Source organism: Sitophilus oryzae, unplaced genomic scaffold (genome assembly GCF_002938485.1).
Source record: "Sitophilus oryzae breed Bouriz unplaced genomic scaffold, Soryzae_2.0 scaffold_1396_pilon_pilon, whole genome shotgun sequence".
NCBI classification, from domain to species: Eukaryota; Metazoa; Arthropoda; class Insecta; order Coleoptera; family Curculionidae; genus Sitophilus; species Sitophilus oryzae.
The window spans coordinates 34,392-482,751 of record NW_022146055.1 but is presented as its reverse complement, the minus strand read 5'-3'; the positions used below and the strand labels follow the sequence as shown (position 1 = coordinate 482,751).

Here is a 448,360-nt window from a genome sequence, read left to right as displayed (position 1 = left end):
TTTTGTATGTGTATTGGATAGTGTTATAAAAAGTAAGACCTTAAAAATTGTATTTCGTTTTTGACCAATGATTATTTATAACAACAGAGACGTTCATTTTCATAACTTATTATTGATTGACTTCTGATTCAAATCCACATTTATTTAGAATAATTTATTAACTAACACATTTAAGTATGAAACTAATTCATATTTGGGCGGAAATAACAGTGCTATATTTAATTAATTGTATAATCTTTTATAAAGATTTAAATAGTTTTCTTTTTGTATACGAATGGGCTAGTAATATTATCATTTTTAGCACCTGTACATTTTGTACATTTTTTGCTTTAAAAACAATCTAAAATGTCAATATTCCATGGATATATTGATAAATGAGGTCTAAATTATAAGAAAATGCATTTTCTACGAAAACTTGAAGAGATAGGTAAAAAGTGGTATAATAGTTTGATAGACAATTAAAATGTGCATCTGATTCTCCTAAAAAATAAAGGGCGTTCCATTTAAATTAAATAAGTTATTGCCGTTTAAAACTAGAAATTATTTAAAATAAAATTTTAGACACTCTGTATGAGGTAAAATTATTTTTATTATTGTAACACAATAACTGATCAATAAATAAACTTCAGTAAATATTTAGTATTAAAAATGTTGATACCCTTGCAGAAATGAAGCCTTAAATTTAATTTTATTGCAATTTCACAAAATCGAAAATATTTCAAAAACTGTAAGGTTTAAGTGTGATAAACCTTAATCAAATTTACCTTTATTTTAATCGTAGAAGCTAAAAATGTAATAATATACAGGGTGTTCCGTATAAAAAAATACAACGTTGATATTTTCTATTTATTTAGGACACTCTGTATCTTCAGTGCTTCAACAAACCCAAAAGTTCTAATCGTTTAGCTACATTACTCCATGTCATATGTGGTGAACAACCCTGTATAACAAAAAATAATAATAATACATAGTTAGAATTTGTCCTAGAAATTTCAAAAAAATCTAGCTAGATAAAGAGAAAAGAAAAGAAAAGAAAGAAAGTATTTTAAAAAACAATCTCTATGCTTATAAACCGTTTTGCGTGAAAGCGCCATCTACCGACGTGTCGGATTTTTAATAGCGGCATAAATAAGCGCAAAGTTGGCGCTAAATCATATCTGCTCTCGCCAGTACTGCTGCGATAAAGTTGCCCGACATAAGCAGGGGAAGCCGGAGGTAAATCGGCACGTAAGAGGTAAAGCAAATAGGGGAGACAAAGTGAATAAAGGGAGGCCATGAAATTTTATGCCGAAATAAAATATATTTTTGATTTATATGTGACCTTTGTCTTTCTAATATCTTTTAATGTATTAAAACGTTTGGATGAGCGTTTGGATTATTAAAATAATTTTTACGACTACTAAAACAGTAGAGAAATTTAAAGTTTTAAAATTTGTTGAGAAATTTTAAAATATATAAATATTTAGTAAATTTAATGCTTCAGTTTTACAGGAAAATTATTTTTGAACATTTCTTTTTAGAGTATATTTCTTAGTGGATAAGGTGGTAAAAAAAAGGTGGATAAAGGGTAATAACTTTTCGTCCGTACCTGTATAAAACTACTGAGTGCAAAAATATTCATTTCCGTGATTTTTTACGAAAAAAATGTCTCTTGGTAAAAATCACTACAAGCAACCGTCCTCAAGATATTTAGAATAAAAATAGTCAATACATGTCATTATTGACAAAAAATAAACATTTCTTTTTAGAGTATATTTCTTAGTGGATAAATGTTTACCTACATCTCCGAGTAAGTAGGTATTTAGGGCTAAAACGGTGATTATTTTCGTAATTTATGTCCGTTAATTAGTCAAAAACTGTAGGTTCATTAAAATCGGTAACTTGACCAACATCGTCAATTTTTATGACTAACTGTTAACCTAATAAAACGGCTCATTCAGCCGAAAGTGTCTACCATGTGTGCATGCGAAAACTCCTCGCGTTGTGACGTCAGTCGTAGCCCTCGACGGATTTTTTACTATTCGTACGGAAGTTAATGTGCGCGTTCAGGGAACACAGCCACTAACCGATCGCAGAGAATTTTGCTCAGCGGCTGACTGTTTTTGTTGTGTAAAAATAGACCGTACAGGGAAGTCGCTTACTCAGCCACTCAGCCGCTGACCATCCCTGAACGCGCTCAATTATTTTGTCGATTTTAATCGTGAAAAGAGTGTTTTTAAAGTTTTTTAGAGTTATAGAGTGTATAAATAGTTTCACTTTGTGTTGTGGATTGTGACTAAGTGCCTACGATATTCTTTTAATTATTTTAAAGCAAAATATGGAAGCACTCTAAAAAAAGACCTGCAAAAGGTGATGCAGGAACTGCTGTTCTTAAACATGCACATACCCGAGTATTTAATAGGATTTATAGTTAATTTTCTATACTGCATACCTATAAGGTGTTTAACTAAATAATAAACTAAATAATGAATGTTTTGCTTTAGGTCTTTACTAAAATTAAATATTAGACGTTTGCAAATTTGCATGAATTGACGTTAAAATAGTACCAATAGGGCATAGAATATTATTACGTTACCACATTTGCATTTTTTTTTAATGTATTTTGCATTTATTCCTAACAATGCTATTGATAATGCCTAAGTTATTTCAAATCTTACTCCAATTCGGTGACCAAACATTTGTATGTGCTTCTGGAACTAAATTAAAATAAATTGCATTTGAATTAAATTAAACAATATTGCTAATCTCTAATCTAATACATGGTAACTATATTCCTTATAACCCACTAACAAATACTCAGTACATACAAAAAAAATTCTCGTATTATTTGATGGACCTACACTATCAACTTTTTTAACTCTTCAAACAGAGCGACAAAAGAATCATAAGTGGTTTTATTTACATAAAATATAACAATATAATAATATGTAATATGTAACTATTCAATTTGGTATTTTTAACATTTTTTTCAGTTGTCGAAGCGTCACCTTCTGCAGGCATTCTTTTTGTTTCCATATTTTGCTTTAAAATAGTTAATAAACAATATCGTAGGCACTTATATAGTCACAACCTACAACACAAAATGAAAATATTTATACAATCTATAGTTCTAAAATTTTTTAAAGACTCCTTTTTCTCAATTAAAATCGGCGAAATCCTTAATGTAAACAATCCGTCAAGGATTACAGCTGACGTTACAACTGTCAGCTAAAGGACGGGAGGAGGCCAACGTACGTCTTAAGGTACCCATTCACATAGAGTTCACCGGCAGTTCTAAGACTGAACGATCTGAACTTCAGTTCAGTGTGGCCTGACAAAGTTTAGATCTTTAAATCTAAACTTTGTCATGCCACACACAATACACTTACGTCGAACGATACGATTTTCAGTTTTGGGACTGTCAGTTTTTGAACTGAAGGAAAACTGTGCTTTCACCACACACACAAACATATCGTCAGTTTTAATCGAATGATCTTGCAGTGAAAAATGTTTTTAAATACAAAAAATGCACTTCTCGTGCTTTTGTTATTGCAAGAACCAATTACAAAGACAAAAAAGCGTCTTTGGGTGAAAGATTGTTGAACAACGTGATACATTATCTCATATAAAGTGCGAAAATTAAGAACTACGAGTAGTGCAACAGATGACATTAAAAACTGCCTCAGAATAAATGACATATGTTTTAATAAACTTTTAAAGATGGGTAAGCTCTAAATATCAAAGAAAAATACAAAAACGGTTCACCTGGTCGCTTTGATTTTCGCGTTTTTTAAGTTCCTTTTGGAAAGCGCTTCGCAAATTGTTTATTCTTTTCTTTACAGAATCAATAGTTGTATCAACAGTTTGTAAAATTCCAACAATTTTTCTGTCTGTTTGAATAAATTTTACTTTTAATTTTTCACAGACAGGGCAATTGCTTATACAAATCAATAAAATCGGTTAAAAAAGTCGTATTATTACTTAAATCGCTCATCTTGATAGTTCAAAATTTCAAACCTGTCAAAAGATGGGAACGTACTATTAGAACTGTCGATTTTTCGCCATACACTTCAGTCGACCGTGAGATTCAAGCGATCTGCAGATTCAGACCTGTCGACGGCCTCTATGTGTATGGAGAAATTTTAACTGACGATGTATAAATCGACAGTTCTGGACTGCCGGCGAACTGTATGTGAATGGGCACCTTTATAAGGAGTTAGAGAAGATCTTATTAGTTTGCCGTTCTTGCGTATGGATAAGTAAAAAAAATTGCCTGTTTAGGCCATTGTTTTACATGATTTTGCAACCATCTTAAAAAGTAGTCAAGTAGTAATTTTGTATTATACAGGGTGGTCCGAAGTGTATTCCGGAAACTTCGGCACCACATTTTGCAGATAAAAATAAGTAAACAAGTTCGTATAAATATATCTCCTAAAGTACTTAGTATCGGAGATACAACATGGTGTAGAAGTTTCATTTTTATTTAGATTTTTTCCTAATAATTTCTGAAGTAAAGTCAATATTTGGACAAAAATTGGTGTCTGGGCGTTTTTCGACATGAGAAATTTGATTTTTATGTCAATATGACTCCTATTTGAAGGGGGTGCCAGCTACATGTCTTTTAAGTGTTTTGAAGGGTAATAACTTTTCGTCCGTACCTGTATAAAACTACTAAGTGAAAAAAGATTAATTTCCGTGATTTTTTACGAAAAAAATGTCTCTTAGTAAAAATCACCACAAGCAACCGTCCTCAAATTATTTAGAATGAAAATAGTCAATACCTGTCATTATTGACAAAAAATAAACATGCATGGATTGGTTAGGTTAAGTTAGGTTGCAGTTGGTTAGGTTAGGTTGCAAAAATAAACATGTTGAGTAGATAGTTATTTGACTGAAATGATAAATTTGGGAACTGTTTATTTTTTTTAAATGATCAGAATTTTTTTTTCGAATAAATGATGATAAAACAGTTCCTCTTTACTTTCTGGCACAAAAATATTTTAAATTTATGATTTGAGTGTAATAACTATTTAGTCAACATGTTTAATTTATGTTAGTGATGACAGGTATTACAAATTTCGATTTCAAATATCTCGAGAACCATTACTCGTAACGACTTTTACCAAGAGACCTTTTTTACATATAAAACGTTGTAAATATATATTTTTTTCTCAGTAGTTTTATACAAGTACGGACAAAAATTGATTTACTCTTCAAACTAGTTAAAAACCATGCAGGTGGCGCCCTCTACAAGAAGCAATCATATTGGGATAAAAATCAAATTTCTCATGTCAAAAACTCCCAGACACCAATTTTTATCCAAATATTGACGTTAATTCAGAAATTATTTGGAAAAAATTGAAATATAGATGAAACTTCTACACCCTGTATCTCTAAAACTAAGCAACAACATACATACATTTATACAAACTTTTTTCTTATTTTTATCTGCAAAATAGGCTGCCGCAATAATGCAGAAAATCTTAATGCAGAATAAGTTTCCGGATTACAGTTCGGACCATCCTGTATATTGTGTGTACTTTAGAATAGAATAAACTGGTTTTAAAAGAATATATTTTTCCCGCTATTATTTGTTAAAGACGTCTTTCTAGTGGTTAAATTCTTTCCAACGCATACTCAAATTACTCAAAATGGTCCATAATTTTTTCTCTTTGAAGTGAGTATCTCTGGTTTATAATTTTCGTATATTCAAATGACTTTTAATGCCAAAATAACGACGTTATACTCACTGTCACTTAAAAACAATAATATTGTCAAGAAAAATGGCCTATCCGCCAGAAATTAAAAATGTATTACTGGTTGCCTGCACAACCGCAACGTATCCGCCAGAAATTAAAAGACTTTTTCAGGCGCCATCTTTTAGTCAAGTCGAGAAGTAAGGGAATCAGACAATAGAATTGTCTGGTATGAAGAAGTACGCTTTCCGAGAATTGGGGAAATTTCGAGAAGCAGTCAATAGAGTATATAAGCCGGAGCCATCGACAACTGAGACAGTTTTTGAAATTTGAATATACCGCGTGGAAATTGAAAATCGGACAATTTGGTGAAGGAATCTTATAAATAGTTAGTTTGTTGTGTGTTATAAGTTAGTAATTGTGTATAAAGTGAGAAAATAAATTCGTTAAGTATTTTATCGTGAGTTTAAATTAGTGGACCCACGGAATCCGTAACAATTGGTGTCAGAAGTGGGATTCAAGAGGATTTTAAGCAGAAATTAAGTGGATTGGAAGATTTTTAGACCGAATTAGAGTATTTTTATGGTTGGTACAAGGGAACAAGCGAAGAAAATGGAGGAAGTAAGCAAATTATTGGGTGATTTTATGGAGAATATGAGAAGAGAGAAGGCAGAAGAACAAGAAAGACTCCGTAAAGAACGAGAAGAAGAGCCAGCCCGACTAGAAGAGAGAGGCAGAAGAACAAGAAAGACTCCGTAAAGAACGAGAAGAAGAGCGAGCCCGACTAGAAAAGAGAAAGCAAAAGATAAAGAAGAGGAAAAATTACAACGACAAAAGAAAAAACAAGAAGAACAGGACCGGCTTGAGAAGATTTTCGGAGATTTGAAATTCCAACAACAACAAGATAAACAGGAAGAACAGGACCGGCTTGAAAAAAATTTTCCAAGATTTGAAAATTCAACGACAACAAGACAAAGAAGAAGAACAGGACCGGCTTGAGAAAATTTTAGGCAATTTAGAAATTCGTCAGAAGAATGAATGGAGGAAATTTTAGAAGATATAGAAACGCGCCGCCAGAAAGAAAGACAAGAAGATCAGGACCGTCTTAAGAAAACTTTAGAAAATCAAGAAATTCGACTTCAGAAAAGCTTGGGGAACAGCAACAAGCAATGTTGGAAGTACGTTGCCAGGAACAGCAGAACCACTTCCAAGAAGCCGTAGAAGATCTGGAGGAGCGCCTTCAGCAGAAGATAGAAAGGTTGGAGATGGACCTACAGAAGACCAAGGTACAAGTAAGGACACCTGGCGTTCCGGGAACTGCGAACCTTAAGGCCCCGACCTACGATGGACAAACGACATGGACGATGTACCACCGCCAGTTTGAAGCAGCGGCTGCTGCCAACGGATGGACCGACCACGAGAAAGCAGCAGCACTTGTCATCGCGCTGCGTGGCCCTGCCCTGGAATTGCTACAAACTATTCCTGCAGCCCAACAGCAGGAGTACGAAACCTTGGTTACTGCATTGGACCGAAGATATGGCGACCAACATCGACGTCAACTTTACCAGGCCCAGATCAAGACACGCATGCAGAGGTCCGGAGAGAGTTTGCAGGAATTTGAAGCAGACTTACGTCGGCTGGTACACCTAGCGTATCCTGAAGCACCGGAAGGATTTAGGGAGGAACTCGCTGCTCAGTGCTTTATCAGCGGACTGAGGGACAACGAATTACAGAGGGTGCTGCAAATATCCCGATTTTCTACCAGCAGCGAAGCACTGGTCAGGGCGCTAGAAATTGAAGCTGCTTTTAGCGCCATCCCTAGACCGAAGATAAGATCGGTAACGGTCGAGGAACAGCCCGGAAGTTCTTACATACGTTTGGAGGAGATGTTTAGTAAACTATGTGAGTTACTAGTGAACAAGAGTAGCAACAACACCCAGACAGAGAACCATAGAAGATCCCAGGACATAAGGTGCTTTAGATGTGGCAGGAATGGCCACATTAAACGGGATTGCCGCGTTCAAATGCGTCCCGTTCACCATCCAGAGAACGTAGGCACCAGGAAAACTAAAATCAGTCAATACTAAGGGGCGAGTATTGACTGGGGAGAACAGAGCCCCCAGGATTTTTTCCATTAGGAGTCTGGGAAGAACCGCTGACAGTTTAGTGATCGACGGGAAGGTCAATGGTAGGAGAATCCGAATGACAGTGGACACTGGCGCTATGGTATCGTTGGTGCGGGCTAACTCAGTGCAAGGATTGAAGCTGATGCCTCTGGGAAGAAGAGTGTGTTTACGTACAGTTACGGGGGAAATGGCCGTTGTACGGGGAGAGGCTATCGTCGAACTGAAGTTAGGAAATTTGAAGTTTCAGCATAGCGTCTTAGTGGCAGATATTGAAGATGACTTCATCTTGGGCATGGATGTGATTCGTCAACATGGATTTTCGTTCGATCACCAGAGAAATATCTTAAATATTGGAAATGAAGAGTTCATGTTATCTCCAGACGAGGGACCAGGCAGAATGGATGTAAGATCAGCGGAAACTGTGGTGATACCTGGTAATACCGAGAAAATCGTATTCGGTAAAGTGGAGAAAATCGCTGGGTGCTGTGTTGGACTGGTACAAAGTAGCGACAACAAACAGGATAGGTACTTAGTAGGAAAATCATTGGTTAACACCGACAAGAATATACCGATCAGAATTGCGAATGTTTTCCCGAATTGTGTCAAGATCCAAAAAGGTGACAAGATAGCCATCTGCGAACCTGTAAGAAGTGTCACCCGATGTGATGAAGTGTCGTCAGCTGTTACACAAAAGGCATCCCAAGAAACACTAAAACATCTAGAACAGCCATGGGATCACTTAACACCTGAGGAGAAACAGAAGGCCAAGCAGTTCCTGCTTAAGCATGGCAGTATTTTTGAGAAGAACAACAGTGGAAAACGGATTTTGTGAAGCACCGGATTAATACTGGTCATGCTCAGCCGATTCGACAACGTCCTAGAAGGGTGCCCCTTTCCAAACAACAAGAAATGGAGACAATGGTAGATAAGATGCTAGAAGATGGAGTTATCGAAGAATCATCGAGTCCATGGTCATCTCCTGTTGTTTTGGTGACGAAGAAAGATGGTAGTACACGATTCTGCGTGGACTATCGGAAGCTCAATGACGTCACTAAGAAGGACAGCTACCCACTGCCACGTATAGACGACACGTTAACCACACTGGCAGGTTCGTGCTGGTTCTCCACTCTCGACTTAAAGAGTGGATACTGGCAAGTTGGTCTGGACGAGGAAGACAAAGAAAAGACGGCTTTTTCTACAGGAAACGGACTATACCAATTCAAGGTCATGCCGTTTGGATTATGCAATGCTCCAGCCACTTTCGAACGTCTCATGGAGGTGGTGTTAAGAGGATTAACTTGGAAAACGTGCTTGGTTTACCTCGACGATGTATTGGTTATGGGAAGAACTTTTGAGGAGCATTTGCGAAATTTAGAAGAAGTCTTTGGCCGCATACGGAATGCTCACCTGTACTTGAACCCGAAGAAGTGTAGCTTATTCCAGCGACAAGTGGAATTCTTGGGTCATGTAGTCTCGGCAGACGGAATTTACACCGACCAGAAGAAAATCGCTGCGATCAAGGATTGGCCTAAACCTCGCGACAAACATGAACTTAGAAGTTTTCTGGGTTTATGCACCTATTACAGAAGATTTGTCAAGGGATTTGCCAATATAGCTGCACCCTTACATAGACTTACAGGTGATGAAGTCGGCTACGAATGGAACACCGATTGTGATGTAGCCTTTGGAAGACTTAAGGCGGCTTTATGTTCAAGTCCTATTCTAGCCTACCCGCAACAACAAGGGAGGTATATCCTGGATACCGACGCCAGCAATATCGGCATAGGTGCAGTGCTATCACAAGTGCAAGATGGCGAAGAACGAGTGATAGAATATTACAGTCGAGTTCTATCCAAACCAGAAAGGAATTACTGCGTTACCCGGAAGGAGCTGCTAGCAATTGTGAAGGCAGTTGATCATTTTCATAAATATCTGTACGGCCAAGAATTTTTAATTAGGACAGATCATGCGGCTCTCAAGTGGCTTATGGAGATGAAACAACCTGAAGGTCAAATAGCACGATGGCTCGAGAAGCTCCAACAGTATCACTTTACCATCCAACATCGTGCTGGAAAAATGCATGGTAACGCAGACGGTTTATCCAGAAGACCCTGTCAAACCGATTGTAAGCACTGCTGTAAAACGGAACAACGTGAAGGCACTGTCATGATAAGGAGTTTAAACTTGGAACCGATGAACAGTGGACGACGACACAATTGAGGAAAGATCAAATGGAAGATCCAGACATCGGAGCAATACTACGGCTCAAGGAAGGTAACGGCGAGAGACCACCGTGGCAGGATATTGCGGACAGAGGGCTCGTTTTCAAAGCTCTCTGGGCTCAGTGGAATTCACTGGTTATTGAGAATGGATTGTTAAAGCGCACATGGGAAAGTGCGGATGGCAGCACAGTAACAACTCAGTTACTGGTACCAAGGAAGAAAGTTACCCAGGTATTGGAAGAAATTCACGGTGGTAAAACTGGAGCCCATCTTGGGGTAAACAAGACCTTGAGCAAGCTGAGAGATCGCTTTTACTGGGTGGATTATTGCGAAGATGTCAAGAAATGGTGTCGACAATGTAAAATTTGTGCAGCCAGCCAAGGACCAAGCACTCGATCTAGGGGAAAAATGAAACAATATAACGTTGGACTGCCATTCGAAAGAATCGCTGTTGACATTGCAGGCCCATTCCCTGAAACGCACAAGGGCAACAAGTACGTTTTAGTGGCGATGGATTATTTCAGTAAATGGCCAGAAGTTTTTGCCATTCCAAACCAAGAAGCATCGACTGTAGCTGAAGTATTAGTCAATAATGTCTTCAGTAGATTTGGAATTCCTTTAGAGCTTCACACTGACCAAGGAAGGAACTTCGAGTCAAGACTGTTCCAGAAGATGTGTGATCTGCTTGGTATTCACAAGACTAGGACAACAGCTTTACATCCGCAGTCTGATGGGATGGTCGAGAGATTCAATAAGACCATTGAAGAACATCTCTCGAAAATGGTGGATGAACATCAAAGAGATTGGGATCAGCATATACCACTATTCCTAATGGCATATAGAAGTGCAGTTCACAACACCACCGGACTTTCACCATCGAAGATTTTATTTGGTCGAGAATTACGGTTGCCTTGTGACTTGGTGTTCGGATCACCAGACGACAGCACCACGAACGTAGAGGACTACGCGGATGAACTGAAGGAAAGGTTATTGGGAATTCATAAGGCCGTGAGAAGTAAGATTACGCTAGCCAGTGACCGGATGAAAGCTCGTTACGACCTCAGAGCTAATTCTACGGGATTTCAACAGGACGATATGGTATGGTTATATAACCCACAGCGCAAGAAAGGGAGGTCCCCAAAGTTAACTCCAGCATGGGAAGGTCCTTATACAGTCATCAAGAGGATAAATGATGTTGTGTACCGGATTCAACGCAGCCCTAGAAGTAAGATGAAAGTAGTTCATCTGGATCGATTGAAGAGATATCAGACAGGAAACCTTGATCGGGACGATCAAATTTGAAAAGGGGCAATGTCAAGAAAAATGGCCTATCCGCCAGAAATTAAAAATGTATTACTGGTTGCCTGCACAACCGCAACGTATCCGCCAGAAATTAAAAGACTTTTTCAGGCGCCATCTTTTAGTCAAGTCGAGAAGTAAGGGAATCAGACAATAGAATTGTCTGGTATGAAGAAGTACGCTTTCCGAGAATTGGGGAAATTTCGAGAAGCAGTCAATAGAGTATATAAGCCGGAGCCATCGACAACTGAGACAGTTTTTGAAATTTGAATATACCGCGTGGAAATTGAAAATCGGACAATTTGGTGAAGGAATCTTATAAATAGTTAGTTTGTTGTGTGTTATAAGTTAGTAATTGTGTATAAAGTGAGAAAATAAATTCGTTAAGTATTTTATCGTGAGTTTAAATTAGTGGACCCACGGAATCCGTAACAATATGCTAAAAGAAAGTTTCAGCTTTAAAATATCCTACCCTCTTCAGAATCAATTAAATACGTCAAAAACCTTTTCCTCCTTAACTCAAAATCCCCCTTTTATACATTTAAATCTTTCGAAACTCTCCTAACAGTTATTTTCAACTTTTTATTTCCTTAAATTCGATAAATCTCCTTCTTTAGATATTTACCGTAAAATTCGAAAATTTGGCCTGTATTTCCAAGTAATTTGCCCCTGTCTTTTCTAATTATGTCACCTTGCCCGTGTTGCTTTACCCTGGTCTTTACTACTTTAGATTCTTGAACGTCAAATTGAATACTAAGATGATTTTGTTTTGCCAGCCCTATTTTTGTCCACCTTTTACGTTTTGTTTTCTCCAGTGAGATTTTTTTAGAAATTATATATACACGGTGAGTCCTAAATAAGTGCAAATATTTTCAGGACTGGTAGATCTCGATAAAAGAAACATATTATCTCTTTACCATTTTTCAGATAAGTCCAAAATAACCGTGTTATTTAAGTTTGAAAATTAAAAAAAAATGATTTTTTTTGAAAAAAATTTGAGAGCCACCGGATTTTTTCTGTAATTGCATCCCTTTTAGTGCCGTAACCATAGAGTAAAGCCGTAACTATGGTAATATCAGAGATTAAGAAATTATACCGTGGAAAAATTTGCGGTGAACAGGCAGTTCTAAAAAGTTTTCGAAAAATATTCAAGAAAATTTAAAAAAAATTCACGATTTTCTGCATTTTTTTTTGCGAAAAAAACCTCATAGACGTGTTCCTGGGGTCGAAATATCCCAGCCCTGAAAATATTTGCACTTATTTAAGACTCACCCTGTATAGGGTGACTCACGGCGATGGCACGTTAGATGTTTATGGGGAACCGGAATTTTTGTAAAAAAGCAAGATCTTTTGTTATAAAATTGTTCAAATCATTGTTATTTTAAATTCAATCCTATGTATATTATTTAAAATATCAAAAGACTAACGACTTTTGAGACGCCACTGTGTAGAGGATAGAGGACCACTGTGTGAGAGACGCCACTGTCTTTAGTAGAGGTATTTAAAAATTAATAATTCTTCTATTATTATAGTTCCATTTCAAGAATTTCGTTATCATGAAAATTTTAGAAATTGAGCACGTAAACTCTAATTGATAATTAAAAGTTTGAATATTTGTCATCGTAACGATTTACTTTAAACGAAACAATTATAATAAAATTATTCTCTTAAATTACTTTACTGAAGAAACTAGAAGGTTTAGGCACACGATAAATATATCGTTCATAAGCAATTTTATTTCGATTTCGATTTATTGAATAATATACATAGGCTTGAATTTAGGGGCTTGGAACACCCTCAAAAAGGAAATACCACTCCTGCAACTCCCAGTGGACGATATGCCAAGAACGTACAACTTTGACAAACATGTCAATGTAGTATTGAGCAATAAGAAGGATTGGAAGAGCGAAACGCTTGCCCAGCAGTTAAAAGACCATACCATAACTTGGTATACTGATGCTTCCAAAACCAATACGGGAACAGGGATCGGAGTGTTTGGGCCGAGAGCTAATTACTCCGAACCAATGGGCACTTACCCTAGTATCCAACAGGCAGAAATCTACGCTATCGAGAGATGCGTACAACTTATCTTAGATAGGAACTATCGGAAACAAGAAATAGCCATCTTGTCGATAGTCAAGCAGCGTTAAAGGCGATCAACTCAGTATCAATCAATTCGAAATTGGTCAAAGAATGCATAGAGAAGCTGAATAAATTAGGCAAAGAAAACAAAGTCCTCCTACACTGGGTGCCTGCTCACCAAGGGATAGAAGGCAATGAAAAAGCAAATAATCTAGCTAGGAAAGCAGCGAACACTCCACTAACTGAACCAGAACCGTTCTGCTTTCCAAGTGGTAACCAACTCAAGGCGGAACTCAAGAACTTGGAAGATTCCATCCGCAACCTGGAATGGAAATTTTCCAATGGTCTAAGACACTCGAAGAAGTTTCTGAGGGCTTATGATGAAGAAAAATCACAGATCTTCCTGGGTCTGAGTAAGAACAATCTTCGGATTGTCACGGGGTTTTTAACAGGACACTGTCTCCTCAACGAACACCTCAGTAGATTGAAACTAAGAAGAAACGGCGAATGCAGATTCTGTGGGGAAGATGGGGAAACACCAGTACACCTCATCACTGAGTGCGCCGAGATGACAACCATTCGTGCCATGAATTTTGGTACGACTGATATTGGAGATGGAGAACTACCCTCTATAAAACCGTCCCAGATACTGGCTTTTGTCAAAGCCCTGGGACTGTATGATGAGTTATGATTCAAGAAAGGGGGACACAATGGATCTGTAAGGTCGAAGTGATTAACCCCCCTCCCACTCATTCTAAATTCTAAAAAAATTCTAGGCTTAAATTTAAAATAACAATAATATAAACGATTTTATAACAAACGGAAATAATTATTTTTTTCTGATTTCCCTGTTTAATATCCAATCAGTTCATTTAGACAGGTTAAATGGTCAAATGTATCGACTTTCTTTAACCTAGAAATCAAATTTTAGATTTCAATACGCCGAATGAATTTATGATTTAACTAATGTCCTTTAGTTATTCAGCGTGAGTTAGTTCTGGGAGTTCACTGATAGCTACGAGAATTGCATCGCAAGTCTTTCAAAAATTTGAATTTCTAATAAGTGGGACAATTGCAAGAACGGTAAACTTATTAGGTTAATAATTCTTATTAGGTTAATAATTCTTATTAGGTTAACAATTCTTATATCCCGCAATGCAGTTCTCGTAGCCATCTATCAGTGAACTCCCAGAACTAACTCACGGTGAATAACCAGTTTTACACATGTTTTATTTTTTATCTCGAAAACTATTAAGGTACATTCAGGCTGAGAGCGTCGAGCGTCGCGTCGCGATTGCGTCGCGTCCGCGTGTCGAAATGGAATCAATTCACTTTACTTAAATTAGACCGTTAAGGCAGACAGCGTCGCGTTTGACGTTGCGCTAGCGTCCGCTGAGCGTCGGGGTCGAGTTCAATGGGGCGGACACGATGCAAACGCGTCGCGACGCTTGACGCTCTCAACCTGAATGTACCTTTAGAGATTGGTATAGGTTAATAGAATAGAAAAATTTTCTATTCTGGAAATTGTTTCGAAAAATGTAATAATATACCGTGTGTTCCATTTAAAGTTACAAAGATTCTACCAGGTTTAGTATAAAGCGGCAACACTGTAATGCGGAAAATATCTTAAGGTGCGTATTCATTATCCGAACGAACGAACGAACGAACGAATGAAAGTGCGGTATATTTAGACGGGGACCGAACGCATGCGGCCGTTCGTTCGTTCGTTCGCTCGACCATCCGTTTCGAGTCGGTACATCAAAGGCGTTCGCCAGCAAATGCCTCCGGTCTTCTCGTGCGGTCCTATCGTGCGGTCCCCGTCCATACCACTAGCGAACATTCGTTCGTTCGTTCGTGCGGATAATGAATACGCACCTTTAGACAGATGGAGCAGGCAGTGCCTTTATGCAAAAATCTAAATTGTCAAACAAGTCCTATCACAGGTCCTCCATAAACATCTGACGTGCCATGGCCGTGAATGACTCTGTATACAGGGTGCTACAAATTCGAGGTACGAGCATTGGTATCTCGGAAACCGTAATAGATACGAAGATGGTTAAATTGGGGCAAAGTTGCTCCTTGGCATGTTCACCAAGATGCCATCAAAAAAGTTTTAAAAATTTCGAAGATTGATGAGTTTTTTGGAAAAAACGGATTTTTTTAAAAATCAATTTTATTTTTTCCTGTCGTTACTTTTTAGAAAATCAAAAAACTAATTGCACATTCTCATAGCCACATTATTAGGGTTACCTGATGGTATTTTTAGATTTTCAAATTAGCTGATAATTTGTGAGATACAGAGGCCAACTTAATATTTTTAAATACGGACCTGCATTTTTTATTTCAGATTTTGTAAGAACTCGATCTCCTGAGTACAATGATATGCAACACTTGATACTTCTTATTTTGTTTTGGGTACCTTAACAGTAACAAAACTATTTAACGGTTATTTAAAATAATTTGAAGTCCGTCTCTGGGTTTTTAATTTATTTAATTTGATTATATTCAGCACAACAATATTGATCAGCGCTAATTAACATTGAATAAGGAAAATCACGCCAATTGAAAGATTCAAATAATTAATATCCAGGTCAGCAATTTAAAGATATCTTATTTTTAATTTTTTTATTGTAAATTTGAAATCTCAGTGTACGATCTAATAATATGCACAATATTAATCGTAGCTATTATAAATAAATCAACTTCTACAAACTAGTTTTTAATGCTCCGCATGTTCGAAAGGGTTACCAATTACCACCCTCCATAATACACACATTTGTTTTTTGTTTAATCTTATTTATAGTTCTTTAAACAGATCTTCTTCTTATACTTCCGAATGCATTTTGCACTCTTTAATTGTTTTTTATTACTCGTTAATTGTTTTTGTACTCTTAATGTTGAAATGTATTGATTTCAAATATCCAAAACAATTTCTATTGATTTCCCTTATTCAATGTTAATTAGCGCTGATCAATATTGTTGTGATGAATATAATCAGATTAAATAAATTAAAAAACCAGAGCCGGATTTGAAATTATTTTAAATAACAATTAAACAGTTTTGTTATTGTTAAGGTACCCAAAACAAAAAAAAACTATCAAATGTGGCATATCATTGTACTCAGGAGACCGAGTTCTTTCAAAACCTGAAATAAAAAACGCAGGTCCGTATTTAAAAAAAATAAATTGGCCTCTGTATCTCACAAATTATGAGCTAATTTATAAATCTAAAAATACCATCAGATAGTTCTAATAAAGTGGCTATGAGAATATGCAATTAGTTTTTTGATTTTCTAAAAAGTAACGACAGGAAAAAATAAAATTGATTTTCAAAAAAATCCGTTTTTCCCGTTTTTTCCAAATCCAAATTTTTAAAATTTGATGGCATCTTGGTGAACATGCCAAGGAGCAACTTTGCTCCAATTTAACCATCTTCGTATCTATTACGGTTTCCGAGATACCAATGCTCGTACCTCGAATTTGCAGCATCTTGATATATATTTTTTTAAAGAGGAGTCATATATGTATCAGTTCTCTCAAAACTTTTTCAATGCTAATTTTTTGCTTCTCAAATACATTCGTGGAAAAAATATTACGCGTTCAGAAAAACCCACAATAATAATTATTGTTGTTTTCGGACACGGAGCCATTATTTAAAATGGGCACAAATATGGACAGGGACCAATTTTTTGATAAAAATAAAGCAGGGATTGCCGCAATAAACATTATTAATCTTTTTCCAATTTTGCAATCCGCCAAAAAATAAACCCGGAAAATAGTAATTTTTATTTGGAGAGAAAAAAAGCAGAAAAAAAACACTTTTTTAATTTCAAAAATCGTTTATTTGACAGAACTGGTTCATTAACAAAAAAAACCTTATTCCAAAAAACAACAATCCAATTATATACTCTATTTTCCGTTTGCACTCGTTTTTTAAACCAAATGGTTTTGAAAAATCCCCAAAACTTTTTAAAATAATTTTCCTCTCCTCTATTTCTAACACAAATAAAATTATGTAGATTTCCAAACATCCCATAAAATATACACATTAAAAAAATACTTAAATTTAATATAAATAATATTTTCGATTACAGTATTTCATTAAAATATAGAACTGGAATTAATTCTAAAATTCGTATATACACTTAAAATTATCTATTTTTACGTATTTTCTTCTTTTTACTTCTTTTATATACAACACTTTCTATATTTACACTTTCCTAGATTGCTCATAACTTTTTTAGTTTTTACGTATATGATATATAAAAAAAACAGTAACAATATCACGTATCTTAACATTTTTCCTCTCAAGAAAGTAAGTAATGATAAACAGCATTACCTGATGGTATTTTTAGATTGAATTTTCTCTAAGTTTATTTATTTATTTGAATTTTTTTATATTTTCAATATCGATAACAATTACAGTTGGGGTTGAAACCTGGCGATCCAACAGCAAAATAAAACACTAATTTACCACAGTACACCCCTCTTACTTTTGCACTGGACGCGCGTTTCGCTAACCATGTTACCATCATAAGCAGATCTAATATCTACAAACTGAGCGTTTATACCGGGTGCGTCTCAAAAGTGGTTCACCCCTATAACTTTTTTATTTTTTTTTCAGATAAAAAAACGAGGTTTGATGTGCTAGTATATAACATAAATTAGGATGGATTGACGTATTCGATTGTTTTCGGTCACTTCCTGTTTCACCGGAAATGACTACAATTTTTTATTTTTAAATGGCACCCTCGACATATACTTTAACAGTATTATTTACTTTATTCGATAGAAAATGACACTCTGCCATGTTTGCATATGGTTTATTTGAAATTGTAATATGGCGGTTAATAACAAAAAAATATGACTCGAAATATCAAGTATGTAGTACCAAACTATTCGCAAAGAAGCGCCTTTCCTAAATATGCTTCTGAGCCACCCTGTTTCATTTGAAAAACATTGAGATATGATTAAAAATACGATTTAGGCATCTTTTAACCGGCCAGGACAAGACACTAAAAACATGAGACGTATATTTTTTGAAGGCTCCTTGTTTAAAAATTGCTGTTTTTACCACAGCCATGGCAGTCTAGATTGAAATTTAAAACGCAATTTTTTTTTAAATGAAATTAAGTAAAAAAATACCGAGGTTGCCATTTAAAAATCAAAAGTTGCAGTCATTTCCGGTGAAACAGGAAGTGACCGAAAAAAATTGAGTCATATACCAAATCTTGTTTTATATAGTTGGTTAGGATAGGTTAGGGCAAATGGTATACACTCGCTCAGTTGGCACCGAGTAGGCGTGGAAAAAACTAGTCGATGTCAGGGTGCAGCCACACTATCCTAAAAACGGCGTATCGGCGTAACGGCGTAATGACCTTGAATAGATTTCCAGTAATTCTATTGGCTGAAACATTCATCTGTCAGAAATTTTATCTGTCAAATTCATCTGTCAAAAATTTCAGCCAATAGAATTACTGGAAATCGATTCAAGGTCGTTACGCCGTTACGCCGATACGCCGTTTTTGGGATAGTGTGGCTGCACCAAGTGTGTTTTCAACCTCATTCTGTCTCTTTGTGAAAAATACTGGATTTTTAATGAATCCGTTATACATATAGCCCTCCTACAAGCAAAGGTTTTTTTTCCAAGAAAACACGTAAAATAAAAATTAAAAATGCAATAAAGCAAAATCTCCAAAGCCTTAACCCAAATAAACAAATGTGGTTTTGTCAAATGGAATTTTGAAAGTCGAGAAATGACGTATTATGAATTTTCAAATGTTACAATTCTGAATTATTACACAGAAAAAAAAACATTATATTATTATATCAATAGTAAAAAAACTATAAATTTTTAAATTAAAAGTATGGAGAATAATAGAAAATTCCAATAGTCAAACAGAGGTCAAAATTATAAAATACGATCACAAAACAAATTAAAAACTTATTTTTTTTAAAAGGTTATATCTATCACAATACCCTCAAAATCAGCCGAGCGTAACAATTAATTTCCGAAACTAGAGCAGTAGGAACAGGGAACTGAAAGGAATTGGACCATTGTCTCTGTTCATACTATCTTTACATTTATTAATTGTGACGCTCTCATATGCATCAAATTGTCTGCAATTTGAGACTTGTTTAATTAAATTTAAATTATCAGTATCTATACAATGTTCTTTTTCAGCAATATGTTGAGCAACGCAATATAATTTATCCGGTTTACCACATCTTATCTGAGCTATATGTTCTTTAGATCCAGTTAATACTGATCTAGTTTGTCCTACATATTTCTGATTACAATCTGTACATTAACTCTTAATTTGTAGATATTGGCTTAGTTTTAATCATGTGATGCTAACATGGTTAAGAAAATGCGCGTCCAGTGCAAAAGTAAAATTGGTGTATTGTTGTAAATTGGTGTTTTATTTTGCCGTCAATATCAATTAACAAAGAGGTGTTAATTTAGAAAAAAAATCAATTAACAAAATCTGTGTAATGTAAATGCTTAAAATATAATAATAGTTAAAAAATAAGTTGCCTTACCTCAGTTTTCAATAAAAGAACACTGGAATCTCAATACAATAGAGAGACTTTCGACGTATCTTGTGATGGAAATCAATAATCTTTAGAGAAAATATAATAGAAAATGTTCGCAGTCTATAACAGAATTTTTGTTATCTTTATACGAGACATATTGACCGCACAAAAAACGATATTCTTCGAAAACGAATTTCGTCCATTTTCGAAAAAGTTTCCCTTATTGGGTTTCTTCGAAAAACTATCTATAATTCTCTTGGTCATAAACTTACGACTTATTTTATTACAATTGGACAAATATTTCTCAATAGTTTGGTTTTACTTGAATAGAAATTATTTACAGATGAGATGGGTGGCGTGTAAAAAATGGTCATGGAGCTATTAGAGTCACTGTAATACTCAGGAATATCACTGCGAATGGGTACTCAAGTCTAAGCTGTCCTCCATGTTGCATAGCTGCTGGATGCTCACCTGCAAAAAGAAATAAATTTTCTCAGTTACTTGTTTTGCCTATTACTTTACATGTATTCAGGTCTTCCAAAAAATAGTGAACACAATAAAAAAGTTCAGAAAATTTCATGGTTTTCTGAAATATTTATTTTGATAACTATGAGGTAGTAAAAACTCTAAATGTAGAAGTTGTAAGGTTTTACCTGAGCAGCAAAAAAGTGAAATAAAAATAATACAACAAAGGACAGAAAGATCAGAAAGCTAAGAAAAAATACAGTTTACTTTTTCTTGGATTCACTGTTTTAATTAAACACCCTGTATATTTTAATTTATTTGTGAAAGATTTTATTCTTCCGACTTTAAATATATACAGGGTAAGTCTTAAATAAGTGCAAATATTAGTAGGGGTAATATATTTCGACCCCAGAAACACGATTATGATTATTATTTTTTTCGCAAAAAAAAATTTTTTTTTAGTTTTTAGTAGTTGAAATGAGTGATGAAATTGAATTTTTGAGCCCTTGTTTTTAAACATAACCTAACCTTGTTTTTAAACATTTTTCTTGGTGGTGCAATCTTTACCTTATACCATAGACTAACCTAAGTTAATAAGTTAGTTTAAGTTAGTTTAGTAACCTAAGTTAGTTAAAGTTAGTTTAAGTTAGTAACCTAAGTTAATAAGTTAGTTTAAGTTAGTTTGTGCTTTTACCTACTACCATACTAACCATACTTGAACCATAGCAATAATGACCTATGTTCCTGAATCTACGTTATTTAATTAATCAACAATGATTGCCTAAGATTTTCGATTTTTATGACTATATGCATGGGAACAGGTCTGAAAATTACCTATTTTGGCTACTATTTTATTCTTTTCAAGGCTCCAAAAAAAGTATAGCTGATGACGAAATTTTTTTGAAAATTTCAGAATTTGTAGAAATTTTGTAATACATGTGAGATTCAGCTCTGTATAATACAGAGAATGACGTTTTAGATAGAATATTTAGATATATTCCGTTATCCTAGATAGAATATATTTATATAGATCATACCAAATAAACTTTAAGTCACGTGATTAAGCTTAACCGCTACAGCGTTGCCCACTTTTACATATTTTCTTTTAATCAAAATATTTTAGGAAACAAAAAAAAATAATTATTAATAGGTATATAAATACTTTAACTTAAGAGACATAAAGGACCATTACTACTAGTGTTGGGAAAAATCGGATGATTTTAATACTCGAGTATTGATCCTCGAGGATTCCAATAATCGGATGATCATCCGAGGAATCCTCGGTCATAAAATTTTCTCTGTATAATATCTCGATCGAAACCTGAATAATACTCGGCGCCGGATATGAGTGATTTTGCTTGCCGTTTTTAACACACAGCACACTGTTGCTATGTACTTGAATGACTTGAATAATATTGTAATAAAAATAAATAATTATTTTAAACACTTTTAATAATTTTTAATATTTTCGTGTATAATTCCATGTGGGAAATAACATTTTTATAGGTTTTGCTTTAAATTGTGCTGTTTTTGCTTCTTCAACTCCGACTTTGAGACTAATCTGACAACCTTTTCAGACCAAATGAAACCAAGTAATTCTAGGAAATACGGGCGGCTTTTTTAAAAGTGCTTGTTATTTATTGTTTATTTGTCGGCGGTCGGTCACTAAGATAAAAAATATATTTTGTATTACTTTTTAATAGCGTATTTTCACGAAAATAAACTGTAGTACCTAATAAATTGTGGTAGTATCGTGTTATTGTGCATATTTTAAGTTTTTGTGCGACATAATGTCCAGTCTTAACTCGTGTGAAGTTGGCACCCTTTTTTCAAAAAATGAACTGGAATTTGAGAGTTCTGGATAGATTTACAATAGTTCTATAGTTCTTGATAAGTTAGAAAAATAGTTCTGGTTAATTTCGGGAGATATGACATGGGGTTGCCAACTTCACGTAGCACCCTTTTTTTTATTCTGGAACAGTTCTGATAGTGGAAATATATTCTAGAACAAGAGTTCTATAGTTCCTGACTATTGATCAAAATAGTTCTATTGTATTAACCAAGTAATGAACAAAAATAAAACGGCAGCCTGCGCAGTTTAAATCGATTTTCTAGGTAAAAAATGATTTAACAAATAGTTCTAAATAGAGTTCTGAATAGCACCCCAAAAGTTCTATAAGATGTACTATTTGATTTTTAAAAAATACCAATAATTAAAAATTTAATTGATGTCCGACTCTATAGATAGACATAAAAATCGACTTTACGAAGGAAATGCAATGTTGAAAAACAGTTCTGGTTAGAGTTCTAAATAGCACCCCAAAAGTTCTATAAGTTGTACTATTTGAATTTTTAAAAATACCAATAATTACAAATTTCATTGATGCACGACTCTATAGATAGACATAAAAATCGACTTTACGAAGGAAATGCAATGTTGAAAAACAGTTCTGGTTAGAGTTCTGGATAGCACCCCAAAAGTTCTATAAGATGTACTGTTTGATTTTTTAAAAATACCAATAATTAAAAATTTAATTGATGTCCGACTCTATAGATAGACATAAAAATCGACTTTACGCGCAAAATACAATGTTGAAAAAGAGTTCTGGTTAGAGTTCTGAATACCACCCCAAAAGTTCTATAAGATGTACTATTTGATTTTTTACAAATACCTATAATTAAAAATTTACTTGATGTCCGACTCTATAGATAGACATAAAAATCGACTTTACGAAGGAAATGCAATGTTGAAAAACAGTTCTGCTTAGAGTTCTGAATAGCACCCCAAAAGTTCTATGAGATGTACTATTTGAATCTTTAAAAATACCAATAATTAAAAATTTCATTGATGCACGACTCTATAGATAGACATAAAAATCGACTTTACGCGCAAAGTACAGTGTTGAAAAAGAGTTCTGGTTAGAGTTCTGAATAGCACCTCAAAAGTTCTATAAGATGTACTATTTGATTTTTTAAAAATACCAATAATTAAAAATTTAATTGATGTCCGACTCTATAGATAGACATAAAAATCGACTTTACGCGCAAAATACAATGTTGAAAAAGAGTTCTGGTTAGAGTTCTGAATAGCACCCCAAAAGTTCTATAAGATAATTATAAACACATGGTATTTTTTAGACGCAGCCTTTCTGTAATAAATTTTCTGGCTGTTTTTATTAGGACGAATCGGCCAGTTCTTGAACAACTCGCCCTTGTATTTTGTTTGGGTGTCGAGTTACACATACACCAAATAACGATATCCAGTGTGACAAAACTAACCTAACTATTACGGAGGAAAAAATTAATATATCATGTTACATAAATATTCATTTAATTAGTTTTATTGCCACGTAATTTAGAATCAATCAGAGCCAACCAAATTTTCGATATAGTAAGTTTTATAGATGCAAAGTAATTCCATCTTTTTATAAAATTTCTGTTATTAAAAACTCTAGTCTGACTATTACTTTGCTATTACTCAATATTATTTTTTGCTCTTAATGTCAACCTCTATGAGACCTACTTTGAGAAAAAAGAAAAATGCATTCTTCATAAAAATATTGGCTTGTTCTAAAATGGTTAATTCTGTTTATACTTTTGCTAATTTCCATACCGTTTTAAAGAAATTTAAATAAAACATGAAAATATGGTTGAAAAATCCTAAAAATCGAAACGCGTTTCTGTGGTAATATAATTTCATCTTCATTCTTTGATTGTGATTGATAGAATTTTAATTAAAGCCATATTTTTTGCTGTTTTGAAATGTTAAAGAAGCACAAATCTTTTTTAGTACAATACTACGAACAGTGTGATATTTTAAAAGAGCAAAAAATATGACGTTAATCAAAATTTATAATAACCATCCATCAAAGAATTTAGTCGAAGTTGTAGTATTTATCATAGAAATGCCTTTTGATTTTTAGGACTTTTTGATTTTTAGGACAAATTAAATAATACTTCCATGTTTTTTTTTAATTTTTTCTAAAGCGGTATGGAAATTTCGAAAAGTATGAACGGGTTTAACCATTTAAGAACAAGTAAAACTTTTTATAAAAAATGCATTTTCCTCAAATCCGGGGACATACTGCATAACGTCGGGAGTCAATGAAATTTTTAAATATTAATATTTAAAAAAAAATCAATTGGCACAACTTATAGAACTTTTAGGGTGCTATCCAGAACTCTAACCAGAACTGTTTTTCAACATTGCATTTCCTTCGTAAAGTCGATTTTTATGTCTATCTATAGAGTCGTGCATCAATGAAATTTGTAATTATTGGTATTTTTAAAAATTCAAATAGTACAACTTATAGAACTTTTGGGGTGCTATTCAGAACTCTAACCAGAACTGTTTTTCAACGTTGCATTTCCTTCGTAAAGTCGATTTTTATGTCTATCTATAGAGTCGGACATCAATTAAATTTTTAATTATTGGTATTTTTTAAAAATCAAATAGTACATCTTATAGAACTTTTGGGGTGCTATTCAGAACTCTATTTAGAACTATTTGTTAATCATTTTTTACCTAGAAAATCGATTTAAACTGCGCAGGCTGCCGTTTTATTTTTGTTCATTACTTGGTTAATACAATAGAACTATTTTGATCAATAGTCAGGAACTATAGAACTCTTGTTCTAGAATATATTTCCACTATCAGAACTGTTCCAGAATAAAAAAGAATAAAAAAAGGGTGCTACGTGAAGTTGGCACCTCCCTGTAATATCTCCCGATATTAACCAGAACTATTTTTCTAACTTATCAAGAACTATAGAACTATTGTAAATCTATCCAGAACTCTCAAATTCCAGTTCATTTTTTGAAAAAAGGGTGCCAACTTCACACGAGTCCAGTCTTAAAGTCTATTGTTTAGGCACAGCTTAACTAATAATGGAAAAAAAATGTTAAGATGATTGTTTCGGATTTTCAACCTCTTTCTATTGTGAAAAATACTGGATTTTTAGTGAATCCGTTATACATATAGCCCTCCTACAAGCAAAGGTTTTTTTTTTCAAGAAAACACGTAAAATAAAAATTAAAAATGCAATAAAGCAAAATCTCCAAAGCCTTATCCCAAATAAACAAATGTGGTTTTGTCAAATGGAATTTTGAAAGTCGAGAAATGACGTATTATGAATTTTCAAATGTTACAATTCTGAATTATTACACAGAAAAAAAAAACATTATATTATTATATCAATAGTTAAAAAACTATAAATTTTTAAATTAAAAGTATGGAGAATAATAGAAAATTCCAATAGTCAAACAGAGGTCAAAATTATAAAATACGATCACAAAACAAATTAAAAAGTTATTTTTTTTGGGTTATATCTATCACAATAATTGTTCAATCACAGATAAAAATATAGTAAGCTCAATTTGAAAATTAAAACAACTAGACTAAAATAAGTAATGTATTTCTGTTCAAAAATGCAGATTACTACTCTGAAAACGACTATTATTGCGAGCGATATGCGAGCAAGGGGTTAAACGGTTATCCTCTATCCTCTATATAAAAGGTTTCAGCCAATTCGCCTTGTATCCTCGCGAGCAGCGAGGGCGGTACGCCACACCCAATGTTAGTTGCGTGCTGAGTAATCCTCGAGGATCGACAAAAATACTCGAGACATACCGAGGACATGAATACTCGGGTGACCAAGTATTTTTCACTCGAGTGATCCCATCACTAATTACTACCGCTTTCCCGTTCAAAATATTCTATTAAGGTTGCGATGAGTTTTTTTCAATGACTATTAAGCTATCTTGTACATTTCTCAATAAAAGAGGTGCTAAAAAGAACAATGTTCGACTGCAAAATCTGCTAAGGATCTTTAAGCTTAAAGTATCACAACACAATTCATTTAAACCAAAAACTCGTAATACAAAACTAAAGTATCCTTTGAATAAGAAGACTAAGGAAGGAACATATCAAAAATCTTAGGTACACCGCGATGGGCCTCAAATATGGCCGACTTAAATTCCGGTTTATCAGTGCCGTTCTAATTTTATTTAAAAAATGTAAAACTATGATAGTAGGGTAGACGTGAGGTAGACTCAATAATTTGTTGTTTTATTTTACGTTGTGAATAAATGTTGGTAGTTATTAAAATTGTTATAAAAATATATAATTCTAATAAAAATAGATAAGTTATAATAAGTATTTATTACCACAAACATCCGATACGCTACTGAAGCAGGTAAGTCACATGATACAAAGAATACAAGGTATTATATTGCGCAGGTTGGTCACTACGTCACTGGTGATAAACGGCACCATTGGTTGGCAAACTCCGCGCGCCAATTTCAAATTGTCAAACAGATGACACAATAAATGTGAAAATAATTTTTGAAATGTCAAACTCGACGATTTGACATAACTTTTGGAGTTATGTCTTAATTCTTCCGTATTGTAGCTCTTTTTTTATTAGTGGCAATTGAACAATATGGATATTTTTTTGTATGACGCATGACGTCACAGGTGGTATGCGCAAACTTAACGAAATTGGAGCCGCTATCGATCATACCTTGTTTTCTTTGTACCATGGGTAAGTCAAATTAACGTAACTAAATTCTTTGACATCTAATCTTTTACAAGAAATAAAAGCTAAAATGCAAGACAAATATATAATTTAGTTAATTTAAGTGAATTTCATAAATGATCGGTTTACTACACGTATGTATATTATATAGTCACTTACTAGCGAAAAGTTGTTCCATTATTTCACTCAATTTTTGCCGAGATCTACCGCACGCTACACAACCAACTATTTTAGGGTCTTTTTCGATAAATCGCGATAGTGTCACTGTTAATTTAAGTGCTGCCACAATTTCCATCTAGATTTACTACCTTTATATCCTTTAATATCAGTAGTGGAATAAATAATAAATAACATAAAATAAGCTCCGTAAAGACTGACAAATCCACAAAATTTCAAATCAAATTCAAATGTGTCAAATGAATCGTCAAACAGAACTGTCAAGGATCCCCACCCTAGAGTGCTTTTATGGTGCTTTTTCCGCCCACCATGCATGATATGGATACATGGATAGCATTATGCTCCTTTTTTAGTCTTCTTATTCAAAGAAAGTATCAAAATGAATGACAATGTCAGAAAATAAATAAATAAATGTGACAACTTGACATTTTTTACAGCAGAGCTACCACTTGAATCCCCAGCGTGAAACTTAAATTCCAGTTAGTTAACCCGGCGCTGGATAATTATTATCGCTTATATCCAGATATTTATAAATGTAAATGGTTCTAGTTTGACATGAAAATTAACTTTTCGATTCCTTCTTTTCGCACGATTTTTCTTTTTCTTTTTGTCCAATTAGATCCAGGTAAATATTTATTCTTCTCACGCAAACAAGGATTTAATTCAACTAAGATAAAACAGGCAAACAAAACAAGGACAGGGTTAGAGAAAGTGTCAGGATGACTACATAAATCTCTCCATCCTAGGGGGTTGTTAAAATACTTCTCAAGAGGATTCTTCTTCTTATCCCCCGTTGGGCTATATTTCTGTTTTATCTAGTCAGGGAACAACTGGAGACGGAACATGTGCGTCAACAATTTCTTTTCGTTTTCTAGATAAAGCTGGATTTGTCAATTTTAGTTCTTTAGTGTGTTGGTATCTCGGACAATATAAATAAACAAAGCTTACTATGCAAAACAAAGGTACCAAAAACTAGATGTAAATAGTAAAATGCTATGTTAATATTTATTAAAAAAGTTTGTTAAAACGAAGATCATATAATATTATTAATTATTATACAGTGTGTTCCAGAAACAGGTGTAGATATTTTTAGGGGTAGTAGATCTGGTCAAAAGAAACATCTTTTCTCTTTACCATTTTAAATAAATTAAAAATAACCGAGTTATTTAACTTGAAAATGTAAAAAAAAATAATGAAAACATTTTGAGAACCGCTGATTTTCATGAGGGTTATCAGCTTATTCGACACCCTGTGTTGCCAGATAGTCAAAAGAAGTCCATTATATAGATTTTATCGTCAATAATAGTGAATTTATATAGATTTTGTCGATTTTCCGGATAGTGAATTCCGATAAACATGTTGGTATTTTCTTTTGTGTGATCTCAGTATGGTGAATTATTTTATTAAATTTAGTTCTAAATAAAGTTATTTTGCGATGTAACCATGATTTTCGTAATACTCATAAGAATAATTTTACCCAGCTTGGTTCTCATTGAAAAGATTAGTACAAGGAAAATATTTAAAAGAATGTTTTTCTATTCAAACTACTTCGTAATATGGCAATGTTAAGAGTTATTTTTTAAGTATACTTAGTTAAAAATAAATATAAAAATGTGGTTGTATGCGTAAAAATAATTTATGTGGTTTCTTTCTAGAATTGTTAGTAATAGACACTGATGATTAGAATTAATACTCCTATTTTTTTGTTTACAAATTTAAAATTACAGTCAGTACAAATAATATATTGAATATGGATAATGTAGGAGGTGGCAACCTGCAAGGTTTAGTTACAGCGTAGAGTAGAAAATTTTCCGGAAAATGTCAAGAAAAATATAAAATTTTTACAATACCTCAAGGCGTGTTTCTGCGGCCGAAATTTACTACCGTTAAAATATCTGCCCTTATTTTTGGGACACCCTGTACAGTATGTCCTCGGGTTGTCTTTACAAGAGGAAAAACTTTGTTATTATTGACATTTTGAGAAACATGCATTCTTCATTAAAATTTTTGCCTGTTCGAAAATTGTTAATCCCGTTTATATTTTCCAAATTTCCGAAGTCCTAAAAATGAAAACGCGTTTTTACGATAACGTAATTTCATTTTCATTCTTTGATAGATTGTTATTGATAGAATTTTAATTAACACTCTATTTTTTGCTTTTTAAAATGTTCAAGAAGCACAAAATTTATTTAGTTCAATGCTACTGATAGGGTGGTAATACTTATCGGAAAATGTGATAATTTTAACAACAGCAAAAAATATGATGACTATAGTCAAATTTAATAATAACATCTTAACATGTTTTTTTTTAATTTTCCCTAAAACGGTATGGAAATTTGGAAAAGTATAAACGGAATTAACCATTTTAGAACAAGCAAAACTTTTAAAGGAGAATTCATTTTTCTGAAAATATCAGTAATAAAAAAGTGTTTCCTCTTGTAAAGACAATCCGGAGAGAGACTGTATGTAGTGTTTTATTAAATTATAAAGATTTTTTTCTCCATATTCCACATTTCCCTTTTTATACCACCTAGCCATAAAATTCGAATATGTATTTCTAAAAAATCTGCTATGAGTTTTGGTCGCGTCCAAATCGCCAGACGTTTGAATAGGAGCTTCTTTGGGGTTCATTTAACATACCTTTTGAATATCTGACGAGTTTGATTTTTTTTTCTCATTTCTATCCCTTTGTATGGACACCCCCAGCATGCAAACCGACAGATTAATACTTCAAACGCGCAAGCATTTCTTTGTGACTGTTTTTTAACATTTTTGAAAATCCTGTACACGCTCCCCTACCAGTAAAAGCGCATACATCATATAACCTTTTTCCTTCATCCAATTTTCACAACCTATAGGTCCCCACGCTCTACGTTTTAGAGAATAGCGCCTGGTCCAAGGATATATAGAAGAAGGATATTCAACTCCCTATAGCGGGCTATGTTGGAAAATATGCCGTATTTTGTCGAGGAAGACGATTTCGTCAACCAAACCAAACCAAACCAATGAGAGTCGAGTATTTGAAATTGAAAACATATAAATTGACGGTAACCTATGTTTTTTGACTCATTTCACTGACAGATGTGATGAGATTATTATTGTAATTTATAGATCCAAACGTTTTTTGAAAAAATAATGTATTTTAAAGTTATTTCCTAGAGTTTGGTTTGGCCTTCTATATTCTGGTATTTGTCTAATAATAAATAAACATTCATTTTGTATTTCTGATGTATGGAAAATCCGCAAAAGTTTTGTATCTGAAGCCGCAAAGAAATTCTGCCTCTATAGTGAGAAAAATGTTATTATATCTTTTTAGACGTGTAGAATTACAAAATTTCTTATTTCAGATGTTCTAAATGTGAGTGCATGTCAAAAATTTAAATATATACTTGAAATATTTCATGTTATATGCTTTGACATTTTTTGGAAGTAAACAAATATTGAAGAAAGTGTTGTGCCTTCACAGAATTTAAATTGGCATTAGGAATAGATTTCCTTGATTTAGTAATGATATTGCTCATAGAAATTGATAATGTGAAGAATAACAATACAGGAACATAGAATAACAAGAAAGAAATTCTAGCAGCAAGTTAGGTTATGAGATAAATTTTATTTATATAGTTTGTTTAAAGAGTTTAGTTTGAAAAAAAGGTAAAACAATTATTATTGTCCAGATCATATTTGATAACTGTTGTTAATTGATAACATATTACAGGGACACAGTAAAAAGACAAAACATTTAGACCCTTGAAAGAGAAATGTTTGCAATGGATATTAATGGAATTCCTAGCCAATTTGTAATGATGTACAATGCAGGCAATATTTCTGCCTCCTAACGCACTTTCATTCAAGTGTAAAAGAAGATGTGGGTATTGTATTTATAGGTAGTTAATGATACATGGAATATATTTCTATATTATTGCAATAACGATGTCTTTATGTTGTATTTTTTTAGAACAGATTTATTATTAGTTGGCTAGTGTGTTAGTAGGATAGCCATTGGTAGTTATAAAGTATGAAGTCGTTTTCAGGTATTAATAATAGGAATTGGATCAAAGCTTATACATTTATTGTGATATTTATATTGTGAATTTAAGTAGTTAGTTTTGGTTGTTTAATAAACGAATTAATGTGCTTATTGTGTATCTAATTAAAAGAACAATGAAAAGTTGAATACCATAGGGGTACGTATGTTATACAAAGAATTTGCATCAACATTTTTTTGGTTATATACTTGTACTGATATTTGTTTCTTGAACTAAAGAATTATACAGTACCTACTACACAATATAATAATCTGCAGCTACATAGGTAGGTAGCTGTTGGTAATTAAATTTTTTATCTAATATAATATCTAACATCAGAAATATTGTTAATTATCAACTATAAACAACTAAGAACTAGAATTATCAACTATAAACACAATATAATATACTGTATCTTAAGCAATATGTAATTATTTAACAATTATTTTTTTTGGGAAATAAAAACTGGTACTAAATTCTTTTTGACTATTTAATTTCTAAGTCACAAATAATGGTGGACAAATAGCAAGAAAATTATACAAGTAAAACATAATTTTAACTTATTTCTCTAATGGAATTTTGGTATTGATCTACTTAGTAGGATATGCAGTTTATCATATTTTTGAATATTTATATTCAATATTGTTCAGGAACAGCCCAATTACTCTGAAAAAAAAATATATGGTCAAATTCTTTGAAAAGAAACTTTTAAAATCAGTAATGATAAAAAAATATATAATTGTTGTATAGCAGAACCAGGGGACACAGAATTAGGGGAATTAACAATAGATTATTAAAAACTGCCTTCTCTTAAAAAAGTAGTATTATATGCACTTAGAAAGACTATAAAGGATATAAGTACGCATAGAAAGAAAGTAAGTATCTTACTACTTATATATATATATATATATATATAGTATATATATATATATATATATATATATATATATTAGCATATATTGTTATATTATTACATATATATATATATAGCATATATATTAATATATATATATATATATTATATAGCATATATATATGTATGTATATATATATATATTTATTATTACAGCATTATTACATACACGAGTCAGACCCGAAATGTTTAAGATAGGCCGTCAGACCTGGGGTATATCGACGAAAAATGTTCAAGCGATGCCTTCTAGGCCCTGATGCTGGACCGTTTAATTTGTCCCATTTATATAAAAAAATAGAGGTTTATCTTGTTTTCGCTAGACCCACGACGTTGCCGCTTTTTAATTTTAAATATTTATAATAGAATTAGAGGAACGGACCTTTGACGCGGTAATTGATTACAGTGCAGAAGTAAAAACGGTGCATTTGCTATAGTGAATATTATTGTGTCTTATTGTTGGGTCTAGATATATATTCTGTTTTATAAATGCATCTGTATCGAAAGTGTTTTTATCTTGAAATTTCTTTTAAAAATTAAATTTCTTTGTAATAAAACATAATCAAGTTACAATGCATTATCAATTTCTGTTTTAGTAGATTTTGTGTTTACTAAGTGATGATGAAACCTTGCTTAACATCTTATACTTTAAAAAGAAAAAGTTTAGGTACTTCTCACAAACGAAATCATAGCATCGAAATAAATTTTTATTAATTTCGTATTAAATTTTTTAATAATGACTATCGATTCCGACAAAAAAAATTTATTACTTCTACAACGATATCGTAGCATCGATATAAATATTTAGTACCCCGTACAATTTTTGACAATACGATCGATTCCGAATAACTGTCACTTCCTAAGGTAATTTGACGCCGTGTTTGAAATCATAGGGTATGTGTGTATTTATCATTAACCTTTTTTCATTTGTTATAAAGAATTATTTTAATCCTATTTTTTATTACATACAGCTATGAGGGCGGTAATTTAAAATTGCACCGTGGGCAAAATGGTGGTACGCCCATTTAGAATATTAAGAAATTCAGAGAAAAATGAAAATAAGTGCATTCTTTAAAGATTGTTTCACTAGTTTTAATATTTAAAAATATAAATAATATAAGGTATATATATATATATATATATATATATATATATATATAAGGTCTAATCTATGAGTTGAGTTTGGGGTGAGACTGTAAAACAAAAAATTTTAAAAGTATAATGTAATAATTTAAATTTTCTGCGTCTGATAAAAATTCATGTAGCAGTAAAGCAGGGAAAAAGTGTGTAGGTTTAAAAGCATCAATTTCTGGGAATTCCATATTTGTAGAGGCTTGGAACCACTCCCACTTTTCTGGGAAACCCCATACCATTTCACATTTTATTATTATTAGAACGAGCAGATTAAAACAGCAATCACTATTTTCATTCAATATTGAACACTTCACTCATTACACATACATATTATTATTGCATTATCAGCCACATTATTAAACATATTGTTCGAGAATATAAATCAAATATAGCAAGATGTATGTATATATAGAGAATGCAACCATATATACATATATATATATATTTACATTGGTATTGGCTGCCATACACATCCATATACATATACACATTATTATTACAACATTAGCAGATACATTATACATTATAGCCATATTATATATTACGTACATATACATTATTATATATATATTGACATTAGCAGTTTTAGCATATATATATATTACATATTATTATAATATTTACTCATACATATATATATATATTATGTACGTATATATATATATGAAATGAACATTCCCTTTACGACAAGCAAAACAAATTTCTCTTACTTTTTTATTTTTTAATTACTTTGGATCACTTTCATCTGATCGTCATTTCGAAATCAGAATTGAAATGACGATCGAAAGCGTTTTTCTTTTCGATCAGTTACCGGTACCTTGTTTAAACTTTTCCTGTGGGAGAAATATCATTGAAAACGGCCTTATCGTATCACCATCATATTACGATGATCGTACTATTTTGATGTAATTACTTCGACAATGAAATCATACCACCGAAATAAATCTTTAGGTACCTCGTACAATCTTTTGACCCGTCAATCGATTTAGAAAAATACACAGCTAAAAAAGAAAATAATTTATCATTATTTATATATATATATATATATATATATATATATATATATATATATATATATATATATATATATATATATATATATATATATATATATATATATATATATATATATTATAGAATACGATACCTACAGTATACAATATTACTAGTTTAAAAATAACAGCACAGTCGGCACACTTTAAAATAAAAAAGCAGCATAATATTCAGGTATGTATATAAGTAAAATTTTCTCAAAAATATTAGAATATGAAATAAATTGCAACTAAATTTTAATTAATAAACATAAACAAATAAAATTGTCAGTGTTATTAAAACTTTATGCAAATATATGTTACCTTAATACTTGTCTTTAATCCTACTCTTCTGACATGGCTTTTCAAACTTATCCCCAAATCTCAATTCTTGTTATTAAGAATAATATTTATGAACTTTTGTTTCCATATTAATTTCAATATATTTGAATAAAACTGGAAAAATAATCAATATTGACACTTGAAATATTAATTTCTTATGTCCTTAAATTATTTATATCGTGTTATACATAATATTTACATAAATATTCAATTTAAAAATAGATCAGCACTTGAACGAGTGAATATAAAATAGTATATCATCAATTTCTATGAGCAATATCATTACTAAATCAAGGAAATCTATTCCTAATGCCAATTTAAATTCTGTGAAGGCACAACACTTTCTTCAATATTTGTTTACTTCCAAACAATGTCAAAGCATGTAACTTGAAATAATATTTCAAGTATATATTTAAATTTTTGACATTAAGCACTCACATTTAGAACATCTGAAATAAGAAATTTTGTAATTCTACACGTCTAAAAAGATATAATAACATTTTTCTCACTATAGAGCGAAATTTCTTTGCGGCTTCAGATACAAAACTTGCGGATTTCCATACATCGAAATACAAAATAAGATATTATTTATTAGTAGACAAATACCAGAATATAGAAGGCCAAACCAAACCTCTAGGAAATAACTTTAAAATAAATTATTTATTCAAAAAACGTTTGGATTTTGGATCTATAAATTACAATAACAATCATCACATTTGTCAGTCAAATGAGTCAAAAAACATAGGTTACCGTCAATTTATATGTTTTCAATTCAAATACTCGACGCCCATTGGTCGTGACGAAATCGACTTCCTCGACAAAATACGGCACGTTTTTTTTGGGCCTGTCCATAGACTTAAAATAAAATATAGACTACACTATTTACATCTCAACGCGGACAGACAATATTTTTTGTACACATGTTTACTTCTGGGTACAGTCGACCGAGCCTTCCTCATCCAGCCTATGTTGTCACGTCTTTAATATTATCAATATTTTTTTTCTTGTTATACACATATATTGAGATATTAATACTACAGTTTAATAAAGTAGGTTTTAATATTCCAGAGATGTATTAAATAGTCCTTATACTACTAAATTATAAGTCGGATACTGTTTAAAAAGGATAAGTTCTTTACAATATGACAACACCGATTAGAGGCGAGGGAGCCTATTCATTCATTTATTACCTTGTAGTACGTGTCGCACGTGTGCGGTAAAGCTTTGTTGCCGCTATCTCCCCGGCTGTATTAACGCATTTTCTTAGCTTGTAGTGCTTAAGTGTTTATTTTATTGACTTTTTCTGTTCAAGAACTATAAAATATGGTTCGCCAGTGCCAAATTTGCAAGAAATTTGACTTAAATAATCCATTTAAGTCTTGAAACGACTTTTGACCGGTAGGCAACTCTCAATTTACCCATTGGGAGTCAGTGGCGTTGTTGTAGAAAGGCGCTTATTTAGATAATATTTTAGTAAAATGTAAAATCTGAATTTTTTCTCTTACATTACATTATTTACTTACTTACATTGTAACAAAATCATAATTATAACCCTGTTAATAATTAATAATGTTTTTATTAAAAATATATTCCGGTTTATTCTAAAATTATCTTCAGAATCTAAAATAACATACAAGAATTTTAAAATGATATTACATTATGAAACAATATTTTTTAATATACCGGGTCGTCTCAAAATGACTCACCCCCTATAACTTTTTATTTTTTCAGATAAAAAAAACAGATTTGTATGTTAGTAGGTATATGACATAAATTAGGATTTATTGACGTATTCAATTGTTTTTGGTCTCTTCCTGTTTCACCGAAATGATTACATCTTTTGATTTTTAAAGGCACCCTCGGTATATTGTTACTTTATTCGATAAAAAATGATACTCTGAATAGAATGACATATCATATGTCAACTTTTGACATTGTCGCTTAAAAACAAATTCTATTTTAAATTTCAATCCAGGGTGCCATGGTTTTGTTAAAAACACTAAGTTTTAATCAAAGAGCCTTGGAAAAATAGTTTTGATCGTCTAATGGGTTTCGTGTCTTGTCTAGGCCGGTTAAAAGATGTACAAATCGTATTTTTAATCATACATATGCCAATTTTTTCAAATGGAACAAGGGAACAAGGGACTCATTAGCATATTTGGAAAAAGCATTTTTTTATGAATATATTGATACCACACACTTGGTATTTCGAGTCAAATTGTCGTTATGAACCGCGTGTTACAATTACAATTAAACCATATGCGAGAATGTCAAAAGTTGACATATGATGTGTTATTCTATTCAGAGTGTCATTTTCTATCGAATAAAGTAGAAATATACCAAGGGTGCCGTTTAAAAATTAAATGTTATAGTCATTTCCGGTGAAACAGGAAGTGACCAAAAACAATTGAATGCGTCAATCAATCCTAATTTATGTCATGTACTAACATACTAAATCTTGTTTTTTTATTTGAAAATATAAAAAAATTATGGGGGGATGAGCCACTTTTGGGACGCACCCGGTATAATAAAGACAGTACCGAGTTAAATAAATGTAGTTTTCATTTTATCCACTTCCTATCACCTTCCTTGCTTTAATGGAACAGATTTATGTTTTCTCTAATTTACATAAGGCATCACTTAACCAGAAAAAAATTACAACAATCATATTTTTTTCTCTCCCTGTCGCCGATTCTATTATATCTGTGGAATAGATCCTGTTTTGATTAATATTAGGGGTTGTAAATGTTTGACTAAAATTAATAATTTATTATTAATTTCAAAAAATTACGTCATTTCGATTATAAAATTTCTTCTATAACGTGTATTTTATTATTTTTATCCTTTTTGGACTCTAAGACGTTTTTCTAAACTTTTATTTAAAAAACCTGTCCTAAATCTTAATAAAATATAAAAAGTTTAAATACGATATATTTTTAATTTAATTATAGCTTCATTAATATAAAAAAATTACCCGGCTATGATATGGAGAGTTCAGGTGCACTTGAGAAACGAAAGACAGTGTTGTGTGTTTCTCGGCAGAGTCGTCAGGGAACGACCGTTACGACAGAGACAATCTATCTATCGCTCGTGTCGCACTCGTTATAACCTAAAACAATAACACAACAATAACAAGACAGTGTCTGACCGCATGTTCCAGCTATTTATGAATGAGATGCTCAGTCTATATTTTATTTTAAGTCTATGGGCCTGTCGAATATCCTTATTCTATATATCCTTGGCCTGGTCCTAACCTAACCGGCAAAGATTCAGAATTTCCACCGCTATACAGGGTGTCCCAGAAATAAATGCAAGTATTTTAACTCGTAGTTCGTTCGAACCCAGAAACACGCCCATGAGGTTTTTGTGAAAAAACAGACAACTCCGCTGATACGTATACGCAGATGTAAAGAAATATAAGTAAAATATACGTGTAAAAATATAAGTAATGCGCATGCGTACGTAAAAGTTTATGTGTTTGTAGACTGTGCCGTTGTTTTCTAATATGTTGAAATTTTTATATTTTTCTTTATATTTTCCGGAAAATATTGAAAAACTTTTGAGTGCCACGATTCATTCTCAATCTCAGAGAGTATGCAATGTTGCCAACTCATACATTACCCACATTATTCTACATGTTTATAAATTCACAGCAATTTTAAGTTTCTACACTAAAAATGCGAAAATAAATTTTATTCATATTAGTGTAGATTGCCAATTCTATAGAAACGCAAATAAAGGAAATATTTTCAATCGTTTTAGGCCACGATTTAATTACCCGAAACAGCGGTACATCACACAAACCTCGTACCGTAGTGTTTTATAGTCTCAATAACTGGACTAGCAAAAAACTAAAAAACTTAAATATTAAGACAAAACCCCGATTTCAATATTATTTTAATGCGATCGATATGACAGCGGCGTGGGCATATATTGATATTTTCTGATTTCTGCCGTAGAGTGCGCTGCGGTTGGAATTTGTTGAAATCAACTGAAATGCACCAAGCCTATGTATTTGTATATCCCGCTGTACAAACTGTATCAACTGAAATGCTACAAACCCGTGTATTTGTATATCCCGCTTGTTTACGATATTCTCCGATGGTGGCAGCACCGGCGGAGAATGCACCAAGCCTATAATGTTCTTTTTATCACGTAGAATAAACTGGTATACAGAGAAGACCAGGCTACTAGTAACATAGCAAGTTGCCGGACGAATTTACGTTTACCCGTTTTGCGTCCGTACTCGAGATTCACTGCCGGCAAGTCGGCTGGTCACTGGTCAGGCAGTACGCTGTTGCAGTTGTGCTTGGACGGGTCGGTCGTGACAGACTAGGAATACGACGCGAGGAGTGCCGAGTATTTATTATTTTCATTTTAAGTGTTTACCTTCACATAAGGTAACATTTAAAATGAAAATACTTAAATATTTATTATTTTAGTGTGTTTACAAGCCAAAACTAAAAATTAATAAATTCTCTAAACCCAAAAAAAACTAAAATATTACTCTAAATAAGAAAAAGTTATAACAAGTGTTCAAAAAGACCATCTTCTTGTGCTAGACAGAAGCACACAGAAGCCTAGGCGGTCGTAAAACCCCCGTCTGACATTGGCTAACATATAAGGGCTAATAGTTTGGAAAGCCTCGTATTTTTACTTGAAGCTTATCCAGATTATTAGCCCTATTATGATCATACACTTTGGATTTTACATAACCCCACAAAAATAAGTCATTGGGAGAAAGATCTGGTGATCTAGCGGGTCACAAAATAGTTCCATATCCACTAATTAAACGGTTGGGAAAAGTATTGTTCAAATATTCTTGAACAATATGGGCATTGTGGGCAGGACAACCACCTCAACCGCAATTTGAATACTTGAAAACGTGGGATTTTGATCCGCGGTAGCACAAATAAACACTTGCTTGACCTCCTGTTCTTCATTAATCAACACATCAGGCTTTTTGTGTTTTTGTGGGAACACGCACCCATGTGCTTCAAAATTATTAATAACTCTTGATACAGTAAGTAAAGATGGAATTGGCCTGTTTACAAAAGTTGGTGGAAAAATTGTTTGTATATTCCGATAAGACCTATTTTGGAAATACTATTTTACAACTTGAATTTTCTCACGAACTTCGTAAACATCCATTATTTTACTTAAAAAATAAATTTTACACGAGAATTGTCGCGAGAATCTATGTATTCGTTTTGGCTATTAAAACACGAATAAATACAAATTCTGAAACATTCTTATCACATATCTACCTATTTTTAGTTTATCGCATTTTTTCGTCTGCTTTTATCCGCCGGACGGGCATACGCTAATTCGTCCGTGCGTATGCCATCTGCCTGTGTTACTACTACGGTGGTCAGGTCTGTATATTCAGAACATTACAATATAAAAAACTTGAGAAGACAAAAAACTCCAGACAAATAACTAGTTTTGAAGAATAATGTAGCCTATTTCAATGTGGCAGATTTGATATTTTTCGTGTTATATTTTTCTGTGACTCGTAAGAGAATAAAAATGATTTTGCGAGTAGCAAAATTAGATTTCTGTGCGTGTTTTGCCGATTCTCTGCTACACCGTCTCAGGATCATACAAATAAGAAGAAAAGAAGTAAAATTTATTGCTTTTTTTATGTCTGCCTCTTCTCGAAAGGGTCTTCTTCGCCCTTTTTTCCATTTCAGTCACGGACATGAATGAATTTCAATTTGAGCGTATTTTTTGATGAATCGTTTAACTCTGGATCGCCTATTCCAGATTTTAAACGATCTCCTTACATTTATTATCCGTTGCGACGAAAAATTTATATTCTTACATGCAAGTTGTCGCACAGGTCTCATAAATAAGAAAGTATTATAAGAGGTGGTAGATCTAGACAAAACAAACATACAGGGTGGCGCCTCCCATACAACGCGGAAGCTTCAAGGAGAACGATAGTTTGTATTGAAATGAAATTTTATGAGCATATGTAGGTTAATTTAGAGCATTTTTTAAAAGTATATGGAGTTCTACAGGGTGTGCCCAAAAAAAGTTACACATCAAAGTAATATTTTTTGAAATAGAACATCCTATTTTTAATTGATTTTCGATTTCGTTTTCGAATAAAGGTGAGTTTTAATAAAGAAGTATATGTCTAAAATGTAGGGTTTTTGACATATTTAACGTTTTCTAAAGATAATGTTTAAAAAAATCGACCAACTATTGTCGACAACATATGAGAGATTGTGGCTGCTTTTCGAAGTAGAATTCCACATATTTATGCCTTTTAACGTGAAAAGATATTTTGAAAAGAGAACCATTTTATGCAGTGAATATGAAAGGAAGTACTGTGAGCATTTCATTTTAACTAGCTAATTGTTGTCACATAATTATACGTTTATGTCTAGATTTAATTCTGTAATAATTGAAATATGCTTTAAAGGTGTATGTTTTTATTACCGTTGGATATTTTAGTCTACGTCCTTTAATTTTTGTTAAATTAACAAAAGGTGTATCACAGCCATCTAGATTTTATCAAATAATAAAGAGATTTAACAACAAAATCCTTACATTTTAAGCATATGCTTCTTTAACGAAATTCACTTTTATTTTATTCATAGAATTCGAAAAAAGATAAAAATAAGTAAAAAGGTTTGTATAAATGTATGTCCTAAAATGCTTAGTTTCGGAGATGCAGGGTGTAGAAGTTTCATTTTTATTTCGATTTTTTTCCAAATAATTGCTGAAGTAAAGTCAATATTGGAATGAAAATTGGTGTCTGGGAGTTTTTTGACATGAGAAATTTCATTTTGATGTCAATATGGCTCCTACTACTAGTAGGAGCCACCTACACTTTTTAACCGGTTTGAAGTGTAATAATTTTTCGTCCGTACCTGTATAAAACTACTAAATAAAAAATATACATTTACGACGTTATTTGCGTAAAAAAAAACTGGCTCTTGGTAAAAATCGCTACGAGTAATGGTTTTCGAGATATTTGGTTTGGTTTACAACCTACATTTATACGAACTTTTTTACTTATATTTATCAGCAGAATATGTTGCTGAAGTTTCCGGAATACAATTCGGAACGCCCTGTATAAAGTGTTCCATTACAAAACCTAACTTTGATGAGTATTTTTTTTGGTGGGACACCCTGTAGGGATCTCTATATATTTTTATAAAATGCTTTCAATTAACCTACATATGTATGCTGCCAAAATTTTATTTCGATATACACTACCGTTCTCCTAGGAGCCTCTGCATCGTATTTGTTCCTAGAATTATTACTAATGCGATTGATATAATTAAAAAAAAATAAGTAATTTAATTGTTTAGAAAACAAAAATACTTTGGACTTAAACAGTAAGTAAAACACAGATATACAGAATGTGAGTACCGTTCGTAGGATTTGGCAACATAGGACAATGAACCTGCGGCACTAAAAAGTTTTTAAAATTTCTCTAAAAATGTAAACAAATGTCAAAATTTTCATAATGCCTTTTGCAAAATGCAAAAAACTCATGAGAGTGATCTGGGATCGAAATGTACTGCGAATAACAATGGTAAATAAAAAAATTACGTAATTAATTACTGAATATATTTTCTTACCACTCAACACGTGAACTGTTAAAGTCTTAGGATTGGCATTGGAAGGATGACAGGTGTATCGTCCACTGTCTTTTTCAGTGGCCCTCTGAATCAGCAGATATGACACTGTGATATCCCCCTTTTCTGTAATGACAGATACCCCACCCCTTGGCGAATCGTAGTTGATTTCCTGTAAAAAAAGAAATTAATATTAATATAAAAGGTCATTCAAGGTCTTTTTTGGTCTTGCTGTTATATTTCTTTTTCAAAATCTACTAAAAAAATAAACCTTTCTATTTTTTCTAATCTGTGGAATTAAAAATAATATAAAGAAGATAAAGTATATGAAAAATAAGGTAAATACTGAAGTCAGCAACCCCAACCGAATTGAGAAAACATTATTTTCTTATTTTCTGGATATTCGGGCATTTCCAAAATCCATTTTTCTCTGATCGAATGAAGAAATTATATTTTGTTATTACGAATAACATACGATATATAAAGGAATCAAAAAAGAGATAACATTTTTATGTCCATCCCTAAAGTTATAAAAGATAATCCAGTTTAAGCAAAAATCGTAATAAGTATATTAAAAAATGTTTTGTTGGTATTTAAATACGTTATTGTTATGCGTAAATATATTTTTTATTCTACTTCAAAGTTAGTAGTTTTCTTTTACTATTAATCATATACCTACAGGGTGTTTCAAAAAACATGTTCCATCTCTCGTGGGGAGATTCCTCATGTAAAAATAATATTTATTTTTCATATCAACATAGGTCCGATTCTGCTTTGTTTCGTGGCTGCAGGGTATTAATCTTAATAATCTTTCGATTTATTATAATTTTCTTCGAAGTACCTTTAGTGATTAGAATGAAATTTTGAGGGTAAAATTTGCTATAAGTGCTACATATTTTAATTCTAAAAAAGAGTCGATAAATTCATCAGGGTTGACACTGGTATATTTTCCAAAAAAAATATGTACGCCACTGACTTTTTTCTTTTGATGTTAAAAGTGTGTAGGCCGTTTAATGTCAATTAAAAGTTATCTCTGATATTTTGTCGAATTCGGCCTCATTGATGAGATAAACGTAATTTTATTAATCACAATTATTAATAAAATAAAATTATAAATAATAAATTATATATTTTATCTGATTTATTATTAAATATTATTACTATTAGTTATTATCCCACCCTAGAGCAATTTTAATAAAAAATAATGGTATTTAAGATAATTACAAAAAACCTAATTCTAAAAAGTTTTAACATCCTGTGACTCTAAAACTACGCATTTCCATATCCATGTTTATAGGAACTTTTTTTTCATATTTTTTGATGGGGAATCAAAGAGTACTTATTTAAAACTTTCGTCAGTTACTGATATTAAAATTTTTTAAAGGTTATGGCTCTTGGACTTGGATCAATGCAAATTAATAAATTTGCGTTTATATCATCAAGGAGGCCGAAATCGACAAAATATCAAGAGACAACTTTTAATCGGCATTAAACTGCTTACACTGTTTCGCTAACAAAACAAAAAAGTCAGTGGCGTACATGTTTGTTTTTTTAGAAAAATATTCCAGTGATAACTCATATGCACGTCCCTGGTGAATATGTTGACACTTTTTAGTTTTAAAATATGTCGTATTTATAGTAACTTTTACCCTCAAAATTTCATTGAAAACGCTAAAAGTACTTGAAAGAAAATTATAATAAATCGAAAAAAAAATATTAAGGCTTTAACACCCTGTAGCTACGAAACAAAGCAGAATCAGATCTATGTTGATATGAAAAATAAATATTATTTTTACACATGGCACATGTTCTTTGAAACACCCTGTATAAGTATATGAGTCCTGGAAACTTTGAAAGGTCTGCATATACTTATTTTTTGATCATATAAAATAATGGGTAGTAGAAAAATATAATTCATGCCAAAATATGTTTTTTTATTACAATTAACAAATGTACCAAAAAAATTTACCGTTATACGATTTTTTGGCTCTTAATATTTTTATGTTGTTTTTAAAAGCAAAAAAATGTTCCAAATATATCTCCTCATTCTATTTTGAGACTACAAAGCATACAATGGGGAATTACACACATAGACTATTAGAAAAAAAGAACCCCTCACAAATTACAGGGGATATATACGCCAGTTAAAGTGTAAAAAATATATGCGAAATAAAAAAATCTCTGGAGCTCTAAAATACTTTTTGCCCGGCAAAAATGAACCTATAGGGTGATTCAAACACGACGCCCTGAGCAAATTCCAGAACCGCAAAATCTTTTTTACAGGATGTGTCTTAATAAAGTAGAAGTGTGTAAGTGATGGTAGATTGCTTGGTAGAATGGTAGATGGTAGATTTTTGCTTTTAAAGCCAAAAGGATCAAAGTTTCTGTTTTCAAACAACTTAACTTTGGCAATCCTCGCATATTCGTATTCATATCCGCCGCCCTGTGCTTAACTTAATTAAAAATACTCGTAATGTAGAGATAAGAAAATCTGCAATAATGGACATTTGGATGGAATTTGCATGGATTTTTAAATTACTTGAAACATCTACATATTTCTATCCAATATTTGAATGCTTTTTGAAGTCCCTTTAAATTGTCATTCCTAAAAATACAGGGTGGTCCGAACTGTATTCCGGAAACTTCAGCAGCATATTCTGCAGATAAAAATAAGTAAAAAAGTTCTTATAAATGTATGTCCTAAAATGCTTAGTTTCGGAGATACAGGGTGTATAGAAGTTTCATTTTTATTTCGATTTTTTACAAATAATTTCTGAAGTAACGTCAATATTTGGATGAAATTTGGTGTCTGGGAGTTTTTTGATATGAGAAATTCGATTTTGATGTCAATGTGACTCCTACTTGTAAAGGGCGCCACCTACATATTTTTAACTGGTTTGAAGAGCAATAACTTTTCGTCCGTACCTGTATAAAACTACTAAGTAAAAAAATAGACATTTACGACGTTTTTAACGTAAAAAAGATCTCTTAATAAAAATCGCTACGAGTAATAGTTCTCGAGATATTTGAAATCGAAGTTATCAATACCTGTCATCATTGAGATAAATTAAACATGTTGACTAAATAGTTAATAGACGGAAATCATAAATTTTAAATGTGTTTGTGCCAAATGATCATCAATCGTCATTTTTTCGAAGAAAACTTTATGATTAATTTAAAAAAATAAAAATTTCCCCAATTTATCATTTTAGTCATATCTATCTACTCAACTTATGTTTACTTATTGTCAATAATGACATGTATTGACTATTCCCATAGTAAATATCTCGAGAAGGGTTGCTCGTAACGATTTCTACCAAGAGACATTTTTGACGTAAAACAATTCGAAAATGTATATTTTTTTACTCGGCAGTTCTATGCAGGTACGGACAAAAAGTTATTACTCTTCAAAACAGTTTAAACACATGTAGGTGGCGCCCTCTACAAATAGGAGTCATAATGACATCAAAATCAAATTCCTCATGTCAAAAAACTATCAGTTACCAATTTTCATCTAAATATTGACGTTATTTCAGAAATTATTTGGAAAAAATCGGAATAAAAATGAAACTTCTAGACCCTGTATCTCCGAAACTAAGCATTTTAGGACATACATTTATAAGAAACTTTTTATCTGCAGAATACGCTCCCGGAGTTTCCGGAATACAGTTCGGACCACCCTGTATACTAGATAATTGAATGTTTTAATCGTTCGGACACGCCCACATAGTCACGTGACCGAAAACTGGGAGTTCCGAGCTGTGACGTCACCCCGCGGTAGGGCTTTGCTGTTTAGATACAGTCAGGCAGCGAAGGTTAGAGCAATCACGACTATCGTAAATTCTTCGAGGCTGTAAAAAAAGTATACGGCCTAACCAAGAAGGTAAGCTGCCCAGTCAAGGCACAAAACGGTGAACTTTTAAAAGAGGAAGAGCAAATCAGAAATAGCTGGCCATTATATAAAATAGAAATAGCTGGCTGCATTACAGCCATATCCTTAACCAAGCACTAAACACAATACCTCCAGTACAGTACGTCTGCTGGATCTGTGTCTATGAAAGGAATGCGGACAAAAAACATTTAAATAAACAGCAATATATTTTATACGTCGACTTAACGAGTACGTCACCGCAAATCGCTCCGCCCACTCATTTTATTGGCTACTTGCAAATTTGTCGAATTTTTATTGATGGGACGCGTCGTATAATTTTTTCCGAAAAACATCGAGAGAATATCGTTTCCCCTCTCACGGATACCCCGTAGCTACAGAACGGACAGACGTACTGTATAACAGTCTTGATATATTTAGATATCCCAATAACAGAACGGGAAATAAAGTAGCTTAAAACAACAAATCAACTGGTCAATAAAACAGCTTAAAACAACAAATCAACTAGCTGTGACCAATTCCGGCGAAAATCTATAAGTGTGCAAGCAAAGAAGTCATTGGTCATCTTAAGGTTCTCTTCGATGTCATATGGTAAAGCGGTGAGGTACCTCAGGACTTTCGCAACGCGAATATAGTGAATATATTTAAGAACAAAGAAGTTGGCGTCAGACTGCGGAAACATGGCGGAAACTACCGGAGAATTACACTACTGGCTATGGGAGCAAAAATTCTTGCAAAAATTATGCAAAACCGCCTGCACCCACAAAAAATCTTCCCAGAAGCGCAAACGGGTTTTCGCACCAACCGCGGCACCATCGATTCCATATTCTCCGTCCGTCAACTACAGGGAAAAGTAAAAGAACAGCAGGCTTGCATAATTAATACAAATTAATACAAGGATATTTCCCATAAAAACTTAAAAGAAATAAGTATGCAGAATCAGTAGGAGGAAGCAGCGCACAATAGAACCCAATGGAGAAGAATTGTAAACTCTTAGAGCATATAGAACTAGATATTCTACAAGTACAGAATGCCAATTTGCCAAGAACTGACTCTTTCATTATATAAACAATTTACGTTATGACAAAATTCCGACTTTTTGGTGAGTACACATAACTTGAGGTGTTTTGCGATTGTGACCAAAACGTATGGTTGTGGAGAATATGATAATGAAGACATACGCTATTTTTTAAAATACTTTGAAGGTTTATAAAATATACCTTAACTTATTTGGAAACTAGAAAATAAAATTGCATATTTTTAATTTTTATTTTTAAAGTCCAGGTAATCGAGTACGAATCACCCTGTAAGAGCTTTTGAATAGAGATGGTCCGGGACTCTGAAAAGTATAGAGAAAGTAGGACGGAAAGAGTGGGACAAGGCGATAAAAATGGAAGTAGTCGGCCATTTTGTTTTATTGTTTTATTAGAGGAAAACGGAGAGCGGTAGAATGGTTTGCAATTTGACATAATTAAGATAACAGCGCCGTTTGTAGCGCGATGGGAATTTTAAACTCGGTTCCAATTTAGTCTTGGAAACACATTTCGTTACATTGTGTAGAGTATAACTATATATATCTAGACACCCACACACTTGTCGACCATAAAATTAAAAAGATAAATAATTAAAAACCTTATTTAAGTAAAATAAGGACTTGGGGCTTGGGGGCTTCAAAAACATATTTGTTTAAGTGTAATTATAAATTCTACCATAAAATAAGGTATATTAAGAGACAGTTTCATTGGTTTGTTCAAGTAGTTATTAATCCTAAAATAACTTCTACTCTACTCGCGAAGTATTCCGAAGTAGGTCAAAATCGAATAGCGAAAATAGTTATTTTTGTATCTAGTGCGCGAAGTGCTACTTGGTGAGCGATACTTGAATTTTTGAACGCGGCGTAGCGTCAGCTTGTGAGAATATGTCTTCTTGTAAGCCTATGGAATGTGGTGTCCCTCAGGATTCAGTATTTGACCCTATTTTATTTCTGATGATTATCAACGACATTGCAAATCTAGACATTAGCGGTAAAATCTGCCTCTTTGCGGACGATACTAGTTTCACTTGGAGCGGCCCAGATGTTACGGCACTATATAGTACTATATCCAGTGAATTACGCACCATTAAATCTTGGTGCGATTCTAATCTCCTATGCCTCAACCTATCAAAAACTAAAATTTTGCCATATAAAAATGCTATACAACCTTTTGTACTTAATAACACCACTATTAACGTCGTGGACTCTGTGAAATTCTTAGGACTTGTTGTACAGTACGTCTGCTGGATCTGTGTCTATGAAAGGAGGAATGCGGACAAAAAATATTTAAATAAACAACAATATATTTTATACGTCGACTTGACGAGTACGTCACCGCAAATCGCTCCGCCCACTCATTTTATTGGCTACTTACTACTACAAATTTGTCGAATTTTTATTGATGAGACGCGTCGTCTAATTTTTTACGAAGAACATCGAGAGAATATCGTTTCCCCTCTCACGGATACCCCGTAGCTATAGGACGGACAGACGTACTGTAGACAACTCGTTAAAATGGGACTTTCACATCGAAGCTCTTTCAAAGAAACTAAGCTCTGCCTGTTTTGCGCTAAGATCAGTTTCTAAGGAACTTAACCTCTAGAATAGCTTATTACGCCCTTTTTGAATCAGATCTTCATTATGCCCTTCCATTCTGGGGTACTTGCTGCGCAACAAAATTTGATCGTATTTTCAGACTTCAAAAGAGAGCAGTTCGATATTTATTGGGACTGAACAGTAGAAACTCACTGGCAGGATTTCTTTAAAAATTTCAAAATAATGATTCTTCCTTCTTTATTCATTTTTGAATCCGTTTGCTTAATCCGCAAACACATATCTGCTATTCCCGAAAGGCCATCTCATAACAATCCACTCAGGAATGCGGAGCACTATCTTTATCCAACCCCGAGCTCAGAACTAGTTAAAAGTTCAATACTGTACAATGCCAAAAAAATGTACAATCAATTTGAATATCAAGTCGCTTTCATTCTTTCCCGCATTTTGCAAAGCTCTAAAATCATACTTACTGGAGAGAGCCCTATATGCGGTGAACGATTTTTTTGTTGATGTTTAATTATGAACAATTTTGAATTTTAAAATTTTGATCATCTCACACACTGGCCAGTGGTCAAGTATTTAATATTTTATAACTCTTAAGATTGTATCTATTTACAATCTTCCTATTGTAATATTTTATTGATACGCTTTTTTTTGTGTTCTGAAATAATTATCCATGTATGTTCTCTATTTGTAATTTTGATTTTGATGACTTACGTTTTAGACATACGTTTGTGCTCGCGCTTTTAATAATTTTCTGATGATGGACATTTCAAGTGATGAAGAACTAAGCAATACCCCGCTTAATCTAATAGATACAGCGAACGCGCGGCAAGACGTATGAACAATTCAAAGACTGGTGTACAGCGAATGGGGCTAATAATATGTCTGAAAACGTGCTATTGGCATATTTTGCTGAGAAATCCAAAAAGGTGAAGTCTTTCACGTTATGGACCGTATATTCCATGCTGAAATTGACATTTAATGTCAAAGAAAACGTGAACTTTAGAAAATTTACGAATTGGTACCATTTCTTAAAAAACGGTCAATTGGACACCGTCCTAAGAAATCGAAGGTTTTAACTCGTGAAGAAATTAATAAAATCATAAAAGAGGCCAACGATGAGCCAAACCAAACCTATTTGATGGTTAAGGTACATTTTTAGTAATATGTATGTTTTTTTATTAATGAACAACGTCATCGATTTTCTTTTAGGGCGTTTTAATACTTGGTATTTCTGGTGCTTGCCGCCGGTGCCGTGAGGAACTTACTAAAATGACAGTCGATAACATAGAAGATAAAGATTCAATTTTGCTTGTTAAAGTACCCGATACAAAAACAAACATAGACCGAGCTTTACAGTGTCAAATTTGAATTATATTGAGATTTACCGAAAATGCGCAGCTCTTCGTCCAAGAAATGCTACAGGTCGCAGATTGTTTTAAAAATATCAATATAAAAGATGTGTTAACCAAGTGGTCGGCATAAATTCTATTGGTAAGATTCCTAGCATGATAGCAAAACACTTGAAGCTGCCAGATTATTAGGCCTACAATGAGCATTGTGCCCGAAGATTTCAGCCACACTCCTTGCTAATGCAAGGGGTGATATATTTAGTTTGAAGCGCCACGGAGGATGGAAATCTTCAACAGTGGCCGAGGGATAGGTCGAGGATACTATCAACAATAAAATTCAAATATGAAATAAAATTTTAGAGCGTCAAATACCGGGATCAAGTACCTCTACCTCAAAATTGGATAGTCCCATATCTCAAGCAAAATCAGAACTATCTAGTTTGGGATTAAATATTGGTTCGTGTAATGGTTGTATTGTTAATGTTAATATTGTAAATAATAACTAGAATATGCATTAGTGTTACGTTTGATATTTGTTATTTGTTTATTCTTGGATATTTCGAAATAAATAATTATTTATGATTTAGTTCTTCATTTTCCAAAAATCAAAATTCCAAAATCCCCTATAATTTACATACAGTGTGCGAAATAGGCATTTCGCGTATTACTTCGCGCACCATGTCATGGTAACGTAGGAAAATAAAGAAAAGTGTCACTTCGCACATTGCTATCAATTCGCAAACCTTGTCATTTTTTGACATTTGTAGAAAAATGTTATTTAATGTGTTTTCTCGTTCAATAAAAATAAGCTGGAACGATACCAAATTAGACAAGGAAACACGTAATAACCCTCTTCACTATTCGACCTCAGGGGGGTGACAGTGAAATAGGAAAATTGGAAACAGTCATTAGTGTCATTCCTGTCATTCTCCTCACGACAAGTATGGCCGCCTAGACAAGGACAGCATTGTTTTTGTCTAACTATTATCTAACTTCACTTAGAATTGACAGATTTCAGTTTCAGAGACAACTTCAGATTTGTTCTAGAACAAATTCGAAAATATTCGACGCCATTTTAATTCATTCCGTTTAGTTTCGTTTTGGAAGTTCAATTTAATATTTCGGCTGAAATTTATAAATATAAAGGTAATAAAGTATATTATAAAATATATATTACATGAAGAATCCTGGAGAAAATGACGTTACTGCAGTAGTAGGTATGTCCCATGTATATGAAGAATAGGTAGTAAATAAACACTGTTTTTACATTTTTTAGATGCAAGAAAATGGTGTTATAATCTCTTTGATCGGGGATTTTTTTGAAAATGGAAACAATTTACAGGAAGGTAAGATCATTTTTAACTATAGCCAACATTAGTTATCTCCAATATGTGCGATTTATTGTCAATAATGCAATAAATCTGACTGATAATCTGATTATGTTATCCGACTAAAAGTCTCTTTTTGCATCTTTTTGATTTATAAGCCAGGTTCTTTGGGAATAATGGACGCTTTTTTTAAACAGTATATTTATATTTTATACCTATTGATATTTTTACATTGTTAATTTTAGTATAAAAAAATTGTTTTTCTGTTTTCAGGTTTTTGTATAAGGCTCCCGTTTTCATGTTCCTGTGTCCGTTTTCTGTCCTTGAAGTTTGCGAATGTGTGTGTTTATTTACAAATTACTGTAAGTCATGCTTATACCTTAACTAATTTACGTTAAAAGTGCATATAATTAACTAATTGGTATTGAAACAATACAATCCTCTATATTTTTATATTTATTTAGTCATGTTGTTCCATATTTCAAATAAATATATGTGAATAAATTATTTTTTGGTTTTATTTATGAAAAGAAAAAATACAAAATACATTTGAACTGAAAGACGGCCCGCCATTGAATAACCGGAAACGGAAATGAAAATTAAGCCATCATGTCCTTATCATGTCAACCTGTCAATTGGAAAGTTAGTTCTCCAGACGACAACGAAGGCTTTCGGTGGCGTATCGTGTTTCCACGATTTAACACAGAGTTGACACTTCTTTCTAGTTAATTATTTTATGTTCGACCTTGACCTATGCCGGCTTACTTCGCAAGTAGTGTAGAGGCCATTTAAGATTTGCTACATTACAATCTAAAATCCAAAGTCTAAAAGGGCTTCTAACCATAGATAAAGAAAACAAGTTTAGATTGGAATGCTCAGCTTGCCGCCAAAACTTATAATTGTTTTGGGGCGCATACGTTGTAGGACGCGGTTATAGCGGTTACTAAGAAGAACCGCAAACAAGAACAGAAATAATGTTCTCTTGTCAAAGTCAGAATCTTCAAAAATTATAAAATCTTTTAAAATTTAAACCGCCCTCATTGAAAAAATACCGAAAACTGTTCAGAGTCCATTTGCAAAGTAATTATTGCTATCTTGTGAGTTTAATTTAAATTTTATTTACTCAAGCCCGTGATAATTATGAAAAGTGGCATTAAAACTTAAAAAGCTGTGTGAACCTCTTAAGGTGTGAACTGTGAACTACAAAAACTATGGTGAATCGTGGCATAACGTCGGTTTCCAATGTTTCATAGGTATTTCGTACATGTCCTTATATAAAATAACGTTTCTTATATGCAACACACTGTATTTTATTTAAAAAATTAAATATAAATAAATTTGAATAAATAATATTGGGCGACATAATTCCGGAAAAAGCCGAACCGCTACGAAATTATCAAAAGTTTGGAGAGCGACCGTTGTAAGAATAGCGCCAAATAGTATTTAGATTGTCCTTATGGCCACTTTCCAATCTAAACTTGCTTCTTTTGTCTATATTTCTAACTTCGTCTCGTCTCGTTTTATTTTCATTAGACTAACGCTCTTCACTATTCGGCCTTGGCCTACTTCGGCTTACTTCGCAAGTAGTGTGGAGGCCGTTTAAAATTGAACTGCATGATGAGTAGATACAAAGATGGTCTTTTTCCCACATATCGATGGTTCTTCTCTTTGTTTATTTTTATTTATTTATTAATAAATAAGGAAATTGTGATGAATGATCGAACGATGATATCTAAACTTACAACTTTATCATCACTTTTTTAAGACACGTTGTATAAACAACATATTTTTAGGATTCATAAACCATGCAACATTAATGTAATTTTTTTGAAGTGAAACTTCTTTAGGCGCGCGATGGGAGTAAAAGTTCAAGGCCATGACTCACCAGCTAGCGTCATCAAAAGTGGTAACGATCAAAATAGTGGTAAGCCAATGAAGAAGTTGATGGGTCTTTGGAGCGTCGTGACTCAGGCCCTATGTGAGTTAGGGGCATGAAATTCAAAATATAAATGGGGCTCCAGGAGCCCCATTTTTTCATGATATTTTGACGATGTTTAGTACACATGAAACCCCATCATCAATGGCAAAAAAATCGCCCAATTTAAATGAAATTTAGTAAGTGGATAGACTGGACCAAGGCTCACTTGACCATGTACGAGACGTATCACTGTCACAGTTAGTTTTGACGTAAGATACGTCACGTTGATGTCGTCCGTTGTTGAGTAAGTTACACGTCGTAAGTTGATGTCGTCCGATAGCGACCAAATTTGGTGGGTAGACTATCTAAGCGACGGTGCACACGGCCCCACCCTGCAAAGTTGGATACGTCGTTTCGTTTACATCTTCATCAGGGTCGGGCTAAGGATTTGTTATTGAAGAAAAATGTGGGTCGATTTCGGCATAATTGGGGACGGGCTACAGGATGACGCCCTCGACGTTTCGAACCGATGCCTCTAAATGGACGAAATCATCATGATTTTTCTTAACTATGGGTCAATTGGAGCCAAATTCGGCATGTGGATAGAAGTACCCGAATGGACTCCTCAGACGGGCAAACGGTCATTTTAATACAAATTTTGTAAAAGTGAATCAAATTATTTATTAATTTTTGATTTATTACTTTTTCAACATTTCAAATTTTTTTTAAAGCTAAAAAAGTGTCGACATATTCACCAGGGCCGTGCATATGGATTTTCACTGGAATATTTTTCCTATGTACCTATGCCACTGACTTTTTTTTCTCTTATTGTCGAAATAGTGTAAACTTTAATGCCGATTAAAAGTTGTCTCTTGATATTTTGTCGAATTCGGCCTTCTTGATGACATAAACGCAATTTTATTAATTACAATTAATACAAGTTATAAGTCAAATAAAAATAAAATTAATAAATTAAATATTTTACCTAATTTATTATTGAATATTATTACTATTAGTTACTATTACTATTAGTCCAACCTACAGCAATTTCAAATAAAAAAAATCACATTTCAAATAAAAAAATAATGGTATTTAAGATTAACTAATTAATAAACCTAATTTTAAAAAGTTACATCCTATAACTCTAAAACTAATCATTTCCATACGCATACTTTTAGGAACTTTTTTTCATATTTTTTGATGAGGAATCAATGAGTACTTATTTAAAACTTTCTAAAGTTTAAATATTAATTTTTTTTAAAGGCTATTAGACTTGGATCAAGGCAAATTAATAAAATTGCGTTTATCTCATCAAGGAGGACGAAATCGACAAAAATCAAGAGACAACTTTTAATCGGCATTAAACAGCTTACACTATTTCGCAAATAAGGGAAAAAAAGTCAGTGGCGTATATGATTTTTTTAGAAAAATATTCCAGTGATAACAATGCACGTCCCTGGTGAATATGTCGACAATTTTTTAGCTTTAAAATATGTCGCATTTATAGTAACTTTTACCCTCAAAATTTCATTCGAACCGCTAAAAGTACTTGAAAGAAAATTATAAAAAATCGAAAAAATATTAAGATTTTAACACCCTGTAGCTACGAAACAAAGCAGAATTGGACCTATGTTCATATGAAAAATAAATCTTATTTTTACGTGAGGAATCTCCACACACATGTTTTTGGAGAGACCCTGTATATTTACAAATAAATAATGTGTCTAGTTTTTGTATTAAATAGTCCTTATTATGATGGCGTATTATTATGTAGGTATACATATACGTATACGCATCAATTTATGTAATCTAGTAGATGAAATAAGAAATATAGGTGTGCTCATTTCTGCAGATGAGGACAAAACAATATTCATACGTATAGTGGAATAATGTACTGGCCATAGAATATCGTCAGAGAATTGTCTTCAAACGAATTAGATCTTCTGCGGTATGAGACAGAACTATATTATATCCTTTGGTTTTATATATCAAAGGTTTGGGAACGGATTTCAAAACAAAATGAACAATATATTATTTAGCACGTAACACAATATTTATTATTTTCATGTAGTATAAGATTTTATATATTTGTTTTAACCGCAAAAACTCTTATACCGACTGAGGCAGACATCAAAGCCACTGTTTTTTTTTCTCCGAGAACTTTAAAAAGACTTACTTTCCTTTGCAACCGTCAACTGACAAGAACAAGCAGCAATCATTCAGTTTTCTGCTTTTTTTGTCGGCTCTCGGAAAAACTATGTAAAAAGCAACTTGGATAAAGTCGGCCAATTTTACAAGCTGCGAAAATTCAAGTAAAACTCTTAGGTTTCCTCATCTTTTTCTAAATTAGAAATGTACTAACGAAGTCAACTAACTAGCTCAACTATGAACGAATTAGAGTGTTAGAGTAAAAAGAAAATTAAGGTGAAAGAAATGTCAGATAAAATAAGCTTTCACTGGAACACTTAATTCCCTTGGAAAATTATTTTATTAGCTTTATTCGCGAACTGAAAAAAAGTAATATTAAAATTGTTACCTAATCAGATAACTTCTTTTATATGTGTTAAACAGGGTGAGTCTAAAATAAGTGCAAATATTTTTAGCTGTGGTATATTTCCACTCCAGAAACAAGTGCAAGACGAAGACCATGACTGCCTTGGTCTTGGTCTTGTAGGATCCAGTCCTGATTTTGGTTTTGGTCTTGCTCAAGACCCTTGGAAGTCTTGCATTTTTTAATAGATTCTTACTATTTGCACTTTATACATAGAAATTCTTTAAATTGTAGTATAACAAGAGGCATGCGCAAAAATAACCGATTTTTCCGATAACCGGTATTTTTTTTCCATTAACCTGTTATTAATCGCTTATTTTTTCACTTCCATTTAAACCTAATAACCGTTCTTTTAGTTCATAACCTAAAATCGGTTATTTTATTTTTACTGACCGCAAACACAGTTTGCTTTTATATCTAAAAATTCAGGTGTCACGTCTAAATGTAATATATTAACGTAATAAAACCGTGTAAGCTCTATTACGTTAATAGATCAGCTACTATAGCAGCTCTTCATTCCATCATCCAAACTAACTTATATATTTAATGTCCTTAGTTTAGAAGATAATCTTTGATCCACCTTAGAGAGTATTAAATATCTAAAAATGTTGAAAGTGATAATGTTTTATGAAGATATTTCATTAATCGGCTATAACGATAACCGGTTAATTGTATCAGGTTAACTGGTGTAGGTTAAATCCACACCACAAATTTTCCGATTAACTGATAACCGGTTATTTCTCAATAACGGCCCATCCCTACCGAACCCAAGTTCGTTCAACAAAGTTGAAGAGGTAATATTTTGACCAACTGTATAACAAACAATTTAAGTGAAATAAAAGAACCTACGTTGAATTGTTTTTTATTGTGATTATCTCGGATGCGACCGACAGAAGCAATATTTTGGGAAATTTGAGGAAAATAAGTTATGTAAATCAAACGCTAAATTTGTAAATAGCCCTACTTATTTTATTCAATGAAATGGAAAGGGTGCCGTACTCTGCCTGGAATTCAGAAGTAAAAGACAACGGCAGAGAAAACCTTGATCACTATTCCAAAAAATCCAACTATGTTGTTCTGAACTTTAAGTAAAGAGAAATATTCAATGCATTCAAAAACATGCCACATTTATTACATTCAAAACGGAAAAGGTTTTTTTAAGTTTAGCAGATCCCCACCTGCAGGTTCTAAGGCCCTGGTTGCGGAGCTCGAAGCTAAATTTGAAGGTTTGGTTCAAATATCTTTAGATTATAAGTTATTCTATTTATTGTTTTTGACTGCTCTTTTGTTAGCTAAGACATTCGCTCATTCACAGTCGTAAAATGTTAGTACATTCAACAAGGAGCTTATTGTCACACTGAACCACAAACGTCGGCAGTCGGCACGAATGGACAGTACATATTTAGATTACTTTTAAGCTGAAACTATGCACAGCATAATCGATTTCATTAAATACATACACATGTTATAAGATACAGATGAAATAAGTAAGGAAAATCTTTAGCACAGAATATTACAACAGACAAATAAAGCTATATGCTTTAATTAATACTATATTATACTAGTTTCGCGAACGACTTCAAACCAAAAAATGTAATGACATAGAATTCGCGTGTCACTTACTACGTACATAATAACATAGTTAGTATGAAATAAACATTTAATCACGTGATTAACTCACTTTTGTATATTTTCTTTTAATCAAAATATTTTAGGAAACAAAAATGAATTAATTATAAATATATAAACAGTTATTATTTACATCAACAAAACTCACCTCCTTAATAGCACTTAAGGGACGTAAACGGCCATTACTACCGCTTTCCCGTTCAAAATATTCTAATAAAGTTGCGATGAGTTTTTTACGGCTAATAAGCTATCTTCTACACTTCGCACTAAAAGAGATTCTAATGGTACGTATACATTGGCGCGTGCACCGATTCACCTCTACGAGTTTTCAAGTTGCGCGCGCTCCGCGCGCAAACAGCTAGCGGCGAACCATCTCCAGTCGGTTTTTCGACGCTCCGCTTTGTTTGTTCGTTGTTCCATTGGGACGGCCGGTGAAGACACCGCGCGCATTCCGCGCGCATATATCAATGACTATGTGTATTTTCTTTGAATAAATTCCCATTTTTGTGTTTTTCTTTGAATATTGTTTATTAAAGGAGTGCTTAAAGTGTCGCACTACTCATGATTAAAATTGCGTAGTTCTTCTCGGACGATAGAGACATGATTAATGACTAGACGAATGTTCGCGGGATTTCTATGGATCGCGGGATGTTCGTTAAAACAATAAAAGTAATGTGCGGACAACGCTCGGCGCGCGCGCTGCGCGTTCGCGGCGCAGCGCACCAATGTATACGCAAGGCCGGCGGAAGGGCCGGGCGACCCGGGCGCCGAAAACGAGGGGCGCCACGACAGCAACTAAAATATTTAAAAACAGTAATCTAAACAAATAGTAACGAATATCCAGTTCAATAATTAATCGGTACTCTCAATTTCCACATTAACACATTAGCTGACTAAACTTATCACAATATCTGACTAAACATTATAAACACTATACTATATCCTAGATGTATCTTATTATAGTTTACTCATACTGAAATTATGCTAAAAAAATCCTCAGCACGAAAGCTTTGGGATAGTTTTTGATTTCTTCTATTCTATATGTTTTTGAGTGCTCTATCCGAAACTGGGATTTGCGAATTCATTTTCGTGGAAGAATATTAAACAAAATTAAGTAAAAAAATATAAATCGGATTTGTTCGTGGCATTTTTATAACTTTTTGTAAATAATCCTTCTTTCTATAATTCTCGTTTTTATACATTTCTAAACAAACTGTTTTGGGTCAAGAGCCAGCAAAATTAACAGTTTTAGACTGACCGCTCAAAATTGCATTTTTTTCTACTATCCACACCCTTTATTTGTTATTAATGGCTGATATGCCCTTAAGTTATATGCGGCAAATATTCATTCGCAAGAAGCTGAAGAGGAAACCGATATCCTTATTATCAAAAAAAACTTATAAGTTTGCCTCATTAATTAAATTAATTTATTAATAGTAGTGGGAAAGATATCAATCTTTTGGTGGTTTTGATTGTTCCGGATTAAATATAATATGTAGTAATAAACTGAAAATGGTAGCAAAATCGTAGAATTTTCTCACACAAAGAAAAATTTCTCACACAGAAATGAATTGGCTGATCTTCATTTTGCAGCCGACAAAACTGTCTGATCATAATACTGATTCTTCACTAAATATGTAATTGTTTGTGAAAAAGAAAGGAACATTTTCTTAAATTCTTAATAATAAAATATAATAAAAAATAATGCAACTGCTTGCAATTAAATACTGTTATGTTTTCAAAGATCACTTATACCAGAACGAGACTGCCGAAGTTCTATTTCTTCTATATACCGAGTGCGTCTCAGAAGTTTCTCACTCTATAATTTGTTTATTTTTAACACAGCCCTGGCACTATAGAAAAAATTTAAAATACGATTTTTTTAAGCGAAAATGTCAAAAGTTGACATAAGATGTGCCGTTCTACTCAGAATGTCATTTTCTTTTGGAATAAAGTAGAAATATACCGAGGGTGCATTTAAAAATCAAAAGTTTTAGTCATTTCCGGTCAAACAGGAAGTGACTAAAAACCATTGAATACGTCAATCAAACCTAATATATGTCATATACTAACATACCAAAACTCGTTTTTTATCTAAAAAAAATAAAAAAATTATAAGAGTGAGTCACTTTCGAGACCGGTGTAGAAAAAATAACAATCGCAGACTAATATTGAACGAAGAGAAGAATTTTGAAGTATCTTTAAGTGAAAATTTATTGTTAAAGTAGCATAAATATGCTTAGTTTGTAGTTAAGGTATAGGACTGAAGGAAAAAGAGAGTTATAATAACTGTTAAGGAGGGAGGGGGGGGGGCGCCAGATAGGGTACTCGCCCGGTCTCAATATTTTCCTTCCGCCGGCCCTGTGTATACGTACCATAAGAAGAACAATGTCCGACTGCAAGGTCTACTAGTATTTTTTTTAAGCTGAAAGTATCACAACATAATTCATTTAAACCATAAACTCGTAATACAAAACTAACGTGTCAAAACGAATGACTATGTCAGGAAATAAATAAATAAATGTGGCAACTTGACATTTTGTACAGCAGAGCTACCACCTGAATTCCCAGTGGAAAATTTAAATTTCAGTTAATTAACCCGGCGCTGAATATGTCAACAATGGCAACAATGAATTTAAAAATCGCGCCCTCGATTACGTAACTAAAAGTTTAATTGGTATCGAATATATGTAATTCATTTTAGTTAAAATTTCAATATTTTATCTAAAATTAGTTATTTTCATTACGAAAAACAACCTACTCATCTTTAAACGTTTTCCCAATCATTTCATATACATTTATAAATTTTTCTCCGCCCACTTTTTGTCCAAGAAAACTGTATTAACTGGAAAACATATAACCTTTAAAATGTTTCTCGCGTGAGTCTATTAGTATTATTCCGCTCAGAACAAATCCTATTAAGGAAAATAAAAAACATTTTTTCCCTTTTTTGGATCCTTCTATCATGTCGGTTTGATATAAAACGAAAACGAGTTAAGATTTATTATCTTTAACGAGTCTCGTTGGCTAGGAACGTTAGATTTGGCCAAATTTTATTTAATTTGAATTATATTCATGGAATAAAAAATTTCAAATTAAATTACAAAATAAATTTTAAGGAACATAAACAACAACCTACAGCCTATTCATAATCAACCTGCCGCCTATACTGCGCAGTGTGAAAGCTGCGCAACTTTAGTGAATTCTCATCTGAACACCTCTGCACTATCGTCAGAAGTATCAGGCACAGGTCGTCAACAGCTTTTTCGGGTTCTTGTTATTACCGATTCTGAACCGTCCTAGGACTCTGCAGCGCATGCGCAAATGAAATAAAGTTTTCATATTTCCTTCTGCGCATACGCATCACAGTTCTAGGACGGTTCAGAATCGGTAATAACAAGAACCCGAACAAAGCTAACGTGTAGTATTTCTTTGCTGCGAATAACATGAAAAGTAGCAATGTGTGAACAAAATTTTAGGAGTTGCGGACCCTGCAAAAAATATTTGTTTGGCTGAAACTTTTCACGTGACAGCCTGGCTATACAATAATTACTATTCTGCCCAAAAATGGCAAAAGACATGCAGTAAGTGACAAATGGTGAAAAATTACATTTTTATTGATTACCCAGGAGCAGTAAGCGACACAGCTTTCAAATAAACCGCCTTTCAAAAATTTCTACGCATTACCAAATAAAATAAGAATGCAAACAGCAGTATATATGCTTTTGAAAGTTTTATGCTTGAACAACAAGGATATTTGGGAATCAGGCGACTCGAAATGGAAGAAAATTAATCGGCCTCTTCTGTGCGATGTATCTGTACTATCTGTGATTCAGTTTAGAAGAAACTCACGTCATATGTTTTACAAAAATAGTTTGACAGACGAGCAATTTCAAGAATGTAATTTCTTAAAGCAAAAATTTCAGCTAAAAATCCCAACAAAAAATTGCGTGTGCAAGAGGAATTCAAGCTGCCAAAAAATGGAATTGTAGCAGAATTGGGGCCTCTGATGCCAGAAAACCGGAAAATTTTTTGGATAAATTTATCGGAAGCGGATGTTGATGATTTAATTACAACAGACTGAAATGTAACAGATTTTTGTTTACGAATAATTAGTTAAATAAATGTTTTGAGATGAAAATTTTCATAATAATTATTTCACTTACTGCTATTCTAATCAATTTTTTACATCAGAAATACTGAGACCGAAGGCAGTAAGTGATTTTTTTCTTAAGTTAGAAAGTAAAATTTTTCATGAATATTATAGAAAGAAATGATGATTTTTTTGTCTATTTTTAGACGCCAGTATCGCTTGATTACATTATTATTACAGAATGGCCATCCGTCCCCATTAAAATTCGATTTATTCAAATTCGTTTTTTTGTCACTTACTGCCTTTTGCCATTTTAGGGCCGTATTGTTGAGGTACGTATATGTATAATAATAACTTCTTATTACTTTATTAAATACTACCGTATGATCGAAAGAAAACGGCGTCCAGTTGGCTGGGAAATGACGATCAATGACATTTCCCATATAAATTTACATATAAAATGACAGCGATCTTCATTTCATACACATCGCTGACGCTGTTTATTTTTCTATCATACGGTATTAATATACTATTAGTAGGTAATAGTTTTTAATAAACTTGTGTAGAATAATAATTAAATCTCAACGTAAGATTATATACAAAAATATTTTACTAACCGGTATCTGAAGATATTTAACCTTTTTATGATTTATTTTTCAGTAAAAAATACTAATAAAACTAACCAAATAAATTTGATTTATTGATAATCGGGGTTTCATGGTGCACGAAACGTCGTTAAAATATCATGTAAAGATAGGGCTCGTCGGGGGGCTTTTGGATAATACCGCGCATGGTCTGGGGGAATGGCACGAATAGAGGTATTTTAAGGCAAAACTGCCTTAAAATACCTCTATTATAGAGGTAGGTATATATATATATATATATATATAGTAGGTATATATATATATATATATATATATATATATATATATAGTAGGTATATATATATATATATATACCTAGTTAAACAACTAAGACTTTATTGTACATAAAATACAGGTTATAGATAACACAGATGATAAAAAAAGATGATAGTGAGAACAAAAGTAAAGATACATTATTGCATATTAACATAAAAAACACATTCTAACACAGATATTTATATAAAAATAAACTGTTACCTAGCAATATTATAGTAGTCACAAAGGTAGATTTTTCCTTTCTCCTTTCCACTACAAGCAGCATGGGCCATTTTGAGCAGGAATTACAACGATACCAGACCTCGTTGTCCCTTCTAAACTCTGGGCAAATTAAACAGATGTCATCTTCATGGGTTGGGAAAGGATCAACTTCGTCTAAGTCATCATCAACACAAAGCTCGCTTTCAGAATAGCTCTCAGGTTCAGTATCATCGTCATCAAACTTAATATTGCGAATGTGTTTTGGCTTTTGTTTATTTTTTTACTTTCTAAAGTTGTTGAGAGTTTTCTTTTTTCAATACAATATTTGCTTCTCTTTCTGCCTTTTGTCTCTTTTCTTTTCCTTCATATTTACATTACTTGCTTCTTCTTTTCTCTTTTCTCTTTTCTTTTTTCTTCCATAGTTTCTAATTCTGATTTAAGTGCATCCGCTGACCATTTGGTAGAATTTGCTTTTCTCTGATGCCCTTTGATATGTTCTGGGCATCATAAACTAAAAGAAACAAGCTATAAAAAATAAACAAGAAGAGTGTACATTTGGGGTAATACCGCGCAGGGCGTTATTGTTTGTTTTGTTTTTGCGCGGTATTTCCCCGGGAGCCGTTTTTTAGCTAAAAATTTATTTTAGCAAAAGTACTTACATTTTATTGGTGATCGCTTGCGATAACACTTATAGGTGCCCTGGTAAGTAGAAATAAAATCAAGCTGCTTTTAATAATCACAGGAACTACTATTTATCAACCGATTAAATTGTCGAAAAGATAGATGAAAAACCCATCTAGCACAAAAATTTTCGTTATTGGTTAACGACTGCCGGCAATTATTCCAAACTTTTGGAGCAAACTTCATATGGCTTATGCAACACTTCCAGCCTCACATCTGTGTATTACTAGTTGTAGTTTTTTTCTACAGCGGCGTGCGCGGGATTCCCCCGGTTTCCCCTAATATACACGGAAACAGACGCAGCAGAAACGAGGAGACTCAATAATAAACGCGGATAACCAGCTGGTACTAAATAAGCTGTGTTTATACTGTGGTTTTGATGCCCTTCTCATTGATATTCTAAGAATTGATCATACCCTTCATATACAAGGATTATACCAAGTACCATACCTGCTTTGTAGAATCGTCCCTCAACCGGACAGGTTTTTTTCTAGTTGGAGATAGACAGATACAAGTTGCAATTTTATTAATGAAGTAGTTTTATCTCTATTTTTTATTTAAGCACAAAGGTATAAATTATTGTATTAAATATTTCTTTGATGTGAGAGAGAAATTTGGAATAAATGTTCATTTGCTTGAAGAGAATCAAACAAAACGTTTGTCTGTATAGAGAAATAAGAAATAATATAGAGCCATTGAAATTTGGAGCATCGTCTTCAAACTAACCGAATCGTGAGTGCGGAACGACATCTATATTAATTTTGCTTTGTGTATAAAGGATTTGAACCTACCTACGTCTCAAAGCAAAATGGACAATAATATTTTTATATTAAGTATTTTTAACCACATAACCGTGTTATGTGTGTTCACTTTAATAAACATTTTCACTAAAATGACAAATACACGATTTTAATTTAGTAGTAATATTCAAAATAAGCTTTGGATGTCCTTATTTAATAGTTTTTAATTTTTCTGAATATACCATAGAACTGAAGGATGATTGCAAATTTATTCCTATTTTACAGCCACACTCAGAATCGGTTAGATTGTAATCGAGACGCACGCCTATATTTTTTATCTTATGCCACGAAGGAGATATGTTTAGAAAACCACATCACACAACGACTTAAACGGTGTACTTGAGACGTAATCGCGGCCCGGAAGTTCACCGACCCCGGGGTCACGTTCGGCGGCGTTCAAGATGTAACGAGGATGTTCGCATCATCGCGCTGTCGATATATTTGTATTTTTAGCGTTTAGCGTAGGCCTTAGCGTTATTTATAAAGCTCGACCAATATACACATTAAATAATTGAAATTGAATCTGGGGGCACGGCAGTGTCCCCGCCAAGTCGAGCGCAGCTGTACCATCCTTTTCTCGAAGATATTAGCGGCATTTTGGACCACCCTGTAACTTCGTTGTCTGATAAAGCAAAATATTAATTTTTACTACACGTGAAGACATACTATAGCTAGGTTGCCAAAATATCTAGTAATTATACCTCATAGTTTATGAATTATCGCTTGTCAAATTTCTTTAATTTCGACATTGACTCACTGACACTATACTGACAGACCAGCAAAATTCTAAGATACTTCTAGATGTGTCACAAACTTCAAATTTTGAATTTTAGGTAGCTTTAAGCTTATAATGGAGGAACAAATTAAAAATCTCGAAATATCCTTAATCCTTATGGATTAAAAGTTAGTTGTCTAGCCGCTACCGGTAACCAACTTTCCGGCGATAGTAATAGGAGGACCGGTGATAGGATTGTATTGAAAATTTGGATTTTTATATAAAGACACCTGCTCCATCTATCTAAAATATTATCAGCGTTACTCAAATTTTTTTATTATACTATCTCTCTTATAGTTTTCGAGATAAAAAATAAAATATGTGTAACATTCACAAAAACATGATTTCGAATAAGCAATGGTAAAATCATGAATTGAACATTTTTAAAGTTGATATTTGGTTTATATAACGAAAGTAGCAAAACACAAGTCGTTAGAAAACTAGAATTAATCCATTTGATATTAACTGGCTTTATACGATAATTCAAAGTTAATGAATTATTGCTAGTCAAACATTTTTGAATGATATATTACCCAAGAAAAAAAGGAGGATAACCTACATAAAGAAATGAGATGAATTATTTAATTTCAAGTCAGCAAATCTATTAGCATTGTTACGTATCCTTCCCTCTTTGTCAATGCAATCCAATCTTGTATTTTTGAAGCAAGAGTCGTTTAGTTGGTTCACAGCCCGACTCTACTTAACAAGCCGTGAACAACCATTTGGCAACGCCGCAACCGGCAAGAGATTCAGATTGGTTTCTCTGGTGAGCGCGAATGCGCGACGGGCCGTTTTACCGGCTATCGAGGCGCGTATTTTTAAATTAATTTAAGGTTTGCTCAAATTTGCCACATAAAACTAAAAAATATTGCCACATTACTTGTCAAAAACAGTCTTGTCAAAACAACTTGTCAGAACCAAAGGAATGCTTAAATGCTCACTTCGATCTTGCATTTCTTTGGTTCTTTCAGCAGGACTTTTTCGGGGAACAGGGACTGTTTTTGACAAGTAATGTGGTAAATTTGGACAGATACTAGGCACTGTTTTTAACTTTAGTCTAGTTTTTTAACTTTTTGCATTGATCCATCTGGCAAGCGATAATCCTCCTCCCTAATAATGTCATTTTCTACAAAATGCTTAGCACAAACCACAGAATATTTTGAGAGTGACCATGCCTCATTAGGAATATTTCTAAGCCATTGGGCAAGAATTTTTTCCGCTGGTCATTGGCCGCTGGTTCTCCTGCATCAAGACAAGTTTTATAATTGAATTTGCACCCATCAGGCACACAACAAGGACTTGGCATGGTAATTTTTGATTACAACAACTAACTTTCAATAAATTGTTTTAAAAAGCACCACAAAATCACAAAATGTTCATTCGCCGCCGAATTTGCCGCCATTCTTTGAAGAAAGCACTTAACCTCGCTTATAACCCGACGAATTTTTCACCCACGGATATTTGTTTTTACGCAATGTCTACGGAAAAAAATTGTCCCCGTAACTTACAAATCTCACACAGTAAGACTTTTCACAACTTTAGTCTTTAACTAAACAATATTTTCTTTCAAAAAAGCAGATTTATTTACAAAAACATAACAGAGCAACAGGTCAAAGAACGTAAATCATATGGCTAAACGTGTATCGATCGATCTGAAACCAGAGTTGCCAGATTCCCTTGTTCACGGCTTGTTAAGTAGAGTCGGGCTGTGGTTGGTTTTATTTTTAGCGATATACCGACACTCCTGACCTACAAAAAAAAGACTACATACTGCATTTAACCGTCCACTGACCAACAACAACTGGTTATAATTCATCTTAATTAGAAAAATGCGGACTTTGTAATTAGTTAAATTTAATCATATATAGTTAAATTTTATCCGATAAATTAAGTTAATATTGGACGCAACATATTCTTCATAAACTCTTATAGCCTCCTTCTTTTAGAAGCCACGTTTAGAAAAAAGTAGGACAGTAAAAACTTAACGACTTACTGCTAATACGATATATGCAAGAGACTATTAGGGATCGATTAAAGAGGGTATTTAGATATTTCTACCGTTTTTCCGCAGTCAAATATCGTCAAATAAGAAAAAAAGCGACCCATATTACCATAGGAAACCTAGTCGGCGTACATAAAATTTCAATAAATTCGAATCTCAATTGCTTTTGTCGAGAGATCCCTAGCACATTCTCCACAGAAATACGCCCATCTCACTCTTGCACACACTCATGCAGACACTCATTTTCTTCCTCTTTTTATTTGGGGTAGCAATTGGAGAAGATCGAGACTGGCTAAACGATTATCAGTAGGGATGTTCATATTTAAAATTATCGATACTTAAATTGTATAATATATTGATATATTATATCCGCTGAATACATAGACACACTGTCTCTCCAGATCTATACGCTTTGCACAAAACCAAATAAAAATAAAAATGTGAGGCTTGTATGTATCGACAAATATGTTAAATAATGTAGGTTTATCTATTTTTTGAAAATGTTTAGCTACTAAAATGAGTCTAAATATTTTTAATAAAATTAATCGAAATTTAAAAAGATATCGATTTGTACATTCCTACTATCCATGGACATCACTGAAGCAATCGCGGTGTCCATTATTGAAACTAGAAAGCTTCGGTTCCGTGAAAAAGGAAAATTCGTGTGTTCGAGTGTATGTAGACGTCAATAAAAGCTCCAAGGACCGCATTGGGTTAACATTTTCAATAAAAAAACGAAACCCCTTTGGTAATTTTAAAAATTGAAATAACGAATACTTTGATTGCATATCTGGAAAACTTCAAATTCCATTTAATATTAAATCCTCTGTATTTTTTTTCAGATTTTTAAAGCATATAAAATTTTTGTGGAATTATGTATTTACCCATTTTTAGTGAAAACCATAAAATAAATAATATTTAGATATCTCGTTGCTAGGATATAGAAAGGTAGGCGTGGTCATAAAAGGCAGTTCGGGAAATGTTTTCAAAAACATAAAATTAAGGAATAAATTAATTCGAATTCTCTACTATATGGTAATTTCGATTATTTTTACTTCTTCTAAATAATATGTTTGTCTTATGCTACAATAAATTGTTATTTAATTAACTGAGCCGCATATTTAAAAATAATAATATTTCTTTAAATCCAAAACATTCAGATTTAAAACACTCTGTTGTAAATAAGCTCATACGTAAATAATTATTGATTTTTAAACTATTTATACAAAAACTAGAGAGAAGGAAATTAGGCAACAAACAGAGATGATAGGTGTTAGGTAATAGCTTTTGGACTACCGTTACAGATTATACAGATTATAAACTTATCGTCAAAAGCATTGTTTTTCGTGGTTCCAATTTTTTGAGTCGCGCACTAGTTAGGTTACTAGTTTGCGCACATAGCACGCCCACTTATGGCCTCTAAAATTGTGCACAGCGCCTGACCGACCCAGTTATTACGCAGTTTGAACGCGATTTTATTTTTGGGTACAGGAAATTTTACTCGTTTGCTCATCGTCATAAAAAACAATTTTTGTACCTCGAATTAGGGACAAGATTTTTATCTGTATTCATTTTAGTATACCTAATCTGTGCTACCGTTCGCATTTATACATTCCGTACATGTATACGGCACCTAGCACAATCCCATTGGTCAGATTTGAATTTTAAATCAATTAAACTCCGAGTGCCATACGCGAATATGGAATGTAAGACAGTGCCATGAGCACTTACAGAATGTACCTGGTAATTATGCTTGCAGCAGAAAGTAACGCCTGGCTATAGCTAATCTTGCAAGAGTAGCTGTGGTTCCGTGACTGAGGCCATCGCTTCGTGAACGAGAGGTCCGTGGTTCAAATCTCACGCCGGACCATGACTTTTTTATTTTTTATTTTTTATTCTTTTTTTAGCAATCAAAATACGAATTGTGTTGGTTTCATTCTTTTTGATGGGGTTAGATTGATTATTTAGTGGAGTTAGTTGCGTTGGTTAAGATGGTTATTTGGTGGAGTTGATTGCGTTGGTTAGGTTAACTATTTGGTGGGGTTAGTTTGGTTTTGGTTGGAATGCTCAATAACAAAGCGTTAATAGTAATGTCTAAAATATACCTACCTACACCTACATATGAACCACATATTTTCTGCTGCAGCATAACTACTAGCAAAGAATATTATAGTTAACACAATAGAAAACCCATCCCCTGTAAAATTTTTGGAACCAAAAAGGAGCCCGGCTTTTTGAGCCGGGATCCATCGAGGCGTCGCAACGTTGAAAAGCGATTCCTTGCTTGTCTATGTTGCCAAATCGTACGCCAAATGCTACCGGTACACGCGGCGGCCCGACGGCGATCATCAAGCCTTCCGTATTTCCGTATTCCGTATTCCCCCGGACATCGTTTTGAAGGCTTCGTGGTGTGCTCATTTTTTATATTTTCAATTGTGGATTTTGCTTTATTATTTTGAATTATTATATTTTGATTTAAGTTTTTGTGTTTTAAAATATGTCAGGCAATGTATGTCAATATTACGATTACAGATTGCAGACTATCAAGGAGGGACATCCTAATTTAAAAATGTTTAGGTTTCCATAAAAATCCAGGTATATGCGAACGTTGGATTTTAAATTCGGATAAGCCTATCAGTTCTTAATTAATCGATTTCAAGTCAACCCAAACTACATATTTTTTGTACATTAAGTAAGGGAAAATATGGCAAAACATTTAGGTGATACATATCTATAATTTCTATTTATTAAGTTGGAAAATATTACTTTGTGTTTTAAGAGAAGTTTGCAAACGTGTTCAGTACTAGATTTTTTCTATTTTTAAAAAATTAGGAAACTAATAAAGAGGTTTATATAAAATTTAAGGAACTAATTACGGGTTTTAAATATGTATGTATATACATAAATTAACTTTTTTTACATAAATAAAAATCTAATTATTTAAAAATAATATCTATACCTTTAATTAATAAATATCAGAAAAAGAATAATAATAATATAAATATAATATAAACAGGAAAATAATCTATTTTTCTTTTTTTTAAATAACTATTTCATTTTGTAGATTTTCTCATAGTGCCTAGTGGGGAAATACCCAGAAATATATTAATTAATAATATACATGTGCTTAAGAAAATCTCAGGGCGATTCTAAAACGTTTCAAAAGCCTTAAATTTTATTTCAATAGTTGCAAATTAATAATATTATTTTTAATATATTTTTGGTATTTTAATATACCGGGTGTTAATAAAAAGTGGCATACCTACTCTAGATTGAAATTTAAAATACGATTTTTTAAACAAAAATGTCAAAAGTTCATATATGATATGTCATTCTATGTAGAGTGTCATTTTCTATCGAATAAAGCAAAAAAATACCGAGGGTGCCATTTAAAAATCAAAAGTTGTAGTTATTTCCCGTGAAACAGAAAAAAAAAACTTTTTAGAGTAGGTAGACAGACTTTTCCTAATTGTGCCATCCAAAGAAATTTCGAACCAAGTCCAAAAGATGTTTATTTTGTCGAATATTGAAATATTTTAATGAATATAAAGAACAAAAACATTTGGTTCTTAAAATAAAAAGCAAAATTATAGCGATTGCGATTTGGTTAGGTAGTAAGGAAGAAATATGTTACCCACACAAACTTTTTTTAATAAATCATTTAATTACCACTAATATCTTCAAATTTTGCAAAAGGAAAGAAGTTAAAATAGATCACAAACAAAAACTAAAAAAATTAAAAAATAAGTAGAATTTTAGCATATATACCCTACAGAAATAAGAATTTTACTAGTTCGATTGAGCCCGTAAATGAGATATTTTAGGGCCTTTTTTGTAACGGTTCTGTTTTACAATCTAGATACGCCTCATCTGGGGATGCAAAACAATTCATCTCAAGAAAATTGATTTTAGTTACTTGTTGCAAAAAATTCCTTTTTTATTATTTACACTGTTACCGCCAAATCTTGTTTCTTATGAAAGATTGTCTTATACAGGGTGTCCCAGGGTGAGCGTGCATTAGAAGTTTCTACTGCATTAGAAGTCCCAGGCTGAGCGTGCATAAGAACTACAGCATCTAGCTCGGAGATTTTTTGAACATCATAGTTTCACAATGAGATCTATCGACTAAAAATATTTTCAATATGGCGGCACTTCCGGATATACCAGAAGTTGACAACAACTTTCTTATTTTAAATAGGTACCCCCATTTTTTATTATGTACTTAAATTCTCTGTAAAATTTTATGAATTTAAATATTAAACACTCTTTATCTAACATTAACCGTTTTTGCGAAAAAAAATATTTAAAATTTTTGAACGACAAAAACTGCCTGTCAAAAATATGTGTATAGCCTAAACGTCAAATTTAGTGATTACCACAGCCACTTTGCCATAAAGAGAAAACATGTAGCTATGTATTTCAAAAATTAAATTGTTCGAATGTCATATAATAATAGCCGCAGGTGTCATAGAATTGTGCGATTAAAAAATTATCATAAATCATTTTTTTCAAATGGAAACCCACTTTTTTTATTTCACTAGTGAAAAGGCTTTTCAGTTTGTTACTTTTTAACTATAACAAGGTCATATACCTAAAATAAACCGTTTTTGAGTTATTTAAGATTTAGTTTTAAAGCGTATATTTTTCTTGATTTTACCCAGTAACCTATGACTTTACACGTCAAGTGATGTAAAACAATAGATCTGGCCATGTCATATTGTGACGCTTTGTTCAAAGAGCAACATCATTTTCGTGCCAACTTTGCGCTGTTTTTTTTCGATCATACGGAATATTATTAAAAATATCAACTATTAGATATCACTAAAGAGCGAAAATACGGAGATATATTTTATAAATACACTTTTTGAACTCTTAAGCAGGCAGTATTTATACTATAGGAAATTCAAATAATTCGTTTTCTGACAGATGGAAATAAATTGTCTGACCGTTTGACACTTAATGTCAAAGAAAGCTAGATAAAATCAAGGAAAATATACGTTTTTTAACTCAATCTTAAATAACTTAAAAACGGTTAATTTTAGGTATAGGAACGTGTATAGTTAAAAAGTAACGAATTGAAAAACCGTTTCCCTAGTGAAATAAAAAAAGTGGGTTTCCATTTGAAAAAAATGATTTATGATAACTGTTTAATCGCTCAATACTATGAGGGCTACCGCCATTATTATATGACATTTGAACAATTTAATTTTTGAAGTAGATAGTCACATGTCTTCTCTTTATGTCACAGTGGCTGTGGTAATCACTAAATTAGACTTTTAGGCTATACAAATTTTTTTGACAGATAGTTTTTTCATCCAAAAATTTTAAATAATTTTTTTCTCAAAAACGGTTAATGTTAGATATAGAGTGTTTAACATCAATATTCATAGAATTTTACAGAGAATTTAAGAATGTAATAAAAAATGGGGGCACCCATTTAAAATAAGAAAGTTGCTGTCAACTTCCGGTATTTCCGGAAGTGCCGCCATATTCAAAATATTTTTAATCGATAGATCTCGTTATGAAACTATGATGTTCACAAAATTTCCGAGCTAGATGCTGTAGTTCTCTAGAAACTTCTAATGCACGCTCAGCCTGGGACACCCTGTATATGTGATTTGTTTAGTAAAATAAAATTACTGATTTTGTTAGCATAAATTTTAGAACAGTTTCGTTTTTAGATACCTAACTTAACTGGTAATTACTTGTTGTCTTATGTGAATAATGTACAGTATTAGCATTTTATTTTGTACCATTTTTGACAGACTATAACTTTTCTATTTTTGGATAGAACATTCACTAAAAAACAAATTTTAAGTTTTGTTGTTTATCATAATCAATAATGTAATATGTTGCCAAATGTCATCGTTATTAGTATAATCTTTTTTATTACTCATGCGGGGGAAGTAGTATCTTTTCGCTTTCTTTTGGAGTCGAAAAGACGCTAATTGCCCACTTCACAATTACCATACTAGTTTTGAGTAAATTTAATGTCGATTTGAGTGCGAAAAGTAAACTTCTCGCACCCAAATTTTCATTGGCACACGAAAATTGACAAGCAGAAAAGACAGTCTCGAATTGTCAATATTAAAGAAGTGAGGTTGACATTTCAATAATTTTGTTTATTTTTTGTTCATTTTATTATGTTGCTTTTTAATATGTCTCTTTTGTTAATTTCATCATGTAAACAAATTATTAAACACCATTATGAAGAAGCAACGTTAAAATTCCTTCATTTTCTATTCTAAAGTTCGATTTAAAAATTTGAAGTTTTTAATGTCACTTTCTGCATTCATCTATGGAGAAGTTGTTTTTCTTGTTACGAGTTTTTTAAAGTATTTTTTGCTTTTTAATAAGTCTCTTTTATTTACATGAGAAAATATAGCAAAATAGACATATTAAAAAGCAACGTAATAAAAAATAGTATGTGCAACTCGTGCGAAGTTGTCGATTCCTCACTCGAGCAAATGAGGGCACGAGCAAAACGATATTTACAACTTCACTCTCGTGGGCAATCGACAACTTTTCACACTAGTTGCACAATACACTATTTTTTTAATGGGACACCCTGTATGTTTGAAGTGTATTTATATAGTAAACACACACATGCCCTTTTTTAACAGTTTTATCGAAATTCGAAAAAATTATAAACCAATGTGTAAGTTATATATCAGCAAGGAAGGGCATGTGTGAACAATTTTGAAATCAGAAAAAAATTGGTATTATAAATTGCAATACACTTCTAATATACAGGTTGTTACATTTAAAAAACAATATATTGTTTATACTTTATACTAGTATCAGAATCAACTTTTCACAGCGTAAGAGCACATAACATGTACTTAATAAACATAACGTGTACCAAATAAACATGACTAGTAATTTTATAATTTACTTTAGACATTAATATCTCCAAGAATAAAAATGTTATTGTCAGGTTAAAATAGGACCAAATAAAATGATAACACGCACTATACTTAAGGTCCTATTTTTGTTTTATGGATTTTTGGAGTTTCTCATTTATGAGTAGAGATACAAAGATGCGGTTTCCACATCACTGCTGATTTCTTATGTCCTATCCCTCTTGGTTCCAGGAATACAGGGAATTTTAAAATGTTGTATTTTTGGATTTCCTTCGTATCTCGGTTATCATATAACTTATCGAGTAGTTGAAAAGTTGTTGTTTAATAACGTTAATCCCCCCGTAAATCTTTTGATGAAGAAATAAATGGGCGTAGTAAAAATTAGTAAACTAGTTCTTCACTGGGAGCTGTCATTTTCGAAATATGACTCAAACTTGTTTTTTTTAAGGGATACCCTATTATCACCTCTCTTATTCACATAAGACAACATAATTATGCTTTCCATCGTGTTATAAATTAATAAACTGCACTGAAAATGAACTTGTGGGACTTTTACATAACACGCTCTCAATCAGAGTAACAGAAATTGTGTTGATGTACTAATTGAGATGAGATGTATTGTATTACACTTGAGATGAATTGTGTGCAATAATTTTACGCACAGAAACTAGCGTGGAATAACAAATAACCAAAATTTGATGTCAAATAAATTATTCGATTGTGTTGATTACCCAATTCAAACAAGCGGCATATGTTAAAAAGTTAAATAATCAATTTTTTACCTTATTTATAAAAATTAATATAGTATATAGAGTACCTAATTATATTTTTTGAAAGCCCATAGCAAGGCAAATCAAATAAAAAATAATAAAATACTAAATAGTGAAAACCTCATTTTTGTACCTCTACTCATAAACAATGAGAAACCCTGTAAAACACACGAAAAAGGGACACCCTGTACATAACTATAAATATCAAAATGAAAAGTACTTAAATATTTTTCTCCTCTATATGTCAATACATTTAAAACTTCGTTTGACTTAACTAATTTTTAGATTGGTTAATCATTTAATTGATTTAACTAATTTTTAGATTCGACAAATTTTTATTTTGTTTCTTTGTAAAAATGAGTTTGGGTAGAGTTTGTTATCTATTAAAATATATTTAGTGTTAGTATTTTTATTTCAAGTTAACCTGTACCGTATTTCCAAAAAAAGTCCAAAGATTAATGTCAAATTCAATATAATGTTCTAACTAAATAGATCTCTTCTAAAATAGAGTTATTGGCAACGTCGCGTCTCGTTCACGAGGGTTTCCGCACGAAATATTAAAGTTTACGTGTGCATTGATGTCTTTTGGCCGGTTTCAGTCGTCCCATTTACGTTTGTTACATTACGTTTACATCCCATTTACGTTTGTTACATTATTCGTAGTAGAATTATCTTTGCTACTAGGTACATTCGGTATCAGCGCGCAGCGGCGCAGAGCTAAACCAGCCAAATTAAATCTCGCACAGGGTGACGGTAACGCCAGCTACATCTCGGACAGGTTTTGTGCCACGAAATCGCCCATAAGGTTGCGCATCTTCTTATTTCTTGAATCAACGATTTTATGTCTTTTTAGAACCTAAATAATTTTGTCAAGTCGTATACAAATGGGCAGAACAAGTTTACTAATTAGCCACCTAACTGCATCTAACCATCACAGAGCGGGCACTATGTGACGTCACAGCTCGGAACGCTTTTCGGACATGCGACTATGTGGGGGTGTCCTATCGATTAAAACAGCCAATTATCTAGTGTATATTATATTTTGATAGAAATACGTAGATGATGTTTCCAGTAATTTAAAAATGCATATAATTATCCAGTAAAACTATATAAAATATATAGATATATCCTTTTGTTATAACTTTTTAGGTTATATGGCTTTGCGAAGCAGAATGCCAGGGATTTTAGCATTTTAATCGTCAGAAATAATAAATATTAATCCCTTTTAATTATTTTATTAGTCCGCTGGGGTAATAAATCAGCATTTCAGATGCAATGCCATGCAGTGGCCGTACATATTGTTTTGTTCAGGATTTAGAACATAGAGGTCGCGTATGTTCCCGTATTAATTAGCTTATTAACATGCTCGTTGTCTATGTACAGTAGTTTATTTTTGTCACTAAAAAAATCAATACAATATGGTATTTATACTATTGACATGTAAGATAGACTAACCATAGCTTACTTCGAGGTTTTCTTATCACCGATTCTGAACCGTCCTACAACTGTGATACACATTTTTGATGCTGAATGTTTGACTTTTATCCTTGTTTATACAGGGCGAATCTTAAATAAATGCAAATATTTTAGGGGGTAGTATATTTCAACACCAGAGGAGACAAGTCTATGAGGTATTTTTCGCGAAAAAAAATTTGACAAATTTGGAATATTTTGGGAAAAAAATTGGATTTTTTTTCAAAATATTATCAGGGCTGGTAGATCTTATCAAATAAACATATTTTCTCTTTGCCGTTTTCCAAAGAGAGATATATTTTTGGGGCCGAAATATACTAGGGGAGATGTGTTTTGAAACAAAGGTGATTTGAAACAACACTGATTTCATTAAACTAAAAACCGTTAGAGAGCTGACAACGTCGCATATCAACTGCTCCTTACCGCCCGCAAGCTCCACAATACTACGCAGTTACATCGTTTTAGGTTCTACGCCGTAAAAGTCGAAAAAAGTAAGTATTAGACTTTTTTTAAAGCGTATTGTCTAGATAATGCATTTGTATTCAAGCGTTTGATATAAGTTTTGAAAGCTTATTATCTAACGATTCGCTTCATAGCAAGGTTACAGAGCATTTCTATGTGTTTTACTTCTTGATTTTTACTAAAACTAAACGTTCTCTTGATTTTTAGTTGAGCAGAAATTGGGACGATTTTTTTCACTGATGAGATTTGAAACACTGTTTCAATTTGGTTTCAATTCACCTCGTAAGTCTAAGTTTTGCATCACTCATTTGCATATATGTATATTGTAGATTATTTATTTACTTAAGACCGATAGAGGTATGGCGATCCTCGAAATATATGAGCTCGCTGCAGAAGAAGTAATATTGCGACATAAAATTCTTCGTGACGCGGCTTCGAGTTAAAACCTCAACCATACAGGTATATTAAAAAAAAAGAAGACTTATATATGAATATAATAAAACTGAGACTCCTCCATCAGTTGTATATCCATAAAAGACTGTTTTTTCATCTTCAGAGGGGAAGGTGCTCTGAGATTATTACTGTAAAAAACTGTTACTACTAGTAAAACAAATAAAATTTGCTTTGAAATTAAGGACGTGTCCAATATTACCGAAAACGCTCATAATAACTCTAAGATAATACCCGATACTTCAAAACTGCCCTCAATCACTGAATCGGTCGTTTCGTTCACAGATCTTACATCTACTATACTGCCTGTAGCATCCACATCACGTGATAATTCAGCTATGGTGACAATACCTTTCTCGCCCGAAATTGTCCTACCCTTGCTAAAGGCTCCACCAAGGAAAGGTAATCAAACGAACCGATGAAAGGTGAAAACCGTAATCTTAACTTTTAGTCCTGTAAAAAATGAATTGGCTGCAAATAAATTAGCGAGATTGGCAAAGAGAAAAGTTAATAATAATAATAGCTCCGGTATATAGCGTTTAACGCCTTGGGAGTAGCCATACTAGAGCCGTTCGGTGTACAAGGAAGGTAATGTGGCTAGCACTACGCTTCAACCGCCTATTATTACCTCAAGATTGTGAATCCCGAGTACTCATTTAAGGCTGAGTCGACCTAGGTACCCAAACTATTTTTTATTTTAATAAGAATGGTCGGCTGATGCAATGCCGGGTGTGGTATTCGAATCCACTACCTTCGGATTGGTAGACGAGAGCCTGTACCTCTACGCCACCGGGCACCTTAAAGGAAAAAGTTAAAAACCTTAATTTCACACCTCCAAAAAAACTTAAAATATCCAAACTAGAAACTAAAAAGACCAAGATTAATAAGAAGACAAAAGAAAAAAAAATAGTGAAGTTGAAGAAGAGAAATGTTGTGTATTTGTTATTTTGAACCCTATTCAAATAATAAAGCCAAAAGCCAAAGAAAAATGGATCCAATATTTGGAATGCAAGAGTTGAGCTCATGAACCACTGGTGGCGGACATTCATATATTTGTCCCAATCACTTATCAGAATAATATATTTCAAAAAATACCTTTAAATTATATGGTTATTTCTACGCTATAGTATTTCTACCCAAAAATTGTCTGTTTGAACTCACCTCGACCCTGTTTAAACTTACCTCGGTATGAGGGGTGTTGAACCAAAAGGACTTGTGACGTTTAAGTCGACTTTTTGTTACCAGAATTCACATTAACTCATTCTTTGTGTTACTCATTTGCAAATGCAAGAAATGTACCTATTATCAATGGATACTAATTTCAACAGATCGATATCTATAGTATTTTGTCTATGAAGCAAAACGTCAAAATTGTTTCAACTCCCCTCGGTCTCTCCTACCCCTAAAAATATTTGCACTTATTTAAAACTCACCCTGTATAATAATCATATACTATCTTAAATTTTTAAATATGTATATGACATTCTAGCACTCTTATGTTTACATCTGATTTGAATATCTTGGATACTTTTGTACAGTTAGGTTTGTCCTCGGATTTGTCTATATAATTTATCTGACTACGCAATACAGAATAACGCCCTTTTTAGTTTATTTTAGCGTCTGTCTTATCTTCTACATCATCCGTCTGTTAGGCATAATAAATTGTAACGAAATTAAATCAGAACCTGAACATGATTAAGGAGGTAAGATAAGTCGCCCGAATGTTTTGATTAAAACTGAATTAGTCTGTCAATTATTTCTCCAGTATTCTGGAAATTATTTAGCTTCGCTGAAGGTAAACAAGAGTTCGTTTTGTCGATAAACAGAGCTTCAAATTAGTGTAGCAACGAATAAACATAGGCAGAGTAGATATACAGGGTGATTCACGGCCACGGTAGATTTTTGTTGAAAATTTGTCGATGGAAAATTTGGACTTTTACATGAAGGTACTTGCTTATCTGTCTATCGGCTTGACGCATTTCAGTTGATTTCAAAAAGTTCCGACCGCAGCGCTCTATACGGCAGAGATCAGAAATTCTCGCTATGTACCCAAGTAGCATTTATCTGACTTCGAACTAAATCTGACCTGAACGTCAGACTTTATGCAAATTTAGGTCGGGTGCTGGTGATACGACCGGTGACGTCGCTTTTAATAGGAAAGCCGACCGGTGACGTCGCTTTCCTATTAAAAGCGACGTCGTTCGATCCGAGTCGGTAAATCCAACGATCTGTCGACGTACAAAATAACAACGTACCATTTCTATTAATTTCCCAACGTCGTTCCCACGTTGGCTTGCACGACGTACATATACTTGAACTAGCCCGACGTCTACCCGTTGTCCGAATAGGATACGTCCCACTGATAATCCCTAAAGTAACGTCCAATTATATTTTGTTGTATTTTATGTTCATATTTATAACCTAATTTACGTATCTCTATTTACGTCCGTAAATACAACCCATTAAGTAGCATTTGAGGCCTAATGAACATCATGAACATAACCTAATAAAAAAAAGTTTTTGTAAACAAACTTAGAATTTTTATTAAGCCTAAAAAACACTAAAAAGGCATTTAGACATTCATCTACAATTTACAGAAAGCTAATAAATAAAATAATAATAGTAGTAGTGATGTCTTGCCTCCACCCACGAATGCTTTTTATCCGGAAGAGATGCTGCATCACACTGGTGCATCTTAATTTCATTTTTTAGCTTAGGAAACCAGCAGACCCCATCCTCCTCCCACATGTGAGGTACTCGTTCCAATTCTTATAAATTTTGTATATATACTATCTTAAAAAAGTGGCTGCCCATTTTTTTTAAGGAGAAAACAAAAACTAAAATATAGTTGCACAAATCCACAAATCACTGATACGCAAAGTGAGGTTACGTGGCGTACGTTGGAATTATATACGTCATAATACGATTGCCGGTCGTCCGGTTTGATGACTTCGGTCGTGTGAGACGACTTATGTTGGAGACCCGGTCGTAATTGGTATATTGGTAGTTCATATTAAGTCGGACACAAGAATCCGCCATTCTTAACAAGTATCCGATTGTCAGCCATTTTAAAATCGTTTTTTGTTTTTAAAATTTATATTCACATTCCGATTTCTAGTAGAATAATATTGATAAGGTTGAGTTTGGGGGGAACCACAGTACAGTTTTATGATTAAACCAGCTAGAAAATAAAAAAATATTTTGCGAGTTACTTTTTTATAGATATTTTTATTTCATAAATCTACCTAATTTTGAAAGCGCTCGTTGTTTTCCGGAGTATTTTAAGATATATCAAAAAAGTGACTTCCGTTGACAAAACTGATGTCTGGATTAATGATTCAGAATTATTATAATATGAAATTAGATAGGCACTTATATATAGTTATATTCGAGGAGTTATTATGAATCCATTTGTAATTAGGTAGTTTGGTTAAGTTTTTCTGTATTCTTGGTAGCGAATATGAAACCAAAAGTAACATAAGTGCTTAGCGACGAATTTTAAGTGACTCCAACGTAATATGACGTTGGTAATTGGTAGAATTACATTCCCTATTAGGTCAGATACCGACGTCGAGGCGACCCGAATCTGTATTCCCCATATAGGTGCAAATACGGGTCGTCAGGCGGTCGAACCGACGTTGGTACCCGACGTCGGGTTTATTGAACGCGACGTATACCCGACGTTAGATAACGTCCAAATGCTACTTAGGTATTTCACGCCGGCGCCGCGCCGTCCCGGTTACAGTTCACGTTGATCGCATTAAAATAATATTAAAATCGTAGCTTTGTTACAATATTTACATTTTGATACGTTATATTTACATACTTAATTTTTTTAACAAAAATAACGTATTATACATATTGAAACTTATTGAAACCAAAGTTGAAACTATAAAACACTCAGGTACGAGGTTTGTGTGATGTAACGTTGTTTCGGGTAGTAAAAATTAAGTGAAAAAGAACTCGAACTGAGCGTCGCGTTGTGTTCTGACAATTTCAAATATTAATAAAATTGCCGAAAAAATGTTAACGCCTAAAAGAAGGCATAATTACATACATGTTTTTTTGATGGATAACATTCAATAACTCATCTTTGGATATTCAACTCTCCCGAATCAACATTTTATAGCTTAACAACTTCTCATACCGATTTGATCAAAAGCAAAAATGGATTCAAGCAGTTCGACGAAACAAGTGAGTAAACAAAGTATCTATTACATAATTAAAAAATTAAATAGACATACAGTACGTCTGTCCGTTCGGTAACTACGGGATATTCGTGAGAGGGGAAACGATATTTTTCGTAAAAAATTAGACGACGCGTCCCATCAATAAAAATTCGACAAATTTGCAAGTAGCCAATAAAATGAGTGGACGGAGCGATTTGCGGTGACGTACTCGTCAAGTCGACGTATAAAATATATTGCTGTTTATTTAAATGTTTTTTGTCCGCATTCCTTTCATAGACATAGATCCAGCAGACGTACTGTATACTATGAGGGGATAAAATAAAATTTGCGATATTAATGGTATACTTTTTTTAATTAACTACTGCTTAAATGTTTTATGAACAACTTCTAAAATTATAATTATGTATCCTTAAAAAAATTCGTTCTAGCCGAAATAGCCCCAGTTATTACCCCACTAGCAAAAACGGTATGTAAATATATGCTCGCTACCGTAGTTGAACTTATCTAAAAAATATTTTTAGCTGGAATAATAAATTATAATACAAAATAGATCTAATACCAAAATATTTTGGTTAGACAGATCTAATATATCGACTTTCCTTAACCTGTAACCAAAATTTCAACTTTAAATATGTTCAATTCATGACTTTACCAATATTTCTTCAAGATTCTATTTTTGTCAATTTTACTCTGTTTTATTTTTTATCTGGAAAACTATTAGAGATAAGTATGAGATATTTTAATTGAAAAATGATGAGGTATAAAAGTAGTTTCCAACAATATAGTAATGTGGTCTATTTAAAATAACAAAGATGCTGCCACTTTTCAAAAGATGCAGCAACATTGGAACGCTGAAAATAATTTAGATAGTTGAGAAGGTGCCTTTATGTAAATATACAAAATTTCAAAAATCCTCCTACCGATTCTCCATAAACGTCGCATTACCATGTATCACCCTATATACAGGGTGAGTCTTAAATAAGTGCAAATATTTTCAGGACTGGTAGATCTCGAGAAAAGAAACATAATTTTTCTTTACCGTATTTCAAATATTTCCAAAATAACCGAGTTATTTTACTTTGAAAGTAAAAAAATAGTATATTGTTTTATCAGAAGCTGTACGCTTAATGCGCGAGCGTAACAAGTCTCATGTACAGCCGAGACACAAAAAGTCCTTTTTACTCCAAATATTGTATCCCTGCCCAGCTTTAATTAGATTTGTTACATTAGTTTTAGTCAAAGTTATATCGCTGTACTAAGTTATGTCACTAACGTGCTGATTCCCTCGCCAAAATTGGTGCAGGCTCGCCATTCGTGAGCCCAGAATCGACACTTAGCGTTCCAAAAAATCTCACAAGAGACAGGCTCTGTGAATGAGTTAGGGGTGCGACGTTCCGGGACTGGAATGACAGTCCCGGAATGGAACGTGCCAAGAAAATCCTAGCTGAGCCATCCAAACATAGAACAGGATAACTCCTAAAGTGTGCCTAAAGGCTGGTAGGAATGGAGCGCGTACACTCACTGCAGTGTACACGGGCCACTGCCGGCTGAGATCACACCTACTGTTTGACCAGCGGATCTGAAGCTACGGAAGGAATGCGAGAAAAAAAAATCGATATTGCCACGTTTATCTATAAAATTGCAAAATTGCCAGACATGAACTATAAATTTAATATATTTTTATTATATATAATGTGTTTAGCATATATTCTGACGTATATTACTAAGGCATTTTAACGTAGTTCATATTGTTCGATATGTTTTATTTAATAACTTATTTCTTTCATTCTGTATAATCTGCTTATTATGAAAAGTTGAAGATTTTTTCAACGATATCATTGGCAAACCGGCATCGCCGCGCATGGCCGCCTGTTCATCGAACATGATTGGCGAGAGTAATTACAGGATTTGTTACCACGCGGTTGCCATGGCTTTTACGCCTTTCCTATTCGCTTGCTTTATCCCCAACTTCACGGTCTCTTCTGAAAAGAGTAGGAATATTGAATACTATTGAAATATCCAGTGGCGGTGTCATTTTTTTGATCATTATTACTTTATTTCATTATTTTATACCGGTTATCCTAAACTTTATTCCTATATTTTTAGTATATTTGATAGTTAAGTTGTGTTTTATTGTTTTGTTATCTTGTTATAATGTTTTTCGTTCGTAGTTTTTAATTATTAATATCAAGTTTGATCGTATATTTGTGTTTTAAAACGAATAAATTTGTTAAGGGTAAGACGCTACATAGTCAGACAAGAGAAATAATAGCTAATTTATATAGGTAAGTTAATAATAACGTGGATGAAATCTCATTTGGTGTATTTCCTTGTGTTCATAATAGGGTTTGCGATGAAGAAGCTACAGAGAGTTCGCTTGAGTTGCCGCTTAAACGTAAACTTGAGCGGATATTTCTTTATACCGGAGTTAGCGTATCGGCTATAAAAAAATTCACACAGAAGATAAAAAAAAGGCTGAAAACTAACCCCGATAAAATGATATCCTCTCTGGAAAGAAACGACCACGTGAGACTGCTGTCGAAAAGCTCAACGACTTTTTCGAAGTGGTCAGGAATTTGATAAATAGATTTTATCTCGAATTCAAACTCGTCCCCACAATTAGAAAGCTTTTGCAAAAATTGCAGGAAGAATCGAATTTTCCTTTTGCAGGGAAACGCTTAGGGGGTTATTAAAATCAAATGAATTTTTTTGGCGTAAATGTTAAAATAACAGATAAATATTAATGGAGCGGCCCATTATATTGCAGAGAGAGATATAAATATATATACGCGAAATTCGAAAATATAGCCAAGTATTATCTATTTGGATGTAACATATGGGTAGACAATGACCTAACCTTTAAAAACTGCTGGCGGAGCGATACCATATCTGGTGTAATAGGCAATATCAGATCTACTGATGAGTAAAATTATGTTTTGTTTGCGCTTCCAAAGTTAACTATTTTCAAGATTTTTTTTTGCTGGAAATAGTTATATCTAAAATTATGTATTATAGAAAAAAATATAGTTAGTACAGATATATAAATAAATATACCTCAAGACTCAGTCTTGATCATCTGCTGATGGCAGACATATTAGCGAAACGTGCGTCCAGTGTAAAATTAAGAGTGTTTTGGTGTATTGTACTGATTTAGTGTTCTATTTTGCTGTGTAACACCAAAGGTTCCAACCCCCAGCTGTAATTATTTCTTCTATTATATTAACAACACAATAATAAAATGATTCAAAATATTTAAGGGAGCTTTAATAAAAGCTTTTAGTGTTTATCTGCTAACTCAACAGTAACGATTCAAACAGTATAAAGTTTTTTAAAAAAAAAATATTAATCTGAGTATTATATTTATGATACACATTATTTTCATATAACACCGTACGCCCATGCCTATTTTATGAATGAAATTGGGCGTGTTTTGTTTACAACTGCGTTCCCCTGCCGATACCCCGTAGCTACAGATCCGTTGGTCACACTATACAGAGGATGGGACTGGTGGCACCGCCCCGCTGGGGGCAGGACCAGGTTTGAGATGTTTGGCAAACCCATGCTAGACCTAGCAGACCTAGGAGACATATCACCCTCGGACATAACGGCCTATGTTAAAAGGCTGGGTCTTGAGGGTGAACTTTAACGCTCTTTGTATATTAAAGAGCTTATAGAAACTGAGCCACAATAGGCCCTCGCAGCCGCAGTGGAGGGTCCCATGGGACCCACTCTTAGTCAATACAATACAAGTTACGCCACTGGATTTTCCCACCGCTGCCACCAATGTAGTAGATCTCTACCACCAATGTTAAGAAATTTTTGCCAAGGTTTCTTCTGTTCTTCTTCTTCTTTGGCAGCAATTTCTTGACATTGGTAGCAGAGGTCTACTGTCTACTACACGGATAGAACATGCTATTTTTTTTTTCAAATAAGTTTTTAAACCATTTCAAAGTTCCAAATAATAATAAAAGGATTTAAAAGTCATATGTGAGTCATACCTTGTATGTAATTATAGTATATCGAGAAACTGTGGTTACGCTCGTTGAATTTGACACTTTATGTCAGTTTAATCATATATTTTCGTACTTTTATCTAGTACATGACATTAGTCTATGACTTTTATGCTTAGGCGTAAAAGTGATTTACTTTTATGCCTAGGCGTTAAAATGACTTTTTTATATTGTCAGTAACGTCGCAAAAATTAATACTTTTGTGACGTTTGAAAAAAATGTAAACTTGTAAATTTAATCTACTACCTATGTTGCCATATTTCAACATATTATGTTCTTTAACTAAAAAAATTTAAAAAATCGAAATTTTATACTACCCCTAAAAATATTTGCACTTATTTAAAACACACCCTGTATAGTCTGAACTAGATTCACTAAAATTATAAAATAAATTTAAATTTAAGGAGCAAAATTCTTCTGATGTTTCTTATGAATATTTCTTGAAAATAAATTCTTTTTTCAAACACGTCACAAACTAAATAGCCTAAGAATGTTCTCTCAAGAGCCCGATTTTAAACATTATTTTTTTCACGCCTTGACACTTCTAGAGAAGTTCCTCTTCCGCCATCATATATCACATTATGTTGTATATAGAGGTTCGATTTATTTATCAAGATTTTTACCCCTGATGGATGATGACTCGATGAAATCTTGTTTTCTACAGCTATCTAGAACTTTCAGACTGGTTGAACGACCCCTTAACATGTTTAATGATTTTATTCTACGTTCTCTATAGCAAAAGTTTGGTAGATTTTCTGCGAAAAATGAGATAAATAGGTTTGCAGAAGGTCTCTATAGCTTTAAATCGTGTTTATAACATACGATAAAAAAAACGGCGTCAGGGACGGCAGGGGAATGAAAATCGATGGTAATTTTGGCGAGGTCAAGTCCTTGACCGCGTAGACGTCACTTACACTTCTTTATTTTTTAATCGTGCTTACTGCGAGTTGGCCTTAAAGAAGGTTGTAATTTATTTTTATATTAAGCAAAAAAGATTTTTAAATTAATTTAGATTTAGGCTGCATTCAGACATCGCAATTAGTGGAATAAATCAGTGGTTTCAATTACACTTTATACTTTTTAGTTTACGATCATTCACAATGTCTAAAAAACATAATTAAAATTAATAAAATATCCTAGCAACAGCTTGCGGTAGTCTGTTGTATCCATACAGCATAATATTTAGCTTATAAAACAAACCTATAGATACGGGACAACACCGGTATCAGGTCTAAGGAGAGATCAAGTTAAAGAGGTGGAGGAAATGGAAACAGATTCTCCAGCCTCCACCTCAAGGGTACCTCAGCCGGAGACAAGCTTGTCAATGTATCAATTTTCATAAAAATTGGTTTGTAATATATCAATATCGATTTTGCAAAATAGGCGCTAGCAAAATTCGAGTTTTTAAATGTCGATGCCACGTTCCAGCTTTAAACTGACCTACATTTACAGAAGTAACAATTTATACTCCCTTTCAAATAAATTGCGGTCACAATTACGGCTGCAAAAGTATGAAAAAAAGTGTTTTTAACACGCTGCCATCATCAGCAGCGCCAAAGTTCGCTCGCCGCGCCCTAATTATGACGTTTCAGTTTTAAAAACGATTCAATTTTGTACTGGCTTTTCATAAGGACGAAATAATTGCAAAGTGGGCGCCATCTGGCCCGGAAATCCGCGCATTTTTCAAGCATCACTAGCCGCTCCGTTCGAAATTCCAGTTTTTCAGTAAATATAGTCATTAATTTGACGTGACGTTTCGAACTATATAATTCGAATTATCCGATTGTAAAGTTACTAATTAAATCGATAATAAAAATATCGGGTGATGCGTCACATCCCTTGAAAATATTATAATACGTTTTTATTTAAAAAAGTCACTGAGATCTCCTATAATAAATTTAAATTTTCAGTAAAATTATTCAAATAATTAAATTATTTAATGTATGTATTGGCTGAGCTTTATAAGGTGCGTTCACACCGGCTGTGCCGCCCCGCGCCGCGCCGCGCAAAACATTTTTTTAACATGTACTTTTGAAGTATATTTTTTTAGCGCGCATAAAAGTATATGTTAAAAAAATAAATGAATAGAAAACAAAGACCTACGCTAAACGCTAAAAATTAAAATATCTCGACAGCGCAATAATGCGACTGTCTTTGTTACATCTTGAACGCTGTCGAACGCAAGCCGGGGTGAGCGAACTTTACGACCGCGATTACGTCTTCCGTTCGCTGTTTTAGTCGGTGGGTGATGCGATTTTATAAATACATCTCGTTCGCGGTATAAAGTAAAAAAATAAAGGGTCCGGCAATAGTGCGTCGCGCACTGACATCTGCAACTCCTAGAATAAATTAAAAACTAGTGATGGGAAAAACCGATTAATTTCAATAATCGAGTACTCGAGTTTCAAGCCATTGCAATAACCGAGCGATCGCTCGAGCAAAATATCGCTCGTATTTAAAAATACGGTTTTTCGTCCGCCGCTTGTTGTAAGTACTCGTTAACACCAAGCGCCAAGCAGTAACTTTCAATGATGAATGGCAAGTAACAAGCGATGAGCGATTCGCTTGATGGCTTGATTTAGTTTATTTCAAAGCATTGTCAATGTAGGTCGTAAAATTTTGTCCCTCACATACGCAACGGATAAATATTATATATACGGCGTCGTCGTATAGATTTGCTACCTGCAATGTATGTAGAAAATTCGTTCGGCTTTTTATCGAGTATGTCACATTAAAATCGGATTTCAATTTATTTCATTCTAGGATCGCTTGCGTTCGTCGCTCATAACTCGGCACTTCCATCGCTCGTTCTTAATCGAGTGATGTCGGTTATTTCAATAATTGAGTACTCGAGCGAATTTTCGCTCGAGTTATCCCATCACTATTAGAAACAAATAAAAATTACTTTATCTTATAGAATGTTTGCCGTAGAATTTTGAAGACCCTGTATGATTAAAGATTACCATATTTAATTATTTTACCATATTTTTATCAACAGTTTTTAATAGCCGTGTCTGTTGAAAACGCCTAAAGTGTTCGTGAACGGTTGTAGTTAGATATTTTAAATAGTTTTTTATTTCTTCTTTTCGTTTTTTTTTGCTTCCGACGACACGTGACAGGAGGAGAAAATTTGTTTTATTAGTAAAATACCGCTGATAAATTAGTCTAAAAAAGTTACTATATACAAAAAATAACTATTTTATATTGTTTGAAAAAATGAATACAGACATTATTTAGTAAAAGTATCTTTCAAGATTATTTGTTGAAATTCTCTGGCGTATAGTGTTGGCAAATCAGTGAATGTGAACTATTACTAGTAGGTAATTGTTAATATTCACTGATTTCTGGCTATTACTGTAGCAGATATGAGTTATCCGACTGCAAAATACGGATAATAAAAAATATGGATATCGATACTTTAAAATCGATATAGCAAATTTCAATTAACATTTATCTTAAAAATAAGTATATTTTTTTATATCCAGGGTGTGTCAAAAAATATGTTCCATCTCTGGTGGGGAGAATACGTAAAAATAAGATTTATTTTTCATATCAACATAGGTCCGATTCTGCTTTGTTTCGTGGCTACAGGGTGTTAAAGTCTTATTTTTTTCAAATAATTATAATTTTCTTTCAAGTACTTTTAGCGATTCCAATGAAATTTTGAGAATAAAAGTTACTATAAATGCGACATATTTTAATGCTAAAAAAGTGACGATATTTACCAGGGACGTGCATATGGGTTCTCACCGGAATATTTTTCTAAAAAAACCATGTACTCCGCTGACTTTTTTTCTCTTGTTAGCGAAATAGTGTAAGCAGTTTAATGCCGATGAAAAATTGTCTCGTGTTATTTTGTCGATTTCGGCCTCCTTGGTGAAATAAAAACAATTTTATTAATTTGCCTTGATCCAAGTCTAATAGCAATAACCTTTAAAACGCAACATCTGACGCATTTACTGTCACTTCAGGAGTTCCACAAGGGAGCAACATTTCGCCATTGCTGTTTATTCTTTTTGTGAATGATCTTCCGGAATGCATAATGCACTCCGAGTGTCTTTTGTTTGCGGACGATTTCAAGATTTACAAAAGTGTTGCCTCCGAGAGTGACTGTATTGATCTTCAGAGTGATTTGATAAATGTTATGACTTGGTTTACAAACAATAAAATGTTTCTTAACATCGAAAAATGTTCAGTTGTTTGCTTTACACGTAAATCAACCAGGATAAATTGTGAATATCGTATACATAGTGAAACTCTGACTGAAAGTAGGGCTATCAAAGATCTGGGTATAACGTTTAAATCTAACTTATGGTTTAATCTACACTATCGAAACATGGTCAATAAAGCATATCAAATGCTGGCTTTTCTCATTAGAAACTCTAAGCATTTCAAACAAATTAGTACGTTGTCCAAACTGTACAATTGCTTAGTTAGGCCTCACTTAGAGTATGCATCAATTATATGGACTCCTACAGCGGAATGCAATCGCGATCTGATTGAGAAAATCCAAAAAAAATTTCTAAGATATCTATATTTTAAACAAAATGGTGTTTATCCAGTTTTCCCTCTGCTGGTATCATATAAAAACATGTTAAGCTCATTCAACTTCCAGGATCTCTATCTAAGATACAGAGTGTCCCAAATAAGTAAAAAATATCAAAGTTGTATTTTTTTAAATGGAAGACCCTGTATATTATTACATTTTTAGTTTCTACGATTAAAATAAAGGTAAATTTGATTAAGATTTATTATACTTAAACCTTACCGTTTTTGAAATATTTTCAATTTTGTGAAATTGCAGTAAAAATTTTAAGGCTTCATTTCTCCAAGGGTATCAAAATTTTTAATACTAAATATTTACTGAAGTTTATTTACTGATCAGTTATTGTGTTGCAATAATAAAAATAATACTACCTTATACAGAGTGTCTAAAAATTTATTTTAAATAATTATTAGCTTCAAACGGCAATAACTTGTTTAATTTAAATGAAACACCCTGTATATTTTACGAGAATCAGATGCACAATTTAATTGTCTATCAAATTATATTATACCATTTTTTACCTATCTTTTTAAGTTTCCGTAGAAAATGCATTTTCTTGTAATTTAGAACTTATTTATCAATATACCCATGGACTATTGACATTTTAGATTATTTTTAAAGATTATTAAGACCAATTAATATGATTCCAGTATTCAAACTACATTAACTGACTGTTTGCGTTGATTAATAATAATTGCTCCAAATACTAAAAAACTGAATTTTGTATGGGCATTAGACAGTGTGATAAAAAGTAACACCTTAAAAATGATATTTCATTTTATAATAAATGCTTATTTATAACAACAAAGACTTTAATTTGATAACTTATTATTATATTGATTTCTGACTCAAAAATCCACATTTATTTATAATAATTTATTAACGAACACAATTAAGTATGTCATTAATTAGTATATGGGCGGAAATAATGGTGTTATATTTAATTAATGGTATACTATTTTATAAAGATTTAAATAGTTTTCTTTTTGCATACAAATGGGCTAGTAATATTATCGTTTTGCTAAAAACGATAATATTACTAGTCCATTTATATGTAAAAACGATAATATTACTATCCATATATAATATTATCGATTTGCTAAAAACGATAATATTACTAGTCTGTACATTTTGTACATTTGTTGCTTTAAAAACAATCTAAAATGTCAATATTCCATGGATATATTGATAAATGAGGTCTAAATTATAAGAAAACGCATTTTCTACGAAAACTTGAAGGGATAGGTATAAAATGGTATAATACAATTTGATAGACAATTTAATTGTGCATCTGATTCTCCTAAAATATACAGGGCATTCTATTTAAATTAAAGAAGTTATTGCCGTTTGAAGCTAATAATTATTTAAAATAAATTTTTAGACACTCTGTATAAGGTAGTATTATTTTTATTATTGCAACACAATAACTGATCAGTAAATAAACTTCAGTAAATATTTAGTATTAAAAATTTTGATACCCTTGGAGAAATGAAGCCTTAAAATTTTTACTGCAATTTCACAAAATTGAAAATATTTCAAAAACGGTAAGGTTTAAGTATAATAAACCTTAACCAAATTTACCTTTATTTTAATCGTAGAAACTAAAAATGTAATAATATACAGGGTGTTCCATTTAAAAAAATACAACTTTGATATTTTGTATTTATTTGGGACACTCTGTATCTTGTAAAAATATTTTTAAATTGTAGCTCTAATAGTCCTTCAACGAACCCCAAACTTATAATTTGTAAAAATCTCATCGTTTAGCTACAATACTCCGTGTCGTATGTGGTGAACAACCCTGTATATACGGTCAGTTCTTATATGTGCAACATCCTGGACGAATGTAATGCAGTGTTAAGTCAGTTTAATATAGATATTTTCCATACAAATGTAAAAAAAATAAATAAGATCCTAAATCATACCTCCTTCACCACGGTGAAGTGATATACCTGCACATTTTTGTTTTTTTTTACTTTGTATATTTTACTTTCAATTCAACCTATTTTTTTTTTTACTTATTGCATTCATTGTATGTACAGTAGTTTTAGTTTTGTTAAGTTAATTTATTTAGATTTAAGTCCCTTACCTGTAACAACTATTCTTTTGGTGTTTGTAAGGAGTAGTTTAAAATAAATAAATAAAAATAAAATAAAAAAATTTAATACCATTAACTTGCGAAAGTTGTAAAAAAGTACTCATTGATTCCTCATCAAAAAATATGAAAAAAAGTTCCTATAAACATGGGTATGGAAATGCATAGTTTTAAAGTTACAGGATGTTAACCCATTTTTTAAATTACAGACAACCTATTTTTAAAATAGGTTGTTTGTAATTATCTTAAATGCCATTATTTGTTTATTTGAAATTGTTGTAGGTTGGACTAATAGTAATAATAACTAATAAGAATAATATTTAATAACAAATTAGGTAAAATATATAATTTATTAATTTTATTTTTATTTTATTAATTGTGATTAATAAAATTACGTTTATCTCACCAAGGAGGCCGAATTCAATAAAATGTCAAGAAATAACTTAACTCAATTAGCATTAAACGGCCTACACAATTTTGATACAAAAAAGTCAGTGGCAAACATGTTTTTTTTTAATATACCAGTGATAAAATCGAAAGATTAATACCCTGTAAACTTTAATACCCTGTAAACAAAGCAGAATCGGACCTATGTTGATATGAAAAATAAATTTTATTTTTACGTGAGAAATCTCCCCACAAGTAATGGCACATTTTTTTGAAACACTCTGTATTGTTATTTTGGAAATAAAATGTACTGAATTTATGGATAGCATTGTATTAATAATAATAATACATAAAATGTGAAATATATGCAACATTATAACGGTTAAATGATCAGAATTGCTAATAATCGAAATTCAAAACTATTACATTGGTCTCTCTAATATCCCCCGGGTAATTTAATACCATTGTAAGGTTATATTCAATGAACTAGAAATGGTGTGGTGATATACATCGTAACACTAGTATTTACATTGTTCTCAAATTGGACTTCTCTATATTACTCTATTGTGTTGACTGCATGTAAACTTTGTCTACTATTGCATATTTATGAAACATGTAGGCAAATTTGATTTGTTTATCTTTTCTACGTCTCTAGAAACAAAACGGTTAAGGATTTTTATTAAATCTTCTGAAATTCTTGTTCAAACACGCCAAATATATTTTTCTTCGCTTTTCAAAAATAGAAGGTAAAGTTATAAAAATTCCAAAATTTCAGCATGCGCATAAACAGGGTCTCCCAGAAATAAGTGCAGATATTTTAACGGGAAGCTGATCTGGTTAAAAGAAACATATTTCTCTTTGCCATTTTTTTAAAATAAATTGAAAATAACCGAGTTACTTAACTTTGAAATTTTAAAAAAATGATTGCAACATTTTGAGAACCGCCGGCAGATATCGCCAACACCATCCAATTACCTGGATCGGTGCCTGGATATCAAATAATTCGACTCCCTGTGTTGCCGCATAGTTAAGAAAGTATATACTTAAAAATAAATCAGAAAATCACACCACCTGAGGAGTTTAACAGAAATTAACAGAGTTAAACAGAGATGCATTACATTTTTATGATGGCGTTATTATTACACAAAATAAATTAAAAGAAAAACTTATCCACAACATTAAAAAAAATACAATTATAATAATTGCTAAAATAACAGTCACCATTTCTAACACATTATTTTCATATAAACTTCTTTATAATTTGAACCACTGATTTACAAAACACCTTGAAAAGCGCACATTACTTTAAATACCTTTCTGAATGAATAAATGTTGAGAATTATAGCCTCTTATCGCCACTTTACGAACTACTTTTAACCTAAGAAATTACAGGTTTCACTTAGGATTGCCAACTTTCAAAATAAAAAATAGACACATTATTTTCATCAATGACTAAAGAATATAAGGACATGTAACGCCCATATACGGGCTGCAGCAGAATTTGTGACCCTAGACGCCATTCTTTTGATGGCAAACAATGAGTCATCATCTGGTCACCAGCGACAATTTTAGCGATTTTTAATAGTTTGTGTGTAGTCAACTTTGTTGTGTAGTTAAATTTTATTTCAATGGTGATTAGTTGTTCAGCTTTCAAGTGTAAAAGCAGCAGCGATAAGAAAGAGCCAGGTGTTACGTTTCATGGGTAAATAAACAGTCCGCTCCACCTTTTTAGCGTTTTCTTAGTTTTCTTATTGAATTCGATAATTATTTTTCTGATATTATATGTACTTCATGTGTCCTATACGTCGATACTAGTTTTGTATCTTTTGTTAATATTTTAATACGTTTTTTTCGTAATTAATTAGTATGATACCAACGTATACACCATAGGCGTAGTCAAAAACATTTATCAAAAAATATAAATGTCTCTTCAAACAGCTAGGTTAAGAAAAATATGTGCCACGGCACTGTTTGGTGACATCGTCACAATTTGCTCACAGGTGTTATTTGTCCTTGGATTCTTTAGTCATTGATTTTCATATAGGCTTCTTTATAATCTGAACAACTGATTTATAAAACACCTTAAAAAGCGCACATTACTTTGAATACCTTTCTGAATGAATAATGTTGAGAATTATAGCCTCTTATCGCCACTTTACGAACTACTTTTAATCTAAGAAAATACATGTTTCACTTAGGATTGCCAACTTTCGAGACGAAAGGGTAAAAAAGAGGCACAGGCGAAACATTTTTTGAAACCTCGCCCAAATTCCTAGAATTTACCAAAAAGTGATGTCAACGGTATGCGATTGATGGTCTTTCTTACTTTCTTAAAAATATTTATACAGAAAACTTGTATAAAACAAAACATTTTCAAGAAAACTTTTATTTCAAAACATAAGCAAACAAAAAATAGTTAAACATGTTTATCGCTTCCACAAATATTTCTTGTACATACATAATTATTTCTTCATTTTCTCTTTTCTGTACAAACGAGTAGCGAAAGACACAGAAATAATGTTTTAAGAAAAGTTAATCACGAAATTATTGCACAGGGTGTTTTAAAGTGTTAAAAAAATTCTTGACATCTTAAACTCAAAGATAAAATTTTCCTTTTTTTTGCATCTGAGTGTACAAACATTGATATTTTATTACCAATCTACTAGAAGTTTTATTAAGGTTATAAATAAGCAGACAAATAAAATTAATATAAATACAAATAAATGAAATATAATATAATATCTAAATGAAGATAAGAAAGTTTTAATTTAATTTATTGACTGTTTACTGTAAAATTCGTACAAAGTCGAGCACTTGCCGGAATTCCCCAGTTAAAAACAACAATTACTCCAATAACCGTTCTACAAACGCTATTTTCAGAAGGAATTCGTACAAAAATAAATGTCTGCGGAAATACCCAAGTAAATATTTCCATTGTGCGCAAAGGAGAAAAATATTTCATACATATTTCTCTTTTAGCGTTCGGTTTAAATTCGTTTTGTGTCGTATCCGGTTTCCTACACTGGATCTTTTGGTCTTTCCACAGGATAGAATGCAATTTCATGAGATATCCGTCCGGGATATTTTGACCAAATCGTTTACAGATAGCGTCAAACGATTTCCCAGCTTTATATTTCATGACAAAGAGGATTTAGTCGAATTTCTTCATTAAACTGGTCCAATTTTATTACATACATTCAAAGCTGCAAGCTGACGGAAAACTTAAGTCATTAAAATTATTTAAATCAAAGAAAAGTATTTTTTTATAACCAAAATACAAAAAGCAAAATAAGGCCTAACCCCAGTGTTGTTAGATGTACAATAGCGACTGTACGATAACGGCGTTTTGTACGATAATTCGCCTCACAGGAAAAAATATATAAGAGGTAGTTATTCAGTACAATAATTTATTTTATTACATTCTTACGTTTACTGAGATCTTCAATAACAATTTTAGTGTGTAACAAAAATGTTGTTTGCTATAGGAATACGTTGTATATTCAGTTTACGGCTGGTTGCTATCTACCAATACCATGTAAATATGATAAACACGTTCTATGGTTCCATCTCTATAATATATGCTCTCTCTATGTTTATTTTCTACTTGAAACTTAATTAAAGTGATATATGGTAGCATAATATTATTAATATTCATTTGTTGCAATATGATTGAGAATCGTTTAATCAGGTTTTAATAAATTGAACTGGAAAGTATGGATTCCCAGAAAAGTAGACGGTTTCTAAGGTTATTATATTAAACAGGTTGCCTCGTAACCTTGGACCAATCACAGTAGTTGACGCGATGACATCAGCTAGTGTGACCTTTAAGATAACTATTAACAAAAGTATTAATAATAATCACAATTACACAAGTTAAATTTTTCTATAAAATCTTTATTTGTTTTTCTCTAATTTTGCTGACATTTAACATTTTTAAGCAATACTTGTATTTGAAAAAAAAATAGTTTTAGCTTTTTACCATGTTAAAATATCGAAAACTAGTTGAAATAATTTATTATACATATACATCACACAGCAGAAACAATACTGAACATCATAGGCTGTTATAGGTAGGAATGATCTCTAATTATAAGAAAAATTTGATAAATAATTTAAATAATAATATTGGAGTATTATTATATCTAGTTCATCAATTTAAGACGTTAAGTACACTAAAACTAAAAAAAATATGGTATGTCCACTAAAACTGTCCTATAATGCACTTAATACACGGAACGCAATATAAAATTATGTGTAAACAAGTTGAAAATTTCTTAGTACCACACGATTACGCGCATTATGGCGGCTAATTAATTGTCAAGTTATGTGAAACAACCTATTTAATATAATAACCTTGGGTGGTTCCCACATGGTTCCCAGTGTCTACAAATAAGGAATTCCCAGAAATACATGCTATTAAACCTGTACTATGGTTCCGAAGCACGCCGTCTGCCAATTTCTGTCTATTATTAATCTAACAATTAAATTAGTTTTATTTACATTTTAATTTTATGTTTTATTTAAACTAAGGGACATATTTCTTGTTACCCGTTAAAAAACATTTTTTAGCTAATAAAATTAATTCAAACAGCCTTTGGGAATATCATATAAAGAGTAACTTATATAGGGAATAAATTTTTAAACTTCATTTTCCTTTAGGCCGATTGTACGATAATGTACGATAATTTTTAAAGTTGGTACGATAATGTACGATACGATAATTTTTAACGGTTCGTACGATAATTCCCTGTCTGACGTCTAACACCCCTACATGTATGCATTCTGCATTAAGTTTATCAGACCGAAGAAAACAGCCATCCGACATCCCACAGCGATGACCGGTCGACCAACAAGCGGCAGAAAATAACATGTGAGTACTAGATCGTCCTACAATAATGGCGAGAGCTAGATGCTTTTGCCACCTAGCAGCAGCTACACCTATGTACAGATCGTATCGCCCGAATAGAACCAGCGGCCTACTGGAGATTCTGGAGAAAATGTAGGATTTACCAAGTAGGTAAATCCGTAAGTAACGGATAAGCTTTACCTCAACCGCCAGAAGTGAAATAAAATTACTACCTCATTAGGTAATTCTACAGGTATTACATTAAATACTCTGAAAATCCTGTATATTATAAATCATACTTTTTTGTGAAGAACTGTAAACTAAAATTTTATTTGGGAGTAGATAGATATGAAATAGACGTATTACTGGATTTAAATAAACAAGTACACAAATGTACAAGATGTACTGCTTTAGAAAATAACTGAAGCATTTAACAAAATCTCTATACCTACAGTAGCTTATTAGTATTATTTTTATAGAGCAAGAATGTCATTCACAATACTTTTTATTCAATAAATTTAATAAATAAATAATTATTATATTGCCGTATAATATATTTATTTGTTTATTTCGAACAAGAATTGTAATAATATAGACAGAAATTAATAAATACTCGTTAACAAATTAATTTTACGTTCCAATAGCAGAATAGAACCATTATATTATGTAGGTAGAATGAATTAATAATAGCAGTTCATTAATAGCAACAATGCAGTATATTTTTCAATAAATTGGTAAAATCATGATCATTTTTAAAATCAAAATATTTATTCCTACCACTAGGATAACCAATTATGTTTAAATATTTTTAATGTAACATAATTTATTAGAATACGATTCGCCATTTTTTACCGCGATCTTAACAAAAGCTAAATCAATGTAAAACCTCTGACGAGGGGCTAGGATGTTTAATTCAAAATTTAAAATGATTTAAAATTAGGGCGACATGTTTCGGGATACATTTAATTCCCATCCTCAGGCCCAGAAAGCTAAAATAATCAAATTACAATCAGAATAGTACATATTACTACATATAGTACACTATACATTAATACATATAGTACAATAACAATTCTAATATCATACAGATCACACAGAGGTCAGGTTATAAAATACGATCACAAACAAATTCAAAATGTTAAACAATTTTTTTTTGTTTAAAAATGGTTAAAAATTATTTTTATCACAATTACTTAATCACAGACATCTTATGGTAAGCTTAGTTGGAAATTAAACAACTAAATTACAATCAGAAATGGCAATAACACTCAATTCAACAAGAGGCGTAACTAAAAAAAAACTATTCTCAGAAAAGGTTGGGAAAATCCTTTCGAGAACTTTTTAGGCGAGGGGAGCCATATTATCCATTATAGTTAGTTTAAATGACGGGGAAGGAGCGTGTAATAAGGCAGTATTTATATTATATTCTATTGCATTATTCAGAGATATTTTTATTTATTTATTAGTCAAATGTATTTTGTAGGATATATTTTGTATTTTTTGCTATGTTAGTTAGAATAAGTTAAGAGTTATAATTATTTTAATTTGTATATATAGATATTTAATTTATATTTTAATTATATTATTTAAAATTAGAGCATACTCACACAAAAATCACACCAGGAAGCCATACCACTCGGAAAAAATTGGATTGTTAAAATTCATTAAACAATTATTGTACTCATTGTAATTGCAAACCAATCCAATTTTTCAAACCAAAAACCATTCGTTGTTGTTCTAATCAATAAAGGTTTATACCAAAAAATGGTATAAAAATTGGATTGGTTTGCAATTACAATGAATACAATTATTGTTTAATGAATGTTAACAATCCAATTGTTTTATATTTTCCGAGTGGTTTGGCTTCCCGGTGTGACTTTCAAAAAACGGTATTAGCCTTTATTCATTAGAATGAAGTATCTACAAAAATCTATATACTTTACAATTACACACAAATTTTTGTACAAAATGTATCCACTTGTTTTGGAAAAAAACTAAAGCGTTTAACAAAATCTTTATACAGCAGCTAGAATTGTTTTTCTAAAGCAAAAACATCATTCCACGATGTTTTTTTATTCAATAAATTTAATTAATAAATTGTTATATTGCGGTATAATATATTTATTTGTTTATTTCGAACAAAAATTATAATATTATAGCTAGAAATTAATAAATACTTGTCAACGAATTAATTTCACTTTGAAATATCAAAATACAAACTTTATACTATGTATGTAGAATTAATTATTAGTAACAATACATTAATAATAACAATACAGTATATTTTCAATGAATTGGTAAAATCTAGATAATTTTTACTATTATAATATTTATATTAACCCCTAGGATATTAGTATTATGATTGATACTTTTAATTTAACATAATTTATTAGAACAGGAGTCACCATTTTTTAATGCCATCTTAACAAGAATTTTCTTTTTTTTTAATTTAACGCGATCTTATAAAAATAGAGAAGAACAATCAGTCTACTGCTGATAGTAAAAAATTGATACATTTTTATCGGAAATACATTATTAGATATAAAATATACGTACTGCTGGATTTAAATAAGTATCAACGTTATTCACATAAATCTATATACTTTACAATTGCATTACATGACTTTGTAAAATAATAACAATTTTTAATACTAAAATATTTATGTTAACTAGGATAACCAATCATGATTAATATATTTAATTTTACATAAATTATTAAAATACAATTCACCATTTTGCACATAGATCATAACAGACTAATCATCAAAGAAGAAAAATCAGTCTAATGTAATCGGAAATATACGTATTGCTGGATATAAATAAATAAGTCTCAACGTTATTTATATAAATACAAACCCTAGATTTTCTATATAAATATATATATACTTTACAATTACACAGAAATTTTTGAACAAAATGTATCTACTGGTTTTGGGAAAAAAGTGTTTAACAAAATCTCTATACAGCAGCTAGAATTATTTTTCTAAAGCAAAAACTTCATTCCATAATGTTTTTATTCAGTCAGTTTAATTAATAAATTGTTATATTGCGGTATAATATATTTATTTCCCGATGTCGCTGATGTTGACTTCTGCTGCTTCCTCTAGTCCCTCCAAAAAAACCTTGCCCTAAAGTTTTAAAGCATCGGTATTCCAGTGCCAGACAGTGGCACAGCAGGTGCTCTATCCGCATTCTCTGCAGTAGTCGTCGTCGGAAACTTTCCATCTTACGAGGTTTACCCCCGTGGGACAGTTTCCAATGATGACACCTAGAATTATGCGTACTAGGTCCTTTTTGTGCTCTAGTAGTTGTTTTGTCTTTTTGCTATCTACCACTGGCCATAGTCTTCGAGCTGTAGCGCAGTCCTTACGGTGTTGCCACATCTCTAACTGCTTGGCTTTGATGGTAGTTCCTATAGCCTCCCTCAGTATGTTGATCGTCACAAGTGGTGGGTCATCTGCCACAGCCTCTCCCCTGGCCCCGTCTTTGGCGAGTCTGTCTGCTTCCTGATTGCCCACCACATTGCTGTGGCCTGGCACCCAGCACAGAGTAGCCCCGCCCCGACGCAGCCAGGACAGTGCTTCTCGGCAGTCCATCACAGTTTTCGATCTCACTGATTGCATGGTGATGCTTCTTAAAGCGGCCAAGCTGTCAGAGTATATCACTATATCTCCTATTGGTCTATCAGCAATTTTCTCTCGTATACATCTAGCCGTTTCCTTTATGGCGTAAACCTCTGCTTGTAGAACATTACAGCCATCCAATAGCCTCAAAGATCGTCGGATGTCTAGTTTCTCTGAGAAGATGCCTACACCTGTGCCCCCTGAGTTTGCGGAAGCAAACGAATCCTTATCTTTTCTCCAAAATCATGTTTGGTGAGCATATAATCCGTTTTCTGGTCTAGCAGATGTGGACTCGTGTTCACCATGATTTTTCCTATCACTTGCAATATCCTCGAGTGACCGTAGATGGTCTGGTTCCACAGATTGGATTCCCTTAATCTTAGGGCACCCTTAGCGGCCAGATCCTTCACGAGCCAGTCGATTGATTGCAAGTCCAGAATTGCTTCTAGCGCAGCTTGCGCTGTGTTGTTCCTTGCTCCGGTTGTACCTAGAGCTGCTAATCGCTGTACTTTTGTGAGGCTTTTTCTATTAGTCTCTTTAAGTACCGCTTCCCACCATACTAGTGCTCCATAAATGATTATTGGTCTAACCATAGCAGTGCACATCCAGTGTATAATGTACGGTTGCAGGCCCCATCTCTTTCCAAATAGTTTTTGACATGCATAGAATGCATTTATTCCCTTTATCATCCTTTCCTCCGTGTTCCTTTTCCAAGAAAGCTTTGAGTCCAGAATGATTCCTAAATATTTTGTCTCCTTAGCAACTACAAGTGTTTTCCCTTCCAGGCATGGAACTTGGGTATCTTGTATTTTCTTGTAAACAGAATGAGTTTCGGTTTTCCCTGGGTTGATGCCCAAACCATTCCTTTTTGCCCATTCCGTTAGCTCCTTCAGAGCAGATTCCATGATGTCACTGATCGTGTGCAAGTTTTTGCCAACGATCAATATTACCACGTCGTCTGCATATGCCTTTATCCTAATTCCCTTCATTGTCAGAGAGGTCAGGATCGGATTCATTACAATCAGCCACAGCAGAGGTGATAATACCCCTACTTGTGGCGTGCCTCTTGTTGCACACTTTTTGGCTGAGCTGTTTCCCATCTCCGATGTGACAGTCCTGTTTCCTAGCATTTCTAACATCCAGTTGATGGTTAACTGCTCTACCTTTAGTTCCTCCATGGCTTTTTTGATCGCCTCTGTCTTTACATTATTAAAAGCACCCTCTGTGTCTAAGAAAGACACTAATGTGTATTCCTTATCCCTGAGGGGTTTTTCAATTGTACCTACTACCGAATGCAGAGCACTTTCGACTGACTTACCTTTAAGGTATGCGTGTTGCGCAGCACATTGCTTCTCAATATCTGTAGTCTCCTTAATATGTAGATCTATCAGCCTCTCTAGTGTTTTAGTAGAAACGATGATAGGCTAATAGGTCTGAAGTCCTTAAGTAAAGAGTGGCTTCGTTTACCCGCCTTGGGTATGAAGACCACTTTTACCTCTCTCCACTTCTTTGGAATACGTCCCAAATATAGGCATTCCCGGAAGATCCTAGTTAGTAGGGTATTGATGCTCCTTGGAGCTTTCTGCAGCAAAATTAATTAATGATAATAATATATTATTGTATATTTTTCATTGAATTCGAAAAATCATAACGTTTTTTAATACTAAAATATTTATATTAACTTGTATAACAAATAACAGTTAATATTTTTATTTTTACATAATTTAGTAGAATACAATTGGCTACTTTTTACCGCGGTCTTAACAAAAACTAAATCATCGAAGAGGAAAAAATAGGATTAAAGCTGATAGTAAAAAATTAAGACATTTTTTTATAAGAAATAAATTATTAGATAAATACGTATTGCTGAATTTAAATAAATAAATCTCGACATTATCTACATAAATCTATATACTTTACAATTACACACAAATTTTTGTACAAAATGTATCCACTGGTTTTGGAAAAAACTGAAGCAACTAGAATTGTTTTTCTAAAGCAAAAACGTCATTCCACTATGTTTTTATTCAATAAATTTAATTAATAAATTGTTATATTGCGGTATAATATATTTATTTGTCTATTTCGAACAAAAATTTTAATATTATAGCTAGAAATTGATAAATACGTGTCAACAAATTAATTTTACTTTGAAATATCAAAATAGAAACATTATATTTAGGTAAAATTGATTAACGATAATAATACATTATTGTATATTTTCCATTGAATTCGTAAAACCATAACGATTTTTTATACTAAAATATTTATATAAACTAGTATCATGGTACTAGTATAACCAATAATGGTTAATATTTTTATTTTTACATAATTTATTAGACTACGATTCGCTATTTTTTACCGCGGTCTTAACAAAAACTAAATCATCGAAGAGGAAAAATAAGATTAAAGCTGATAGTAAAAAAATAAGACATTTTTTGTTTGGATTTAAATAAATAAATCTCGACATTATCTACATAAATCTATATACTTTACAATTACACACAAATTTTTGTACAAAATGTATCCACTGGTTTTGGAAAAAACTAAAGCGTTTAACAAAATCTCTATACAGCAGCTAGAATTGTTTTTCTAAAGCAAAAACGTCATTCCACTATGTTTTTATTCAATAAATTTAATTAATAAATTGATATATTGCGGTATAATATATTTATTTGTCTATTTCGAACAAAAATTGTAATATTACAGCCAGAAATTAATAAATACTTGTCAACAAATTAATTTTACGTTGAAATAGCAAAATAGAAACATTATATTATGTAGGTAGAATTAATTATTAATAACAATACATTAATAATACCAATACAGAATATTTTTCAATGAATTGGTAAAATCATGCCCATTTTTAATATTAAAATATTTATAATAAATAGGATAATCAAATATGAGTGATATTTTTAAGTTATCATAATTTATTAGAACAGGATTTGCCATTTTTCCGCTATCTCAACAAAATCAAAATCACCAGAAAAGAATAATCAGCCTACTGTGCTGATAGTAAAAAATTGAGACATTTTTTATCGGAAATAAATTATTAGAAGCTGAATTATCCGGACAAATCGTTGACAATTATCTTTATCTCCCGTTTCTATTGAACCCCACGGAGCGCTAAACTGCCTGATCCTCAAAAAAGGGGGAGAAACAGAACAAGAAATGGCTGCTGTAGGGTATTAGATTGAAAGGCTGTGGGTTTAGATTTCAAAAGCGATTTTACAAACGGGGATTGATGGTTGATGGACTTCAAAACTGACGATTTAGCTTCGGAGAGAGAGAAAGAAGAGATTTATAGGATTTCCGAATGAAATCCGAACCGAAGGGGGCTTATAACGGATTTCCCTTCATTTAGTTCATTTTAATCAAAAATTTGTTATACAATAAGCCGTATTTTAGACTAAAACTGTACAATATTTAGTACAAAGCTAATTGATTTATTGATTAAGATGTAAAATTTAGTACAATTTTTGAAAGAAAAAATAATTCTCCAAAAGTTCTTCAAGGACTTAAATTCTCCATAAGTTCTTCAAGGTTCTTCAATAAAAATTGAAAGAACCACCCTAATTTTCTGAAACGCTTGATTCATCTAAATTAGTTCCTCGATAAAATATATGAGTTACACACAAATTTTTGTACAAAAAATACCTACTGCATGGTTTGAGAAAAAAAAAACTTAATCGTTTAACAAAATTTCTCTATAGGCTTGGTGCATTCCAGTTAATTTCAACTAATTCCGACCGTAGCGCTCCACCGGCAGAAATCAGAAAGTATCAGTATGTATTTCATGCCGCGCCGGCGCCGTTCCGGTTACAGTTAATGTTGATCGCATTAAAATAACATTGAAATCGTGGCTTTCTCATAATATTTAAGTATTTTAGTTTTTTGCTAGTGCTCAGGTACCAGATTTGTGTGATGTAACGCTGTTTCGGATAGAAAAAAATAAGAGAAAAAGAATTCAAACCAGGCGTCCGTCGTGTTGTGTTGTGACAATTTCAAATGTTCCATTCAACTCTCTCGAAACAACATTTAAAGGCTGACGCTCACCAGACGGAAACGCGACGGAGCGCAAGGCAACGCGGCGAAAAGGAATTTTTATAATACATAGTTTTAAATGGGAGCGCGCTCACTTGGCGGAAACGCAGCGGTCGGCAGCGAAACTATTTAAAACTATGTATTATAAAAATTGCTTTTCGCCGCGCTACCGTGCGCTCCGGCGCGCTTCCGTCTAGTGTGCGTCAGCCTTTAGAGCTTCATAGTTTCACACACAGGTTTGATCAAAAGCAAAAATGTATTAAAGCAGTTCGACGAAACAAGTGAGTGTACAAAGTGCTCGTTACATAATCAAAAAATTAAATAGACATATACTATGAGAGTATAAAATATAATTTGCAATATTAATGCTATACTTTTTTTAATCGACTAGTGATTAAATATTTTATGAACGTTTTCTAAAACTAAAAAAGGTGCCCGGTGGCGTAGAAGTACATGCTCTCGTCTACCAATCTCTAGGTAGTGGGTTCGATTCCCACACCCGGCATTGCATCAGCCGACTATTTTTATTAAAATAAAAATAGTTTGGGTACCTAGGTCGACTCAGCCTTAAATGAGTACTTGGGATTCACAATCCTGAGGTAATAATAGGCGGTTGAGAGAGAGAAGCGTAGTGCTAGCCAAATTACCTTCCTTATATACCGAACGGCTCTAGTATAGCAAGCTGTACCTTGCTACTCCCAAGGCGTTAAACGCTATATACGGGAGCTATTATTATTATTATTATTCTAAAACTATAATTATATACCTTTTAATTAATTTCGTTATAGCCAAAATAGCCCCAATTATGATCCCACTAGTAAAACCGATGAGTAAAACTATGCTCGCTGCCTAAGTTAGACCTTCTGAAGATATCAAAATACCTATTTACTTTTTTATTTTTATTTTTAGAAATTTTACAAATTATACTTCCTAACACTTTTAGAATAATTACAGGGTGTCCCAATATTCCGTGGACATAGAACTAGAACGTATTTTTGGAATCAAAATAAATTCAATGTACACAATTCACCTCTATACAAAAGTGCTTCGTTTGTCTAAAGGTCATCAAACTTTAAAAATATAAACACACTAGCGTGTACCGCAACTTCGTACGCGTCGAATTAATCATTTGTAATGGTAATGATAAAGCAAAGCAAGAATTTCCATTAACATTCAAACTGGATAAAATTTTCTCACATTTATGTCAGCATGAGAAAAAACAATCGAGAAACCCCTCCTTATCGAACCTCTACACCCCACAGTCGATCCGTTTGCCAAAAATCAGCTTTAAAGGTCAAGCAGTTTAAGCTGATTCGTGATTACTCAATGGTCATATTTTATGGAACACCCTGTATAAACTTTTAAAAAATCTTAAAATATATAAAACAACAAAATAAAATATACGTGTTTAAGAGTTTTTCCGAAAAACTCACCGGTTTTTAAATAAAAAATATTCTAATATTTGAGGGGCGGTTTCACACCCTTAGAATTCGAGTTTCGAAAAATCCCTTCTTATCGAACCTCTACACCTTAAAGTCAATCCGTTTTCCAAAAATCAGCTTTTTACGTCAAGCGCTTTAAGCAGGATCGTAATTAAAAAATCTTAAAATATGTAAAAAACAAAATAAAATATACGTGTTTAAGCGTTTTTTCGGAAACTTGACCGTTTTTTAAATAAAAAATATTGTAATATTTGAGGGGTGGTTTCACCCCCTTGGAACTGGAATTCCCCCTGGAATGTCTAAAAATCCCTTCTTATCGAACCTCTACACCCTAGAATCAACCTGTATACCAAAATTGTGCCTCTTATGTTGAGTGGTTTGAGCAGAATCGTGATTAATCAGTGAGTCAGTCACTTATGGATTTTATATATTAGTATAGATTTTTTCAGATATTTTAAGAACCGTTAATCCGATTTGAATGAGATTTTGGATGTCTATATTTTGTTAAGTATTTTAACATTTGGCTTTCACAAAAATCAAGAAAATATACGGGAAGGGTAAAAACTACACCCACACCTACATAAATTTTAGTATAAATATTTTCCAACTCCACCGATGACAAATTTTCTTTTCGTAACATGGTCCCTCTAGTATTTACCACATTTTTTGTCTCTTGTAAAAAAACGTTACATCGCATAATTTTTGTGAAAAAACTTTTTGGTGAATTTATTTTTCCAAAGCAGACAGGAATTTTTTAAATAATAAGCCGTATTTTAGACTAAAACTGTGCAATTTTTAGTACAAAACAAGTTGATTTATTGACCAAAAGATGTAAAATTTAGGACAATTTTTAAAAGGAAAAATAAGTCTCCAAAAGTTCTTCAAGGACTTATTAATAAAAATTCAAAAAAAACACCCTAATTTTCTGAAACGCTTGATTCATCTAAATTAGTCCCTCGATAAAATCTGTCAAGCTTTTATTGGTCCTTTGATTGATAGTCTTGCGTGCATCGTATCCCTGTCCCAACTCGGAAGTTTCCATTTTTTAAAACTTTGTTTTGATTAATTAGCTCTAGTGAGGGTCGCGTCCTGATGAGGTACCTACAGCTGAATTTTCTTTCGACCTAATTAGAGAAGGTAAACAAAAATCGTCAGCTTTGACGTTTCTTTTTCTTCATTTTAATGGAGTGTTCTTTTTCTTTAATCAAATCCAATTCATTAAAAAAAATAAATATTTAAATTTTAACTTCATCATCTACACTGTAGATGATGACAACTTCGATGCGGAGTCAAAACTTTTAGAAGAAATGTTTCGAAACATTTTCTGCAATTTGGGTCCACGATGTTCCCGTTTTCAGCCACTGTTTCTAAATGTGAAGAAACAAAATACCAAACTAAAATAGTTTATGTCTGTGTGTGGAATTCAAAATGAAAACGACCATCAAGAATCTTTTCTCGCACAAAAAAATGTCTAGCAAAAGCAAACTTATCGTTTAATTTATTAATATACTTTCATATTTTTAATGTCCCTTCTATATATCATTACTAGCGTGTACCAGCGACTTCGTTCGCGTCGAATTAATCATTTGTAATGGTGATGATTAATTTTGACCGAATGTCCACCCAGAGCCTTTCCTGGGGGCATCCAGAACTTATTTTGCGCTACTTCTTCGGCAATTGACTGGATAAATGACCTCAATATAAATGTTTAATGTAAATTTTGTCCCTGACTACATATATATTTTATATATACTTGTAATATTTTTAAGTCCTTATATTTCTCATGCATGTTTTCTTTTTTCTTTTACAACTATTTGTTTGTTTATATATGCTTATCTCTGTGTATGTTTATAAAATGTATTCACGTATCCTGTATTTGTGCTTCTCATACGAAATAAAATAAATGATGATGATAAAGCAAAGCAAAAATTTCCATTAACATACAAACTGGATAAAATGTTCTCACATTTATGTCAGCATGAGAAAAAACAATATGGCGATATTATTATATAACTTGGTAATATTTGAGGGGTAGTTTCATCTCGTTGGAATTTGACTTTCGAAAAATCCGTTTGCCAAAAATAAGCTTTTTATGTCAAGCAGTTTAAGCAGAATCGTGCTTAAGTAATTACCCAACTTTTTGGAACATCCTTATGATTTTTTAAAAAATTTCAAAATATGTAAAAAAAACAAATAAATTATGCTTGTCCAAGCGTTTTCCCGAAAGACTAACCGTTTTTTAAATAACAAATATTGTAATATTTGAGGGGCGTTTTCACCCTGTTGGAATTTGAGATTCGAGAAACCCCTCCTTATCGAACCTCTACACCCCACAGTCAATCCTTTTGCCAAAAATCAGCTTTAAACGTCAAGCAGTTTAAGCAGAATCGTGATTACTCAATGGTCATATTTAATGAAACACCCTGTATAAATTTATAAAATATCTTAAAATATGTAAAACAACAAAATAAAATATACGTGTTTAAGAGTTTTTCCGAAAAACTCACCGGATTTTAAATAAAAAATATTTTAATATTTGAGGGATAGTTTCACCCCCTTAGAATTCGAGTTTCGAAAAATCCCTTCTTATCGAACCTCTACACCCTAAAGTCAATCTGTTTTCCAAAAATCAACTTTTTACGTCAAGCGCTTTAAGCAGGATCGTGATTAATCAATGACCAGAATTTTCAAAAACCCTGTATACATTTTTAAAATATCTTAAAATATTTAAAAATCAAAATAAAATATACGTGTTTAAGCGGTTTTTCGGAAACTTGGCCGTTTTTTAAATAAAAAATATTGTAATATTTGAGAGGTGTTTTAACCCTCTTGGAACTGGAATTTCCAAAAATCCCTTCTTATCGAACCTCTACACCCTAGAATCAACCTGTCTGCCAAAACTGAGCTTCTTACGTTAAGTGGTTTGAGCAGGATCGTGATTAATCAGTATGTCAATCACTTAAGGACTTTATACATTAGTATAAATTTGTTGCCACGAAATATTTTTCTTTAAATATAGATTTTTATTTTTATTCCTATATCAAAGGTTCTGAAAATAAAAATATATAAATCAGTGTACTCGTAAGTAGAGCGCGTTCTCATAAAAGTTTATATATTTTATTTAGTCTCTCTTTAAGCACCTATTCAACAATTTTGATATAAATTGTTAGTATCAATATTAGTATATTAATATAGATCTTTATTTCTATAATAATTATAATGTCGCGACCTAGCTGGGGGTTGTTTGCTAGGATCGCTGTACCAGGTTCTCTCTTTTAATCAAACAACCATAGAAAAAATATGCATTTATTAAATATACAACTACATACATAACGAATAAGTGTAGATAATAAATTTGGGAAATGCCAAGACTTAGGGATATAAAAGAAGTACTTACAGAAACATCTTCGACGTCTTCGCTGTCTTCTACTGATTCTCTCGCAACCAACCGACTGACTAACCTCGACTAAAATCGACGGACTAACTAACTGATCAACGGACTCACTGACTGATCAACGGACTACCCAACTCCTAACCTGATCTTGAACTCATAATGCGACTCACCCCCTGACTGTCTTCAGCATACCCTTTTATATTTTTCCGTTCGTCCCAATCATCGGCGAGTGCGTCAAAAAAAATTTTCTTTGTATATTCCCATCACCGATGTTTAGTACGAGCTTGCCTTGGAACATCACGCTACACTGACCTGACTTTAATTGTTTTAATTAATAATGTTTACTATTAGAATATGTCTAGGTCAACGCATACGTGAACGATTCCCTTGGATCTACATTAAACTAGTTTACTGGAATTATATTTTACATGATTTTTCCCAATTTGATATAAACCCAAGTTGGCCTATATTTAAGCCCTGACAATAATGACTTGGCAATTGCACCATATGATATTCTGTAGTAATTAAAAAACTTTATTCTTAAGTGCACCGTTTATTAGATTTACTTAGTAATCGAAATAGTAGATTATTCTTTTCTATAATTATTGTGCCGTGCATGCAATTGCCAAGTCATTATGATTATTATAGAAATAAAGATGACTAATATTGATACTAACAATTTATATCAAAATTGTTGAATAGGTGCTTAAAGAGAGACTAAATAAAATAAACTTACTTGGTTTTACATGAGATCTCACAATTTTTTATAGCGGAGGAATAATTGTGTTGCAAGACTTGGCATTTTTTTACATTCTATGTTTTTGATGAGATCTTATTTACTGACCGATTCTTACGTCAGTCAAATAATGTACCTAAGCTTGTAATAAATCAACTAAACAATTCGAACCTGAGTGCACTTTTTTTTTCATTTCACCAACCTTATCTAGTCAACTCCCGACTGAAAAGCTCACAATAAAAAGAGCAGGCATTTAACTGAAAGACAAGAAACAAAAGAGATACAGAACTATAGAACGGGACAGAAACACCCTGAAGATAACAAAGAGAATTCAAAGTTTTGCCAGTGCTTCGACTTAGTAGGACTTTATATTTTATATCTTTGTCCTGTATACGTTCTGCTCATTTTTTTTACTGCAGGATTGCTTCAATCCCTCTGTTTGTTAGAGACTTTCATATAAAAGATTCCTCTTGATAAAATGTTAGACTTCGTTAATAGATCGTTAAATTTTTGTTTCTGATGGAAGTTTTTAACAAAAGTAGCCCCAATTTGAAAAAGTGCTTTTTTTAATATTCGTATTTTTGTTTCGTTTCATCAAACAACTTTACAAAACTTAATTAATATAGGATATAAAAAATGTTCCAATAATCTTTCGTAATTTGAAAATGGTAAAAGAGCTCATCAGATAAAATATTTTCCAATGAGAAAAAATCTCGCAAACGCAACTTTTTAGCAACTTCGATGGAATGTAAAAAAAGTTATTTGATTAAATTCTCAACTTTGTACTTGAAAAATCGACGTAAATTAAACCTTTTTTTTATTTTTTTGCTTTGCAACGTTCGAAAACTCGTTATTTAATCCTTATTAAAAACTGACGTCTGGTAGTAAAATTTTGTTTTTTTTTTATTTAAATCCAAAACCAAAAACGTCAGCGGTGAAGCTTTCATTAATGCGGGTGATGCGTCGCATCCCTTCAAAATATTATAATATGATTTTATTTAAAGTCACTGAGATCTCGTGTAATAAATTAAAATTATCATTCAATTTCAATTATTTAATGTGTGTATTGATCGAGCTTCATAGATAATAACCTAACCTAACCTAACCTAACCTAACTAAACGCTAAAAATAAAAATATCTCGACAGCGCGATGATGCGACTGTCCTCGTTACATCTTGAACGCCGCCGAACGCGAGCCGGGATCAGCGAACATTCCGGCCGCGATTACGGCTCCCGTTCGTTGTTTTAGTCGGTGGGTGACGCGGTTTTTTAAACACATCTCGTTAGCGGTAGAAAATAAAAAATACCGAGGTGCGTCGCGATGACCGATTCTGAGTACGGCTGTAAAATAGAAAAAAATTTGCATCATCCTTCAGTTCTATGGTGTATTCAGCAAAATTAAAAACTATTGAAGGAAGACCTCCAAAGCATAGTTTGAATATTAATACTAAATAAAAATCGTATATTCGTCATTTTCTGGTTATGCGGTCAATACTGGTTATGTGGTCGTAAGGCACTCAATAAACTTTTTTGTTGGCCTAGTCTACTATTTTATCTATCAGATACAGTCACAGCTTTGTTTTTTTTTACCTAAATTTAGTTCTTTCTTGAAGTGAAACTTCTTTTCTCGTAAGGAAGCTTATTCGAAGTTACTCGAAGCCGTGACGGCAGTGACGTACGAGCTAGCGAGAGGAAAAGTGGTAACGGCAATGTTATTATACCAGAGCCAACCTATAATCCAGTAATATTACGATTTAAACCCGACAAAATTCAGAAAGTTTTGAAAATTGGTAGGTATGTTGGGGATAGCATGAGGATTACTAAACCGAAAAGTTCCCACCCCTAAATAGTGTGCGTCATCCCCCAGGACATCGTTTCTACCCCCATTTTGATTTTTTAGATAATCTCGGCAATGGTGTAATTCTCGACAAAAACCTATATAGAAAATTGTTCTTCATAAAACTCTCTATCACAAAGGTAATTACACTTTTTTTCTAAAGTTAATAATAAAGTGGCAAATAGGAGGCAAATATAAGGGTTGGTTATGACTAGCACTATCTGCAGTTCAATCTAATTTAAAGTTTAATGTTTAATGCTAACAAAAAGCAGTAACCACTAAATTATACTTTATATTTTTATACTACTTTACTTAAAATTTCTCTCACACTCCTCTACCCCTATAAAAAGGGTGATTTGTACTTATTTTCACCCTAGAGGTAAAGTATTGATGCGTTTTTTTTAAAGTGGTATCCCCTAGTGGCCTAATCCACTAATTATCAAATGTTAACTAGTAATCTTCGCCATCTTCCACAGGTTCAACATTTAAGCATGACTGTCCATGGCAATGATAACACATTGTAGAGCAACGCAAGCCTGCTCTTCTGCAGCTACATCTGTATTCGCACCCTAATTTGCATGAACATGAAATAAGCGTTAACACAGATGCGGGGGCTGGCTCTTTGTTTGTCATTCTTGAATTATTAATAAATCGGCGTCATCCGCAGCAACAAATACTTCTAATACTTCTATACCTTCTTTCCTAAATTTGTTTACTAGTTCTGTGATTAAACGTTCTTTGTTAAACAAATTACTTAGGAAGTTCTGCTGAGTTTCAGAGACAACAGTATTCTCGTCAAACATAATTTGAGGACAGCTTCTTTGAAGTAGCCGCCTCTGTCGTTCTAGGCCCTTCGTGCTGTTTGCATTTTCCATATAACCATCGAACAAGACAGTTACTCTATTCCCATAATGTTTTTTAATGTAACTAACGTAAGCGTTGTAAACAATGTTAAATGTCCCTTTTTTTGGTCATATTACGCGGCGAAGCAAATATCCTCCGTCAATGACATACTCGCTGTTTTCAAAAATATGGTCTCGTTCTGGAACTTTATTGACAATCTGGTATCAAGATGCTTTATTAGTTTTCCTCATTAGGCCTTTCGCATCGAAAAGAGAAAGAAGTACTGAAGCTAATTCGAAACTAAAGCACTTTTTTAACTCCAGACTAGAATGAACGGTGCAAATAATTCTTTGAAATAGTAATGTTGAGTCAACTTGAATATCATTGCCATTAATTTTCATTATATTGCTCAAACTAGATATCGGCTTTACACGATTTGCACGACGCACTTTTAAACTTTTAAATAAAATCCCATCTTTACCATTTGATAATTAGTGGATTAGGCCTACTTTAAAAAAAACGCATCAAATACTTTACCTCTGTGATGTGGAAATAAGTACAAATCACCTTTTTTATAGGGGTAGAGGAGTGTGAGAGAAGAACGTATATTAAAATTCTAAGTATAATTTAGTGGTTACTGCTTTTTGTTAGCGTTAAACATTAAACTTTAAATTAGATTGAACTGCAGATAGTGCTAATCATAACCAACCCTTATATTTGCACCCTATTTGCCACTTTATTATTAACTTTAAAAAAAAGTGTAATTATCTTTTTGGTAGAGAATTTTATGAAGAACAATTTTCTATATAGGTATTTTTGTCGAAAATTGCACCGTTGCTGAGATTATCTAAAAAAACTCAAAATGGGGGTAGAAACGATGCCCTGGGGGATGACGCACACTATTTAGGGGTGGGAACTTTTCAGTTTATTAATACATATGATGTCCTGATTATTTCCACCAATTTTGAAATCTTTATGAATTTTGTCGGATATATCGCAATTTGAGCCATAATATTACTGAACTACTATTCAGGGTAGATCTACCCCTTTATAAAACAATTTTACCCCGCTATTTCATGATAATCTACCCCGATGGAAAATAAGCTTGTGGCAACACTGGGTAACGATCTGTGTCATACGCGGCTATGAAAATCACTATTGTTACGGACCCGTGTGAACTCGGCCTAACCTGACTAATATGTCCCGTCCCCATATGAGAACATCGAGTTCCACTAGAATGGCGGCGTACATACGAGAACATTCTAAACCTTCTCTATGCACCTAATGATCTAATGGACTATTCGAGAACTGTTTAGCTGTGGGTATACATATAACCCGAGGCCCGTGCACAGAAGGGACAAAAACAATCGGTCGACGCGTACAGTTACCGCGCTAAATTCAAAATAAATTCATTCTAGATAAATAGTAAATAGTTATTTAAGTAGTTTTATCGTTATTGTTTTGTTACTTTGTGTAAAATAAATTGTGTTTAAATAAATTAGACTTTCTATCCACACGGAACCGACTTCGGAACTTCATACTGTACCAACCTTGATACTGTACTAATATCTTCTAGTTGTGTGCCAGGAAGTAAATTTTCATGCATATTTTCATTAATAGAATTTGAGTCTGTTTTCTCCAAAAACAACTTTGAACTGAATAAAGGCTGATTCATGGTACACCGGGCCGTACCCGAGCCGGGCACGTTCCGTAAAGTAGACACCGAGCCACGTCCGCGCCTTCAATTAACGGTCTAGGTAAAGCATCTAGATTATTTGTTAGTTACTCGTATTTTCATTGGAGGACACTGTCATATTTATTTTAAATCAATAATCAACGAAAATATTCGTATAATTTAATAAAATTACTGTAAATAATAATTATAAATAATGAATAACAAACAAAAACAGACCACAAACCACACAAAACAGTGTACAGTACGTCTGTCCGTTCTGTAGCTACGGGGTATCCGTAAGAGGGGAAACGATATTCTCTCGATGTTTTTCGTAAAAAAACAGACGACGCGTCCCATCAATAAAAATTCAACAAATTTGCCAGTAGCCAATAAAATGAATGGGCGGAGCGATTTGCGGTGACGCACTCGTCAAATCGACGTATAAAATATATTGCTGTTTATTTAAATGTTTTTTGTCCGCATTCCTTTCATAGACGCAGATCCAGCAGATGTATGTAAGTTGGTTAGTAGTAGTCAGAGATATAGATGTAGTAATATTTTGATTTAATGGCCACAGCTGCCAGGACCATCCGGCCAAGTCATAGAATTATGGTTTTTTAATAAACATTAAAAAACATAAAATTATAAAGCTAGTATAGTATACGGTTTTATATTAACTCTAATTATTTTGAAGTTCAAGGCCAAAGGCCAAAGAAAAGCCTTTATAAAAAATATACATCCTTTAAATCCTTCAATTTAATAGCTGTTAAGAAGTTTCACTTCAAATATGCGCACATAGTTTTTTTATTGGCTTGATTATTTAATAACCTTTTACTATTTTTGTAACTTCAAAACTAATGGCTTTAATAAAAAAAAAACTTTATTGTGTTGGTAAAATGTTAATTGCTGTTACTTATTACATCCCCTTGTATTGACGCCATGCTGCGCCGCTGAAAGACGGCATAAATACCTGAGTTGGTCTTTAGAGGTTTCGCGTGATTCTGCTAACTGAATCAATTAACAACTTCGTATATTGTCCGTAAAATCCGCACAGAGTCAACACTACAACTTTACTATATTAATTAAGTAACTAGAACCAAACTTTATTAGGATCCGGCTCTTTATTTTAGTTTTCCTAGAAACCGAATGGCCTCGTTTTGCTTCATATTGATTTTACTTTGCAAGCTCGTCTTTTCACCTCGATGTAACACCATTTTTCACCTGCGATTTACACACATAATCCAACGCAAATTTATCTTCACATAGATTCATTTTATACAGGAACACCTCAAACACCGCATCCTTTATAGACTCCCGAAATGGAAAACAAACAAAGCCAAGCGACGTACAAGAAGCACAACCCTATATTCAATAAATTTTCGTCTACTTGTCACTGACAGCTAAATGTATATATATAGATATATCCTCTGGCTGTGAATTATGTCGCTCGACGTATAAGAAAATATAGAAGCAGAACATATTATAACGGAGTGCCTGTTTCAGAATTAAATAAAAATATATAGAGTTGACATTTTGAAAGAGTGCCAAGAGAAATGTGAGAAATATACTGGTCAACTTTGTCCACATTTGGTGACAGTGAAATATAAAGCGTTCTTTTCTTGCCAGGCCTTTTTAGTTTAACTGGTTCCTGAGCTGAAATGAAGCTTTTAATATTAATTAATATGCATGTACATAGTCTGCTTTCATAATTCTGTGGCTTATCCTATAGTCCGGTCGAGCTATTAAAATTCGTGTGTTTTTAGAAGGGGGTCTATTTTTTATGATTCTAAATATTTTTTTAAGGTTTTCAACGTTGAAATTAAGCGTGAAAGCCGCTTCGAAAATTTTGGCGTTTGGTCGTCGCTACATTAAATTATGTAAATGGAATATTTTAGAGCAGACAACAAACCTAGTTTGTTAAAAGTTTTTCATGTGTTTCCGCCCTTAATTTGGTATTTTTTGAGAAGATCGTAAAAACTGTTTAGATTAGAGAAGGACCCGGTTCTCTGGGAAAAACTAAATATCTTTCTGTTAGGTTTAAAATCCCACCGCTGCCACCAATTCTTATGTAACAAAATTTTCAAGGTTTGTTCGTTATCATGGTAGTGTGGCCTTTATATAATTATAATTAAGATAATTTATTGAGCAGTAGGCAAAACTTGGATTTTATGATGAGAACACTGTCTTTTCAGAGCGTAAATATAATTTATAGTTTTTATATAAATACAAAATATAGCTAAAAATAGAAATTAAGGCATCGCACTTTTATGGTAAGGGTTCTTTCTAAATTCAGTTAATATAAAACTCTATTGCCACTTACCTTATTATATCAACATCCGTCAGAACCTGTCGAAGACTTCATTGATCGCCTTGTAGATCTACCAGTTCGGTACTGACTTTTAAATTAGACGGTCGAATTTACTCCGTGTAGATCTTATAGTGTCCAGTGGTCTTTTTAATTGTTTTAGTAAGGTCTCTATCTAAAGATTTTCTCAAATGATATTCAATTCTCAAGTTAGGAAATTCTAAAATTGTCATGCTTAAAGATTTTCAATTGTTGTTTTAGATTGTCTTAAATAATTTTTCTTTATTAATGATTTAAGACTTTCTATTCCAAAGGCTTTAGTAAAATTTTGATGTCATCACATAAGTGATTATTTTGCAATTGTTCTTTTTATTGAATTCTAATTCAAATTTATTAGCCAGTTAATATTTTTTTTAACATATTAATTCTCTGGCAACGATAATTCTAAGAGAGATTTGAATTGTATATTAATTTTAGATAATTTTTTATTAGACTAATAAGAAGAATATTTTGTATTTTTAACTTAATAACTAACTATCATCTATAAGTTCTAATTTCATTCATTAATTATTTTTGATTAAATTTCTTTCTTTTTCTTTATATTTCATTAATTGTAAATGTTTTGCTGTTAAATCTTTTTTTCTTTATTTTTATTTATTTATTTCTTTAAATTAAAAAATATAGTTAGGTGTTGTGCAAAAATCGGCGTTTTATTGCTTTATCTCGCCTTTTCACTAAAATATTAAGCTATTTAAAAGAACACTGTGATAACCGGTCGAGTGGTTTAATCCAAAGAATGAGTTCAAGACCGAACCGGTGGATCTACAAGGGGATCAATGAGATCTTCGGCCGGTTCTTGTTGTTGATGTAATGCTGACGGATGTTGACGTAATAATAGGTAAGTGGCAATAGAGTTTTATATTAACTGAATTTAGAAAGAACCCTTACCATAAAGTGCGACGCCTTCATTTCTGTTTTTAGCTGATTATATTTTGTTTTTTATATAAAAACTATAAATTATATTTATACGCTCTGAAAAGACGGTGTTCTCATTAATCCAAGTTTTGCCTACCGCTCAATAAATTATCTTAATTATAATTATATAAAGGCATGATAACGGACGAATCTTGAAAATTTTGTCACAATTTTACTAGCAGAAAAAAAAATAAAAGTGTAAATAAAAATAAAATGTTTACTGTCGGAAACGGTAAGTAGCTAAATGACCAGAGAAGCCTCTACGGATAGAGCTAGTGGAGCTCTATATTCGGTAATTTAAACTATGCTTCGAAAATGCACCGTTCGATTGTCGATTTTCTGGATATACCCCTTGAAAAAAAAATTTAAGATTTTTTTATTTATTAACTTTTTCCATTTTTCTCACCTGGTATTGTTAGAAGACGTTAATCTAGGAACTCTAAATGCAATTTGAACCCCTTTAACCCCTTTTTAGGTTATGTTGTATTTAAAAAAAATGCCGAAAATGAAAAAATCGGTTTTTATTTTTTTTTTCGCCCTGTATGTGCTACAACAAACTGTGGATACTAAAAAATTTAGCTAATCGATCTGTATCGATCCACGCCCAAAAATCTTGAAAATTGGAATAAGTGAAAAAAGCTCGATTTTGACTGTGAAAATTTTTGGAAATTTGCAAAGGAATTTTTTTTTAACGGAGTGATTATAGAGCTCCACTAGCTCTATCCATAGAGGCTTCACTGGTCGTTTAGCTACTTACCGTTTCCGACATATTTGCGTTTTTCGATATTGGCAAAATTTCAACTATAAATCGTTTTTTACGAGTCCTTATAAAAATCTAGAAATGAAAAATAAGCCATTGGAAGACGTCATCAGTCGTCTATCCGACAGTGCATAAATGGTTTCTTAGAATTGAAGGGTTTCGTAGATATTCAAAAAAAAGTTAAAAAAATAACATTTCCAAAAAATTTTCCTGCCAAAATCGAGCTTTTTTTACTTATTCCCATTTAAAAGATTTTTGTACGTGAATCGATGCAGATTGATTAGTTAATTTTTTTGAATTAACTAACCGTACCAGGTGAGAAAAATGGAAAAAGTTAATAAATACAAAATTCAATTATTCAAGGGGTATATCCAGAAAATCGACAATCGACAATCGAAATATTTCTAACTAGATATCTCGGAAACTGTGCATTTTCGAAATACAGTTTAAATGGGGCGAATATGGAGCTCCACTAGCTCTATCCGTAGAGGCTTCACTGGTCGTTTAGCTACTTACCGTTTCCGAAAGAAAACATCGTATTTTTATTCACACCTTTATTTATTTTTTCTGCTAGTATAATTTAATGTAGATACCAAACACCCCAAAATGAATTGAAGGGTTTCGTAGATATTCAAAAAAAAGTTAAAAAAATAACATTTCCAAAAAATTTCCCTGCCAAAATCGAGCTTTTTTTACTTATTCCGATTTAAAAGATTTTTGTACGTGGATCGATGCAGATTGATTAGTTAATTTTTTTATGCCCCTATTTATAGTCGCGTTCCTAGAATATATACTTACGGGGCTAAATCAACGCCATAAGTTTAGCATTAAAAAATATGTCTCCAACATTTTTTATTGCTCTTATGAAACGTTCAATAGGTTTGTCTATCTCGAGGACCTTACATTGCGCATGCGCATTAGAAGTTGCACGTATTTCCAAAATAATCACAAATTTATACGGTTTATAAAGTACAAATTATACATTGTTATGGAAACCAACTCTTCATTGTCATTATATTGTCATAATCATCTTATTTCCATTGTGTGTTAACAACGCCTGTTTCTTGCATTTTTTATTTTAAAAATTGTATTTATTACTCTTTTATCCACCGCTTTTATATAGCCAAGGATGCAGTGTCTTCAATGAGAAGTTAATTTTAAGTTTGTGCAATTATACAGGGTGTCAAAAATAAGTGCAAGTATTTTAAGGGTCGGTAGATCTCGATAAAAGAAACATATTTTCTCTCTTTATCGTTTTTTAAATAAGTCTCTAAAATAACGAAGTTATTTTACTTTGAAAATTAAAAAAAAATAATTTTTTCAAAAAATCATGACAACCACTGGATCTTTTCTGGATTTTCTTTCTTGCAATTTAATCTACTACCTATGTTGCTATATTATCAAGAAATTATGTTTTTTAAATAAAAACTAAAAAAATTCCCAAAAAATTTTTCAAAAAATTCCGAATTTTCAATTTTTTTTTTCGCGAAAAAAACTTCATAGGCGTGTTTCTGGGGTTGAACTATACTACCAGTTAAAATACTTCCAGTTAAAAAATAAATAGAAATACTGGGACACCCTGTATTTCTATTTTTTTTTTTTTTTTGACTTTCTAAATATAATACTCGTAAAAATGACTGGAAAGAGTTTGGTGTGTGGAATTTTTAGTAGTTCTAAAGTCCCCAAATTATCTTTTCATAGGCAAGTAAAGTATTCAGTTGTTCTTTTATTTATATTAAACCACATGCATACTTTCTTGTTAGATTTCCTAAGAATATTGATATTCGTTCGGAGTGGCTAAATGTATTTTTTTTTATAATTAATTTTTATTGTGCCAGTAAACATTTAATTTATTGTTCAATTATATGCATTTTACAAATTAAATTTTTAAAATTAATGTTCAATTTTAGCGCGTTGACGATAGGTTCTCGAGAAGGATAGATAGAGTAGAAGCACGGCGTGTACAACAAAAAAAGAAGATAAATATAAGTCGTTGATATGTTTGCGACAGTTTCCATAGTGATTTACTTATCCACGTAAGTATATAGGTATGATCTAGGGTCGCGTCTCGAACTGGGTCTCCAAAAAGACCGACAAAAATAACAGGCTTACTATAGGCGCGTAAGTACATACAGGGTAAGAAAAAAATAAAAGCGATTTTTTAATTTTCGTTTTTTTTTAAATACAACATAACTTAAAAACGGGGTCAAATTGCATTTATAATTCTTACATTAACGTCTTTTAACCGTACCAGGTGAGAAAAATGGAAAAAGTTAATAAATACAAAATTCAATTATTTTCAAGGGGTATATCCAGAAAATCGACAATCGAAATATTTCTAACTAGATATCTCGGAAACTGTGCATTTTCGAAATACAGTTTAAATGGGGCGAATATGGAGCTCCACTAGCTCTATCCGTAGAGGCTTCACTGGTCGTTTAGCTACTTACCGTTTCCGAAAGAAAACATCGTATTTTTATTCACACCTTTATTTATTTTTTCTGCTAGTATAATTTAATGTAGATACCAAACACCCAAAATTTTCGAAGTAACTTCCACATTTAATTTCGACGTTAACAGCTTAAAAATTATTTAGAATCATAATAACAGGCCTCCTAAAAACTCACCGGATTTATAGTAATGATATCCTAAACTTTATTTAGTATTTTTTACAGTGTACAAAATTACATTTTAATTTATTTCGATTAATTAAAAATAATTTCCTGCTAAACAATTAGAGTTATAAATTAATGAAAGAGCATCATTAAACAGTCCAAATGTTACAAACAAAATATACTGTAACGCACCCTCTGTGTGACGCGTATAGAATTAACATTCTCGTACTATTTTAAATTACGTGAATATTACATGAATCACCAGATTGAACGATAATTTTCTATTTCATCTACTGGAACAAACGTTTATGTGACAACACGCAATACTATGGGTTAGTGAGTTTGATTATATTTACATAGCGTGCTTAGATTAACTTTACAAGCACGTTTAACTTGTTCACATGATTTTTTAGGATTGTTTATTAAAGATTTTCAATAACAAGCGATATTTTATAATTTTTACAAATTCTAGAATTAGAGACAAATATATTTAAATTATTGATTTTCAAAAATGAACAAATTGGTGGAAATATTGACCCGCGGAAACATATTTGTTTAAATCCAAAAAAATTAGTTTTAAAAGACTGTATACATAAATGATTATGGATTTTTATATTATTGGCAAACTACGTACTTTTTGTTTGCTATAATTTTTAGACCATATAATCCTAAGCGGCAGCCTAACATGATTTGTTTTCTTAATATCTCCGGTTAGAGAGAAGAAACAAATTTGCGATTTGCGCTGATATTTTGGAAATTTTGAGCTCTATTTAACTGTGCAAAGTGAAATATAGCCTCCTATTTAAATTTTTTATGCAAATGCGCAATATTATATGATGTCAAACAGCGCCCTCTAGCTACCACGAAAAAAATTATGGAAACATAATTTATACTGGAGATCATTAATGAAGAAAAGCGCTTTGAAACGAGCCCTAGTTTGTTTAAATCGGGTAACCTAAACCAGAGTTATCCTTATTTTAATAAAAGCAAGTTTAAACTTCCCCCACCACTTTATTCTATGAGACAGAGCAAAATACTGTATATAAAAAAAAATATAAATCTTTCGATTATTACTATAGCAATATTTAAAATACCTGTTCGCCTGCATATTTTTGAGAAAAACCCTGTTTTCTGATTGGCTATCAGAGAAACAGCGGACATTTTTCGAACTTGATAATAATTTCCAGCGATTTTTCTTGGTCGATTTACTTATTAGAATGTTTTTCCCAAATTTATACGATAAGTAGTTTCTCAGATACAGCCGGCGTCCATTCTTAGTTGGCCACCCTATACAAGAGAGAAATCAGATAACGAACGGACATGATAGGTGTTAAGTAATAGCTTTGAGACCGAGCACTAAGTTATTTTAGTTTGTAATTTTGGTGATTGTGACAAAGAGTGTTATTAAAGATAAAGAGATGTTTCTTCATTATTTAACTAATGTTATAATTTGTTTTTCTGTTGTAATATTCTGTGCTAAAGTTTTTCCTTATTTATTTCACAGAGGGGGAAAATTCACTTAAAACAGTTTTTAAAAAGTGTTTAATCATCTGCTGATGATGTTAACATGGTTATAGCAAAACGCACAACCAGTGAAAAAGTAAAAGCGTTTTGGTGTATTGTGGTGATTTAGTATATGATATCAATTAGGATTGACTTGTATTGTATTTAATTATTTACGGTCACTTCCTGTTTCAGCGGAATTGTCTACTACTTTTGATTTTTAAATGGGTATATGTATATGTATTTTTTTACTTTATTTTATAGAAAATGACATTCTGAATAAAATGACATATCAAATACCAACTTTTGACATTTTCGTTTAAAAAAATGGTATTTAAATTTCAATCTATAGTGCATTGGCTCCGTTCATAACGATAATTTGACTCGAAATACCAAGTGCGTGGTACCATATTATTCGTTCTAAAATGCTTTTTCCAAATATGCTAATGATCCTCGTTTCGTTTAAAAAAAAACTAGGTTATGTTGCAGCTTTTAATCGGCCAGGATATGTTACGAAAAACATTAGACTATCAAATATATTTTCCGAGGCTCCTTGATTAAAAATTAGTGCTTTTAAAGTAGACATGTTTTTTTTATCTGAAAAAATAAAAAAGTTATAGGGTTGAGCCACCTTTAAAAAACACCCGGTATATATTTCAGTTTTCAGAATTCTTCTTGCGTTCTAGCGGCTATTCATTTACTTTCTAGTTGTTCATTTATTCCGTCATCTTTAACTGTTCGGGTCAAATAAATTTTAATCTTTAAATTAGAAAAAAAACTTTTACTGGTAATTGCTTATTTTCAAATATTTTTAAATTAAATAAATTTAAGGAAAAATACTAAAAACACACTTACTTGTTGGTCATGAGTCCAATAAATAGAGGGTGGAGGTTCAGGACTGTGCCTTACCACGCAGGTGAGGTTCATAGTGCTGCCTTGGTTGATGTACATTTCGGGACCACCCAAAAGCATCGTAATTGGTTCTAGAACGATCAAAAATAATATTTAGCTTCTGTATCTATTTGGCAAGTATGTTTTATTGGGGCCTACAGGGTCTGGCGGGAGTGCGGCTTAGCTCCTATAATAAATAACTTAGAAATTCTGTATAGATACCCGACGCACCGTGTATACCCTATATACCAATTACAAATATTTGTCAAGTACACGAGTCGTGAGAATTCGATTTAAGCCTCTTTGAATAAAAAGATTAAGAATACCTAAAAAATTTTGTCAAGCGCGATGGGGACCTAAAATAGCCGGCTTAAATTTCAGTTTATCAGTGTCGTTCTAATTTTCTTGAAACCTTAACAAACATAAAAATGCAGCCTCAATAATTTGTTGTTTTATTTTACGTTGTCAATAAATGTTTATAGTTATTAAAATTATTATAAAAGTATATATTTAAAAAAAATAGATAAGATATAATAATTATTTAATAACACAAACATCAGATACGCTAGTGAAGCACGTAAGTCAAATTGGCGTATCAAAATTATTTTTGACAAATAGTAAATTGAATTGTGAACAGTGAATTGAACAGTGAAAATGCAAGAAAAAATGTATAATTAGTTAATTCTAAGTGAATTTCATAAATGATCGGTTTACTACACGTGTATGTATATTATATAGTCACTTACAAGTGAAAAGTTGCTCCTATTATTTTCCTAGATTTTAGCCCAAGATCTACCGCACGTTACACAACCAGTATATTACAGTATTTTTCGATAAATCGCACTGGTAATTTAAATTCTGAAACAATTTCCTCAGTAAAGACAATAAAATCCACAAAATTTCAGATCAAATTTAAATGTTTCAATTAAGACGTCCAACAGAAACGCCACAAACGCCAAACCTAACCATGAATGAATACATGGATAGTATTTAAATATAATATGTGAATCAGACACCATCAAGTTATGTAATAGTAATGTTTTCTTAATTTTTTATAGTTTTTTGATGGTTCTACAAAGTGAGTCTTAAATAAGTGCAAATATTTTCAGGGCTGGCAAAAAAATCTCGATAAAAGAAACACATTTTCTCTTTAGCGTTTTTCAAATAAGTCCAAAATAACCGAGTTATATTACTTTGAAAATTTAAAAAAAAATGTTTTGCTTAAATTTTGAAAGTCACTGGATCTTTTCTGGGTTTTCTTTCTTGTAAATCTAATTTTACTATATTGCCATATTATTAAGAAAATATGTTTTTTAACTAATATCTGAAAAAAAATCCAAATTTTTTTACGAAAAAAGCCTCATGTAAACCTCGTTTTTCGGGTCAAAATATACTATAGTCTGTCCAACGACAAGATCCTTGACAGTGATAGATGTGTCAGTCATTTTAATTTCAAAGTAGTTTATCTTATTTTACAAAGAAATAAGTTGGTACAACTGGAACCCATAGCAGGAAATTAATATATTTAAAATTTGACTGACAAGTGATATTACTCCAAAATATTGTGAAAAAAAACTGTATAAAACTGAAAAAATGTAATCGAGTTCTTTTATTTAAAAAAACAGTATGTGTTACTACAAAACAAACAAGAACAAAACACCTCATACCAAAAAAAAAATATAAAAAAGAACACATTTCTTACTTTCAAGCTTCAAGAAACTTCCCGCATTTATTATTATATTTATCAATATAACTTATGTACAAATACAAATAGGTATATTCCACAGGAATAAATAAAACAAACTATTTTATTAATAATAACATTTACCCAAATTTACACCTTAAAGGTTGATTAATTAACTTTAATCTTAATTTTTTTAAACCAGTACCTTTTGACATTATTTTTCTGCAGTACTATAATCCATTATTTACCTATCGTGTGATGTCGATATTTTACAGCTACTCCAGTTTTTAGTATAAGTTTAGTACGATCTTTGTGCCGTATGAGAGAGCACTTATCTACGACGAGGTGGTATACAAACTTTATTGATGGTAACTTTATTGGTGTATAAGACTTTCTGCCTGGGCAGCGAGTATTAACTACAAACTATGCTCTGGGTCTACACTTAATTTTCCCTCGAATTTTCCTCCACTCGACATTAAAAGACACAAAACACACGTAATAACACAAATCAAAATGCAACATCTTCCAAAACGCAGGGTATTTGACATAAGTTGACACAGAATTATAACCTATAATTTGGCAAGACTTTGACAAGCCTCAAAAATCTAAAGGCGAGTTCATACGCATCGGCGTCCGTTTGTCGTACATCGTTTCGTCAAACCAATCAAATTGAAATATGATCTGCCATTTTTGAAATAAACCAATAAAACTGGTTAAAAACAAGAGGCGACGCATGGCGGATTTATATTAAAACCCATCCATAGTTAACTTAAAAAATATTAGAAACTTTTTTTAGTAAAATAAATAGATTGGTATGGGACCTCATCTGCTTTTCTTCCATCATCGTCTGTCGAAATCTTACCTGAGAAAAAAAACAGAGTTATACCCCTAAAAATATTTGCACTTATTTAAGACTCACCCTGTATAAACCAGTATTTTTTATATTAGATTTTTTTGTTCTTCTTGCGATCATAATTTTTGAATGACTATACTTAACAAACGTTAAAATATTTATAAACAAGAAGCCAACATTAATTTAACTGATTATGTTCATTTGTAAGCATACTCTACTCTAATTTACAAATGTAAGTTATCATTTTATTTCCAGTAATAGTTTCTTTTTGAAAATATGACCTACTTCCTTCTTCATCATAGTGTAGGCAAATAAATTTACGAAAATTAAGCTTTTAGCAGTGGTGGAAGGATGTTAGGATCCCGTTTCACGTTAATAGAGGTATACAACCATTGTTTATTCTAACATGCCTTCCTGTTTATATACAGACACTTAATAAATTTATTTTGCGAAATTAAAATAGTCGGTCAGGATTTTGAGTGCGTGACAGAGCGCTCTTCCGGGAATTATTAATTAATTTATTTTTTTAAAACTTTTAAATTAACACATAAACTTTTTGACAAAACACTAAAAGTTATTATAAATATTTAATTTAAATATATTTGTATTAATTTAATTAAATCTGAAATTATTTATAAAAACGTGGCTTTGTTGATTACATCATGATTGATATTGATTGATGATACATTGATTTGTTTTGACTCAACGTATACAATAGTAAACAAAAAATATATAAACTAACAGTGGTCCAAACTGTATGGAAAACTGTATGTCCGATTATGGAAACTTAAATTAAAAAAACGGATAAAAATAAGTAAAAAAGTTAAGTATAAATGTATGTTCAAAAATGCTTAGTTTCGGAGATAGAGGGTGTAGACGTTTCTTTTTTATTACTAGGTCTGGGAGTTTTTTGGCATGAGAAAATTAAGTTTGATGTCAATATGATTCCTATTTGTAGAGGGCCCCACCTACATTTTTTAACTGGTTTGAAGACTAATAAATAACTTTTCGTTTGTACCTGTATAAAACTACCGTGTCAAAAATCTCCATTTACATTTTTTTATATATTTTTTATTTAAAAAAAGTATCTTGGTAAAAATCGGTTCTCGAGATATTAGGAATCTAAATAATCAATACCTGTCATATCATTGACATAAATTAAACATGTTGAATAAATAGTTATTAGACTGAAATCATAAATTTGATATGTTTTTGTTCCAAAAGTTCAACAGAAACTGTTTCATTATAATTTTTTCGAAGAAAAATTTAAGATCAATTTAAAAAAAAAGTACCCAAATTTATAATTTAATGATTTCAATCAAATAAACTTAACATGTTTATTTTTGGTCAATAATAACATATACCGGGTGCGTCTCAAAAGTGGCTCAACCCTATAACTTTTTTATTTTTTCAGATAAATAAACGAGATTTTGGTATGTTAGTATATGACATAAGTTAGGATTGATTGACGTTATAAACTGTTTTCGGTCACTTCGTGTTTCACCGGAAATGACTACAACTTTTGATTTTTAAATGGCACTTCCGGTATATTTTTACTTTATTCGATAGAAAATGACATTCTGAATAGAATGACATATCATATGTCAACTTTTGACATTTAAGTTTAAAAATAAATCGCATTTTAAATTTCAATCTAGAATGTCGTATGTCTTAAAAACACTAATTTTTAATCAAGGAACCTTGGAAAAATAGATTTGATCGTCTAATGTTTTACGTGTCTTGTCCTAGCCGGTTAAAAGATGGCCAAATCGTTTTTTTTAATCATACCTCAATTTTTTCACAGGGATCAAGGGTGGCTCATTAGCATATTTGGAAAAAGCATTTTTTTACGAATAATTTGATACTATACACTTGGTATTTCGAGTCAAATTGTCGTTATCGCAAATAAACCATATTCGAAAATATCAAAAGTTGACATATGATATGTCATTCTATTCAAAGTGTCATTTTCTATCGAATAAAGTAAGAAAATACCTCGAGTGTCATTTAAAATTCAAAAGGTAGTCATTTCCGGTGAAACAGGAAGTGACCGAAAATAATTGAATACGTCAATCAATCCTAATTTATGTCATATACTAACATACCCAATCTCGTTTTTTTATTTGAATAAATAAAACAAGTTATAGGGGTGAGCCACTTTTGAGACGCACCCGGTATAATATATAATATTGACTATTTTCATTCTAAATATCTTAAGAACGGTTGCTCGTAGCGATTTTTACCAAGAGATCTTTTTTACGTAAATGTATATTTTTTTACTCAGTGGTTTTATACAGGTACGGACAAAAGATTATTAGTCTTCAAACCAGTTAAAAATATGTTGGTGGTGCCCTCTGCAAGTAGGAGTCATGTTGACATCAAATTCAATTTTTTTTTATTTTTGTGAATTGTTTTTGATAATTTATGGTAACCAAGATATTGTTACGTTTTTCGTCGGTTTTAAGGTCATCCGAGGGCGGGTCATATTGTGAGGTTAGGTCGAGTCCACACCGGCTCGCAACAATAAGATTCGTCCTGTATTTTAGAAAATAAGGCTATGACAAATATGTTATTAGCGTCTTCAGTTTCATCAAAAAAATTAACACCCCATAAAACACACGAAAATGGAACACCCTATACAGCACAGTTTGTTAGTTTATATTTGTCTGATATTTGTCTAATTTATATTTGATCTTTCACCATATTGCATTGTATCAATTTTCAGTGACGATATATTATAGAGAATAAGTAGGTAACTACAATAAATTACCTGCTATTTCACTAAAGCTTTCCAAATACCAATTCGACGAAAGTTCTGACATAGTTACACAAAATCTCAACTTCACGAGAACACAATCAAGGGAATTGGAAAAGTAATTATGGTTTTGTTACGTTTAATATCAAAAACTAATGAGAGAAGTTGTAATCCTACTCTCGCAAAAGATCGATATCGCTGTTCAAAATTGAATTGAGAATTGAAAATCTACAATTAAGCGAAGCCCAGAGGAAATGCTTGAATTTAAATCTGAAGTTACATTGCTATGCTAATTTGCTGTGGTAAATATGAGAGCCGAGTATAGATAATAATGAGGGCGAAATAACTATAGAATGGCAGCTCAAATTTGTTAGTCAAGATGTTTACTATAAAATAAGTTTAATATTGTATTTTGTTGGGAGTAGGTTTAAGGAAAATAATGTTTTAAAAAAAATCATATACTCATTTCTTATTAATTTTCTAAATCAGCAATTTCTTTACTTTGGTTTCTGATTCCAATAGCGCCGTCAGACAATTGACTGACTATCTGGCCATATATATGCCAAATATCTATGTTGCTGTTGCTTAGGATATGATTTTCGTACATATAGTTCATATCAAATAAACTTAAGTCACGTGATTAAGCTTGACAGGCACAGAGTTACCCCCCTTTTACATATTATTTTCTTTTAATCAAAATTTTTTAAGAAAAAAAATACATTAATTATAAATACCAGGTGCGTCTCGCAAGTGGATCACCCCTATAACTTTGTTACTTTTCTTTAGATAAAAAACGAGATTTTGTATGTCAGTATATGACATAAATTAGAATTGATTGACGTATTAAATTGTTTTTGATCACTTCCTGTTTCACCGGAACTGACTACAACTTTTGATTTTTAAATGGCAACTCCGGTATATTTTTACTTTATTCGATAGAAAATGACACTCTGAATAATAGAATGACATATCACATGTCAACTTTTGACATTTTCGCTTAAAACAAAATTATATTTTAAATTTCAATCTAGAGTGCCATGAATGTGTTAAAAACACATTTTTAATCAAGGATGCTTGGAAAAAGTAGATTTGATCATCTAATGAATTTCGTGTCTAATCGGAGCCCATTATAAGATGGTCAAATCGTATTTTTAATCATATCTCAGTTTTTCATTCTCAATCGTTTTCAAATGGAACAAGAGTGGCTTATTAGCATATTTGGAAAAGCAACTTTTTACAAATAATTTGGTACTACACCCTTGGTATTTCGAGTCAAATTGTCATTATCAACCGCATATTACAATTTCAAATAAACCATATGCAAAAATGTCAAAAATCGACATATGGTATTGTATTCAGAGTGTCATTTTCTATGGAATAATGTAAAAATATACCGGGGGTGTCATTTAAAAATCAAAAGTTGTAATAATTTCCGGTGAAACAGGAAGTGACTAAAAACAATTGAATACGTCAATCCATCCTAATTTATGTTATATAGTAACATACCAAATCTTGATTTTTTATCTGAAAAATTCAAAAAGTTGTAGGGGTGAGCCACTTTTGAGACGCACCCGGTATATAAACAGTTATTATTTACATGAACAAATCTCACCTCCTTAACAGCACTTAAAGGGCATAAATACCGGCCATTACTACCGCTTTACCGTTCAATATATTCTAATAAGGTTGTGATGAGTTTTTTGCAATAGCTTTTAAGCTATATCTTGTACAGTTCGCACTAAAAAAGGTTCTAAACAGAACAATGTTCGACTGCTAGGTCTGCTAATAAAAAGTTTTAAGCTTAAACTATCACAGTACAATTCATTAAACCAAAAACTCGTAATACAAAACTAAAGTGTCATAACGAATGACAACGCCAGGAAATAAATAAATAAACGTGGCAACTTGACATTTTTTACAGCAGAGCAGAGCTACCATCTGAATCCACAGCGGGAAATTTAAATTCCATGAACTAAATATCGGTTATTTTATAACTTATCAAAAAAGTAAAATCTGAGCCCTATAGAGATTTTTACGTAGAACTCAGTGGCGTAACTGGATTTTCGATCTAAATTCTTGAAATATGACCCAAATTTATGTTTTTTTTTAATAGAATATCCTGTATGCAGTTTATTAAGAAATCACAACGGAAACCCAAAATTACCTGATTAAATTAAATGAAATAAAATAATAATACTCTATTAAGCTAGCTTGATTTATGTTAAAAAGTTAAATAACGCATTTTTAGCCGACCATACCAAAAGGTATGGTCGTATAGGCTATTAAGATCGCCAAAAAAAAGTTTTTTTAATTTCACTCAAAATGAGTAATTTGGGTCATAAATGACCTAAATATAAAATATTTTCATGGTGTCCGTCTGCCCGTCTGTCCGTCTGTCCGTCTGTCCGTCTGTCCGTCTGTCCGTCTGTCCGTCTGTCCGTCTGTCCGTCTGTCCGTCTGTCCGTCTGTCCGTCTGTCCGTCTGTCCGTCTGTCCGTCTGTCCGTCTGTCCGTCTGTCCGTCTGTCCGTCTGTCTGTCCGTCTGTCCGTCTGTCCGTCTGTCCGTCTTCCGTCTGTCCGTCTGTCCGTCTGTCCGTCTGTCCGTCTGTCCGTCTGTCCGTCTGTCCGTCTGTCCGTCTGTCCGTCTGTCCGTCTGTCCGTCTGTCCGTCTGTCCGTCTGTCCGTCTGTCCGTCTGTCCGTCTGTCCGCCTGTCCGTCTGTCCATCTGTCCGTCTAAACTGTCCCGCTAAACCGATTTTAACCAAATTTGGCACAAAAATACTATGGCATCCGAAAATCTGGCCATTAGTTTTTGGTGGGGGTGGGGGGTTGGTAAGGGGGTATGGGAGGGTGTTAAAAATTTTAAAAAATCGTAACTCCAAAATTACAGTAGCTATAATATTTGCAACAAAATTTGTAATAACATCAAAATCAGTCACAGTCGCAGTTTTTGAGATATTCCGTGTTTCCGAAGTCCGTTTTTGAGAAAATCCGTGTGGAGAACTCCAAACTCCCATCGGACGGGACCCCAGGTGGCGGATAGGGGAAATAACCGCGGACCAAAATTGGAAAAATTCCTTTACTTTGAAACTAAAAAAACTGCCTACCAACTTTTTATTAACATATTTTAGTATGAGCGGCTATACGTGCCTCCCGGCGCCAATTTTTTATCTTATTTATGACAATAAGCATATATAATATATAAGTATATTTTTAGAAAGCTCATAAACAAAATAAAATTATTAAATAAAATACAGGATGTCCCATTTAACAAAATATAAGTTCATGCCATATGTCGAAAATTACACCTTCTAGCAAAAAGTTATTTACGTCAATGGATTTTACGTGCAAAACTCTACGGAATTCAGTTTTCACCTTTTCGATATAGGGTAACCGAGATACGAGGGTAGTCGTAAAGTGCAAAATTTTCAAATTCGCCCTGTATTTTAGGAACTAAAATGGCTCGGACAAATCTGTATGTAGCATGTTTAGTTTTATAAAAAGTAAAACAATGACGTGGAAATCGCATCTTTGTATCTTTACATAAAAACGAGAACTTATATACTTACTGTCATTACTGAAGAGTATTTGACAGATGGTGGTTTTCTTTCATGAGCTTTTAATATATTTTATCTTATATTTATAAACAAGAAACCCAAAAACAAAAACAAACAAACAAACTTTTAAACCCTTCGCACACAAAAAAAACCGAACGACCCTAGCGGCCCTAAAACTTTGTCCTGAAGGTTGGAAAAGTTTTCTCGATTTCCGATTCAATTAGTTTATTTAATCAATGCCTGGAAAGTTGCAGAGGTGAGTTTTTCATCAGAAACCGACACGGGAGTGGCTAGAGTAAGGAAATTTACGGTCTCGGATGGAAATTAGTTGGTTGATGAGGAAAAACAGTCTTGGAAAACGGATTTCAATTACAATTTTCATAGTGTTTCTTATATTTTCCATTAATTTGTGATCGAAATTGAATAGAAAATTAATTTTAATTTGCTATTTTTGTAGGTTTCTTATTTCCTAGCAATTTAGTTAATTATGCGGGATTTTTATTAACAACTATAATTTTTGAGAGTATACTTCATTTTAACGCATCAAAGAAATCTTGTGATTTAATGAAAACTCTTTGTTAGTCCTGGGTAAAGTTTCACAGGTTTTACTTTACTTAGTTTATTTTGACGTCGTTTTGTCGACTTAGTTACAACTTTCTAATTAATGTTTCTGAACTGTTTATTTTACAGAAACTGAAAGAATTTGGGACATCCATTGTCTTTATTGGTTTTACTTACACAACGTTTCGGTCAGAACTATCACTGACCGTTATCAAGTATAAACACCGTTATCAAGTATAAACACCGTTATCAAGTACTAACCTTGTTCTTCTTCTACTACTTATTTGAAAACTAGTCGAGCTGTTAATTTTAAGGTTGCCTCTGTAGGAGTTCTTGGGAGATGGACTGCCAACTGTCTTTCCATCCTTTTGGAGGTCTTCCCGGCTGTCTCTTACCCATGGGCTTCTCTTCAAGAGCTATGCTATGAGTGTGCAAACCATTGTCTTTTTCTTTGCCTACCCAATCTCATTACGTTGTGTATTCCACATTGTTGTCTGATATTTTTGTTTCTAATTCTGTCATTTCTAGTCTTCCCCATTATAGTTGTTGATTCTTCCTTTCAGCAACTTTTGTTTTTTCAGAACTTTTAAGATGCTTTTGGTTTTGTTTGTTTCCTCTCGGATTTCTATGCCATATGACATTATTGGTCTGTGGTAGGTCTTATAAATTTTAATTTTGCTCTCTGTTCGCATGAAGGGGTTTGTCCACACTATTTGCCTAAAACATCCTGACATGGCCGTTGCTCGGTTTATTTGGCTTCTCAAATATTTCTCTGGACCATGATAGTACGACATATCTATTCCTAGGTATCTAAACTGTGATACTTGCTCAATAATTTTGTTTTCTACTACCAGTTTGCATCTTACCGGAACTTTAGAGAAAGTTAAGCCGTTTAGTTTTTTTCTATTATCATTTCTGTAATCATATTTAATTCTCGGCTTACTTGATAGAATTTATACAGCTGTCTCTGCATATCGTCCTCTGAACTCCAAACCAATTTTACTCTACAATCTTTAATTGAAACGTGGTAATTCAAAAGCGTCTAACAGCGCTTTCAGATGGAGCGGACCGTCCGCGACGGACCGTCCGTCGTGTTTTTTCAAGATAGCCGTCGGACGAACTCCGTCGGACGGAGCATACGCGCCCATTTGAAATTGTTCATATAAACTCATGGTACTTGCTCGAAGTCGCGGGCGCTCCGTCGCGGACGGTCCGCTCCATCTAAAAGCGCTGTAACAGCATTTTCACATGCGACGGACCATCCGCGACGGACCGTCCGTCGTGTTTTTTCAAGATAGCCGTTGAACAAACTCCGTCGGACGAAGCATACGCGCCCATGTGAAATTGTTCATATAAACTCATGGTACTTACTCGAGGTCACGGACGCTCCGTCGCGGACGGTCCGTCGCATGTGAAAGCGCTGTAAGTACCAAAAAGTTATTTTTGAGTTATTAAGGTTTTTGTTTTGGTTTGGTGAAATTGTTGTTTTGGTTTGGTGAAAACCAAACCAAACGAAACCAAAAACAAGTATATTGCGGTGAAAAGTACTTTAATAATCAGTATTAAGTGTTTGAAGCATAAAACATTTTAAAAAACTTTAAAAAGTAGAAACGTTTTGTTACAAAAAATACCAAATTCATAAAACAAAGAAACAGTCTAAGTTCAAAATTAACATAGATTCAAAAGCGTCTATGTTCCAACTAAACATACATCCAAAAAAATAAAACTGAACACAAACGTAGATTAAGTTGCTACTTATTTTGATTTCTTGGTATCATCAATCAAAGTTTTCCAATAACTTAAATATTTTAAAGGTATACAGGGTGTCTCAGATTTTAATCGGGAAAATTTAATAGACGATAGAACTTGCAAAAATAAAACAAAGAGTTCATATGAACTTGTAAGATTTAAAGCTTCCTTTTCGAGATACAGGGTACCATTAGAATACCCATTATAACATTAATTACCAATTAGAATTTAATTTTTTTCGCAAGAAGTAAGCAAGATAGACAAAAAAGTCAAGAGACAAAAAAATAATATTTTTAATTACTAAATCCAAAAATAATATTAAACTTCTAAAAAAGCAGTGGCGTGCTATTTTTTCCTTTAAAATAATTTAACAGTGATGCCCCACCGCCGCCCCTGGCCATTAAACTTAAATCTAATTACATCAAATTAACTTCCATAGCAAGTATTATAAACGGGTCAAGATATATCCAAATCGATTAAATAGTTTTTCACTTATCTTATTTTTTTTCTTTTTTAAGTAACTTTAACACCCTGTATCTCGAAAAGGAAGCTTTAAATCTTACAAGTTGATATGAAATTTTTGTTTTATTTTTGCAAGTTCTATCGTCTATTAAATTTTCCCGATTAAAATCTGAGACACCCTGTATAGTCTAGCATATCTTCAGCAGAATTTCGATTCTTGCATTCTAGGAGAGGGAGATTTCCTAAAATATCCTGTATCCTTTTTCCCTGCTTGAAAACATTACAGTCCATGCTTCCAGCTCACTGAAAGATTTCTTAATTTTCACCATCTTTGGATTTTCCTTATTAACCATAATCCAGGAAACCTGAGATATTTTTAACTTCGTTGTGTTCAGCATTTCGTCGGCAAGTTTCTTAATATCTTAACAGTCCTCAGATTGTATCGTAAAAGCTTTAAAAGGATTCTTGTGACATGCATTCTTTATCGTATCTTTTATATTATCAGGTGTGAAAGATTTTGTTACTCTTTTTCGCTTTTCGATTTGAGCGAAGTCACGATCACAAGGGAGGTATGTGTGACCAGAAACTAAGAAATTTTGTTCAACTTGCTCATATACTACCATAGCCACCAAATATATTAACAACAAGAGCATTATTTTATTTTTATTTTGACCAATGCCATATTGTCAGTCCATATAATCAACTTTTTAGAAAAAAACTCATTACAGCAATGTGTAACGAATTGGCACTTAGACGGTCTTTCCCTATAATTGCCTACTCAACTTGGACGCCGCGCTATCTTTTAGCCGAGTTTTTAACGTTAAGATACCAGTATGACACTTAGACTGTTTTGTACGTTATTGGCCTTATATGAGGCCACTACAGACGGACGTTTTTGTACGCGTTTATGTACGCGCGTTCAAAAACGTGCATACAAAAACGTCAATGTGTATGCTCAGAAACGTCACGTTTTTGAATGCACATTCGTTTTGAACGACGCTCATGATTTCTGTCGACGACAGAAATTTTGTACGTGCACGCAGGATTTTCTTGCCCCAAGTCTCAACGTGTGGATGTGAACTGTGCGTCGCACAACAGTAGCGTCGATTGGTCCCACAAGCTGCAGCGTTCTGTTGATTTGACTTTGCTAATAATTTCTTAGTAGAAATGTATTGTAGAACACTATCCAGTAAATTCCTGCGGGAATTTATTGAATTGTACAGAGAAATGCCCTGTCTTTGGCCAGTAAAATTCAAACAATATTTAGATAAAACTAAAAAAACGAGGCTTACGCGAAGTTGGTTAGGAAGCTACAAGTTGTTCAGCCAAATGCGCCTAAGGCTTCAGTTATAACTAAACTTCACATTCTTCAGGGAGGATTTGGGAGAACTTGGAGGAAGGGAACATAAAAAGGTTGTTGACTTCAAGAGATCTAGTTCGGGAGCGGATGAAGTATATGTTCCTTCACTTTGGGACTATGACCAAACCTTTGGCGTTGAAGAAGCCACTCTTTACACCACATACGGCGCGGTTAGGAAGTTTATTTATTTAGATTAGGTTAGTCTGAAGCACAGCAGTGCACGCCACTGCTGTCAATGCCAACTTAACCACTTCCTTGGACATCGCTAAAACACTGTGGTTTTTTAGATTTTGTATGTGCATCTATATGCAGTGCTAGTACACGTTTTTGTGTCCACGTTTTTGAACGCGCGTACATAAACGCGTACAAAAATGTCCGTCTGTAGGGGCCTATAGATTACAAAATTAATGAAATTTTAAATTCGATCAACTTGTCACTTAGACGCTTTTGAATTTCCACGCTTCAATTTTTGTTAAATTAACAGCAGATATATCACACAGCCACCCTAGATTTTTTCAAATAATAAAGATCTACTGATGCAAAATTATAAAAACTAAAATTTCTAGGAAAATCTTTATCTGAGGGGTAGGCAACCTTAATAATATTTTGAAGATACTATGTAAATTCCCCACTGAACACCGGAAAAATATACTGGATGTACCATTTAAAATAAAGGAGTAACTCGCTTTTAAAAGTGACTAATGTTCCTTATTAATTTTGTCCCACCCTGTATAACTTTTTGGGTCAAATTTCAATTTGATTTAGCATATAATGGTTACTCTAATTAAATATCAGGCTATGCAAGGTCAACTAAAATTTAGGCAGCTGTCATCGAAATTTAAAATTTACTCTTCATTTTCACAAAATGTGAAATATGTCAAAATCATTAGATTTTAGGTATATGATGCTTCTTTAATAAAACTCACCTTTATTTTTTTCCTAGAATCCGCTAAAATCAATTAATCTATAGGGTGTTACATTAGAAAAACTTTTTTTGGAGACACCTGTATAATTCTATATATTTTTATAAAATGCTTTCAGTTAACCTACATACACTGCCAAAATTTCATTTCGATATAAACTACCGTTCTCCTTGGAGCTTCTGCGGCGTATGAGAGGCGCCACCTTGTACAGGGTGATTTTGAAAATTTTACAATTTTGGACTGTTCATATCTTAATTGTCCGAAAACTCATTAAAATGGTAAAAACCTATTCTTATCGAAATTTTTACACGGAATCCAGTGGCTTTTTCTTAATATTTTTTTCTTTATGTAATGTTGACCAATGTTGAAGAGTTTGTTTAGTTGGAACACCTTGTATATTTTCCAAGACACTAATATATAACTCTATCTGTAACCAAAAAATAGGACAACCAGATCAGTCTGTACATCATCGACATGGATTCATGTAATTGAGTAATGGACAGGGGACGCTTAATTGTAGAGCATGAATTAAATATTGGCTCCCAACAGGGAATTGAAAAAAACCTCCATTAAAAAAACGCTTTAATGGAGAAAAGTCGAAAATGTTCGAGGCTTAAGTCGTAATTTTCCAACAAATTTTACTTTGTACTCTTTCAGTTTTAAAAAATCCCTTTGTCATTATTTTTTTAATCACTTTTCTCGCGAGATATTAATTGGTTTCAATTTTTTTTGTTTTGCTTCTGATATCGGTTTTACAGATCAAATTTCCTTTTTTAAAAATACCTATAAATCCATATAGGGGGTTTTATTCAAAAAATTGATCCTTTATACTTGAAAATATATTAGCTAAATTACCTCAAGTAATACATATATTATATAATTATATAAGAGTTTCTTGAATTGAACTGCTGATATAGAAATTAATTCCACACTGTGTTTGTCATAATGTGGATCGACCTGCTCTCACTACCGGTTTTGGTGCCCTATTCCATCATCAGGTGAGCTTGGGTCGATTCCACAAAGTGACAAACACAGCGCAGAGTATCTAAAGACGACTTGTCGTAAAGCAGCGGTGAGATATTAAGTCCCGCATCGCGAGATAGCGGCCTGCGTGCAATGGTAGTACTTTCGTACCACCGAGGCATATCGATAGTAAATAAAGGCTTTATTCGGCTAGCCCAAATTATATAATGGAAAAATATTTCTTGCAGATTTTAGGTATACAGGGTTGTTCACCACATACGACACGGAATACTGTAGCTAAACGATTAGATTTTTACAAATTGTAAGTTTTGGGTTCGTTGAAGGTGTATTAGAGCTACAATTTACAAATATTTTTACAAGATACAGAGTGTCCCAAATAAGTAAAAAATATTATAGTTGTATTTTTTTAAATGGAACACCTTGTATATTATTCTATTTTTAGATTCTACGATTGAAATAAAGGTAAAAATTTGATTAAGGTTTATCACACTTAAACCTTACCGTTTTTGAAATATTTTCAATTTTATGAAATTGCAGTAAAAAAATTAAGGCTTTATTTCTCCAAGGGTATCAAAGTTTTTAATACTAAATATTTACTGAAGATTATTTATTGATCAGATATTGTGTTGCAATAATAAAAATTTTACTACCTTATACAGAGTGTCCAAAAATTTATATTAAATAATTACTAACTTTAAACGGCAATAACTTGTTTAATTTAAATGGAACACCCTATATATTTTACGTGAATCAGATGCACAATGTAAGTGTCTATCAAATTGTATTGTTCCATTTTTTACCCATCTCTTCAAGTTTTCATAAAAAATGCATTTTCTTATAATTTAGACCTCATTTATCACTATATCCATGGAATATTGACATTTTAGCTATGCGGTGTTTTCTTTAAAATACACCTTTGTTTGTTTTGTATTAACACATACTGTATTTTTTTGGAATAAAATAACTCGATTAGATTTTTTCAGTTTTATACTTTTTTTTTGAAGTGAAACTTCTTTACGCGCGATGCGAGTAGAAAAATGGTATCGATCTGGCAGCGTCGTAACTCGTGTCACCTCGTGTCCTATGTGAACTAGAATGCTGAAACCGGGAATCTTTCCATGATACTTTGACGACGTTTCATGCACTGCGAAACCCCATCATCAATGAATAAAATCAAAAAATTGTCCGATTTAAATGAAATTTGCTACGTCGATAGATTGGACCAAGGCCAATTTGACCGTCTACGACAAGTGTCACTGTGACAGTTAGTTTTGAGGTAAGAAACGTCAAAAGTTGATGTCGTCCGATTGCGACCAAATTTGGAGGGCAGTAAATGTGAGCGACGATGCACACGGTCCAACCGAACCCTGCAAAGTTGGATACGACGTTTCGTTTCAGGGTGAGACTTCTTCATCAGGGTGAGACTAACAATTCGATATTAACGAAAAATAGAGGACGATTTCGGCAGAATTGGGGATCGGCTACAGGATGACGCCCTCGACGACCGATGCCCCTAAATGGACAAAATCATCTGGATTTTTCTTAATTATGGGTCGATTGGAAACAAACTGGGCACGATAGAGGTACCCGAATGGAGTCCTCAGACGGACAGACAGACAGACAAAAGTAAGAAGAAGTTTCACATAAAATATGAGAACAAGTTATCACTTATCACTCAAATTTTAAATATATTAATTTCCTGCTATGCGTTCCAATTGTCCCAACTTATTTCTTTGTAAAATAAAAAAACTACTTTGAAATTAAAATGACAGACACATCTATCACTGTCGTTGAACAGACTATACCAACATTTATTGACAATGTAAAATAAACCAACAAAATATTGAATCTACCGTACATCATATTTTTACACGTTTTGAATAAAGTTAGAAAGGCTCTGATAAACAGGAATGTAAGTCGACCATTTTAGGACCCCGTTGCGTTCGATCAAAGATTTTTAATATGCTCCTCCCTTAATCTTTTTATTCAAAGTGAAAGATAGATACATTTCTTACCTTAACGAGAAACCAGTAATTTTTCTCGATTATATACCCGCATCTTTTTTCTGATAAGGAACAGTAATATTAGGGAATCCTCCATGCATCTCCTTCTCCTAACCCTACACCTCCACGGGAAGGGGGGACCCCTAAACCGATTAGGAGAGACGCTCACGTTTAATATTGGGCCCATTCGTCTACAGGTCCGGACTTAAGTCGTGGGCTCGTTACTTTTTGACAAAATTAAGGTGATTTATGTACGTTGCCAGAGGATATAAGCCTTTGGCGCTGACGTTTTTCCATTTAGATGCAAATGACAGGTAATCCCGTCCTGGCGAAAGACGAAAAGCCCCCTGATACGGTCCTGGCAAGGGCGTAATTGGAGTGGGCGGCTCGGGAGGTAGGGTTTTTGCGAGTAAATTGACAGTGAGTGTCGTCTGTATTAAATAATTAGTTTTTCAATATTATTATGCGGTTTAAAACAGAGAGGTATCTTAACTTTCTTGTTTGATTCGCCCAAATAAATGTTTTATTTACTAATTGATGTGTCGTTCAGATTTCGATTGCATGTGCTAATTTTTGAATAAAGACGAAGGAATTATGCTAATCGATTTCATGACCTCCCATCATAGATAAAAGAAACAATAGGGATAATGTAAATACTATTTGGGCGCTATTCTTCCGGGTCGTTTTACAAAGCCTTCGGATAATTTCGGCTTTTTCCGGAATTATGTCGCCTAATATTAATTATTCAAATTTATTATTATTTTCTTTTAATTTTTTAAGTAAAATACAGTGTGTTGCATATAAGAAATTTTATTTTATATAAGGACTTTATATCGGTAACCTACGTTATGCCACGATCCACGATGGTTTTTGCAGTTCACAGTTCACACAGCTTTTTAAGTTTTTAATATCACTTTTTCACAATTATCGCGGGTTAGATTAAATAAATTTTAAATTAAACTCACTAGATAGCGATAATTACTTTGAAAATGGACGCTTTAAACACTTTTCGGCACTTTTTCGGTTTAAATTTTAATTTAAATAAAACATGGCAAACCGATTTTTTGGCACATTATTTACTTCAAGTCTTCACATTTAAATTTGTTTTGAAATTTTGCGAATTTATTTGTCCCAAGCCAACTAGACGCTTTTTTTTTCGACCATACTGTATAATAGATAATAAAATTCACTTAGAATTAAGTATCATACCGGGTGCCTCTCAAAAGTGGCTTATATCTATAACTTTTTTATTTTTTCAGATAAAAAATCGAGATTTGGTATGTTAGTATATGACATAAATTAGGATTGATTGGCCTATTCAATTAATTGTTGTCAGTCACTTCCTGTTTCACCGGAAATAACTACAAGTTTTGATTTTTAAATTACACCCTCTGTATTTTTTAGCTTTATTCGATAGAAAATTGCACTCTAAATACAATGACATATTATATGTCAACTTTTGACATTCTCGCATATGGTTTATTTGAAATTATAACATGCGGCTCATAACGACAATTTCACTCGAAATACCAAGTATGTGGTACCATTATTCATAAAAATATTTTTTTCCAAAAATGCTAATGAGCCACCCTTGTTCCATTTGAAAAAATTGAGACATCATTATAAAAATGATATGGGCATCTTTTAACCGGCCAGCGGGGACAAGACATGAAAAACATTGGATGATCAAATATATTTTCCAAGGCTCCTTGATTAAAAAATAGTGTACACAGCCATGGCACTCTAGATTGCAATTTTTAATACGATTTGTTTTAAGCGAAAATGTAAAAGTTGACATATAATATGTTATTTTCTTCAGAGTGTCATTTTCTGTCGAATAAGGGACACATATACCGAGAATGCCATTTAAAAATCAAAAGTTGAAGTAATTTCCAGTGAAACAGGAAGAACCAAAACAATAATTGATTACGTCAATCAATCCTAATTTATCCTAACATACCAAATCTCGTTTTTTTATCTGCAAAAATAATAAAGTTATAGGGGTCAGCTACTTTTTGGACGCACCCGGTATATAGGTATGTACTTTTATTTATTACTTGTAAAAAATAGTTAGGATGTGTCAATTTTACTTAGTATTTCAATCGCGTATCTGGAATTTTTGTTATTAGATAATTATTATTATAACTATATTATAGAAATATATTTTTTAGCAACGAAGACAACATAAAACAAAACCAACACATTTTTGCGTCATCCTCACATTATATCCCCTTTACATGTTTTAAATAAAATAAAAACGACACTGTTAGCCAGAATTTAAGTCTTCCATATTAACCCCCCATCGCGCTCCTTTCTGTCATACATTAGCTTTTTATTCAAAGGTGTCAGTTAAAAAGAAATAGATAAATCACTTACCTACAACAGAAAGATACATAGAATGACCTATAGGAGGTGTTGTACCCACTTGGCATTCATATATTCCTGCATCTCTTTTCTGTGGGTACCTCACCAGTAAGGTCCAGTCTTCTGTCTGAGGGTTATGAAGAGCTGAGAATCTTTGATCTGAGGTATATGTAAATCTGTTCACTGTGAGGAGGTGTAGGTCTCTATGTCTAATCCATGACACCTGGAAAGAAAATTAAGTTACTGTAGAAAATATGAAATAGTAATCACCAATAGCAAAATAAAACACTAGTGCGTTATTTTGCTGTTGTAGCACCAAAAGTTCCAACCCTCAACAGTAACCAATAGCATGTGGATTTTTTACATAATAATGTGATTTTTTCAATTAAGGGTACTAGAATTTGTAATATTCATTGGTTTAATAATATTCTTCTACAAAAAATGGGGCTTTAAAAGTGTACCATACAAAGACATTATAAATAGAGACCGAACATCTCATTCATAAATACTCGTTGGTAGTGTATCAAACATTCCAATGTGTCAAACAAGGACAGAAGAGACAGAGAAGTCTAAAATTTCCGACCCCGGCAACTAGGCTCATTTGGATTGTTTTAATGGCCAGTGGCGTATCGTTTTTTGGAACGAATTTAATTAGTAAAGTAAAAGTAAAGTAATTAGTAAAATGTTTACTCCATATTAATATACTACATTAACACTTTTTCGTCAGGTAAGTTTTGTTATAAGGTCTAATATAATAATATAATTAATATCCCACATATACTTATGTTGAAACGTTAGTAGGTAGTTTTCGAAAATCGCTCCAACGTCGATTTTCAATTTAAACTTTCAGTTAATTCTATATAAACTTTCAGTTACTTCTGAATATTTACAGGGTGACTCAGGCTTCCGAAACAGTTCTATATTAGGTTTGTGGTTGGTGACTTTTCTTTCAATTTTTTTTTCAGAATATGGAGGCAATGGTAAAGCACGTTTTAGACATTTTGTAAACATAGATGGCCGGAACATATTTTCAAACTAAAGTTGTAGATTTGCCATTAAATTTCCATTCCAGAAATACCTAGGGTTGCCACCTGTCCTTTTTTGAAAAGGACAGTCCTTTTTTGGAATAACTTGTCCTTTTGACTTTTTTTGACTTAAAAAGTCATTTTTATTTACGTATTTTATATTATTTTCGTCTAAATTTAATTAGAGATGTTATAAAACTTATAAATAAATTTTTCTTGTTTAAAATAGGCAACATTATTTAGAACTTCCCATTTAATCTCAAATGATAATTTAGGTTTTAGTTTTACCTTTTTGATCTTAAAAGAACTTTTTAAAATTAGTAATTAGTAACGATTTAGTTAGTTCGCAATCGATAGCTACCTGTAAAGTACTGTGTAATAGATGTTTATTATTAATAACTTCCTATACCCAAAATCAATATTTAATGAGAAAATTGTGTTTTTTTGAAAATATAAGACAAGATTTAACTTTCGGTCTTCTTCTTGTATTATGATGGCCCTGATACGAGGCAATTACCTTTTAGTCTCTCAATAGAAGGCATTATCATTAAAAGTACCAAATCTGTGTGCAACAGTATGGGATTTCTGTCGCATAATAATGAATATTACGTTTATTTACAAATCCATTACTTTTAAAGGTAGCTTCATCAGACAATCAAATTTTAGTTAAATGTCCCAATCTTCATGAACTGTATTAAGCATATGTATTGCGGTTTGAATCACCCCGAGAATCACCCTGTATGTTGACAAAAATATTTTGAAAATGTGCGTTACAATGGCCCCCATCTTATGTAAAAAATTGAAATAAAAATTACAAACCAAAAACGTAATAGGTAAAAAGCTTTTTTGGAGGCCTGGGTCACTCTGTATATAGGTATGTATAAAACTAGTAGCCTAAGAATTGTTTACAGTTCGTCCCATTCTAAAAAAAAGGTAAACACACCGTACAAATAACTCTAGGAGAGGTATTTGTACGGTGGTAAAAAATTGTTTAAACGAGGCCGAAGGGGCAGATAATGCAATAAAATGTAAAAAAAGGGCGGGTAAACACCTTTATTTATTTGTTGAGCAGAATTCCTTTAGAATATCGTATATAGTGACCAAAATATGACGCAATTTTAAGAAAAAAAATGTCACTTTCTGGCTTATAATAAAGTTTCAAATGCAACGTTTATATTCAAATTTGTTATGATCTACAAGAGTTAAGTAGTAATTGAGACGAATTATAATTCAATTACCGGCTACTACGTTCTTGTTTTAATAGCTCAAAATTCAACAAATATAATTAGAAATTATTTTAATTGTGAGAGGCTCCCTTGTGAGACGCCTATGTATGGCGATTACGGCGCGGCGGAAACAATACCTACCTATGAAAAGACAAATTCGGGTAATTTGAGCTTATTTTTCCACACATTTGACACTGTCGCACCATATTGAAAATTCGCAGATTCAAAAGTACGTTAAACAAAAGCAAAAACTACTGAAAAACACTGAAAAGTTCACTTCGAACTTGATTCCGACTTCAAACATACCGTAAGCTAAACGTAGTACGCTATAACGGACCAAGGGCCGTCGCGAGGGGTGGTGGGACGGACGGCTCATTTCATTCTGTAAGACTAGCAGCGACGTTGCCAGTAGTTCTAGACGTTTCAGCACATTAAACAGTAAACATGTCCTTTAATAGTAACGCATATATCCTCTGGTTAATAACATATTATTACGCATGCTTCTTTAAAATAAACTATTAATTTAATTAAAAAATTGAGATTTATTGATATCCGGTGAAGGTTTTAAAGTCACCTTTTCTGCAAATCAAACTAAGTAGATAGGCGCAAATTTGAGATGTGGCAATGTCGCTTTCTCTATCTCAGTTGGTTTTTACAGTACGTAGTCAACCTCCGATTGTTTGATCGGGTTAAAATGCAAAATGTGATATCTGTTCTTCCTAAATCTATGGTACCATATTTACAGCATGTCGTATGTCCCCGAATTGTCTTTACAAGAAGAAAACCTTTTTTATTATTGACATTTTGAGAAGAACGCATTCTTCATAAAAATTTTTGCTTGTTCTAAAATGGTAAATCCCCTTTATTCGTTTCCAAATTTCAATATCGTTTTAGAGAAAACTAAAAAATAAACATGAAAATACGAATGAAATTTTTCAAAAGTCCTAAATATATAATATATTATTTGATATAATCAAAAGGCGTTTGTATAGTAATAGCATTTCCATTTCATTATTTGATAGATGGTTATCATCAATTTTGATTAGCGGCATGTTTTGCTGTTATTAAAGTATCACATTTTTGGATTAAACTATTATCACCCTTTCCGTAGCATTAAACTAAATAAATGTTGTGCTTCTTTAATATTTTAAAACAATAAAAAATATAATAGTAACCAATATAATAGATGATAATAGCCCGCCTGGTTGACCCAGGTCGGGTAGACGAAACGGTAGCTTGTGTCGCCTATTGTGTCTAGAGGTAGGCTCCCGACCCTTGCTGGAGAAGGTGGAGGCTTGTGTGCCACTTATGGAAGATGATCCCAAGCAAGTGGCAGCTGCCCCTCTTGTAGTTTCCTTTGGATTTAGTTCCTTGGAACTTGTAATGTTCCCAGTGTTGCTAGGGGGCTTCCCCACAGCTTCACCGGTGGTGTTTTTAATACTAGATCTCATAGTGTTCCCGCGAGTCGCTAGGGATAGTCAGTCCACTTCTACAAAGCCCCGCATATAGAAGTAAAGGGTAAATACAATGGGGTGCCCCCTGATGCCCCAAGGTTGAGGCCAATAATGGCTAGCGCATCCCTTTGACCTGGTCCCGCTATCGTAGGATTTAGGTTTTTGGTGACGTTGTCTCCTCTTGGTCCAGGCGGTTAAGCCAAGACTCCCCCACACCCTCTACCCTCGAGACATGACCACAGTCAGTAGAGGGTGCCTAGTATGACGGACAGGGGTAGCCCCGTCCGGCATCATTATATGTCTTGGTGCAACTAATTGGTTTAGATCAAAAATATGAAACTACCAACTTACGTTGCAATGGATACAATAGTTCTGAAGATATTGTCAGATAAAATAAACGTATTATTTTCATTTTTTTACTTAAATCAGAAACTAATCAAGATACCGAGGTTTTCTTCAAAGGCCTTTGTGTTTTTTCAAAGGCATCGAACTTGTCACCATAGACAACAACTATATAAAGAGTATGTCCCCGGATTTTCTTTACATGAGGAAAAACTTTTTTATTATTGGCATTTTGAGAAAAATGCATTCTCCATAAAATGTTTCACTTGTTCTAAAACGGTTAATCCCGTTTATACTTTTCTAAATTTTCATACCGTTTTAGAGAAAATTGAAAAAACATGAGAATATGTTTGAATTTTTTTTTAGTCCTAAAAATTAATTACGTTCTATAGTAATATAATTTCAATTTCATTCTTTAATAAATGATTATTATGAATTTTGATTAAGGTCATATTTTTTGCTGTTGAAAGTACCACATTTTCGGATAACTACCTACCTCATTATCACCCTTTCCGTAGCATTGAACTAAATAATACCGTATGATCGAATAAAAACGGCGTCAGCGATGGCTATGAAATGAAGATCGCTGTCATTTTTTATGTAAAATTATATGGAAAATGTCATCGATCGTCATTTCTAAGCCAACTGGACGCCGTTTTTTTTCGATCATACGGTATTTGTGCTTCTTTAACATTTTAAAGTAGCAAAAAATATGACGTTAATTAAAATTCTATCAACAACAATCTATCAAAGAATGAAACCCAAATTATATTACCAAATAAATGCGTTTTGATTTTTAGGACTTTTCTCCGAATTCTATTTTCGAACTATATTTTCTAATGTTTTTTTCTAATTTTCTCTAAAACGGTGTGAAAATTTGGAAAAGTATAAACGGAATTAACCATTTTAGAACAAGGAAACATTGTCCTCTTGTAATGACAATCCGCAGACATACTGTATATATGATAACATTTATGCAAAAAAATGTTACGTCGAACAAATATGGAATAATTGTTTTATCGACTTTTTTATTTTAAACTTTAACCAGATTTATAAAATCCAAAAGAAACTTTAAACCGTTTTCTTAAATTCTACAGGCGAAAGAGCTAAATCCCACATCACAAAAGGATAATTTTATTCTCATGACGCCGAAAGCGATGTAAAATTCATACTTTTCTGGAAAAACAAATAGTTTTCCGTTTTCCTATTCAAAAACTTCCCCAGCCGAGTAAAAATCTTTTTATTCGACAAAACGTTGCTTAATAGATTTATTAAAATGAATGCATGCTTTTACTAAGGAAAAAAGGTAACTTTTTTACGATTACTGAAAATAAAAGGATTTTAATACTGTCAAATAAAAGTTAATTTTGCTAATTATAATTTATTTGACAGAATTAAATAGTTTTAGGCCTAATCGACCAAGGCTGACAAAATACGCCATGCGAGTCAAAATTTGACTCTCTTTCAATCAAACGAGTTTCTATGCGAAGATTCTCAAAAAACATGTGCCGATTTCTTACGTGAAAATAGGGTTTATTATTTATATCAATAGAGGTCCGATTCTGCTTTGTTTCGTAGCCCTACAGCGGATTAGTACGGATAAGTCATAGATTTAGAAAGAACAGATATCACATTTTGCATTTTAACCCGATCAAACAATCGGAGGTTGACTACGTACTGTAAAAACCAACTGAGATAGAGAAGGCGACATTGCCACATCTCAAATTTGCGCCTATCTACTTAGTTTGATTTGCAGAAAAGGTGACATTTAAAACCTTCACCGGATATCAATAAATCTCAATTTCTTAATTAAATTAATAGTTTATTTTTAAAGAAGCATACGTAATAATATGCTATTAACAAGAGGATATATGCGTTACTATTAAAGGACATGTTTACTGTTTAATGTGCTGAAACGTCTAGAACTATTGGCAACGTCGCTGCTAGTCTTCCAGAATGAAATGAGCCGTCCGTCCCACCACCCCTCGCGACGGTCCTTGGTCCGTTATAGCGTACTACGTTTAGCTTACGGTATGTTTGAAGTCGGAATCAAGTCCGAAGTGAACTTTTCAGTGTTTTTCAGTAGTTTTTGCTTTTGTTTAACGTACTTTTGAATCTGCGAATTTTCAATATGGTACGACAGTGTCAAATATGTGGAAAAATAAGCTCAAATTACCCGAATTTGTCTTTTCACAGGTAGGTATTGTTTCCGCCGCCCCGTAATCGCCGTATAGGCGTCCCCACAAGGGAGCCTCTCACAATTAAAATAATTTCTAATTATATTTGTTGAATTTTGAGCTATTAAAACAAGAACGTAGTAGCCGGTAATTGAATTATAATTCGTCTCAATTACTACTTAACTGTTGTAGATCATAACAAATTTGAATATAAACGTTGCATTTGAAACTTTATTATAAGCCAGAAAGTGACATTTTTTTTCTTAAAATTGCGTCATATTTTGGTCATTATATACGATATTCTAAAGGAATTTTGCTCAACAAATAAACAAAGTTGTTTACCCGCCCTTTTTACATTTTATTGCATTATTATATCTGCCCCTTCGGCCTCGTTTAAACAATTTTTTACCACCGTACAAATACCTCTTCCTAGAGTTATTTGTACGGTGTGTTCTTTTTTAGAATGGGACGAACTGTAAATAATTCTTAGGCTACTAGTTTGATACATACCTATATACAGAGTGACCCAGGCCTCCAAAAAAGCTTTTTACCTATTACGTTTTAGGTATGCAATTTTTATTTCAATTTTTTACATAAGATGGGGGCCATTGTAACGCACATTTTCAAAATATTTTTGTCAACATACAGGGTGATTCTCGGAGTGACTTAAACCGCAATACATATGCTTAATACAGTTCATGAAGATTGGGACATTTAACTAAAATTTAATTGTTTGATGAAGCTACCTTTAAAAGTAATGGATTTGTAAATAAACGTAATATTCATTATTATGCGACAGAAATCCCATACTGTAGCACACAGATTTGATACTTTTAATGATAAATGCCTTCTATTGAGAGACTAAAACGTAATTGCCTCGTATCAGAGCCATCATAGTACAAGAAGAAGACCGAAAGAGAGAGTCAAATCTTGTCTTATATTTTCAAAAAGACACAATTTTCTCATTAAATATTGATTTTAGGTATAGGAAGTTATTAATAATACAAGACTAAACAACTATTACATAATACTTTACAGGAAGCTATCGATTGCGAACTAACTAAATCGTTACTAATTACTAATTTTAAAAAGTTCTTTTTAAGATCAAAAAAGGTAAAACTAAAACCTAAATTATCATTTGAGATTAAATGTTGCCTATTCTAAACAAGAAAAATTTATTTATAAGTTTTATAACATCTCTAATTAAATTTGGACGAAAATAATATTTCTGTTTGCTGTAGGTAATTTTCTCAGGGAAAATACGTAAATAAAAATGACTTTTTAAGTCAAAAAAAGTCAAAAGGACAAGTTATTCCAAAAAAGGACTGTCCTTTAAAAAAAAGGACAGGTGGCAACCCTAGGTATTTCTGGAATGGAAATTTAATGGCAAATCTACAACTTTAGTTTGAAAATATGTTCCGGCCCCACCTATGTTTACAAAAATGTCTAAAATGTGCTTTACCATTGCCTCCATATTCTGAAAAAAAAATTGAAAGAAAAGTCACCAACCACAAACCTAATATAGAACTGTTTCGGAAGCCTGAGTCACCCTGTAAATATTCAAAAGTAGCTGAAAATTTATATAGAATTAACTGAAAGTTTAAATTGAAAATCGACGTTGGAGCGATTTTCGAAAACTACCTACTAACGTTTCAACATAAGTATACGTGGGATATTAATTATATTATTATATTAGACCTTATAACAAAACTCATCTGACGAAAAAGTGTTAATGTAGTATATTAATATGGAGTAAACATTTTACTAATTACTTTATATTTTACTAATTACTTTACTTTTACTTTACTAATTAAATTCGTTCCAAAAAACGATACGCCACTGGCCATTAGAACAATCCAAATGCGCCTAATTGCCGGGGTCGGAAATTTTAGACTTCTCTGTCTCTTCTGTCCTTGTTTGACACATTGGAATGTTTGATACACTACCAACGAGTATTTATGAATGAGATGTTCGGTCTATATTTATAATGTCTTTGGGATAAGTATTCTTACATTTCTTTTTTTATTTATTATAATTTTCTTCCAATTGCTTTTAACGATTCGAATGAAATTTTGATGGTAAAAGTTACTAAACCGAGCGCGTCTGGAAAGTGGTTCATCCCCTATAACTTTTTTAATTTTTCATATAAAAAAACGACATTTGGTATGTTAGTATACGACAAAAATTAGGATTGATTGGCGTATTCAATTGTTTTTCGTCACTTCTTGTTTTACCGGAAATAACTACAACTTTTGAATTTTAAATGGCACTCTCGGTATATTTCTACTTTATTCGATAGGAAATGACACTCTGAGTAGAATGACATATCATATGTCAACTTTTGTCATTTTAGCTCTAAAAAAATCGTATATTAAATTTCAATCTAGGGTGCCATGGCTGTGTTAAAAACACTAGTTTTGTTTAATCAACGAGCCTTGGAAAAATAGATTTGATAGTCTAATGTTTTTCATAATCTCATGATATATATCAAGGTATAAATATTATGATATACAGGGTCCGGCAATAGTGCGTCGGGCATCTGTAGCTCCTAGAATAAAAAACTTGAGAATTTTGTTGAAGTGCAGACCTAAAGTATGTACCAGGATGTATTTCGGGAAAACATTTTAACGCCTATAGGGTGGCTCAAAAAAGTGTGAGTGGACCTGGATGATTTTTTTTAAATGGAACACCCTGTATGTTATTGCATTTTTGGCTTCCTTTCAGATCACGTTACATAACCCTAAGATATATGAATAAATATATTTCGATAGTTTCAGAGATATTAAAAAATAAATCAAAAATATATATTTTTCAGCCCTTCTTAAAAAAATTATTAAAAATACAAGAACTTTTCTGAAATCAAAACTACATTAGGTATTTACATTAGATGGTCTGTTCTTACTTTGCTATAAATATGAAAATCTTAAATTATACAGGATGTTCAAAATTCTACGCCAAACTTACTAAAATATAAAATAATTTTTCTTCGTTTTTTTAAACGGAACACCCTGTATATTATTTTTTCAATAGACGGAGAATTAAAAAATTAAAAATTTTTTGTATTTAGAGTATTTCAAAATTTTGAACGGTTTCGCAGATATTTGCGGTTTTATATTTCATATGGCATATACAGGGTGTTCCATTTAAAAAAAATCATCCAGGTCCACTCACACTTTTTTGAGCCACCCTATAGGCGTTAAAATGTTTTCCCGAAATACATCCTGGTACATACTTTAGGTCTGCACTTCAACAAAATTCTCAAGTTTTTTATTCTAGGAGCTACAGATGCCCGACGCACTATTGCCGGACCCTGTATATCAATGATATATCTCTCAACAGAGAGTCTCAACAGCAGGGGTGGATGGGCCATATGGGCAAAACGGGAAAATTCCCGGCGGGCGGGTGGAAAGATGGGCCGGTGGGCCGGTCCCGATCAAAGCTCAAAAAAAGATTGGATTAGCAAATATTAAATGGTTAATCATCTAACTAAAGTGACGTAAGATCCTCAGTGACTCCATAACTAACTAATCAATTTGCATCAGTATAATCGTCAGTTGCTTTTAAACATAAACACCAATTTGTATAATAACTATTGTAAAATGTCTTTTTCTAACAAGGTGAGTCTATAAGTGCAAATATTTTCAGTGCTGGTAAAATAAACATAAACATAATATATCCTCTTTACCGAGTTTCAAAAAGTCCAATCGAGTTATTAAAGTTTGAAAATTTAAAAAATAGATTTATTTTAAAAAAAAAATTGAGCAACCTTATTTTCAATTTTTCGGTATTTCCATCTCATTTAGTGCCGTAATATCAGAGATTAAGAAACTATACTGTGGGAAAATTTGCGGTGAACAGGAAGTTCTAAAAAGTTTTCTAAAATATACAGGAAAATTTAAAAGAAAATGCTCGATTTTTAACATCTTTTTTTGCAAAAAAAACCTCATAGACGTGTTCTTGTGGTCGAAATATACCGCCCTTGAAAATAGTTGCACTTATTTAAGACTCACCCTGTATAGTTTTACCAACTATAATTTTATTAATAACTAAAATAACTGACTGGCAGCAGAAAAAAGAATGAATAGCATTAGGTAAATTTAAATAGTCTCGATCTAAATGTATACTAAGAATACGGTAGCGTAGATTGACAACTGGGGGCCTTGGTGCAATATTTTTCGAGCTCCCCTTTGTAAAAAAATAGACTAATTTGCGAACTCTGCGGTTGACGGAGAAAACATATCGATGCTTGGTTTGAATTGGGGACGGGACAGACTGAAAGCCAAGTCTAAATTGTTGTTTAAAATGTTGCTAAAATGAATTTGCTAAAAATTACTGAGACAGCAGAGAAGAGTTAAATAAGGTTTAAACTAGATTAGATAATAAAATATTAATAGATATGTCTCGAAAATCCAAATGTTCTTTATTATGGAATGTAACATAGCATTACATCAGAAAACATTTATATCCACTGTCTAGGTATTTTGCCTAATTTCTTTTCATTTCAGTTATGGCATTATCATACAAGATGCCAAATGTAGAAAAGTATAGAGAAAAAGTTTCGTGATAAGAACTATATAATAACCTAAAAAATGCTGCAGTTTTAATGGCGACCGCGATTCATTCAGTTAAAAACACGTATACACGACGAGGCTGCTGCTGCAGCAGAAAAGAGAAAATTTCTTTCTACAATGTGCAAGAAAGTATATACCCGAAAAGCTAAAAGTAATGTATTTCACAGAGGATTAGGTCAGCTGAACTGAATGAATCAGAAAGTCTTAAAGTTTCTCAAAATCGTAGCCTATTCAAGAGCAAATTACCGTCATCGATAATGGAAATAAAGCAGTAGAACCCTGTAAAACTGAGCCATTTTGTAGTAAAAATTCAGATGTCCCACCCAATATTGGTCTTTACGAAAATTTTGATCAAGACAATTGAAATTTAAAAAAACACGGAGGCAAAAGAGCTTTTTCGCACAAGCGAAAACCGCCCTTACTTATATATTAATAAATAAAATATGTTTCTTCGTTATGGTCATTTTGTTTTTGTGGATTTGGGCCGGTTGCCTGTTTTTCCCGGGCCGGTGTCCACTTCCCCATCCACCCCTGCTCAACAGAGATTTAGTGATGTTAAGGAAATCGCCAAATAAAAAATCACAGCTATTTTTCGATAAATGTTTAAATATTTTAAATCTTCTATGTAGTTACGTTGACATTCACGAATTGACTTCTGGAGCAAAGAACTTTTATATCAGCATAAGACAAAAATTATATCAGGATATAGCTCTAAAAACTTTCTTGTCTTGTCCGGTTTACGAGAACCTTTGAGAACTACTTTGGAGTGGCCAGAGACTTTTACCTCGGAATTTAATTACCGTGATTGTATTAACGTGAAACCTTTTGTATTTTGTTTTATAGATAAAGTACTGAAATGTTTACCCATTTTTTTTTCGTTGCTTTTAATTTTTTATTTTAGTAATTTTAGTAAATTGTTAGTTATTTCCTTATTTATTTTTTTTTTAATTTTTTTTAAGCATATTCATTAAGTAAATTCATAAGATACACTATTGCATAGATGCATTCTGCTTATATTCTAATCAGTGAAATTTTGATTAAAATCGAATTATACAGGGTGGTATGATGCGGTTTCTGCAAGGAGAACAACAGTTTGTATTGAAGTGAAATTTTGTGAGCTTAATGTAAGTTAATTTAAAAAAATTATATAGAGTTCTACAGGGTGTCCCCAAAAAAAGTTACACATCAAAGTTGTGTTTTTTGTAATGGAATACCCTATATATTACTTGATTTTCGGATTCTAGGAAAAAAATAAAGGTGAATTTCATAAGAAAAGCATGGCTAAAATATAAAGTTTTTGAAATAATTAGCATTTTCTAATAATGAAAATAAATTTTAGTTCTTTGTCATTAAAAATGTCCTTAATATCCTTAATATGAGGTCTGGAAAACTACTGGCCACTGTATCGGATAACGGATCCAACTTCGTGAAAGCTTTTAAGAAATTCGGACTACAACTAGGTATAAATGAAGAATACGAAGAAGAAGTATTTGAGTCTTAAAATACTTTTTAAATTAAAATTACTTGGGAATTGGTTTTGATTATTATAACTGATATTTGATACTTTTTAATAATACTTTTTTCCAGTACTTCTGACAGCTCTGACCTATATCGTGAAGTGTAGTGTCTTTCAAAATACTATACATTATATTCACAATTTAAAAGTAGATATTAAAGTTTGCTATTCCATAATTTAGAGGGTTTATAAAGTGTGTAGAAAATGTATAGTATGTATAAATAGTTATAATTCAAAAACCACTTAGTATACTCTATGGTATTAAGGTATTTTCGGAACTGGAATTTTGTAGCAAATTCACTGAACTAAACAAATATAAAACATTTCATTTGAAATACTAACACTTAAGAGTAAAAATATGTTTGAAAATATTTTTGAAATGTGAACTACCATTACACGCATATTTTCTAAAAGTTAGAAGTGAAAATCTTAAACAGGAATCCTGATACAGAACTTTTTCGGAACACGGAGTTCTTTATCTTGTATGTATGCATTTGTATATGTGTGTTTATAATTTAAATGGGTAAACTTTGTAATATATCTTATTAACAATACAATGCAAAAAGTTTTATCAAAAGTCCTTCAAAGTAATTGAATTCCAAGGTTTGTATCCCACAAGAGCTGCAGGCACTCCACTAACTATATATTTCATAAAACCTAGTAAAATCTAGTTAAAAAAATAAAGATGGTTGACAAGTAAAGTTTGAATCTGAGTTTGAATCCAGTAAAAAAAAATTATCGACATATTTTGAATATTTTTATGCTACTTTACAAAGCTCTAAAAAAAGATAATATATTCCCGCTTTAAAAATGAAAGCACAATATCCAAATAAAGCCAATCTGTTACCAGGCCCTTTCAAAAACAATTAAGGCCCAAAAAAAAAGTTTTCATCCGAAAATCTCATGCAAATTCGACAGCAGCGATTTAAATTCTTTTTACTTAAATGAATTTCAACAGTCTTCATCCCCTTTTGCAATTTTAAACCAGGAATGCTAATAAGACACAGGAATGCCCTTCTGGAGGCCTTAAAATATGCAAAGGGGTGTTTTGAAGGTGATGAAAACCCCTTAAGAATCCCTTTCCTTTAGAAAAAGTTATTAGTTATTCAGATTTCCTCTGAATCTCGTTCCTTTTTGATAGAAATATAGCTAAAATCAGTATCATAGGTATATCACTACAGTTCATACCAAATAAACTTTTAGTCACGTGATTAATTTAACTTTTATAAAAGTAAAGTAAAGATTTCAATTAACGTCTCCTTTTTGCTGCCAGGGCTAATCTGGACGGGGCCTACTTTGTTTACGCGGAATCCGAACCGCGGTCCTCGGTCATATCATGGTCAATGGCCTACCGACTTGGCAAGTGTCTAAATCGACTCTTACTCACGAGATATCCGATCTCATCCGGCCTCGAACCGGCGTGAATGAGCAGCGTGTGTCAATAGATTTTACACTCTTGCCTTTGGACAACAGCACGATACAGAGTTTCGAACCGGTCACCCGTCCATCCACTAGTATCGCCTTACGTGGCTTAACTTCGATGTTCTAATGGGAACCGGTGTTTCGACGTAGCTGGGCCGTTGCCTTTAACTTTTATATATTTTCTTTTTACCAAAATATTTTAAAAAACAAAAATAAATTAATTATAAATATATAAACAGTTATTATTTACATCAACAAAACTCACCTTAACAGCACTAAGTGATAGAAAAGACCGTTACTAGCGCTTTTCTGTTCAAAATATTGTAATAAAATTGCGATGAGTTTTTTACGACTATTAAACTATCTTGTACAATTCGCACTAAAAGAGGCTCTAAAAAGAACAATGTTCGACTGCAAGGTCTGCTGGTAAACATGTGTAAAACTTGGAAAATAAGTTCGTTATAATAATGCTTTTATTTATTCACTATTCTAATAAACAATGTGCATTCTTTCGGAACCTCTCTATTTATTTATTTGGTAATGCTAAAACACTCTATTTGAAAGTCGATTAGAGAAAACAGTATGATTCATTGGCAAGCAATGTAAATAATTGTGATCAGGTAAAATTGTGATGTAAGAGGAGGCTTAGCTCGGCAGGCTAGTCAGTCGTTGATAGGCCGGCCGGCTGTGTAGTGTTGTGTTTTGTCACAGAGCTGACATTTGGAAGTAGCGAGTCTTTTGACTATGGGAGTTAAAAACCTCTTGACGTCGTTCCTTCGAGGATGGTCTTGAGAGTTTGAGGTCTCTCTTGCTTCTCGATTGACACCGCTGGGGCGTTGAGTGTGGACCCCAATTAGCCCCATCGATTGGGATGCGAATCTGTTTAGCGGCAGATTTGCGTCCGGGGGAAGCCCCTATACTATTTCAGGTGACACTAGCTAGTTGTTGAAGATAATTAACCAATAGATCCGAGTAATATTTGAATTAGATAGAAGATATGGAATGGGATATATTGAATAGAATGTCAGTGATGTCAGTGGCTAGGGGCGGAGTACCCCGGGTGAGTCTTACTATTTAACTATCAATTTTATCCAGATCAGTAGATGTTTGTTTTGTTATTTTCATGTACAATGAGAGAGTGCTTGCCAATGACCAACTAAATGGATATTTGAGGTGAATTTGCATTGTGAGACCCGGTTGAGTAAGCCCCAAAAATAACGATTTTACATTCAGGTGTGGGGTCAAGCAATCGGTTCACTAAAAATATCCTTGGCATAACAATATTATTTACTTATATTGAACATTATTGTTGTTTTGTTGACTTTCATAAATTTTTGAAATAATTTAGCATTACTAGAGCGTTCGTCAAATTAGTAGAAAGTACATTAAATAGCCTGGTTCCATCACTGATTAGCAGGTTTTACATATATGCATTTTTTCAAATTTTGTTATCAAAATTATTTTTAGCACGTATATTCTACAAGTGCTTTTCCGGTCTCGCATCTAGGAGATCATTAATATATGATTTTAGGTTATTCTTAATTTCAAAAATTTGTCATTTTAACATTTCTTGTGTTGGTGTAATCTATTACTCTATTGCATCACATTTCTTAAAGGAAGGGAAGTTTGTTCGTAATTTCAGTGTTCGAATATTTTGTTTCTCTACGCCTGAATAACTCCGTGGCGATAATATTTGTTCAAGGCAAGGGCCGAAAACTAAACAATACAAAAACATAGACGTTTTTTGTCAACTTAAAGTAAACATACCAGGGTTCGCAAAAATCGATAAATAAATTCTTAAAGAAAAAGGTGGACACAGACTAGGCCTATAAATACGCAGGTAGAATTTTCAGTTGGATTGTCACTAAGAACAATCTACATTTTTTACAATTAAATCTTATTTATTCGGATTGAATTTTATAAATACTCCTATCTGTTTCAAAGAAAGTACGTACCTGGTAGCATATGAGAGTCTTTAATATTTTGTCAATATACAGGAAGAAATATATCGGTCTAAAGTCTTTGTATGGTCTTGCTGTCCAAGAACTGGAATTATTAGACTAGTTTTCATTTCTTTTGAAACTTATCCGGTAGATAAAGGAGTGTCTATTAAATTCGATAGAGGATAGTCTACGTCAAACAAATTTCAAAAATTACGCAGGAAACTTTTTCAGATGTCGATTTATTTTTCAAGATAAACACTAAGTAGCTCTTTCAATTTGAGTAAATTTAAACCTTTCTAATTTTAGCGTTGTGGTGTAATTCCTATGACAAAATCAGCTCGTTTGAATTGATATACTCTTGGAAATATCTATAATGTTTTCAGCATAAGAAGTGTTAACATTTTCTTGGATACTCGAACGTCAATTTTGAAAAGGGATTGTAAGAATATGACTTCATTACTGCCTACCAATTTTTTATTGTTTGCATAGAGTTAAAAATTGTTTGCTTCTTTTTCGTACAATTAGCACGATATCCATCGATGTTATTTTTCATAGAACGCATTTCTATCATTCTGATTTTATGGTATTCTGTTTATTTTTATAATCTTTCCAGTCTCTCTCATCGTTAGTCAACTGAACTTTTTTATATGCCTCTTCTTTGACTATCGTCTCCTAATTTAAAACTGTATTAAATAAAATAAAAAGCTGTTTAAACTTAAGTATTAATTTTGAATTAATCTTAAATTTTTCTGGAAAGTAAAGTCTGATCAAAATGTTTTCGAAGGCATGTTCTTAAGACATGTAAATTAATTAATGTTTGGTTTTGACAATGATCCTCGAGGACTCTTGGTTGCGGAGGATTAAGGGCCTGATCCTCTTCGACTGGATTCTGATTGATGGTCTTTTTTGAATCTGAACTTATGAATAAAATTGGTTAAAAAAAATGTTCTCTATTAATATTTACTCTTGTTAAGATAAATTAAAAGAATGATAGGCATTTTTAACTGATATTTCATGGCAACAAATATATTTTTTAATAAGATATAACTCTTAAATAGATAAACAGATAGTTTTAAAATCATAAAAAAAAAATAATGAAAAAATAAAACCGTAAATCAAAGACAAAAACAATTCTTACTTCGCTCGGAACATTCAGTTGTTTATGTAACTATAGGCTGACTGAAAAATATCATTCGACAATATCGACAAAAAAAAATATGCATTCACATAGGTTGGCTATCAGATTGGTTGTTTTTATTTTATTTGAAGCTGTTCTAAATAATCCATCTCACGACATTGGCCACCACTCTTTTGAAGTTCTTCAGCCAGAATGTTCTTCTTCTGCTTTGATTACGTTCTTCCTAGATTTTTCCACCGCCACAGAATATTCTGCAGTAACTGAGACTTGGGATCTCTTAGGAATTTCTTAAGGATTTTAAAAATCTCTTCTTCTTTGTGCATACGACGTAGCACCATGATATTTGTAACTCTATCAGCCCAAGGAATTCGTAACATTCGTAACACTATCTTTTGGAAGTCACCAATCTTGGTTGTTCTAATGGTTCATATTTCAGTGGCATATAATAAGGTTGACATCATAAAGCATCGGAGCATTTTTGTTTTTAATTGGTTAATGTTTCTACTTCTTAATTGGGTTAAGTTAATGTTTCTACGGCAAAGAAATTTCTTGAGTTTTAGAAAAGCTTCGGGCTTCTCGATCCTCGATATTATTTCTTATAACTGTTCGACAGTTTTATTTATTATTGTGCTCAAGTGCTTGTAGTATTGGACTTTTTCTATTGTCACATTTTCTATGGATATATAAAAATATAATTTGGTGTTTTGTCGTAAACAGGAATTTTGTTTCATAAAATTCGTATTCAGATCATATCGTTTGAAGTTTGCAGGAGACATTGGATTCTTCGAAATAGATTCTGCAGATCTTTGTTGCTGTCTGTCATGACTATTGCATCGTCAGCATATATAAGATTGTTGATTTGGCGACTATTCACTTTGATATTCTATATGCCGCATCTCTCTGCTGTTGTGAGGTTTTTGTGGTTTCATAATCTATGTCGTTTTGGTGGTAACTATGTTTTTTGGTAGCTGCTGTGGGTAGTGCGAGTATCAGTAATTGATGTCTGACAGGGTCTATATATATCTTTTATTAGTGTCGTTTGTTCTCCAACATTCATCAAAATATTCTGCAATTGTTGATTTGTGTGGTGTTATCAAGAAATAATTCATTATTTCCTCTCGAACATTTGATGGTGGTTTCACATTCCTATTTGGCGATGTGCGGCGCTGACAATGGTGTTTTTATTGTTGATTTTGCTGTGTAGCGATCGAGAACAGTGGTGTCCCATATTTTCTTCGTCTCTTAATACAGTCACTGGGATTTAGCTCACCACCTGTATTGTTGCACCAACTGAGTGACGGTCATTCGATTGACAAACAGAATGCCTGTAACCAGCAACTGATATTTCACTATTTACAAAAGTATGTGCGTTTCTGTAAGAAATACAATAAGAGATTTTCTTGATTAAAATTGGTATCTTAACATTTACGGGTATTAAAACATTTTATTACCATACCAGCAGCATTTAAATACAAACATGAACCCTTTGTAATATAAAAAGATTGCTGCTATTCAATTCTCTGTTGTGTTTGTCATCTTTTATATATTTACAGTTCAATACGTACGTTTCATGTCAATATCTCTAATCTTCAACATCTCTTTTGTATATTCACAATTTGAACATGTTCGTCTAGGCTGTACAAACCTATGTAATATAATAATTTCCGCTGCAGTTTGGACAAATTTGTCTGGAGCTACGGTAGTTGTTTGCTGTATGGCTGTATCTGCACCATATAAAGAAATAATACGTTTACATACTAGTAAACGGAGAAAGTGTCGCACTCAAGTAAAAATCTTTTAAGTTTTGTCTGACAATCGAAAGGCTTGAATGCACAGTGTCGATCCTAGATTTCATCTCAAAGGTAACAGATCCCTAATCAACAGGTAGTTTAGAGCACTCCAATTGAGCATTAACTTGTTTCGTACTCTTAGGGTTTTTTCTTCTCAAAGGCATTTTAATATCATAATATGTATCAGAGATTGTGGTTTTTTACTGCTAGGTAAAGCTTTGCAGCGATTCTTCTGTATCGCAGTTTATTTGAACAATATGGTGTGCAGTCGATCTACTTTTGTGTTAGTCGGCGGTTCGTTGTTTTCTACTATGCAGTTTTTAGTCAACTACTAATTTTTTGTCTCTACTGTTTTATACGCTGTGTCCTTTATTTTGTGTATGTTTAATTAGTTTTCTAACTTTGGATGCATTCGCATGACATCTGTTCTAGGACTTGTGTGTGAGAAAACAAGTGTGTAGGGCACTTTTATTTGAGGGTTTAATTTTGTGACGTTTGTGTAGTTGTCAATTGTTTGTTTTATTTCATTTTACGGACTAGAGTTGTCAGAGACAAGATTTGGGTTGCTAGAGATAGATGTCAGATGTCAGATGTTGCTAGAGACACTGTCAGATTAGAGTTGCGTGGGCGCAACTAAGTTCAGGTTGGCCGAATGTAAAACTTGGAAAATAAGTTCGTCATAATAATGCTTTTATTTATTCACTATTCTAATAAACAATATGCATTCCTTCGGAAACTCTCTATTTATTTATTTGGTAATGCTAAAACACTCTATTTGAAAGTCGATTAGAGAAAACAGTATGATTCATTGGCAAGCAATGTAAATATTTGTGATCAGGTAAAATTGTGATGTAAGAGGAGGCTTAGCTCGGCAGGCTAGTCAGTCGTTGATAGGCCGGCCGGCTGTGTAGTGTTGTATTTTGTCACAGAGCTGACATTTGGAAGTAGCGAGTCTTTTGACTATGGGAGTTAAAAACCTCTTGACGTCGTTCCTTCGAGGATGGTCTTGAGAGTTTGAGGTCTCTCTTGCTTCTCGATTGACACCGCTGGGGCGTTGAGTGTGGACCCCAATTAGCCCCATCGATTGGGATGCGAATCTGTTTAGCGGCAGATTTGCGTCCGGGGGAAGCCCCTATACTATTTCAGGTGACACTAGCTAGTTGTTGAAGATAATTAACCAATAGATCCGAGTAATATTTGAATTAGATGGAAGATATGGAATGGGATATATTGAATAGAATGTCAGTGATGTCAGTGGCTAGAGTACCCCCGGGTGAGTCTTACTATTTAACTATCAATTTTATCCAGATCAGTAAATGTTTGTTTTGTTATTTTCATGTACAATGAGAGAGTGCTTGCCAATGACCAACTAAATGGATATTTGAGGTGAATTTGCATTGTGAGACCCGGTTGAGTAAGCCCCAAAAATAACGATTTTACACATGTTTAAGCTTAAAGTATCACAACACTATTTATTTAAACCAAAAACTCGTAATACAAAACTAAAGTGTCAAAACGAATGACAATATCAGGAAATAAATAAATAAATGCGGCCAACTTGACATCTTTTACAGCAAAGCTACCACCTGAATCCCCAGCGCGAAATTTAAATTCCAGTTAGTCAGCACGGCGCACAGTGATGCCGAAAACGCGAAAAGTGGCAAAAAATAATTTCTGAACTTAGTGCTACATTTTTCAAAATTATTTTTGTTAAATGTGGTTTTCTAAGTGTATAAGTGATGTTTGGAATTCAGAAAATTGAATTATGTATGCAGTGTGTACTTAAATTGGCGGTAAAAAATATAAAATGGGTTGTAAAAAATTTAATTATATTATTTTGTCTCCAATAGCATATTAATTTAATACTCTATTCTTTGTAAAATTAAAAAAATCAAAATAAGTTTGTGGTTTGGCAGCATAGAATTAGCATTTCGATTTAACTATAATTAACCCTTTTTTCAGAACTAGTTACCAATAAGTATTACTTAAATTCAAGATATTGACATTCATTCCCATGAGAAAAAAAAAAGAAAAAAAAAGGAAGTAAATACATCTGTATATTTTATGTAGTTAGATATTAATGAAAGTAACACCCTTGATTATGGGAACACCAAAACATCTAAAAGACTGAGCGCTCTTTTCGCATTAGATGTAAGCAGTTGTTCACTTACAAACATTTAATTTTAATTATATTTTTAAATGTTCTATAATTTAGAAATATCTGTAATTACCTGTGGTAAAAATATTATACTTAGATTATAATTAGAACTTAGTTACAAGAATTTAATACGTAAGAAAAAGAAACTAAAAATTATCCTAAAGCTTCTAGATAAGATGGATAATATATTTAAGATGGATTTAGCAAATGGATAAAAAAAAAGAATAATTTAATCTATGATAAGTTTTGGAGGATGCTGTTCTATTTTACTTTACAGGAGAAGTCTTGATGATCTCTTACTATATCCGAGAAAATTAGTATCTAGAAGGTGCATGACATTCTTGATAAAAGTTGTTGAATGAATATTGACGCATGATAGACACATTGACACGTTTTTTTAGTTTATATTAACAATAATTATTCAAAATTAATGAGATTTCTAATAATATTAAATTTAATGTCATATAAGCACATAACGAATAAAAACTTAGGCTTAACAGGGAAAAGCTAGTTAAAATTACATAATAAAAAGTATTTTTAAATTTGAATACTTTGTATATCGAAAATTAAATTGAATAAGAGAAAATATATAACAGTTTCCTTTCTAAAACTAATTAAAAATAACCAACAACAATATTTTACAGCACCTAAGAAACACCCAGTAATATACTGTCATACATAATTTATTTTGGGAAACTAAACCATGGTTTTTGGGAGAGTTAGGCAACCTAAAGGGTATTTGTGGGCTAATGTTGGTCATGAAAATTCGTAGTTATGAAGAAAAAAGGCTAATAATTGTTAATATCATATTTTTTTGGAGCATTTTGTATTTGCTTACATAAAATGTGATTTTAGATTAAGCAGTTCTTAATTACATCAAGGTCTTTCTTGATTTTTTTTATGGTACCAGGGAAGTTAAAACTCGAATTACCATGAGGAAAAACAGTTGAAAACGTTGTACTTTCTCAGAGTACCATCAGTTTTTAACTAATTTATCACCAACGTTAAACGCACTAATTTTATTTAATCAAAATTTAATCAAAATATTTTAACTTCAGCTAATAATTTTATAAGCTCAAACATTTCTTACCAGGGATTAATAATGGACCCGTCTTCATTCAAAAATCTTCACGATTCTGAAAATATGGTCTATTAGGAACTATACGAGTGAAATTATAATTAAAAAAAATACTTTTGATATTTTGATTTTCTGCCGCTTTTGGGAACTTCTGCATCACTGTGCGGCGCGGCGCGGCGCCGAATATATCCATGGATGGCAACAATGAATTTAAAAATAGCGCCCCTGGATTACGTATAACTAAAAGTTTAACAGATATGAAATATAGATAATTATTACAAGGAGTTATTTAGTTCCTAGATATCCTTTTGAGTTTATTTTATTTAAAATGTTTTCGTTTTATTTAAAGTAATTTAAGAAAGAAATATATACTGCTATAAAAAACAAGCGTTCTCCAAAAAAATACATAAAAGAAGAAAAATCATCAATCCCTGTCATGTCCACCTCAGGAAAACTAAAGGAAATATGTATTTTTCATAAAGGAATATATATTTTTCACGTTTTTTCGCCTCTTTTTTTCCTAGAATGGTAGCATATTGTGTTCTGTGTTTCCAAGAAGTAGCCCGAAGACAAATGATAGGGTCTTACATGTAGAGGTCAAAAAAAGGATGAAAAAATCTATCGATTTTTATATAACTGTTATCTATTTTAAAAAAATGTATTGTAATTGATAAGTTAAAAATTCAAAACAAGTAAGTAAAATATTACAATTATAAATAATAATAAGATATTATTAACATTTTCCTATCACAAAAATATATATAAAATTATCATCGAGTGTCATGTCGTCTGGGAACGCATGCATGGGTGAACTGGAAGCTCTGACAGAAAGGAACAAAATTAAATTATTTTGGATATCGGGCCGCATTTTAACATTCCAGTAAGGGATTCAACACCCGCTCAAATTCTATTGGTTGAATCCAAACCTCTGAACTAACCAAAGGCGAAGTGTGGAAACCGGTACCAGAATATTGAGCGGTGCTGAAATCCAAGACGGAATGTTGATATGTACAAATACTTAATAACTAGTTAGAATGAGACACGATATAAAATACAACGAATATTTTTATTATCATAGCCATGGACATGCACTTTTGTCTCAAATTGCGTATAATTACAAGTTTTTTCGGCAGTAACTGAACTGCTAGAAAAGATTGAACCTTCCAGAGAATTCACGAGCCTGTGCCAGATTTTCGTGCAACTTTTAATACCCTAACGAGATTTGAGACTAGGTAAGTATTTGTTCTATACAGGGTGGTTCTTAAGTACGTTACGATATTTAAAGAGGTGATTATTTACATCAAAATAAGAATAAAAGTTCGTTTAAACATAGGTCCCAAAAAATACAACGTAGTTACAGAAAAAAATCGAGTTTCGATGATATTTTGAAAATTTATCGAGCTACTTTTGTGATACTACTTATTTACACCCTATCCAAATATTCCCGAGCACCCACACTGAAATGGCGATAAATTTTCAAAATATCATCAAAACTTGATTTTTTTCTGTAACTTTAACACCCTGTATTTTAAAACCGAAGCCATTTTGGGACCTGTGTTACATACGAACTTCTTATTTTGACCCAAATAATCACAACTTAAACCTCGGAACGTACTTAAGGACCACCCTGTATAATGTACAAGTACTTAAAATAGATATACTGAAACAGATGTTTGATATTTCGCGCTTTCTGGTGAGGGTAATTATAGGTAGGTATATTTTGGACACCCTAAATAATAGAAAGAAAAATTACGAAGAATAACTGGCGTAGTAAGTTTTATTAGGGAAGTCGTCCCTAACTAAAAGTGTAATGAGAAATCCCATACTTACTTAACATAACATAAATAATAGATGAGAAGAAAACATATTAGAATATAGTTTTTTTAGCAAAACTTAATAGTCTTAATTAAACTTAAAACTGTACTAACGGTACTAAGTACTTTATTTAGTGATCAGTATCTTAGGACTTGGCATTCGCTTGATATTTTACAACGCTATCCGCCAGATTTCGCTTTGTTTTTTTTTTGGTTTCGGCTCTTGTTTTAGTGGTCTACCAAGCGGTAGTCGTTTACAGCCCCTCGTCGTTCCTACTTTGCATCGGCTAATTGACGTTGGCCGTACTTTTATAGTCAAGTTGGCCCTATGCTACAAATAGAGCTTCCTGCAGTATTTAAAAACAACTCCCATGATGTTTTTGTTTTTATGGAGTTTAATCTTCTTATAAATTTTTGTTTGGTAGGATACCAAACCTAAAGTCATATGATGTTCTCGCAATAACTTTACTATTTTATCAAAGGACTTTGCATCACTTGAATCAACATCATGGCCTCTACACCATCAACATCAGAAATATATTTATTTTGAAGTAAATTTATATTACCAAAAATAGTTTTTTCGTGATGGGTTTTTTGTAATAGGTTAAAAAAGCGCGCACAAAATGCAGGGCAACATTCCGACCTGGATTTCAGCACCGCTCAACATTCTGGTATCGGTTTCGGCACTTCGCCTTTGATTAGTGAAGGGGATTGAAATCAACCAATAGAATCTGAGCGGGTGCCGAATCCTATACCGGAATGTTAAACTGCAACCGGACCACAGCGGCATCCAAGATAACGAAAATGCCGATGAACTAGCAAGGCAAGGATCATCGGAATCATATCTTGGTCCAGAGTCAGAACTGGAAATATCCAAATGTATATCCAGTAGTGCATTAAAACTCTGGATCAGGGAAAAGCAGAATATCCACTGAAAAAAACAGACAGGAGCACAGGCACAGCAAAGTCTTTATCCCATGAGCTAATTCTAAAACTACAAAGGAAATGCTAATGCTTAACAGGAGTAAAGTGCGGCTTTTAACAGGTCTCTTGACAGGACATATGGTTGTCATGTGCTATACGTAAACAAGCTCAACTTGTATCAAGAAAGTCTTTGCTGCGCACTCTGCGATAAAAAAAAACCGAAACAGCGGAGCACATAATATGTAATTGCGAGGCTCTGGATAGAAAGCAACAATTTCTATGGAAAATGAGACTAAAACCGGAGGAACCATGTTCCCATTCCAAGGACCTGCACAGGTGGGGCAGACATAGAAAGGGTACAAATACAATAGGCCCAGGTCGTAGTATTTCCGGCACTGGACGACCTCTTATTATTGAAAAAAATGCATATATAAATTAAATATACAAAAAATTATAGCCCTTAGAATAAAAAAACTATTCTTAACCTTATCTGATCTTTAACGCTGTTGTTTAGGACATTAGGAGAATTCGTAAATAAATTTCTGTTAAAAGCCCTTGAAAATACATCGCAATTCCCGTGCTAGTGGCGTTGTTATTTATTCGGCGTTTTCCCACCGCGGAAAACTCTCGACTGCATTTTCTGAGGAACTTTTCTTCATTAATTTCGCGGCAGCGACGCCTCGCGAGGATTTTTCCGATGAATGATGTCGACGGAGCCGGAAGGAACAGCGTTTTCCGCAGGAAATCTCTCACTATCCGTTTTCTCTTTTTTGTCATGTTCTTTTTTACTCTATTAGAATCTAACCCCTTTCTAGTTTCTTTTGTTATATAAGAGGTACAATACGTTATGGACCGTTTTTTTTTTCAGAATTCTTTTCATTCTTTAATCGAAAAACTCCAGGTCCGAAGTTAAAATATCCCCATCTGAAACAATCCATATCTTCAAACGTGAATGGAATATGCCATCAGATGTTATTAGGCTTAAAAGACGTTTCATCAAAAAGACATTTCAGTTGTTTACGACTTTTAAGTAAAAACTGCAAATAATAAATTAAACTGTTAAAACCCCTGAATAACATATTAAGGGAGGTACAGGGTGAGTCTTTAAATAAGTACATACATACATACATACAGCCGTTACTCGCTGACGAGTATTCGACACACATAAAGAAAATGGTCACGCAAGGCGTTTTCTTTCATGAGCTTTTCTGTGACTGAAAAGCCCGATACGTGATGTTATCTGCCTACCGCACTCCGGACATTCAAAAATCTCATTGCTTTGTTGCCTCTCTATTTTGGTTGCCGCTGTTAACTGAGTTTACAACCCTTCTCCATTGAGTTCTATTGTGAGCTGCTTTTTCCCACTCATTCTGCATGTTAATTCCCTTTAAATTTTCGTGGAAAATGTCCTTGTATCTTTTCAGTTGTCCACCCGGCCTCCTCTTACCGTCCACAAGCTCACCGTAAAGCAGAGATTTTGGTATGCGGTTTTCTTGCATTCTGCATACGTGACCAGCCCATCTTAAGCGGGATTTTGTGACCATGACTTCAATACTCTCGCAGTTAGATTTTTCAAGGACCGATACGTTTGAGACATGATGGAACCACCGGACTCTTAAGAGTTGTCTAAGGTGTCTCTGTTGCAACTTGTTCAATGCGTTCATGTGTCGGCGGTAAGGCACCCAGGTTTCGCTCCCATATATCATGGTGGGGATTATAATTGCTCGGTATACTGCAAGTTTTGTTTTTGTACTCAAGTCATGATTGTAAAAACCCTGTCTTTTAATTTCCAGAATGCCCTTGAGGCGCTACTAATCCTGTGCTGAATTTCAGAGTCAATATTGGCCTTTTCCGAAATCAAACTGCCAAGGTAATTGAATTCCGCCACATATTCCAATAGTTCTTCTCCGATTTTTATAGCATTGTTGTGATCTTCCGGGTGAGTGCACATGATTTTAGTTTTGTCGATGTTTAGCTTAAGGCTCAAAGCCTCGTATGCCCAGGTATATGTGTTCAACATTTCTTGTAATTGTTGTACCGTGTTTGCAACTAGAGTGCAGTCGTCAGCGTATTGAAGTTCTGTGATAAATTTTGTACGTGTTTTTGCCCTGAGTCTTTTTATGTTGAACAGACCGCCGTCATATCAGTATCTAATGCCCAATCCTCTCTCCTGCAGTTTGCTGTCCACTATAATGGAGAGCGCTGCCATGAATATGTTGAATAGGAGAGGCGCTAAGACACATCCCTGCCTAACTCCTGTATTTGTTAGGAATGGGTCTCTCAGTGATCCATGATGTGACACTCTTGACTTGTTGTTTTGGAGGCTTTTACACACTGTAAGAAATTTGTTGGGTACTCCGAACTTTTCCATAATTGCCCAAAGCGCATCTCTGTTCACAGAGTCGAAGGCTTTTGTTAGATCGATGAATGCAACATAAAGTTTAGACTCCTGCTCTTTTACTTTTTCCTGTAGTTGACGGATGGAAAATATGGAATCGACGGTGCCGCGGTTGGTACGAAAACCCCTTTGCGATTCTGGAAGGATTTTTTCTATATATGGGTGCAGGCGGTTTGACATTATTTTTGCAAGAATTTTTCCGCCTATAGCCAATAGCGAAATTCCCCGGTAATTTCCGCAGTCTGATGCACTTCCTTTGTTCTTAAATATATTCACTATATTCGCATTGCGAAAATCCTGAGGTACCTCTCCGCTTTCCCATACGACATCAAAGAGAGCCTTAAGATGACCCATAAGTTCTTTACTTGCACACTTATAGATTTCCGCCGGAATATCGTCACAGCCAGCTGATTTGTTGTTTTGAAGCTGTTTTATGGAGGTCTTTATTTCTTGTTCTGTTATTGGGATGTCTAATACATCGAGGCTGTTATACTGAGGTATTGTGTTTAATGCTTCCATATTGGGGTTGTTTTCTTGGTTAAGGATATGGCTGTAATGTTCTTTCCAGCGATTTCTAATTTGTTCTTCCTCTTTTAGAAGTTCGCCATTTTGAGCCATGATTGGGCAGCTTACCTTCTTAGTTGGGCCGTATACTTTTTTACAGCCTCGAAGAATTTACGATAATCGTGATGCGTGGCGTACTCTTGAATCTGATTCGCTTTTTGTGACCACCAGTTATCCTTTACTTGGCGCAGTTCTCTTCGAAGCGTGTTGTTGGCTGCTTTAAAGTTGTCTACCAGTCTTGGATTATGTGGATTTGCAGTGACGGCTTGATATGCTCTATGCTTTTGTTCCAACAAAGCCTGTATATGCGGTTGATTTTCGTCAAACCAGTCTGGTTGTTTCTTTTTGTTCGCCTTTCCCAGTACTGCTTCGCTGGTTTTATGAATCGCATCCCTTAATTGTGTCCAGCCTTGTTCAGCTTCCAATACTGAGATTGAAGTTATCGGTGGAAGTGATTCTTTGATGGCTTCCCGGAGGGCGTCGGCGGAATTGTTGTTTTCTAGACCCCGTACGTTCAATCTGGTCATGTTGTTTTGCTTTTTTACAGCGTGGATGTTTGGGTTTTAACTGGATTTTCATTTTTGAAATTAAAAGTCGGTGGTCAGTGCCGCATTCGGCATCTACTCTAGCTTTTGTGAGCCTAACATCTTTTAGATGCGTCCTTCGAACGATTATGTGGTCCAATTGATGCCAGTGGCCTGATCTAGGATGTTTCCAGGTACCTTTAAACTTGTCCTTCAACATGAACCACGTATTGGTGATGCAAAGATTATACTCTGCGCATGTTGTTAATAAGCGTTCACCATTGCTATTTGCGTTTCCCATTCCATGTTTTCCCAATACGTCAGGCCATATTTCCTGTTGTTTGCCTACACGGGCATTAAAGTCACCTAGCAAGATGATTCGTTCGTGCTTTGGAATTCGTTGAAGGGCATTTTGTAAAGCTTGGTAAAATTTCCTTATCTTCAATTTTAGCGTCAAGGGTGGGAGCGTAGGCACTAATGATGTTGACGTAAGTTTTGTCTGATATGGGGTACCTTAGGGTCATAAGACGTTCGGAGACACCAATAGGTACTTCTGTTAACTTGGTGGCGATTTCGTTTTTGATCGCAATGCCTACACCATGAATTCTCCTGTGTGTTGGGATGACCTTTCCAAAAGAAGGTGTAATGCTCCTCAGTGAGACTACCTTCATCTGTAAAGCGTGTTTCGCTTAGAGCGGCAACATCTATATTTAATCGGTGGAGTTCCTGTGAGACCAGTGCTGTTCTTCTCTCTGGTCGATTTGAATTTATCTTGTCCAGTAGAGTGCGGACGTTCCACGCCGCGAACGTGAAACATTGATGTTTTTGTTTCTCCGATGATACGCTCGAGTAGGCACCCCCTCCCGGAGATCCGATTGAGGGGGTATTTTACCTCCGGACGATAATTTTGTCCCACTCGAATGTTCCATCATTGCTGTGTGTAAGCTGCGTGAAAAGGTTTAACTGTGGCGGTTACGCTGCCGCACAGTTTTGGCTGCAACTGTAGCACGGGATGGCTATGGCACAGTGAGGACTGCGACGATAGTTCCCTTGTGCTACGTTCTCGGCCGGCTAGGTGTATTTTATTACTCCTTTTCCCCAGAAGATGGTAGGTCTGAGGGTTGTATAAGGTTATACCGCCTATACTCGGACGTCAGAGCCTCGTTTGTGTAAACAGGGTGCACCACGTGAAGGTGAGGTTGACTTTTGGGTAAGCTAGGCTATATGTATCGCTTCAATACCCCTTGCACCCCCTTCAATACCCCTTGCACCCCTTTTAATAAGTGCAAATTAGTAGTGGGAACTATCGAATGAATACTATCGAAACATTCGATAGTTGCAATTCATTCGAATAATTCGATAGTTAGTAAGAAAACATTCGTTGAAAACTATTCGAATAAAAATTATCGAATAGATCCGTCATCTGCCTTGAAACATTGTATTCTAGTAATCCGGCAGCAAAAACCATTCATTTATAAAATTCATTCATTTATGAAATTCATTTATTCGTCAGGATCGATTATAATAAAATATTAACTGGATTTTAGTTGTCGCCCGGCGACGTAGGTTTCTTTCCGAGAAACCCGACAGCGGTCGGTGGCAATGCTATGAAAGAAGCCGGCATCTTTGATTTTTTCCGGAGTCAGATAAAAATAAGGACACATTATTTTTTTTATTGAGGTGCTAGTATTTACACAGAAAATACATAATGAACGGCGCTGTTGCCGTATTTTGGTATTAGTTGATATTAGCAAAGAATATTATTGTTTGGCTTTAGTTAGTTAGGGATAGTATGTCTATATATTCTGCATTTTTTTTTATTAATATTCTGTTGTTACACTGCAATAATACTTGTTATTTTGGACGTAGGAAAATTATTTTTAATGTTTTTAAGCAAAGACTGGTTTAGTAAATAATAATAACAGTAATAATTTGTTATACCTATTAACAACAAAATTTAAAATCATTTAATATAAACATTATTTTAAGTAGTAGCAAAATATAAACAACAAATTAGATGTCAAAATTATTTATATTAGATCCTATTTAAAAATAATATAGTCTCTAAATTTTTTGGCAACGTTAGTTTATTAAAGAATAATAATTACAGAACTAATTTGTTATATTAACAACAAATTTTAAAATCATGAAATATAAACATTTATTAATTTTCTCAGCATGCAATGTAATGGAAGGAAAATATAAATAAAAAATTAGAAATCAAAATTATTTATATTAGGTGCTTTATATTACTATTTAAAAATTATATTTACTTTTACTGGCATTTACTTTAAAAAATAAATGAAATATTTCTTCGCAAAAAACTACATGTAAGAGAATTAGCATAAACAAAATACAAACATTGTTAACCTTTTTTTTAAATTGGCACGTGTAAAACTTTCATTTTAATTTTCTCACCCCATAGTTTGAGTTCGACAACCCCCCATTTACTTAACCACATTACTTAAATATGATTATTAAGTTCCAACTAATTCATATTATTAAAACATCTAAAATACAAATATGTATTTTTAAAATTAATTGTAAGTTCATCTCATCTCTGTTAAAAATTGCTACTTCTCCTAAAAATTTCCCTTTAAAAAAATGCAATCTAACCTAACCACAATATACCATATAAAATTAAATAATTGAAAGATCGGGCTACGGAAAATCACACAAATTTTCGGAAAAATTTTGACCACTTCGCACACAATCGTCAATTAAAAAAAAGCTACTATTTTAGTATTTTAAATATGTTAATAAACGCAAAAATTGCATAGTATTTACAAGGCGAAGTTATAAAAATTTGGAAGAACTAATAATGCACTGACGCACACAAAAATCAAACGAATACTAAATTTCATTTATCAAAAGCATTCGATAGTCGTGGCGCAACGATAACCATTTTGTCGCACGGCGAGGTTGTCACATATGCTTTAGTATACAAATGAATGAATGATTTTATTCGAATAAAACCATTCGATAGTTGAAATCATTCATTCAGTAACCATTCGATAGTCTAATTCATTCGATAGTTCCCATCGCTAGTGCAAATATTTTAAGAGGTAGTATAATTCGACCTCAGAAACATATCTATGAGGTTTTTTCGCGAAAAATTTTGGTGAATTTTTTAATTTTTAGTTAAAAACCACAATTTCTTGATAATATAGCAATAATAAGTAATACATTAAATTTACAGAAAAGAAAACCCAAAAAAAATCAGTGGTTCTTAAAATTTAAGCAAAAAATCTTTTTTTTTAATTTTCAAAGTAAAATAACTGGAGATCTACCAGACCTGAAAATATTTTCACTTATTTAAGACTCACCCTATATGAGAAGTTATAAAAAAGAAGAATGAAATTATTGGGCAACCTACAGTAAGATTAGCCACGAAACATGGCTAAAATACGACTACCCGTAGACACTATTTCTGCCTTCCGGCTTCATCAATACGGGAGGAATCAGCAATGATGAACTAGCGATCCTGAAAAAAGAAAAAGGAGAAGCAAACGAGGCACTAGGCACCATTTGCAACCTGATTAAGCAATACCTCACGTATATTCTACGTAAAAAGTTTTACAATAAACAGTTTTTACCTTCTCGATACCTTTAATAATAGCAGAGATACGGGAGGTGTCCCGAATTGCAAAATTTTCAAAAAGACCCTGTAGCTCAGAAACGAAGAGGGCGATGAAAATTTTGTTTACGACATCTTTCGTTTGACAAAAAAGTGGTCCAGGTTTGTGCAAACCGCACCCTTCTATCTTCACTATTAACGGAGATACCGTATTATTTCAACTAAAATGGGACACCCTGTACAGACAATGAAAATTTTTAGTGAAAAAAACAGGAGAGAAATTTTACGGGGCGTTGACAAAACTGACGTTTCCACCTTTGAAAAATCGCCCTTTTTTCTCGGCACATTAACTCCTGGAAAATTATCGTCGACATACCGCATTTTCGCCCGTAAAACCGCCATATCCAACGGACGAGCGACGGAAGTCGTAAATTAGGGCGCACCTGGCCGTCAACCGCCTCCCCATCCATCCAGCGGAGTCCCGTGACGTCACGGGAGGGAGCAGATAAATCCGCCGCTGTGGAAGACGACCAGGTCGCATTAGTCTCTGGTTATCTCCATTAATTTGCGCTGGTTGAGGAGTTGTGGAGGAGGATGAAGGATGTGGAACGTGCTGCGAAACGTCGGCGTCGGGTTGTCGTGAAAAACGGTATATGAGAAGTTACGGGTTGAAGGTACAGAATGAGCGCCATAAAATTCACTACAGATGAGCGTGTATACTAAAACTAGATATTATAAACTTTGTGAATAAGTAAATTCGCTTCATTTTTGTTGAAGACACATCAGCGACATTCGGGTATCTGATTATCTTTGCCTTTGACACTGACTGACCAATAGTCTGTCTTTCTTTTGTGCATATGTCATTTTTATGTCATAAAATAGAAAATATAAATATATGCAAAAATTAAAAAAGCAATATTGTTATTTGTATATTAATTATTTATTGGATAATATTTACTACCATATTAATTATTTAAAGAATAAAAAATTCAAATGTAAATTACCTAATATTTAAAGTGATTAAGTTACCTAACACAAATATATATTTCGCCAAATAAAAGTTGGTTTAAAAAACGATTTTAAATAATATATAATATCTTGAGATGAACCGCCTATTTAAAAATAGACATATTTCTTTGAATCTAAAATACTCAGTTTTAAGACACTCTGTATACATAAATAAAATTATGGATTTTTAAAATATTATTCACAAAAGTAGGGAGAGGGACAGAGGCGACGATCAGAGATGATAGTTGTAAGAGGATTAGCTTTGAGACTACGATTCGAGACGCATTGATGTTATTTTGGTTCTTGAGTTTTGTGACAAAGAATGTTATTAAAGGTAAAGTAAATATTTTCTCATTATTTAACTAATGTTAACTAAAGCATAATATATTTTATTTTTCTGTTCTAATATTCTGTATTAAAGTTTTTCCTTTTTTATTTCATCTGGGAATTATATCACATAACATGTATACATACACATTCCATTAATGGAATCTATTTATGCTGTAAATAATTTCAGTTTAAAAGTAATCTAAATACAATAATGTGCTGTCCAGTCGTGTCGATGTTTGTGGTTCCGAGGTGAGAACAAGGGCCTTGTTGAATGTACTAATACTTTTCGACCGTGACTGGGCGAATATCTTAGCTCGCAGAGGGCAACTAAAAGCAATAAATATAATATTAAGACATTTACACCAAACATCCAACTTTAGCTTCGAGATCCGAAACCAGGACCTTAGTACCTGCAGGCGGCGACCTGCTAACTAACCAAACACTCTTCAGTTTTGAATGATATAAATGTGGCATGTTTTGAATGTATAAAACTACAAACCTTGGTATGAGGACAGCTTCTATATTATTATTATTTCTCTTTTATTAAAGTTAAGGACAGCATAGTTAGAGTCTCTGGAATAGTGATCATGGTTTTCTCTGCCGTGCTCTTTTACATGTGAATTCCAGGCAGAGTACGGCACTCTTTTTATTTCATTTAATAAAATAAGTAGGGCTATTTACAAATTTAGCGTTTTATTTACATAACCTATTCCCCTCAAATTTCCCAAAATATTGCTTCTGGCGAGGCGCATCCGAGGTAATCACAATAAAAAAAAATTAACACAACGTAGGTTCCTTTCTTTCATTTAAATTGTTTGTTATACAGTTGGCCAAAAATATTACCTCTTCAACTTTGTTGACGAATTTGGGTTGTTACACTACAATCTTGTTTTTTGAAAATATGGAACATACCTCAGAGGTTTTCATACTTTTCGTGTTGTGGAGTTCTTTCAAGGATAAGATTTTTCCTATTGCGGACAGCTTCACACAATATAACACTTTTATTAATCATAATGTCTACTATTTATCCACTAATTTATCCACTAACTTTATCACACTACAAAACCGAACTTTAAAAAGAACACAAATCTAAAATATCGTCGGAAATCCAAATGAACTCATTATTATCACCGGTCAAACAGTATACAAAAAGCTTAAAAGGTGACATTAACTAAATTTTTTAACCTAACCCTGTTAAATTTTTGTCAATAATAACATGTATTGATTACCTTTTTACATGAAAACAGCAAAAAATCTTTTATCCAAATATCTAGATTAGTTAAGAAATTATTTTGCAAAAATCAAAATAATAATGAAACTTCTACACTCTGTATCTCCGAACCAAAGCAATTAAAATGAGAATTTTTAACAAATCGCTATAACTTTTTTGCTATGGAAAATATTGTATTTTTATGAAAACATTTCTGAAGCACCTTTTTACGTAGAATTTAATGGTTTGAAGTATTTTTTTTTTTTTAATTAATAGTTTATGAAATATCAACAGAAAATTTGATTTTTTTATATGGGATACCCTGTATATTTTTAATTCATTGAAAATAATTTAAAATTACCTATCCGAAAATATAGCATACTTGATATTTTGCTCGATTCCTCTTCGCGATATAAAGTTTTTAAAAATTCGCCCACTTTGAATAAGTATAGGCTTTTTGACTTGGAACTTGGAACGGAGCGGCGTCGCCGGCTGTAATGCAAAAAAATTCTTGCTGTGAGCAGCAATTAAAACGAAAATAATATTTGCAATGAGAGATGCAGAATCGAATAACAATTTAAACTATATTTAACATCAACACATTTAAACTATATCTAATTTCTAATAACAATAAAAATAAATAGCAAACATCGGTGTTGGACATGTCGACCGTCTTTTGTTATGAACAGACGGGACCATTTTTGAATATGTCTGGGAGAATTTATTAACTTAGTGGAAGTTAAAAAACCTTTATTCTTTGTCAAAGATAAAAATCCATAAGCGCGAAGTCAAGCGCCAAATCAAACCAACAATTATTCTCGAAATTGGCTGCAAATATTTCTAAGCCGGTGCCTCGTTTTGCTCGAAAAATATTTTTTCGAGTTCCATAAGGGGCAGATCATCAATAAGGGATCCATAACCTAACCTACAAGTTAAAAGTGGCAAACTTTTAAAAATTTTGTATTTCAAAGTTTCAAAGGGGACTATAACAAAATATCAAGTGTGCTATATTGTTGCGGACCCGTATGAACTCGGCCTTAGGCCTGACCTCGGCTATGACTCATACGCCCGGCGACGCCGACCTTCTAGAACGAATAAGAAGCTGGTGTGATGATAAAGAACGCGGCTAAGAATTGTCGAGACAAATCCTAGATTGTCTGTTGCTCTTATATATAGGCCTGAGGAGAATAGAGAAAAACAACTGGTCGACGCGTACAGTTACAATCGCCGCGCTAATTCAAAATAAATTCCTGTTAGATAAATAGTTTGTATAAATTGTAAATAAGTTATAAATAGTTCTTTAAGTTTTTTTACTCGTTATTGTTTGTTAATTAGTGTTAAATAAATTGTGTTTAAATAAATTGTGACTTTCTATCCACACGAAACCGACGAAAAACGTAACAATATTACTACGGAATCTAAAAAAAAATTCTAAAACAATATTATTGGAAAGGTAATTTTAAGTACTTTTCAGTTAATTTAAATTATACAGGGTTGTCCCAAATAAAAAATCAATTTTGCTCTTGATACCTCCTAAATTATTATTTTAAAAAAATATATACTTAGACCATTCAATTCTACGTAAAAATGTGCTTTGAAAATATTTTCATAGAAATACAACATTTTCCGTAGCAAGAAAGTTTGTTAAACAGCGACTTGTTAAAAATGCACATTGTTGAAAAACACCCCGTAACTCTCAAACAGTAACAGATATCGATGTACGGTTTTCATCATCCTGTTTTTGAAAAAAATTGATCACCAGACATCGGTATTAGTTCTCCGGTATCTCCTATAGAAAAGAGTGTTTCCGTCCAATTTGACCCACCCGGTACACACAAGAAAACTTTTATGTTGTTTTCAGATGATATTCCATGATTCTCTTAGAAAAATCAAACTCTCATTTAGAAAAATCAAATATGTAAAACATCGAGAATATTTACAAGATATCGCAGCTGCGTCTCCTTTAAATATAGAGACAGAAAATAGAGCTTCTTGATATTTTCTTGTTTATGGAATAATTATTGTGATTCTAACGTCTCAAGAGGTAATTTATGCTTTAATATGCTCCACCAACGACACTACTTGTAATTAAATTTAATAAAATGACATGGAGAATGTCGTAAAAACGGTCATAGAGCAGACACCAGAGGGAGCAGCTTGCACTAAAGCTGCAGGTGTATTAGTTCGTGCATGTTTTCTGCTGTATATTTACTACGTTTCGGTAAATACCCTAAAATATCCGTGTTTTTGGAGAGATTCTAATTGGACTATGCCTTTTTGGAGGATTAATTCAACAAAGGATATACTTTAGGATGCTTTTAATGTAAAATACTAGCGCTGCTTCGAGTAAATCTCACCTCCTAATTGGTTCTACATTTTATTCGAATAGACTGGAAGGTTTTAATGCTAGGAATGAGGTATATTACCCTTATTACGGATATATACTAGGGCTTAAAAATACTGGTCGTTTTATTTTATTTGTTTTTAATGACAAATCGATTTAAAATATACTATTCATTCTGCTTAAAAAATAATTAAATATAGTTTAACCTACGTTTTTTTAATTACCTTTTGTATAAAAAGATTAAGGAAGGAGCATATCAAAAAACTAAAAGCGTGACGGGGACCTAAAATTCCGGTTTATCAGTGCCGTTCTAATTTTATTCAAAACTTGTAAAAATACAGGGTGTTTCAAAAAACATACGCCATCTCTCGTAGGGTGATTCCCCACATAAAAATAAGATTTATTTTTTATATCAACATGGGGCCCGATCCTGCTTTGTTTCGTTGAGTTAAATAGGGGGTTAATACTTTTCTTTTTTTCTTTTTGATTTGTTATAATTTCCTTCCAAGTGCTTTTAATGATTCCAATGAAACTTTAAAATTAAAGTACAAGTGCGACATATTTTATGCTAAAAACGTGTCGACAGATTCACCAGGGACGTGCATATAGGTTATCATTGGAATATTTTTCTAAAAAAAATCTATTATAAATCTGATCTCTCTTATTGATGCTCTCTTATAAAATTGTATAGACCGTTTAATGCCACCCTCGTTCCATTTAAAAAAATTGAGATATTAGAGATATGATTATTACAGTTGAGGGTTGGAACCTTTAGAGTTACACAGCAAAATAAAAACACTAAATCACCACAATACACGAAAACACTTTTACTTTTACACTGGACTCGCGTTTCGCTAACCATGTTAGCATCATCAGCAGATGATTATAAACTCAAAAGCAGTTTATAATCATCTGCTGATGATGCTAACATGGTTAGCGAAACGCGCATCCTTTGTAAAAGTAAAAGTGTTTTGGTGTATTATGGTGATTTAGTGTTTTTATTTTGCAGAGATATGATTGCTTGATGAGATATGATTAGCCACGCCACGCCACACAACGACAATGTTTTTCCATTTAATTACATGTGTTGCGTACACACTAGAGCTCACGCCATCCCACGCCGCGCTATCACACGTGTGATGAGTGATTTGTCTGTCCCAGATCTCATGTGTACACTCTTTCCCACATTCTTACTCCACATTCGCAATACGTGCGCTCACGTGGTGTGGCGTGGTGTGTGGCCTAATGAGGTCCCGACTTTAACCGGCCAGGACAAGACACAAAAAACATTAGACGTTTAATATTATTTTTTCAAGGCTCCTTGATTAATAAATTAGTGTTTTTACCACAGCCATGACACTCTAGATTGAAATTTAAAATACGATTTTTTTAAAACGAAAATTTCAGAAATTGACATATGTTATGTCATTCTATTCAGAGTGTCATTTTCAATCGAATAAAGTAAAAAAATGCCGAGGATGCCGTTTAAAAATCTAAAGTTGTAGTCATATCCGGAGACACAGGAAGAAAACAAAAAAAAAATGAATTCACCAATGAATCCTAATTAACGTCATATACTAACATAACAAATCTCGTTTTTTATCTGAAAAATATAAAGAAGCTATAGGCATCGTACATAAAACTGACGGTGCTATAGGGGTGAGCCACTTTCGAGACGCACCCGGTATAATCAATTACAAGTTAAAAGTTATTCCATTATTACCCTCGATTTTTTACCGAAATCTACCGCACGTTCACTTTAAACAAAATCAATTATAGAATAAATAATAAAAATCATAAAATAAGCTCAGAAACGTCAAACAGAACAGTCACGGATTGTCCACCATGCATATAGGGAAATTGGAACAACTTTCGTTGCACGTCATCAATGACATCATGCGTCGTCTTATGGAGTTTGCTGGTGGTCGTATTATGATGTGCAACGAAAGTTATTTTAATTTCCCTATAGATATGGAAGTACCGTATGATCGAATAAAAACGGCGTCAGCGAAGGCTATGAAATGACAATCGATGACACTTGCCATATAAATTTACATATAAAATGACAGCGAACTTCATTTCATAGCCATCGCTGACGCCGTTTTTATTCGATCATACGGTTTATACTCCTTCCTATATTTTTATTCAAAGTAATTACCTAACAAAAAGAAATGTTTTAAGTACAGTAGGTCCCAAAAATCTACTTTTTCCTATAGCTCCCTTGGATTAAACTTTTCTTTTAGGTAGATTTTACTAATCTGAATTGCAAAATCACCGCAAAATGGAAGACGATTCTGTAGTGCTTTACCACGCTTTTGCGGCTCCAGATTGAAAAATGTACAAAAAAACCTGCCCCGCAGAAGGATGAGCTCCATGATTTATTTTAGGTGCCCGTAAAATTTATTCGTTAGAAATTTAATCGAGGTAAGTAAAGGCCAAAGAAAAATAAAATAAAATTAGTTAAAACAAGGAAGAAACATGGCGGAAGCTTAAAAGTAAAACAAACAAGATTTTAACTTACCAACTATGGCCTGGAAAGTTTTGATAGAATTAACTAATAAAAACAGCTTATAATATAATGTAATACTGTCATCATTACAAACATTTTATAAATATGTAATACAAACATTTTATAATTATAAGTCTTTAATATTTCAAATAGGTATTTAGTATAGATTCCTCTCTACATATGTCTCTCAGTTTCGCCTTGTTAGGACTTTATCAAGAGTAACTTAAATACATATTATATAACCGGTTCCAGGCCGGATGAGATCGGTATCCCGTAAGTAAAGCCGAGTTGACACGGTCAAAATGTACTTGGACCAAGTTAACCGGATGCTGCCATTATACTCCCTATAAAGTCGAGTTGAACGACTTCGTAGCATCAAAGTACATTGGAAGACAGCCCACTTACTTTGATGCAACTTTGATGTTAAAAAACTTCCAACTTTGATTAAACAATCGATAAGACGCGCGCAGCTTTATTATAAGTACAGTTATATGGCAGTATCCAAGTGTACTTGGTCCAAGTAACTTTGACCGTGTCATCCCGCACCTTAAAAGACGATTTAGCCACTCGCCAAGTCGATAGGCCACTGACAATGATATAGTCGAAAACCGCGGTTCGGATTCTACGTAAACAAAGTAGACGCCGTCCAGATTAGCCTTAGCAATAAAAAGGAGACATTAAGTCAACATGTATTTTTTTAATCGTCTTTTCCGTGGCTATTAAACTAAATAAAACTTTACGCTTATTTAACATATTAAAAGAGCAAAATATGACTTCAAAATTAATAATAACCATCTATCAGTGAATGAAAATCTAAAAATAAAAGCGTTTTGATTTTTGAAACTTTTAAATTCAACTATATTTTAATATTTTTTATGTTTCTCTAAAACGTATGAAATTTTGGAAAAGTATAAACGGGATTAAACACTTTAGAACAAAAAAAAACTTTTATAAAGAATGCATTTTCCTTTCGGACATGTAGAACGTAGAATGTTTAGAAGGGGGGTTAATCACCGCGACCTTACAGATCTATTGCATGTTTTCCTTTCTTGAGTCATAACGAGTTATAACTCATCATTCAGTCTCAGGGATTTAACAAAAGTCAGTATCTAAGACAGCTCCACAGAGGCCAGCTCTCCATCTTATCATCAGCCGTACCACAGTTTATGGCACGAACGGTTGTCGTCTCGGCGCACTCAGTGATAAGGTGTTCTAGTGTTTCCCCACTTTCCCTAGAGAATCTGCCTTCCCCGTTGTTTCTCAGCTTCAATCTACTAAGGTGTTCATTGAGGAGAGAGTTGTTCCGTTAGAAACCCCGTCACAATCCGAAGATTGTTTTTACTTAAATCAAGGAAAAAATTTGATTTTTCTCGGTCGTAAGTTCTGAGAAATTTCTTCGAGGGGCTTAGCCCGTTAGAGGATTCCAATTCCAGGTTACGGATAGAGTATTCCAGGTTCTTCAGTTCCGCTTTTAGTCTTTATTTAATTATTTAACATTGAAAAATAACAAATAATTACATAATATGTTTGAATTGAAAGTTGGTTTCCGGTTGGAAAGCAGAACGGTTCTGGTTCAGTTAGTGGAGTGTTCGCTCTAGCTAGATTGTTTGCTTTTTCATTGCCTTCTTTCTCTTGGTGAGCGGGCATCCAGAGTAGGAGGACAAATTTTTATTGCTCAATACTACAGTGAGGTGTTTCTCAAAGTTGTAAATTCTTGGTATGGGGGACATGTTGCATAGTAATCATATACCATACGATCGATAAAAACGACTGGAGAACACTTTCAATTCCCTGGCTTACGGTTTTAAATAGTTTGGATACTGTGAAGGGACATTCGAAACGTCTAATAATAAGTCTACGCGTTGACCTGTAATTGACTGTTTAGTTGCAAAAGTGAAAACAATACATAATTATGGAGCCGATCGGCCGACTATTCGATTGCATGTCAGCGCGGCTCCATTAGAATATATTGGTTACAAATATGCAACTAAATAGTCGGCCGATTACAGATTGTGCCTGTCAGTATACCGGGTGCGTCTCAAAAGTGGCTCACCCCTATAACTTTTTTATTTTTTTAGTTAAAAATAAACGAGATTTGGTATGTTAGTATATGACATAAATTAGGATAGATTGACGTATTCAATTCTTTTCGGTCACTTCCGGTTTCGCCGGAAATGACTACAACTTTTGATTTTTAAATAAAATCCCCGGTATTTTTTACTTTATTCGATAAAAAAGTCACTCTGACTAGAATGACATATCATATGTCAACTTTTGACATTTTCGCATATGGTTTATTTGAAATTATAACTTGCGGTTCGTAACGAAAATTTGATTGAAATACCAAGTGTGTGGTATCAAATTATTCGTAAAAAAATGAATTTTCCAAATATGCTAATGAGCCACCCTCGTTCCATTTGAAAAAACTGAGATATGATTAAAAATACTATTTGAGCATTTTCTAACTGGCCAGGACAAAATACTAAAAACATTAGACGATCAAATCTATTTTTCCAAAGCTTCTTGATGAAGCATTAATGTTTTTAACATAGCCAGATTGCCACTATGGATTGAATTTTAAAATACAATTTTTTATTAAGCGAGAATATCAAAAGTTGACATATGATATGTCATTATATTCAGAACGTTATTTTCTATCGAATAAAGTAAAAAAATACCGACGGTGTCATTTAAAAATCAAAAGTTGTAGTCATTTCCGGTGAAAACGGAAGCGACCAAAAACAATTGAATACGTCAATCAATCCTAATTTATGTCATATACTAATATACCAAATCTTTTATCTGAAAAAATAAAAAAGTTATAGGGGTGAGCCACTTTTGAGACGCACCCGGTATAGCCTAAGGCTACGAAATGCAATCAAATATTGGGTCGATCGGCTCCATAAGAGTGTATTGTTTTCACTTTTGCCACTAAATAATTGGACGACTAAAAATTACATGTCAGTGCGTACCCTAATTATCCTAAAAAAAACTCACAAGAGAAAGGCAGAAAAATGCATGCTTCATCTAGGAAATATGTAATAATTATTTTTATTCAATTATGCGATAATTGTTTTGAGTAGAATTGTTTCTCTGGAAACGTTCTGTCCTTTTTTAATCTTTCTATAATTAGTGTTAATTTTTGACAAGTTTTAGGCCAATTTTTAATAAATGGTGTCTAGAAATTGGCCTTGCTAAAATTATCATCGATTACCATACGATATAATCTTTATAAATAAACTTTTTAAATTAATAATGTTCAACCTAAGAATTTTTATGTTTACGGAATATGGTTTTGCATAGCAAGATTGGTCTATTTATATTTGTTGTCTGTGCCCCCCCCCCCCCCAAAAAAAAAACCTTCAACATATCAACATAAATATGTTTACGACTTAAAGTTTATGTGACAATTTTCGCTAGAACCAATTTAACTCCCTGCCGTGCCCTCTGCCCACCCCCTCAACTGCCATAACCTATTTTTGATCGTAAATAAGACCTATATTTTTCATGTTTTCCCGACTTTCTCGCTAGATTTCCTGGATCTTTTCCGGGGATTGCAATCTAGGATTAAAGATCTTTTTTCGACTCAAATATCTCTAATTCCCAGAAGCAAAATTTAAAGTTTTCCTAAGTTGAAGTTTTCCCGATAAATAAAAGGCTAACAAATCTGGACTTGGATTGGAGAATAGAGCCAGAAATCTTTTGTACAGATTTTTCGAAAGAACAAAAGAAATATTATAAGTTGTTCTTTTTATTATTGAAAAACAAACATTAATAAAATTATTTGAAAAAACAGTTCTTAAAAACTAAACGTTCTCCAACCCAGTGTGAGTACATATCAATGTAAAACCTCTGACGAGGGGTAGAGGACTCAAAAAAAGTAAAAAAACATTGTGACTTTTTGAGTCCCCTACCCCTCGTCAGAGGTTTTGCAAGTTCTTAAAGATGTTGATTAAATTGGAAAGGAAGATTAGCCTTACATATCTTACATTAAAAATAAATATTAAAGGAAAAGTGTCTCGTAAACATGTATATTATGAAAACCCACAATTTATTTAAAGACGCGCAACCAAACATACACCCACATTATTTACTTACTCGTGTTCATTCTACAGGGTGGTGCAAATTGTATGCGGGAAACTTCGTAAAAACCAAACATATTTTCAAAATTAAAATAAGTAAAAAAGGTCATATAAACGTGTGTCCAAAAATGCTTCATTTCCGAGATACAGGGTGTAGAAGTTTCATTTTTATTTCAATTTTTTCGAAATAATTTCTGAACTAACGTCGATATTTGAATGAAAATTGATTTCTGGGAGTTTTTTGACATTAGAAATTTGATTTTGATGTCAATACGACTCCTACTTGTAGAAGGCAACACCTACATATGTTTTAACTCGTTTGAAGAATCTTTTCGTTCAAAACTGTATAAAACTACTGAATAAAAGAATATACATTTATGTCATTTTTGACGTAAAAAAAAGATCTCTTGGTAAATAACATTACGAGTAATGGCTCTCGAGATATTTGGAATCGAAATAATCAATACATGTCATCATTGACATAAATTAAACATGTTGACTCTGATGTTGACTAATTAGTTATTAGTTATTAGAAACTGCTTTATCATAATGTTTTCAAAGAAAAATTTATATGATTAATTTAAAAAAAAAATAAAAAGTCCCCAAATTTATCATTTCAGTCAAATAACTATCCACAAAACATGTTTACTTTTGGTCAATAATGACATGTATTGAATATTTCCATTCTATTCTAAATATCTTGAGAACGGTTGGACCTAGCGATTTTTACAACCTTTTTGACATAAAAAATGACGGAAATGTATACTTTTTTACTCGGTGGATTTATACAGGTACGGACGAGAAGTTATTACCCTCGTTATTACCCTTCAAAACTTTTAAAAATCATGTAGGTGGCGTCTCCTACAAGTAGGAGTCATACAGGGTCCGGCAATAGTGCGGAAAATATTTTAACTTCTATAGGATCGCTCAAAAAAGTGTGTAAATTTTAAAACTTCCCACCCTTAATATCCTTATTGCAATTAAAAATATGAAAAATTGGAAAGACACGTCAATTTTATTTGTAAGGGGGACACTTAAAATAAATATTTTTGGCCTCTTTTTTTCAGCCCCTTAGGAGGGGTAGATGTCATCTTTACAATCTTAAATGGGAATGGGGGTCAAGTCGCATATCATTTTAAATTAATTTCAATTTCATTTTAAATCAATTTCAAGGCGTTTAATTCTCTTTTCAGTGGTATCCTACTTTATTGCTTTTTATCCAGAGGTTTCCGAATAATCGCGTTTCAAAGGTGCAGAAACAATTAAACGTGTCAGATTTTGGTTTTCAAGTTAGTGTTTACACAAAAGTTATTGCAATGGATCTCCTTGTAGTACAAATGATAAGAAGATTAGGTTACACCACTTATGCCCTATCTTATAAGTTGTTCAAAATGTTGTCCTTTTTCCCATAAACAGTAATAAAGTCTGTTTTCAAACACCTCCCTAACATTTGGGAAAATTTCACCGGGAATTGACTGGCATTCTGCTGTAATTCACCTTTTAAGATCATCAATATCAGTAGATTGTGTTTTATAAACAATGGATTTAAGATGTCCCCCCCCCCCAAAATAAGTTTAAGTGATCTTGAAAGCCATTCAATTGGTCCCCTTCTGCCAATCCATGTACCTGCAAATCTCTCGTTTAACCACTGTCGGACCGGAAAAAAATAATGAGCTGGAGCACCGTCCTGCTGGAATGTTACCAATTCCTCTTGTGAAAGTGATTAGAGGTTGCCACTCATTCGAATTTGAGAAAGGAAACGTTAATGTTTATAATGTTTACTGTTTATTAGTATTTCGAATTTCGACCCCCTAGAAAAATGTAATAGCTACGTCCATGTTGCCACCTAATCATCTAATCATTTATACTATAAGGAGATCCACTGCAATAATTTTTGTGTAAACACTAGCCTGAAAACCAAAATCTCAATGCAGGTATGTTTAATTGTTTCTGCATCTTTGAAACGCGATTATTAGAAAATCTCTGGACAAAAAGCAACAAAGTAGGATACCACTGAAAAGATAATTAAACGCCCTTTAAGACGATGTGCCACTTGACCCCCATTCCCATTTAAGATTGTAAGGGTGACATCTCCCCTTCCTAGGAGGTTAAAAGAAAAAGGCCAAAAATATTCATTTAAAGTGTCCCCCTTACTAATAAAAGTGACGTGTCTTTCCGATTTTTCATATTTTTAACTGCTAGGAAGATATTAAAGGTGGGAAGTTTTAAAATTGACACACTGTATATTTTTCAACTCTTCTTAAAAAAAATATTGAAAATTCAAGAACCGTTCTGAAATCAAAACTAAATTAGATATTTACTTTAGATGGCCTGTTCTTACTATAAATATATGGTAATCGTAAATCATACAGGATGTTCATAATTCTATGGCAAACTTTCTAAAATATAAAATAATTTTTCTAATCTAACCTAACACCCTGTATGTTATTTTTTTATTAGATGGAGAATTAAAAAATCACCATTTTTTGTATTTAAAGTATTTCAAAATTATTAATAGTTTTCGCAGTACACGCAGTATTATTTCATATTATGGCGCTTTGAACGATAAAATACGAGAGAAAAATCACGGGTGGCTTTGATAAAAATTTACTGTGCAAAATGCCATATGAAATACAGAACCGGGAATATCTGCGAAACCGTTAAAAATTTTGAAATACTCTAAATACAAAAAATCTTCATTTTTTAATTCTCCATCTATTGAAATAATAATATACAGGGTGCTCCATTTAAAAAAAAAAACGAAAAAGAATTATTTTATATTTTAGAAAGTTTGACGTAGAATTTTAAACATCCTGTGTGATTTACGATTTCCATATTTATAGCAAAGGAAGTACAGACCATCTGAAATAAATATCTGATATAGTTTTGATTTCAGGACAGTTCTTGTATTATTACTTAATTTAAAAATATATATAATTTTTATTTATTTATTAATATCTCTGAAATTATCGAAATATACTTACTCGTGTCTTACCAGACACCAATTTTTGTCCAAATATCGATTATATTTCAGAAATTATTTGGAAAAACCCGAAATAAAATTGAAACTTCTACACCCTGTATCTCGGAAACTAAGTATTTTACGAACTTTTTTACTTATTTTTATCTGTAAAATATGCGACCTATAGGTTTCCCGAATACAATTCGGACCACCCTTTATTGCGAAATTCAACAAGAATAAAGTTATCTATTATAAAATAACTTTGAAGGTAAAAACAAAGAGAGAATAAAGTGTATTAAAAAGAAGCGCAGTATTTGTTCAGAAGCTAAGCCATATAACAAAGCAATTACATATTTTCTTGATAAAGTAAGGTCTTCGACTAAGATTAATCATTCTACCTTGCTACCTTCTCTTCAGATTGAACCTATAAATCCATAATTCTTTCTGATTATCTTCCTCTGGCCTGCTTTCGGGCTCTTATAAATTATTTATGAATCTAGTCAGCAACTTTTTTGTGCTCTTGAACAAGGAACGTTTTCAGTTGAATAAAAGGTTTTATTTAAATCAGCTAGGTTTCTGACCACAAATCTGTTAGGAAAGGTTGGAATTGAACTGATATCGAGAATTTCAAACTTGTTTTTTCGGAAAAGCATGTGGAAAAAAACTCTTCCTTTAATATATTAATATTTAGTTCCATATTTTCAGAAATTTTGTAAATAAAAAACCAGTAGATAATGGCATACTTATAGTTCATATCAAATAAACTTTTAGTCACGTGATTAAGCTTGACCGACACAGCGTTGCCCACTTTTACATACTTTCTTTTAATCAAAATATTGTAGGAAACAAAAAAAAATAAATTAATTATAAATTTACGGAGTGCTACAAATTCGAGGTACGAGCATTGGTATCTCGGAAACCGTACTAGATACGAACATGGTTAAATTGGGGCAAAGTTGCGCCTTGGGATAATCACCAAGACGCCATCAAAATTTTTTTTTAAAATTTCAAGGATTGCTGATTCTTTTGAAAAAACTGATTTTTTTAAAAATCAGTTTTATTTTTTCCTGTCGTTACTTTTTAGAAAATCAAAAAACTAATGCACATTCTCATAGCCACTTTATTAGTGTTATCTGATAGTATTTTTAGATTTTCAAATTAGCTGATAATTTGTGAGATACAGAGACCAACTTAATATTTTTAAATACGGACCTGCATTTTTTATTTCAGTTTTTGAAAGAACTCTGTCTCCTGAGTACAATGATATGCTACACTGATATGTATGGAATTCGGTTTCATTTACCGATGCCATTCTGCGGAAACCGTGATACTTAAATAATATTTGACATTATTTTTCAAGTTAGCATATATAGATGTATTAAAAGAAATTATATATAAGTCTAGAAATTACAAAATTTTCGTTTAACATGTTATAAATAAATAAATAAATGCCTTTATTGTCAAAAAAATTTTCAATTTGTAGACAAAGGTAAACTAAACAAAGAAAATAAACAAACAAGGTACAAAAACAAACAAACAAAAGATAATACAAAACATTATACAAATAATATTGTCAGTCTTATTGTTTATAATAAACATTTATAAATGTTTACAATGTCAAAGAACAAAAAAATAAAAAAATTAAAAGAATAAAAATAATATTCAAAAATATTTAGTTTGTAGTAAATATCAATGACCTCTAAATAAATTTATTTCGATGTCATTAGTAAATATAGCAATAGCAAACATTAGACCAATGTTTACAAGATCAAATTCGATTTTCAAAATATAATTCATTTACGGCGTAGAAAGCCTTGTCTAGTAAATAAGAGTTCAATGCTTTGCGAAATGAAGAAAATGATGTTATGGATTTGATTTCAAATGGCAGGTGATTGTGCATTTTTTTCGAGTTGTATAATATTGAACTTTTAACTAACTCTGAGCGTGGGGTAGGTAGATAAAGATCTTGCTCCGCGTTCCTGAGTGGATAAGTGTGAGATGGCCTTTCTTGAGAAGCTAATACATGCTTACGTATTAGGCAAACGGATTCAAATATAAATAAGGAAGGAAGAGTCAATATTTTTAATTTTTTAAAAAAGTCCTGGCAATGAATTCTGCTGTTTAGTCCCAGTGAATATCGAACAGCTCTCTTCTGGAGCTTGAAAATGCGGTCAAATTGAGTCGCACAACACGTACCCCAGAATGGAAGAGCATACCTGAGGTGCGACTCAAAAAGTGCATAATAAACAGTTCTAGCCACTGACAAGTTAAGCTCCTTAGAAACAGATAATAATGCAAAACAGGCAGAGCTCAATTTTTTTGACAAAGCTTCGATATGTATGTCCCAATTCAGAGAATTCTCTACAACAAGCCCTAAGAATTTTACAGATTTTACGACGTCAATGGCGGTGTTGTTTAGTTTTAGAAATGTTGAGACTCGGGAGGTTCGAATCGCACCAAGATTTAATGGTGATTAAGTCTTTTGATAGAATCCTATGAAGTGCCGTGACGTCCTTGTTGCCAAAGTTGTTGCTCCAACGAAGCTAGTGTCGTCCGCAAAAAGACATATTTTGCCACTGATGTTTATGTTAGCAATGTCGTTAATAAAAAGAAGAAACAAAATAGGGCTTAGTACTGAGCCTTGTGGTACTCCACATTCTATTGGCTTGCTAGAAGACAACGTGGTATCCACCCACACAAGTTGACTTCTGTTGCTCAGATACGACTTAAACCATTCGAGAGATGTTCCCCTGAACCCAGTCGATACCTCGGAAACGGTTGGATTTAAGTACATTATGTGTATTACAATTTTTGCTTATAATTAAAGGAAGAATTGAAATACCCAATAATATACAGAGATCAAAGACCTCAAAGATTCATTTTTTTTAAATGAATCTTTATGACCGACTCTGTATACTTAAATTTATTACAAGATGTTAGGCATTTAAAAACCCCTATAACGTTTGCCTTTAACTTTTTGCGGGACCTCGTATACTTTGCCCAATAATCGACCATTTCCATACATATCAGCGACCCTCAATAAACATATTACTGTGATAATAATACCACAAATCCTCAAACATAATTTTACTTCTTTCCTTTTCACCGAGGCAATGAAAACAAGTGGAAATTTAATTTTTGTGTGCTTTTCCTCCTTCATTTCAGTAATATTAGCAAAAGGTCTCTGTGAAATTTATTTTTCGAATTAGAACACAAAAATTAATTAACCACTAAGCTTAAGCATACTGTTTTTAAGGATAGGAAATGGTTAGAAAAACTATTTCAGACCAATCTAATGTAAATTTTAAAAGCTGTAGGTTTATAATTTTAAATTAATTAAAAGGAAAGAAATTTTGAAAGAATATTCGACGAAAGGATTAAAAGGATATTAAACTTTTCTCTTTTAAAAAAGAATGTTTCTAAGTATTATTTGTTTAAAAAATGCATAGATAAAAGAAACAAGTTTAGATTGGAAAGTGCCCATAAAGACAATGTAAATACGAGCTCTAAAAACTATATGTTGGGACAAGGTAATATTTTGGAATTATTGCCCTGGTTTTTCAAAATGACTGAAAAATATATGTTTAATTTTTTAAATATAAACATCATTATGAATTTGTAAATCAATCCATGTTTACAGTAGCGAATTTTGTTCATAAAAGGACAAATTTTCTGACAACTAAATGTTAGGACAAGTATTTTTAAATAATTAATATCATCATAGGCGGCTTTGCTATAAACTTCACAAATGTCGCAAACTGTTTACTTCAGCATTGACAGCTTGTAAGTGACTCGATACTTTGAGTAGTGAGATTTCCTGTAAGTAATTTTAATTTTTTTAATTTTCAATTTTGTTAATTATTTAATTCAAAGTAATGGTCAGTGGAAAAGGTTAAAAATCAAAAACTACGCGAAATTATCATTCGTCAATACAGTACGGGAAAAACAATTCGAAAAATTTCTGATGATTTAAGTATTCGAAAAACCACGGTCTTTAATATAATAAAAAAATACGGCGAATATGACAATGTAGACGTTAGAGGTAAAAGTTCGGGAAGGCCAAAAGTTATATCTCAAAGAGTTTTACGAAATTTAGTAAAAATTTGCAAGTCTGCGAGAAGAAGTATTCTTCGCGAAGTAACAGTTAAATGGAATACTGTAACTGGTTTAAATGCATCAAGAGAATGTTGCCGAAAATATATCCATAAATGCGGTCTGGGGTTTTACAAGGTAAACTTTATTTTGTGTGGATAATCAATTACCTGAAGATTATTGATACAAATTCTTATTTAGTCCAAAGAAAAACCGCTATTGACAGAAATTCAAAAGAAAAATCGCTACAATTGGGCAAAATCTAAATTATTGTGGACACAAAATGATTGGAATAAGGTCATATTTAGCGATGAGTCTAAATTTGATGTTTGCGTTGGAGATCATCGAAAACGAATAATACGAAATAAAGCAGAAGCCTTTCATAAAGATTGCTTAAAGAGGGTTGTTAAATTTCCTAAATGGATTATGGTTTGGGGTTGCATGTCAGCAAGAGGTTTGGGCAAATTAAATTTATAGATGGCACTGTTAACGCCCAAAGATATCAACATATACTTGAGACCTCACTTTTGCCTAGTGCTCAAGAATTGTTTTCAAACGAAGACTATATTTTCCAACAAGATGGAGCATCGTGCCATTGTGCAAAATCAACTAAAAATGGTTAATAATATAAAAGTTCTATCCCATCCTGCAAGTAGTCCGGACCTCAATGTTATAGAAACTGTGTGGCATAAAATGAAGCAATATTTAAGAAACCACCCTCAACGAACAATTTTTGATTTGCGGGCGAAACTGCAGGAAATTTGGGATAATTTTTCTCCTCAAATGTGCCAATCTTTGGTAAATACAATGCCATTAAGAGTTCAAGCAGTTGATAAGGCGAAAGGTGATGTAACTCCGTATTAAACAAATTTCATGTTGTGCTGTCCCAATATATAGTTGTCAGCAAATTTCGCTTGATTTTGGCAAAATAAGCTATTATCAAAAGTGATTTGTTTGCAAAGTTATAAAAATATAGTAAAATTGTCTAGATCATATTGTAATGTTTGAATTTAGAACAATAAACAAAATAAATTGAGTTGTTTTAATAAATTACTATTTTTTATTGCAAAAAAGACCTTGTCCCAACATATAGTTGTTAGGGCTCGTACTATTTGGCGCTATTCTTACAACGGTCGCTCTCCAAAACTTTTGATAATTTCGGAGCGGTTCGGCTTTTTCCGAATTATGTCGGCAGATATTATTTACTCAAATTTATTATTATTTTCTTTTAATTTTTATAAATAAAATACAGTGTGTTGCATTTAAGGACATGTATGAAATACCTATGAAAATTATATATATACCTATGAAACATTGGAAACCTTTGAATAAGAAGACTAAGGAAGGAACATATCAAAAATCTTAGGTCCACCGCGATTTACTTAACTTAAATTCCGATTTATCAGTGCTGTTCTAATTTTATTTAAAAAATGTAAAACTATGATGTAGGGTAGACGTGGGGTAGACTCAATAATTTGTTAGTTTATTTTACGTTGTGAATAAATGTTGGTAGTTATTAAAATTGTTATAAAAATATAAAATTCTAATAAAAATAGAAAAGTTATAATAATTATTTATAACCAGAAACATCCGATACGCTACTGAAGCAGGAAAGTCAAATTGGCGTATCTAAATTCTTTGACAAGTAGTAAATAAAAGCAAAAATGCAAGAAAAAATATATAATTAGTTAATTTAAGTGAATTTCATAAATGATCGGTTTACTACACGTATGTATATTATATAGTCACTTACTAGCGAAAAGTTGTTCCATTATTTTACTCGATTTTTGCCGAGATCTACCGCACGCTATACAACCAACTATTTTAGAATCTTAGTCTTTTTCGATAAATCGCGATAGTGTCACTGTTAATTTAAGTTCTGCCACAATTTCCATCTAAAGAATAAATAATAAATAACATAAAATAAGCTCCGTAAAGACTGACAAATCCACAAAATTTCAAATCAAATTCAAATGTGTCAAATGAATCGACAAACAGAACTGTCAAAGATCCCCACCCTAGAGTCCTTTTTCCGCCCACCATGGATGAATACATGGATAGCATTATGCTCCTTCCTTAGTCTTCTTATTCAAAGTTGGAAACCGACGATATGCTACGATCCACGATGGTTATTGCAGTTCACAGTTCACAGTTCACACATCTTATTAAGTTTATAATGCCACTTTTTCACAATTATCACGGGTTTGAGTAAATAAAATTTAAATTAAAGTCACAAATTAGCACTAATAACTTTGAAAATGGACGCTTTAAACACCTTTCGGTGTTTATTCCATGAGAGCGATTTAAATTTTTAAAAAAATTATAATTTTTGAAGATTCTGACTTTGACAAGAGCAAGTTACTTCTGTTCTTGTTTGCGGTTGTTCTCAGCAACCGCTATAGCAGCACCCTACAATGTATGCGCTCCAAAACAATTATAAGTTTTGACGGCAAGCCGAGCATTTCAATCTAAACTTGTTTCTTTTATCTAAAAATGTTGTAAATTTTACTTACTGTTCTATTCCCTAGATTTCTAACTCTGCAACCTAAGTAGGCTGTTTTCCCCACTAGAGCTGTGACATTTCTGGACACCGACTTGTCAAAATAGGGTCCCCTGTCAATTATTAAAGGTTCGATCTCGTTCTCGCCCACTGGGTATGAGTGAGAATCATCTTGACGCTTCACACGACTCAAGCCTGCAAAAAAATTGTTCAGTTTTAACACTGATAAATATTGAAAAATTAATAATTGTATTATCAAACAATTAACAACGATAAGAATACAGGGTTGTTCACCACATACGACACGGAGTATTGTAGCTAAACGATTAGATTTTTACAAATTGTAAGAAGGATTATTAGAGCTACAATTAGTGATGGGCAAAACTGTTATTTTTAGATAACAGTTGAAACTGTTATAGTTATTTATAAAAAACAGCTTAAAATAACAGCTTAAAAATAACAGGTTTCTTTATTTTATTGCTAAATATCTGAAAGAGTATGAAGCGGTCGCCGCCAGGCGTATTAATGCAGTTACAAGTTGCTACAATGATATGCTCGGTGGTAGTATTTCCAGGGTGTCTAAAAATTTCTAAATATCGATTGTTATCTAAAATACCTCTCTAAAAACGGTCGTTGTTTACAAATAAGCGCTGTTTACAAATTGCGATATAAAAAAGCCAAAATTCCGCCACTCGTCTATACCTATACATTCCGATCTACCTACGCCTTGCCCCTCGATCCGCGTAGATCCTGAATTGCGTAGCAGTGTACAGGGTGCATCTCACTTGACGGGCAAGAAGCTCTTAGTTATAATTTTACCATTTGTGGTCAAAAAATAGCAATATAAGAAAATGTGTAGTATATTCTTCATAAGTAAACCAACTATACACTAGAGTTCGAATTAATTTTACACTTAAACTAGCGGTACCCGCGACTTCGTTCGCGTCGAATTAATAATTTGTAATGGTGATGATAAAGCAAAGCAAGAATTTCTATTGACATACAAACTGGATAAAATTTTCTCACATTTGCCAAAAATAAGCTTTAAACGTCGAGCAGTTTAAGCAGAATCGTGGTTAATCAATTACTCAACTTTTTGGAACACCCTGTATTATTTTTTAAAAAATTTCAAAATATGTAAAAAAACAAAATAAATTATGCGTGTCCAAGCGTTTTCCCGAAAGACTAACCGTTTTTTAAATAACAAATATTGTAATATTTGAGGGGCGTTTTCACCCTCTTGGAATTTAAGATTCGAGAAACCCCTCCTTATCGAACCTCAACCCCACAGTCAATCCGTTTGCCAAAAATCAGCTTTAAACGTCAAGCAGTTTAAGCAGAATCGTGATTACTCAATGGTCACATTTTATGAAACACCCTGTATATATTTTTAAAAAATCTTAAAATATGTAAAACAACGAAATAAAATATACGTGTTTAAGAGTTTTTCCGGAAAACTCACCGGTTTTTAAATAAAAAATATTCTAATATTTGAGGGTGGTTTCACCCCCTTTGAATTCGAGTTTCGAAAAATCCCTTCTTATCGAACCTCTACACCCTAAAGTCAATCCGTTTTCCAAAAATCAGCTTTTTACGTCAAGGGCTTTAAGCAGGATCGTGATTAATCAATGACCAGATTTTTCAAAACACCCTGTATACATTTTTAAAAAATCTTAAAATATTATTCTGAAAATTTTTCAGAATAAATAAATACCTAAATATTGAAACTTAATAACGTACTGAAACATACAGCGCCATAATATCTCGACCTCCGCCCGTTATGCTCGTAACAGGTTGAAAAACAATATATCTAAAACAACTGATGCGTTATTCTCCAACCTGTTTCGAACTTCCATCGACAATCGACCGATGCAGCAGCCTTCCTTTCCCACTCCTGTTATCTCGACCGCCAGGCGTTATGCCCGCAACTGTTTCAAAAAACCTGCTTCTTTTATATCCTATTATTTTTAAGCTGTTATAAGCGCAATACGACCGTCGACGGGATCGACCGAAGCAGCTACGTTCGCCGTAGCGCATTCCCCACTCCGTTGTCCGTTGTCTCGCCGCCTGTATCGATGGTTGACGAAATAACAGGTTTTCCATCCATACTAGTTGTTTTTTGGAATTGCTTCGAGCAGCATAGAATTTCGGGGCGGTGCAGAGCGCCGACTTCGTTTTTCGTTTCACGAGCGGCCGATCTCTACGTGTCGTTATTTTATATCTGTTATTTTTTTGAAGTAGTAACGGTTGCGTTATGTTATTTCTAAATAATTGTTATAAAATAACAGATAGTTAAATAACAACCCATCACTATCACTTATTGTGTTGCAATAATAAAAATTATACTACCTTATACAGAGTGTCTAAAATTTTATTTTAAATAATTACTAGCTTTAAACGGCAATAACTTAATTAATTTACATAGAACATCATGTATATTTTATGAGAATCAGATGCACAATTTAATTATCTATCAAATTGTATTATACCATTTTTTACTTATCTCTTCAAGTTTCCGTATAAAATGCATTTTCTTGTAATTTAGAACTCATTTATCAATATACCCATGGAATACTTACATTTTAGATTATTTTTAAAGATGTACCAAATTTTTAGAGTACAGATACTAATATTATCGAAATAGTTGTGGATTTCATTGAACTATAAAAAAAGCTGTTTAAATATTTGTTAAAGAGGAACAATTAATATGATTCCAGTATTCAAACTACATTAATTGACTGTTTGCGTTGTTAATAATAATTGCTCCAAATACTAAAAAACTGAATTTTGTATGTGTATTAAAGAGTGTGGTAAAAAGTAACACCTTGAAAATGATATTTCATTTTTTGACAAATGCTTATTTATAACGACAGAGACATTCATTTTCATAACTTATTATTTTATTGATTTCTGATTCAAATCCACATTTATTTAGAATAATTTATTAACGAACATAATTAAGTATGTAATTAATTAGTATTTTGGCGGAAATAAAGGTGGTATATTTAATTAATGGTATACTTTTTTATAAAGATTTAAATAGTTTTCTTTTTGCATACAAATGGGCTAGTAATATTATCATTTTGCTAAAAACGATATATTACATTTTATATTAACATATTATATTATTACAACCTAAAATGTCAATATTCCATGGGTATATTGATAAATGAGGTCTAAATTATAAGAAAATGCATTTTCTACGAAAACTTGAAGGGATAGGTAAAATGTGGTATAATACAATTTGATAGACAATTAAATTGTGCATCTGATTCCCCTAAAATATACAGGGCGTTCTATTTAAATTAAACAAGATATTGCCGTTTAAAGCTAGAAATAATTTAAAATAAATTTTTAGACACTCTGTATGAGGTAGTATTGTTTTTGTTATTGCAACACAATAACTGATCAGTAAATAGACTTCAGTAAATATCTAGTATTAAAAACTTTGATACCCTTGGAGAAATGAAAACTTAAAATTTTTACTGCAATTTCACAAAATTGAAAATATTTCAAAAACGGTAAGGTTTAAGTGTAATAAACCTTAATCAAATTTACCTTTATTTTAATCGTAGAAACTAAAAATGTAATAATATACAGGGTGTTCTATTAAAAAAAATACAACTTTGATATTTTTTATTTATTTGGAACACTCTGTATCTTGTAAAAATATTTTTAAATTGTAGCTCTAATAGTCCTTCAACGAACCCAAAACTTACAATTTGTAAAAATCTAATCATTTAGCTACAATACTCCGTGTCGTATGTGGTGAACAACCCTGTATATTTTCTAACTGTATTTATCGTTAGATGTGTCTGCTTAAATCTGTATAGCAATTAAGTCTAAATCGGCCTACATTTTCTTAATCAATAAGTCAATAAATTTTGTTTCAAAAATAAAGTAATGTACAACGATCTAGTAGACAGAAAAGATTCATTTAAGAAAAATGGATCTTTGAGGTGCCTCTTTGGTTTATTCTAATAAATAACACAAAACTGGAAATAGTAGAAGAATACATATATTTGGGACAACTAATACACATCTCGGGATTTCTTCTACCAAAAATCAACCGAAGAATTAAGTTAGCATGGAGTACTTATGGAAGAATCTCAATCATATTCAAATCTAGAATGCCATTTTATCTAAAGAAGAAAACATTCGACCAATGTGTACTACCAGCCATGATCTATGCATGTGAAACATAGACTCTTAAAACGGACATTATAAGAAAACTGCAGGTCGCACAACGCTCAATGGGAGGAAATATGTTGGAAATAACCAAGAAAAACCGTAAAAAATAGAGTGGATACGACAATAGGCCCAGGTAATAGATGTTCTCCATAGAATCAAATCTCCCAAGTGCCACCTGGCAAGAAGGACGGGCAACAGATATACCACAAAAATTACAGCATGGTACTCACGAGGAATTAAGAGACCTAGAGGAAGACCAAGCCTGAGATGGGGCCATAATATTAGAAAATTAGAAAATTAGCAGGGATAACTTGAGCCCGCATAGCCAACAATAGACAACAAAGGGTCCAACTACAAAGAGAGTATCTAAACATGTGAGGGGGCTACACCATAATTGGAAATGGTTGAATAAGCTGATAATGATGATGATGATGAACAGTAGGCGGAAAAAAAATCGTGGGTGTTTGGGAAGGCTCGAAAGGAAACAACTATCTCGTACTATCTCGTACGACATAAACTTAGCATGGGTTACATCGGGAAAAAAAATACACGTTTAAAAAAATACAAGTTTCTGTTCTTTCGTCTGTATGTGTATTAGTGTTGGCGGTTGGAATCGCCATGAATGTTTGTAAGCATATGGACTAATATATGTTTTGGTGCCTGAAGAAGGCGACAATAAAGTCGCGAAACGTCGCAAAAACAAAGTTGTTTTCTTTCGAACCTTCCCAAACACCCACGATTTTCTTAACTGCGTACTTCTCTGGGAACTAACAATAATCATGATGAACAGTATAGTTCAGTCATTGGGGATCAAAAAAGGGGCCTGCTTGGAAAAAAGTCCGGAAGTTTTGAAACTTTGCAGGTTTATAGGTTTTGGGGTCCCTAACTAAAATCCATAAAATGCACATTTCCAGACTTGCCGCCGACGCCGCCATTTTGCCAAGATGGCGCCCAAAATAGGTATTTTATGAATATCTCCAAAACTATGCGTTTTTCGCGAAAATACGAGGAGAATTAAAGAGAATAAAATTTCCTATAGAAAAGGTTTTATGAAAATTTTCGCTAAAGTCAACCGTTTAGGCACAAAATCCCTGGAAATTTTACAATTTTGTGTAAAATATGATATATTATGTATAGTCGATTTTCCGAAATCAAATGTCGATTAGGGTTCACTAAAACTAGTTTTAGTTTAGTTTCTTCAATTTTATCATAAAACAGTGGCGTATCATTAATTCGCCCAATGACTGAACTAGTAGTTTTATTAAAATCGGTAATTTGACAAAAATCGACAGTGTTATCAAAAATATCAAATAACTGCTTGTTTTGACTATTATTTTTCACGTTTTCAGATCTCTTCATAAAATAATAGACATAAAAGTCAACCCCTAATACTTACTCTCGAAAAAATACAAAAAAAGCTTAAAATTCGCTGAAAATTAGTTTGATTCAGCTTTTCCACGCCTCTACCCGAACAAAAACCACAAAAACGTTATATAATGGTAGTTCTACGCTAATGCTTTTGTAGTTACGCTGGGAAACTACGACAGAAGACCCAGAAAGATAGGTTTTTTAATTAAAGTTTGTAGGTAATTCGGGGTCCAGTACGGAATCCGGATTTATGTATTTAGGGCTTACAGCTTTGAACTTTGCTTGCGTGGAACTGTTTAAATATCAGCATAGACCAGATTCTCTTCGTTTTTTTATTCATTTGCTATAAGGGATGACGAGAAATTTAATACCAGATTTGTACTTATAGAGTACACCAAACGTGTAGAAAAAGACTGAAAAGTTACCTGTCGTTTTTTCCACAATTTGAGGACTTATGAAAAATAGTATACATGATCATAAAGCGTTGACAATGTCAAACCTTATAAAATATTTTGTAGCCTTTAACATAAATAACGTTTAGATGCTGAAATGCTCTGATTTTATAAGAAAATAAAATTTTTGAACTGTTTTATTTTGATAGATGAATCAATGTCTACCATTTAGTACCGTACCCCAGGAGATCAATATACTGTTGCGGGCCGGTGTGGACTCGACCTAACCTCACAATATGGCCCGCCCTCGGATGACCTTAACATCGCATAGACACCGCAATGATTCATTCGTTCGAGAAGAATCGAGTCCCACTGGAATGGACGAGTACATACGAGAACATTCGAAAACCTTCTCTACGCACCTAACGATCTATGGACAATTCTAGAGTTCTTTACCTGCCGGTATAAAAGCCGGCGGCCGTGGCCTACAGGGGCAGTTATAAATATACCAGTGCAGTTGACGCGCGAAAATTCAAAATAAATTCTTAGTTATAAATCGTTTGTAAATAGTTCTATAAGTCTTTTATCGTTATTGTTTTTGTTAATTAGTGTTAAATAAATAGTGTTTAAATAAATTGTGACTTTCTATCCACACGGAACCGACGAAAAACGTAACAATTGGTGTCAGGTGTGGCGTGTGTGATAAGAAAAATAAAAAGACTAACAATGGCTCCGAAGAAATTGTTGAAAGACTTGAAAGTGTCCGAACTGAAATCCATATTGGAAGAGAGAGAGTGCGAGACAGATGGAAAGAAAAGTATTTTGCAAACCAGACTGAGAGACGTTTTGAGGGAGGAAGGCGAGGATCCGGACACATTTTGCTTTGAGTTCGAAGGTGACCTTGACTCGTGCCTACAAAAATTAGAAGATAAAATGACGGAAAACTCTCAAAAATTAGAAGACAGTTTGAATGACAAAATTACAGAAAATTCCCGAGAATTGCAAGACAATTTAAACGGCAATTTGAATAATTTAGAAGATAAAATCAGTGATAAAATGATGAAAAATTCCCAGGATTTAATTAATATTTTAGAAGATAAGATCGCAGAAAATTCTAAAGATATACAGGCCAGCTTTAATAATAAAATACAGGAATTAGAAGAAAAGATAATAGATACACAAGATAAAATAACAGAGATTGAGGAAGATGTAAATAGAAAAATCGAAATTTTAAAACAAGAAATAGAAAAGGCCAATTCACCAAAATGTCAAGAAACATCGGAGGCACCGAAACTAGTCGAAAATAAGTATATCTCAAAGTCAGTTATTAAGCCTCCACAGTTTGACGGAAAAACCGCTTGGGCCAATTATTTTTGCAGTTTGAGGCCGCTGCGAGAGCGAACGGATGGACAATCGCTGAAAAGGCTACCGCTTTGACTGTTGCACTGCGAGGAGATGCGACTGATATCCTGCAGACATTGTCACCATCGGAACAGGGAGATTATCAGCAATTGGTACGACATTTAGAAATGAGGTACGGCCAAGCTCATTTGGAACATGTCTATCATTCCCAGCTAAAAAATCGCATTCAAAAGTCAAATGAGTCTCTGCAGGAGTTTGAAGCCGACGTAGCCCGCCTCGTTCGCCTTGCGTACCCTGCTACGCCAGAGAATGTTATGGAGCGGTTGGCAGTACAGGCATTCTCCGACGGCTTACGTGATAACGAGACAAGACAAGCACTTCTCCTAGCCCACCCAACGCACTTGGTGGATGCTTTAGCACGTGCCCTAGAATTTGAGGCCGCGAAACAAAGTTCTCGGTCTTTAGGAAGAGTACGGGCCATCGACGAATGTTCCGACGAATCCGTGGAAGGGATTGTTCGGAAGGTAATGGACCAGTACATGGGCAAGAAGGGACCGATTCGTTGCTGGAACTGCGGACAGGTAGGACACGTGCGAAGCCGTTGTAAGGAGAAGAACGAAGAACCGGCTCCGTTGAGGTCGGAAAACTACTAAGGGTCGAAATGAAGGGGCACACGTCGACCTGTACCCAACATGCCCCAACGAAAACTGCTCAAGTCGCCTCGCTACAACACAAATTCAACAGCATTTTTGTGGATGGTTTTGTTGATGGAGAGTTCCGGACCATGCTGTTGGATACAGGTGCGACAAAAACTATCATCAGACCGGACATTCTTAAAACATCGAAGAAGGTTAAAACAACACAATGGCGACTACGTACTGCTACGGGGGGCTCCGCTGCTGTCCATGGAGAAGTAAACCTTAATTTTGTTATTGGGAGCACCAGTTTTGAACATCCAGTGTTAGTAGCAGATATCGAAGATGAACTTATTCTCGGAATGGACATTATGACCACTAAAGGTTTTGAACTAAACTTCAAACAGGGAATTTTGAAAATAAATGAAGAAGAAGTGGTTCTACATCGAAAATGTGAGGAGACGCTTCGCGTGGTGGTAGCAGAAGATGTTTCGATCCCTGAGCGCTGTGAGATATTTTTGGATGGTTGCCTGGAAGGTAAAATGAATAATGGGAGTATTATTCTGTTGGAGCCAGCTACGAGCCCTGCTACGAGCGAAGAAGACTGTACCGGTGAGAGTAATGAACACGAATTATTATTCTGTATCCTGGAAGAAGGGAACCCTGTTAGGGTACTGTTGTTCGGTCTCCTCAGTCATTCGAAGCGTGGAAGCCTCCAAAGTTTCGACTTCAAAAATTCCGGACAAAATGGTGAAGGAGTTAGTAAACGTTAAAGGATTATCTCCCGAAAATAGTAGAAAATTGAGAAACCTAATAATCAAGTATCAAGACGTGTTTGATAAAGGAGAAGCAGGAGATAGAGGTCGTACCAATTTAGTACAACATAAAATTGACACCGGAGATGCACGACCAATCAAACAAAATCCGAGAAGACTTCCGCTCGCCAAACGTGAAGAAGCTGACAAAATCCTTCGAGAAATGAAAGAAGAGGGTGTCATCGAACCATCTAACAGCCCGTGGACATCGCCGGTAGTACTAGTAAAGAAGAAAGACGGTACCACCAGGTTCTGTGTTGATTATCGGCAGCTCAATAATGTTACCAAGAAGGATAGCTATCCCCTGCCGAGGATAGACGATACTCTAGACACATTGGCGGGGTCAACGATATTCTCTACGTTAGATCTGAAGAGTGGATATTGGCAAGTCGACATGGCGCCGAAAGACAGAGAGAAGACAGCGTTCTCGGTGGGCTCCGGACTGTGGCAATTTACCGTCATGCCTTTGGATTGTGCAACGCGCCAGCTACCTTTGAGAGACTAATGGAGTCTGTGTTAAAGGGACTATCCTGGACTACCTGTTTAGTGTACCTGGATGACATCATAGTGGTTGGGAAATCCTTTGACGATCATCTGAAGAATTTGGAAGAAGTTTTCAAGCGACTAGGGAGCTCTGGTTTGAAACTTAGCCCCAAGAAATGTCATCTGTGTCAAGAAAAGGTACACTACTTGGGCCATGTAGTCTCCTCCCAAGGAGTTTCGGTAGATCCACAGAAGACCAAGACAGTGGAAGAGTGGCCGATACCTAAAGATAAACATGAACTACGAAGCTTTTTGGGACTATGCACATACTATCGCCGCTATGTACAGGGTTTTGCCACCATCGCAAAACCATTGACCAGACTTACCGAAGGCGAGAGGCGTTTCTCTTGGGACTCAGATTCTGACGAGGCATTCCGAAAATTGAAGAAGGCCCTGACTAGTGCGCCCATACTTAGCTACCCTCTTGGCAACGGAAACTTTATATTGGATACCGACGCTAGCAATGTTGCGTTAGGCGCTGTTCTGTCTCAGATCCAGGATGGTCAAGAAAAAGTCATTGGTTATTTTAGTAAGACCTTGTCAAAACCGGAAAGGAACTACTGTGTAACCAGACGAGAATTACTAGCAGTAGTTAAAGCAGTGGAACACTTCTACAAGTATCTCTATGGAAGAAAGTTCTTGTTAAGAACAGACCATGCTGCTTTGAAATGGCTGTTGCAATTTAAGAATCCTGAAGGGCAGGTAGCTAGATGGATTGAACGATTACAAGAATTTGACTTCGACACAGAACATCGAGCTGGGGCAATCCATCGGAATGCCGACGCACTTTCCAGAAGACCTTGCGCTAAGGACTGTAAGCATTGTTCCCGAGCTGAAGAGAAAGAAGTGAAACTCCTAAGAACAACTGTGGTTAATGATAGTTGGCAACCCGAAGATCTTGCAAATGACCAAACCAGTGACCCAGAATTAGGTTTAGTAATTAACTGGAAAAACACAGGCCAAAGACCAACGTGGGAAGAAGTTTGCAGATATTCGCCGAACGTAAAGTCGTACTGGGCCCGTGGAATTCCTTGGTAATAGATAACGGACTACTTCGCCGTGTGATCGAGAGACCGGAGGGACAAGAAGAGAGAAGGCAGATCGTCATTCCAAAGAAGAGGGTCCCAGAAGTCTTGGAGGAAGTTCACAATGGAACCAGCGGAGGACATCTTGGTGTTACCAAGACACTTGGCAAGCTGCGTGAACGGTTCTACTGGGTGAACTGCAAAGAAGATGTGAGGGCCTGGTGTAAGAAATGTGACATTTGCGCAGCCATTAATGGGCCACAAAAGCGTGGTAAAGCCCCTATGCGCCAGTACAATGTTGGTAGTCCCTTCGAACGAATAGCGATCGACGTGGCTGGTCCTTTCCCGGAGACGAACGATGGCAACAAATACATTGTGGTAGTAATGGATTACTTCAGCAAATGGGTCGAGGCCTACGCGTTGCCAAATCAAGAAGCGTCCACGATTGCTGATGCCCTTGTTAAAGAATGGATCTGCAGGTTTGGTGTTCCCATGGAGCTTCATTCAGATCAGGGAAGAAACTTTGAGTCCAATCTGTTCCAAGGCGTCTGTGAAGTCCTGAACATCCGCAAGACCAGGACGACTGCTCTACATCCACAATCCGATGGGATGGTTGAACGCATGAACAGAACTATCAACCGTTATCTGGCCAAAGTAGTCTCTGACCACCAAAGAGACTGGGACAAATTTCTTCACCTGTTCCTGTTGGCCTACCGTTCATCCGTCCAAGAATCTACAGGGCAAACTCCAGCCAGCATCGTTATGGGACGGGAAGTGCGCCTACCCTGTGATCTGAAATTTGGTTGCCGACCGGGAGAAGAAGTCGCCGGAGAAGATTATGTCCACACACTACGTCAAAGGATGGACGACATTCATCAGAGAGTCCGCCTAAATATTCAAAGTGCTAGTGACCGAATGAAGGAACACTACGACATTCAAGCTGAGCATGGAGGATACCAACCAGGGAAGTTGGTGTGGCTATATAACCCGCAGAGACGTCGTGGGTTATCTCCGAAGCTACAATCCTCGTGGGAAGGGCCATACGAAGTCATGGATAGAATTAATGACGTCGTATACCGTATCAGAAAATTGCCAAAAGGAAAACCGAGGGTAGTCCATTTCAACCGTTTGAGCCCCTACCAAGGCGAAATAGAAGATCGTGCTGGGACCGTGAGAACCTGCAGCTTTGATCCCCCTGATTCGGAGATGTCCTTTGACGATTTCATGGCCCGATACAACAGCAGTGAGAAGGCTCGCTATGGTGTAACCAAAGAAGATCAACGAGACCTCTTTTCCGTGCCTCCTGATTATTCGCTCGCTCATTGTGTGGCTCGAGATTTGCGGATGTCCAGAGGAATCGCTGCGACGTTCAATGAGAAGTTTGGGCGTGTCGGAGAACTACGCCGACAGGATCCAGAGGTTGGAAGCGTCTTGAGGCTAACCGACAATGCACATGGTCAAGCAAGGCACATCTTCTACCTGGTCACCAAGGAATGGTCCCCGAGTAAGCCGACTTATCTCAATCTATGGAAGACCCTGATTGAACTGAGAGAAGCCCTGCTAAACAACAACATTGCACGATTAGCCATTCCGAAGCTGGCGTGTGGACTCGATGGTTTGAGTTGGCGTACAATCCGGAACATGATTGAAGTCTTGTTCAGATTTACGGGAATCGAGATCCTCGTTTGCTGCTACAACCCAAAGCTGAGATCGGGAGAGAAAACTGTAGACTGCTATTTCTACCAGACTTCGCAATGTACCAGGGGCCAGCTTTGCAAATACCTTCATTCACCGTATAATCTCGGGACGAGCATGTACCTAAGAAGGGGCAGTGTTGCGGGCCGGTGTGGACTCGACCTAACCTCACAATATGGCCCGCCCTCGGATGACCTTAACATCGCATAGACACCGCAATGATTCATTCGTTCGAGAAGAATCGAGTCCCACTGGAATGGACGAGTACATACGAGAACATTCGAAAACCTTCTCTACGCACCTAACGATCTATGGACAATTCTAGAGTTCTTTACCTGCCGGTATAAAAGCCGGCGGCCGTGGCCTACAGGGGGCAGTTATAAATATACCAGTGCAGTTGACGCGCGAAAATTCAAAATAAATTCTTAGTTATAAATCGTTTGTAAATAGTTCTATAAGTCCTTTATCGTTATTGTTTTTGTTAATTAGTGTTAAATAAATAGTGTTTAAATAAATTGTGACTTTCTATCCACACGGAACCGACGAAAAACGTAACAATACATATACAGGATGTCCCAAGTAGGTAGGTATCTCGTGCTACGCACTCGTTGTGTAACCACACAAGTATCTTAATGGAGTTAACTCGCGTGTATTGTACAATATTTTATTGACGTCTAACTATAAAAACGCACAATGAATTTTAAAAATTATTGTACTTAACTATATACTTATCCTAAAAATCAATTACCTTAATACCTTTGTTCAAATAACACCATGTATGGCAATGTCAATATGACAGTAAATAATATTGATGTCACTAATTTAAAAAATGAGCGATTCAGAAATTATTCCCTCTGACATTGAAGAAGAGGCATTCAGAACCATTTCTGGATTGTTTCCAGCAAGATCGAAACAGAAGTATGAATATATAATACTCTAAGTATGAAACATGGTGCACCGAAAAAAAGTACACAACTATGGAAATGAAAAGGTACTCATAACATATTATATTAAATAAGTTTTCATGTTTTTATAATTATTATCAATATGTTACGTTTTTCGTCGGTTCCGTGTGGATAGAAAGTCACAATTTATTTAAACACTATTTATTTAACACTAATTAACAAAAACAATAACGATAAAAGACTTATAGACCTATTTACAAACGATTTATAACTAAGAATTTATTTTGAGTTTTAGTGCGTCAACTGCACTGGTATATTTATAACTGCCCCCTGTAGGCCACAGCCGCCGGCTTTTATACCGAGTCCACACGGGTCCGCAACAAATAGAACAGTTTATTTGTATTTAGTATGTATTTAGTGCAAAATAAATGTTTTACAAAATATTTTTTTCTCTTTGGTAGTCATCTAAACAAGGAGTGCAGTAATAAAAATGCGTGAGTTAAGAAGCTCCTAACTCACTCAAAATGCGTGATTTAAGAGCTTCTTAACTCACTGACGTAGATAAATTAATTAACTAGTCAAGAAAAGTGTTTCATAAACATATATATTATGAAAAACCCACAATTTATTTAATCACATACATCCACATATTTACTTATTCTTGTTGTTCATTATATTACGAAATTCAACATGAATAAAGTAATTTATTATAAAAATACTTAGTTTTTTTTCACACTATTATGTTGTAGTTGTAGTCCATGTCCGGGCTGTAACCAGCCAAAGACACCACTAATATTGTCAATAGGGTGAGACAGTTCTTCGAAGAAATCGCTTGGAATAAAAGAACTTGTTATATTACAGATATTCAGTGTACATAAGAAAATAATAGACATGGTCGAAAAATTTTAACATATTACAGTTTGAAAAAAATTGTATGTACTTTTAGAATATAAAAACATTGTATTGAATGCCCTAATTATTTTTCGAACTTACTTGTACCGGGTGGCCAGCTAAAAATGGACGCCGGCTGTATCTCAGAAACTACTTATCATATAACTTTGGGAAAAAAAATCTAATAAGTAAATCAACCAAGAGAAATCGCTGGAAATTATTTATTATATAAAGTTCGAAAAATGCCCGCTAGAGGGCGTTTCTCTAAGAGCCAATCAGAAAACAGGGTTTTTCTCAAATATATGCAGGTGAACAGGTATTTTAAATATTACTATTGTAATCATCGAGATATTTGTAATTTTTTTGATATAAAGTATTTTGCTCTATCTCATAAAATAAAGTGGTGGGGGAAGGTTAAATTTGCTTTTATTAAAATAAGGATAACTCAGGTTTGAGTTAAGCGATTTAAACAAACTAGGGCTCGTTTAAAAGAGCTTTTCTTCCTTAATGATCTCCAGTATAAATTTTGTTTCCACAATTTTCTTCGTGGTAGCTGGAGGGCGCTGTTTGACATCATAACAGATATTGCGCTTTTGCGTAAAAAAATTAAATAGGAGGCTATACTTCTCTTTACACAGTTAAATAGAGCACAAAATTTCCAAAATATCAGCGCAAACCGCAACTTTCTATCTTCTCTCTAACCGGAGATATTAAGAGAACATCATTCTACAACAACATCATTCTAATACCATTTAATTATTATTATTTATCCATGTTCGTTCTTGATTCGACCCCATAAATTAAAACCCAGGCATATTGAATCCGATGACCCAGCTGGCTATAGAAATATGCCGCTCCAGCGTCTCTATCTACTAAGTAAGTGGTATCCAAGAAGCCCCACACATTCATAGCAAAATTAGCGGCACCACTGCCTCAACTACAGTACATCTGCTGGATCGGTGTCTATGAAAGGAATGCGGACAAAAAACATTTAAATAAACAGCAATATATTTTATACGTCGATTTGACGAGTGCGTCACCGCAAATCGCTCCGCCCACTCATTTTATTGGCTACTTGCAAATTTGTTGAATTTTTATTGATGGGACGCGTCGTCTATTTTTTTACGAAAAACATCGAGAGAATATCGTTTCCCCTCTCACGGATACCCCGTAGCTACAGAACGGACAGACGTACTGTACACCAACTGCATTCATGCTGATGAAATTGCAACAAATGCAATTTCATCATGATGGATCCTCTAACAAAATTGGCAATTCATTTCTTAGAAATTATGGATAGTTCATTTCATTCAGATAATTAAACAAGTCCAATCATTCGCCATCCTAGAATTCCTGCGTAAACATTTACCGTCCAACGGTCTTGGTGCTAAACTACTTGCATCAAGGATAGATTTGAACCAATAGTGCATATTGTTAAGATTCGCACATTCGTTCGGTGCTATATGAAAAGTGACCCAAACGACATAAACTTTATAATACAATAATAAATAACACAAAGAACAGGTAAAACACGAAAACAAGTGAAATCAAGGACGAACTTGGATTAATAACTAAATGACGTTCCATGAAATAAAAAAAATCCTTAGTTTTCGACAATACGAAATTCGGCCGTTTTCTGTTAAAAGCAATATGGCGGCACAAAATTCCTAAAAATTTTAATAAAATTATTGATTTTCCGACTTTCGGCCATTTTAATCTACAACTTACGTATAATTAACCAAGAAATTCGTAAAAATTATGTGGATGGATGATAATGTTACATAAACACGTTTAAATAATTATGACGTCATTTTTTTTAAGAAAACGCCCGAAATTCGTATGCATGAAAACTGAACTTAAACGTTTTGATATTTTGACGTAACCAATTTACCTCTTTTTGTTTCCTAGCCTACTACTATAATTTTTAGACCATATAATCCTAAGCGGCAGCCTAACATGATTTGTTCTCTTAATATCTCCGGTTAGAGAGAAGATAGAAAGTTGCGGTTTACGCTGATATTTTGGAAATTTTGTGATCTATTTAACTGTGTAAAGAGAAGTATAGCCTCCTATTTATTTTTTTTACGCAAAACCGCAGTATCTGTTATGATGTCAAACAGCGCCCTCTAGCTACCACGAAGAAAATTGTGGAAACAAAATTTATACTGGAAATCATTAAGGAAGAAAAGCTCTCTTAAACGAGCCCTAGTTTGTTTAAATGGAATAACCTAAATCAGAGTTATCCTTATTTTAATAAAAGCAAATTTAACCTTCCCCCACCACTTTATTTTATGAGATAGAGCAAAATACTCTGTATCAAAAAAAATACAAATATCTCGATGATTACAATAGTAATATTTAAAATACCTGTTCACCTGCATATTTTTGAGAAAACCCCTGTTTTCTATTGGCTCTTAGAGAAATGCCCCCTAGCGGGCATTTTTCGAACTTTAAAATAATTTCCAGCGATTTCTCTTAGTCGATTTACTTATTAGAATTTTTTTGCCAAAGTTATACGATAAGTAGTTTCTGAGATACAGCCGGCGTCCATTCTTAGTTGGCCACCCGGTACAGGATGGTCCGAACTGTATTCCGGAAACTTTGGCAGCATATTCTGCAGATAAAAATAAGTAAAAAAGTTCGTATAAATGAATGTTCTAAAATGCTTAGTTTCGGAGATACAGGGTGTAGAAGTTTCATTTTTATTTCGATTTTTTCCAAATAATTTCTAAAGTGACGTCAATATTTGGATAAAAATTGGTGGATGGGTGTTTTTTGACATGAGAAATTTGATTATGATGTCAATATGACTCCCATTTCTAGGTGGCGCCACCTACATGTGTTTTAACTGTTTTGAAGAGTAATAACTTTTCATCGGTACCTGCATAAAATTACTGAGTAAAAAAATATACATTTACGACTTTTTTATATAAAAAAGGTCTCTTGGTAAAAATCGCTACGCGTAGTGGTTCTCGAGATATTTCGAATCGAAATTATCAATACCTGTCATCATTGACATAAATTAAACATGTTGACTAGATAGTTATTAGACTGAAATCATAAATTTGAAATCTTTTTGTGTCAAAAGTTCAAAAGAAACTGTTTAATCATCATTTTTTCACAGAAAATTATTTCAGTCAAATAACTATACTCAACGTGTGCTTATTTTTTGTCAATATAATGGCATGTATTGACTATTTCCATTCTAAATATCTTGAGAACGGTTGCTCGTAGCGATTTTTACCAAGAGATATTTTTTACATAAAAGGTCTTAAAAAGGTATATTTTTTTAATCAGTGGTTTTATACAGGTACGGTCGAAAAGTTATTACTCTTCAAAACAGTTAAAACATATGTAGGTGTTACCCCTACAAATAGGAGTAATTTTGATATCAAAATCAAATTTCTCGTGTCACAAAACTCCCAGATACCAATTTTCATCCAAATATTGACGTTACTTCAGAAATTATTTGGATAAAATCGAAATAAAAATGAAACTTCTACACCCTGTATCTCCGAAACTAAGCATTTTAGGACATACATTTATACGAACCTTTTTACTTATTTTGATATGTATGATATGTAGAATATATGCAGCCGAAGTTTCCGGAATACAGTTCGGACCACCCTGTATATTTTTGTAATTTAATTTCACTCATCCATAGATTAAAGAATTTTTTATGGTCGAATAAACTCTAAAAATTTGTAGGAATGTAACCATTTCTCAAAGGGTCTTTTTTATTATTCCGCAACATTGCTACAAAAAAATAAATAAATTTTAATCATGTCAAGGGGACGTCTAAAGCCTCCTAACGACGTTACAGAAGAAAGGCTTCTAAATAAGTGCTTTCCGCGCTTATACTTATAGCCTTCCAGCCCCTTAGTTTCACGCGCATCGCGCCTTGGCTCGCCCATAAATTTTAAAGTCACTTTAGCTGGACGGTTAGACACAAACAGAGGCTCAGAAGAAGCTTAATGGATAATATTTAGTGGTTTGCGCCGCTAGATAGGAACCACCGCCGAATGTCGTATAAATTTCGCCCTTCCTAGCGAAACTAAATGAAAATTTAACACTGTTGGAAAGAAAATGAGGTGTTAGAAGATAACATGTTTGTGTTTTAAAGACTTTGTTTCAGACAAATAATATATATTTGATACCAATTACACTTTTAGTTACGTAATCGGGGGCGCGATTTTTAAATTCATTTTTGCCAACTGTGGAGATAGATATTCGGCGCCGGACTGACTAACTGGAATTTAAATTTCCCGCTGGGGATTTATTTCCTGGCATTGTCATTCGTTTTGTCACTTTAGTTTAGTATTAAGAGTTTTTGGTTTAAATAAATAGTGTTGTGATTCCTTTAAGCTTAAAAATGTTTACTAGTAGACCTTGCAGTCGAACATTGTTCATTTTAGAACCTCTTTTAATGCGTAGTGTACAAGATAGCTCAATGGCCATAAAAAAACTCATCGCAGCGTTATGATGAACGGGAAAGCGGTAGTAGTGACCCTTTATGTCCCTTAAGTGCTGTTAAGAAGGTGAGTTTTGTTTATGTGAATAATAACGGTTTATATATTTATAATTAATTTATTTTTGTTTCTTAAAATATTTTGATTAAAATAAAATATGTAAAAGTAGGCAACGCTGTGCCGGTCAAGCTTAATCACGTGACTAAAAGTTTATTTGATATGAACTATATGTTTATAGACAAACCTGACTGTACAAAAACTAGGGTACCCCAGATGTAAACAGAAAAATGTTAATTTCCCACTTATTTATTAAAAAAGTTTACTAACGAAGATCTTAATTTATAAACCTATATTAAAATATACTTTTACTAGCGTGTACCAGCGACTTCGTTCACGTCGAATTAATCATTTGTAATGGTGATGATAAAGCAAAACAAGAATTTCCATTAATATACAAACTGGATAAAATTTTCTCACATTTATGTCAGCATGAGAAAAAACAATATGGCGATATTATTATATAACTTGGTAATATTTGAGGGGTAGTTTCATCTCGTTAGAATTTGACTTTCGAAAAATCCGTTTGCCAAAAATAAGCTTTTTACGCCAAGCAGTTTAAGCAGAATCGTGGTTAAGAAATTACCCAACTTTTTGGAACACCCTGTATGATTTTTTTAAAAATTTCAAAATACGTAAAAGAACCAAATAAATTATGCTTGTCCAAGTGTTTTCCCGAAAGACTAACCGTTTTTTAAATAACAAATATTGTAATATTTGAGAAGCGTTTTCACCCTTTTGGAATTTGAGATTCGAGAAACCCTTCTTTATCGAACCTCTACACCACACAGTCAATCCGTTTGCCAAAAATCAGCTTTAAACGTCAAGCAGTTTAAGCAGGATCGTGATTACTCAATGGTCATATTTTATGAAACACCCTGTATAAATAGGTCTATTTGAGGGGTGGTTTCACCCTCTTGGAACTGGAATTTCGAAAAATCCCTTCTTATCGAACCTCTACACCCTAGAATCAACCTGTATGCCAAAATTGAGCTTCTTACGTTGAGTGGTTTGAGCAGGATCGTGACTAATCAGTATGTCAGTCACTTAAGGATTTTATATATTAGTATAGATTATCTTTAATGACTACACTTTTTTATTTAAAAGTTTATAGATTTTTATCTGTTGATATAGGTAGGTATAATGTAACAGCAACACTGGAAGAAATCTTCCGTCAACTGGACAGGACCAACAAAGGATTAAAAATAGATAGAGAATTTCTTAACCATCTAAGATTCGATGACGGCATAGTCCTAATTGCCGATAATCCTGAAAAACTACAAACTAATGAACTAAATACAGCCAGCAATAAAGTGGGTCTCAAAACTTGAATTTAGCAAAAACTAAAGTAATGTACAATTAACTAGTGGCAAGAAAGGACATTCTAATAAATAACACAACACTTGAAATAGTAGAAGAATATATTTGGGACAACTAGCTCGGGATCGGGATCTCTATTACCAGAAATCAACAGAAGAATTAAGTTAGCGTGGAGTATTTATGGAAGAATCTCAATCATATTCAAATCTAGAAGGCCACTTTGAAGAAGAAAACATTCGACCAATGTGTCATGACCTATGCATGCGAAACCTAGACTCTTAAAACGGACATTATAAGAAAACTGCAGGTCGCACAACGCTCAATGGAACTAAATATGCTGGGAATAACCAAGAAAGGCCGTAAAAATATAGAGTGGATATGACAAAAGGCCCGGGTAATAGATGTCATCTACAGAATCAAATTCATGCTCGGGATCTCAATTACCAGAAATCAACAGAAGACTTAAGTTAGCATTGAGTACTTCTGGAGGAAATTCAATCATATTTAAATCTAGAATGCCACTCTATCTAAAGAAGAAAACATTCGACCAATGTGTACTACCTGTCATGATTAGAAAGACCTATGCATGCGAAATCTGGACACTTAAAACGGACATCATAAGGAAACTGCAGGTCGCATAACGCTCAATGGAATGAAATATGCTGGGAATAACCAAGAGAGACCGTAAAAGAATAGAGTGGATACGACAAAAAAAACAAGTAATAGATGTCATCCTCAGAGTCAAATCCCTCAAATGACAATGGGGACACCTGGCAAGAAGAACGGACAACAGATGGAGCACAAAAATTACGGCATGGTACCCACGAGGAATTAAGAGACCTAGAAGAAGACCGAACCTGAGTGGAACCATGATATGAGAGAATTAACAGGGATAACTTGGGCCCACATAACCAACAATAGACAAGAATGTGCCCAACTACAAAGAGAGTATCTAAATATGTGAGGGAAGCTACACCATAATTGGAAATGGTTGAATAAGCTGGAAATGATGATGATGATGATAGGTATAATGTTTATTATATTTATAACATAATTCAAAAATGAAAAGTCATATACGTCAGTTTTCGGCCTACAAGAATTCAATTTGACAACACCACAATTATTGTTTATTTACAAGTTAATGTCTTCAAGTTTTTGCTTTATTAACATTAAGTCTCATCGTGTTTTTTATGAAAAATTTGTGCTTATCTGGTGTTTTTGTTTGGACAAAAATCTGTACAGGGTAGGTTAAATTCGACACTTTTAAATGGAAACACCCTTTTCTATAGGAAATAGACGAAAACTAATATCTGTGTCTGGAGCTCAATTTTCATCAAAAACATGATGGTGAAAACCGCACATCAATATCTGTTACCGTTTCAGAGTTACGGGGTGTTTTTCAAAAATGTGCATTTTTAATAAATCGCTGTAACTTTTTTGCTATGGAAAATTTTGTATTTTTTATGAAAACATTTCCAAAGCACCTTTTTACGTAGAATTTAATGGTTTAAGTATAATTTTTTTAAAATTAATAATTTAAGAGTTATCAACAGAAAAATTGATTTTTTTATTTGGGACACCATCTATATTTTTAATTAACTGAAAAGAATTTAAAATTACCTTTCCAAAAATATAGCACACTTGATATTTTGTTATAATCCCCTTATTGATGATATGCCCTTAATGGAACTCGAAAACATATTTTTCCAGCAAGACGACGGACGCTGAAGTTATCAGCAAATTTTTGCAGCCAATTTCAAGAATAATTGAATAGCTAACCAAGATCCCAGCCGTTGCCCGTCGAGGCCGCCTGACTTAGTGCCCATGGATCTAACCCTATGGATATATTTGCGGAAGAATAAAGGTTCCTTATTCTTCCGTATAATCTAGACAAGAATTATAAACACTTAGCAGTTATGAGAGGGTATCTTTCACCCCTACTGAGTTAATGAATTCCGCGAGAAATGTTCAAAAACTGCCCAGTCTGTCCATAACAGAAGACGGCCGATATGTCGAAAACCTGTAGCAAAATCTCATGTCTTGGTTTGCTGTTTATTTTTATTGTTATTAGATATAGTTTACATGACTTAACTTATTGGATTCAAACAACCCGTTTTTAAAAAGATTTATTTATAAATTTAATTTAACAAGTGGAGAAATACGTGTTTACAGCTCGACAACAAAGCTCTAACTGAATACAAATACAATGAGAATTAACGAAGTTAACAATAATGCTTGTCTCAGCGAAAACAGAATTAAAGTCTTTTTCATATGATCTTCATGGTAAGGGTTGTGTAACACCTCCCCCCTAAGATTCGAATACACAGCTTGGCTAGGGTAGTCGAACATCTTCTAGTGGAACATCCCTCTGTTGTGGTGTAGGTGTTTTCCATTTCTTCCAGGCAACGTAGATACAGACGATGAAAAGCAGAACGTACATACCGATTGTCCACGCACTTGGAATTGCCGATACTTTTTCGAAAACTAATTGCGGTTTATTGTCTTTTATTTCTGATTTTAATTTATACAATTCGTCCAGGTTTACATTGTCTATATGGGCACTTAGATTGACCGAATGTATAAAAAATGTATTTTCGTGAAAATCCGAAAACAGAAAAGGTTGTGTTTTAAATTTTATTGTTTTTTGACTATTGGTTATCAGTTCATTGTTTGTTTTCACTTGGCAGTTCGACGGTATTTCTAATAAATACGTTCCAATTATGCGTACACTTTCTTCTTGCTGAAGACATTTCAAATTTATAATTTCTTCGAAGGGCGTCACGTATATCCAGTTATTCGATGAACTTAATTGTTTTGAGAATGAGTGGGAAATTTGTGCTTCAATTTGATGGCACTGCGATAGGTTTTGAATTTCATCTAACAGCTGTACGGCACAGGAATCCTGGTCTTTGACTTCTCGTACATCGGACTCGTCGCAGATAAACAGCTGGTCTCGGGTATCATGGCATTTGTTGGTTTGAAAGGTGTAGTGCAATTTGTTTTTTAATAAAAATTTATTTTTAGCTATTACAACCTTAAACAAACTCTTTACAAATACTGGTACTGAATAAAGATGAAAATAATCAAAATTTTCTTTAAAGGTTAATGGAATTTTTAATAAATATGTAATTCTATTATTTAATATATAGCACTCAACTTCAATAATTTTTTCGTATATGAGAATATTTTCAAATGTAACGTTTAACGGCATTTTATCGATTCCAACAATATTTTGAATATTAATTAGTTCATTGAATAGATCTTCAGTTTTCACAATACTGGAATGAAATATTCGTGACTTAGAGAAAGCAATAGAATTTTCGATATCTTGTAGAACATTATCGACAATTTCATAAATATTTATTAATTGAATGAGTGTGTCTTTAATAAACATCGAATTTTCTCTATAAACTGCCCCTTGAACTATTTGTTCTATTTGATTGATTTTAAATTCCAAAAGTTTTTCGTTGTGTAAAATTTGTTTAACAGTAGAATTAAATTTATTTATCACTCTGAGCGATAAAGAATTTTGTTTCAAAATATTTTCCGCCAAATTCTTTTGATTGGTTTGTAGATTATTTATTAATGTGTTGTATCTTTCGCCATCGGATGCGTCTAAATTTCCACTGATAGTTTTAAATACTGACCCTAAAGCATTTATTAAGCCTCGCTTTATTCTATCAGATCGTGGTATGATCTGATTTATTTCTGAATTTACTCGCTCTTGTAAAACGTTTAAAATATTTAAATAGTTAATTGAATCAAATGTATAATTTTTATTTTGGTATATTAACAAAGTTAAATTATTACTTTTTATATTAAGTGTATTTATTTCTAATATTAAAGGATTTAAGTCATAATAATGAATCAGCGTAAATGAGCTTTGCCGTAATTTTGCCGTTCCAAGTTTTATCGGAATTATACCGGGGTTGTCATTTAACTGTTTCAAGAGAATTTTTTCTTGTCCGAGACAAAGTCCTGATGTTATGATTCTGAAAATAAATATGAGAACTAATTATTAAAACTATATCTATGTTTCAGAGGACGTTTTAAATTACTTAAATGTATTTTTCCACGTGTTTTACTTGTTGCTGTTTTTCTTGGTAAATCAACTGAGTCTAAGTTTACTGGTTTGTGGAATTTGTCAGAGTTTTTCTGTCTTACAAATTTCTTAGGATAAGCTTTTTGTCCTTCCTTGAATAATAATTCAGGGTCATCGCGATCTTTATTAATTTTATTTGCGACAGATTCTTTGTGATTTATTAATTTTTCGTTTAATTTAGAGTATAAGATTTTCGATTTTTCTCTGTGACTTTCAATATAATCGGTAATTAAAATTTTATTAATATCGATGTCAAATGGATCATCGGAAGAAACATGACCGTTTATGATGTCAATTGGTTTTAAATTTGTTACCGAATGTATTGTATGATTGTATGCTAAAATTGCGTAAGTGATTTTCTGGCTTACAGGTGTTGTTTGAAAACCTTTGTTATTTAATAACCGAATATGTTCAGAAAGAGTAGAGTGTAGTCTTTCAACCATACCGTTCGATTGTGGGTGGTTTGGAGAGCAGAAATGTGTTTTTATCTTATGCAATTCAAATAACTCTGTAACGACTGAATTTTTGAACTCTGTACCGTTATCTAATATAATTTGCGATGGAATCCCATGATGTGAAAAATATATTAATAGATTATTAACAATATCACTAGCTGTCAAAGAGTTTAGATAATACGCTTGCGCATATTTCGAAAAACTGTCTATTATAGTTAAAAATTTGGTTTTCTCATAAGTATAGGTATCTAGGTGTACAATTTGGAAAGGTTTGGTTGGTGTTGGGGTTATGTTTATAGGGATTTTTACAGGGTTTCTCTCATATTTACTAAGTTGACATATTTCACAATCATTAATGTAACTTTGTATAGAGCTTTTTAAATTCGGCCAATAGTATTTTGATTTAATTTTTTGTTCTGTCTCGTCTATGCCTCTGTGATTACTTTTTCCTTCGTGATAATTTTTTATGACATCCTGTATATCATTTTTAGTTACAACATCAATAAGCTTAATCGTACATCGTTTAAATTGTATAGAAGGCCATTTAAAATTTTTACGGATTACTTCACAAAAGGGTTCAAAATTATTTGGATTTTCGAAATACAAATAATACATTTTTTCGGGTAAGACAAATTCTTTAACAAATTTTAGTATATCGTTTTCAAAATTATCTTTTGAGAGCTGAACAAGAAATCTACGTTTTTTCTCGAAAAGAATTTTAATTTTAGGTTTTGTAGGAGAGTGTAACACTTCACTAATAATTATTTGATTTGCGCCAAAATTTACAGGTGATTCGCAAATTGGAATTCCTACAATAGGATCTTGTTCGTCGTTTGAATGGATTGTGTTGACGTCATCGTTCTCTTCTTGATTGTTTGCTAGTTCGTTCTCGATATCTGGTTGTACTAACATAGATACGTTATCGGTATTGTCTACAATATCTTCGTGTACTGGTACATCTGGCAGAGTATCGGTATACAAGTCTATTGGTGGTTCTATCTGTTGGGACGTCGTTGGTTTGTCAAATAAGCCTCTTTTCGTTTGGTCATATTCACTAATAATATCGTCTAATTGTTCCCAAAATTCGGTTTCTTTTGTATGAATTTCTACACGGGAAAGTGCATCTGCATTTGTGTTAAGTTTTCCCTTCTTGTAAAATATTTTATAGTCGTATTCTTCCAACTTTATCCTCCAACGCAATAATTTTGAATTTGGATCTTTTAACGAAAATAGCCACTGTAGTGGTTTGTGGTCCGTAATGATGTTAAATTGTCGTCCATAAAGGTAAGGCCTAAAATATTTAGTCGCCCACACAATTGCTAACAACTCCTTTTCGATAACAGAATAATTCTGTTCGGACCATTAAGCGTTCTTGATGCGTACGCCACTGGTAGATCTTGACCAATTGTACCTTGGGAAAGTACTGCTCCAATTGCTACGTTACTAGCGTCCGTTGTCAGGTTAAAAGGTCTTGAAAAATCTGGATACTGGAGTATTGGTTCATTAATCAGTACATTCTTACAGGCTTCGAAGCATGATAGAAATTCTTCGTTATGTACAATTTTTGCACCTTTCTTTAGACACTTCGTTAGCGGCTTGGAAAGTTTAGCGAAGTCCTTTATGAACCTTCGATAGTACCCTAATAAACCTAGAAAGCCTTTTATCTCTTTTGTTGTTCTTGGAATTGGAAATTTCTTTATGGCTTTGATTTTATCGGGGTTGGGCTTAACACCATCGGGTGTCACGATGTGACCCAAATACGCTACTTCCTTTTTGAGAAATTCCGACTTGTCCAATTGAATCTTAAAGTTGGACTCTCTTAGTCTTTTAAATACACACTTTAAGCTATCTAAATGTTCCTGTAAAGATGTTGAAAATACAATTATATCATCTAGATAAGTTAAACATTTCTCGTTTTGTATGCCCCGTAAAATGTTGTCCATTACACGTTGGAATGTCGCTGGCGCGTTCTTAAGTCCAAACGGCATTCTAAGGTATTCGTAATGACCATGTTCGGTGTTGAAGGCGGTTTTCTGAATGTCCTCATCTTCCATCTCAATTTGATGAAAACCACTCGCCAAGTCCAACGTTGTAAAGTACTGGCACCTTCCTAACTTGTCCAGTAAATCGGTTATGTTTGGCAAAGGGTATTTGTCGTTGATGGTTTTTTCATTAAGCTTCCTATAGTCCACCACCACTCGCCATTTTTGCTTCCCAGAAGCATCAAGCTTTTTTGGGACTACCCAAATTGGTGAAGACCAGGGAGAATTGCTTGGTCTTATTATATTTTGTTCCAACATCTTCTTCATCTGTTCAGTTACCTCTTTTCGGTGTATAAAAGGATATCTGTACGATTTAGTGTAGACGGGAACTTCATCAGATGTTTTTATCCTATGTTTAATCTTACTTGTAAAGGTCAAAGGTTGGTGTTCATTATAGAAAATATCAGAAAATTCCTTACAAATTTTTAAAATACTATGCCTTTCTTCGCTGTTTAAATGGTTAACTCGTAATTTAGAAAGATCGAGATTTTGTTTTTCAGAATCATCAAAATTGTTTAAGATAATTTGTTGTATATCTTTATGATAAAATTTTTCTACGTTAATAGGTTTCGAAAAATCTAATGTTAATTTTTGTGTAGTATTATTTAAAATTGTCGTTATAGCTTCACCATTTTTTGCTACAGTTAGGCATTCTGGAATTTCACAGTTATGTATTTTCTGATGTGGGAGTATAATTTCTCCATTTCTAATCGAAGTTTTTACTTTTATAACCTGTTCAGAACGTGGGAAAATTGTTATTAAATTTAAATTATTATTTGTGTTATAATATTTTAATTTAATTTTGGTATAGGGTGTTATTAAAAATCCGTTTGAAAAATCTAATTGTGCTTGTAATAGTTTTAAGTTATCTAAACCTAAAAGTCCGTGAAATGTATTGTGAAATTTAAAAAGAAAGAATTTTAAAGGAATCTGGTTAGGCATATTAAAAATTTTAGAAGGCGGTATTGTCGCACTGTACTTGTGTGCCGATTTTTGGAAAACTGTAGAAACAATAAATGGATCGTTTTTAATTAAATTTGGAAAATACTTTTCTGCAATGTCAGGATCTATAAATGATTTTGTAGAGCCACTATCGATTAAAATTTTAATGTCAAATTCGGGAAAAATAATATAAGATAGTTCACTAGAACTAGATGCATTTAAAGAAATAATTTCTGGTTCTATTCTGGTTCTGTTGTAGGAGGAGCTTCCGTAAAATTTTCGTCATTCGATTCGGTAGTTTCTAAATGTCCCTCGTAATCATACTCTGGTTGATCGAAGTTTTGGTAATCATATTGATCAGAATATTCATAATTACTTTGATCAGTTAACTCACTCGAATTATTTACTGATGAACACTGTGTATTAAAAAGTTCTTCTGATATAAAATTACGCGGTCCTGATGGTTTAAAGAAATTAGATTTAGTTGGCCCAAAATTTGGTTTATACGTTTGACGAGTAGAGATACTCATCGGTGTCGGTTTTGGTAGAGGTTTCGATGGATCGGGTTTAAATACATTTCTATTTTGCTGGCCAAAAACTTCTGCGTTTGTGAACTGTCTAGGAGGTACATAATTAGGATTGGGTCTGATATTAATTGGCTGTGACGGGAATGGTTTAGGATTAAAATTATGTGGTTGTTGATTAAAATTATCAAAATTATGTCTAGGCTGAGTATTAAAATTAGGTCTAAAATTATTAAAATGTTGTTGTGGTTTAGAGTTTTGCTGATTTTGTTTAAAATTTTGAGGTTTATTTTGTGAGAAACTATTTCCCTGAAAATATTTAATATTATTTTCTTCAAGAACTAATTGAATTGCCTCAGTAAGATCTTTAGGTCGCATACAGCGTATTGTATTACCTAAGGGTTCCCTAAGTCCCGATAAGAAAGTCTTAAGAGCTAATTTTTTATATAAATCGCGCTTAGTAGAAGCGGCTAATGTAGTTTCGTGTGCGTCTACGTAACTACATAATAAATTTAATATTTCTAAACATCTATCATAGAAATCTTGAGCAGATTCGTTCGGATTCTGTCTCAACATTACTAAATCCCGATTTAAGCAAGCTTCGTCGCGTCTGTCGGCGAAGTTTCGATACAAAACATCTTTTAATTGATCCCAATTTGTGACATTTTGCACGTTAACAATCAATTTAGCATTACCACTAAGTTTACCTATCAAACTATTTAGCAAATAAATATTTTGAAAACATTGAGGATTAGCAATATCATAGAAAGTATCAATCAATGACTTGCATATAGCTAAAAACCTATTCAATTCACTTGGATTACCGTTGAAAACAGGTACACAATTAAGGTATTCTGGTTTGAATTGAGACATTCTTTTAATGTGATTGATTTTTTCTAAATTAATATTAGGTGTATTAGTTTGATTACTTATATTTAAATTTGAGTTAGAGTTTGCCGAAGGCGTTAAATTTAATCTTTCTAAAGAATTTAAAATATCTTCCACTGACATATATAGCTTAAGAATTGCACTACTTACATAAGAAATGCCAAGTTGTTCTTCATTCCGTCTATAGAGAACAATGGATGATCAGGCGATGTGGGTCCTTCTCAAAACCTATCGATCTCTGTGAAATAGGACAATTTTGGTTCCTATTCCCGTGATTGATCCCCTCACTGGTCTTGTACACTTCCTCGATGGATAATAAAATGTCTGTACGCACAATAAAGTTATCGATCACTTGTTCGATTGCCGATTAATCAATTGAAATTGAACAACGATGCTCGATGCAAAACGTTTTCGACAATCCTACCGACTGCGCCACTTAACTTATTGGATTCAAACAACCCGTTTTTAAAAAGATTTATTTATAAATTTAATTTAACAAGTGGAGAAATACGTGTTTACAGCTCGACAACAAAGCTCTAACTGAATACAAATACAATGAGAATTAACGAAGTTAACAATAATGCTTGTCTCAGCGAAAACAGAATTAAAGTCTTTTTCATATGATCTTCATGGTAAAGGGTTGTGTAACACATGTGTTGATGTTGGTTAAATATATTTTAAATTGTTATACAATTCTGCATCTCTCATAGCAAATATCATTTGCGTTTTTATTATCATCGTTTTAATTGATGTTCACACAAAAATATCAAGTGTGTTATATTTTTGGAAAGGTAATTTTAAATGCTTTTCAATAAATTAAAAATATACAGGGTGTCCCATATAAAAAATGAAATTTTCTGTTAAAAATTCTTAAATTATTAATTTTAAAAAAAATATATTAAGCCATTAAATTCTCCGTAAAAAGGTATTTTGGAAATGTTTTCATAAAAATACAAAATTTTCCAGCCATAAAGTTACAGCGATTTGTTAAAAATGCATATTTTTGAAAAACACCCCGTAACTCCGAAACGGTAACAGATATCGATATGCGGTTTTCACCATCATGTTTTTGACAAAAATTGAACTCCAGACACCGATATTAGTTTTTGTCTATCTCCTATAGAAAAGGGTGATTCCATTTAAAAGCGTCGAATTTGACCCACCCTGTACATGGACCTTGTGAGACGGTCTTTTTAGACAATCCCTGTCTAGACGGATTGTCGAAGACAAAAACTCTGAACGATAAAACATATAGAAAGCATGCGATTTGTGGAATTTACAACAATATTGAGAAATATAATATAACCATTAAAAATTTATAATTTAAACAGCGTTCATTAGCTCTCAATATATTGTGTCTGAATCGTATACAAGGTGATTTACGGCCATGGTGTGTGAGGTTCAAGTTAACGTCTCCTTTCTGCTGCAATGGCTAAACTGGACGGGACCTACTTTGTTTACGCGGAATCCGAACTGCGGTCCTCGGCCATATCATGGTCAATGGCCTACCGACTTAGGAAGTGTCTAAAACGGCCATGGTACGTGAGAGGTTTATGGGAACCGGATTTTTTTTTAAATTTTGGATTTTTGCATAAAGGCGCTTGTTCCAGCTGTCTAAATTATTTTCCATATGAGAGTGTTACCGCTTCATACTAAAAGTGGTAGCATTTTTTCATATCTGATAATTTTTCCATTATACTAACCTATATCAATCTCTAATAGTTTTCGAAATAAAATTTAAAACATGTATAAAGTTGACAAAAACATGATATTGAATAAGCATTGGTTAAATCATAAATACGGCATATTGAAACCTGATATTTGGTTTCGAGGTTAAGGAAAGTCGACATATTCGATTTGTCTAAATCTACCGATTGGGTATCAAACAGGGAGATAAAAAAATATTTCTGTTTGTTATAAAATCGCTCAAATCGTTGTTATTTTAAATTCAAGCCTATGTATATTATTATTAAAAAAATCGAAACACAATTAAAATTACTTTTCAAATATGTCATGTTCCTATACCTAAACCTTCTGATACAGCCATTTAAAAGATAATAATTCTGTTATAGTTGTTTCGTTTAAAGAAAACCGTTACCATGTCAAATATTCAAACTTTATAAGTACAGTTAGAGTTTAGTTGCTAAATTTCTAAAATTGTCATGGTAACAAAATTTTTGAAATGAGACTATAATAATCAAATTATTAATTTTTAAATAGCTCTACTTAAAAAAAATAATAAATAATTTTTGGCTCTCCCTGTATAATATCGTAACCACCGTAATAACAAGACCGGACAGCTTATTCGTGACGTCATCAACTGGAGGCCTAAACTTTGATTGCATTTGATACAGTTTATACGTATATAATGGATATAAACTTTAATTGCACCGAATTTTTAATAAATAATAATTAAACATAAAATTTAAAAAACATCAGATTGATATCCCATCTCACATTATCCATCGTCATTGAATTTATTTATGCTGTAAGTGTGTCTAAGTTTTTTTTATTTCCTTTTCCAAGTCTATCATTATTTTTTAACAACAGTACTTTTTCAGACGTGTTTCTCTAATAGAATTTAAGACAATATTTACAATAACTTAGCATTATAAATAGGTAGTATATTGCGGAAATTTTAATAATGGTGTTATTACTTTTAATGTAATCCAAAGATATTTTTGATAAAAATATTTTTTATTGTGAATTTTGAAAAACCCCTCATGGCTTTGCAAAACTTTGTTAAAAATTATATATTCAAATAAAACTATATTAGTTATTTCATCTTTTGGAAACCCAAGACTGCCTTTAGTAAGGTTTTATATAAGTGAATTTTGTTCAATATCAGTGTTGTCTGAAAATGTTAAATTACTTTTAGGGACATTAATGACTGAATCTTAAGTTTCTTTTCGCCTTCATATAAATGTCTAACACAAATACTGTACTGACTCCCAGCTAACTGTCTACATTTTCCAAACCTACTTTCAAGAGGATCAGTTTGCAAGTTCTCTAGTAAACGTACCTCATATTTTACTCATTAAAACAATATTTTTTTTACTTCAAGCTCAACCTGTTACTCAACTCAAGTTAATAACTTTAATATTCAACACAGATAAAAGTTAGAAATTTTTTATGATTTTCATCGCATTTTAAAGAATTTAGTAAATAACAAGCATGACTAATAATTTGATCAGTATTACTATTTACTATTAGCTTTGTAAAACTAGTGAATCAAGTAATAAACTATCAATTTCATTTATAAATCTTACAAATGGTGTTTTTAGTTCATTTACGTGGACTGTAGTATTTTGGCCATATAAATAGATTTCTAATTTCAGATCTAAATGTTCTATGTATTTAATAATTAAAAAAAAGCTGGATTTTTCATCTGCATGTGTGATAAACCAAAGTAAACTTTCATTATCAAAATGCTGATCACACATCCTGCTGTATTTTGTCACCACAAATTCAACACGATGAATAGCTTGGAGCCACTATTTCTGAATATTCCTATCATTAGGAAAGCGAAAAACGTGTAAAAAAACGTGTAGTGGTTTTTTACTCCGCTACGTGCTAAGACAGGCGCCGCCGCGCGGCGCCATCGCATCGCCCCGGAGTAAGGGGCGTAAAATATCGATAGAATACATAATATATACTATAAAAAATATCTATTTTTTTCTTGTTTTTTTCTTATATTATACACTATTGTGAAATTAAAATATTCCTTTATTAAATTTGATTGATAAAAAGTGAGAGATAAACATTTATGGAGTGGTATGATTTTTTCCGTATTCTATTAAAACTATTTTTATATACTATAATATTTTTAAAAACTCGGAAAAAGACATTTTAAAACTTCGATATATATCTGGTGAGTGAAAAAAGATCCACAATTTGAACTTTTATCGGTTAATTATCAATGCTGCTAAATAGAGTTGGGCCTCCAGTTAGTAACGTCACTAGATTTTTACGTCACAGCTGTCCGGCCTTGTTATTACGGTGGTTACGATAATATCCAGTGAGTTGATTTAGACAGATCGAATATCTAGACCTTCGTTAGTAACTTTAAAGGCAGGCGGCCACTGCGAGCGTAACTAAACTAAGCTAAGAATATGAGAACAAACGGGAACTAAATGGGAACTCTACTGGGAACGATTTTCGCTCAGTAGTCAGCTAAGTTTTCGTATTGTATCTCTGCTATCATAGAACTAATCTCTGCGAAAAATTCGCTGGAACCTTACTCACGAACTAAAACGAGCGAAACTAAACTACGATTCGAATCTTCGTTCATATATTTTCGTTTTGTTTCGCTCAAGTAGCCGCTGACGCATTAAAAAGTATGGAAGCTGATTTTTACAAATCTTATTTTCGCTTAGTTTAGTTTCGCTCGCAGTGGCCGCCTGCCATAAATGACGATCAATGAGTTCCCCATATATACTTTTACATACAGAATGTGAGCGAGCTTCATTTCCAAGCTATCTCTAACGCCTTTTTTATCGAGTGGTACTATCAAATAATGACATCATTCCCAACATGAGAACTAGACGTATAGACTTTAATGTGCTAAAAATAGTAACTTAGTTTTGATTTTCTTGAAAAGGCTCGCCCACCCTGCTTCAAAACTCACAAGTCGCCGCGCCGCTGGTATTATAACTCTATGGTCAAATCTCTTAGTATCCTATGTATATGTATATTTGATATTTTTAACCTCAGAGGATGTTGTAAGTTCCTTTTCAGCTAAAGACAGATTGTTTTAAAGAAATAGAACGACTACCACATAAAAATAAAATATCGCCTTACATATACAACACTTGCGGAATGGAGATTTATATTTACGGAGGACATAAATTTAAAAGTTGCATTTTATTCACCTCGCCTACACGTAAAGTTTCCCTATTCTGCAACTTTAAGCTTCTGAAAATGTGGTTTTCGCCGACAAATATTACCCTAAGTTTTCTATAAATCGTTCGTAGTAATACGCGTGTCACCTACCTAGACAATAAATATCTAAAACAATATGTTCTGCAAGGTAAAATAAAGAATAGAAAATTTTCAGTTTTCCTCGTTCAAAAAATCATACTTTAATAATTATTATTCTATTCGACTAATTTAGCCACTTTTTATCATCTAATTAGACCCGAAATCCGCCATTTGGAAGAATAACAACCATTTAAGCGTAAATTAAAGCCTTTCCTTCGTTAAATTCGTACCTCAAACCGCAACCACAGCACCATTAACAATCTATCTTGAAAATTTCTCCATTTTGGCGATATTTTCGCTTAATTTAACGCCACGAACGGTTCTAATTAAAAACAACCCCTTTCTGCGGGCCAAACAGTGAGATACTACCCCGTAAATCCCACCCTGGGGATATAACAAAAATTATTTATGAAGTTTTGGTAGTTAACAGATTTTTCCACAATTTGGCAACATTTTTTTATCCAAGAAAATGCCGAAAAATTTGCCGGTTTTATCGGTATTTACGGCAGCCATAGAAATCGTAGACGTGGTCATAAAATTTTAGTAATTTTTAAAGTGGTGATAGAGAAATATATGTATCAACTTTTAGGAAATTTAGCCGTTTAAATGCTTCGATTTTACAAGGAAATAGATTTTACAAACCCTGTAACATTTTCAAAATCCGTTACTTATTATTAAACATAATCCATGGTTAATTATACAGGGTGTCCCAGAAATAAGTGCATGTATTTTAACTGGTAGTATAGTTCAACCTCAGAAACACGCCTATGAAGTTTCTTTCGCGAAAAATTTTTTTTTTAAAATTCAAAATTTTTTGAAAATTTCTTTGGAAATTTTTTTAGTTTTTATTTAAAAAAATAATTACTTGATAATATGCCAACACAGGTCGTAGATTAAATTTACAAGAATGAAAATCCAGAAAAGATCCAGTGGTTTTGAAAATTTTAGCAAAAAATATTTTTCTTTGGAATTTTTTTTTAGTTTTTATTTAAAAAAATAATTACTTGATAATATGCCAACATAGGTCGTAGATTAAATTTACAAGAATGAAAATCCAGAAAAGATCCAGTGGTTTTCAAAATTTTAGCAAAAAATATTTTTTTTGGAAATTTTCAAAGTAAAATAACAGAGTGGGACTTATTTGAAAAACGATAAAGAGAAAATATGTTTCTTCTATCGAGATCTACCACCCCTTAAAATACTTGCACTTATTTCCGAGACACCCTGTATAGGGTGTTTCAATAAACATGTGCCATCTCTCGTGGTGAGATTCCTCACGTAAAAATAAGATTTGTTTTCCATATCAATATGGGTCGATTGTGCTTTGTTTCGTAGCTACAAGAGGCTAAAATCTTAATTTTTTCGATTTTTTATAATTCTTTTCGAAGTGCTTTTAACAGATTTTAGATTTAAAGAACATTTAGCTCAGATAAGATATGGTAGACCGGATAAATCTTGCGTTGCTGAACATATTGTTGATAAAGAACATTATATAGATCTTAATAATTTAAAATTAATTAAACAAGTTTTAAATTACAGGCAATTAGATGCATATGAAAGCATCAGAATTAATAAATGTAAAGATAGTATCAACAGAGACAACGGTCCCATTCGGTGGCGGAAATCTAACTGTTACGATCGGTGGGCTCTGACTCGGTTGGCTAGATCTTGCCACGCCGCCCACTCGGTGCCCACTGAGAGAGTATATAAACGCTCAAATTATAGATTATAGTTTAGTTTTAATCACCTGCTGATGATGCTAACATGGTTAGCGAAACGCGCGTCCGGTGTAAAAGTAAAAGTGTTTTGGTGTATTGTGGTGATTTAGTGTTTTATTTTACTGTGTAACATCAAAGGTTCCAACCCCCAACTGTAATAAGGGTAAAAGTTACTGTAAGGGCTGCATGATTTAATGCTAAAAAAAATGTCGACAGATTCACCAGGGTCGTGCATATGGGTTATCACTGGAATATTTTTCTATAAAAAACGTGCACCACTGGCTTTTTCTTCTTGTTAGCAAAGTTGTGTAGGCCATTTAATGCTGTTTAAAACTTGTATCGATATTTTGTTTATATCGATCCCCTCGACGAGATAAATGCAATTTTATTAATCACAATTAATAAAGTTAATAAATAATTTATTTAATGTAATTTATTACTAAATTTTATTAAAATCTATAACACAGTGCTACCTCCAGCAAATTCCCCCAAAAAATAATCGTATTTAAGATAATTACAAAAGGCCTATTTTTTAAAAGTTTTAACATCCTATAACTTTAAACCTATGCATTTCCGCAACCATGGTTTGGTTTGGTTGTTTATAGGAACCTTTTTTCATATTTTTTTATGAGAAATCAATGAGTACTTATTTAACATTTTGGCAAAATAATAACACATATTTTTTTAAAGGTTGTTAAAAATAAAATGCAATAATATACAGGGTGTTTTTGGTCATCCCGATCCACTCACACTTTTTTGAGAGGGTACTATATACTTACTACTAGAATATATAGGCATTTAGGTAGTTATATATTGTGATTTTACAAGAAAGTTGATTTCTTTAGTCCTTGTTTTTAAGCGATTTGTTATTATTTTGGCTAAATCTTTGCCTACATTATTTTGATGATAAGGTTAAAATAACCTGTATTTTTTTGATGTATCATTTTAATTATTAATAAATGCCAGGTACTTTCATCAAAATCGGTGTATGTGTCAAAATCTATATTATAAATAAATTCAAATTATGCAGAAAATTAAAATAAATATTTACATTCTACCTCAGGTATAGAATCCTATATTATCCAAAAAGTTATAAGTTATAAGCATACATTTCCTGTGTAGTTACCAAAGTCGCTAAAACTTCAAAATTGATAAATTTCTGTGTGACAAAGTGTTTACCTGTTTACGACGGAATAAAGTAAATTTATTCAATATTTCATGGAGAGTTTTATGCATATTGCTTTCCGAATATCTAGTTGAAAATCGCCAATTTTATAGAGCATCCGTTACGAGTATGAACCTAAAACCAATCAACCAGAGTAGAGTATCAAAAAAAAGAATATATCTATCGATCTCACGAATACCATAACCACAGATTATTCACTACCAGCTTGTCAAGTTCGCTTATTTTTAAGTCTTTGCGTTTGGCCTTCCGGGCCTGTTCTCGTGCACACCTACCTGCAGTCAGAGCACCAGTCTCAATGTTTTCTACAAACCTTCAATATAGCTCAGAGTCAGACTCGTTACATATAAGATTTAGGATCTAGAATATCTAGGTTAAAATGCAGAGTTCCAGACAAAGTTGGCAGGCTGGTTTTATGAATGAATAGACCTACCACAACATTCAATGTATTATTAGTTAAAAGCTTATACCTAGTGACTAAAAAACGATTGAACCAGAAGATGAATTGATATACGAGTACCACAGGTGCCATGAGAACATGCCCAACAGCAGCAATGAAGGTCATTCCAGACGTAACACCACTGCACATTGTCGTCGGTAAATATGGCAATGCGACAATGACTAAAATAGTCATGGACGGGAACAGTACTGGGAGAATTCAGGGATTTGATGTGCCATTTTAATTACTAATATATGCCAGTATTTCCATCAAAATCGGTGTGCGTGGGTCAAAATCTATATTATAAATAAATTTAAATTAAGCAGAAAATTAAAATAAATATTTACATTCTACCTGAATCCTATATTATCCAAAAAGTTATAAGCATACATGTCCTGTGTAGTTACCAGAGTCGCTAATACTTCAAAATTGATAAATTTCTGTATGACAAAGTGTTCCGACTTGTTTACGACAGGATAAAGTAAATTTATTCAATATTTCATGGAGAATTTTATGCAGATTGCTTTCCGAATGTCTAGTTGAAAATCGCCAATTTTATAGAACATTACAACCAGAGTAGAGTATCAGAAAAAAGAATATATCATCTATCGATCTTACGGATACCATAACCACAGATTATTCACTACCAGCTTGTCAACTTCTCTTATTTTTAAGTATTTGAGTTTCGCCTTCCGTGTCAGTCAGAGTACCAGTCTCAATATTTTTTACAAATCTTCAATATAGCTCAAACACTCGACGACTCGTTACATACAAGATTTAGTATCTAGAATATCTAGGTTAGAATGCAGAGTTCCATGCAAATTTGGCAGGCTGGTTTTATGAATATACCTACCATAACATTCAATGTATTATTAGTTAAAAGCTTAAAGTGGTTAAAAAAACGATTATGCATTTATAAGGCCCATCTGTATAGCGTACTCCATCACCACAAGATAAATAGATATACGAGTACCACAGGTGCCATGAGAACATCCCCAACAGCAGCAATGGAGGTCATTCCAGACGTAACACCACTGCACATTGTCGTCGGTAGATATGGCAATGCGACAATGACTAAAATAGTCATTGACGGAAACAGTATTGGAAGAATTCAAGGGCTTGGAACACCCTCAAAAAGGAAATTCGACTCCTCTAGTTGATGACATACCAAGAATGTACAACCAAGAATGTACATCTCTCTCTAGTATTGAGCAATAAAAAGGATTGGAAGAGAGAAACCTTTGCTTAGCAGGTAAAAACCATACCATAAAGTAATGCTTCCAAAACGAAAGCAGGGACTGAGATAGGAGTATTTGGGCCGAAAACTAAATACTCCGAACCAATGGGCACCTACCCCAGCTTCCTTCAGGCAGCAATATATGTAGATCGAAAATTGTGTACTATCGAATATATCGTTGATGGGAACTATTGGAATTAGGAAATAGCCATCTTACCCGATAGTCAAGCAGCAATAAAAGCGATCAACTCAGTAACCATCAATTCGAAGTTCGTCAAAGAATGCTGAACAAATTATTACATACAACTATTACAAGCTGAACAAATTAGGCATAGGTAATAAAGTCCTGGAGTAGGTCCTTATTTCTGGTATTAGGTCCTGGTCCATAGCTAATAACTCTGGGTGCCAGCTTACCAAAGGATAGAAAGCAATGAAATAGCAAACAATCTAGTTAGAACAGGAGAGAACACTCCACTAACTGAACCAGTACCATTCTGCTTCCCAAGTGGAAACCAACTTAAAACGAAACTCCAGAACCCGTAAGACTCCATCCGTAACCTGGGATAGGAATCATCCAAAGGGATGAAACACTCGAAGAAATTTCTTAGAGATTTTTCTTGATTTAAATAAAAACAATCTTCGAATTGCCACGAGTTTTTAACAGGACATTGATGTCTCCTCAACGAACACCTCAGTAGATTGAGCTAAGAAACAACGGCGAATGATTGCGACAGATTCTGTGGGAAAAATGGGGAAACACCTCATTACTAATGCGCCGAGACGACAACGATTCGTGCCATAAACTTTGGTACTACTGATATCGGAGATGGAGAGTTAGCGTCTGTGAAGACGTCTTAGTGGTCTTTATCAAAGCCCTGTGACTGTGTTGTTACGTTTTTCGTCGGTTGCGTGTGGATAGAAAGTCTAATTTATTTTAACACAATTTATTTTACATTAAGTAACAAAACAGTAACGATAAAACTACTTAAAGAACTGTTTACAACTTATTTACTATTTACCTAACTATTTATCTAAAAGAAATTTATTTTGAATTTAGCTCGGTAACTTTGTTTCGACCGATTGTTTCTCTCCTCTTCAGGCCCCAGACGTCGCGTCGGTTTATATATGAGAGAAACAGACAGTCGAGATCTTACTCGAATTTTCTGTTTACGTCTGGTCGCCGTTCTCTGTCTTTCCAGATTATTCCATTCGTTCCGGAATGGTGGAGGGGCATATTAGTCAGGTTAGGCCGAGTCCACACGGGTCCGCAACAGTATGATGAGTATTAACTCGTTATAGTTCAAGAAAGGAGGACACATAATAGATCTGTAAGGTAGCGATGATTAACCTCCCTCCCAAACAACCTACATTCTACACATACGGGTACATATAAAATATATTTTAAATAGCAAATTTATTTCCTTCCATAATTACATAAAACAAATCAAAGCCTACTTAAAAACGAAAACTTTAATAAAACCAAACCCATTTTTATATTCGTAAAGAATCGTAATAATTTATATAACCCCTTAAAAATAGTCCTTATTTAGAGAATGCTGACCATGTGAAAAACAGAGTATTATAAAACTTTACCTAGATTTTACAGTTTGGAATAAACTTTTCCGAAAAACTCATCTCTGTAAGGTTGAGGGCTAAAAGTAATGGAGCATGTTTATGGTCCGAGTTCTTTATTGAATAGTAACGCTCAGTTAGATACTGGGTTAATATAAATTTTATAGACAGTTTTTCGAACTTCATAAAAACGGTTTATAAAGCCAATCTAACAAGAGTTTTATGTATACCACTAGAATATCTTGAGATTTATTATTTATAATAAATACAGGATCGTTTTTAAAAGTCGTTTATGTAAAGACTTAAATCAATATCATGTAATTTAAGTCGTTTTTATGAGTTAATTCTATATTTATCATTTAAATTATGATGCCATAACATAGATAGTTAAGTCGGGAAAATGACTTAAATTAAAATAATTACCGTCAAGTCAAAACAGCCAAAATTCAATTTAAGTACCTACCTATTTTTTAATGTTAATATAAATTTTCTTATATTACCGATTGGGCCGATTTCGTTATATTACCAATATTATTATATTATTGTAGGTACCTACTACTTAATGAGACCCTGAGACTAATACCACAGATTATACAGATTATAAACTTATTGTCAAAAGCATTGTTTTTAGTGGTTCCAATTTTCGGAGTCGCGCACTAGTTAGGTTACTAGTTTGCGCACGAGCACGCCCACTTATGGCCTTTAAAATTGTGCACAGCGCCTGACCGGCCTTGTGGCCGGCCCAGTTATTACTCTGTTTAAACGGGAGTTTATTTTTGCCGTTTGCGCACAAGAAAATTTACTCGTTTGCTCATCGTCATAAAAAACAATTTTCGTACCACGAATTAGGGACAAGGGACAAGATTTTTATCTGTATACTTATAGGATACCCCCTAATCTGTACTTACCACATAAGATAAAACGGTTCAGTTTCCGAATAACTACAAACACAAAAATATATTCTTTTTATAAAATTTAACCGATTACTTTATTTGTATCCATTACAGTTTAAATGTTATCGAATACATGTCCATTGAAAAGTGGTGATATGTTTTGATCACTATGTAATATGTCGATGGCATAATCTAAGGGCTGGAGGATTTTAAGGTACTTTTCAATATATTCGAGATCAATTTCTTTCGTTCGTCTTTCGAGCTACATAACGAAGTCGGGGATTCCCTTTAATTGTATTGTTTTTTATGTGCTGCCTGGCTGCCGCGCCGCTAAAAGTTTAAAAAAAATGCTGCTGTTAAAAATTTACCATTAGAATATACAGGTTGAGTTTCCTACGATGTTCTCTATGGGTGTCTCGGAAACTACTGGACATAGAATTGTCGGTTAAATGGGGAAAGAATTGCAGTCTTATGGGATCATAAATATGCCACTGTCAGATTTTTGAAAAAGTTCATGGCTTACTAGATATTTCGAAAAAAACAAATTTCAGCTATTTTAAAAATTGTCCCTAATTCCATTATAATCTATTTTAGACAAAAAGTTTTCAGATAAAAGTTGTATATAATCACATCCCTAATGAGTTTATGTTCTCCGATTTTTTCTCTAAAGCTTGTTATTTTTTACATATGACACAAACATATGTTTTTTTTTTAAATGGAAACCCTCGTGGAAACCATAGTTGGCCATGACTTCATAAGCTTTTCAGCGATACAAGCTATAATATGTTTTTTGCGAAAAAATAATTGAGTTATAGTCAATTCTTATAGTACGGGAGGTGGCGACACTAAAAAGATTTCATAACGATTAATTTTACTTTTTTTTGTATCATTTCAAAGCTATCGAAACCTAAAATCGATTCCTGCAAGGGTACCAGCGGGACACTGATTGACCGCGATATGTTAATTATGTTAAAAAAAATGTTTCATTGTTAAAAATAATAAGTAGAAACTTTATCAGTTTTTTAATAACATTTAAATACGACATAAAACGACATCCTGCCACTTTTTCAGTGGACTTATACTATACTCCTGCCATAATTTTATTTATATGAAAAAAAATTATCCATTGATATAAATTATAAAAGTTGAATTTTGTTTTAACCATTTCATTAATAATTACGATAACTAAAAAACATATCCTGCCAGTCATTTGATGGGACCTGACTTCGGCAGGAGCAAAGTTGTTGAGCGGGAACACCTTTATATATTCAATATTCTAGGCTTCCAAATTCTAAATCTAAAGGTTCTCAATGTGGTTCTCAATGCGTTATAATATATTGAGTGATTATATACACAGGTATGCGCACGTCAATGAAAGTGTAAAAATCTGGTTAAAATTAGGTGTTGGGAACAACGAAAGATATAACATATAAATGTCAGTAAACTGTATGAACTATTGGGACCAGAATTAAGTCGCGCACTTCCAGCATTTCACGCATTCAGAGGATGCGACTTCAATCCGGCGTATTTCAAGAAAGGCAAGAAGCGGCCATTTACTATTCTTCAGAACTCTCCACAGTTGATTAATATATTTGCTACCATGCATAAGTATACAGATATCGATAAAAGTGCAGTTTTTGATAATCTGGAGAAATTTGTTTGTGTGAGTGTGAATGAAGTACGGTTAGCTACGTTCATGAAAGCCACAAATTCAGCGACACCCAACAACAGCTTCAACTACAGTCGACAAATTTTGATCGCTCCATATTACCACCGTGCAAAGTAGAGTTACAACAACAAATTTTGAGGGCAATTTATATTTCCAGTGTATGGTGTAATGCACACTTCCCACACCCAACGTTGCTATCTCCTACAGATTATGGATGGAAAGAAATAGATAATAAGCTGGAATTGTTATGGTTTGAGGGTGATCAGTTACCAACTTCAATCAGCCATATAATTATCAATGAAATTGCTGAAACCGATGACACAGGTAATAATTTTTTTTTTCTGTGAGTAATAATTAATAATAGATAAAACAATAGCACTAATTTCGAACTGATTCATGATCATTTTACAGGTCCTGATGCAGTAACTGATGAACACGATGACGATGATGCAATGGAGCGTGAGCGCATTCAACTTGACAACGATTCCAGCGATAGCGAGAATTTTGATATCGACGATTTATCCACTTTATAGAAACTATAAATCGACGCAGATACGTGTCTATAAACTTTTTGACACATATATATATATATATATATATATATATATATATATATATATATATATATATATATATATATATATATATATATATATATATATATATATATATATATATATATATATATATATATATATATATATATATATATATATATATATATATATATATATATATATATGTCAAAAAGATAATAATAAAATATATATATTTTGACATATTGTTGGTGTATATATACAAAAATCTAACTTGTTGAAACAAATTCAGTTCTGTAATTATGTCAAGACTCTTTCACTTTATTAGCTCCTGCCGAAGCCAGGTCCCATCAAATGACTGGCAGGATATGTTTTATACTGAAATGTTAAAAAAAATTCAACATTTATGATTTATATCAATGGATAAATTTTTTTCACATAAATAAAATTATGGCAGGAGAGTATAGGTCTACTGAAAAAGTGGCAGGAAGGCGTTTCATGACTTATTTAAATGTTATTAAAACATTGAGAAAGTTTCATCTTTTATTATTTTAAACATTTAGACTTTTTTTTCAACATGTTTTGCATACCGCCGTCAATCGTTGTCCCGTTAAAGGAAAGGTGGCAGGAATTCACACACATTTTGTTGATCAACGCTATTAATATTACAAAATAAAAGATAAATCGAGTTTTATTAAATGGGATAATGAAAAGTGTCGCCACCTCCCGTACATCTTTCTTGACTAATTTCACTTTGTTGGAATGGTATTCTTATTCTGTTATGATTTATAGCTTATAAAAAGACAGAATATTTTATTAAACGGTCCTTTACAATTTACATTACACAAACTAAAACTTAAAAAAACTAATATTACTACATACACTTTAAGCTATTTTAGCAAATGTTGAAAAAAACCGCCATTGTTTTGAGTACATAAAGTGCATTTTTTTAAACTGAACTACAAGCTTTTCCCAGAGAACGACCGGTCAACTTTAATAAACTTCTCCCATACCGTCTCTTCGAGTACCTCTCTTAATTCATAAATTCTTTTGTAAACCTTGTTGTTAACTATATCGCATAAAAACATCTAAAATGGATAGGTCAGGTGATCGAGGGGGCCCCTGCAATTGGTCCACCTCTTCCTATCCCTGAGTTTGCATAATTATGATATAAATAATTTTTAACATTTCTTTCATTGTGAGGGAGAGTGTCATAATGAAAGTCATGTTAGAACCACTCTATTGATGCGCAAGTATCTAAATTTAACTTTTCTAAAAAACGTAAGTAACGTTCACCGGTCAACGTATCCTCGAAAATGTATGGCCAAGAAAAGTTGAACCAATAATCATATATACACGCTTTTCTTCATTTGAAAAATTCATATTTGCACTTTTTGTTTATTTTCATTTACAAAGTTTGGATGTGACAGTTTCACATTACTGAGAGCAACGACGATTGAACTTGTTCCCATGGCTAACTAAGTGAAATTGTTTAAAAATGATAAGAATTGGCTATTACTCAGTATTTTTTCGAAAAAAAACATATTATAGCTTATATGGTTAAAAAGCTTAAAAAATGGCGCCTTTTATGAAGTAATGACCAACTATGGTTTCCATTTAAAAAAATATATGTTTGTGTCATATGTCAAAAATGACAGGCTTTAGAAAAAAAACGGAGGACACAATCTCATTAAGGATGTAATTATCTAAAACTTTCATCTGAAAACTTTTTTTCTAAAATAGATTATAATGGAATTAGGGACAATTTTTGAAATAGCTGAAATTTGTTTTTTTTTCGAAATATCTAATAAGCCATGAACTTTTTCAAAAATCTGAAAGGCGTATGTGTATGACCCCACAAAACTGCAATTCTTTCCCCATTTAACCGACTTTCTATCTTCAGTAGTTTCCGAGATACCCATAGGGAACATCGTAGGAAACTCCCCCTGTATATAAAAATCTGACTTAAGTCTTTTATAAAAAGACAAATATTTTTAATGACTTAAGTCTTTTCTAAAAACATTAAAGTCTTTTTCTATTTGGGAATAAAGATTTTAATCAGAAATGAAATGACTTAAGTCATTAAAATGATTTAAACCACATTTAAATCAAAAATTGACTTCTGTGAGCTTTTCTGAGAGCTTACAGGTCTGACCTTAACAACCTTTTCAATCAATTATTTTCGACAAATGACCCTCAGAAGTAAATTTGAGGGCCCTTAATGAAAGGCATTAGATAGCCACTGGTTTCTATCTTGTGTCCTGACAGAAAATAAATTAGACTTAAATTTAAGGGAAGCCATTTTGTAGACCCTTTGTCCAAGAGAATTTAGGTATCAGTTTGCACCTTTCCTTTTTATTCTTCAGGATTTAGTGGGCTAATTTTACAGTTGTTACGTTTTTCCGTCGGTTCCGTGTGGATAGAAAGTCACAATTTATTTAAACACTATTTATTTAACACTAATTAACAAAAACAATAACGATAAAAGACTTATAGAACTATTTACAAACGATTTATAACTAAGAATTTATTTTGAATTTTAGCACGTCAACTGCACTGGTATATTTATAACTGCCCTCTCTAGGCCACTGCCGCCGGCTTTTATACCTACAGGTAAAAGAAATCTAGAATAGTCCAAAGATCGTTAGGCGCATAGAGAAGGTTTTCGAATGTTCTCGTATGTACGCGTCCATTCTAGTGGGTCTCGATTCTTCTCGAACGAATGAATCATTGCGGTGTCTATGCGATGTTAAGGTCATCCGAGGGCGGGCCATATTGTGAGGTTAGGTCGAGTCCACACCGGCTCGCAACACTGCCCCCTTCTTAGGCACATGCTCGTCCCGAGATGTATACGGTGAATGAAGGTATTTGCAAAGCTGGCCCCTGGTACATTGCGAAGTCTGGTAGAAATAGCAGTCTACAGTTTTCTCTCCCGATCTCAGCTTTGGGTTGTAGCAGCAAACGAGGATCTCGATTCCCGTAAATCTGAACAAGACTTCAATCATGTTCCGGATTGTACGCCAACTCAAACCATCGAGTCCACACGCCAGCTTCGGAATGGCTAATCGTGCAATGTTGTTGTTTAGCAGGGCTTCTCTCAGTTCAATCAGGGTCTTCCATAGATTGAGATAAGTCGGCTTACTCGGGGACCATTCCTTGGTGACCAGGTAGAAGATGTGCCTTGCTTGACCATGTGCATTGTCGGTTAGCCTCAAGACGCTTCCAACCTCTGGATCCTGTCGGCGTAGTTCTCCGACACGCCCAAACTTCTCATTGAACGTCGCAGCGATTCCTCTGGACATCCGCAAATCTCGAGCCACACAATGAGCGAGCGAATAATCAGGAGGCACGGAAAAGAGGTCTCGTTGATCTTCTTTGGTTACACCATAGCGAGCCTTCTCACTGCTGTTGTATCGGGCCATGAAATCGTCAAAGGACATCTCCGAATCAGGGGGATCAAAGCTGCAGGTTCTCACGGTCCCAGCACGATCTTCTATTTCGCCTTGGTAGGGGCTCAAACGGTTGAAATGGACTACCCTCGGTTTTCCTTTTGGCAATTTTCTGATACGGTATACGACGTCATTAATTCTATCCATGACTTCGTATGGCCCTTCCCACGAGGATTGTAGCTTCGGAGATAACCCACGACGTCTCTGCGGGTTATATAGCCACACCAACTTCCCTGGTTGGTATCCTCCATGCTCAGCTTGAATGTCGTAGTGTTCCTTCATTCGGTCACTAGCACTTTGAATATTTAGGCGGACTCTCTGATGAATGTCGTCCATCCTTTGACGTAGTGTGTGGACATAATCTTCTCCGGCGACTTCTTCTCCCGGTCGGCAACCAAATTTCAGATCACAGGGTAGGCGCACTTCCCGTCCCATAACGATGCTGGCTGGAGTTTGCCCTGTAGATTCTTGGACGGATGAACGGTAGGCCAACAGGAACAGGTGAAGAAATTTGTCCCAGTCTCTTTGGTGGTCAGAGACTACTTTGGCCAGATAACGGTTGATAGTTCTGTTCATGCGTTCAACCATCCCATCGGATTGTGGATGTAGAGCAGTCGTCCTGGTCTTGCGGATGTTCAGGACTTCACAGACGCCTTGGAACAGATTGGACTCAAAGTTTCTTCCCTGATCTGAATGAAGCTCCATGGGAACACCAAACCTGCAGATCCATTCTTTAACAAGGGCATCAGCAATCGTGGACGCTTCTTGATTTGGCAACGCGTAGGCCTCGACCCATTTGCTGAAGTAATCCATTACTACCACAATGTATTTGTTGCCATCGTTCGTCTCCGGGAAAGGACCAGCCACGTCGATCGCTATTCGTTCGAAGGGACTACCAACATTGTACTGGCGCATAGGGGCTTTACCACGCTTTTGTGGCCCATTAATGGCTGCGCAAATGTCACATTTCTTACACCAGGCCCTCACATCTTCTTTGCAGTTCACCCAGTAGAACCGTTCACGCAGCTTGCCAAGTGTCTTGGTAACACAAGATGTCCTCCGCTGGTTCCATTGTGAACTTCCTCCAAGACTTCTGGGACCCTCTTCTTTGGAATGACGATCTGCCTTCTCTCTTCTTGTCCCTCCGGTCTCTCGATCACACGGCGAAGTAGTCCGTTATCTATTACCAAGGAATTCCACTGGGCCCAGTACGACTTTACGTTCGGCGAATATCTGCAAACTTCTTCCCACGTTGGTCTTTGGCCTGTGTTTTTCCAGTTAATTACTAAACCTAATTCTGGGTCACTGGTTTGGTCATTTGCAAGATCTTCGGGTTGCCAACTATCATTAACCACAGTTGTTCTTAGGAGTTTCACTTCTTTCTCTTCAGCTCGGGAACAATGCTTACAGTCCTTAGCGCAAGGTCTCCTGGAAAGTGCGTCGGCATTCCGATGGATTGCCCCAGCTCGATGTTCTGTGTCGAAGTCAAATTCTTGTAATCGTTCAATCCATCTAGCTACCTGCCCTTCAGGATTCTTAAATTGCAACAGCCATTTCAAAGCAGCATGGTCTGTTCTTAACAAGAACTTTCTTCCATAGAGATACTTGTAGAAGTGTTCCACTGCTTTAACTACTGCTAGTAATTCTCGTCTGGTTACACAGTAGTTCCTTTCCGGTTTTGACAAGGTCTTACTAAAATAACCAATGACTTTTTCTTGACCATCCTGGATCTGAGACAGAACAGCGCCTAACGCAACATTGCTAGCGTCGGTATCCAATATAAAGTTTCCGTTGCCAAGAGGGTAGCTAAGTATGGGCGCACTAGTCAGGGCCTTCTTCAATTTTCGGAATGCCTCGTTAGAATCTGAGTCCCAAGAGAAACGCCTCTCACCTTCGGTAAGTCTGGTCAATGGTTTTGCGATGGTGGCCAAACCTTGTACATAGCGGCGATAGTATGTGCATAGTCCCAAAAAACTTCGTAGTTCATGTTTATCTTTAGGTATTGGCCACTCTTCCACTGTCTTGGTCTTCTGTGGGTCTACCGCAACTCCTTGGGAGAAGACTAGATGGCCCAAGTAGTGTACCTTTTCTTGACACAGATGACATTTCTTGGGGCTAAGTTTCAAACCAGAGCTCCCTAGTCGCTTGAAAACTTCTTCCAAATTCTTCAGATGAACGTCAAAGGATTTCCCAACCACTATGATGTCATCCAGGTACACTAAACAGGTAGTCCAGGATAGTCCCTTTAACACAGACTCCATTAGTCTCTCAAAGGTAGCTGGCGCGTTGCACAATCCAAAAGGCATGACGGTAAATTGCCACAGTCCGGAGCCCACCGAGAACGCTGTCTTCTCTCTGTCTTTCGGCGCCATGTCGACTTGCCAATATCCACTCTTCAGATCTAACGTAGAGAATATCGTTGACCCCGCCAGCGTGTCTAGAGTATCGTCTATCCTCGGCAGGGGATAACTATCCTTCTTGGTAACATTATTGAGCTGCCGATAATCAACACAGAACCTGGTGGTACCGTCTTTCTTCTTTACTAGTACTACCGGCGATGTCCACGGGCTGTTAGATGGTTCGATGACACCCTCTTCTTTCATTTCTCGAAGGATTTTATCAGCTTCTTCACGTTTGGCGAGCGGAAGTCTTCTCGGATTTTGTTTGATTGGTCGTGCATCTCCGGTATCAATTTTGTGTTGTACTAAATTGGTACGACCTCTCTGTCCTGCTTCTCCTTTATCAAACACATCTTGATACTTGATTATCAGGTTTCTCAATTTTCTTCTATTTTCGGGAGATAATCCTTTAACGTTTACTAACTCCTTCACCATTTTGTCCGGAATTTTTGAAGTCGAAACTTTGGAGGCTTCCACGCTTCGAACGACTGAGGAGACCGAACAACAGTACCCTAAGAGGGTTCCCTTCTTCAAGGATACAGAATAATAATTCGTGTTCATTACTCTCACCGGTACAGTTTTCTTCGCTCGTAGCAGGGCTTTTCCAACAGCGATCCCTCGTCCTATTTCGCTGTCATGGTTCCTTGGCTCCAACAGAATAATACTCCCATTATTCATTTTACCTTCTAGGCAACCATCCAAAAATATCTCACAGCGCTCAGGGATCGAAACATCTTCTGCTACCACCACGCGAAGCGTCTCCTCACATTTTCGATGCAGAACCACTTCTTCTTCATTTATTTTCAAAATTCCTTGTTTGAGGTTTAGCTCAAAACCTCTAGTGGTCATGATGTCCATTCCGAGAATAAGTTCATCTTCGATGTCTGCTACTAACACTCGATGATTAAAACAGGTGCTTCCGATAACAAAATTAAGATCTACCTCTCCATGGATGAGAGCGGAGCTTCCTGTAGCTGTACGTAGTCGCCATTGTGTTGTTTTAATCCTGTTTGATGTTTTAAGGATATCCGGTCTGATGATCGTTTTGGTCGCACCCGTATCCAAAAGCATGGTTCGTAACTCTCCATCCACGAAACCATCCACAAAAATGCTGTTGAACTTGTGTTGTAGCGATGCGACTTGAGCAGTTTTTGTTGAAACCTGTTGGGTACTGCTCGATATGTGTCCCTTTGATTCGACACTTGGCGAAACCGGGTCCACGTCCTTTTCTTTACAGTGACTTCTTACGTGTCCTGCCTGGCCGCAATTCCAGCAACAAGTCGGTCCTTTCTTGCCCATGTACTCCTCCATGACTTTCCGCACAATGCTTTCCACGGATTCGTCGGAACATTGGTTGACCGCCCGTACTCTCACTAGAGACCGAGAACTTGCTAGACGGCACGTGCTAAAGCATCCACCAAGTGCGTTGGGTGGGCTAGGAGAAGTGCTTGTCTTGTCTCGTTATCACGTAAGCCGTCGGAGAATGCCTGTACTGCCAACCGCTCCATAACATTCTCTGGCGTAGCAGGGTACGCAAGGCGACCGAGGCGGGCTACGTCGGCTTCAAACTCCTGCAGAGACTCATTTGACTTTTGAATGCGATTTTTAGCTGGGAATGATAGACATGTTCCAAATGAGCTTGGCCGTACCTCATTTCTAAATGTCGTACCAGTTGCTGATAATCTCCCTGTTCCGATGGTGACAATGTCTGCAGGATATCAGTCGCATCTCTCGCAGTGCGACAGTCAAAGCGGTAGCCTTTTCAGCGATTGTCCATCCGTTCGCTCTGGCAGCGGCCTCAAACTGGCAAACATAATTGGCCCAAGCGGTTTTTCCGTCAAACTGTGGAGGTTTAATAACTGACTTTGAGATATACTTATTTTCGACTAGTTTCGGTGCCTCCGATGTTTCTTGACATTTTGGTGAATTGGCCTTTTCTATTTCTTGTTTTAAAATTTCGATTTTTTTTATTTACATCGTCCTCAATTTGTGTTATTTTGTCTTGTAGCTCCGTAGAATTCTCTATAATCTTTTCTTCTAATTCTCTGGAATTTTCTGTTATCTTTTCTTCTAAATTAAGTATTTTATTATTAAAGCTGGCCTGTATGTCTTTAGAATTTTCTGCGATCTTATCTTCTAAAATATTAATTTTATCACTGATTTTCTCTTCTAAATTAACTTCCAAGTCAATTATTTTACTATTCAAATTGTTCAAGTTGTCGTCCAATTTTTTAGAATTCTCTGTCATTTTACTATTCAAATTGTTCAAGTTGTCGTCTAATTTGTGTAGGCACGAGTCAAGGTCACCTTCCAACTCAAAGCAAAATGTGTCAGGATCCTCACCTTCCTCCACCAAAACGTCTCTCAGTCTAGCTTGCAAAATGCTTTTCTTTCCATCTGTTTCGCACTCTCTCTCTTCCAATATGCATTTCAGCTCGGACACTTTCAAGTCTTTCAACAATTTTTTCAGAGCCATGGTCAGTCTTTTTATTCTTCTAATCTATCACACACCCCACACCTGACACCAATTGTTACGTTTTTCCGTCGGTTCCGTGTGGATAGAAAGTCACAATTTATTTAAACACTATTTATTTAACACTAATTAACAAAAACAATAACGATAAAAGACTTATAGAACTATTTACAAACGATTTATAACTAAGAATTTATTTTGAATTTTAGCGCGTCAACTGCACTGGTATATTTATAACTGCCCTCTCTAGGCCACTGCCGCCGGCTTTATACCTACAGGTAAAAGAAATCTAGAATAGTCCAAAGATCGTTAGGCGCATAGAGAAGGTTTTCGAATGTTCTCGTATGTACGCGTCCATTCTAGTGGGTCTCGATTCTTCTCGAACGAATGAATCATTGCGGTGTCTATGCGATGTTAAGGTCATCCGAGGGCGGGCCATATTGTGAGGTTAGGTCGAGTCCACACCGGCTCGCAACACAGTTAATGTGGTTGATGATGAGAGTTAGTGAACTAATCTGATAATGTTGGTTTACTTTTGGGTATACAGGGTGTCCCCATATTCCGTGAATATCGAACTACTACGTATTTTTGGAATCAAAAAAAGTTCATTGGACACAATTTATCTATGTAGAAAAGTGCTTCGTTTGTCCGTTAGAGGCCATCAAACTTTAAAGAAATAAACACATTTTTCGTGTGGTTGGGTTCGTCTCAAAAATGGCTCACCTCTATAACTTTTTTATTTTTTCAGATAAAAAAACGAGATTTGGTATGTTAGTATCTGACATAAATTAGGATTGATTGACGTATTCAATTGTTTGTGGTCACTTCCTGTTTCACCGGAAATCACTACGACTTTTGATTTTTAAATTGCACCTTCGGTATTTTTTACTTCTTTTTTTACTTTTTAATTCGATAGAAAATGGCATTCTGAATAGAATGACTGATATAATATGTCAATTTTTGATATCTTCGCTTAAAACAAAATCGTATTTTAAAATTCAATCTAGAGTGCCTATGTTATGTAAAACACAGTAATTCTTAATCAAGGAGAAGGAGCCTTGATTGACCGTTTAATGTTTTTAGTGTCTTGCCCGACCACTTAGAAAATGCTCAAATCGTATTATAAATATCTCAATTTTTTCAAATGGAACGAGGGTGGCTCATTAGCACATTTGGAAAAAGCATTTTTTTACGAATAATTTGATACACTTAGTAATACCACACACTTGGTATTTCGAATCAAATTTTCGTTAAGAACAGTCATATGCGAAAAAGTCAAAAGTTGACATATTATGATATGTCATTCTATTCAGAGTGTTATTTTCTATCGAATAAAGTAAAAAAATACCAAGGGTGCTATATAAAAATCAAAAGTTGTAGTATCAATCCTAATTTACGTCATATACTAACATACCAAATCTCGTATTTTTAACTGCTAAAATAAAAAAGTTATAGGGATGAGCCGCTTTTGAGACGCACTCGGTATTTTAAGAACCGAAATTATCCCGATTTGAATGAGATTTTGGGTTGGTTTGGTTTAGTTATATATATTTGTTTTTATTTAATTACCAGAATTATTTAATACTTTACTATCAGAATATAAACGAAAATAAAATAAAAAAGTCTTTGACCTGACCCGGATTCGAACTCCGAATCATCGGTTCGTGGTCGCAAACTCTACGCACTGCGCTATGGAGACATGTTCGATTTATATTCAATACTAGAACTTATAGAACTAAATTAATAAAAATATAGCATCTTCTTTCGATGCGCAGTAGTGAAAGCAACGGGTATTGGCAGCCAGACGGGCCGCATGCTGTTCCAGAGAGCATAGTAAAAGATATATCAAAGAGCCAGACGTCTTAAAATACTTTCTCGAAAACATTGCTAGCTCTTAGACTTTATGTTAGTACCACAAATTATATTTGACAATAAACTTCATAAAAAGCTTACCAGTTATTTATCCAGTGGCGTAGTAAGTACTTAAAAAAATAATAATAAAAATAAAAATGTCTTATTTTAATGACACACCCTGTATCAATATTTATAAAAATTAGAACTTAAGTATCTTAGGTAAGGAGGATTCAATATAATTTATCAGATTTGAAATAAATACTGTCCTAAGGGTAGTTTACTCTTGATTCGAAAAATATCAAACCCTATTAAAACGTACGTCTATGGGGTATCGCATTTCTTACCCTGGGCAAAATGTACGTATTTACCTCCTGCCAAAAATGAAAAAGATCGCTCAACAAACAATCAAGATATTGGCTTGTATCCATCTTAAGTGGGACACCCTGTATATGTACTATGCAATGTGGTGTTTTTCACAAGAGTCAAAAAATGTAGCAAATAGTAGGAATTTTAGGGGGAAGATTCGGTCGTCGGTTGAGTTGGAAAATATTTATACTAAAATTTTTGTAGGGGTAAGAGTAGTTTTCACCCACCCCGTATTTTTTTTTTATTTTTGTAAAGTCAAATTCTCATTCAAGTCGAAATAACGGTTATTAAAATATCTGAAAAATGTGATTATTTTTTAAAGTTTCATGCCCTCTAGCGGACAAATGATGCACTTTTGTATAGAGGTAAATTGTGTCCAATAAACTTATTAGACATTTATGTATGATTCGAAGAATACATATTAATTCTATGTCCACGGAATATTGGGACACCCTGTATGCAGTTAATTTTTTACCTCGTTCAGTTTATAAAACTGCAACCTTTTTCAACAGTTTTGCCTATAATTTGTCGAATTACAAAAGGCATGAAGCAATTTAAAGTTAATTCAGAACGAAAATAGCGGTAAATCTAATTTGTAGGCGCGCGCTATTAATTTTTAAAACAAATATGAAACTAAAATACTCAACCTTGCGCGCCATTTTCCTGTTCAATTAAAAGGAAAATTAACGTTTCACCCTAAAATGGCCGCTTTAAATATAATTTTCTCTAAATCAAATCGATTCGGAGCGACGCGACAGTCAAAATAGTATTATCCAACTTAATGTCAGATATTATATTTCGAATCTTAACACGTATAGTCAATCGATATAATTTTATATATGCTACAGTGAAATTTGGATATCCAGGAAATGTTAGGGGGTGACAGTGAAATAGGAAAATTGGAAACTGTCATTCCTGTCATTTCTGTCATTCTCCTCACGACAAGTATGGCCGCCTAAACAAGGACAGCATTGTTTCTGTCTAACTATTGTCTAACTTCACAGTTTAGAATTGACAGATTTGTTCAGAACTTTGAATAAGAAGACTAAGGAAGGAGCATATCAAAAATCTTAGGTACACCGCGATGGGCCTCAAATATGGCCGACTTAAATTCCGGTTTATCAGTGTCGTTCTAATTTTATTTAAAAAATGTAAAACTGTGATGTAGGGTAGACGTGGGGTAGACTCAATAATTTGTTGTTTTATTTTACGTTGTGAATAAATGTTGGTAGTTATTAAAATTGTTATAAAAATATATAATTCTAATAAAAATAGATAAGTTATAATAAGTATTTATTAACACAAAAATCCGATACGCTACTGAAGCAGGTAAGTCAAATTAACGTATCTTAATTCTTTGACATCTAATCTTATACAAGTAATAAATAAAAGCTAAAAATGCAAGAAAAATATATAATTTAGTTAATTTAAGTGAATTTCATAAATGATCGGTTTACTACACGTATGTATATTATATAGTCACTTACTAGCGAAAAGTTGTTCCATTATTTCACTCAATTTTTGCCGAGATCTACCGCACGCTACACAACCAACTATTTTAGAGTCTTTTTTGATAAATGGCGATAGTGTCACTGTTAATTTAAGTTCTGCCACAATTTCCATCTAGATTTACTACCTTTATACAACTATCAGTAGTAGAATAAATAATAAATAACATAAAATAAGCTCCGTAAAGACTGACAAATCCACAAAATTTCAAATCAAATTCAAATGTGTCAAATGAATCGTCAAACAGAACTGTCAAGGATCCCCACCCTAAAGAGCTTTTATGGTGGCTTTTCCGCCCACCATGCATGAATACATGGATAGCATTATGCTCCTTCCTTAGTCTTCTTATTCAAAGGTTCAGAAATATTCGACGCCATTTTAATTCACTCCGTTTAATAGTTTCGTTTTGGAAGTTCAATTTGATATTTCAGCTGATATTTATAAATATAAAGGTAATAAAGTATATAAAATATATATTACATGAAGAATCCTGGAGAAAACGACGTTTCTGCAGTAGTAGGTAAGATGAAGGTAAGATCGTTTTTAACTATAGCCAAAATTAATTATCTGCAGTATAGCTTCATTCAGAACCCCCCTGGAATAAATTAGTGGTTTTAATTACTCTTTGCACTTTTTAGTTTACAATCATTCACAATGTCTAAAAAAACACAATTAAAATTAATAAAATATCCTGGCAACAGCGTGCGGTAGTCTGTTGTATCCATAGAGAAAGCATAATATTAAGCTTATAAACGAATAAACTTTTGATTTCTAACCAAAATTTTTCTTGGCGGGTGATAATTAAAGGCCAAAATAAACATTCCTCACAAATTTTGAAGTATAGTTAGTGGAAAAGTCAAAAGTTTGTTAACTTTTTCCACTAATTGAAAATTACTACCACTAATTATGAAGGCTTACATTAAAAATAGGTGAACAAACTTCTACGACTAATTGAAACTACTAATTTATTCCACTGATTTCAAAGTTCTGAATGAAGCTTAAATGTGGTTTATTATCAATAATACAATAAATCTATAAGATACATATTATGTGATAAATTTGTTCTTTATACCTATTTATCTTTATTTTAAAATGTAAAAGGGAAATTAGGTTTATTTCATATTTATTTTATTTTCAAGTTTTGTTAAATTTACTAAATGCATCTTAGTGTGTAGACCTAGGACCGATATTTATATTTTATATTGATATTTTTACATTGTTAGATTTAGTTTAAAAAATCTCCTTTTCTGTTTTCAGGTTTTTGTGTAAGGCTCCCGTTTTGATGTTCCTGTGTCCGTTTTTTGTCCTTGAAGTCTGCGAATCCGTGTATTTTATTCACAAATTACTGTAAGTCATGCTTATACCGTATGATCGAATAAAAACGGCGTCAGCGATGGCTATGAAATGACGATCGATGACATTTCCCATATAATTTTACATATAAAATGACAGCGATCTTCATTTCATAGCCATCGCTGACGCCGTTTTATTCGATCATACCTTACTAATTTACGTTAAAAGTGCATATAATTAAATAATTGATCTATCTTGGTCCAGAGTCAGTACTGGGAATACCCAAATGTATGGCCGTAGTGCACTAAAACTCTGGATCAGGGAAAAACAGAATGTCCACTGGAGAAACACACAGGGGCACAGACACAGCAAGGCTTTTATCCAAGGACCTAGCTCTAAAACCGCAAAAGAACTGCTTATGCTTAGCAGGAATAAAGTGCGGATTACAACAGGCCTCTTGACGAGACACATGGCTGTCAAGTGTTACCTGAACAAGCTGAACCTGTATCAAGGAAGTCTTTGCTGCAGACTCTGCGATAAAGATCCTGAAACAGCGGATCACATAATATGTCACTGCGAGGCTCTGGATCGCAAGCGACACTTTTTATTTGAGAAAGCTAGGCTAGAACCGGAGGAACTATGCTCCCATCCTATCAAGGACCTGCATAAGTTAGTGCAGGGCACACGCAGGGATAGGAGAATGGGTACAGATATAGAAAGGGGACAAACACAATAGGCTTCACAGGTCGCAGTGTTTCCGGCAGAGGACGGCCCCTTATTGTGAAAAAAAAACTAATTGATATTGAAACAATACAATCCTCTATATTTTTATATTTATTTAGTCACATTGTTCCATATTTCAAATAAATATACATATGTGAATAAATTATTTTTTGGTTTTATTTATGATAAGAAAAAAATACAAAATACATTTAAACTGAAAGGGGGCCCGCCATTGAATAATCGGAAACGGAAATAAAAATGAAGCCATCATGTCAACCTGCAATTGGAGAATTAGTTCTCCAGACGACCACGAAGGCTTTTGTTGGCGTATCGTGTTTACACCATTTAACACAGAGTTGACCCATCTTTCTAGTTAATTATTTTATGATGTTAGCAATCACTAGCAGTCACTAGGAAACAAATACACAATGGATCACGGAATATCGCTTTAAAATAAAGCAATTTGTCAATTTTTGCATTTATCTCTCTAATTTATTCTACTCAAATTTCTTGACAATGTTTCGATACATATAAACCTTGTCATGTTGCCAGCTTGTAGTTACATACATTTTACAATTTATGTGTTTATAAGTTTACAATATTTTTAATTTTCTACACACGTCACGAAAATAATTTTAATTATACAATAGCGTTACTAATAATTCTAGAAAACCCCATTACATTTATTTTTTAACTGACATTAGTGGCAGTATAGTACCGTATGATCGAGAAAAAATGGTGGCAGCGATGGCTATGAAATAAAGATCGCTGTCATTTTATATGTAAATGTATATGGGAAATGTCATCTATCATCATTTCCCAGCCAACTGGACGCCGGCGCCATTTTGTTTCGATCATACAAGGACGACATCGAATAAGCCGATAGCCGGCTGATTGCCGGTTGATGTTCTTAGTGTCACGTGTCAAATCTCATGTCTCTCGGTTACTTTAAATTTATTTTAAAAATAGTACATAAAAAATATGTTTCTATTAGCCACATTTAGTACTCCTTAAAATGCTTGCACTTATATAAGATGCACCCTGTATAACAGAGTATAAATAAAGATTGTGTCTAAAATAGACTGAAATAGACCTAAAAAAATGCGACGACATTTTTGTTATGATTCCACGCCAAAGAGAGAAGAGTTGGAAAGGGCAGGAGATATAAAGAAAGATGGATTACAAGAGGTACAAAATACAACCTTATTGTGTAGAAAACAAAGTATGAAAAAAAGCAGTGATTATTTTCTACACTTGTCTCGTACGATTTTCTTATAACAACGAGTTTCTATTTTTTACAACAAGTTTTGCTTGTTGTCATACCATATAAGACATCTTGTATGAATATATGCATTGAAGCTTTAAGCTCACGAAAATTCGAAATATCATTTTTTTTCGGCGAGTATGTATGTACTTCGTCAAGCCGTAAAAAAAATTATTAAAAGAAAAAAGCAGAAGCTTTTTGAAAGTAGAGGAAACAAAAAATGACAGAGCATCCCACAAAACAAACTATAAATCGGAACGATAGGAGATAGGGGAGCAATATGAGACGGAAAAGTCTTGGAATTGGAGGCAGACAAAAAATACAAAGCAGCAAATACTGCGGCAGAGAATGGTCCAAGGAAATAACGGCCTATTAAGGGAAAACGTCGAAAATTGCTCAATTTTTTCCGAATTTTCTTCGCTTTATATCAAAGCGACTAAGCTTTTCCTTTAGGGGAAGTAATAACAAAAGTAGAGACGTGGTGGTATTACGATTATGATTTAATCAAAAGTTCTAATTTTAAAAATACAACCTTATTGTGTAGAGAACGAAGTATACTCGTACTACTAGTTTTTTTCTCAGGTAAGATTTCGACAGACGATGACAGAAGAAAAGCAGATGACGTCCCATACCAATCTATTAATTTTACTAAAAAAAGTTTCTAATAATTTTTAAGTTAACTATGGATGGGTTTAAATATAAATCCGTCATGCGTCGTCTCTTGTTGTTTTTAACCAGTTTTATTGGTTTATTTCAAAAATGACAGATCGTATTTCAATTTTATTGGTTTGACGGAACGATGATTAGACAAACGGATGCCGATGCGTATGAACTCGCCTTTAGATTTTTGACGCTTGTCAAAGTCTTGCCAAATTGTAGGTTATAATTTTGTGTCAACTTTTGTCAAATACCCTGCGTTTTAGAAGATGGTGCATTTTGAATCGTGTTATTACGTGTGTTTTGTGTCTTTTGAAGTCAAGTGGAGGAAAAATCGAGTGAAAATTAACTGTAGACCCAGAGTACAGTTTATGGTTAATACTCGCTGCCCAGGCAGAAAGTCTTAAACACCAATAAAGTTACCATCAATAAAGTTCGTATACCATCTCGTCGTAGATAAGTGCATCTCGAATATGGTAGAAGGACCGTACTGAACACATACTAAAAACTGGAGTAGCTGTAAAATATCGACATCACACGATAGATAAATAATGGATTTTAGTACTGCAGAAAAATATCAAAAGGTACTGGTTTAAAAAAATTAAGATTAAAGTTAAGTAATCAACCTTTAAGGTATAAAATTTGGTAAGTGTTATTATTAATAAAATAGTTTGTTTTATTTTTGTTGTTTTATTTATTCTTGTAGAATATTACAAATTTGTATTTGTACATAAGTTATATTGATAAATATAATCGTAAATGCGGGGAGTTTTATAAAGCTTGAAAGTAAGAAATAGTTCTTTTTTATTTTATTTTTTTTGGTATGTGGTTTCTTGTTCTTGTTTGTTTTCTATTAACACATACCGTTTTTTATTAAATAAAATAACTCGATTACATTTTTTCAGTTTTATACAGTTTTTTTCACAATATTTTAAAGTAATCACTTGTCAGTCAAATTTTAAATACATTAATTTCCTGCTATGCGTTCCAGTTGTACCAACTTATTTCTTTGTAAAATAAAATAAACTACTTTGGAAAAAAAAATGACAGACACATCTATCACTATCAAGGATCTTCTCGTTGGACAGACTATATAAAAAAAAGGGTTCCAATAGTGATTATTTTTCACACTGTCTCGTAGGATTTTCGTATAACATAGAGTTTCTATTTTTATAATTTCTCTACGGCGTGTTATATAAAAAATCTCAAGTTTTTTTCTCGTTACCGTAAAGTCATCATATGAAGTCATCTTGTATGATTATGCATTGAAGCTTTAAGCTTACGAAAATTCGACATAACAATTTTTTTCGGCGAGTATGTACTTCGTCAAGACGTCGAAAAAATTATTAAAAGAAAAAAGCAGAAGCTTTTTGAAAGTAGAGGAAACAAAAAATGACAGAGCATCGCACAAAACAAGCTATAAATCGGAACGATAGGAGATAGGGGAGCAATTTGAGACGGAAAAAGTGCTGGAATTGGCGGCAGACAAAAAAATACAAAGCAGCAAATACTGAGGCAGAGAATGGTCCAAGGAAATAACGGCCTATTAAAGGAAAACGTCGAAAATTACTCAATTTTTTCCGAATTTTCTTCCCTTTATATCAAAACGACTGAGTTTTTCCTTTAGAGGAAGTAATAACAAAAGTAGAGACGTGGTGGTATTACGATTATGATTTAATCAAAAGTTCCAATTTTAAAAATACAACCTTATTGTGTAGAGAACGAAGTATAAAAAAAAAGTTCCAATAATGATTATTTTTTACGCTCGTCTCGTAGGATTTTCGCATAACAAAGAGTTTCTATTTTTATAATTTTTCTACAGCGTGTTATATGTTATATGAAAAATCTCAAGTTTTTTCTCGTTGCCGTCTAAGTCATCTTGTACAGTGTGTCAATTTTAAAACTTCCCACCCTTAATAACTTTCTGGCAGTTAAAAATATGAAAAATCAGAAAGACACGTCAATTTTATTTGTAAGGGGGACACTTTAAATTAATATTTTTAGCCTTTTTCTTTTAACCCCCTAGGAGGGGTAGATGTCACCCTGATAATTTTAAATGGGAATGGGGGTCAAGTGGCACATCGTTTTAAAGGACGTTTAATTCTCTTTTCAGTGGTATCCTACTTTGTTGCTTTTTGTCCAGAGGTTTCCGAATAATCGCGTTTGAAACTTGCAGAAACAATTAAACATGCCTGCATTGAGATTATGGTTTTCAGGTTAGTGTTTATAAAAAATATTGCAATGGATCTCCTTGTAGTACAAATAATTAGAAGATAATTAGATGGTGGAAACATGGACGTAGCAATGATATTTTTCTAGGGAGATCGAAATACTAATAAACAGAAAACATCATAAACATTAACGTTTATTTTTTTAAATTCGAATGAGTGGCAACCTCTAATCAGTTATACAGGAGGATTTGTTAACATTCCAGCAGGACGGTGGCTCCACCTTATTATTTTCTTCCGATCAGACAGTGTTTAAACGAGAGATTTCCGGGTACATGGATTGGCAGAAGGGGACCAATTGAATGGCTTCCAAGATCACCGGATTTAACACCCTTAGATTTCTTTCTTTGGGGACATCTTAAATCCATTGTTTATAGAACACAACCTACTGATATTGATGATCTTAAAAGGCGAATTACAGCAGAATGCCGGTCAATTCCCGGTGAAGTTTCCGAAATGTTAGGGAGGAGTTTGAAAACACACTTTATTATTGTTAACAGGAAAATGGACAACATTCTAAACAACTTATAAGATAGGGTATAAGTGGTGTAATGTGATCTTATAATCTTTTGTACTATAAGGAGATCCATTGCAATCATTTTTGTGTAAACACTAGACTGAAAACCAAAATCTCAATGCAGGCATGTTTAATTGTTTCTGCAACTTTGAAACGTGATTAGTCGGAAACCACTCGACAAAAAGCAACAGAGTAGGATACCACTGAAAAGATAATTAAACGCCCTTTAAGACGATGTGCCACTTGACCCCCATTCCCATTTAAGATTGTGAGGGTGACATCTCCCCTTCCTAGGAGGTTAAAAGAAAAAGGCTAACAATATTAATTTAAAGTGTCCCCCTTACAAATAAAATTGACATGTCTTTCCAATTTTTCATATTTTTAACTGCAAGAAAGATATTAAGGGTGGGAAGTTTTAAAATTGACACACTGTATGATTATGCATTGAATCTTTAAGCCGGGACCCCATTAGCCAACACCCGACGTGATGCCACGCGATGCCACGCTATCCCACGTGTTGCGACGTGGGAATGTGTGTACACATTAGGTACCACATGTTAACACAACTGCAATTTTTATTAGAGTTAAAAAAGTTTTCAGCAGGGTTACGAGAATACTAGAAGTATCGATACCCACACCGATATTAGTTTATAATCATAATACCAGTACACCAATATATTCAGAATCGAATATCGATATTATTAAATCAATATTTTGAGGATCAATCTTTTGTTACCTATTTTTTCTGGATCTATCTTGTTATATCCGATGTTGAATCGATTCAAAATATCGATTTTGAATCGGAACAACACACCGTAACACACGTCGCGTCGGTGAGATCTGGAACCGACGAATCGACCATCACACGTGTCATTGCGTGTTATAGCGTCGGATGGCGTCGCGTGTTGCCTAGTGTGTACGCAATACATATAATTAAATGGAAAAACATACGCACAGATCTTCATGACGTGGGGTAGCATGGCATCACGTGGCCTAGCGTGTTGGCTAATGGGGTCCGGGCTTTAAGCTCACGAAAATTTGACATAATAATATTTTTCGGCGAGTATGTACTTCGTCAAGCCGTCAAAAAAAGTATTAAGGGAAAAAAGCAGAAGCTTTTTGAAAGTAGAAGAAACAGAAAATGACAGAGTATCGCACAAAACAAGCTATAAATCGGAACGATAGGAGATAGGGGAGCAATTTGAGACGGAAAAAGTGTTGGAATTGGAGGCAGACAAAAAAATACAAAAGCAGCAAATACTGCGGCAGAGAATGGTCGAAGGAAATAATGGCCTATTCAAAGAAAACGTCGAAAATTGCTCAATTTTTTCGGGATTTTCTTCGCTTTATATCAAAGCGACTGAGCTTTCCCTTTAGGGGAAGCAATAACAAAAGTAGACGTGGTGGTATTGCGATTATGATTTAATCAAAATGTTGTTAAAGTCAAGTGAAAATTAAAAGATTTAATTTGTCGGTTAGACAAGCATGCATGTAAAAAACATATACCGTGTGGTGCATCGGCGTTGGAAACATAGAAAATCCCATGCAAATTTTGAACAGTCCAAATATTGGCCCCGCTGTCGAAATAGTTAATAGGTTTATTAAAGGTCTACGTATATTGAATACATCTGCCATATTTGAACCAATTTTGGATAAGCCGTTTTTAACGAGGAGGTAACAATGCAATAACTAGACAAATGTCAACATACCTTAAGTCCTCAACCTATGATTTTGTCAATTTGTGATGCTGTTTACTCTACTACGTAATAATAATACCTACAGTTAAGTGTGGCCGAGATTAATTTTTGCAATTTAAAACTTATTCCAAACAGACAAAAGTTTAATGGTTTAGAAAATACAATTTGACTTTGACATAATCAGTGGTTGACAACTTAAGGTATGTTGACATTTGCCTGGTTTTGCACTTGTTCAATGTTAATTTAAAAATAGAAGCAGTTTTCCTTAAATTACTGAAAAATCGGCTTGTCCAAAATTCTCCAAAGTTGGCAGGTGTATTCAATATAAGCAGACTTTTAAAAAAACAGCAAAATAAAAACACTAAATCACCACAATACACCAAAACACTTTTACTTTTACACTGGACGCGCGTTTCGCTAACCATGTTAGCATCATCAGCAGATGATTATAAACTGACTTTTAAAAATCCAAATTACGACTTCGCTGTAAAATTAGTAGGAGATCCAATATTTGGACACTTCAAAATTGGTATGGGATTTTTTTTTGGGGAGTTTCCAACGATTATGCACCACCCGGTATTGTAAAGTATATGTAATTAGTGATAATATTAGATGTAGGGGAATTTATACAGAGTATTTAAACTGGTACTATATTTCGACTAGAGCATTCAATCCCGGGACTGAAATTTACTTAATCTCGGGATTTTCGGTATTCATCTTTACAGTTTTTCATTAATTTATACCATGTACAAGTATTTCATAATATTAAAATTATGCGCTCACAGACAACCCAGAACGTATATAGAAATTTTTAGTCTAGAATTAATTCTAAATGTTGAGGCTGTTAATATCTTTTATATTCAGTTTCTTGTCAGTCGCTGGCAGGCATTGGCAGTCTTACGGCCATCGCCTTTAGATATTGATTAAGTTTACTTATGTTTATGCATCTTGTGTTCTTTTTGGCCCTTAAAATAATTTGTTTCCTACTAAAATAGTCGTTTTTGTTATTTATATTTTTTAATGTTTATGTTTACTGTGTTAAGTGTAGTCTGTGGTGATAAGAAAAATGAAAAGAAGACTTGACAGTTCTTAGACAGTTAAGATAGACAGTTAGTAGAGACGCGAATTCCTTCAATACAGTTAATATGGCGCGAATAAAAAGTACCAAATTATTTTGTTTAAAGTATTTGTAATATATTAAGTTCAGTATTAGTAGATACACTTTTGATTACTAAACACGACCCAAATCCAATAGGTCATGGGCCCAGATTCACGCAAGACGTAAAGCAAATAAGGCATAGAGAAAAGTGTGTTTAGTGATAGAGGTTATAATTAAAAGAATTGTTCAGAAAATAAGGAAGATGAATATTACAACAGTGTTTCCGCAGTTAAATTCCGATAATTTTCACAATTGGAAATTCAGGGTATCTGCTTTGCTAGAAGAGAAAAGATTAGAAGAAACATTAACCAAAGAGGAGTCTGATTTTGAAGTTGAAAGAGATAAGATAAATTTCAAAATAAACGATGCCAAAGCTAAGTCTATTATTATTCAGTGTGTTACTGATAAGCACTTGGATATTATTAAAGATTCTGCAACAGCGAAGAACATGATGAAATCTTTAGAGGGTGTTTTTCAAAGAAAAAGTGTGTTCTCAAAGTTAACCTTGAAGAAAAAATTGTTGACAATGAAATGTGGAAGGAACGAGAAACTTGAAGATCATTTTCAAAAATTTGATAATGTTATGAGAGAACTAGAGAGTGTCGGGTCCAAGGTTGATGAGTCAGACAAGGTTTGTCATTTATTATTATCATTGAATGAAGATTATGGTCCGGTTATAACAGCTATAGAAACCTTGAATAGTGAAGTTACAATGGAGTTTGTTAAATCTCGTTTACTTGATGAGGAGTTGAAAATTAAATCAAAAGTAAAGTTAGCCACAACTGAGTCGGCCTTCAAAACAAATAAATAACCAATATGTTTGTTTTAAATGTGGCAAGCCAGGACATAGGATAGCAAATTGTACAGAAAAAGGTGATAGAAGAAGACAGAATTTCACCAACAGAGGAAGAGGAAGAGGATTTGCCAGTCAGACAAATGGACGTCAACAAGCAAATGAAGCAGCTAACTCTAAAATAGCATTTTTAGCGTTAAATTGTGTATTAAAAGACAAAAATAGTTTTATTTTAGATTCTGGTGCATCAGAGCACTTAATAAGTAGTAAGTTAGAAGAGTTTATGATAAATGTAGTAGAACTAGATAAAGAAATTAATATTGGAACTGCATGTACTAAAAATATATTAAAAGCTAAGAAAAAAGGTATGTTGGTAGGTATATGTCAAGGTAAGGAAATTACAATAGAAGCATTAATAGTAGAAGGGTTATCCCATAATTTAATATCAGTTACTCAACTATTAAAGAAACAATTTAAAGTAATATTTGAAAATAAAGAATTAGGGGTTAATAAAGCAATGATTATTAAAGATAAAAATATTTTCTATTGTGAGTCTATTAATGATTTATTTGTAATAAAAATAGATTTTAAGAATGAAATGTGTTATGAAGCATGTAATAATAAATCAGAAAATAATTCAGATATTTGGCATAGAAGGTTAAGACATATTAATAGATATAATTTAAAATTGTTAGGATTACCATTTAGTAAAAAGATTTGTAAATACTGTATTGAAGGAAAGAGTATAAGAAAACATTTTGATTCATGTACTAAAAGAACTAAAAATGTGGGGGAACTTATTCACACAGACATTGCTGGTCCTGTTGTAACACCAACAGTTGAAGGTTATAAATATTTTCAGGTTATAATTGATGACTATTCTCACTTTTTAATCATAAAGTTGTTAAAAAATAAAGGTGAAGCGGGACAAAATTTAATTGATTATATTAAAATGTTAAAAACTCAATTTGGTCACAAAACAAAAAGAATACGTTGTGATAATGGAGGTGAATTCTCGTCAAATTTTTTAAAACAATTTTGCAATAATAAAGGTATTAAAATAGAATATACTTTAGCTTACAGTCCCCAACAGAATGGGACAGCAGAGAGGATGAATAGAACACTGTTAGATAAGGTGCGAACGAAATTTGCAGAGACAAATCTTCCACGTGAACTTTGGGGTGAAGCTATATTGTGTTCAGCATATGAACTCAATAGATCACCAACGAAATCTAACAATGGTAAATCACCATCAGAGTTATTTTATGGAAAGAATGATATATCAAAATTGAGAGTATTTGGATGTCGAGCATGGTCAGTAGAACTTCCAAGGTCAGATAAATTGACAAAACGAGCAGAATTACAAATTATGGTAGAGTATAATACTAATGGGTATAGATTATGGAATTTTGAGAAAAATGAAATCAATTGTTCACGAGATGTAACATTTGATGAAGAACAAACAGACTACAATGTAATTGTTAAGAATAAAGATAGTAGTAAAACTGAATGTAAAATTCAAACAGAGGAAAATAAAGGTACAGAAACTTTTAATGATATTAGAGAAGATAATTTAAATACTTTACAATCTGAAGCTGATGATAGCTCAGAAGATGAAGATGAAGATATTGAAGCAGAAAGAACAAGGACAGGTAGAATAGTAAAACAACCAAAGTATTTGACAGAGTAGGAAGTATATACAGCGTATTGTTTAATAGCAAATGAAAATGACCCTCATAATTTTAAAGAGGCAATAAAGGAAGAGCAATGGAGCAATGCTATTCAGAAAGAAATAGAATCTCACAAGAAATTACAAACATGGACAGAAACAGTGTTACCACAAGGCAAAAAAGCTATTGAAACAAAATGGGTATTTCGCACTAAAGAAGATGGCACAAAGAAAGCAAGAATTGTTGCAAAAGGGTTTCAAATTAAGGAGGAGAACTTTAGTCAAGCAATGTATGCTCCAGTAGCAAGAATTTCGACAATCAGAGTAATGTTATCAGTTTCATTGCAAAAGAATTATGAAATACGGCAACTAGATATACCCACTGCATTTCTAAATGGAGAACTGAACAGTGAAGTATACATAAAACCACCAGAAGGATTGAAAACAAAATCACAAGTACTAAAGCTAAACAGAGCTTTGTATGGATTGAAAGAGTCTCCAAGAGTGTGGAATGATACATTTAGTAATTTTGCAATAAAAAATAAATTAAAAAGATCAAGATTTGATTGCTGTCTATATTATAATAAAGACATTTGGCTATTGTTGTATGTAGATGACATACTAATAACAGGAGAAAAAGATAAAATACGAAACATATCTTTGTTACTGCAAGAATACTTTAAGGCAAAAAATTTAGGTGAAATAAAAGAATTTCTGGGAATGTCAATAGTAAGAGAGGAACAGACCTTATATATAAATCAAACAAAATTTATAGAGAAGTTATTAAAATATTACAATATGCAAGACTGCAAAGGAAAAAGTACACCAATGGAAAAGGGATTTCAATTTAACAAAGATAATGAAATAATTGATGTACCATATAGACAATTAATCGGAAGTCTAATGTATTGTTATGATTTTTATGAGTACCTTGTTTATATAGTGTATTGTTATGATTAACAAATTATGGTTTATGTATTATGTCAGATTGTATTATTCATAATGCATGGTTTTTATGACAGGCGATAGAATGTTACGGGAGATAAGATTGTGAGTGAGGCGCCCGCCGCAGTCAGTCGGTACCGTGCGCTCGCACGATACACATGTTTGTGTCGTAATCCTAAGTACTAAAATGTAATAAAGAAGTTATGAGGGAAATCCAGTGTTTTATTTGGAAATACAAGATCTACTGTTACATATCAGAAGTTGGATAGAACTACTAGAAGTACCACAAGAGTTTAAAAAGTGCCAATATGCCATGTTGGGTGTGAATCCATAAGTTAAGTTGCTGGAAAAGGACATAAAGCCATATAGCAACAAGTCCAGCAGTGTTAGTGAATAAAAGGATAATAGTACATACAGGAATATTTGGAAATTGGCTTATCCACTCCTACTTCAAAAATGGGAAAAGACAAAGCTGTTACGATGTGCAAGGTGCAAACTGCAAGTCATGTTTGCTAAAATAAGTCCCTTTGATTGACCATGTTGACATAAACACTAAAGCAGTGAGAAAATATAGCTTCAGAGGATACATTCGAATAAGATAAGTACCTACACAGATTCATAGTTACGAATATAAAATTTTTAGTTGCTTGTTTATGATTTTAAAGACGTTATTGAAATTAATATTCCAATAAATTGAATTTGTAAAAGAATCAAATAAAATAAAAGGTTCAGATCAATTAATGATAGTGATATCAATATAGGACAGCCTGTATAACAAAAAAAATGTTTTCACTAAAATTAAAACCAAGCATCTTTTGCATAATCTCTTTGCAAATTTGATACAAGCAAAATCAAATTTTTAATGTCTAAATTATTTAAATTGATTTTGTAAAGGCTATTCATTTCTAGTGAATAAAATTAAACAATATGAAGGTTTAAAATATCACCAAGGTTTAAATTTACACTGTGAACAAATAATCGCAAAAATAAGTCTCTACAAACATTATAGACCGGTATAGTCTAAAAATAATTATTGTTTTAATAAAGTTTATGATTCAAAAATTATTTCTGTTTCTTATAAAGATATAACGTTCTTTTTAAAATAATTAAGGACTAATTATTATTTTCAGGACGGTCTTGGAAAATAGTCTGTTAATAAAGGAGTTACACAATATGTTTCAAAAAAAAAATATGGTGATAATTGATAACAGAAAATGTTCGTATACAGGTCGATAAACACACAGAGTTTTTTACATAACACAATAATATTTGTTTGGATTTGTAAAAAGAAATTAGTATGCACAAAAAAATTGTTTTGTATGTTTAACAATTTATAGAATGGACAATAAACAACAATAGAAACAATTTAATTAATTTCGTGTTGTGTTGATTATATTTTATATTATGGTTTTAGTAAAGCCTTCAGGATTTTACCAGAAGATAGAGTGTCGGAGGAATAAAAAGTTTAAATAATTACTTTTGTTCGGCCTCAAAAAAAATAAATAAAAAAGAAATAGGAAGTTTGAAATACCAAAAGCTGTAACTTCAGACAATAGCAAGCAAAAAAAAATAAAGTTTATCAATATAAGAAATCAGACTGTTTTGCAACAAAAATAAAATAAATTAGCATTGAATACAATGTCCTCACAACATTCTACTTCCTAAAAAAATGTTTATTCTGAATGTTCTCTTTGGAAACAGTATATGATTTCACTTTTTGAATGATTATTATTTTGTTCCATGATTTATTCGCTAATCTCTTTTATTGAAATCTGTTTTAGTGACATGGAAGACATATTTAAAGTGCTTCATGAATTATAAAATTATAAATGAATTGGGAGATATTATCAAGATTCTAGAACCCTAGAGAGAGCAAGGTGTCTCTTTTGGTAGCACAGCCGAATAGAGTAATTTACAGATGATAAGTTTGCTGAGCGATTTGGAATATGAAGTTTAGAAGAATGTGAAGTATCTGTTTCTTTTATATAGAAACAAATTGAGCAACTACCTACTACTTATATAGTTGGAACTTGATTTCAACCATCACATGTATCCTTTCAAGTCATCACACCATTATTCACTCTGTACTATTTATTTAACAAAATTCTTAATGCATTTAAAAAAAATCGAATTTAATTAAATTACAACAATTGAGTAAATATCATTTGCTATTTAACCACAACAGAGTTCAAGCAAAAACATTCAAATTGCACCCTGTATGTTTACAGGATAAAATTTTCTTTTTAATTAAAAATACCAAGAATTAAATATGACTAAGTACTTGCTAAACAAAGAGGATCAGAATATCATCAATATTTCTAATATTTCTATATTTTGTTTTAAAGACAACTGCGATAGTTTAATAAAATGTTCGAAGCATATTGATAAAAACTAAAGTTCTTTGGTAAAAAAAATAACTTTGGTAAAAAAAACCTGTTACAAACAAATTACTGCATACAACTAACACTATATTTCGTACAAGGAATTATGAAAAACCATACCAGTCTTTCATGAAGTTGGCTATTATTAGTAAATTGATATTTAATATTTAAGACTATAAAAAAAACATCTCCAGTTTTAACAAAAGTTTCAGTTTTAATTAATTTTAAATTTTACAGGAAGGTATAAAAAATTAGAACTAAATGTTCTTATACTTTTAGTAACACGTATCTGTAAAAGCACAGGGTTACAATGCTGCAACCCATATTAATTAATTAATGTTTGGCTTCGATAATGATCATTGAGGATCGTTGGTTGCAGGGGATTATGGGCCCGATCCTCTTCAACTGGGTTCTGATTGGTGGTCTAATTGAATCTAACTTTTCAGTAAAAATAAAAAAAAATAATAATTAAAAATAAAACGAAATATCTTTAGTATTAAAAATAATTGAATATTATTCATTAATATTTATTCTTATTAAAATAGGGTCAAAATATGAATCGATTGAAAATATACTTGGTTGGTTACTGTATGAAAAGCAAGGTGAATTTAATTCTCATATTTGGAGAAGTGTGATTTAAAACTGCAAATAGAAGTAAAAGAAAAATAAATCAGTTTATGAAAGCTTTTGGCAGATAAATATTTCTAAATATAAAAAAAAATTACAGTTCTATAGTAAATAAAATTTTCAGTCAAAAACTAAATGAAATCTATGCAATAATCAAAGATCAAATGAGTTTGTAATAAAAATAATTAATTCTGACAATTGGGGTACTACAAAATACAGTATCTGCCATAATGTGACGTCTAATATTTAAAAAAGAAGAAATCTAACGTTTAATATAAAATACTCTTCGACTTTATGGGTTTACTTAAGGCGAACAATTAGTAAGTAGATATAAAGTTTTGTATGTTTCAACATTCAACTCTTTAGAACTATAAGAAGGGACATCGATTTGCAGTGATGCGAGTAAGGTCAGGAAGCACGAACGTTCTTTTAAAGTTACAATTTACTCTTAATACAACAATTTAAAAGTGGATTAGGTTTTCCCCACTTTATTTATTTTCATTATTACATTAAAACTAAAACAAAATCAAAATTTGAGTAGATCAGAATTAAATAGTTAGATGGTGTTAACATAAGTAAACACTTTAGCAGCCAGTATAAGGCATGTATTGTCAGTTGCTATATTTTGAAATTTGGTTATTAATTATTTTATTAAGGATTAGATTCTGGTCTTTGTTAAGATGACCTTATGAGATTTATTTTTGAATATAAAACACAACGAAGGTGTTACTGATTTAAACCTAAAACCTAAAAGTATGTAGAGCTCTAATGCGAGCATAAAACCTAAAAATAAGTAGAGCTCTAATGCGAGCATAAAACCTAAAAGTAAGTAGAGCTCTAATGCGAGCATAAAACCTAAAAATAAGTAGAGCTCTAATGCGAGCATAAAACCTAAAAATAAGTAGAGCTCTAATGCGAGCATAATACCTAAAAATAAGTAGAGCTCTAATGCGAGCATAAAACCTAAAAATAAGTAGAGCTCTAATGCGAGCATAAAACCTAAAAGTAAGTAGAGCTCTAATGCGAGCATAAACCCTAAAATAAGTAGAGCTCTAATGCGAGAGCATAAAACCCTAAAAATAAGTAGAGCTCTAATGCGAGCATAAAACTTTAAAAATAAGTAGAGCTCTAATGCGAGCATAAAAATTTAAAAAATAAGTAGAGCTCTAATGCGAGCATAAAAACTTAAAAATAAGTAGAGCTCTAATGCGAGCATAAAAATTTAAAAATAAGTAGAGCTCTAATGCGAGCATAAAAACTTAAAAATAAATAAAGCTCTAAAGCGAGCATAAAAACTTAAAAATAAGTAAAGCTCTAATGTGAGCATATAAACTTAAAAATAAATAAAGCTCTAATGCGAGCATAAAAACTTAAAAACAAATAAAGCTCTAATGCGAGCATAAAAACTTAAAAATAAGTAGAGCTCTAATGCGAGCATAAAAACTTAAAAATAAGTAGAGCTCTAATGCGAGCATAAAAATTTAAAAATAAGTAGAGCTCTAATGCGAGCATAAAAACTTAAAAATAAATAAAGCTCTAAAGCGAGCATAAAAACTTAAAAATAAGTAAAGCTCTAATGTGAGCATATAAACTTAAAAATAAATAAAGCTCTAATGCGAGCATAAAAACTTAAAAACAAATAAAGCTCTAATGCGAGCATAAAAAACTTAAAATAAGTAAAGCTCTAATGCGAGCATAAAAACTTAAAAATAAATAAAGCTCTAATGCGAGCATAAAACTTAAAATAAGTAAAGCTCTAATGCGAGCATAAAACTTAAAATAAGTAAAGCTCTAATGCGAGCATGAAAACTTAAAAACAAATAAAGCTCTAATGCGAGCATAAAAACTTAAAAATAAGTAAAGCTATAATGCGAGTATAAAAACTTAAAAATAAGTAAAGCTCTAATGCGACAATAAAAAAACTTAAAAATAAGTAAATCTCTAATGTGAGCATAAAAACTTAAATATAAATAAAGCTCTAATGCGAGCATAAAAACTTAAAAACAAATAAAGATCTAATGAGAGCATAAAAACTTAAAATTAAGTAAAGCTCTAATGCGAGCATAAAAACTTAAAAACAAATAAAGCTCTAATGCGAGCATAAAAACTTAAAAATAAGTAAAGCTCTAATGCGAGCATAAAAACTTAAAATAAGTAAAGCTCTAATGCGAGCATAAAACTTAAAAATAAGTAATGCTCTAATGCGAGCATAGAAACTTATAAATAAATATTTTTTTTTTCTTTTTTTTTATTTTTTTTTTATTTATCTTTTCAGAAGCAATAAAGGAGGGAAGTCGAGGACGACCGGAAAGTAGGATGGCCGAGTGTTATGATTTTTATGAGTACCTTGTTTATATAGTGTATTGTTATGATTAACAAATTATGGTTTATGTATTATGTCAGATTGTATTATTCATAATGCATGGTTTTTATGACAGGCGATAGAATGTTACGGGAGATAAGATTGTGAGTGAGGCGCCCGCCGCAGTCAGTCGGTACCGTGCGCTCGCACGATACACATGTTTGTGTCGTAATCCTAAGTACTAAAATGTAATAAAGAAGTTATGAGGGAAATCCAGTGTTTTATTTGGAAATACAAGATCTACTGTTACAGTATGTATCAACCATTAGTCGTCCTGACATCACTTACGCAGTTTCATATTTAAGTAGATTTTTAGATACTCCAACACAAGAGACATGGAATGCATCAAAAAGAATATTAAGGTATTTAAAAGAGACAAAAGAAAAAAGATTGGTTTTCAAGAAAAATGATATTCAAGATAGAACAATAAATGCATTTTCAGATTCAGACTGGGGATCGGACAAAACTGACAGGAAAAGTGTAAGTGGAAGTATAATTATGTATGGACAAAACGTAATATCATGGTTTTCGAAAAAACAAAACTGTGTCGCATTATCTACCGCAGAGGCAGAGTTCATAGCAGCTGCAACTACTTCTCAAGATTTAGTGAACATAAAAGGTGTATTAAGTGACTTTAATATTACAGCTAGAGCAATACTTTATTGTGATAATATGAGTGCTATTCAAATATCTCGTAATAATGAAAATCCAAAACGAACCAAACACATCGACATTAAAGTTCATTATCTTAAAGATCTAGTATTAAAAAAGGTAATGGATGTTGAATATGTTCCAACACATAAAAATATAGCAGACATGTTAACTAAGCCATTATGTAAAGACAATTTTGTTAAATTAAGAGTTAAAGCTCAAATTTTATAGTAAAGAATAGCGATAATAAAAATTTAGAATTGTTGTTATCGAGGAGGAGTGTTAAGTGTAGTCTGTGGTTATAAGAAAAATGAAAAGAAGACTTGACAGTTCTTAGACAGTTAAGATAGACAGTTAGTAGAGACGCTTCGAGAATATGGCGCGAATGAAAAGTACCAAATTATTTTGTTTAAAGTATTTGTAATATATTAAGTTCAGTATTAGTAGATACACTTTTGATTACTAAACACGACCCAAATCCAATATACTGCACCCGTGTTTACTGCCTACCTATGTTTGTGTTGTTTATGTCCTTTTTGATTTAGATTTTTCTAAAGACGATGAAACTACAGATGCCCGGCGCACTGTTGCCGGGCCCGTAGGAAAAACTTTGAACTGTCGCAACCCCTATTTGCGGAAACTTTTTGATAGGCACCCTTATAACATCATGCACAAAATAAAAATAGCTTTAATTTGACACATAAATGGTCAAACAATTTTAATAGCGGAATGTCGTCTCCAAAATCAGTTACTATTATTATTAATTAAACCTAGTTGCGGGAACTTTTTGATAGGCACCCTGTTAAAAGTGTATTCTCCTATTCATAAATATTCGTAAAAATTAGGTTTTGATTAAAAACACGATGAGCGTAATAATAATCCTGCAGCCGGATCTTAAACTATTGTTAAGGTCAAGGTGTATTACTGGTTGCATAACTGCATTACTGCTACATAATCGCAACGTGCATTGAGGAACCTGGCGAATTTGCCAGAAAGTAAAAGAAAATTACAGAATTCTTTAGAAAATTCCAGAAACCATCGCCAGGGGGTGTATAAGGCCCGCGCTTTGACAGTTGGACCAATCTGAAGATATGGTGGGTTCATACAGCCAAATAAAATAAAATAAGAATAAAATAAGAAAGTTGGTTATATGGGATACCGTACATGCGTTCATACAGCCAAATAAAATAACAAATAAAATAAGAAGTCTTTATCTTTTAACTTCTTGTTTTATTTTATGTGAAAACGGCTTTGCGCACGCTTAATTCTAACCTACAAATATTTTCAGTTTGGATTTAATTTATTTTATAATTTCACATAAGTAAAATGTATAATATAGTAGGCAACGAATAAATAAATATACTATAAATAGTAAAATTACTATAAACAATCGTAAAAGTTAACTTTTATCCAGCCTCATCGTACTGCGCATGAGCAAATATATATTTCTTATTTTATTTTATTTGACTGTATGAACGCACACAAATAAGAATTCCTTATTTCTTATTTTATTTTATTCTTATTTTATTTTATTTGGCTGTATGAACCCACCAATAGTCTGAAGTCTGAAGTTTGATAATACCGCGAAATACCGTTAGAGTAACAGTAGTTGCATAAATTGTGTTGTAAATAGTAAAAGTTGTGTGTACAGAGTGAGACAAATAAATTCGTTAAGTATTTTATCGTGAGTTTAAATAGTGGACCCACGGAATCCGTAACACTATTATCATATCACAGTACATATTTTTTCACACACTAATACATTTTTACAATTATTTTTCACTAAACTGAACAAATAAATTTTAATAATTATTGCAGATTCTTATTGCAATATAAATAATTTTCATTTAATTTAAATGCTATGCTTAAATGTATATTTTCTTGCCCGTGTGGCAACACAGTGCGTGGAATAAGCTGAGAGGCTGATTGCCGGTTCAGTTCTTAAAATGTCAGCATTATTTTTTTTATCAAGATCTACCGATGCCTTAAAATACTTACACTTATTTAAGAGACACCCTATATAAAAAATATATTTTTTGTGTAAGAAAAAAGCAATAAACCGCAGTGGGATAAAATGAGGGCCAAAAGTAAAGCCTAATTTCCAGCAGGAGTCCCAGCTAATATCCCAATTTTCTTCTAGAAGAATTCAATTAAATTAACGAGTTTTGGTCCTAAGAAAAACGAAAACCCGGAATTGATGTAGGGTTAAATAGGGATGGTTATAAATATCGTTTTTTAGCATAGATTTTTTTATAAAAGATTTTCCTAATAGCTCGACAGTATGTCCCCGGATTGTCTTTACAAGAGGAAAAACTTTTTTATTATTGACATTTCGACAAAAATGCATTCTTCATAAAAAAAAATTCTTGTTCTAAAATGGTTAATAAATGGTTAATCTCGTTTACACTTTTCCAAATATCCATACCGTTTCAGAGAAAAATAAAAAAAACATGAAAATATATTTAATTTTTTTTATGTCCCAAAAACTAAAAGGCGTTTTTATGGTAATACAATTTCGATTTCATTCTTTGATAGATCGTTATAATTAATTTTGATTAACGTCATATTTTTGATGTTGTTCCCAAAACATCCCCCTTTAGAACATTTTCTGTAATGGCAATGACTGAAAGTAAAAGCTATACTGTGCGAACAAACACTAGAGGCGCTGCTAGTCGTTAAAAAATTAGCAAATATTCATTTATTTTTTAAAAATGTCAATATTTTTATTTCGTTGTGTTTTGTGAATATTCGGTGTGTGATTTAAGCAATTTTCTCATTAATTACTAGTGTATTTGTACTGTATGATCGAGAAAAACGGCGTTGTCATTTTATATGTAAATTTATATGGGAAATGTCATCGATCGTCATTTCCCAGCCAACTGGACGCATTTTTTTTCGATCATTCGGTACTTATTTTACCCAGCATATTTTGTCTTAATTATTCATATTTAATAGCAATGGCTTTTTTCGACTGAGAACGCATACCAGCGAAGAAGAACTGCAGGGTTCCTAATTGCAACAAAAAATATTGCAGTTTTTTTCGTTTTCCAAATCCCCTAAAAAAATTGAATTGTTTTGTACGTTTTTTTTTTCAGTTTATAATGGTATACAATATATAAAGTATGTAAAATACATAATTTATAATAACATCAATAATTATTTTATTTTTATAAACGTTCGATCGGGTATTGATATAAACATTTTTTTATTGTGACAAAATAGGTATATTAAAATGAAATCATATGTTATTACTAAATTACAATTTTTTATTGTAATTTTTAATATATAATGTAATTTTAATATACCTATTTCGTTACAATTAAAAAAAAGGTTTCTGTAATATTAAAAAAATATAATTAAATATACAGGGTGTTTCAAAACAAATGCGAAAAACTTCAGGGGGTGATTCCTTGTTCAAAATAAAGGTTAGTTTGCTTCATAAACGTTGGGTCAAAAGTCAACCATTAGGGAGATATCGCGGTACGAAGATGGCGGAAAAATAATGTTCTTATTTTTTATCTTGAAAACGAAAAGAGATAGACTAATGAAATTTTACGGAAGCATTACTGTTATGAAAACACACTTTCTGGTAATTTTTTCACTTTTTTAAAATGGGTGGAAGGGGTTGAAATAAACTAACCCTATCATTCTTATTAACGAAATTTAAAGAAAAATCTTATCAAACATATGCAAAAAAAAATAATTTGGATAGTTTAGTTTGTTTAGAAACTTTTTTGTCTCTTGTATTTTTTTTATAAAACTCACCGATTTGAAATTAAAAAATAAAATGTAATGCATTACATGTCAGGACTAAAAATATTTTTAGATTAAGAATCTAGTGATAATAATGATAATAATAAATAATAATAATCTAGATTATAACGTATTGCAGTAGGGTAATGTCAAATAAAACAATCTTAGAAACATCCTAAAAAGTGACAGCGGCCGACTAGATTTTTTCCTAAAAAAATTACAGCTGCCCACTAGATTCTTTATCTAAAAATGTTTTTTGTCCTGACATGTAATGCTTTACATTTTATTTTTTAATTTCAAATCGGTGAGGTTTCAAACACAAGAGATAAAAGACTAAATAAGCAAACTTATCAAAAATCATTTTGCATGTGTTGATAAGACCCTCTTTAAATTCATTAACAAGAATGAGGGGTGTTATTCAACCCCTCCTCATTTAAAGTGAAAAAATTACCAGAAAAGTGGGCTTCATTAGTCTATCTCTTTTCGTTTTCAAGATAAAAAATAAAAACATTATTTTTCCGCCATCTTTGTACCGCGATATCTCCCTAATGGTTGACTTTTGACCCAACGTTTATAAAGCAAACTACCCTTTATTTTGAACAAGGAATCACCCCCTGAAGTTTTTCGCATTTGTTTTGAAACACCCTGTATGGGGAAATTAAAACAACTTTGGTTGTACGTCATTAATGACACAATGCGTCGTCTTATGAAGTTTGCTGGTGGTCGTATTATGATGTGCAACCAAAGTTGTTTTAATTTCCCTATAGGATCGATATTTCATGAATTTAGTGCTCGAACGAACTGAAGGAGGCGCTTCTTTTCCTTTCATTTTATGACATATAAGTCAATATTCAAGTCAAAAAAGGGGGATGTTTTGTGATGTTGTTTAAGTATCACATTTTCCGATAACTATTATCACCCTTTCCGTAGCATTAAACTAGGTAAATAAATTTTGTGCTTCTTTAACATTTTAAAACAAGAAAAAATATGACGTTCTGTGATTCTGTCAATAATAATATATCAAAGAATGAAAAAGAAATTATATTACCATAGAAACATATTTTGATTAGTAATTATTTAATAATAATAAAAAAGTTTTTCCTCGTGTAAAGACAATTCGGGGACATACTGTATAACCCTAATTGCAATTAAAACATAACATTAAAATGATATTTTTTTATTGGACACGCGTTGAATTGATTCCACATAAAATGTGTTACCATAACCCAAAATGAATGTAGCTAACACTATGGGTGTAATAGAATATTTTTTTCTTAAATTGCACATCTCTAAGGATGAAAGAGAGGGTGTCTGGCCAGGTTTTAACCAAGGGTTTTAGGTTTTAGTGACATAGGAATGGAAATAAAAAGGAATAGCGACATAATTTCTGTTTTTTCTCCCTTTTTCTTGTTGGATAAAAAAGATTGTCCACGTTACGCTGTAAAAGAAGGATATTCATAACAAAGATATTTTCTTTGTTACAGGTTTCTGTAAACGAATCTCTGTCGTATTAGACGTGAAAAAAGATGTACGTGACTGTTGTCACGGAATATACTCTCAAATATAATAATATTAATAGAAAAAAACTTTATTTCTGTCAAATAGAATAAAAAATAAAAAATTGTTATGATAAGAGAATATGAACTATGAGATATGTTAAAATAGATAATTAAAATAACAGAATAAAATGTACAAGGTGAAATATATTTAGATGTTTTATAAATTGCGCCCCTAAATTTAGGCTAAAAGATATAACTAAAATACCGTATGAACGAAAAAAAAAGGATCCAGTTAGCTGGGAAATGACGATCGATGACATTTCCCACATAAATTTACATATAAAATGACAGCGATCTTCGCCGTCGCTGACGCCGTTTTTTTTTTTCGATCATTCGGTACTATTCATTCATTTCTCTCAGAAAAGTTCTTGTGTTATCACTGTTTTTGTATCTACATATTTCAACTAAAACTCATTAATTTATTTTATTGATAACATATACAGGGTGTTTCAAAAAACATGTTCTATCTCTCGTGGGGAGATTCCCCACGTCAAAAAAAACAAGATCTATTTCTAACTTTTATATCAACATAGGTCCAATTCTGCATTCTTTCGTAGTTGCAAAGGGTTAAAGTCTCAATTTTTTTATATTTTTGATATAATTTACTTCCAAATTATTTTAGCGATTCTAATGAAATTTCCAGGGGCAAAAGTTACTATAAATGCAACATATTTTAATGCTGAAAAAATGTCGACATATCTACCAGGGACGTATGTAAGGGTTATCGCTGGAATATATTTCTAAAAAAAATCATATGCGCCACTGATTTGTTTTCTCTTGTTAGCAAGATTTACCGTTTACTGCCAATTAAAAGTTGTATCTTGATATTTTATTGATTTCGATCTCCTTGATGAAATAAACGCAATTTTATTATCACAATTAATTAAATTAAAATAAAAGTAAAATTAATAAATTATTTAGTATTATTAAATTTTATTAAAATTTGGCACACTGATCGTTTAGTGCTACCTATATCAAATTTCAATAAAAAATAATGGTATTTAAGAAAATTACAAAAGAACTATTTTTAAAAAGTTTTATCATCCTCTAACTTTAAAACTAAGCATTTCCCCACCCATGTTTATAGGAACTTTTTCTCATATTTTTTGATGAGGAATCAATTAGTACTTATTTAACACTTTGGCCTGTTAATGATATTAAAAAATGTTAAAGGTGGCTATTAAACTTGGATTAAGTATAATTCTTAAAATTGCGTTTATCTCATCAAGGAGATCAAAATCGATGAAATATCAAGATACAACTTTTAATCGGCATTAAACAGTCTATGCAATTTTGCTAACAAAAAAAAACAGTGGCACGCATGTTTTTTTTAGAAAAATAATCCAAGAATTAGCCAGGATGCACGTCCCTGGTGAAAATGTCGACACTTGTTTGACATTAAAATATGTCACACTTATAGCAATTTTTACCCCAGAATTTCATTCGAATCGCTAAAACCACTTGGAAGGAAATTATAATAAATCGAAAAAAAAATTGGTTTTAATCCCCTCTAACTACAAAACAAAGCAGAATAGGACCTATGTTGATATAAACAATAATAGAAGATAAAATATAATTTGCATATTAATGGTATACTTTTTTTAATCAACTAGTAACTTTAAAAAATTTCATTATTGTCGAAATAGCCCAAATTATAACTCCACTAGCAAAACCGGTGCGTAAAACCTATACGTAAAACTATGCTCGCTACCGTAGTTGAACTCATCTAAAAAGGTTTACACCAAGCCTACAGAATCTATTGAATTCAAAAAAAAAAGAACTAAAATACTACTCAACTATTTAAGGCGACTTTATATGCATCCGTCATGCGTCGTACGTCTATCCGTCCCTTCAATATTAATGTATTCAATAATTCTATGTATGAGCTGTAATTTTTTAAATAAACCAATAAAATTTCCTCAAATTAACAACGGACTACGGATTATCATTACGGATGCATGTAAACTCACCTTTATTTAACCCTGGATTAAATGCTATGTTTAGAAATCTTTAATCAATAGTTCCGCTGTTTCCTTATCTACGTATTTCAACCAAGGTTCATTAATTTACTTGATGTTGATTGATATCCTATAATATATATGCTTTCCTATGCCATCATTTCTTGAAACATTACTTAATGTCACCTTAGAGATGTGCGGTATGTCACACGATGTGGAGACAAAATGTCCTCTAAATTTACGACTTAACGTGTGGTCCAAACAGCACAACATAAGGTGGTGATTTTTAAATGGCACCCTCGGAATATTTCAACTTTATTCAATACAAAATGACACTCTGAATAGAATGACATATCATATGTCAGCTTTTGACATTTTCCTTTTAAAAAAATCGTATAATGAATTTCTATCTAGAGTGCCAAGACTGTATTAAAACACTAATTTTTAATCAAGGAGCCTTGGAAAAACAGTTGTCTTGACCGGTTAAAAGATGCCCAAATCATATTTTTAATCATATATCATTTTTTTAAATGGAACAAGGGTCATTAGCATATTTGGAAAAAGTATTTTTTTACAAATAATTTGGTACCACACACTTGGTATTTCGAGTCAAATGGTCGTTATGAACCGCATGTTACAATTTCAAATAAACCATATCCAAAAATTTCAAAAGTTGACGTATGATCTGTCATTCTATTCAGAGTGTCAGTTTCTATCGAATGAAGTAGAAATATACCGAGGGCTATTTAAAAATCTAAAGTTGTAGTAATTTCCGGTGAAACAGGAAGTGACCAAAAACAATTGAATACGTCAATCAATCCAAATTTATGTCATATATTAACATTCCAAATATCGTTTTTTATCCGATAAAATAAAAAAGTTATAGGGGTAAGCCAATTTTGAGACGCACCCAGTATATTGTATTCTTGTTTATCCACACTTTATCCACAAATGAATTTAATTTAATTTAAAGTTTATTTTCTTCTTTTATGGCATTTAAATAAAAGCTTATTGTTTTTTAAAAAAATTAATAATTCATAGTTTTATTTTTACTTTTTTTAGTTTTCTCTTAATCGGTCTATATTAATGCATCAGTTTTGCACAGCACAATATACTTAATCGAAAAATATGGCGTCAGCGATGGCTCTGAAATGAAAATCATGTGTCATTTTATATAGAAAATTAGATAGGGAACGTCATCGATGTTCATTTCCAAGCCAATGGACGCCGTTTTTTTTCAATCATACGGTATTTTCCTGTTAATTTAGAGCTAAAAAATCCTTGGATAAAGACGATTTTATTGGACTACGGACAGCATGAGCTTGCCCATCATAAGCATAACCTTGACTAATCAAATGCGTCCAAACACAGTGGGTTTATCTCATTTAGGAGTTCCTATTATATTATAATAACCTTCGGGCTCCATCTTCAAAGCAGCTACTATAATATTGCATTATCACCTAATATCCGCAAATTTAAGCCCAATCGAACGTCAGGAAATGATACTAATTCAAAAAGCTCGCAAAATTTGACACACACTAGCATACTAACACGACACATGTTAATACCTAAAAGTTTGTAAAAAGACAGTCTCACAACGTCTAAGCATAAAATTTTCAACATAAAATATAAAATAAAAGAACATGTAAAATGATTTTTCAACACTGAGTTACGTTATTATGAATTATTAATGATAAGCGAGGCTGGTCTTGGTGTTGATCTTGTATTTTGTGCAATACCAAGACCGATAAGTGCAAGGCTTTCTCAAGACCAAGACCGAGACCAAACATGCAAGACTTTTCAACTTTATATGATATAAGAAATTACTTATTTTTTCAAAATGATTGTGTTACTTTAATACAAGTAGTGTTTTCCCAACTAATGTATAAAATTTTAAAGAAATAAATGCTGATCCAATATAATATAGGAAACTTGCCGGCACAAAATTCCGCCACCTGAAAAACTTGACTAAGTTTGATGTTTCATAACTTTGTATTTAGTAATCCGATTTTTGTGATTATGATATCAGTGTGAAGATAAATTTATTGGCATTATTTTTTATTATTTTAATGGCTTATATTCTTCGGTTAGGTGGGTTTATACCGGGGTAAATCAAAACGTTGTATTTTGCAATAAATTCAAATCACCCTGTGGAAAAAATTAGACGGGCATTTTGGATAAAAAATATTTTCCTGTAATCTTAGATGTATTCCTAACAATTCATTCTTTGAATTGTCCCATTATCTCTATTCTTTTATGAGCTACCCATTTTTAAAAAAGTATTGATTTCGGAGATTCTTTTATTGACAAAAACAATAATTTTATAATAATTTTAATAGTGTGTATTGTTTGTATTGTTTAATTTTATAATAATTTTAATAGTGTGTATTGCCTCTCGCAGCAATAACAGCTCGAGGTCTTCGTCGTATCGAATGAATAAGAGCAGTTATTCTTTCTTGATCTATAGCTTGATGAATATCAAGCTATAGATCATGAAAACTCTTTACAAGAGCTAAGGCTAGCATTACTGGAGGAATCTTCGTTAATACTAACAATAACTCTTGTAAAGTTTGTGGTGCAATAGGACGTCGACGAACAGCTCTTTTAAGTTCATCGCAAAATGAATCAATTCCAATCTTCATACTCCAATTCACACAATTCCAATCTTCGTAGTCCAACCTCATCCAGGTACTCTTTAACTACGTGAGGCCTGGCATCATACCTCAGCATAAACTGATTTTCAATGAAAAGAGCAAACGGAACGACAACTTCTTGGAGGATATCCTCAATATAACGGAGGACATTGAGAGCTCCATTTTCAACAAATTCAAGATTGTAAAAATATCAGTATTATTTAAAAATGTATAGCTCAGAGAGATAATAGGATAATTCAAAAAATGAAATGTTAGCAATATATCTAAGCTTACAGAAAAATGTTTTTTATCGAAAATGTCTTTCCCTTTTTCTCCACAGGGTGTTTTGAATTTATTACAAAAAACAAAGTTTTGATTCAACCTGGTATAAACCCACCTAACCGAAATATATAAGTCATTAACATATGCAAAACCATATTATTTAACGTCTCTAAAAACATTTGATTTAACGTATATAAAAAAAATTGGCGCCCATACTCGATATTTTTTTTATCTCAAAAACTGCGACTTTGACTGATTTTGATGTTATTACAAATTTTGTTGCAAATATTATTCCTAATTTTAAATTGAAAACCGCGTTTCTAGCTACTGTAATTTTGGAGTTTTAAAAATTTTTAACCCCCTCCCATGAGAGATTGAGACTTGTTTAATTAATTTTAAATTATTAAGATCTATACAATGTTCATTATCAACAATATGTTCGGCAACATCTGCTGATGATGCTAAAATGGTTAGCGAAACGCGCGTCCAGTGTAAAATAAAAGTGTTTTGGTGTATTGTGGTGATTTAGTGTTTTTATTTTGCTACATTAAATTACCATTAAAAGACCATTTACTAAAAAAACCTATTAGTGACCCTCACTGTACATGCTCAAGCATTTCAATGTCCTTGGCATAATATAATAGGGGTTCCATATATTCATTGTGCATATTCAATCTTTGGTCTAATAGCAACAGCTCTTATACAGCTCTTATACAACTTGAGTACCATCTCGCCTGATTTGTTTGCAAATGCTGCTTTTATTAGGTAAATCATTGTGTTAGCTTGTTTAACTATGCGATTTATATGGCACTCCCACTTCAGATTTTCCGCAATTTCAATGCCTAAGTCTTTTTGATGTTGCACACTTCAGACTTCTGTCTGCTCCAGATAGTATCGTTGATGTGGGTTATTAGGACCAATGTGGAGAATGGTGCATTTTGAGTTGTTCAGTGGCATTTTCCAGATATTCTTCCATGATTCGCTTACACCGCATGACCCGATATTCTCTCTTTGATGTAAACACATACACCCCCTCCATTACCTTGTCGATCTTTTCTTAACAACACATATCCCGGAATGTCAACCAGGCCATTTGGAACCATATCACTGAGCCATGTTTCTGTAATCAAAATGATGTCATTATTGTTGTTTGGAGCGTTTATTTTGTCGTCGTGACAATGTCGTCGTGTTTTGAGTTCGTCCACTTTATTGAGCATTGAATTTAAGTTGCTATACCAGAAAGAGACCTCAACTACGCCTGGTTTCGTTAGTTTTTTGATATGATGTTGCCATGTAATGTATGTATTATCTTAGGTATATTATTAATGTATTTGATTCTAATATTATCTTCACCTTTGCTCTTGCGATCTTCAAGTTCTCTTACAACAGTCTTAAGGTAGGCTCTTTGCATTGGCGTTTGATCTGATTTAACATAGACACCATCTTCCTTTAATTTATTTTTGACTTGTAGTATATATATGGCTTCAGTGGAGGATTTCAGTATTACCACAGATAACGTGGTATTACACGAATGGGTCTGACTTTGTTTGCAGATATTTTTCCAATACGATGGACATTGGTTTTTTTTTATTTATTTATTTATTTATTTATTTTTTGACAATAAAGGCATTTATTTAAGTTGTGCAGTATATTTATAGCTTTTTTATCATTGTAGTCAGCATCATAATCTGCATGCTCTTTGACTCCAAATATTAACACATTGGAGGATGGAAGATCTTCTTTCCCTTTCGCTCATTTCAAGTAGTGTTGCCTCTATGTGATCTTCTCCATCCCTTGTAGGGAGTGATGTTTTCTGTTGAACAGTTTCTGTTAACTGCTCCATTTGTTCCTTAAGGTTCTTAATGTCTGCAGCTACATGTGCGTACATTGGCACGTCTTTAACTATTTGGTTTCTAATTTGCTGGGTTATTTCTTGAAGTTCATTTATTTGTTTCTTGAATGTAGGAATCTCACTTACATACGAATAACATCGATGCAAGTAGGACAGTAGTATGTAACTACCCTGGATTGAGCTGTCAATACCCTTATTTCGCTGGAGGAAACTCCGGAACAGTTTCTACGCAACATCTGTCTGCACATATCGCATTTACCACCAAAAAGATCTTTTATATCTTTACTTTTAGTAACGTCTTTGAAGACGCACTCTGCACTGCACTTAAAACACGCGGACGTGTCGTATAGAATTACACCTTACTAAACAACGTTACAACGTACAAACTTACTAAACTAAAAATACCATTTATTTACTGATTGTCTATGTAAAATTTGCTTCTAGTAAAAACCTATTAAAAATGCAAGACTTGGCAGGAGCAAAACCAAGACCTGCAAGTCTTGCCCTTGCATTTGCTCATCAGTATGAATTATTAATACAGAAATAAACATGTATTATATTATCAATAGACAAATATCTATACCTCTTTTAAAACTAAATTGCCTTCGTTTATTGAGGTAGGTTTATTTATATTACCTTGTGTGAGAATGTAACACATACAGAATGTATAACCAGGAAATACTTTGACCGTTTTAGCAAATAGTAAATTTAGGAAAGGCTGAATATTTGTTCAAATCAACTAAATAAGTATAATAGAACGTTTCAGTAAAACAATACCGGGTGCGTCTCAAAAGTGGCTCACCCCTATAACTTCTTTATTTTGTCAGTTAAAAAAACGAGATTTGGTATGTTAGTATACGACCATATATACGATATAAATTATGATTGATTGACGTATTCAATTGTTTTCGGTCACTTCCTGTTTCACCGGAAATGACTGAAACTTTTGATTTTTAAATGACATCCTTGGATTTTTTTTCTTTATTCGATAGAAAATGACATTCTGAATAGAATGACATATCATATGTCAACTTTTGACATTTTCGCATATGGTAAATTTTAAATTATAACTTGCGGTTCGTAACGAAAATTAGACTTAAAATACCAAGTGTGTGGTATAAAATTATTCGTAAAAAAATGCTTTCTCTAAATATGCTAATGAGCCACCCTCGTTCTTTGAGATAAAAAAAAATTGAGATATGATTAAAAATACGATTAGAGCATTTTCTAACTGGCCAGGACAAGACACTAAAAGCATTAGACGATCAAATCTATTTTTCCAAGGCTCCTTGATTAAGAATTAGTGTTTTTAATCTAGCCATAAGACTCTAGATTGAATTTTAAAATACGATTTTTTATTAAGCGAGAATGTCAAAAGTTGACATATGATAAATGTCATTCTATTCAGAATCTCATTTTCTACCGAATAAGGTAAACAAAATACCGAGGGTGCTATTTAAAAATCAAAAGTTGTAGTCAGAAACAGGAAGTGACCAAAAACAATTGAATAATAATTTATGTCATATACTAACATACCAATTCTCGTTTTTTATCTGAAAAAATAAAGAAGTTATAATAGGGGTGGGTCACTTTTGAGACGCACCCGTATAGATATTTAAAATTTGCTATCTCACAATTTTTCCTAAACGTAATTTTCGCTTCACCCTGTAGAGTTTGACTGGAGTTTCCCTACTTTACTTCCTGTTACCCTTACCAAGCTATATCTACCCCTATCCATATGCATAACGACGTTAAACCGTCTGTGACAGTATCGTCAGGAACACATGATCCGTCCCAGTCGTGCAACTGGATGATTTGGTAATTTGCTTGATCCAGCGATGAATATGGATAATACCTCTAATATTACCACTAATGAATTTTAATTCCTATTTGAATATATTATACCTGTGTAACTATTATTGTCTTTAAAACATTATTGCCTTTTCTGGAAAAAACTGTATATAATGCCGAGTGCGTGTCAAAAGTGGATTACCCTTATAACTTTTTTATGTTTTCAGATAACAAAACGATTGCTATGATTTGAAAAAATTTGGTATGTTAGTAAATGACACAAATTAGGATTGACCGACGTATTCAATTATTTTTGGTCATTTCCTGTTTCACCAGAAATGACTACAACTTTTGATTTTTAAATGACACCCTCGGTATATTTTTACTTTATTCGATAGAAAATGATACTCTGAATATAGATATCATATGTCATCTTTTGACATTTTCGCTTTAAAAAAAATCGTATTTTAAATTTCAACGTAGAGTGCCACGGCTGCGCTAAATACACAAATTTTTAATCAAGGAGCCTTGGAAAATAGATTTAATCGTCTAAAATTTTTCGTGTCTTGTCCTGGCCGGTTGAAACATGCCCAAGTCGTATTTTTAATCATATCTCAATTTTTTAAAATGGAACAAGAGTGGCTCATGGAACTATGTGGAAAAAGCATTTTTTACGAGTAATTCGGTACCACACACTGGGTATTTCGAGTCAAATTGTCGTTATGAACCGAATGTTAACAATATCAGATAAACCATAAGTAGGCATGGCGGCACTTGCGACAGACAGCCACTTCCGGTCCAGACACCGAATTCCAGGAACCCAATCAGATAGGAACATGTAAAATGCGTTAATAAATAAGAATAAACAGGTTTGAACCGTGGTGAACCGTTTTTGAACTGCTTTGAACAGCTTTTAGTTTAAAACAACAGACCTGTTCATTTTTTGTTCAAACCTGTTTATTTCTGTTTTAAAGCGGTTCACCACGGTTCAAACCTGTTTATCCTTATTTATTGACGTATTTTACATATTTGTATCTGATTGGGTTCCTGGAATTCGGTGTCTGGACCGGAAGTCTGTCGCAAGTGCCGCCATGCCTACTACCATATGCGAAAATGTCAAAAGGTTACATAATATGATATGCCGTTCTATTCAGAGTGTTATTTTCTATCGAATGAAGTGAAAATATACCGAGCGTAAAAACCAAAACTCGTAGTCTTGTAACCAAAATTAGTGAGCTGCAAGCTCACAGAAAACTTAAGTATTTTTTTGATTTAAGTCATTTTTGTCATTTTTATGAATTAAGTCATTTGATTTTAAGTCGTTTTGCGAAAGCTGACTTAAGACTTAAAATGTAAGTCTTTTGCAGAATGACTTGTGATGTAAATATTTATTCCGAAATAGAAAAAGATTTTAAGTCTTTAGAAAAGACTTAAGTCGTTAAAAAATTTAAGTCTTTTTATAAAAGACTTAAGTCATTAAAAATATTTAAGTCTTTTTATAAAAGGCTGAAATTAATAATGATACTTAGTAAAAATCGCTAATTGGTAATAGAAGAAAATTAATACTAACATCATAAAAACGACTTAAACAACTTTATATTGATTTAAGTCTTTACAAAACTGACTTGAAATAAAATGATTTAAGTCAAAGACTTAAGACTTAAATCATTTGAACTTTATGTTGAATTTGAATTAAGACTTAAATCATTTTGATTTTAAAAATGACTTAAGACTTAAGACTTAAGTCTGTTTAAAATTGACTTGTTGCAGCTCTGCAAACGCGCCCAGTATATTGTGTAAAATTAATAAGTGTAACAAAATTATGAATTGAATGAAATTATTAATTTTTTTTTTATTTAGCGTTCCTTTACAAAGTTATTTGGTTTTACAGAATACATCACAATAACAATATTGTCGACATTTTCAAAAATGGTGCTTAATAAAATGTTAAAATGTTGTGTGAATTTACAGTGAATAATGAAACATGTAGACTAACCTGTAGAAGCCAGCATAGACAAAATAGTTATTTTCATCAAAAACAAATCAGAACCAATCATTTTCATCGAAAATAACCTGTCCTCCCACACTATGTTTTTGTTAAAACATAAAATGAATCACTAACAATCAATCACTTCACTAAATTTTCCTGTCTCATCTCCCACCATGGTCATAGATAACTATACCGAACCTCGCAAAAACCTTCTGGTTCCATTAACACAAATAAAAGTCCAAGAAAATAAAAACAAATTCAAGGAGGATTTCTTAAGCCTTTATCGTCCAACAAAAGAATCACGACGACTTCGTCGTTCTTTTGTCCGGCAAACAAAAGAATTATTAAGCCGAAGCCGGAGCGCGGCTGTTTCGCGGAAGCTGCGAAAAAAAGACGATCTGGAGGGCCTTAATTCGATCGAGGGTGGCGTGGGGATGCGTTAGGCGGGCGTCGCGACGACAGACTGCACGATATGGACGTCGCGATGCTTCTGTAGCATTGAGCGTGCGCCTGGAAAGATATACTAGGTGGACAAAAATTAATAGTATAGAATTTGAATAATTTTCATCGTTTTTCGATGTCAAGATTTGGTTTGCTGATTTGTTTTTTATTTGTAAACATACTAGAAAGCATATAAAGACATTCACGTTATTGATTATTACAGAGGTCTCTTAGATAACTGCAAGTATTTTAAGGGGTGATAGACCTGGACTAAAGAACATTTTTAATTTTTAAAATAAATTGTAAACAGCCGAGATATTTAAATTTAATATATTAAAAGACTAATGCTTACATTTTTGGAAAACGGTTGTTACCCCCCCCCCCCCTAGTAGAGCACAAATAGAACCTAGTACGCCTAATTGTAGGTGTCATCACTGGAAACTGCCCCACGGGGATAAATCTTGTGATATGGAAGATTATCAACGACGACTACTGCAGAGAATGCGAAGAGGAAGAAGAAACCATAGAGCACCTGCTGTCCACTGTCCGGCACTGGAATACCGACGCTTTAAAACTTTAGGGCAAGGTTTTTTGGAGGGACTAAACTGTATTCAAATTCAAAATGCACCAGTATAAACAAATGCACAGTGCGTGATCAGCACGTGTCAGGCGAGAGCCAGCGACGAAATCTACTCTGATTGGCCGGCCAGCCATAGAGCCGCTGAGGTAGGCGGTTGAGATTTTTTACAGGGTCGGCTTGCCTAGCGCGTTAAGGAATACTGTTTGATAAAATAAAAATTCTTTTTAAATGTATTCCCAACCAAGCGAGTAAAATCAGAACGGTCAACTATTTCAATAATAATTGTTGATCACTTCGTACAAGTTACAAGTTACAAATAGAGAAAATAGTATTTATGTTTGCATAAAATATTTTTACAATTAGTACACACGTACCTACTACAAAAAGTCAAAAGTTATATATTTTATATAAAATTATTATTTTGTAAATGTTAATAAAATTATAAATTTTGTAAATCTAATGTTAATAAATGTTATGTTTAAAAATAGAAGTTTTTATTTGACTAGTTTTTCAAAAAAAAATGTCGTTATACTTTAAAACGGATAATACAGCAGGCTACGAAAGCAAGTTAAAACTAAGTGCTTTTTTTGTCAACTAAAATGTATTAAATTATGTTCTAATGCAATTGGTCTTTTAAATGATGTAAAAACGTTTACATCATTGCATTTTTTGCAAATAGTATTATAGAAACAGATACCTATTTATACCGATATTCAGATATTGCTGTCAATAATGGAAATAAAAAAAATCAGTAGTACCAAATAAAAAGATAATTATTTTAAAGGACAAATTAAGCCCTTTTAAAAAACACCAAATTTGTTAAAATCGGTCGTGCCAAAGAGTAATGTAATATTTTAATATTCCCGCCCCCTTCCCATCACTTTATTTCTCTAATTATATGTAGTTTGATAATAATTAAAGGTAGGTAATTATTGAGAAAACTGGAAATCGTCCGATTTTCACCAAAATTGGTATACACCCTATTTTGAGGTCGTAGATTACGAATCTGAACATTTTTCCTGGCGGTCTCTTACCGTTTTTTAGAAAAACGGAAAATAGTTTCAACATAGAATTTTACTTAATTTCTCATATTTTTAAGGTTTTCTAGCACATATTTTGTTAGGTATTCAATAAACAATGAGGCTTTTGCTATGTTCTGTTACTTTTTTAACCAATTCTATGCATAATAGAGGAAAATTTGCAAAATAAATTTGTAAACAATCTGAAAATGTTGGGTTATGTGTTTCTGGCATTTAAAGCAACGTTGCCAATGCTGAACGTAAATTTAGCGTGTTTTTTTCGCTCATTCTGGGATTACGAAAGGCGGTTGCCTGAGGAACGGCTCCTTCCCATAACTGCTTTTTTACCAACGAGATCTGACTATTTATAACCACGAAGTGGCACGAAAGAGTTTTGTTGCATTGGTTACAACTTCTATGCGGAGGGTGTTAATATGTTTTTGTTATATTATATAAAAAAAGATTAACCCCCTCCGCAAAGACGTTGAAATCACTGCAATGAAAACTCTTTCATGCAACTTCGTGCTTATAAATAGTATTTATATAACTTCTCTTTGCGAAGGAGTTTAATCTTTTTTTAATATAATATAACATAAAAATATCAACCCCCTAAGCATAGAAGTTGAAAGCAATGTAATTAAAACTCTTCCGCGTAACTTCGTGTATATAGGTATATTTAACTATTGTCAAATCTCATAATAGGTAATTTATTTAAAATCCCTAATCACCCGAAAAAAATCAAATATTTGTCTCTCTCTTACATAGGGAGAGAAAGAAGAATATATGAAATGTCAAACTTCCATCTGGTCTCAATTTTCTTTGTTATTTTGTTAAGAAAAGTGTTTTTCAGTAAAATTTTGGACATTTTTCAATCCTCAATCAAGTGTGGCTTTTAGATAAACTATGATATAATAAAAATATAGTGAAATTATTACTTTATAGGGCTGAAATAAAGAAAAATTCAATGTTGAAATTATTTTCTGTTTTTCTGAAAAACGGTAAGAGACCGCTGGTTGGTTAGGTTTGGTCAGATTCGTAATCTACGACCTCAAAATAGGGTGTATACCAATTTTGGTGAAAATAGGACGATTTCCAGTTTTCCCAATAATTACCCATTTATATAATATAAATTTCCACCATAAAATATAAACAATAGTAAAAAAAATCATAAAAATATACATAATAATTTTATGATTTGGAATATCCGACCTTAGTGCGGTCCTGGTTATATTACTACAGCGTTCCTGTTCACGTGCTTGCCTCATGTCTCTGTTTACGTTTGGTGCATCTTGGGGTTGAATTTACTATAGAGGAAGAAGCACAAGCCAATATCAGCGATATCGGGAACTTCACAAAGAGCTGGAAGTGCTTTAACGCAAAGAAAGAATGAGGAGAAGGTTTGGTACAACAATACAGGAGTATCGCAATGAGCCGAAGACCTCCGAGTGAGGGATCAAACATGATCCCAAACTCTCGCAATCTACCCTAACCATTTATAGTCAAAGAACTGGCGTGAAAAATATGCAAGAGTCTTGAGAAGGCTAATAGTTTCAGAATATAGATTACATTTTAGTAATCATGAGTTGCTGTAGAATCAGCACTTTCAGCCTGGGACACCAGCAAAAATCTAACAATTATTTCTCTTTCAACAATTTTCTCAAAGCTTAAAATGTATATACAAAATGAATATTAATGTAACGTAGTAGAATGTAGAATGTTTAGGAGGGAATTATTCACCGCGACCTTACGGATTTATTGTGTGTTCCCCTTTCTTCAGTTATAACGAGTTATAACTCATCATACAGACTCAGGGCTTTGATAAAAGTCCGTATCTGAGACGGCGCCACAGAGGCCAGCTTTCCATCTCCGACATCAGCCGTACCAAAGTTTATGGCACGAACGATTGTCGTCTCGGCGCACTCAGTAATAAGGTGTTCTGGGGCTTTCCCAATTTACCCACAGAATCTGCATTTGCCGTTGTTTCTCAGCTTCAATCTACTGAGGTGTTCATTGAGAACAAAGTGTTTTGTTAAAAAAACCTTGACAACCCGAAGATTGTTCTTACTTAAATCAAGAAAAATGTTTGATTTTTCTCGGTCATAAGTTCCCAAAAACTTTTTCTGGTGTCCGTTGGAGGATTCCTAATCCAGGTTGGAGTCCTCCAGGTTCTTCAGTTCGGCTTTAAAGTAATATGAATGAACATCAGGTAGCAAAATGTAGGGAGAGTGTCACTATTACGATATACCTTTTAAAAAATTATGCCGAAATTTTCAGAGACGAAAACGTCGGGTGCTAATAATTTATTCTTATTTGAAAATTCTACAATAAAATATACGAGTATTTTTTTACTTTATTCGATTGAAAATGACGAATAGAATGACATATCAACAACTTTTGACATTTCCGCATATAGTTTATTTGAAATTGTAACATGCGGTTCATAACGACAATTTGATTTGAAACACCAAGTGTCTGGTACCAAGTGATTCGAAAAAAAATACTTTTTCCAAATATCCTAATGATCTACCCTCGTTCCATTTGAAAAAATTAGAGATTAGAGTTATAATTAAAAATACGATTTGGGCATCTTTTAACCGACCAGGACAATACATGAAAAACATTAGACGATGAAATCTATTTTTCCAAGGCTCCTTTATTAAAAATTAGTGTTTTTAACACTGCCATGACACTGTAGATTGAAATTTAAAATACGATTTTTTTTAAGCGAGAATATCAAAGTTTGACATGTGAAATTATGTCATTCTATTCAGAGTGTCATTTTCTATCGAATAAAGTAAAAATATACCGAGGGTGCCATTTAAAAATCAAAAGTTGTAGTAATCAATCAAAGACCACGTCAATCAATCCTAAATTATGTCATATACCAGGGGCGGGAAAGTGAAATAGCAAAAGCGGTTCCACCGTTTCCACGGAAATTTCAAATAAAATAGTTCCAGCCTCAGGCGCTAGGTGGTAGTGCAATTAATTTTTAGGTTAAGAAGTTGCTATTAGTTATTGCCAGATGGCGTTAAATCAGAATTTTTTTGTAGTTTCCATAGTTTCCAACAGCCATTGTCATACTATTGTCAAATTCTCAAAAAATATTGTCGTTGTCATAGCGCCAATCATAATATTATCAAATGATTATCAAAACGTTTTTCATGCCCACTTGCACCGTTTGTATAAACTTTGTTTAAAGGCTAAACAGTGATTAACTATACATATTTTATTATAGTTAATCACTGTTTAGCCTTTAAACAAAGTTTATACAAACGGTGCAAGTGGGCATCAAACTATAATTTGTTATATGTGTTTTAATTAGACAATTCCTTTTGTTTGTGGCCCTAAACATATAATGTAAGTCTTTTATGTTTGCCATCATTTAAGTACCTATTTATATTTACTCCATTTACAAAACTTTGGGCGTATTACGTTGGTCTTGTTTTATTATAATAAACGATGTTTAAATATTTGACTTATAAATAAAAACTTTAAATAATAAATAATATTAACACGTTTGGCTTTAATTTTATTTAATAATTGTATAAATTATACTGTTAAATTTTATTTTTTACACATCACAACGAAACTTGTTATTAGTATTGTTGAATATGTGTAAAAAATATGATTTAATAATCAAATTTAATTATTTTAGAGTAAAATTCAATAAATACGCTCATTTAAAAAGCCCGCGCTTCGATCCATTTAAAACAATCCCTACTCAATAGATGGCGCCACTTCTGTTGGACCATTTTTCAGTATGGCAGAGTCCATTCTTTTTCTAGCTAGGTATATTCTTTGTCATATACTAACATCAAAATTAAACACTAAATCACCACAATACACCAAAACACTTTTACTTTTACACTGGACGCGAGTTTTGCTAACCATGTTAGTATCATCAGCAGATGATTATAATCTGCTGATGATGCTAACATGGTTAGTGAAACGCGCGTCCAGTGTAAAAGTGTTTTGGTGTATTGTGGTGATTTAGTGTTTTATTTTGCTGTGTAACACCAAAGGTTCCAACCCTCAACTGTAATATACTAACATACCAAATCTCGATTTTTATCTGAAAAAATAAAAAAAGTTATAGAGGTGAGCCACTTTTGAGAAGCACCCGGTATAGACCAGAAGTATCACTGACCGTTATCAATTGTGAGTTAATCTAAATCCTAAAACTACTCATCACCCCTAAGCATTCACCCGTGAAGAAGTTGTGTGCGGTCAAGCATGAGGTTGTCCACTGAGAATACTTAAGCACCGGAGCGTCTTATGAATGGTTACCATATTGTTAAAACATCCATCCAGGTACTTGGATTGCTAAAAATTTTATTATTGCTAGATATGCATGCAGCCTCTTTAAATTTGCGCTTTTTCCAATGGGGTTTTTCAAAAGAAAATATAAAAGAAGGACGTTAGATTAGCTTCAATGGTACTGTATTCACTTTTAAGATTTAATCTCATATTTGTATAATATTTTTGCTGTAACATTTTGGCAACGCTCTTAGCACATGCCTGATGCGTACCTAGGCAAATGACTAACTAAATTTACTTTATGCCTACAACAAAAATAGGTATATAAAAAGAAATTAAAAATAATTATAGAGTGAAAGTGAACTATTCTACAAACGATTTGATTATATATTATTTATGCCATTTTTCCTTTATATTTTTTAATGCGAAGAGATTCAATTATAACAAAATAACCGATACACATAGCCAGTCATTTGTGCCAATGTTACTAAGAGCGCTTACCTACTACCACCGATGGCCGAGTACTTTCTTTAAAATCAAACATCGCGTTAGTTAGATCACTTTCTTTACGCGAGCAGCCAAGAATGAAGGAACTAGGTATAGAAATTTTAATGAGTTTTCTCAGCTGAAATTGGCAATTCTCAAGTAGTACGGTAAATAATAATACGAAATTGTCAATAGATATTGGTGATTGCGTCACTATTGATACGTCATTATTGATACGTGAGTTCAGTTTTAAGTGAATACTGTTAAGTTTAAGGTAGGATTTTTTGTTTTATTTTAAAAAACTTTTATTATTGCATACAAGGGTAGAAAATTTTATATTTTCTACCGTATTTCCTACACGTCGAAAATTAATTTTCTATGCCAACTAATCTTCTACATTTTTTACATGTCCAGACGTAGAAAATTAGTTTTGTATATTGTAAGCCTTTTTTGAGTTTATATACATGGTGGTCCGAACTGTATTCCGGAAACTTCGGCAGCACATTCTGCATATAAAAATAAGTAAAAAAGTTCATATAAATGTATGTTCTAAAATGCTTCGTTTCGGAGATACAGGGTGTAGAAGTTTCATTTTTGTTTCGATTTTTTGCAAATAATTTCTGTAATAACGTCAATATTTAATATTTGGATGAAAATTGGTGTCTTGCAGTTTTTTTGACATGAAAATTTTGATTTTGATGTCAATATGACTCTTACTTGTAGAGGGCACCACCTACATATTTTTTAACTGGTTTGAATAGTAATAACTTTTCGTACGTACTTGAATAAAACTACTGAGTAAAAAATTATATATTTACTACGTTTTTTACGTAAAAAAGGTCTCTTGGTAAAAATCGCTACTAGTAATGGTTCTCGAGATATTTGGAATCGAAATTATCCATACCTGTCATCATTGACATAAATTAAACAAGCATGTTGACTAAATAGTTATTACACTGAAATCATAAATTTGAAACGTTTTTGTGTCAAAAGTTCAACAGAAACTGTTTTCTCATCATTTTTTTGAAGAAAAATCTCTGATTAATTTAAAACAATTAAAAATTCACAAATTTATCATTTTAGTCAAATAACTATCTAGTCAACATACTTATTTTTTGTCAGTAATGACATGTATTGATTACTTCCATTCTAAACACCTTGAGAACGATTTCTCGTAGCGATTTTTACCAAGAGACATTTTTTACGTAGAAAATCACGGAAATGTATATTTTTTCACTCAGTAGTTTTATACAGGTACGAACGAAAAATTATTACTTATGAAAAAAGTTAAATCACATGTAGGTGGCGCCCCCTTCAAATAGGAGTCATATTGACATCAAAATCAAATTGCTCATGTCAAAAAACTCCCAGACTCCCAGATCCAAATATTGACGTTACTTCAGAAATTATTTGGAAAAAATCGAAATAAAAATGAAACTTCTACACCCTGTATCTCTGAAACTAAGCATTATAGAACATACATTTATACGAACTCTTCATTCGCCTCTGTGTCACTCTCAATTTTTCTGCGGTTGCTTTTGTTAGAGTGAGTGTCTCTGCGCTATAGGTCAAAACCGGGAGGATACATTGGCCTGACTTGAGAGATCGAGTAAGAAATGAAGAGATACGCCGACGTACGGGAGTGGATGACATTATCCAGCGAATCACAAAACAAAAGTGGAGATGGGCTGGACACATTGCTAGAATGGCAGACGGGAGATGGACCAAAAGACTTATAGAGTGGAGACCAAGAGCCGACAAGCGTAGCCAAGGCAGACCTTCCACCCGATGGACCGACGACCTGAAACGAATAACAACTAACTGGATTGCAACAGCTAAAAACCGCGAGAACTGGAGACGTATAGAGAAGGCTTATGTTCAACTATGGACGTGAAAGGGGGTGATGATGATGATGATGATTTATACGAACTTTTCTACTTATTTTTATCTGCAGAATATGCTTCCGAAGTTTCCGGAATACAGTTCGGACCACCCTGTATTTATTTCAAAAACTTCAATCACAAACATTACTACCATTAGCACAAGAAATAGTAATAACGATATTAACATGATATTAACTAATATCTATAAACTAATTGTTATTTATAATTTAACAAATGGATAGTATATTAGTATATCAAAAAAAGTTTAACTATTAACTTCCATATTATTTTAAATTGATATCTACAACGGAAGGATGCATGACAGTGACTGTAGTGTCAATATAATTCACAGGCATATCGTATTTTCATCATCTGAATATCGTCTGTCGAAATTTTCCTTGATTTGATTTGGTGTGACATCTATAGTCGAAGCTTACAGATATTTTAAAAGTTTTCGATAGTAAAATCAAAGTTTACAGAATAATTCTATGGAATTCTGTGAACTTTGGTGAGACTCAAACAGAACAACGACAATTACATCTAACATAATGAAAGTAAGGACTACAAACTACAATAATTATTATTATACGTATATAGTTTATGAAATCACAGGCTTTCTATGGTAAAATTAAAAAAAGGAATAACGAAAACTTCCAAAGAAAAAGATTTTTCTATACGGTCTTCAGATTAAACAGAAAAAAATTGGCGCCGGGTGGCACGTATAGCCGCCCATACTAAAATATGTTAATAAAAAGTTGGTAGGCAGTTCTTTTAGTTTCAAAGTAAAGGAATTTTTCCAATTTTGGTCCGCGGTTATTTCCCCTATCCGCCACCTGGGGTCGCGTCCGATGGGAGTTTGGAGTTCTCCACACGGATTTCCTCAAAAACGGACTACGGAAACACGGAATATCTCAAAAACTGCAACTTTGACTGATTTTGATGTTATTACAAATTTTGTTGTAAATATTATTCCTAATCTTAAATTGAAAACCGCATTTCGCTAGCTACTGTAATTTTGGAGTTACGATTTTTTAAAATTTTTAACCCCCTCCCATACCCCCTTACCACCCCCCCACCCCCACCCAAAACTAATGGCCCGATTCTCGGGTGCCACAGTATTTTTGAGCCAAACTTGGTTAAAATCGGTTTAGCGGTTTTTGAGTTATCTTGTTACAGACGGACAGACAGACAGACACCATGAAAATATTTTGTATGTAGGTCCTTTATGACCCAAATAACTTATTTTGAGTGAAATTAAAAAAACTTTTTTGCCGATCTTAATAGCCTACCATACCTGTTGGTATGGTCGACTAAAAATATTCTAATAGTTTTCAGATCGATTACTGTCTCTTATCTTCAGGGAGTACCGAGGGGTGTCTCACTATTGGAATTACATGTACATTTTCTTGGCAGTCGCTGGCAGTCATTGGCAGTCTTATGGCAGTCGCCTATAATAATTACATGGCAGTCATAGGCAGTCTTCTTCATAGTCATTGGCAGTCGCTCAGCAATGGAAGGATATTTTGGCAGTACGTGTACATTTTTTACCCGAGTGAGACACTCCTCGGGGAGTACCCTCCCAGAATAGAGAGATGACACACTTATTACAGTCTGTGTTACAGTTTTAACACTTATAGAATTTAAAGAAAATACAAAGGAAGAAACCTCTAAAGTGAAAAAACCGGCTTTAAATATACAAAATTAATGTTCTCAGATTTTATACCTGTTTTATATCATTTTTTTACTTGTTCTCAGATTCTCATTTTTTACTTAATATTCTACATTTTCTACGAACTTTTCTACATACACGTAGAAAATTAATTTTCCACGCGTCGTTACCCAGGGTGTTCGATGCACGGCCAAATTTCAGGAGATAAAAGTTCCTATAAATATGGGTCCGGAAATGTGTAGTTTTAAAGACACGCAGGCGATGTTAAATGGAATTGTAATAAACCCCACAATTATTGTAAAAAACACTGCTGCATTTTGCACTGCTGCAGGACTTAGAAAAAAATGTTTCAATGAAAGTTGTCCCCTAGCATCCAGCCACCCTATCTCGATTAATTTTGAGCAAAAAGAATTAGACACCATTTTTATGTAAAACTGAACGCTCTACAACTTTTATTTAAACTTTGCTTTCTAGTCCTTACAGTTTCTCCGGAATTTCGAAAAAATAATTTTATTTATTTATTTCACCCCTTCTCGGGGGTAAATTTAATAAAATCTTTCACAATAATTCGTTTTCAGATCTTTCAAAGAATCTTATATCAAAAATTCCAGTTTTTACAAAACTTCGTATTTGAAGGCCTATTTTCTTGGACTAATAGGAAACCAAAGTGTGGTAATTTTCACAATTTGTGACATTTGGAGGGAAAATATCAACACCAGAGAATATTCAGATTGTGCTCATTGAAATTTAAATGAAAAAATCGTTATTAAAAATTGTAGCACTACTAACCATATTTTTAGCCGACCATACCAATAGGTATGGTAGGCTATTAAGATCGGCAAAAAAAAGTTTTTTTAAATTCACTCAAAATGGGTTATTTGGGTCATAAATGAACTAAATACAAAATATTTTCATGGTGTCTGTCTGTCTGTCCGTCTGTAACACGATAACTCAAAAACCGCTAAACCGATTTTAACCAAATTTGGCACAAAAATACTGTGGCACCCGAGAATTAGTTTTAGGCCATTAGTTTTTGGTGGGGGTGGGGGGTTGTTAAGGGGGTTTGGGAGGGGGTTAAAAATTTTAAAAAATCGTAACTTCAAAATTACAGTAGCTATCGAAACGCGGTTTTCAATTTAAGATTAGTAATAATATTTGTCACAAAATTTGTAATAACATTAAAATCAGTCAAAGTCGCAGTTTTTGAGATAAAAAAAATGGAAAAATTCCTTTACTACTTTGAAACTAAAAGAACTGCCTACCAACTTTTTATTAACATATTTTAGTACGGGCGGCTATACGTGCCTCCCGGCGCCAATTTTTATGACACAATTTACTTTTATTAAGCACTATGGTAAACTCAGTTGGGGAAGAATACTAACTTTGTTGTACAATGTTGTAGTTTTTTCTTTTTGGGTGTTTTTTCAGTATAAACAAAAAAAAATGTTTTTTTTGTCTCTGGACCCCATTTAAAAGAAAACTTCAAAAATCAAATTTCAATTTGCAACTAGGGTAAAGTGTTTCCCTGAAATTTGATTGTCCATTTATTCCACAACACCCCATACATATAAATACACATACCTATAAATACATTTTTTGCGGTTGTTAAATCTAGAATTACCCAGATTATAATTAATTTGAATATCAAATTTTAAAAAAATGGTGATTCTTATATGATTATTAAGTAATTCTAAAATGCCGTAATCGAATACAGATCAAAGACCTGAGAATATTCATATGTCAAACTGGTTCTGGTAACAGTTAAAAACTGTAAAACCTTTAGCAAAAAACAAATTTATCAAAATTCTAACAGAGTATAGGAATACTTTCTATGTAAATTACTTTAAAAAAATGGCTCATGTCCCAAAACAATTATTTTTTGTTTAAAAAAACTTTCTCAACAAAGGAAAATACGTCAAATATACGCTTAAAAAAATATTGACGTACGAAAAAATTCGAGGTCATTGAAGAAAGCCAAGTGGTAATACCAGAAAACATCTTCACTATCTTCAGTTTAATGTGTAAGCTCGAACCGTGAAGACATAGATGGAATTTTGTGGTTAACAATCAGCGAAAAACGTGTTTTTGAATTGTTTGCTGTTTTTTGAATTAAATTTACCTGTATTTGGAAAAATTTGAAGTAAGTTCGTTATTATTAGTTTTTACAGTTAAGTTTTTTAAACATTTTCTCAAAAATCTTAAACTAAAATAAATACTATTTAATTTGAATATTAATCGAAGCATTTTGAAATTTTTCAAATTCCTATTTTATCGTGTATTCCAAATAAAAAGAGTATTTTAAAAGGTTAAATTTACAAAAACCTGTATTTTTAAACACATCATATTTTTCTTAAGATTTTATCTCAATAGGACATGGACTTATAGTGCTAAATTGCGTCATTTATAGTGATTAGCGAGACTATCTCGGTTTTGCGGTGTGGGTCTTGATATTACACAAAAAGAAAGACCAAGACTAATGCTTGATCTGCAAGACCAAGACCGGGGTTGTTAAGTATTTGATGAAGCAAAAAACTACGCCAAAAACTACGTGTAGTTTTTTGTATTAACTACGTTTTAAAATTTTAAAAACTACCTTAAAAAACTACACAAAAACTACACAAAAACTACACAAAAACTACGTTAAAAACTACCTACAACAATATAATAAAACATAAACAATTCAGACTTTAAACAAAAATCAAGCCAAATTCTTATCATGGAAGTATGAAGTTATATATTATATTTTCCGGTCGGTCTTGGTCAGTTCTCGGTGGTTTTCACAACATCAGAAAAAAAGACAATTTTTTTTCAACAAAAGTGTATTTTCTATGAAATACAAAGTAACATTGAACACAAAATAAACTATAAATTCTTATGGAGAAATTCTACATAGACATTCTCCAGGAGAATATATGATTTTTTACATCTAAAGGCACAACTTCATAATTCCCCTCTTCCCAGAATCCATACCTTCTGGTAAGCAAGGTATGGAGACATCGACGTCTTCCAACCATTTTTAACTACTAAGTATCAAAAATATCACATAATAAGGAACAAATTCACAAAATAAAGATTTTTTATTTCTTTAAATTGATCAACAAACAAAGTTTTTAGGTTACGTTTTCACTGTTATTTAAAAAAACTACATTAGTTACATAAACTACACATTTACTACTCGACATTTAAAAAACTACTTGTGACATGTAGTAAATGTAGTTTATTAATTACTACGTGTAGTTTAACAACTCTGACCAAGACCGACCGGTGCAAGACCCTTGCGGTCTTGCGATCTTACATTTTTTTCGCGTTTAAATGAGATAAGAAATTACTTATTTTTTCAAAATTATTATTTTGATTTATTACAAATAGTATTTTCCCGATTAGGTATTGCATAAAATTTTAAAGTGAGTCTTAAATAAGTGCAAATATTTTTAGGGGTAGTATATTTCGACACCAGAAACATGATTATGAGGTTTTTTTCGCGAAAAAAACATTGAAAATTTGGATTTTTTTGAAAAAATGTTTGTATTTTTTTTTAGTTTTAAGTTAAAAAACATAATTTGTTGATAATATGGCAACGTAGGTAGTAGATTAAATTTACAAAAAACAAAATCCAGAAAGGATCCAGTGGTTCTCAAGATTTTAACAGAAAATCATTTTTTTGAAAATTTTCAAAGTAGAACTCGGTTATTTTGGATTTATTTGAAAAACGGTAAAGAGAAAATATGTTTCTTTTATCGAGATCTACCAGCCCTGAAAATGTTTGCACTTATTTAAAACTCACCCTGTACTTTATTCGATAGAAAATGACACTCTGAATAGAATGACATATGATATGTCAACATTTGACATTGTCCCTTAAAAACAAATCCTATTTTAAATTTCAATTTCAAGGAACCTTGGAAAAAATAGTTTTGATCGTCTAATGTTTTTCGTGTCTTGTCCTGGCCGATTAAAAGATGCCCAAATCGTATTTTTTAATCATATCTCAATTTTTTCAAATGAAACAAGGGTGGCTCTTTAGCATATTTGGTAAAAGCATTTTTTATGAATAATTTGGTATCACTCACTTGGTATTTCGAGTCAAATTGCTATTATGAACCGCATGTTACAATTTCAAATAAACCATATGCGAAAATGTTAAAAGTTGACACATGTTATGTCATTCTATTCAGAGCCTCATTTTCTACCAAATAAAGTAGAAATATACCGAGGGTGCCATTTCAAAATCAAAAATTGTAGTCATTTCCGGTGAAACAAGAAGTGACCAAAGACAATTGAATACGTCAATCAATCCTAATTTATGTCATATTACATACCAAATTTCGCTTTTTTATGTGATAAAATAAAAAAGTTATCGGGGTGGTCCACTTTTGAAACGCATCCGGTATAGATATATTATAATGATTGTAAGGTAGCATTATATTGCCTATATGTTTTCCTATTTATTTCTAAACTAAATGTATATTTTTAAAATAAAAGATTTAAGGTCCAAGAGAAAGACATAAAATAATTCAAAATAAGCTATCATTATCCAGAAAAATCTTGATTTTAACAATGAAAAAAAGTTACTTTAAATCTTTGTTGTTTTGAAAGATAAATATAAAAGTGGGACATCGGATTAGCATCGATGGTACTGTATTCACTTTTAAGTTTTAGTTCACGGATACGCGTATAGCTGGTACCATTCTACGATGCTAGTGAAAGTTATTAGGTATAAAACTATTCAGAACAGTTTTGAAAAAATTCTGCTGATTTTGAACAAATCAGACAATAGTAAAAAGGTGTTTTATTTTAAGTAGATAAAAAACTAATAAACTTTGTAAACTTTTCTATTCTAAGTGTAAAGGCCTCATTCTGGTAAAAAAAGATTTTAAACGAGACCTTTTTTAATTTATAATTAGGACTATGTTGATAATTGACTGGCTTATAGACCATATAAACCCTATTATTATTCAATCTCTATTATAATTGGTTCGCGTGAGGTAGCATTAAATTAAGCATGACGTCATCATGAACGAATGTATGGGCAAAGAATAGAGAATAATATGTGATATGGTTTGAGACTAAAAACAGATATAAGGCTAATTTGTTTAAAACGAATATTATGAATCCCAAAAAAAATAAACTCGGTATACTTCTTTTGAACTGTTATTAATCTAAAAATTATTAAAAACTCTCTGAATTCACAGGGTGGTCCGCACTGTATTCCGGAAACTTCGGCAGCATATTCTACAGATAAAAATAAATAAAAAAGTTCATATAAATTTATGTCCTAAAATGCTTAGTTTCAGAGATACAGGGTGTAGAAGTTTTATTTTTATTTCGGTTTTTTTCCAAATAATTTCTGAAGTAACGTCAATATTTGGGTGAAAATTGGTGGCTGGGAGAGAGTTTTTTTACATGAGAAATTTGATTTTGATGTCAATATGACTCCTATTTGTAGGGGGCGCCACCTATATGTGTTTAGTTAGTGTGAGAATTAACTTAACTGTTTTTAAGAGTAACAGATTTTTAACCGTATCCGTATAAAACTCCTGAGAGAAAAAATATACATTTCTGTGATTTTTTATGTAAAAAATGTCTACGAGCAACCGTTCTCAAGATATTTAGAATGGAAATAGTCAATACATGTCGTTATTGACAAAAATAAACACGTTGAGTAGATAGTTATTTCACTGAATAATGATAAATTTGGGAACTTTTTATTTTTTTAAATTAATCATAAATTTTTCTTGGAAAAATGATGATAAAACAGTTTTTGTTGAACTTTTGTCAGATTTTAAATTTATAATTTCAGTCTAATAACAAAGCTAATAAAAACTGTCTATACCTATGTGGCGGGTTCATCTCTCCAAAAAAAATTATTTATGGGTGTTTCGCCACTGAACTGCAAGAAAATCTACAAAATAAAATAGTTATTTTTTGTAAACACTTCTGCGTTAAACCTAAACGGACACTGCTTGATGACTGCTTGTCAGAAAAAAAAGAAGCTAAAAACTAATACTAGTTATGTCAATGATGACAGGCTCTGATGACAGGTATTGATAATTTAGGTTCCAAATATCTCGAAAACCATTACTCTTAGCGATTTTTACCAAGACACTTTATTTACGTAAAAAAAAATTGTGTAAATGTATATTTTTTTACTCACTAGTTTTATACAGGTACGGACGAACAGTTATTACTCTTCAAACCAGTTAAAAACATGTAGGTAGCGCCCCCTACATGTAGGAGCCATATTGACATCAACATCACATTTCCAGGGGTGGATGGAGAAGTGGAAACCGGCCCGGGAATAACAGGAAACCGGCCCGAATCCACAAAAACAAAATGACCGTAACGAAGAAACATATTTTATTTATTAATATACAGGGTGTCCCAGAAATAAGTGCAAGTATTTTAACTGGTAGTATATTTCGGCCTCAGAAACACGCCTATCAGTTTTTTTTGCGAAAATTTGGAATTTTTTGAAGAAATTTTTGGAATTTTTTTAGTTTTAAGTTAAGAAAACATAATTTCTTGATAATCTGACAACTGACAATAGGTAGTAGATTAAATTTACATGAAAGAAAATACAGAAAAGATCCAGTGGTTCTCAAAATTTTAGCAAAAAAGCATTTTTTGTTTAAATTTAAGACTTCCTGATTCATTCAGTTCATCAGCTGGCCCAATCCTCTATGAAATACATTATTTTTAGATTTTTAGGTATATACTTTCTTACAGATTGTAGAAACAAAGTCTCTCTTTTCTGGTACAGCAGCAGCCTCGTCATGTATACGTGTCTTAATTTTGGTATAATTCTCATCACGTAACTTTTCCTAGTTTCTACATTTGGCATCTTGTATGATAATGCCATGACTCAAACGAAAAAAACCTAGGCAATACCTAAGCAGTGGATATAAATGTGTTTTAATAAAAGAATATTGGTAAAACTATACAGAATGAGTCTTAAATAAGCGCAAATATTTTCAGGGGTGGTGTATTATGCCACCACCAGGTGCCAGGACACGTCTATGAGTTTTTTTTGTAAAAAAAGATGTTGAAAATCGTGCTTTTTCTTTTAAATTTTCCTGTATATTTTAGAAATTTTTTTAGAACTTCCTGTTCACTGCAAATTTTGCCACGGTATAGTTTCTTAATCTTTGATATTACGGCACAAAAAGTGATGCAAATACAGAAAGATTTAGGCGGCATTTTTTTTTTAAAAATCAGTTTTTTTTTAAATTCAAACTTTAATAACTCGGTTATTTTGGACTTATTTGAAACACGGTAAAGAGAATATAGTATGTTTTTTTGTTCATATCTACCAGCCCTGAAAATATTTGCACAAAGCAAACAAAAAAAAACATTTCAAATGGAACAACAAACAAAATTATTAGATGTTTATTAAAATTATAAGTGTCTCAGAGGAAAACATCTAACAATACCTAGTTATTTTAAAAATTGATGTTTATGTTTAAAAGCAACTAACCATTATATTGATGCAAACTGATTAGTTAGTTAGGCAGTCACTAGAATCTTACGTAATTTTAGTTAGAAGATTAACCATTTAATTTTAACTAAATCAATCTTTTTTTGAGTTCTGATCGGGACCGGCCCACCTGCCCACCGGGAATTTTCCCGTTTTCCCATATGGCCCATCCACCCCTGTACATTTCTCATGTAATAAACACCCCAACAACAATTTTTATCCAAATATTCACGTTACTGCAGAAATTATTTGGAAAAAATTAATTTTAACTAAATCAATCTTTTTTTGAGTTCTGATCGGGACCGGCCCACCGGCCCATCTTTCCACCGGCTCACCGGGAATTTTCCCGTTTTCCCATATGGCCCATCCACCCCTGTATAAATGTATATCCTAAAATGCTTAGTTTCGGAGATACAGGGTATAGAAATTTTATTCTTATTTCGATTTTTTCCAAATAATTTCTGCAGTAACGTGAATATTTGGATAAAAATTGTTGTTGGGGTGTTTATTACATGAGAAATGTACAGGGGTGGATGGGCCATATGGGAAAACGGGAAAATTCCCGGTGGGCCGGTCCCGATCAGAACTCAAAAAAAGATTGATTTAGTTAAAATTAAATGGTTAATCTTCTAACTAAAATTACGTAAGATTCTAGTGACTGCCTAACTAACTAATCAGTTTGCATCAATATAATGGTTAGTTGCTTTTAAATATAAACATCAATTTTTAAAATAACTAGGTATTGTTAGATGTTTTCCTCTGAAACACTTATAATTTTAATAAACATCTAATAATTTTGTTTGTTGTTCCATTTGAAATGTTTTTTTTTGTTTGCTTTGTGCAAATATTTTCAGGGCTGGTAGATATGAACAAAAAAACATACAATATTCTCTTTGCCGTGTTTCAAATAAGTCCAAAATAACCGAGTTATTAAAGTTTGAATTTAAAAAAAAAAATGATTTTTAAAAAAAAAAATTGCCGCCTAAATCTTTCTGTATTTGCATCACTTTTTGTGCCGTAATATCAAAGATTAAGAAACTATACCGTGGGAAAATTTACAGTGAACAGGAAGTTCTAAAAAAATTTCTAAAATATACAGGAAAATTTAAAAGAAAAAGCACTATTTTCAACATCTTATTTTACAAAAAAAACTCATAGACGTGTCCTGGCACCTGGTGGTGGCATAATATACCACACCTGAAAATATTTGCCCTTATTTAAGACTAATTCTGTATAGTTTTACCAATATTCTTTTATTAAAACACATTTATATCCACTGCTTAGGTATTGCCTAGGTTTTTTTCGTTTGAGTCATGGCATTATCATACAAGATGCCAAATGTAGAAACTAGGAAAAGTTACGTAATGAGAATTATACCAAAATTAAGACACGTATACATGACGAGGCTGCTGCTGTACCAGAAAAGAGAGACTTTCTTTCTACAATCTGTAAGAAAGTATATACCTGAAAATCTAAAAATAATGTATTTCATAGAGGATTGGGCCAGCTGATGAGCTGAATGAATCAGGAAGTCTTAAAGTTTCTCAAAACCGTGATTCAAAATCGTAGCATATTCAAGATCAAATGTTATCGATAATGGAAATAAAACAGTAGAACCCTGTGAAACTGAGCTATTTTCTAGTAAGAATTCAGATGTCCGACCCGATATTGATCTTTATAAAAACTTGGATCAGGCAAAAGAGTTTTTTTCGCCCGAGCGAAAATCACCCTCACTTGGGGTGATTTGACCCTTATCTAGGGTGTCCCAGAAATAATTGCAAGTATTTTAAGGGGGGTAGATTTGGTCAAAATAAACATTTTTTCTCTTTACCGTTTTTCAAGTAAGCCCAAAATAACCTTTTTAACCAAAATTTTACTTTGAAAATTTAAACAAAAAATGCTTTTTTGCTAAAATTTTGAGAACCACTGGATCTTTTCTGTATTTTCTTTCATGTAAATTTAATCTACTACCTATTGTCAGTTGTCAGATTATCAAGAAATTATGTTTTCTTAACTTAAAACTAAAAAAATTCCAAAAATTTCTTCAAAAAATTCCAAATTTTCGCAAAAAAACTGATAGGCGTGTTTCTGAGGCCGAAATATACTACCAGTTAAAATACTTGCACTTATTTCTGGGACACCCTGTATATTAAATAAAATATGTTTCTTCGTTACGGTCATTTTATTTTTGTGGATTCGGGCCGGTTGCCTGTTATTCCCGGGCCGGTTTCCACTTCTCCATCCACCCGTGCATTTATATGAACTTTTTTACTTATTTTTATCTGCAGAATATGCTGCCGAAGTTTCTGTAATATGGTTCGAACCACCATGTATAATAAAAATCATAAATCATCATCATTTCAAAGATAATTAAGTAAATAAAATATTCTATGTCCATTTCAGATAGAACCATTCCTTACATTGACAATGTTTGCAACATGAGAAAGATCTATTTACCCATCATAATCTTCTCTCTATCATTGGTAACGGGGTCTGATGCAATAGAAACGTCTACGACAAACGCCACAGAAATTAGTGTAAATCAAACTGAAGCTACAAATGTTACCGAAACTGGATTTAGAGATGATGCCGTCATCATCAATCTGGAAGAAATCAACAAAATGGGGCCATTGCAGTACTTGGGCGAGAGGATCATGTACATTTGGAATGGTGGAGAGGGTATCCAAGCAGAACAGGAAAAAAATGGAGGCTTTATAGGTATTATATCAAAGCGTGATCAAATAAAATTTAGAAAACTTTTAACTTATTTTTTTTTCTTTATTTTAGGACGATGTATAGGTATGGCAAAGAGACTCAAACAAATAATGCCTATGTTAATGGTCGGAGGAGGTATAGCTATTACAAAACTAGGTACATATAAGTCCAAAAGTTGTAATAAGATATAATGCTAATTAAATTTTTAGGATTTCTTCTGCTGTTTTCATTGAAGACAGTAGGATTATTAATACTGCTTCTGATAATTAATGTAGCATCAGCTGCAGCAAAAGTAGGAGCTGTGGTCGCTCAAAAGAAGCACGACCAATCTGCACAGAATATTCATTTCCATGTAGATCCATCAAAGGGTGAGTAAACACACTAAACGTCTTAAAGAAGTTTTATAATCCAAAAATCTTCTTTAAGAATGTTATTTTTAGTATAAACTAGTGTGTTACTTCAACCAAAACTTTCTAAAGGTAACCAAATATTAAAAAAAAAGATTTATACCATATTAGAGATTTTTTTTAAGTAAAATTTCAGAATATACCGGGTGCGTCTCAAAAGTGGCCCACCCCCTATAACTTCTTTATTTTTTCAGATAAAAAACGAGAATTGGTATGTTAGTATATGACATAAATTAGGATTGATTGACGTATTCAATTGTTTTTGGTCACTTCCTGTTTCACAGGAAATGACTACAACTTGTGATTTTTAAACGGCACCCTTGGTATTTTTTTACCTTATTCGATAGAAAATGACATTCTGAATAGAATGACATTTATCATATGTCAACTTTTGACATTCTCGCTTAATAAAAAATCGTATTTTAAAATTCAATCTAGAGTGCTATGGCTAGATTAAAAACACTAATTCTTAATCAAGGACCCTTGGAAAAATAGATTTGATCGTCTAATGTTTTTAGTGTCTTCTCCTGGCCAGTTAGAAAATGCTCAAATCGTATTTTCAATCATATCTCAATTTTTTCAAATGGAACGAGGGTGTCTCATTAGCATATTTGGAAAAATCATTTTTTTACAAATAATTTGATACTACACACTTGGTATTTCGAGTCAAATTTTCGTTACGCACCGCAAGTTGTAATTTCAAATAAACCATATCCATAAATGTCAAAAGTTGACATATGACATGTCATTCAATTCAGAGTGTTATTTTCTATCGAATAAAGTAAAAAAATACCGAGGGTGCCATTTAAAAATCAAAAATTGTAGTAATTTCTGGTGAAACAGGAAGTGACCGAAAACAATTGAATACGTCAATCAATCCTAATGTATGTCATATACTAACATACGAAATCTCATTTTTTTAACTGAAAAAATAAAAGAGTTATAGGGGTGCGCCACTTTTGAAACGCACCCAGTATGTTGTTTATGAAACCCCATCAAATTTGCAAAACGCCATGTAAATTTTGAACTATCCAAATATTGGCTCCCCTATTGATTTTACAGCTTAATATTAAAACGGATTCTTAAAGGTCTGCGTATGCTGAATACACATACCAATTTTGGACGATCTGACCCATATAATACACAATATCCGCAGGATATTCATAGAATGTCGGAATGTCCCATTATAAGATCATCTTATAAAGTCATCTATAGGATATCCTCCAGACATCCTGAAATCATGTAGATGTCTCAGAATGTCGTATATCTAATGTACATCCAGCTGAGATATCCAAACATGCTCATGATAATAAAATATCTTAACAATATCGTCTAGATATTTAGGAAAACTAAATAATGTACTACTTTTTATATTACATAAAATGCAATAAACCATACAGATAGATATTATATATTACGCCAAGGCAACAAAATATCCTCTTGGTATCTTCTGGATAATCTGGATATTTATGAGCTTGGCCACTCCCAGTAATACAGAGAATTTAAAACGCCCGCACAAAAAATTTCCCACAATCCATCTCGACAGTTGTTTGTTTTTGCATCGTGTATTATTCAGTTCTTTGATTTAGTGAAATTCGAGGTGAATTCGGTCGTTTGTCGATATTGAATGGGCTTAAAAATGACTGAAACTAACAAAACTGATTGAGTTTGACTTAGTTTTTTCTTATACTCATTGTTCTAGCCTTGTTCTAGCAGAAATTTTATCCTAACCTCAACTAATGTCGAAAAACGACGACCAACTCAGGGTCTCACAATGAAAAATTTGTGACAAAATTATAGGTGAAAATTTGTTGAAAAGCGCTTGTTCTTTATCCCTACCCTAAACCCATTTTCGTGTTTGATCTATTCAAACAGAAATCCTATTTTTGTGTTTAAATTGTGAGTTTCTGGAATGTGTGGTGTTAGAAATTATACCTGTATCCTGTGTGCTAACTTTGATGTAAACTGTTGCTGCTAGACATAAACTGCTAGACTCCATAAAGAGTAGTATAATCTGGTATAATACCATATGATCGAAAATAACGGCGTCAGAGGTGGTTTGGAAATGAAGATTGCTGTTATTTTGTATGTAAAATTATATGGGGAATGTCATCGATCGTAATTTTCAAGCTAATTGAACGCCGTTTTTTTTTCGATGGTACAGTATAAATTGAAAGCTCTTAACTCAAACAAATAAACTAAATTTTGACGCAAAATTCATTGACATAATATGTAGGTATATTTTAGAGCAGTTAATATAAATATCCAATAAATAACGTCAAAATGTGGCCAAATAAAACTAAATCGCGAACGTTTTTACTAATATAAACTAAGGATGAAGTAAGTATTATGAAATAACAGTCCTCATATAATGTCCTAAAAATATTCTATAATGCTTCCAACATCATCCTGTATTATCCTATAAATATCCCAAATAATCGTAAAAGGCTTGCCTGGGGATGTCTTGAAGATGACTTTTTTTGTCCCATCTGGATATCCCATAAATATCCTCCTCTGGTTTTTGGATATCCTTAAGATATTTACTATATCCTTGGTGGATATCCTCAAGATATCTATAGGATTGTGTTGTGTTATATGGGGATTCAAAGTAATTTAAGGAAAACTTCATTTATTCTTAAAACTAAATCTGAACAGGTAACCGCACAACCAGGCAAATATAACTTAAGTTATCATCCCATTGTTTTGTCAATGCCAAATTGTATTTCCTAAGTGTTAAAAAGGCCCTACACGCAACGAATTAATCTGCATGCCCTGTAGGGCCCTACACGCAACGATATCTGGGGGATTTGAACTGGTACAGTCTTTCGATTCAGTCCAAATCTCAACGTGTAGTGGCGAGTTCGATAAAGATCTCATCGAAGAGACATGCTGAATAATTAGCTAATAGTTTTAACTGCACAGATCACAGATTTGACGGGAAATATACTAGACTATAGACTGACGAAATTATCGGAAGTAATTACCCAAGTGCATCAAAATTACCGATAATTTTTCATGAAAGCATGTTGTCTAAAAACTGCATGAGTTTATATTCATATTTTGCCATAAGCCTCTTCCAAAATATGAACATAAACGAATGCTGTTTTTATTGACAACATGCTTAAATGAAAAATTATCAGGTTAATTTTGATGCACGAATAGTTTAATCGATCAAATTTATAGGTCTCGTGATATAATATATGAAAATTACCCGATGCCCTTGGGGTCCAGGACCCCCCTACAAACTGTAAATTGGTTTAAATGTTAGGCTTTTGGGTTAAAAATAGTACCCTAAAAAGCAAATTCTATATTACTTTTTATTTAGGCCTCCCTAAAATAAATTCCTCTATACGCCCCTGGTATGTACAGGTATATACCATGGGTATATACCGATTTTTTACGGTATGTATTCTCCGATGGTAGCAGCACCGGCGGAGAATGCATCAAGTCTATAATCAGTGTATATAATAACAAAGCTATATTCCGTTTATTATCTTGGTTATGGCTTTCTGTTTCGTTTCTATTTTTTGCCTGAATTTTTTATTATTACGTAACACGGTTCCTGAAAATATTTGTCATTCTTGTCACCAAATTAACCAGCACACAAGCATTGGCGTAATTATAGGGATGCCTGGGGGTGCCGGGTTTCCCCAGGTACTGCTGGGCAGCCCCCAGAGAAATACTGAATTATGACTCTTGGCTACGTATTAATTTTTATTTGCTTGTGATGCAGTAAAAATAAAAATGACGTTTTCTAGTTTTGTTTAGTTAATATTATTTTGTTGTGTTCAAAAAATGTGCTAATTTTTATTTTTTTTAGAAAATTTGTAGGTATTTAAGTAATCTACGGGAACACGGTTTGATAACCAAGTCTATGAAATTTATTGATAGAGAAATTCATGTAAACGTTTTATTTAAAAAATGTGTTTTTTTTAAATTATTTTTCATTTTTAAAAAAACAAAAGCCCTAGGCCCTCCCTGGGATCAACCCCAGGCCCCCCCAGGCCCACCCCAGGATAAATTGCTAGTTACGCTAATGCATCTTATAGGAGTTTAACAGCTCATTTACAAGGCTTGCAACATTGAAAAGATTAATCAAACATGAAATAAAAATTCTATAATAAGAATATCGAAATTTAAAAAACGTCAGTATTTGACATATTTACTATTTTTTTAACAAGTTCCACATTTCACCGATATTTCTCAGGAACCGATCCTTACCTTAGTTTAACAACGTGATTAATCTGGTTTTACAACGGAATACAATATAATTATTTTTATTTAGGTGAAGAATCTCATCATTCTAGTCATTCAAGTCATATAACCCCTTTTGGATGGGATGATAGATTAGACTCAAGCCTCGAGGGGCATGAACTCTATAATATGTATGAAAAACTGAAAAAAGAAAACGAATATCTGAGATACCACTACAAAGGATGAAGCAGGAACAATGTACAAAATAAATTTAAAAGAAATGCGGATATTAATATGAATTTATTTGTTTCATTGAATGTGGTAGACAGTGATTAAGAGTAGAGTACTATTACTAAAAGAATTTTAGACTTCCATGGAAAAAAATCCAGTTACAAACCGTATGCACGTCCCTGGTGAATCTGTCGACAATTTTTAAGCATTAATGTCACAAAATTTCATTCGAATCGCTAAAAACACTTGGAAGAAAATTGTAATAAATCGAAAAAATAAAGATTTTAACTCCATATAGCTACGAAACAAATCAGAATGGACCTATGTTGATATAAGAAATAAATCTTAATTTTACATGTGTAGAATCTTCCCACGAATCTTCTCTAATCTCCCCACGAGAGATGGCACATGTTTTTTAAAACACCCCCGTATGTTATGTTAATAACATCACAATCTTTCGATTAGGCAAATCGTAATTTACTTTCAATAATTTTATTAATTTGAGCATAGCATTTCAACTAAAACCAAATAATAACGGAAAATCATCAACAAAAAAATTGAATTCAAATTCAAAGCTTTTCGAAGGGTTGAGTAGATTTCGAAGTTCTCGAAGCGTTGAGTAGATTTTTTCCGTCTCGCTTTAAACGCGGGCGGCCACTGCGAGCGAAACTAAACTAAGCCACTAAGCTAAGAATATAGAAAGAAACGGTAACTAAACGAAAATAAGTTTCATCGGCCACTGGGAACGATTTTCGCAGCCAGCTGCGTTTTCGTATTGTGTCTCTGCTATCATAAAATTAATCGCTGCGAAAAATTCGCTGGAACCTGCCACGAACTAAAATGAGCGAAACGCTACGATTTGACTCGTTCACATGTTTTCGTTCAGTTTCGCTCAAATGACCGCTGATGCATTTAAAAGTATTGGAGCTGATTTTTAAAAATCTTATCTTCGCTTGGCTTAGTTTAGTTTCGCTCACAGTGGCCGCCCGCCTAAGCTTGATTTTCATCTTTAATTTTCTAACCAATCAAAGTCTTTAAATTCTACCAATAAAATTAATATCGTATCAACGTATCGTCGGACAACGGATGCATGAAAATCAAGCTTAAAGACCTAAAAAAATGTCTCGCTCAAGAATTCTCGAACAGAAACATCCAGCATTCCATCCACTTGTACTTTTTATGATTGGTTGCCATATTGTGGAAATTTCCATACTTGGATTGTGTGTGTGAAGATGTTATATTATATTAGACTAGTGCGCTCTTGGTAACCGTAAAGCTTCATTCAGAACCTCGCAATTAGTGGTTTCAATTACACTTTATACTTTTTAGTTTACGATCATTCACAATATTTAAAGAACACAATTAAAATTAACAGAATATACTAGCAACAGCTTGCGTTAGTCAGTTAGTGTCTCCACAGAAAAAGCCTAATATTTAGCTTATAAAACAATCAACTTTTGATTTCTAACTACAATTTCTCTTGACGGAAAATAATCAAAGGCCAAAATGACATTTCTCGAAAATTTTGAAGTATAATTTAGTGGAAAAGTTAAAGTTTGATAAGTTTTTCTACTAATTGAAAATGTCTACCACTAATTTTAACATTCTGAATGCTTACATTGAAATTAAAGGAACAAACTCGTACGCTAATTGAAACCACTAATTGCGAGTTTCTGAATGAAGCTTTAGTGATACATCATAAGATTCTGACAAAAACATTGTATAAGTTAAAATAAATAATTACAATAGAAATCTGAAATTCTTTTAGTATCAATCTCGTATTTATTTATTTATTTTTAACTTATTATGGCTGTACAGTAGTAGTGTAAATCGTTTTTGTAACTATGTCGATAATAAAATCAATTTTAAATGTGTATTATTTTATTTTTTGTTGTTGCTAAGCTGCTGTAATACAAAATAATCTAGAAACAGTTCATTCACAAGTACAAATGTTACAGATTATTCAGTTTTATTTATAAATATACACTAGATTTTTTTAATATTAAATAATTCATTTAATTTCGTAGTATTCTATACTTTAAGTTGGGAGTTAAGTGATGGTGAGCATTTGTCAATCTTTCTTTGCTATTACTACTTCAGAGGTATAAGAAACATTACATAGGAGAATACTCTGAGCAAAGGGTACGTCCATAGTGCACCGGCTTCCGGCTTGTAGCTTTATCGTGGTAATCTAGCGATTAAAAATAGAAGAACTGTATGCGTGTGGCCATAATGCGCCAGTCACCCAGCTTCAATGGGTTTTAAAACTACTGTTACCCGCTTTTACCGAAATAAATTATTGTGTCTTTTTGTCGCTTGCCCGCTTCACCCGTCCAACAGTTTTATCATCACTATCCCGTTTGAAACCAATTCAAATCCCTTGCTCCCCCAAACTTAATCTACCCTGCTCAGCTCATTTCTAAACACTAGACGGAATCGACATCATAAACCTCCATTTTTATGTAAAATCGAAGACAGTGTAAACCCGAGGACAGACCTAATGAATGTTACCATTCGTTCGAATTTGCAAGGAAATCTTTACTTCCAGCTTAAAGCTTGATTATACCGTTTCTTCTTCTGATTGACATCTGCACATAACTTAGTAACTTAACCTCTAGTAATCCCCTCAGATTAAGCTTGATTTTCAGGCACCCGTTGTCCGACGATACGATGATACGATATTAATTTTATTGGTTGAGTTTAAAGGCTTCGATTTGTAAACCGTTTCTAACCAATCAAAGTCTTTTAATTCAGCCAATAAAATTAATATCGTATCATCGTACCGTCGGATAACGGATGCATGAAAATTAAGCTTTAGTGAGCTCACTGACTCACTACAGGATGACATTTGCTTTTCTTTACAAGGTCTGCCATTTTAATAAAAAGATTAAAGCCCGGACCCCCATTACCAACGCGCCACGCCACGTGTCGAGAACGATGTTTGATACAAGCACTTCGTTTAGCGACAAAGAATTTTTAGCAGAATGTACAGCTGCGACTTTGGTGTTACAAAATGTAAGAAAAAGAAGATTTTTGGTGTACACAATCAACAAAAATCGTAATAAATATGGTGCCTTTCATACCTCCATTAAATAACTTGAGGGTGTTTGTTAACTTTATTTTGATTAGTGCCACCATTGCTCCAAATTTCAAATTTTGAATACGATTTTTAAAATCGATATAATTTTAAAAAAGTAGAGGAAAGCTCACGGCAGTGTCTCTTAGCAGCAAGAAATAGTTCGAAGGGGGCGAAATTAAATATTAATTTATATTTATATATATAACAGTTTTAGAATAAATTACATAAATTTACCTGTATGTTTTAAATCTCTCCCTATCTCTCCCTATGTCTATCCTGTTCTCTATACTGAGCAGAATGTAGGTATACTATATATGAACTCGTAATTCCGTACCTTTTCTATTAATTACTCCTCTTGCATTTTGTTCAAGTAGATGACTCTGGCACGACAAAATATTTCCATCAACTACTAAAGTAGATTGATTGATGCGAACAACACGCCTTACACGCGTCGTCGGTAAGATCTGAGACTTTTGAATCCCCACATCATATGTGTGATAGCTTGGAATAGCGTGGCGTGGTGTGAGTCTAGTGGTGTACGCAACACATGTAATTAAATGCAAAAATATACAACTTTTCGTGGCGTGAAGTGGCGTGTTGCTAATAGGGCTCGGACTTAAGAGAGGAGCAGTATATGCTTAAGAGAGGAACAGATGCATGAAAATCAAGCTTAAAGCTTGATTTTAATGCATCCAATGTCTCCAAGTTATTAGATGTTATGACGTGAGTACGAGTGGAGAATATACACACATGGCCAAAATTATTGCATATAACGATATTTTTATTTTATTTTGGACCTATTATGATTCTTTTTATATTTTTGGACATATTGGCTTACTACACGACTAACTAATATAAAATTAAAAATCTAAGTGCAACTAAGCTGTTATTAAAATTTTATTTCATAATGAGTGAAAATCAACCAAAAAAAAATTAATTTCATTTTAAACAGAAAATATTGAAAACAATTTTAATTATTTCTCACAACTAATAGCCTATATTGCCTCCTCGAGCCTCAATGCAAGCTGTAAGACGACGTGGCATGCTCAATTAAGTTGTCCAGAAGATGTTGAGGAATGGCTTCCCATGTTTCGCGCACAGTAATTTTCAATTCATTTAAGGTACGGGGGGATCATTCCTGTTGGCAATATCGCGTTTTAGCATGTCCCAAGCATGCTCGATCACATTCATATCTGGAGACATCGATGGCCACGACAGTTTTGTTATACCCTCTTCCTCACAAAATTCGCGAACCGCTAAAGTACGATGGGGAGAAGCATTATCGTCCATGTAAACAAATTCATCCTCCACTGCCCCTCGAAATGGATGCACAATACTTTACGTTAGTTTACTCATATCTTAGAGACGTTTTATACTAAAACGTCTCTAAGATATGAGGCACCTGTCATTGTGCCATCAATAAAACAAGAGGAGTTCGAGCTCCGTGCATTATACCTGCCCATACCAATGTTGAGCTGCATTCAAGCGTGCTCGTCTTCCAGATGCTCTCCAGACCAAAGTTCGTCGCGAGTCTGACACTAGGCATATTCTTGTTTTATCACTAAACATGACGAAATTCCATTTAGGTCCATTTGCTCTCATCTCCTTAGTCCATTGTAGTCGCGTAATTTTGTGCTGTAAATTCAGCTTCTGAACACGTAGAGGCCTCCTTAAATGTAATCCTGTCATGGAGTCTTCTTGTTATGGTCTTTCTTGAAACATTTACTCCTTCAAGGCGAACTAACTCATTTTTAATAGCAGTACTAGAAAACAGGGGATTGCGTCGTGCAATTAGGGATATTTGACGGTCTTGCACAGCAGTAGTAACTCTCTTTCTACCTCTTCCAGGCCGGTCTGTAACCTCGTTTGTCTCCCTGAATTTTTTTGATATTCGCGAAACATCGTTTTGGTTAAACTCCTACAATTTCAGCTACTGCAACTTGCCGGTAGCCCTGTTGAGACAGTGTTGCTATTCTGACTCTATTAAACTGTGAAATAATGTTTCTAGGCATTTTAAGGCCAAAACAATGGTCAAATTTCTTCTGAAACCCAAGAGACCACAAATCGAAATGTGCAAGAATTTGTAATAATATTGGGTCTGAACGATAAACATTGTTTACCATAGCCATTTTAACAAAAAAATGTTTATTACAGAATATCAAAGCTATGCATAAAAAAAGATTCTTTAAATTCCTTTCCATATATTTTTAAACGATATATGCAATAATTTTGGCCATGTGTGTAATCTAGATCTGAAAAGGTCGTAGTGGAATTGACAAAGAACTACTTCATAAAATCTATTGAAGATTAAAGTGTGTAACTTATTGAATAGTCCCGGTAAACATACCAAAAAAACGCGGAAGTGGTCTGAGTATCTGCGGGCGGCAAGTACAACCGCCATGCGGATCTCGAATTTTGGCGCCATACTCACACATATACACATGCCGAGATCCGTTTCGTCACTTTGGTGCGGATCCGCTTCTTGTTTAGGACACATTATGTCGTGTTTACCGACAGTTTGGTCAGTATTTTACAGTACTTCGCGTATGGTAGTGATAAACCCCAACACAAGCATAGGCGTAAGTACCCAAGTTACCTTTGAATATGAATTCTAAAAATAAATTAAAGATCAATGATTTTTTTTTATATTACAATATTTGGTTTTTGATTTGGCCCAGTTTTAACAGGCTTTATATTTTTATTTATTTTTTGAGGTAAAATATTCATTTTATAAACAATTTCTAGTGTACTTAGTCAAGTTCTAATTTAAACTAAGTAAATATATATTTTTTTAAATCGGACACCTTATACCGTATGATCGAATAAAAAACGGCGATCTTCATTTCATAGCCATCGCTGACGCCGTTTTTTTTTTCGTTCGTACGGTATATTTTTAGATTACATAACAAAGTTTTCTCTAAAATACTCGTTTTTAATTATTTTATCTAAGTTCTATAAAAATATTCACAAATTTTAATAAACGCATTAAGATGATTTCAAGTTGGATATGTAATTGACAGTACAATGTGATTGAAGATATGTATGTTTATAGGTACCGTATGATCGTTAAAAACCGCGTCAGCGAAGGCTATGAAATGATGCTGAAACGAGGCTATGATCGCTGTCATTTTATATATAAAATTATATGGGGAATGTCATCGATATTCATTTCCAAGTCAACTGGACGCCGTTTTTTTTTCGATCATGCCGAATATGTTTATATAATATGATCGAAAAAAAACGACATCAGCGATGGCTATACAAAATTATATGGGGAATGTGATCGAACGTCATTTCCCAGCCAACTGGACGCCGTTTTTTGTGTATGTGTATGTGTATGTGGATCAGAAACAAAATTGCCATCTAGTAGTACCAGTGGCGCATCTAGAGATTGGACCTGGGAGGTCTGGTGACAGTATTTAAGTATACTACTAGATTTAAATTAAATTGGCTATGAAGGGTATTGTGACAGTAAATAAAAATAAACTTGGATTGTTATGGATTTTCTATTATGATTGAGTTTCTATTTTTTGTGGAACCTTTTATTTTATACAACATTTCAACTTATTTATAATTTCTTCCTGGGAGGTGTAATTAGACCCATCCCCCCTCCCCCCGTACATGCGCCCCTGAGTAGTGCACTTCTAATAATTTAATATGGGTACGAATATTTTCAAGGCTGGTAGATTTCGATAAACGACACATAATTTTCTCTTTTCCGTTTTTGAAATAAGACCAAAATAACCGAGTTATTCAAGTTTGAACAAGTTGATTCAAAAAAAAAATATTTGTTTTTAAAAAAAATTGGAAGGCACCGGATTTTTTCTGTATTTGCATCCCTTTTAGTGCCGTATCCATAGAATAAAGCCGTAACTATGCTATTATCCTTAAGATATTATACCGTAGGACAATTTGCAGCAAACAGGCAGTTAGTTCTAAAAAGTTTTCTAAAATATACAAGAAAATTTAAAAGAAAATGCACTATTTACAACATCTTTTTTTGCGAAAGCAACCTCATAGAGTGGCTCCTGTAGTCGAAATAGACTACCCCTGAAAATAGATGCACTTATTTAAAACTCACCCCTTATAGTTTATATCAATAACAGTGGCATTATAGAGTAGGACGTAATGCCGTTTTTCGTAATACACTTCTAAAAATGACTAAAAAATTTTTAATTTGTTTTGTTTTTTATAATGTTCCTATTGATGCAAAAATATTAAAATTAATTTTAATTTTATACACAACTGTATTATTTTCTTTTATTTTATTTGAAACGTAATATTGTATATCTTGTAGCCATTGTAGCTTACAAAATATGATGATGTCATACAATTTTTTATATTTTTATTATGAAAAACAATCGATATCTTTTTTTTAAATTTCAGATAAATAATAAAGTCTCAGAAATTTCTAAAAATGTATTTTTAGCCTCTTACATACCCCCTTATGTTGACATGATTTTCTTTCCAAAAATTAACTATTTTTAATTAACCCTACCTACTATTATACAAAAAACACGGACCGCCCTGTATATATAGAATGCAAACCGTAGAATTTTGTGACGTCACCTCAGTTAATTTATTTATTAATCTATTTTTTATTTATTTTCAAGAATGCAGAAAGAGATATGTGGGAATGTGTATGTCTGTGTGTGTGCTGTCTAAAATAATCGACGACTGTGTTGTTGAGAGGTTCCAATCGCTAGGTACATCAGCGGCGTATCTGAGAAGCATGTAGCAAAAAAAAATAAGTTATATTAGATATCGTTGGTTGAAGTTGAAGGGGAATAAAAATTTCTTTTCCTTAAACAGTGATATTATTACACGAATTAAGAAATGTTGCCAAACTAAACGTTCAGTACAAAATCTTATTAAAAATTATGCAGTTTATTATGCTATTTCAAATGATATGTCTGGTAATACTTATTTTAGGTACTGTCACTGTCCCAGGCTGAGCGTTCATTAGAAGTTTCTAGAGAACTACCTACAATATCTAGATCGGAGATGTTTTGCACATCAGTTTCACAACGAGATATATCGATTAATTTTTTTTCAATATGGCGGCACTTCCGGCAATACGGGAAATTGACAGCAACTTTCTTATTTTAAGCGGGTGCCCCCATGTTTTATTACATACTTGAATTCTCTGTAAAATTTTATGAATGTTGATGTCAAACACTCTATACCCAACATTAACAGTTTTTGAGAAAAAAAATATTTTAAAATTTTTGGAGGACAAAAATTGCCCACCAAAAAAATTTGTAAAGCCTAAACTTGGCCTAAACGTAAAATTTGGTGATTACCACAGTCACTGTGACATAAAGAGAAAACATGTGGCTATCTATTTCAAAAATTAAATTGTTCGAATGTCATATAATTTTGGTCGTAGCTGTCATGGAACTGAGCGATTTTATAACTATCATAAATCATTTTTTTCAAATGGACACCCACTTTTTTTATTTAACTAGTTGAAAAGTATCTCAATTTATTACTTTTTGATTATACAAATCCCTATACCTAAAATAAATCGTTTTTAAGTTATTTAAGATTTAGTTTTAAAGATTATATATATTTTTTTGATTTTATCTAGCTTCCTTTGACATTAAGTGTCACTTATCAGACAACCCACACAATCAGACAATTTATTTCCTTCTGTCAGATACTAATTATTTGAATATCGTATATTATAAATAATACTGCTGCTTAAAACTTTATGAAGTGTACTTATAATAAAATATTTCGTATTTTCACTCTTTAGTAATACCTGTGATAATACCTAATAGTTGATATTATTAATAATATAATGTATGACCGAAAAAAACGACGAAACATTCGTTTGGAAATGGCGATCGATTACATACGACATACTGATTTTATAACAAAGTGTCACAATCTGATATGGTCAGGATGTTTAAAGTGATAGGCTACTGGATAAAATAAAAAATACACGCTTTAAAACTGAATCTTAAATAACTTAAAAACGTTTCATTTAGAGAACTAACTTTTTAGATCTCGTTGTGAAACTATGATGTGCAAAAAATCTCCGATCCAGATATTGTAGTCCGCTAGAAACTTCTAATGCACGCTCAGCCTGGGACACCCTGGATAAAAATAAAAATGCAATAGGTATATATTAAAAATGTCAAAAGATAAAAGCCCTAGCTATATTATTTTTTTAATATTTCTCTGTATTAAAAAGTCTGAAAATCTTCAAAATAAAATTGTTAGATAGAATTAAAATAAATTGGAAATGGGATAAAAATATGAAATAGTTTCGTGTTGAAATACCCTGTAAGTATATGAATATTATTTAAGTGATATAATTCTGCAAAAAAAATGTAGGCGCCGTCCATGGGACTGGCGCCAAGCAAGGTCTCACTGATGACCTTCGAATTCGCCAAGAACTGAACCAAGAAGTCATCTACAATTTCTCAAAATGCATTTTTACTATATAGCTATATTCGTTGAAATATTCCGGTCCTTTAGTGCCAAGTACTTTCGCACATGTCAGACAATTAAACAAATTGACTAGACGGATGTGGCAAAGTAGGAAGTAAAACGCACAGGCCTATTATTAATATGTATTAATACAAACACCGATATATTAACTCAAAAGGGTACTGGATGGATGTGGCTCACTTTGATATACATTTCCAGTCCTACCAGTGTCAATTCAACAGGAAAAGTTCATCCATACTCAACAAATAAGTAAGTAAACATTTGCAACCAAAATTGTTTCTTTTCAAAGTTGAATATGTTGTTGAATTTGTTGATTATTGATAAAACAAGGCTTGAAAGCTAGCCTCTCCTAGGCTTTGTCTTTGTTTTTGATATTGGACATAGCCCAGTTGAGGTTAACTATAAACCTCTAGTGCGACGATTTGAAATCAACTAATTTACCGCGATTTTTTCTGTCCCAAATGGCTATTATTCGACCAAAAAATTCAGAAATCGTGGTGTCTATCAGGCAACCAGATATACATATATTAACATTTTCTTATAAAATGAAGAATAAAAAATGAAGATAACAAAACAAGATAACCTAAAAATTGTCTCTACCTGAAAATCTGGATGTTTTGATTCTGTGTCGTATTTATAGTTTTTATTTGTTGTTCTCTGTTGTATATTTATATTCCTATATTTTTTTTTAAATTTATTGCTTTGTAAAAAACTTTATACCAAAGTCTATTGTCATTAAAGATATCTATATCATATTTTAATGTGCAAGTGCTTCTTTCTTTGAATGTCTGTATTTTTAATATTTTAAAGAAAATTGTGGTAAAAGGAACGATGGCTGAAGCTAACAAACTTATAACTGAAATATTCAGTCCATTTCAAGATTATATTAATGCTGAGCAGGATCTTAGAGAGGTTACTAGTAATATACAATAAGTTTATTTTATTACATCAATATCATTACAGGAAATTAGAACTATAATGAAGGAGATTGAAAAACCTCTTAGGGAGATTGTAATAACATTACAGATTATCCACAGTGAAGTAGATTGTGAAAAAAGTAATAAATATCAAAATCAAGTATAATATAGTTTTACAATAATTATTATTGATTTTAGTTCATGTTGCCTTATTACGGTCCAGAGAACGATTTGAAGAAGTTCGTAAAGGATATGAAGCACTGAATAAAGTTGTTCCAGCTGGACAGTATTATAGGTACAATGATCACTGGAGGTATGGAACTCAAAGACTTTGTTTTTTGGCCAGTCTCATTGTCTTTTTGGAAAAAGGGGTTTTAATAGATAGAATAACAACTGCACAAATTCTTGGAGGTAAAAAACTTTCTTAGTTCATATATCCCAAAATATATACCTACAGAATAGAATCATAATATCAGATAGCCAAATGACCAGAGGCGGATAAAAAAGGGGGGGTAGGATGGAGTTAGGAAATTGTCATCCTAACTGGGAAATGAAAAAGTTGCTTTTGCTCACATGAAAAACTATTTATTTCAAAATAAATCAAGTAGGTAATGATTATTTATTTACATTGACTATTTGAAAAGAATGTATGGTGGTGTACTACTTGAAAAGTATCTATTAATCAATAATTATTATTGGAAGGCACATTTATCCCTGTAATTCCTGTAGATTTTAAATTCGCTTGGTTTTTCATTCCCAAGTTTAGTATGTTTTAAGCACATGTTTTTTGAAACACCCTGTATAGTACTGAAACTACTACATCAAAATATCTAGTTGGAGATGGGCTTTTTAAAGCCTGTCTCCTTTTCATTCCTAAGTTTTACACATATAAAGAGATTTCTGTTTTGTAGCTATATATTCCATGCTTGAATGGATTAGTGATTAGTTTTATTTAAATTTCAGTTCATGAAAAAGAAAATATACACCTTGACTTAGAAGACTACCTCATGGGCTTATTAAATTTAGCTTCAGAATTGGTAAATTCTATTAATACATATAATTTAAAAATTTAAATATTTTTACGGTGTTTTAGGCTAGATTTGCTATAAATTCAGTCACTTTAGGTGACTATTCCAGGCCTCTACAAATATCAAAGTTTGTAGCTGAACTTAATGCTGGCTTCAGACTACTCAACCTGAAAAATGATTCTTTAAGAAAAAGATTTGATGTTTTGAAGTATGATGTGAAGAAAATTGAAGAAGTAGTATATGATTTATCTATTAGAGGCTTGATAGGAGGTAGCTCCAATCAAACTGCACCAAATACAGTTGAAGAAGACATGGGTTAGAGTTTCCCTGACACCATATTTATATTTTTATTACCTTTTTTACACTCATTTTCTTCAATAATAATACTTTCAAAATATTTTTTTAATAACTTAATTTATTTTCCATGTAATATCTCTTGAAAAGCAGGCACATTCAAGCTTACTAATTGAAAAGAGTATGGTCTACAAAAAATACATTTTATTCTTACTTTATTTAAACATGTCTATTTACAAAATCCAAAAAGGCTAAAAAATATTTAAATAACAGTTTATTTTGTAAAAACTAATCCACTTCTTCCTCTTCATTTCCTGGGTTATCAACTTCATATTCTTCATCAATTCTATCAGTATTTTCTTCAATTGCCTCACTCTCTCCATCTTCGAATTTGGTCAGATCACCACCACCTACTTTTTGCTTATATTCATCTCGCTCATTTGCTTGTTTTCTGGCCAATTTCAATACATAAACTATGACTTCGTCTACTGTCAAGTTGTCTAGCAGTTCTTTGACACCATCGTCGTCAATAACCACCTAAAAGAAAAATAGTTTTATAAAAAATCATCTTATATACAAATATAATAAAAGTTCAACAAAACACCTCTTGTGTACAATGCTACAATGCAGAGATGTGTAGGTAGGGAGTAGGGTGAATGAACTTAACATTTCGGGAAGTATCTCTCTTCCCGTCGCGCGTCGTCGGAAGCAAAAAAACATAAAGAACAAAGAAAAAAATATTTAAAATATCTAAATGCAACTATTTCAGAACACATAATATGTCTATAAAAACAGGATAAAAACCATTGACGTTCTAGTTTTGAGAACGTAGGATAATTATAGCCGCGGTAGCCGTGGCCATAGTAATTATGAGTGTCCTATGTTCTGTAAGATATATTTAAAATATAGCATTTGTTAGGCAACGTGACATTAATTAATATTTATATGAACAAAAAGAAAAAATTCTATAGCTTCATTCAGAACCTCGAAATTAGTGGTAGTAATTTTCAATTAGTATAAAAAGTTAACGAACTTTTAACTTTGCCACTAATTATACTTCAAAATTTACTTTCTTACATATTAATTCTAACACTTACAGTGAACAATAATTTAGCATTTTCTCTCAGTTTTCCTATATAATCAAAATCTTCATCTGAGGCAGGCATATGGCCACATCTTCTGATCACAGAGTCCAGAACTTTATCCACTGGAGCCTCTGGATGGCCAAATTCGTTCAAACAGTCCTCATCAACCAATAGAGTAAGCAATTCCTTTATGGATTCTAAAATTTGATTTTTATTATCGAGAAATATACAAATGATGGAAAAATATACCTGTTAATGTGAGTTCAGTCCAAACTATAGTATCTTGGACAGAATTTTGGAGTTTATTAGTTCCTACAACCCTCAGAAGTGTCTGTTGTAGTCTCTTTTTTTCTGCATTTGCTAAAATGTCTTCCAGAACATCCCTAAAAGACAAAAATACATTTGGTTGTCCTAAACTGAAAATAAAAAATATCAAGTGACTCACCTGTGTTTAGATCTCATGTGCCTCATAAGGCAGTCCTGTCTTATAAAAGCTCTTCTGCATACTTCACAGCTGACTGGAGGCTCAGTCCGATGAGTCATTTCATGGATCCTCAAAGATGACTTTACCACAAACTTTTTCTGACATATCTTACACTCAAAAGCTAAAACAAAGTTCAATAGAATAACAAGTAAAAGCATCTAAAAATACACCGAATCCTATAACACTAAATATTTTGTTAGCCTTGGTAGCTGCAGCCGCTAAATAAATTGAACATATTATTTAAGAACACAAAAACCTTACGTTTATTTCCTGAATGTGTCAACATATGCCTTTGTACATCTTCTTTCCTAAAAAATGTCTTGGTGCAAGATGGTTCCTCGCAAGGTAAAGGCTCTGCCCCTTCATGCATATACTTGATATGAGTTGTAAGCCTCAAATTCCTCGTAAAAGCTCTGTTGCAATGGGGACAAGTATAAGCGGTCTCTCCAGTGTGATGGAAGACGTGAGCTCGCAGTTGCGCAGCTTGAATAAACGCCTATAATAACAAGGTAAATTCGACAATCCAATAATTTGGGAACAATGACACAAATTACCTATAACAGATGCGAAAGAAAGCGACTGCATCGGAAACCGCTCGGCAAACCCGACACGCCTATTGAGTGGTGTAAATACACCAGTCGTTTAGTCCAGAAACCTATGCTGTGTCGTATTCGCTTGCTGGAATGACATAGTGCGTGGTTATATGTTTCTTTTTAAAAACGCGTGTAGGATTTTTGTTGAACTTTTGAACTGTTATTTCTAAGTTTTGGTAATTTGTATATCTTATTTAAAATGGGATGCAAATGTGTTTATTTATAAGAAAAAAAAAAGATATTTATAGTATAAAAAATTAATTTATTTAACAAAATTTAATTAAAAATGTGACAAAATAGTTACCTTTCTATTGGTTCTATCGGACTTTTTTCGACTGTATAAATCTTTATTTGTAAACTTTAATACATCAAATATTTTCAATATAATAAATCATTTAATGATGTAAATAACAGGAAATTTCTCACATGGGTGGTCAAATTTTATAGTTTTCATTATATCAAACAGCCTCTGAGAAATGTTTTCAACTCAAAATGCCTTTAATTATGTTTGACTACATCATTAAAAAGGGTCTTCAAATATATCAATGTGATATTTGTCTAAAATTTGCAAAAAATCCGAATCTCTGGATAACTCGAAATTATTTACCCATTTAAAAGCCTTTGATCATGAAAGTGGAAAAATTTGTTCATTTTATTTACAGGCTGGAAAAATTATTTATATTAAATTTTGATGAGTTTTGCACTGAAGAAAACATTCAGAGGCTGTTTGATATAATGAAAACTATAGAATTTGACCACCCATTAAATTATTTATTAGATTGAAAATATTTTATGCATTAAAGTTTACAAAAAATAAAGATTTATATAATCGAAAAAAGTCCGATAGAAGCAATAGAAATGTAACTATTTTCTATATATATTTTTTAACTCACATCTTTAATTAAATTTTGTTAAATAAATTAATTTTTTATACTATAAATATCTTTTTTTTCCTAATCTCCTACGAGCTGATATAATATGACGAGCAATCTATTAAATTACTGTGAGATTTTACAGAAAAGTCCACAGACTTCGAGACATAGGAAAATCAAGTCCATTTAGCGTGTGTCCAAATTTTGACAAGTTTTCAAAAATGACAGTTTTGTTTAGACTGACGTTTAATTTCACCTGACTTCTCGGTGAATGATTTCTTTTTATGGGGGTACATAAAATCTAAAATTTACGGCCATGAAGAAATTCAAAACTTGTATCAGTTAAGGCAGAAAATATTTAATGCCTTTGACACTGTCACCCCTGATATGTTATCCAATGTGAGGAGGGGATTTTATAATCGTTTGGGTTATTGTTTAATGCAAGAGGGAGGCACTTTTGAACAATTTTTGTAATTTTTTAAATTTCATTATCCTGTTTTTTTACCGTTTACCCATTACCTACCTTGACGAGCATGGGAAAACGAAGGTCCTTTTCAGGACCACAAATATTTTGATTGAGAAAATTGGTAACTTTTTTGGATTAAAAACAAAAGTTGTTAATATAATACCAATTTAAAAGTGTTTTAGTAGTTTTAATACACACTATGATATAAAATTTATTATTATTATAATGTACATTATTAATACTATTGTTCATTCGAAATGGCATTAAGGCCCAATTGCAACAATGATTTAAATTTTTCTTAAAGATAAGTAGAGCTTAGTGTGCGAACACAGTGCAAGCAGGTTTGCCGCTTACTGGTAGTCAGCGCCAATCTGGGCACCTATTCTTGACATCGTTCGCAACTTTGCGTATACGCATCACGTGTATTGTTATAAACAGGGTATCCCAGAAATAAGTGCAAGTATTTTAAAGGGTGGTAGATCTCGATAAAAGAAACATATTTTCTCTTTATCGTTTTTCAAATAAGTCCAAAATAATGGAGTTATTTTACTTTGCTAAAATTTTGAGAACCTTCTTCTTCATGTGCCTTCTCCTCATCGGAGGTTGGCGACCATCAATTGGAATTCCTCCCTGTCTTGAGCCAAACGGATAATTGCACTGGCCTCTCCTATATTAAACCACTGGCGCAAATTCCGCAACCAGGAAAACCGTTTACGCCCGATGCCTCGTCGTCCTTCAATCTTTCCCTCAACGATCAGCTGTAGGAAACTATATTTGTTATTTCGAAAAATATGACCAAAATATGCTGCTTTCCGTCGTTTTATTACAGTCAATAGTTCTTAGTCCTTACACATTCTTTCCAATACTTCGAGATTTGTTTGAGAACCACTGGATCTTTTCTGGATTTTCTTTCTTGTAAATTTAATCTACTACCTATGTTGCCATATTATCAAGAAACTATTTTTTTTAAATAAAAACTAAAAAAAAATGTAAAAAAATTCCAAAAATATTTTCAAAAATTCGAATTTTCAAAAAAAAAATTATTTAGAAAAACCTCATAGGCGTGTTTCTGGGGTTGAACTATACTACCAGTTAATTTAAAATACTTGCACTTATTTCTGGGACACCCTGTATGTGGTTAAATAGTAACGCCGCGCCGCGCCGCCTCGCGCTTATAACCTTGAAAAATTAAAGCGTGTTATCAAATCGGCTAGTTCACAGTGAAAGCAGGCAGGCACCGTCAACCAGCGTTCATCGGCGTTCTCGCTTTTATCGGAACGAAAATTTATTTATTTCTGCTTTTGCACGCGCCGACGGCGCACAGAGAGTATTAAGAACTAAAAGTTGGCCAAAATTATGTTTTATGATTTTTTTGCTTTTTTGCTAGTAATATTAATTATTAATTAGAGGAGAGGTTGCTAATATGGAACCCCATTTTGTTTTTCCTACACAATATTTTTTCCTCTACTCTGAAACCCTTTCCACCGATCATTCTGTGCAAAACCAAGCAATTGGATGAGGATGCTAGAACAAGAAAGTAATTTGTATATTATAGACGATATTTGAGCGAGGATGGGTGTTAATAGGGTAAAGACTGTTTCCTTTAAGAATCTATTTAAATCAATGTTTTTTTTGGCAGTGGCAAATATTGGCAAGATTTTTGTGCATATTCCAATGCTGGAGACTTTAAGCATTGAACGGATACTAATTTCCATGCGGAATATTGCCGAATAGTCTTACACCTTATAAAAATGCCACTGATTTTTTAAATATAAAACATTATAAAAAAATAGAATAGAAGGAAACGTTTCAAAATAAAAATATGGCATAAAACAGAACAGAGCCAACAAACAAAGCTGGCTCTGTTTCCATCATGACAGTTATTATGAACAATTTGCACAAAGAAAGCACTACAAACAATTCCACTATTTTTATAATCTTCAGAATACACTCAAGTTAATTCATACTTTTAACTGAAATGTATTATTTATTTGATAGTCAACTTACGACTTAAAAAAGCTAATAACTAATAAACGTGCTTACATTTAGTATTTATAGATTTGTGTTCAGTTAAGATAAAAAATGAAAATAAAAAAATATTACTTTTGGCCAGGTTTATAGACCAAATACATCTATGTGCGGCCCCGGCGAGGCGGGCGCGGCGTTTGAATATGGTTTGGTTTGGTTAGGTTAGGTTAGTTAATCAGGTAAATTTCCTTTTAATTATCTACTTCCGAATCCTTCTCGCATCTCCGAAATAGCCATATACAATACACGTGATGCATATACGCAAAGTTACGCATCTGTGTATTGTTATATGGCTTTTTAGGAGATGCGAGATGCGAGCGATATTTGAAGATGCGAGTGGTCAAGAATAGGTCCCCAGAGACGGCGCTGGTTGCCGGAAAGCAGAAACCTGCCTCCACTATGTTCGTACCCTTAGAATGAGCTGTATTTATATTTACTTTAATATTCACCTTAAATGAGGGAATTTGACTGATACAATTTTTGAATTTGAATTGTTTTTAATGATACTAACAATTTTAGTTCGATTTTTAATAAAGTTTATTTAACATTAATAGAAATCCAAGAGATTTGAAACCTCTTTTAGCGATTTATAACATTCTCAAATGAATTACAGGTGCCCTTATTTTCTATAAAAATCACACAGCTTTTTTCATAGTCGCTGCAGTTGCTATAGCTATAAAAAACTATTTTTTTAAGGTGTGAAAATTGCGACACACGCTAAATGGACTTGATTTTTCGTATGTCTCGAAGTCTGTGGACCTTTTTGTATGCCTCGATAACATATTGGTGCAGATTATTTTCACCCAAACAAATAATAACCCAAACTATACATTGATGCGGATTGTCTATGAACTCTTTCTGAAGGTCACAGAAACCTGAACGCGTAATTCGGTGTTCTTTCGCATCTGTTATAGGTAATTTGTGACAATTATCTCACCTTTCCACAATACTTGCACTGGTGAGGTTTTTCACCTGTATGGACTTTCCAATGTCTGTTTAGTGTTTCTTTAGCAGAAAACTTTTTGCCACACTGCGAGGCAAAAAAGAGAAAAAAATTATTTTAATTATCATTAATTAAAAAATTGCCATAAACATTATCTTTACTTAAATAACCCAATCTGGCCATGCTGCATTTGAACACTGCATGTTTATTAACATTTCAAAAAGTCAGTTACAAATAGATGCATTTTACGAGTTCTTATACTTTGTATACACAACTGTAAATTTAGTATATCTTAAAACACTGTTATTCCCCTCATATTTTACGTAAAAAATGTTAAATGACACTGGGAAAGAATTTGCTTCTAGACAAAATTTTATCTTTACAGGCCAATTTTGGTACTGTCTCAAAGTTGCCCTACAAATCGTTTAGTATGTATCCCAGCCTGAATATCATTTTGTACTAATGTTGGACATGGTAATTAAAGTGTTCTTTTTAAGGCAGTTATTTAGTCTATTGTATGTGTGAATTTGAATTATTAACGCTAGTGCTAAGCAAAGACACACATAATGTCAGTAACAGGATGTTTTTTTGAGAAAACAAATATGTCCGCTAAATATAGGCGTTTACCCAGATCACGGAATTACAGGAGATTAAAAGAGGAAACAAGGATATTTTTGATGGAGTTATTGCATCTCCAAAATTAGAGTGCACATACATTGGCCTTTTTATTTAAGAATAATACATTTTTTTGCTGCAATATTTTAGACAATAAATAGTTCGTTAATAAAAACTTTCGTTGTACCTATCTAAGAAAAATATTGTGTTATTTTTATTATGGATATTCATTATTTCATATGATGGGAATCATTAGAATCTGTGAAATCTATTTCCTATCTATATTTGTTATTCTTTAGTAAAAAAATCTTGTCTTCTTAGAGCTTGAACTCACTGACTGGCCGAATATATTGCGTTTATAGTTGCGGCCAGATAAACGACCAGTTTCAACAGAGTTGTGAGATCTAAGGATTTTTTATGTTTTACCAATTAGAAAATATTGTTTCAGAAAGAATTAAGTTTCAGAAATGTTAAAATATCGGAGTTAACTAAAAAGCGAAGTTGCTATTCATGAGCTTATTAAATGTTCTAATATTAAATAATACATTTAAAATATTCTTGGATTTTTCGTTAATAAATACTGGTGTGGTAAATGGAGTAAGTAAAATCTCCAACCCCGACTACACGATAACGATGTTAGTTCCATGTTTTTCAAATCCGCGATGCCTGCTATTCCATCTGTCGTTTCATAACAGAATATTCTACATCCTACGGCTATGTAATTTAATATGTGTAGAGTGAGACATGTAACTCGTGAGATTTTCAGCATTATATCAATAAAGGGCAAAAACAGTATTGTTCGTAAAGGTGCGTCCAGACTTGAGCATTTTAGCCCGAACGAACCGAGCGCGCACGAACAAGCAGAACAAATAGGCCGAACAAAAAGTATTGTGTACGCGCAACCGACAAAAAGGGAGATATTCTGTGTCATGGTGTAATCATAAATAGAGTATGTCATATAAAATGTTTTGAATTTTTACCCTTGATAAAAAAAGGGACTAGATTTAAGTTTCCCTTTTATCCAGTCTGTATACTATTTCTTTGGATTTTCTGCACGTGTGCTAACTAAGTAAACACTACCCTAAAACACCTTATATAGAAACACCATGTTATAGAAAATAAAATATTGTGCGTTGAATTTGAGGGATTTCATCTGAAAAATTATTAATTTGGAAGAAAACCGGCAACAAGCGGCAGAAAATAATATTTTAATGCAGTCTACTGGTCGCAACGACCAACGGACGGCCAGAACATTAGTGTGCGCTGTATCATTTGATTTAATGGTTTTAGAGGTAGCAGCGGCCTGGCAGGTGCGACCTGGTCGTCAGTGTGTTCAAGCTCTTATTCAATGTTTTAAAAGAAACATACATCTGCTGCCCTAATATTACGAAAATATATTTTCTCAAACGTTTTTTTTTGCTTTATTTATACAGGGTGGTCCGAACTGTAAAAAAAAACTTGTAAACTTCGGCAGCATATTCCGCAGATAAAAGTAAGTAAAAAAGTTCCTATAAATGTATGCCCTAAAATTCTTAGTTTCAGAGATACAGGATGTAGAAGTTTCATTTTTATTTCGATTTTTTCCAAATAATTTCTGAAGTAACGTCATTATTTGGATGAAAATTGGTGTCTGGAAGTTTTTTGACATGAGAAATTTGATTTTGATGTCAATATGACTCCTACTAGTAGAGGGCGCCAGCTACATACTTTTTAACTGGTTTGAAGAGTAATAACTTTTCGTCCGTACCTGTATAAAACTACTGCGTAAAAAAATATACATTTACGACGTTTTTTACGTGAAAAAGGTCTCTTGGTAAAAATCGCTACGAGTAATGGTTTTCGAGATATGTTGAATCGAAATTATCAATACCTGTCAGCATTGACATAAATTAAACATGTTGACTATATAGTTATTAGACTGAAATCATAAATTTGAAATGTTTTTGTGCCAAAAGTTCAACAGAAACTGTTTTATCATCATTTTTTGCAGAAAAATTTATGATTATTTAAAAAAAATAAAAATTTCCCAAATTTATTATTTCAGTGAAATAACTATCTACTCAACGTGTTTATTTTTCGTCAATAAAGACATTTATTGTCTATTTCCACATTTTAAATATCTTAAAAACGGTTGCTCGTAGCGATTTTTACGAAGAGATATTTTTTACGTAAAAAGTCACAGAGATGTATATTTTTTCGCTCGGTAGTTTTATACAGGTACAGACAAAAAGTTATTACCCTTCAAAACAGTTAAAACACATGTAGGTGGCGGCCTCTACTAGTAGGAGTCATATTGGCACCAAAATCAAATTTCTCATGTCAAAAAACTCCCAGACACCAATTCTCATCCAAATATTGACGTTACTTTAGAAATTATTTAGAAAAAATCGAAATAAAAATGAAACTCTACACCCTGTATCTCTAAAATTATACATACTCTAAAATTAAGCATTTTAGGACATACATTTATACGAACTTTTTTACTTATTATTATCTGCAGAATATGCTGCCGAAGTTTCCGGAATACAGTTCGGACCACCCTGTATATAGCTGTGTCCTAACAAAATGTAGGAAAAAAAGATGTTAAATGGCACTGCTTAGGTTTAAATATTTCTTATAACAAGGAATGTATGAACGAAAAACCCTAAAAATTGTTACCCAAGTTACCCTGGTTTACAGTAATTAACCTTATCGATAACTCACCAAGTAGTTATAACAAACAATTTTTTTTTCTTTTTTACCTGTTCACAAGTATACGGTCTTTCTCCTGTGTGCATTCTTCGATGCTTCTTCATGGCACCGCTAGATGGAAACCAGCGGTCGCATAGGTCGCAGCCATATGGCCTTTCCCCTAGAAATAATCAACAAAATTTAATTAACGAAGCCGTAAATAGTAAAAACATTTTCATTTTATTGCTTAACGCATTTATTACCTGTATGAGTTCTAACGTGAATATTAAGCAAGGCCGCACTACTAAACTCCTTCGTGCAAAATTCACAAATGTATTTTTTTTTCTTTTTTTTAATTCGGATGCCGGCATGCACTTTCAGATGCTCAGCCAAGTTATCTTTGCGGGTAAAATTTCTCTTGCAAACCTAGGAAAATAAATGTATTAAAAAATTATGTTTTATATCAAAATTACTTACCCTGCATTCATAGACAGATTTGGGAACGCCTGTACAGCCTGTCTGCATTATATGACGATCCAAGTGAAATTTTCTAGTAAATTCTCTATTGCAACCCTCACATTTGACACCCTTAAATGGATGTACACGCATGTGATCAATTAACAATTCTCTACCTAAAAAATATATTAATATCAAAAGAGAAGCTAAAAAAATACCTATATTAATATACTTTTAAAGCTTTTTTTGCAATCATAGCATTCAAAAGCGTCTCCCGTTGGATGGTCAATACTTATATGTCTTTCTAGAGAAGTCTCTTGAAGGAAGAGCTTATCACATTGCTTACACTGGATGTCGCCTAACTGCAAAACATATTACATAATTTAAAATAATCAAAATAAATTAGTAAACTTACAGTATGTGCAGAATCTGAAGGTTCGCCACAACACGGACACAATGAAAACGCTAGTGCATCACTATTTTCTGTATCATTGTCTTCATTCCTCCAATGGACAACTGTAATATGTCTTTTCACACCCTATAATATATTTATCAATATTCTTAATCTTCAAACACTATTAATACATACCGAAGGTGTCTTAAAAGCTTTTGCACACATTCTACACTCATACATTAGTGCTATATTATCCTTTTCACTTTTTTTGCCCTCTGTCCAATCAGGATCATTTTCATCATGTTTATCATCAACTTCCATTGGCTCAAGGGGGTCAACTGTTTCCTGTTCCTCAGACTCAGTAACAAATAGATTTTCATCAACATTTTCATTGTCTGCAGGGGACTGTTCTTCCTGCTCACTATCATTTTTATCATTACCTTCATCGTTTACAACTGGTTTGATGTCATGAACATCTGCATCATGATCATTATATTCTTCTGGTGTTGTCTCACTTACATGCTCCTCTATTAGATCTTCTTGTGCTATAGCATAAACTTCAGTTGTTTCCTCTAAAATTGATAGAATGAAACCAAATACATTTTACAGCATTTTACCATAGATTGAAGAAAACGGTATCAGACATAGCATGGAAATAAAGATCGCTGTCATTTTAAAAGTAAAATTATATGGGGATAGTCTTGGATGCCAATGATTAAGGTAATCCAAAAGAAATCTGAACACTGTTTCTACTTTCATCCCGTCACATTCAAACTAACAAGTTTGAATGTTTTCGCGTGAAATACCTATTAAGGCTGTCGCTCACTAGACGGAAGCGCGCCGGAGCGCAAGGCAGCGCGGCGAAAAGGAATTTTTATAATACATAGTTTTAAATGGGAGCGCGCTCACTTGGCGGAAATGCAGCGGTCGGCAATGAAAATGATTTAAATGATTTTTTTTCGCCGCGCTATCGTGCGCCCCGGCGCGCTCCTCTCTAGTGAGCCACAGCCTTTAACATATGCCGTGCTTTAACATTGTGAAGTTAGGCCTAGTGGCTCTGTTGCACGGACTTTGCTAAAGTTAACTAAAATAAATTAAAAAAACGTTAATTAAAGTACTTCTTAAAATTTTATTCAAGATTGGCTAATATAAAGGGTTGTTCAGGCTATTCGACACGGAGCATTGTAACCAAATAATTAGATTTTTGGAAATTGTGAGTGATGGGATCGTTGTAGGACTTCTAAAGCTATAATATAAAATTATTTACAAATGGACACCCGATACGGTGTCCCAAATAAATAAAAATATCAAAGTTGATATTTTTTAAATGGAACGCCCTGTATATTATTACGTTTTTAGTTTGTACAATTATAATAAAGATAAATTTGATTAAGGTTTACAGCACTTTAATCTTACCCTTTATGAAACATTAACGATTTTGTAAGAATGTGATTTCGAATTTTAATGCTTCATTTCTCTAGGCCTAAATTTTGTTTTGCAATAATAAAAATAATACTTACAGAAATAACACATTATACAGAGTGTCTAAAAATTTATTTCAAATTACTAGCTTTAAACGGCAATAACTTGTTTAATTTGGAAGGAATACCCTGTGTATTTTATGTGAATCAGATGCACAATTTAATTTTCTATCAAATTGTTTTATGCCACTTTTTACCTATTTCTTCAAGTTTTCGTAGAAAATGCATTTTCTTATAATTTAGATCTTATTTATTAATATACCAACAGGACATTTTAGATTTTTTTTAAGTAACAAATTTACAAAATGTACAGATGCTGAAAACGGCCCATTTGTTTACAAATAGAAAAACGCGCCAGTTTTACTGGTATGTCAACACTTATTTAAGTATCCCCTAAATATCCCATGCAACTGGCCCTAAAGATACAAGAAATAAAAGAATTATTCTTTTGGTTGATATTATTTTCGATCTATATGTAGAAATTAGTTTATGTGAATCATTGTAGAAATTTAACAGGAATTAAAATGACTTCAAATTTAACATAATAAAATGCAAACCTTGAGAATCTTCAACATGTTGAATATAAACAGTTTCATATTCTCCATCCTCAGCAGCCTCATCATAATCACCATGATATTCTTCAATTATATAGTGTTCGCCATCGCCTAGCTCAAATTCTGTTCCCTCAAAGTCTTCAGGATTTCTAAAAATACAAAAGGAGTAAGATAACTGCTAAGGAAAAAAGGACATAATACATACTCAATTATGTATGTGTATCCTACACCTTCTTCAGATGTAATTTCGATAGTCCCATCACTATTTTTTGTGAAATTCTTTACGAATACGGGAGTATCCGAGTCCGGAACTGGTCTTAAAATTTCATAATCAGACGGCGGATTAACAACAACGCTTTCAGGTTCTCCTGGTTCTATTTTAACCACCTCTTCATCATTGCGTTCCTGTTTCACCTCCATTATTTTCGTTAAAATGCGATAGCAAAACCATCAGAGCTGTAAAAATTATTTAAAAAAGATAAACAAGTTTAAAATATGTAAATAAACAGGTCAGGGCGGGAATTTTTGTATGATTATAGAAATTTTGCCCCTAAATGGTGGGTGACTCCTATTGCAAACCTGTAATACTGAAAGCATAACATCCAAAAGTCTGATTAATATTTTCTCTTCTATATATTCCTAAAATACATGTCAAAAATTAAAATACTACTCAAATGCAGACATTCAACGTAAAATGGGTAAAAATAAGTTCTTCAACGTAAAATGGGTATAAATAATCTTTATCTTTAATCTATTATTTTGCACTTACGATAAACGCCCCTGAAGTACGACAACTGATTTAACACTCAATATGGCGGACAGTCTACCTAAAAGGGGCATACATATAAATGCGCATGCGTATACCCAAACGCAGTAACACAAGTGGCTATAGATTATACTCAAGCAGCTTGGGTTGGCAAAAACAGAAAGAAGAAGTCGGCCAGATGGTCCTAGTACCTTAAGGTCGTTAAATAGGAGAGAAGAAGAGTACCATAGATCACCATTTTAGGAGAGAAAGCTAAATCAGAGATATAAAGAACAGACTGAACAGACATTTCTCCATATCTCTGAACTAAGTACAATGTAGGGCCGTTGTCATAGCAACGAAAAATGTCAACAATATTTCATCAATTTTCTAAATATTTAAAAGATGTCAGAAGTAAACGTAGAAATTATTACAAAAACACAAAAGTCAATGGGAAAATACGTGAAAAAACCTGTTTTAACTGAAAAATTACTATCTAAACCTCCTTTTAGGTTTCTGCACGATATTATTAAAGCAGTAATTCGCGATACCGGTTTTTTAAACGGTTTATTCACAGAGAATGAACTGAATTACGAAAAAGTGAAAGATAAAGAGGCCAAAGTAGTTTTTTTAACAAAACTGATTGAAGCTGTTAGTAAGTATATATATATATATATATATATATATATATATATATATATATATATATATATATATATATATATATATATATATATATATATATATATATATATATATATATATATATATATATATATATATATATATATATATATTATATATATATATATATATATATATATATATATATATATATATATATATATATATATATAGAATTCGATTACAAACTTACAAATACTTATTATTACGTTTATTATATATATGTTTCATTTATAGAACATATTTCTAAAACTGATATATAAAAGTTATATTACCAAGCAAAATTGTAGCTGGTTTAGAACTATATATATATATATATATATATATATATATATATATATATATATATATATATATATATATAGAATTCGATTACAAACTTACAAACCTTATTATTACGTTTATTACCCTGTTTCATTTCTAGAACATCTTTCTAAAACTGACCTAAAAGTGCGACCAAGCAAAATTGTAGCTGGTTTAGAACCAACAGAAACGAATATATTTTTACAAACTATAGCAAAATGTATAGATATGAAAATTGATACGACAGAATATGTTTTTAAAGTCAATTCCGGAAAACTTGCCAAAGAAAACCCAGTCAAAAAATCATTACAGATCGAAAAAGATAAAACAAAAAATAAAGATAAAAAAAATAAAGATAATAGCATAAATAAAAGCAAGAAGGTTAGCAGTAATGAAACGCCAAAATCAATAGACAGAACCAAGGATTCGTCAAGAACTTCAAACAAAGATAAACCAAATAAGAGTATAAAACTTAAAAAAAAAAGTTCCTCTCCAAAAGAGGACAGTGGAAAAGTTCTTCAGACAGACAACAATGTTGCTAAAGAAATTACTAACACCATACAATCAGAAGTAAATGATGATGAAACAAATAGCAGACCCCCAAACATTGATAATGAAGCGCTACGGGATGACAGTGTAGAACAAAAAGAAACATCTGATCAAGTACTAAAAGAAAATCTGGAAATACAACCAACATTTTCAGATGCACGAATCACTAGTGCTGGTTTGGCAAGACCAAAATCAGCTAGACCAAAGAGTGGTGATCGTTTGCTTCCAGACAAGAAGAAAAATGAAAATGTTTCACAAATATTGGAGAGTGGACCAACAGAAATGAAGGTTTTTCCCTCGGGTAAATAATCTACTTCCCAAATACCATAATTTTACCAAATGTATATAATTTTTAGGGACTCCTAAAAGACCTTCAAGCTCACTACGTCCACCGAGTGTTAGGCCTTCTAGCGCGAGACCTGGGGCTCCAAGATTAAGACCCGACAGTGCATTACCCTCCAATGAACCGGTAGCCATGGGAAATATCAAAGTTATTATTGAAAATGTACCTGATGATGAAGATACAGTAATTATACAGGTAAAACATACAAGGTGTTCCTTAATCACATGCTAATATTTAAGGAGGTGATTTTTGGACATATTCTAAAAGAAAAACTTCATATGAATATCTGTCCTAAACATCTTAATTTCTGAGATACAGGGTGGTAAATTTTTCTAAAAAAGAAATTTCAAAATAACTGATTTTATTATAGATATTTTTATGAAACTTGATAAACGTCTGCTATGCATCAAAATACCTTTTTTGGTGTACAAAGAATTGTATTTATTTCAACCAGTGCCGTCCATACGGGTTTTACATTGAATATTTTTGGAGAAAAAAATGGTACACCACTGACTGCTCTTATAATAAAAATTATTTTCTAAATCACTTTCTATCTCCATACATTTCTCAACAATTTGTATCTCTTGATTTTTTTTGTCCGTTGCATAATTTATGCTTTAAAAAATTAGTTTATTTCAGGGCAAATTGCTAAAAATATGATGCGGTGACTGTTGTATGGAAAAATAATTTCTGAATCGGCTGGAAGGAAATTAAGAGATAAAACATTTTTTTTTGTATATCAAAATAAGCAATTTAATGCCTGGAAGACGTGTATCAAACTTAGGTATCAAATATACCATCAGAGATATTTAAAAAAAAATTAGAAAATTTTACCATATCCTGTAGCTGAAAAGTTAAGATGTTTAGGACATATATTAGGAAGTTTTTTTCTTAGAGGCCCAAGAATTACCTCCTTAAATATTAACTTGTCATTAAGAAACATCCTGTATGGGAAAGTGGGTAGCTAATTATTGTTGCAGAAGAAATTGAAAATCGTCGTCAATCTCCATTGAAATTTGAAAGAACGAAGCGTAACATGCGTTAACGCTTCGTCCTACATGGGCTACAATAGCGAGCGGGCGACGCATACGAAAACAGGGGGCGATGAACTCGACGCGCGCGACATATTTCAATCGCCTACGATGTCGCTTCAGTCGCGCGATATCGCGCGCCTCTCCTACCTAGAACAGCTTCGTAAGAAAACGTTGTTTAATAAGTACGCGTCGCTCGCACCGCCCTAATCGGCGATTAGGGCGATTCGAGCGACGCGACCTTATCAAAAAACGTTTTCTTATAAACAATTAATAATTTCTTATAAAACTTATGAATTAGCTCTGTTATCTATGCTTATGAAAGTGTCCTGTATTGCCGACAAAGAACGATTTCAGAAGAACGGTGTTTGAAAAAACACGTGTCGCTCACATCGCCCGCTTCTGTCGCCCACGTAGGACGAAGCGTAAGGTGCATTCTCACGACTGGTCTACTTGGCAAGTATTTTTTATTGGCATACAGGGTCTGGGAATGCGGCGTAGTTCCTATAATAAATAACTTAGAAATTCTGTATAGATGCCCGACGTACCATGTATGCCCTATATACCAATTACAAATGTTGTCAAGTATACGAGTCGTGAGAATGCGTCATAACATACAGCGCTCGACTCAAGTCCTTAATAGTAGTCTTAGTCTTACAGGGTCTAATTTGTCTAGTAAAAGACTAAAGAGTAATAAGTTTAGATAGTCTTGGTCCTGCTGCAAGACTCAAGACGATGTCAAGAATAGCATCGCAAGCCAGTGGCATAACAACGTAGTTCTGAAAACGAGGCTTTATATTGTATTTATCAATGTATTTATTTTGCTTTTATATCAGAGATAGTTGTTGTCTCTGTTTATATCATATATTTCAATCTTGGGATAAGAATTCATGCAATACACTCAGCATTTTCTTTTATAAACAGGTATTACGGGTGCCATAGGTATATTGTTCACATAGATAATTGCATAGATAAAAGAAAAAATGTTTCTTGGCTTTTAGGGGTATTTTTTAATTAATTTAAAGGACCTTAGTGGTATTTTAGTTTAACGGCCTAAACTACTAGGCATAGCTACTCAGTCTAATGGTTGTTATTCACCGACAGATAACCGACATTTACAGAGATATAGACTTTTACCCAGTCTCTGCATTTCCTTCAGAATTGTTTTCATTTTATTAGAATGCTCCAGAGGATGAAGAGGATAATAACATAGCCTCTTCAGATTTGTTGAACGTTTCTGGAGAAAATAAAGGTCAATTGGTAGAGCAAATTTTGGAGCAAATTCAAGAAGAAGGATCTAAGAGGAAGGTGGAAATCGATTGGGAACATGATGGTAAGTTTTCTTAAATAGTAAAATACCTCTGTCAGTTTTTTATTTGGCTAGAGTTGAGAGGTAAAGATGCAACAACCAAGGAAGTCACTCAATTAAGATCTCTGATCCAGTCCTTGACAAAAACAGCAAATCCTCTAGGAAAGCTGATGAATTACCTTCATGAGGATTTAGATGCTATGCATAACGAACTGCAAACGTGGACAAATACTAAAAAACAACTATATTCTGAGATTGAGAAACAAAAAAAGTAAAATAGGTAAACCTTACTGATTTTTATTAATTAACCTCATATTATAGGTCTTGCATGGAATTTAGTAAACCACTGATAGCCAAATTAGAACATTTAAAAGAAGAGATTAAGAAACAAGAACGTGAAATAACTCTTGTTAGGAGTACCATTTTAAAAAATGAACAAAGACTATCCGAATTGTTAGGGAATAAGTAAATTTTCATATATTAACACATAAAACTTTTTAGTACTGTTGACATTATACGGTGGCTTCATTGAAGCTGGAAAAATAGCATTTAGTGGTAACTATGTATAGATAAGGTAGGTGAAAAATGCCTCTTTATCTTTATATTACCCAAATAATCACTTTCATTTGGCTGTTGACTTAATATGGTAACTTATCTCTAATTGTTCTCATTATTTAGTATAAAAACTACCTGAAGAAAGGGTATAAATTTTAGGTGAGTAAATATTTGATAATCACAAATATACCTTAATATATGACTTGTCACAAGTCGAACCAATGTTAGGGCAAATATTTCAAATTTTGTTAGTATAAGCCATCAAGTGTATATTATTGTATAATAATCACCATTTACCAAAGTGCATTTATTATCAATTGTTATTTGTTACTTTAATTAAATATAAGTTCTACACAACTGTACTTGTTATTTGAGATTAGAAAAGGCTTTGGTTAGTAGTTAGATATGCTTACAACATACAAATGACCACAAAAGCTAAAGCTATCATCTAAATATCAGGATTCTGAAAAAATATTTTTTAAAATTGATTTTTTATTTAGTCTCTCACTATTTCAGCCTTAGTAAAATCTAGAATTTGAGTAAAACCTAATAAAATAGCTCTTAGAATCTATTATAGTTAATTCTATAGCTTCCAGCTCGATGTTTCCAATTTGACAAGATTTCCTTAGCAAAATGCTTTCGTTTTTGTGGCCAAGTGTATGATGCAGCATCCTCTCCCTCTTTGGAATTCCTCTCCTCCTCAGTATCTAAAGCAAATGAAATAACAATAATATATTACCTTTTTTATTAAAAAAAATATTAATAGGGCATGTCCTGCTATAACGTGATTTTTACGTTATATTGCACGGCTAAAGTTGTAACAACCTATAGCTTTTTAGTTTTAATAAATTTAATTTATTTAATTCTAACAACAATATACAAAATAAAAAAATATAATAGTTTAACAAAAGAAAAAGGAACAAAACAATTTGTGGCTGTTAGGTACCGTGAATTACTGAATCTCTGATACAATATGATCGAAAAAAAATGGCGTCAGCGATGGGTATAGAATGAGGATCGCTGTCATTTTACATGTAAAATTATATGGGGAATGTCATCGATCGTCATTTCTAAGCCAACTGGATGCCCTTTTTTTCGATCATACAGTAGCTGCCAATACAGTCACATAAGACAGGCTTTGAACAAAAACATTCCTATAAAAACTATGTATTTTTGTCTTAATTGTCAATGTCCAAGGCCCTACTTGATAAGACAATACAGTTTAATCTGGGAAAGTTTTGACGCTTAATTGTCTTGTCGCAAAACTTTCCCAGGGTTTGCACAATAACAACTAAAAATATATTAACCCAAATGAGGCTTGAAAAGCAATACATATTTTGATCTGGGAAGTACCGATATAGGCTTGATACACCCCACATGGTTTTATATTAAAAATTACAATATAAATATTGTTTTTGTCTTAAATACAGGACATTATAAACAGAAATAGTGATATTTTAAAGCTTTTTTCTTCCAAAAAGAAATAACAGGGAATATATATACATTGTGCAAAATATATTTGTCATTACACATAAACTATAGGTATTTATATTTTTTAAGTATATTGATAAAAATAAGTTTTTATACCATACAATCGAAAAAAATATCGCGTCAATAAATTATATGGAAAATGTCATCAATCTTCATCTCCAAACAATTAGACGCTATTTTTTCGGTCATAGTTATATATTTTAATAACAATCCTTTAAGATATCTTTAATATGTTTTGAAAAAAAAAATAGAAAACATATAATCACAAAATATAACTTTGGGGTGCTGCGTGTACATATTAGTTAGCAGTAATAACTATAATTTCTAATAATTTTATTATATACTCATAGACATAATCACAAAAAATCCAAAATCTGATTTAAATTTAAAAAAATAGTTTTTTCTATGTCGTATTTTTTCATACTTCATTTTTTGTCATAGAAAAAGTACCTACCTATTTTAAGAAAAATAACAGAATTCTTAAGGGCCGTTCTTAAAGGCTTACTTCAATATGCGATGTTGCCATGCTTATAACATTCTTTTATAATATGATTGTAAAGGTGGCAAGTGGCAAGTTAAAAACAAATATTTTCATTAGTTATCAAAAATAGTAAAACAAAAAACGAGACAAAAATATGGGACTCTTGGCTAATCTTCAGCCCTGCTACAACTCAAATAACTCATCCTGTTGTTGCTCAAGCAATTCCAAGTTTGTCTGAACTTTTTTACCTTGCTGTACAGTGACTACTGTGTTCAGTGCTGCTACAGGGGGGAAAGCATTGTTATTTTGGTGTTGTGGCTTCAGTCTAGATTGAGGTTTTCTTTTACCATCCATTGTAATATCCGTACCATATCTAAAAGTGGCAAAATTATCCTAGGAATTACTAGCAAAAAAATATTCCGTGATGTGATAATTGTTAAAAAAGTCTGTGTTTTGTATTGTTTAATAGAATAAATCTTGCCTGACATTCCCTATATAATTAACATAAAAAAAGTAACCTTGCTATTAACCTTGAAGGAAACTACCTTTTAAAACTGATGAAAATGACTCAGTATTCTTAAGATTAACAAAAAAAACTTACTCTCCAGTATCAGCTACTTTTTTAACTACTTCCTTAGTACTGGCTATTGAAGCATCAATTTTACTAAGAAAATCACTGATATTCTCCTCATCAAAACTACTCCTTGTGCTGCTCCCTATTGACATTCTATTCTGATTTAGGTTTTCTGCACTAGAACTAGCCAGCGATGATTGTGAACTAGTTGACTGCATTTGTGTTGGAGATAGCAGATCGTTTGCATTGTCTGGCTGAGGTATTAGAAGAAATTCTCTTAAAAATAGGCTGTCTGAAGCCCAGAGTTTGTTTGCTCTTCTTATTTGTTCAATCTATATTATTTTGAAACAGAATTAGTAGAAAGAAATAAGTGAAAATAATACTTACAGTTACGTTATATTTTAGAGCGATACCTTGCAGCGTATCACTGTTACTGACAAAATGTTTGATATAACTCTCTGCCTTTGTAGCGGTTTTTGTGCTGGTTGATCCATATTTTTTTAAAGATCTTGCACTATCCCTTATCGAGAGTTTTTCGTAGGAACCTCTGTCTACGTTCTTCGTAAAAGATAACAGAGACATCGGACTGCAAAGATAAATCAGAAAAACATCGTTAACATTGGAAAACCTATTTATTTACTCCTATGTATTAAACCTACACTAGACTTTTATATCTATTTCTAACTGTAAAAAATAGCGTTAATGTTAGAGAGAGCTGTAGCTTATAATATTATCACATAACTTGCGACAAATCACACTCATTTAGCAATTGAGGCAGAATAAAAGGATTATTTTCTTCACTCACATCGAAACTTCAAATTCTTTCGCTGTCATCTCTTTCGTATCATGTGATCGTGACGTTCTGCGGTCGGAGCAATGACATTTATAGCACCATTGCCAAATAACCTCCTTTTACCCCTCAGTAAATTCAAGAATTTAAATAATTATATAAAGGTACGTATACTTATTTTTTTCTGTTTCGGGGCATTTTCAATACTCAAATACAACTTCTACATTATTCAGAATAAAAATTACTTACTTAGTTTTAGGCTATTTGAAAACTAGGCGTAATAAGTTGAAGGAACACTATTTACAGAGTGTTAATAGGAACTGAGTAAATGTTAAGTTAAACCTGGTTAAAGTAACTGTAAATACTGCTTTGAAATAACTAAACATAACAAAAATCACGAGGTACGCTAATGAAAGGCTAATGAAAATGCTAATTGAAAAACTAAGCGGATATTCCAAGATAAACTACTTTAAAAATGGCAACTGTGTAATGTACGATATGATATTTTTGAAAGGTTGGTAATTTTGTTTATTATATTCTTGATGTTGGCCAATCTAAGTGTCCAAACTAGCTTCTACGTCCCCCTAGTCAACTCGCATACCCAACGTTGCCGTTTGTTGTCCCTTAATTTCGCAATTCTGCACGCGCATAAACGATAAATGGGTCGGGTATTTCGCCTGCAATTTAAACCAAAAAAAAACGGTAAAGGCAAAGAGTAGATAAGACTTAGATAAGACAAGAGACGACAATGAACAAAGAAGCCGAATTTCGCGAGAAAGACGCAGATATATTAAAATTGTTAAAATTTAAAGGCCCCATGAAGTCCCATTTTGTTTGTTGCCAAGTATATTTCTTTGAAAAATAAACAAGATTTTCTGAAAATAAATTAAATAATATAAGAAGGATATAAGTAACGTATGTTAATACGGAAATGTAAATTTTTAGTCTAGGTTGGTTTAGGTTCTTTTTTCGCAATGTACTGATAATATCAAAGAAACAGAATGACTAAGTTGATCGATTTCAAAGATAAACAGATAAAATCTGAAAATCTGACAACGGCGTATTTTATTTATTCTAAGTGCGGCGTTACACGGTCCGTTTTTGCGGCATCCCGTTTTGCAGGATGCCGCAGAAACGGATCGTGGCCTCCAATTATACGATCCTGCAAAAAAGGGTTCGTGCAGCTACTACGCACATTTTGATATTGTATGGCAGACACGAAGGAACTATGTCCCTTTCAAAATTAAGTTTTATTACTTGAAGCTAAAAATATATTACGAGAGCCGAAATACCGTAAAACCTGGGGGGTTCATCCTTTTAATTCCGAGCGCAAAAGAAGACGAAGATTTGAAAATTTCATTCTAAAATTCGAAAGTACAATGATAAATTCTTTGGCTACTATCGGATGTCTCAAAATTCTTTTGATGTATTGCTTAAAATATTGAGACCCAGCATCACGAAACAAAACACGACAATGAGGATTCACCCATGCCCTTTGTCGTGCATCTTTGTTGGAATATTCGGGGTTTGATTTGTCCCAAGGGGCAGGTAGCCCACGAATTAACTCGATAAATTGGTCCGTATCAAACATATTTTGCTTTTCGCGATCAAAGCGGCATACCGCAGAAACGTACCGTGCTACAGTTTACATTCAACTGACTGTGTCGTCACCAAGGTTCCCGCATCCCGCAATCCTGCATTGCGGCAGCATGTCGCCGCACATCCCGCAAAAACGGATGGTGTTACGAGGTGTTACATCTGCCATGCCATCTCATGCGATATTGCCATACCGCAAAACGGGACCCGCAGTGCGGGAACTGCAAAAACGGACCGTGTAACGCCGCACTAACCTATGATTTTAGGACGCTAACACAGGACCACAGCACAGGACGCTAATCAGCTGTGCTAATCAGGCTAAACATAAACAGATCTGATTAGTTGTTTTCTTGCATTTTTGCCAAGTGTGTTTCAGAGTTTTTCGATATATTATCGTTTTAAGAGTTTTTAAGGTTTAATTTTAGTATCGTTTTTGTTGCCTACTAATTTGTAATTATTGTTAAATATAAATACTGAACAGGACACACGAGTAGCAGGAAAAGACGAGATGGTGGCAATGTGTTTGCTTATAAAAACTGCAAAAATAGGTCTTGTAATTCGACAAACATAATTCATTCTTTTCCAAAGGATCCTGAAAAGTATTTTTATAGAAATATACTATATAATTATGGTATTAAACTAATTGTAATCCATAGATCGAAGACATGGTTAGAAGCTTGTAATATATTTTTACAAAAAAAATTCAGTAACTCTATTTTTTGTACATAAACTCCACATTGTGATATTACACTTGTTCAAGTCCATATGTAAAAAAATACACGTAAATAAAACATTTCTTACAAATCGACTTGGTCACTTTATCTTGTTTACCAACGATATACAAAATATTGCTTTTATTATCTCTGTTCCCCCACAAATATGTTTCTAATTATAATTTATTTTATATAATATTTAGAAAACTCATTTTTTTTTTTTTTCGTTTCTATTTATTTCTTTACCCATACAGTAACTATTTATAAGCTATACAAGCAAGTTTTAATAATAGTCTATTTCAAATTTCCCGCGAAAAAATTACGAAAATTTAAAGGGACAAGCGAGACGAGGTCACTCTCCCCACCACTCAAACATGAAAGGTACCGCGCGAACTGTCGTCTCTTGTCTTATCTACTCTTTGGTAAAGGTGTGGATCCGGTGGCTGACCTTGAAGCCCATATTTGCTGCATTTGATCATCGATATTACACAAGCACACATCGTTGATATTGCCAAATTGCAGTTTATTTTCGAATTATTTGCAGTTGTATATTTTTTTTGAGTGTTAATCAATAATAATACAAATTCAAAAATTAATTTTATAATTTCAGATTTATCTTGATATCCAAAATTAAGGAATGATATATAAAATTGAATATATAAAATTGTAATAATAATAACATTTATTTATATATTTACATTAGAATTAAAAATTATCATTTACGGATTTTTTCTTAATGGTTTTAAACTTATTAGAATTATTTTATTTCTTTCAAGTTATTTAATTTCTAGTTATTTACAGGCAACAATAGTTTTGAATATATGTATTGATGTATTGAAGTACTACCACAGGTACTACCATGACGAGTCTTATAGAACAATACACGTCAATGGGAGATAGAGGTCTGATAGAGGTAACATTTTACCTTAATCACAGATAACACATAATCTTTTGAAAATTATGTGTTATCTGTGCTATAATGTTACTAATATCAAGGCTAATATATTATACTTTGATTATAATGTTTGTATCATAATTTCTTAAAAATATCAAGTTAGTGGATTAATAACAATTTTAGATGTATATTTTATCGAAGAGTGTGGTGATAAGACTAAAATAAGCTTTATGTTTTATCTTTTTCTCTTTAGAAGAGAGATGGTTTGTGTCTTGTACTTTGATATTCTTTTCTTAATTTACTGTAATTTCTTGTTTCCTATAATGCCAAATCTTGACAATATGGTGAAGGTTGAGTTTTGATCTTATTAGTTTTATACCTGTGTTTATACAAGACCAAATTAAGACTTAGTTAGTTTGTGATTTATATTAAGATCTTTATCATAATATTTGTTATGTCTTAATCTTAATAATATATTATATGCTTTGTCTGGAAAATAAATGTTAAAATATCTTAATTTTGCATATCCTATTCCATTCTTTCCATCCCTTAGGAAAAATATGGTTTATAAATCATATATGCTAAGAAAATCACATAAATTAGGTGTAAGAATAAAGAATAGAGAAATCTTAAGGTAGCAGAAAAATGAATGCAATATATGTATGAGCAGAATTAAACAAGGTAACTGTTAATGTTGCTGAAGCAGCTGATTCTACAATTTTAATTACGGAGGCTAAAAGGCCTTTTAAGGCCTCCGTAGTTTTGATGGAATGATAAAAAATACTATTATGAACATGACATGGAGCTACAGCATTTAAAAATTAAAAAAAAAAAAACTTGGACACATCTCTTTCAATTTCCCGAATTTTTAATATAGCCCTTTTTAAACGTAGCATAATAATCTAGAGCAATTAGATTAATTATAGGAATTTAGAGTTTTATTAAGTTAGAGCCAGCTATAGCTAGGCAGCTAGACCATAAAATAGGATTCGCTAGGCGTTACCTCTGGCTCTGGCGTACTTTCCGCCGTTCTTAAAACCGTTCATCTCTGGCGACAACAAACGGCAACATTGTTGGGTATGCGAGTTGACTAGTGGGACGTAGAAGCTTCTCGTGTCCAATCCATTATTGAAGAGTGCTTAGACAAGGAAAGAGAGGGGACGGGTAACACGCATATTCTCCTGTGATCGGATAGTGAGGCCAAAATTCGATCGGCGGCCATACTTTGGTGACAAGATTTCGAGGTGACACCGAGCGAATTTTTATGTTTTTTGTGACAACTGTTTTGTTTTAAATTTATAAACTGTGTTGTTTAGTATGCTGAGATGTTCAGAGTATGGCTGCAAAGGCCGAAGCGAGAAAAAAGTGGCTGGAATTACATTTCACAGGTAAAAATCGATACACAACTTTTGTTATGTGGTCATAAAATGTACATTTTTTTCATTATAGCAGTAAAAATATGTAAAATGCTTTTAATATGTCTTGTACCACATCCAGACCAAACTTTTTTTTAATAATTCCAAGTAGTATTTTCAATATCCTGTATTATAATTAATGTTTGAAACTATAAATATTGCTACTCAGACCGGATGTCACCAGTGGCGTAGGGAATTATTATCAGAGAAATGAGAAATACAATTTCTGCAATAAACATTTTTTTATATATTTTACATGTAAAAAAATGTATAAAGTATTGTTATCAAATATGGAAAATAATTGTAAACTATAAAAAAATGAAAAATTCTAGTGATAAAAAATCTATATGTATAGTTATATAAAACTTAAAATTACCTGCCAAGATTTGTTGAGGGTGAACAAACTTGTGGTGGGCTACTTGTTACTACATGCATATATTTTTTTAAATATTCTTTCAAAAAATTTGCTAATTTAAGTGTGTAATAATAGTTTCAGTGAGTAATTAATAAAAATTTAAAAATAAATAACACAAAGTTTCTAGAATTGTTTTATTTTTTTGTGAATAAATTCGGATATTCTTAAAAATAGGATATTCTTATGATTGAAGGTAACAAATATTAAAAATTACATTATTCATTGAAACCGTACGCAAGTGTGAAGGGTAATGGCTAGATTCATTATTATACCGTATGGTCGAAAAAAAAACGACGTCCAGTTGGCTTGTAAATGACGATCGATGACACTCCCCATATAATTTTACATATAAAATGACAGCGATCTTCATTTCATAGCCATCGCTGACGCCGTCTTTTTTCGATGTCGTTTTGTATAGTTTTTATGTAATTTTATATGTAGAATTATATGGAGAATGTCATCGATCGTAATTTACAAGCCAACTGGACGTCGTTTTTTTCGATTAAACGGTATAATAATGAATCTAGCCAATTCTCTTCACACTTGCTTACGGATTCAATATTCAATGAATAATGTAATTTTTAATATTCATTTGTGAAATTGTTATTTCCAAACAAACAAGACGCCGTTTTTTTCGATCATACAGTATATATGTATATACTCGTTTAAAATATATCTTATTACATTATTTTTTATTTAATTATACATTAAACACACGTTAATAAATAAATAATTGTCTTGATATTAATTAATAAAATAAAAGTTAATAAACAAATACTTGTCCACTGTGACTGTTAAATAAATTTTGCATTATCGACTTAGATATTCTAATATATTATAAAGGTGAGACTATAAAATACCATATATCTGGTAGTAGTTTATGTCACTTCAACACCAAAATAATTAGTTTTTTGCACTACAATAATAAATAATACCAAAAATCAAAGAGTTAAAACCAAAAATCAACCAACAAAATATGAAACGGAATCTAACCCAATATCTAAGTATGTACAGCTGATGAAGTAAACAAAAGTCCGCCCGTAGGCTGATCTTTTAATAGAAGGCACTGAACCAACCCAACCAACCATCACTCATCTGTCAACTGTCAGCTCCTGTCAGATTTGACATTTGACAAGAATGTGTGCATATGATGTGTGCTGTTCTACTGGTTGATAGTTTTTTCTTTAAGAATATTTATTAAATTAAATATACCAATATACTCATTTTCCCTTTAAGAACTCCAATATTAATTTAGCTTTTGGAAACTATAAGAAATGTCTTATCAACTTTATAGGAATACAACGTTAGGTAATACTTTACAAGAAAGCCTGGACGAACTCATACAGGTAAAAAAAATAATGTTTATCATTTAAATACCAATCATCTCTCTTATATTGCTTTAGTATGGCCAGATAACACAACAGTTAGCTTCTAAAGTGCTGTTACAGTTTGACAAGTCCATAAATCAGACTTTAGCTACAAGGGTGAAATCAAGACTGACTTTCAAAGCTGGTAAACTTAACACATACAGGTTTTGTGACAATGTGTGGACCTTTATGCTCAATGATGTTGAATTTCGAGAAGTTCAAGAAATCACTAGAATCGACAAAGTGAAAATTGTGGCCTGTGATGGAAAAAGTACGGACAGCTAACTTATTTTTTCTACTTGTGCTTTTCTGTTAATACATTTAGTTTACACCTGTAAATTCTTAGATATTCTGCTTTAATTTATGCTTATAGGTGGGTTGCGGTGCTTACTATAAACTATAAATGACTTCTAATTTTTAAAGCATGGATTATATTAATATTTTATTATTACAATAAAAATGTAGGTGCTTATTTTGATGGTTTTACTACTTTCTTGGTATTCATTTACTTAATGCTTTTAAAATTGTATCACTCATCAGCTGAAGTAAACATAAATAGGTAATGAAAATAAATTTCAGATGTTGGAGATGAAGGATCTTCAAAGAAATAACAACCTACAAGTAAAATGTTTATCGCCAGATACTAAGTGGAATTTTTAGATGTTAACGTATTTTATATAATGTGCACATAGATGAATGGCTAGATTTGGTGTTATATCTTGGATTAGTTTACTTTATTGTCCTGTATAGCATAGAGTGAATGGTTAGCATAGAGTGAATGGAGTGATTTGGAAGTACATTTTTAAGGAAGAAATAAAAGTTTATTATAAATCATAATCTTATTTTTACATAAACTACAGTTTTCATAAATTAGGCTATTGTGCTCCTGTAGTCCAACCTTTTGGCCTCTCCTCAAAAAGAGAATAGTTTCGAAGAGGTTTGGTAGCCATTCCACGTTTATTCTAAAATAAATAAGACAATAAGAGGGCTCAACAAGTTTAGAAACAAAATAATAAGACATACGTTAATCTCTGGAAACCATATCCATCCCTGCTGATTACATTCTTTCCTAATTACAGCTAAAATGCCACAGAATAGAGCCATATTAAAACCAATCATACGATTACGGAACCATATACCAAAACAACTGCCTGCTAAGGCCCCTGTATCAAATATTTGTATTAATAATTGAAGACGGAAAGAATTAAACTTATTTACCTCCTACAGCCCAGTTAATTTTGTCATCTTTCTGTCTTAAATTAGTAAGGGTATTAGTTGCGAGAACAAAAGTAGTTGTAATACCATAAAATGGGAGAGCGACGGCTGCCAATCGGCCTAAGGTAGGCAATACACCTTTAGGATGGGTGACCAAGATCTACAACAAAATCTAGACATGTAGGATGAAAAAAATACTTTTATTTATACATACGACATCGGCAGTACTCAACATTCCAGCCACAAGGGTGGTTGGTTTGTAAGCTGCCAATAATTTTTTAAAAGTATCTTGTCCATCGGGTGTATCGAAGTATTCGTAGGGTTTCTCGACCGTTTTAGCGCTCATTTTTCTATTTTTGGGTCTCAAAAATCAAATTATATAAGTATTTAATTTACCCTACCACAGATTCCACAGATAAACATTGATTGACACTGACAGTTGGCAGAATCAGTGTTCCCAACTCTCAAAAATTTATCTCCCTAAAAATCTAAAACGCTCGCATAAAAAACCCTAAAATATCCCTAAAAACCTAAAAAAATATCACGAAAAAAACTAAAAATATAAATAGTAATAAATAAACAATTTGTTGTGTTTTAAGTGGTTGACCTTGAAGCGTCTGATCACAGCAGTGTAGCCAACTGTTCAAAACTTTTCCTTAAAGCCAAATCGTATTTGCTTAAAGCTATCAAACCTTCTTAAATCCAAACAATTAAAATCCCCACAACTGTTATCCAAGAATCGGTGACTAAAATAAATAAATTATTTTGTTTTATTTATACTTTCCTATTAATTTTGAAAAATGGCAGTAGCGGTCTTATCTCCTCTTTGGTAGCGGTAAAATTCCAATGAAATTATATCCCTAAAAATATCCCCAAAAAATTTTACTCCCTAAAAAAATCCCCATATAGATTTTTTCTCCCCAAATTTAGGGATAAAATCCCGGAGTTGGTAACACTGGGCAGAATAAAAAATTAAACAAAAGAAGCTAGAAAAGAAGTATGACGTATGACGTCAACAGTGGTGCCAATGTTTTTACTCTTAAATAATTGTCCAAAAGTAGGGTCACAGGTCACAGGTAGGGTTTTATGGTTTTAGCATGGTTTTAGCCTTGTTTTAGGTTTTAACTCTATGGTTTTAGGTCTAAAAACGGCGAAGGTGTGGATCCGGTGGCTGACCTTGAAGCCCATATTTGCTGCATTTGATCATCGATACTGCGCAAGCGCACATGGTCGATGTTGCCAAATTGCAGTTTCTTTTCAAATTATTAACAGTTGAAATATTTTTTTTGAGTGTTAATCAATAATAAGATAAATTCTATAATTAATTTTATAATCTCAGATTTATCTTGATATCCAAAATTAAGAAATGATATATAAAATTGTAATAATAATAACATTTATTTATATATTTACATTAGAATTAAAAATTATCTTTTACGGATATTTTCTTAATGGTTTTAGACTTATTAGAATTATTTTATTTCTTTCAAGTTATTTAATTTCTAGTTATTTACAGGCAACAATAGTTTTGATTATATGTATTGATGTATTGAAGTACTACCATGACGAGTCTTATAGAACAATACACGTCAATGGGAGATAGAGGTAACATTTTACTGTGATTTTACCTATAATGTTACTAATATAATATACTTTTATTATAATGTTTGTATCAAAATTTCTTAAAAATATCAAGTTAGTGGATTATAGCAATTTTAGACATATATTTTATCGAAGAGTGTGGTGATAAGACTAAAATATAACCTTTATGTTTTATCTTTTTCTCTTTAGAAGGGAGATGGTTTGTGTCGTAGAATACATTACAGTATTTAATATCGTGTACTTTGATATTCTTTTCTTAATCTACTGTAATTTCTTGTTTTCTATAATGCCAAATCTTGACAATATGGTGAAGGTTGAGTTCTGATCTTATTAGCACAGTTATTAGTTTTATACCTGTGTTTATATAAGACCAAATTAGATTTAGTTAGTTTGTGATTTATATTAAGATCTTTCTTATAATATTTGTTATATCTTAATCTTAATACTATATTATGCTTTGTCTGGAAAATAAATGCTAAAATATCTTTTTTATATAATAATAATAATAATAAATTTTGCATATCCTATTATATTAATTAGGTGTAAGAATAGAGAAATCTTAAGGTAGCAGAAAAATGCAATATACATGTATAAGCAGAATTAAACAAGGTAACTGTTAATGTTGCTGAAGCTGATTCTACAATTTTTATTACGGTGGCTAAAAGGCCTTTTAAGGCCTGCGTAGTTTTGATGGAATGTTAAAAAAAACTATTATGAACATGACATGGAGCTACAGCTCTATAAAAAAAGAAAAAACTTGGACACATCCCTTTTAATTTCCCGAATTTTTAATAAAGCCCTTTTTAAACGTAGCATAATAATCTAGAGCAATTAGATTAATTATAGGAATCTAGTGTTTTATTTCTATTTAATTTTATTGACTATGAAAATACATAATAAGCGTTCACGTGTTGTGCGAAATATTATATATAATAATATATAATAATATAAATAATATACCGCGTACTATGATTGAAAAAAAACAGCGTCAGCGATGACTATGAAATGAAGATCGCTGTCATTTTATATGGGAAATCTCCTCAATCGTCATTTCCCAACCAACTGAACGCCGTTTTTTCGATCATACGGTATATATTGACAAAAAAACACTGAAATGCACATATTTGTTTTCTACTGAAAATATTTTCAAAATAACTTGCAATCTGGCAACATCGAAGATGTACGCATGCGTAGTGTCTGTGACTATATGCAGCAATAACTCGTTTCAAGGTCAGCCACCGGATCCACACCATTACCTTAAACTCTGTGCTTAAACTTAAGCTCCACGATGGAAAAATACATAGATTCCGTATGATTTTATGATTCCGTATTTTTTTTTCCGTATGAAAAATGCGTTGATCGAAAAAAAAATGCGTTGATCGAAAAAAAACGGCGTTCAGTTGGCTTGAAAATCACGATGAATGACATTCTCCATATAATTTTACATACAAAATGACAGCAATCTTCATTTCATAGCCATCGCTGACGCCGTTTTTTTTATGATACGATATATCTTAAAGGCGCATTCTCACGACTCGCATACTTGACAAACAGTTGTAATTGGTATACACGGTGCGTTGGGCATCTATACAGAATTTCTAAGTTATTTATTAAGTATAGGAACTACGACGCCGCCCTCCCGCCAGACCCTGTAGGCAAGTCAGGGCCAGTCAACTGAGATATACGACCTTGAACGATCTTTTTTTGGGGTAGTAATTTCCTGGGGCGCTAGATGGCGAATTTTTATTTTAATTTTTCTAGTTGCCTAACAATTGCGTACAAAATTGTCTTTATAGTTGCCTAAATAGGCCTATTAATTATGTTTTGTCATTGTTCTGTATGTCAAATCAGTTTTCCGTTTCCGGCTTCCTCCTTTCTCCTCAGTTGTGTTTTGCAATTGAACGGAGATGTGCGTTTCGCTGTTTTCTGGTTGTTTGGCTGTGTTTTTTGCAATCTTCATTTTACAATCCTGATTTTGTATTTTTGAATTTTTTTGAACTTTGTTTTGTTTTTGATTTTTAAGATCTTTATTAAAGGTAAGGTTTAAGTTAAAGGTCTTTGATTTATCTAACAATTTTATTTAATAATCCGAGAAAGTGAGGTGAGGTAACCTAACCAAGTCCAAATGTTCGTGAATTTTATTTTTTAACAATGTAATATTAACGCCATATATTTTTACAAAAGAAAAATTGATCAACTCCATATTTTTGTACATAAACTCCAAAATGTGATATTACACAATTGTTCAAGTCCATATGTAAAAAGTACACGTAAATAAAACATTGTTTCAAATGGACGTCACTTTCTCTTGTATTCCAACGATATTTGTTATGTGTTCTTAAATCTGGTACTATAATAAATATTATACTTTTTAATCGGTTGTTTTATTTGTTTGTAAAATGTTTCATGGTATAATTTTCTGTAAATTAAATTAAATTATTTATTGTAGGCTTTTATGCACATAAAATGATATAAGCAAACCATTTAACACTTTACAATAGTTTAACCTGGTTTAACCTTTATATATAAATCCTTGTTTTTTACCATTTGACTTGTTTGCCAACTTGGGACCAATCAGATGACTACACATTATTTTGTAGAAATCTGATTGGCTCTAACTGGCGAACAAGTCAATACGTCTTGCTTAAAAATAAATTGCATCTATTTAAATTTGCCGCCACATTTGTTACTTTCCTGGGTGGCTAGATGGCGCCACTTCAACATACAGATTACAGATTTCTTTACAAATTTGAAACCGTTTTGAAACTAAAAAATGCATGGGAGTTAGCGTTCTTCTTTAGTGTGTTCTGTGAGGCAAGTATAAAATACTTGCCAAGTACACGAGTCGTGAGAATGCGCCTTAAAGGCCATCGATCGTCATTTCCATGCCATCTGGACGCCGTTTTTTTTTGTCGATCATACGTACGGTATCTCGATTTTAGACTTATTTGAAAAAAGGAAAATATGTTTCCTTTATCGAGATCTATCAGCTCAAAAACATTTGCACTTATTATTTAAGACTCATCCTGTATAAGATTTGTACCGTACGATCGAAAAAAAGGCGTCCAGTTGGCTTGGAAATGACGACTGATGACAGTCCCCATATAATTTTACATAAAAGGGAAATTAAAATAACTTTGGTTGCACATCATAATACGACCACCAGCAAACTCCATAAGACGACGCATGGCGTCATTGATGACGTGCAACGAAAATTGTTTTAATTTCCCTTTAATATAAAATGACAGCGATCTTCATTTGAGGCGTCAAGTTGCAAAACCCACCTTATCCATTTAAAAAAATGGCTTAATATGACATATATTAATAGTGGGACCCTGAAATCTACATAAACACAGTCTCAAACTGCAGTACAAAAGTCGCTTATTCCTATAGAGGATGTCCCAGAAATAAGTGCAAGTATTTTAACTGGTAGTATAGTTCAACTTCAGAAACACGCCTACACGCAAAGCCTAGATGCCTATGAGGGTTTTTTCGCGATTTTTTTTTGGTTTGGTTTGGTTTGGTTTGGTTAATTTGGTTCATTTAAAAAACATAATTTCTTGATAATATGGCAACATAGGTAGTAGATTAAATTTACAAGAAAGAAAACCCAGAAAAGATCCCGTGGTTCTCAAAATTTTAGCAAAAAATCATTTTTTTTTAATTCTCAAAGTAAAATAACTTCGTTATTTTGGACTTATTTGAAAACCGATAAAGAGAAAATATGTTTCTTTTATCGAAATCTGCCACCTCTTAAAATACTTGCACTTATTTCTGGGACACCCTGTATAAAATCAGAGACAATAAAATTCACTACAAATTACGTTACTGTAGCACAATTCGGGTTTTTATACGTATAAGTACAATACCGTATGATCAAAAATAAACCTGCGTCAGCGATGGCTATGAAATGAAGATCGCTGTCATTTTATAATATGTAAAATCATATGGGGAATGTAATCGTTGTTCATTTCCAAGCTAACTAGACGCCGGTTTTTTTTCGGTCATTCGGTATTACTACGGACGTCTTATCCATTTCAGATCCTTACCTAGTCCTTACCTAATTGTAATAAAATAGCATATTTAATAGTCAAGTTAGGATACAAATATCTTGCTATAGCAGAACCCGCAATATGCATCATACTGCAACAAACCCCGTCTAATACGAATTATTGTGTGTTTTTCTCTTTAAAAATTAAATATTAAATTTATTTCTAGAAAGACGAGATACGAAGGATTCCACTCAATGGACACGTTTTTTGTAAAACGCTTCAAACATTTGCCAAAACTGTTTTTGTATTATATCTCGAAACAACGTTTTTGGGATAAGACGGGTTTTGCAACTTGACGCCTCATTTCATAGTCATCGCTGACGCCCTTATCGATCATAGTGCACAATGACTAAATTCCTTCTAAATTCGAATTGAATTGTATTTTTTAGTCATAGTTTTTTTTTGATCACACGGTATAAACATATACCGATTTTTCAAGCACAAATCCACCCTACCGACTTTTGATTTTTAAAGTTGGCAACACTGGATTGCGCGCTTGGAAGTGAGAGAGAGAACGCAAAACCAGGCAAAACAGAAAAGCTCTTCATAAGCTCTTGTAGCTTGTAGGTTTTTTGCCGATCGAAGAACTCACTAGCCATCGCCACAAATTGATCTTGCTGGACAACCTTCGATTGCGTTGTGGCGTAGAGCTTTGTTGATATTTTTGTTTTTCACCCGTCGTAACCGTGCAATTTCGACGCGCTTGCTCGAGTACAAAGGCTCTTTGCTCCCTGTTTTGTGAGTCCCTGACTTAATTGCCGTTTATGTTTCCATACTCGTTTATCGTTTATAATGAATTGAAAATCGTTATAGTCCCCTACAGAAAATGAAGAAGTGAGAAGTGTGCTCTTGAAGTGCGGGGTGAAAATGATGCAGAAAATCGTTCTTTTACTGCTTGTGTGCTTGGAACTCTGCAGAGCGGACTCCGTATATGACCAGTTACCATCAACAGGTATGAAAGCACTTCTCTTCAAGCTTCAGACAATGAATAAAAGATCGTACAATTTTACCTGAGTTCTATCGGTACCTGTAACTATACCTACCTACCTTTTTTTTTTAATTTCAAATATAATAAATGACAAACGCATAAACAACATTGCCTTTTTTTCTGAAATGCGTTTGCATTGAAATTGCTTAATTTTATTTTTTTGTTAATATTGATATTTTAATTTTAATCAAGTCCTAACTATATTTCTAATGTTGGACTTAAAAATAGAGACTACCTATAAAACTTCTTCATTTAATTAAATGTTAATTTGCTAATTAAAAATTAATCAATCTTAAGTTGGATATTTATTATTTATATTAGGTGTGTATGATCGAAAAAAAGCGACGTTCAGTTAGCTTGGAAATGAACATCGATGACATCACGGACATTCGCCATATAATTTTTCACGTAAAATTCATTTCATAGCCATCGCTGACGCCGTTTTTTTTTCGACAATATTTTGGAAAAAATAACACAACTTTGATATATAATTTTATTACAAAAACACAATATAGACAAAAATCACAACAGAAATTCAAAAATTACTGCTGCTGGTTCTGGTTAGTTTTTTACATTTTTTTTATTTAATTACATGAAATGTTTGGGGCCTATAGTTTGGCGTGGTTTGGCCTTCATTATTTTTCTTCGAGTAACTTGGCGGCCGCATTACAAAAAAATAATATTTTCTTCACACTGCACAGTGGTTCCCAGATAGGTCATTACTTAGAAATATTAATTTCAAAATGTTTGCATGAAACTGTTGCTAATACTTTTCTTATATTCCCCAGTAAACGATACATAATAAATACAAAATCAAGTAAGCCTAGTGTTTGTTATTAGAAATATCACATTTTTACTACTGGCTTTGGCTACTGGCATGGCATCAAGCTGACATAAACAGTTTTCAGATTACGCCAATTAATTACTTATTTTATTAAAATTGATAAAAGCTTTTGCCTTTTCTGTAATGAACGTTCGAAAAGAAGGTAAAAAGAACTGTTTTTTTCTTTTTTGCACTTAATTAAACCTAAGTAATATTAGTTTATGGCAATTTATTTGAAGGTAACAAAAATAGTATTTTTACATTTTTGCTTGTCATTATTTAAGACTTTTAACTGTGCTTTTAACTACTTTCCCTTTCAAATCCTAAAGCCTCGTTCTCAGAACTACGTCGTTTCGACAGCGACACTGATTGACATTTCAAACAACCAATAGGAGCTGTACTAAATTTAAAATTGACAGCTGTTTGAATTTTGTACAAATCTCATTGGTTCTTTTGTCGTGTCGCTGGCGACAGTCGCAGTTCTGAGAACGGGGCTTAAGTCCCGTTCTCAGAACTGCCACTGCCAGGGGCTTAAGTCCCGTTCTCAGAACTGCCACTGTCGCCAGCGACACGACAAAAGAACCAATGAGATTTGTACAAAATTCAAACAGCTGTCAATTTTAAATTTAGTACAGCTCCTATTGGTTGTTTGAAATGTCAATCAGTGTTGCTGTCGACACGACGGCGACGTAGTTCTGAGAACGGGACTTTAAACGGCATGAAAATACTTGTTGCTTAAAGTATATTACATATAAATTAATGGGGAAGATGCATACATTTTATTTTTCGCCAGAAACTGTTCAATTTATTAGAATAAATATGTGTAAATGCAAAAAAAACTTTTTTCTTGAAAGCAGTACCACAATTTTATAAAACGGGCCATTAAAATACTATGGATAACGCAAACGACGCCTCGCGAATTGAAACGATATTCTATTGGTCTGACGTCACCAGCCGTTCTCGTCGACGCGCGATGGCCAGCAGCAAGCAGACGTGTTCCGTTTATGTACGTATTTAGGTGGCGTACTAAGACAATTTTGTTGCTTTTAGCGTTGATTGAAGGAGCTTATTATGCTTCTATTGTACAGTTATTATTTGGGTGTGTTTTGTGTTCTGAGAATTTTTTAAATAATGGTAGATTCCGGTTTTGTAAAAGCACAATCAGATAACTTGAGGGTTGAAAAGAGACAAAATATTTGTTTAGTACGTGGAAAAATAAAAGATTGTTTTTTTTACGAAATTATAGGAAATAAATTGAATTTTTTTATCAGTAATGAAAATATTATATAAGGTGTCCCCCCTTTTTTAAGTGAAACACCCAATATATTTTTGGATTCTTCGGAAATTTCTAGATATTCTAGATTCTAGATATATTTCATGTATAATATCCTATACCTGTCTTCAAATGTTTCCGAAATATTGACAGTTGAAAAGCGGCCACTTTCCTTTGACACTTAGACTAGCTCTATAATCTAAGTCAAGAGAGATCGAGGATAAAGGTTTGCACATTTCTACTCTAGTTTTTCATAAGCTATCTAATAACACTAACTTTAACTTTTGTAAGCCCCGCTTAAATTCGAAGTTAGTATCATTCGGTAGCTTATGAAAAACTAGGATAGTAATATGCAAACCATTTTCCCCGATGTCATTTGGTTCAGATTTTAGAGCTTGTCAAAGTGTTAAAATGGCCGCTTTTCAACTGTCAATATTTCGTAAACAGTTGAAGATAGGTAGATATAGGAAATTATACACGAAAAATACCTACAATTTTTTGGAACAACTGTTTTTCAGACACCCTGTATAACTAGAATTATTTTTAAATGAAATTGAAAAACCATGCAACTTTTGTATTTAATGTTTTCTTCTAAAACTTGCAGTTAAGGCTGTAGGTGGGTGTCAAAATATAATGAATATCCCTGTACATTCAAATTTCATATACCTATGTAAGACAATATACATAATAACTTACATCAAAATGATCTTTACAACAATAAATCGTAGAAATAGAAGATAATTTCACGTTTTTCTTTTCATCTCTTCTCATGGCCTTGCACCATTTTTTTTCTGTTTTCGCTCATCCATTACTATTTATAAATATCACTAATTACTAATTATGTATTAATTAACAGAAATAACTAAAATTTTGACTCGGGTTCAACAGCGTTTAAAAGCAAACTGTGTAAAATAAACACGCGTCTGGCTCTACTCAACCAGAAGAACGGCGGGTGACGTCACAGCAGCAAGGCGCGGTAAAGAGCGTTTGCCCGGCCATTTAAATTAACAATATTTAATTATTTTATATTAGAGGCATTTCTTAACCGATATCAACGATTTTTTTTGTTCAATTTGTAATTATATGAACTATTTTTTAAAACCATTATTTAAAAACATGCATTTTCCTCATTGCCACTGGCTGCCGCGAATTGCCGCCGGATCTTATACTGGGTGGTTAAAAATTGACTTTTTTGTCTTAAAAAGTAACTTATTTTTTCCTCTTCGTGTCAACTTATTTCGTGGGCACACTGTATATCAATTGATAATAAAATTGTATTAATAAAATTAGAGAACTGTCTCTTTTATTTTTTCAATATTTAAAATAAATTTGACTTCTTCAATATAAAAAAACATGTATGTACAGAGTGGGTCAAATTCGACGCTTTTAAATGGAAACACCCTTTTCTATAGGAGATAGACGAAAACTAATATCTGGAGCTCAATTTTCATTAAAAATATGATGGTGAAAACTGCACATCAATATCTGTTACCGTTTCGGAGTTACGGGGTGTTTTTTGTGCATTTTTAACAAATCGCTGTAACTTTTTTACTATGGAAAATTTTGTATTTCTATGAAAACATTTCCAAAGCACCTTTTTACGTAGAATTTAATGGTTTAAGTATAATTTTTTTAAAACTAATATTTTAAGAGTTATCAACAGAAAAATTGATTTTTTTATTTGGGACACCCTCTATATTTTTAATTAACTGAAAAGAGTTTAAAATTACCTTTCCAAAAATATAGCACACTTGATAGTTTGTTATAATCCCCTTCGAAATACAGAATTTTTATAAGTTCGCCACTTTTAACTAGTAGGCTTTGGACCCCTTATTGATTATATACCCTTAATGGAACTGGAAAACATATTTTTCCAGCAAGACGACGCACCGCCTCTGAACGCTGAAGTTATCAGCAAATTTTTGCAGCCAATTTCAAGAATAATTGAATAGCTAACCAAGATCCCAGCCGTTGGCCGTCGAGGCCGCCTGACTTAGTGCTCATGGACCTAATCCTATGGATATATTTGAGGAAGAATAAAGGTTCCTTATTCTTCCGTATAATTTAGACAAGAATTAGAAATACTTAGCAGTTATGAAAGGGTATCTTTCACCCCCACTGAGTTAATGAATTCCGCGAAAAATGTTCAAAAACTGCCCCGTCTGTCCATAACAGAAGACGGTCGATATGTCTAACACTTGTAGCAAAATCTCATGTCTTGGTTTGCTATTTATTTTTATTGTTATTAGATATAGTTTAAATGTGTTGATATTGGTTAAATATATTTTAAATTGTTATAAAATTCTGCATCTCTCACAGCAAATATTATTTTCGTTTTAATTGATTCTTACAGCTAGAATTTTTTTGCATTACAGCCGGTGCCGTTCAAAGCCTACTTATTTAAAGCGGGCGAATTTTTATATACTCTATATCTCGAAGAGGAATCGAGCAAAATATCAAGTGTGTTATATTTTTGGAAAGGTAATTTTAAATTCTTTTCAATAAATTAAAAATATACAGGGTGTCCCATATAAAAATCAAATTTTCTGTTGATAATTCTTAACTTATTAATTTTAGAAAAATTATACTTAAACCATTAAATTCTACGTAAAAAGGTGCTTTGGAAATGTTTTCATAAAAATACAAAATTTCCCATAGCAAAAAAGTTACAGCGATTTGTTAAAAATGCATATTTTTGAAAAACACCCCGTAACTCCGAAACGGTAACAGATATCGATATGCGGTTTTCACAATCATGTTTTTGACAAAAATTGAGCTCCAGACACCGATATTAGTTTTTGTCTATCTCCTATAGAAAAGGGTGTTTCAATTTAAAAGCGTCGAATTTGACCCACCCTGTACATATACCTATACCTAATACCTATATACATGTGCAAACATAATCTGTATGACTTTCCGAATAGTTAGAACATAAAATGCAAATCACACTGGGCCCAATTTTTTTAATACATATTACATTAAGTTTTTTATATACATTTATTTAGCATTTGTTATCAATTTCTATTAAAAAAGGTGCAGTCAAGCTATATCTAGATATATAACAGTTATGACCGCGCAGCTAATTACGGGGAACCACTGTGCACTGCTTAAGTTACTACAAGTCGCTCCTTGTTTCGTGCATAATGGTATATAACAGGTAATTCACACGATACGGTCCGGTTGATTTATCGAATCGGTCTCTTTACCGTGTAACGTGCAGTCGTAAAGGAATGACTGATTTTGTATTACTGTTTTTGGTATTATTATTTAACAATTTTTGAAAGGTTAAAATCGTACACTTTTTCTTTTGCTTTGTACCTATCAGATTGATGGAGCAATAATTGAAAACGCTTTATATTATTTATCTAAAGTCTGTCCACCGAGTCAATAAATATTTCGACAGACAGCATTCAAAAAATGACAGAAAATTCAATTTACGTGTGTATTAAAGTGACAGACACAGCTGCCTCTGTCATGTATACTCTAGTCGTACAGACTAATTTAAAATGGGGTAGGTATAGAACTCGGTATTTAGATACTAAACTAACTATACTACCGACTCGGTATAGGTATAATAACCTAGTTTAGTATCTAACTATACTTAGTACTAAGTAGTCTGGTAGTAATTTATCTCGTAATTTATTTACTTGTAAATTTTTGAATACTAGACTAGGTATAGGCTTGGTGCATTTCAGTTGATTTCAACAAATTCCGACCGCAGCGCACTCTACGGCAGAAATCAGAAATTATCAACAAATAGTTCACGCCGCCGTCATGTCGATCGCATTAAAATAATATTGAAATCCCGGTTTTGTCGTAATATTTAAGTATTTTAGTTTTTGGCTAGTGCAGTTATTGAGATTGAGACTATAAAACACTCAGGTACGAGGTTTGTGTGATGTAACGCTGGTTCGGTTAGTAAAAAATAAGTGAAAAAGAATTCGAACTAGGCGTCTTGTTATGTTGTGACAATTTCAAATGTTAATAAAATTGACCAAAAAATGTTAACGCGTAAAGGAGAGCGTAATTAGCGCGTTGTGGGGTGCAATAGCATTCAATAACTCCACTTTCCCGGATATTCAGCTCTCCAGAAACAACATTTTATAGCTTCATCATTTTTACACCGATTTCATCAATAGTCAATGGCAAAAATGCTAAACTAACAAAATGCACGTTACATAATCAAAAAATTAAATAGACGTATACTATGAGAGGATGAAATATAATTTAAATATTAATGGTATACTTTTTTAATCAACTAGTGATTAAAAGTTTTATGAACATCTTCTAAAATTATAATTATGTACCTTTAAAAAATGTCGTAATAGCCCCAATTATGCCCCACTAGCAAAACCCGTGATAAAACTATTCTCGCTACCGTAGTTGAACTCATCTAAAAAAATTTTTTAACTGGAATAATAAATTATAATGCAAGTTAGACCTTCTGAAGATATCAAAATATTTACCTTTTTATTGTTTTTGTTTCGAATTTCCACAAATTATACTTGCTAACACTTTTAGATTAATTATATACTAGGTAATTTTTTCCTTTACTCGCCATTTAACCCCGTATATTTGTATGTGTTCGTTATTTACGATATTCTCGGGCGGCGGCAGCACCGGCGGAGAATGCACCAAGCCTATAGTCTATTCAACGAGAATATCTCTGATAGTCAGGGTTTCCATAAACGCTTTTGGAAATATCGGACGAGTGAACTCAGAAATCCGGACACAATACATACAATGAACTCAAATTAACTACAAATGAACCCTGAAATCCGGACAAAACCCGGACGTCTTAAAAAAGGAACTATAAATTTATGAACGTTTATAGGACGCAAATAATAACCCCGGAATTCCTTTTCCAGGAGTGCATCAAAACGTAACCACCGTAATAACAACCAAAAGCGAAAAATTTGAGCGCCAAAGTATAGAAATGGTTCCATAGGGTTATAAATTAATGGTTCGTACTTTCGAACATGCGTCGGTTAAGTAGAGCTGTAGCATCGTAGAGACTAGAATATTCAACAAAATACCTGAGAAATTAATTCAATTGTAACTGTAAAATATTTTATTAACTTAAATTGTTTTTGCGGTCAGGTTTCCGGACGCTTTTCTAAATCCGTGCCGGACCGCCCGGGACACTTTAAAAATTCGGACATGTCCGGGTAAATCCGGACGTATGGAAACCCTTTCTTGATACTGAATGTCGTGTCTATCATTTTAATTCACAGTGATTCACAGGCAAATTGTATTTTCTGCTCGATTTTCTGTTATTTTTTCTATGTCGTCTGTCCAAATCTTTTCTGATTCGTTGGACAGACTTCAATTTTCCTGGTTCATCAACATTTTTAACTTTGAAAGGAATATGACGTCTGATGGCAAGGAGTATCGGGATTTTAAATTTAAGTTATTAAAAAGTGACGAAAAAGAAATCTTTTATAAAGGTTGACCTAAAATCTAACTAAAAACGTTAAACAGGTAACTTACTACATAAAGGACGGTCCACACTTACTATATAACACTGCTATATAGCAAAGTTATATAACATGTTACATATTTTTTAGTCAAATTTCGCTGCTATATAACTTGCCAGATGTTATCCATTTGTAGTGGGTAAAGATCAAAAGATGTTGCTCAACACTGCTATTGTAAAGGACGGTCCACATTTGCTATATAACACTGCTATATAGCAAAGTTATATAACATGTTACATGTTTTTAGTCATATTTAGCAAATTTCGCTGCTATATAACTTGCTAGATGTTATCCATTTGTAGTCGGTAAAGATCAAAAGATGTTTTTAAAAGACAGAAACACCACGAGAACAGCCGAGGAAGGTATTGAAAAGGTAACTTAATTGAGTTCAACTATATCTAGATCTTGCGGACTCAAAACCGCTTTTTTCTCGACTTTTTTTCTCTTTCTTCAAAAATAATTACGCACGCCGCTGCTGCGAGCAGAACCTCTTTCTCGTCAAAACAATTCATGATTACGAAAACTATAATGTGGACGGCTCCCGGTTTTTAACATGTTATATGTAGTTTGTTAAATAGTAGTGTCAATATAACATGTTATTAAATGTGGACCCTCCTTAACATGAGACAATGCGTCCAGACATGCTAAATTTATAGTTTAGCCGCCCATATTTTCAGGGACGTGCGCGACAGAATCTTAGTATGGTGAGCTGATATTGGGTTTGTTTATTTACTGGTCAATAATACCGTATGATCAAAAAAAACCTGCGTCCAGTCGGCCTCCCGTCCAGTTGGCTTGGACATGACGATCGATGACATTCCCAATATAATTTTTTATATAAAATGACAGCGATCTTCATTTCATAGCAATCGCTGACGGCATTTTTTTTTTTGATTGTATGGTTGTTATACATAGAGAAAGATAGTAAAAAGCTTGAACTTATAGTAAAGTAAAACTTTTTATTACTTTCTCTATGTTCTTATAATGTTCATGGAGTAGAGCCAAGAGCAGACTTTTGTCAACTAAATAAGTTGTGTAGAGATCATACAGTGTTATAGGATATCCGTAGTCCCTCATTTAAAGTGAAATAAAAAAAAGCATGATGCATGGTTAAAAATTGCAAAAAGTATGTATTTGGAAAGAGAAAAAGTTGAGAAAAAAATGCGTTATCTAATAGGGCAGTTCCAGAGGAAACAAAAGAAATGCAAATCAGGTACTGGTATAGTGGATAATTCAAAATGGTTTGCTTTTAAGTTATTAATGTTTTTAAAAGACAGAAACACACCACGAGAAACAGCCGAGGCAGGTATTGAAAAGGTAAGCCGATTGAGTTCAACTATATATTTATAGATCTATCTTGTAGGCTATGGCGGACTCAAAACCGCTTTTTTCTCGACTTTCTTTCTCTTTCTTCAAAAATAATTACGCACGCCGCTGCCGCGAGCAGAACCTCTTTCTCGCCAAAACGATTCATAATTACGAAAACTATAATGTGGACGGCTCCCGGTTTTTTAGCATGTGATATTTTGGTGATATGTAGCTTGTTAAATAGCAATGTTATATAACATGTTACTAAATGTGGATCTTCCTTAAGAGAACCTACCTACCTACCTGCCCTATATGCGGTAAACGACTTTTTTGTTGATGTTTAATTATGAACAATTTTGAATTTTAAAATTTTGATCTCACACACTGGTCAAAGGTCAAGTATTTAATATTTTATAACTCTAAAATTATATCTATTTACTGCGTGCTGTTCTATAATTGTCCATGTATATTCTATAGTTGTTTGTTTGTTTTTGTTTGTTTGTTTGAACTGTACAAAGAGAAAAGAAAATAATTTATAAACATAGAGAATATACTCGAATACAACGCAAGGTGATTCTCTAATTTATTAGGAATAAACCAAAGCAGTATAGCGGTAAAGGTGCGTTCACCCCGGCTGCGCCGCTCCGCGCAAATCATTTTTTTTAACATATACTTTTGTGCGCGTTAAAAAAATACATTTTAAAAGTACATGTTAAAAAAAATGTTTTGCGCGGTGTGAACGCAGCTTAAGGCTTCGATAATTGTCGAATTTCCCACGCTTATTTATACACATCAAGTGCGTTAATGAAACATTTTTTTTTCGGAAGGAAGAATTGATACAAAATGCACTCCTTATCCGACGAAGATTTTCTTTTGCTTGCAGTAGTAGAAGATGAAGAGGTTTGGAAACTACCTTGGCGAGCGGGCACCCAGAGTAAGAGGACTTTATTTTCTTTACCTAACTTGTTCAGCTTCTCTAGGCATTCTTTGACCAACTTCGAGTTGATCGCGTTTAGTGCTGCTTGACTATCGGATAACATGGCTATTTTCTGTTTTCGATAGTTCCTATCTAAGATAAATGGTACGCATCCTTCGATAGCGTAGATTTCTGCCAAGGCTGATGGGGTAGGTTGATTCGGAGTATTTAGTTTTCGGCCTAAATACTCCTACTCCTGTCCCTGCTTTGGTTTTGGAAGCATCAGTATACCACGCTATGGTATAGTCTTTTACATGCTGAGCAAACATTTCTCCCTTCTAATCCTTCTCAAAGTTGCAGATTCTTGGTATATCATCCACTGGGAGAAGTGGAATTTTCTTTTGAGGGTGTTCCAAGCCGCTGACCTGAAAATTCTCCCAGTACTGTGTCCGTCAATGACTATTCTAATCATTGTCGCATTGGCATAACTACCGACGACAATGTGCAGTGAAGTTAGGTTTAGGATGACCTCCATTGCTGCTGTTGGGCATGTTCTCATGGCACCTGTGATGCAGGTGCATGCCAGTCAGCCAGTCTGTACTTTGCGCAGGTTTTGCCTTGATGTACGTTGCTCTAGTTTTGTGTACCAAGCAACAAGCAACTGCTCTATAGGTAATCATGGTTCTTACTATCATGGTATATATCCAGCGAAAAATGTTAGAGGCACAGCCCCATCTATTTCCCGCCAGTCTACTGCATATTATTTCGGGGCTAAATAAATTCCTTAGATAAATAGTTATAACTAAGTTCGATAGTTTTTAAGCGTTTTTTGTTTTGTTAATTAGCGAAAATAAATTACGTTACTTACAGCTAAAAATCTATATCGTATATAGTATAAACTAGTTTTAGTCTTCAAGCGTCTAAAAAAATAAAATATCGACTTACAATGATTTTTCTTTACCCCATTTACTGAATTGATTAAATTTCACGTTACTCGATATCGGTCTTGAAAAAAATATCGTTTTACTTGGGTATAGAATGAGGTTGTGGGTTGATTTAATTACTTTTTTTTAAAATAGTAACGGACCGTAGTAACGTAAATGTGGCCGTAGAGCAAAAGTTTATAAATAAAATTCTGTTGAAAAGAAGTGGACGATAAAAATTCGAGGTTGTTTCTTGGAAACCTGTTTTAATATAGTGGGTCGAAAATATAAAACAATGCATATTGCCATTAGCAGTTATACCTATAGTTGCTAGTCCAGTAAATAAGGACGCGAAAAGTCCCAAGTCCCAAGAATTGTGTACCTTTTGGGGAGTTGTTAGGAGAAAAAACTGTATTTGGCCGTATAGTCCTGGAAGCTAGACCGTAAAACCAATCAAGAAAGAAGAAAAAATTATACACCGTTAAGCTTTGGCCGAAAAATGACCCCAATTGGCCGAAAAATCAGTTTTTCGCAGATATCTGCTAAAATATGCAATTAATTTCTTTGCAATAAAAAAGTGAAACTTACGTAATCTACATATATAAAATGCTAATGTTTATCTGTGTCGTCTCTACTGAAGTAACGACTTGCTCTAGAAAGTTGCTTTTTTTACTAAAAGATAGCTAATTGGTTCTTCTAAAAACTGTCGTCGCCGGATTTTTTGTTTTTCATTTAATTAAACAAAAAATAAAAAGTATTTTTTTTCTTGATGTCGTTGCGGATGCGCCAGGCTTCAACTAGTTATCTATAAAAATGGTCCTTATCATTTTTTATGTAGAATTTGTAGTTTTCGAGATATTCCGCTTGAAGGTCCCTGAATTTTCTCTCAAGTCTTAACGTTCCGGAGATAGATTGCATAAACGTATCATTTGATTGATAGGACAAATTGTTTAATAAGTCTGCTAAAAATTAATATTTTTTATGGTAGAATCAACAGCTATCATACTTTGGTTTGGTTTGGTTGAAATTTTGTCATATTTTGTGATAATAAAAAAACCGGGCCAACATTCCTTAGTCCAAAAATTTTCAGATTTTTACAAACCTATTCATATTTTCACTAATAATAGCTTATTTGTCAAGATTTTTTTTAACAGTGGTTTTTAGAGTTTAAGCTACTGAGAAAATTTGAAGTATTTGTTTAAGCACATTTTAATAAAAAACAACTATTCGTTAGTGGCCTTTTCCGCTTTTTTAGAATTGTCTAGGGTCTGTGAATCATGACTTATAAAATTGTGTATGACAATGCTTGTGATATATCTGGCACCCGCACAAAAAAAAACTTGACAAATAAGCTATTATTAGTAAAAATATGAATAAGTTTGTAAAAATCTGAAAATTTTTGGACCAAGGAATGGTTTGCCCGGTTTTTTTATTATCACAAAATATGACAAAATTTCAAACAAAGTTCCAAAATGTGATAGCTGTTGATTCTACATTTTTTTTTAAATGAACTTTGGTGATACAGAGTGTCAAACGAAGCATTTTAGGATATTACCGTTGATTGAAAGAATTGGGAAGATACGCAACTTAACGGTATATATACATTGGTGCACTGCGCCGCGAACGCGCAGCGCGCGCCCCGAGCGTTGGCCGCGCGTTACTTTTATTGTTTTAACGAACATCCCGCGATCCATAGAAATCCCGCGAATGTTCGTTTAGTCGTTAATCATGTCTCTATCGTTCGAGAAGAACTACACAATTTGAGTGATGAGTAGTGCGACTCTTTAAACACTCCATTAATAAACAATATTCAAAGAAAAACACAAAAAAGGTAATTTATTCAAAGAAAACACACATAGTGACTGATAAATGCGCGCGGTGTCTTCTCCGGCCGTCCCAATTGAACAACGAACATAGAAAGCGGAGCGTCGAAAAACCAATTGGGGCGATGGTTCGCGGCAAGCTGTTTGCGCGCAGAGCGCGCGCATCTTGAATACACGTACCAATATGGTACGTATACATTGGTGCGCTGCGCCGCGAACGCGCAGCGCGCGCGCCGGGCGTTGGCCGCGCGTTATTTTTATTGTTTTAACGAACATCCCGCGATCCATAGAAATCCTGCGAATGTTCGTTTAGTCGTTAATCATGTCTCTATCGTTCGAGAAGAACTACACAATTTGAGTGATGAGTAGTGCGACTCTTTAAACACTCCATTAATAAACAATATTCAAAGAAAAACACAAAAAAAGGTAATTTATTCAAAGAAAACACACATAGTGACTGATAAATGCGCGCGGTGTCTTCTCCGGCCGTCCCAATTGAACAACGAACATAGAAAGCGGAGCGTCGAAAAACCGATTGGAGCGATGGCTCGCGGCAAGCTGTTTGCGCGCGAAGCGCGCCCAACTTGGTTACACGTATCAATATTGTACGTACATATTGGCGCGCTGTGCCGCGAAGACGCAGCGCGCGCGCCGGGCACCGCCGCATATTTTTTATTGTTTTAACGAACATCCTGCAATCCATAGAAATCGCGCGAACATTCGTTTAGTCGTTAATCATGTCTCTATCGTCCGAGAAGAAGTACGCAATTTTAGTGATGACTCTTTAAACACTCCATTAATAAACAATATTCAAAGAAATACACAAAAAAGGTAATTTATTCAAAGAAAACACAAAGAAACAACATAGTCACTGATAAATGCGCGCGGTGATTTCACCGGCCGTCCCAATTGAACAACAAACATAGAAAGCGGAGCGTCGAAAAACCGAGATGGTTTGCGGCGCGGGAAACTGTTTGCGCGCAGAGCGCGCGCAACCTGAAACACGTACCAATACAGGCGAATCGATGCGCGCGTGCTGCGCGTTCGTGGCGCAGCGCGCCGATATATACGTACCATAATATTATATTAAATAGTTTTATGATACAAAATCCATATTATTAACGTATTGTACCCAACATCCGTAAATCTGCGGATTAATCAGTAGTTTTGGTAAGACTGTATCCGGTAACCACTCACTCTGTCGACTGAACGCAGAACTACGGTACAGTGTACAGCCGTGGTACACTATTGTATATCCGCTGCGCTGTAAAACATCATCCAGAAGTGACAGAAATCCAAAAATGACAGAAAATACCATTTACCTGTGAACTAATAAATTAACTAATGTATGTAATAATATATTCCGTGTATATTATGTTTTTCTATGTATATTTAATGTAACAACTAACTAATGTATATTCTCGTTAGACAGACTTTACGACTTTACCCTAAATTGATATTTATTGAATAATATTTTCCGTTTTTTTAATATAAAACACCAAATATGTCTTTTTTACTATGGTGATATTTATTAGACATCCTGTATATTGTATGTCATATTATAATTTTCAATTTCTCGTTAATTATTTTACTTATCATACCTTTGTTAAAAGTATTAATTTGATTTATTTTTTTTATATTCCATTGCAACCAATTTATGAGATGCATTTGTTGGTGCACTTAAATTATTGAGAGTGAACTATGAATCATCAATTACTTTGCAGCTTGCAGTTTAATATATATTGCATTATCTTGTATTGTATTCAGTTTTGAATACATATTATACAAACTTATTTCTTTCTGAAAATTGTTATATTTAATAATTATCGTTTTTATTATTATTTCAAACTTCTCTAAAATTGAGTCTTGTTGGACTATATATTTTTGTTATTGTCATTTATGAATTGATCGTTTTCTAAATGATGACGAACGTTTGAAATTTTGTTTATCAGTTACCATGTGAAATGAGCCATTAATTTATTTTATAACGACTTGAATATGTTTAACAGCAGACTAAATAACTTAAAAATGTGTCAGATGTTACAGTGTTATGCTGTATGTGGTTAATGTCTTTAAAATGCTTAAATATTTTATTTATACGTATGTTCGTTTAACTATATAATTATTAAATACTAAATACAGGCTATTGAGTGAATAAAACGTTAAATAATTTTTCGTCCTGTATATTCATGCAAATGAAAATAATGACGTACGTAGTTCCAAAGAAAAGATAATATTGCACCAGCTGCACTAGACTTATTTATCATCATTTATGTTTTTTTAATTGTTACAAATATCGGTTAATGTTTACTTGAATTTGTTTAAATAATACCCAATGACCCAGAGCAGTAAATTAAACGCGATAATGACAATAAAAATTATTTATCAAAATCATCATATAAAAACATTCTAAAATCGGATAAACACAGATTTTTACAACATATTTGTGGTCCGAACTGTATTCCGGAAACTTCGGCAGCATATTCCGCAGATAAAAATTACCAAAAAAGTTCGTATAAATGTAGGTCCTAAAATGCTTAGTTTCGGAGATACAGGATGTAGAAATTTCATTTTCATTTTATTTCGATTTAGTCCAAATAACTTCTGAAGTAACGTCAATATTTGGATGAAAATTGGTAATATGACAATGGTAATTGGCAATATGACTCCTACTCCTAGAGGGCGCCACTTACATATTTTTTAACTGATTTGAAGAGTAATAACTTTTTGCGTCCATCCTGTATAAAACTACTGAGTAAAAAAATATACATTTACGACGTTTATTAGGTAAAAAATATCTCTTGACAAAAATCGCTATGAGTAATGATTCTCAAGATATTTGGAATCGAAATTATCAATACCTGTCATAATGACATGTATTGACTATTTCCATTCTAAATATCTTGAAAACAGTTGCCGTCAGATGATCGTAGCAATTTTTACCAAGAGACATTTTTTACGTAAAAAAATACGGAAATGTATATTTTTTTATTCCTTAGTTTTATACAGCTACGGACGAAAAGTTATTACTCTTCAAAACGGTTAAAACACATGTAGGTGGCGCCCCCTACAAATAGGAGTCATATTGACATTAAAATCAAATTTCTCATGTCAAAAAACTCCCAGACACCAATTTTCATGCAAATATTGACGTTATTTCAGAAATTATTTGGAAAAAAATCGAAATAAAAAATGAAACTTCTACACTCTGTATCTCAGAAATTAAGCATTTTAGGACATACATTTATACGAACTTTTTTACTTATTTTTATCTGCAGTATATGCTGCCGAAGCTTCCGGAATACAGTTCGGACCACCCTGTATATGTAGTTACTTAACTTTATGACATCAGATTTAAATAGGAAAATGAGTATATTATAGCCTAGAAAATAGGGTCTTAAGTCGCAACTTAATTTCATTCATAGCTATGTTCGTCCTTAAACCTAACGCTTTACGCAATGTAGGCGGAGATTGACTTGAGCCGAGTCTTGTAACGTAACGTGTTACAAAACGAGCATTCGCTAGTCAATGCCGGAAAAAAATCGACGAACCGAGCGGCTCGCGAACAACAACGGTGCTCCAATCGGCTGTCGTCTTTTTAGCTAATTGTTACATTACAAGTCAGTATTGGTTCGGTGAACGTACGTATTCCAATCAAATTTCTAGTAGATACCTTAGATTATATTACGTAGATACAATCACTTTAATTGTAGTTATAGGCTAAGATCCTGCTGCAGGATCATTAGGCTCATCATATTTTTAATGAAAACCTAATTTTCCTAATATACATATATATATATATATATATATATATATATATATATATATATATATATATATATATATATATATATATATATATATATATATATATATATATATATACAGACAGAGATCAAAAAGTTGCGGCAAATATGTTTAATTAATAATAATAATAATAACTGATTTTGGAAACGACATTACGTTCATAAATTTTTTTATTATTTATATAATAATAATAACGTTTATGTTGCAACGTAATTTACATAAAAAATAATAAACTAAATTATAACACGATGCAAAAAAGGAACTGTGTGAAAATTGTAATAAAAACTAATATAGTAAGTTAGAAATCATAGAATTTGAACGAGAAAAAGAGTTATATTATGTTACTATAATTAAATAACAAACAAATGTAAAGACAAAAATATAAAAATATAAAGAGAGATGAAAAAGAATAAAGAATGTCTATGTCAGCTGAGATAACAACGTTTCTTTAATTTTAGTTTAAAAATTGACGAACTCAAAGACTTCCGATTGCATTCCAAATTATTATACAGTGTGTCAATTGTCAATTTTAAAACTTCCCACCTTTAATATCTTTCTTGCAGTTAAAAATATGAAAAATCTGAAAGACACGTCAATTTCATTTGTAAGGGGGACACTTTAAATTGATATTTTAGCCTTTTTCTTTTAAGTCCCTAGGATGTTTATATATCACCCTTACAATCTTAAATGGCAATGGGGGTCAAGTGGCACATCGTTTTAAAAGGCGTTTAATTCTCTTTTCAGAGCTAGCTTCTTTTCAGTGGTATAGGAACATTGTTACTTTTTGTCCAGAGGTTGCCGAATAATCGCGTTTCAAAGTTTCAGAAACAATTAAAAAATAGTTTAAATAAATTGTGTTCAAATGTCTGAAACAAAAAAAAAATTAAGTGTGGCATACTCGGTGGCATATCATTCTAGTCAGGAGACCGAGTTCTTTCAAAACGAATAAAAAATGCAAGTCCGTATTTAAAAAAACTTTGGTTGGCTTCTATATCTCACAAATTATTAGCTAATTTGAAAATCTAAAATACTATCAGATAGCCCTAATAATGTGGCTATGAGAATGTTCAATTAGTTTTTTGATTTTCTAAAAAGGAACGACAGAAAAAAATAAAAAGTTTTTTTTTTCAAAAAAATCAGCGATCCTTGAAATTTTTAAAACTTTTTTGATGGCATCTTGGTGGACATCCCAAAGCGCAACTTTGCCCCAATATAACCACGTTCGTATCTATTACGGTTACCGAGAAACCAATGCTCGTCCCCCGAATTTGTAGCATCCTGTATATAAAATTTGAATAAACGTAAAGTCCCAATTTTTAGATCCGACATTTTTTAAAAGCTGAAAAAATACTGGAGCACATCGAGCCGAACATTCGAAACGAGATTTTCGCGTATCTGTTCCGAACGAAATGCTCGTCGCGAGCAGCGAACAAGCGTTAAAGTCAATCTCCGGGCTGAGGTGGTCGCTTTAACCACTTTTAGTGTTTCGGCTTAAATCAAAAAGTGATTTCGCGCCGTATTTTCTCTTAAAACGCTGTCGACTGTCGATGCAATAATAATTTTAAAAGTATGTACGTTGAAATCTATCGATAAATAATCAATCTTTTTCAGTTTCTTGTGGCCCAAACAAATTTCAATGCCTGTCCGGTCAATGTATACCCCAGAATTGGCGCTGTGATTCCCACGTGGATTGTGAGGATGGATCCGACGAGACCAGCAACTGTGAGAGCACTACATGTCGCCCAGAGCAGTTCAGATGTGCTCTGACTGGCAAATGCCTGCCCAATGGGTGGGTCTGTGACGATGAAGCCGATTGCGGGGTGTGTATCTAATATTCTAGTTATTTATTTCTTTTATGGCGCGTTCTCACGACTCGTGTACTTGGCAAGTATTTTTTATTGGCCTACAGAGTCTGGCGGGAGTGCGGCGTAATTCCTATAATAAATAACTTAGAAATTCTGTATAGATGCCCGACGCACCGTTTATACCCTGTATATCAATTACAAATGTTTGTCAAGTACACGAGTCGTGAGAATGCTCCTTTAGAATTTGGAACCTAAAAAAATTCTGTTGATTTATTATACATATACCGGGTATTCCAAAAAACATATAATAAATTAAGATTATTTTTTATATCAACATAGGTCCGATCCTGCTTTTTTATCATCAACATAGTTACAGGGGGTTAGATAGATCTGATTTTCAATTTATTATAATTTTATTTCTAGTGCTTTTAGAGATTTGAAAGAAATTTTGAAGGTAAAAGTTACGACAAGTGCGACATGTTTTAATGCTAAAAAATGTCCACAGATTTATCAGCGACATGTATATGGAATATTTTTCTAATTTTCTTGTTAGAACAGTTGTGTAGATCGTTTAACAGCGCTTTCAGATGGAGCGGACCGTGGCGTCCGCGCGGATGTTTTTTCAAGATATCCGTCGACGAACTCATCCGGACGGAGCATACGCGACCCATGTGAAATTATTCATATAAACTCATGGTACTTGCTCCAAGTCGCGGACGGTCCGTCGCGCACGCTCCGCTCCACCTGAAAGCATTGTAACAGCGTTGCTTGTTGTACTTGTTTTTTCAAGATAGCCGTCAGACGAAATCATCCGGACGGAGCATACGCGACCCATGTGAAATTATTCATTTAAACTCAGGGAACTCGCGGACGCTCCGCTCCATCTGAAAGCGCTGTAATGTGGATTAAAAGTTGTCTCTTGATATTTTATCGATTTCGGTCTCCTTGATGAGATAAACGCAATTTTATTAATTTGCCTTAATCCAAGTCTAATAGCAACCTTAAATATTTAATGTCATTAACTGGCCAAAATAAATACCAAAGATAAGTATTAATTTATTCTTTATCAGAAAATATGAAAAAAAGTTCCTATAAACAAAGGTGGTGAAATGCACAGTTTTGAAGTTACAAGATATTAAAATGTTGAAAAAGTGGGTCTTTTTTGTAGTTATCTTAATCACCTTTATTTTTATTGAATTTGATATGGAAGAACATCAGTGTTATAGATCCATTATAAATCTTAATAAAATCTAATAATAAATTATATTTAGTAAATAGTTATTTATTCATTTTATTTTAATTTTATTAATATTTATTATGATTAATAAAATTACGTTTATCTCATCAATGGTGCACAGGTTTTCTTTAGAAAAATTGTCCAGTGATTTTTTTAGCACTTATAATATACAAATTCTACCCTCAAAATTTCATTTTTGAAACGCTAAAAACACTTAGAAGAAAATTATAATGAATCAAAAAAACATGTTAAAAAACTAACCTTGAGCAAAAAAAAATCCTGTAGTTACGACCAAAGCACAGTCGAACTGTTGATATAAAAAGTAAACCTTATCTTTACAAGAGGAATCTCGCCACGAGAGATGTTTTTTGAAACACCGGAAATAGTAAAAAATAGCCATTAATGATTACGCCAAGAGGTAGGCAACTAACATTGCGTTGAGTCATAAGCATTTTTTAGGACATAACATATTTTTGGTTGCATATTCCGTGTATGAAATGGTATGAATATACCATAATTTTGGAGGGTAGTGATAAGGAGAACTATCTTCGTGTATTGAAAAGAGGTCATAAAAGAGGGAAGACTTAAGATGGCGCTGCTGATGCTGTAGCAAAATTTAGGCGGGTTAATCACCGCGACCTTACAGATCTATTGTGTGTTCTCTTTCCTTGAGTTATAACGAATTATAATTCATCATACATCAGTCTCAGGGCTTTGACAAAAGTCAGTATCTGAGACGGCTTCACAGAGGCCAACTCTGCGTCTTCGACATCAACCGTACCACAGTTTATGGCACGAACGGTTGTCGTCTCGGCTCACTTAGTGACAAGGTGTTTTGGTGTTTCCCCATTTTCTCCACAGAATCTCCTTTCGCCGTTGTTTCTCAGCTTCAATCTACTGAGGTGTTCGTTGAGGAGACACTGTCCTGTGGAGCCTTCCAGGTTCTTCAGTTCCGCTTTTAATTTCCTTCTAATTTCGGAATAAACTCCGGGATTACCAAACATTTCCGAGATTGCAATTAGTGAATATCATATCTGTGAAATATGTTAGATTTACAACACTGATAAAAAAGATAGACTTGAACTAAAGTCGTCATCGTTCTTGAAAAAAAAATTAGTGGCAAGAGAATTTATTTTAGCGTAAAAGAAAATATTTTGCCTGAAGAAAAACTCTCTTAACTCAAGAAAACTGGTTCTCTTGAAAAATTCGAAAATTTCTCTTGAATCTACTTTCATTCAACCAAGTGCAAGTTACTTTGTTTTAAGATAATAAGAAAAATACGCTAGGAAGTACTTCATTCAAGAAACATGGTCATTTTTCCAATAGCTAAATACTCTTTTGATGAAAAATAACAACAACACGCAAAGACGATGACGAAGGACGATATATACAATCAGTCGGCAGTCCGATCAGTCGTACATCATAGATCATAGTACGCACGGGTTTTGTTGCTTGGAATTTTCCACTTGGAATTTTGCATAATTTGCTTTTTAAACGCATATCGTATAACAAATTAGTGATCGTTATTAACATGCATTTGTCATTTTTTATGGGCAAATTTTAGGATATATGGATTCTTTAAAGGAGCTTCTGAAAAAATGGAAATTAGAGCATTTATTTGCTATATTTGAAGGTAAGAGACATTTACCTAATGCACCTGTTTAGATAATGCATGTGTGACTATAGATAGAATAAGAATATAGGTATCGATTTTTTTCTACAAATAATTACAAAAATTTTATTTATATAAATTATACAAATTTCAAGTCGTTCTATTAAAAAATTCAAAATGTGACCAAATAGCTTATAATTTTAATATAATTTATTTGCTTTACTTTGATTAATCGTGATGTATCATTTCTTTGTAATTTGTAGAGTGATGAACCACCCCAAAAAATACCAAGGAGTGAAGAAGCAGAAATAACTACTATCGAGGAAAATAATATCACTTTACTTACTACAGACCAGGAAAACCTTACCTCGTAATATGCCTGTATATGATGTATAGACTTCTCTTAGATCAAAATAAATTTTAGTTGAGTCAATAGTATCGCTATTTGTTTAAGAAAAGTGTCTCTTTAATCAAGAAATGTCCCTTTTCAATCAAGAATTTTTGCATAAATCAAAGAGACTATATATTGTTCTTGTAGCAAGAACTTCTTTGCATATTCATTTTGGGTCAAGAGTGAAATACTTTGGACAGATAGATTCTTCTATTCTCTAAAGTAATTTTTTAAAGCTTATGAAAAGATCGTTAATGCTTTGGGTAAAGAAACGTCGTTCTTGGCCCTATTGAAAAGCGCCAATCTTTTGGGTCAAAGTCATATTCATTTCGACTGAGAGATCCTTTTTTTCAGTGAAGTCTCTAGCGCCGGTAATCTGATGATCGTCTCTCAGTAAAGCTCCATACTCACTATCCGCTGGGTCGGTTCGTTTATATGCTTCGTCGATGCGATTTGTTGGCCCGTTTGGAAATTCGACCATTCTTTTCATATTTCTTTTTTTTGGTTCTCCAAAAAACCGACATTCAAAATGCCTTTATTATTTGAAGTAGTTGAAGTCATTGGGCATTTTGAAAAAGTAATCAAAAGATAAAAAACGCTACTGAGACTATCAAAATGTTGATCTAATAACAATTTGACGTTTATACTATTACCTCAAAAGGAACTTTTATCTGGTATTATGGTATTCTGGTCTATCGTCGATTTTAAAATAAACTAACTGTTTCTATCTTATTTTTTTATTAGAATGGGCATAATCAAGAGGGCTACTTATACCGTGTTGTAAAAATAATGTAATTAAGGGCTTATTTTTTGGTATTTATTATAATTTTGCTAATATCTTCGGTTTGAAAGAAGATATCAAGATGCGGTTTTCGCTAACTTTTTAAGCTTTTACTACTCTTTACTGTTAGCTAAAATTACATATACTATCATATTTAATTTTTTTGAAAAAACGCGCTATGTTTGTTGAATTGTCAGAAAGCGCCCCCTAGCGTTTACGTTCAAAACCTTATTATTATTATTTTATGGTATACTATAGAGTACGAAACGCTCTTTTAAACGAGCACTCGTTTATTGGATTCTGATCATCCAGTCCGGAGTTATTAACATTTAAATAAAGACAGGTGTAACCTTCCCCCACCACTTTATTTTAGCAGATAGGGGAAATTGGTTGTAACAAAAAAAATCCAAAATTTACTGAAGATTATGAAGCTATTTATAGTACCCATTATCTAGGCAAAATTCTGTAAAAATTCTATTTTCTGATTTTCCATAGCAGTTGTCCCTCTAGCGGCCGTTTTACAAACTTGAAAATAATTTCCAGCAATTTCTCATAGCCCCTTTAGTTATAAATATTTTTTCCGGAGGCCTTACGGCTAATACTTTCCGAGATACAGCCGAGAGCTGTTCTTAGTGGAACACCCTGTACAAAATGCCTTCAGTCCTAGGCTAGCTATTTCTTTATTCTAGTAACAATATATTTTTTTTAAATTGGTAGACGTCCTCGGAATTTGGTGTGGACAAATCGGACGAAGATCCGAAACACTGCCAGCCGACCCATTGCAGATGGAATGAGGCTCCCTGTCCAGATGGGCCAGCTTGCGCCCACTTAGACCTATTTTGCGATGGGAAATTGGGGGACTGTCCCGGAAATAGTGATGAGTGGGACTATTGCAGGAACGAAACTTTCGCCTGTGATAAAACACACTGTTCTTACAGTTGTAAACCCACACCATTAGGTAAACAAACAATACAAAGAATAGTGATTTTTTTTTAATTTTCTCTACTAATTACACAGTTTTTAAAATGTTTTTGACTATGTTATGAAATATAGTTTTATTATTAGAGATTCTATAAGTGATTGCGTTTTTTTTTAATAACAACGGTGTCCATCATGGTAATACTCATGTTGATATCTATTTGTGCTGTTTAATTAGACTTAAGTTTAAAGATCAATTTTTGTGTGCTATTAAAAATGACTTTCTAAAGAAAATGTGTTTTTATATGGTTTTTCTGAAAAATAACATGTAAACTAGACTATTACTTAAAATAACACATGAAGTACACAGTTTTTAAAATTTTTTTGACTATGTTATGAAATATAGTTTTATTATTAGATATTCTATAAGTGATTGTGTTTTTTTAATAACCACGGGCTCCATCATGGTAAATGGTAATACTAGACGTCAATCATGTTGATATCTGTTTGTGCTGTTTAAATAGTTTTTATGCGGTTTCTGTGAAAAATATTATGTAAACTAGACTATTACTTAAAATAACACATGATAGCCTTTGCGCTATGTTTAAATTAGATTAAAAAAAGTAGCATATGCGAAAACAAATATTATCTTTATCAGTTGTCTAGTAATTCTAGAGTATTGTAGCTAAATAATTAGATTTTTACAAATTGTTAGTTTTGGGTTCGTTGAAGGACTATTAGAGCTACAATTTAAAAATATTTTTACAAGATACAGAGTGTCCCAAATAAAGAAAAAATATCAAAGTTGTATTTTTTTAAATGGAACACCCTGTATATTACATTTTTAGTTTCTACGATTAAAATAAAGGTAAATTTGATTAAGGTTTACTACACTTAAACCTTACAGTTTTTGAAATATTTTCAATTTTGTGAAATTGCAGTAAAAATTTTAAGGCTTCATTTCTCAAAGGGTATCAAAGTTTTTAATACTAAAAATTTACTGAAGTCTGTTTATTGATCAGTTATTGTGTTGCAATAATAAAAATAATACTACCTCATACAGAGTTTCTAAAAATTTATTTTAAACTAGCGTGTACCAGCGACTTCGTTCGCGTCGAATTAATCATTTGCAATGGTGATGATAAAGCAAAGCAAGAATTTCCATTAACATACAAACTGGATAAAATTTTCTCACATTTATGTCAGCATGAGAAAAAAACAATATGGCGATATTATTATATAACTTGGTAATATTTGAGGGGTAGTTTCATCTCGTTGGAATTTGACTTTCCAAAAATCCGTTTGCCAAAAATAAGCTTTTTACGTCGAGCAGTTTAAGCAGAATGGTGGTTAAGAAATTACCCAACTTTTTGGAACACCCTGTATGATTTTTTTAAAAATTTCAATATATGTAGAAAACCCAATAAATTATGCTTGTCCAAGCGTTTACCCGAAAGACTAACCGTTTTTTAAATAACAAATATTGTAAAATTTGGGGGGCGTTTTCACCCTCTTGGAATTTGAGATTCGAGAAACCCCTCCTTATCGAACCTCTACACCCCACAATAAATCCGTTTACCAAGAATCAGCTTTAAACGTCAAGCAGTTTAAGCAGAATCGTGATTACTCAATGGTCATATTTTATGAAACACCCTGTATAAATTTATAAAAAATTTTAAAATATGTTAAACAACAAAGTAAAATATACGTGTTTAAGAGTTTTTCCGAAAAACTCACCGGTTTTTGAATAAAAAATATTTTAATATTTGAGGGATAGTTTCACCCCCTTAGAATTCGAGTTACGAAAAATCCCTTCCTATCGAACTTCTACACCCTAAAGTCAATTTGTTTTCCAAAAATCAGCTTTTTACGTCAAGCGCTTTCATAAATAAGCGCTTAAAAAATATACGTGTTTAAGCGTTTTTTCGGAAACTTGACCGTTTTTTAAATAAAAAATATTGTAATATTTGAGGGGGTGGTTTCACCCTCTTGGAACTGGAATTTCGAAAAATCCCTTCTTATCGAACCTCTACACCCTAGAATCAACCTGTATGCCAAAATTGAGCTTCTTACGTTGAGTGGTTTGAGCAGGATCGTGATTAATCAGTATGTCAGTCACTTAAGGATTTTATATATTAGTATAGATTATTTCTAGCTTTAAACGGTAATAACTTGTTTAATTTAAATAGAACGCCCTGTATATTTTAGGAGAATTAGATGCACAATTTAATTGTCTATCAAATTGTATTATACCACTTTTACCTATCCCTTCAAGTTTTCGTAGAAAATGCATTTTCTTATAATTTAGACCTCATTTATCAATATACCCTTGGAATATTGACATTTTAAAGCTTAAAGATTGTTTTTAAAGCCACAAATGTACAAAATGTACAAGCTAGTAATATAATCGTTTTTGGCAAAATGATATTACTAGCCATTTGTATGTAAAAAGAAAACTATTTAAATCTTTATAAAAAGTATACCATTAATTAAATATATCACCATTATTTCCGCCCAAATACTAATTAATTAAATATTTTATTATGTTCGTTAATAAATTATTCTAAATAAATGTGGATTTGAATCAGAAATCAATATAATAATAAGTTATGAAAATGAATGTCTCTGTTGTTATAAATAAGCATTTGTCAAAAAATGAAATATCATATTTAAGGTGTTACTTTTTACCTCGCTTTTTACTACACTGTCTAATACACATACAAAATTCAGTTTTTTAGTATTTGGAGCAATTATTATTAATCAACGCAAACAGTCAATTAATATAGTTTGAATACTGGAATCATATTAATTGGTCCTTTTTAACAAATATTTAAACATTTTTTTATTTTTTTAATGAAATAAACAAACTATATCGCCAATATTAGTATCTGTACTCTTAAAATTTGGTACATCTTTAAAAATAATCTGAATTGTCAGTATTCCATGGGTAATGGGATAAATGAGTTTTAAATTACAAGAAAATGCGTTTTCTGTGGAAACTTAAAGAGATAGGTAAAAATGGTATAACACAATTTGATAGACAATTAAATTGTGCATCTGATTCTCATAAAATATACAGGGTGTTCCATTTAAATTAAAGAAGTTATTGCCGTTTAAAGCTAGTAATTATTTAAAATAAAATTTTAGAGACTCTGTATAAGGTAGTATAATTTTTATTATTGCAACACAATAACTGATCAATAAATAAACTTCAGTAAATATTTAGTATTAAAAACTTTGATACCCTCGGAGAAATGAAGCCTTAAAATTTTGACTGCAATTTCACAAAATTGAAAATATTTCAAAAACGGTAAAGGTTAAGTGTAATAAACCTTTACCAAATTTACCTTTATTTTAATAGTAGAAACTAAAAATATAATAATATACAGGGTGTTCCATTTAAAAAAATACAACTTTGATATTTTTTATTTATTTGGGACGCTCTGTATCTTGTAAAAATCTAATCGTTTAGCTACAATACTTCGTGTCGTATATGGTGAACAACCCTGTATAATAGATGCAAAAAACTTCCAAAATATATTTAAATATTTTTTTAATAATATTATTACTTGATATTTGTTATATATCCATAGGTCCAAAGTGTTACTGTCCTTCTGGTCAAAGACCCGAAGGGAGTACCTGTGTTGACGCAGATGAATGCGAATATGATGATACTTGTTCCCAAATATGCACTAACAACGTGGGCTCCTACCAGTGCTCATGTGTTTCAGGCTATATCCAAAATGGGACAGATTGTATAGCGATAAATGGTAAGTTCTTGCCAAGTCATCTTAAGGGCAAAATTATGATGTTGGTTTGGTTGGTTCATATATCACTGGTCTAGGGCGTTATTTAATAAAATTGTATTAATGTTTTACCAATTTTTGTGGCTTCAATTTTTTATATTTTTGATAGTTTTTTGGGATAAATGAACAACAGCTTCATAGAAAAAGAAACGTTTTTGTTAGCTTCCAGTAAATGTTTTTTTTGTGGTAATTACCTAATTTAGCTCATTAATAGGCTAGATAGAAAAGATAAACTAAAATTGTTAAACCAGTTATTTTAGCAGATGCATGTATGTTTAATGGTTATTGTATGGTAATTGGGTCACTAATGAATTTACATTTTAAAGTAACGCCATTTACATATTTATATTAAAAAAAATAAGTTTATTTATACCGGGTGTGTAGTGGCTCACCCCTAGAACATTTTTTATTTTTTCAGATAAAAATGCAAGATTTGGTAAGATAGTATATCACATAAATTAGGATTGATTGACGTATACAATTGTTTTCGGTCACTTCCTGTTTCACCGGAAATGACTACAACTTTGAATTTTTAAATAGCATCCTCGGTATTTTTTTTACTTTATTCGATAGAAAATGACATTTTGAATAGAATTACATATCATATATCAACTTTTGACATTTTTATTTAAAATAAAATCGTATTTTAAATTTCAATCTAGAGTGCCATGACTGTATTAAAAACTCGTTGAAAAATAGATTTAATTTGATCATCTAATGTTTTTCGTGTCTTGTCCTGGGCAGTTAAAAGTTGCTTAAATCTTATTTTTAATCATAATCCAAAATGGAACGAGGGTGGCTCATTAGCATATTTGGAAAAAGCATTTTTTAGCCGACCATACCAACAGGAATTTTTTTTTACTTCACTTAAAAATTTTTTTTTTACTTTACTTAAAATGAGTTATTTGCGTCATAAATGACCTAAATACAAAATATTTTCATTTTTAAATATTTCCTGTCTCCGTCTGTCCACGATAACTCAAAAACTGCTAAACCGATTTTAACCAAATTTGGCACAAAAATACTGTGGCACCCGAGAATCTGGCCATTAGTGGTGGGGGTGGGGGTTTGGTTAGGAGTATGGTATGGGAGGGGGTTAAAAATTTAAAAAATCGTAACTCCAAAATTACAGTAGCTAGCGAAAGGCGGTCTTCAATTTAAGATTAGGAATAATATTTGCAACAAAATTTATAATAACATCTAAATCAGTCAAAGTCGCAGTTTTTGAGATAAAAAAAAATGGAAAAATTCCTTTACTTTGAAACTAAAAGAACTGCCTACCAACTTTTTATTAACATATTTTAGTATGGGCGGCTATACGTGCCTCCCGGCGCTAATTTTTACAAATAATTTGGTACCAAACATTTGGTATTTTGAGTTAAATTGTCGTTATGAACCGCATGTTACAATTTCAAATAAACCATATGCGAACATGTCAATAGTAGAAGTAAAAAAATACCGAGGGCCCCCTTTAAAAATCAAAAGTTGTAGTCATTCCTGGTGAAACAGGAAGTGGCCAAAAAAAATTAAATGCGACAATTCTAATTTATGTCATATACTAACATACAAAATCTCGTTTATTATCTGAAAAAAATAAAAAAATTTATAGGGGTGAGCCACTTTTGTGCCACCCAACTCAAATAAGTCGTCAATTTTTGACTTTAAATGGCAAATAAAAATTATATTTCTGTTATTGAAATTTATCAGACCTACTAAAGAAATATTTTTATATAAAAATATATACAGGGTCGCTGATATGTATGGGAACGGTCGATTATTAGGTAAAATATACGAGGTACTGGAAAAAGTTAAACATAAAAGTAAAAGCATAATAATAACTTTAAGAATACAGGGTCGGTCATAAAGTCGTGGCACATCAAAGATTCATTTTTCTAAATAGAACCCCTTTTATATTATTGTATATTTCAATTCTTCCTTCTATTCTAAACAAAAATCGAGATACACAGAATGTACCTCAAACCAACCGTTTCCGAGTTATTGACTTTTGAAAATATCACTTACTTATACCCTATCAGCATTAAAATTTCGATGCGTTTGATTTCATTTAACGATGCCATTCTGCAGAAACTGTGATACTTAATAATATTCGACATTAATTGTCAAGTTAGCATTTATAGATGTATAAAATGAAATTAAATCAAGTTTGGAAATTACAAAATTTTTGTTTAGCATTTCAAAATCAAAACTTCGTAACTCGGAAATGGTTGAATTTAAGGTGTATTACGATTATTGCTTAGAATTAAAGGAAGAATTGAAATATGCAATAATATACAAGGGGTTGCATTTAAAAAGAATAAATTTTGATGTGCCACAACTTGATGAGCGACCCTATATATTTAAAGTTACTACTAGCTAATAGACATTTAAAAACCCTATAACTTTTGTATTTAGCTTTTTGCTATACCTTTGTATATTTTACCTAATAATCAACCGTTCCGATACATATCAGCGAACCTGTATAGTCTTCCAATGGGAGGATCCCTGACAGTTAATGCACAGTGAAAGTTTGTGACTCATTTTAATTGACAAGCAAATTGTATTTTCTGTCATTTTTTGGATGTCGTCTTGGACAGACTATAATTCAGAACTCTTACATTTACTCAATTTTAACTAAAATGAGATAAGCATAATTGAAATAATTTTGTAATAATTATAAATGAATTGGCTATTATAGTACCAGCAACTGAACCACCATCTTTGATATTTTCCACTCAATCTGAATTGAAAAGGGTGACTTTGGAGGGTAAAGCATGGCCAGGAAATTCAACCTTGCAAGTTCTAAACAGCAATGCTTTGGAATTTATTCATAGGTACAATTTTATCTATATAAGCCCTATATTAGTTACTATATACTATATTTTTTGATACAGGGATCATACTATCTGTTATATTCACAATAACGTCAGTCAATCATATATCGTTTGTGCTAACATCAACGATTTAAATCAAAGATGGACATTGCAGGTTAAATCACCGTTGGTCGAGGTAAATAAGTATACATTTTTTAAATTCTTATTTTGATCATTCATGTTTAGGTGGAATCTATTCAACAAATGGCCTACGACTGGGTATCAGGAAACTGGTACTTTTTAGAAGACCAAAAAGAAACAATAGTCCTATGCAACAATGCCCTACAGTGGTGCAATATTCTAGTTGAACAGAATTTGGCCAAACCCAGGTTTCTTTTTATCAAAAATTTTTGACTACATTTTTTAACGAATTTATTTTCAGGGCTTTAGCTTTGGATCCAACAACTGGTTATATGTTTTTTACTAAATGGGGCACATCCCCACCCATGCTGGAGAGGTGCAACTTAGATGGAACAGGGAGAAAGCCAATTGTTGATGTGAAGATAGTTTATCCATATGGTTAGTTCATATCAGAAAAAAATATTAATAATCTTCATACTAAACTATTTTTGTAGGTGTTGCAGTTGACTACCCAACAAAGTATGTATTCTGGGTCGATACCTATCTAGATTATGTAGAAAAAGTAGACTATGATGGAAAAAACAGGAAGACCATGGCAAGAGGAGCTAATGTAAGAAATGCCTATGGTGTTAGTGTCTTTCAAAACAGGTATATCACTGTATGTTTGTATATTTCATTCTCTAAACTAAATCTACTTATAGGGTCTTTTTTTCGTCATGGTACAACAACAGCATTTTGGAATTCAACAAGTTTTCTCAAAGGAACAAAAATCTCTTGGTCTATAGTGTGATTTCTAATATCAGTAGACCGTTCAATCTACACGTATTTCATAGACAAAGACAACCAGATGGTAATGCTTTTGGTGAATTACATCATCTTTACTCTTTTTTCAACTGTGTGTATCTTTTTAGTGGCACATCCTTGTAAAACATCACATTGTGATCACTTGTGCATTCCCAGCTGGACTTTAACAGGGGTGGCAATAAAAAAATGCATATGCGCTTCAGGATATACCTTATTTGACGATAAATGCATTATAAAAACACCAGATATGTTCATGTTAATCACTAGAATCGTACCTCAATCTATCAGAGGCGTGGACTTGAGCACAGGTTTAGGTTCTATCATTAAAATCCAATGGAATTATCTGAACTTGATTTTTTTTAGGCAGAGAGGTCATGGTGCCTATCATGAAGGTTAGGAGACCTAGAGCAGTGGAATTTGACGCTACCTCAAAGAGTATTATTTATGCCAACGATCAAGATGAAACTTTGGAAACTGTATTAATTGATTCAGTAAGACTTCGAAGAGTACTTAATGATTTTACACCTAAAGTAATGTTTTTTTAGGTAAATTCAAGTAGAGTTCTGTTAAAAGATGTTCAATGCGATTATTTGGCGTTAGATTGGACCACGGGAAACTTATATTACAATAATTGGAAGAAAAATTTGATCGGTGTCGTCAAACTCTCTAATACCAGCATATCTAGAACCCTGTTTCACAGTAGCAGTGTTTTTAGGCCTACATCAATCGTTCTGGATCCTAGCAGAGGTAATATTTGGTCTTTAAAGTTTTAATTTAAGGGTGTATAAAAAATTGCACAATCTGTAGGATATGTAAAATCTGGTAATCTTCCTAATGATAGTTTTCTTATAATTTTCAGGAATCATGTTTTGGGTGAGCTGGGGTATACAGCAAACCGGAAAAGGTAAAATTATGACAGCAAACATGGATGGTACCTCGGAAAGAGAATTCTTAAGCGAAGGTGTTGACTGGCCTAGCGGAATAGCTATAGATTCTAAAGCTGGTAGACTGTATTGGACTGACAAGGAATTAAGAAATTTACAAAGTATAACTTTGGAGGGAAAAGATAGAAGAATTGAACTTAGTAAGTAAAAGAGATGAACTTAGTAAAACTAATGTAAATTGTAACTTTTTTTTATAGACGAATCTATTGATAGTCCTGCAAGATTGATTTTTGGACGCGATAACACGCTCTATTTCGTAGAAGTGTTAAAAAGTGCGGTTATGAGTTACAAGAAAGAGAATGGTTTGAGAAAAGTGTACGAAAGTAACGTATTTTTGCAGGACTTGAAAATTTTTGACACAAATAGAGTAAGTACATGATCCTTGCATGTAACTATTCCAATTTTCGACACTTTATTTTTTTTAGACATCTGAGATGCCAACTAATTGTAGTATTTGTCCCGAATTGTGTTTGAAAACAGCGGGAGGCTCTGTAACTTGTAGTTGTAAAGATGGATTTTCTTACAACATCGAAGACAAACAATGTCTCAAAGTTGCAAAATACAAACCTCCTAATGTTTGCTCTAAGGTATTACCCAGTAAAGTTTTTAACAGATGAGTTTTGCTACTCATTTTTTACAGGATGATTTCCAATGCCAAACTGACCTGCCAGGCCAAAACCAGTGTATTCCGAAGTCATATCTGTGCGATGGTATAGATAACTGCGGAGATGGTTCGGACGAAAGCACTGATCCTGGAGGACCTTGTGAGAATTTCAAATGCGGAGAAAGGCAATTCAAGTGTGATAACACCACCTGCATATGTATGTTCTTTAGTATTATAACCTTAGAAACACAGCGTCCGGCAATAGAGCGTCGGGCATCTCTAGCTCCTAGAATAAAAAACTTCGGAATTTTGTTTAAGTATGTACTAGGATGTATTTTAGGAAAATATTTTAACTTCTATAGGGTGGCTCAAAAAAGTGTAAGTGGATCAGAATGATTTTTTTAAATGGAACACCCTATATAGGTATTATTGTATTTTTGGCTTCCTTTCATATCACTTTACATACTCCTAAGATATGACTAAATATATTTTGATAGTTTCAGAGATATTAATAAATAAATTAAAAATAAATATTTTATTTTTGTTTAAAAAAATTATTAAAAATACAAAAATCTGTTCTGAAGTCAAAACTATAATAGGGATTTACTTTAGATGATCTCTACTTACTTTGCTATAAATATGGTAATCGTAAATCATACAGGATGTTCGAAATTCTACGTCAAACTTTCTAAAATATAAAATAATTTTTCTTCGTCTTTTTAAATGGAACGCCCTATATATTATTTTTTCAATATATGGAGAATAAAAAATGAAAATTTTTGTAATTAGAGTATTTAACATTTTTAACGGTTTCGTAGATATTCGCAGTTTTATATTTCATGTGGCATTTTCCGCAGTAAATTTTTATCAAAGCCACAAGTAGGTATTTACGAAAAAATTTGCATTTAGGGTTGGACGTTTTACTACATCTGTAATAGATTCTTACACAACTGCCTAACATAAATAAACATTATTGAATAGCTAGATATATTTTTGTAATATTATCTTCCTTTATTAAATGGACCATCATCAGTGAAACGACAAGTGCTAAGTGCGGTAACACATTCAATTATGTTATACGCAGCACCAATATTGCATGAAGTCCTAAAGGTAAAAAAATACAAAAATATGTTTACGAAAATACAAAGGAAGCTGGCGATAAGAATATGTTGTGCTTTTCGTACGGTGTCTACAGAGAGTCTACTAGTGATTGCAGGCGTGGTACCCATAGATCTACAGGCAGGGGAGAGGAGTCGCACATATAAAGCTGAGCGAACAGTAAAAATATTAGAAAAACATCGCACCCTAGATTTTTGGCAAGAAAGATGGATGGAAACAAGTAGTGTTGGAACTTGGACAAGAAGACTGATCCCAGATATACGACCTTGGGTTAATAGAAGGCACGGAAACCTGAATTTCTTCTTAACACAACTGATAAGCGGCCATGGCTGTTTCATGTCATACCACTATAGGTATAAAATAGAAGAATCACCAAGCTGTCACTATTGCGAAAACACACAAGATGATGTAGAGCATACTTTTTTCTCGTGTCCCCGTTGGATAGGAGAGTGAAGGAAACTGGAGTACGAAGTAGGACTGAAATTAGACCCGAACAATATAATAGAACAAATGTAAAGTCAAGAGTTGTATGGAATTCTGTATCCGATATGCCAAAAAAGATATTAGAAACCTGAAGAGAAGACAGAAGGAATAAATAGAAGACAGCGCTGCATGCTGAAGTAATACTCACCGGTAGTTCCAACATGTAGTGAAAAAAAAGATGAGGTTTTTTAAATGGTGGAAATCCCACACTATCTGTCATGAATATCCGACAGATGTCTTTAAAAGATTTTTCCTCTCCTCAAAAAAAAAATCTTCCTTTATTATTTTATTTCTAGTACGAACCAGCAACACTGTATGCCGCTTTTGATTTTGTCTCTCTATCTGTTAACCGATCGTATATATTTATCTCTGTCGTATCCATTAAAGTACAGACCACGGAAATAAAGTGACCAGGGCTAGTCTAGTAGGTTTGCGAAGTCAAATATGTTACTTAAAAACTAATTTAGGCCCTATTGGCTTGGTGCATTTCAGTTGATTTCAACGAATTCCGACCGCAGCGCTTCAACGGCAGAAATCAGAAATTATCAGTCTGTATTTCACGCCGCCGCGCCGTCATGTTGATCGCATTAAAATAATATTGAAATCGTGGTTTTGTCATACTGTTTAAGTATCTTAGTTTTTTGCTAGTGCAGTTATTGAGACTATAAAACACTCAGGTACGAGGTTTGTGTGATGTATCGCTGTTTCGGGTAGTAAAAAATAAACGAAAAAGAATCAAACTCGGTACCGTAGTTGAACTCATCTAAAAAGTTTTTTTAACTGCAATAATAAATTATAATACAAGTTAGACCGTCTGAAGTTATCAAAATATTTACTTTTTTTTAGAATTTTCACAAATTATACTTCCTAACACTTTTAGAATAATTAAATAATAAATTTTTCGTATACTCGCTATTTAAACCCGTGTATTTGTATATACTAGTTGTTTACGATATTCTCCAATGGTGGCAGTACCGGCGAAGAATGCACCAAGTCTATATTACCCGGTAAAAATTGCGCAGTCGCTTGGGTCCTATAGAAACACCTGCCATTGGATAGACATAACAAAATTGCTCTTTAATTTTACAGCACATCAGTGGGTGTGTGACGGCGAAAAGGACTGTCAAGATGGTACCGATGAAGATGCGAGTAAGTGTCCAAAACAGTGTCCACCAAACCAATTTATTTGCAAGATTTCGAAAAGGTGCATCCCCTCAGTGTGGAAATGTGACCGTATGGCCGATTGCGGACCTGGAGATGACAGTGATGAGGCAGATTGCGTGGTCAACACATGTGACGTCACCGAATTTACATGCTCGGTATATGCACAAAATATATTTATATTTAAATATTGTAGGATTATGATACAGTAATGGATTTCGCACATTAGATCATCTGGTAGATATATATTATATGGCAGCATTTGTATATAATTTTTTTTTATTTTTTTTTCTTATTTCTGGCGATAACTTAGTTTTAGCTAGAAATACCATGCATAAGAAATGGCGCAGTCGGTATGATGCATTAAAGAAAGGGCATTTAACAAATAGTTTTAATGGAATAAAACATTATTTTTAATGGAATATTCTTTTTGGAAGAAAAAAAATTCAGAGACTGTTTCAAACCAATTATATGTATATTATCTGATTTAGTTGCGTTATGTGATTAATTTTATAGGATGGTCAGTGTATTTCAAGCCACTTTTACTGTGATAATATCAACGATTGCCAAGACGGTTCTGACGAGATTAATTGCGTCAAATGCAATCCTCTGACGGAGATAGTTTGCCTCCCCAAAGCTGATTGCCTACCAATGAGCGCCAGGTATATTATATGAAATAATGTAACTTTTAATATGATGCAAATCTTTTTAATTCTACATTTTCAGATGTGATGGAGTTTTGGATTGTCCAGATGCGGCTGATGAGAGAGATTGTCATAAGAAACAGTGTGAAACCAACGAGTTTCAGTGTACTAATTATGAATGCATTCCTAAAGTATATATAAGTTTTTAAAATTTAAAGTTATAACATATTGATGATATACTTGTAGATGTTTGTATGTGACTCTGATTTGGACTGCGCTGATGGATCTGACGAGAAAAATTGCGACGCAGCTAAAATGAGGAACACAACCGAGTTCAAACAGAAAGGCGACTGTCCGCCGCCAAATAAGTCCTGCGATAACGATACCAAATGCATAACTGCAGACAAAATATGCGATAGTAAAAAAGGTACAATTTAAAAGACTCTTTGGTTAAGCCTATTTACGATTTTTTGTTTTTTCAGATTGTGCCGATGGCAGTGATGAAAAAATAAACTGCGCAGTAACAATGGCCTCTCCAACCTCTTGTGAATACCCTAATAGGTAGTAGAAAGAGGTTCCTATTCAATAAGTTTCTTTGCCAAGCTTAACAGCGTCTTTATTTCAGACTGTGCGACAACGACACTAAATGTATCTCTGTGGAACAACTTTGCGACGATCGTGCCGATTGCGTCGATGGTACTGATGAAGGCATGAGATGCCCAGACAAAATGTGTGATATGCGTTTGGTGTGTTCGCACGAGTGTCACAACGCACCTGAAGGCGTCGTTTGTACCTGTCCTGAGCCATTACATTTGCAGGTCTTTATATGATATTTTAACTGGTTTTGTGGAATGAGGAAGGATCTCTTTAAAAGAAAATATTCAACAAATAATTTCTATTACTTTTAGAGAAACTTTTATAACATTTTATTTTTCAAGGGAATATTCAGAATATTTTTCAACAGAATATTTCTTCTTGAATATTCTCTTGGAGGTAGAATATACCATTTGGAATATTAAAGAATATTAAAGTGGAAGAGGTTCCTCTTTGAGATATTCTCTTTTAAATTTAATATCTAATAGTAATGCTTCTCAAAAGAGAATATTCTTTTTTTAATTTCCCACGGAGAAAGGATACTCATTCGGAAGTATTCCCTTGAGAAGTAAATGTGCAAAAAAGTGTATATTCCTTTTATAAGAGAATATTTCTGAAAAAAATCTCCAAGAGGATATTAAACAAAGAATTTATTCGCTTTTGGTACTCAAAGAGGAATGCCATCTTCTCAAGAGGACGTTACAAAGGAAATTGCACGCACCATTTCCAAGAGAATATTTCTGAAAGAATGGGTTTTCCAACAAAGAATATCCTTAAAAAAACATTCAGAAGAGAATGTTTGTTTTAAGATATTATCTTGAAAAAGTGACTATTCATTTTGGGATATTAAAATTAAAAGAGAATGTTTTGAATATTCTCTTGTAAAAGGAATATCTACTTCTTCAAAATAATTAAAATTATTTATTTCAGCCTGATAGGACCCACTGCTCAGAAACCCACCCTTGTGAAAGTTGGGGTGTTTGCTCACAAACTTGCGTTCCCAGAAAATCAGACTATAGGTGTACGTGTCTTGAAGGCTACGCTCTGGAAAAAGATCATTTTACTTGCAAGAGTACTGACGGTGCCCAACCTTTTGTGGCATTTTCGAATCGCCACGAACTTCGCGGCATCGACCTACACAATTTTGGTCAAAAAGCTTTTATATCTAGCTTAAAAAATACTATTGCTTTAGATTTCTACCACAACAACGGGTCTGATATGTTGTTTTGGACTGATGTTTTGGATGACAAAATTTATAGAGGACAAGTGGTCAGTGGCTCTTTGGGAAATATAGAAGTGGTAGTACATACAGGGTTATCAACAGCTGAGGGCTTGGCAGTAGATTGGATTGGAGAGAATTTATATTGGGTATTGATTTTTTAGCTCCATTAAAGGAGATAATTTAATTTAATATATTTTTAGGTAGAAAGCAATCTAGATCAGATCGAAGTGGCAAAATTAAATGGTAGTTTTAGAAGAACTTTTGTCGCTGGAGATATGGAAAGCCCCAGAGCTATAGCTGTGGATCCTCGTGATGGGTACTTAAAAATACTGTGTAGTGCCATGTTACAATGGCTTGAAAATATTTCTAAAAAATTTATTAGCAATTTAATTGTGAATTCAGAAAAAAAAAGAGAATATAATTTTAACTCATAAAAATTGAAAATAACTATACCGGGTGCGCCTCAAAAGTGGTCCAGTCACCCCCATAATTTTTTTACTTTTTCAGTTAAAAAAAACTATATTGATTGACCTATTCAATTGCTTTCGGTCACCTTTTGTTTCACCGGAAATGACTACAACTTTTGATTTTTAAATGGCACCCTGGGTGTTTCTTTACTTTATTCGATAGAAAATGACACTTTGAATAGAATGACATATCATATATTAAATTTTGACATTTCGCATATGGTTTATTTGAAATTATAACATGCGGTTTGTAACAAAAATTTCGACACCTGGTATTTCGACTCGAAATACCAGGTGTGTAGTATAATATATATAAGATGCTTTTTCCAAATATGCTAATGAGCCACCCTCGTTCCATTTGGAAAAATTGAGATATAATAAAAAATATGATTTGAGCATCTTTTAACCGGCCAGGATAAAGCACTAAAAACATTAGACCATCAAATCTATTTTTCCAACGCTCCTTGATTAAAAATTAGTGTTTTTAACATAGCCATGGCACTCTAGATTGAAATTTAAAATACGATTTTTTATTAAGCGAGAATGTCAAAAGTTGACATCTGATATGTCATGATATGTCACTATTCAGAATGTCATGTTCTATTGAATAAAGTAAAAAAATACCGAAGGTGCCATTTAAAAATCAAAATTCGTAGTCATTTTCGGTGAAACTGGAAGCGACCAAAAACAATTGAATACGTCAATCAATCCTAATTTATGTCATACTAACATACCTACTACTACATGCCAAATCTCGTTTTTTTATCTGAAAAAAAAATAAAAAAGTTATAGGGATGAGCCACTTTTGAGACGATATGTATTTCAATTATTTTAATGTAACAAAAATACTTTTGTAGGTATTTGTTTTGGACGGATTGGGATAGTTCTTCACCCAGAATAGAACGTTGTTCTTTAGCTGGTTTGGATCGTACAGTAATAGTTTTCATGAACCAATTTTACAAAGCGGGATGGCCTAATGGTTTAACATTAGATTACTCAATGAGAAGGCAATATAGTTAAATATAACACACTGTATATATTAATACTTTTCTTTTTTACTAATCAGGGTCTATTGGGCAGACGCTCGTTCAGATTCAATTCACACCTGTAACTATGATGGAAAGGATCACCGTTTGGTTATAAGCAATCAAGAATTTCTCTCTCATCCATTTGCCATCAGTCTGTACGAAAATTACGTTTATTGGACAGATTGGCGGACCAACAGTGTGGTCAGAGCCAACAAATGGACTGGAGGAGACGTCATGGTCATACAAGTTAGTATTTTGTTATCCTTACATTGATTTTTAGTAACCCTTAGTATAGAATTTGAAAAGTCCTTCAAATCTTACTATACTGCGGTATTAAGCTAATCGCGCACTGAATCCAGCCAGCATCGGGGACTGCGACCATTGTAGATATAGATATAGGAGTCCGGCGTCCAAAAGCCGAAAGTTCCGCTGAAAAAAGTGGCCGGACTTCTATACAGGGTGTTCCTTAATGACATGCTTATATTTAAGGGGGAGGGGGTGATTCTTGAACCTATTCTAAGAGAAAAACTTCATATGAATGTATGTCCTAAACATCTTAATTTCTGGGATACAGAGTGGTAAAAAAAGTCGCGGGTACAACTTAACAAGTATAGCTAGATACGTGAGAAATATAAAATAAGAGACGCCCCCCGATGCGCAGTGGACATCCCACAAATTTGCTTCAATCAGATTTTTCGTAGCGTAACTGCATCTCTCTTCCGCCGAATGCGTTCTCTCTCTATCGTGTGCGCGACCGGTGCTATCCCCAAGTCTCTTCCTATATTTTTCAAACTGTACATGGTAGTTTAAGTGTAAAATTAATTCGAACTCTAGTGTGTAGTTGGTTTACTTATGAAGAATATACTACACATTTTCTTATATTGCTATTTTTTGGCCGCATATGGTAAAATCATAACTAAGAGCTTCTCGCCCGTCGACTGAGATGCACCCTGTACACTGCTACGCAATTCAGAATCTACGCGGATCGAGGGGTAGGGCGTAGGTAGATCGGAATTTATAGATATAGACGAGTGGCGGCATTTTGGCTTTTTTATATCGCAATTTGTAAACAGCGCTTATTTGTAAACAACCCCCGTTTTTAGAGAGGTATTTTAGATAACAATCGATATTTAGAAATGTTATGACACCCTGGAAATACTACCACCGAGCACGTCATTGTTGCAACTTGCAACTGCGTTAATACGCCTGGCGGTGACCGCCTCATACTCTTTCAGATATTTAGCAATAAAATAAAGAAACCTGTTATTTTTAAGCTGTTATTTTAAGCTGTTTTTTATAAATAACTATAACAGTTTCAACTGTTATCTAAAAATAACAGTTTTGCCCATCACTACTTTTAGGCGCCTTTTCACGAGCCAAGTGAACCTGTAAGGCCTATTGTGTATTTGATGCATTGAACAAGTTTCTTTATATTTATAGATAGCAGCACCCTTATAGATTATAATAATTGTCAGATGAATTGCACTTTAGATGAAACTATATTTCATTATAATTCGCAAAATAAAGCATGATAGGTGATACTTTGTCATTTACTCGGAAAATACGTTTATCTTTTTAGTGACACACTTGGTATCAATTGTCGTGAAGGCTTTTTTCTTATCACGGCGAGTCTGGGACATTTTAACTACTTTTCTTCAGCGAACTCTTACGCAGCCGGTTGACTTGTAAATACTGTAAAGTCTCTGAGCGTAGAAAATCGCACAGCGCTTGACTATATAACAAAATTTTCTAATAAACCTTTAAATCTATATTTTTTCTTTAGAGAGGTAACTTTCATAGAAACTCGAAACGCCGTAAATTCGTTAAAAAATAAGCATAGTAAAGATATTTATAACATGACCATTCCACTAGTTAAAAAAGTAATAAATTTATTAATATATCCTCTAACTAAATTATTCAATAGATGTATAAGAGATGGTACGTATCCCAGTTGTATAAAACTTTCAAAAATCGTACCAGTATTTAAAAAAGGTGATCCTGAAAGTGTGAATAATTATAGACCTATAGGCTTTAATACCCAGACTTTCAAAAATTTTTGAATATTTATTGAAACACCAGTTAACACATCTTTGAATCTAATAACTTGTTCATAGAGAATCAGTTTGGGTTTCGTAAAAGAAAATCTACAACAATGGCTTGCATTCGTTTGATGGAAGATATAATTGAGGGTTTTGAGAGCGGTAACTATGTTGGTTCTGTCTTCTGTGACCTTACCAAGGCCTTTGATTGTGTTGATCACAACATACTTTTACAGAAAATTTCATATTATGGAGTATATAATTTGAGTTCGAAATTATTGGCTGATTATCTTGTAAACCGATCTCAACAAACATTAGCCAACGGTACGCTCTCTGATGTGAGTGTTGTAAAATATGGGGTTCCACAAGGCTCAGTATTAGGACCCTTATTGTTTTTAATTTACATTAATGATTTACCCGTGGCTACACTTCAGAATAATATGATTTTGTTTGCCGATGACACTACTATCTTATGTGCTCGGAAATCCCCTGAAGAGATTCAAACTGATTTTGAATCGATTTTGCTAAATGTTGGTGACTGGTTTCAGGCAAACCGATTATGCCTGAATGACACTAAAACAGAAAGAGTTATTTTTTCTCTTAAAACAAAATATAAAATAGATTTCTGCAGTGTCCGATTTCTGGGAATAAAATTTGACACAAAACTGAGTTTTGAAAGTCACATAGACTATGTGGCAGGGAAGGTTTCCATGAGCATGTATGCATTTCGGCGATTGGCTAAGTGTGTGGAGAGTGATGTGTTAGTAGCTGCCTATCATGCTGTCATTCACTCGGTGCTTACTTATGGAATACTTGTTTGGGGTCACGCAGCTCATGCTGACAGACTGTTTGGACTGCAAAGAAAAGCATTGAGAATTTTGTCAAATTTAAGTTATCAAGCAGATACAAAAAACGCCTACAAAAGAATGGGAATACTGACACTTTCATGTTGCTATATCCTCCAGTGTCTTTTATTTGTAAAGGATAACCTAGAACTATATACTACGCATGATGAACAACACAATTATGCAACCAGAAACAGAATGAATATAAGGCCTGTTCATTTGCGCCTCGGAAGATCTTGGAACTCCAGCCTTCATTATGCTCCTGCATGCTTTAATAAATTATCTCAAAATATCAGAAATTTACCAAGACATCAATTTAAAACGACAATTAAAAGCTACTTTCTTGATATGGCTTATTTTAGTGTTACTGATTTTTTAGAAAGCAGTGAAGGGTTATAGCATGGTTATAGGTCAAAACATTTACATTGTGTATTTATTGTTTTTTTGTGTACTTTAAATTACTGTTTGATAATTGTTGTGCTTATTTTATAATTTTGCATTTTACAAAATATGACTTTGTGTAAGGATACTTGTATCTATTAACATGCAATAAATGATTTGATTTGATTTGATTTGATATCTTGAAAAATTACGCGATAAGAACTATAGCGACTCTGAGACATTTGAACTACTTTTTAGAGAACCCTCACGCAACCGTTTGATATTAAAGTCGTCCATCCAAGCCGGCAACCCCCAGGTAAAAATCCATGCGGCAAAAACAATGGCGGTTGTTCACACTTGTGTCTGATACACGTAAACGACAGCTATAGATGTGATTGTCCCCATCTATCAAGGTAAGGCTATGCAATGACAGACAATTTTTAGGCAATGTGCTGACAGGCAATTTTCAGTCGGCCGACTATTTAGTTGCAGATTTGTAACTATTAGAGCCAACTAACTTGTAAAATATGCGTTTTAATCTGTCTGCGCTCACTGAAAGCAACTTTCAACCTAAATTGATATGTATCTTCTAGTAGCGTAGTACCATTGTCGCATTGCGGCAAAAATTAACAAAATTAATATTTTTCGTTTATGTAATTGGCTACCAAAAACGGGACAAAACATGGTAAAGCATATTTTAATTTTAAACGCGAAATCTACAAAATATTTATTATAAATAAAATCTAACGCCCTTTATTATTTATGATTTCGACGAATCGTGTGATTGCGTCTGTGAGCGCAGTTGACCAGTTGGCCGATCAAATAATCGACCGACTAAAAATTGCATGCGCGTAGCCTAAAACTTTTGTTGAAATCCGTTGAAATATTTTTTCAATCGTTTTTTTTTCCTAGATTGCATGAAGACAACAAAACTTGCATCCAAAACGAAAAAGTTTTGTTAATAGCTAGAAATAACGAAATACGAGGAGTGGATCTTGATCAACCCTACAACTACATCATACCAATGATCAGTGTTTCCCAAGGTCTCAGTTCTGTGCAACTGGAATACTACGCTCGAAATAAGAGCTTGTACTGGGCCGATTCAAACATCGACGCTATAAAAAGAGTGAATTTGACTCAGGGTCCTGTTCAGACACTTATTGATGCTGGTTTATATCACGTTTCCAGTTTAGCAGTCGATTGGTTATGTCACCTCTTGTTTGTCGGCTTTGAAAACGGAATTGGTAAGGAAAATGTCTACATAGCTTATTACTAGCAATATTTTGTATTACTACTTACACACCTTCTGGAGAGTGTACAAAAGGTTATCCATGTCTTCAGTTGGCAATGGAACAATTTATCGGGGGTATCATTGTACTCAGAATCCCGTCGGTTTCACTTGTTCACGACTGCTCGAAAAATATCATTTAACGTTTTTATTTTGGTTTTCAGCGGTTTCCACGTTGAACGGTGAATACACTGCCATGCTCATCGAAAATCAAAACATCGTGTCCGTAGCAATCCAGCCGTTAAAATATAAACTTTATTGGATCAGACACGAAAACAAAACTTGTTTGTTGGAAAGCAGCACGATTGACGGATCTGACAAAAAAACCCTAGTGCCTAATTTAAGTTCGGATACCAAGGGTCTTGTCGTCGATTCTGAATCTGACAGGTCAGTAACTATCTTAACTGTCGATCGCTACAGTAAGTTTAGTATGTTAATAAGTTGTTAATATATAGATTATACTGGATAAGCGGTTTTGAGATTATATATTCAACATTAGAAGGTACAGGCGTCACAAAATTAAGCTTACCATCAAATGTCACAGTTACCACCATAACCGTATACAAAGGCAAGATCTACTATGCTGACGACGCAGACCAATCTATATACGTCATCGACAAAACCAAAGGCCACAATATGACCATATCTTCTTTGCGCAACAATACCAGTGGCGTAGTAGCTCTTAGAATATATGATGCCACAGAACAGACTGGTTTGCCAGGTAAGTATTCTTGAAGTAATTTAAATGAACGATATTTTTTATGAAAATAGGTACTAAAAATATTCACAGGTGTACCGTGAACCGTGGCGGTTGCCAACACTTATGTTTGCCCAAAGAAAGTACACTATACAAATGTAGATGTGCTACAGGTGAGTAAAACAACATATTATATACTAGTCCTGATCACTTCATCTGCGTGGTCTGTATTTTAATGCATGCGACAGAGATAAATATAAACTACCGGTTGACAGACGGAGAGACAAAATAAACAGCGGTATACAGTGTTGCCGGTTTTTACGTTTGTGGGTAGTTTTCTGGGTAATTGTGTGTAGAAAAAATAAACTATTTTAAAAACATTCCTGTACTACTGAAATAAAAATAATATATCTAAGCTAAATATAATCTATTTCTATTACAGCTGTAGTAAAATGAGTAACTAATTGTGAAAAATTAAGTTCAAACCCTAGATGCAACATTTTTCATAAACTTGTGCGGTTTGAAATTTTTATACAAAATCCGGCAATACCTCATAGAAAAAATATATCAATCCAACTCTTATCTCTTTTTAATTCATTGGATTTTCCATCAAGCTGTCGACATCATTGTCTTACACATTAAAATCCCGACTACGCAGTTTCGATGACCAGATCGGTATTTACATAAATACATGGGAAAAAACTCTTTTGTTTTGTAGGATACATTCAGGACCCCGAAAATGAATACAAATGCCTTCCAATAGAAGATTTTATACTCTTTTCTTTGGGTTGGGATATTCAAGGAAGACCACTTAATGGCTCCAACGAGACCAAAGTCTTAGGACCTATTTCTAAGGTAAATATTTTATGCAGAGTGGTTCATTGTCCCTAAACAGTCTCTCTAAATGTTAGGCTCGTCTTGCTTTTTAATTTTTGGAATAGTGGGTTACCATGTTTACATACTCTGTCTTAAATAAGAACAAGTATTTTAAGAGTTGGTAAATTTGGAGAAATATGGACACATAACTTTCTTCGTGCATTTTTTTCGTGTGCTCTGGTGATCTACTGTGCCTACCAGTTCTTTATCACGGATTCTTTCGTTTTAAACAGCAATCAATTTTTTTTATTGTTGACCTTGTATGAATTGGTTTATCAGGGAAATTAACTGAAAACATAGCAAATACACTGCCTAATATGTTTCCGGTATTCTAGTATTTTATCATGGTGAATTTACCCTCAATTGTGTAGCTAATAAAACAATAAAGTATTATTAGTGTTAAATATTAAAATTAATATATTTTAAAATTACATTTCACAGTGACAAAATTATACTAGGTTGATAACTTAGGATATGTTGACATTGGTCTGGTTTTATATTGTTCCCTGTTGAGTTTTAATTTAAAAACAGATGCAGTTTTTCTTAAATTAATTACAAACGGCTTATTCAAAATTGTTCAATTATGGCATGCGCAGACCTTTAAAAAGCATATTTACGACTTTCCTGTAAAATAAACATAGGAGCCAATATTTGGACAGGTCAAAATTTGCATGAGATTTACTGTTTCCAACGCCGATACGATACAATAAAAGAGATTGAGGTATTATTTAACACATCTTTTTATTAAAATAATAAAATTGTTACGGGTTATACATGTGGTAGAAAGTGTCAGAATTAACCCTACTATTAATACCTACGCAATACGCCATGCAGTCCACTGTTTATGCGCGGATGCGCGTTTTCCCGACTCTCCGGCTAGAGTCACGACTACGGAGGGCAATACATCAATTTTGGACCCAAATTTGATGAAGAAAATAAAGTTGCAAAATCGCCTATAGAGCCGCACATATTCCTAGCGCCTTGAGAAATACACAGCTTCACTAGAATAACTATTTTGTTATAAATTATTGATTACAGTTGGGGGTTGGAAACTAAACACTTTTACTTTTGCACTGGATGCGCGTTTTTTTTAAATCATCAGCAACTTGGTGCAAAGGTAAAAGTGTATAGGTATATTGTGGTGATTTAGTGTTTTATTTTTATTAATTATCGAGTCAAGTCAATATTTATGCATATTTTTAGCAGATTTACCTTTTACTAAACTATGTGAATACAAAACCTAGCCTGAAACTGTGAATACAGCTAAAACTGTGAATACAAAACCTTAAATTCGAGATTGAATAAGGTTTTAGATTTTTTCTAAGTTATTATAAATATGTTTTATTATTATGTAGTTTTTGATTTTGCCGACATAATCCTCATAGGCGTATTTCTGAGCTCGAACTATTCTACCAGTTGAAATACTTGCACTTGATCTGTCAAAAAAATGCTAGTCACTTATTTAAGATACACCCGACTTACGCTCAATGATACTAACATGATAATGACAAATTTCCAGGTATCTAGCGCTACATCTATCGATTTCTTAGCTGAAGAAGAATTCGTGTTTTGGGCTGATTCCGAGAGTGGACAAATTACTAGTATCAAAAGAGATGGTAAGCATTTCTGATTTATTAATAACTATAAGGTGATTTGTTTTTTCTTTAAGGTACACAAAGAATTCTTGTTTTGGACGAAAACGAAGTAGTGGACGACCAACCTGTTGATTGGCTAACTTGCATGGCGGTGGATTGGATCGCCAAAAATATCTACTGGTGTGATGCCAAAAGAAATACCATAAGCGTAGCACGTATGGACGGCACAAAAGCACATGTCCTCCTCTTCAACGATACCCAAAAACCCAATGCCATCGCTTTAGATCCCGCCAGAGGACTTTTTGTCTGGGCTGGACTGAATAGGTTAGAATTGGTAACCTTGGACGGTAAAACAAGGACCGTCCTGCTCAATAAACCAAAGAAAATTATAGATTTGGCGCTAGATACAGCTAATGGAGTGATATACTTTTCTGACAGTGCATCACATACCATAGAGATGATTAAATATGACAGCACAAACCACACTGTTAGTATTACAAATTAATAAAACTTATTAAACTTAATAAAAATTTATTTGTAGGTATTGCTGAATAATTCTCTCGAAAAAATCATGGGTCTGACTTATTTTGAGAATGCCCTGTATTGGATGGACGCCTCATTTGAGAAAGGCAGTATAAGAAAAGCTTCAGTCAGTAATCTCTCAGATTTCACCATATTGGCTCAAGGATTAGGAGTGTCTTTGACGGACATTCAAATTTATTCAAAAAAGCGACAAGGTAGTTCAAAATTTGTTAGTTAAACTTCTTATAATCTGTATATTATTAATCTAGGAGGTACAAATCCTTGTGTCATTAACAACGGAGGCTGTGAACAATTGTGTTTGTTCAATGGTACACATCCCTTGTGTGTCTGCTCTCATGGAATGGTTTCAGAAAATGGACAAACCTGTGTACCTTTCCAGACTTTTATAACTTACTCAAAAGTGGTTAGCATAGATTCTATCCACATGCAAGGAGATCAGGACTTGCACAATTCTCCATATCCACCTATTAAAAACTCTACGTATTTGAAAAATGCCATAGGTAGAAATCAAAGAAATACCTCAAAATCAGTTTATCAGTTAACAATCATTTTAATTATTTTTTAGGTTTAAGTTTTAGTTACAAACACCAAAGATTGTTCTACTCAGACATACAAAAAGGTTCAATACAAGCAGTGTATTTTAATGGTACTGATCACAGAGTGGTTGTGGATAAGCAAGGTTCAATAGAAGGATTGGCTTATGAACAGGTAAGAAAAAATGGAATTCTCGCACTGATATGTATAAAAAGCAGACTAAGGATATACATTAATAGTTTAATTGTTTCTTTTTTTCTTTAACCATCTATGCATATATATATATATATATATATATATATATATATATATATATATATATATATATATATATATATATATATATATATATATATATACATTTGATTACTGTGTATAGGATTTTAACGTGTAAGACAGAGAATAATATAAATGACCGGTTGACAGAACAGAGACAGCATCAAAAAGGGGGCCGGCGAAGCCGGTGCGACCGATACAGTGTTGCCGGTTTTTACGGGTGTGGGCAAAGGTAAAGCATAAGCATGGTGGGAGAACGCATTGAGAGGGCGGTGCTTTATGTTAAAGGTTCGTATTCACTATCCGAAAGAACAAAGGAATGAAATTCGGTATATTTGGACAGCAAACCGAATGCATGCGGCCGTTCGCCATTCGGTTCGCTCCATCATCCGTTTTCAGTCGGTATATCAGAGACGTTCGCAAACGAATGAAAATTATAGAACCGCGCGAACAAGACTGAACGTTCGCTCGTTGGATAGTAGCATTCGTTCGTTCGGATAGTGAATACGCATCTTTATGTAGATGAAAGGGTGGGGAAAGGAAATAGATCACCTGAGATCCAAACTATTTTTGCATCATTCTTTTCGCCTAGCTGTTTCGGTATGTACGTTAAGTGTTTCAAAAATGGCTATTTATACGACCGAAGAGAAGGTGCATATCGTTAAATGGTTTTACATTTCGTCTAGTGTGGAAGAGGTCATTGGGCGTTTTGTGTTCACCTTTCAAGATCGCCCTGGGCCTTGTGCCACAACTGTACGCAACATTGTCCATAAATTTGAGCAAACAGGCTGCATTGCGGCGTGCAGAAATTGTGACAATAAGGAAGGCGCAGAAAAGGTGATTCCCGACAAGGAAATTAATATTTGTGCCGCGGTCGAAACAAGCGAACCTTGTTCAAGCCGAAATATAGCCGAACAAGTTGGTTGCAATGCTCGAACGGTGCGCAGGGTTTTAAAAAAGCATGGATATAAGTCCTACAAAATCAGTACCACGCAAGAAATTTTTCCCGCAGATTGTAACAGACGTCTGGAGTTTTGCGAGGCTGTAAGAGAAAGAGCCGATCGGAATAATTTATTTTTGGAAAATATATTATTCTCAGATGAAAGCTCGTTTCCCTTACATGGCTACCACAATCCTTCGATAGTACGTTATTGGTCTCGAGAAAATAAGCACCTTAGTATGGCACTGCGGACACAATATCCACAAAAACTAAATGTTTGGGCTGGCATGCTGCAAAATCATATCATTGGGCCTTTTTTTATTGATGGTATGTTAACAGCTGCCAAATATTTGGATATGCTACAAAACCAAATTGTACCAGCAGTTCGAAATTTGCCAATCAATTTTGAGGAAGTGTGGTTTCAGCAGGATGGCTGTCCTGCGCATAACGCGCGGAACGTAAATCTGTTCCTTCAAACCACATTTCCCAATCGGCTAATTTCCACACAAGGCACAATTAATTGGCCACCACGTTCTCCTGATTTGTCGCCCAATGACTTCTTTCTGTGGGGATATGTAAAAAACTCCATTTATGGCCATAACCATGAACGACCCATGAATATTGACGAGCTGCGATTAAAAATCGTTCAGTCGTTAGAAAATATCCCCGCTGTTATGTTAGCTAAAGTTAGGTCAGAGTTTTATAACCGTCTTGGCTATTGCGAAGCACAACAGGGAGGTATTTTTGAACCTTTGATTTAATTTTTTATAATTATTTTGCTAATTGTCCTTTTTTAAAGTTGATTTTTAGTCATTTTTTTAATGCTTGTTTTAACTTATGCTGAAACAGCAACAAAAACATGAGCAGTATAGATACAACCGGACGTTTAATTATTTTTATTGTTAAAAGATTAAACGTCTCGAGATGTATGGATAACCTTCAAAATCGTAAATATATTGTAGAATGATGTACACCCAACCCCTTTCAAAATCCGACTGATTTGATTTCTGTCTACCGTTCTAGGACTTCGATACTGTCAGTGTTGCCAGATGAAGTTTGAAAATTTCCTGAAGCCTGGTTGGCACGGTCAATCAACCAACAAAAAATATTCTTTTAAAATATTTATCTGATGATACTTTTAGAAATGCCAAGTTTGAGAAAACAAATTAAATACACACACTAAATTGTGTCCAAAAATATGCTTTCTAAAAAGGTATTTCCTGGATAGAAACCTTAATGTTAGGGAATATTTCCTAGACCTGGCATCTACGGCCATATTCTCTCCCACCACTTGATTTGTCTCACCCGCCTCTCGAAATGTGGAAGCCATGCATATCTCTTCGCACGTGTCGCCACCAAACCAAACCAAACTCTTGAGTCATAGGCGTACTAATATTTTATTTTCATTTAGATTTAGTATTACAGCCAATTTTAGTTTAAAAGTTTTGCTTATGAATTCTGTAAAATTTAATTTATTAGAATTTTAATAATAATCTTTTTATGACAGCTGACAATGTTTAAGATGGAAACAGTGGAACAACGCCTTCACCACGCTGCTTCTTAAGCCCCATACCAACCCATACATACTCAGTATAAAAAAAAAACTCATCGACATGATCAAAAAGTTTTATGATCAAGCGGGTTTTGTATCATAAATAAAAACAGATAAACAATTTTTATGTAAAACGACCTTTAAAATTAACATTATAAACATTATGTAACTGTTAAGTGGCATCGTTTTTATGATTCTAATTGTGCTACACTTTAAGGGGTGTGAAATAAATTACTTATTTATAATAATACTGAATTTATGCGGGGTGGTATAACTAGTGTTATAACGGTTGTAGCTATAGTATTACGGGCAACCAACGGTCCAGCTACGTCGAAACACCGGTTCCCATTAGAACACCGAAGTTAAGCGACGTAAGGCGATACTAGTGGATAGACGGGTGACCAGTTCGAAACTCTGTATCGTGCTGTTGTCCAATAAAGGCAAAAGTGTAAAATATTTTGACACACACTGCTCATTCACGCCGGTTCAAGGCCGGATGAGATCGGATATCTCGTGAGTAAGAGTCGATTTAGACACTTGCTCGGTCATTGACCGAGGACCGCTGTTCGGATTCCGCGTAAACAAAGTAGGCCCCGTCCAAATTAGCCCTGGCAGCAAAAAGGAGATGTTAACTTCAAATCTTTTACTTTACTTTATAGTATTACATTATAACATTATCATGTCATAATATTATGAAATAATATTTCCTACTACCAATTTTTTTAATATTGGTACAGCAAACTTATCAGTATAAAGTTTTACTTATCTTTATCCTTTTTATTGCTATTTATAATTCTGAATACGAGGATAAGAAATTTTAGTTTTCAGTACGCCTATGACCGAAAGCGAACGTCTACCTCCCGCTTCATCAGCGGCCATAATTGGATGGAATCAGGGATGAGTAAATATAAAGGACCATAAAATTAATAAATTTTGCTGGTCTGCTGCAACACGTAAGAAATATTTATTGATGGATCAGTATGACAGAGAAGTAATAAAAAGGCCGTTTTTATGAATAACAAAATGGTATTTGAACATCATAATATAATCATATTGAATTGACAATAGATTAATTTATCAGCTATCCGCAGAAAATTGACAATAATAATAAAAACATGACACATGGCAATTAATATAATTCCAAATTAAAAATGGATAAGAGTTTTCATTCATAATAGTAATACAGATATATTTCAAAGAACTTTACTTAAAATTAAGTTTTTTAATTTTGTACTAGTTTATAGCACTTGGTGGTATAACTTGACAAAATAATATCAATCATTAAATAAAGCATAAACGAACCAATAAATAAACAAAAAGGTTAATTTATTTAATAAAACGTACAACGTACGGCTTTGTATGCCGATTGTCGTGTGTATGAAGAATAAAGTCAACGTTTGTTCAGTACAATACGATATACTGAAAGAGAAAAGACTATAAAATACGGGAGAAAAATGAGAAATTTATTACCTATCCAATTAATCCGGATCGGTCGACAATAGAATTTGTGATATTTACAACATTATGTAATTAATTGATTATCGGTCCTATTATGTAACTGAGGATGTACGTAACTACGTAATAGAGCATATTTTTTGGTTATTGAATTTTATTTAATGAAGCGTACACACGGCTTTGGCTGCTGATTCTCGTGTGTCAACGTGTTCAGTACAATACGATATATTGAGAGAGATGCTGATGCTCTATTACGTAGACACGTACATCCCTAGTTGCATAATAAGACAGATAATCTATTAATTACAAAACGTACTAAAAGCGCAAATTCTGTTGTCGAACGCTGTAATCAGTATGATTACAGATTAAATAATTATGGAGGTGCATATGAAACATTAAACGATTCATCATTGTGTTAAGTTATACCACGTAATTTAACAAAAAGATCAATCATTTAATGTCTCACTTCACACTGGCTCACTCCATTATTATTTAATACTGTTTAGAATGGTCGACAATAGAATTTGCACTATTTACTACGTAATACAGCATATTTTTTAGATAATGTACACACGGCTTTGGGTGCCGATTGTAGTGCACAGAGTCTATAGACTCTGTGATTGTATAAATGAACAAAGAGAAAAGAGCAAGAATTTTCCCAAGCGTATGAAGTTGAGCTCCGGATTAAGTGGATAGATAATAATTTTCTCTCCCCGACTTACAAGATTGCCATAGCGATTCACTTCTAGACATGTAGGTAAATGATGACTAAAATAAACGACCCAAGATTTTCTCTTGCCGACCAGTATATTATCGTAGTCTTAAAGAAATTAGAATAAAATAAACTATGTTAAAAATCTTCATGTATACTACAGAAATGAAGATAATATATCTAAGCTAAATGTAATCTATTACAATTGTAGTAAAATGAGTAACTAATTGTCGAAAATCCAGATCCAACCCTAGATGCGACATTTTTTTGAAACGTCTACTTATGCGGTTTGAAATTTTGATGCAAAATCTGGCAATACCGCTCAGAAGAAATGTACCCACCCATACCCACCCAACTTTTTTCTCTTTTTAATACATTTGATTTGCCATTAAGCTGCCTACATCACTGTCTTACACGTTAAAATCCTATACACAGAGTTGACCTGTCGATGTGTATATATATATATATATATATATATAATATTAATAAATAATATTTTCTTGCCTTTAGCTGTGTATTTTTTTCTAATTTCGAAAAATCGAAAGTAGAGAAAAAATTAAAAAAATAAAAAGTAAAAAGAAAATTGTCTTGCTTGTCGTAAAGGGGGGAACCAAGCTCCACTCCCACAACCGGTTTCTGGGCCTACCCCCTTTACGACAAGCAAGACAATTTTCTTTTTACTTTTTATTTTTTTAATTTTTTCTCTACTTTCGATTTTTCGAAATTAGAAAAAAATACACAGCTAAAGGCAAGAAAATATTATTTATTAATATACACTAAAGCTGTAAGAATTAATAATAATATAGAATAAGAATAATTTCTGAAGTAACGTCAATATTTGGATGAAAATTGGTGTCTGGATGTTTTTTGACATGAGAAATTTGATTTTGATGTCAATATCACTCCTACTAGTAGGGGGTGCCACCTACATGTGTGTTACCTGTTTTGAAGCGTAATAACTTTTTGTCCGTACCTGTATAAAACTACCTAGTGAAAAAATATACATTTCCAACACTTTTTGCGTAAAAAATATCTCTTTGTAAAAATCGCTACGAGCAACCGTTCTTAAGATATTTAGAATGAATAGTCATTATATTGTCAATATAATGAATGCCATTATATTGACGAAAAATTAGCACGTTGAGTAGATAGTTATTTCACTGAAATAATAAATTTGGGAAATTTTTATTTTTTTAAATTAATCATAAATTTTTCTGCAAAAAATGATGATAAAATAGTTTCTGTTGAACTTTTGACACAAAAACATTTCAAATTTATGATTTCAGTCTAATAATTATTTAGTCAACATATTTAATTTATGTCAATGATGACAGGTATTGATAATTTTGATTCCAAATATCTCGAAAACCATTACTCGCAGCGATTTTTACCAAGAGACCTTTTTCACGTAAAAAACGTCGTAAATGTATATTTTTTTACTCAGTTGTTTTATACAGGTACGGACAAAAAGTTATTACTCTTCAAACCAGTTAAAAAATATATAGGTGGCGCCCTCTACTAGTAAGAGTCATATTGACATCAAATTCACATTTCTCATGTCAAAAAACACCAAGACACCAATTTTCATCAAAATATTAATGTTACTTCAGAAGTTATTTGGAAAAAATCGAAATAAAAATGAAACTTCTACACCCTGTATCTCCGAAACTAAGCATTTTAAGACATACATTTAAACGAACTTTTTAACTTATTTTTATCTGCAGAATATGCTTTTTATTTTGATATCAATATGACTCCTACTAGTAGTGCGCCACCTACATGTGTTTTAACTGTTTTGAAGCGTAATAACTTTTTGTCCGTAGCTGTATAAAACTACCGAACGAAAAAATATACATCTCTGTGACTTTTTATGTAAAAAATATCTCTTTTTAAAAATCGCTACGAGCAACCATTCCTAAGATATTTAGAATGGAAATAATCAATACATGTCATTATTGACGAAAAATAAACACGACGGTGAATAGATAGTTATTTCACTGAAATAATAAATTTGAATTTTTTTTTAAATTAATCGTAAATTTTTCTGCAAAAAATGATGATAAACAGTTTCTGTTGAACTTTTGGCACAAAAATATTTCAAATTTATGATTTCAGTTTAATTACTATTTAGTCAACATGTTTAATTAATGTCAATGATGACTGGTATTAATAATTTCGATTCCAAATATCTCGAAAACCATTACTCGTAGCGATTTTTACCGATAGACCTTTTTTACGTAAAAACGTCGTAAATGTATATTTTTTTACTCAGTAGTTTTATACAGGTACGGACGAAAAGTTATTACTCTTCAAACTGGTTAAAAAATACGTAGGTGGCGCCCTCTACTAGTAGGAGCCATATTGACATCAAAATCAAATTTCTCATCTCAAAAAACTCCCAGACACCAATTTTCATTCAAATATTAACTTTACTTCAGAAATTATTTGGAAAAAATCGAAATAAAAATGAAACTTCTACACCCTGTATCTCCGAAACTAAGCATTTTAGGACATACATTTATACGAACTTTTTTATTTATTTTTATCTGCAGAATATGCTGCCGAAGTTTCCGGAATACAGTTCGGACCACCCTGTATATAGTTTTTTTTTCTTGGGTATGAGGTTTATAACTAATTATGGAAAATATATTTTATGCGTCGCTTCGCCCAATCATAGTGGGCTTTTTCGAGTACTTTATTCTTGAAGCCGTCTTGTTAGCACCAGTCTGTACAAATGTCATTGGTACAGACTGGTGCTAACAAGGATTAATCAACGTTAATAATAACCATTCAAAAAATTCAACCATATTTTCATGTTTTTCTTAATTTTCTCTAAAATGGCTTGGAAGTTTCGAAAAGTACAAACGGGATTAACATTTTAGAACAAGCAAAAATTTTTATGTATTTTTCTCAAAATGTCAATAATAAAAAAGTTTTTCCTCTTGTAAAGACAATCCGGGGACATTTTTTTTTGTCCCCGGAATGTCTTTTTTTTTGTTGATGGACAGGCTGCATTATCTATAGGATAGATTCAATAGATATTATTTAAATTATTAATGTCATTTTTGTCATTAATAGCATTTTTATTTTTTTGAATTGCTACCATTTAGTAAAACTCGCGCTTTTTTTGGTTTGATTCTGTCTTTAATATTTTTGTTTCTTCAAAGTTGAATGAATGTTGATTTGAACTTTCATGATTTGTTAATGCAGTGGCATTCTTTTTATCATATTTATGGCCTTTAAATATATTTTCAAGATATTGTTTTGTCTGGCCAATATAGACTCCATCACAATCTTTGCACGGTATTTCTATTTCTATACAGTCTTTGCACGGTATTTTGCAAAGTATAGCTATACTATAATTAATACAGGGTGTCCCAGAAATAAGTGCAAGTATTTTAAGGGGTGGTAGATATCGATAAAAGAAACATATTTTCTCTTTATCGTTTTTCAAATAAGTCCAAAATAACGGAGATATTTTACTTTGAAATTTAAAAAAAATATATTTTTTGCTAAGATTTTCTTTCTTGTAAATTCAATCTAATACCTATGTTGCCATATTATCAAGAAATTATGTTTTTTAACTAAAAACTAAACAAATTTCCAAAAAAATCCGAATTTTCAAATTTTTTTTTCGCGAAAAATACGTCATAGGCGTGTTTCTGGGGTTGAACTATACTACCAGTAAAAATACTTGCACTTATTTCTGGGGACACCCTGTATATTAATTATTAAGTAATAAGCTAATAATATTACTAAATATTATTAGCTTAATATTATATTGTCCAAACATTTTTTTTTAAATTTTGTGATAAGGGGTAGATATAAATATTGTTCATTTTTATTTTTTTGGATATTAGGTTTAATGTTTTTAGTTTTTAGATGAGTTATAAAAACGGTTAATTCGATTTTTAAAAGTCTTTATTATGTAGTGAATAATACTATCATTAATATGTATAATAATCATTTACAATCTTTTTTCATAATTTCTTTTAATAAATCAGCGGCAGCATTTTGCTTTTATATGTAAAAAGAAAAATTCTTTTGGTTTTAGGCGTGTATATCTCGGGAACTTTCGTTTTGTAGTAAGGTTTTTTATTTATATTATTTATCTGAGTTGAAATTTAAATTGTTTTTCAGTTAAGCAACGCTCTATACTGGACCTGCAACAGTCATGCAACAATAAGAAGAGTGAACATGACCAATCAAATGACCAACGCTAGTGCCGTAGAAACCATCGTAAAATTGCGAACCCAAGACAAACCCAGGGGTATAGCAGTGGATTCCTGCGACCAAAGGGTGTACTGGACCAACTGGAATGCCCATCAGCCTAGTATAGATAGAGCGTTTTCTACAGGGTGAGCATATTATATGTATATTAGACAAAGACTAAGGAACGTGTCTAATATTATTTTTATATTCATGCAATAGAGGAGGAATAAATCCCAGACACAGCATTTTGGACAGTTTTGTTTAGCGTTTTAATCGGCATATCTGAAATTGACCTGAAATTTTGCAGTTTTTCTGAACTTATTTATGTTATTTATTATTAATTCTACAAATGGTTTTGTTCAGAAGTAGTTAATTTTAACTGCACTGATAAACTAGAATTTAAATGGGCCATATTACTCCAGCTTCGCGATAGTCCTTAAGTTTATTGATATGCCTTCGTTAATTTTTTTATTTAACGGAATATATACTATATTTCTCTTTTTTGGAATAATCATGTTTCATTTTTGAAATTTTTCTATTACAGTTATGATAAAGAATCCATCATTACTACTGAAATTCGGATGCCTAATGCCATCACGTTGGACCACAAAGCTCAAAAACTGTATTGGGGAGACGCTCGTCTTGATAAAATAGAACGCTGTGAATATGACGGATCTAAGAGGGTGGTTTTAGCGAAAATTACCCCCCAACATCCGTTTGCTCTTGCTGTTTATGGAGACTTCATCTACTGGACTGACTGGATATCGCATGCAGTGATCAGAGCAGACAAATACACTGGTCAATATGTCGTCACTCTACGTAGAGACGTTCTCAAGTATGTAACAAACTATTTGCCTCCTAGAAACTAAGGCCTTCGCTATACGTCGTGACATCAACTCTGTTATAACCGTAGATAAAAGAAAATAACCATCTATTAAGATAGATATGAAACTTAATAGTAAAATTTTGGGCCAAAGCGACACTGCTGGGTGGCTGCAGCCTTGTCATCTTTTATTTTATCGCACTGAAAACCTCCCCATGCTAGAGATTCCTTTGCTAAAGCGGTATAAAAGGAGTCGACGCTTACTGTCGGCTAAAGCTGAGTCTATAGGCCTGGTGCATTCTCCGCCGATGCTGCCAGCATTGGAGAATATCGTAAACAACTAGTATTTACAAATACATGGGTTTAAATAGCGAGTATACGAAAAATTTATTATTTAATATATAATAAATAATATTTTGATATACTTCATCTAACATATTATAATTTATTATTTCAGTTAAAAACCTTTTTAGATTAGTTCAACTACGGTAGCGAGCATAGTTTTAATCACCAGTTTTGCTAGTGGGGCATAATTGGGACTATTTCGGCTATGACGAAATTTTTTAAAGGTACATAATTATAATTTTAGAAGATGTTCATAAAACATTTAATCACTAGTTGATTAAAAAAGTATATACTATTAATATGGTAAATTATATTTTATTTTCTCATAGTTATATGTCTATTTAATTTTTTGATTATGTAACGAGTTGTTTCTTGTGTCGTCGAACTGCTTTAATCCATTTTTGCTTTTGATCAAATTGGTGTGAGAAACCATGAAGCTATAAAATATTGTTTCGGGAGAGTTGAATATCCGGGAAAGTTGAATGTTATTGCACCTAACAACGCCCTAATTACGCTGTCCTTCACGCTTAACATTTTTTCGGCTATTTTATTATCATTTGAAATTGTCACAACACAACAAGATGCCTAGTTCGAATTCTTTTTCATTTATTTTTTACTACCCGAAACAGCGTTACATCACACAAACCTCGTACTTGAATGTTTTATAGTCTCAATAACTGCACTAGCAAAAAACTAAAATACTTAAATATTATGACAAAACCACGATTTCAATATTATTTTAATGCGATCAACATGACGGCGCGGCGGCGTGAAAAGCATACTGACTCATCTCCTGATAATTTCTCATTTCTGCCGTTGAAGGGCTGCGGAAGGAATTTGTTGAAATCAACTGAAATGTACCAAGGCCTATAGTTACTATAGCTGTCGGCTATAGCTGAGTTATTCTGTGTTTTCTTGATAAGACGTTGTGGCTTTTAAGATTTTAGGGTGCATTGCTTTAACATCGTGGCTTTTATAATGTATATTTGACTTTTGTTTAGGCCAATGGGTATCGTAGCAGTTGCTGAAGATTCCGAGGACTGTTTCTCTAATCCTTGTCTCATAAACAATGGCGGGTGTGAAGAATACTGCGATTTGACAGTAAAGGGTGAAGTGGAATGTTCTTGTAGGGATGGTAGAATATTGGAAAATGGCCGTTGCAACAGTACAGACAGTACTAAATGTACTATAACTGAGGACAGGTAACATTATATTTACTGAGAACCTCTAAAGCAGGGTATTTAATTTTTTTTTGTAGTTTCCGGTGTTCTGATGGTAGCTGTGTGTTGTTCCACTTGACATGCGATGGAATATCTCACTGCGCAGATGGATCTGATGAAGAACCTGGTTATTGTGGCTATAGAACTTGTCCTTTGGGTTGGGTGAAGTGTCAAAACAAAAAATGCATTTCGGTGAGTGTAGCCTGCGATGGAGTTGATGATTGTGGCGACTCGTCTGATGAAATCAACTGTAACTGCTCAGAGGTCTCACATTTCAGGTAAATGAGTTTATAAGGATCTATAGTTTCTATAAGAGTTTTTTAACTTTATATATTTCGATTCCAAAAACATGCTTATGGGATTTATTTTTGCAAAAAATTGAACGTTTTATACCGGGTCGTGCATCGGCGTTGGAGACGTAGGAAATCCCATGCAAATTTTGAACTATCCAAATATTGGCTCCCCTATTGATTTTACAGCGAAGTCGTAAATGGGTTTATTCAAGGTCAGCGGTATGCTGAATACACATGTCAAATTTAAACAATTTTATTCGAGCCGTTTTTAACTAATTTAAGAAAAATGCATTTATTTTTAAATTAAATCTGAACAGGTAACAATGCAAAACCAGGCAAATGTCGACATACCTTAAGTTGTCAACCTATGATAGTTATGCGATCTATGCTACTATGTTATAGTACCTACAACTAGTGTGCCAGATATGCATTTTTGGAATTCAAAACTTGTTCAAATTAGACAAGAGACTAAAATTTAGGAAATATAATTTGACATTGACAAAATTATAAGTTGAATGGTTGACAGCTTAAGGTAGAAAGGGAGAGGGGGGGGGGGGTATTGATTTATGGAGCGCGTCAACAGCGAGGGTTTTTTAGCGCTCAATAATAAGCTTTATTTAATATGAGGTTATTTTAAATTATTTCAAGTTAGAAATTAAAGTATTTCGTTATGTTGATGCTGTCTAAGAATTCCATAACTTTATTAATCTTCGATATGTTAAAAGGCGCGAAAACATTCTGATAGGTAACAGCATTAAAGAATCTAGACCTATGGGAGGCAACAGGTAAGCATTAAAAAAGAATGTGTCTCACTGACATTAAGTTATTGCATAAGGTGCATTTCGGAGGGGGTTCATTTCCGATAATATATGATTTGGTAAGATATGAGTGTCCTGTGAAGGTTCTAACAACTTTACAGAAAGATCCGCGTTCAAGAGAATATATATTTTGATACAGACGAAGAAGTGGCATATGTGATTTAAGTTTATTAGTTCCCTTGAGGATGTCCCATTCTTTTGAAGTATACTGAAGAACACTTTTTTGTGGAAATTTCTGAAATCGACAACGGATGGAGTTCCTTCAATATTCTGTAAGAGCGTTGCATCGTTAGTAAGTTTGTCTGCTCGGTCAGATAGTATTAATGCTTCAATTGGTGGCATGCTCCGAATTTGGATAAGAGCCTGATAAATAGCTGTGAGTTCGGTTGTTAAAATGCCAGACAAATTAGGTAATCTGATTTTTTTATTAGCAACCGGGCTGTAAAAAGCACAGCCAACACCTTGGTTAGATTTCGAGCCATCTGTGTAAAAACAAATATAGTCACGATATGTTTGGTTTAAAATTTGTATTAGACTAGTTTTGTAAAGATATCTGGATGTTTCAGATTTTTTTAATTTACAAAGTTCCATATTAACTGAAATAGGATCCTTCAATGGAGGGGGCAGTGTGTCGGAAAAGGGGGATACAGGGATATTAGGAATGTTTTGTTGGGAAGAAAATAGGTGGTATCTTATATTAATGGGGCGTTGGTAGAATTTTAGACAATGAAGTTTCCCGAATACAATTCGGACCACCCCGTATATCTGTAATCCTTCTCACATAAATTATTATTTTCACGTCTTTCTTTTATGTAGATGCAAAAATGGCGAATGCATTCTGAAAAATCTGCGCTGCGATAATGATCCCGATTGCAAGGACAATTCTGACGAAATGGGGTGTCCTCCGATCAGTTGCACAAAAATACACGGTCCAGACTACATCCACTGTAATTTTACTACCAATTGCATACATAGGGATTGGGTTTGTGATGGCGAAGATGACTGCTGGGATAATTCCGACGAAAAAGGTACATTTTTACTTTTAAATTATTTTTCTTATAATCGTTTTTCATTTAATTATTTCAGATTGTCCAGTAATTCACAAAATGTGTGATTTAGCATATCAATGGCAGTGTGCTTCTGGAAAATGCATTAACACCACTTTGAGGTGTAATGGACAGGATGATTGTCAGGTAAATAATAATGTTATAGATACTGGGTCGGCATCTCTGGCCTTGAGTGCTGATTTTCGTATGTACGAAGCATATGGTCAATACGCTTAGCACAATAAGATTTACTGAATAAGAAAAGAAGAGCAAGTAGATGACAATCTGATAAATTATTATAAACATCAATAAAAAGAACTATTCTTGATATCTAAACGTTCTCCAACACAGTGTGAGTACATATCAATGTAAAATCTTTGACAAGGGATAGAGGGATTATTCTTGATATATTTAATTTTTCGACTGTAACTATTAATAATGTAACATCTATTCTTTTTAACATTAAATCTTTATCAATAGGATCAGATGAAATAATATTGAAATGTTGAGAATGTGTTGTCCAAGAATCCTTATATAACCTTTATCACCAACATCATTAATACATGTCTTTTAGAAAACACTTTTTCCGATCAGTGAAAAATAGCGTGTATAACTCCGTAGCCAAAGAATGCTGTTGTTTGTGCGGTTAGTGGATTGAGACCAATGAGTATTTTACTCTGGGTTACAAAAATATTGGAACATACTATGAACAATCAAATATGTAACTTTCTCGATTTTAACAATGTTTTGCCGCCAAATCAATCGGGTTTCCGTAAGGACTATAGCGGTACAATAACTGCCCTTTTAAGCATAATTGATGATATTATAAGAGCCTCTGATCAGGGCAAATCTTCTATATTAGTGCTTTTGGATTATTCCAAGGCATTTAATAGAATTAGTCACAAATTATTACTATCCATATAGAGCTTTGTAAGATTTTCGGAAAGTGCCATTCTACTTGTTGAAAGTTTTTATGTAATAAGGTGCAGTATGTGAAGACTTGTGAAATGAATAGTTGTGTTGTTCCTCAGAGGCCATTTTGGGACCACTATTCTTCACAATTTATAAAAGTAATGTAGCAAAACTCTATATAATGTTACAGCGCATTACTATGCAGACGACACTTAGCTTCTCTTTTCTTTTGATCCTGGTCGGAGGCTGAAATTTTAATAAATAATAATTTAGATATGTTGATGAAAAGCTCCGACTTCCATGGTCTGGCTATTAATACTCTTAAATCAAAAGTTATGATGTGTGGTAAGCAGCAAGAGAGAGAGAGAGAGAGAGAGTTTCGGAATTAAATAAAGTCAAAATAGCAGATAAGTTGAATTTCGCCCAATGCACTAGAAATTTGGGTCTATTTATTGATAGGAAATTTCGTTTCAAAGAGCATGTATGTCTGTGTTTAAAAAGGGTATACTTATCATTAAGGATAGAACTTAGGACCGAGAAAAAATCAAAAATCACAATCAACTGTACATACATACATACATACCGCCATTACTCGCTGACGAGTATTTGACACGCATCAGAAGATGGTCACGCAAGGCGTTTTCTTTCATGAGCTTTTCTGTGACTGAAAAGCCCGATACGTGACGTTATCTGTCTACCGCACTCCAGACATTCAAAAATCTCATTACTTTGTTGCCTCTTTACTTTTTGGTTGTCGCTCTTAACTGATTTTACAATTCTTCTCCATACCTTTCTATTATGAGCTGCCTCTTCCCACTCATTCTGTTTGTTAATTCCCTTTAAGTTTTCGTGGAGAATATCCTTGAACCTTTTGAGTTGTCCACCCGGCCTCCTCTTACCGTCTACAAGCTCACCGTAAAGCAGAGATTTTGGTATGCGGTTTTCTTGCATTCTGCACACGTGACCAGCCCATCTTAAGCGAGACTTTGTAATCATGACTTCAATACTCTCGCAGTTAGCTTTTTGAAGGACCGATACGTTTGAGACATGATGGAACCATTTTATTCTTAAAAGTTGTCTAAGATGTCTCTGTTGCAACTTGTTTAATGCGTTCATGTGTCGGCGGTACGGCACCCAGGTTTCGCTTCCATATAACATGGTGGGAATTATTATCGCTCGGTACACCGCAAGTTTCGTTTTTGTGCTCAAGTCATGATTGTAGAAAACCCTGTCTTTTAATTTCCAGAATGCTCTTGAGGCGCTGCTAATCCTGTGCTGAATTTCAGAGTGGATATTGGCCTTTTCCGAAATCAAACTGCCGAGGTAATTGAATTCCGCTACATATTCCAACAGCTCATCTCCGATTTTTATAGCATTGTTGTGATCTTCCGGGGGAGTGCACATGATTTTAGTTTTATCGATGTTCAGCTTAAGTCCCAAGGCCTCGTATGCCCATGTATATGTGTTCAACATTTCTTGCAATTGCTGTAACGTAATTGCAACTAGAGCACAGTCATCAGCGTATTGAAGTTCTGTGATGAATTTTGTACGTGTTTTTGCCCTGAGTCTTTTTATGTTGAACAGACCGCCGTCGTATCTGTATCTAATGCCCAAACCTCTCTCCTGCAGTTTGCTGTCCACTATAATGGAGAGCTCTGCCATGAATATATTGAATAGGAGAGGCGCTAAGACACATTCCTACCTAACGCCTGTGTTTGTTAGGAAGGGATCGCTCAGTGATCCATGATATGACACTCTTGATTTGTTGTTATGAAGGCTTTTACACACTGTAAGAAATTTGATGGGTACTCCGAACTTTTCCATAATTGCCCAAAGTGCATCTCTGTTCACAGAGTCGAAGACTTTTGTTCGATCGATGAAAAATGGGACTGTATGATGAGTTATAACTCAAGAAAGGGGGACACAATAGATCTCTAAGGTCGCAGAGATTAACCCCCCTCCCACTTATTCTAAATTCTTCTAGATCGATGTGCAACGTAAAGTTTAGACTGCTGCTCTTTTGCTTTTTCCTGTAGTTGCCGGATGGATAATATGGAATCGACGGTACCGCGGTTGGTGCGAAAACCCATTTGCGATTCTGGGACGATTTTTTCTATATGTGGGTGCAGGCGGTTTGACATAATTTTTGCAAGAATTTTTCCTCCGATAGCCAGTAGTGAAATTCCTCGGTAGTTTCCGCAGTCTGATGCACTTCCTTTGTTCTTAAATATATTCACTATATATATTATTATTAATTATATTCACTATATATATACAGGGTGATTCCTGTAAGTCGGTCATGCTTTCGAGGAATGATAGGGGACGTAGAAATATTAATTTTGATATAGCACACTATGGGTCGGAAATGCCTCTTACGCAAGATACAGGTTAAAGTTTTTGAAAAATTAAAGATATTCTTTAATAGTTTTTTAACAGTTGAAGGTATCGTTATAAAATTTCATTATAGGAATCTACCTAACAGAGACACTTTAAATGTAAAAAGAAGAGGTTTTAGTTTCAACCAGTGGCGTAGCTGTAATACGCATGGGGTATTTTTTTCAAATAAAAAATAGTACGCCACTGATAAAAATAAAAATTTCGGAGTTTTTCTATTTATTCGGTTTATTTCCAAGAAAAAATGTCTCTTGCAACTTTCTCCTATCTAACACCATTTTGTCACAATTTAAAAATAAATATTTTTTTAATGAGAATCTTAAATACAGCGAATTATTATAACTAGAGGGCAGAAACACATGTGCATCGTTAGCTCCCTTCATCTTGGGTAACTTTAGTACTTTTTACTTATAGCACTAAATACATTTTTAAAAAATTATAAATTTAAACTGGAATTTTTTTTATTGTTAATAACAAAATTCGTAGCATATTTAAGATTCTCATTAAAAAAATATTTATTTTTAAATTGTGACAAAATGGTGTTAGATAGAAAAAAGTTGCAAGAGACATTTTTTTCTTGGAAATAAACCGAGTAAATAAAAAAATTCCGAAATTTTTATTTTTATCAGTGACGTACTATTTTTTTTGAAAATATTAGCCGATGCGTATCACAGCTACGCCACTGGTTGAAACTAAAACCTCTTCTTTATACATTTAAAGTGTCTCTGTTAGGCAAACTCCTACAATAAAATTTTATAACGATACTTTCAACTGTTAAAAAAACTATTAAAGAATATCTTTAATTTTTCAAAAACTTCAACACCCGGTATCTTGCATAAGAGGCATTTCCGACCCATAGTGTACTATATCAAAATTAATATTTCGACGTCCCCTATCATTCCTCGAAAGCATGACCGACTTACAGGAATCACCCTATATATATATATATATATATATATATATATATATATATATATATATATATATATATATATATATATATATATATATATATATATATATATATATATATATATATATATATATATATATATATATATATATATATATATATATATATATATATATATATATTATTCTTAAATATATTCACTATATATTCGCGTTGCAAAAGTCCTGTGGTACCTCTCCGCTTTCCCATATGACATCAAAGAGAGCCTTAAGATGACCAATAAGTGCTTTACTTGCACACTTATAGATTTCCGCCGGAATCGCCAGCTGATTTGTTGTTTTTAAGCTGTTTTATGGAGTCCTTTATTTCCTGTTCTGTTATTGGAATGTCTAATACATCGAGGCTGTTATACTGAGGTATTATGTTGAGTGCTTCCATATTGGGTTTGTTTTCTTGGTTAAGGATATGGCTGGTAGTCTTGGTTAAGGATATGACAATCAACTGTACTGTCTCCTCAACGAACACCTCAGTAGATAGATAGAGATATGAAACTGAGAAACAACGGCGAATGCAGATTCTGTCGGAAAATAGGGAAACGCCAGAACACCTTATCACTGAGTGCGCCGAGACGACAACCGTTTGTGCCATAAACTCTGGTACTACACTCAATGGTTTTATTTCACAGGATCATATTAAGTGGATCGTCTCCGTATCTAACCTATAAGATAATCTTTAGAGAGGATGTTCATACGTTGAATTTAAGATTTAGGGGACTTATCTCTCTGCCACTGTACAAGACTGCTTTGTTTACGCGATATTTCACCTACCAGGTTTTTAAACTTTATAACTGATGTGTTCTACCGTGTCTGAAAGTCTTACAAAAACATAGCTTTAAAAGTAAACTTAAGAATATGCTAATGACTCTTCCCTCTTAGAAGATAATATACTGAATTTATTTTTCTTTTGTCACATGTTGTTCCCGTTCACGTACTACTAAGGACTCAATCGTTACTTGCACACTTATAGATTTCCGCCGGAATCGCGTCACAGCCAGCTGATTTGTTGTTTTTAAGCTGTTTTATGGAGTCCTTTATTTCCTGTTCTGTTATTGGAATGTCTAATACATCGAGGCTGTTATACTGAGGTATTATGTTGAGTGCTTCCATATTGGGTTTGTTTTCTTGGTTAAGGATATGGCTGGTAGTCTTGGTTAAGGATATGACAATCAACTGTACTGTCTCCTCAACGAACACCTCAGTAGATAGATAGAGATATGAAACTGAGAAACAACGGCGAATGCAGATTCTGTCGGAAAATAGGGAAACGCCAGAACACCTTATCACTGAGTGCGCCGAGACGACAACCGTTTGTGCCATAAACTCTGGTACTACACTCAATGGTTTTATTTCACAGGATCATATTAAGTGGATCGTCTCCGTATCTAACCTATAAGATAATCTTTAGAGAGGATGTTCATACGTTGAATTTAAGATTTAGGGGACTTATCTCTCTGCCACTGTACAAGACTGCTTTGTTTACGCGATATTTCACCTACCAGGTTTTTAAACTTTATAACTGATGTGTTCTACCGTGTCTGAAAGTCTTACAAAAACATAGCTTTAAAAGTAAACTTAAGAATATGCTAATGACTCTTCCCTCTTAGAAGATAATATACTGAATTATATGTACTGAATTTATTTTTCTTTTGTCACATGTTGTTCCCGTTCACGTACTACTAAGGACTCAATCGTTATCTGTGGGCTTGTGTTGTATTGTTTATTCTTTGATTGTTAATGTTTAAAACATTTAAGATATGTAATTAATTATTTAAATTTTAATAATTTAAAAAATGTCAATGTTTAAAAGTGTTTAAATATTTTATTGGGGCTGAACAAGATCAATTTTTATTGCTTTCAGCTTCTTTTTTGCAATTATGATCTGTAAAATGGTATTATCTTTTTTTTGTATTATTTTTTTTTAATTTTATTTCATTTTTCATATTGTTGAATTGCAAATAAAGTTATTATTATTATTATTTTTCCAAGCGCATGAAATCTAACGTCGGATTAAGTGGTTATACCATAAATACTTCGCATTTTTCGAGATCGCCAAAGTGATTCATTTCTAGACATGTAGACACTCGAAGAATTTGCTTGCCGATAGGGTATTTGAACACACGATAACACCCTTAACTAGTTTATTAAACGACTTAATACTCCAATACACTACAAAAGTCTTACAATAACGACTAATTATTAGTAATTTTTGATAACTTGATGATTCCACTTACGACTTTCGTAACAATTTCATCATTACAATCTATTTTTTATATAAACCGTATTTTTCAGGATGGAGTGGCATCTGACGAAGTTTCTTGCACTGTAACTTCATCCTGTAGTCCTCAGAGCTTTAGATGCGTCAGTGATGGTACATGCATACCGAAATCTTGGTACTGTAATGGAGTTAAAGACTGCGAGGATGAGAGTGATGAAATGTCTTGCCAAAATCTCTGCGGGTAGTTATTAGTTTGTCGACGCTGTACGTTTTGTGATATATTTTTACCGTAGATTCGACAAGTTTCAATGCAAAAACCAGGAAGAATGCATCCCAAAGTCTTGGGAATGTGATGGTAGGCCAGATTGTAAGGATCAATCAGATGAGACTGAACACTGTAAACAGACAGTGTGTGGTCCTCAAGAATACAGGTACTTTTAAAAAATAATATGATTTATATTTTATAACACATTTTTTATAGGTGTAATGCCACTGGTAGATGTATCCCTAATTCCTGGGTTTGTGATGGTGATATGGACTGTGTCAATGGACAAGACGAGAATCCTGATGAAGGTTGCCTAGGAAAAGTAGCTTGTACACCGCAACAATTTCAGTGTGGCAATGAATGCGTTAACATGGACTTCTACTGTGATGGGTATAAGGTAAATATAAAAAAATTATATTACCAATGATCTGAAAATGTAGTAAAATGCGTCGACTTCGTCAAAATTTTCCTGCTTTTCGCATTTTGTACTGAATTTCGAAATTTTTCAAAAAGTTTCTGTGATATATCGGGAACCGAAGTTTCTACGTAGCTGGACTGTCGTCCCTCACTCTTCTCTGTCTAACACTCAGGGCACTTCTGCCGCACTTCGCGATAGAATATTTAAATTTAGTTACAATAGGAATTTTCGACTCTGTATTTTTAGGATTGTCGTGATGGTTCAGACGAACCCGAACACTGCTATCGTCGGTGCGCCCCTGGGGAATTTCAGTGCTCTAACGGTAAATGTATTATTGAATTAGACAAATGCAATGGAAAAGATGATTGTGGTGACAACAGTGATGAAGAAAAATGCCATGTTAAAGAGTACTGTCAAGAGAAAGGTATACAAAATAATATATTTTGTTTCATTCTGTACAAATAAATGATTTTTGTTTGGTTTGGTTTGGTATTTAGGTTGGTTCCACTGTATTAATGGTGTTTGTATTAACGAAACACTTCTTTGCAATGGTGAAAACAACTGTGGAGACTTCTCAGATGAAGAAAAGTGCAATATAAACGAATGCTCTTCAGATCCATCTCCTTGTGCTCATATTTGTGAGGATAAACTGGTTGGGTATGAGTGCAAGTGTGAACCAGGATACAAGGTATACTTGTTGTTCAGTTAAATGTCACAAATGCCTACCTAATATAATATTTTTTCCTTACAGGTATCTAGCAAAGATCCTCATCGCTGCGATGACATCGACGAATGTTTGAACAGGCCATGCAGCCAGATCTGTAAGAATGTTCGAGGTTCATATCATTGCAGCTGTCATAAAAACTATATTTTGGATAATGGGGCATGCAAGGCGAATTCTACTGTCAAAACTACGATTTTACTTGCAAATAGGTATGAAATAAAAACCTTGTGTAACAAATTGTTTATTAATGGTGATATTTATTAAAATATTGTTTACAGGTACTACATAAGAGAATTAAACCTTAATGGATTCTCGAGAATGGTCGTTCATAACCTCACTAACGCCGTGGCCCTGGATTATGACTGGATCAGCCAATGTATTTACTGGTCAGATGTGACTCATTTGGGTAGTACCATCAGGCGTCTATGCGATTACAGAAACAACGATACTCAAATCGAAAATATCGAAATGATACATTCATCTACTGTACAAAATCCAGATAGTCTCGCTGTAGATTGGGTAGGAAGGAATCTGTATTGGTGCGACAAGTATGTATAGAAGAAACTATCTAAGTTATTTATAACTTTATTTCAACTACAGTTATAATAATAAGCATTTTTTAAGGGGATCAAAATCTATAGAAGTGTCAACTTTAGCTGGGAAGCACAAAAAAATCTTACACACTAAATATCTGGAACAACCTCGTGCCATAGCTCTTGATCCGATCAATAGGAACATGTTCTGGTCAGATTGGGGCGCTCAACCACATATAGGAAAGTCTGGAATGGATGGTTCTAATCGCAAAGTGATTGTCAGCAAAAACTTGGGATGGCCAAATGCCCTTACGGTCTCTTACGAAACTGGAGAAATATTTTGGGGGGATGCCAAAGAAGATTACATTGCTGTAGCAGATTTTGAAGGTATTACTACCGTATCATCGAAAAAAACGGCGTCCAGTTAGCTGGGAAATGACAATCAATGACATTTCTCATATAAATTTACATATAAAATGACAGCGATCTTCATTTCATAGCCATCGCATAAATATTGTACTTTTTACACAATTTTTATTTCTTATTTTGTCGTTTAGGAAATAATGTTAAAATAGTTGCAAGCAGACAGATAAATAAAGATCTCCAGCTACATCATGTATTCGCCATTGACGTTTGGGAAGATTTCGTCTATTGGACGGATTGGGAAACGAAAACCATAGAAAGATGTCACAAATATACCGGAGAACATTGTGAATCTTTGGTATCCGTAGTTCACAGACCTATGCAGATCAGAGTAGTGCATCCTTATCGACAACCGCAAGCAGAAAACCCATGCGAGACAGCGAACTGTTCCACCTTATGTTTGCTGTCGCCTGTAGAGCCTTACTATTCATGCGAATGTCCGGAAAATTACGTGTTGGGTAAAGATGGCAAGACCTGTGAAGCTAACTGTTCTTCGTCACACTTCGAGTGCAAAAACAGCTACAAATGTATACCTTTTTGGTGGAAATGCGATACTCAAGATGACTGTGGAGATGGGTCGGATGAACCACCTGACTGCAGGCCGTTTAAATGTATGCCTGGTCAGTACCAATGCCAGAATGGTCAATGTATCCATCCTGGAGACCTGTGCAATGGCGTTAACAACTGCGGTGACAATTCAGATGAGAAAGATTGTGAACATTACACCTGTTTGAACACCCAGTTTAGGTAAGACCACTAGCTTAAAACATACATTTATATTAACATACATTTTGTTAATTTAGATGTGAAGGCAATGCAACTCAGTCCCCCATGTGCATTCCCATTTCCATGCGTTGCAACAAGGTGAAGAATTGTCCCTTGGGAGAAGACGAACTGGACTGTCCTCCGGTTACCTGTTCAACAAACCAGTTCAAGTGCGACAACGATAAATGTATTCCTGCTGTGTGGGTGTGCGACAAAGATAACGATTGCGGCGACAATTCTGACGAACAGCAGGACTGTAAATCTAGAACTTGCACTTCGGAACATTTCAGGTGTAATTCTGGAAGGTAGGTTGTTGAACTACTCTACAACTTAATTTTTCTTTAACGTTTTTGAGTATTTTTTATAACTTGAAGAAATTATAAAAAATCCACATAATACAAGTTGAACTACTCCTCAGTTTCATAATAAAACTATACTTTAGATTATTTTAATATATGATGATATTAACTTATAAATATAAATAAGTGCAAGTATTATATCTAATAGCATATTTTGATCCAAGAAACACACCCATAAGGTACTTTTTGCCAAAAAATTGTTGAATATTTTACATTTATCTTGGATTTTTCCGGGGAATTTAAAAAAATTTAGCATCGGAGATAATTTTCCTTCAAGTTTAACTGTAAAAATGCTAAATCGCTGGACATAGCCTAAAAGAATTTGAACATGTTATCAATTATAATGTTATAATTAATATGCCATTGGCAATAGCAAAGAATATTATAGTTTTAAGAACTCTCGTGTGGAAGCTTTAGTGATTTGTCATACGGTGGCGCTTTTGAATATAATCGAAGCCTGAAAATGCTAATATTTTAAATTTTGAGGACTACGCGCGGCGATATTTCGTACGGTGTTGCCAAACATATTTTATTTCTTGATATTTAAAGAAATATGTATTGATTATATATTTCGTATATTCGATAGTACATGAGGCATCCTAAGGCTATGAAAAAAAAACGTAGCTATGAAAATAAAATTTTAGATTTTTAATTTTTTGTACCTTCTAATAAAATTACTTCTATTCCAATAAAAAAATTAACTAGTATGATTATGTGTTATCTGTGCTAGTATTAGGAAACTGGAGTAAATACGGAGAATATTAATTCGTTCTCTAAGATGAGCACTACTAAGTAATTTTTAAAATTCGACCCATAAGGGGTGTAATTAGATAAAGGGATGTAATTATACAAAAAAATCTGTACCTACTAGGAGTATGAACCTTTGCACAGATGTGGCGCATTTGAACATTGATAAGCGATTTTTGGAAATGTATAGCCTAAGGGTAGTGAAACTGGGGGGTGAAATTTTGTACAAAAAGTGTTAGTTCTAGGAGTATAAAATTTTGTACAGAGTTTCCTTAAGTGACGAAAGTGAGTACCTAGAAGCTAATTTTTGACATTCATCCCTTAGAAATAAGGGATGAAAATTTGTACAAAAGGTTAAAATCGGTTTTAGAAGTATGAATTTTGCAGACGTTCCTTATGTAACGTAATTTAGCATTAAGAAGCAATTTTTGGAAATTCGCCCTCTAAATGAGGGGTTGAACGTTCTGGAACAATAAATTCTGTTCAAGGAATATGAGAATTTGCACAGAGGTTCCTTATGTAGCGTAATTGAATAATTAGAGTGATTTTTGGAATTCATTCCTTAAGGGGGTAAAACTAGGGGTGAAAATATTTGTATAATTTTTTATGTAAAATCCGTTCTAGGACTAGGAGTATGAAATTCTGTTCAGAGGTCCCTTAAATGATGAAAGTGAGTACCTAGAAGCGAATTTTAGGCATGCATCCCCTTAAAAATAAGGGATGAAAATTTGTACAAAAATTTGTTAAAATCGGTTTTAGAAGTATGAATTTTGCAGACGTTCCTTATGTAACGTAATTTAGCACTAAGAAGCAATTTTTGGAAATTCGCCCTCTAAGGGTGTGAAATGAGGGGTTGAACGTTCTGGAACAATAAATTCTGTTCAAGGAATATGAGAATTTGCACAGAGGTTCCTTATGTAGCGTAATTGAATAATTAGAGTGATTTTTGGAATTCATTCCTTAAAGGGGTAAAACTAGGGGTGAAAATTTGTATAATTTTTTTATGTAAAATCCGTTCTAGGACTAGGAGTATGAAATTCTGTTCAGAGGTCCCTTAAATGATGAAAGTGAGTACCTAGAAGCGAATTTTAGGCATGCATCCCCTAAAAAATAAGGGATGAAAATTTGTACAAAAATTTGTTAAAATCGGTTGTAGAAGTATGAATTTTGCAGACGTTCCTTATGTAACGTAATTTAGCACTAAGAAGCAATTTTTGGAAATTCGCCCTCTAAGGGTGTGAAATGAAGGGTTGAACGTTCTGGAACAATAAATTCTGTTCAAGGAATATGATTATGATGTATATGATGATTTGCACAGAGGTTTATTATGTAGCGTAATTGAATAATTAGAGCGATTTTTGGAATTCATTCCTTAAGGGGTAAAACTAAGGGTAAAAATTTGTATAATTTTTATGTAAAATCCGTTCTAGGACTAGAGTATGCAATTTTGTACAGAGGTCCCTTAAGTGATGAAAGTGTGTACCCAGAAGAAAATTTTGGACATGTACCCCCTAAAAAATAAGCACTCCCTATAAAACAATTAAAATAAAAAATTTGTCTAAAAAATAAAAAAAAAGTTGGGGTGGGCCACTCTTATCACTTAGGGATATAAAAAATAGATAACACCCTAGGAATAGGTTGTGACCAAACCAAACCAAACCAGACCTACTGAATATACATATAAAATTTTATCAAAATCGGTTCTAGCCGTTTCGGAGATGGTAACAAAAAATTTAAAAAAAACAACCCCTATTAAAATATAGGGGATGATGGTGGAACGGTGAAAATTTAGGGTTATTTGTATTTATTAATGCCAACTATAAAAATAAAAACATTTTTTCTTTTCAAAAAATAAAAAATGAGGGTGGGCTACCCTTACCACATAAGGGTATAAAAAATAGATAACAACCTATTCTTAGACGTACTGAATATACATATAAAATTTTATCAAAATCGGTCAAAGCCGTTTCACGGATGGTAACAAAAAATTAAAAAAACAAACCCTATTAAAAAATAGGGGGATGATGGTAGAACGGTGAAAATTTTGGGTTCTTTGTATTTTTTAATGCAAAATAAAAAAATAAAAATAAATATTTTTTCAAAATATAAAAAAATGGGAATGGGCTACCCTTATCACTTAAGGGTATAAAAAATAGATAACAAATTATTTTCAGACCTACTCAATATACATAATAAAATTTCATCAAAATCGGCAAAACCGTTTCGGAAATGGTAACAAGAAACTTTAAAAAAACAACCCCTATTAAAAAATAGGGGATGATGGTAGAACGGTGAAAATTTAGAGTTGTTTGTATTTTTTAAGGCCAAATAAAAAATATTTTTTTTTCAAAACTAAAAATGAGGGAGGGTAGGCTACCCTCTCGGCTACCCTTATCACTTAAGGGTATAATAATAGATAACAACCTATTCTTAGACGTACTGAATATACATACATATAAAATTTTATCAAAATCGGTCAATCGGAGATGGTAACAAAAACTTAAAAAAAACAACCCCTATTAAAAAATAGGGGATGATGGTAGAACGGTGAAAATTTAGGGTTGTTTGTATTTTTTAATGCCAAATAAAAAAAAATTAAATTATTTTTTTTCAAAAATTAAAAATGGGGTGGGCTGCTGCCCTTACCACTTAAGGGTATAAAAATAGATAACAAACTATTTTCAGACCTACACAATATACATAATAAAATGTCATCAAAATCGGCCAAGCTGTTTCGGAGATGGTATCAAAAAAACAACCCCTATTAGAAAATAGGGGATGATGGTAGAACGGTGAAAATTTAGAGTTGTTTGTATTTTTAAGACCAAATAAAAAAAAATTATTTTTTCCAAAATAAAAAATGAGGGTGGGCTACCCTCTCGGCTACCTTATCACTTAAGGGTATAAGAATAGATAACAACCTATTCTTAGACGTACTGAATATACAAATAAAATTTTATCAAAATCGGTTAAGCCGTTTCGGAGATGGTAACAAAAAATCTTAAAAAACAACCCCTGTTAAAAAATAGGGGATGATGGTAGAACGGTGAAAATTTAGGGTTGTTTGTATTTTTTAATGACAAAAAAAAATTAAAATATTTTTTTTTTCAAAAAATAAAAAAAAATGGGGGTGGGCTACCCTTATCACTTAAGGGTATAAAAACAGATAACAACGTATTCTCAGACCTACTGAATATACATATAAAATTTCATCAAAATCGATCAAGCTGTTTCGGAGATGGTAACAAAAAAAAAAAAACATCCCCTATTAAAAAATAGGGGATGATGGTAGAACGGTGAAAACTTAGGGTTGTTTGTATTTTTTAATGCCAAAAAAAAATAAAAATATTTTTTTAAAAAAAAAAATGGGGGTGGGCTACCCTTATCACTTAGGGTATAAAAATATATAACAACCTGTTTTCAGACCTACTCAATATACTTATAAAATTTCATCAAAATCGGCTAAGCCGTTTCGGAGATGGCAACAAAAAAACAACCCCTATTAAAAATAGGGATGATAGCAGAACGGTGAAAATTTAGGGTTGTTTGTATTTCTTAATGCCAAATAAAAAATAAAAACATTTTTTTCTTTTCAAAAACTAAAAAAATAAGGGTGGGTTACCCTCTCGGCTACCCTTATCAGTTAAGGGTATAAAATAGATAACAACTTATTCTTAGACGTACTGAATATACATATAAAATTTTATCAAAATCGGTTAAGCCGTTTCGGAGATGGTAACAAAAATTAAAAAAACAACCCCTATTAAAAAATAGGGGATGAAAGTAGAACGGTGAAAATTTAGTGTTGTTTGTATTTTTAATGCCAAATAAAAAAAAATTAAAATATTGTTTTTTACAAAATAAAAAATGGGGGTGGACTACCCTTATCATTTAAGGGTATAAAAAATATATAACTACCTATTCTCAGACCTACTGAATATACATATAAAATTTCATCAAAATCGGTTAAGCCGTTTCGGAGGAGTACGGTAACGAAAACTGTAACACGGGAATTATATAAGATAATATTATATGTAAACTGGCGGAGTGCGGAGAACGGAAAGACTGATTATAGCAATAGATAAAATTTAAAACTATAATTTAAAACTATTCAAGAAAGTACACACAAAACAAGGCAACGCCGCGCGTCTATTCGTTCAATTCCGAGCAAAATAGCGAGGCTCCACGAAGTTGGGGCCTCGCTCGCCAAAGCGAGGCCCCATCGACAGGTCAGATTTTGAGGCCAGACGAGACTTCTAGGGTATTAAGATATTCTTTGGCAATAGTCATTTTGTAATTTTACTATCTCTAAATTTTCTTGTGCAGATCATTTCAAAGTTTTAAATCGTGTAATTTTACTACAGTATGTCCCTGGATTGTCTTTACAAGAGGAAACACTTTTTTATTATTAACTTTTTAATATTCTTCATAAAAGTTTTTGCTTGTCTAAGTGGCTACGCCTAAAAATCAAAACGCATTTCTATACCTTGTCAAATATCAGAAAAAAAGTAAAATCTAAATCTTCAATTTTGGTTTTTTTTCGAATATCTCCGGAACTACTCGGAACTAACATTATGAACATTTGAATTTGATTTGAAATTTTGTAGATTCGTCAGTCTTTACTGAGCTTATTTTATGTTATTTATTCTACTCCATCATATTTTTACACGTTTGGAATAAAATTTGAACGGCACTGATAAACTGGAATTTAAGTCGACCATTCTAGGACCCCGTCGCAGTCGTTCTAAGATTTTTGATATGCTCCTTTCTTAATCTTTTAATTCAAAGTCCTATAGGTAGTTTTCTAGATCTCAATGGTGGAGGTTGGAGGTCGAATTTGAATTACCGTGTATTAGATTAATTATAAAGATTAGTACATTTAAACTACTCCATAATTCTCTTTTATTTATTTTAAAGATGTATCCCTTTGTCTTGGAAATGTGATGGCGACCCAGACTGTGGCGAAGGTGAAGACGAACCGCCTACTTGTAGCGAATCAGAGTACCACACTTGCGAGCCTAGCTATTTCAAATGTAATAATAACAAGTGCATCCCTGGTAGGTGGAGATGCGACTTCGATCAGGATTGTGGTGACGGGTCAGATGAGATCAATTGCGTTCCTAGAGATTGTTCCGAGTCTGAATTCAGGTGAGCTAATACATATTGACATTTGAACTAAACCACTATTATATTTCTATTTTATGTATTTTAGATGTGGAAATGGCAAATGTATTCGCGGAAATATGAAATGCGATGGCGAATATCAATGTGACGATCAGTCAGATGAACTAAACTGTCCATCTGAATGTAAACAAAATGAATTCCAGTGCATGAGTGGTAAAAGATGTATTTTTATGGGCTTCAAGTAAGAAACGTCGTTTATTTGATGGATATTATGTTTTATTTTTTCATATTTTTTAGGTGCGATCAAGAGTTGGATTGTCCAGATGGTTCAGATGAAGCTGACTGTCCTCTGCCTTGCCCTAAAGGCAAATTCAAATGTCAAAGCGGCGGCTGCATCAACAAATTCTGGCGTTGTGATGGACAGGAAGACTGTCCTGACGGCTCAGACGAGGCAAACTGCACCGCGCATGCCTGTCCCGAAAATAGATTCAAGTAAGCGACATATGGAGTGGTCAGAATTAAAATGGATCAATTCCAATTTTCTACTATTTTATGATAATCGTCCTTATACGGTTATAGAATATTGTATTATCCAGTAGAGAAATGATTCAAGTCATACTTTTCGCATTAAGCAGCTATAGCCTGTTTATCCAACTTGTTTTATTGGAATTAAGTAACATTAAAAAACCTTAACTCTCATTTTCTCCACAATTACCTTTTAGGACTTGAATGATTTCACTTCTGGACGCCTCAGTAATACTTCAATCGGCTATGAAAATAATTATACAAATACTTCCTAAAATACCAAAGTCGCAGCCATTAAGACGTCAAATCAATTAGTACATTTGAACTACTCGTCATTTCAGATGTAACAACTCGAAATGCGTTCCCATCAACGCCCTCTGTGATGGAGAAGACCAATGCGGAGACGACAGTGACGAAGACAGAGATACCTGCAAGAAACAGGGAGTTTGCCCTAGAGATCAATTCGAGTGCGCTAACAAACGCTGCGTCGCCAAGCAGGTAATGTGCGATAGTAGGAATGACTGCGAGGATAACAGCGACGAGATAGAATGCGAAACTTCGGCGTGCAAGTGGAATACTTGCACTCATATCTGCGTAGAAGAGGTACGCTATGATCATATTAGAGAAATTGTAATTAAATTAACCTTTTCTTTATACAGAAGTCCAATCAGACCCACTGTAAATGTGCCAAAGGTTACAGACTGACAACTGGCGGAGTATGTCAAGCAGAAGGACAATTGGCTGAGTTAGTTTTAGCTGTTGAAGCGGATTTGATGTTCATGTCACCTTACAAAATCGGACTGCAATTGAACAAACCAAAGGAAACTCTAGTTAGAGCTCCAGGTTATAAGGTATTCTATTTTATATGTTTCGTTTATTTTAGTATTCTTAAGTAGTGAAAGGAGACTCGGCTTATTTTTATAATTGAATACCTTCTATTTTTTTAATGCTTTTTAGAATTAAATAAATATATTTCAAATATTTCCGAATTCAAATAGTTTTGAGAATTGAATACATTTCGAATCTGCTATGTAGTGTACTAAACACATTGCCATTTAGAGATTCAACTTCTCGAGTGCTCTCAACTCTCGTTTTCAAATAGTCTGTTTCTGATTTGATCTTCTGTCTGTTTGATATTAAAAATTTTGATATATTGGCGAATTTGGCGATATTTGAGTGAAATAAACTGTTATTAAAAATTGTTATAAGCACACAAGTAAAGGCTTATAACAAATACTTTATCAATAAAACATATTTTGAATAAAACATTGGTTTAAGGTTGAATAGAGTGACAAAGGGTTAATTCTGAATTTATAGTATTTAAGAGACGCGATATCCCCAAAGCTGTTTACAGTAACACTAGAAGAAATCTTCCAACTAAGAAAGAAAGAAATCTGTCAACTAGACTGGACCAACAAAAGATTAAAAATAGATGGAGAATATCTTACCCATCTAAGATCCGCTGATGACAGTCCTAATTGTCAGTAGTCCTGAAGAACTACAAACACGAATTAACGAACTAAATACAGCCAGCAATGAAGTAGGTCTCAAAATGCATTTAGCACAATCTAAAGTAATAAAGTACAGTGAACTAGTAGACAGAAAAGACATTCTAATAAATAACACAAAACTGGAAATAGTAGAAGAATACATATGCTCGGGATCTCTACTACAAGAAATCAACCGAAGAATTAAGTTAACATGGATCGTAGTACTCATGGAAGACACTCAAATCATATTCAAATCTAGAATGCCAATTTATCTAAAGAAGAAAACATTCTACCAATGTGTACTACCAGTCATGGCCCATGCATGCGAAACCTGGACACTTAAAACGGAAAGTATATAGTGGAGTGAAATCACTGAGAAAAGTCGCTTCCTTCTCGAAAAAAAAATTTTTAGGTATAACCACATAAACTCGTTATGAAATGATCGGTTAGAGCTTTGTGCATGTGAAATGACTAATTACGACCTTTTTGGCGGGGTCGGAAATTTTTTATCCCGGAAAATGTCAAAAATCTGTCAAAAATGTATAACCATGTTTTTTTACCTTTCCTACGCGATAACTCCTAAATTAATCAACTTATTCACGTACTCTTTTTTTTAATCGATTGGGAACACATAGGCGGTGATAACTGAAGTTCCATAGTAAGGGTATTCTTTTTTGGAAAATGGATTAAACTTCAAACATTAACTTTATTGTATCATGGTTTTCGGTAAGCGAGAAACTTTTTTATTTGAAGGAATTTTTACATAGTATCTGCGTATGAAATGAAAAGATATTGAAAAAGTTTTTAAAAGTTGTTACAACCTTAATAGAAGGTTTGGTTTGGTTTGGTTTGGTTTTTTTTACAACCATAATAGAAGGTTGTAACAAGTTTTAAAAACTTTTTCAATATCTTTTCTTTATTTCATACGCAGATACTATGTAAAAATTCCTTCAAATAAACAAGTTTCTCGCTTACCGAAAACCATAGTAAATGCAGTAAACTTAGTAATAGACTAATAGTTTTATCGTTATTCTGATTTAAAGTTATCAATACCCGTGCGTGCGCTGTAGTTAGAGACACCGCGCTATACCGCTCGGCCTGCATCACATTGTACGGCGTGCTAGATGTGGCATTAATTTATGTTTTAGAGTAAATGTAGAAAATTCTTTTAGTAAGTAAAAGAAGTAAGATTTATGATTACTTTAAAGAAAGTAATTCTTTAAAGTAATTATTTAATATCTTAGCAGCACATATATCTAGGTGTCGATTTAATATAACATATTTTTGTAATATTTTTTATGAAAACATGATTACATTATTTTTATTACATAATAAGGACATATCTTGAAGTTTGCATAGGATTGAAACTCTTTTAGTAAACTACGAATTTCTTCTTTTAATATATATGTAGGTGTTATCATTTGTGTTTTCTGCTTTTGCTCTTTATACCACTTACATAAAGATTTAAACAAAAGCCTAAAAAGAGCATCGGCAACTAAAGTTAGTCCTCGACTAGCCCTGAAATATAATTTTTTTATCCTACATCATTTTACAAGTATTTTTGACGTAATTATCTGTTTCCGTAAAAATGGAAAAAAAGGCCTCCATCTCCAAGAATATACTCAATACTGATAAAAAACGCCAGATTAAGGTACATTCCGCCTAGCATATATGTTAATTTCCCATGTAATAATTTAGGATTATTCTGTAATATTTCGCGAGCTTTTGAATAAATGACCAAGTGTGCTGTTATATAAATATTTTGTTTTAAAGTTTGAGCTAATAAATCTACTAATCTCACCATCGAAGTATATATGGTATCACATTCGGTAGGTGGATTGTTTATAAATGGCAAGTATAATATTTTGGAAACAAAAATTTCGTTGTCAACTAAAGTGTTGTTAAAATCAGCCCAGTTTAAAAAAGTTACTTTACTTGCCATGCTAGATTCTTTTTTAGATTTTTCTCTTCTTCGAATCTTTTTTTTAGATACTTTTCTATCCGACGTTATAGATTTTAATGAAGGATGTTAGGCTAGATAATATTTATTTGATCTCTAACTATAACAAAGTATTGTTAAAAAGCCTAATAAACAAGGGACATTGTTAAAATTGAATTAACTTAAGCCTAAAAACCAATAATACTTACATTATATGACTACAGTTGAATAAAAATATATGCATAGGTATGTATATCGCATTTAATATTAAATAAATATTTACTAAAAGTAAGTATACTTTCAATTACAATGCGTAAAACTTGCTATTTATAACACAAAAACTATAATTATTTAAAAAAAGCACCCAAGAAAACAGCACATTTTTTTCACAAACAATAAAAGCGGGGAAAAATGCTTATCTGAGTCAGTGAAAAATTCTTCCAATGTATAGTATGCTTTCTTAATTAAAAATGTTGTTAATTTAGCCTTGATTTGTTTGGGATTATTTATATAAACAAACGTTGTGGTATTTAGCATCATATGTAAATAAATCGTCATATCCAGAAAGCTTTCCGTACAAAATAAAGTATATAAAGTCGGATTCTGACGACTCGTGTACTTGGCAAGTACGCCAATATTTGCGTACTTGGCAAGTATACTATTTTTGTAAACAACATTTTTTTGACGCTCACGCTATGCGGCGAGTGACAAATAATTGCACGAGGAACCACTCACACCATCATGGCAAGTATCTATCAAATGTTTGTACAAGTACACGAGTCGTCAGAGTCGGCCTTAATAAAAATAAACTTTAATAAATAATAATAGAAATGTACGATTTTTGATGGTCATAAACGGTTATAAACTTTAATAAATACTTAGACATCTTGCTTTTTTCCGCAGCATTTATGATAGTTTTTAGGTCTCGTATAGTAGGATTTTTAATAAAAAACTTATCATTATCGTTTATAGTTTTTCTGCAAATTAAACAGTCCATAACTAAATAATTTATAACGTACAGAATTTACTAAATTTCAAACTGCACGTAATTTACTAAATTACTAAAATTGCACTAAATTTCACAATGCACATAATCAGAAATAGGCTTACGGAACTTCGCGTCCGCCGTGCCACTAAATAAAGTCGAGTCTCGGGGCGGTTATACAGGGTGTCCCAGAAATAAGTGTAAATATTTTAACTGGTAGTATAATTCAATCCCAGAAACACGCCTATGAAGTTTTTTTAGAGAAGTTTACTATCCAGGGTTATTCCCAGATATTTCACTTCCTGTGATGGCAGTATTTCCTTTCCATCTAGATGGATTCTTTTCAAGTTTTTCAAACTTCGCTTTCTGGTGAACGGCACTACTGCGGTTTTATCTGAGTTAATACTCAGCCCGAGTCCTGCACCATCTCTCAGCGATGCGGAGTCCTCTTTGGATAATATCACACAGGGTGCCTTCATGTTTCCCCCGTGCAATGATGACTATGTCATCTGCGTACCCTATGCAGTGTATTGTGAGTTGCTTTGAGATGGATGACTATCTGGAAACTGAAGTAAATATAAATAAAGATTTAGAGATCTTAAGCCAACTTGCCAAAGGTCACAATTTGGCACTGAATAGTTCTAAATGTTACATTTTACTTTTTGGAAGCAGCAACAAAATTAATTTCTTGGAAAACAATCTTAATATAATAATAGACAATGGAAAGCTAACTTTTGTTAATGGTTAAAAATTTGGGATTACTTTTGGATGTGGAACTTAGATTTAAGGAGCACTTGAAAAAACTATTACAACGAGCATACCTTGCTTTAAAGCTATTATACAACAACAAACATATTCTAAATGTATACCAAAAGAAAAATCTTTGTGAATCGCTTGTAATGTCTCACTTTAACTATGGCGATTTTATTTATGGTTTTTGTCTGGATCTAGAGAGTAGGTTGCGCATTCAAAAGGTGCAAAATGCCTGTGTTCGTTTTATTTTTAATATAAGAAAGTTTGATCATGTGACTCTCTTTTTTAAAGAACTTAATTGGCTAAAAATGGACTCGCGTAGAACTTTACACTTGTGTACATTTGTTGTGAAAATAATTAGCAACCCCGCTGCTCCCCTATCTATTAAAGAGCGTTTAATTTTCAGACGTGACATACACGAAGTTAATATTAGGAATGGAGGTGAGTTGACGATGCCTCATCATCGGACAGCCATTTTTCGGCGCGGGTTTTCATATAATGCCGTTAAGGGGTATAACTCGTTACCAACAGAATTGTTGAATTTGGGTGAGAATGCGTTTAAGCATAAATACAAGAAAAAATAAAAAAAAAAAAAAAAAAAAAAATATTTTCATATTTTTCTTTTTACTTTGCTTTGCATTGTACATTTGAAACTTTTTTTTAATTTGTAAAACATTATATTTAATTATTGAGTTTGCATGTTCTGGTTAAGTTGAGTAGCTAGACTACGCCAGACATGCAATTTCGTTACCGTCTTATGTATTTTTTTTCCTGTTTTTTTTTTTTTTTTTTTTTTTGTATTTATTATTATTATATTCCCGCTAGAGTTAATTCTTCCAGTAGTTCATCCACTACCAGGCTCCACAGTAGGGGGGAAGTCACTCCACCTTGTGGAGTTAATTGCGTTGTTTTAACAACTACAGGTTTGGTACCTATCTCAGCCTCTGCTGTTCGTGTTGAGAGCATTTCCCAAAACCAGCAGATTATCGTTACTATTCACCCTCTTGTTTCAAAGAGATCAGCGACCACCCAGCGGTATATTATTGAACGGCGCCTGCAGTAATCCAGAAGGCACAAAGTGCTGTTTCTTTGCTATCCAGGCGTGCCTGTATTAGCTCAGTTAACTTTTACAGAGCAGTTTCTGTGGATCTGCCCGCTCTATATGCATGCTGACTATCGTGCAGTGTACCTGTACATGTAGATGATTTACTCTAATATGGTTGTTCACTACTTTCTCCATCGTTTTTAATATGAACGATGTAGGACTAGACCCTAAATGATTTTGGGTTAGCCCAGTCAGTTTTGCCTATTTGGGTATGAAGATGACTTTCGCTCTTTTCCAGATGGTTGGTATATATCCATCGCTAAGCTGCTTCTTGTAATGTTTAATGGATGGTGTGTAGCTATTTCCTGACCCTTCTTTAGAAGGGGAAGAAAAATCCCATCTATTTCTGCTGTTTTATAAGGCTGAAAGGTGTCAATAGCCCATTTCAGTTTTGTTCTGTTATTACTAGCTTGGCTGTCTCCCAGTCTTCCCTGCGAGGATTGTGGGGTTCGGTCGGAGCTACTTACGTATCAATAGATATGCTACCTGGAAGGTGTGTATGAAGTAGGAGATTAGCTCTCTCTTCATCTACTTCCGTGTAGCTTCCATCAGTTTTCTTAAGTGCCATGTTGGGGATAGATTCACTCTTGGCCATAGCTTATTGTAGCCTAGCTGCATAAGTAGTTGAAGTGATGTTTTCGCAAAAGCATCTGAAGTCAGACCGCTTTGCCCTTCTAATCATCTTATTATACTCAGTTAATTTCTCGGCGTAGAGCTGCCATTCGCCACTGGGTTTGGCTCTGTTGAAGAGTCGTCGGACCTTCGATCTAAGATTGGCCAACTTCTTGTTCCACCGGGGCTTGTTGTTACTTTTTGGTATACACTTACTTGTGGGGCAGCTAGATTCATATGCATCCAATTGCACCACTGACTTGCCCTTTGCGTACCTTCCCCTGCATACAGGTGGTTTCTAGCCCTACCTGCATCTATTTGATCCAGGTTGTCTACGAGATTGGTGTGGTATAGTTCCCAATCGGGTTTTCTTGGATTCCTTCGAATTTCAGTTTGGAATATGATTCCTCCTAATTTGAAATCGATGATTCTGTGATCTGATGGGAAGGTTCCGTTGAGATCCTCTAATCTTTCACGTAACTAGTTACACTAGCACTCCCGTTTATTAAATATAATACTTTCCCCCCGCGTTTTTGCTACAAACGTGGGGGTGTTCTCTATATTGAGAACTTCAAGTTGTATGCTAAGAGGAATTCTAGTAAACACTCACATCTAGTGTTAGTATTAGTGCTTCCCCATACCTCATTGTGCTTATTGGAGTCACATCCCAATAGCAGAGGTAGTCGCTGTTGGCTGCAGAATCGCGCGAGCTCCTCTACTTCCGGGGGCGGTGTCTGCCCATCACCAGGAAAGTATGCAGAGGCAATCACTAGTTATATTTTTGCTACAATCCTCGATATTAAGTCGAACCATGGTTAAGACAAGATCTCAGGTTTATGAAATTGTGAGAGTAATTTATTATTAGATAGGTTAGGATGGTCTGGCTGCCGGTAGACGTTACCTTCACTACTGCGCATCCACATGGGTACAGGCTGTCTCATTTTCGTGCGTTTTAAGGGTTTCTGAACATGTGGAGATACAATGATGGCGTTTTTTCACATTTGCGCAGTTTTTGGCAAAATATTCTACCGAGACATTTTCTCTACACATTAACATTAATTAAAATCTTGTTTAAAAATTATTATTATTTTATTTAATTTAATTTAACCAGATAATTTTGTTTTCCATCGTTATCTTAACAAGGCACTTCTGAAAATAAGAGTTGTGTAGCTTTAGATAACAAATCTGTTAAAAGTACCATTATTAAAATGATTATTAAAATATTTTTTTTTTTTTTTGAAAAAATATTTTTGAAGAAATATTTTTTTGATTTTTGTAAATAAAAGCATTAAAATGTGTTGAATTTTATATATTATGTTTTTTTTTTTTTTTTTATTTTTATAAAAGAATTAAATATTTTTAAGAATGAGGCAAAGAAAAAATTACAGCCAACATTTTTGTTTGTTTTGAACATGCAGTATGTTTGGAATGCATTTACGAAATCTAAGGTAATTGGTTGAATTTAAGGGCTTTAGATAAAGTTTAGAAACAGTTAACCAATCGAAGTATTTAAAATCAACCAATAAATATCGTATCATTTAACATCTATCGGATATGGATGAAAATCAAGAAAGCTTAAATCTATCAAAACTTTAGATAGGTAGATATAAGTCTACAAAAATAATATATTTTTAAGTTCGGATGAACTAGGGTAAAGTCGGGTGAGATGGCCACTGTTTTGAGTAGGAGGCGCTTGTAATTCTTTTGTGAAGATTGGGCTTTATAACTTATCTATTTTATTTTTTTTTAGATTAAGAATCTAGTAATATTTACGATAATTGAGTGTACTTGTACCTATTTATTTATTATTGTTTTATATAAAAATAAATGTAGCCCTCTGTCCCTGCGGCGCCATACAGTGATACAAAGAAACACTTGAAAGTGGCAAAAATAATTTCTCAACTTACTACTACATTTTTTTTGATTTATTTTTGTTAAATGTGGTTTCCCAAGTATATAAGTGATGTTTTAATTCAGAAAGAATATGGAATTATGTATACAGAGTGTACTTAAATTGGCTGTAAAAATAAAAAATGTTTTTTTTTTTTTTTTTTTGTTATATTTATTTTTGTCTTTAATAGCAATGGTTTGTCTCTATTCTTTGTGAAGTTTAAACACTCAAAACAAGTTTATAACTACTAATAAATAAATATACAGGGTTTATTTTCCAGCCCACACAATGGGGGTTAGCATTTCGTTTTTTAATATAATTAATCCTTTTTTTCAGAACTAGTTACCAATAAGTGTGGTTTAAATTCGTTTAAAATATATTTACATTCATTTCCATGAGAAAAAAAAGAAACTAAATAGATCTAATATTTTATCTAGTTAGCTATTAATGAAAGTAATACCAAAACATCTAAAAGCCTGAGCGCTCTTTCACTTTAGATGCGTGGTTGTTTACTTAATTTGTTTTGGATTATATTTTTTAAATGTTCTATAATTTAGAAATATCTGTAATTATCTGTAGTGCAAAAGAGCAAATGTAGTTAGGAATTATAGTGGAACTGAGTTTACAAGAATTTAATTCCCTTAGAAAAAGAAACTAAAATTATCCTCAAGGCTGGAATGAGATGGATGTAATATATGTACATGTGGCAATATGTATATATTTCCAAAGTAAATCTCTTTCTTCAGGCCAACATTATTTAATAATTTTGTACATTCTATTAATTTAATATTTTGAAAATGATTACATAAACTTTCATTAAAATAAGGTCTAAGTTCTTGAGAATGAAAATATATAGAAGAGTATTTTTGCCAGTTACATATTCTTTAATAAAATTAGTTATTGTTTGTAAATCTATAATTAAAATAGAAAATTACATTAAGTATATTGCACCATCAAAAAAGTTTTCTTATTTATTTTAAGTATAAGAATTATATGCTGATTTTTTCACTATAATTTGATTAGGTTTATTATTAATTATGTCATCTAAAAGAGTCATTTGATTATAATTATTATTAGCGTTAACTGTATGAGCTGTAGAAATTAAAGATTGATTATCAGGTGGACGAATTTGTATATCTGACAAAATTTTAATTTTAGGTTCAACATTTTTAAGAGTTTTTTCTGTTAATTCATTTGTTATATAATCAGGATTAAAATTTTGATCTAAAAATTGTGTAATATCTTCATCAATATTTCCAGGATAATTAATTAATGAATCGGTTTCTAAAGCATTTATTTGTATACGTGACGACAATGCATCTGCATTCGTATTTTGTTTACTTTTTTTATAAATTATTTCATAATCATATTCTTCTAATCGTAATCTCCACCGAATTAATTTAGAATTAGGTTCCTTAAGATTAAATAACCAAACCAAAGGTCTGTGGTCTGTGTAAATTTTTAAATTTTTTTTCCAAAAAAGATACGGACGAAAGTATTTACATGCCCAAACTATACATAAATAAGTTCTTTTTTCTATAGTTAAATACTTTTGTTCTGTTTCATTTAAAGTACGTGATGCATAAGCTATAGGTTGATCATTAGGTGGATTTCCTTGAGATAAAACAGCACCTAGAGCTTCATTTGAAGCACTAGTTAAAAAACAAATTTTTTCAAAATTCGCTCGGATATTTAAGAATAGAGAATTAATTAACATATTTTTAATAAATTAAATGAATCAATAAACTATTAGAATGAATAACTTTAGAATTTTTCTTAAGACATTGTGTAAGTGGTTTTGAAATTTTGCATAATCTTTATAAATTTTCTATAGTCACCTGTTAATCCTAGAAACGATTTAATTTCTTTCTGTGTATTAGGTAAAGGATCATTTTTATTAAATTAATTTTATCAGGTTAAAATCCGGTGAATTAAATCACTTGTACGACGAGTGTTGTTTTTAAAAAATTTATTTAGCAAAATACAACGTGCACTTGGCAGAGACACATAGCAAAAGGCGAGACCTTACAGTTTTATATGATTGAAAGCGTTTATTAAGCGTTCTCCGTATTCTTGGACTTAAGCAGCTGTTTTCTTGCATATAACTCCTCCCTCCTTAAGATGAGAAAATCAGGGAGTGATTTTCGGCAATGGGCTTCGATTCTTCGATCTTGGCTTCTTTCTTCTTTTGACAAAATGAATTCAGCTTCTTGATCGATCTTGATTTCGTCATTAGGAAGTAGAGTAATAATACAACTGATAAATATAATGATAATAATATCGATTATATTCGAAGTATTGATTGGTTCTTCATTATCTTCGATTGGCGATAATTGATTGACCATATCTTTCAGTTTGTAAATATCTTCGAAGTTTATTTTGGTTAAATTTGGCGTGCTGTATATCTTCAAGCGCGGTATATTTTCGAATGAAACCTCTGGTAGTAATAAAGGTTTCCCTCTTTGAATTCGGATGTCGTTGAAAAACGTTTTTGAATTGATGTTTACTTTACAATTCTGGGGAATCTTGACCAATGTTGGATTGTTAATCTTCATGTATTGATCGGTTTGGCATTGCGAAAATATCGTTTCTTCTTTGATTCGTAATATTAAAATTTCTTCCTTGGTGATCTGTTCGATGATCGATTCTTCCATCTGGATCTTGATGACAGTGCAGTTGTCGAAATGTTCTGAGAGTAATTGGACTGTACAGGGGTCTTCATTGAACTGGTGATGGTTGTTTTCTTGTGCCAGGTAGGGTTATTTTGGGATAAAAGTTTTCTTGTTTAGGATTATTGGGTAAAAATGGTAAAAAGAGAGTATTTCAGATCTAATTATAGGTATGTGAACAGCAAATATTAATCTTGTATCAGAAAATACTACTTGTGTACCTAAAAATTGATAGTAAGTCAATATATTTTTAAAATTTGGAATCTCTTTTTCTTGATATATCGTTTTTAAGTAATTGATATTTTCTTCGAGTTCGTTGCTCGCTATTACGGCATTATGTAACGTATTTAATCTTGTAGCAAACGTAATACCGTCCTCTCTATTATCATGGAACGTGATTAAGTTCCAGTTGCTTAAGTTAATGTGTGATATAATACCTTGAAGACTGATGTAATCTCTTGCAGTTCTGTTTATTCTCTTATCAAATCGTTTCTTTTAAAAACTGTAACCTTGCTCTAGCTTTTTGCTGGTTTGAATTTAAAAGTAAAAATTGTTTCTGTTATAATTTTTAATTATATTTTTTCGACAACGATATTTGTAAATTCAATTCATTGATAGCTGATTTTGCTTATTCTCTAATGAATAGCTAGCTTTTATTATATATATATATATATATATATATATATATATATATATATATATATATATATATATATATATATATATATATATATATATATATATATATATATATATATATATATATATATCTCCATCTTCGAGTCTAGAGAGAGCCAAAAGCCATTTATTTACTTTCCCCTATAATTTAATTAATCCTCTTTTATTTCTAAAATGTGGATTTAAATTTCTAAGTTTTTGTTGTGTTATATCGATTAGAAATTGTGTTTGGATGATAGCATTTTGAGATATTCCATGATATGAAATATGGTGAGTAATATTTTCGTGAGTTATATGACTTTTTAAGTCGTTAAAATATTTTTCT

General features: G+C 33.0%; 9 protein-coding genes across 17 annotated transcripts; 5 read left to right on the top strand and 4 right to left on the bottom strand.

Annotated features, from left to right (window-relative positions):
• Window positions 1–18,866: 18,866 nt before the first annotated feature.
• On the bottom strand, window positions 18,867–285,688 carry LOC115875801 (Down syndrome cell adhesion molecule-like protein 1 homolog). Its single transcript, XM_030891311.1, has 6 exons — window positions 285,246–285,688; window positions 195,571–195,752; window positions 142,892–143,102; window positions 123,590–123,717; window positions 42,159–42,327; window positions 18,867–20,411 (listed from the first exon to the last, which is right to left on the bottom strand). The coding sequence occupies exons 1-6, from the start codon at window positions 285,310–285,312 to the stop codon at window positions 20,311–20,313; spliced, it is 858 nt and encodes a 285-aa protein (XP_030747171.1). The 5' UTR covers window positions 285,313–285,688; the 3' UTR covers window positions 18,867–20,310.
• A 6,433-nt stretch (window positions 285,689–292,121) lies between these two features.
• LOC115875800 lies at window positions 292,122–311,269 on the top strand. 2 transcript variants are annotated; one of them, XM_030891310.1, is made up of 5 exons: window positions 292,122–292,296; window positions 305,452–305,766; window positions 305,836–305,919; window positions 305,973–306,131; window positions 310,456–311,269. In XM_030891310.1, exons 2-5 carry the CDS (start codon window positions 305,487–305,489, stop codon window positions 310,608–310,610), a joined length of 678 nt encoding a protein of 225 aa, XP_030747170.1. In that variant the 5' UTR covers window positions 292,122–292,296; window positions 305,452–305,486; the 3' UTR covers window positions 310,611–311,269. The 2 variants fall into 2 exon arrangements, with proteins under 2 accessions (XP_030747170.1, XP_030747169.1); XM_030891309.1 differs by lacking the exon at window positions 292,122–292,296 and adding an exon at window positions 297,582–297,714.
• Window positions 311,270–316,157: 4,888 nt separating this feature from the next.
• Window positions 316,158–322,590, top strand: LOC115875799 (translin). Of its 2 annotated transcripts, none has more exons than XM_030891306.1 (6): window positions 316,158–316,253; window positions 320,944–321,045; window positions 321,097–321,190; window positions 321,249–321,461; window positions 322,014–322,087; window positions 322,144–322,590. In XM_030891306.1, the coding sequence occupies exons 1-6, from the start codon at window positions 316,173–316,175 to the stop codon at window positions 322,396–322,398; spliced, it is 819 nt and encodes a 272-aa protein (XP_030747166.1). In that variant the 5' UTR covers window positions 316,158–316,172; the 3' UTR covers window positions 322,399–322,590. The 2 variants fall into 2 exon arrangements, with proteins under 2 accessions (XP_030747166.1, XP_030747167.1); XM_030891307.1 differs by lacking the exon at window positions 316,158–316,253 and adding an exon at window positions 320,271–320,382.
• On the bottom strand, window positions 322,560–335,840 carry LOC115875797 (zinc finger protein 420). 4 transcript variants are annotated; one of them, XM_030891305.1, is made up of 16 exons: window positions 335,783–335,814; window positions 335,593–335,652; window positions 335,219–335,469; window positions 335,017–335,162; window positions 333,174–333,550; window positions 333,000–333,122; window positions 332,817–332,946; window positions 332,606–332,760; window positions 332,392–332,554; window positions 332,200–332,309; window positions 328,838–328,930; window positions 324,203–324,437; window positions 323,903–324,062; window positions 323,707–323,840; window positions 323,470–323,654; window positions 322,560–322,909 (listed from the first exon to the last, which is right to left on the bottom strand). In XM_030891305.1, exons 3-16 carry the CDS (start codon window positions 335,431–335,433, stop codon window positions 322,661–322,663), a joined length of 2,475 nt encoding a protein of 824 aa, XP_030747165.1. In that variant the 5' UTR covers window positions 335,434–335,469; window positions 335,593–335,652; window positions 335,783–335,814; the 3' UTR covers window positions 322,560–322,660. The 4 variants fall into 4 exon arrangements, with proteins under 4 accessions (XP_030747165.1, XP_030747163.1, XP_030747162.1 ...); XM_030891303.1 differs by lacking the exon at window positions 335,593–335,652 and having other exon boundaries at window positions 335,783–335,840; XM_030891302.1 differs by having other exon boundaries at window positions 335,219–335,652; window positions 335,783–335,821.
• A 264-nt stretch (window positions 335,841–336,104) lies between these two features.
• Window positions 336,105–340,843, top strand: LOC115875795 (TRAF3-interacting protein 1). The gene is made up of 6 exons (XM_030891297.1): window positions 336,105–336,413; window positions 336,867–337,595; window positions 337,651–337,832; window positions 339,848–340,001; window positions 340,053–340,248; window positions 340,299–340,843. The coding sequence occupies exons 1-6, from the start codon at window positions 336,164–336,166 to the stop codon at window positions 340,444–340,446; spliced, it is 1,659 nt and encodes a 552-aa protein (XP_030747157.1). The 5' UTR covers window positions 336,105–336,163; the 3' UTR covers window positions 340,447–340,843.
• On the bottom strand, window positions 340,831–344,220 carry LOC115875796 (lysM and putative peptidoglycan-binding domain-containing protein 2). Of its 4 annotated transcripts, none has more exons than XM_030891300.1 (5): window positions 344,118–344,220; window positions 343,466–343,664; window positions 343,106–343,410; window positions 342,753–342,877; window positions 340,831–341,239 (listed from the first exon to the last, which is right to left on the bottom strand). In XM_030891300.1, exons 2-5 carry the CDS (start codon window positions 343,658–343,660, stop codon window positions 341,094–341,096), a joined length of 771 nt encoding a protein of 256 aa, XP_030747160.1. In that variant the 5' UTR covers window positions 343,661–343,664; window positions 344,118–344,220; the 3' UTR covers window positions 340,831–341,093. The 4 variants fall into 4 exon arrangements, with proteins under 4 accessions (XP_030747160.1, XP_030747158.1, XP_030747159.1 ...); XM_030891298.1 differs by lacking the exon at window positions 344,118–344,220 and adding an exon at window positions 343,884–344,024; XM_030891299.1 differs by lacking the exon at window positions 344,118–344,220 and adding an exon at window positions 343,738–343,934.
• A 5,737-nt stretch (window positions 344,221–349,957) lies between these two features.
• On the top strand, window positions 349,958–351,106 carry LOC115875794 (transcription initiation factor IIA subunit 2). Its single transcript, XM_030891296.1, has 3 exons — window positions 349,958–350,248; window positions 350,306–350,540; window positions 350,849–351,106. Exons 1-3 carry the CDS (start codon window positions 350,177–350,179, stop codon window positions 350,878–350,880), a joined length of 339 nt encoding a protein of 112 aa, XP_030747156.1. The 5' UTR covers window positions 349,958–350,176; the 3' UTR covers window positions 350,881–351,106.
• On the bottom strand, window positions 351,069–351,930 carry LOC115875793. Its single transcript, XM_030891294.1, has 4 exons — window positions 351,699–351,930; window positions 351,488–351,644; window positions 351,293–351,432; window positions 351,069–351,231 (listed from the first exon to the last, which is right to left on the bottom strand). Exons 1-4 carry the CDS (start codon window positions 351,828–351,830, stop codon window positions 351,145–351,147), a joined length of 516 nt encoding a protein of 171 aa, XP_030747154.1. The 5' UTR covers window positions 351,831–351,930; the 3' UTR covers window positions 351,069–351,144.
• Window positions 351,931–357,648: 5,718 nt separating this feature from the next.
• Window positions 357,649–441,649, top strand: LOC115875792 (prolow-density lipoprotein receptor-related protein 1). The gene is made up of 60 exons (XM_030891293.1): window positions 357,649–358,090; window positions 376,088–376,296; window positions 381,020–381,260; window positions 384,814–384,990; window positions 387,722–387,857; window positions 387,918–388,032; window positions 388,083–388,225; window positions 388,279–388,415; window positions 388,472–388,625; window positions 388,679–388,827; window positions 388,889–389,089; window positions 389,145–389,272; window positions 389,327–389,528; window positions 389,641–389,865; window positions 389,923–390,092; window positions 390,151–390,312; window positions 390,366–390,546; window positions 393,021–393,250; window positions 393,609–393,754; window positions 393,819–393,927; window positions 393,983–394,163; window positions 394,219–394,297; window positions 394,362–394,554; window positions 395,261–395,698; window positions 395,753–395,868; window positions 396,877–397,026; window positions 397,086–397,293; window positions 400,571–400,725; window positions 401,225–401,556; window positions 401,765–401,987; window positions 402,056–402,321; window positions 402,372–402,470; window positions 403,016–403,152; window positions 404,693–404,789; window positions 404,843–405,255; window positions 405,310–405,505; window positions 405,560–405,811; window positions 405,877–406,019; window positions 414,921–415,138; window positions 415,537–415,827; window positions 417,162–417,362; window positions 417,419–417,658; window positions 419,308–419,519; window positions 419,578–419,684; window positions 426,105–426,271; window positions 426,324–426,461; window positions 426,512–426,692; window positions 426,960–427,137; window positions 427,211–427,401; window positions 427,465–427,646; window positions 427,716–427,985; window positions 428,062–428,357; window positions 428,528–429,140; window positions 429,197–429,463; window positions 435,182–435,412; window positions 435,477–435,629; window positions 435,686–435,880; window positions 436,255–436,516; window positions 436,573–436,764; window positions 441,487–441,649. The coding sequence occupies exons 1-60, from the start codon at window positions 358,006–358,008 to the stop codon at window positions 441,490–441,492; spliced, it is 11,769 nt and encodes a 3,922-aa protein (XP_030747153.1). The 5' UTR covers window positions 357,649–358,005; the 3' UTR covers window positions 441,493–441,649.
• Window positions 441,650–448,360: the final 6,711 nt, after the last annotated feature.

What these genes read in the sequence shown, in the direction of transcription:
- LOC115875795 (XM_030891297.1), top strand. Translation starts at nt 336,164, where the DNA reads ATGTCAGAAGTAAACGTAGAAATTATTACAAAAACACAAAAGTCAATG. An exon ending in AAAACTGATTGAAGCTGTTA is followed by an intron (nt 336,414 to 336,866) that starts GTAAGTATATAT and finishes TTTCATTTCTAG; the next exon opens with AACATCTTTCTAAAACTGAC. An exon ending in AATGAAGGTTTTTCCCTCGG is followed by an intron (nt 337,596 to 337,650) that starts GTAAATAATCTA and finishes TATAATTTTTAG; the next exon opens with GGACTCCTAAAAGACCTTCA.
- LOC115875796 (XM_030891298.1), bottom strand. Translation starts at nt 343,912, where the DNA reads ATGACAGCGAAAGAATTTGAAGTTTCGAT. An exon ending in AAAGAATTTGAAGTTTCGAT is followed by an intron (nt 343,665 to 343,883) that starts GTGAGTGAAGAA and finishes TTATCTTTGCAG; the next exon opens with TCCGATGTCTCTGTTATCTT. An exon ending in AAAGTAGCTGATACTGGAGA is followed by an intron (nt 342,878 to 343,105) that starts GTAAGTTTTTTT and finishes TGCCACTTTTAG; the next exon opens with ATATGGTACGGATATTACAA.
- LOC115875792 (XM_030891293.1), top strand. Translation starts at nt 358,006, where the DNA reads ATGATGCAGAAAATCGTTCTTTTACTGCTTGTGTGCTTGGAACTCTGC. An exon ending in CGTTCTGGATCCTAGCAGAG is followed by an intron (nt 389,529 to 389,640) that starts GTAATATTTGGT and finishes TATAATTTTCAG; the next exon opens with GAATCATGTTTTGGGTGAGC. An exon ending in CTCCTAATGTTTGCTCTAAG is followed by an intron (nt 390,313 to 390,365) that starts GTATTACCCAGT and finishes CATTTTTTACAG; the next exon opens with GATGATTTCCAATGCCAAAC.
- LOC115875799 (XM_030891306.1), top strand. Translation starts at nt 316,173, where the DNA reads ATGTCGTGTTTACCGACAGTTTGGTCAGTATTTTACAGTACTTCGCGT. An exon ending in TGAAGTAGATTGTGAAAAAA is followed by an intron (nt 321,191 to 321,248) that starts GTAATAAATATC and finishes TATTGATTTTAG; the next exon opens with TTCATGTTGCCTTATTACGG. An exon ending in AACTGCACAAATTCTTGGAG is followed by an intron (nt 321,462 to 322,013) that starts GTAAAAAACTTT and finishes TTTAAATTTCAG; the next exon opens with TTCATGAAAAAGAAAATATA.
- LOC115875793 (XM_030891294.1), bottom strand. Translation starts at nt 351,830, where the DNA reads ATGAGCGCTAAAACGGTCGAGAAACCCTACGAATACTTCGATACACCC. An exon ending in TGTTGAGTACTGCCGATGTC is followed by an intron (nt 351,645 to 351,698) that starts GTATGTATAAAT and finishes ATTTTGTTGTAG; the next exon opens with ATCTTGGTCACCCATCCTAA. An exon ending in AATTAACTGGGCTGTAGGAG is followed by an intron (nt 351,433 to 351,487) that starts GTAAATAAGTTT and finishes TATTTGATACAG; the next exon opens with GGGCCTTAGCAGGCAGTTGT.
- LOC115875794 (XM_030891296.1), top strand. Translation starts at nt 350,177, where the DNA reads ATGTCTTATCAACTTTATAGGAATACAACGTTAGGTAATACTTTACAA. An exon ending in GCCTGGACGAACTCATACAG is followed by an intron (nt 350,249 to 350,305) that starts GTAAAAAAAATA and finishes ATATTGCTTTAG; the next exon opens with TATGGCCAGATAACACAACA. An exon ending in TGTGGCCTGTGATGGAAAAA is followed by an intron (nt 350,541 to 350,848) that starts GTACGGACAGCT and finishes AATAAATTTCAG; the next exon opens with ATGTTGGAGATGAAGGATCT.
- LOC115875797 (XM_030891303.1), bottom strand. Translation starts at nt 335,433, where the DNA reads ATGGAGGTGAAACAGGAACGCAATGATGAAGAGGTGGTTAAAATAGAA. An exon ending in AGTGCAAGTATTGTGGAAAG is followed by an intron (nt 324,438 to 328,837) that starts GTGAGATAATTG and finishes TTGTTATTATAG; the next exon opens with GCGTTTATTCAAGCTGCGCA. An exon ending in ATGCTAAATTATTGTTCACT is followed by an intron (nt 322,910 to 323,469) that starts GTAAGTGTTAGA and finishes TTTTTCTTTTAG; the next exon opens with GTGGTTATTGACGACGATGG.
- LOC115875801 (XM_030891311.1), bottom strand. Translation starts at nt 285,312, where the DNA reads ATGAAAATGATTGGTTCTGATTTGTTTTTGATGAAAATAACTATTTTG. An exon ending in GTCTATGCTGGCTTCTACAG is followed by an intron (nt 195,753 to 285,245) that starts GTTAGTCTACAT and finishes ATTTTTTTGCAG; the next exon opens with GCTTGAGTCGTGTGAAGCGT. An exon ending in GAAATCTAGGGAATAGAACA is followed by an intron (nt 143,103 to 195,570) that starts GTAAGTAAAATT and finishes TTTTCTTTCCAG; the next exon opens with GTGTCATGGATTAGACATAG.
- LOC115875800 (XM_030891310.1), top strand. Translation starts at nt 305,487, where the DNA reads ATGAGAAAGATCTATTTACCCATCATAATCTTCTCTCTATCATTGGTA. An exon ending in TATAGCTATTACAAAACTAG is followed by an intron (nt 305,920 to 305,972) that starts GTACATATAAGT and finishes TTAAATTTTTAG; the next exon opens with GATTTCTTCTGCTGTTTTCA. An exon ending in CCATGTAGATCCATCAAAGG is followed by an intron (nt 306,132 to 310,455) that starts GTGAGTAAACAC and finishes ATTTTTATTTAG; the next exon opens with GTGAAGAATCTCATCATTCT.